The 497525-nt window shown below is 38.9% G+C and overlaps 1 protein-coding gene across 2 annotated transcripts; it reads right to left on the minus strand.

Annotated features, from left to right (window-relative positions):
* Nucleotides 1–22505: 22505 nt before the first annotated feature.
* LOC149228314 (RNA-directed DNA methylation 4-like) lies at nt 22506–271336 on the minus strand. Of its 2 annotated transcripts, none has more exons than XM_089378154.1 (10): nt 270763–271336; nt 270538–270678; nt 268647–268735; nt 172818–172889; nt 172366–172410; nt 63549–63718; nt 23569–23693; nt 23385–23457; nt 23186–23262; nt 22506–23072 (listed from the first exon to the last, which is right to left on the minus strand). In XM_089378154.1, exons 1-10 carry the CDS (start codon nt 270896–270898, stop codon nt 22897–22899), a joined length of 1104 nt encoding a protein of 367 aa, XP_089234280.1. In that variant the 5' UTR covers nt 270899–271336; the 3' UTR covers nt 22506–22896. The 2 variants fall into 2 exon arrangements, with proteins under 2 accessions (XP_089234280.1, XP_089234279.1); XM_089378153.1 differs by having other exon boundaries at nt 23385–23460; nt 270763–271333.
* Between the last annotated feature and the right edge of the window lie 226189 nt (nt 271337–497525).

Consider the following 497525-nt stretch of genomic DNA (forward strand, 5'->3'; position numbering starts at 1 on the left):
TTTGCGTTTACGAAGGAAAGCAGGAGGACCACTTCTCTCAAAAATATTCATGCAAGATGAGCCACATGGCAGCGGAGGATTGGAGGAAATGAACACACTATTGGGACAGTGGAGGCGAGAGGTGAAATGGAGGTGAGTGATAATGTGGAGGCACATGGTTGGAGGAAAAATATTAGGGGAGGAGGATGCGTGGCAAAATAGTAGTGGAGGAGGAGGAGCAGGGACGTGGTGGGTGAATGTTGGGGCAGGAGTAGGTGGTCAATAGGGACTACGTGGCAGTAGGGGAGTGGAGGTGGAGCGGGAGTATGGGTGACATAAGTGGGAATGCGGGTTGTGGCGGGAGCAAAGAAAACCACTTTTGGAGGGGGGTCAGAGCAATTTATGGTATTAGAGGGGGGGTCCGAAATCACAAGGGGAGGACACGTAGTGGCGGGGAAACCACTTTTCGAACCCCCCCCCCCCCCCCCCCCCCCGTTAAATAGAAACATAGTGGGGGGGTCCGAAAAGGCTTTAGATTCATTGGATGAAAACAGGATCGTGATTGGAGGGGTGAATTGTGCAGTGTTTACTATGGGTGGGACCAACATCTTATTAGATGCATTTTATGCCATTTTGCTTCTAGGAGTGGGTTTTGTTTTATTGCATCGGGGGTAGTTTAGGTTTAATGTTTAACCATGGGTGGACCCGGGAACTTATCGGTGGAGGAGTGATATCAATGGATTGGAAGGGTTGAGAGATATCGGCGAAGGAGTGGTGATGGGTTTATGCGAGATCGCAATCAACGGGAAAGACTTTCGATTCGTGATATCACAATCGTAAGTGGAGGAGGAACATGGACGGATATGGTTTCACAAGAGGGAAAGGGCTGATTATGATATAGACTGCAGATCCCAGCCTTTAAAAGGACTGTGATATGCTTATTAATGTTATGAAGTATTTCAAAGGGGAATGTGAAAATGTGGCTAGAGTTGGAAATGGATTAATGCAGCTAGAGTAGGAATGGGAAACACAGCTAGAGTAGGAATGAGTGAAATGGGATGAGAATATGGGAATATGGGAATTTCTCCAAAACAAATAGAATGGACATGTTCTTCCTCCTTAATCTCCAAATATAAATCAGTGGTGGAAAACCTTGACTAATAAAACTAAAATTTATTTTAGTGAGTTATCATGGATAACAGTTATGATTAAGGTTCTCTTATTAGCAATAAATAAGGATGGAGTCCTCTTTATGGGATGTGTGGATTTTATTGTATTTCAATATTGGTTCAGTGAGAGGTCACTCAACCTTAATAGGTAAGTGAACATGAGTGGGTTTCCTTTGGTAAAGGCTCAATCATAAGGTGTTTCCCTAACTTAAGGGTTTTTTATATGAATGAAATGTAGAGAATTGTTGATATCTCTTTTTCAATTCAATTTCTTGGGTGGAGAATCATAACATGATGCCCCATCAAGTAAGGACTCTACATATCAATTACATGAAGGATAACCAACATTTCCTTCTCATAGGTGGACTTTCCTAAGTTTCTATCACATAATCGCTTACTAGTGAAGGAAAGGAGGCATCCCTCTTACATTAACATAGCCGCAATCACTTCACCCAAGGAATCACATTGCAAAACAAAAGTCTTTTTGAAGTTAGGCTAGGGGAGGACTGGAGTGGTACACATAGTAGCTTTTGAAGCTTGAAAAGTTTGTTTATCCTCCTTATTCCAACTAAAGCAATTATTTGTAGAAGGGTGCTGAGAGGAGTGAAAATTTTACAATATTTTTGGGAAAAGAATTGTAGTATCCTTTCATCCCAAGAAAACTACACGAAATTTTTAATGGTCTTGGGATGAGGCAAATATTTCATCGCCTCAATTTATTGGGATCAAAATACACACCCTTTGCATTAACAATGCGGAATTCCAAAGAACCAAAAGAACATTTAAAATGCTTGAGGAACATTTGGTGATGATAGAGTTGTAGACTTGATCGACATGAAAGAAGGTTATAACAAAATGATGTAAGAGAGGCTTAAATATGTGGTTCATGAGGCTCAAAAAGGTGGAAGGGCCATTGAAAATACTAAAAGGCATTGCCTAAAACTTGTAATGGCCTTCATGCATGCAGAAAGTTGTTTTCAGAATATTGGTTTTCTTCATGCAAATTTGGTGATAACTAGAGAAGAGATCAAGTTGGTGGAGAACTCTACTCCATGTAGCTCATATAAGATATCATTAATGACTGGAATGGGAAATTTGTCTTTGAATATCAACATGTTAAGAGCTCAAAAATCAAGACTCATGCACAAAGTTCCTTCCATTTTAAGAACCATGAAAACTAGAGAAGAGAAGGGATTGATACTAGGATAGATGATACCAATAGCTAATGAACTCCTATCCAATCTTGTCAATTTCACTATTTTGGGTAAAAGGATGATAGTGTGTGCACACATTGGGTGGTAGGCTACCAATAATATGTGGGATGCTATGATCACACTCTCCATGTGAGGGTGGTTATCCTTGGGGATGTTCAAAGGCTTAGCAGCATTTGCCTAATACTAACTACAAATTAGGATGAACTAGATGAGAAGTATCCTTAAAGGCCTCAAGGCATGGAAATGTGCAATAATGCTATAATGACCATTTTCCAAAATCTTTTCCATATGGTGGGAGTTTATTATTTTTAATGACCATACTTTGAGACCTTTGAGCATGTAGGAATGGCCATCCTTTTAAAAACCCATGTATATTTCCAGGAAATTCATGGTGATGTGGCCTAATGTTTTTAGCCATTCAACACCCAAAATAATATCAAAATCATTCATTTCAATGGCAAGCATGTGAGATTTTAGGGAAAAATCAGCCATTCGAAGTTTCACCTTTTCACATTGTCCACCACATTTCATAGATCCCCTATTAACAATTATAATATGAAATTTTTTAACAACATTAATGACATAAGATATCATTAATGCCTAGAATGGGATTTTTATCTTTAAATCTCAACATGTTAAGAACTCAAATATTGAGATGCATGCGCCAAGATCCTTCTTTTATAAGAATCGTGACAATTAGAGAAGAGTACAGATGGTACTAGGTTGGATAAAACCAAAAGCTAATAGAAACTATATAATCTGTTCAACTTCACTCTTACGAGTAAAAGGATGATAGTATGGGCACACATCAGGTGATACAATATCGATAAGCAATGGGATGCTATGATCATGCTCTCTGTGTGGGGATGGTAATACTTTGAGAAGTTTAAAGCCTTATTGGAATTTACACAATACTAATTACAAATTAGAATCAATTCGATGAGAAGATTCCCTAAAGACCTCAATAGCATGGAAGTATGAAATAATTCTAGAATGGCCCTTTTCCAAAAGCTTTTCCATATGGTGGTAGTTGATTATTTTTAAAGATACTACTTTGAGAGCCTTGAGCAAGCAGGAATCGCCATCATTTTCAAAACCCATCTATACTTCCAAGAAATCCATGGTGATGTGGCCTCATTTTCTGATCCATTCAACACCCAAAATAATTTTCACACTTTCCACCACATTTCATAGATCCCATGATTAACAATCATATTCTAAAATTTATTCACAGAATTAATGACATCATATATCATTAATGACTAGAGCGAAAAAATTATCTTTAAATATCAATGTGTCAAGAGCTCAAAAATGGAGATACATGCACCAAGTTCCTTCTTTTTTAAGAATCATGACAACTTGAGAAGAGTAGGGACTAGTACTAGGATGGATCATACCAATAGCTTATAGCTCTTATACAATATTTTCAATTCCACTCTTTTGGGTGAAAGGATGATAGTGTGGGTGCACATTGGGTGGTAGGCTATCAATAGCTAGTGGGATACTGTGATTGTGCTCTCCATGTGAGGGCAGTAATCCTTGTGGATGCTCATAAGCTTATTGGCATTTGTCTAATACTAACTACAAATTAGGTTGAACTAAATGAGAAGTGTCCTTAAAGGCATCAATGGCATGGAAGTGCTTAATAATGCTAGATTGACCCTTTTTCAAAAGCTTTTACTTATGGTGGGAGTTGATCATTTTAAAAGATCCTAATTTAATACCTTTGAGTATGGAGGAATGGCCAACCTTTTGAAAACCCATATATAATTCCAAGGAATCCATGGTGACGGGGCCTAATGTTCTTATCCATTGAACAACAAAATAACATCACAATCATCCATTTCAATGGAAAACATGTGAGTTTGTAGGGAAACTCACCGCTTCGCAGTTTCACATTTTCACACTATCCACCACATTTCATAGAATCCCCATTATCAATCATAATTTGAAACCTATTAACAACATTAATGACATCATATATCATTATTTATGGAAATGGTAATATATCTTTGAATACCAACTTGTTAAGAGCTCAAAAATCGAGACACGTCATTTTAAGAACCATGGTAACTAGAGAAGAGTAGGGACTAGTACTAGGATGAATGATACCAAGAGCTAATAGCTCCTATACAATCTTTTCAATTTCACTTTTTGAGGTGAAAGTATGATAGTATGGATACACATTGGGTGGTAAAATATTGAGTAGTGGGATGCAATCATCATGTTGTCTGTGTGAGGGTGGTAATCCTTGGGGATGTTCAAAGGCTTAATGGAATTTGTTCGATACTAGCTACAAATTACGATGAATTGGATGAGAAGTGTCCCTAAAGGATTCAATAGCATGAGAGTGTGCAATAATGCTAGAATTACCCTTTTCAAAAAGCTTTTCCATATGGTGTTGGTTATTTTTAAAGATCCTCTTTGAGACCTTTGAGCATGTAGGAATGGCCATCCTTTCAAAAACCCATGTATACTTCCAAGAAAACCATAATAATGGAGCATAATGTTCTTATCCATTCAATAACCAAAATAACACTGCAATAATCCAATTTAATGTTAAACATGTTAGTTTTTATGGAAACTCACCCCTTCAAAGTTTCACATTTTCACATTATCAACCATATCTCATAGATTCCTTATTAACAATCATAATATAAAAGTTAGTAACACCATACATATAGGAATGTGTTTCTTGAGAAACATGAAAATGAATGAAATTATCGGTATTATCATTATCGATTGAGACAATTCAAACATTTCACTACATGATATAACCCACCAACTTAGAGAAGTAATGCTAGTCAAAGTGTGAAGTGAGATTTGAGGTTCTTCATTGGATTGGCCAGTAAGAGAAAATTCCTTAGTGATGGGAGGTACTTCCTCCTTATTTCAACCCTATATTTAGCATCAAAAACGTTCTTAGAAATGGACATAAATAATTATTCTCCTTACATTTGTGCCCTAAAGAATTTTTCATCACAGTTATAGTAGAGCTCCTTCAGTTGATGTTCCGTCATTCTACTTATGTTAACTTGTGGACCTTTAGAGGTTGGGAAGGTTGGTAAGGAGCCACCAATAAGGAAAGGTGGTACATTTGGACTAAGCATAGGATATAGCTTGGGTACAATGACTAATAAAGTATTCCCAAACCAAGTCGCATGGCAGTTCATCTATGCATTAGCTTTGATTTCATCCTTAAGACCACTAATAAAGCATTGCTTAAAAAATTCATCAATTGAATTTTTAATTCCAATAAATAACCTTTCAAAAATCAATATATTGTCTTCCATCATGCCTATTTGGCATAATTTGGTAAGATACCCCAAAATTTAGTATCTGTAATGAAGCAAGCAACAAGGTTTTAACAAACTGCCTCCATGTATTGATCCCTGAATATGCTTTCTTATGCAATCTCCACCACTACCAACATTCCCTATCAAAATGGAGGACACCTATGTGAATTTTTAATAGGTTATCTACTATGGAATGAAGGGAAAAGTAGTGCTCTATTTTCTCAACCCAACTAGTAGTGATCTAACTCATCAAACTCATTCCAATCTACTTTAGGAAAGGAGGGCACCATATGGTGAGAATGATAAAAAAAAATGATAATTTATGAGTGTGACCTTCTTCCTCCTCAATGTGCTTACCCTTAGGGGATCCTTCGTTGAATTCAACGTCACCCTCCTCAAGTTTACCCTTCAAGTTCATTTTTTATAAAAATAAAGATCAATTTGTGTAGTGAGGGAAGAAATATCAAGTTCCATTTTGTTAATCGACTAGGCAAGAGACTTAGTCATTTTCTATACCTTCTCCATTGCTAACATGTTGCAAGCATTTTTCATGGGACGATAGGGTCCACCAAATAGGTTAGCCAAGAGTCATCCCAACACAATCCATGTCTTAAGAGGAATTTGTTTAGAGGGTACATAATAAATGGTACTAGAAAATCCACAATAAAATATTTAGTTACTACAAAGTGGCACTGCAATGATCAAACATCACATAAGGATTCTACTGAGCTAGGCCTCTTGTAAAGGTGTTTTGTTTTGATAAATCAGTAAGAGTATTACCCCATGTTGACAATTATTACACTACTAAAATCCCCAAAGTCCTAATATTACAAAATGAGTGGGAATTTTGCTATCTATGATATAAAAGCTACGGTTTGTAGGGTCCTAAGGTCAAAGAAATGTAAGTTCTATATCTCTCTGATATAATAGATGGTTCCCATCAATAACATAGAAAAATATTTCACAATACCAAGGAAGGAGGATAATTTCTACCCTTAGCCATATTGTTATATTCCCTGGTATGTGAGAACAATCTCCCTAAGTGTTATTCTCAGTGTACTATAGCAACATTATAGCTGAAAAAATTATCTTAGGTTGTTTTCAAGTGCACATAGGAGTAGAAGGAAATTACATATACAAGTGATATCTAATGTTGTACTACTCAAGTAGGTACCAACATAGGTTACAAGGGTGTCCAATTAGGTGATGCCTCGTGTATGTTCTACATGTATTCTTCCCCAACCATGGGTTTTCCCATTGAAAAATAGATCTAGTTATTTTATAATGTTGAAAAATAAACCCCCAAGGAGGGTGCCCAGGATTGGGCATCCTTCTCCCCACCCTCGCCTTGATATGATGCCAACTCACACAAAAGGGGTTGTATCTCCCACTACACTTTGAGCATTGCATGCCCTCCCATCACTTCATCAATCATGGCATGAAGTCGACACAATGTTAAACATAATTTGAATATTGCAAGCCACATAGGGAGGTATAGAAGCACTGAGCATGAGAATTCTATTAGATTGGCAGAGCTGGAGGAAAAAATGATAGTATAGATTGCAAGTTGACCATTCTAGCTAGGAGATCAGCCAACATTTCCTTCTGCTTTGTTAGGGTCCCACCTTAACCCCCTTATTTATGTAGTGGGATCGAGTCATAATAAAGAGTCAATAAAGCCCATATTAATAATTGTAAGTGGTTAACCCGCAATTAATGACGGGACGACAGTTAGTTGCAAATGGGCCATGGTATTAGATAGATGGTATTAATAAAACCCATGGTATTGCATGTATGAGTCATATATAAAGGATAGAGACTCCCTGCGAGGAGCATCGTGTCTTATTTTGTATGGAGCTCTGCTCTATTGGAGGTTGCCCCCTCGAAGAGGCCAGGGAACATTGCTTTCTGAATAATAAAATATTTGTTGTTGTCTCTCACTATTCTATGTTCTGGGTATCTTTCTTCGCATATTCTGTATTTGGGTTTTTGCAGGTTAAGAGCATAACAAGTGGTATCAGAGCACTTTCCAGGGCCGGTGGAATCTCCATTTCTTAGCAAAAAAGTTTTTTGGCTAGAGACGTGTTCTGGTGTCTTTAAACCACGGGATCTGTCGTTGAGCGCATAAACCTGCGGATTTGGGGAGGCATGCACGTAGGAAATACAAGAGGTGGTCACGCTTGTTGGACTCCCTTGTAACCCCTGTGGGTACCCCTTCGAGTAGTAGCGCATTAGACAGAATTGAAGAATACCTACAATCCCTCCAAATTCAACTTGACCGACTAACTAGCATAATCCCGAGCATAATCCCGAAGGGCAAGGAGGAAGCCCATGAGGAGGCTTATATTGGCAATGGACACAGTGAGGGTGAGTCTAGCCACTCTCTTCACCTCGGGGGCCCCCACCAACAATCCCGTCCGCGACCTCCCAAGTTGGATATGCATAAATTTGATGGTTCTCACCTGGCAGCGTGGATAGCACAAATGGAGTAGTATTTCAATCTGAATAACATCTTAGATAATGAGACTCAGCTTATGGTGGGGAGCATGTACTTGGACAATGAAAGGTGGAAATGGTGGGAATGGCATCATCGTTGCAATGGACCTTTTATGACTTGGACCTCCTTCAAAAAAGCTCTTACAGAACGCTTTGACCAGGAATCTTCTTTTTTGGGTTGTCTTACTAAGCTCTGACAAACTGGCACAGTGGATGAATATATTACAGCCTTTGAAGCCTTAGCCTTTTGCACTAGGGGTCTCTCAGATGTGTTCTACACGGAATGTTTTATCAGCGGTCTTAAAGAAGCCATAAAAGCCCACGTCCTACTGCACCACCCTCCCACATGGACAGAGGCTTGTAAGGTAGCTCGTAACATGGAACGTGCGTTAGCAGCCCAGTACAGTCGCCCAAATTTCACCGCTAAGGGTCGTCCCCCACAGGCTCACAGCACGACTCAAACACTTAAGGTTACTAAGGAAGAAAGCAAGGATTATGTTACTAAGGAATTTAGACTTCTGTGATCCATAACATTGTCTAGAAATCTTTGGCAAAATCACATAATCAGTGTTTTGTCGGCGCGTTTCGAACCAACCAGTGTGGTTCATCGTCAGGACAAGTTGAAGAACTAATCTGGCTTAGCTTGATTAAATAGAGTGTGCAGAGACTCCAACGGCTATATTGCAACAACTAATTTTGACCTGAGGATCAAAGTCAAACCACTGATTTTATTATTAATAGAAGTTAATTGAATAATATAATAAATTTATTGTTTTAAATATAATGGTCATTATATCTTCATATTTATTAAATAACCTATATTTATTATTATCCCCAAATTATTTAAATACAAATAAATAGTATTAAATTACTATTATTCTTAGAATTTAGTTACAATAGGTAACTGTGTATTTATTTAATAATAATTGTTTAAATTAAAGGGTCCAATGGTAAACTAGATATAATGGTCATTAATAAATTATGGTAAACTAAATAAAATGGTCATTAATAAAATTATATCTTCATATAACCTATATTTATTATTATTCCCAAATAATTTAAATATAATAAATAGTATTAAATTACTATTATTCTTATAATATAGTTACAATAGGTAACTGTGTATTTATTTAATAATAATTATTAAAATTAAGGGTCTAATGGTAAACTAGATCTTCTCCAAAATAAATCATTTTTATTTTGGAGAAGATCTAGTTTACCATTAGACCCTTAATTTTAATAATTATTATTAAATAAATACACAGTTACCTATGGTAACTATATTATAAGAATAATAGTAATTTAATACTATTTATTTATTTAAATTATTTGGGAATAATAATAAATATAGGTTATATGAAGATATAATTTTATTAATGACCATTTTATTTAGTTTACCATAATTTATTAATGACCATTATATCTAGTTTACCATTGGACCCTTTAATTTAAACAATTATTAGTAAATAAATACACAGTTACCTATTGTAACTAAATTCTAAGAATAATAGTAATTTAATACTATTTATTTGTATGTAAATAATTTGGGGATAATAATAAATATAGGTTATTTAATAAATATGAAGATATAATGACCATTATATTTAAAACAATAAATTTATTATATTATTCAATTAACTTCTATTAATAATAAAATCAGTGGTTTGACTTTGATGCTCAGGTCAAAATTAGCTGTTGCAATATAGTCGTTGGAGTCTCTGCACACTCTATTTAATCAAGCTAAGCCAGATTAGTTCTTCAACTTGTCCTGACGATGAACCACACTGGTTGGTTCGAAACGCGTCGACAAAAGACTGATTATGTGATTTTGCCGAAGATTTCTAGATTATGTTACTATTGTGATGAAAAATACTCCCTAGGTCATAAATGCAAGGAGCCCAATTTTTTTCAAATTGATGCCACTAATTACAACTCATCGGAGGAAGATCCCCCACTGGAGGAACATGAGGCGATAGAAGAGGACAACCAAAAGGACAATGTCCCTGACGAACCAGTTATTTCGCTGCATGCTTTGGCAGGGATTTCTTCACCTCAAACTCTCAAAATCAGAGGTTTTATTAAACATCGCCCAGTAGTAGTCTTGATTGATAGTGGAAGTACACATAATTTCATCCATCAAAAAGTCACGGAAGCAGTGCATTGTTTTGTACGAGCAGTTTCTAATTTCCAAGTCCAAATTGCGGATGGGGGCACAATGAAATGTGAAGGCCGCTGTGAAAATGTCAAACTTCAAATGGGGGATTATCAGTTGAAGACCCACATGTTTGCCATACACATGGGAGGGTGCGACATTGTCCTCGGTGCTGAATGGCTTCACACTCTTGGGCCAATCACAATGGATTTCCAGGAGTTATATATGAGTTTTAAGCAGAACAACTCCACACATACTCTTCGTGGACTCCAGGCGGGAGCTCCCTCTACCATCAGCTCGCATAGGATGGAAAAATTGCTAAAAAAGGGCCATCATGGAGTTATAGCTCAATTTAATGCCATCCAGGCAGTAGAAACCAAGTCTCCGCCGATTCATCTTGAGATGCAACAGATTTTAAATAACCATCTTCCGGTCTTTGACAAGCCTCATGAGCTTCCACCCTCGAGAGGGGAACATGATCATAGCATCACCTTGGTTCCAGGGGCCCAACCCCCAAATGTGTGCCCATACAGATATCCATTCACTCAAAAGAATGAAATAGAAAAAATAATCAATGAACTTTTGGAAGCAGGTGCCATTCGTCCCAGCCTTAGTCCTTATTCATCACCGGTGGTCATGGTGCTCAAGAAAGATGGGGAGTGGCAGATGTGTCCAGAGTTCAAGGCCCTCAATAAGTTGACAGTCAAAGATAAATTTCCCATCCCGGTGGTTGACGATTTACTGGATGAACTCAATGGGGCTCAATTCTTCACTAAGCTGGATCTTCGCTCAGGCTACCACCAAATTCGCATGAAGGAATTCGACATTCCAAAGACTGCTTTCCGAACTCATGAAGGCCATTATGAGTTCCTGGTCATGCCATTCGGTCTTTGTAATGCCCCATCTACTTTTCAGAGCCTTATGAACCACCTTCTCAAACCATATCTCAGGAAATTTGTCCTTGTCTTCTTCGATGACATCCTCATCTATAGTTGCACTTGGGCCACACATCTTCAGCATGTAGATCTACTCTTGCAACTACTCCGCAAGCATAAATTATTTGTCAAGATGTCCAAGTGTTCGTTTGGCATGGAAGAAGTTGAGTATTTGGGCCACATTGTGGGGCGTGAAGGTGTCAAGGTGGACCCCAAAAAGATCCAGGCAATGCAGGATTGGCCTCAACCTAAGACCTTGAAGAGCTTGAGAGAATTTTTGGGTCTCACAGGCTATTATCGCAAATTTGTCGGCAATTATGGTTGCATAGCGAAGCCCCTCACTCAACTCTTGAAGAAAAAATAATTCAATTGGAATAAGGACGCACAACAGGCATTTACAGCTCTTAAAAATGCCATTTGTTCCACTCCAATCTTAGCACTACCTAACTTCACCAAATCTTTTGTCATTGAATGTGATGCTTCGGGTACGGGTATTGGGGCGGTCTTAACGCAAGAAGGGCGACCTTTGTCCTTCACAAGCCAACAACTAAGTGGGAAGAAGCTGGGCCAATCTACCTATGAGAAGGAAATGATGGTCATTTTACATGCAGCCGACACCTGACGACCTTACTTATTGGGGCGACGTTTCCAAATCCGCACAGACCATCACAGTCTTAAATATTTTTTGGAGCAACGCCTATCCTCCCCACAACAAAATAAATGGCTCGCCAAAATGTTGGGATATGATTATGAGATCATTTACAAGAAAGGGCAAGAAAATAGTGTAGCAGATGCATTATCTCGCCAATTTGAGGAGGGTAGTACCCTGCTAGCAATTTCCCTTCCCATTCCAGAATGGATTGAAGAAGCTCGCAGGGAATGGTTTTCACATCCCGGGCTCTCCCAACTCATTTCTCAATTGCAAGTGCATCCAAATTCCACCAAGGGCTACTCATGGCAGGATGAGATTCTTCGCTACAGGGACAGAGTCGTAATATCACCAACATCCACCCTCAAAAGTTGCATTTTGGCAGAATTGCACTCATCCCCCATTGCAGGACATTCAGGCTTTCAGAAGACGTATTCTCGCACCAGAAAATCATTTTTTTGGACAGGCATGAAAAAGGACATCCTCACTTTTGTAGCAAAATGTGATGTCTGTCAACGCCACAAAGGGGAGACTGTCAAAGCACAAGGCACATTACAACCGTTGCCCATCCCGGCAGCAATATGGACGGAGGTTTCTATGGATTTCATTATAGGTCTTCCAAAGTCAGGGAACAAGTCAGTCATCATGGTAGTTGTGGACATACTTTCGAAGTATGCTCATTTTTGTGCCCTACCCCACCCGTTTACACCGACTTTGGTCGCTCAATCTTTCATGGATCAGATCTTCAAATTGCATGGCATGCCCACTTCTATTGTGTCCGATCGCGACCCGATATTCACCAGTGATTTTTGGCAGAAACTCTTCAGGCTACAAGGCACCCAACTAAAACTCAGTACTTATTATCATCCACAAACGGATGGTCAAACGAAATCCGTCAACAAATGTCTGGAAACCTACCTTAGGTGTTTCACTTCAGAAAAGCAACATCTTTGGGTACAATGGTTACCTCTGGCTGAATGGTGGTATAACACCAACTATCATGCCACCACCAAAATGACTCCCTATGAAGCAGTATATGGTCAACTCCCTCCTTCCCCTACTTCTTATATCAAGGGGGGCTCAAAGGTACAAGCAGTGGATCAACTCCTACAAAACCGCGCAACCATGCTCGCCCATCTTAGAGAGAATCTTCATCAAGCTCAAAACCGCATGAAGCAACAGGTAGACTAGCATCGCTCAGAGCGCCAATTTCAAGAAGGGGATCAGGTCTTTTTGAGGCTGCAACCATATAAGCAAACATCACTCAAAGACAAGGGTTGTCAGAAACTATCTCCAAAATTCTACGGACCATATCAAGTACTTCAACGCATTGGAGAAGTAGCCTACAAGCTGGCTTTGCTGCCTACTGCAAAAATCCATCCAGTTTTCCATGTCTCATGCCTCAAGAAAGTGATTGGGAACAATTGCAGAATTCAAACCAGTCTACCTAAATTGGACGAGGAAGGGTCAATCTGGCTCCAACCTGAACAGGTCCTAGACACACGAGAAAGGCATCTGCATGGCCGCATGATTAGGGAAGTTCTCGTCAAGTGGAAAGACACCTCTCTGGAAGATGCAACTTGGGAACCAGCCACTATTCTTCAGCAGTTTCCGCAGCTTCAGCCTTGAGGACAAGGCTATTCTTAAGGGGGAGGGCATGTTAGGGTCCCACCCTAACCCCCTTATTTATGTAGTGGGATCGAGTCATAGTAAAGAGTCAATAAAGCCCATATTAATAATTGTAAGTGGTTAACCCGCAATTAATGACGGACCACAGTTAGTTGCAAACGGGCCATGGTATTAGATAGATGGTATTAATAAAACCCATGGTATTGATCCATGGTATTGCATGTATGAGTCATATATAAAGGATAGAGACTCCCTGCGAGGAGCATCGTGTCTTATTTTTGTATCGAGCTCTTCTCTATTGGAGGTTGCCCCCTCGAAGAGGCCAGTGAACATTGCTTTTTGAACAATAAAATATTTGTTGTTGTCTCTCACTATTCTATGTTCTGGGTATCTTTCTTCGCATATTTTGTATTTGGGTATCTTTTGCAAGTTAAGAGCATAACATGCTTTGATGGGGTAGCGACCATCCAGTGTGGATGCTTGGAGATTCTACCCAATAGTTGTTATGACCCACTGGATTTTTGCTTGCAACAGTTTTTTTCTTCTCATGTCAAGCTCTAGCATAGTCAACCTAGTTTTATAAGTTTCTATTTACGAGATGCTCTACTTACACGAGGTCTTAGCAACCTCAAGACTCTGAACTTATGGTACTAGTCTGGTTACCCTTCAAGCATACCGGTAACAAAAACAAAAAATTGTCAATGTAATCCTCATTTGACATAATGCAAAGTGCCTAACTTAAATAATAATAGAAAATAAAAATAAAAATAAAAACTTCTAAAATTGGAGCATGTGTTAGCATAGGAAAGTGCTTTGATACCACTTATGGTGTTCGTTATTGTCTAAAACAAAATATTTAAGGAAAAACACATAGAATGTAGCTATGGAAAGCAATTAAATAGAGAAATGTAGATGGAGTTGTAGCTAGGGAAAACAAATAACAAAACCATAATTGGAAAATAACAAAGTAAGCAAAATTTTATTGAAAGTTAAAACTAGAAGCAATGTTCACTTACCTCTTCGAGGGGGAAATATCCAACATTATCATAACCCTAAATATAGTATATTCACTTAACAACTCATTATATAGCTTCTATTATTATATATAGTTTCTAATTCACAAAAACACTAACCCTCCAATGAACCTCCATTAATGAGCCCTCAACCACTATCTAATGAACCTTCATTAATGATGTCACTTATATTTATTCATTTCATATTGTAATACCTCATGGAGACTCAGTAAATACAACCATCAATATTTTAAGTAACAACTTATTTAATAAATACAACTATAAATCTTTTAAGTAACAATGTATTCCACTAACTACAAAAGTTGGTGGGAGCCTAACGAATATTGTCTCACAACATTAATAATATGGAAGTAAATGGGATCTCCCGACACTACTACATTTTGTTGATACCAATTTCATTAAAATCTAATTTTGTATTAAGCTACAAAATTACCCCTCCATCGTTGTTGTGTCATGTTTTAAGTGACCACCATAATTTTGCTCTTTTTCATGACCAAAGGAGAGAGCACACCATATAAGAACTTAATATTTCACTAATGCATGTTATATGTGATATGTCATATATCATAAATATTCAATGTGATGTGAATGATGGCTTATTTTGACAGACTTATTATACTTTTGAACTTATATTTATGGACGTCATGTATACTTCTGAACTTATATTTATGGACGTCATGCAAGCCAATTGCATGAATGCAAATGAATTAAGCATAAAATTTCATCCAAAAAGGAGTCAAAAGAAAGAGTTATGTCCTACCCATACACTAAGTCTACAAAGGAGTGATGGTATATATGTTTTGGCAATGAATTGGAAATGGTTGTGTTATAGCAATGGTTCATGTTATGTGGGTCAACTGCTTTATATGATATACATTATGTGGTTTACGTTTTTTGAGCCAATTTTTTCATATTATATGGTTCGAAGTTCTATTGTGCACATAGTATGATAGCCCACTTTAATTCTTGGTTTTGTTATGGTTTTGTTCGCGTACTCAACATTGATATATGAGTGTTATTAGGGTTTTGGCTTCGATGTTATATTTTGTGATGTGTTACCACAGATATATGATTAGAGTTTCAATGAAATTTATATGCTTGTCCACATATTTGACCCACATGATGTATGCATGTGTGCTGAGACATTTGGATGATTGATGTGTTATGTTTTTACCTCGATTCTCCTGTTATTCACATGCCATTTTTGAACCCACTAAACATGAGGTGGTTTGGTGCCTTTCTTAGTCTTAAATGTTGGTCTTTTGAATGGGGAATCCAAGCCTAGGTATTGAATGTATATGTCTGTAATGTTAATCAAGGGGTGGAAATTGTTTTGGTTGTAGAATCGACAACCCTCCACAATAAGGGTTTATCGCTTGGCAATTGTGCATTTCTAGGGAATCCAAGCCTAGGTATTGAATGTATATGTCTGTAATGTTAATCAAGGGGTGGAAATCGTTTTGGTTGTAGAATCGACAACCCTATACAATAAGGGTTTATCGCTTGGCAATTGTGCATTTCTAAAATTGGGAACTGAGGTTCATTTGGGAATTTCATCTATTATCAATGACACTATTACGCCACCTGTCACTGTGGCAAGCTATAATTTTGAAGGGTAAGCATAAAGTGGATGAGACGATTTTTGTACATTCTTGCAAGTCGTGTTCGACTAGTTCGAGGGCATATTTGGTAAGTTGATATATTATGGTTAATTGCACAATGAATTGTATTTTTGGCACTGGTTAATAGCTCTCTATTCCTTTTTAATTTTTTCCCTTCCTCTATCTATACTACCTGTCATCATTATGTATTCACTCATTTCTTGTTATGGAAATAACATCCACTCTGCAAAATATTTCAGTTGCAATTAGAATTACTAGCAATATCACAATATTTGTTGTTGAGCCTTCTGTAGCTCAAAGCTCTCTTTTGACCTTGGGCTTTGCAAAAAATGTCTCTATTTATGACTTATGCCAAGGAATTTGACAAAATACTTTTAGTTAAATTATGAAGAGCCCATATATATATAGGCTCAATTCCTTCCAGAACCCCCTCGCAACTGTAAATCTTTTTGGTTACATAGTTTTTCCCATAGTTCCACTCATTGTTTTGATTCAGAACTAAAACCCTCATTTTATTATAAAAACCATAATCCTAAAGACACATGCATTATGCAATTCCTTATTGTTCTCAATTACTACAACTATGTTTTGGAAATTATTTGTAATCTTTGTCAATTTTGTCATATATGGCAAGATACAACAGGAGGTAGAGGTCGAAACTATGAAAAGGAAAAGAAAAAAAATTAGAATAAAACTAGAATTTAGAAAAGAAAAAAAGAACAAAAAAAAATAAAATCAATCTAAACTCTGAGTTGCCTACGATATAAGAAGGGGCATATTTTCATAAATTGACAAGGGTTTCTTTTTCGTTGTTCAATTTGACTCATTGTTCATCATACCCTTCCCCTCCTTTCACAAACCCCCATTTTCCCTCCGCATGAGAGCTCATTCGTTTGCCTTGAATGTGAGCTTATTGTAGTAATTCTAAAAGGAAATGTGTTGGTGTTTGTCTTATCAACTTATTCAAGCTTACTGTAGTAATTCTAAAAGGAAATGTGTTGGTGTTTGTCTCATCAACTTGCTTATGGGTTATGGACGAGGAAATAAACCCCTTGGTATTTGGGATATGTTATCACATGCAAGATTTCTTTGAAAACAGTTCTCATAAGTTTTACATTTCAGTCTGGGGTCCTGAAACAACACCATTCTGTCAATTTAGATAGCACTACCTTTTAATTTGGCAATGCCTTTAGTTCAGATATTTCAAACATTCACATGGAAATTGAAAAACCTAGGTTGTGTTCCTAGATGGCCCAGCGTGTTTTTGGAACCCTTAGAATTCACCCAACTTGACAACAAATCTTTAAGGCAAATCTGCCCAAATTAGCAAAAATTTTGTTTATGCCTTCAACCTAATAAACCTAGCCTTGTCAATAACATGTAGTCTCTTTTCCATAGACAAATTTTACTCATATAGTCTCTTTTCCATAGACAAATTTTATTTATAGATATTTATTTTTAATATAAAATAACTATGTTAAAATTTTGATTTTATATTTTAAATAAAATAAAAAATCTCCATTAATTCTCTCACGTACTTATCACTCCACCCTCCTTTATCTTACCTCACCTCACATTCCCACTCCACCTAATTTCCTACCCATAATCCTACCATGTCCCGCCCATTATCTCATTTCACTCATCCTTCCGCTCACCGTTCCACTCACCCATCCCGTTCATCTTTCCATTTACTCTCACCTACCACGTCATTTTACATGAAACCATTATTATTACAAAACTTCATTAATATTACCGTCCATATCTCATACCATTTCATGTTGAGTAGTGAGTCATAGCCCACACATTATCTCATTTCACTCATCCTTCCACCTCACCATTCCACTCACCCATCCCATTCATCTTTCCATTTACACTCACCTACCATGTCATTTTACATGAAACCATTATTATTACAAAACTTCATTAATATTTCCGTTCATATCTCATACCATTTCATGTTGAGTAGTGAGTCATAGACCACTCGCACATGGTGTAAAGGAACAGCGCCACGGGGACAGAGCAGTTATTTTGATTCCAATCATTCAAACTCATAGCAGTATAAAGGAACAGTAGGGGGAGTAGGGGGACCAAGCAGTGATTTTGATTCCAATCATTCAAATTCATACACCAATTGTAAATGGACTATTTTACCTCAATTTTACTTTTATTTTATCTATAGCACTTCAAATCTTACCCAGGTCTACCTAAATTTAGTTTGTTGGAATTGTAGAGGTTACCCTTGGAGGAGGGGACCTGGGTTAGGGCTTATTGCGGAAGGTAGAGACATAATTTGTCTCACGGAAACTCATGAGCATGATGGTTGCAAAACCCCTGTTTTTGACGGTTATTTAACGTTGGCAGTTTGGAACAAGGTCGCAGAAAATGACAAAGGGTATGGGAGAATACTAGTTTTAGTGAAAGAAAAAGAAAGTCGTCACATTCAGTTAATTAAAGAAGATGCAAATAAACAATATTTATGGTTGAAAATATCAGAGAATGAGAATCACATAAGAATTGTAGCGTGTTATTTTGCTTCTCAAGTCTCAAAAACTTACAAAAATAAGGGGCTTGATAGCAAGGATCCATATGCAGCTTTAAAACAAGATATTGCCGTGTACTCTCAGTAGGGAGAAGTTCTTTTAGTGGGAGATTTCAATGCTAAAACAACAAATAATCAAGCTAGCATCCTTTGTTGCAAAGAGGATAACAATCCTATTTGGTTCACTGAAGAGGAGAACCCCCAATGGGTGAGGTGTTCAGAAGATGACAAAGTTAGCAATCATTTTGGAGATGAGTTTCTTACACTGTGTGAGGCTTTCAACTTAATTATTTGCAATGATCTAAATAGATGGAAAAGGTTTGGGAACTTCACTTGCAACACATACAATGGAGCAAGTGTCGTTGACAATGTGATGTAGCTAGCATCCTTTGTTGCAAAGAGGATAACAATCCTATTTGGTTCACTGAAGAGGAGAACCCCCAATGGGTGAGGTGTTCAGAAGATGACAAAGTTAGCAATCATTTTGGAGATGAGTTTCTTACACTGTGTGAGGCTTTCAACTTAATTATTTGCAATGATCTAAATAGATGGAAAAGGTTTGGGAACTTCACTTGCAACACATACAATGGAGCAAGTGTCGTTGACAATGTGATGTGTTCACAAAGCTTAATAGAAAAGATAGATGAAGTTTGTTGAAGAGCATATTTGAGACTTAAAATCAGACCATAACTCAATTTTTATAAGGTTATCATGGTTAGAAGAAAGGCAACATAGGAAGAAAACCCAATGCTTTCGACAATCACTATCAAGGGGCAAAATTCTTCTAACACAAGAAAATGGTACTATCTTCAAAACAATGTTAGAGAGATTAATTCAGAAGGAGAAAATTGGTTTCAAACGCTTCAGCAGCCATGAGTTAACAAATATAATCCAAAGTGCACTTGAGAAATGCAAAAAAACAAAAAATAGGAAATCAGAGTCAAATTGCTTTCCTGTAAATGCTTGGTTTGATGAGGAATGCAAAATGGCAAAGAGAACATTGAAAAAAGTAGGAAAAGTGAAGATGAATGTAAAGTTATATAAGTAGATACTAAAAAGGAAAAAAGATGAGTTCATGCAAACAAGGAGAGAAGAGTTAATATATTTAAGCAAGAACAATCCAAAGCTTTTATGGCAGGAACTGCAACCAAGGAAAAAGCAAATTGAAAATAATATTACAGTGAATCAATGGTTTGAATATGCAAGGCAACTCTATGAGAAAGATCCCCCCTAGCATCAACACAAATTCAAAGCTCTTTACATTATAGGAGGTGGAGAATGGAATTAAGACGCTGAAAACAAGGAAGGCAAAGGACTTGGTTGAACTTCAAGTAGAGTATCTAAAATGGGGAATGAATGCTCTTGCACCGCACATCATGAAAATATTCAACAACATCATTCAACAAGGATTTCCAAGAGTTTGGACAACTAGCCTAGTAATACCCCTTCTTAAAAGTGGAGACATTAATAATCCATCCAACTATAGAAAAATTATGATCAATCCTTTGTTTGCAAAGCTTTTCGGCAGCATGGTAAAAGACAGAATTAGCAAGTGGGCAGAAGTAAAAGAAAAGAGGGCAAGAGGACAAGCGGGTTTTAGGCCAAAACATTCTACAGTGGATCATGGCATCACGTTGAGACACATCGTTGAAAAGGTTTGGGAGGACAAAGATGAAGTATTTTGTTGTTTTGTTGACTTCAAAAAAGCATTTGACACAGTCCCTAGGGATAAGTTGTGGTGTAGAATGGAAGAACTTGAAATTCCTGTGCATTATAGAGCCATTGTCCATAGACTTTATGAAGAAGTGAAAGTCAAAATTAGAACCTCGGCAGGTATTTCAGAAAGCTTTAGAAGTGACATTGGAGTCAAGCAAGGTTGCCCTCTATCCCCCACACTTTTTGGTCTATATATTGATAAATTGGAAGAGTGGCTAAATCTGCAAGGTGGAGATGGTGTTCGGTTGGGGGAGTTTGTGATAAAGCTTCTTTTATATGTTGATGATATTGTATTGATTTCTAAATCAGCCCATGGATTGCAAATGCACTTATATGCCCTTGAGCATTTTTGTAGCGCAGTGGGGATGCAAGTCAATACTAGCAAGACCAAAATACTGATTTTTTCTAATAAAAGGAAGCAGAGCCAGCGTACTTTCTTCTTTGAAGACAACATTATTGAAGAAGTAAATGAGTACAAGTACCTTGGGATTGATTTCAACAACAAACTCAATTGGAAGGACTGTAGAAGGAAGAGAATTTTAGGAGGGTGGAAAGCATTATATGCTCTTCAAAACAGATGTAGAGAGGCAGAGTTATGGGATTGGAAAATGATTAAAGTGCTTTTTGGACTCCTAGTTTGTCTAGTGATGCTATATGGGTGTGAATTGTGGGTTTGTAGCACTCCCGTCTCAAAATGGAAACAAATTGAGAAAACCAAAAACGTTTGATCATGAGCAAGTTCAAAATAAAAAGTTCGGTACCTTATAAGATAATGTTGAGTGAAACAAGAGCAACTTCCATTGAAGCAATTGCTATGGTGCGGCTCATAAGATACCTAAAAAGAATTGAACAAATGAGAATAGGTAGATGGCTTAACGTTATCTTCAATGAAGGCATCAGTGAAAGAAAGAAAACATGGATGAAACAAAACTACACATGGATGCAAAAATGGAATATCTACCTCAATGCCTGTCCCACAAATAGCAAGGAGTTAAAGGATTTTGTTATGGAGAAGTTTCATAAAAAGGTATGGGGAAAAGAGTTGGGTAGAAAGAAGAAATATTACGTTGAGAAATTCAACCCTACGTGTGATTTACAACAAAAAGAGTTCATTGGAGTTAACATTTTGTGGAGAGCAAAGGTTCTTATTGCTCAATTAAAGACCAACTCACATTAACTTCGGTGTGAAACAGGACAGTGGAAAAGGCCTAAAGAAGCTTAGGAAGAAAGGGTGTGTACATTTTGCACGTCTGGGGCTGTGGAATCGGAAAAACATTTCATTTTGGAATGTGATGCATTCAAAGACATCAGAGAAAGTTATGAGAACATGTTAGTATCAATTTCTTGGCATTGTCCTTTTAGCGAGGGGATTGTTGGAAGGTTGGGTCAGCTCATCATCAATTTGAATCAGAAAAGCACTGAATTGCAAAGAGTGAAAAACATGGAACTAATGGTCTCATAGACTATTTTAAGTCTCGTGGACCTTAAAATATCATTTTATTTCATTTCTTTTTGGTGCAATAAAATCATATTACCTAAACAGAAAAGCTGTATGAGTATAAATCATATTTACTGGGATCAGACTCCTTAAATAGATCGATGTATACATTGACAATATGCACAACGTGCATACAAAGTATAGCAGACTAAACTTCTAAACATTTATGTAAATTTGAATCTAAAAATGTTGGTTGACCCTATTCACTGTGCTATCAACGTAGGCACCATATAACTAACAAGCGAGTCCAACCTAGGCACTACATAACAAACAGAGAGTCCAACCTAGGCACCATATAACTAACAAGCGAGTCCAACATAGGCACTACATAACAAACAGAGAGTCCAACCTAGACACCATATAACTGACAAGAGAGTCCCATAGAGATTATATTTATATGGCCATGCATATATTTTGATTGGCCAATACATTGGAAACATGATGTTAGAAATTTTTGCCTCGTAAATTTCTGTAACATAATTTATCTGATACACAACCAACGTTTATGCAAAACACTGCAGCTATTCGTAGGTTTATATTCATTAATATGTCAACTAACTCTTACACAAACAGCATATATGCAAAAAAACCGTTCAGCTATTTATAGGTTTATATTCAGTGCCATCAACTGGGATTTTCCAGTTTAATATCCGTACAGATATACAAATATAAGTAGAAACAAAATCTGATCTCATCATAATAGCCAATTACAAGCATAGTGATGGTCGCCCATCCTTTCAACCTTGCCACATTAATAAAGATGCAAGCACTGAATTCAATGAGCTCATTCAAATGGAAGTCTACCTTAGCTTGTTTCGCTCACTTCATTAATCATGCAAACCCCGCCTACAATCTGACCACCAAATTCAAAACTTCTTCGTAAACCCTATCAGAACAATTAAAGAAGTATAAACTAGACAACTCTACAGTTGCAAGGCATGTTAAGAATCTTTTAGAGAACTTTATCATCATCTGCGGTATGTCCATTTTCTGGCTTCTTCGTTACTCTCAGAGGCATCGGAATCTTCATCATCTTCATCAAATGGATCTTCTTCCTCAAACTCATTGGAGAAATGGCTTTGGCATTTTTCATCAAGTTCGGATTCCTCTTCACTCGGATAGTCATTCATTGGGTTATTCTCATCTGAAACCAAAGACCCTCTCATTTAAAGCTGGCAAATTCTCTAGTGTAATTAACTACACAGGTTCAAATTTCCGAATAAGTTGAAAACTTGTTAAAAATGAAATTTCTTTTACCATTAGAATCATCAGTATCAACTTCTGATTCTACCATATCGCCATAGTAAAATCCATCTTCTTCCTCTACTTGCACCCTACAAAAAATAATAGTACAAAGTTATCCTTCTCTTCCAGGCTTTTAAAAGAGGAGATACCAACAGATAGGCAAATCTACAAACAAAATGATAGCCAATGTAATGTCTCGTCAGATCTTTACAGTGGATAGTCAGCTACAACATCTTCAGCCACATTCTCTTCTTTTCCCAACGTGTACACATCGTAGACATAATCTTCTGCACAGAATCTTAATAATTAGATTCACAATTCAACTTACTGCATATTTCTGCAGACATATGAATGAGAATGTGTGCAAAACCAGTTTCAGGTAGAAGAAGAGACACCTTGTTCAGTAGTGCCAGAGGAACATAACTGAGCTTCGACCTCTGCTGCAGCAGACGGTAGATATTCTCTCATCATAGGTAGGAAATTACACAAAATTTGTCTTTCATGATCTGACACAGTTTCACTGCAGACAAAACAAAATGAAAATTAGCATCTGTTCTGTATCAATTCCAAGGCATACATAGTCCAAGTGATCAAGAGATATTACTTTCATCAGAGTTTAAACAGTTTGAATATTGTAGGGGCATACTGTTGCAAAACATAATAGACCACAGCAATGGCAAGTATCCAACAGCCATAAAGGTCAAACTATGAACTTCCAAACTCCTAATCAACTGAATGAGAACAACAGAACTCCTTCAAATATATTGAAGCCTTTGTCATCAAAGAATCAACGTACAATGTTCACGGTGACTTATAAGCATTGGCATGCATGGCCCACAGCAACTGCGTACCATTTCAGAAGAAAAAATGAGAATGTAATGCCATGTCTCTATGACCATTGTTTTCATGATAACTCCGGTCATTCAATCCTGTTTGACTACATTTTCACTCTTTCATTCATAAAAATATTGTTTCTAATAAAATGCCAAATGGAAAAAGATTCTACTGTAAGAATTAATTTGTTTATTGAAGTTGAATAGATATTGGCTAGTTAAGGAATACAACTAATCATTATTCAAGGCATTGCAATATCGCCAGTGTAAAACTAATAGCTTTTGCCACTTAGCTATTCAACTTTTTACATTATAATAACAATTTATGCTTCCTACCCTGCATGGGATGGAGGTACATGAAGATCTGGCTAGCATTGAGGAGCAGCTCTGCAACAAACCAAATCCTGCACCTCCAGTCAATCCAGCTATTCCAGGGACTACTGATATTTCCATGTCCTCTTGATAATTTCAGTTAACTTATGGTTTTTCTACTTCACTTGGAATTTACCAGTACTGTGGCATAATGTATTGCATAATGAAGTCTTGGTCAGTAAATCTTTTTATATGTATCCAATTAGTATATGGACATTTGGGATACAAGACATTACCTTTTGCTGTAGGTCTAGTTTTCAATCTGGCAAATCCCAGCGAAAGGATTTTGATGTTATGTAATCCAGTATCAGTTTAATACAAAAAAGCTTATTTACCATTTAAAAAAATATATATTCTTCATATCAAATGACAGGGCAAGAGAACTTGTCTGGAACGCAGAGGGTACCACATGCTTTATCTTTGGATGATGATTAAGGAAAAACTCCAACAATTATGCAGAGCTTTGTGACGTTTACAAATATGTGCAATTATGTAAGATACCCAACCAGAATAACGAAGAGAAAACCACAGAGAGTCCTGAGTTTGTATGGTTTGGTTCACTGTAGCATTTTAACAAACAGTTGGTAAAATGCTGTAGGTGCATTCCTTGCTGTTGGCCCATGTAAATACATAATATGCCGGGACAAATACCTGTGGAAGCACTTCAGAATATTAATTTAATATCAACTTTAGACCCAGCAAGCATAAATAATACTAATAACAAGAGTAGCAACTGCGAACTTCTTCACTCTTCACTGAAATACATGTTCAGAATTTACACAATGATGTTGTAGATGCTAGCAGCCATTTAACTATTTTAATAGATAAAGGGAAGAGCTAGTACACAAACAAGATCTGATATATATATGCACTGTCTATGATGGCATTAACTCACAGTTCGCTTCAGCATTGGAGATACCAGATTTGAGTAAGTTACTGGCGGATTTTTGGCTACCTCTTCAACGTATGTTAACACCTCAGTATCAGCTACAGCAAGTTAATAAACACATCCCTTGACTCTGCTAAACTCAGCTCACAAGGGGTAAATCAACCAGCAGGCAGTAAACTTGTTCCTTCTCTCTTCTAGAACAGCATCCAAATCAGCACAACAAAACTCTCCAAATGTGGTACCTTGTGGAGTGTGTTTAACTAGCTGTGAACAGGGGGAAACTTGGCCCTTATTTAATAGAATTCAGACACAAGAATGATGCCAATTCTCAGCCCACAGAGAAGCTACACGTTCAGCATTTTAACTCAAGGGAAATTGTCCCTTTCACAAGGATTTCGCACTAGCTCTGTTTAACAGTGGAATTCGTCCTCACAGGCCCAGATTTGGATTTATGTGCTTAGACTATCATGAGATCTTTCTTCCATTCTCCATGAAAATCTCCAGCCTGTCAAAAGAAATGGGAAATACTGTATAAAGATATAAAAACAATTGATAAAGCTTGAGTACCTCAACATTTCTCAGAAATCTCGTTCTCCATTGAAGCTCAATGGTGAAATCTGAATGACTTCACTCTCATATCCAGACTAGGGGGTCTCGTTGCAACACCGAAGTCTGCTATGGAAGCTAGGGCTCCAAAGCCCTCAGCTTCCTCTTCCCACTCTCTCCAAGAGCTCTCTCTTCAAACTCACACAATGCATGAATGAATTAGAGTCTCCTCAATTCCCTTCTTTAATGAGTTTAGGATTGTCTTTTCATCTTCGCCTTCCCTTTTGTCTTTTCATCTTCACCTTCCCTTTTCTCTCTTTATTATATTTTTTTCTTTTTATTAAATTCACTTTTATAAAGTCACTTTATGATACTCCACTTTATAAAGTTAAAGTGACATCCAACTTGCCTAGGAAATATCATCCTTTCTCCTTCTTTAATAAAGTCTCCTTAGGCAAATTTAAGTCCCCTTATTAATTATTTCACTGCTTTAGCCTACGGGAACCACTTTAGGCTAGCGGACTCCGTCATAAGCTTCCTATGGGAACAGGGACATTACATTCCTCCCCGCCCAAGATTTCTTGTCCTCGAGCAATTTCAATTTGAGTTGTTGATAAGGAGCTGTTATTATTGTTTGCACACCCTCCTCAAGTCTATAACATGCTCAAAGCCTCTATCCAGTGGTCTACCTGGAGGAATATCAGCGAAAATTTTATGATGTTTACGAAGTAATACCTTTATGTCATTTGAGTGTGGTTGTGGCTGCTCTAACTATCTATTATCTGTAATAATGCACTCTATTGCCCACTCGAAATCACCACATTTCAATACAACCTCCATGTGGTTGGACGACACAAGCTTCAACGGGTATTTATGCATGGCTCTCAAGACTACCCTCTTGCCATCTATTGGATCATTCAACTCCATTTCCATGATCCGCTGAACTGTGGTGTACTTTCCTATGTAATAAATCCACTTACACCCCAACACCACATTAGCGTCCGGCACACTACAAAGAAGTCATTTGTCACTATATAGTTTCCCATGGTGAGTTGTTAAGTTATGGTATGTTCCATGCTTATAATAGTTTACTTCTTTTTCTTATTATATTCCACAGATTAGCAATCACATGTACATACAATAAAGTGCAAATAGAACATTAAACAATCGACAGAAAACAAGCCAAGACAAGAGCCACAAGATGTGGCGACTAGCCAGGGACAAACCCCACAATGTGTGGGGAAACCCTTTGATCAAATCTTCTTTTATCTTCAATAATTCAGCAGAGAGAAATAGTACAATAAATCTGATTCATATCAGCAGTAGCAAACCCTAGATCAGCGGCATCAGCATTAGCGGCTTCTTTATCAAACTAGGGCAGACGATATCTCACAAACCGATCGTCGGATTGACTTCATTCCACCACCAAAAGTTGCGGCTTCTAGAGGAGGTTCAAATGAACCTACAACGCAGTTCAGATGAGGAGATCTTCTAGGTCATGCAGGTCAATCTTTACTTCTGCAATCGCAGCTTCAGTTTCAGTAGTTTCCGGCTTCAAACTAGGGCAGTCGATATCTTGCAAATCGTTCATCAGATTGACTTCATTCCACCACCAAAAGTTGCAGCTTTCAGAGGAGGTTCAGATGAACCTACAGTGCAATTCAGATGAGGAGATTTTCTAGGACACGCAGATCAATCTTTACTTCTACAGTTTCAGCAGTTTCCGGCTTCAAACTAGGGCAGTCGATATCTTGCAAACCGTTCATCAGATTGACTTCATTCCACCACCAAAAGTTGCAGCTTTCAGAGGAGGTTCAGATGAACCTACAGCGCAATTCAGATGAGGAGATCTTCTAGGTCACGCAAGTCAATCTTTGGATCTGCAGTTGCAGCGTCGAGTTCAACAGCGTCCGGCTTCACATGTGTGAGAGAGAGACCCATTTCAGCACAGTAGAGAAGAGACTCATTTCTACGCAGTAGAGAGAGAGAGAGATGTGATGAGAAGAGTGAGTGCAAATGAGGAAAAGTCCTCTTATATTTATACACAATGTTGGTGTTTGAATAGATGCAACTATTGGGCTTCTAAGCCTACATGAGTTGTAGGTCGGCTTGATAATAATTCCATAATCAAAATAAATTCATATCTCCATGAATACTTATCGAAATCGGATGATCTTTATATCAATCCTACACCTCTCGACGAGAGGAATCTAATAAAAATATTATCAGCCATGAATAAGATGACCCACATGAAGTTTTGCCCTGGTTGCCAATTTTAACACTTCCTCTCAACCAGGGAGAACTTCATCTGCAATTTGTCTATCGGTAGTTACTATTCATCCATCAAATGCACTGCCCTGTACAGCCTGACCCTTGCCCTGCTCTGCTCTATTCTGCCTGTTATGCTTTGTCTTGTTCTGCCCTGTATTGATCGGTACTGTTTTGCTCTGTTCTGCTCTGCTCTTGCATTGTTCTGTTCTGCTCTGCTTTTGTCCGAATTATGAAGAAGAAGAAATGATCGAGGATGTATCATGCTGACTCAAAGTCAGTCTCAGAGTATGTCCCACTAGTCCCAGACCAATCTCAACCAACCCGATGTCAGCGTCATAGTGAGTACAACTCCACTGGTCCTAGACCAGTATCATCCTCCACTGACTCAAAGTTAGTCTCAGAGTGTGTACCACTGGTCCCAGACCAGTCTCAGCCGACCCGGAGTCAGTTTCATAGTAAGTACCACTTCTACCACTGGTCCCAGACCAATATCACAGTCTCAGAGAGTGTACCACTGGTCCCAGACCAGTCTCAACCGACCCGAAGTCAACGTCATAGTATGTACCACTCTCATTGGTCCCAAACAAGTACTGCACTGACACGAAATCAGTCTCGAAGTATGTACCACTGGTCCCAGACCAGTCTCAACCGACCCGAAGTCAGTGTCATAGTATGGTACAACTCCTACCACTGGTCCCAGACCAGTATCATTGATCCCAGATCAATGGAGGTCATCCTAGCGTAGGGAGTACGGTAGATACAACGATGTGTCCATCGGTACTACTATGGTCCCTAACTTCATTTCCCTGCTCATTGATCAGAGATGAGGTACTTCCCATGAGTCCTAGACTGCATGGGTAGGGAACCTCGACAGGAGAACTAATCAATCTTGTCCTCACAGGAGAACACATCAATGCTGCTACAATCGCCATGGAGAACACATCAATCCAGGCCGCCATGGGGAACACATCAATCTGGGCCTCACAGGAGAACACATCAATCCTGCTACACAGGAGAGCGAATCATCCTGTTCCACAAGAGAGAGAATCATCTTGTCCCACAAGAGAGCGAGTCATCTTGTTCCAGTGCACAACACCAGGGGAGGGTGAGTCACCCTGTGGTCGTATGTTGCTCCAGTAAGAACCGCAAGCCCTCAGAGCTCCCAAAGCTCGATGTATGCAACATGCAGGACCCTTGTACAAGGGTTTCTTGACGACTCCAAGTCGTTTGAGAAAAACACAGATTAGATCTTTTCTCCGGGCTTTGACAAGGTCTATCGACCTGTACATCATCTTAATGCGATGGAGCCTCCTTGCTCATCGACTTACCATATCCCAGATGATGTCTATCTGTTGGAGCAATCAACGAATACGGGATTCCTCAATAATCGAATCCCACCTCTGGTTGTTACAGAGAATCACAATGGTATGTGTTCAAACAGCTCACTAAAGATCTTCCCCAACCAGGCAGCTTCATACGAGATCATACTCGTAGATATGTATCCGGTCTCGATGGTGCTTATGGCGACTGACTTCTGCTTCCTGCTCATCCATTATATCGAAGCAGAATCCAAAGAGAAACAACACTAAAAAGTGCTCCAGTGATCCTCCACACTACTTGCCTAATCAGCATTCGAATAATCATGCAGTTTCATATTTCCGGTAGTGTATCTCAATCCATTAGTAATTGTGCCATGAAGATATCTTAGAAGATTCTTGGCATCAATGCAGTGAGGCTCAACCAAATATGAGCTCACAGTGCTAACTGCAAAACATATGTTCGGACGGAGGTTCACCAAGAACATCAACGCGAATGAGTTTTTGAAACTTAGAGGCATTTCCCAAATCTGGTTCGACATCACTACCATATAACTTCTAAAAGTTAAGATCCTCGAGGTAGTCGCAGGCTTCCAGTCCATCATACCAAATCTTTCCAATATCTTTACCGCATATTTTACTTGAGATAGGAAAATTTCCCTTGGCTTCTGCCATACTCCAAGTCCTTGGTCCTTCATTTCAAATTCAAAAGCCAACTCCCTCTTACATTTGTGAATGAGAGGGTCTGCACCTGTTAGAAAGAGGTCATCCACATACAACACCAGTATGAGAGGCTTGTCATCTTCAACCTTAAAGTAAAGGTTAGGATCAGCTTCACTCCTAGTGAATCCCAGCTTCATCAAGTAGCTGTCTATCCTCTCATACCATGCTCGGGGTGCTTGCTTTAGCCCATAAAGAGCCTTCTTCAACCTGCATACATGAGATTTTCAATCATAAATTTCAAATCCTTCGGGTTGCTCCATGTAGACCTCTTCTTTGATCGAGCCGTGTAAGAACGCAGTCTTGGCATCCATCTGATGTAGGTTCCATCCTTGTGAAGTGGCAAGGGCTATGACCGAGTGGATGGTCGTATATCTGGCAACAGGTGCAAATATCACATCATAGTTTATACCTTCCTTTTGGGAGAAACCACGAGCAACAAAACGAACCTTATACTTTTCCGTACTTCCATCAGCTACATGCTTTATCTTGTAAAGCCATTTGGAAGTAACAATTGTCTTGTCCTAAGGTCTGGGAACTACTTCCCAGACATCATTCTTCATGATAGAATCATATTCTTTGGTCATAGCATCCTTCCATACTTGATGCTTGATGGCGTCTGAGAATGATGAAGGCTTATTTTATATGATCGTGCTCATGATGGTCAGGTATCCCCGATACCTATTAGGTTTCTTACTTTCACGAAAGGTTCCTCGGGGTGCAGCATGTCCTTCAGCATCATCAAGTAGCCCCCTAAGCCATGAAGGCCTCTTCCTATAAGAGGAAGGCTCATGTGGAGGAGGATCAATCGAATCCATGAGTTCTTCTACATCAGGCATTGATTCATCATCTTTTTCTTTCGGTTCCCTAGTGTCGGCTTCTTGAGAGCTCCTCAAAGTCGGAAGATTGTTCACCTTGCTGAGAGCCATATCTTCGACAAAGGTGACATCATGACTAATTACGACTTCCCTTTGACCGGCTACATAGATTCTATAGCCTTTAGTATTTTCACCATAGCCCACGAAAATCCCCTTCTTTCCAGATGCACCCAATTTATTTATTTTCTCTTTCGGCACATGAAAATATATAGGGCTTCCAAAAATTCTAAAATGAGAAACATCAAGTTTCTTACTGGTGAACTTTTCTTCAGGAGTCTTGGAACCCAATGCTTGATGAGGGCATCGATTTTGTACATATACGGAAATGTTTGTAGTTTCAGCCCATAGAAACTTCGGAAGTCTTTGATCATGTAGCATGGCCCGGACAGCTTCCACAATCGTGCAGTTCTTCCTTCCCGCCACACCATTCTGCTCAGGAGTACGTGGTGTAGTAGTCTCCCTCTTAATGCCAGCCTCAGATATGCCTGAGTGAACCAACTGTAATATATCGGAGGTCTTGCTTTGGCTTGAGGGGAATGGTCCCCTTTTGAGCTTTCCTTCGGCACATCCCGAACATACACCTTTCTCTACATGGAATTCGGGCATCCCTGTTACCATCTATCTTACATCAGGTAGAGCTTTGTAAGGAAGGGGGGCAAACCTCCGATGCCAAAGTTCGGACTGAAGAGATGTGTCATAAGACATGACACCTAGCGGACTTGTTAAAATTGGCAACCAGGGCAAAACTTCATGTGGGTCATCTTACTCATGGCTAATAATATTTTTATTAGATTCCTCTCGTCGAGAGGTGTAGGATTGATATAAAGACCATCCAATTCAGATAAGTATTCATGGAGATATGAATTTATTTTGATTATGGAATTATTATCAAGCCGACCTACAACTCATGTAGGCTCAGAAGCCCAACAGTCGCATCTATTCACCCACCAACGTTGTGTATAAATATAAGAGGACTTTTCCTCATTTGGAATCACTCATCTCATCACATCTCTCTCTCTACTGCGCAGATATGAGTCTCTTCTCTACTGCGTTGAAATGGGTCTCTCTCTCTCACAAATGTGAAGCCGGAAGCTGTTGAATTTGAAACTGCAACTGCAGAAGTAAAGATTGACTTGCGTGGCCTAGAAGATCTCCTCTTTGGAACTACGCCATAGGTTCATCTAAACCTCCTCTGAAAGCCGCAACTTTTGGTGGTGGAATGAAGTCAATCCGATGAACGGTTTGCAAGATATCGACTGCCCTAGTTTGAAGCCGGAAACTGCTGAAACTGAAGCTGCAACTGCAGAAGTAAAGATTGACCTGCCTGGCCTAGAAGATCTCCTCTTTGGAACTGCGCCAGAGGTTCATCTGAACCTCCTCTGAAAGCCGCAACTTTTGGTGGTGGAATGAAGTCAATCCGACGAACGGTTTGCAAGATATCGACCGCCCTAGTTTGAAGCCGGAAACTGCTGAAACTGAAGCTGCAACTGCAGAAGTAAAGATTGACTTGCGTGGCCTAGAAGATCTCCTCTTTGGAACTGCGTTGTAGGTTCATCTGAACCTCCTCTGGAAGCTGAAACTTTTGGTGGTGGAATGAAGTCAATCCGACTGTCGGTTTGTGAGATATGGTCTGCCCTAGTTTGATAATGAAGCCGCTAATGCTGATGCTACTGATCTAGGGTTTGCTACTGCTGATGTGAATCAAAATTATTGTACTATTTCTCTCTGCTGAATTATTGAAGATAAAAGAAGATTTGATCAAAGGGTTTCCCCACACATTGTGGGGTTTGTCCCTGGCTAGCCGCCACATCTTGTGTCTCTTGTCTTGGCTTGTTTTCTGTCGATCGTTTAACGTTCTATCTGCACTTTACTTTATGTACATGTGATTGCTAATCGGTGGAATATAATAAGAAAAAGAAGTAAACTGTTATAAGCATAGAACATACCATAACTTAACATGGTATCAGAGCTGAGGTGAAGACAAAGCCCGAGCAACAGCAAGAGCAATCATTAAAGAGAAGATTGGCAAGGCTATCCTAAAAGAACTATGGGGTCCTCAACACTCTTTCCTGCCGAAGACAAGCTCCGTGAGAAAGCTGACTATCACGGATGGAAGATGTCTATCGATCTAACCCTTGAAGATCAAGGAGTGCTGGACCATGTAAGAGGCAATATTGTTGAGCCTTCATCAAATGCATCTGCTGCTGCCTGGAACAAATGGAAAAATGGAGAAGTCAAAACAAAGAATATCATCCAGGACTCTATCGACAAGCGCTTGGTGGCCTACATCTCTGATCTAGACACCTCCAAGGAAATCTACGACAGACTGGTGAGTTTATTTAAAGTTAATGATGCAAATCAAGTTTTGTTTCTTAGAAATAAGTTGAGGGAAATCAAGAAGGGTAAAGATGAAAGTATGCAAGCATACTTCTTAAGAATCACCGAGATCAAGAACGATCTCCTATCTATTGGGGAAACCATTACTGGCAGAGAAATGGCACTCACAACTCTCGGAGGATTACCATCTGAATGGTATGTGTTCAGGACTACTCTTCTGAACAATAATGTAATTCCTAGTTTCGAGGAATTAATGGCTAGATGCATTCAAGAACAAACAAGGGTAGAAGAGCGGGAAATGCCCTTGCCTAAAGGTCCTCCTGCTGCTTTTTCTTCTCATGCTAAGAAAAGAAATAATTCTGGGTCTAAATCGAAAAGAAAGGCTGGATTTAAGGGTGGAAGAAAAGGACGATGTTTCATTTGCAATAAAGCAGGTCACTATGCAAGGGAATGCCCTGATAGAAAGGACTCTCACTGTGACGATGATCAAAATCCCTCTCATGGTAATCGAAGGAATGGAAAATTCAACAACAAAGGTAAGAGGAGAGTTGGGGATCGAGGAAGAGGACAACCATTCAAGAAGGCTAGAAAGTCCAGGATGTATTAAAAGCACTTGACCTCAAAAAGAACCTAGTGTCCATCTCGGCAATGGAAGACAAAGGCTACAAGGTAACCTTCAGCAATGGCAAGGTATGTATATGGAAAAATAATGTTAAAGATGCCTTTACTCTTGGGTTTAGTGTTGATTCATCATATCAGGTCGACGGAAGTCCGCCAGGTGTCATGTCTTGTGACACAACTCTTTAGTCCAAACTTTGGCATCAGAGGTTTGCCCAATGGATGCCCGAATTCCAAGTAGAGAAAGAAGGTGTATGTCCGGGATGTGCCAAAGGAAAGCTCAAAAGGGGACCATTCCCCTCAAGCCAAAGCAAGACCTCTGATATATTACAATTGGTTTACTCAGGCTTACCTGAGGTTGGCATTAAGAGGGAGACTACTACACCACATACTCCTGAGCAAAATGGTGTGGTGGGAAGGAAGAACCACACGACGATGGAAGCTGTCCGGGCCATGCTACATGATCAAAGACTTCCAAAGTTTCTATGGGATGAAACTACAATCACCGCCGTATATGTACAAAATCGATGCCCTCATCAAGCATTGGGTTCCTAAACTCCTGAAGAAATGTTCACCACCGGTCAAAAGGAAGTCGTGATTAGTCATGATGTCACCTTTGACAAAGATATGGCTCTCAGCAAGGTGGACAATCTGCTGACTTTGAGTAGCTCTCAAGAAGCCGACACCAGGGAACCGAAAGAAAAGGATGATGAATCAATCCCTGATGTAGAAGAACCCATGGATCCGATTGATCCTCATCCACATGAGCCTTCCTCTTCTAGGAAGAGGCCTTCAAGGCTTAGGGGGATACTTGATGATGCTGAAGGACATGCTGCACCCTGAGGAACCTTCCATCAAAGTAAGAAACTTAATAGGTATCAGAGATACCTGACCATCATGAGCACGATCATACAAAATGAACCTTCATGATTCTCAGATGTCATCAAGCATTAACTATGGAAGGATGCTATGACCATAGAATATGAGTCTATTATGGAGAATGATGTCTGGGAAGTAGTTCCCAGACCCTGGACAAGACAATTGTTACTTCAAAATGGCTTTACAAGATAAAGCATGCAGCAGGAAAAGTATAAGGTTCATTTTGTTGCTCGTGGTTTATCCCAGAAGGGAGGTATAGACTATGATATTTGCACCTGTTGCCAGATATACGACCATCCGCTTGATCATAGCCCTTGTGGCTTCACAAGGATGGAACCTACATCAGACGGATGTTAAGACCGCGTTCTTGCATGGTTATATCAAAGAAGAGGTCTATGTGGAGCAACCTGAAGGATTTGAGATTTATGATTGAAAATCTCATGTATGCAGGTTGAAGAAGGCTCTCTATGGGCTGAAGCAAGCACCCCGAGCATGGTATGAGAGGATCGATAGCTACTTGATGAAGCTGGGATTCACTAGGAGTGAAGCTGATCCTAACCTTTACTTTAAGGTTGAAGATGACAAGCCTCTCATACTGGTGTTGTATGTGGATGACCTCTTTCTAACAGGTGCAAACCCTCTCATTCACAAATGTAAGAGGGAGATGGCTTCTGAATTCGAAATGAAGGACCAAGGACTTGAAGTGTGGCAGAAGCCAAGGGAAATTTTCCTATCTCAAGGAAAATATGTGGTAAATATATTGGAAAGATTCAATATGATGGACTGCAAGCCTGTGACTACCTCGAGGATCTTAACTTTTAGAAGTTATATGGTAGTGATGTCGGACCAGACTTGGGAAATGCCTCTGAGTTTCAAAAACTCATTCGCATTGATGTTCTTGGTGAACCTCCGTCCGAACATATGTTTTGCAGTTAGCATTGTGAGCTCATACTTGGTTGAGCCTCACTGGATTGATGCCAGGAATCTTCTGAGATGCCTTCAGGACACAATCTCTCATGGATTAAGATACACTGCCGGAGATGTGAGACTACTTGGATATACTGATGTTGATTGGGCAGGCAGTGTGGTGGACCGTAAGAGCACTTCCAGGTACTGTTTCACCTTGGGATCTGCTTCGATATCCTAGATGAGCAGGAAGCAGAAGTCGGTGGCTTTGAGCACCGCCGAAGCAGGATATATTGTTGCTAGCATAACCTCGTGTGAGGCAGTCTGGTTGCGAAAGCTCTTCAGTGAGCTGTTTGGATTTACATTGGATACCACTGTGATTCTCTGTAACAACCAGAGGTGGGATTTGATTATTGAGGAATCCCATATTCGTCAATTGCTCCAGCAGATAGACATCATCTGGGATATGGTAAGTCGATGAGCAAGGAAGCTCCATCACATTAAGATGATGTACAGGTTGATACCCTTGTCAAAGCCCCGAGGAAAGATCTAATCTGTGATTTTCCCAAACGACTTGGAGTCGGCAAGAAACCCTTGTACAAGGGTCCTGCATGTTGCATACATTGAGCTCTGGGAGCTCTGAGGGCTTGTGGTTCCTATTGGAGCAACATATGACCACAAGGTGACTCACCCTCCCCTGGTGGTGCACACTGGAACAAGATGATTCGCTCTCTTGTGGGACAAGATGATTCGCTCTCTTGTGGAACAGGATGATTCGCTCTCCTGTGTAGCAAGATGATTAGTTCTCCTGTGAGGCCTGGATTGATGTGTTCTCCATGCTAGCCTGGATTGATGTGTTCTCCATGGCAATTGTAACAGGATTGATGTGTTCTCCTGTGAGGCCTGGATTGATGTGTTCTCCATGGCAATTGTAGCAAGATTGATGTGTTCTCCTATGAGGCCTAAATTGATGTGTTCTCCATGGCAATTGTAGCAGGATTGATGTGTTCTCCTGTGAGGACAGGATTGATTAGTTCTCCTGTCGAGGCATCCTACCCATGCAGTCTGGGACTCATGGGAAGTACCTCTCATCTGATCAATGAGCAGGGAAATGAAGTTAGGGACCATAGTAGTACCGATGGACGCATCGTTGTAACTACCGTACTCCCTACGCTAGGATGACCTCCATTGATCTGGGATCAATGATACTGGTCTGGGACCAGTGGTAGGAGTTGTACCATACTATGACGCTGACTTCGGGTCGGTTGAGACTGGTCTGGGATCAGTGGTACATACTCTGAGACTAACTTTGAGTCAGTGGAGGATGATATTGGTCTGGGACCATTGGAGTTGTACTCATTATGAGGCTGACTTTGGGTTGGTTGAGACTAGTCTGGGACCAGTGGTACATACTCTGAGACTGACTTTGAGTCAGTATGATACATCTTCGATCATTTCTTCTTCTTCATAATTCGGACAAAAGCAGAGTAGAACAGAACAATGCAAGAGCAGAGCGGAACAGAACAAAACAGTACAGATTAGTGCAGGGCAGAACAAGACAAAGCAGAACAGGCAAAATAGAGCAGAGCAGGGCAAGGGTCAGGCTGTACAAGGCAGTGCATTTGATGGATGAATAGTAACGACCGATAGACAGATTGCAGATGAAGTTCTCCATGGTTGAGAGGGAGTGTTAAAATTGGCAACCAGGGCAAAACTTCATGTGGATCATCTTATTCATGGCTAGTAATATTTTTATTAGATTCCTCTCGTCGAGAGGTGTAGGATTGATATAAAGATCATCCAATTCCGATAAGTATTCATGGAGATATGAATTTATTTTGATTATGGAATTATTATCAAGCCGACCTACAACTCATGTAGGCTCAGAAGCCCAACAGTCGCATCTATTCACCCACCAACGTTGTGTATAAATATAAGAGGACTTTTCCTCATTTAGAATCACTCATCTCATCACATCTCTCTCTCTCTACTGCGCAAATATGAGTCTCTTCTCTACTGCGTTGAAATGGGTCTCTCTCTCTCACACATGTGAAGCCGGAAGCTGTTGAATTTGAAACTGCAACTGCAGAAGTAAAGATTGACTTGCGTGGCCTAGAAGATCTCCTCTTTGGAACTGCGCCATAGGTTCATCTGAACCTCCTCTGAAAGCTGCAACTTTTGGTGGTGGAATGAAGTTAATCCGATGAACGGTTTGCAAGATATCGACTGCCCTAGTTTGAAGCCAGAAACTGTTGAAACTGAAGCTACAACTGCAGAAGTAAAGATTGACCTACGTGGCCTAGAAGATCTCCTCTTTGGAACTGTGCCATAGGTTCATCTGAACCTCCTCTGAAAGCCGCAACTTTTGGTGGTGGAATGAAGTCAATCCGACGAACGATTTGCAAGATATCGACTGCCCTAGTTTGAAGCCGGAAACTGCTGAAACTGAAGCTGCAACTGCAGAAGTAAAGATTGACTTGCGTGGCCTAGAAGATCTCCTCTTTGGAACTGCGCTGTAGGTTCATCTGAACCTCCTCTGGAAGCCGAAACTTTTGGTGGTGGAATGAAGTCAATCCGACTGTCGGTTTGTGAGATATGGTCTGCCCTAGTTTGATAATGAAGTCGCTAATGCTGATGCTACTGATCTAGGGTTTGCTACTGCTGATGTGAATCAGATTTATTGTACTATTTCTCTCTGTTGAATTATTGAAGATAAAAGAAGATTTGATCAAAGGGTTTCCCCACACATTGTGGGGTTTGTCCCTGGCTAGCCGCCACATCTTGTGTCTCTTGTCTTGGCTTGTTTTCTGTCGATCGTTTAATGTTCTATCTGCACTTTACTTTATGTACATGTGATTGCTAATCGGTGGAATATAATAAGAAAAAGAAGTAAACTGTTATAAGCATAGAACATACCATAACTTAACAGGACTTCCATCGACCTGATATAATGAATCAACACTAAACCCAAGAGTAAAGGCATCTTTAACATTATTTTTCCATATACATACCTTGCCATTGTTGAAGGTTACCTTGTAACCTTTGTCTTCCATTGCCGAGATGGACACTAGGTTCTTTTTGAGGTCAAGTGCATTTAATACATCTTGGACTTTCTAGCCTTCTTGAATGGTTGTCTTCTTCCTCGATCCCCAGCTCTCCTCTTACCTTTGCTGTTGAATTTGTCATTCCTTTGATTTGCCATCAGAGGAATTTTGATCATCGTCCCGGTGTGAGTCTTTTCTATCAGGGCACTCCCTTGCATAGTGACCTACTTTATCGCAGATGTAACATCATCCTTTTCTTCCACCCTTAGGTCTAGCCTTTCCTTTTGATTTAGTCCCAGAATTATTTATTTTCTTAGCATAAGAAGAAAAGGCAGTAGGAGGACCTTTAGGCATGGGAATTTCTTGCTCTTCTTCCCTTGTTTCTTCTTGAATTGCATCTAGCCATTAATTTCTTGAAACTAGGAATTACATTATAGCTCAGAAGAGTAGTCCTAAACACGTACCATTCGGATGGTAATCCTCCAAGAGTCGTGAGTGCCATTTCCCAGTCTATCGTAGATTTCCTTGGAGGTGTTCAGTTCAGAGATGTAGGCCACCAAGTGCTTGTCGATAGAGTCTCGGATGATCTTCTATTTTGTCTTCTTCGGTTTTCCATTTGTTCCATGCAGCAGCGGATGCATTTGACGGAGGCTCAACAATATTGCCTCTTACATGGTTCAACACTCTTGGATCTTCTACGGTTAGATCGATAGACATCTTCCATGCGTGATAGTCATCTTTCTCACAGAGCTTGTCTTCGGCAGGAAAGATTGTTGAGGACCCCATCGTTCTCTTAGGATAGCCTTGCCAATCTTCTCTTCGGTGATTGCTCTTGCTCTTGCTCGGGCTTTGTCTTCACCTCAGCTCTGATACCATGTTAAGTTATGGTATGTTCTATGCTTATAACAGTTTACTTATTTTTCTTATTATATTCCACAGATTAGCAATCACATGTACATAAAGTAAAGTGCAGATAGAACATTAAACGATCGACAGAAAACAAGCCAAGACAAGAGACACAAGATGTGGCGGCTAGCCAGGGACAAACCCCACAATGTGTGGGGAAACCCTTTCATCAAATCTTCTTTTATCTTCAATAATTCAGCAGAGAGAAATAGTACAATAAATCTGATTCATCCAGCAATAGAAAACCCTAGATCAGCAACATCAGCATTAGCGGCTTCTTTATCAAACTAGGGTAGACGATATCTCATAAACTGATCGTCGGATTGACTTCATTCCACCACCAAAAGTTGCGGTTTCCAGAGGAGGTTTAGATAAACCTACAGCGCAGTTCAGATGAGGAGATCTTCTAGGTCACGCAAGTCAATCTTTACTTCTGCAATTGCAACTTCAATTTCAGCAGTTTCCGGCTTCAAACTAAGGCAGTTGATATCTTGCAAACCGTTCATCGGATTGACTTCATTCCACCACCAAAAGTTGCGGCTTTCAGAGGAGGTTCAGATGAACCTACAGCACAATTCAGATGAAGAGATCTTCTAGGCCACACAGGTCAATCTTTACTTTTGCAGTTGCAGCTTCAGTTTCAGCAGTTTCCGGCTTCAAACTAGGGCAGTCGATATCTTGCAAACCGTTCATCGGATTGACTTCATTCCACCACCAAAAATTGCGGCTTTCAGAGGAGGTTCAGATGAACCTACAGCGCAATTCAGATGAGGAGATCTTCTAGGCCATGCAGGTCAATCTTTGGATCTGCAGTTGCAGCTTCAGGTTCAACAGCTTCCGGCTTCACATGTGTGAGAGAGAGACCCATTTCAACGCAGTAGAGAAGAGACTCATTGTTGCGCAGTAGAGAGAGAGAGATGTGATGAGAAGAATGAGTGCAAATGAGGAAAAGTCCTCTTATATTTATACACAACGTTGGTGTTTAAATAGATGCGACTGTTGGGCTTATGAGCCTACATGAGTTGTAGGTCGGCTTGATAATAATTCCATAATCAAAATAAATTCATATCTCCATGAATACTTATCAGAATCGGATGATCTTTATATCAATCCTAAACCTCTCGACAAAAGGAATCTAATAAAAATATTATCAGCCATGAATAAGATGACCCACATGAAGTTTTGCCCTGGTTGCCAATTTTAACAGTTGTAGCTTGGGGATGTCCCTGTTGCAGTCCATCTGATGTTTCTCGGGTATGATCACTGTAAAACCATCGAATTCTGCTGTAAGAATTTCCCTTTGTTCCACCAACTCTGCATCTATTAAGTTGTGAGAAGCCCCACCATCAACCAATGTTGTCACCTTGTGCCCGACTATAACCTATCTAACTTTGAAGCTATGGTATTGAGGGAATCCCAACATAGAGGCAAGAATAGGAGCTTGGCCCAATGCATGCGAGGACTCACCTCCAATGGTTTGGTGCATCTGCCCCTGTATTTGTCCTTGTGTGTTATGAATATAATTTATGTAAAAGTAATAAATATAGATAATAAATAATAAACATAATAATATGTAAATAAATAATAGTTAGTTAAACAGAGAGGCATGTATAAGGAGACATGACCGTTCATAGAGGGACACTTGCTTGATATATACGTCGGCCCCTCACAATTGTATCATCATTCTTATTCATACATTTTAATATATATATTTGTGTATCCTCAATGGATCTACATATTCCAAGTCTTCTAGAGTATTTGACTTGAAGAACGAACTTTGTTCATTCCAATTGGTATCAAAGCTTCCTCTGGGTGCTCAATCACTGCACAAGAGCCTCGTTCTCCGATCCAGGTCTTTGGCCATCAAAATTTGTCAACATTGTTGCCATTGAAAGCATTTCACTACAAGTTTTGGAGCTTTTCTAGTTCGCGGTCAGGCCTTTGGCCATATAAACAAAAAAAATGTGCATCCATTTAACATAACCACAACACAGTGAAAAGTCGCGGTTCTGCGCATAGACTTGTGTCACCGCTCCTCGTGATCTCAACACACACACTCGTCAGCGTCCTTCATTGACCCCTCGTATTCTTGATATGCCATATGTGGTAGCGTTGACACCACTTGTTCGACCCTATGCTCGCTACCATCACCGTAACCACGCTCACTAGCGTCATCGATCTACAGCGACGCCTGCTACCCTAACCGCACCTACTACCTCGACCACATTCCTCTATTTGCTCCTTCCCATTTTAGCCACTTCGGCCCACCCTTGTTGCATTCATTCGTCTAGCCAACCACAACCTCATCCTCCGTTACTACATGCAAGCCTACCACTACCACTACATGTGCTTGTCGCCCGCTAACAAACTAGGAATCATTCGAGCTCACTCAGATGAGATAAGAAAAGAGGTTGGCTAAGCCTTACAACAAAATATTTTCTTACCCGTTGTTGTATGTACACATTTGGTCTTCATTTATTCCCTGTTCGTGCAATAGAAAGTGAAGGGTTGTTCAAATTGAACAGGGAGAGAAAAAGTCGTGACCTTGTCATATGAAAAGGATAGTAAGTTGGGTGTCATATGAAAAGGCGTGACTCTTATAGTAAGTTGGGTGAGATAGCAAAGGGTACGGTATCTTCCTGAGATTATAAAATTTCTTACCCAAAAAAAATAAAATATTAGAATATATATATATATAAGGGCGTGAAGTGAAACTATTATTATCATAAGATAATAAATTTATTTTGAAAATGGACCTTAATATAAAGAAACACATACATATATATAGAGAGCATAAATATAAGGGAGTATTTTTTTTATTAAATTACCAAATTAAAAAAATAAATAAAAATAAAAATAAGAGGGGGGAGTAATATTTTATTATAAAAATTAGAAAGGGGTACTTTATGAAAAAAACCTAAGTTCATTCAGGAAAAAGGAAAAATGGGGACCAGCAATGAAAGATTTCCTAAAACTTTTAGTAAATGTGTTGGTACACTATTTAAAATGAAAGGATCACTCACAAGAAGGGATATTATAATTTCTATCAATCCTACTGAAGAGAATAGCTATGTTAGTCCTAAATGTGCTAACTAATTAGTGATTCCTGAATCGAATATAATTGAAACAAATTTTGTTGAAACAAGCGACAAACAATACAACATAAACAATCTACAACTAAGTATTGGGGATTATACTTTTATCTCGCAATTCACCGTGCAAACCTTGTTTTTTGACAATAGTGATATTGTTTTGGGCCTACCTTGGATGGAAACTCTAGGATCTTTCATCCTAAATACAAAAACGAAGTCTTTGACATTTTCATACAAAAGAAAAAAATAACGCTACAAGATGTTACATTGAAGCCGAATGCAAATGCAGTAACACCTAAAGACATACAAGATATTTCAACAGTAATTTTTCAAGGTAAAAAAGTTCTACAAAATATGCAAAGAGAAGTTGAAAAGATCACTGCTGACAAAAATGAAGAAGTTCCTTAGCTTAAAGATCATAGTGAAAAATTATTGACACAAATTAAGAAACTTAAGAAGGATAAGAAGTCATTGGAAAACAAGGTACAACAGTTTATAGAGAAGGAAGCATCGAGCGTAGAAGTCCAAGTTGAAAACAAAGGAATTAATACTGAACCAGTGAATATCACAACTCAAGAAGAAGATAAGTCAGTTGAAGAAAAAAACACTTAAATGTCGTAGTTCAAACGATGAACATCTCAAGAGAAGGTTTTGTACCCAACTCAACAACCACAGTACCAGAAGAAAAGCAAAAAAATTCCACACACTTTAAAAAGGAAAGTCAAACCAAAATAATTCCTTATCGATATCTGAATCATGAGAGTAGACAGCTCAATCAAGCTATGTATATGTAGTATGTACCATTCAGAACAGAAAAAACAAACTGATGTTCCGAAGAATATTGAAGCAAGCTCAATCAAGTGCAGTGATAACAATTCATCACAAGTTTCTAGTAATTGAAAGATTCCACAGAAAATTAATTTAGGATGCTCAGATCCTTTCTCAGTTCGACAATTTTGTTTATCACTCCAAGGATCATATCAACTTGTATCAACGAAGATCACAGTTCTGAGACGAGAAGACATTCGAAACAGAAAAAGAGATCAAGCCTTTTCATCAGCAAGCATTGAGGACAAACTTTTTTGAAGAAGAAGGCAATGTTATGAATATAATTTATGTAAAAGTGTTAATTTTAGGTATGTTCTATGCTTAGAGCAATTTATTTCAATTTTCACAGTTAGCTCAATATCTTTTCCAGATTAGCAATCACATTAGCATAATAGTAAATTGCAGATAGAACATAAACATAAATCGCAAAAGACAAGCCAAAACAAGAGGACACAAGATGTGGCTCTATCCAGGGACAAACCCCAATGTGGGGAAACCCTTGATCAATTCTTCTTATATGTTCTTCAATAGTTCAGCGGAGAGAGAGAGAGAGTACATTTACAACAGAAATCAACATTTTGACTTATCTAGATAAGAGCATAGATCATCTCTAAGAAGGTGATACATGAGATCAGTTGAAGACAGGATGCTTCAACTAATTCTCCAAGGTGACTCCTTCACCTATCATCGTGTTGCATCTCGTCATCATCATGCACCTCACCGTGCTGCACCATGTTGCACCAATCATCACAACGCTGCATCTTATCATGCTTCATCAATCATGACAGTACCCATCATTGTACTACATCATGTACCATCATGTGCCATTGATGCACCTTGCTTTGCCACCATGTTCTTGTTGCACCTTGCTTACCATACTGTTGTCCCAATTGCTATTGCAGCACCATGTCTTGCTGTTGTCCCAACTGTTATTGCAGCACTATGTCTTGTTGTTGTCCCATGTGCCATGGTTGAACCATGTTGTACATGCTTGCTATCCCATTGTTTGTTTGATGTACCTTGCATGCTTGTTGTCCCTTACATGCTGCACCTTTATTACAATGTTGTCACACCTTATTATATCATGCTGCTGCACTTACATCAGTTCATTGTTAGGGGATTCTCTGATTGCCACATTGCTGGACTGGTAAGGGTATTCTAACAACTGTTTGGACAGCCTTCACAACTTCTATCCCAAGGTTATGATCACCCTTCCCTAGCATTCCTAAACCACACGTTGGGCTGTTATACCCTAGCAATCACAACTAGCCCTTACGCCCTCCTTATTAGCCTTAACGTAGACCTGTAGGTGCATAAGGGACTGCGGTTTGCTACAGCAAGCCTATCCCTTGTTGCGGTTAGGGCTTTCATTCTTCCATAGATTGCATTAAGGTTCTAGGGCATCCATCCAGGGTAGAGACCCTTTTCTAATCTGCATTGAGGGCTTACATTGTTGCCCTTCTTGACTACGTATACCTCTTCATAGGTTATGTTAGGGCTTCCCCAAAGGGCAACATTTAGATCTCTCCTCCATAACTGCGTTAAGAGCTAGATCATCCTCCTTAGGATTGCGTTAGGGCTACTTCCTCCTAGATTTCTCTCACACTAAAACCCAAAACAAGTGGAGAGAAATCAAGAGAGAAGTTGTGTGTAAAATGACTTTCAAGTCATCTCCTTTTATACTAAAACGTTGAGCACATGAGGGGTTTATTTGGTTGTTGGCCGACCTTGACGAATTGTCTTATAACACAAATAAATTCATAAATCCATGAATACTTCTCAAAATCAAATGATCTTTAGATCAATCCTACACCTCTCGATGAGAGGGATCCAAGAAAAATATCAGCTGCCATAAATAAGATGACCCACATGGAGTTTGGCGCTAGTTTCCAATTTTAACACTCCCTCTCAACTAGGGAGAACTCCATCCGCTGATCCATATGTCCGACTGTACTATCTCTGCCATCAATGCCCTGCACTGCTCTGCTCTGCTGAACCATAAAGAAGAATAATTGATCGAGAATGTCTCATACCATTCTCTACTGACTCGAAGTCGGTTTTATTGATCTCAGATCAATATCACAAGAGAGTGTCTCAAACCACTCATACTGATCCCAGACCAGTTTCATTGATCCTAGATCAATGGAGGTCATCCTAGCATAGGGAGTACGGTAGATACAATGATGCGTCCATCGATAGTACTACTATGGTCCCTAACCCCATTTCCCTGCTCATTGATCAGATGAGAGGTACTTCCCATGAGTCCCAGACTGCATGGGTAGGATGCCTCGATAGGAGAACCAATCATCATGTCCCTAAGTCGCTTCGGGGTATCACAGGGGAAGGCTAAGCCATTCACCCTGTACATAGTGCACCATTAGGGGAGGGCAAGTCACCCTATGGTCGCGTGTTGCTCCAGTAAGTACCCCAAGCCCCCGGAGCTCCCAAAGCTTCAATGCATGCAACATGCAAGACCCTCATAAGAGGGTCTCTCAATGACTCTAAGTCGTTCGGGAAAATCACAAATTTGACCTTTCCCCTGGGCTTTGACAAAATGTCTACGATCTGTACATCAGACTCAATGCGATGGAGCCTCCTCGCTCATCGACGTACCATATCCCTGATAAGGTAGTGTCTGATGTCTATTCGCTGGAGCAATCATAAAATACGGGATTCCTCAATAATCGAATCCCCCCTAGTTGACACAGAAAATCACGGTGGTATCCATCATGTGTACAAACAGCTCACTGAAGAGCTTCCACAACCAGGAAGCTTCATACGAGATCATAATCGTAGCTATGTATTCAGTCTCGGCAGTGCTTAAGGCAACCGACTTCTACTTCCTGCTCATCCATGATATCGAAGCAGAATCCAAAGAGAACTAGCACTCAGAAGTACTCTTGCGATCCTCCACACTGCCTGCCTAGTTAGCATTCGAATAATCATGCAGCTTCACATTTCTGGCAGTGTATCTCAATTCATGAGAGATTGTGCCCCGAAGATATCTTAGAAGATTCTTGGCACCAATCCAGTGAGGCTCAACCATATATGAGCTCATCATGCTAAATGCAAAACATATGTCCGGACAGAAGTTCACCAAGAACATCAATGCGAATGAGTTTATGAAACTCAGATGCATTTCCCAAATTTGGTCTGGCATCACTATCATATAACTTCTTGAAAGTTAAGATCCTCGAGGTAGTCACGGGTTGCAGTTTACCGTTCCACATCTGGAATCCAACTCCCTCTTACTTCTGCAAATGAGAGGGTTTGCACCTGCCAGAAATAGGTCGTCCTTAGAAGGTGCCGATATGAGAGGTCTATCATCCACAACCTTTGAGCAATGGTTTGAACCTGTTTCACTCGTAGTGAATCTCAGCTTCATCAGGCATCTATCAATCCTCTCATACTATGCCCGGGGCATTTTACTTCAAGCCATAGACGGCTTTCTTCCACCTATATACATGAGATTCCCGATCATGAATCTCAAACCCTTGGGTTGTTCCAAACCTGTGGACCTGCTACATAAGAGGAATGGTCCCCTTGTAAGATTTTCATTTGGTACATCTCGGACATGTACCTTCATGCTCTTCTTGAATTCAGGCATCCCTATCACCATTTGACTCACATCGGGTAGGGTCCCATAATAAGTAGACCTCCGGTGCTATAGATGAGATATGTCAATTGACATGATCCCCAATGGACCATCCTGCAACTTGATACAAATTGCCAACCCTGAACCCATGAGAAAAAGCATCTTTGAAAATTTCATTTTCAAACACATACCTTTCCATCGATGAATGCCACCCTGTAGCCTTTGACTTCCATTGTCGAAATGGACACCAGGTTCTTCTTGCGATCAAGTACATAAAAGAGATTTTGTAAATGTATCGGGTTACCCTCGTTCAATTGAGGGGTAACATTTCCTACACCCTTTCAGGGATAGGTGGCATCGGCCCCAAGTATAATCCCACGATTGTTTCCATCTCTACCAAATTAGAGAGAGCACACTTCTATCCGTTGAAGTGCTTTGGAGCACTACAAGCAATAAGCCATCTTCCCAAAGAATCTGTAGGAGAGGGCCAATACAAGATAATGCTTCTTCATCTTATCAAAAACAACATTGGATTCTTCATACCTGGGGTTCCTTGCTTTCTTTGAAGATTCGGCCGTTACCTGCATTCCCTATCATTCCTCTGATCATTGAAGATGTGCCTGGAATGATTGTTATCACCATCAAGTGATGTGCCCCTGCCACTTGGACACTCCTTCGCATAATGGTCGAACTTATTGCAACCAAGGCATCTGCCTTTCCTTTCACGCTTAGATCTGAACTTCCCATTAAAGTGATATTTAGGTAGACTATCAGAAGCTTCTGCTACACCATTCTGATAATGTTCTCTGCTTCGATTTCATCCTCAGTGAATTTGAAGAGGGATGAGGAATCCACTGATCCTTTTATTCTTTCCCAACTATCTTCGGTGATAGCTCTTTCGCTCTTGCTTGGGCTTTGTCTTCACCTCAGCTCTGATACCATGTTAATTTTAGGTATGTTCTATGCTTAGAGCAATTTATTTCAATTTTCACAGTTAGCTCAATATATTTTCCAAATTAGCAATCACATTAGCATATTAGTAAATCGCAGATAGAACATAAACATAAATCGCAGAAGACAAGCCAAGACAAGAGGACACAAGATGTGGTGCTATCCAGGGACAAACCCCAATGTAGGGAAACCCTTGATCAATTCTTCTTATATGTTCTTCAATAGTTCAGCGGAGAGAGAGAGAGAGAGAGATAGTACATTTACAACAGAAGTCAACACTTTGACTTATCTAGATAAGAGCATAGATCATCTCTAAGAAAATGATATATGAGATCAGTTGAAGACATGTTGCTTTAACTGATTCTCCAAGGTGACTCCTTCACCTATCACCATGTTGCATCTCGTCATCATGATGCACCTCACCGTGCTGCACCATGCTGCACCCATCATCACAATGCTGCATCTTATCATGCTTCATCAATCATGACAGTACCCATCACTGTATTGCATCATGTACCATCATGTGCCATTGTTGCACCTTGTTTTGCCACCATGTGCTTGCTGCACCTTTCTTACCATACTGTTGTCCCAATTGCTATTGCAGCACCATGTCTTGCTGCTGTCCCAATTGCTATTGCAGCACCATGTCTTACTGTTGTCCCAGGTGCCATGGTTGAACCACGTTGTCCATTCTTGTTGTCCCATTGTTTGCTTGTTGTACCTTGCATGCTTGTTGTCCCTTGCATGCTTGTTGTCCCTTACATGTTGCACCTTTATTACAATGTTGTCACACCTTATTATATCATGTTGTTGCACTTACATCAATTCACTGTTAGGGGATTCTCTGATTGCCACATTGTTGGACTGGTAAGGGTATTCTAACAGCTGTTTGGACAGCCTTCACAACTTTTGTCCCAAGGCTATGATCACCCTTCCCCAGCATTCCTAAACCACACGTTGGCTTGTTATACCCCAGCAGTCACAACTAGCCCTTACGCCCTCCTTATTAGCCTTAACGTAGACCTGTAGGTGTATAAGGGACTGCGGCTTGCTACAGCAAGCCTATCCCTTGCTGCGGTTAGAGCTTTCATTCTTCCATAGACTGCGTTAAGGTTCTAGGGCATCCATCTAGGGTAGAGACCCTTTTCTAATCTGCGTTGAGGGCTTACATTGCTGCCCTTCTTGATTGCATATACCTCTTCATAGGTTATGTTAGGGCTTCTCCAAAGGGCAGCATTTAGATCTCTCCTCCATAACTGCGTTGAGAGCTAGATCATCCTCCTTAGGACTGTGTTAGGGCATCCTCCTTAGGACTGCATTAGGGCTACTTCCTCCTAGATTTCTCTCACACTAAAACCCAAAAGAAGTGGAGAGAAATCAAGAGAGAAGTTGTATGTAAAATGACTCTCAAGTCATCTCCTTTTATGCTAAAACGTTGAGCACATGAGGGGTTTATTTGCTTATTGGCCGACCTTGACGAACTGTCTTATAACACAAATAAATTCATAACTCCATGAATATTTATCGAAATCGGATGATCTTTAAATCAATCCTACACCTCTCGATGAGAGAGATCCAAGAAAAATATCAACTACCATAAATAAGATGACTCACATGGAGTTTTGCCCTAGTTTCCAATTTTAACAAAAGTAATAAATATAGATAATAAATAATAAACATAATAATATGTAAATAAATAATAACTAGTTAAACAAAGAGGCATGTCTAAGGAGACATGACCGTTCATAGAGGGACACCTGCTTCATATATAAGAAGGCCCTTCACTCTCAATTGTATCATCATTCTTATTCATACATTTTAATATTATAGTCTTGTATCTTCAATGGAGATCTACATATTCCAAGTCTTCTTGAGTATTTGACTTGAAGAACAAACTTTGTTCGTTGCATTGTGTTGGTCCCTCTACCAGTCTGTGTGCCTGCTCCTCATCATTGTCACTCTCTAAGCACACCTCAATGTAGTGGCCCTTGCACGTTTTGTCTTTGCCCGCACACTTGTGCCCCAGTGCCCAAGGTTCTTGACATCCTAAGTCACCTGACACGGGGACACGGGACACGACGAACACAGGGATTCGAGTGTCGGATACGGACACGTTGACCTCCCAGAACATGACACGTTCAAAAACGCAATATACTATTTTACTATTATTATTATTATTATTATTATTATATATATATATATATATATATATATATATATAAAATATATATATATAATATATATATATATATATATATATTTAAAATATATATATATATATATATATATATATATTAAAAATTAGATATTTCTTACACAAATTCTCATTCATGATACAAATTCATTGATTCAAACATAGATCTTCATCTAGATGTAAGTTTTACAAAGTAACATTATGCATACAAATACAATTGTGACATAAATGATAAATCATAATACATATTCAATTCATCAATGATCCAATAGGAGAAAGACAAGATAGTAAGATATTGTAGTTTTCTCATTAAGTCATCAAAATCAAAATGTGTTACATAGGTAGTGCAATGCCAATGGCAAATAGAAATAGCAAATACAAAACAACTACGGGTATACAAGCCTTAAGCCAGTAGGTAGCTCATGAGCCATCAATCCTCATCATCAAAATCAACATCACTGTGCTCATCATCACGGTCACCACTGCTCTCCTCTGTTGCATCCTCCTCCCCTGTATCCAAAGTCATCTCTGCATCTGCTGGTGTGGAGGATGACCCCTCTACAATATCACCATCATCAAATGTGACAGGCTCTAGCACTGGATCATTGAGATCCAAGTTGGCCAATGCCAACTCAACACTGTTGTCCAGACCCATATCATTAGGAAACACATCCCACATCTTTGTCTTTCCCTTCAACCATTCATCCCTCTGCTTGTAAATAAGACGAAGGTTGGTGTGCACATACACCATTGTCTCTGCCCTGGACTGCTCAAGCCTGCTCTTCTTGACACTATACAAATTCCCATACGTGTTCCAATTCCTCTCGCAACAAGAGGATTAAGCCACCTAAGAGAGGAGCCTCATGGCTAACTACTGTAGAGGAGGGCTTGTTGCCCCATGATTTTCCCACCAAGAATAAGGCTATTTAGCCCCCTGTCTCTAAGCAGATCATATCCTGCAAATCAACCAGTGCCAGTGGAAAACTCTGCAAAGGCATCCTCCACCTCATTAAGGGATGCTCTATCCTGAAAAACCAGCCTGAATTTATATTTCCACGCTTGTGAGATTTCACCATCCATGTGAGGAGGGAATCTGCAGGAAGGTCCACCATTCAGCCACTCATGGTTGTACTTGTTTGGGTTCAATGAGTGAGCCAAACAATGTAAAGGTGTGCAATTCTTGTCCCATCTACTGACAAGAATATCTTGTATGGTGGTGAAGGTCTCTGATGATGTCTCATACTCAGGGCACTCACTCTGTAAAATAATGCCCCTCACAGAGTGAAACATAGAATCCCATCCCTCATAAACCTCTCCTAGGATGGGTTGATCTGTATCTGCAAATCGAAGAAAATAAATGATAGGGTCCATGATTTGAATAAGTAGATCTACCCTCTCCCACCAAGCATCATCTAACATTGTGTCCTTCACTCTTTCAGAAGCTGCTTGATTTGTCTTTCTCCCAAAAAACCAAAACTCTGAAATAACCATGGCCCCAAGAGCAGTCTTGACCTCCCTCAACCTCTTCAACATGATGAAGGAAGAGGCAAACCATGTATCCGTAATCTTAAACAATGATAGATTGGTGTACTCCTTGTAGATAGTGAGGGAATTTGTATGATTTTGTACAAAGTTGCGGACATATCGTGCATCCTCAATAATGCTTCCAATCCAAAGCACATCAGAAGCAATAGACTTAAGTGCTAAGTTCAATGAATGGACAATGCAAGGTGTCCAAAACACTTATGGATATTTAGCTTCCACAATCATGCCAGCAACCTTGCAAACAAGTGCATTATCTATAATGATTTGCACGCAAGAATCAACACCTACATTTTCAATAACTTTAATAAACAACTCACCCATATATTGTGCATCCTTGTATTGTCCAAGTGCATCCACTGAATTCAAGAACACTGGACCATTCAAGGAAGACACCATGAAGTTGATGAGTGGGTGTCCTATTGGATTTCTCCATCAAAAACAATGCTAACCCCAGATGTTGGCCATGTTGATTTAATAGGCTCAAAAAAAAATTCCACCTCTGTTTTTGTCTTCGTCAACAATGTGATTCTAAGCTTCTCTGACCCAAGAGGCACATACCCTGATGGAGCCCCTTGAGTTAGAGCTCAACACATCTCAATAAATAGAGGTGACCTGCAACATTAAAAAATATGAAGTTTTGATAGAAAAAAAAGGCAATGGTAAGATCAAGCTCTTCCCGTTTCTCTTTCTGAAAAATCTTGTCCATTGGACCAAGTGAAATTGCCTTTCTTTTTGTTGCTTGTCCCCCACCAGAACTCTCAAATGGGAATTTGTTGCTGCTTTTTCTCAAGAATGGAAGGGGGTCATCATTCTTGTTTTTTTTAGATTTTGCAACCACATTTGCCATACCAACATTGGACTCTCTTTCCATTTCTTTCCTCTTTGGTAAAGGCACCTTTGTACAAGTTGCAATTCCACAACTTGGTAAAGCCAACAAATGAGCTTTCACACTGGTAATATCTGCTCGTGAAATTAGTGTTGCAATAGTTGCATTTCCAATTCACATTGCCTCTGCCCTTTACCTTGTTGCTCGGTCCTTGCTCTCTTGTTACATATTTTGACAAGGGATATTTGTTGTCTTGAGGAGCATGTCTTACCTCAACATTTGAAGCTGTTGTTGCAGCCCCACTTGCAATAGAGGGAACACTTGCAGCAAACCCTGATGAAATTGAGAGAGGAGGGGCATCTCCAATGGGGACATTCTTCCCCTTCCTTTGCCCCTTCCCTGCTGCCCTTTATTGAGCCATGAATGTTGTAAAAAAATAAACAAAAAATGCACAAATTTGTAAAAAAAAATACACATGCAAACAACTGTAACAAAAATGCAAAAAAAATAGAGAGAAAATGCACTTACCTATTGTTTGAATCTCCTTGAAAATGCTCCCACACCCTTTTCTCTTTGCGCCCAAACACCCACAGCAAACAAAAGAAGTGAATGTGAAAAAAGAATGGGAAAAACAACCTTTTAACGTCGCGAGGAGGGCCCAAATTCGACATTCGTGTCCCAGAATTGAGACACAATCGTGTCTGATTGGGGCATGATCATGTCTCGATCGAACACGATAAGAAGGACATGAATCCAACCGAATCGTGTTTGATTTAGGACACGACGGACCAGGGGGGCGAATCCAGTTTCATAGTTGACAGCTGAGAAAAAAATTCTTCTTCCTCAACTCTTTTCGGGACTCCTCATCCAACTTTGGTTTCTCGGTCCACTCCATTTGAAAGGGCTTGACCTCATTACCCTTAGGAGTGAATTTAGTTTTGGAAGTTGCATCCTGTTGAAGAATCTAGGGCATTTAGGTTAGGATGAAATTCTTTGGACGATGATAACTATTTGTGAGATACTTTTTCCTTTTCCTTATTATCACAATCTTCTCTTATCATTAGTGTATGTTCTTTTACTTCATCAAATAGTTACCAAAACAAAAGAGACAAGAACACAAAATGTTGGCTCTCTGTCAGGGCCAAAAACTCTCACTCTTCGAGAGGAAAACACGCAAAAATTCTTTTTATAGAGATTCCAATTGACAAATACCAAGACCAAGACCCTTGACCCATAAGCCACTCCAAGACCAAGACACTAGTTCTCTGCTCTTTTCTTCTTCTTGATTCCTCTTCCTCTTCGACCTACTTAGCACTAAGATCATCTCCTCAATGAGCTGTAGATGCACTAAAGATGGCACCGAGACATGTCAATGTAGTGTCACCAAAATGTGACCTTTCAGCAACACAGAAACCCATTGATACAACATTGAACAATAGCTCCAAAATTTCGTTGTCCCTTCGTCACTCGTTGTTGACCCATCTGAACTGTTGTCCCTTCTCTATAGTTTGAATCTCAGAGGGATCCAAATTCCCTTGACTATGAGACAGCTTCGTTCTGTAGTTTCCACAGAGATCTTGCCACTGCCCATCCGAATAACACTAAGATGTATCCAAACCTCATTTTGCCTCTGCCCATCCAAATTCAGAGATGACTGTAGCCTCATTCGAACATCAGAGAGAGATATCTGAATCACTGTACTTGAAGCTAGCCCTTAGACCTTTTCGTTGTTCCATAATCATCTTTTCTCGTTGCTCCTTCCATCCAAATTAGTTTATGTTCTATGGATCTGAATTGTATTCTTGTTATTACCCATCCGAATTTAAAGGATGATCCGAATACCTGAATTGGGGAAATGTGAAGTACCTTGGTGCCTATATATAGTGGTTGCCCATCGTAAATAATCGACTTGATTGTATGAAGGGATGTGTCTCTATATAGTGAGCTGACATGAGATCCTTATTCATTTCAAGGCTGACATGAGGAGTGGAACTAGTGCTTGTCGTTGGAGGGCTTCTAGACACCTTTGTTGACTCATATACATGCTCAAGAAGAGCTCTTCATACATGACATTAATTCTATCGCTCTAATAATAAATCCTAAGATCACTTGCTCATGAAACCCATGAAGCAAGGCTTACAATAGTAATTTTATTTTCTTCATTATATCATTTACAAAAGTCACAATTACATGTCATTATGAAGACCAAACCTAGTTACATTTTACAACACTCCCTCTTAACTAGAGAGGTATTCATAATGGTACTAGGTCATTCTCAATTCGAAGAATTTCTCATAAGAAGAATCGGATTGGTAACCCATCTATATAGCATCATAGTAACCAACATTGTTTCCGCAGCAAGGCCTTGACTGACATCTCTATCTCTCATCAGATCAAAGCACAATGCTGGTGAGACCAATGACTATAGACACCTTCATCATTGTCTCAAGGTACATACCCACCCGGGTGTTCACTGAGTATGACCTTCTAGGACTATTCTTATCTTGGGTTCCCAGCGCTCAAAGAATATCGGTCCTCTTGCCTACTCTTTTCTTGGATGCCCTACACATCATCAAAGAGTATCAGATTCCAGATGATTACTCAATCCTCCATTCTTTCTTCCCAAGTGAAGACAAGAATGTTGTGTCTTCCCAAGTGAAGACAAGAATGTTGTGTCTATCTCTCCCTCTCAACTAGGGAAGATATGCCTATTCTTGTAAAGGAATGTACCCAAGCTCCCTCTTAATTGGGGACTCTCTTTTCATCATCAACTTCTTCTTTGTGGGTCCTTCAGCTGCTTGATCAATTTCTTTCCTTGATGTCATGGAATTCAGTCGAGCTTCTTCCTTGTAGGGCATTAGCCATCCATCACTTTCCTTCTTGGTTCATCATGTCATTCCTTTCTTCATGGAAAGTGGCCTTCTTGATACATATTTGGAACCATCATCATATGGCTACTTCTTCCTCATCATGTTTCTTTCAGGAAATCCCATCCACCACATGAATGTTAGTTGTACTTGCACTTAAAATTCTTGTTTCAATAGCCCTGCATGAACCCATCAAGATATTATTCAAGAAATCAAAGCATAACATTAAATCAAACAATACCTTACGAGATGGCTCTTCATCATGACATCTTCCTGTAGGTATCAACATCATGTATACACATTGACACATCTCCCAAAGATATCCATTGTCAAGGGTCTCCATATTTTTCAACCCTCCATCAGGGTCTTCATATATTTCCGAGAGATTTCCTACTCAAATCTTCTTGGTCTTTTGAATGTTGATCGCCTTTATCATGGTTGCATATTTCACGATCTCTTCCTTCCTTACACATTCCATTCCCAGGAACTTCCAATCAGAGTTCCTTAATTGTAGTCAACCACCTCATACTTCATATGAGGACATATTATGTTGATTTCATCTAGTGTGACTTATGCCTTCCTGCATCCTTTCAGAGGAAGGGATCCTTTTCCCTTGATCATGTTTCTCAGGATAGAATGTTACTTGCAACCATACGACATGACTTTATTATATTAAATACAAGCATACATACCTCATTTTACCTTTAGGTCATCTAGGCTTCTTTCAACAGCTTCCTTGATTGAAAAGATCTTCAACCCCTTGATATGCTTCATTTCTCATGTCATCATACCATCATCCCATGAACTCCACAAGTTGGAGTTTCTGATGAAACACTTGCTTCCTTTCTCGATCGGTGAATTCTTCAATGAGAATTCTATCTCGCATATTCTTATTCAGCAGATGTTTCCCTTTTAAACTGATGTATGATGAGATCTATCCTGGATGACTTCTTCCTTTGATCTTCCAATGAGGTCACCAAGAGCTATATCTTCCAAAGTTGACTACCATAGATTTTGTTCCAGCAATCCTTCATGTTTTCCTATGGTGGTGTCACGAGCTCTTACTTCTACTGCTTCTACTTCCTTCTTTCAGCTTCCTCCATTTCTTCGGTAAAATGGACTTCTTCTCTATTCTTCTTGTTATTGTCCTTCTTAAGCTAAGAACAATCTTTCTTGTAAAGTACATAATCTTTTACTTCCATAGCATTGAATTTCAGCTATGCTCTTTTTCCCTTTTCTGAGTACCAAAATTTTCCAAACTTCCTTTCCTTCAGTAAATGTTTGAGTCCTCAACACTTTTTCCCTCAACTTGTCTTCTTCTATCTTGCATAGAAATCACAAGTTGAATGAGGTAACTTACTTATCCCATGAATTTTGTTATCCTCGTGATGATGTCACGAGTTCTTGTTTTTAATGCTTCCATGATGTCACACCACATTTATTGTAGACAACCTATGCAGGATCTAGGAGCCATAAAGAGACCTATAGTGAGAGAGACTATCTTAATGATTTCTTACTCCCTCTTACCATGGAATTCATTTCCTCGGCTCCTCCTATCCTTTCCAGTGATATGAACTTTCTTTTCTTGTAATGTTCATAATTCTTCTTCCAGCTTCTTTGATGTCTCATGTTCATAATTCTTCTTCCAACTTCTTTTATGTCTCCGACACTGTTTATATGAGAGGACCTTAAGAGTTCCTTCCCATGAATTTGAAGGATACCTTTTTCATTGATATGTTCAATGACTTCACTTCTCTACGAGGACTATGACAATCCTCCTTATTCCATGCAAGGACCTTCGGTCACCCAACCAGCTTATCGATTTCCTTGCAAAACGAAGTCATTTAACCAAAATTGATTATAAGCATGAAAGATACTTACTTGGCACGTGAAGATGAAATCTTCACCTTGATCATGTTGAAGGTGGTTGAAGCAGATGCATTGATCCTTCCTCCGAATGACATCCTTGTTGCAATGATGGAAGCTTGCCTTCTTGCCCTCAAGATACTTTGACTTATACATCTGATCCTTATGATTAACAAATTGTTGACATACTTGAGATGGCACTGTATTGCTATCACACAAGTGGACTATGGAACCTTGTAGCATTCTATTGAAATTGCAACATCGTGTAGAACCATAGAGCATCGAGGTCACTTGCTATGATCATCACCTTATAGTACCAAGACCTATCACTGAGGACTATGTTGTAGATGATCCACTTCTACATGCTATCAAGTATGTATCAAGCTATGGGAATCCAAGTTGTCAAGACTGTATTTTTCATAGAGAGGATACAACCCGAGGTTGTGACTATCACCGGTATGTTGAGATCATGCCATTGTGAGATTATTGAGATCACCGTGTATGACATAGACTGAGACTGTGAGAGGCACGAAAATTGTTGCCATGTACCCAAGACTATTATTATGAAATTATCCGAGAACTTCAGATATGGATTCAAACCAGTCTCACTGTAGTACTTATCCTAAATTGTCTTGCTGTAATATCCAACCAAAATTACAGTCCTGTAGCCTTAATTTGAGTTGAGGTATTGTAGTCTAGGTTCGAGATTCTTCTTGTAAGCCTATTCAAGACAATTCTTCATTTGAGACTGTGTACCGAACTGTGATATATGCCAGGGGTATATATAGGTGATTTTATCTCCATTCATGACTATAAACCAATCCTTGAGTGTCACTGTAACCATAACTTAGAAGCCCTTCTTGAAACTTGGTCCTTAGCTCTGATACCATGTTGAAGAATCTAGGGCATTTAGGTTAGGGTGAGATTCTTTGGACGATGATAACTATTTGTGAGGTACTTTTTACTTTTTCCTTATTATCACAATCTTCTCTTATTATTAGTGTATGTTCTTTTACTTCATCAAATAGTTACCAAAACAAAAGAGACAAGAACACAAAATGTTGGCTCTCTGTCAAGTACAAAAACCTCTCACTCTTTGAGAGGAAAACCTGCACAAATTCTTCTTATAGAGATTCCAATTGACGAATACCAAGACCAAGACCCTTGACCTATAAGCCACTCCAAGACCAAGACACTAGTTCTCTGCTCTTTTCTTCTTCTTGATTCCTCTTCGACTTACTTAGCACTGAGATCATCTCCTCACTCAGTTGTAAATGCACTAAAGATGGCACCGAGACATGTCAATGTAGTGTCACCAAAATGTGACCTTTGCAGCAACACTGAAACACATTGATACAACATTGAACAATAGCTCCAAAATTTCGTTGTCCCTTCATCACTCCTTGCTGACCCATCTGAACTACTCTCCCTTCTCTGTAATCTGAATCTCAGAGGGATCCAAATTCCCTTGACTATGAGACAACATCGTTCTGTAGTTTCCATAGAGATCTTGCCACTGCCCATCCAAATAACATTGAGATGTATCCGAACCTCATTTTGCCTCTGCCCATCCAAATTCAGAGATGACTATAGCCTCATTCGAACATCAGAGAGAGATATCTGAATCACTGTACTTGTAGCTAGCCCTTAGACCTTTTCGTTGTTCCATTATCATCTTTTCTCACTGCTCCTTCCATCTGAATTAGTTTCTGTTCTAGGGATTCGAACTGTATTCTTGTTATTACCCATCTGAATTCAAAGGATGATCTGAATTCCTTAATTGAGGAAATGCGAAGTACCTTGGTGCCTATATATAGTGGTTGCCCATCATAATTAAGCCGACTTGAGTGTATGAAGGGATGTGTCTCTATATAGTGAGCCGACATGAGGAGTGGAACTAATGCTTCTCATTCGAGGGCTTCTAGATGCCTTTGTTGACTCATATACATGCTCAAGAAGAGCTCTTCATACATGACATTAATTATATGACTCTAATAATAAATCCTAAGGCTCTAAATGGGAGCCATCTAAATTAAAATCACTTGCTCATAAAACGCATGAAACAAGGCTTACAATATTAATTTTATTTTCTTCATTATATCATTTACAAAAGTCACAATTACATGTCATTATGAAGACCGAACCTAGTTACATTTTACAAAACATCCTGTAAGTCCCTAATTTTATTGATTGTTACACTAAGTGTGGTGGGTTCAAAACTCTTGACCCATCCACGTAGAGGTTCTGCCAACCCCTCCACAAATAGCATCACCAATCTGGCCTCTGAAATATATGTGACCATGACTGTCAGTCTCTAAAACTCTGCAATATAAGCCTTCGGACTACTCATCTACTTGAGTTGTGCCATCTCTCTAAAATGTATCTCCGGATCCTTCTTGTTAAAGCACTCAATAAGCCTCTGAGTGAACTATGTGTATGAGATGATGTTGTTATGTCCCAACATCACCAACCCATGGTACCACCACTCATGGGCCTCACCATCCAAGTGCAAGCTGGCCAATTTGATAACCTCCTCCTCTATCATATGATGCAGCTGAAAGTAAGTGTCCAATTTTTGCACCCATGATCTAGCTGAGCATTTGGACGACCCATCAAAACAGGGGATGGTCACCTTCCCCAGTTTTTTTTGCAGCTCATGATTTTGCCTTGGAAACCTCTAAGATGGTTTGGGCCTGCTCTTCAGCTGAAGGTGGCAGAAATCAGTGAAGCTCATAGCAGGGCGAAAATTCCGTCCTAGAGATTGATATCGTTCCATGTAATCTGCTTAAGGGATTCCAAAATTAGCCTGCTCTATTAAGTCTTATGCAGCCTGCTGTACAAATTGAGGCATATTGGGTCTGGCCATTTTGCTATCAGTGCGGGATGGGTTTTGCACACAAGTCTGGGCATGACTGCTTTCAGCACTGTTGGACCCTTCCCCATTCAATGGCTCTTTTCCAGTGGAAGCCCTTGTGTGTGTCATGCCCTTCATCACCTCCACCATCTCTTTTTGGCCCTTGGCCAAGTCATTTATGGCCCTGAGTAAGCTATTAAAAGCTTGTTCCTCCTTATCCCCCATATCTGGTCTTTCAGGTGTCTTCTCTAACCCCTTGCCCCCTTCTGGCGTCTCTTCACTCTCTGTATCAGGGATATCTTCCTCTGAAAGGGGAGTTGGTTCTCTGTAAGTATGCTTCCTCCTATATGTTATCCCTGTGTATGGATTTTCCTCTGTCATGAATTTTCCAACCAACTGTTTTCAAGCCAAACCCATAGGCTGAGCCAAAATTAAGGCTCTGATACCACTGTAAGAAACCCAACCGGAATAACTAAGAGAAAACCACAAAGAGTCCTGAGTTTGTATGGTTTGGTCCACTGTAGTATTTTAACAAACAGTTTGTGTACCAAATGCTGTACATGCATTCCTTGTTGTTGGCTCGTGTAAATACACAATATGCTGGGACAAATACTTGTGGAAGCACTTCAAAATATTAATTTAATATCAACTTTAGACTCAGCAAGCATAAATAATACTAATAACAAGTGTAGCAACCACAAACTTCTTCACTCTTCACTGAAATACATGTTCAGAATTTACACAATGATGTTGTAGATGCTAGCAGCCATTTAACTTTTTAATAGATAAAGGGAAGAGCTAGTACACAAACAAAATCCGATATGTATATGCACTGTCTATGATGGCATTAACTCACAGTTCGCTTCAGCATTGGAGATACCAGATTTGAGTAAGTTACCGGCAGATTTTTGGCTACCTCTTCAATGTATATCAGCACCTCAGTATAAGCTACAGCAAGTCAATAAACACATCCCTTGACTCTGCTAAACTCAGCTCACAAGGGGTAAATCAACCAGCAGGCAGTAAACTTGTTCCTTCTCTCTTCTAGAACAACATCCCAATCAGCACAACAAAACTCTCCAAATGTGGTACCTTGTGGAGTGTGTTTAACTAGCTGTGAACAGGGGGAAACTTGGCCCTTATTTAACAGAATTCAGCCACAAGAATGATGCCAATTCTCAGCCCACAGAGAAGCCACACGTTCAGCATTTTAACTCAAGGGAAATTGTCCCTTTCACAAGGACTTTGCACTAGCTCTGTTTAACAGTGGAATTCATTCTCACAGGCCCAGATTTGGATTTATGTGCTTTAAACTATCATGAGATCTTTCCTCCATTCTCCATAAAAATCTCCAGCCTGTCAAAAGAAATGGGAAATACTGTATAAACATATAAAAACAATTGATAAAGCTTGAGTACCTCAACATTTCTAAGAAATATCGTTGTCCATTGAAGCTCAATGGTGAAATCTGAATGACTTCGCTCTCATATCCAGACTAGGAGGTCTCGTTGCAATACCGAAGTCTGCTATGGCAGCTAGGGCTCCAAAACACTCAGCTTCCTCTTCCCACTCTCTCCAAGAGCTCTCTCTTCAAACTCACACAATGCACGAATGAATTAGATCTCCTCAATTCCCTTCTTTAACTAGTTTAGGATTGTCTTTTCATCTTCGCCTTCCCTTTTGTCTTTTCATCTTCACCTTCCCTTTTCTCCAATGTTGTTAAAATCGCGATCGGGATTTATTCGGCGCCGGGAAAAAAGCGGAAAAAATCGTAAAAATCGGGAAAAAATCGTTTGGCACAAAAATATTCATTTTTTTTCATTTTTTTTCAATTTTTTTAATATCTAAACCATCTACAACATAAAATAAATACATTGACACATAAATATGATAAAAAAACTAATATATAAGATGTTGAATATCATTTCTAGCGCTAAAATCACACATAACATTGAATCATGTCCTGAATAGTAAGTCCTGAGTCCCAACTCAGCCTCAAAATATCAACAAAAAATATGATAATGTATCTCATCATGTCATAATGTCATATACAATAAAATGAAAGTCTAAGACTCTAATCCTATTGATTTTCTCTGCCCCTCTTGCGAGAAAATGTCACTGCTTTCACTGATGTCCTCCGCGCGGACAACCAAATGAATAAAAAAAAAAATCGATTTTTGCATATAAAAGCCCGCTGCCCGCGCCAGTAGGGATTTTTTCACAAAAAATCCCGATTTTTTCGAAAAAATCCTGATTTTTTGAAAAAATCCCGATTTTTTCGAAAAAATCGGGTATAAAAAAAATTGGCGATTTTTATGAATAAAAATCGCGATTTGATCGGGTTATGGATAAAATCGCGATTTTATCGCGATTTTAACAACACTGCTTTTCTCTCTTTATTATTTTTTTTTCTTTTTATTAAATTCACTTTTATAAAGTCACTTTATGATACTCCACTTTATAAAGTTAAAGCAACATCCAACTTGCCTAGGAAATATCATCCTTTCTCCTTCTTTAATAAAGTCTCCTTAGGCAAATTTAAGTCCCCTTATTAAATATTTCACCACTTTAACCTGTGGGAACCACTTTAGGCTAGCGGACTCCATCATAAGCTTCCTATGGGGACAGGGACATTACAAATTAGCTGTAATAAAAGAATTTAAAAATAGTGTGTGGGTGTTTTTCCCTTACGCATATGCAGCATGGGAGGAAATTCAAAAGCTAAATCAACTAATTTAGAAAGGATGGGCAGTCTGATCCAGGATATAAATTCAAGGGTGAACAGGTTGGTCTCCACAACTCTCCACAGGTTGCATGCTAATCCCAGACAATTCTGTCTCCACAACTCTCCACATTTTTAGAATAATGTTTCTTTGGCTGTGTGCAGGGAAGCAAGGTGGCCATTCAGTACGGAGCAGCGGTGTGTTGTTCCAGTAGAGAGCATCAAGAAGGTGATCAGTGACCTGAAAATCAACAGTTTCCCAATAAAAGCAGCACAGAGCAGCGGAAAAGTAAAGTATTTAAGTGAAAAAGATCATAAAGAAGTGCAAAAACACAGCAGAGTTTGCAAGAACAAGCAATCCTTGGTGAAGTAATCATTTGGAAACATTGAAAATATCTGTGAAGTATGATATAATATAGAGTACATTCAAGATGGGAAAGAGACCCCAGACTTCAGCAGCCTCCAATAAACTGATTCATCTGCAGACAATCACTGAAGTCCCAGATATGATGCAACTGACCTTTTAGCTTTAGCTTTCCTTGCCGGCTTCGCCTCCATTTCTTCCTCCATATCAACCCGAACAACATCATAAAGATGGCATAACTCACGGATAGCATTTTCATTCGCTGCTTCAGCAATTCCTTTACGGCTCCTCCATACTTGCTCAAAACGTGCATGTTTGGCAGCATACTGATGAGACAAATTAAAGTAAACATCACATGGATATCAGTCATAAACAAGGTGGATGATCATAAATCGGAAGTTAAAACATACTTTGTTCTTTGATCATATATATTTTCAGTGTCTACAATAGTCCTTGATATGTTTTTTTGGAATAATGTAATGAAATATGCTATAAAAAAAATAATAGCTATGCGAGAATCCTATCACAATGTCTAAATGATATATTACATGTATTAAAGAACTGAAAGAATACATTGCAGCCTTATTTATTTGTTACAGTTAAGTGATCTGTAAATTTCCATGGATATTTCATTGGACAGTTCATCACAACAGATCTAATAAAAATACATTGAAATCTGAAATCTACACTATGAAAGAGTTTTCCTTAGTTTTTATGAATTTATTAAATTACTGTTTTTTGCTTATGCATGCAATATATAAAATGTGAAAAATAAAGAACAAATAACATAATCACTCACAAACCATAATAACACCAAGATATGACCTAGGAAACCCTTTCGGGAGAAAACGCAGCTGGAAGCTTAGGTTTCTCTGCTCTCTCTTTTTCTAAATGGAAATGGTGCAAATACAAAGGAGTGAGACCCATGGTCCATGGGCTGCTACAAAACACAAACCCTCTATGTTTTGCCCTCTCTTTATCCACTATCAGCTACTCTATTCTATTGTGGAACAAAATACACTAGTATAGAATCAAACCCCTTTTCCTCGTAGTGTCCTAGTTATAACACAACCCAATAGCCAACTAGAGGTTAAATTTGACCCAACAATCCTCAATATGAGTTACAACTTGACCCTTTGAGAGTCTTCTTCATAGTGCCCACATGGCTAGCCCCTTTTCCATGAGTAACAGGGCTGAAATGGCATCCTCTAGAATTATGGTGGTCAAACACAATAGGTCAAATTCCAAGAGGCATAACTTTTGTGTCTGAACTCTGATTGGTGTGATCCTTGAACCGTTGGAAGGGTCTTTGAATGTAGAATAGTGCCAGGGGGTGTGACACATTCACGGCAAAGTTTTACCCCCAAAAAAAATCGTTGAAGGCTTCAAACTGGCCCCAGAAAGTTTTTGTTCCCGATTCTCCAAACTAGGTCCTGCCACTAAAACTGTTCTTATATGTTGATTTCCCTGATTTTTCCACCCTGAATGTATCAAGATGGATGACAGCTAATACAATGATCCAATCCGGATCAGTAAGTGGTTCATCTCTAATATTTGTTGGAATGTGTTTAATAGATGAGGTTTCTTAAAGTGCACATTAGATGAGGCTCGGTAAATTAAGAATTGCAGCTTTCTGTCATCATCACTGAGAATGCTAGATCCTACCCTTTTTTCAAAAAAATATAAAGGTGAGATAGGTGGTGTTGAATTTTGTTTGTTGAAGTTCGACTTTGGAGATTCAGCTGCCTGAGTTAAGTTTATGAACTGCCTTCATTGTGTTGATTTGTGATAGCATCGGATGTGCACTAACCATGAAAATTGGTGGAGAGGCTAAAGCACATGAGATCTCCAAGACCTAGAAATGGTTTGGGGAAATTCCACCCGGTTAGAGAGATATTAAAATAATTAATATTTTTAATGGAATTCCTAAGTCTAAACTTAAGAAAACTAAAATAGTAATTTTTTAATATCAATATAAAACTGGGTGAGAATGTTCTAAATGACATGGATCAAGCTAAATCTAATCTTAGTCGTTGATTAGAGACTTAATCTCAGCGGTTGAAGACTCAACAAGAAAAGTATAAGAGGAGGTTTGAGGGTTAGTTGGAGATACACCAAGAATGATCAGTCAGTTTGATTTTCTGGAGCGCGGTTTGCTGAGAAAATTCAAACAAGTGATCTGAGTTGCAGTGAGGGGCAATGAGTACATAGCGAGAGGCAGAGATAGTGTCAGAGGGCCAGCATAGTGATTGAGGAGGTTGCACAAAGGCAGTGGGAGCCACGCAGAGGCAGCCAAAGACTGCGCAGAGGCTGACGGGCCTGTGTGGGTGATGCAGAATGCTAGAGAGTTGACGCAGAGAGGCAAAGGGCTGACGCAAGGGGTTCCAGAGCTATGCAGAGGCTAGCAGGGCAGACGTAGAGCCTTGGAGAAGTGCTGGAAGATTTTTCATGGGGCAGGCTAGTGCTCAGAAACTCAATATCTGCTTCCGAGAAGAGGTATTACTGCCCTGTAGAAATCTCTGTTGGGTGAGCTAGTTTGGCACCCTAGTTGTACTCAAGAAAGTTGCTTAATAATAAAACCCTCATAACTACTGCACCAGTTTTCCCGCATTGGGTTTTTCCAAGGACGATTGTCCAAAAATAACGGTGTCCCTTGTGTGTTTGTCTATTATTTCAATTGATGATTTGTATATGAGTTGAGATTGCATTTGTGTTTATTTTCAGTATTTATATGGTTAAATAACTTGTTAAAGAATAAACAAGTAGGTGAAATAAACCAAATAATGCAATAGGGATTTCTAATGGGTAACATTTAGAAATTTCAACATGGTATCAGAGCACTACAGATCACAGGGGAACTAAAGGCACCAGCATAATTAGAATTATTTGCGGCAGTAGCAGTTGTCCTGAGAGACAGAGTTGCTCCTAAGCAAAAAGCAGCAGAGAAGGAGTGACGCAGAGGGCCTGCATCATGATTTCGAGCCAGAGAGAGCACCAATGCAGAGGCAGAGGAGGCTCACGAAGAGCCATGTCATCCTACTCAGTCAGGTAGGCTTGACGCAATTGGCCAGATGAGTGATTCAGCCTTTTCTGGATTGCGTAGAGATGGAAGGCTCAGTTCTTCAGTTGTTGGGGCATAGGGAGTTGTGGGCAGATTGTGGATTGGGAAGTTGGTGGGGTGTTGTTGCTGTCAAAGCAGAACAATACCTAACGGAACAGAACCAAGGTAGAGGGAGTCGCTACCTTGATGGATTTCTAGCCAAGAAATCCAAATCCAAGTTGCAATTGCAAAGAGGATCGGAGAGGAGCGAATCGACAGTTGGTGGGAAGATTTCCAACAAGGAAATCGAGACTCAGAGGGAGTCTAGGAGAGAACTTCCATGAGGGAAGTCGAGACTCAGAGGGGGTCCAAAAGCAGGACCGGAGATGGCAATGAACGGATTGAGGGATCAAGACAGGTTGGACAAGGCCTCCAACTTTGTCATCTAGAAGGCCAAGATCCTGTCTGTTCTAGATAGACATCGCATCAAGGGCATCGCCTTGAGAACCATGTATATCCCACTCGACCCAGCAGATAATGAAAAGTATGAGGATGCAATGGCAAAGGCAAAGTGCATAATCATTGATGGGATCAAGGATCATGTAGTACTGCATATTGCTGAGAAGAACACTGCAAAGGAGATGTGGGATACCTTGATGACATTGTATCAGGGCACTTCTGTGCAGCGGAAGATGCTGTTGGAGAATCAGCTGCGGTCGTATCAAATGCAGGAGGGGGAGCAGATAGATCTATACCTCAGCAGGTTGCAGGAGATTCATGACCAACTTACTTCCATAGGGTCTACACCGGATCTAGAGTTCATGGTGAGGATCGCCCTGAATGCAGTCTCCGAGGAGTGGGAGACATTTGTCCAAGGCATTTTGGGCAGAGCTATTCTTCCAGGATGGGAAGAGATGTGGGCAGCTCTTCGCCAAGAAGAGATCAGACGGTTGACCAAGGCGGGGAGTAGTGGCAAAGGAGGTTGAATCAAGAAAGAGGAGGAGGATGCGACTCTAGCATCTGCGGGACAACAAAAGAAGAGGAAGAAGAAGAATATCTCCAAGGTGAAGTGCTTCCATTGTGGGGAGCTGGGACATTATGCATCCCAGTGTCCCAGGAAAAAGAACAAGGGAGAGGCTTCTGACTCCAAGGTAGCTCTGGCTAAGGCAGAGAAAGAAGTCGAGATTGATGACAACTGTGCCATGAGTGCTCGTGCACCTCTAGAGAAGAGGTGGGGAGACATCGAGTTGTGGTCGGGAGGACTACATACTAGGGGCCAGATCCTTGAGGTGCCCAAAATCTTGGATCATATCCGTCTACGGGAGCCCTTAACGATAGTAACCAGGATGACAGAGATAGGGTGGAGCAAAGTTTAGTGGAGCAACAAGGCAGTGCTTGGGTGCAGGAATCTAAAGCAGTGCAGAGGTGGTTGCAACAGTGCGAGAGGCACGGAGGTGCTTGCAACAGCGCAATGGCAGCAAAGGGTGCACAGAGGTAGCTTCAACATTAGGAGGCTTCCGGACTGACAAGGATGTCAGTGTTTGGGTCAATGTTGCACGAAGCGCCCCCCCCCCCCCCCCGGTTCCAAGCCTAGAAGCGCGTCCAGTGCAGAAGCGCCTAGGAAGCTTCGCCGAAAGCGCGCTTCCAATTTTTTTTGCCGCTCCCTGGACTTTTTGGAAGCGCGCTTCCAGACCTTCGAAGCACGCTTCGTACAGCACTTCGACAGTACGAAGCGTGGCGCTTCCGTACGCTTCCGGAAAAGCGTCGCGTTGTTTAGAAAATCGTTTTTTTTTCAATTTTTTTATTTAATTTTAGGTGAGTTTGCTTGTTGGGGGTGGGTCCACCTTGGGTTAGGGTGAGGAATGAAGGCAAAAAAAATATAAATATAGCAGATGCTCCATTATTTTTCATTTTCATCCTTTACTTAAATTTTTAACATTACCATGAAATGACTCGGGATGTTTGAGAGTGGTTCTAGCTTCATTGGACTTCATATGGAGAAAATAGAATTTCATATCCTATTCAAAATTCAGCAAACTTAACAGTTTTCAGGAATTCAGGATCAATGGGATTGTGGCATTTCATTAGATTATATCAAGAGGAGAAGAATCTAGATTCTAGATGGTTGATGCATCTAAATGGTTGATGCTCGAATAATTAATCATTAATGTACAATGGATGTTATATCTATCTTGATTTATGCAAAAATATGCATGTTTTCATGTCTTCTACAACTAATTTGGTATTTGGGATGTTTGTTTTGAGTATAAATGCAAAAAAATATAAATATATATATAGCAGACGCTTCGCTTCCTAGATTTTTGGAAAATGACGCTTCCGCGTCCCCGCTTCCAAAAAACATCCCCGCTTCGTCCCCGCTTCGTGCAACATTGGAACTTTGGGTAGATCAATTACTTACATTTCGGTAACTGAGTTGCAGTGCAGCAATTAGTAGCGGTAGTGCTATGGGCATCATGATGCAGCATTTGAGAGAGAGTTGCAGTGCAGACGCAGTGTTGGGAGGAAGGACCAACAACAACACGAATGTAGAGGGAGCTGCAGTACAAATGTAGCAATGGCAGTGGCAGAGCCATGGGCAGCATTACAGGAAGCAGCAGTGCAGTGGATGTTGGGCAGCAGGCCCAGCATTAGCACAGGTACCGGTGTTGGATGATCAGTGTGATGTTCAGTGGTGGAGCATTACTAGAGCACATTCCTCGCTAAGAGGGAGTGTTGATTTGTGGTAGCATCGAATGTGCTCTAGCCATGAAAATTGGTGGAGAGGCTAAAGCACATGAGATCTCCAAGACCCAGAAATGGTTTGGGGAAATTCCACTTGGTTAGAGAGATATTAAAATAATTAATATTTTTAATGGAGTTCCTAAGTCTAAACTTAGGAAAATTAAAATATTAATGGGTATTAATATAAAACTGGGTGAGAATGTTCTAAATGACATGGATCAAGCCAAATGTAATCCTAGTCTTTGATTAAAGACTTAATCTCGACCGTTGAAGACTCAACAGGAAAAGTATAAGAGGAGGTTTGAGGGTCAGTTGAAGATGCACCAAGATTGATCAGTCAGTTCGATTTTCTAGAGCGGGGTTTGCTGAGAGATTTCGAACAAGTGATCAGAGTTGCAGCGAGGGGCAGTGAGTACATAGCAGAGATAGTGCTAGAGGGCCAGTGCAGGGATTGAGAAGGCTACGCAGAGGCAACAAGAGCCATGCAGAGGCAGCCAGAGACTACGCTGACATTAAGGGGCCTGCATGGGTGACACAGAAGGCCAGAGAGCTAACACAAAGAGGCAAAGGGTTGACGCAGGGGGTTCCAGAGCTACGCAGAGGCTAGCAGGGCAGACGCAGAGCCTTGGAGAAGCGCCGGAAGATTTTTTGTGGGGAAGGCTAGTGCTGAGAAGCTGAATATCTACTTCCGAGAAGAGGTATTATTTCTGTGTAGAAATATTTGTTCGGTGAGCCAATTTGGCACCCTAATTGTACTCAAAAAAGTTGCTTAATAATAAAACCTTCAGAATTGCTGCACTGGTTTTCCCGCATTGGGTTTTTCTGGGGATGATTGTCCAAAAATAACAGTGTCTCTTATGTGTTTGTCTATTATTTCAGTTGATGATCTGTATATGAGTTGAGACTGCATTTGTGTTTATTTTCAGTATTTATATGGTTAAATAACTTGTTAAGGAATAAACAAGTAGGTGAAATAAACCAGTGTTGAAAATATCGATACCAACAAAATATCGGTGAGGGTCCAGAAAACATCTTATCGGCAATATCGGCGAAAATATCGACAAAATATCGGCAAATATCGACAAGCATAAAAAATAATTTTTCAAATTTTTAAACATAGCCGATATTTTGAAAAAGCCGATATTTTCAAAATATCATGATATTTTGCCGATATTTTCAAAATATCACGATATTTTGCCGATATTTGCCGATATTTTCAAAATATCACGATATTTTGGCGATATTTTGAAAATATCGCGATATTTTCTCGGCGATATATCGTTTTGCCGAAAATATCACGATATTTTCGAATATCGCCGATATTATCAACAGTGAAATAAACCAAATAATGCAGTAGGGATTTCTAATGGGTAACATTTAGAGATTTCAACACATTGTGATCTAGGTGGATATTGGTGGCCACTAGCCAAGTCCACTTGGACCCCCACCATTGTTTCTTTCAGCTTTTCAGTTTCCTTAATTGTAGCACAGTTTACTATTTTTAGCAGTTTTTCGGGTCCTGACTTCTGGAGCTGTTTTGAGGCCCTAAAAAACGTTTTTTGGGAAAACTGGGAGCAACATGGGTCCATGGACCGATGTTGCTCTTCCCAAAGTTGGAGTTCTTAGATAGATCTTTCTAATAAGATATTGTGCACGTCAAACGAAGATCGTATGCCAAAGTTACGACCCCGGGAGGTTGATGTACCAATTTACCCAAATAGGGTCCACAGTTTGGCGTTTCATCTTCTAGGGTTAGGTTTTTGGATGTTTAAGGTTTTCCATTGTTTCTCAACAATAAATAGGTCTTCGAGCCTCATTGTAACACAGTTCAGAGGCATGTAGCCACATCTCTTCTCAAAGATAAGCTACCATCGCCCTAGCTGGTTTATTTCCATTTATGTTTGTAAGCATATTTCAGTATTTTACATTAATGAAATGAAGTATTATTTCCGTTGCATCTCTGTGTTTATGGTTATCTCTATAATTTGTTGCGTTCTTGTGTAAATCTGAATCAGTGGTATCAGAGCGGTCTGCTTTTTCTCTGTTTTTCTTTGCATGTCCCCAACGAGGTTGGGATATAAGGAGTTAGGGCTTGAACTGGTCAAACCTTTGCAAGACCAACCTCGCAAATCCCAACGGCCTCCCATGGCGGATGAAAAGAAAGACGAGGGGGCAAGAGATCCTATCATAATCTTGCTCGAAGAAGCCCTCGAGTGACAGAGGAATGTGATGATGGACAGCTTTGCCCAGATCCTTCAGCGGCTACCCAGGGGCGAGGCATCGGATTCCAACAGCTACTCTGGAAACGCCACACCGTTTAAGGTACAAGTTAATTTTGAAATCCCCATATTCGAGGGTTAGATAGATGCAGATGCTGTCGATAAATAGTTAAATCTGCTAGAGCGTTATTTTTTTTGTTCATAATTTTTCCAGTCAGGAAAAGATTATTTTCACTCTTCTCGAAGCAGCCCCCCACGTCAAGGACTGGTGGGAAACCTACTGCGAGCAGAAGGATGAAAGTACAGGCTCACTATTTTCAACCGCACCCATTTGGAATTCATTCCAGGATGCCATCAAGGAACAGTACTACCCTATAGGAAGCTATGAGGATCAATACATAAAGTGGACCACGTTGCAGCAGGGAAGGGACCAAGACGTGCCAAAGTATACCAATATTTTCCATACCCTTCGCACAAAGTTGGGTTTCAAGGATTCGGAGCAACATTTGATACTTAAATAACGCGGCTTCCGACACAAGTACATCCAGGAAGAAATAGAATTCTTGAACATCTCCTCGCTTGGCACAGCATACCGATATGCCATCAAGGTCGAGCAAAAGTTTAAACAGAAGAAGCGAGACTTTGGATCTGCGAATCTGAAGCAAGGGAAAGGTGCCCCCAAATTGCAGAACAAAGGACAAAGCCAAGGCGGGGCGGCCCAAGATAACCCGCCAAAGCTGCAAGCAAAGAACAACGCTGCAAAGCCGAAAAAGGACACAGGAAAGTGGTGTGAGTTCCATAAGAGCTCCACTCACAACACAAGTGAGTGTCGGGCCAAGCAGTCACTGGTAGTCGAGCTAAAGGTTTCAAAATCAGATGCATGTTCCGACTCTGAGTCAGAACCCGACAAGGGGAATGACAAAGGGAAGCAGATTATCGATGCGGAGCCCAATGCCACCGTTGCCACCACGAAGATCCAAAAGGAGGAACCCGAAGATCCAGAGGAGGAGGAGCATCTCTTCCACTCCCAGATGTGGGTAAAGGGCTCCCCGCTACAGTTCATTGTCGACAGCGGGAGCCAAAAGAACCTCATTTCGGCAGAGGTCGTGAAGCGGCTGGGCTTACCGACCACAGCACATCCACAACCGTACACCATCAGGTGGCTTCACCAAGGACGAGATCTTCGCGTGAGCCAGCAGTGTCACCTTCCATACAACATCAAGCCCTTCACGGATGAGGTATTGTGTGACATTGCTCCCCTTGAAGTTTGTGATGTATTATTAGGACAACCATACTTGTGGAAACGACATGCTGTGTATGAATCAAGGCCCCGTGCTGTTATTGTTACTTTGGGAAATAAGTTGTACAGGATACTGGAGGTAGCACCCCCTACCGCCATCTCTTTGGTTACTGCGAAACAATGCAATAAGCTCATTTCCAAAACCAGGAAATTTGTTTTCCTGATGATATGCCCTCAAGGAAAGAAGAAGACAGTGGCCACGACCTCCAGACAGGGCCCCTCCGCACGACAACTACAGATGAACAAGGTCATGGAGGAGTACGAGGACATCTTCACCTCCCCTGCAAAGGTTCCTCTACACTTTTAGGTCAAGCACTCCATCGATTTGACCCCAGGTGCGCCGCTGCCCAATGGACCAATCTATTGACGCTCCATTGTAGAGAATGATGAAATCAAGAGGCAGATTCAGGAGCTACTACAGAAAGGTCACATCCGTTCGAGTTCATCGCCCTATGGGAGCCCGATCGTGTTGGTACAAAAGAACGATGGGACTTGGAGACTCTGTATTGACTATCAAGAACTGAACAAGATCACTGTCCGTAATAGGTACCCGATCCCACAGATTGACGACCTCCTGGATCAACTGAAGGGGGCAAAATATTTCAGCAAGATCGATTTGAAGTTAGGATATCAACAAGTACCAATCAAACCCTCCGATGTGTGGAAGATTGCCTTCAAAGCCAAGGAGGGCCTTTTCTAATGGTTGGTTATAACTTTCGGATGGACGAATGCTCCTGCAACCTTCATGAGGCTAATGGATGACATCTTGCGGCCATTCACTAACTCATTTGTAGTGGTATACTTGCATGACATCCTGATCTTCAGCCAGAGTTGGGAAGAGCACCTCCAACACATCCGACAGGTTCTCCAAACACTGCGGCAACACAAGTTATGTGCCAATTTGGAGAAATGCACTTTTGGCATGACCCAGGTTCAGTGTCTGGGATACATTATTGATGAACAGGGGGTGCATGTGGATCCAGCCAAGATCCAATTCATTTGGGATTGGCCATCTCCAACCACTTTGACAGAGCTTCGCAGCTTTCTAGGTCTTGCCAACTTCTACCGCAGGTTAGTGTTGGGATTTTCTCATATCACTTGGCCCTTGAGTCAAGTCACCAAGGGAGGAGCAAAAGCAAAATTCTTTGGTATGAATCTCAACAGAAGGCATTCACAGAATTGAAAGATCACCTCTGCTCGGCATCAGTGCTCGCATTACCAGACTTGCAACAACCATTTGAGGTTGAGACAGATGCCTCTGACTATGCTATTGGGGCAGTCCTTACTCAACATGGGCATCTAGTGGCATATCACAGTGAGACACTTTCAGACACAGTCCGGAAATATCCCACTTATGACAAAGAGATGTATTCCATTGTGCAGGCCTGCCGACAATGGAAGCATTACATTTTGGGGAAGGAAACGGTCATCCACACAGACCACTAACCCCTGTAGTTCATACAGACCCAAGGGAAATTGCAGAATGATCACCATCAGAAGTGGTCCACATACTTGCAACAGTTCCATTTGAATATCAATTATAAGAAGGGCAACACCAATAATGTTGCAAATTGCCTCAGTCGACCACCGATCATGGCGTTAACCATCGTGCTCAACTCTTGTCGGCACGAGACTTCTGATTGGCCACTTCTCTGCAAAAGCGACCCAGAATTCGGCCACACATACCAGACACTCTTGGAGGGTCAGCATGTTCTGAATTTTCACCTTCAGGATGCCCTGTTATGCCACCTGGGTCACCTTTGTGTTCCTTCAAGCGAGCGTGCCAAGATGATTTGGGAAGCACACTACAGTCGGGCTACTGGGCATTTCGAGGTCGAGAAAACGGTGGCAGTACTACAGAAGTATTTCTATTGGCCGAATCTTCGACAGGATGTCGGGAAGTACATCAGATCATGCACTGCCTGCGCCATTGCCAAACCGACCATCAAGAAGCAAGGCCTCTATACCCCGCTACCTACCCCTAGTCAACCTTGCGAAACCATCTCCATGGATTACATATCAGGTCTTCCATCCACTAAGCACGGAAGCGACTGTGTTTTTGTGATCATCGACAGGTTCTCGAATATGGCCATTATGGTGGCCTGCAAGAAGAATATCACAGCAGAAGCCACTGCTAAACTCTTCTTTGAACGAGTGCGAGTACACTTTGGGATCGCACAGTCTATCATCTCAGATCGGGACAGCAGGTTCCTCAATACATTTTGGTCTAGTTTCTGGTCGATGCTAGACACCAAACTCACTAAGTCCATAGCCTTCCATCCTCAAACTGATGGCCAGACAAAGGTTGTCAACAAGATGATCGTACACATTCTGCGCATACACAACTCAAAGCATCCACACACATGGGACAAGAGCCTCCCCTATGTTCAGCACAGCTACAACCGGGCTCTCCACAGCGCGACTGGACACAGCCCTTTTTAGGTGGGCTTGGGATTCCAGCCACTATGTCCCATTGATGTGGCCATGCCATTTGTAGCTAATCACGCAGATTCAGCTCATGTCTAGTCCAAAACAGATAAGGCAAGCAGCTTCATTGAGCACATCCAACATATTCGACAGCAAGTCCATGACATTCTGGAGAAACCAAATGCCAAGTACAAGCAGCGACATGATCAACATCGGGTGCCACACAAGTTTCAAGTGGGCGACAAAGTCTGGTTGCATTTGCAAAAAGAACGCCTTACCGGACCCTATCGGAAACTCAGACCACTCAGATATGGTCCTTACACTATTACCAAGGCTATGGGAGACAATGCATTTGAGCTCAACATTCCCCCATTCCTTGGCCTACACCCAGTGTTCAATGTGGACTGCCTTCGGCCATACTTTCCACCATTACTAGACACATCCGACATTGCAGAACAGCTCACACCCACAAAGTTAAATCCAGATTGCATGGAACAAGCTACAATTGATCGGATCATGGAAACACAGATCAAGGCTTCAAGCACACTCGCCAGCAGAACATCCAACTGTATCGACTCTCGAGTTGTCAAAGCAGGTCAACTCGAAGACCAGGGCAAGTGGCTTACCATGGACCAAGTTCAACAGAAGTTTCCTCATCTCATGGAAGAACTCAATGCAATGGGGAGCATTGCTTCCTAAGAGGGGAGGAATGATCCAAGTGGGTATTGGTGGCCACCCGCCAAGGCCACTTGGACCCCCACCATTGTTTCTTTTAGCTTTTCAGTTTCCTTAATTGTAGCACAATTTACTATTTTTAGCAGTTTTTTGAGTCCTGAACTTATGGAGCCATTTTGAGGCCCTAAACGACATTTTTTGGGAAAACTGGGAGCAACATGGGTCCATGGACTGATGTTGCTCTTCCCAAAGTTGGATTTCTCGGATAAATCTTTCTAATGAGATATTCTACGCGTCAAACGAAGATCATATGCCAAAGTTACAACGCCGGGAAGTTGATGTACCAATTTACCCAAATGGGGCCCACAGTTTGGTGTTTCATCTTCGAGGGTTAGGTTCTTGGATGTTTAGGGTTTTCCATTGTTTCTTAACAATAAATAGGCCTTCGAGCCTCATTGTAACACAGTTCAGAGGCATGTAGCCACCACATCTCTTCTCAGAGATAAGCTACCATCGCCCTAGCTGGTTTATTTCCATTTATGTTTGTAAGCATATTTCAGTATTTTACATTAATGAAATGAAGCATTATTTCCGCTGCATCTCTGTGTTTATGGTTATCTCTGTAACTTGTTGCGTTCCTGTTTAAATCCGGATCACATTGCCTGGTCTTTGCTTCTGTGGAGTGTTTGTATTCACTGCCATAATGTTGTGTTACCAAAAAAATAATCAATTGTTAAACCAAATATACAACCAAGTATGGTTTAATGTCACTAATCCTATATATATTGTACATACCATGTTTATATTATATAAATTGCATTATTATTCATCTTCTTACAAAACTATATAATATTCTGTTTTCAGAAGACACTTCAAGTGATATCACAGTTTTGATATCATACATTGTGTTTCACATCTATCCATGCTTCTACAATTCCATCAGAACCATCCTGTCCATTAACCCATCCAATTCTATACACACAACCACCCTTACCCATTGCACTCAAGTTACACCAACGAAAGCAAATCATTGGCACTACAGCCTACTATTCAATTGAAATAAAGTCATCAATTTTATGTTCAGTTGAACTTGCACAGCTGCATAGCCCCATATTTTGCATAGTCCCATAACACTGTATCTACTAACAAAATTGATGTCAAGATGGATGTGTCTGAATTCAACACAGCAGATCCAAACTTATTAGACCAGAACTGACCAAGAGCCAGAACAGTACAGAACCAGAACCAGTTTCTGAAAGTTTGAAATGGTCTAATTACAAAACATAAAATATGCAAATTTTAATAAATAATATATATATATATATATATATATATATATATATATATATATATATATATATCATGTACGTCAATGTAATTTCAAACCATTGGACACCAAATATGTAAAGTTTGCTCATTTTAAAGTTTTGGGAGCGAGGGGGGTTTCTTTTTTCCTTTACCTTTGAGAATGGAGAAAAAAATTGAGTGAAACATAGTATAATAAGCTTTCCCATTGACATTTCAAAAGAGTAAAAATCTACTGGACAATGGCATTTTCAACAGGAGGAATGACTGCTAATAAAGTGCAATGTCAATGAATAAACCAACCAAAGCATTTCATTGGCAACACAATGTTTAACTTTACATACTAGCTCAAATCTGCAGTCAAAGAATGAAACCTGCAGGTCTCAAAACTCAGAACTTAGTTTACGCCAAGGTTGCACGAAACGGGTACAAGTTTCCGAAATGGGAAGCGATACGAAACGCGACCTCCCCAAATTTTGGAAACGGGGAAACGCGAATATATATATATATATATTATGACATTTAAGAAATATGTGCAATCATAAAGCATATATGATACATTCTAATTTATTACATTATGATAAAACTGTCAATTGTCAATGCATAAACTATAAGTATCTAAATTTGCATCACATTTACTCATGAATAATCACATAATGAAAATAGAAATATCCAAAATCAGCCACGAGAAATTTCTAATTTCTTGTCTCGTGCTTGATTGGGAGTCTCTCTCTTCCTACATAGTCGAACGACCTTAATGCTCCTGATTAAATACAAGTTTCATACCCTAGTACCCTACATTCTCTTGATTATTGGGAGTCTCCCCTGCATAGAGGGCTTGGTTCTCTTGATTAAATACAAGTTCCATACCCTAGTACATGATAAAATCCAATGGAAACATTGCAATCCCCCCAATCCTAAAATCCTGAAAAACAAATAAGTCTGCTGGATTTTGAGTGAGATCTAAAATTCTACTTTCTCCATATGAAATCCAATGAAAGCGAAACCACTCTCAAACATCCTCAATCATTTCATGGTAATGTTAAAAATTTAAGTAAAAGTGATTCTCCTTTATTTTTCATTTTCATCCTTTTACTTTAAGAATTTAACATTACCATGAACTGCATATCAACACTAGGGCAAAACTTCACTTTTATAACTTTAGACAGGCATCTGGAAGCAACTAGAAGTCATTAGGCTAACGTAAGAATAGATTAGAAAACAAATAAAATAAAAAATAAAAACACAACTAAACGCTGAAACGTGGGTCGTACGGCCCTGAAACGCGTTTCAGGCCGTACTGGCCATGTTTCAGTTTCGTGAAACGTGGCAGTACGGCCTGAAACGCGTTTCAGGGCCGTACCAAACGCGTTTCAGGGCCGTACCAAATGCGTTTCAGCGTTTCGTACCCGTTTCCCTACGGAAACGCCCTTCTGCCCCACGTTTCCTGCAACATAGGTTTACGCCTATCAATGTTGGGATCTATATATACTAAAATTTCTGTAAATTAAGTTCAGCAGTGCAAGCACTGCATTCGATGTATTAAATCAAAACAGCAGATAGAAGGAAGATAAATAAATGTTTGCTGTCTAGAAATTAGAAACAGTAATGAAAACTCCAATAGAAATCACATCAGCGCACTATTATTCAAAAAAGAATAATTTTTAGTTAATATACAGGAGGCTTACACTTGTTCTCACTGTAACACAGACTAGAACTCACTTAGAATGCTTACTGATGTGTCCCTTACCTTTACAGACTAAGAGAGAGAGATACAAAATGGGCAATAAATGTTGCTTGTTGTGTGCCCCACTCAAGCTCATAAATATACTCCACTGTCCAGCAATAAAGCACAGCCACTGACCTGGAGGAATGCACCCCACTTGCCTTGGAGTGAATCCCTAGGCAAGTGTGCTCTCAAGGAAAGGTAACTCTCTGCATTAGATGTGCCAGTGGGAATGAATGCACCCCTCATGGAAGAGGGTAACTCCAGTGTTAACACATACCATCACCCAAAAATAGTAAGGGTGAGTTGAGTCACGCTTCACTGATGCTAGTGTTTACTTGCTATGCATGATGAGAGAATTATGTTGCATCTCACACAGACTAAAGGTAAACAGCTTCTGAACTTTGAATAACACTCCCTCTTTGCCAAGAAAGTGCTCTCCAACAACCCTAGCTTATCCCTCAATGTTTTGTTACCCACCAAAAAGTGTGCAACCCTCTAGGAGAAAACTATTCTCCTACTTTGGAGACCCAGCCAGCCAGCAGCCCTACATTGCTCAGTATATGACGAAATGCCACATTCCTCCGCCATTTGCACTGGTCAGACACCTCTCACCATCTGGTTTTCCCCTTGAAGGAAGGTGGGTCCCCATTCGACAACTACTTAAACATTTTTGCAATCGTGTACTTTTACATAATGTTTTGGGCAGTCTAACATGGATTAAGGGGTGATTTGGATGATTGACTGATCTTAATTGTAAACTTGTTCTTCTCATCTTACCAGGGAGCTATGTTGCAGGAAACACATAAACCCTGTGTTTCAGCACGGGGACGCTAAAACATGTGGAAATGCACCTGAAACGTGTTTCACGATTTTGTAATGCATTTTAGCGCTGCAGAAAAGCATTTCAGGCATCGTATAGTGCATTTCCACCAGCTGTACAGCGTGTAAACTCAAAAATGAAGGTCCAGGTTTGCCTCGGACCCACAAACCTTTTTTAACCATTTACTCAATAATTTGATATATTAAATTGTTTTTTCGAGATTTTTAGAAGCCTCTAGGAATCACAATTTTCTTATGAAACTGGTTGTCCCTTTCATTTCTCCTCACATTGTTTGAGACTTGAGCAAGGGAAACTCCATCACCAAACCATCTCAAAAGCAAGCTCAAGCATTATCGAAGTATATGAAAGGGGAAATAAGGGCTCAAATAATCCTCATAGAATCAATCAAGGATTCCCCCATCCATTATGTAGCAAAGTTAGAGACATCAAAGGATATCTATGAGAAGTTGGTAGAATTATTTTTTGTAAGCACTGCAGGAGAAGTCATATCATTGAGAACCGAATTATACAAAATGAAGGTATCAAAGGAAGAAGGGATAGCCTCATACCTTATGAGGGTGTCACAAATAAGAGATCAACTACAAGAACTAGGAAAAATAACATCTAATAAAGAAATGACCATTGTGTGCTCAATGCACTACCTGATGAATGGGGCAACTTTGTATCAAGCATCTATGGAAAGAAGGAAGCCACTCAATTAAGTGAACTTTGGTCATTATGTAAGATTGAAGAAACTATGTTGAAGGCAAAAAACAATGTTGGATCAAATGAACAAGTTCAAGCATATGCTGCCATGGCCAGGAGAAAAGGTAAGTTTGGAGAGTTTGATCCTCGGAAAAAAGAAGAAGACCAATATGCCAAAAATACAATGATGTGAGTGTAATGAATATGGGCACTTTAAAAGGAATTGTCCCAAACTCAAGAAGTACAACAAGAAAAGAAAGGAAAGAAATAAAGCCCATGTTACCGAAGAAATGGAAGAATCAGAAAAGAAGAAATCAAAGAAGGAGGAAGTGAAAGATCTCTACTATGACTGAGATAATCTCCTTGATTTAGTTCTTTCAAGTTATAGAATATGATACAAAGCATCACAAGTATGATAGGATGCATTATAGCAAGATACAGATGATATCATCATAGAAGCATGGAAGAATAGTTGAAGTAGAAGTCTACATGATTGTAGCAATCATCATGATAGAAAGGAAGTAGCTTCATAGCATCTCCATTGGAAGTGTTGCCGCTCAAACTAGCAGGGGACGTAAACGGGATCCCTAAAGGGAAAATGCTAGGCGAAGGGCAACAAATGGAGACTTAGCCCATTGTCACCTCAGTTAAGGCTCCCTTCTATTTACAGACTTTCCCCAATGGGAGGAGACCTGGTATATTATAGAGCCACCAATGAAGAATAAGTCAATGAAATGATGTGGACTGACCCTAATAATCCCTTTCCTGGAAGATTTATAAAGATAAGGCTTGGTTGCCTTCTAAGCAAGGTATAATGTCTTCTAGGGAAAGGAAGTGAGGATTCAAGGGTCAGGTTTATGGGATATGACTTATGAAGGAACATCCCAATCCCTAAAATCCTTATTATAATTGGTATCTCAGGTGGTGCTTGAAGAATTATCTATTCAAAGGAATGGGACCACATGGGACCAAGTGGACCCGGTCTAGGATAGGGAGAATGAGTATGCCAACCAATGATGTTCTTACCCTAAACAAGGTGGGGAAAAGGATCAAAGAAAGAATTTTCACTTGAAGGTGTTGATTTTATCCTATGAGGTACTAGCCTTTGGGATGCTAAGGAACGGTTTGATCCCAAAGCTAGGGCTTGGATTTTCTCCCAACTCCACTGTCGAAATGGCTTCAAAATTGGAGGAGACCTTGGGGAAACACCAACGCAGGAGACCCTAGGAGATCGAACCTTTTGGAGGGATAGCTTCTCGACAAATTGATGCCCTAGGTGCCCTAACTTGGCTAGACCTGGAAGGAGGTGAAAGAATGTGATTTTTGGTGACCACTTTTTGGTAGATCAGTGCCTTAATATTTGGGAGAATGGAGTCTATGATGAATATGAGTAGGATTTCTTGATTCCCAGTCAAGGAGGCCTCAATATCACTTTGCTAGCCTTCTAGGTAAAGGAGAAGCAATCTTGCAGCTTTTATACTTCGATGCACAAAGGGAATGGCTTATCAAGGTCAAATTCTTTGATAAAATTACCCTAGGAGATTTCGTTCATATTACATGGCAAATACATTGAGCGATGCTACGATAGAGACAAAATTCCACAATTTTAAGCAGTAGATGCATGCAACAATTAGTCCTAGAACAACGTAGATCCCAATCCAATGTATATGACAAAGTAAAACAACATTAAAAGCATGTACTTACATGTAATAGAATATATCCAACCATTCACAATTGAGAGGAGAGAAGCTCTAAGAGAAGATAGACCAATATCCACACATCCAAATTCATCCATAAAGCCCCAATTCATCCTTTAGAAAAGGTGTCAAAATCTCAAGAGAGAGAAAAGATCGAATCCAAAGTGTTGATGAGCAAATGAGCTCATCTCACTTGTATTTATACACAACTTCGGAGTTCGAATTAGCCCCCTTGGCCTACATAAACCCAAAAATAAAATATTGTTCTAAGAATTCAACTTTTGGTGACAAGTCAACCATTCTAGCTCATAAATGAAAAAGTAAGCCTCTCCAAGGTCAAATAATAATCTATGCATGTCGTAGGGCCCTCTAAGATGCCTAATGATGGGCATGGATGCCACATTAAAGAGTAGGACCCTCAAAAGCAGTGGACAAGTGGGTGGCCCCTTGTAATAACCTGTAGTGCTCCAAATGACATGTGGGGGCACACAAGTGTCGTCATGGGTCTCCAAACAAATCGAACATGCTTGTAGATCACCTACAAGGGCTAGGTTGATGGTGTAAGTGATGCCACACAATGTTGCACGAAGCGGGAGCGAAGCGGAAGCGCGGAGCGCGGAAGCGTCATTTTCCAAAAATCTAGGAAGCGAAGCGTCCGCGGAAGCGTCTGCTATATATATATATATTTTTTTATATTTTTTTGCATTTATACTCAAAACAAACATCCCAAATACCAAATTAATTGTAGAAGACATGAAAACATGCATATTTTTGCATAAATCAAGATAGATATGGCATCCATGATTCCATTGTAGTTACTTACTAGTACAACAATCATCTATATTCTAGCTATTACAAACATACATCAAATTTTTAAGCATATTATAAAACATAAAACATTTAAGCATATTATAAAACATAAAACATAGAGCATATTATGATTTATCTAGCAAGTGAGCAACTGTCAACATTTGTCATGTCCAAAATTCAAATAATAATGTTTACAAAATATGTCACTTGGTCACCGCCAAGCCAAAAAGGTTCAAATTCAAATTCACAAGTCTACAAGTCTAATGAGTAATCTATGACAAAAAGAAGTAGATTGTGAATATATCTACTAATCTCTCCTCCTTCCACCACGAATAGAACGTGATGGCGGGCCTCCACGTGGTGGCAATGAAGAAGATGGTCCCTGTGTAAGTCGTGGCACTGGAACTGATGAAGAAGAACCCCCTGCTGTTGGTGTTGAACCATGGAACCTAGGAACCAAGGGACCAGATGGGGGTGGGGGTGGTGGCATATCAACACGGTCATCATCATCCTAGAATCGCTCAAAAAATTCATGCAAAAAAAAAAAAACACTAGTTAACAAAAAAATTAAAAACATGAATTAGAGAAATGCTTTATAAGGGAAAATTGGAAAATTCATACCACAATGGACATACCTGGATAAGAGCATCCTCTAATTGCTCTAGTCGCAACACTCCATCCTCCAAATTGGGCTCCTCTAGATTCTTGTCCCAAGTCAACAAGTCTTTATTAGACTTTGCATCTTCACAGTAATGGGACAACAATCGCAAGTTGTAATGAACATAAACCAAGCTCTCTGCCCGGTCTAAATTCAACCTGTTCCTTTTAACACTGTGGATGAAAGAATAAGAGCTCCAACACCTCTCTGCAGAAGAAGTGTTTACCACCTATGATAGCACCCGCAATGCCAAACTCTGTAGAAGTGGAGTAGCCCCTCCATGCATGTTCCACCACTCAAGAGCAGAAAAATGCTCTCGATCTTGAATTGCATGCATGCTCCCAAATGGACCAGTGTTGAGCGTATAGTTGCTCACCTGTCTCCGTACCAATGCAGCCTCCTCATTATCAGGGATTAATCTACTCAATGCAGCCATATATTTTTCGTGAACCTCTCTATCTTGGTGTGGTTTTTTCCTGCTTCCCCCCCCAGGTGCTGGTGTTGAAAGCCATGATGGATGATAGTATTTAGGTGTCAAAACATATGCTAATGCATGCAATGGAATATTTAGCATTTCCCATCGGTTTTGCACCTCTACACGAATATAATTGTACAAGGTGGTATCTCTAGGCTCAACAATGTCTTTAATCTGCCCCAACATGCTATCCATTTGCTCATACACCTCCCCAATTACTGGTCGATCTGAATCTGCAAACTTGATCATGTAATAAATTGGTTTGGTGAATTGCAAAACATATTTAACCTGTGACCAAAAGTAACTGTCAAGAACAGTGTCCTTGACTACATTAGCACCATCTGTGTCAGTGTTAATTTCATCCCATGTTTCAGCACACACCAGATTAGTTAAAGCTTGTCTCACCCTCACTAGCCGCCTAAAGGTGAGGTAATAACTAGCAAATCTTGTCTTTGCAATTTTAAGCAATTGCAACTTGGAGTAAGTGCCATAGAAGTAGTTTACCCTTGTATGCCCTGTGATGAATTTAATGAGCTGCTTCCCTTTCCTGTAAACCTCAGCAATCCACCCACAATCTTTGTGTTTCACAATATCATGCATCAAAAGGTTCAATGTGTGAACCAGGCACCCAGACCAAAAGATGTGTGGATGAGTACGCTCAATAATTTTTCCTGCTGCCTTACAATTTGCTGCATTATCTGTGATCACTTGAACCACATTATTCGGACCAACATCTTTGATTGATTTCAATAGGAGATCTGCAATGTTTTGTGCAGTTGCACTGATGGAGGAGGAGTCATGACATGCAATAAATACTGCACCACTAGAAGAAACACCAAGAACATTTATCAAATGTTGGTTTCTAATATTTGTCCACCCATCTGATACAATGGATACCCCAGAATCCACCCACTAATGTGTAAAACGTGTCAAAGCTCTTTGAACCTTAGCTTTTTCTCTTTCTAATAACACTGTTCTAGCTTTCTCATAGTTGGGGGCCTTGTATCCTTTTGGGGCTTCATTGATGGCCTTTACCATGTCATGCCAATAGGGAGAGCGAAGCACATTGAATGGTACACCGCAAGCACAAAGAAAACGGACTATCTTTCCATCCACATCATCCCTCCCAGAAACATTAAGGAAATCCCCTATTGTTTTTCTACCTCCAGAGGTTGCAGAAGTACCATGAGGAGATGGGCAACTACCAAATTTAGAGGTTGCACTTGATTCAGAATGAGTTTTTTGTTTCTTGTTTTTTCGTTGTGCAGCCATCTCTATTTGGATGTATTTTCTTCTTTCTTCAGTTGAAATGTTTGGGCAAATTTGTACCCCCACAGAACCCTTTTTTTCATCACTGTCCAGCACCCCACAAAGATGCCTCCTCAGACGGGTATATGAACCCGTATATGGTTTTCCTCCATGACAACCATGAGGGCACACAAATTTGTAAGATCCACCACCCTTTCCCCCATCAAGTTTGGTCACATAGTTCCACAAGGGATTTGATGTACCTTTCCCATCTTGTGCTTCAGTGTCCCCTTCAAGTTCATCCCCTTCCTCTTCAAACCCTTCCTCCTCATCATACATTGGGTCACTACTATTAGGACCAAGTTCATCCCCTTCCTCTTCCCCTCTATTCCTCACCCTTGCCATCATTAAAACCAAGAGTGGAATGATACATAGAAGCCAAAAGAACACCATCTTGGAATATGGATATAGGTGGTGGACAACCTGTAAATAAAGGAGCAAGTAGAAACAATGGGAAAGAGTAGGAGAGGGAGGAGAAAAATACAATTTTTTTTTCAAAAAAACAAGGGAGTTTGGGGTTTGAACTTACCTCTTTAGCTCTTGTAGATGAAGTCCTCCAAGCTCTTGCTCCAAGCTCCTCCTCCTTCTCCTAGCTCCTCCTTCTTCACTCCTCCAAGCTCTCCTCTCTTCTCCTCTCCTTTCCTCTCTTCTCTTCTCCTCTCCTCTCTTCTCTTCTCCAACTCTCATAAACTCAAAGTGAGAAAATGAGAAGAGAATGGGGGCTTTATTCTTTTCTAAACTCACCCTAAACTCACACTAACCCACCCCCTCATGCTAAGTTAAGTTAACTTTTAAAAGAAATTAAAAAAAATTTAAGTTAATTTTTGCTGCCCGCGGGTTGCGTCCGGGTTGCGTCGGGTTGCGTCCGGGTTGCGTGCGGGTTGCGTGCGCTTCCGGGCGGGTTGCGTGGCGCAACCGGATGCCCGAATCGCCCTTCGAAGCGCAGATCCGGGGCAACGCCACCTAAAAACCAGGAATCGTTTTTAAAAAACGGAATCGCGCAACCTAAAATTTGGAATCGCGCTTCGCCTGAAGATTCCGGAACGATTCCGTACGGGTCGCGATTCCGGCTTAGGATCCGGGGGGGGGGGGGCGATTCCTGCAACTATGATGCCACATCATCATGTAAGTTCTAGATCATCTACCAAGTGAATGGTGTAAATCTGGGGCCAACTGGGCATGATGGATCAAGCGTATCTTCCTCGTCCAATAAGTGAACCACGAGCAATCTCTGAATGGCTGTGGGGATCCATGGAGTGTTGTGCCAATGTAGCCCTCTAGAGGATTAGGACCCCGTATAGGGATGCCAAACCCAAAATGGAGACAGTCTGCAATCCTGCATAAGATCTAATGTGTTCCTTAGCCTTCCAGCACAACAAGTCATTAGAGAAAATCGAGTAAATGAGCTTATCAATCACGGATCACAGGTGGGGACTTCATAATGGCTTGCCCTTCCATAATGGGCTTCAGATTGTGCCAATGTCTCCTAAACTCCAAATGGGGTTAACCAATAATCCTATTAGGTGGTTTCTACTTCTAAAATGGATAATATGGTCAACGTACATCCTTCAAAAGGTGGTGGCACGTGACAGATAGGTGAATGAAGTAGGGGATGAGAAGGGGCAGCCATGAGTAACATGCTGGGGTACAAGGGTAGCTAATAAGAGGGAAGCCCAGAGTTGCATTTATAATGTGTAGGAGGGAGCAATCGTGGTACATGAGGTGCCCCGGCCTTGATTTTTCCACCCTTCTTTATATGTCTTTTGCTTTTTTATGATTTTCTTTTATTAGCTGCTCGGGGCTCAAAGGGGTAAGAGCATGATGTATAAGATATAGCAGTGAATATTCCTCTTTTAAGGTGGGGTGGTTTATTGCCCACCAGGGGGTTGGGACAATCATGGGTTCCTATATGATGAAGGAGGCTCATAGAACCTATAGGAATGTAATATTCCTAATTAGCCATGGCTAATTGGAATATTCGATTTTGTCCAAATTTATCCTTCTATAGTTATTTGTAAATAAAAAAGTGAGGAAGGGGGGACATAACTCACTTTTAAAATAAAAAGTCACTTCCTAGTAGCACAACGTTGTGACTAAAAGGGAGCCAAGCAGGGCCAAAGGGGGACGCAGAAATGGAGCGCACACAGGCACATGGAGGGACTGCGCAGGAGGGAAGACACACGTGGCAAGAGGGGAATCACGCAGGAGGAGGTGAGCCTTGGGATTGAGAGAGGAAAAGGCTATAAATGAGAGAGGAGCCCCCTCATTTTGTTCATTCTGTTATGAGCATTTGTGTTAGTCATTTCGACTTGGAGCACGCTAGTTGTTTAGCTAGTCTGCAGCACTGTTTAGTGCATTGAGTGTTTCCGTTCGGAGATCTCACCCTTAGCCCCGGCCCCCGGGGGACTTTGAGTGCCTGCTCGGGCAAGCTATTCCCATTGGCATTTCAGCAGTAGTTTCAGCAGCCTTTTTGCAGCAGTAGTGGCAGCATTTTGGAGGACTGCGCAACACTAGGAGAGGGAAGCAGTTCTAAAGGACTGTGCAGTACTGTGAGGGACGCAGTTCTGGGTTGAGGGTTTGCAGGAGTATTAGTGCTGAGAGATAGAGCAGGGGATCAGCCCTTGCATATTGGGGAGTTTTGGCAGGGGTTTCAGGCAGGTTTCTGGAGTATCTCATTCAGTGGCAGCGCAGAGAAGTGAGGAACTGCGCAGAACCCCAAGGGGGTGATTTTCGTGGGTCGGCCATTCCACGAAAGCTTTCTGGGTTTTTCTGGGTTTCTTGAGTAGAGTCCGATTCTAAAGTTTCAGCCTTTACTGAGGAGGGGAGCAACCCCAAATCCTCATTTGATTTCTAGCAGCAGCAGCAACATAGCAGTTTCCCGGCCGCTTGGACGTAGATCAAAGAGAGGTCATTCCTTCGCTATTCTAAGTGTATTCCTTCACTTGCCTAGTGCAAGTAGAGGTGCCATCTTCCTAATCACCTCCTATACTCATTTTATTACTCAGTATAATAAAGTGGCTTAGCATTCTCTCTGCGTTTCTTGTGTATCTGCTTATGGTTTATTTGATATATATCGTATCATTGTTATTTGTATCTCTTTGAGCATTCTCAGCTATTATACCACTTGTGTGTCTCTATTATACTCTTAGACAGAGTCTGGAAAGGGCCAGGTAGCCTCCAGATCTCGTCCTCTTTTTAGAGGCGACATCTCTGGTAAATGCCCTCCCAGTCCATCTCTAGTTGGAGTTTGCTTGTGTTTGAGGAATAATCCTGATAAGGGATATTACAGTGGTATCAGAGCATAGATCTGGCTCAACTTGTGGAGCTAGCAATCTATGACACTAGGGGAAAAACCCTATATCTGTTACAGAGGTCAGAGATACAAAGACTCTAGGCGTAGGTTGGAAAACACTTATGGAGAGGGACACTGTGTTCCGGTAGTAGACGCAGAATAGGAAGAGCCTGTAGTGGACGCAAAGCAGAGGGTGCCTATGGTGGACGCAGAGCAGGAGGCTCCGACGGCAGATGATGACGGGAAGAGATTTGCGGATATGCTCCTCAAATCAATGCAGGATCTGTCGAGACAGATTAAGGTGATGGGGCAGAGATTTACGGCAGTAGAGGCCACACAGCGTGAGAGCCCACGGGTTTTTCAGGTTGGTGAGGGATCGAGCGCATCCCACCATTTGCCAGAGTAGCGTGATACTGCGCAGCAGGTGGCCTCACATGCCCCTACACGCTCTACCATGCCCACTTTCTTGGGAGCAGACAGGGGGGGCGTAGCCCAGCAGGAGGCAGAGCCTGGACATATGGACGATTATTTTGCAGAGTACCAGGCCTATGGGCAGGAGTTCGGGGACGCCCTCTCATTCAGAGATTTTGTTCAGCTCCAGCGGGATAGCAGACCCCGCGACCATCACAGAGGGCACCGGCATTACCATGATGGTGGCACCCACCGTGCAGCGAGTAGATTCCACTTGCCTACGTTTGATGGTTCATCAAACAGTTCGGCAAAGTCTTGGGTGGAAAAGCTGGACATTTACTTCCAGCTTAACCAAATGTTAGAGACAAAGGCCATCAAGGTGGCAACATTGCATTTGAATGGTGAGGCCCAGGATTGGATGTTTCATGGGATGGTTACACTCGGGCACTCCACAGTGACGACATATGCTCAGTTTACCAGGAGATTGATGGAGCGATTTGACTGGAGGGATCCAGAGCAGCATTTTGTTGAGCTGACAAGGCTCAAACAGACAAGGAGCCCAAAGACCTTCATTGCAAATTTCTTGAGGGTCTCCGTGATGGTGCCAGACCTATCCACGGCACGGAGGGTCTATATGTATGTTGAGGGGTTAGCGGAGCCACTTCGGGGTCTAGTCCGATCCACTAGACCAGCCACACTCCAGGACGCTATCAGTAGGACTCGCGACTTACAGGATGTCTTACCCCGGACCTGGGCACCTTACCCCCAGAGATAGACTTTCCATTCTAAGGGGAAGGACGTGAGGATTCCACCTCCAAAGGGGAATCCAGGACGAGTACATCTTGATGATTATGCCAGGAGGGAGCTAAAGAAGAAGTGGTTGTGCTTCACATGTCAAGAGCTGTGGGCATCGGGACATAGATGTGCTGCTGGTAAAGCACATTTTATTGAGGTCTTCTCTGAGAGTAGTGGAGAAGAGGATGACAAGGATGATAGGAGGCAGGAGATAGCCATGCCATACAAGGACGTTTACCACCTCCACCACCAGCATCAAGAGGTGCACCTTTTGCACCCACCAGAGGGGCCCTTGCAGCATTGCAAGGAGTTCCCAAGTATCTGATGCTACGCATACGAGGGACAATACGTGGCCAGCAGGTACCAGTTCTGGTTGATAGTGGGGCGACCCACAACTTCATCGATGCACAGATGGTTGAGAGGAGAGGTATACAGAAAGAGAGCTTCGATGGGTTTTCAGTCTTGCTCCCAGGAGATCAGACCATGATATGTGCTCGTTATGTTCCAGAGCTTTCAATGACGATGGGCACCTACACATTGACTGACCATTTTTTCGTGGTCGATATTCCGGACACCAACATGATATTGGGTGTTCAGTGGCTTATCACTCTAGGGAAGGTCACAACGGATTGGAAGACCCTAGAGATGGAGTGGGATGATGAGAAGACAGGGAGGCATGAGAAGATACGAGGATAGCACACATATCCACCTCAAACTGTTTTGGCTCATCAGATGGAGGCCGTCTTCTGAAAGGGAGACATAGAGTGGGCAGTGGAGCTGCGTGCATCAGAGGCAGGGACTACAGGGCAGTCGGTACATCCAGAGATACAGTCCATCCTTGATCGGTATGCCATAGTGTTTGGGGAGATTCCACCCGGACAGCCACCGGATCGGGGGTTTGAGCACACCATCGAGCTAGAGTGGGGCATACAGGCAGTGATCACCACCCCCTATAGGCATCTGAATGCCTATCGGGATGAGATTGAGAGGGCTATCTAGGAGTTGCTGGCTCTTGGGCACATTCGACCGAGCACGAGTCCTTTTGCTTCTTCTGTGGTGTTGGTGAAGTACGGTGAGGATGTGCATTGACTACAGGGCCCTGAACAAGACGACCCTGAAACACAGGTACCCCATACCCAGGATCGATGAGTTGATGGACGAATTGAGAGGGGCACGCTTCTTCTCAAAGATTGATTTGAGATCGGGGTATCATCAGATTCACGTGAGGGAGCAGGCATTCCCAAGACCGCCTTCAGGGGTCGCTATGGGCACTTTGAGTTCTTGGTTAGCCTTTTGGGCTAACCAATGCCCCAGCTACATTTCAAACCAATGCCCCAGCTACATTTCAGTCCTGCATGAATCACATCTTCCGTAGTCACTTGAGGAAGTTTGTGTTGGTATTCTTCGACGATATCCTCATTTACAGCAGGACTTGGGAGGAGCATCTTCAACACATTGAGACAGTATTGCGTATCTTATAGGAGCAGCAGTTCTATGCCAAACTCTCCAAGTGTGAGTTTGGGTTGACGGAGATGTTATATCTGGGACACATCATAGGGGTGGACGGAGTGAGAGTCCACGAGGAGAAGATCAGGGCCGTTAGAGAATGGCCGGAGCCGAGAAACGTGACGGAACTTCGAGGATTCATTAGCATTTGTACATACTACCGGAAGTTCATCAAAGGTTTCTCACAGCTTGCTGCACCCCTGACAGACTTGACAAGGAAGGGGGCATTCAGTTGGTCGGATACAGCGCAGCAAGCCTTTGATAGGCTCAAGGAGGTTATGAGCAGTTGCCCAGTGCTTGCATTGCCGGATTTTACGCAGCCATTTGTGTTGGAGTGTGATGCATCAAGAGAGGGGATCGGCACAGTATTGATGCAGGGAGGTCACCATATAGCCTTTGAGAACCGGAAGCTCCTTCCGCATGAGAGGTTGTATTCTATATACGACAAGGAGATGTTGGCCATCATGCATGCATTGGCTAAGTACCGGCAGTATTTGGTGGGCAACAGGTTCAGGGTGAGGACTGATCACAACAGCCTCAAGTTCTTTTTGGAGCAAAAGATTTATAGGAGAGGCAGCAAAAGTGGATCAGTAAGATCCAAGCATATGACTTTGACATTGAGTATGTCAAGGGTAAGAACAACGTGGTAGCAGACGCCCTTTCACGTAGACTAGCCACGTTGTCTCTTATGAGCTTGGATACAGATTGGAGGGCTCGACTCTTAGTAGAGTACTCCAAGGACAGGTTTGCATGTCAGATTTTAGAGGGGCAGGTGGTAGATGACAGGTACAGGGTGATCGATGAGATCATCTATTACAGGGATCGGATCTTCTTGACTCTGGGGTCTCAGCTCAAGAAGATACTCCAGGCATCACATGACTCACCATCGGCAGGCCATCAGGGGTTTACCAAAACCTACAAGGCCATTAGAGAGAGGTTCTCATGGAAGGGCCTCAAGGAGGACGTACTCCAGCATATCAGGGAGTGCAATGTTTGCTAGAGGAACAAGGGCGAGATGAGCCATCCCGCGGGACTATTGTAGCCTCTTCCCATTCCGGAGGGGAAATGAGAGAGTATTTCGATGGACTTCATCACAGGGTTGCCCATGGTATAGGGCAAGGATTGCATCTTTGTTGTCGTTGATCGGCTGACGAAGTACACACATTTCTTTACCATATCCGCACATTATACAGCAGCACAGGTGGCCGAGCTGTTCTTCAGGGAGATCTTCAGGCTACATGGTCTTTCTAAGACCATCGTCAGTGATAGGGACAGCCGTTTTTTGGGCGGATTTTGGCAGGAGCTTTTCCGATTGGTGGGGACGGAGTTGACACCGAGTATCAGTTATCACCCACAGACGGATGGGCAGACAGAGATAGTTAACAAGTCGCTGGAGGGCTACTTGCGTAACTCTGTCAACAGGCAGCAGCAAGCATGGCTAAGGTGGCTGCATATGGGGGAGTACTGCTACAATACTTCACATCACATGTCCATTGGTATGTCACCATTCTATGCCTTGTATGGGTATCATCCTTTATCTTCTTTTGACGTGATGTTTGGTGATAGCAGGGCTCCTAGAGCCAAGATTTGGATCCAAGGGAGTCAGAATATCCTCCGAGCTCTCAAGGATAACATGGCTACAGCGCAGAATCAGCAGAAGCTGTATGCCGACAAGGGTCGAGTGGAGAGACAGTTCGAGGTAGGGGACATGGTCTACCTATGATTACAGCCATACCGACAGTCATCACTGAAGCAGAAGGGGGCTGAGAAGCTCAAGCCCCGCTTTTATGGGCCATACAGGGTGATACGCAGGATTGGATAGCTTGCATATGAGTTGGAGCTGCCCCAAGGCAGCAAGATTCATAACATTTTTCATGTATCATGCCTGAAAAAGGCATTGGGGCAGCAGGTGACGGTGATAGATGCATGGATGATGAGGGGCATTTGCTATTGCAGCCGGAGGCTATCATTGATACCAGGGAGAGGCAGCTACGGAGCAGGACGGTTCGGGAATTCTTGGTGAGATGGAAGAATTTGTTGGATGAGGATGCCACTTGGGAAAGTGAGAAGATCTTACAGCATCCATCACTTCAGTTGCTTGAGGACAAGCAACATTTTGCCGGGGGAGACTGTAATATTCCTAATTAGCCATGGCTAATTGGAATATTCGATTTTGTCCAAATTTTGCCTTCTATAGTTATTTGTAAATAAAAAAGTGAGGAAGGGGGGACATAACTCACTTTTAAAATAAAAAGTCACTTCCTAGTAGCACAACATTGTGACTTAAAGGGAGCCAAGGGGGGCCAAAGGGGGACGTAGAAATGGAGCCCACGCAGGCACATGGAGGGACTGCGTAGGAGGGAAGACACATGTGGCAAGAGGGGAATCGCGCAGGAGGATGTGAGCCTTGGGATTGAGAGAGGCAAAGGCTATAAATGAGAGAGGAGCCCCCTCACTTTGTTCATTCTGTTATGAGCATTTGTGTTAGTCATTTCGACCTGGAGCACACTGGCTGTTTAGCTAGTCTATAGCACTGTTTAGTGCATTGAGTGTCTCCATTCGGAGATCTCACCCTTAGCCTCGGGGGACTTCAAGTGCCTGCTCGGGCAAGGTATTCCCATTGGCATTTCAGCAGTAGTTTCATCAGCCTTTTTGCAGCAGTAGTGGCAGCGTTTTGGAGGACTACGTAGCACTAGGAGAGGGACGCAGTTCTGAAGGACTGCGCAGCACTGTGAGAGGGACGTAGTTCTGGGTTGAGGGTTTGCAGGAGGATTGGTGCTGAGAGCTAGAGCAAGGGATCAGCCCTTGCATATTGGGGAGTTTTGGCAGGGGTTTCAAGCAGGTTTCTAGAGTATCTCATTCATTGGCAGTGCAAAGCAGTGAGAAACTGCGCAGAACCCCAAGGGGGTGATTTTCGGGGTTCAGCCATTCCACGAGAGCTTTCTAGGTTTTTCTGGGTTTCTTGAGTAGAGTCTGATTCCACAGTTTCAGCCTTTATTGAGGAGGGGAGCAGCCCCAAATCCTCATTTGATTTCTAGCAGCAGCAACAGCATAGCAGTTTCCCAGCAGCTTGGACGCAGATCAGAGAGGAGCCATTCCTTCGCTATTCTAAGTGTATTCCTTCACTTGCCTAGTGCAAGTAGAGGTGTCGTCTTTCTGATCACCTCCTGTACTCATTTTTTACTCAGTATAATAAAATGGCTTAGCATTCTCTCTGCATTTCTTGTGTATCTGCTTATGGTTTATTTGATATATATCGTATCATTGTTATTTGTATCTCTTTGAGCATTCTCAGCTATTATACCACTTGTGTGTCTCTATTATACTCTTAGACAGAGTCTGGAAAGGGCCAGGTAGCCGCCGGGTCTCGTCCTCTTTTTAGAGGCGACATATCTGGTAAATGCCCTCCCAGTCCATCTCTAGTTGGAGTTTGCTTGTGTTTGAGGAATAATCCTGATAAGGGATATTACAAGGAACCCAGGTGATGGCCATGATGATGGGGTAGAGCTCATGTATTAGGTTTTGCCCATGTGATAAACGTGTTTGTCCCGGCCATCTTTTGCAATTTATGGTACACTTTCCTGTTGAATGTGGCCATATATGCTTTTATCTTTCTTTTTCGTGGCATCAATCTCTGGGCTTCATTCCAAGCCATGACCCAAGGTGTCGGCAAGGGGAAGGGGCATGCTAACCCTATGTGGACCCAGTAGAGGAACGTGGACCCAGGATGGAGAAATTATGAATGGGGTAATAATGAATGGAAAGAGGCTAATATAAGTGGATAAGGGAGTGGGACCACGTAACCAAAATCGGGGTTTCCCATAAAATACCATCCTTAGAGCTAAATGGTCAATAAAAGAGATCCCACGATACTAGAAGCAAAGGTTAATACCTAAAAGGAGTCTAGGGGACATGAGCACAAACCTAGCCCATTCTTTCCACCGAATCCCCCCATTAATCCTTGCCCAAAAGTGTCCATGATAAGCAGACTACACTACTCAATTTCCAAATGACAAGGCATAACTTTAAGTTACGCAGGCCCAGCTTCAAACATACGATCATGGCAGATGAGGAAGAGACCACATGGTTGCCTCAAGTGGCGGAGAAATAGCACAATGAGCTAGCTAGTGGCTGAGGGCCATTTTGGAGAAAGAAAATCTCCTAGGGATATTACCCACAAAATGGCGGGTAACAAGAAGCATATAAGGACAACCAAGTAGAAGTATATATGGTTGGAAGAAAGTCATCTAGCAAGATAGAAGATAAAGAAAGGTCATCATACACCATCATTATTAGAAAGGAGCATTTGCAGAATGAGGATCATCGAGATCCTCCACTAGAATTTGTATAAGAAGGTTCACCTCTACTTGGAACAAGCACGTGTCTCGCTGAGTGTCTACATTCCACCTTGTGTGAATCCATTGTTTAGAAGGATGATGGTATGGCGACAACGGAATGCAACATGTTGAGTTGGTTGAAGTACTTTCATCTTCAAGCAAAGAAAGGAAGTTGCTAGAAGAAAATCTAGATGACCAAAAGTAGGAAATGGTATGTATATATTTGATAGATAAAGTCACGTCATCATATAGTTGAAGATAGCATGGTTAAATGCTCTATCTCATCAGCATGATCGAAGAAGAAGGATCTCTTCCATTAGAATGATGCATGAAGGCATGTAGACAATGTGCCTTGAACTCTTCTACATATTGATGAGATGAAATCAACATAATATGACCTCATATGGAAAAGATGAGATGGTTGACAATTATGGTTCCTATAATGAAGGAACTATGCATAGAGGTTCTTGGGGAAGCAATATGTGAAGAAGGAAGAAGAGTTCATGAAAGATGCAACTATAGTGATAAGATAAGTAATCAACATCCGATAACTAGAAGAATTAGCCATGACATCTCCATGGAGAAGGTATGAAGACCCTGATAAAGTTTGAAAAAGAAGGAGACCCTTGATATTGAATGTCTTGGAGATGGATTCATACATGTGCAGGATGTTGATGCTGGGATAAGTTGATGTCATGAAGAAAGGCCATCTTAACAAAGGTAACTTTGGTTTGATGTTTATTTTGATTTTTCAAATCATCTGGTTGGGTTGTTACAAGGCTACCAAAAGAAGGTTGTAGAAAGTCACCTACAACTAGTATTCATCAGAATGGATGAAAGATCCTGAAATAAACATGACTTGGAAGAGGTGGTTGTATGAAGAAAAGCAAGATGTGGACTAGAAGATCACTTTATAATGAAGAGAAGGATGACATTACTATTGGTTCAACACTATGGTTCGTTGAAGAGAAGTGATGAAGAAGATGGCCAATACCCTACGAAGAAGTTATGATGAAGAAGGCTCCATGATAAAATAAAAATAAATAAAAAATTAAAATTAAAATTAAAAAAAAAAAAAAAAAAAGATGAAATTCATGACATGATGCTGAAAGAGGAGCCCTACAAGCAGCAAATAGTACCATGATCTCCACCAAAGAACAGATAGTTGTTGTTGGAAACAAGTCCCTAGTTGAGAGGAAGCTTGGGCAAGTCCCTGGTTAAGAGGGAGCTTGAGTGTATTCCTTTTATAGGAATGAGCATATCCTCCCTAGTTGAGAGGGAGAGAGAGACACATCATTCTTGTCTTCATGTTATGAAGAAAGAATGGAGGATTGGGTAAGAATTTGAGATTGATTCTGATACTCTTTGAGGATGTGGTAGGGCATCCAAAAGGCAAGAGTAATCGAAGAGGAAATTCCTTGAGAATGTGTTACTCCAAGACAGGAATTGTCTTAAAAGGACATACTCTTTGAACACCCGGGTGCGGTATGTCCCTTGAGAGACAATGATGATGGTGTCTAACAGTGATTTGTCTTGCCAGCATTGTGCTCTGATCTTTTGGAGAGATAGAGTTGTTAGTCAAGGCCTTGCTATGTGACAATGTTGGTTGGTATGATGAGATGCAATGCGATAAGCTGAAATAATAGCTTATAAGATGGCTTACCAATCTGACTCCTATTATGAGATTTCTTCAGTATGAGAATGTCCAAGTACTATGTATGGATTATGAATACCTCCCTAGTTAAAAGAGAGTGTTGAAATGTGTAAATAGGTTCGGTCCTCATAATGTCTATTGTAATCATAATGTTATGTATTTGATGAAAAGAGAAAAAGAAATTTATTATTGTCATTGTTGATGCATGGGTTTCATGCTCAGGGTAAATTTATTTGTAAGTCAAGCACCCATTAAGTATTTCTAGGTTTTTCATAGAATTATGAATTCAAAAGAGTCATTGTCATACATGTAAGACCCATTTGGGCATGTTGTATCTTGTAAAGAAAACTTATGTGCCATATAGACCCTCCAAGGCCTTATCATCATCAAAAGAACAAGAAGGCCTTCATGAGTGGACAAGTCGGCTTACAAGCAGCAATTCGACCTAGAAGAGAAGCCTATATATAAGAGACCTCGACCTCACTTGAAGAACACTCACTCATCTCACATGATATTCGATCAAAGAAGAGAAAGAGACCAAAAAGGTGCGAAGAAGACGACTAGAAGAGTAAGAAGAGACTATCTTTAGGCTACTATCCTCCACATGTGTGAGAAAACTAAGGCATCTATTGCAGCAGCAAGACCAAATTGCAGAAGTCGAGTTAGGGAATCAATAGATATACTTTGCAAGCCGAATTCCTTAGAAGAAAGAACCAAGTCAAGCAAAGGAAAAGAAAAGAAGAAATCACCACCTTTGTCACACGTGCAAGAGCTAGGGTTTCTGCAGTAACTGAAATTGCAGAAGAAATTGTTGGGGTCGAAGTCGCAAAAGAAACTGACTGGGGTCGAAGTTGTTGAAGTAGCTAGGGTCGAAGTTACTAGAAAAGTTGTTGAAGAAATTACTAGAAGGAATGCTCATCAAGGTGGAACGATTGACTTGGTCTTGGAGGGGTCTTTGACAAGGGTCTTTGGTCTTGGAATTCATCATTTGAAGTTTTATAAGAAAAGAATTCTTGTGTGTTTTCCTCTCAAGAGGAGAGGTTTTGGCCCTGGCTAATAGCCTACATTTTTTGTCTCCTTATCTCATTGATCTTCATCGTTTGGTAGTTGTTTGATGATAGAGAACACTAATAATAATCAAGTGAAAGAAAAAGCTAATCAAGTTTAAGTAAAAAGTCATCACAAACAGTTATCAAAGAAAGAGAAATCACCTAATTTAGTTGCCCCTAGATTTCTCAACAAGTCAAAGGTCTTGGTTTGTCCCAATTTGATTTGAATCTACTAGTGGAAGAGTTTGACTGGGTTTTCCCCTTCATAGGGATTTTAGCCCTGGCTGAGTGCCTACTTCTAGTGTCATTGATCTTCATGTTTTTGATTTGATGATTGCTTGATGAGAAGAAGATTAAGAAGAACATTAAAAAAGCTAATAAGAATAAAAGAATATCACAAGTAATTGCCAATATAAGAAAATATTTATGCCTTTCTAATTTTCTAACAATAACTAGGGTTTTTCAGCACATTTGGGGGCAAAAATTAATTTCTAAGATTTTTACCCTCTCCTTTACTAGTGCCCTTCTTTGACGGATTTTTGTATTATCAGTAGATTTAAAAGGACCTTTGTAGATTTGTACCTTTTTTAGGGAAACACTCTCTTCTTTTCACCGATCTCAACCAAAATAATATTAAAGTTTTTCAGGGCAACATAAGTCTAAAACTAAGGTTTCATTAAATCCTATCTCGGGGCAACAATAATTTTTTACAATTTTTACCCTCCACTAACAACACCCTCCTCTTTTGGGGTGTTTTTTGCTTTTCTAGCAAATTTGAGAGATTCCGTTTGTAGATGAATGCTCTTCCAAGGCAACACACCATATCTCCCTCTATCTCAGAAAAAAAATCACTATTGTTTTCTAGAACAACATTGGTATTATGCAATTTTCTATTGTTTTTTAGGGTTTTTGTTATGAATATAATTCATAACAATTAAATAAATAAAATAAATATAAAGATTAAATAATAAAATATTAATTAGGTTAAATAGTCATTAAGTTAAGTGAAAAGGCATGTCTAAAAGACATGCCCATTCACGAAAGGTCACCTGTTGAAGTATAAAAACAGGGCCTCATTGTAAACATTAATCATCATATACATTTTATATATATTAATAAATTATTATTATTAAATACCTGTGTACTTTTACATTCAAGCCTTCAAGCTATCAGTTTTCTCGCTTGAGCCATAGTTTTTATGCTTCAGTTTTCCTGAGACCTTTACTAGTGGCACTATCATTGCAAAATCGGGAGATCATAATTGCTTCTTTAGGACTTCTCCAAGGGTCCACCCGTCATATTTGATCTAGAGGATTGCATTGCATCAAAATTTTATGGGTTATTCAGGTAATTTATGAGACTATTGACTAGTAGCATTTGCCTTAAAGTTCTATGGAACTTGGGCTTTGGATCAACTTGTATTGTAGGGTTTCAACCCCTTCTTAGTCCCTTCAATGGAATTTTGAGTTGGATATCCACACATCAACTCTCGCTTGTATTTCAATCGATACCACTCCTAGTTGAATTGAGTTGAGTATTCATAAACCCACCTTTTTTTGGCCACAATCACCCTTCTTGAGGAGCTAGGTATTTATAAACCCATTCTCAACTTGTATTTGAGCTTCCTTTTGAGTTGTGCTCTCTCAAGTGAATCTGTGTTAGGTATTTACACACCAACACCCTTATTATATTTGAGCTCTCCTAGTTGTGCCCAATCCCTCAAACAATATTAAAGCTTTCTTCTAGATCATGCACTCTCAAGTTTATCTATGTTGAGTATTCACACACCCACTCACCCATTGCTTTTTAGCATCTCCAATTGTGTTTAACATCTCTCAAATATATCAAATTGGATCTTCCTACTCTCATTTCAACTACGATTGATTGTATTAGAGTTGAATACTCCAATCTATTCTTTCTTATAGGATGTTCCTTCTTATACTTCTTTAGATGGATAGGAAAATCAAGGGCACTACTCTTCCACTAGATGGATAGTATGCTTGGGAATTATCTTCCAACCCCCCTCCATAGGATGAATAAGTCAGTGATAATGTTTTCTAACAAAATAGAAAACTAGCGGCAAGCAGCAACATTCTTTTAGAAGACAAGCAATGCAATGATAAATTTCCTTCAAGAGATGAGAAACTCAAATCTGATTGACATACATGATGTTTCTTCCAACATTATTTGTCAAATGGGCAATTCAATATCGTAGTCTCTCAAATGGTAAGAAATTTAATAACAAAATTCTTCATTTAGATTATTGGGTCTAGTTTTGTATTGAATTGAGACATCACAAACACATTCTTTCTTCTTGCAGCCACAAATAACCTTACATTGAGTTGAGTCTGAACACTTACTTTTGTACCTTATCTCTCTTGTATTTATGCCTCCTTACAACATTCTTTATCAAATGGATAGATTAGGACCTTATTTCCCCAAATGATGAGCAGTTAAGTGGTGGCATTTCTTCAAGAGTCCAGCAATTCTATGATGATGATGGTTGGATATTCATAAACCCTTCCATTTTTGTATTAATTTCGATCATTTCAAACACACTCACTCTTATTATAGCTCTGGTTGTCCCCTTATTGAATTGAGTATGCCCACTTCTCTTGGAATTTTTCATCTTTCTCCATTACCCATGCTTAGATTTGGGGGTGTTGAAGCTCTTAGTAGTTTCGAAAAGTCTTCTACATGAGCTTGGTGTCTTAGTTATTGGGGGTGTTGATTGCCTCTTTAGGTGCATGCTTGGTGGTGTAAGTGATATATGACTTCTTTCTTAAGTCTAACTTAGGAAAAGTACAATAATTAGAGTCAATTAATTATTGTGGACGAGTAAGCCAAAGTACTAAGGATAAATAATAAAATTATTTGACTTAGATATAATCTCAACCATTGATCTCAAGCGAGGCCATATCTAATCTCGACCATCAATCACTTGAGAGATTAGGGTTAGGGATTTGCCTTAATGAAGTTATAAAATAAGCCTAATGGAGAGGCAAAGACATACAAGTTTTCTCCAAAGTGAGAGACTTGGCTAGACTCTAGTAGTGCATTTTTTTGTGTATTTTTCTTTGTAGGTCTAAGCCTAGATTTTCCTAGGGATTTTAATGAAGGAATATTGTTATAGGTGTATACTTATTGTTGTGATGTAATTGATCTCTCTGATTTTAATTTTCTGCTGCAAATATTCTATTTCAAAAGTTAAATACCAAAGTTTTATTTTCACAGCAATTCAGAATTTTATTAATAATTTTCTAGGAAAAAAATTTGTTGAGGTATAAATGTCGAAGGAACCTAGCTCGAGTGGTATGGCACACATTTCATGTCCCCAACTACATGGGTTTGAGACTCTAGAGACATGTTGTAAGCTAGCTCTTGTAGCATTTATGAAATAATTGTTCTACCTGGTGAAATAGTGGCAGCCATATGTACAAAGTTACCAATTCCATTAAGTGTAATGTACTCATTCCTATTAAAAAAAAAAATTGTTGAGGTATAAATAAATATGTATTGTTATTGAAAATTAACATGCTATTAGAGCTATAGAAACTCTGAGAGAGAGATATGAGATTGTAAGGGTTTTACAATAGAAAATTTTTCCTTTTTACGGCAAATTATTATTTTTTTTGCAGATAGGGTTTTGTGGCCAACGTCGACTTGTGAAATGTCATCAATGAGCTTTAGATATGAAGACAAGTTCGATGGGGTCACTACTTTTAGTCCATGGATGGAGTGTATCACTATTGATCTAAAAATGACTAGTCTGTGGCATTTTGCAAACATAGAGATCTAGGTTGACCCTGCCTAAGCAGTCGAACACAATCTAAAGGATGTGGAAGTGATGGGTATTATCTTGGATGGTGTGAGGGATCACATAATTCCTAACATAACAGGGAATGACACAACACATCAGTTGTGAGTAGCATTAACCAGTCTTTATCAAAGTAAACATCAGAATAGGATAATGGTGTTGCAGGAGATCTTGAAGAGCATCTAAATGAATAGATTAGAAACCATAGCCTCATATCTCACTAGTATCCAATAGGCTTGTGATGAGCTTTCAACTGTGGGAGAAGCTGTGAGTGATTCAAAGCTAGTGAAAGTGGCTCTACAAGGATGTGCTAAGCAATGCGCCACCTTTGTGGAGGGGATCCTTGCTAAACAATAGCTTCCTGATCGGAGCTAGTTGTGGGATGACTTCATCCAAAAGAAATCTGGGAGAGTTCAATAACTGGTGGATAGCGTATCAGTGATGGTGGGGATGAGGAACTTGCTCTTGTTGTGCAAGCGAGGAAGGGAAAAGGAAAGACCAAGCAGAACGAAAGTGAAGGAGGATCTCCACAAGGTGAAAAGGAGAATGACATGAGCAAAACAAAATGCTTTACATGTCGTAAGTTCGGTCACTCTACCGAACAATTTCCAAACAAGAAGAAGTGAAAGGGAGAGACATCTACAGTAGCCACAACACAGATGGATAAGTTGGCTGAGAAGTTCAAGAAGAACTTCACCTTGGTGTCATGCCTTTTTGGCACTGTTAAAAGGAACATCTTGGGAAATTTACTTGATTGCAATAACTGGAAACTATTCTCCTAACTGATGCACTTTATTTGTCTTTAGTTAATTAAATTAACAGCAAATAACAAACATCTCACTACTGCAATCTTCACAATAAAATAAATACATTGCGGAAAATTAAACTAGAACTGAGAATTAACACAATTAACACAGTTATTTTGAACTAATTTCCCCGGGAAAACTAGTGCAGCGAGTGAGGGTTTATATTATTATTATGCAGCACTAAAATCTGATTACAATAATCTAAATGTCTCACTGGCAATCCTCTACGAAATAATCTGGACAAATAATTTGGAGAAAAATTCTCCCTTCTGCAAAGTAACTCAGCCTCTCTTTGGCATGCTCGCACTGCCTCTTGGTTGCTCACTTTGCTAGCCTACGCAAGTTTGGACAACCTCTAAAACTACCTCCAATTGGGTCGTCTAGCCTCCCTCTGCCTCTGAAAAGCATTCGCTTTGCCTTCCTTGCTCAAATCTGGCCTCCGCCAAGTGAAATGAACTTCTCCTAACACTTGCACTGGGTTTATGGCTCACTCGCACTGCCTAGACGGCTTCTCTGCAGAAAAACTCGGCCTCCATTTTCCTGCCTCTCCGGCACTGGAAAAGAACTGGGAAATTCCTCCATAATTTCTCTTCCTGCTCCCTCTCTCTCCTACTATCCTTCTAGCTTGAACTCTCTTCCTTGTTGAAGCTGCAACTGGATAGCTCGACCTACCAGGGAAACTCGCTCTCCAAAATTGTGTCTCTCCTCATCCCATCGATCTACTCTTATAATCTCTCGCTGGAGCTTCAACGATCATGAAGAAATCCTCATTGATGGCTAAGATCATCTTAGACTCGATCCATGTGAGTCTCTAGAGCATTCTCGATCATGCTTAATTAATCCCCTTTAATTAATCGATTTCACTAAGTTAGACTTACGCATTTTTAATTATCGATCAATTAATTTAATTGAGTGGTCTCTTGGTGTTTTCTCCCGAAACATTTTCTAGGTTTTGGAGATCTTATGTTCCTTAGTCTCTTAGACACAAATCGAGACTAGAACACCTGTCTGATGATACAAAAGCTAATACTCCCTCTTAGCGAGGAAGGTATTCTTTCTCTCCACTATTATATCCTCCTGCATCTGGACAGTCCTGTGTTACTGATGTTTGACTGATTTCCTCCACTTCTCCAAGCTGACCAATCCTGTCACTAGAAATCACTATGAAGAGAATGTTGCCCATCAAGTTGTTGCGCAAACTCTGATCTACTCATATTGTTGTTGCTACTGCTTTGTTGTTGCTTTCGCACTATTGTTGCAACCACTGCAATAATGAGTCTGATCTCCCTAGATCCTGAAGTACTAGCTTCCATAGGGTTGCTCCCTCTAAAATTAGACTCCCTCCGAGTCTCGATCTCCCTATGGGAAATCTCTCTACTACCTCCTGGAAACTTGCACTATCATCCTGTACTGGAAACTGGACAACGTAGCTCTGCTTTAGGAATCCTTTGGCTGGAACTACACCTACATACTGCAACTGGAAAATTCACACTACCTGTGTCATTGCAACTAGTTTTGCATGTCTCTCGATCATCTGATTGCAACTAGCTCTGATATTATCTATTTGACTGCATCATGTTGACACTATGTTACTACAACTGTCTATCGAGCATTTGACTGCAACTAGTTCTGCTACCATTAAATCCTGCTACGGAATATTGTGGGGCCCTGTAACAACGGTAATGATCCTACTACAACAATTGGAACTGATCAACTTGATCTCCTTGCAACATCTGAATCCTGCCCAGCTTGACACCCTCATGTATCATGCTCCTCCTCCACCTAGAGATATAACTGCTATCAGTGCAAACTCCTCCAATCTGGCGATTAGCTCATCAATATTTGCCGAAGTTGTTGTCGGCTCTTGCTTCTCCTTCTTGTCCTTCTTCCTTCGAGGACACTAGGTGGCATTAGTGGCCATACTCACTGTTGATCACTACGTGTCAACGACCCATCGCAGTACACCCCCCTTTTTTCGCAAAAGGGATAGTACCTGATCAATGTGTTCCTGCCATCCAGCTATCATCATCAGCCTCAGGATCATCTTATAATGCAAACCCAGTCTGCATGTGTATAATGTAAATAATCTAGTAGATCTGTGTCATGTATGTAATCACCTAGGTAAACCTACTTTTTTGGTGACGATCTACATTCCGGGAGGTTTTTTGTCTCACCGATCCATTCTCGGATGGTCGACAGAGTTTTCCTTCAACCTTACCCCAAAGCCGGAATGGATTTTGTCACTAGGATCTTAGGGGAGTCCTAGTGTTCTAGATCGAGTCTATGTAAAAGTGATTTGGGAATAATCCTAACTATTTGGTTAGGTTATTTTATTACAAATTGCTTGATCTGCTAGATTATATTTGTGTCGCAGAACTGGGTAGTCTGTGAGGGTCTTTTGCAAATGGGTGTTCCTCCTTGAGACGTAAAAAATGTAAAAATCATGATGTAAAATGCCTTGAGGGTTAGAAAAATAATTTATCCCCTCATAGGTTAATTAATTAAATTTTCTGGCCAAAAATTAATTAAAATCCTAAGCCAGAAATTTGATTAATTCTAGGTTCTAAATAAATTTAAATTCTCTGAAGGCAAAATTCGTTGGTCTTTAAAAAATTAAATTTTAAGAGGTCCAGGGACTAAGGTAAATTAATTATTTTGCTAAATTTTAAGCCTTTGATCCCTAGGGTTAAGTCAAAGTCAACATTTTGAGGAAATTAATTGAAAAAAAATCATTTTTGAATTAATTAAAATGCATTTAATTGAAAAATTCGAATTTCCTCAATAATTTAAAATTTCGATGGATGAGATTAAAAGAAATTTTAATCCTCATCAACGGTCGAGATTGCTTTGACGAGGATCACTCGAACTAGCCGTTGGAGGATTTATCTTTAAATAGGAGGTCATTTGTCAATCAGTTCATCCGATCTCTGGATCATGTACTAAGCCGAAAATCTCTCTTGTAATCTTTTTATGAGCAATAAAGGAAGACTTTGAGGTTAATTTCTACTGGTGTTACTCTTCGTGGAAATACTGTGAGATGTGTCATTTTCATGCATAGATTTCCTTTTAGCCATTGATGATAGCTTTTTGAAGAGTGATTTGAGCACATGTATCTTGCACAGTCGCTAGGGTTTAAATGGTAATTTAAGTTTTGAATATAATAATAGGTATCTCTATTAAATCAGAATTTTATTATCGTTTTCTCACTCTATGTTGATGGTTGAATTGAGTTGTGTAGGAAAGTCTTGATTTTTTAGATCATCGGGCGTTCGAGGAAGTTTTCAGTTGAACCGGCCAACTCCTGATCCTTGTTTTCTGAAGAGCCCAGCTTAAACTTGATCTCGGGCTTATCATAAGATATTTTTTATGGGTGATGCATGAAAGGTTCTGAGCTCAGTGCCTACTTTAAAATTCAAAAAAATTAATTTTTTTTTGCTAAATCGATAGATCTCGCTGTTGAGAGCCTTAGATCATCAGATATGGGAGCGCAGTCAGACTCACTCCCTAGATCTGATAGACATGCCATTAATATATATAGATCTGTAAAATTATTTTCAGTTTTCTGACTTGGGTTTTCTGGGTTTTAGTCTTTTTTAGGTCATTGTATATATCGTTTGGGTGTTTATTGTTGTCTTTCAGCTACAGATGTGCAGGAGAAAATTGTGTAGAGTCCAGATCTAAGCCCTAGAGGGTAAGATCTGGATCTTTGTTTCATCAACACCACTCTACAGGGAATATTATTCAGCCTTTGCAGACCAGGGGTTTAAATTTAAAAAATTTTAAATCTGGAAATAATTTCATAAGGGTTCCAATTTTTTTTTAGATCTGGATTTTTCTTGAGTTTCAGGGTTAAATCTGAGGCAAGAGTATTCAAAATTTTAAATTAAGATTTCTGGAAATTCTTTAAGAAGATCTGGCGGATTTAAAGAGGTTCTGGGCCACCATTTTTCTTTTTGTCTGCTACCTAGGGTTTTCATTTTTATTTGTTGCCCGAAATTTTTGAAATTTTTGGGCAAACTCCTTGAAACCCTCATCTCATCGCTCGCCTTTCCTCCCCTGGCTATTTTCTGCAAGCTCCCATGCATCTATCAATCTGCCTGCTATTCGACGCAACCCTTGACTGCTCCTTTGTTTCACTCACTTCTGCATTTCGCAGCCCTCCATACCCATCATGTTGTTGCCATCAAACCTGCGTTTCCTTCATTCAAACTCCCGCTGCTATATCTGCCTTCGAACTGTGCTATAAACCCAACCTTGCAGCTCTCAACCGCTGCTCCATTCATTGCTCAATCCGCATTTCTCACCTCAGCTCTACATCTCTGCAACTTGGATCCCTTTCACCTACAAAACTTTCGAGCCTGCTCCATCTCGCTGCCTGTGCGTGCCTCTTCTACTCTGTCCCTTCATTCCGTTGCCCATCGCTCAAACATCTAGCTCCCACAGTCTTCATTCTCGTGGCTCCATACGCTGCTCGCTCCAGCTCCCTTGGTCTCCCCTCTATCCGACCTGCAATCACCAAAAACACTTCAATATTTTCTTTTATGCGTAGGTATTTCTTTTATTTTTTTAGAGTTAGGGTTGGCGTATGTATATATGTTTTAGTTTTATTAAATTTTTGACTCAGGTTATGATTCAATTCTTTTAAATTCATTTTCTTTTAACTTTTTTTTGTTTTGTTGTCTTATTTTAATTTGAATTTTTTTATTTTTAATTTGATTTCATTTAATTTTTTTCATATTTTATTTTGGGGTTAAAATTAAAAATCATAAAAATCTAAAAACTTTTGAAATCCTAAACATTTAAAAATCTTTAAAAAATTAAAAAATTTCAAAATTAAAAATCATAAAATTCTAAAAAAAAAACTTTGTTGACTAAGGAGTTCAAAATTAAATTGAAGGGATTTGTGCTTAAACATTAAAAATTTTAATGTGGCCTATGGCCCATTAAAAATTCGATTTTTTTAACTCGTCGATTTGTTTTATTTCTTTAGTTATTACCTAAGGAATAATTAAGATTCAAATTTGAAGATCCTTAGTATTATTAAATGCATGATTCTTCTATGGTCAAGGTGCGATAAAAATTTATGGACTGAGAAAGTTATTGAATCTAGATTTGGGTCATTAAGTGAAAATCATTTTAAATATGGAATGTTTTGCATGTTACATTGTTGGGCGTTTCTATTGATCATTCAGGATTATCATTGTTCGTCACATATTGGGAAAATTGTTCTGGATAACTTGTTTTCTTACTCAATCTATGGTTAATTGAACATAAAGGCACTGGTCTATAATTGTTTCTATCTCGTGGTCGTGTCTTGGTTACATTAGCATTTAATCTATTCATCTAAGTTAATTGAGATTTGTTTACTTTCGTCAAAGTTGTCCATCATTAAAATCTCCTAGAGTTTGTTTTTCAAAGGTTATTTCATCCATTTACCTAGGGACTACCCCCCTTGACTTGTCTAGGAGAGAGTCTAAACGGAGTGAGAAGGATTGAAGAGTGACAACCCTTACTTTGAGCATTGTCGCAGTGCCTAGACACTTTGTGTGACAACATTTTTTGGTGCCGTTGTTGGGGACATTTTATTCTCAGCATTTCAATGACATTTCCTCATCATTCTTTTCATTTCTCATATTTTCATTTAAGCCGGCAACGGAAACATTTTTTGGCGCCGTTGTCGGGGACTGATTTATTGGGCCTTGGCTCTTCGACAATCATCTTTCATCTTTCTCATCTATCATTCGAGCCGGCAAAGTCAACACTCCTTGGCATTGCCATCAGGGACAGAGTTTTTTATGTCCTTGGTTTCTTCGACATCATTTTAATCATCTCATATTTATCGCCATTCATTAACCGGTCAAGCAACACAACATTTCGTGGCATCATTTGATCTTTCATCTCCCTATCTTTCATCATCTCATTAATCGTTTCATTTGCACCTTTAGCACCTGGACATTTCGGTTCGTTTCTTGTTTGGGTGGCGATTCCACTTCTTCCATTTATTGTTTCTCATACAAGAAGCCCTCCCTTATATCCGGTTGTTTGTGCCTTTTGGATCCTAGAGTTCGATTCATGTTCAAGTGGCGACTCCACTTCTTTCATTTCTTACAAGAATTTCTACTACAAGCTCGCTTCTTGTCAATCTCTTGATTTTCTTGAGCAAGGGTCTCTCTCTATCATCCATTTGGTCCCTCATTATTCCTTCAGGCAATTCATCATGGATGATTCGTTTACCCCGTGTCATTTCACTGATTTTCTCCATGATATTCCGGAAGTGGCCATTCATAAATTGTCTTTGTTCTCGGGTGGTGATTCAGTGGCTGTTAGAAAGCATCTATGCAGGTTTACTCATAGAATACTCAGATATTGTAGTTCTCCCTAGTATGATCATGAAGATGTCAAAATGTGTCTATTTGCCTTTTCTTTAGAGAGTGATGCTTTGAATTGGTTTAATAATTGTCCTGAAGATTCTTTCGCTTCTTTACAACACATCGTCAATGCTTTTACAAATAGATATGGTTATCAAGGTAGCTTGCCTTGTGCCCCTAAATTTATGCAACAGAATGAAAGTGATCTTGTGAAGGATCCAGCTGTCAATCAAAGATTTCAAGACAATTCTCCATATCAGAATGTGCCATCCACTTGTATCGTTGCAAGACAAATCCATGATAGTGGAGAAGCAGGAACAAGTTATCAAATCAGTGTCAACAATGAAAGGGAAAATGATAAGCAAAATATAGAAGAAATAAAGCAGTTGGTTAAAGACATGCAGTTCAGTGAAACACAGTTGGTAAAAAAATATGGAGCTTAATCAGGAGAAATTTGTAACTGATTATGTCAAAGATATGAGAACTTTATACACTCAACTGGAAAAACGTGATGAGGAGATGGAAATCATGAAAATTAAACACTCTGATCACATAACCATCGTAGTAGAAAAGTGTGCTCAGGATATGGAGGATATCATGACCGACATACCGAAGGAAATGGAAACCATGGATGAAGAAACGACCATCATGAGATTTGATTATAATAATCAGTTAGCTACCATGCAAGCAAATCATAAGAAAGAGATAAACCATATGCAAATTTGTTTCATGGGCATGAAAGCAAAGAATGAAAAAGTAATAAGAGGTGTGGAAGTTGGTCAGATATGTCTTCAGAACAAGCTATTGACCATGGAGAAAAACCATGCCAAGGAAGTCAGTGCTATGAAGGTTGAACGTTCTAACCAGATGGATGCCATAACAATACAGGTACAGAAATTTCAGCATCGATCAGAGGATGAAAGAAACAAGGAAACGTCAACAAATCAGAAGCCTCCTTATCTGCTGCAGCAAGCTCCATCTTATTATAAGGAGCTCATTTGTTCCATTGAAAAGTGGTTAATTGAAGCTAACCCGAATAAAATTGAAGTGGATAAGAATCAGGTTGACGCTCACATGGTTAATCCACCAGTCATAAAAGATCAAGTTATAACTCATGAAACCCGTGAAACCGATCCATCATTCTTGACAGAGCAGATGCAGAATCAAGAGAGACATGTCAGGCATATCTTACATATTTCATCGGAAAGTTTTGAAGCAGAATGTTCCACATCATCAGTGATACAACCTGCGACAACGAAAAAGTGCAAGAGAAAGAGAATGAGAAACCGATTTGATGCATTTGATGGCTGCCAGCAACTTGATTTTCGAATAGGAAAAAGTTCTACCGTATGCAGAATTGGACATGGCACATCCGAAAAACAGTCGATGGACTTGCCTAAAAGCAGGAAAATGCTCAGTATGCACTATATTGAACGCATTTGATGCCATGGGGCATCTTTGTATTGTATTTCTAACCTTATTGCCTGTTATTTCAGTATTTCATTTTGTAGTTAGATTTGTTTTTTCATGTTGTTAGAATAGTTAATAAATGAAGATCTTATCTTTCCTGTGCTTAACGTTATATCATGATTTTGGATGGACACTACTTATGTTTTGTTGTGTGTTGCGTGGATGCAAATTCTGGATTCTCACATTCCTCCAGTGCAACAATGTGTCCCCAAGTAGAGCCAGATGTTGACCACTACGTGTCAACGACCCATAGCAGTACACCCCCTTTTTTCACAAAAGGGATAGCGCCTGTTCAATGTGTTCCTACCATCCAGCTATCATCATCAACCTGAGGATCATCTTATAATGTAAACCTAGTCGGCATGTGTATAATGTAAACAATCTCAGCAGATCTGTGTCGTGTATGTAATCACCTACGTAAACCTACTTTTCTGGTAATGATCTACATTCCGGGAGGTTTTTTGTCTCACCGATCCATTCTTGGATGGTCAACAGAGTTTTCCTTCAGCCTTACCCCAAAGCCGAAATGGATTTTGTCACTGGAATATTAGCGAGTCCTAGTGTTCTAGATCAAGTCTATGTAAAAGTGATTTGGGAATAATCCTATCTATTTGATTAGGTTATTTTATTACAAATTGCTTGATCTGCTAAATTATATTTGTGTTGCAAAACTAGGTAGTTTGTGAGGGTCTTTTGCAAATGGGTGTTCCCCCTTTAGATATAAAAAATGTAAAAATCATGATGTGAAATGTCTTGAGGGTTAGAAAAATAATTTATCCCCTCATAGGTTAATTAATTAAATTTTCTGACCAAAATTAATTAAAATCCTAAGCCAGAAATTTGATTAATTCTAAGTCCTAAGTAAATTTAAATTCTTCGAAGGCAAAATTTGTTGGTCTTTAAAAAATTAAATTTTAAGAGGTCCAGGGACTAAGGTAAATTAATTATTATGCTAAATTTTAAGCCTTTGATCCCTGGGGTTAAGTCAAAGTCAAAATTTTGAGGAAATTAATTTAAAAATTTTAATTTTTGAAATAATTAAAATGCATTTAATTGAAAATTTTGAATTTCCTCAATAATTTGAAATTTCGACGGATGAGATTAAAAGAAATTTTAATCCTCCTCAACGGTCGAGATTGTTGTGACGAGGATCACTCGAACTAGCCGTTGGAGGATTTATCTTTAAATAGGAGGTCATTTGTCAATCAATTCATCCGATCTCTGGATCGTGTACTAAGCGAAAAGCTCTCTTGTAATCTTTTTATGAGCAATAAAGGAAGACTTTGGGGTTAATTTCTGTTGGTGTTACTCTTCGTGGAAATACTGTGAAATGTGTCATTTTCATGCATAGATTTCCTTTTAGCCATTGATAATAGCTTTTTGAAGAGTGATTTGAGCACATGTATCTTGCTCAGTCGCTGGGGTTTAAATGGTAATTTAGGTTTTGAATATAATAGCGGGTATCTCTATTAAATCTAAATTTTATTATCGTTTTCTCGCTATGTTGATGGTTGAATTGAGTTGTGCAGGAAAGTCTTGATTTTTTAGATCACCGGGCGTTCAAGGAAGTTTTCGGTTGAACCAACCAACTCCCGATCCGTGTTTTCTGAAGAGCCCAGCTTAAATTTGATCCCGGGCTTATCATAAGATATTTTATGGGTGATGCATGAAGGGTTCTGAGCTCAATAGCTCCTTTAAAATTCAAAAAATTTAATTTTTTTTTGCTAAATCGATAGATCTGGCTGTTGAGAGCCTCAAATCATCAGATCTAGGAGCGGAGTCGGACTCACACTCCCTAGATCTGATAGACTTGCCATTTACGTATATAGATCTGTAAAATTATTTTCAGTTTTCTGACTTGGATTCTTTGGGTTTTAGTTTTTTTAGGTCATTGTATATATCGTTTGGGTGTTTATTGTTGTCTTGCAATGACAAATCTCAAGGAGAAAATTGTGTAGAGCCCAGATCTAGGCCCTGGAGGGTAAGATCTAGATCTCTGTTTCATCAACACCACTCTGTAGGGAATATTATTCAACCTTTGCAGTCTAGGGTTTAAATTTAAAAAATTTTAAATCTGGAAATAATTTCATAAGGGTTCCAATTTTTTTTAGATCTGGAATTTTCTTGAGTTTCAGGGTTAAATCTGAGGCAAGAGGATTCAAAATTTTAAATTAAGATTTCTGGAAATTCTTTAAGAATAGTTGGTGGATTTAAAGAGGTTCTGGGCCACCATTTTTCTTTCTGTCTGTTGCCTGGGGTTTTCATTTTTTTTGTTGCAGGAAATTTTCGAAATTTTTGGGCAAACTGCTTGAAACCCTCATCTCATCGCTTGCCTTTCCTCCCCTGGCTATTTTCTGCAAGCTCCCACGCATCTATCAATCCTCCTGCTATTCGATCCAACCCTCGACTGCTCCTTTGTTTCACTCATTTCTGCATTTCGCAGCCCTCCATACCCATCACGTCGCTGCCATCAAACCTGTGTTTCCTTCATTCAAACTCCTGCTGCTATATCTGCCTTCGAACTGCGCTATAAACCCAACCTTGCGTCTCTCAACCACTGCTCCATTCCTTGCTCAATCCGCATTTCTCACCACAGCCCTACATCTCTGCAACTGGGATCCCTTTCACCTACAAAACTTTCGAGCCTGCTCCATCTCGCTGCCTCTGCATGCCTCTTCTACTCCATCCCTTCTTTCCGTTGCCCATCGCTCAAACATTTAGCTCCCTCGGCATTCATTCGCGTGGCTCCATACGCTGCTCGCTCCAGCTCCCTCGGTCTCCCCTCCATCCAACTTGCAGTCACCAAAAACACTTAGATATTTCTTTTATGCATAGGTATTTCTTTTAACTTGTTAGAGTTAGGGTTGGCATGTGTATATATGTTTTAGTTTTATTAAATTTGACTTAGGTTATGATTCGATTCTTTTTAATTCATTTTCTTTTAATTTTTTTTGTTTTGTTGTCTTATTTTGATTTGAACTTTTTATTTTTAATTTGATTTCATTTAACTTTTTTCATTTTCTATTTTGGGGTTAAAATTAAAAATCATAAAAATATAAAAATCTAAAAACTTTTAAAATCCTAAACATTTAAAAAAATCTTTTTAAAATTAAAAATTTCAAAATTAAAAATCATAAAATTCTAAAAAAAAAAAACTTTTAGAATTTAAAATTCTTAAAATCTTAAAAAAACTCAAAATTTAAAAAAAAAATTAAACTTTGGTGACTAAGGAGTTTAAAAATAAATTGAAGGGATTTGTGCTTAAACATTAAAATTTTTAATGTGGCCTATGGCCCATTAAAAATTCGATTTTTTTATCCCGTCGATTTGTTTTATTTCTTTGTTATTACCTAAGGAATAATTAAGATTCAAATTTGAAGATCCCTAGTGTTATTAAATGCAGGATTCTTCTAAGGTCAAGGTGCAATAAACATTTATTGCATGAGAAAGTTAATTGAATCTAGATTTGGGTCATTAAGTGAAAATCATTTTAAATCCGGAATCTTTTGCATGTTACATTGTTGGGCATTTCTATTGATCATTCATGATTATCATTGTTCGTCACATATTGGGAAAACTGTTCTGGATAACTTGTTTTCTTACTCAATCTACGGTTAATTGAACATAAAGGCACTAGTCTATAATTGTTTCCATCATTAAAATCTCCTAGAATCTGTTTTTCACAGGTTATTTCATCCATTTACCTAGGGACTATCCCCCCTTGACTTTTCTAGGAGAGAGTCTAAACGGAGTGAGTAAGGATTGAAGAGTGACAACCCTTACTCTGAGCGTTGTCGCGGTACCTAGACACTTTATGCGACAACACTCACCACACCCAAAGCACTTGATCTTCGAGAGATATTTCTTCTTCCTCTCACCTCTTCTTGAGCCTTGTCCTTGACTGGGACCTTTCTTCGCTTTTCCCTTACCTACAAGGGCCACATTTTCCTCATCTTCCTCCTCCTTCAGTCCCGTGCTACTGCTACTGGTACAACCATTCACAAGGTGGAGTCTCATCTCCTCCTGCGTGAAATCACTCCACAGACGATCCCATCCAGGTAGCGTATCTCGCCCATAAATAAATTGGACTTAGGTATGCCACTCCTTGGTGAAACCATTGAGAGTTGTTCTGACTATCTCGTTATCTGATGGTTTTTCTCCAACAACTACAAGTTCATCTCTGACATTCTAAATCCTAGTGAGGTAGGGTGTAACGCCTTCTCCCTTCTACATTCTAGTGGTCCTCAACTTCTCCTTGAGAATCATCTTCTGATTCTTTGATGGATTCTCATACAACTTGACTATGGCATCCCACATTTCCTTTGTTGTGTTCAATGTAGCAACATGCGGAACAATATGATCCCAAACCCCGTCTAGGATCATCCTCTTAGCCTTGGCCATTTCTTTCTTGTATGTTTCCTGTTGTTGAGCATCTGTAGGTATGGCAACATTGTTTTCTGCATACTCCTTCAGACCATACTCATCTAACAGGAACAACATTCTAGCCTTCCATACGCCAAAGTTAGAGGCTCCATCAAGTCTATCTTGATCCCTAAGTCTTGTTGTGGCCATCTCTGCGAAACTCAAGTAATCTGGAGATCAACAAACTGGAACTCCCTTTCTCTTTCTGGCAATTGAATCTGGCTTCCTTCGACTACTCACACCCCTCCTAGAATGCGCGGATTTGATCCTGCACTGGCAGATCAGTTCCTGCACTCGCTATAGAGATCTTGCACCAGCCTTCGGAACCCTTCTCGGAATCTGTACTGCCTGCAATCTCACTGGGAAACTCGCACTGTTGATCCTAAAACACGCACTAACAGAGTTGGCAAGTCTATACAACCTTTTGCTGCTGGAAAATTTGATTTCCTTTCCTAGACTGGACAACTGGAAATTCTTTGAGAAATTCTAGAAATTCTCCCTCCCATGTGCTTTTCTTTTCCACCCAGCATTGATCCGTTGATGCAAATCAATTGTGCCCAAATTTGCTCAAAAAATCAATGATCTACTCACTGGAATCCTCTATCTGGCAAAACCGCTACCTACAAACTCTACTTCTGAGACTAATCGAATTTTTCCCAAGACTAGATCTGAAAATCGAACCCGTTGCCTCTGTAATTCGCACAACTAGCTGCCCTACGCAGATCTGGAGAAAATGTGCTCAGATCTCCCTAACCTTCACAATTATCCTTCTCGCTATTGAGCCTCTGATCTGATCTTCAATGCTTTGATACCATGTTAAAATTCCTTGATTGCAATAACTGGAAATTCCCTAACTGATGCAGTTTATTTGTCTTCAGTTAATTAAATTAATGGAAAATAACGAACAACTCACTACTGCAATCTTCACAATAAAATAAATATGTTGCAGAAATTAAACTGGAATTGAGAAATTCATGCACACATTTAACACAGTTATTTTGGACTAATGTCCCCAGAAAAACCCTGAAGGGAAAACTAGTGCAGTAGGTGAGGGTTTATATTATTATTATGCAGCAATAAAATATGATTATAATAATATGGATTCCTCATTGGCAATCCTCTGGGAAATAATCTAGTCAAATAATTTGGAGAAAAATTCTCCCTTCTGCAAAGTAACTTAGACTCTCTCTGGTATGCTCGCACTGCCTCTTGCCTTCTCGCTTTGTTGGCCTGTGCAAGTCTGTACGGCCTCTGACACTGCCTCCAACTGCCTCTGAAAAATATTCACTCTACCTTCCCTGCTCAGATTTAGCCTCTGACACTTAAAAAATATTTCTCCTGACACTTGCACTAGGGTTTCTAGCTCACTCACATTGCCTGGACAGCTTCTTTACAAACAAAGTCGACCTCCCTTTTCCTGCCTCTCTGGCACTGGAAAAACACAAGGAAACTTCTCTTTTTTGCTTTGTCTCTCTCTTTCTCTCCTTCTGGCTCGAATTCTCTTCCTTGCTAAAGTTGCAACTCGATAACTCGACCTGCCAAGGAAACTCGCTCTCCACAATTGTGTCTCTCCTCATCCCATCAATCTGGTCTTATAATCTCTTGCTGGAGCTTCAACAGCCATGATTAAATCCTCATCAAAGATCATCTTAGACTCGATCCATGTGAGTCTCTAGAGCATTTTCAATCATACTCCATTTAATCCCTTTAATTAATTGATTTCCCTAAGTTAGACTTAGGCACTTTTTAATTTTCGATCAATTAATTTAATTGAGTGGGTCTAGGTGTTTTCTCTCAAAACCTTTTCTGGATTTTGGAGATCTCGTGTTCCTTAGTCTCTTAGACACAAATCGAAACTAGAACACCCATTTGATGCTACAAAAACTAACACATCATGTCATATGACAAGATCTTGAGATATTTTCACCAACATGGCCAAAGAGCCTAGAGACCTACATTGATCTATAAATTGTCGTGGATACTCCACTAGACTATTCGTCATAACAAATCTGATAAAACTATACTTAAAAATCTGAAATCTACACTATTAGGGTTTAATTCTCTTTAGAATTTTGGATCTATATATTATTGTTTATTGAGTATGCATGCAAATTAAAATTTATTCATAAAATAGATAATGACAAAATAAACTCACAAAACACATCTGATACAAGATATATCCTAGGAAACTCTTTCAAGAGAAAACCCAAAGAGAATGTGAGGTCGCTCTGCTCTCTTTCTTTGAATTTTTATTATTATTATTATTGTGACTTATTAAAGCACGGGTTTTATGCTTGGGTCACCATGTTTTAGGTCAAAGTCCCCATTATGGACTTCTAGGATTTATTCTGAGTCTATAGAGTTATTGTACATTTAAAGAGACCCTTCTTGGGCTTTCTTATCATGTAAAAAGGTTTAGTATTGACAAATATGAATTATGGAACCTCCACACCATGTCGGTCAAAGGGAAGATCAAGTCGGCCTAAGACCCTATTTGACCCTACAAGAAGCCTATAAAAAGAAGGACATCGAATTCATTTGGAGCATCACTTCTCATCAAGTTCGAATTCTATCTACTGGGCAGAAGTGCGAAGTGGGTAGTTGGGAATGTCTATTTTCGGGAGGCCGAAGTGAATGCAAGTTTGGGGGAGTCTAAGGAGTCAAGGAAAATCAAAAATTTGGTGGTGGTCTCTCTCTGTTTCGTGCTCTGGATTGGGAGATCTTAGTCTTCCAAGTTGGATTGTTGCAAGTTGCTGCATAGCCGAAGTTACTGGGAAGAGGTCAATCTTTTGGAGACTGACTTGGTGTGGAAGGAAGGTCTGGTATTAGTCTAGGGTGAAGAGTCTCAAAGAATATTATTGAAAAGAACAATTACTTTGACTGGGTTTTCCCCTCAAGGGGAGTTTTGCCCTTACATGTGCCTACATCTTGTGTCCATTATTTTATGTGTTGTTGCTTTTGGTAATTGCTTGATGAACTAAAGAAATAAGATATAAAGAATCGTAATAATAAGAAACATCACAAGTAATTATCAAGATCGAGAAAATCTTTATTGCCTTTCCGATTTTCCAACATGGTATCAGAACTTTGGTGAAGAAGAAAAAGGCAAATCCGTTCATAGGCACTATCTCAGGGAAGGAGTCTATCATATTCAAGGAAGATGTCTAACTCTATCAAGGGTGAGAACAAGCTTGAAGGAGCATCTAACTTCAAATCCTGGAAGAAGAGGATTGACCTAATCCTCAAGAAGAACAAGGTGCTAGATTTGGTAAAAGGAAATGTAAAGAAGCCTACAGAAGAAGCCAGTGATGCCGACAAAGTGAAATTCAGGGATTTAGAATTGGTGGCTATGATTCTAATGGTAGAAGGGATAAAAGACAATATTGTCCCATCCATAGCTAACATTGATCATGCTCATGAGATGTATGAAGCCTTGTTTAAGTTGTTCATTATCAAGAACATTGGTCAAGTAGCAAGTTTCAAGAATGGGCTGAGGAATACGAAAATAACTAAAGAAGATATTGTGGCAACCTTCTTTGTGAAGATAGCTAGACTCAGGGATGATCTTTTGGCCATCGATGAGATTGTTCCAGACAAAGAATTGGTGATCATTGCTATATTAGGATTGCCACCCTCTTGGGGTGCATTTGCTTTAGGTCTCAACAGTTGGAAGGTAGCTCCCACCTTTGAAGAATTATGGACCACATGTAGTCAAGAAGAATTAAGGATCTCAATGGTTGCCAATCCTGAAGGAGTATCAAATGCTTATGTTGCTCATCATAAAGGAAAGAGATCGAAGGGACCAAGGAAGAAAGTTGACATGTCTAAGATAGAGTGCTATCAATGTCATAAGAAAGGTCACTACAAGAGTGATTGTCCCGAGAATCCAAGGAATAAGAAGAGAGGAAGAGATCAAGCCAACTTTGCTGAAGAAGGAGACTCAAAGAAAGTCAAGCCAACTTTGCTGAAGAAGGAGACTCAGAGAAAGTCAAGCCTTAAGAATTTGACATTAGGGACTTACACTATTAAGTCAATTCCTTTACATCTATGTTGCAGGAAACGTGGGGCAGAAGGGCGTTTCCATAGGGAAACGGGTACGAAACACTGAAACGCATTTGGTACGGCCCTGAAACGCGTTTCAGGCCGTACTGCCACGTTTCACGAAACTGAAACGTGGCCAATACGGCTTGAAACGCGTTTCAGGGCCGTACGACCCACGTTTCAGCATTTACTTGTGTTGTTTTTTTTATTTTTTATTTTATTTGTTTTCTAATCTATTCTTACGTTAGCCTAATGACTTCTAGTTGCTTCCAAATGCCTGTCTAAAGTTATAAAAGTGAACTTTTTCCGTAGTGTTGATATGCAGTTCATGGTAATGTTAAATTCTTAAAGTAAAAGTGATATTCTCCTTTATTTTTCATTTTCATCCTTTTACTTAAATTTTTAACATTACCATGAAATGACTCAGGATGTTTGAGAGTGGTTTCGCCCTCATTGGATTTCATATGGAGAAAGTATAATTTTAGATCTCACTCAAAATCCAGCAGACTTATTTGTTTTTCAGGATTTCAGGATTGGGGGGATTGCAATGTTTCCATAGGATTTTATCATGTACTAGGGTATGGAACTTGTATTTAATCAAGAGAACCAAGCCCTCTATGCAGAGGAGACTCCCAATAATCAAGAGAATGTAGGGTACTAGGGTATGAAACTTGTATTTAATCAGGAGCATTAAGGTCGTTCGACTATGTAGGAAGAGAGAGACTCCCAATCAAGCACGAGAAAAGAAATTAGAAATTTCTCGTGGCTGATTTTGGATATTTCTATTTTCATTATGTGATTATTCATGAGTAAATGTGATGCAAATTTAGATACTTATAGTTTATGCATTGACAATTGACAGTTTTATCATAATGTAATAAATTAGAATGTATCATATATGCTTTATGATTGCACATATTTCTTAAATGTCCTAATATAGATATATATATATATATATATATATATATATATATATATATATTCGTGTTTCCTCGTTTCCAAAATTTGGGGAGGTCGCGTTTCGTATCGCTTCTCATTTCGGAAACTCGTACTCGTTTCCCCGTTTCGTGCAACCTTGCTTTACATAACTTGTTTTATATGTTTTAGAATTTATAGGTTTTTAACATATATTTGGAGAAGACATTTTTGTATTGTTTTAAGTTTGTAAGTTTACCTCAAGCCTTGGAGGGAGCCCTCAACAACTCCCAACGATAAGTATCTCATGTCTTTTCAGTTTTGGGTTCATGTTCTCATTTAGTTTTGATTATATTAAATACTAATCACCTTTTCTCCCTCTGTTGTCTTGACTATGGAAAACCTCTGAAAGGAGGAGGATCTCTCAAGACAAGGTTGGTCAAGAAACAAAGGTATACTTTGAATACATTGATTGAAAGGATTATTCATTTGATGATCTATTACTAACTCTACTATGACTAGTTGTATTGAATCTTAGTGATTCTTGTTTGGGTGATTCATCTCTTGATAAATCTACCCACCCCACTCATATTCTTGATTGACTATGTAGAACCCTAGATAGGTTCTGGAAAACCCTAACCGAAGGGTATGCTAATGTGAATGTCTGAAATCCTAAGCTGCTTAGGGTGATTGTGAAATGCTAGTTGAAGTTTTTATTGATGATGTCTTGTTTGGGATTTTGGTGTGATCTGGAAATCCTAACTTGTTAGGGTTGAATGATGAAGCATAAAATCCCAACGCTTTGAAGTTTTGGTAATGTTGGGTTTGCTATGTTTCTACATTAGAACCCTAGCTCATTAGGGTTTGGTGGAATGTGTGATTCTACATTGGAACCCTAACTCATTGGGGTTTGGTGGAATGTGTGAGCAAGACCCTTATATTGTCTTTAAAAATGTTTTCTTTGGTATGTGTGTGTTTGTCTGATCAAACCCTAGTGTAATCAAAATGATTGTGTGTCTAACTCTTATTTGATATTGTTGTGAAGTTGGGTTTGACTAACACATGATATGAAATATATTTGCATGATGATGAAATCTAGGCATATATAGATATGTCCTTTTGGTTGAAATCCTAGGTTGGTCTAGGTCAAGATGTATTAATGTTGTTGGACATATGATATGCTTATGTATGGTTATGAATTCCTAGATATGTGTTGACCTAGTCATTGATGGTCATGAGTTTTAGGATTTAATGGAAGTCCTTGTCTGAGATTCTAGGATGATGATATCTGAAAATCTAGGGTTTAGCAATTAAATCCTAGTAGTGATAGTGTCTAGTGTGAAATGTAACAATCTGAGATCTATGTATGTAATGATTGTTGAGATTGTGAAAAATGAAATTCTAAGGTTTTGGAATTAAACCTTATTCAAAATAAAATCTTTGAAATATGATGATTTGAGATCTGTGTACAATTGTTGAATTTGTGAAAATTAGAATTCTAGGGTTTTGGAGTTGAACCTTAGTTGAAGTAGAAATATCTAATATGATTTGAGATTTGTGAAGAAATTGTTGAAAGTTGAATTTTTGGTTGAGTATGATGATTGCCGGAAATCTAGGGTTTGCAAAATCCTAGTAATAGTTGGTCATGTTAGTGACTGATTGATGGTTGATTGAAAATCTAAGGGTTAGAACTAACCCTAGTGGAAGCTAATCAAGTTAATGACTAAGTTGTGATTGACTTTGATGGATTTGTTTGTATGAAATCTAGGATTTGTATGAATCCCTAGTGAGAAGTCTAACATATATGTTTTGAAAGGTTGTTAAATACTTTGAAGATCTATATTTGTGTGAATGGTTTCTAGGGTTTGTTATATGTTGTAGTAAGGTATGTCATACCTTTGGAAGACATATTGAAACCTTAGATGGACTGAATATTGTTATGAAGTAGTCCAAGGTGTATATCAAAGTCCCTAGCAAGATGTTGAAGAGTATATGTCTCTTGTTTGTAATTGAGTGTCGGTATTTGATATGTATAAAGATGAAATGCTTCCGTGATTTTGATATGGCTAACATCATGCTTCTATAGATTTGGTTGTACTTGCTATTTAAGTTGTGCAGGTACACAATCTCCAACTTGGTAGAGATGCTCGTTGATGTGATAAGCATGATGAGGATGATAATAACTCTGATGAAATGGTTGGAAGCCACGAAATATTCTCCGATGTCGAAAGAAGAAGCTGATCTCCGAAGGAAGCATGAATAGAAGAGATCTCCCTAAGATTAAGAGGGAGTCGGGATAAAGAGGTGCTTCCTAGTTGAGAGGGCATGACAGATATGGTTCTCTGCTTCATGTGTCATGCACTAGACCAAGACTAACAGCCATAAGTCTAAGTGAAGGCCATGAACAGGAAAAGGAAATTGGAGAATGCATTTTGAAGTGTTGTTGAAAGAAGGAAAGCAGGATCACTAAAGAATATGTTGTTGCATATGAAGTAGGAAGAAAAATGTATGATTGAGGAATCTTCTGTCAAAGATTCGGTTGATAGTCCTACTATGGAAAGTTGAGAAGCAACATTTGTTGCCTGGAAGACCTCGGAGGTTTGTATTTGATTATGTACATGTGAAAGTATGTTATTGATTGGGGTTGTGTTTGTACAGGTGAATCTCTCGAAGGATTTGATAGCATGCCGGTTACCAATCAGTGTGACTGGGAGAGATTGGTTATTCTTGATCTATTGGTTCAAGGGGGGTTGAAACTTTGCGAGTGAAGCATTGCTTGGGCAGACATCTCGCTGGCACTTAGTGCTGATGTCTAGGTTCCGAAGTTGGAAAGGTGGTGTTGACAAAGAGCTCTGTTTTGGATACACACCTAGATTTTTGGGTTGATGGTTAGCAAGTAAGTCCAATGTTTGAAAACTCCGACTTCGACTCCGACTTGGGCGAGGGTCGACTCCGACTCCGACTCCGACTCAGTATCGACTCGGCCGGCTCGATTTCAGTGACTCGGTCGTTGTAAAAAATACATTAAATATTTATTTTTTATAAAAACACATAATTTTAAAGATTTTCATTCATTTTTCCAAACACACAGCATTAGAATATAGATAGAAGACAACATATGATCAAAGTAGGCTCATGAATATATCCATTATATCAAAATGGCACCCAATGCATTGTCCAATACATACACGATGATGATATAGAGATCAAAACAAAAACACATAACCAAGGAGGCTATAAATGGCCTCTACAACAAAAGTCTGTGACCAGTACTACTGGCTACTGCTAGAGTTTCCAACATCATCTGGCTCAGTGTTACTTGGAAGTTGGGAGCAGGAGCGAAAGTGGGGAGCGAGAGCGAAAACGGGAGCAGGAGCGATATTTTCAGAAGCTCCTGGTTTGGGAGCTAATCCCAGAGGAGTTCGACAACCAATGTCACTAACATCAAGGTACATAGAGGGATTGGTGCTCTTGATTAAATACGAGTTCCATACCCTAATACATGACAAAATTCAACGGAAACATTGCAATCCTCCAATCCTGAAATCCTGAAAAACTGATAAGTCTGCTGGATTTTGAATGAAATCTAAAATTCTACTTTCTCCATATGAAATCCAATGAGGCCGAAACCACTCTCAAACATCCTGAGTCATTTCATGGTAATGTTAAAAATTTAAGTAAAAGGATGAAAATGAAGATTAAGGAGAATGTCACTTTTACTTTAAGAATTTAACATTACCATGAAATTTGAATAGCATATCAATAGTAGAGAGCATTTGAGTGTGTTAAATAGGGTTTGGGAGGGGGAATGGACCCCAAATAACATTTAACTAATTCATAAAACACATTGAAGTCCAAACCAATCAACAAACACTCAAAAATTTCATTAAAAAAATGTCAAATCGCTATTTTGATGGGGTTACAAGCCACTGGTTATGACTCGGCCGAGTCAATACGGAAACGGCCGAGTTGGCCGAGTCAGCCATGACTCGGCCTACTGAACCGTTTCCTTCACCGAGTCACATTTCTGGGCAATGAAACGGATCAACTCGGCCGTTTCCGTTTCGAATCGGCCGAATTTTAAAACTATGAGTAAGTCTGCTGGTACCTAGAGGGGCTGAGAGCTTGAGTCCATCTTAGTCCCACCTGGATATATTGCCCTAGTCAGGAATCTAGTCCATGGCATTGTGGTGCCTAAAGTTCTTCATGGTTCATAGATCTTCCATTGTATATGTACATCATGAATACCTACTTGGTTAAGAGGGAGTGTTCGAAAAAGTAACTATGTTCGGTCTTCAATAATGTACTTGAGTCATTATGTAATGTACTTGTCAAAAGAATAAAGAAAATAATTTTTATTATTATTATTGTGACTTATTAAAGCACGGGTTTCATGCTTGGGTCACCAAATTTTAGGTCAAAGTCCCCATTATGGACTTCTAGGATTTATTCTGAGTCTATAGAATTATTGTACATTTAAGGAAACACTTCTTGGGCTTTCGAATCATGTAAAAAGGTTTAGTATTGAGTCAGATATGAATTACGGAACCTCCACACCATGTCGACCTAAGGGAAGATCAAGTCGGCCTCAAACCATATTCGACCCCATAAGAAGCCTATAAAAGGAAGGACATCGAATTCATTTGGGCCATCGCTTCTCATCAAGTTCGAATTCTCTCTACTGGGAAAAAGTGCGAAAATTTGTTTGTTGGGCAGAAGTGCGAAGTGGGTAGCTGGGAAAGTTTGTTGCTAGGAGGCCGAAGTGAATGCGAGTTTGGGGGAGTCTAAGGAATCCACGAAAATCAAAATTTTGGTGGTAGTCTCTCTCTATTTCGTGCTCTGGATTGGGAGATCGAAGCCTTCCAAGTTGGATTGTTGTTGGAAGCTGCTGGCTGCTGCAAGTTGTTGCATAGCCGAAGTTACTGGGAAGAGGTCAATCTTCTAGAGGCTGACTTGGTGTCAAGGGAAGGTCTGGTCTTGGTCTAGGGTGAAGAGTCTCAAAGAATACTATTGAAAGGAAGAATTACTTTGACTGGGTTTTCCCCTCGAGGGGGGTTTTTCCCTAGCATGTGCTTACATCTTATGTCCATTATTTTATGTTCCGCTACTTTTGGTAATTTCTTGATGAAATAAAGAAAGAAGATATAAATAATCGTAGTAATAAGAAACATCACAAGTAATTATCAAGATCGAGAAAATCTTTATTACCTTTCTTATTTTCCAACATGTGGCCCATGGGCTACTAGAATGCACAAATCCTCTCTATGTGCTCTCTCCCTATCCCTCTCAGCTACTTTGCTTGTCTATGGAACAAGTGCACTCAAAAAGAATGGAACTCCTTTTCCTCTTAGTGGTCTGGTTACAACACAACCCGATAGCCTACCAGTGGTTAGGTTTGACTCCCTCTACTCATAACTAGAGATACAATATGGACTCTTCTTGAGTTGTCTTCATCATAATCGCGTGGCTAGCCCCTTTTCCATGAGAAATGGGGGTTGACATGTCATCCTATCGAATTATGGTGATGAAAACAGGAAGGTCAACTTCTAAGTGGCATGACTTTTGTATACGAACATAGATTGAGGCAATTCTTGCGTCATTGGAAAGGTCTTTGTGTGTAGAATATGAAAAAAAGGTGTGGCACTAAAACAACAAAGTTTAACCCCAGAAAACATCGCTTGATGTCTCAAATGCTCCTAGAAGGTTTCAGACCCAGTTTGCCAAACTGGGCCCGACCAATAAAACTGGTCCTGTAAGTTGATTCCTCCAATTTTTCCACTCTAAAAGCATCGAGATGGATGACAAATAATATAATGATCCAATCAGAATCATACATGTGGACCTTGGAGACAACACCAAGTATGTAGTAGAGGGCATTAGCAGCGTTGAGTTTTGGATGCACTCTCATGGAGGTGAACCAAGTGATGTTTGTAACGAGGTCAGAAAAGAATCTCCTTTCAGTTTTGGCCATAAGGGGCAGAGGAATAGAGGTCAGCTTCATGGAAGGTGAAGTAGCTGGTAAGCCAAAAGGAGTTGATCCCAGCAAGAGGCCAGTAATTGGGAGTAGGGAGAACAACCTATATTTGTTGAAGGCTCTTGTACATGAGAGTGATGGCCAAAATGAGCTTTAGCACAAGAGGATGGGACACCTAAACTACAGGGCTCTTCCTATGTTACGTAAGATGGTTACAGGTTTTCCAGAGACCGGGGTGGAGCAAGAGGGAGTGTACACTTGGAAAGCATGCCAAGGCAACATCTTCTCACAGTTAGACCAAGTCCATGGGGATATTGGACTTGGTGCATTCAGATATATGTGTTCCTATGTCAATGGAATAAATCACAAGGTCTAGCTACTTTGTAACATTCATATATGATTATTCTAGGAAGACTTGGTTCTACTTCATGAAGACCAAGGGTGAGGTTTTCTATCGGTTTCAAGAGTTCAAAGCTCTTGTGGAGAAACAGATCGGGAAGAAGATTAAGGTACTAAGACCTGATAATGGGGGAAACTATACCCCCAATGAGTTTAAGGTTTCTGTAGAGAGGCAGGGATCAAGAAGGAACTCACAGTGCCTTACAACCTTAGCATAATGGGGTTGCCAAAATGAAGAACAGGACCATAGTGGGAGCAGCAAAGGAAATGATCTATGATCAAGAATTGCTTGTGTTTTTGTGGGCTGAGGCCTGCAATACAGTTGTTTATTTGCAAAACAAGAGTCCTCACAGAGTATTGGAGGACAAGACTCCTGAGGAAATGTTTACAGGAGTGAGACTGAAGGTGATTCATCTGCGCATCTCCCTTCAATCAAGACTGAAGATTAACTCATTCTAATTGAACTTGTAATTACCACCTCGTAACGAAAATTCCCTTTTTAGTTGTGGGCTCCAGCTTCTTCCTGCTTTCTTTTGCCACATGACAGTAAACTTTGTGCTAAAGATGCGGAAGTAAGAATCATCAGGCTTCTTGCCTATGAAAGTCTCCTCTGGTGTAACTTGTCCAAGCACCCTATGTGGACTCCTATTCTGTAAAAATATTGTAGTGCACATACCTCTGCCCACAAGAACATAGGCAGTCATTGGTAATGCAACATGTCCTTGGCCACTCCAACTATGTTGCGATTCTTCCTCTCAGCCACCCCATTCTGCTTAGGGTTATGGGGAGTTGTAAGCTCTCTCCTAATGCCTCCTTGACACACACATCCCAAAAAGCATTGGATACATATTCTCTGCCATTGTCACTCCTCAATGCTTTGATCTTCTTCCCAGTCTGGTTTTCTACCAAGGCCTTAAACTCCACAAACTTGGAGAACACCTCGTCCTTCTTCTTCATAATAAGATCCATGTCTTTCGAGAATAACTGTCTATGAAAGTGGCATAATACCTGTGTCTCATGAGAGATGGAGAAGAGAAGGGCCCACATACATTTGAATGTACCAACTCAAAATCCCTTTGCCTCTGTTGTCTCAACCCTGAAAAGATGACTTTTCATTCTTGGCAAGTGTGCACCCCTTGCAGACATTATGTTGATCAAACACGCATTGTGGTAGTCTTGTGGCTATCTGCTGAAGGATATTCAGCGCCCCATGATGCAAGTGTCCCATGCACCTGTGCCAAAGTTCTCCCATATCTCTGCTTTGCACACTTCCTGCTTCAGGTAAGCCTTACCCCTATTGAAGATGATACAATAACCCTTATCCACTAGGGTAGCCACTAAAATAGGGTTCTTGTTCAAGTCTGTAACATAGAAGACATCCCTGAGTTGGAGAGAGCTACCAAACTCACACTCAAAACTGACAGTACCAACTTCCCTTGTCATGTACTTTCCATCATCTACTAGCTCAATGTGGAACAGCATGTCCATCTCCTTCAGCTGGCTGAAATACTCCTTGTTCCCGATCATGTGGAAGGATTCTTTAGAATCAATATACCATACGGTGTTGCATAGGATTCTCTAGAATCAATATACAATATGTTGTTGCATATTGAGTTTGCCATGCAAGCTATCAATGAGAAATATTTCTCGAACTGGGAAGAAAATCCATCTACCTCAGTTGATGCAGCCACATGATCTTTACTGGACCCTTTCTTCTGATTATGACACTTAGTGGAATAGTGCCCAAACTCATGGCAATAGAAGCACTTTATCTTGCTCAGATCTTTCTTCTTCTTCTCGCACTTCTGATTGGACTCAACCTTTCCTTGGCCCTTCTTGCCCTTGGCTTTGTTGCCTTTGCCTGCTAGGGAAAAGTTCTCCTCATCCTTTGTCTTTGTTGATCTTCCAACTCTCGTCCCTCTCCAGATTTCTTCTTGAACGCAGTCTAACCACAACCTTTCCATCCGAGAGGACTCTCTCTACCACTGACTACATCCTAGAAATTCTCTCAAGACTTATAAAGCCTTAGAAGCACAAGACTCACAACGTCATTGTTTGCTACAGTAGCGCCCACTCCAACTAGCTCATCTCGAACCTGAATGAACTTGAAAAGGTATGTAATGATGGGCACACCTTTGTTCATCCGGATATTTCTTAGCTTGTCCTTCAATGCAAGCTTCCTGGCATGATTGGAACCCTAATACAGATCCAAGATGACTTTCCACATCTTGAATGTTGTCTTCTTCCCATGGAGATGAGGGGCAGTATGGTCTTTGACCCCCTCAAGAATGATCCTCCTAGCGTTGGTGTCATTCTTGTTATGTTGGATCAACTATTGGGGATCTTGAGGTGGAGCTCTTTGACTTGCTACAAATTCTAGCACCCCATTATGCTCCAACACTGTTGAGATCCTCTCCTTCCATGAGGAGAAGTTAGAGGCTCCCTCTAAACAGTGATATGCCCTCAGTCCTTGGAATGCCATCCTACACAAGCCTTCAAAAATCTAACACAAGCCTTCAACCTAAACTGCACTCTTCATTAACTGATCAATTTGGTGTTGGTCTTTATGTTGATCTCTGCTCTGATACCATGTTAATTTTCCTTGAAACTCTACAACTACTTAGATGAATTATTGAAAACAAGGCAATTGAAAACTAAAACCAAATTTACTTTCACCAAGATACAAAGTTTCTTAACAATTTATAAGCAACAGAAAATAATTGAGAGATAAAAACACATGCACACAAATTGACACGCTTGTTTACCCAAGAAACCCAAAATGGAAAATTCGCTTTCTTTGTTGTGGTATTTTATTGATAGTTCTTGAGAAATTGGATTTATTAGAATTCACGCTGCCTTCTACAGCTAGCAATCTGTCTCTGAGAACACACTTGTTCTCCTGCTGAATATCCTTGACTTGCCCTTGCAATCCCTGATCCCTGCACCTATTTCCTTCCACACTAGAAGCCCCTATTTCCTTGTGCACTTCCTCTTATTTCCTAGCTCACAAGGAGCTCCTATTTCTTAGTGCAAATCCTCCTATTTTCTTGCACACTTGTGGCCTCCTAAATTCTAGCACACAAGCTCCTCAACTCTGCACACACACAACCAAAGAATGATCTCACAAGCTCGTGATAATCTTGAGCCTTCGTCCTCCTCTTTACAGAACCAATTCAAGCATGCAAGAAGGCCTAGCTCAATTTAGAAGCTCGAGTTGTAATGGTGAGTTCACTGAGAGTTCAACTGATTCTCTCTCCAATCACACTTGGAATTTCAACTCATTCTCCCTTCAATCAAGGTTGAAGACTAACTCATTCTAGCTGAACTTGTAATTTCCACCTCATTTTGTAGTCAAATTGAAGAAGACTCCATGTAACTGAAGCTCTAACTCCATGCATGCAATCCTAATGGCCATTCTAGTAAACTGGAAATCAACTCATCCAAACTGAAGTCTATCTCATAAGCTCGCACTCACGCTAGAGAAAGACAAATCGAGGCCAATGAAAGACAAATCGAGGCCGTCACTGGCTAAGGCACAAACCAGAAGACCACCACTCGCTACATTTTCAACATGGACTTGGATTGAGATATGTTGGAGTTGGAGTAGAAATGCAGGGGTACATAGATTCTGATTGGGTTGGGGGTGTTGTGGACAGAAAATCCACATAGAGATGTTTCAGCTTGCGATCAGCGATGATCTCATGGTGTAGCAGGAAGCAGCAGTCATTGGCACTTATCTCACCGGAGGCAGAGTACATCGCAGTGAGTCTGGGGAGTTGTGAGGCCATATAGCGTTCGCAAAATGCTCATAGAGTTATTTGGTCTTGAGTTGAACCCCATAGTGATTCACTGTGATAACCAGAGTTGCATTAAGCTCTCTGAAAATCCTATGTTTCATGATAGATCCAAACATATAGAGATTAGATATCACTTCATCAGAGATAAGGTCCAAGAGGTGCTATGAGATTGCAACACATTTCCACATAGGAGCAAGTGGCAAATATTCTCACCAACCTTCTAGTGAAAGGGAAGTTTGTGCTTTATAAGTGCAAGTTGGGGGTGGTGAAGAATCCCTTCCTTGCTAGGAGCGAATGTTGAAGTTCTTAGTAGCTTCGGAAGGTCGTCTACATGAGCTTGGTGTCTTAGCATGTAGGAGATGGTCGATTGCCTCTTCAGGTGTTTGCTTGGTGGAGTAAGTGATTTATGACTTCTTTCCTAAGACTAACTTAGGAAAAGTACAATAATTAGAGTCAATTCATTATTGTGGACTATTAAGCCAAAGTGCTAAAGATAAATAATAAAATTATTTAAGTGAGATATGATCTCAAGTGAGACGAGATCTAATCTCAACCTTCAATCACTTAGGAGATTAGGATTAAGGATTTGGCTTAATGAAGTTATAAAATAAGCCTCGGGGAGAGGTGAAGACACACAAGTGGAGGAAGTGATTTTCTCCAGAGCAAGAGGCTCAACTAGACTGAAGAGAAGGAAGGAAGAGTGCAGGGAAATTTTGAGTATTGTATTAGGTCGAGTTCAAGAAATCGAGAGGTCAAGTGGTTGAAGAGCAGAGGAGGTCGAGTTGTGGAGAGGTCGATTTATCTAGTAGGTTGATTTTCTTTAGTGCACAGGGGTTGTACAAGAAATTTTCTAGTGGGGGCAAGTTACAGCGTCCATCAATGCTTTTTTCTTCGTAGTTTTCTTTGTGGGTCTAGGGCACAGATTCTCCCGAGGATTTTAATGAAGGAAAATTGTTATGGGTGTATACTTATTGTTGTGATGTGATTGATCTCTCTAATTTTATTTTTGCACTACAAATATTTTATTTCAGAGTTAAATACCAGTGATTTTATTTTCACAGCAATTCAGAATTTTATTTAATAATTTTCTAGGAATACAAATTGTTGAGCTATAAATAAATCTAGACTAGTATTGAAAATTTAACAAAGGGAGCATTGAAACGAAGGTAATCTTCATTTGTGGTTACTTGACAATATGGCTAAGTGCCTTATTGTATTACTAGGATATTATTTAAAAGCCAACCTTGTCAAGACTCAACATTGTTTTAAATTATTCTAGGTGGATAAGGCCAAAGCACATCATTTGTGTGGGTCCATAATCCCCTCATGGGGGAAGGCACCCCAACCACTTTAAGCCGTGTCTAAATACACAACATATGAGTATTTTGTATTATTATCTTGCATTCATTAGTGGTTATTTTGTCTAAGAGCAGCATATCTCTTATTCTCTTGTTCATGGATTCACTTTCTCTTCATGTGATATTTACGTTCAAGGTTTATGCTCAATTAAGGTTTGTTGAACTATACAGCCAAGATCCACAATTTCATTATCATCAAAATAAAAACAGATCTGGAAACCCCACTTCCATGGTGACAAAAAAGTGATGTCACCCACAAAACGTCTCCAAACTTTTCAGTTTAAAAAAAATTAGAAACAGTTCCGTAGTCACAAAAAGGTATCTCTGCCAGGAAAAAGTCTCCAAAACAACTATTGAAAAATGCTGAAATAAATCAGCAACTAAACCCTCGTGTTGGGTGCAATAATATATGGACAATCTATATACATTGTGCAGAAGATGGGCATTGTTGACCAGTTCATGTCAACTACCCCATAACAGCATACATTTTTTTCAAAGCGGTCTGTCGTGTTCAGGCAATCAAAGATCATCATCATCTTTCAACATTGTAATCCAAATTTTGCAGCCCTGTGGGCCATCATTGTAAAAATGATTCTAGTATGACTATGAATCCATGTAACAACATCTAGGAAAGCCCTTGATCCTTAGCAAAGAGTTTCACTCTAGCAAGTTTTTTTACCCTCCGCCCATTATTTGCATTTCCGAACCCGAGTTTTCCTCCTACACATACGCCAAAGCTAGAGTGGGGCTTGATGGTAAGGTCTTAGGTCAGTCCTAGTATTATCGAGTCTATGAATTTTTATCATACTAGATCATATATCTTGTGTCGTAGAATTTGATTGAATCTAGAGGTCATTTTTTAATTGTAAAATTCCCCTTCTAATGGGCTAACTTTGTAAAAGTATCTTGATGTAAAAAGTGTTGTCTAGAAATATTTTTGGTGGATGATTATTAATAATTAAACATCATCGCCAAAATATTTTTTTGGCCCACTTTGAGGGTGAAAATGTGTTTAATCCCCTTTAGAGTCTTTTAATTTATTTTTTTGGCAAAAAATTAGCTGGGAAATGGTCAAAAAAAATTAAAATTGAGAGAAAAGAAAATTCTCTCTAAGTGGAAAAACGAATTTTTGGAGAAAGTGGACATTCCCAAGGTGAGATAAATTTGGAGGACTCATTTTCAAGGAGAAAAATCCCTCAAAAATTCGTGGGTCCAAAAGAAATTAATTTTTTGAGGTCCTCCATCAAGGGAAAAATCAAATTTTTAAGAAAAATTGAACTTATGGACCAAGGTGGTTAAGTCAAAATGGATTTTTTTGAGGAAAAAAGTTCAAAATAATATTTTTTGGACCAGGAAAAAAGGGCTTTATCATGGAATTCGAATTTTTCCTCCAGATCAAGGGACAAGATTTAATTTTGGCATGGATCAAGCAGCAACTAGCCATTATTCTCCAAGATCAAGTCAAAATTGTGCACTTCTTTGGACCTAGTCGTTTTCCACTTGGAGGGGGATCTAGATCTCTCTATTTTCTATAAATTGAGCCTGAGGCTCCTCATTGAATCATCTTTGGATGGTGTAACTGACTCTGAAGCTCTGTAATATTTTTTCTAAGGAATAAAATCAAAGTCTTTGGGGGTAAAAGCTATGTGTGTATCTCTTTAGTTTGTACTTTACTCTACCAAGATCATTATTTATAAAACTCATCTCATTCTTCAATTTTTTTGTGCTATAAGTTGATAGATCTACTTACAAGAGCTTTGATTATTTATAAATTATTGTAAATAATTTGTAAAATTATTTCTTGTAGATAAAACCCCTCTAAACCTTGTAAATATTTCCTCATCCTTTGTATATATATAGCTGTGTAGATTTCTTCCTTTGAATTCATTTTTTGCAGGTGTTATTGATCTACTTCAGAGGAGGAAACGATTTCTTGAGGGCTTTAGCCTTCACATGGCCTAGACGGCTAGGGTTTGGGCCTATTATTTCATTTTCTAAAGTCATCTAGCATATAAAGCAAGGTCGCAAGGGGTTTAAGTCCTGATTTGACCTTTTATGGGTCTGATCCATTGGATTCCACCTCAATCTCTCAAATGCATTTTTTTTGAGGCCGCAGACCTTAAAGGGTTGATCTTTCTGCAATTTCAGGGTTTGACACATAAATAATTTGCAAACGATTTTCACAAAATTTTCATTTAATTTCCTTGCCCAAATTTGACTTGAGTGTGTGTTGCAGGCGATTAATTGTTGTTTTATGGCTCATATTCAAATTTGAGGGCTCAAAGTAGTTGGTCGCAGGCCTGATTGGTTCTTCTAACCCTAGTTGTGAGGTTTTAAGGCCTAGATACTCCAACCGCAAGTCAAAATAAGGCTCCTCAGCTTAGTTGCATACTTTTGTGGCCTATTTCACCTGATTGCAGGCTTAAGGGCCTTCTTCACTCAGCTGCAGCCTAATTTTTCCTTGTCTCCTCAATCACAGGCCCCTAAGAGCCTCCCTATCTCTATCGCAATGTTCCACGGCCTTTTTCACCTAACCGCAGGCCTTTTGGAGGGTTTCACCATTGTTTTATTTAGATTGAAAGATTGATACTAATTTTTGCAGGCCTCTATCCATCATTGCAGGAGTTGTCAAATTTATTCCTGGATCACATCGTTTGGATATTCCTTCTAGGTCTGGCTGGAAGGCATAATAGCCTCTTTACCATATGCTCCTAATTCTATTTGCCACAAACTAACATCTTTTTGGTTGCAGGGTTTTCTTTATCTTTAGGACGGGTCTCAAACATTTTATGTGGATAAGGTTTGTCACTTTACATTTTATTTGTTGCATATCCTTTCTCAAGGACAAGTTGCAAGCTTGTGAAGTTTGATCCTCCATAGTTGTGGGCTTTAGAAAGGCCATAAGCCTCTCACATCTAAAGCACACCATAATCAAGGGTTTCATAACTTAAAAATTGAACACTGAGAGCTTGAAACTATTAAATACATCATACAAAATTCACACCTGTTGATTCAACCTTTACATACCTTGTTTCCTTACCTAGCCATAAATTTCACTGACTGATATGTTTAGGCCTTGAGGATATTCAGTGGTTTGGTGCATTTTATCTTTCACTGCTTATCTTTCGTAATCTAGAATTTGCATTTGGCAGCAGCTATTGATGATTGATTGCTTGTTCTCTTGGTAAATTTTGATACTAGCTTGATCTCCCTCTAATTTACAATCTCATATAACTGTCAAGTTGCTTCATAAATCATTGTTAGCAATCTTTGAATAATTGTGCTTGCATACTTTTAAAAAATTCATTGGTTCCTGATTTGCTAGCACTCTAAATAAGTAACATATGTGCTATTATTGGCATATCATTGGAAGAGTTTGTATTTTCAAGTGACATCTCATAAGTTGCAAACATTTGGCTAGCAGCGTGTTTAATTGAAGTAACCTAACCTCATTTCCTAACTTGCATTCTTGAAAATTTTCTACTTGGTCTTGTGTTATTAATTGGTGGATCTAAGTGGTCATTCTCTTGTATCTCATTTGCTATCCATAAGTGCTGATTTGTTAAAGAATCTTTGCTTATCTCAACTATCTAAGCAAGGAATATTATTAAAGCAGTATTGGCATTGTGGGATCTCGCCGTTGTTTCATTAAGGATATCTTTCTACACCATTGATAGTCATCATAAGCTAATAATCTTGTGATTAAGTATCTATTTTACATCTTGGTTATAAGCATATTGGCAATTAATTTCCTGAAGCATATCTCATTGTCTCTTGTGAAGCAATTGCATTTGCATCCTCATTCTAGACTAGTGATTGTATCCCTAAAATTTACCTCCAAGCATAAGCTTGGTTATATAGATAGATAGGATCAACTTCTCCACCTTTCGATTTGAGAGGTTAGGCCTCCATTCACGGTTAACACAAGTGACCTTTCAGTTCTCTTGTGGATAATCCCTTGTAGGAACGGAGGTACTTGGATGGTTAGAACTCCTAGGGAGGTATCGTTCATGAGGCCTTAGCCTCCTTCCCTAGCAGTTCTCTCTACAACCTTGTTTTTGACTAGCTTCAAAACAATCGAGGAGAAGGCTTCACCTAGACTAGGCATATAACTAAAAATAACTAAGATCTTGCATCCCACATTAGAATAGATCTTGAATGTCATCTTGCATTTGATCATTTGATAATTGGAGTTGTGAGCTCAATCTTATAATTACAAGTCTGTTGTACTTTTGAATATCATAATTTGAAAACATAAGTTTCTTTCCTGCAATTGTTTTTAAGCTGTTTAATGCTCATATTTCCTGTTACCTTGATCTCTTGTATTAACATCATTCTCGCAGCACTGCTTAACTAGTAACTTGAAGATTTACATATTGTGCAAGTGATATAATTTATGTTGAGCATTATTCATTAGGCCCTTGTCTATATCTGCTAATCTTTCTATTGCCTCATTGTTCTTAATTGCCTCATCTTGTTATAACATACTTTGCTCGTTTAATAAACACACTTGCTAATTAATCTCACTTCAAGTTGCTTAGAGAGGTAGTGATCTTTCCCTTAGTCTACTAGGACTACTTGTTCCAGCAAGTTTTCCCCTCATCATCATCATTAGGGACTACCCCTCTTGACTTAGCTAGGAAAGAGTCTAAACGGAGTAAGGATCAGAGTGACATCCCCAACTCTGAGCGTTGCACCTTAGGTGTACACTTTATGCAACAACAAGCACAAACAGCCCTAGTAAAAGCACCTTTCCAGTCAGTGCAACACAATGAAATAGACTCAATATTCCAACAATTAGGGTTTCTTCCACATGCCAATTCTGATGGCAGAAATATCATCATAAACAGCCAGGAAAAAAAAATAAACTAAAACAGCAACAAAAAGAGTAGGGAATGTTCACATCCACTCTAATACCGTGTAAAGATCACAAGCAGAAAGAGGGGACCAAATGGCATCAAAACACCCATCCAAAACCTGCAGTAAAAGGAGGAAAAACAGTGCTAAAAGTTGATCTAGGGCTGAACCAAAAGTGTGCTAAGAGATAGAAAGATGTCCACGTATGAGTGCACTATACATGAGATGCACAGAGGCACATAGAAGAGAAAATATGAAAGCTGCAAGAGAATGCCAAAGATGTGGTGCCAATAATCTTAAAACAGTTGTATTAGAAAGCCTTAGCTCAATGATAAAAAAAAAATGAGTTACAAATGGGATGAGTTGTGAATTTATACACAACTCAAGTAGGGCATCTTCCTAATAGGGGATAAAGGCCCACAAAAGTAGGGTGCACTCCCCAAGAAGGTTATTGAGACTACATATCAAAGTTGACTAGGTTGGCCTTGACCATAACCTAGTATTACATAAATGATGACCTTAACCATAATCAATGCCTATTTAAATGCATTAACGACACAATATGAGATGATCATGGCCACATGTGAAGATTATACGATTCTCAACAAAGAGGAAATCAATCAAAAGCCAACACTAAACAAGAAGATTCAATTAAGGGTAACTTTAGCACAAAGTAACAAACTCGTGCTTTTATTGTGGTAAATTCAGTTGATTTGACAAAGATTGCAAGAAAGAGAATTTTGATTGTTCCCAATCAAGGGAAAAAACAAGGCATTCTAATAATTATGTTGAAGGAGAACAAGATAGAAAAAGTAAAAAAGTAGGAGAGTATAAGCTCTTTGCTACTTCACAAAGGACTAGAAATGCATCTAAAAATGGAAGGTGTAGACACTCAGGGGCCACAAGACAGTCGTCACAAAGAGGCAATGGGTCACCACAATAGATGAAAAAAACAAGGAGAGAAAATGGAATTGGGAGATGACGATAGGGTACACATGGTCAAAGGTTGAGGAAAATTCCAATGAAATACAAAGTGGAAGAATCAAAGTGCATTATGCATTCTAAGTACCAAGATTAAAGAAGAATGTGCTTTTAGTAAGTCCTTCTGCCAAACAAGACTCAAGGTTCAATTTGATCAACATAGATGCCTTATAAAGGAAGAAAAGAACCACTATGAAGTGATTGCAACAAATACTGAAGCAGGCAATCAATTCATATTCACTAGTACATCAGTAAGGCAACAAGCATTAGCAATTCAACACAACTCCAAAAAGCTACTTTTGGTCAAAATGTTTGCCCATCTCAACTATGAAAGACTTGTCTCTAAAGAAAATGAACATGAATTATGGTTTGTCTGTTGTACAAAAGGAAAAAGGTGTTTGCAAAGCTTCCAATTTAGCCAAACAACAAACGGACAAAATAGTTAAAGAGGCTGTATGGAGAGCAAGCAGGCAATTAGAGTTTGGTGTATAGTAATCTTTGTGGTCCCATGAAAACTCCAGCATGTGCAGAGGTTGAAAATACTTCATGGCATTCATTGTTGATTTTTGGAGAAACGATTGGGTGAACTTTTTCTTCAAAGATTCAACAATTCAGAGGCACAATTTAAAGGCAAAGTGAGAATATGATCATAGTTCTCAACACAACTGGGGGAGAATCTAAATCCAAAGACTTGTTGCGTTGAGAGGCCAGTGTGAGGGCAATGTTTAAATATGTTTGTTCAATAAATTTTAAAAGAATAATAAAAATAAAATTAAAAAGTAATATCGGTTCTAAACAAAAATGAAAATAACGATATAGATAACAAAAACTACAATACAACTATCTCATGTGTTTAATAGTTCTTTTATCATATACGTTTAATTTGAATGGATCATAAATTTACCTTCAACAATTTTTTTTACCACATTAAAATTCCAAATTAGGTAAACTTTTAAACATCTTTACTCTTTACTAAAGCCAATACCATTTCTTAAATCAAATAAAAAAGGTTAATTCAACACAAAGAATCTAAAATCCTACTCCAAAATCTTTTAATATTTATTTTAATTAAATATTTGTAAAATGAATCTTTAAAAGGAAAAACCATATCCTATGGATATATTAAAAAAATTTAAGACAACTATTTCCATGTCAAAGTTGTAATATTTGAAAATATTAATTTGATGTAGTTTTATTATAAATTTTGTTATCATACCATGTAAAAAACATCATTAAATCTAATATTAATATTAAAATATTGATATTATTACTAAATCTAATATTAATATTCATATTCATATTATTATTATTAAATATAATATTAATATTCATAAATATAATATTCAAATTATTATTATTAAATATAGTATTAATATTAATATATTATAATATTAATATTATTAGATTTAATAACCTTGGATTATATAATATTAAATTTGTTATATTATAATATATATTAATATATCATATCATATATTAACTCTAGATATATATCGAAGAGAAGAACAAAGACAAAGTGATAGAGGTGCAGAGATAGAGGGGGTGATTGAAAAGGATAGGGAGGGAGGTAGGAGAGAAAGGGCGAGAGAAAAAGGACGAGAGAGAGGACTTGAGAGAGAGGAGGAGAAAGGGAGGGAGGGAGAGAGAGGGTGGCAAGAAGAAAGGCATAGAGAGATCAAAGTGGAGAGAGAGAGTGTATGTTTAGGGTGAGATAAAGAGACAAATGAGAGATGGAGAGAAGGAGAAAGGGAGGGAGATAGTGATAAAGTTGGAGGATGAAGAGAGAGAAAGAGAGAGTGTTAATTTTAGGAAACAATGGTATGTTCTATGCTTTAGAGCAATTTTACTTCAATTACTTTATTAGCCCAATATCAATATTTAGATTAACAATCACATCAATATGATAATAAAATGCAGATAGAACATAAACATAAACAATAGAAGACAAGCCAAGACAAGAGGACACAAGATGTGGCACCAGCCAGGGACAAACCCCAATGTGGGAAAACCCTTGATCAAATATTCTTTTAGTCTTCAATAGTTCAGCAGAGAGAGATAGTACAATTTACAAATCTGATAATTTATAACAGCAGCAAACGAGCCCTAACCAGAAAAGTCAACGCTGGTCAACAGGGCAGATTTGACTCTCAGCAAATCGGTCAACTTCAATCAACTTCAACCTCCAAACAACAAGATAAAATATCCCTCAAAATAGTAAAATTCAGCCCAGCCAAAGTCTGGTCAAACAGCACACCTGCGATCAGCCCTAGCTGCAGTCAACAGTCAACTTTAGCCTCGATTTTTGTGCCCATAAATGCGGCTTGCCTAAACAAAGATAGCCCTCACAAAACACAATCAAAGGAGGTCAACACATGCTGGTCAACGCTTGGTCAAACTGTCCAGAAATTCGATCTCCTGAAATCTCGGCCTCCTGAAATTTTGCTCTCCTAAAATTTCGACCTCCTGAAATTTCTCTCTCGTGGAGAGAGAGAGGCCCAAAAATTCGTACCCAATCAAAGAGGAGAGAGAGAGAAGTCTGAAGATGAGCGTGTCCAAATGAGGCTAAGGCATCATGTATTTATAGCAAATGTTGAGGATGAATAGATGTGACTGTTGGGCTTATGAGCCTACATAATTTTGTTGGCTGATCTTGACAATTTATCCATAATCAAAATAGATTCATAACTTCATTTGTACATGTCGAAATCAGATGATCTTTAGATCAATCCTACACCTCTCGCAGAGAGGAAGCCAAGAAAAATATCAGTTGTCATAAATAAGATGACCGATGTGGGGTTTGGCCCTAGTTGCCAATTTTAATACTCCCTCTCAACTAGGGAGAACCCCATCTGCTAATCCATCTGCCAATTTGTACTATCTCTGTCATCAATGCACTGCTCTGCTCTGTTGAACTATGAAGAAGAAGAAGTGATCGAGAATGTATCATACCATTCTCTATTGACCCGAAGTCAATCCCAATCAAAAGAGAGTGTCTCATACCATTCTTACTGACCCGAAGTCAGTTCCAATCAAAAGAGAGTGTCTCATACCACACTTACTGATCCGAAGTCAGTTCCCGTTGATCCCAGATCAATATTGGTCATCCTAGTATAGGCAGTACGATAGTACACGATGCGTCCATCGATAGTACTATCATCCATATCCTCATTTTCCTACTCATTGGCCAAATGAGAGGTACTTTGCATGAGTTCCAGACTGCATGGGTAGGATGTCTCAGCAGGAGAAGAATTAGCCACTCATCCTTCCTACATGTCGCTAAGGGGTATTGCAGGGGAAGGCTAAACCACTCACCCTATACACAGAAAACCACTAGGGGAAGGATAAACCACTCACCCTATGGTTGCTAATCGATCCAAGACGTACCCCAAGCCCCCCGGGGCTTCCAGAGCTCAGAACCCTCATAAGAGGGTCTCTCCACAACTCCAAGTCATTCTCGGAAGGCCAAGAACTTAACCTTCCCTAGGGGCTTTGTTAGAATATCGACGACCTTCTCATCAGTCCCAATGTGATGGAGCCTTATTGATCCCCGTTGTACCATATCCTAGATAAAGTGGTACCTGATATCTATATGCTTGGAGCGATCATGAAACATGGGATTCTCTAATAATCGGATCCCACTATGGTTGTCGCAGAGGATCACAGTGGTATCCAGGACATGTCCAAACAACTCACTGAAGAGCTTCCTCAACCATACAACTTCACAGGAGGCCATACTAGCAGCTATGTATTCGGCCTCAGCGGTGCTAAAGGCAACCGATTTCTACTTCTTGCTCATCCAGAATATCAAAGCAAAACCCAAAGAAGAACAACATCTAGAAGTGCACCTGCGATCCACCACATTACCAGCCCAATCGGCATCAGAATAACCATGCAGCCTCACATCTCCGGTAGTGTATCTCAGTCCATGAGTGATTGTGCTCCAAAGATATCTCAGAAGATTCTTGGCACCAATCCAATGTATATGATGAGGCTCAACCATATATTGGCTCAATGTGTTAACTACAAAACATATGTCCAAACGGGATTTCACCGAGAACATCAATGCTCCTATGAGTGAATGATACTCAGAAGCATTTCCCAATTTAGGTCCAGCAGCACTACAACATAACTTCATAAAGTTAAGTTCCATCAAAGTAGTCACAGGCTTGCAGTCCACCATCCCAAATCTTTCTGATATCTTCACAACATATTTTCCTTGAAAGAGGAAAATTTAACCTGCCTTTTGCCAGACCTCCAACCCTAAGAAATAGTGCATCGGTCCTAGATCCTTCATCTCAAATTCGGAAGCCAACTCCCTCTTACATTTGCGAATGAGAGGGTTTGCACCTGTCAGAAAGAGGTCGTCCAAATAAAGTACCAAAATGAGAGGTTTATCATTTTCAACCTTAAAGTAAAGGTTCGGATTGGCTTCACTTCTAGTGAATCCCAACTTCATCAAATAGCTATCAATCCTGTCATACCAAGCCCGAGGTGCTTGCTTCAATCCATAGAGAGATTTCTTCAACCTGCATACATGAGATTCTCAATCATGAACCTCAAACCCTCGGGTTGTTCCACATAGACTTCCTCTTTGATTGAACCATGCAAGAAAGCGGTCTTGACATCCATCTGATGTAGGTTCCATCCTTGCGAGGCAACAAGGGTTATGATCAAGCAGATGGTGGTGTATCAAGCAACAAGTGCAAATATCTCATCATAATCTACACCTTCCTTTTGAGAGAAACCTCGAGCAACAAAGTGAGCCTTGAAATTTTCTGCACTTCCATTAGCTCCATTCTTGATTTTGTAGAGCCACTTAGAGGTGACAGCCAATTTGTCGTAGGGTCTAGGGACCACATCCCAGACATCATTCTTCATAATTGACTCGTATTCTTCATTCATAGCATCTTTCCATACTTTATGTTTCACAGCTTCTTCGAACGATGAAGGCTCATTTTGAATGATAGTGCTCATGGCGGTCAAATATCCTTGATAACTATTCAACTTCTTGCTTTCATGGAAAGTCCCCCTTGGTGCAATGTGTCTCTCGGCATCTTCGAGAGTCTCCCTAAGCCATGAGGGTCTCCTTTTTGAGGAGGAGGGCTCATGAGGAGGAGGATCAATAGGATCCATAGGTTCATCAACATCAGGCATCGTTTCGTCTTCTTTTGATTTCCGGTGTCAGCTTCTTTGTCCTTCCTTAGAATAGAAAGGTTGTTGATCTTCCTGAGGGCCATCTCTTCGTCGAAGGTGACATCATGACTTATCTCAACTTCCTTTTGACCAGCTACATAAATTCTATATCCCTTAGAATTTTCACTATAGCCCACAAAGATTCCTTTCTTCCCAGATGCACCCAATTTGCTTCTTTTCTCTTTCGGCACATGAAAATATACGGTACTTCCAAAAATTCTAAAATAAGAGACATCAGGTTTCTTACCAACAAACATTTCTTCGAGCGTCTTGGAGTCCAATGCTTTATGAGGGCATCGGTTTTGAACATACACAACGGTATTTGCAGCTTCAGCCCATAGGAACTTCAGAAGGCCTTGATCATGAAGCATGGCACAAACTGCTTCTACAATAGAGTGATTCTTCCTTTCAGCCACACCATTCTACTCAGGGGTGTATGGTGTTCTAGTCTCCCTCGTAATGCCAACTTCTCTACAATAATATTGGAATTCATTGGATTCATACTCGATCCCATTATCAGTCCTCAATATCTTGATTTTCTTCTCGGATTGGTTTTCATCAAAGCTTTGAAGTGTCGGAACCAGGTGAACACTTCATCCTTCTTCTTCAAGAAGTAGATCCAGGTCTTGCAAGAATAATCATCTGTAAAGGTGAGACAATATAAGTATCCTCCCAAAGAGTTTATAGGCATCATACCAAATATGTTTGAGTGGATCAATTGCAATATATCTGTGGTCTTGCTATTAATTGAGGGGAATGGTCCCCTTGTAGGTTTTCCTTCAGCACATCCCAGACATACATCTTCGTGCTCTACTTTGAACTCGGGCATACTTGTCACCATCTATCTCACATCAGGTAGGGCCTTATAATGAAGATGGGCAAACCTTCGGTGCCATGGTTTAGATTGTAGAGATGTGTCGCAAGACATGGCTCCCAATGGACTTCCTCCAACTTGATACAAAGTGTCAACCCTGAAACCAAGAGTAAGAGCATCTTTAAAATTTCTTTTCCAAACACGTGCCTTTCCATCGATAAAAGCCACCTTGAATCCTTTGTCTTCTATTGTCGAAATGGACACCAGGTTCTTCTTGAGATCGGGTACATATAGTACTTCTTGCAAATGAATAGTGTTACCTTGATTCAATTGAAGGGTAACATTCCCTACTCCCTTCACGGGATAGGTGGCATCGTCTCCAAGGATGATTTCCAAGTTTGTCTCCTTTTCTATCCGATTAGAGAGGCTTCCTTGTATCCGATGAAGTGCCTTGAGGCACCACTATCAATCAGCCAATTTTCCAAAGTGTCCGAAGGAGAGGCAGTGGAGAGGGTCAATATAAGATAGTACTCTTTTTGCTTATTGTTAAGAACATTGGATTCTTCATACCTGGAGTTCCTTGATTTCTTAGAGATTCGACCATTTCCTTGATGTCCCGCATTCCTTTTTCCTTTGCCATTAGACCTACCATTCCTTTGATCGTTGTTGTTGAAGTTGCCCCTTGAATGATTGTGATCATCATGCGATGTGTCCCTTCTATTTGGACACTCCCTTGCATAGTGGCCAAACTTATTGCAAACAAAGCACATGCCCTTCCTTCCTCCCTTAGATCCAGGCTTTCCATGGAAATGACCTTTAGACCCTGTATTATTTCTCCTTTTGGCATTAGCAGAGAATGCAGTGGGGTTGCTTCTATTTCTTGCTCCACGGTTCTTGTTTCTTCTTTAGTGCATCTCGACATCAATTCTTCAAACCCTAAAATTCAATCATTGTTGAGAACGGTGGTTCTAAATACATACCACTCAGGTGGGAGTCCTCCAAGGGTGGTGAGAGTAAGTTTCCGGTCATGAATGACTTCTCCAATCGAGAGTAGATCATTCTTGATCTCAGTAATCCTCAAGAAATAGGATTGAATATCCTCGTCCTTGCCCTTCTTAATATCCTTCAACTTATTCATAAGAAATAGAATCTAATTAGCATTACTAACCTTGAACATGCTGACCAACCTGTCGTAGATCTCCTTGGAGGTCTTCAATTCGGAGATGTAGGCCACTAGATGCTTGTCAATGGAATCCCAGATAATCTTCTTTGCTTTGACTTCAGCCCTATTGTACTTGGTCTTCACAACAGCCGGTGCATTTGAAGGAGGTTCAGGGAATTTACCCTGCACATAGTCCATCACTTCTTTTTCTTCCAAGGTCAAATCAAGAGACATCTTCCATCCATGATAGTCAGACTTATAATGAAGCTTGTCTTCAGCCGGGGAGTAGGATGAGGAACCCATTGAACCTTTTGTCCTTGTCCAACTGCCTTTGGTGATTGCTCTTTCACTCTTGCTTGGGCTTTGCTTCACCTTAGCTCTGATACCATGTTAATTTTAGGCAACATTTGTATGTTCTATGCTTTAGAGCAATTTTACTTCAATTTCTTTATTAGCCCAGTATCAATATTCAGATTAACAATCACATCAACATGATAGTAAAATGCAGATAGAACATAAACATAAACAGTAGAAGACAAGCCAAGACAAGAGGACACAAGATGTGGCACCAGCCAGGGACAAACCCCAATGTGGCACCAGCCAGGGACGTAGCTTCTATACTGAGTTGACACTGTGACTTCTTCTACAATTCTAGGCTTTTTCTGTAGTTGTTGCTCTTCATCCTCTATCTTTGAGATTGAGAATGTTGTCTTTGAAAATCCCCTTTTAAGATCCTTCTCTTTTGGCTGAGAATTGTCCAAAACAATAGGTTGTGAAGTCTGACCAGCTTCCTAATTAATTTGAGTAATCTGAATTGGGTCTTGTTCCCAAACATCTCTATTTGTGAACTCTTTCTGGTTTAGACACAAGTTTGTAAAGTGCAAATCCTTGTCTAACTCTTCTTTTCTATATAATAATGTGAGGATCGTATTGCCACACTTCTCCTTAAGGGAATCTCATTTGTTTTAACATATCCTCAACTTCTTATAGTGTTGCTTTGGTATTGATCAAGAAAGGTCCCACTTCTTTCTTCAATTTGAACTGGTTGGACGTTTCTTTGATGCAAAATCGATCTGATCCGAGTTGAGGATGTCTGATGAACTCGAGCAAATATCCTCATTGGCAGAAAAAATGGAAGCCTATAAGGAGGCAATTCAAAACCATATATCTGAATTTCTACAAAATCTTTAAGCAAATACCAATCTCCCAATCTAGTATATGGGTTGAGCTACAAAATCTAAAATATGAAAAATGATTTCTTGAGTAAAAGGGAAGCTAGAAACCATAATATGGCGTCATCAATTGATTGGCCATCATCATATCCAAACATACAACAAACCATGGATATGACTTGTCTAGACATTCCAGGAAATATGTTTGAAGGGTAAGGAGGGGCATTTTCTAGTAACTGGATATTCAAGGGTAATAAAGACTCAAGAACAATTTTCTTTTCCTTACAAGTCAACTCATTATAACTTTGGCTCAGGAAATCCTCATTCAAGCGTTATGTTTGGCTAGGCATTACAATCTTCAGCATTTCTTGAATGGATGAGGGATGAATATGTTAAAATTGGCAGCTACAAGATGAATTTCCCCAAGGAGAAGCCCAGCTACCCCAAGGAGGAACCACTCTTCTTCAAAAGAAATTTCATAATTGGTCAAAGAAAATTATAGTTTGTATTTGACAAGTCGGCTCAGTGAAGATGACAAGTCGGCCCCACATGTGATAATTGATCCTCCTATCACACATATAAGCATTCGTTGACCTCACATGGAGACTCATCCATCACATCAAATGGTTCGATCTGATCTGAGAAACTGTAAGGAGTCTTCACATGTGCGACGAAGGAGAGAGAGTTATGTTTGACCATCGTTGACTTTCTGCTCTTGAGTTACTTTGACCAGCATTGACTTTCTGTTCTTGGGTTACTCTGACCAGCGTTGACTTGGGCACATTGACTCTGTTTTGACCGAATATAATGACTGTTTTGGAGGCTGAATATTTGACTAGTTTGACCGAATTATTGTGGCCACTTTGACTGGGTTTGACCACAACTGGAAACTAAGGTTTGACTGTAGTTTGACTATGGAAGTTGACCGAATTGCAGGAAGGAATTTGTCACTGTTTTGACTGAGTTTGACTGAGGTTTGGAGGCCGAATTTGTTGTTGGGTTGACCAAACTTTTCTAGGTAGGTTGACCATTGACTTTGACTAGTTAGCAAAGACTGTTGACTATTGTTGACTATTCCTCAACAAGCCAAAATATTGCAGACTAGTATCTTTGACTAGATTTGACTCTCATAGTTGACTTATTTTGGGTTGGTTGATTTGGAAAGTCAAAGATTTGACTTTGACTGATTGTTGGATGTACTATTTGGATGATGTATCTCATGTTGAACATTGATTGACTAATAGAAGAAGAAAAATAGATTATAGGATTTTCCCCCTTATGGGGCTTTTCCCTAGTCTTTGACCTAATCTCTGTGTCTCATTGTGGTTCTATCTATAATTTCTTATTTGTTTAAAATGATTATAACAGCATAGAACATTGTGGAAAATTAACATGGTATCAGAGCTGAGGTGAAGGTTAGCCTAAGGAGACCAGAGAGCACCCCTTGGAGACACTCTTTTTGTTGATTGGTGATCATTTTCTTGGGCAAGATGACTACATCCTATTTCAAGATTGAAGAGAAGTTGAATGATGCCTCCAACTTTGCAGCATGGAGGGCTAGATTGGATCTTACACTTGAAGAGAATGATGTGATGGAATATGTGCAGGGCCAAGTAGTTGAACCTCCTGAGAATGCCAATGCTAGTGCCAAGTCCAAGTACAAGAAGGGTGAGATCAAGGCCAAGAAAATCATCATTGACTCTCTTAGAGACCATCTCATCACCTATGTGTCCAAGATGAAGTCAAAGGAGATGTATGACAAATTGATTGGGATGTATGAGGTCAACAATCTAAGCCAAATCATCTCTTTGAAGAGTCAACTCTGTGACATCAGGATGAACAAGTCTGAATCTATTACTACCTACTTCATGAGGATCTCTCAAATAAGAGATCAACTTCTTTCCATTGGAGAACGTGAAAATTCCTTGAAATGTAGCAACTGGAATTTATTCTTCTAACTAATTAATTATGCAGTTTGTTTTGCTACGGCAAAATAACGAATAAATCACACTGCAATTTCTTCACCATAAAAATATTGCGGAAAATAAAAACAAGAATTGAGAAAACAGAGCGCACACACACAATAAAATTGACACCATTATTTTTGGACGAATGTCCCCAAAAAAACCCAATGTGGGAACATCAGTGCAGCAGATGAGGGTTTTATTATTATTATTATGCAGCAATGAATTTCCTGAGTACAATCTGGACGCCAAACTGGCAATCCTCAACAAATAATTTGGCTAATATTATTAAGGGAATTCTTTCGTTCTCCAAAACCAATCTGGCAACAATTTGGCCACTCGTACTGGCCATCCAAGACCCCTACGCAGGCAGATGCTACGCAGCCTGTAACTCACACTGCTTGTGATCAAGACGTCTTGCATGCTGCTGCCACTGGAAGTGATTCTCTAGCCCTCTGGAATATTATCCCGACCTTTGGCACCTAAATCGACCTCCTCCTAGGTAAAATCAAACTACCCTCTGAAGCTGCCTATGCAGCCCCGTGCAGCCTCCAATGGAATAACTCGACCTCTTGTTGTTGCCTCTCCAGAATTCACTTATGTTGCTCCCTCTCACCCTTGCATCCCTTCTGGCTAGAACTATTCATCCCTACTCGACCTCTGCAACTAGGTAGCTCGATCTTCCAAGGAACTCGCACAACTGGTGTATTTATCTCCAACCCCATTGTCCTGCTCTTATAATCTTTCGTCGATGAACCAACAACCATGATTAGATCATCATTGATGGATAACATCATCTCAAACTCAATCCATGTGAATTTCTAGAGCATTCTCACCTTTCCCAATTAATTGTTGTCAATTTATCATTTTTCCTAATTTAGACTTGAGAAATATTTTATTATTGATCAATTAACTTAATTGAGTTGGTGTTTTCTGACCAAAGTCGAGACTAGAACACCTATCTGATGCTACAAAAACTAATAGAGAAGTCATATCTGATAAAGAACTTGTGATCCTCCTCCATGTGATCCTCCCACGAGGAAGAGACCTCTCTGGCTTCGTGATACATTACAAGATGTAGAGAGACACTTAGCCTCAAGAGGCACCTTTAGAGAGAGCAAGCAGCCTCCCAGATATCAAGGATATGTTGTATTGATGAGTGGCATCATACAATATGAACCTTGCAGTTATGAAGAAGTCGTGAAAGAAGAAGTTTGTAGAGATGCCATGGCCAAGGAGTATGAGTCCATCATGAAGAACAATGTATGGGAGGTGGTTTTGAAACCTGAGGGGAAGTCTATTGTGACTTCCAAGTGGTTACACAAAATCAAACATGCAACTGATGGTGGCATTGAAAAGTTCAAGTCGAGGTTCATGGCTAATGGATTCTCCCAAAAAGGGGTGAATATTATGATGAGATATTGGCGCCTATGGCCCGATACACTATCATTCGATCCATCATTTCTCTTGCTGCTAACCAAGGTTTGAATCTTCATCAAATAGATGTGAAGACAACGTTTCTTCATGGCATACTTAAGGAAGAGGTGTACGTGGAACAACCGCATGGCTTTAAGGAATATGACAGGGAAACCCATGTTTGCAAATTGACGAAAGCCCTCTATGGATTGAAGCAAACCCTTAGGGCTTGGTATGCTCAGATCAATGGAAAATTGATGAAGTTGGATTCACTAGAAGCAGTGTCGGTCTGAACCTCTACTTCAAAGTTGTCCAAGGTATGCCTTCGATTTTGATTGTATATGTTGATGACTTATTCTTGACATGAGCAAAGCCTCTAGTCATCCAGTGTAAGAGGGAGCTTGCCTTTGAATTTGAGATGAAAGGTCTTGGGCTAATGCACTACTTCTTGGGCTTAAAGGTGTTGCAGAGACCTAGTGAGAGATTATCCCAAATCTGAGGGAAAATATATTGACAGCATGCAAGGATCCAATTTTGACTTCGAGGGAACGAATTGATAGTTCTAACAGTGATCTGATCCAAATGATACACCTGAAAATACAACATTTTTGTTACTTGACCAACCATCAGGAGAGGCAAGTGCAACAGGTTGGGTTAATGCACTACTTCCTGGGCTTAGAGGTGTGCCAAGGAATATATGTTGTCAAAAATATTGGAGAGATTTGAGATGGTGGATTACAAATTCGCGGCCACACCAATGGAGGCAAACTTCAAAAAGCTATGTGGTGAAGTTGTGGGACTAAATCTAGCAGATCCTTCTATGTATCGGCAACTTATTGGAGCTTTGATGTTTCTAGTCAACATAAGACCAGACATATGTTTTTCTATTAACACCTTGAGCCAGATCATTGTGGAACCTTTACATGCTCACTGGGTGGCTGCAAAACATGTGTTGAGATATCTACATGGGACGATCAACTATGGATTGAGATATACCTTCCACGATGAGTTGAGACTACATGGATACACAGATGCAGATTGGGCTAGGAGCATTACTGACAAGAAGAGCACATCTGGATGTTGTTTTAGCTTGGCATATATCATGATTTCCTGGATGAGCAGGAAGCAGAATCTGTTGCTCTCAAAACAGTCGAGGCAGAGTAAATTGCAGCTAGTATGGCTAGCTGCAAGGCAGTGTGGTTGAGGAAGCTCTTTGTAGAGCTATTTGAGCGGGTGCTTGATACGACTGTGATATACTGTGACAATCAAAGTGAGATCTGACTTTCAGAGAATCTGACATTCCATGACAGGTCGTGTTGAAGTTTCTAAGTTTACTTAGTTTAGAAACCCTTCATGCACTTTTTCTGACTTATTCCTACCTACTTGTTATTTTTCTTTAACAAGTTATTTACAAAGTAAATACTGAAAATAAACACCAATGCATGCTCAACATATTACAGATCAGCAACTAAAAGAAACAAGAACAAACACACCACATCACACCATTATTTTTGGACCAATGTCCCCGGAAAACCCAATGTGGGAAAACCGATGCAACTATCTGAAAGTTTTCTTATTAAGCAATATTAGAGTACAATCTGGGTGCCAAAACTGGCCTACCCAACAGAGAATTTCCTTAGCAGCTATACCTCACAGTTTGAGATAAATCTCCTGGCTGAAACCTCGGAAAATCCTTCTAGCAGCTCCTCAACACAAAACTGCTCTGTAACCCCAGCGTCTGCCCAAACTGCACTGTGTCAGCCCCTCTTTGTCTCACGTTGGCCCTGCGTCACCCTCCTTGGCTGCTGCGCTGCTCTCCCAGCACAATCTTTGCCTTCTCTATTTCTCTGTACTCAATGCCCTTCAACTGCTCTCTCGATCACTGATTCTATCTCTCTTAGCAAACCCCGCTCTAGAGAATAGAATGATTGATCATCTGGTGTACTCTCCAAGTGACCCTCAAGCCTTCTCTTATACTTTTCCTGTTGACATCTCAACGGCCAAGATTAAGTCCCTAATCAACGGCTAAGATTAGATCTGGATTGATCCATGTCTTTTGGACCATTCTAACATAGATTCATATTAATACACATTAATATTTTATTTTCCCTAAGCTTAGACTTAGGGACTCCATTAAAAATATTAATTATTTTAATATCACCTGATCTGTTTAGAATTTGCCCAAACCCTTTCTGGGTATTGGATACCTCATGTGCCCCAACCTCTCCACCAAATTCCGTGGCTAGAGCACATCCGATGCTACCCCAAATCAACACTCCCTCTTAGTAAGGACTGTGCTCTAGCAATACTCCTCACTGAGTATTACTCTGATCATCTGACATCGGTAACTGTGTTGATGCTAGGCCTTCCTTCCCAACATCCTCTGCACTGCTGCCTCCTGTACTAATGCCCATGGTTCTGCCACTACCACTGCTGCATCTGTACGACAGCTCCCTCTGCATCTCTGTGCTGGTGCTGGTTCTTTCTCCCAGCACTGCATCTGCACTACACCTCCTCTCATCAAGTTGCATGGTGCTGCCCACTGCTGCACTGCAACTTAGTTACTGAGATGTAAGTAACTGATCTCCCAACTGACCTCCCTGTTGGGCTAGAAACACCCTCTGATGCTGAATCTCCCTCTACCGCTGACAAGTGCTCCCTCTCTGACCTCTGCATTGTTGCAACAACTTCTTGCATCTCGCACTGTTGCACACCTCTCTGTGCCATCCTGCACTCGTGCAACACTCCTGTGCCTCTCGCATTGTTGCAGCCTACTAGCTCTGCACTATCTCGGGACTCCTGCACTGTAGCTCTCTCTGCCGCTCCATCCGCATTCGTCTCTACCCACTTAGTCAGTCCTACTACTCGTCGGGGCTCCCGTAGCAAAGTCTAATCCAAGAGGCTGGGTACCTCGAGGATCCTGCCCCTCATCGCCTGTAGTCCTCCTGACTACAGCTCAATGTCTCCCCACTTCCACTCAAGTGGTGCATGTGCACTCATGGCACAGTCATCGTCTATCAAAACTTCCTTCTCTACCCGTGCTGGCGTTGCCTTAGTCTCGAAAGACTGTCCCTTACTCTTCTTCCTTGGGCACTGGGTCGCATAATGACCCATCTCCTCACAATGGAAGCACTTGATCTTGGAGAAATCTTTCTTCTTCTGCTTCTCCTACTTTCCCTCAGATGCTAGGGCCACATCCTCCTCCTCCTCTTGACCTTGATCCCTTTGCTGCTGCTACCTGTCTTCGACTGCCGTCTGATCTCTTCCTAGCAAAGAGCTACCCACATCTCGTCCCAAGGTAGGAGAATCCCTCTACCCAAGATACTCTAGACAAATACTTCCCAATCTTTTGAGACAGCTTTCAGCTCCTGATCCAATATCGCTCCTATAGCAGTCAACTGGTCTCGGATGTCATTCGGTCCTCCGAGGAAGGTGTCAACCGATTGACCCTTCTTCATCTGATACGACCTCATTTGGTTCTCAAGCAGCATTCTTCTCTGCACATAAGTATGCTGGTACAGTTTCTTGAGAGTCTGCCACATCTCAACTGTCATTTCCTTCTCGGCTATATATGGTACCACATGATCCTTGACCCCGTCAAGTATAATGCACTTGGCCCTTGCCATCGCCTCTTCCTACTTGTCGTTATCTTTGGGGTCGACTAGGATAGCTATAACTTTCAAGGCGAAGTTCTTGACACGATTCCTGTCAAAAACTGATAAAATTCTGGCCTTCCAGACTGTGAAGTTCGATGCTCCATCCAGTCTATACTGGTCTCTTACCCCGTGTAGTGCCATGACGCTCCTCTACTTCCCTCCTGGAAGTTCTCTGTTCGACTCCTCTGAGTCTCTACTTCTCGTCTGGAAGTTCTCTTTTGGACTCCCTCTGAGTCCTGATTTCCCTCCTAGAAATCCTTTTGCCGCTTGTCGAGATGGCCCCCTACTCTAATCATCTTGTGCAACTGCACCGCTAATCCAGGTTCCTCGGCTAGAAACCCTCGATAACAACTCCTCTGGCCCTGCTCTGTCAAGTATTGTTCTGACTACAGTACCTCACCAACTCCACTCTACAATATTTCTGCAGCTTTCTAGACTCCAACAACTGCCTCTTTGTGAATTGCATCAACCTGTCTCTGCCTCACGCCGGCTCTGCGTCACCCCGAATGGGTCTGTGTCAGCCCTGGGATGCCCTACGTCAGCCCTCTGGCCCTCTACGTCAGCAACGCTGGCCTCTCTAAGGCTCTACACAGTTCCTAGCTTCTTTTGCGTGGCTCTGGCTGGCTCTACATCACGCTTCCTTGGCTTCTACGCTACTAGAAACAGCTTCTGTCACCTCGAGGCAGTTGTTTTCTACTGCTATTGCTTCGCTCGGCTAAGGTCTTTTAGTCCTCCTGTGATCTGCAATCATGCTCTGATACCATGTTGAAGTTTCTAAGTTTACTTAGTTTAGAAACCCTTCATGCACTTTTTCTGATTTATTCCTACCTACTTGTTATTTTTCTTTAACAAGTTATTTACAAAGTAAATACTGAAACTAAACACCAGTGCATGTTCAACATATTACAAATCAGCAACTAAAAGAAACAAGAACAAACACACCACATGACACCATTATTTTTTGACCAATGTCCCCGGAAAAACCCATTGCGGGAAAATCGGTGCAGCTATCTCAGGGTTTTCTTATAAAGCAATATCAGAGTAGAATCTAGGTGTTGAAACTGGCCTACCCACCAGAGAATTTCCTTAGCAGCTACACCTCACAATTTGAGAGAAATCTATTCGCTGAAACCTCAGAAAATCCTTTCGGCAGCTCCTCAGCACAAAACTGCTTTGCAACCCCAGCGTCTGCGCAAACTGGACTGCGTCAGCCCCTCTCTGTCTCACACTGGCCCTGCATCATCCTTTCTAGGCCTGCGTCAGCCCCAGGAGGCTCTGCATCAGCTCTGGAAGCCTCTACGTCAACTGCGTTGGCCCCTCTGGTGCTTTGTGCAGCACTTGGCTGCCTCTGCGTGGCGCTGCGTGAGCCCTTGCTAGCTCTGCGTCACCCTCCTTGGTTGTTGCGTTGCGCTTCCGACACAATCTCTGTCTTCTCTGTTTCTCTGTACTCAATGCCCCTCAACTGCTCTCTCGATCACTTATTCTATCTCTCTTAGCAAACCCCGCTCTACAGAATAGAATGACTGATCATCTGGTGTACTCTCCAAGTGACCCTCAAGCTTCCTCTTATACTTTTCCTGTTGACATCTCAACAGCGGAGATTAAGTCCCTAATCAACGGCTAAGATTAGATCTGGATTGATCCATGTCTTTTAGACCATTCTAACACAAATTCATATTAATACACATTAATATTTTATTTTCCCTAAGTTTAGACTTAGGAACTCCATTAAAAATATTAATTATTTTAATATCTCTTGATCTGTTTAGAATCTGCCCAAACCCTTTCTGGGTATTGGAGATCTCATGTGCCCCAACATCTCCACCAAATTTCTTGGCTAGAGCACATCCGATGCTTCCCCAAATCAACAGGTCGAAGCACATCGAGATCAAGTACCACTTTAATAGAGATATGGTAGCTAAGGAGTAGTGAGGCTCCAACACATCTCGACTAATGAAGAGGTTGCAGACATTTTCACCAAGTCGTTGTCGAAAGCAAAGTTCATATTTTTCAGAGAGCAACTTGGAGTGCAGGAGAATGTATCCCTCCCCGAGAGGGAACACTGTTGATTGAGAACACTGAGCATATGCCTTCCCCCGTCTTTATGACTAGCCATGGACTTGGTGAAGGGGGTTGTGTAGCCAGACTCCTAGGTGAGGTTATTCCTTAAATCCATGGACTTGGATGAGTACATACCCCAGTATGCATCCTACCCACAAGTCACCCTTATAAAGGGGTCGTGGACTTGGTTAAGCTTGTTGGGATTGCCTCCCATCTTGGCCACATGGGAGAGGAGACTTAAGGTTTGGATGATATTTACCAAGGCCATTTTATAACTACCATGGACTTGGTTGTGGTAAATTGATCTTCCCTAAGTATTGGATGCAGGGGTTCTACCACTTGAATACTGAGGATCAAGTTGGGTGAGGGTCAATCAGTGGGCATAGAGTTTGGATGATCGTTACCAAGGTCATTTATGACTACCATGGACTTGGTTGTGGCAAATCGATCCCCCGTATTTTCGTGTGGATCATTCTTCTTCTTCTATGGATCAAGTCATCAATTTTTCAGTTGAGATGAGTTGAGACAAGATGAGCTTCCCCTATGTTGAGACATGTACATCCAAGATGAGACTTATGGTGCAACAGGAAATTCCTCCCTAGCTGAAAGGGAGTGTTAAAATTGGCAGCTACAAGATGAATTTCCACAAGGAGAAGCCCAACTACCCCAAGGAGGAGCCACTCTTCTTCAAAAAAAAAACAAAATTGGTCAAATAAAATTATTATTTTGTGTTTGACAAGTCAACTTAGTGAAGATGACAAGTTGGACCCCACATGTGATAATTGGTCCTCCTACCACACATTTAAATAGGCATTCACTGGCCTCACTTGGGGACTCATCCATCACACCAAATGGTTCGATCTGATCTGAGAAACCAAGGAGTCTTCACACGCACGAAGGAGAGAGAGTTATGTTTGACCAACGTTGACTTGGGCACATTGACTTTGTTTTGACCAATTTTTAGAACCGTTTTGGAGGTCGAATATTTGACTAGTTTGACCGAATTATATTGGCCACTTTGACTAGGTTTGACCACAGGAAGGAATTTGTCACTGTTTTCACTGAGGTTGGGAGGTCAAGTTTATTGTTGGGTTGACCGAACTTTTCTAGGCAAGTTGACTGTTGAATTTGCCTAGTTAGGGCAAACTGTTGACTGTTCCTCCACAGGTTGAAATATTGCAGATTGGTGTCTTTGACCAGATTTGACTTTCTCTCATAGTTGACTTATTTTGGATTGGTTGATTTGGGAAGTCTAAGATTTGACTTTGACTAGTTGTTGGATGTATTATTTGGACGATGTATCTCATGTTGAACATTGATTGGCTAATAAAAGAAGAAGAATTTAAGGAGTTTTCTATCTATAATTGCTTATCTATTACTAGGGTGATTGAACTTGGAAGAAATTGTTTAAAGTGATTATAACAACATAGAACACTACGGAAAATTAACAAAATAATGAATAGGATGACCCCATTCTTGGATGCAGTGGCTTGTTTGCTAGGTAAATAATGCTCAGCACACCAAGAGATGAATTCAGGGTAAGGGTAGGTCTGAGGAATAATAAATTAGGCTAAATGGAACTCCCAAACCAAGGAGATGACCTGCCAGCCTTAGAAACTTTGAAAATCCCACTCCCTGAGCTCGTACAAGTCAAATTCGCAATGAGTTTCATGGGTATCTGCTTCCCAGTCTATTAAGGAAGGCCTTCAAAATTCACAAGTGGGGGGTCTGACTTTCGAGGTCTAGTAACTTTACTCTTCATGTTTTCTCGAAAGAAATGGAGGCAAGAATTCAGGCTTTACCCATTGGTCTACTATTGTTAGTCGTGTAATTGTCAAATGGCTCAAGAGACGAATTGCACAGTTTGCTCAAATAGAATGAGACAAAAGAAAGGTTATTTTTCCCTTTTACGGTTAATGCAATCATTTTAGACACGCGGCAATGTCTAATTGGACAAATACATTTTATATTCAAAATTAAAATTTAATTCTCGCTTACTGATCGTTGTTGATGACATTCTCACATGAATGACACGTGGACCAACAATGTTGCGCCACTTGGATGCCAACTGGGCCACACACTACTTTACTTGTCCACCACTTAATATCCATAGTTATCTAATGTGACGCTCCATTGTCTAGTAACGATCCCACTGATTACGCCATCGAATGGTATTGAGGGGGTAGGCTAGCTATTTCGGAAACCCGACAAGGACATAGCTCTTTGACTGACATTATCACTCGAGCATGATTTCAAGCCCCCCTCAACTCTCATTAACCTTAGTATGCTTAGGGGCCCCCAATACCACCTTTCAACCATTAATCCATAATGACCCCACGATGCGCTCTGAGACTTGTGCAATGGTTAACAACAGGTAGAAAGGGTGGAAACAACACCTATTTAATAAAATTTAATTTTGCAGCTTCGGAAAAATATTGTAAAGTTTTGTCTACTGCACTCAAAATTTTTGAAGTTACAGTAGCTCCAAAAGTGAAAGAGAAGGGCTAGATGCATCTCCAACCAACATCCATGAATTGAGGAAGATTCCTCAAATCAAGCCTCAAAACATCTCCATGTGTCTAAAAGTTAGCTTTGGGTGCCCTGTGTCATCTCCATGGGTGCCATCAAGACAACATGGTACAATCTATCTCTAGCATTGGGACTTCATGAGGTGGCACAAGCCCTTCCTAATCATCCTAGGGATAATCATCATCTTGTAGACTCCAGATCAAGGTATGCCCATCAAACAGTGCTAAGGCTTTCCTGGGGGCATGTTGGGTCCACTGGGTACATCATCAAGAATCTCCAATGCTAAGCAAAATGAACTCAACATTTCAACGTCTGGGGGTGCTCAAAGGTGATAACCAACTGTCAAGATCATCAAAGTTCCCAATGCTTTGTTGTGGAACGGCAGCGTTGCATCTCCAAGGTCAACACTGCTCTCCAGAAGTGTATTACAACCTGGAAATCATGTGGAGAATGCATGGAATGAGTGTGCCCTCAAGGCCTCTAATGCTCTACAAAGAACCACCTGGAAAAATCATCTCAAACTCAAGTGAAAGCAACCACTTATTAGAGATAATGACCATAACTGCATCACAATGGACTATGCTTAATTGTTAAGGGTATAGTAAGACTTCAAACCAAGGTCGCCTTCAAATCTATAACTAGACCAAGTCCTGTAAAAGTGTTTCCTACCTTGTTAGAGGTGACTAAGTAACCAACCCTATTAGGTGCTTCTAGCCCCCAAGGGGAGGTGACATGTCCAAGGTTAACCTTTTAATTCATAGGTGTTAAGAGACAATAAATGGCAACAAAGGGGAAAGACTTCATGGCTAAGTGCCATGGCCATGGGACAAACTAGTGGAGATCCACATCCTAAAGTGTATAGATGTATGGAGGGAGAAATTGTTGAGGCATAAGTTACCCCTTTCCTCTGCCTATTTTTTCCACCCCTCTGGTGCGCCTTTTACTTCTTTTTGATAGTACTTTGACATGGGCCATAGCTTAGGTGTCAAAGCTTGCTATTTATGAAATAGCATTTACTTACCCCTCAAGGATGAGTCAATTTATCGCTCATGGAAGGGTTCCTTATGATGAGATGGAGCATGATCGCTAATGAGGTGAGTAGAATCATACTAGGCTTTTTCCCACAGCTAATTATGTCCCAACTATCTTTTGCATTTTAACTTTTCTTTTTCTTCTGTTGTAGCCATCTTATGCTTTCTTGTAGCTGCATCAACCTCCATGACAAAGTTTTGTGACCCTAACTCAAGGATGTGGATGTAAGAATGCCAAATCATAACGAACCAAAGAAGGTTAACCCAAAGGATGAATGTGAGACTAAGAGGATGGTGAAAATTGGTAAATATGGACACACCACATCAATCCAAGTTTTCCAAGTAGTGCCATCCTATAACCCTAAGGCCTCAAAGGAGGTCCCACCAGACTGGGGCTCAAGACTAACACCTTAGTAAGGTGAGAGAACAAGTTTACAGTCAAGATCACTCAATTATCTAGATCACTGCTTTATCCATGCTAGAATGCCCAAAACATTAAGTAAAAGCACTAGATTGCAAAATGGCTAATGTATTTGTCAAGTGGGAGCCCACCTTCATTCAAGAGGAATGTCGGATGGTGAGAGGTGCATGACCGACGCACATAGTAGAGGAATGTGGCATATCATCATAACTTGTATTGTCCCCATCCACTTAGGAGTCATATGGAGGGGGATCTGCTAGCCTAATAAGGCTCTCGTAGGCTAAGACATGAAAAATTAATCAAGGTAACACAATTTGCCTAGGAGAAAACATTATAAAAGCTAAAGTGGTGAAAATGGGACATGGGTCCTAGGCTAAAGAAAAGTCACTTTCAAATAATAAAGTGAAAAAACCCACAAAAGTGACTTTATTAAAATAAAAAGGTAAAAAGGTGGCAAAAGTGGTAGATGAGTTATTAAAAAGAGAAAATGAGGAGTCTCTCCTCACTTTTGCATTTTCTTACTTGAGTAAAGAGGTTTGGAGAACTCTTGAGGAAGAGTCTAAGGTTTTTGGAAACCCTCATCTGGTTGCTAGCTTTGGTGTTGAGACCAATGTTGCGAACATCGGCATCGAGATATAATTGGCAAGGGTTCGCAAAACCAAAAAATCGTAAAAATCGGGAAAATATCAATAAAAAAATCGGCAAACATCGACAAAATTAAGATACCATAAAAATATGTTTAAAAATCGGCAAATATCAGCTAGGCCAAAAAATCGTGATTTCGACATAAAATTAGGATGTTATCGAGATGTTCGCGACACTGGTTGAGACCATACACCCTAGCTAGTCTTAGAGCGGAACAGCTCAAAGTTTGTCACTGAGATTCATTGTGGACTACGAAGAGAAAATCACAGAAATAGAGTAAGCTTTCATGGTGTTATCAGTTGATTTTATCTTCTAATATTGGGTATTCTATAATATCTTTGCAAATTGACTTATCTGTGGTGATAGAGGGCCAAATCTGAGCTAACTTGTTGGAGCCAAAGCCATTTCCCTTGTTGTACTTTGTCATTGCTTGGAGGGTCCCAATTTTGTACTAAGAAACCAAGTTTTTCATTGCTTAAGAGGCAGAGTTATCACAGAAGAGAGGATTGAGTTTATCAGTTCTATGGAGCCGAGTTTCGCTGGGTATTTGGATAGAGTTTTACTACAAAAAAAGGGGTCGAGTTATCTCTGCTATTGTAGGTGAAGTTACCTTCCACTGCGGGCGTGTTTGTTGTACCTTTGTGGGACGAGCTAAGTCATACCTCTATGGGTCGAGTACCTTGCCAGAAAGAGACTAAGGTAGTCAACTTCAAGTTGTTGACAAAGGCTAAGAACTACCATCTCAGAGGCTAAGTTATCCAAGTCTGAGAACTTTCCTAGACGCTAAGACAAAGATTTTGATTGGTGACACAGAGTTCAAAGTTGGGCACAGATTTTATGAGACTAAGTTTCTAGTCTTAAGGGGTTGAGCTATTCAGTTGGTTGACCTTACAATTTCCTCAATAAATCTTATCTGAAACTGAGATATAACAAGTGACTAACGCACCAATGATCTATAGCCATATATTTAATGGAGTATGTTGTCAGTTACCCATGTATTTCATCTTATTAATGTTGTTGCAAACGTCTATTAATGGGTATGTAAATTTTTTAGGCTAATATGAATTATATGTGATTGTTCTGAAGCAATTTGTTGTGTATATCTAGTATTGTGTGCATATTATTTAAATCAAACATCAGAAAGCTCACCTACAACCATGTCTCAATAAATTGTTTGAGGAAATACCACAAAGACAAAGTCAGACCAAACTTGGAAATTTAGTGAGGGAAAATTGAGATATTTTGGGAGGGTATCTTACAGTGGTATCAAAGCATGGTCTTGGATAGTTGTGCAGTCTGAAGCGCAAACTTTAGCAGATGTTTGATGAGTCATGAAGAACACCGTTACAGGAGTGTCACTTACAGAAGAAGTTATCAAGTTAGAGGACCCACTCCATTGTGGGAAGAAGAAGAAAAAACACTTGATAAGGGTTAAGAGGAAGAAGAAACCTCTGAAAAAGTGGAGACAATCATGGGGAATAAGGAAAATCAGAAGCTTAACAACTTGCTTAGCATCCTAAATTATTTGGCTACGGGCCAAAAGGATGGAGCTGATGAGAAACTTGGGTAGAAAGGGGGGTTCCACAAGGACTCCGATGGGGGAACAGCATACTAAGGATTCCATTAATGGCGAGGGATCTAATAATGGAGAAGCCAGTCACGCATGCACAATTGTGCACAGCCACCCCCACATATATAGCAAGTCATCCAGACCCACCATGCCACAATTCCTTAATGAGGCAATAGTTGGTCAAGTGGAGCAGAATGTTGAAGTTTCTAAGTCTACGTAGTTAGAAACCCTCCATGCAATTTATTTGATTTATTCCTACCTACTTGTTTCGTTACTTAACAAGTTATTTACAATGTAAATACTGAAAATAAACACTAGTGCATGCTCAACATATTACAAATCAACAACTAAAAGAAACAGAAACAATCACACCATATGACACCATTATTTTTGGACTAATGTTCCCGGAAAAACCCAATGTGGGAAAACTGGTGCAACTATCTGAGGGTTTTCTTATTAAGCAATATCAAAGTACAATCTGGGTGTCGAAACTGACCTACCCAACAAAGAATTTCCTCGGCAGTAATACCTCTCAGTTTGAGACAAATCTCCTGGCTGAAACCCCGGATAATCCTTCTGGTAGCTCCTCAGCGCCAATTTTCCCCAGAAACCCCAGCGTCAGCCTTTTCTGGATTGCGTCAGCCCCTCTCTGCCCAAAGCTGGCCCTGCGTCACCCGGGATTAGTCTGGGTCAGCCTTAGGAGGCCCTGTGTCAGCCCTCTGGCCCTCTGCGTCAGCAACGCTGGCCTCTCTGAGGCTCTGCGCAGTGCCTATCTGCCTCTGTGTGGCCCTGTGTGAGCCCTAGCTGGCTCTGCGTCACTCTACCAGCCTACTACGCTGCTCTCCCGGCACTATCTCTACCTCTCTGTCTCTCTGTACTCAGTGCCCCTCAGATGCAACTCCCAATCACTAATTCTATCTCTCTTAGAAAACCCCGCTCTAGAGAATAGAATGCCTGATCACTCTAGTGTATTCTCCAAGTGACCCTCAAGCCTCCTCTTATATTTTTCCTGTTTACATATCAACGGCCGAGATTAAGTCCCTAATCAACGGCTAAGAATAGATCTAGCTCGATCCATGTCTTTTGGACCATTCTAACACAGTTTCATATTAATTCACATTAACATTTTAATTTCCCTAAGTTTAGACTTAGGGACTCCATTGAAAATATTAATTATTTTAATATCTCTTAAACTGTTTAGAATCTACCACCTTTCTAGGTGTTGGAGATCTCATATGCCCCAACCTCTCCACCAAATTTCGTGGCTAGAGCACATCCGATGCTACCCCAAATCAACACTCCCTCTTAGCGAGGACTATGCTCTAGCAATACTCCTCACTAAGTATTACTCTGATCATCCGGCATCGGTCCCTGTGTTGATGCTAGGCCTGCTGCCCACCATCCTCTGCACTGTTGTATCCTGTACTGCTGCCCATGGTTCTGCCACTGCCACTGTTGCATCTGTACGATAGCTCCCTCTGCATCCGTGCTGCTGCTGGTCCTTTCTCCCAGCATTGCATCCGCACTGCACCTCCTCTCATCATGTTGCATCGTGCTGCCCATTGTTGCACTGCAACTCAGTTACTAAGAAGTAAGTAACTGATCTTCCAACTCTGACCTATCTGTTGGGCTAGAGACCCTCCTGATGCTGAAGCTCCCTCTGTCGCTCACAAGCGCTCCCTCTCTGACCTCTGCGCTACTGCAACAACTCCCTACATCTCGCACTGTTGCACACCTCTCTGTGCCATCCTGCAATGGTGCAACACTCCTGTGCCTCTCGCACTGCTGCAGCCTGCTAGCCTCGTGTTGTCTCGGGACTCCTACACTGTAGCTCTCTCTGTCGCTTCATCCGCACCCGTCTCTACCCGACTCAGCCAGTCCTGCTACTCCTCTTCAGGGCTCCCATAGCAAGGTCTAATCCAAGAGGTTGGGTACCTCGAGGATCCTGCCCCTCATCGCATGTAGTCCCCCTGACTACAGCTCGATGTCTCCCCACTTCCGCTCAAGTGGTGCGTGCACTCATGGCACAGTCATCGTCTGTCAAAACTTCCTTCTCTGCCCTTGTTGGTGTTACCTTAGTCTCGGAAGACTCTCCCTTACTCTTCTTCCTTGGACACAGGGTCGCATAATGACCCAGCTCACCACAGTGGAAGCACTTGATCTTGGAGAGATCCTTCTTCTTTTGCTTCTCCTGCTTTCCCTCGGAGATGTTAGGGCAACATCTTCCTCTTCCTGCTTGACTTTGATCCCCTTGCTGCTGCTACCCATCTTCGACTGCCGTCTGATCTCTTCCTGGCGAAGAGCCGCCCACATCTCATCCCAAGGTGGAAGTGTCCCTCAACCCAGTATACTCTGGACAAATACTTCCCAGTCTTCTGAGACTGCATTCACGATCATCCTCACCATCAACTCCTGATCCGGCGTGACTTCTATAGCAGTCAACCAATCTCGGATCTCGTTCAGTCCTCCGAGGAAGGTGTCGATCAGCTCTCCCTTCTTCATCTGATACGACCTCAACTGATTCTCAAGTAGTATTCTTCTCTGCACAGAAGTATGCTAGTACAATTTCTAGAGGGCCTCCCACATCTCATATGTCATTTCCTTCTCAGCAATATGTGGTACTACATGGTCCTTGACCCTGTCAAGGATGATGCTCTTGGCCCTCGCCATTGCCTCCTCGTACTTGTCGTTATCATTGGGGTCGACTAGGATAGCTATAACCTTCAAGGCGAAGTTCTTGACACGATTTCTGTCAAGTACGGATAAGATTTTGGCCTTCCAGACTGCGAAGTTCGATGCTCCATCTAGTCTATCCTGGTCTCTTACTCCGTGTAGTGCCATGATGCTCTTCTACTTCCCTCCTGGAAGTTCTCTGTTCAACTCCTCTGAGTCTCTACGTCCCGTCTGTAAGTTCTCTTTTGGACTCCCTCTGAGTCCCAATTTCCCTCTTGGAAATCCTCCTGCCGCTGTCGAGATGCCCCCTACTCTGATCGTCTTGTGCAACCGCACCACTGATCCGGGTTCCTCGGCTAGAAACCCTCGGTAGCAACTCCCTCCTCTTGGCCTTGCTCTGTCAGGTACTATTCTGACTACAGTACCTCACCAACTCCACTCTGCAATATTCCCACAGCCTTCTAAACCCCAGCAACCTAAAGGTGTGAGCTCCTAAGCTCTGTGCAATCCTGGCAGCAGCAACCCGGCCTCCTTAGCCAATTGCGCCAACCCTCCCAGCTTCTGCGTGGCTCTATGTGAGGCTCCCTTTGCCTTCTTTAGCCTCTGGGTTACTTCTTCCCAGCTCACCCTTGATGACGCACGCACTGCATCACCCTTCCCTTGTCGTTGCTCTGCTAGAAGCAGAGTCTGTCACCTCGGGACAGTTGTTTTCAGTTGTTATTTCTCCGCTCGGCTGATGTCCTCAGTCCTCTTGTGATCTACAATCACGCTCTGATACCATGTTGAAGTTTCTAAGTCTACTTAGTTAGAAACCCTCCATGCACTTTATCTGATTTATTCCTACCTACTTGTTTCATTACTTAACAAGTTATTTACAATGTAAATACTGAAAATAAACACTAGTGCACGCTCAACATATTACAGATCAACAACTGAAAGAAACAGAAACAATCACACCATATGACACCATTATTTTTGGACCAATGTCCCCGGAAAAACCCAATGCGGGAAAATCGGTGTAGCTATCTGAATGTTTTCTTATTAAGCAATATCAAAGTACAATCTGGGTGCCGAAACTGGCCTACCCAACAGAGAATTTCCTCGGCAGTAATACCTCTCAGTTTGAGACAAATCTCCTCGTTGAAACCCCGGATAGTACTTCAGGCAGCTCCTCAGCACCAATTTGCCCCAGAAACCCCAACATCAACCTTTTCTGGACTGCGTCAACCCCTCTCTGCCTAGTGCTGGCCCTGCGTCACCCCGGATGGATCTAGGTCAGCCTTAGGAGGCCCTGCGTCAGCCCTCTGGCCCTCTGCATCAGTAACGCTGGCCTCTCTGAGGCTCTGCGCAACTCCCGGCTACCTCTGTGTGGCCCTGCGTGAGCCCTGGCTGGCTCTGCGTCACTCTCCCCAGCTACTGCGCTGCTCTCCCAGCACTATCTCTACTTCTCTGTCTCTCTGTACTCAATGCCCCTCAGCGGCAACTCCTGATCACTAATTCTATCTCTCTTAGCAAACCCCGCTCTAGAGAATAGAATCATTGATCACTCTAGTGTATTCTCCAAGTGACCCTCAAGCCTCCTCTTATACTTTTCCTGTTGACATATCAATGACCGAGATTAAGTCCCTAATCAACGGCTAAGATTAGATTTGCTTGATCCATGTCTTTTGGACCATTCTAACACAGTTTCATATTAATTCACATTAATTTTTTAATTTCCCTAAGTCTAGACTTCGGGACTCCATTAAAAATATTAATTATTTTGATATCTCCTGAACTGTTTAGAATCTGCCCAAACCCTTTCTAGTTATTGGAGATCTCATGTGCCCCAACCTCTCCACCAAATTTCGTGGCTAGAGCACATCCGATGCTAACCCAAATCAACACAGAATGACCAGGACATACCTTTTGGGGAGTCTTTGGAGTATAGGAGGTTGGGATGAGACTTCCAAGTTGCCATGAGCTTCACATATTTCTGCAACCTCCAAATGAAAAATCAAACCAAGAGGTGCTTAGAAGGCTATAGGCAGAACAATGAGCTTCAAAGACATTAGGGAAAGTGCTTATTCCATGTTTTGACAGGTCATCAAAATGTTCAGCCAAATCATGGGTTCAAAAGCTGGACACATACTTCCAACTACATGAAATGACAGAGGTTGATGCCATTAAGATGGCTACATTACATCTAGATGGAGAGGCCCATGAGTGGTGATATCATGGGTTAGTGACCTTGGGTCATGCCAGCATAACCTCGTATTCCAAGTTTACTAAGAGGCTTGTAGAGTGCTTTAACAAGAAGGTTCCGGAGATTCACTTCAGAGTTGGCACAGCTCAACCAAACTGGCAATCCGGAGGCATATATCTCAGAGTTTCAGAGGTTGGAAGTTATGGTCACGACTGCTTATGTTATTTATGGAGGGGCTATTTGAGCCTCTAAGTGGTTGGGTTAAGGGCTATCAACCCGTCACTCTACCAGATGCAGTTAATAGAGGTAGAGATATGCAGGATGTTGTTCCTAAGAGTAGATTTCCTCCCAAACCATCCTTCCCTCAAAAAGGTAAAGGGGCTAAATCCTTCCAAAGGGAATACATCGGTAAATCAAAGTTGGATGAGGAGACTCAGAAGGAGGTAAGGAAGAAGAAGCTTTGTTTCAACTGTCAAGAACCTTGGGTGCCAAGACATAGATGTGCAGTAAAGGGCAAATCGGGCAAAGCACACTACATTGAGGTCTACTCAAACAGTGATAGTGATGATGAGGATGAGGAGTTAGGGCAGGGACATTTGGCAACAGCTAAGGAGTCATCATAGGCTACGGCTAAAGGCCCTATTATTGCATCCATGTCTAGACTTCGGGACTCCATTAAAAATATTAATTATTTTGATATCTCCTGAACTGTTTAGAATCTGCCCAAACCCTTTCTAGTTATTGGAGATCTCATGTGCCCCAACCTCTCCACCAAATTTCGTGGCTAGAGCACATCCGATGCTAACCCAAATCAACACAGAATGACCAGGATATACCTTTTGGGGAGTCTTTGGAGTATAGGAGGTTGGGATGAGACTTCCAAGTTGCCATGAGCTTCACATATTTCTGCAACCTCCAGATGAAAAACAAACCAAGAGGTGCTTAGAAGGCTATAGGCAGAACAATGAGCTTCACAGACATTAGGGAAAGTGCTTATTCCATGTTTTGACAGGTCATCAAAATGTTCAGCCAAATCATGGCTTCAAAAGCTGGACACATACTTCCAACTACATGAAATGACAAAGGTTGATGCCATTAAGATGGCTACATTACATCTAGATGGAGAGGCCCATGAGTGGTGGTATCATGGGTTAGTGACCTTGGTCATGCCAGCGTAACCTCGTATTCCAAGTTTACTAAGAGGCTTGTAGAGTGCTTTAACAAGAAGGTTCCGGAGATTCACTTCAGAGTTGGCACAGCTCAACCAAACTGGCAATCCGGAGGCATATATCATTTCAGAGGTTGGAAGTTATGGTCACGAATGCTTATGTTATTTATGGAGGGGCTATTTGAGCCTCTAAGTGGTTGGGTTAAGGGCTATCAACCCGTCACTCTACCAGATGCAGTTAATAGAGGTAGAGATATGCAAGATGTTGTTCCTAAGAGTAGATTTCCTCCCAAACCATCCTTCCCTCAAAAAGGTAAAGGGGCTAAATCCTTCCAAAGGGAATACATCGGTAAATCAAAGTTGGATGAGGAGACTCAGAAGGAGGTAAGGAATAAGAAGCTTTGTTTCAACTGTCAAGAACCTTGGGTGCCAAGACATAGATGTGCAGTAAAGGGAAAATCAGGCAAAGCACACTACATTGAGGTCTACTCAAACAGTGATAGTGATGATGAGGATGAGGAGTTAGGGCAGGGACATTTGGCAACAGCTGAGGAGTCATCATAGGCTATGGCTAAAGACCCTGTTATTGCATCCATGTCAGGGCTTCCCAAGTACCATGTGTTCAAATTCAGGGGGGTCATCTTGGGGCAGAAGGTGACAATGTTAATTGATGGTGGGGCATCCCACAACTTTATAGATGCAGCATTGGCGGATTGGAGTGAAATTCCGAAGGAGGATTTTGATGGATTCACGATTATCATATCGGGTGGTCATCAAATGGAGTGCACTAGATGGGTCCCCAAACTAAAAATAACCATGGGGAACTACACATTGACGGATGACTTATTTGTGGTGGATGTATCGAATACCAATGTGATACTCACTATTCAATGGCTTTACTCCATTTGGGCAATAAACTACTAATCAGAGGAGGATGGAAATGGAGTTCACAGATCATGACGAGCGGAAGCTAGTTCTACGGGCCATGCATCAGTATCCACCCAAGATAGTATCATGTCAGAGTATGGAAGCAGTGTTGCACCATGGGGGCATAGAATGGGCAATAGAATGCTACATTTCTAACAAAAGACGGTCGGAACAGCCTCAACAATATCCAGATGACATTCAGGTATTACTCCGCAAACATCAAAAAGTTATTGCTAACATTCCTCCATGTAGGGCTCCAAATAGAGGATTCGAACATGTTACAGAGCTAGAAGAGCAAGTACAAGTTGTTATAACCAATCCTTATCACCATCCAAAGGTCTACAAGGACGAAATTGAGAAGGCTAGCAAGAAGCTGTTGAGATTGGGCCACATTAATCCTAGTTCTAGCCCCTTTGCTTCCTCAGTGATGATGGCTAAGAAGGATGGCACCTTGAGGATGTGCATTGATTATCGGGCACTTAATAAAAGAACAATAAAAAATCAGTACCCCATTCCAAGGATTGATGAGTTGATGGATGAACTAAGGGGGCAAAGTATTTTTCAAAGATAGATCTTCCCTCGGGCTCCCATCAGATTCGAGTTCAGGAGCAGGATATCACGAAGACTATTTTCAGTTGCCACTTTAAGCACTATGAGTTTTTGTTATGCCATTTGGGCTAACCAATTCACCCACAACATTTCAGTCTTGCATGAACCATGTGTTTAACATACAGTTGCAGAGGTATTTGTTTGTTTTATTTGATGACATTCTCGTCTAAAGCAAAACTTGGGAGGATCACCTTAGGCATTTGGACGAAGTATTGGGAATTTTGGAGGAACCATAGTTTTATGCAAAAGAGTCCTAATGTGAGCTCAATATGATTGAGATGCTCTATTTGGGGCATGTTATTGGGGAGAATAGGGTTCAGGTGCACTAGAAGAAGATTCGGGCAATCATTGAGTGGCCTACCCCAAAAAAAGGTTACTGAACTAAAGAGCTTCTTGGGCCTTTGCACATATTACAGGAAGTTTGTTAAGGGGTTCTTGCAGGTGAAGTTTGTTAAGGGTTTCTCGCAGGTGATAGCACCGCTTATAGACATCACAAAGAAGGGAGCTTTTAGTTAGTCAAACAAGGCACATGCAACCTTCGAGAGAATGAAGCACATAACGAGTTCATGTTGTCTATGCTGGCACTACCAAACTTCAATCAGTCATTCATGGTTGAGTGTGACGCTTCAAAAATAGGGATAAGAGCAGTGTTAATGCAGAATCACCACCCCATTGTGTTTATGAGTCACAACTCAAGGATTATGAGCGGCATTATTCTATATATGATAAAGAGATGTTGCCATTATGCACGCTCTGGCCAAGTTTCGGCAGTACCTAGTGGGGAATAGGTTTAAAGTGAAGACCGATCATAATAGCCTACAGTTCCTCATGGAGAAGGAGTTGATCAAGAGGCAACAAAAGTGGATCAGCAAATTACAGGCATACGATTTTGAGATTGAGTATGTGAAGGGCAAGAACAATGCGTTAGAAAATGCCCTTTCCAGAATTCCATCCACTCTCTCTCTCATGGATATTATGGGAGACTGAAAATCCATCCAGTTGGTGGAGTATTCCAAGAACAAATTTTCTTGCGAGATTCTCGATGGGCTGATCCAAGATGACAGGTATCGTGTCATTGATGACATTATTTACTAGAAAGACCGGATTTACTTGGCATTGGAGTCTCAGCCCAAGGAAAAGATTATGCAGGCAACACACAGCTCGCCCCTAGCAGGGCACACTAGGTACTTGAAGACCTATAAACAGATTAGGGAGAGGTTCACATGGAAGGGCCTCAAGACAGATGTGATGAGATTTGTGAGAGAATGCAACGTCTACCCACAAAACAAAGCAGAGTATAATCACCCGGTAGGGTTGCTTCAGTTGCTTCCCATTCCGAAGCAAAAATGGGAAAGCGCTTCCATGGATTTCATCACGGGATTGCCCCAAGTGCAGGGGAAGGAATGTACTTATGTGGTGGTGCACAGGCTCACGAAGTTTGCACACTTCTTCTCCATATCGTCCAAATACTCAGCGACACAAGTAGTAGAGTTGTTCTTCAAAGAGGTATTTAGATTGCATGGGCCGCCGAAATCAATTGTGAGTGATAGGGATAGCAGGTTCAAGGGAGGATTATGGCAGGAGTTGTTCAGACTCATTGGGACGGTGTTGATGCCTAGTACTAGCTACCACCCACAGATTGATGGACAAACCAAGATAGTCAACAAATGGCTGGAGGGCTATCTCAAAAACTATGTATCTAGCCAACAAAAAGCATGGGTAAAGTGGTTACACCTAGGAGAGCACTATTATAACACCACTTACCACATGTCAATTGGAATGACACCCTTCAAGACCCTATATGGATATGAAGCTCCAACATTTGTGGATCGCATTTTTGGGGATAACCGAGCTCCTTTGGCTAAGGATTGGGTTCAAGAGATCCTAGGCATACTGCGGATCCTCAAAGACAATTTGCAAATGGCCCAGAATCAACAGAAAATCTATGCAGACAGGCATCGAGTAGAGCATAGCTTTAACGTTGGGGAGTTGGTGTATCTTCGTTTGCAGCCCTACATGTGATCACCGCTCAAAATGAAAAGGGTCGAGAAACTGAAACCCAGATACCATGGGTCCTACAGGATTGTGAGGCATGTAGGGGAGGTGATCTATGAGATGGAGCTTCCGGAGGGGTGTAAGATCCACAATGTTTTCCATGTCTCCAGCGTCAAAAAGGTCCCGGTACAGCATGTAGTCACCTCTACCAAGCTTCCACCACTGGACGAGGAAGCATAGCTGATTCTAGTTCCGGAAGAAATTTTGGATGTAAGGGAATGGAAGTTGAGGAGAAGGACAGTAAAGGAGTTACCTAGTGAAATGGAAAGATTTGTTTGTTGAAGATGCCACATGGGAAGGAGAACAAGTGCTCCAACATCAGAGGTTAAAGTTGCTTGAGGACAAGCAATCTTGGGTGGGGAGGACTGTAATGTCCCCATCTGCTTAGGAATCATATGGAGGGGGATCCGCTAGCCTAATAAGGTTCCCGTAGGCTAGGACGGGAAATATTAATCAAGGGAACACAATTCGCCTAGGAGATAACATTTATTTTTTTTTAACCACATGGTGAATCGGTAACCACAAAAACTAAAGTGGTGAAAAAAGGACATGGGTCCTAGGCAAATGAAAAATCATTTTTAAATTATAAAGTGAGAAAACCCACTAAAGTGACTTTATTAAAATAAAAGGGTAAAAAGGTGACAAAAGTGGCAGATGAGTTATAAAAAGGAAAAATGAGGAGTCTCTCCTCATTCTTGCATTTGCTCACTTGAGAAAAAAAAAATTGGAGAACTCTTGATGAAGAGTCTAAGGTTTTTGGAAACCCTCATCTGGTTGTTAGTTTCGGTGTTGAGACCATTGTTGTATTTAGCATGGAAAAATTTATGTAATAATATGATTGCATAGATCTTTTCTATGGTCAGCAACATCCTTGAACATTCTTAAAAGCCCAATGTCAATAGTGACCCTTAAGGAAACTACCATCAAGATTGCACATATAATAGTATAAAGGAATATACAAGATCAACTAGGAAAAGATTGGAGGGTAATCAATGTAATCATCTGATACAAAATTAAAAAGCTTCTATTATAAAGACTACAGTTGAAGGTAATACTTCATATATGTCAACTGGACAGATCAAAGAACAACACACAATACAGCCCTTAACCAACAAAATAATCACTATTAGCCTTTGTAAACAATTAATCACATAACTATTGACCAGTCCACAAACCAAAGGCCGCGATTAACCTGAACACAGCTATATTTGTAAATCAGGTTAAAAATGATTACGTCCTAAAACATTATGTAGAGGCCAAAAGAAGCAAGGTTGTCCTTTTGAAGCAGTGGAATTTTGCAAGAATCCAGGCCATGACAAAAGTTATAAACCTCAAGGCATCAAGAATCAGTGAAAAAAGCAAACTGGGCCATCAATAATTCTAGAGGAATTATTTTGCTGGACTTGCCTCATTGAATCTTGTAAGATTTTTGCTTATGAAACTAACAAACTGTTTCTGAACAATTCCCCACAGACCTCCCCCTTGGGTAATGACGTGGAAGATTTTAGGGAAAAAGAAATCAGACTAGCATATATTCTACTGTAATAAATAGAAGAGAAATACCTCATGCTTTTTCCTTGCCGATGCCCTCAACTGATCCTGCTTATCCTGAAAATTCAATAAAGATTCAGACAGGGATTAGATCTGAGATATATCAAACATGTCAATTTCATTCAATGTATCTTATCTTGATTATCAAATTTAAACGGAGAGATGATTGGTACAATAAAGCACACCAGAGAATACCCCAAAATAAGCTTAGGGTAAAAACTCAAACAAACAACAGATGACTAAACAAATGATCATGATGGTTTTGAATTTTACGAACACCCCATAAAATCTTCAAAGTTCAACATAGTCTACCATCACACCACCCAATAAAATATAAAAAACACCTTCATCGTTACGTATTCTAGTTTGCCACAGGCATTGACTGAGTCATTTTTTAAGAGGAAAATCTTGACAACAGAACATTTAGTGATAGAAGTCCAGAGTCCAGCTATAAGATCCTATACCTTAGATTTCTTTATGTCTTCCCTCTGTTCCATGTGCCTTTGTTCAGATTTCCCGTCCTCTCTTGCATTCAGCTGCAGATTAGAACCCATGAGTATATCTCTATGTATAATAGCTCTCTTTCAATCACTTTGGTAGTCCTTGTTAACGAAGGGAATCAAATAAACAGTAATTTTGCCAATATCTACTCAGTTCAGTTTCCAGTAAGCTATGTTCCCAAGATCTCACAAACAAAATTAAAATACAAGTTTGACAATCAAAGGTATGAACTTTCTTAGTCCATTAGAACATAGAAAAAGATGAAATTTCAAATTTAATAAAAACTAAAACCTACTTCTTCCTCACAGTATTTTATAAACTAATATTTATGGTAATGTCCATGGGCACCAGCTCTATTGTATACCAGAGCGAACACATGTCTTTCAGTCTTGGTTGCTGATCCCAATTAAAATCTCATCCCACAGGAATAGTTAATGTATAATGCCATATCTACATTCTCTTTCTAACAATTTTGAGCTACAAATGCCAGAAAGATTCTACGATGGGATTTAAAGAAATGCACTGAAAGAATTACAAATCCATGACATTATTGCAGATATGCCACAAGAAGTCCCAAATCAATGAATAAGGAGATAAAAGACCTTCCCTCTGTAGTTCTCTGAGGTGAAAGACAGAAATGGCAACGAAATTACCAATACATGCCATCCATTAAGGATAAAAACAAAATTTCAGAAAACAACTCCTCAATGCATCACAAGAAAGGTTGCCTGGGATCAAGATCTGATCATGACCAAAGTAAATTTTCCTTCAAAATCAGAGACACGTTTAGCTCAAGGTGTTCCTAGAGATATCAACGAACAACAGATCCTAGATACATAGCCTACATATCATCATCTATGTGGAATGAATCGCAATTATATTTGGCCAAATGGAAAAGGAGACCTACAAGATGTTTAGTAAAGGGCCCTTTTTTATGTACAAGAGACTGGATATTCCTAGTTAAGTATGGGTGCTGGGGTCCGTTAAAATGCAACAATGGAGTTGGACAAGTGTTTGAACTTTGAAGTAAACAAGCAAATATAAAGGAGGACCCATTATTTACCACTTTCATATAAAAAATTGGTAATGAAAATGCAATGAATGAAATTCCTTCTTTCCTAGATGACTTCCATACTAAAATAAAGATCAAAACTACAAAAACAATGAATAGAATTCTACTTACATGATATGGTGTGTACTATGGAGTATATGTATACAGAAAAGCCATTAAAACTATGCAACACAAACAAAGTACAGACAATGAACATGCAACTTTTTAATTCAAGGAGTATTTTTGGATGGTTCATGTTGACCATGTACATGTCAACAGTTCAGAGAAGCAGAGTACAGAAGTGTGGATTAAATTTTTTCAGTCATTATCATCATTGTAATCCCAAATTCTGCTTTTTGTAAAAATGATTCTAGTATGATTATTAAGCCATGTAACAACACCTAGGTAAGCCTATAATTATCCTCAAAGGGTTTCACTCTAGGGAGTTTTTTAACCTCCCCAATTACTTCCGTTTCTAAGCACGATTAATTGGCAAAGTTTTTCTCCTAGATATAACCCAAAGCTAGGGTGGAACTCATTGACAAGGTCTTAGTTGGCTCCTAGAGTTATCAAGTCAATGTATTTTTATCATGCTAGATCATGTGTTTTGTGTTGAATTTGGTTGAGTCTTAAGAGTTTGTATCTTTTGTAATTTCCCCTTCTAAGGGTTGAATATTGCAACTAGGGCCGCTGATATTTATGGCAGCTGATATTTTTTTTGGATCCCTCTCATCGAGAGGTGTAGGATTGATCTAAAGATCATCCGATTCAGATGTATTCATGGAGTTATGAATTTATTTGTGTTATAAGACCATTCGTCAAGGTCGGCCAGCAACCAAATAAACCCCACACGTGCTCAACGTTTTAGTATAAAAGGAGATGACTTGAGAGTCATTTCACACACACTTCTATTTTGATTTCTCTCCACTTGTCTTGGGTTTTAGTGGAAGAGAAATCTAGGAGTGGAAGCCCTAGACGTTGGAGGAAAAGAGGCAGCCCTAGCCGCAGCTAAGAAGGCAGCCCTAACGCTGTCAAAGAAGGAGCCCTAACCTATATGCTAGCCTCTACGCAGTCAAGAAATAGCCCTATACGCTGGTCCCTACAAAGACGCAGTCAAGGAGGATAATAGCATGTCCTAGCCGCAGCATTAGAAGGCTGCCCTAGACAGCATGGAAGGGCTGTATGGACAGAATATCTCTGAGGTAAGTTTAAGGGCTAAACGCAGTTGGTTTAAGGCCTATTTCACAGTGAAGGAGGGCCGAGTTCCCTTGCTGGAAGAGCAGCAATCATAGGAATGATTTGAGGGCAGTCTAGTGACACGTTGGAGCAGTCTTACCTTGCAAATCAGGTCGTAGACTATAGGTGAGTTTAATGATTGTTTTGCGCATGATTTTGGGGTGTTTTGTGCATGATTTTGGGGTGTATATCTCTGTTTATAGGGCCGCAGTGAGTGACTGCTACAGCGGCAGTTAGGAGATGAAGTTTAGATGGCAGAGAGGCCTAGAAAGGACATCCTAACCAGACCGCAGTCATCTCTAAGGACAGCGAGGCAAAACAGGGGTATGCTGAGTGTTGTAGGGAGCTTTGTGGAGGTGCCCAATTCCTACAACATCACCTTGGATACCTTGGAACCTTCAACTGAAGTAAGCAGCCTGTTTGGAGAAGATTAGGGCACTAGTGTAGGCACAAAACTCTAGGCAAGATAATGGATGAAGGTCCTAGGACATGTGTACAGCAAGGCTACAAATGGGACAGTAGCCAAGCATGGTGCTGCAAACTCATTGCACAGCAGCAAGGTACAATGTGCTTGTAAATGGGACAGCAAAGGAATGCTAAGACAAAGTGGGACAGCAGCTATGACATGACAGCAAAGTGGGACAGCAGCTGTGACATGGCAGCAAAGGCACGTGGGACAGCGGCAAGCATGGACAGCATGGTGCAGCATGGCAAGCATGGTGCAGCATGGACAGCATGCATAGCAGTGGCAAGCATAGTGCTGCAAGCACATGAGACATGTTGTATGACAACATGGTTCCACAATGACACATGGGACAGCAGTGCAGCATAAAGTACAGCAGTATGATGTGTACAGCATGGTCATGAGGTCCAGCATTATAATGATGGGTGCAGCGTGGTGCAACACGATGAGGTGCAGCATGATGACGAGATGCAGCGCAATGATAGGTGAAAGAGTCACCTTGGAGAATCAATGGAAGCAGCATGTCTTCAACTGATCTCATGTATCATCTTCTTAGAGATGATCTGTGCTCTTATCTAGATAAGTCAAAGTGTTGACTTTTGTTGTAAATGTACTATCTCTCTCTCTCTCCGCTGAACTATTGAAGAACATATAAGAAGAATTGATCAAGGGTTTCCCCACATTGGGGTTTGTCCTTGGCTAGCGCCACATCTTGTGTCCTCCTGTCTTGGCTTGTCTTCTGCGATTTATGTTTATGTTCTATCCGCAGTTTACTTTAATGCTAATGTGATTGCTAATCTGGAAAAGATATTGAGCTAACTGTGAAAATTGAAATAAATTGCTCTAAGCATAGAACATACCTAAAATTAACAGTATCTTTTGTAATTTTCCCTTTCTAAGGGTTGAATATTGTAATATCTTGATGTAAAATGTTTTTAGAAATATTTTTGGTGAATGATTCCTCATAATTAGAACACCATTACCAAAATATTTTTAGATAGGGTGGGAAAAATATTTGTAATCCTCTTGTGTCTATTAATTAAATTTCTGGCAAAAATAAAAATAAGTTAGCTAGAAATTGTTAAAAAAATAAAAAATAAACGGGAAAAATTAATCACCCTCAAAGTGGAAAAATTATTCAAAAAAATATATATTGAGGCTATTTTCAAAGGAAAAATTTGAAGTCAATAAAAAGCCTCATTTCCAAGGCAGGATGACCAGTGCAGAAATTCATTGGACTAGAGAAGACTATTTCCCAACAAATCGAAATTTTTGGACCAAGCAGTTACTTATTTTGCACAAGAAACATAATTCTATTTTTTGGAGGTCCTCCATGGTCCAAAAGTCAAAGTTTGACCCCTCCAGCACAGTGAACAAGGAAGATCGAATTATTTTGGAGATTTGTGCCAGCTAATCAAGGGTTCAAATTTTTTAGACAAGGATCAAGCCATGGATCGAGCTACTGGTCGTTATTTTCCACTTGGAGGGGTTGATCCTTCTCATTATCTATATAAGGAAGCATGTTGCTCCTCACTTCACATGACAAAAAAAATTGTACTGAGCTAAGCTCTGGTAGAATATTTTTTCTACATTAATAAAAAGTCTTAAGGGTTTCAATTCAAGGTGTCTCTCTCTTGATGATTCATGGTATGTGTTCAATAATTTTAATGCTCTAATTGTGTTTATTATTGAAGATTATTTTTTCATAGACAATGGTTGGATTATCTATTAGCAAAGTTATCTTGCTTTAGGTATTGAGCTAGAGTAAACACGTTGAACCTAACAGATCTAGCAGGTATGTCTAGATCTCTAGTTTTCTTTTGTGCATCAAACCCCCTTGGAACTAATAATCTATATTTTGAGTGTGTAGAGACCTTTAGTTGATTTAGCCCTTGGGCAACCGCCAAGTACATGGACTTCGAGGTGACCACACCTTGTTTGGAATCTGAGCTTATCTAACGATTTGTGGTGCAGATTTTTGCCTAGTACATTAAATAAAAACTATTTCACTCATCTATCTTGAATTTCTTTTTGGGCTAAAAGGATTTATTTACTAATTAGAGCTTGAATTTAATTGTGAATAGTGTACATAATTTGTGAATAATTTTGTAAATTATTTTTTAACCCTTGTAATTATTTGTTATTTTGTATATAATTATTTGAGTTTTTTAGGGGTTTTGTTTTGAATTTCTTCTATATTTTGGGCTTGGCTCTATTTATTTGATTTGAATTTTGCAGGTTCCAAAGGATCAAAGTTTCAAAGAAAAATTCGAAGTGTGAGGATCCTAGCCCTCACCTAGCCTAGACGGATAGGGTTTGGGCAGTATTCAGCCTTTGGAAGGGTCATCTAGCTTTTTGGAGAAGTGTGTTCAGCCAAGGAGGGTAGATCTAGGGCCTAGACACCTAGTTCTACAAGACCCAATTGCCAAAATCTCAACACCTAGCCTTTTTGAGGGAGCTGCTAGCCCTAGAGGGCCTATTTGTCGCAGTAACCGAAGTTTTTCACAAGCATTCATCATCTAAAGGTTTGGCAAGTGATCTTTGGTGGAAAAAATCAACTTTTGGTGGCTCAAAATTATTTATTTGCTTCATCAAGGGGAGTTGTAAGGGTTTGGAGGCCTTTGAGCCCTAGTCGCAGCCCTTAGTGGCCTTTTCAAGCCTAGCTGCAGTCTTATCTTGTCCTATTAGCCTAGCCACAAGCCTAGAATGGCTTAATAATTTCATGGCTTAATAATTTCATTGCAAGTGATTTGGGTGGCTAATAATTTGTTTTGCAGGCCTAAAATCATCTTTTGCAGGGGTTTGAAGTGGATTCTCACTGAATATTTGTCTTTTGATCCATAGGAGTTTGAGTTTTCTTGGCTAATTAGTAGTTTTGCAGGGCTACAATCCATCTTGAAGGAGTTTTGAGGGCTCAAATTAGGCTTTAGGCCTAGCCGCAGGTATAGAAGGCCATTTTCACCCTAGCCGCAAGGGTTTCAAGGGCTTTTAGCCCTAGCTGCAGCCCCTAAAGGGCCTATTAACCCTAGGCACTAGGCTTTGGAGGCTTAATTCATCATCTAAGTTGGTTTTAGGGCTAACATTTTGTGGTTGCAGGTGTTAAAAGGCCTACATTGCACTTTCAAAGTCACAACATCATTATTTGGGTGCCTCAACCAGCCAAGTTTGCCATCAAGGGAAGGCCGTTAAGCCTTAAAGGTTTGATCTCTCTAGCCTTTCCTCTTTTCTTGACTGTCACATTAATAACCAGATCTGAAGTTAATCATAACAGGGGTGAGATCTCTAATATCTAAGCCTACATGAACCATAAGATCATCACACATTAACTTCTAAGGCTAATCATTGTGTTAGTTCTTGATTTCTCTTATATTGGTGACATTCTTGATGTCTGATCTAAATTTTCGGAGGTCTGATACAAAAATTGCAGTGGCATAATCTCTTTAAGAAGATCCTAAAGATTAATCCTAATAAGCTTAAGAACCTAAAGGATTAACTATCATTAAGTAAAGGCTTAATCATCATTGTTATTTCTTTGTTTACAAGTGATTATTGGGACTATTTTCATAATAGCAATGGCCTGACCTGATCTACATTAAAATCTGGTGCATCTTCCTTGGGGTCATTGAATGATAAGAGCATTGGCATATTGGTCTCTCTTTTGGTATTGACGATAAGCTAACTCTTGCAACATTTTCTTTGCATCTTTGCATTCTTGCATCATTCCATTGTGTTTCTCTTTCTAGCATCCATAGTTAGATGCATTTGATAATCTCTTCATACATTGCATATCACTGTTAGCGATCTCATTACTCTATTGGTGCTTGTTGCTATTATGCTTAAGCTTCTCTTGTTCCTAATTGTCTCATAACTTAAGTGTAAGAGAGCTATTCTTGAATCATTGAGTAATTAGCATCTCTAATCTTGTTTCATTGAGATAAAGTGTTTTCTAAAATGCTTCATTCATTTGTTATTGTCATCTTGTAATCTTGTGTTAAAGGATAACATTTTGGGCATAGTGATTTCATGTGGTTTAATATTGTCATATTGGAGCCTTTTTATTGTAATCTCATTGAAGCAATCAATCATTTTCATTCTAAATTACAAGTGCATGTTTAAAAGTTACCTCCAAGCATAAGCTTGGTTGTAAGAGAGATAGGACCACCTTCTTCATCTAATTTGAGAAGTCTAGACCCTCATTCGCAGTTAACACAAGTGACCTTGTAGTTCTCTTGTGGGAAATCCCTTCTAAGAAGGGAAGCACTTGGGTAGTTAGAACTCCACGAGAGGTATCGTTAATGAGGCCTTAGCCTCCTTCCTTTGGACTTCTCTCTACAACTTGCATTCGTAACTAGCTTCAAAATAATTAAGAAGAAGGATTCACCTAGACTAAGCATTTAACTAAAATTTACCAAGATTTTGCATCTCACATTAGATTTAGGTCCTTCACTTCATTTAGGATAGATTTTGCATCTTGCAGCAATTGTTCATCCAATAATTTGGAATATTGATTTTTATTGTGAAAGTAATTAATTCTAAGGCACTGGTCTCTCATTCATAAGTTCAAAGAATCTAATCCAAGTGTGCTTAATAATCTTAGTTTTCACATAATTTACATTCAAGTTGCTAGGCCATTCAGTTGTATCTCCTCGACTTGTTGCTTCCAACAAGTCTCTCATTATCTCATCCACAAGGACTACCCCCTTTAGCCTGCATTTAGGAGATAGCTTAAACGAAGAGGGCACAAATCAGAGTGACAGTGCCTGCCTTGAGCGTTGTCGCATAAGGCGTACAATTTGGGTGACAACAATTCATATATGTATGCTCAACTTCTTTATGCCTTTAATTAGTTGGAGAATGCATGGGCATCAATAAGAATGTTTAATTTCCTTTAGATCTAGTTTTTCTAAACACCTAGAAATAAGAAGCTAGTTAATGTTGTGAGTGCATAGGACCAATGTTGCGAAAATCGCGATTTTTTTGCTTTGTCGATTTAATCGCCCGATTAAATCAGTGATTTTTCAATTTGAAAAAATTGTGATTATTACAAAAAAAATCGTGATGGGCGGAAACAACGACTTTTTAAAAGCAAAAATCAGTTTTTTTTTGTTTCATTTTGCAATAAGAGGGAAAGGGTTAGAGTTAAGGAGGAGAACTCCTCTACAAGGGCGAGAGAGGTGAAAACCGAAGGAATATAGGATCCTAAGCAAAAAAAAAAAAAGAATTTGGACCAACTTTCTTCAGCAGAGCATGGATTTCAGGTATCGACATCAAATTTGGCCCTATCTTTTTTGTTCTCCTTGTTTTTCCTTGGGTTTCAGTCACCCATGTATTTTCCATACTTTTGCTTGGGTTTGAGTTTGTTTTTTTGTCATTTTGTTTTCATTTAGTGGAGAGGGTTTTTTCTGTCAAAAATTGAAAATGTAAATTGTTAATTTTATTTGTTTAAATTCTTCCTGTGCCCTAGTTTTTTTCCATGATTTTTGTTTGGGTTTGAGTGTGTTTTTTTCCAATATTGTTGCATTGAGTGGAGGGTTTTTTTGGTCAAAATTTCAAAATGTTGATTGTTAATTTCATTTGTCTAACTTTAAATTCTGCTTGTGCCGTAGGTTCAAACTTCAATCTTACATTAAGACTCAAGAGTTCAACAAAATTACAAACATGCCAAGAAAATTGGACCATATGTGCGAATTTGGTGACCCTGATGGGGGGTTTGACAAATCAAATTTGACTGCAAGTTATGTGGGCAACATATGACAGGGGGAGTATACCAATTGAAATTCCATCTTGCACAAATTCTTGGACATGAAGTAGGGCTTTGAACAAACACAAATCCAGAAATCATCCGTAGAGCCCTCAAATCATTGGAAGGTATAGAGACAACCACACTAACCAAGGCAGCTCTGAAGAGTCAAATGGCAGGAAGTGAAGTGATGGGAGGTGACTGTGAGAGTGGTTCTTCTTCAGCATCAATTTCTACAGCCAACCCCACAGTTGTCTCATCATTTTTAGTTCCTAGAACCATACCTATTGCACAACCATCTATCAGGTCAGCGCTTAAAAGAAAGAGAAGGAAGAAGCCGACAAGCTGCTAGGCAGGTGTCTTCTTTGGAGTGATGTTCCCTTTAGCATTGTTGGGAACTATCCATTTTTCTAGCCCGTGATTGATGTTATTGCTATTGTTGGCCCAAGGTACAAAGCCCCTTCCTATGATGACTTTAGACGGGCGTATCTTCGTAATGAAAAGGCTTAATGCACTACAATATTGGAGGAGTTCAAGGCATCATGGGCACAGACAAAATGCACTGTGATGTCAAATGGTTGGACTGATCAATAGGCAAAAACCCTTATTAACTTCTTGGTTAATTTTCCCAAGGGGAAAATTTTTATGAAATTTGTTGATGCATCTACACATATCAAAGATGCACGGTTATTATGTGATTTGTTGGACGTGTTCATTCAGGAGGTGGGTCCACAAGATGTTGTCCAGGTCATAACGGACAATGCTGCAAATTATGTTGTCGCTGACAAGATGCCTACAGAGAGGCATCCTAACTTATTTTGCACACCTTGTGTTATATACTACATTGACTTGATGTTGGAGGACATAGGAAAAATTCCTTTTGTCAAGGATATTGTTGAATCATCAAAAAGCATTACAAAATTTTTATATAATCACGCAATTGTGCTTCATTTGATGAGAACATTAACCATCAACAAGGAGTTGGTGCTCCCTGCTATTACACTGTTTTCCACTAGCTTCATATCTCTTCAATCCTCTTGAATTCTACGTGGGATGTGAAAAGAATGTTTCTTTCAAAGAAGTGGCGTGCTCTATCATTTAGCCGTAAACCAGAGGGAGAGACCATATGCAAACTAGTTTCACACCAGGAAAGCTTCACGGCGATAGTGCAAGAGGTGTGTAACATTACTGAACCTTTGGTAAAGGTTCTTCAATTAGTTGATGGAGACAAGCCCGCAATTGGCTACTCGTATGAGGCCATGGATAGGGCCAAAAAATCCATTCATAGATATTATGATGATAAGGGGGATGAGGGCTTTGAGAAACAACACCTGATATGGGCATTGATTGACGAGCAATGGACAAATACACTCCATCATCCCATTCATGCTGCAAGGATCTACCTGAACCCCACATTTTCTTACTCTTGTGGTTTCTTATTTGATGTTGAGGTCATGGATGGATTCTTTACTTGTGTTCGGAAGATGGTGTCATCTCCAACATAACGTGCTGAAATTTATAAAGAAATGGAGATATACAAGATGGCAGGTGGCACATTTAGCTTTGACATGGCTATGCATGATAAGAAACCAAAAATCCAAGTAAGCTTTAGTTTGTTTCAATTTGCAAATTTCAATGTCTCTTCATACTTTGCTTTAACTTTCAACTTTCAATTTTGTTCTTATGTTTCTCTTATTTGTTATGAATGCATGGTGGTGAAGCTATGGTGGCAGAGTACCCAATCTCCAAAAGCTTTCCATTCGAGTGCTCAGCCAAACATGTAGCTCCTCCGGATGCGAGCATAACTGGAGTGCATTTGAAAAAATACACACCAAGAAGTGCAAACGCAACAGTTTGAAAATTTTCCAATTAATTTTTTGAATTCATTAAATAATAAAAATATAATTCATTTTTTTTATAATTATTAATTTATAATTTATGATCCTTGTACAGGTTGGAGTCCCAGCACCTTAACGACATGGTCTACTTCTAGTACAATCTTTGATTGTGGGTGAGACAACTAGAGAGGACACCTGACATGGAGGGTTGAGGCCGAGAGGCCTATCATGGAATCGGCCCCTGATTGGTTAGAGGAGGTAGTGTAGGGGGTAGCAGCTGCAAAGGACGAGGAGGAGGAGCAACAAGAGGAGGAGGTGACACCACCTACCATGGTCACCAATAGAGGACGTGGTCTACCTCCTATAGCTCCTAGTTCTTCAGCTTCTAGAGGACATCAAAGTCTAATGCCAACCCCAGGGCCTTCTTCATCTAGAGGAAAAGTTGTTACATATTCTCGCAAGAGGGGCAGAGGAAATCAGTAGTTACTTGGTTCATTTCATTGTATATGACTCATGATATGAGATACATTATTATATTTTTTGTTGATATTTTGAGGCTGAGTCAGGACTCAGGATTCAAGACATGATTCACTATTATGTGTGATGTATCACTAGACACATTACACATCTTATATATTAGTTATCTTTTCATATTTATGTGTCAATGCATTTATTTTATGTTGTGGATTCTTTAGATACTAAATAAATTGAAAAAAAAATGATGTTTTTTGTATTTTTTTTAATTTTGTCGATTTACACTAATTTTTACGATTTTTTCTGATTTCGGACCCTCGCCAATTTAATCCCGATCGTGATTATCACAACATTGCATAGGACCTAACAACTAACAACTTACAATATGGAAAGTAGTATGAACATATCTAATCCATGTATATTATGTATGGGTGATTCAGTTAGAGATTTGCCAAAACAACGTATCCTTCGGACATGAGCAAAGCACTTTTCCAAGGGGAATACACAAACAACTAGCATGTGAAGCATTTAAACATGGATCGCCAACTGTGATTCCAACTTGATATTAAGGAAATGCATATTACTTGTACACTAGAACTACTCTAGAGGACATATCTCTAGGACAAAGGAAATGAATAGAAAAGAAAGCAAGCATGATCAAATTAGCAAATGAAGTTTTATACAATATTCCAACCAAGATGATTCATTGTATTGGACTTTGAGTCAATGAGGGTTGATCAATTATTGGAGGGGAAAAAGCAAGTTTGTGTGACAATTTTACAAGTTTTGATTCATCAAGTTGTGAATTTATTGCCTCATATTAACATATTGGTAATGGGCCTCTAGTGTTTAACCACATACATTATCATCCTATCTCTAGTGTCCCTTGGCCAATTTTTCACACCCCAAGGACAACATCAAAGTTCATTTGCATTCTACTAATTAAGGTAGAGACAGCAATGCCATCCATTCCATGAGCAACTCTATCTCTAAGACTAACCAAAATGTAACGTCCTAGAGCCTAATGTGATCATTGATGCATGTGCATCATAGCATAGTGTATGTCATAGTTTACATCTCGTTAATTGGCCATTTTATTTAGCGCACACAGCCTAAGATATTTATCAACAAAGGCACGAGGTAGTTAAGAGATATATTGTGCAAGTTGCTTGGTTGTTTCCCCATGTTTGCCAACACTCAACACAATGATGAAGTCATGGCTCAAGGACCAAAGATGTTTTGGCTAGTCATTTTTTAGCTAAAGGATCAAAACAGTGACAAATACCAATTTTGACAAGATGGCATGATTAACATCAATGCTAGCAAGAGATGTCCACATTGACAAGGGTTATATCAAATTGTATCACTTCCATCAACATGGAAGGGATCGATGGCTGACAACAAATGGATTCAATGGAGCAATTGGTGTATGGTCGCTATGAGTTGGTTATTTAATTGCAACCACTAGCTAACATCCAAATGCATAACTACATTATGCATTCCATGTAGAATGAGATCTTGAAACTCTAAAGTTTGTTGCATTTTGGTCTAATTTGGGTCTTGTATTATTAACCAATGGTTTGATTTATAAACTACAATTAGTGATGTGCTTGATTGTAAGGTACATGTTTCATGAGTCATTGTTGTCTCTTGTAATAATGTTGTAATCCCTTATGCTAATAAAAAATATTTATAGTATAATATCTAGAAATATTTGTTCTTCATTTGATTGAATGTCATGTGTACGCTTAAGAGCATAAGCTAGGTAATCTTGTAGATGTGTATCTATTTGTGTCAAATCCAGTTGTGTTATTAGTCGAGATGGGTGGCATCAAAGAGAGTGTTAATCCTCTACCTATCCTGCCAATTAGGACTATTGCCACAAAATCTAGCAGGCCCAGTGCAAATTCTCAACAGGCGAGACACCAAACCTTATGGCAACAATGAGGAAGGGTTGCCACTGTCACCTCAGCAACCTTCCAACTGCTCTTTAGTGGTATATAAACAACAAGGGAGGCCCCCCTAAATCACCTATAGGATATTCTACTACTAGGGCTCAAGATGATAAGTTTTTAAAGGTCTAAAGATCGATAGAGACATTGGAAAGTCCAAAGATGACCTAGGTTTTCAATAATAACGTTTAAGCACTTTAAAGTTAGACCACTAAATGGGTCGCTGTAAGTTAGTGTTTGGATGATCTTCAATAATATGGCATTCAATGTCATATAGCAGCCTAAGAAAAAACCTCAAAATGATATTTAGCAAGAATGGAGCAAGGACTTCAAATGAGACTAGGGTTTAGGTAGGGTAAAATGTTTTAAGGTTGTTAGATATTCATAAACAGCAAGATAAAAGGGTGACATGAGCCCTTATAGGGTATATTAGGCTATATCCTATGCTATATTTTGCTTCTATTTGATTTATAGAGACTAACCCTAAATTATAGGCCACCCACATGCAATAAAACAATAAAATTTATGCATAAATCAGACCTAAAGCCTAGTGGTTGCCCTAGCCATCCAGGAGAGAGAAAATAAAAAGGGTTTTTATTAAGCTTTACAGTGATAAACACACTCTTGGACCAGCGCCTTATCCTAAAAGGGTTAATGGAGTCTTTATGGCACAAATTTCCAAGGACGAATTTTGGAGTAAGGGGGGATGCCCACTTCTAGAGCCCTAGCTATTTCTCTTGTGAGGAGAGAAATTAAGTATGAGATTTGCACATATAAAGTTTCCTTATAGGCCTTGAATAGTACAATTTCACATGCAATTATGTAGCAAAGTTTCAGCAATGATAGAACATTTAGTCATGGAACAAGTGAAACCCTACAACAAACATTAAAGCATGCAAAATATCAATAATAGGCAATAAACTTACAACAATCCTCCACAAAAGCACTTCTTTCAATCTCAGATCAATGGCTCCAAGCAAAAATCACATCCTTTAGCAAGTCACATCCATAAATCTCACATTTTTCCCAATGTAGTGAAAAAGAGTTAAGTCACACTCTCTTAAAGAGGATTCAAATTATACGTGTGATGATGAAAAAGAATGAGTGGAGGAGTCTCTAGTTATATGAGATTTAACTCCCTCATTATTAAAACCATCCTAGATCCATCTTAACGCTGGATCTACCAAACGCCCGGGAGGAATCAAATCTCTTTTTCTACCAAACGCCCGAAGGAATCAAATCTCTTTGTCTACCAAACGCCTGAAGGAACCAAATCTCTTTGTACTCTACAAGAGGTTTGTATACTCAAGACATTTGATCCCACTCGGCGCTTGGTAGATCCAGAGTTAAGATGGATCTAGGCTAGTTTAAATAAAAAAATAAAATAAAACCAAACTTAAGAAAATTATAAAGTAATTCAAATTAAATCATACCACTTAATTTTTTTAAATTGCAACTATGTAAACTTCAAAGTTCACACCACACCATGCATTAAATCTTCAAATCGTAGTAACACCTTCTAAAATAAGATAATAAAAAATTATAATAATTTTTCGTAAACTATGATCATAAAGTAAACTTCATAGCATATGAACAGAGAGTACAGTAGAGAACCTGCTCATACTCTCCATAGAACAGTGGACATCCATGTCATTGCTCAACTTTGTCATGGTGAGCTTCAAGAACATAGGCATCAACTGAACAAGGTAAACAGTTTATCGAAGTGAAGCATTTTAAATAATAATCATGTGTAACCAGTTAGATCCATATCTTGTCTTTTATCTTGCAATTACGTGTCAAATATTGTCTTGTCCGCCTAAACCAAATTCTTCTCTTATGCTTTTATATAGAGGCTACATTAAAGAAGAATATCATGGGAAAAACCATGGATTGTCAAAACCCAGAGTGGTAAAACAAATAATGTATAATATAACATCTCTTCCATACTAGACTTGCTCAATTATTAATTTAATGAGGGTTAAAAGGTTAAAAATGTTAATGGTATAGATAAAACCTCAATTAAAATACAAGTAATAATGTTAAACAAAATTGTGATGTTTAGTTATAATAGAGAGGACATTTAAAAAATGTTCATGTACAATCTTTCTTACATTACGTCTAACATCTACACATCTCCCCCATACTGGGCTATAGAGTGCCTCTCGGCACAATAATACAACTAAAGAAGCCCTATTGACAAGTTTTAAGTGTTCCACAAGAAAAAAGGTTACAAGCCAACCTCATAGCTCAAAAACATAACAAAAGTGCCATAACATCCCACACGTGTGGGAGAAAATGCTCCTAAAGCATGATGTCATCCTCCAAACATAGTATTCAAAACCGGTCGGTTCATTAGCTGAAGAGGATGAACCGGTTGAAAAAAAGGGTTAGGCTGATTCGCAGGCTAGGGTTTTCCATTCACTGGACATAAACCTGTTGGTTCATTCCCTGCTCGGTCGCGGACCCCACATGAGTTGGTTTATAGGCTTTTCTAAGTGGTTTTGAGGGAAACTACGAGTTATTTCCCTCCAAAAGAAACTCATCCAAGCCTTTAAAAAGATGCCTCCCCTCTCATTGCCCTCAACATATCAACGCTAGCAATGTTGTCAATCAATGTTAATATTAAATTCTTAAAGTATTTCATCATTTTACTTAAATTTTTAACATTACCATGAAATGACTCAAAATGTTTGAGTGGTTTCGACCTCATTGGATTTCATATGGAGAAACTAGATTTGTAGTTATCACTCAAAATCTAGCAAACCTTATGGTTTTCAAAATTTCAAGATTTAGCGAATTGCAATGTTTCCAATTGATTTTGTCATGCATGAGCGTATGAGATTGGCATTAGATCAAGAGCATGAAGCCCTTTAAGCACCTTGATGTTGGTGCCATTGATTGTTGAACTTTGTTGATGTTGATGGTATTGCTTGTTGAACTCCTCTGCCATGGCGTTAACAAAAACGTACCCTTCACTCAAAGGAAAATAATTGATTAGGCACACTAAGCTTTTTCTACCATATTGTAAGGTTGAGGAGATGAACCCTTCACTCAAACCAAAATCATTGGTTAAGCATGTTAAACTTTTTCAATTTCTACACATTATAACATTAAGCAATCCAAGTTTGAAGACTTAGAGCTAGATGATGTTCATGTAGCTCTTATTGATGATCCCATTTCTATTAGTGTTGAATCAATGATGAGTTTCATGAGTGATCATGTTGATCAGTGATTTGTAGTTTTGATGTCTAGTTTTGCTACTAGTACTACTACTACTGAGATTGCAGAGGAGTCTGAGGAGTCCTTAGACTCTAAGCTAGATGATGTTGACATAACTCATGTTGATGATCCCATGCCTAGTAGTGGTGATGAGTTTGATCATGATGAGGAGTGATCATGTTGATCATTGATATATAGACTTGTTGTAGGCCACTGGCCCCATAGCTTGTAGCATTGTTTTTGGACTCTAGAGGCCATTTAGAGCCTCATTAATTATGTATTTCGTTGTTGATATGTATTGCACTCCATGCCATTTTCAAATATTCACCTTTACATGGTATATAGATGAGAAAACTTGTATATTTTGTCTCTATTGGTTTGTAATCATGGTTTTAAATCTTAATAATAGTTTTTCATTAAAAAATAATTATTTCATGTATTTTTTAAAGATCAGTTCATTGAGATCTGACCAATCCGGTTTTTCCGGTTTTAGTTCGAAAATCAGTTTGATAGGTGGACCAATCTAGTCACCAATTCTGGTTTTGAATACTATGCTTGGAGCAAACTTGAAGCCCAATTTTACCTGTATAATGTGGATAAAATTATCCTAGAAAATATCAAGGAGATAATCCCAAAACCACCTTTCAAATTTGTTATCAATTCCCTCATCAATTGGTTGATAGAAGTGGAACCATTTATACCCTTTCAAAAATACAAGCATGTTAATGCTTACCAATGGTTGAGGAACACTCCACAAATCAATATCAAACTCAATAAGACCTAAAAGCTTAATTCTAAGCTCTCAACTTGGCACTACAAACTCAATACTATCTAGAATGGCCCCAATGAACCCAAAAGAACATGCTTTACATAGTTCCTGTTCTATAATAGTTTGGCCCTGTTGTCGCCCAAATTGTATAGGCTAGATGCGACAATGCTCAAGACGAGGTGTTGAGAAATATATAGGGTAATTTCTCTTATACTGGATAATTGCTTGTGATGTCTTTTTATTTTTCTTACTTATTAGCTTCTTCTTGTATTATTATGTTATTCTTATCATCAAACAACTATCAAAACAAGAAGATCAACAATACACAAGAACACAGGATATAGGTTGCAAGCCAGGGCCAAAACCTCTCCACTTGAGAGGAAAACGCACAAATCTCTTCTCTTCTTATAGATTCTTCAATTGACGAATTCCAAGACATCTAAACCAAGACCAATACCCTTCCAAGACCAAATTTGACCTTCTTGATGATTTGCTTCCTTTGTCCAAGTCAAACCTAGTCAAATATCTTCCAGTAGCACAACTTTGACCCCCAGCTACATAATTTCGGTCTCTACTACAAGTATGAAATTTTCAGCCCTTCCAACAACAGCTACTTCCACACGTGTGAGCTAATTTAGGGCTTCCAAGGCTTCTTGAGACCTTTGCTTGAGTTTCTCCTTCTTCTAGGGCTTGAGGATAACCTAATGAGCCTTCCTTGACCTTCTTTCTACGCTTTCTCCAAGTTTAATCTTGCAACAGCAAAACCCTAACCCAACAGCAGAAACCCTAGTCTTCTTCCTTTGCATGTGTGATGATAGAGAGAGAAATAACCCAATCACTTGATCTTCATCTTTCTTCTTCCTTCGCTAGCCTTTTTCTTCTTCCCCTTTACTTGCTTAATGAGAGAATAAAAAGTATCCATAGGAGGTCAAGTTCCCTCCTATATATAGGCTTCCAAGGTGGAAGAAGTACCCCAAATTAGGTCAACTTCTTAGTTGGCAGGTTGACTTGGTCTTGGAGGGTACTTTAACACTTTTAAATAAAAAAATAATTATTTTTACAAGTTACAATGTGCCCAATGGGGTCTTCATCAGATGACAATGATTCTTTTGACTTCTTGACCTAGGACAAACCCTAGAAGAACTCAATGGGTGCTTGACCTCTAAAATAAAATACTTTGAGCATGAAACATGTGCTTCAATACAACAATTATAATTTTTCTTTCATTTTACAATATACCAGAATCAAAAGTACATTTCATATTTATGAAGACCGAACCTAGTTACACATTTTTCAACATTCCCTCTTAACTAGGGAGGTATTCATAAATGGTACATGGACATTCTCAATCTCAAGAGATCTCATAAGAAGAGCTGGATGGATAAGCCATATATTTAGCATCATACCAACCAACATTGTCACATAGCAAGGCCATGACTAACAGCTCTATCTCTCCACAAGATCAGAGCACAACGCTGGTGAGACCAATGATTGATAAACACCATCATCATTGTCTCTCAAGGCACATACCCCACCTGGGTGTTCACGAGGTATGTGCTTCTAGGACTCTTCTTATCATGGATTCCCAATCCTCAAAGAATATCGGTCCTCTACAACTACTCTTATCTTGGATGCCCTACCTCATCCTCAAAGAGTATCGGATGTGAGATGCTTACCCAATCCTCCATTCTTTCTTCCTGAATTGAAGACAAGAACGATGGGTCAATCTCTCCCTTCAACTAGGGAGGATATATCAACCAGTCCAAGTTTCTCTCTCAAGTACACAAGCTTCTTGTTAGGGAAAGATTTTGTCAAAATGTCAGCTACCTGTTCATCAATGGAGATATATTGTAGTTGCAACACTCCATCCTGCACCAGCTTTCGAATGTAGTGATACTTGTTATTTATGTGCTTTGTCTTTCCATGAAACATGGGGTCTTCAGACAACCTTATACCGCTGGTGTTGTCACAATGTATCACTATAGGGTCTATTAGTCCTTCAAACAAGTCGAGCAGCAACTTCCTCAACCAGACAACTTCTCTGCTCACTTCACAGGCTGTAATATATTGAGCCAAAGCACTACTCAAAGCAACTGATTCTTGCTTTCTACTCATCCAGGAGACCATGGAGGATCCCAAACTAAAACATTCTCCAGTAGTGCTTCTTCCATCCTGCTTATTGCCTCCTCAGTCGGAATCTGTATATCCAATCAAGTGGACACCATTCCTCATATCATACTTCAGGCAGTAGTGGATTGTTCTTTGCAAATATCTCAGTAAATGCTTGGTTGTTATCCAATGATCATGCTTGGGCTCTACCTAGAACTGACTGAGAAAATTCACTGAAAAGCAAATGTTTGGTCAAGTATTTACCAAGTACATCAGTGAGCCAATCTATTGTCTATACCTGATCAGATCCACTGGGCTTGACTCGGAACTTCTTAGTCTCTTCAAGTTTGTGATCATGGGAGTTTTCATAGGTTACAATCCATCATGTCAAACCTCTTCAGCATCTTGATCACATACTTGACCTAGATTAATCTCATAAAGTCCTTGCCAAACTTCCAGTCCCAAGTACTAGTGCATCAGCCCTAGATCCTTCATGTCAAATTCTGCTGCCAGTTGCTTCTGGCACCCTTGAATACGGCCTTCCACGCCTGTCATGAGAAGATCATCCACATACAGAAGAATGATTATGGGCTCATGCTCCACGACCTTGATATAGAGATTTGGATCAGCAAAACTCTTCAAGAAGCCCAATCTTTGTAGGTATGCATCCATCCTTGCATACCATGCCCTTGGTGCTTGCATAAGGCATACAATGCCTTCTTTAACTTGAAAACATAAGTTTCTCTATCTTTGACTTCAAATCCCAAGGGTTGCTCTATATAAACTTCTTCATAAATAGTGTCATTCAGGAACGCAGTCTTTACATCCATTTGATGGTGACGCAGCAAAAGCCACATCGAACCACATTATGCAAATAAAATTGCATGTCACACTATGTTCCAGGAATTTTATAATTCCATACTTAGTGAAACCTTCACAAGTCAAGGTTTAATGCTCCTTCAACAAACTCTATGCGAAAACGCTTGATTTAACTATCCAATGTCTGGACCTTTATAAAACTTTGAGCGGAACCTTATAAATCCTTCATAATCTTTGGTTAATTCTTATTATCCACGCTTATCAACCATACCTTGGTCTTTAGACTTTGGTTAAAACTCAAACTTAAACCATAATACATTAATCCCGCTTATTTCAATTATAATTCCCATATAATAGAAATATTTCATAACCCACACATAAAACCTTACCTTTCCGCCATTCCACAAACCTTCGCACGTATATCGATGCTCTCTTTAGCGCATTAAATCTCCACCGTCGATCTCATTCCTCAATACGACGGTTATCACGCAATAACTCGCGCCAACTAGCTTAGCCAATCTCCACTGTTTATTTCTCCTACCTCAATCCAACGGTGATCGCGTCATAACATGCAATTACATGCACGACCTATATTAGATCGAAAGCGCGCGAAAAAAGTGGTTTTCTCATGCTACGTGTCAACCCCTCAGGTTAATCGCGTGAAATCGTAGAATACCATTTACAGATTTTAGGGCACGCGAGATACCGCTGACCACTTGCGAAGACCGCTCCATTCTTCTGCTAACATGTGGTTTTAATCTCCGCCATTCCTCTTCTGTCGATATTATCCGTCGATCTGGCCGATTCGACGGTTCTCGTTCTTTGTTGTTTAATTCTTTCTACGTCATTGATCTTCCGTGTGCGACTTGATTGTTCAATGACTTTGCTCCGGGCTCGACCAATCCATACATTGCATCAAAGACTTCAACCACAGAACCAGGTTGAAGCAAGGATTTCTTATTCCTTTCACTGATTTCGATCTTTGATTGTTCTTCCGCTTGACTCCTTCCTGAACTTTGTTCTGCGTATTATTTAAACGCTACCACTCCTAAGCTTTGATTTGGTTATTCAATCAGATTCCAACATTCTCTGATCATTGCAATACTCCTCTCTGCACTGTCCTCTCTCTCGGATTATTTTTGAATTCCCTGCACACTTATGTTATGCAAATACTCTGATACTATGCATATTTTATAATTCAATTATACAATACAGTCCACACAAACTCAGAAATTGCACTTTTGTATTAATAAACAAATATTCACACAGTGAATTCCTTCTCGGCCTGATCTTCTATATCAGTGGCCTTTTGACACTACTTCACTCTATCTACCCGTAGGCTACAATCAATCTTCCCTATTACCTATCTAATGATGATTCTCTCCTTTCATGCTTTTGAGGTTTATATTTTATACAAAAGGTTATGTTAACCAATTCTAGTTCAGATCCTTAATCTGCTCATTAAGTCCTAAAATATCTCAATGATCCCATGGGGATCTCAACAACTCAACTAAATCCTAAGGATTCTCTTTAATCCCCAAAATCATGAAACCAATTCCTAATCTAATATTTACAATAAATCAAAATCTCTCAATCCTCACTAATCACTCATCATCACTCATGTTCTCCTACATTCGAGAGCATTTACAAATATCCTCACAATATTTAATTAATTCCTATTCTAAATTAAAATCATTCAAAAACATTAAAATTACTTTAATTTAATTCTTTTGGAAACCAACTCCCGTAAAACACAAGACCCCCTATATCTACTAAAATACAATGATATTTCTGAGCTGGATGCTTCTGCATCAGATTCCCAAGGTTGAAAACATTCATGATCTCCAAATCATGTGTTCTCATATGTTGATAGAAAACCTCCAGGGTCCCAAACTTTAGTTTGTAGTTGTCTGAATGCTCTATTCCTTTGTTGTTGTTGTATGTTTGTTGTCTTCTATTTCATCTTCCTCTCCTTGTCAATCAGTTTCAAATTCTGATTGATCACTCTTCCTGTTGCTGTCAATCTCCTCCATCTGGACTGCTTCATCATTAATTGCCATAATTCTTCAATCTCTATCTCCAACACATCCTTGGGCTGGTACATACTCTGCCATTTGTTGTTGTACTCTGTCCACTCATCTTCAAACTACTGTTCATTATCTTCTCTTTGAAGTTGTCAGATTCTTACTACCGTCCTTTCATCCTTACCCTCTTGTGACTTTCCAAACAACCTCTGTTCAATATCTGTAAATTTACTTTCAAAAAATAAATGGTCCTCCAATTCCCCTTGTACTTGATTCCTCTCAAATACATCACTATGTTGTTCATCAATTCCAGCATATTTTCCTTCCTCTTCTTTGACAACCCTCAGTAATTGTCCTTCACTTCCTTGACTGATTCTGACAGTCAATTTAATTTCTTCAAGCACGGTATCTTCATGCTTTTCATTTTCCTCATCAGCATGTCCGACCTAGAAACTTCCAATCTTCTTCAGTTCTAAAATTGACTCTTCAACTTGAAACATGTCTGTCTCATTTTCATCAAATCCTATAATCATAAAACAATTATCAGAATTAAAAATATAAGGCCTCATTACCTTCTCCTTCTCTGGCAACATCTCAGTATGCTTCTCTGATTTTTCCTTCTCTATCAGCACATCAGTATGCTGATTCAACCTCTTTAAAGAATTCTCCAAAGGACTCTCGAAACTGTCAGCAAGTCTCTCTTCCACACCATCTGTTCCAATGATGTCTTTTTGCTCTTGTCCACTTTAGTGAACTCCTTCCTCCGCAATCACACTGTCATACTCTGAGTTTTCCAGCAATTTAATTTCTCTTTGACACTTCATAAGTATTTCATCATCACTTATAATTCATGCATTTATGCACAAATTATCAGTTTGAAAATTACAAGGTTCAACAGTGTCAACTGTTGCTTCACATATTAGCTCTTCAAACTGAATCTCATCTCCTTCTTTCACAAGAAATTGTTCCTGTGTTGTAACAGCTTCAAACATCAATGTATTACTAAATTCTTTCTGCTGCAATAATTCACTGCTTTTCTCATTCAAGAGACATTCTCCATCCTTCTTTACTTCAGAGCATTTATCTTTCGAAAGATAATTTTCCATACTTTTGACAGCTTCAAAAGACTGCTCATCTTCTGCAAAACCTGTAATCACATCAAAATTATTAGATTCAAAAATACAAGGTTTTACATCCTCCTGTTGATCCGAATTTGTCCAACAGTTCAAAAAATCATCAATAATTCCTTCTTTAGCAAAGTAAACTTCTTGTTGTCTTGAATTCGCACAATGGTTCATAAGATCTTTCACAGATCTCCAGTCTTCATCTTCACCCAGAACTTCACCTTGTTCTGCTTCACAAATGGAAACTTCCATTCTCAACTCAACTTCTCTGAGTTCTTCAGACTTCAATTTAACATTCATTACCTGTTCAAGCTTCATCAGCTCTTCTGCTAACTGCATATTCACCTGTTGATTTCTCTTCTCTTGTAGCCTCTGCCACTTTACTTTCTTCCTCATGACATAACCATGCTTCTAGTCTTCTTTATTTATCTGCAACATCTCCATCAATAACTCAAGATGAACTGCAATCTCAGCCTTCTCCCTCTCATATTCTTCTTCACTTAATTGTCTTTGTAGGCCATTTGCCTTGGCATCCTCTTTCTTCACCTTTCTTCTACTGTGGTCTTTCTCAGAACCTCTGTTATCTCTGTTATGACTATCAGTAGTCATCTCCTTCTCTATCTTCATGAGTTCCTCACTCACTTACTATGAACTATATTAAAGCCTCTGCAATAGCAAGTCCTCCCTGTTGTCACTTACCTCACCAAGCTTTCCTCTATACTTGGTCTTTTGGCAAGCACTTGGTTCTCTATTCTCTCGAACCTCTTTGAGCACTTCTCTCTGCTCCTTCTAGGCTTCAACTCATCTGCACCTTTTAAGAACACAACTATCCTCTTGTATTTCAATCACAAATGAAATACTAGGTTTCGGCCAACTCTTCTTTCACTCAAAAATTCTTACCAGCTTCCTTCATTACTGCTTCTTTTCTTTTGTTGAGATATCTTCTTTTGTATACAACCTGAATTCTGCAACCACAATCTTCAAACCAAATTAAAACAAAAACATATCATCTCACCTTCAAGATCTCTGCATGATCTTGTTCTACCATTCACCTGCACTTTGAATGGATTGTTCTCTGTTTCTTTGCATCTTGCAAATTCTGCTACACTTTATCTTTGTGTGCCTACTGTTTGTCAGATTTAAAATCTGATCTCCTCTTGCCTGTATACATACCTCCAAAACATAACTCTGTTCTAAGTTTTCTCAAATAATTTTTCACGCAGAATTTCCTTGTTCAGCTCTGATACCAAAAATGACACAGCAAAAGCCGCATCTACCCACATTATGCAAATAAAATTGCATGTCACACTATGTTCCAGGAATTTTATAATTCCATACTTAGTGAAACCTTCACAAGTCAAGGTTTAATGCTCCTTCAATAAACTCTATGCGGAAACGTTTGATTTAACTATCCAAAGTCTGGACCTTTATAAACCTTTGAGCGAAACCTTATAAATCCTTCATAATCTTTGGTTAATTCTTATTACCCGCACTTATCAACCATACCCTTGTCTTTAGACTTTGGTTAAAACTCAAACTTAAACCATAATACATTAATCCCGCTTATTTCTATTATAATTCCCATCTAATAGAAATATTTCATAACCCACACTTAAAACCTTACCTCTTCTCCATTCCACAAACCTTCGCACGGATATCGATGCTCTCTTTAGCGCATTAAATCTCTGTCGTTGATCTCATTCCTCAATCCGACGGTTATCACGCAATAACTCGCGCCAACTAGTTTGGCCAATCTCCACCATTTATTTCTCCTACCTCAATCCAACAGTGATCGCGCCATATCGCGTGATTACATGCACGACCGATATTTGATCGAGAGCGCGCGAAAAAAGTGGTTTTCTTATGCTACGTGTCAAACCCTCAGGTTAATCATGTGAAATCGTAGAATACCATTTACAGCTTTTAGGGCGCACGAGATATCGCTGACCACTTTCGAAGATCGCTCCATTCTTCTGTTAACACATGGTTTTAATCTCCGCCATTCCTCTTCCGTTGATATTCTCTGTCGATCTAGCCGATCCGACGATTCCCGTTCTTTATTGTTTAATTCTTTCTACGTTGTTGATCTTCTGTGTGCGACTTGACTATTCAATGACTTTGCTCCGGGCTCGACCAATCCATACATTGCATCGAAGACTTCAACCACAGAACTAGGTTGAAGCAAGGATTTCTTATTCCTTTCACTGATTTCGATCTTTGATTGTTCTTCCGCTTGACTCCTTCCTGAACTTTGTTCTGCGTATTATTTAAACGCTACCACTCATGAGCTTTGATTTGGTTATTCAATCAGATTCCAACATTGTCCGATCATCGCAATACTCCTCTCTAACCTGTCCTCTCTCTCGGATTATTTTTGAATTCCCTACACACTTATGTTATGCAAATACTCTGATACTATGCATATTTTATAATTCAATTATACAATACAGTCCACACAAACTCAGAAATTGCACTTTTGTATTAATAAAAAAATATTTACACAATGAATTCCTTCTCGGTCTGATCTTCTATATCAGTGGCCTTCTGACACTACTTCACTCTATCTGCCCGCAGGCTACAATCAATCTTCTTTATTACCTATCTAACGATGATTATCTCCTTTCATGCTTTTGAGGCTTATATCTTATACAAAAGGTTCTGTTAACCAATTCTAGTTCAGATCCTTAATATGCTCATCAAGTCCTAAAATCTCTCAATGATCTCGTGGGGATCTCAACAACTCAACTAAATCCTAAGGATTCTCTTTAATCCCCAAAATCATGAAACCATTTCCTAATCTAAGATTTACAATAAATCAAAATCTCTCAATCCTCACTAATCACTCATCATCACTCATGTTCTCCTACATTCAAGAGCATTTACAAATATCCTCACAATATTTAATTAATTCATATTCTAAATTAAAATCATTCAAAAACATTAAAATTACTTTAATTTAATTCTTTTGGAAACCAACTCCCTTAAAACACAAGACCCCCAAAGTCTACTAAAATACAATGATATTTCTGAGCCAGATGCTCCTGCATCAGATGGATGGTCCATCCCATCGATGCTGCGAAAGATACCAGTGAAAGTATAGTTGTATACCTTGCTATAGGTGCAAATGTTTCTTCATAATCGATGCCTTCCTGTTGAGAGAAGCCCTTGGCCACAAATCTTACCTTATATTTATCAATACTTCCATTTGTTACATGTTTAATCTTGTAGATCCACTTGGAAGTTACCACAAATTTGTCTTCAGGCTTAGGCACAATCTCTCAAACTCCATTTTTCATTATTGATTGATACTATTCATTCTTTTCATTCTTGATGTTCGACAACTTCTTCAAAGGTGGATGGTTCTGTTTCTATTAGCTTTGTAATATAAGATACATACCCAGAATATCTTTTGGGCTTCTTACTTTCCCTAAATGAGCCTTTCGCTGCTCCATGTCCCTTTGCATCTAAAAGAGTAGATTTCAACCAATTAGGTCTCTTTCTACTTTCAAGGATGACCACAAGTTGCACGAGTTCACTAGGACCTTCATTTTCATGATTTGAATCTTCTTCCTCCCTGGTACATTCCTCTTCAAATATAGGAAGTTCTTTGTCATAAGAGTCCATTGGGAGGTCTTTTGATTTCTTAAATGCAATACTTTCATCAAAAATCACATCTCGACTAACTTCTATTTAGTGTCCTTCCTTTATGTAGATCTTATATGCCTTTGAAGTATTACTATAGCCAACAAATGTTCCTTTCATGCTTGTAGGATCCAACTTCTTTCTTTTATACTTCGATATGTGAATATAGACCGGACAGCGAAATATTCGGAGATGTTCCACACTTGGTTTCTTCCCAGTGAATGCTTCTTCAGGAGTCATGTTGTCTAGTGATCTGTGAGGACTTCGATTTTGAATATATACAACAGCCTTTGTTGCTTCACCCCACAGAAATTTTGGCAAATCTTGATCATGTAACATGGCTCTTACATTTTCTTCAATAGATCAATTATTTTGTTCTGCAACTCCATTTTGTTCGAGAGTGTATGGGACCATCAGCTCCCTCTTAATCCCAGACTCCTTACAGAAATCTATGATTTCCTTTTAGGTATATTCTCCTCCATTATCGGACCTTAGAATCTTTATTCTTCTTTCTGTAAGGTTCTCCACTTCAGCTTTGAATTCTTGAAGTTTGATGAATACTTCATCCTTGGATTTTAGCAAATAAACCCAAGTTTTCCTTGAATGGTCATCAATGAATGTCACATAATATAGATGACCTCCAAGAGACTTTGTAGACATAGGACCACAGACATTTGAATAAATGAGATCTAGAATTTCTTTTGACCTTGAAGCATTGCTTCCAAATGGTCTCTTGACATTTTTGCCAAAAGCACATCCCTTGCAGACTCCTTCATGATCCTCCTTGAGTTCAGGGATGTCATTAACCATTGAATTTAGAGTTGGTAAGATTTTGTAGTGAAGGTGACCAAACCTTCTATGCCAAAGTTCACACGGGCTTACTTCAATGTGAACCAAAGCTTGAGAGAGAGGAGTTAGTAATTTGTAGAGTCTTCCTTCACGAATCCCAATCATCTTTGCATTTTCAATGCTAGAGTTTTTATCCCATACTACAACTTTTCCATCTATAAAAGCGACTCTATCTCCCTTATCTTCTAGACATGAAATAGAAAGTAGATTATTTTGCAAACCTGGAACAAATAGAATGTCATTGACATGAATACTTCCTCCATTTTCTAGTTCCAGCGAGGTTGATCCAATTCCCCTTATAGGATAGCTCTTCATGTCACCAAGCTCAACAGAGTAGAGGGTTTTCCTCTTGATAAGGTCTTTAATTGCTTGTGCTCACCTGTCATATGTCTTGATGCGCCATTGTCGATTACCCAAATATTCTCATCTTCAAATGTGCTAGTAAGTGCTGAGAACAAGCCTTCATCTTTCATAGAAGTCTTGGCCATACTCTTCTTGATGGATAATAGGAGAGTCCGCAATGCCTTGATACCTTTCTTGAGATGACTTGCTAGCAAAGAACATTTCTTCAAATATTTCTTCAAGGATGTAGTGATCTTCATCATGCCCTTAGCCAACCTTAGCTCTAATACCATGTTGAGAAATCTATAGGGCAAGTCGCAATAGTTAGGATGATTTCTCTTATACTAGATAACTGCTTGTGATGTCTTTTTACTTTTCTTACTTATTAGCTTCTTCTTGTATTATTATGTTATTATTATCATCAAACAGCTAACAAAACAAGAAGATCAACAGTACACAAGAACATAGGATATAGGCTGCAAGCCAGGGCCAAAACCTCTCCACTTGAGAGGAAAACCCACAAATCTCCTCTTCTTATAGATTCTTCAATTGATGAATTCCAAGACCTCTAGACCAAGACCAATACCCTTCCAAGACCAAATCCGACCTTCTTGATGATGTGCTTCCTTTGTCCATGTCAAACCCAGTCAACTCTCTTCTAGCAACACAATTTCGATCCCTAGCTACAGAATTTCAGCCTCTACTACAAGTTTGAAATTTTTGGCCCTTCCAACAACAGTGGCTTCCACACATGTGAGCTAATTTAGGGCTTCCAAAGCTTTTTGAGACCTTCTCTTGAGTTTCTTCTTCTAGGGCTTGAAGATGACCTAATGAGCCTTCTTTGACCTTTTTTCTACACTTTCTCCAAGTTCGAGCCTGCAGCAGCAAAACCCTAACCCAGCAGCAGAAACCTTAGTTTCTTTTCTTCGTCTTTCTTCTTCCTTCGCTAGCCTTGTTCTTCTTTTCCTTTGCTTGTTTGATGAGAGAATAAAAAGTATCCATAGAAGGTCAAGTTCCCTCTTATATATAGGCTTCCAAGGTGGACAAAGTACCCCAAATTAGGCTGACTTCTTAGCTGGCAGGCCGACTTGGTCTTGGAGGGTATTTTAACACTTTTAAATACAAAAATAATTATTTTTACAAGTTACAATGTATCTGATGGGGTCTTCATCATATGACAATGACTCTTTTGACTTCTTGACCTAGGACAAACCCTAGAAGCACTCAATGGGTGCTTGACCTCTAAAATAAAAGACCTTGAGCATGAAACCCATGCTTCAAAACAACAATAATAATTTCTTTCATTTTACAATATACAAGAATCAAAAGTACATTTCATATTTATGAAGACCGAACCTAGTTACACATTTTTCAACAGTTGTCACTTTGATCCCCGCCCTCTCCATTCTAGTTGTCTCCCTATAGCAGGCTATGGTGGGTAGTCCCTACAAAATGTGAAGATGAGAGACTCGTTGGCAACCAACAAATCCCAGAGACACAATTGAATGGCTTATCAACTTGGTCAATTTAGCAAGTTTAGAGATTAGATTAGGTTATCGTGAAAGACCAATGTCTTAATGGAGTCAAATATTTGTTTTATTTGGAATTATTTACCAAGTAACTGGATGACCAGTTGTTGCTTTAGGATGCTTCACTATCCTAAATGAGATGCAAATCCTAAGATCTAAGTGAGATGTAGAACGGTTTCTTTTAATTTAAATGCCTAATTAGGTGAATCCTTTCCCTCGGTTGTTTTGAAACTAGTCTCTAGAGTAGGTTGTGAAAAATAAATCAAGAGGAAGCAAGCTATGGTTTGATTAACGATCCCTTCCCTTGAGTTCTAACCACCCGATGCATCTGGCGCTGCAAAGATTGTGGCTCTAATGACTGCAAGGTCACCATGTTAACCACTAATGAGGGTCTAAACTTAGCAAGCTAGATGAGAAAGGTGGTCCTATATATACCAAGCTTATGCTTGGAAGTAAGTTAATTAATGCAAAACTAGACCTAAGATGCAAGTGCAAAATATGGGTGATTAGTCTTAAAGTGAGATTGTTAAGGTTTTTAAAGTACTCAATCATATCTCAATTTAGAACAGCGAAATACTTGACAATAAATAATGGCAAGCTTCACCACAAGAGAAAGTGCTCAAAATAAACGGTGCCAGAAAATGTTGCCAAGATTACCAATAGACAATTGCTTATGAAATAGACAACTAAATTGACAAGATCAATGCTTCCTTCAACAATTAGATAAGGATATTTAGGCACAATTAGCAAATCTTCAAAATTATAACAATCGAATGCCAATTTGATGCACAAGAAATATCTTAAATTCCTCACAATCTGATTTGCTTCAAGATTCCTCTTATCACAATTATGATTAGACTTGATTAAGTGTTTTAAGAGTGACTTAGATTGTAAATCCACAAGAGCTATTTATCTCAACAATATCAATGAAGAGCAATGTATCCACTTATCCAATAACCAATGATAGCAATGACAAACTAAAGCATTGATCCACAATGTTATTTGTTAAGCCAATTTCATCTAACAATTATCAATTCAATTAGAGCACTTGTGTTTGTTAATGCAAGTAGAAATATGCCTATGCAAAAGTGCAAATGGATGCCAATGATGCAAAAATGCAATGAAATGCAAGATGGAGCAGCCAAGAGACAAATGGTTGCAGCAATAAGAAAGGCACCCAAATCCACTAGGAAACACTTATTTAAGATGTACAAAATGCAAAGGAACAAATGCCAAATGAATTCAGATGACCTTCAACACCTTTTGCCACCACTGTAATTTTTTAATCAGACTTTTATGCAGCATATATCAGACCTCAAATTATTATGACAGCCTTCAAGAAATGATAAGAGATGCCAAATAATGCAAGCCCAATGAGTGCAAATAATAAAACAATGATTAAAAAACGACTGTTAGCTTGACTTTATGCCACTATTATGTTATTTTACCACTACTGTAGCTGATTTTATATGGCTATAGCAAACATATCAGATCTGGAAATTACCCAACAGTCCACAAAAAATTTACTTATATGCACTCAATTTGTCTTTGATTAACTCTTGATGCCTTTGGTGAATTATTTAGTAAATTTAGGCTTATCTTAGATGTGATTAGGCCCTAAATACAATGCTGTCATAAAATGCTTCAGAATTACAAATGAAGACAGTGATGACAAAGAGGGATTAGAGAGCAAACCAAAAGGCATAGTGGCCTTGTATATGACTAGAGAGGCTCCCAATGAACTTGACTACCTGCAACCACCAAGTTAGCTCTAGAATCGCTACAAAACCAAATGTTAGAGATGAAATACTAAATCAATGATTGAAGAATGACCAAATGAGGGCTAGGAAAATAGGCTAGGGCTAGGAAACGCCAACACTAGGGCTGGAAAGGGGAAATGAACGGCTAGAAAGGCAAGCACTGAATAAGGGGAAAGAAGGCCTTAGAAGGCCACGGCCAAGGAGGATAAGCCCGCAAGGGCTGACGTCAAGCCCAAAAGGGCTGACATAGGGCAAGGAAAGGCCCTTTTAGGGCTTGCGGCTAAGGGTTAAGCCCCTTGGGGGTTGCGGCCAAGGCAAAGGAAGGGACCCAAGGCCCCTTAGGGCCTGCTGCCTAAGGCTACTGCCCTAAAAAGGGTTACTGCTAAACCTAGAGGGCTAGTGGCCTAAGGGAAACCCCCTTAGGGGGCTGCGGCCAAGCAAAGGAGGGGGGTCGTGGGCCTAGAAAGGCCACTAAGGCTCACGGCTAGGGTAGAGGAGGAGGACAGCTAGGCCTTAGGGCCTAAAAAAATTGAAACCCCTGCAAATACAAAACAAATCGTCACAGAATGTCAATATTAAGCTCAAACTGCTAGACAGCTTCCCTTCTTCAGCTGGACGTTGAGTTGTTGGAAGTTGAGGAGGCTAGATCTTACCCTCAAGGGCCTAGATCAGCCTTCCTTGCTTGGATGAGTAGCCCAGAAAATTTTGTTGCTTCAAACTCTTGAGCTATCACCTACACAAATGAATAAAAGGATTCCAAACCCCAAATATATATATACAAAAATATAAAACCCCAAATACCTAAGTGCTGCAAAATAAAAAGGGATGGGCCTTAGGGCCTAAAAAAAAAAATGAAACCCCTGCAAATACAAAAAAAAAATCGCCACAAAATGTCAATGTTAAGCTCAAACTGCTAGACGGCTTCCCTTCTTCAGTTGGACGTTGAGTTGCTGGAAGTTGGGAAGACTAGATCTTACCCTCAAGGGCCTAGATTAGACTTCCTTGCTTGGATGAGTAGCCCAGATAATTTTGTTGCTTCAAACCCTTGAGCTATCACCTAATCAAATGAATAAAAGCATTCCAAACCCCAAATATATATATACAAAATATAAAACCCCAAATACCTAAGTGCTGCAAAATAACAAGGGTTAGAAAAATGATTACACATATTTACAATATTTACAAGATTAAATTACAAGCTCTCATTAGCATATAAATTCGTTTTAACTCAAGATCAAATAATAATTTTGAAAAAAAAATTCTTTTTAAATGAATGACAATGGATTTACAATTTTAAATGATAGATTGGTCAAAACCCTTCTGCAAAATTAATTACCACAACGAAATCTCAGAACCCAAACATAATTAGCTCTTCCCCACAGTCTATGAACTTGGAGCCCAAGGGTTAGCATACCTATAAATCTCTATAATTTTCTCAAGATAAAATTGTTAGATCATATAGTGAATCAGATCACCTAAGATAGCATGTACCAATAAAATGTTCTTATCACCAACAAATGAAATAACAATTTATAAAAATTTATTCAGCACAATATAGGATAACACATACCACAGATCAGTAGAAGAAGAACACCATGAACTGAACCCCAAAGTCTTTCTATTATGATAAAAAAATGTTCCCAACGGCACACCAGCTCAATACCAACGTTTACAAAATTTTCTCATCCAGAGATCATCCAAAGATATCAAATAGAAGCTCAATAGCTTCTTTATATAGAGAAACCCCTCCAAGTGGAAAATAACGGCTAGTTGGCTTGATCCTTGTCAAAATAATCTCGACCGTTGAAAATAACTTGATCATTTTTTAATCTCCACCGTTGAATTTTTTATTTTGAGGAAAAATTCGAATTTTTCTTAAAACCCACTTTTAATTAATCCAAAAATTAATATTTTGGATTAATTTCCTCAAAAATTTGACTTTGACTTAACCACCAAGGTCCAAGGGCTCAAATTTTCTTAAAATATCCATTTTTCCCTTGGTGGGGAGCCTCCAAAAATTGAATTCCCTTTTAACCCACAATTTTTTTATTATTTCCACTTTGAGAGAAATTAATTTCTCTATAATTATTTTTGACTCTAAATTAATTAATTTTCTGGCTTAGGATTTTTAATTAATTTAGCCAAAAGAAATAATTAATTGACTCTAGAGGGGATTAATAAAAAAAATTCATCATCAAATATTTTTTACATCAAATAATTACAAATTCAACCCTTAGAAGGTGAAATACACATTTAGACTAGACCCTCAATAACTTACCCAATTTTGTGACACAATATCATCTAGTACGAAACCAAGTGTGCTTGTAATAAAATAATTTAGCCATGGTTTCTAACAGCAAGGGAACATTCACTAGAATTATTCCCAAACACACTTTTACAATAGACTCTATATAACACTAGGAGTCACCTAAGTCCTTGTCAATGAATTCCACCCTAGCTTTAGGGTTTAAGCTGGAAGAAAAACTTATTATTCGTGTTTACAAACACACATAATTTAGGGAAGTTAAAAAACTTCCTAGGATTAAATCTTTTGCCAAAATCAGAGGCTTACCTAGGTATTACATAATTAAATGGTCATACTAGCATCATTTACAATAAAATTTGTAGAAATTGGGTTGACAATGACACACTCATGTCGGCTAATGACTTTGATATTTGAAAAAAAATCTTCATTTCTTTGTACCTTGCTTCCTTGGATTTTTAACAAAGTGTGGTCAACAGGCCTATGCTATTATATGTTCCATTTGGGTCTCCCCAACCTTGTTTTCACTCTTTATAGCAATGTTGAGAAAGTCGGCATGGGCAAAAAATCAACGAGGGTCCTAAAAACATCGTTTTAGAAAAATCAACAAAAAAATCGAAAAACCATGGCAAACATTAAAAAATGCAAAATATATTCATTTTTTCAGATTTTTAAACATATAAAGCAACAACAACATCAAATAAACACATTGGCACATAAATATGAAGAAAGCATTGATATATATGATGTAGTGGATGTCAAATAAAAATGATACATCAAAGGTGATACTAAATCCTGTTGATCCTTGATAATTGTCCAATCAAGGACTCAAATGTGGAGAACCAATACAAAATAGCATCACATATATAAATGTATCTCATTATCATGAGTTATATGTACAATGACAAAAGAAACAAAACTAGCAACTAGCTATCTAAGATCAATGCATGTCATACAATGACTAATGAGTATGGAACTGTGTTCTCCTATATCTATAGAAAGTGTTGTTGATGTTACCACATGCTCCTCCACCTCCTGCTCCTCCTCATTTGAGTCCTCCTCTCGCTGCCCTTGTTGTTGTACTACTACTAGTTCCTCCTCTAACCATGCAGGTGACTCCTCCATGATGGAAAGCTCAGACTCCACCCTCCACTTAGACAATACATCAATATTGTCCAATGTTGTTAAAAGCGCGAGTGGGATTAAATCGGCGTCGGGAATGAAGCGGAAAAAATCGGAAAAAGCGGGAAAAAAGCGGAAAAAAAAGCGTTTGGTACAAAAATATTCATTTTTTTTCAATTTTTTTAATATCTAAACCATCTACAACATAAAATAAATACATTGACACATAAATATGATAAGAAAACAAATATATAAGATGTTTAATATCATTTCTAGCGCTAAAATCACACATAACATTGAATCATGTCCTGAATAGTAAGTCCTGACTCCTGAGTCCCAGCTCAGCCTCAAAATATCAACAAAAAATATGATAATGTATCCCATCATGTCATAATGTCATAGACTCATATACAATAAAATGAAAGTCTAATCCTATTGATTTCCTCTGCCCCTCTTGCGAGAAAATGTCACAGCTTTCTCTTTCCCTCTAGATGTAGATGCTGGTGCCTGTGCTGGTGGAAATGGCAATGGAGTCTGATGTGCTCTAGAAGCTGAAGAACTAGAAGTATGAGCTACAGGAGGTAGACCACGTCCTCTACTGGTCCTAGTGGTAGCCCGGGTAGGCGGTGTCACCTCCTCCTCCTGCTCCTCCTCCTCCCCCTCATCCTGCACTAACCAATCATCAGTAGAATCCATGAGAGGCCTCTCGGCCTCAACCCTCCATGCAGCAGTGGTGTCAATCCCATCCAATGAGATGGCATCCACATCAAGTGTCCTCTCAAGTTGCCTCACCCACAATCGAAGATTGTAGTAGACGTAGACCATGTCATTAAGTCGTTGGGACTCCAACCTGTACAAAGATCATGAAATAATAATTAATAAATCCAAATTTTCATTATAAATCGTGCTGCCACGGACCCCCGAGCTTTTTTACGAAAAAAGCGCGCTTTTTTCGAAAAAAGAGGCAAAAAAAAATTTAGGCGCTTTTTTCCCATAAAAAGCGCGATTAAATCGGCTTAGGGAAAAAAGCGTGCTTTTTTGAAAAAAGCGCGATTTAATCGCGCTTTTAACAACACTGATATTGTCTAAGGAAATAGCAACCACATCTATTGTTTTCTCCATTTTCTTCATCCACAGTTTGAGATTGTAGTGGATACACACCAAGTCATTAAGGCATGAGAACTCCAACCTGCAAGAGTGTGTTGAAAATAATGCTGAGAGGGGGGGTGAATCAGTGTTATTAAGTCAAATTATTTTTCAATTTATACAAAGATTTGCATACGCTACTTCAGTTAATGAAACCAACGTGTATACGCAACTCTGACTAATGAAAATCGTGTATAACTTCCAGACTTGTGATTTAATTTATTCTTCAGATGTTGATCATTAATCTGTGTGTCAGAACCATATAACAGTAAGCAGGAACAGAAAAGTAGAGCAGACAGTCACACAAAAGAACACAAGATATAAGGTGGAAACCCAATGTGGGTGAAAACCACCTACTGCAATATGTCTCTATCTTCTTTCAATTAGAAACTTCTTTTTACAATGATTCTGTACTGGTGCAGTCTTATACCAGTACGCAGGCTTCAACCTGCAGAAGGCTACAACCTTCTCTCGTTCTCCAGCTTCTCCTGGAAGGGAGCTACAACCCCCTTTAGCTCTTGTACTAGCTGAGGTACTAGTACGTAGGCGCTGACCTACAACCTTCTCTCTTCTTCCAGGGACCACGTTTCATAAATTTTCAGACTGGATCCATGAATATCAATCAAACATCAAGTAGATCTGCAACAACCAATCTCCTTTGTACAAATACTGAATCAACCAATAACTTCTCAGAAAGTTGTAACTAGAAAACAGTACCAGTAACCAGACACCAATTCTGAACCCAGAACACTACAGCAATAAACAGAAGCAGCTAAAACATATTTCAAGAGACGTACGCTACTTCATCAATAGAAACCTGCGTACATACGCAGATATGCCAAAACCAACCAGCGTATACGCAGTCCTCACTTGCTTAACCTGCGTGTATACGCGCCTCCGCTGTGTCGAACCTGCGTACAGATCTATAAAAGATAATTTATCCTTTTACTTAATTAGACATCAGTTATACCCAGATTATCATATTTATAGATCTAATCATGCGCCAAATATAATAGATCAAAATCACACAAAGATACTACTATTCAAGCCTTGAGATCTTGACCCATCAACAGATCTTAACCATCGTGTAATGCTCAGGTTCCTCCTTGATTCAGATCCAGATCCAGCTGTATCTCCCAACCAAATCAGTATTCCAGATCTTGCTCCTCTTAAGATATTCAATGCATAAGTCGATACCCTTGCCAAATGATCTCCTTCCCTTTTTATAGTCTAGGCCTTACTCAAACCATGGTCCAAAACCATAGAGATCCAATACTAGGGACCCAATACCTGGGTTTAACACGTAGAATGCAATACCAAGGACCAAAACCATAGGTTCGAATATGTCGGACTAAATACCATGGACCAACCATAAGATTTCCCACATGTACGCGCTTTTCTTTGCATGAAAGTGCGTGCATACGTATACGTGCCTTCTAATCGGTACACCCGTGTGTATACGCGACTTTGTTACGAGGAACTTGCGTATACCTCATTTTCTTTCATTCTGAGAGCCTGAACTATGATCTGCACTTTGAGTGAGTTGCCATCAAGGACAACACTTATGTCATAGAGCCAAACCTGTTCCAAACCTGTGCCATAATGCCAACAATCTCCCCCTTTGGACTTGATGGCAACCCAAAGTCACTCAAAGTCATTCTCCCCCTTTGACATCAAGGGCAAAGGGTTGTGCTCCCCCTGAGTCCATGCTGAAATCTCTGCTCTGTTGTGCTGTCCAAGCTCCCCCTGACTGTAGGCAAGGTCTGCAGGAAGATGATCTACACAAGAAACATGACTTTATACATTATAAGAGACCTTCCTATCACCAAAGACTCATACATACATCCATCTCCCAACCAAGTGGGGATATACCAGAATTGAGCACCCAACCAAGTGGGGATACACCAGAAGTTTAAATAAGTACATTACATCATTCATCCCAGGCATAGTGGGGAAACCAAAATAGGTCGTTACATGACCTTGATAAAAGAAATAGAGACAAAATATCTACAACAAGACTCTAACAGTTATCAACAACAAACATCAACAGCATTTGTCAATCATTATTCAGACCAGCACCCATGTTCTCCTTCTGCAACTGTTCCACCTGTAATCATACCAACTGTGAATTTGAACCAAGATCTTCTAAGATAATGCCAACAATGCATTATTAGAAGAATATATGCTCCCCCTGAACCTGTGCCATATGATCTCTGTCAGACCCATATCAGACTCTTTTCATCCTGAGCCTGGCCCCACTGCTTTTCTTCAAACCAACATATACGCGACCATATCTTGATTAACCAACGTATGTACGCAGATCCTCCTCATTCAACTCGCGTACAACCACTTTTCTCTGAAACAGACAAGATTCAACAGCAAGATGATGCATCAACTAACCCCAGCTTCTATCTGAGGTATTCAAATGTCTCCCTGGGCAGTGGTTTGGTGAGGATATCAGCAACTTGTTCCTTAGAGGGAACATACTCCAATTTAACCTTTTGTTCAAGCACTTGTTCCCGGAGAAAATGATAATTGATCGATATGTGCTTAGTCTTTGAATGCAAGACAAGATTCTTTGAAGTACTGATTGCACTTGTATTATCACAAAAAATGGAGATAGGTGGAGTACAAGTGATTTGAAGATCTTGCAATGTCTGCATCATCCAAAGGAGTTGTGTGCAACAAGATGCAGCAGCCACATATTCTGCTTCAGCTGTAGATAAAGCAATAGAACTTTTTTTCTTGCTGAACCAAGATACTAATCTAGGACCCATGGAGAATGCACCACCACTAGTGTTTTTTTTATCATCCACGCTTCCTGCCCAATCCGCATCTGTATATGCATGAAGTGTGAGATCTGTACCTCTAGGATACCATAAGCCATAGTTTTGAGTTCCTCGAAGATACTTGAAAATTCTCTTAACTGCCTGAAGATGAGTTTCCTTTGGATTTGCCTGAAACCTTCCAACTATTCCCACCGCATGCATAATGTCTGGTCGGGTACCTGTTAGATAGAGCAGACTACCAATCATGGATCTATAGGTTGGTTGATGTACTGCTGTCGATTCATCATTTGCGCTGAGGCTGCATCCTGTTACCATAGGGATACATACTGGTTTTGAATCCTCCATCCCATATTTCTTCAAGATCTGCTTGAGATACTTGGTTTGTGATAGAAAAATGCCATCTTTGTTTTGTTGGACTTGTAAACCAAGAAAATATGTGAGCTCACCAAGCATGGACATTTCAAACTCTTTCTGCATCACCAAGGCAAAATTTTGACTCATGTCTTCTTTATTGCTACCAAAGATGATATCATCAACATACACAACAAGTATTAGCAACTTATCATTGTCAATTTTTATATATAGGTTGCTATCAGTTGATCCTTTTATAAAACCTTGTTGATGGAGGTACTTATCCAACCGATAATACCAAGCCCTTGGAGCCTGTTTAAGACCATAGAGAGCCTTTTTGAGTCTGCATACAAGTTTTGGATCATTTCCAAGAATGAACCCATCTGGTTGTTCAATATATACTTCTTCATCCAAGTCTCCATTCAAGAAGGCAGACTTTACATCCATTTGAAATACTTTGAACTTCTGAAAGCTAGAAAGAGCAAGGAACATTCTTATGGCCTCAAGTCTAGCAACTGGTGCAAAAGTTTCTTCAAAGTCTATCCCTTCTTGTTGAGCATACCCTTTACAAACAAGTCTGGCCTTGTTCCTAATCACATCTCCATTTTCATTTAGCTTATTTTTGAATATCCATTTTGTTCCTATGACATTCTTATCTTTTGGTCTAGGAACCAACTCCCAAGTGTTATTCTTTTCAATCTGCTCAAGTTCTTCCTCCATGGCCTTTACCCAGCATTCATCTTTGCATGCCTCTCTTACATTTTGTGGTTCAGTGGAGGAGAGCAGTGCTAGATAGCTTGAAGCTTCTGAAATGGTTCGTCTTGTCTGTACACCTACCTCTTTCTGCCCCAAAATTTGAGATTCTGGATGATTCTTCTGAACATACCTGGATGGAGTCTTTTCTTCTATCCTTATCTGTTCTTCGGGTGCCTCATGGATTTCTTCTTCATCATGAATCTGATTTGATGTTGATGGATAGTCCTCATCATTTTCAAAATCTTCAGATTTTACCTGCCTAGGAGTGTTTCCTTCTTCATCAACCACTACATCAATACTATCAACAATTTTTCCAAGTCTTTTATTGTAACACTTGTATGCTTTGCTGTGGGGAGAGTAACCAAGGAGAATGCCTTCATCTGCTCTAGGTTCAAACTTGCCAAGATTTTCATCAGTCTTCTTGATGTAGCATTTGCTTCCAAAAATTTTGAAGTATTTTACCATGGGAGTCTTACCATACCAAAGTTCATGAGGAGTTTGAGTGTTGTTTACCCGGATGTTTGTCTTGTTGAGAATAGTAACTGCAGCAAATGCGGCTTCACCCTAGAAAGTTGCGGGAGTTCCAGACTCATCAAGCATAGCACGAGCCATTTGTTGAACCGTTATGTTCATCCTTTCCACTACTCCATTTTGCTGAGGAGTCCTTGCAGTAGAGAATTCCCTTCTTATTCCATGTTCTTCACAAAAATCGAAAAATTCATTCGAGGTAAATTCTCCTCCTCGATCAGACCTGAGGCATTTGATTCTGTGATCTGATTCGTTCTCCACCAAGGCTTTGAATGATTTGAATTTTTCGAAAGCTTCATCTTTATGCTTCATAAGTCCTATCCAACACATCCTGGAAAAGTCGTCAATGAACAATATAAAGTATTCTTCTCCTCGAGGTGACCTTTTCCTAGATGGACCACATACATCAGTATGGACAAGTTCAAGTGGCCTACTAGCTGATCCTTCCTTCTCAGGGAAATTAGTTCTGGTTTGCTTACCAAATTGACATGATTTGCATATTGTATTGTCTGGAATTCTGATGTCAGGTAGATCACGAACCACCTGATATTTGCATGCCTTCCTAATCTGTGAGAAGCTTAGATGCCCCAGTCTTCTGTGCCATAGCCAGTGTTCATCATTCTTGCTTAGATAGCATTGTTGTTGTCCTCCCTTGAGTATATATAAGTTATTTGGAGTTCTTATGCCTTTGATTACTGTTTCTCCTAAATCAAGCTCACGAACAATGCATCCATTTGATCGAAATATTACTTCATTTCCTTGGTCACACATTTGACTGACACTTAATAAATTATGCTTTAAGCCATCAACATACATAACATTTCCAGCCTTGACTTTTTCCTTCAAGAGAACAGAACCTTTACCTTTTATGAGAGCAGGGGTGTCATTTCCAAATGAGACCTTCTTTTCTTTTTCTAAGCCACTATATGACTGAAGTTTATCTTTATCACCTGTCATATGTTTAGAGTATCCACTATCGATGTACCATTGATTTTCTTGTCCTTCTGCATATAAGGCTATCCCACATCTTTCTGGTTGCGATTCTTTCTTTTTCCATGTTTTGGGACTCAATGAAATTTGCTCCTTCTGAGTTGTTTGCCGAAACCTGCTCCTGCATTCAGAATCTTCATGACCGAAGTTGTTACAAATAGAACATTCTACTTCATTCTCCATAGCAGAAAAGTTATTGTAGGTCCTTTTCATGATCCCTGTCATACTCCTTTGTTTTTGAGCTTCTCTAGTCATGATTGTCTTGTAAGCAACACATTGAGCTGCTTTGTGACCAAAGTTATGATAAGAAAAACATTAGCCATTGAAGAAGCTCCTGTGATTATCAAATCTACCAACCAAATGATTGTAGGTTCTATTGACATCCATTCTTGAGACAATTTGAAAATGATTTACCTGTGGTTGGTTGTAGCTTCTGTTCATCCTTGAAGTAGATTGCCCCCAATTTACTTGGTATTCTTTGTTCATTCTCGAGGTAAATTGTCCATGATTTACGTGGTGATCTCCATTGGGCCTTTGTTGTCGATTGTCAACCTGCTCACTTCTCCTTGCAGCTTCAAGATAACTTTTGGAGGTAGATGGCTCCTGTGCTTGAGATGTTTCTTTGGTATACCCAAGACTTGTCTTGATTAGAGGAGAACGTTGTACTTTGATAATCTCATCTAAAGTTTCAGATCCTTTAGCAAATCCAAGATTAAGAGCTTTCATTTTCTCAATGTCCTTTCTAAGTCCCACTATTTCAAATTCTAACTTTTCATTGTGTTTCTCCATTTCAGCAAGTTGGGAAGTCAGTGTATCTATAATCATATTTTTCTCTTCTAAGCAAATTTTGAGTTTAGAAATTTCTTCATAAAGACTTTCTTCATCTATAGCATTCAATAAATCATCATCTTCAAAAGCCATCAAAAGTCTATAATCATTACCTTGCTCATCTTCATCACTATTTGAAAGTCCATCACTGTCTTCATGTGTGTAATAGCTCTTCTTACTTACATTCTGTTTCCTGTTCCATCTAACTGGTTCCTTACCTTTGTCCAGCTTATCTTTATGAGGACACTTGGCAACATAGCGACCAACTCTTCCACAAGCAAAACATTTGAAATGGAGCTTACCTCTGAATCTTCCAAAACCCCATTGAAGGTTCTTGACAAAATTTGATTCTTCCTCTTCTTCTGACATATGTCCTGAGTCATTGTAATCTCCTTTTCCTGAGGCTTTGAATGCAGCTTCTCTCCTATCTGATGGTCCAACTTTTCTCATTTCGTGAGCAGTTAAGATTTCGTGCAGTTGTGACATGGTAAGGCTCTGTAGATTCTGCTTCTCTTCTATGGCAGAAACTTTTGAATCAAACTTAGGGGATAAAGATCTTAGAACCTTTTCAACCAAAACAACTTCTTTTATTTCTTCACCCAAGTTTTTCATACAATTAACAATCTCATCTATACGAAGGAAATAGTCAGCCACGCTTTCATCATTGTACATTCTAAGATTTTCATACTGAATTCTGAGAGTTTGAAGTTTTGCTCATTTTACCTGATCATCTCCTTCATAGCTCAGGACGATCCTATCCCATATTTCTTTTGCAATTTTGAGCTACATAACCTTGACGAATTCTGATTGAGAGAGACTCCCTAATAGGTTATTGACAACCTTTGCATTTGTTTCATACTGCTTTTTACCAGCTGTATCTGTAGGAGTTGCTGAAGGAAATGTGTATCATGTTTCCACAATATCCCAAACTTCTGTACCAAGAGATTGAAGATAGGCAGTGATTCTTACCTTCCAATAGACGAAGTTGCTCCCATCAAAAATTGGTGGCCTGATTGATGCTTCCTTTTCATAGTTGCTCATGATGATAGATCTTCCTTCAAGCAATCAAGCTTCTTCTGAAGGACCTGCTCTGATACCAATTGTTGAAAATAATACTGAGAGGGGGGGTGAATCAGTATTATTAAGTCAAATTCTTTTTCAATTTATCCAAAGATTTGTATACGCTACTTCAGTTAATGAAACCAGTGTGTATACGCAACTCTGACTAATGAAAATCGCGTATAACTTCCAGACTTATGATTTAATTTATTCTTCAGATGTTGATCATTAATCTGTGTGTCAGAACCATATAACAGTAAGCAGGAACAGAAAAGTAGAGCAGACAGTCACACAAAAGAACACAAGATATAAGGTGGAAACCCAATGTGGGTGAAAACCACCTGCTGCAATATGTCTCTATGTTCTTTCAATTAGAAACTTCTTTTTACAACCTTCTCTCTTTCTCCAGCTTCTCCTGGAAGGGAGCTACAACCCCCTTTAGCTCTTGCACTAGCTGAGGTACTAGTACGTAGGCGCTGACCTACAACCTTCTCTCTTCTTCCAGGGACCAAGTTTCATAAATTTTCAAACTGGATCCATGAATATCAATCAAACATCAAGTAGATCTGCAACAACCAATCTCCTTTGTACAAATACTAAATCAACCAATAACTTCTCAGAAAGTTGTAACCAGAAAACAGTACCAGTAACCAGACACCAATTCTGAACCCAGAACACTGCAGCAATAAACATAAGCAGCTAAACATATTTCAAGAGACGTACGCTACTTCGTCAATAGAAACCTACGTACATGCGTAGATATGCCAAAACCAACCAGCGTATACGCAGTCCTCACTTGCTTAACCTGCGTGTATACGCGCCTCCGCTGTGTCGAACCTGTGTACAGATCTATAAAAGATAATTTATCATTTTACTTAATTAGACATCAGTTATACCCAGATTATCAGATTTATAGATCTAATCATGCACCAAAAGTAATAGATCAAAAACACACAAAGATGCTACTATTCAAGCCTTGAGATCTTGACCCATCAACAGATCTTAACCATCGTGTAATGCTCAAGTTCCTCCTTGATTGAGATCCAGATCCAGCTGTATCTTCCAACCAAATCAGTATTCCAAATCTTGCTCCTCTTAAGATATTCAATGCATAAGTCGATACCCTTGCCAATTGATCTCCTTGCCTTTTTATAGTCTAAGCCTTACTCAAACCATGGTCCAAAACCATAGAGATCCAATACTAGGGACCCAATACCTGGATTTAACACGTAGAATGCAATACCAAGGACCAAAACCATAGGTTCGAATATGTCGGACTAAATACCATGGACCAACCATAAGATTTCCCACATGTACGCACTTTTCTTTGCATGAAAGTGTGTGCATACGTATACGCGCCTTCTGATCAGTACACCCGCGTGTATACGCGACTTTGTTACGAGGAACCTGTGTATACCTCATTTTCTTTCATTCTGAGAGCCTGAACTATGATCTGCACTTTGAGTGAGTTGCCATCAAGGACAACACTTATGTCATAGAGCCAAACCTGTTCCAAACCTGTGCCATAATGCCAACAGAGTGTCATAAAAAAATTAATGAGTCTTAACTCTTGAGGGTCATAAATTACAATAAATGTAATTGCTCAGTTGAAGTTCAAAGTTATAACATGTTGCACTTCTTTGAGTGTATTTTCTCAAATACACTCCAACTACGCTCACACCCCGAAATGTTATAGGTCTAACTGAGGATTCTGATGGCAAATTTTTATAAATTTGGTGCCCTTGAACCATAGCTTCGCCACCAAACATCTACAACAAAATAAAGAAAAGTTAAAACATAATTAAACTTTCAAATAAAAAATAATTGAATTTAAAAAATCTAGAATTCTAAATTAGTAAATTCTAATGAGCCATGACTTGTCACTTACGTGGCATGAAGGTGGTCCTTTCACAAATAGCATCATCAAAGCCAAATAGTCAAACACCATCCCAAAACATCTGTATCTTGCAATTGATTTTTCTACGAAGCTCGAGATCAAGTACCATCCTATGAAGACAAGTATGGAGCCCTTCCATCACATCGCCATCAAAATCAAAGTTGTATTTGTAGGAAAATGTGAGGTTGAGGAAAAGTGTTGTTGCATGAATGGGTCGATGAAGCATCTCTATCCACCTACTATAAATCATATCCCATAACATCATGTGTTTATTAAACCCAGCGGAACCCTTGTCTACATAATAAGCACATATAGTCTCTTTGGCCCCAGCCATGGCCTCATACAAAGAAGCCATTGCAGGCTTATCGCTGTCTACCAATCTCATAACCTTTATTACAGGTTCACTAATTGAGTACGCTTATACTCCTTGCCAAAAGGAGTCAGTGCACACCAATTTAGTAATGGCTCTCCCATCCTCTCTCCTATTGTATCTACAATCACGCCACTCATCACAAAAAAACATTTGCTTCAACTCAAACTAACGTTGAAGCAAAGACTAAAGAGTAATGAAGTTGGTGGAAAAACATGTGGTTGCAGAATGCCGCAACTCCCTATTTTTGGTGCATCTCCTCATGAGGCTAAGAACAAAAGCATGGTTATATATGAAATTGGGGATGCTCATAACCATATCAGTCACCTCATTAATGAAGGAGAGTTTCCTCATATCCTCAAGCATCAAATCGATACAATGTGTAGCGCATGGGGTCCAGAGCAATAAGCAGTGTCTGTCCATAAGCATCCTACCAGCAACCACATAATTAGTTGCATTATTTGTTATGATTTGCACCACATTATGCAAACCAATCTCCTGGATGAACCCATCTAACAACTCACATATCAATGTTGCATCTTTTATATGTGTTGATGCATCCACTGATTTAATAAACATGGTACCTCTAGGACAATGTACCAAGAAATTTAGAAGGGTCCTACCCTTCCTATCTATCTAGCCATTAGACATCACTATGCATCCAGAGACCTCTAATGACTACTTCAACTCTACAAATCTAGAGTTGATGATGTCCTTTTCTGTTTAAACGATTAGCCCTTGTAATTCCTCATATGTAGCACGTTTTTGCTCTAGGCCTACAACATCAATAACATCACACATTGGCTACCAAAATGGATTGTTTTTGGTGATGCTAAGAGGCACGTCACTCCAGAAAAGACACCTCCCCATAACCCTGTTTGTTTCTTGCTTCTCCATTTTTTTCCTCACTAACTTTATTGAAGGTTTTGCTCCAACTCCAATTCGTAGAACAAAAAATGATGATCTCTCAGTAGATGAAGTTGTGGAGCCCCTCCCACTACCCTCAAGCTCAATCTCAGAGGTAGATAGCCCTAAATATCTACCTACACGTTTGGTCTTGTTTCCAGTTGCCTCTTCTCTCTTTTTGTCCTTTGCATAAATTGTTGTTGATTTTTTTTGTAGCAACAGAAGCTATTCCCGCATGCTAAGAAGCCTTTCAAATCAGCGAAAAGAAATTATAAATATTAAACAGAGAAAAAACAAAAATTATATTGGTTTATGTAGGGTCCAAGAATCCTATGTCAGCCCCACCATTAGAGGTGACCCTTGGTCAAAGGGCACCTATTTGACCACTATAAATAAGTCAATTCAACCTCCTCGCTTGGCATGATTCGAATCACACACACAAGAAGCAAGAACTCATCTATTCACACGTGCGAAGGAGCAGAAGAAGTCTCAAGTTGTCCACCGAAATCTGAAGTGAAGTTTGACTTGTTGACTTTAGCATTTTTTTGGCCTATCTGACTGAACCTTTGACTAATTATAGGAGCAAATATTCTAGGATATTTGACTAAACATTGACGGAATTTCGCTGGTTGAAATCTAGACGTTGATCGAATTTGTTTGACTAGAGTGTTGAAGAATGTAACTAGGTTCGGTCTTCATGAATGTATTTGAGTCATTATGTAATGTACTTGTCAAAAGAATAAAGAAAAGATTTTTATTATTGTATCAATGACTTATTAAAGCATGGGTTTCATGCTTGGGTCATCATTATATTAGCCATTGTGGACTCCTAGAATTAATGTTGAGTCAATAGAGTCATTGTACAATTAAAGAGACCCTTCTTGGGCTTTGGAATCATGTGAAAAGGTTTATTATTGGCTAAAATATGATTTATGTAACCTCCACACCAAGTCGGCCCAAAGGAGATCAAGTCGGCCTAAGGGACACCAATTCAACCTCACCTAAAGCCTATAAATAGAAGGAGATCGAATTCATTTGGAGCACCTCATTTCAAGCAAGTTCGATATCTCTAGTGAAGTTGGAAAAAAGTGTGAGTTGGGTCTGTTGAAGGAAATGTAACTAGGTTTGGTCTTCATAAATGTACTTTTGATATTTGTACTTATTCGTGAAAAGAAATATTATTTTTATAATATATGTCAAAGACTTTCTTGCTCATTGAAATGGGTCTAGCACATGTTAAGTGCTATAGGTGAGTCAAGGAGTCAAAAGAAAATGTTGAAGACATTAAGGGCATGTTACACCATGTATATAATTATATTAGAGTCAAAAGGAATACCTCCAAGCAAAGTCAAAGACATCTTGCAATGAAAGCCTTCAAGCAGCAAAATGGTGAAGAAATAGACAAGTCGGCCTCAAGTCTTCATGTCGGCCTCAAGTCGGCTCAAAAAGGAGACAAACTCCTATACAAGGAGCCATTAGACCTCCTCAACGAAGTAGATCATCATCTCTGAAATCAGCGAGATAGAGGATGAGTAAAGGGTACCAACAAGGAAAATCTAAGGGTCTCCAAGTGCAGCGAAGAAGAAGGGAGGAAGAGCGAAGCTTTGGACTATTTCTAGGGCTAGAAACAGTCACACGTGTGAAGAAAAAGGAGGACTATATGCGGGTATAACAGTAGTAACATAATAGTCAAGTATCCATCTTTGTTTGGGCTAGATTTTAGGCCTACAAGGCCTCTCACTCAAGCGAAGAAGTCCCTCTCTCAAGCGAAGATAAAAAGAGCCTAAACTACACGCTAACCTATCACAAGTGCGAGAATTTAGGACTATTGTACAGTCATATCAGTTTGCATATATATCTCAAGAAGTATTTCGTTGGAGCAAGAAAAGGGTGTCTCCATAAGCAAATGACATCACCAAGAATTGAAGGAACATCTCACCTAGAAGCTCACATAAGCAAGGTCTATCTCTAGACAAGGAACAAAGAAGAAGGTCAAAATTGTTGGGGAGCAAAGTGTTGGAAGAAGGAAGACCAAGTTCCGGAGAACAAAGTGCAGAAAGGAGGTAGGATTTGACTTGTGCTTGGAGGACATCCTAGTCAAGGGTCTAGGGTTTGGCATTGATCAATAAAGAAGCTTCAATAAGAGAAACTTACCAAAGGGTTTTCCTCTCTTAAGAGAGAGAGGTTTTGGCCCTGACAGAGAGCCAACATTTGTGTTCTTGTCTTTATGTTTTTGGTAGCAGTTTGATGAAACACACACTCTAATAATAAGAAGAAGATCCAGCTAAGATAATTGTAAAAGTGCTTCACAAATTGTTATCAAGTCAAGAAGAATCCTAATATACATACTAGCCCTTGATTCTTCAACAGGGTCAAGGTCAAAGAGAAAAGGAAAATCGAAGTTTTGGTGGTACTCTCTATCTCTCTTTCGTGCCCTAGTTTGGGAGATCGAAGTCTCTCAAGTGTTGTCGCTGCGAGTTGCTACCCGATGTCGTAAGTTGTTGCATAGTCGAAGTTGTTGGGGTGGAACTAAGTTGCACGATACGGGGAAACGAGTACGAATTTCTGAAACAGGAACGGGTACGAAAAGTTTTTGGAAACTGGACATTTAAGAAATATGTGCAATCATAAAGCATACATGATACATTCAAATTTATTACATTATGATTACATTGTTGGTTGAAGGGAAAATACCCCTAGGGTCCTTTGGGCTAAGACTCTACCAGACTGAAAATTGCTTATACAAAGAAACACACACACACAGCCATCTTTTTTACTTTTAAGCAAATTCTAATGTTTAGGGTACATACCTAAGGTCCTACGTCCGAAAGACCGTTAGGGTGCAAACCCTTCTTGGAGTTCCCTTCTTCTCTCTCTGACCTGCAAGACAAACAAATCAAAGAACACAACAGTACATGTATAGAAGTTTATGTATAAATCATCTTTATGCTATAAAGTTAGTTATAAATAATCTTTAAGTAACTACTTTCATAAGAATTCAACACAAGAATCTCATAAGCATAAAGAAAGATTATTCGGGAACAAAGACGTGTTTCATATATAAAGGCAAATAAAGCACATATATCAAAGATGAACACCTTCAGCAGGCTTCCTCCCGGATTCGTTCCAGCCTCCAGCCTTCAACAAGAGCTCCTTCCAAGTCTTACTCAATGATGATGTCAAGGATGAATGATCACCAATACACATGGAAACAAGGGTTTCCTATGCAAAATGCAGGATGCACCAAGGACTTCAGACCTGGTCTAAGTCTCAGCATAATAATCTTGCTCTCCTTTCTCTCTCTCCTTGGCCTTCCCTTTGATGTCTTTTTATACCCTCTCCAAAGTAGTTTTTTAGTTAGGAGTTGGTTGGGAACAGTTGGGCCACGGGCACTAACAGGTGATCCAGCAGGTAAACCCGCGATCACCGCCCGAAAAAGAGGAAATTATATTTTTTTAAGTGTTTTAATAGATACACGCGGGTTGGGTATAACAGACCCGCGTGTACACGCGTTTAACACAGGGCAAAGTCGCGTACAGGGAATAAAACACTGTTTTTTAAATTTTTGGACCAGGTCTGGAAGGAGGGGTTGCCCTAGGCCATAAGTGCAGCAGAGTGAGATTTCTAATTTCTTAAACTATAAGTCTCGAATGATCTAATGCATTGGGAGTCTCCTACATAATCGAACGACCTTAGTGCTCTTGATTAAATACAAGTTCCATACCCTAGTACCCTAGGTGCTCTTGATTATTGGGAGTCTCCCCTGCATAGAGGGCTTGGTTCTCTTGATTAAATACAAGTTCCATACCCTAGTACATGACAAAATCCAATGGATACATGACAAAATCCAATGGAAACTGCAATCCCCCCAATCCTGAGATCCTGAAAAATAGATAAGTCTGCTAGATTTTGAGTGAGATCTAAACTTCTACTTTCTCCATATGAAATCCAATGAGGGCGAAACCACTCTCAAACATCTCGAGTCATTTCATGGTAATGTTAAAAATTTAAGTAAAAGGATGAAAATGAAAGATAAAGGAGAATGTCACTTTTACTTTAAGAATTTAACATTACCATGAACTGCATATCAACTCTAGGACCATAGGGTTGTACATTAGGTTGCCCCACTCAAAAAAATCATCCTTTTTATAACTTGAGAGAGGCATCTAGAAGCATCCAGAAGATATTTTAGTCGCCCAATAAAAAATTAGAAGCGAAAAAATAAAAATAAAAGAAAACTTCAAGCGTTAACTAGAAACTCTGTTGTACGACCTGGAAACTCGTTTCTGGTCGTATTGGCCACATTTCCCCAGCGTGAAACGGGCCAGTACGACCGAAAACGAGTTTCCAGGCCATACAGTACGAGTTTCCTCGTTTCTGTTTCGTTTATGACCGGAAACAGACCCCTGGGCAACGTTTCTTGCAACTTAGGGTGGAAGTGTTACCGCAAAGGGATCAAAGATCTAGAAGGGCTGACTTGGTGTGGAGGGAAGGTTTGGTCTATGTCTAGGTTGAAGACTCTCAAAGAAAACTATTGAAAGAAGAGAATTTTTTACTGGGTTTTCCCCTCGAGAGGGGTTTTGCCCTGGCAAAGTGCCTACATCTTGTGTCTTGTGTTATTGTGATCTTCATACACACACATAATATGGTAATTTCTTGATGAAAGATAAGATAATAAAGAAGTAAAAGAAGCCAACATAACTCACAAGTAATTATCAAGAAAGAGGAATCAAACCCTAATCTACTTGCATTGATTTCTCAACATGGTATCAGAGCTAAGGTCAGGAAAGGTTGAAGATCACTTTGTTGGCTCAAAAGGAATGGACATGGATTCTCCCTCTTTGATAAACTATATGAGAATGGGTATCAACACTGCTGGAAGCTGGATCAAGAAGGTCATCCACTACTTATTCAACAAGGTCAAAAGTCAAGGGTTCTTGGCTGCTCTTACAGGTTCTCTTAGTGATGACAATGCATGGATCATTGATAGTGGAGCATCAAGGCACATGACAGGAGAAAGTAAACAACTTCATACACTATCAAAGGAGCCATCTTCTCATGCAGTGGAATTGGGTGACAACAAAAGCTATGATGTTAGAGGCCTGGGATCAACATCGTTGAAGCTAGAAAATGGATCGAAGTTGCACCTCAACAACATACTATATGTTCCAGGTTTGAAAAAGAATTTGCTTTGTATTTATCGTTTAGAAGATAAAGGGGATAGAGTTGCTTTTGTTGATGGAAAAGTATTGGTTTGGGGAAAGACTCTAGCATTGATAAAGTTAGGGTTATTGGAGTTCGTGAAGGAAGCCTTTATAGAGTTATTACACCACCTCCTCAAGCTTTGGTTCACATGGAGATCAATCCCATTGAGTTATGGCATAGGAGGTGTGGCCATCTACATTATAAGGTTATCCCTACTCTTAATCAATTGGTTCATGGCATCCCCAATATGAAGTTAGATCATGAAGGTGTGTGCAAGGGATGCTCTTTGGGAAAACATACAAGAAAGCCATTTCCTAATAGTGAAACTAGGTCTAAAGAGATATTAGACCTCATTCATTCTGATGTGTGTGGGCCCATGTCTGACAAATCACTTGGAGGTCATCTCTACTATGTAACATTCATTGATGACCATTCTAGAAAGACATGGCTCTACCTTCTCAAAACAAAAGACGAAGTATTTGAAAAATTCAAGGAGTTTAAATCCGAAGTGGAAACCCTAACCAAAAGAAAGATAAAAACTCTAAGGTCCGACAATGGTGGGGAATACACTTCTAAGGAATTGATTGCATATTGTAAGTAAGCAGGAATGAAGAGGGAGCTCAATGTTCCCTATAATCCCGAACAAAATGGAGTGGCTGAAAGGAAGAACAGGTCAATTGAAGAAGGCATTCGAACAATGCTCCTTAATCAAGACCTACCAAAATTCTTATGGGGAGAAGCAGAAATGACAGCCGTGTACATTCAAAATATAAGTCTTAATAATATAACACCCGAAGTAGTATTCACAAGAAAGAAACCAAGTGTGGATCACCTTCGAATCTTTGGAAGTCCAGCATACATCCATATTCCAAAGGACAAGCGAAAAAAGTTGGATTCCACAAGTATCAAGGGAATATTCGTTGGATATGGTCTCTCCTCAAAAGCATATAGAATCTACATTAATGAAGGAACAAGTATTGAAGTAAGCACGAATGTCATATTCGATGAAAATCAAGCCTACAAGAAATCAAAGGATATTCCTATTGATTATGATGATGAAGAAGTTCCAATATTTGAAGAAGAAGAAGATCATCATGAAAACCCTACTGCAAATCAAGAAGAAGAAGAAGGACCAAGTGAGCCTATTCAATCTGTGATCATCCCAACCACAAGGAAAAGGCCAAATTGGTTAAAAGCTACATTAGAAGATGTTGAAGGACATGAAGCTAAAGGAACCTTCAAGGAAAGTAAAAGACCAAAGAGATATTTTGGTTATGCTACATATATGACGAAGTTAATTGAAGCTTAACCATCTACATTCAAGGAAGTTGCTCATCAAGAGGTTTGGAAGAAAGCGATGCAAGAAGAATATCAATCCATTATGAAGAATGGGGTTTGGGAAATCGTTCCTAGACCTAGTGACAAATCGGTTGTCACCTCCAAATGGATCTATAAGATCAAACATGTTATTAATGGAAATATAAACAAGTACAAAGCTAGATTCATTGCAAGGGGTTTCTCTCAAAAGGAAGGAATTGATTAAGAAGAAACCTTTGCACCCACAACAAGCTACACTACCATTAGATCTTTCGTTTCATTGGTGTTGAAGAATCCAGGGCATATGAGTTAATGAGATTCTTCTTGACTTGATAACTATTTGTGTTTTAATTTCCTTATTACCACAATATTCTCTTTAACATTATTAGAGTGTGTGTTTCGTATTTCATCAAATAGCTACCAAAAGGAAAGAGACAAGAACACAAGATGTTGGCATTCTGCCAGGGCCAAAACCCCTCCCTCTTGGAGAGGAAAACACGCACATAATTTGTCAAAATTGGCAACTAGGGCCAAACTGCAAGTGGGTCATCTTATTTATGGCAGCTGATATTTTTTTTGGATTCCTCTCATCGATAGGTGTAGGATTGATCTAAAGATCATCCGATTCGGACAAGTATTCATGGAGATATCAATTTATTTGAGTTATGGGACAATTCGTCAAGGTCGGCCAGCAACCAAATTGCCCCCACTTGTGCTCAACGTTTTAGTATAAATAGAGGTACTTTGAAGGTCATTTGGACACACACTTCTTGTGATCTCTTCCTCTCCATTTGCCTTGGGTTTTGGTGGGAGGAGAGATCCTAAGAAGACAATGTTTCCCTAATGGAGATGATGCCCTAAAATGCAGTCATGGAGATGATGCCCTATAACGCAGCAATGGAGATGACGCCCTAAACACAGTCATGGAAATGAAGGCAGAATGCCCTAGCCGCAACTAGAAGAGGAATTGAAGACAGCGTGGTAAGGTCACTTCAGGATAGCATGGAGAGCCTAGATTAGAGGTCGAGTTGCTGTGGGAGTGCTGATTAGTTTGAGGGCTGTTTGAGGGTGCAAACAGGCCCGAGAACAGGGTTGTCTCAAGGATCAAAGAGTTGGAGGTTAGGCCGAGTTGAGGAGGCTCCTCGCAGGCCTATCTTGAAGGCATTTCAAGAGCACCGAGATGCTAGAGTAAAGGCAGCTAGGGCACTTCTGTTGAGCCGCAGAAGAGAGGCTACTTCTGCATGGGAAAAGAGGTTGCATGGAGCCTTTTAGGAGTTGTGTGTAGGGCTGTTGCTTCAGCTAGGAGGCCGAGTATCTTCAGGAGCCTAATCAAGGTTGTTTGGACAGCAATCGAGGTAAGGAGAACTGGTTTTGGGGTGAGTTGTAGATGACAGCTGAACTGTGATAGGCCGTAGGCCTAATCACCTCAGAACAAGGGCAGCGTGGATAGGTTTGGGGCAGATTTGTGCCCAAAACAGCAGCACGGTTGAAGAGAAGTCTCCCTTGCCTAGGCCACAGATTATAAGGGTTGTTTGATGAATCTTGTTGCAACAAACATAATGCCCTAATCAGTCACTGTAATCTAATACGTTGTTTGAAGACATTGGCATTGCTATGTGCTAGGCCTCAAGCCATAGCACCATAGCTAGCCACCTTGATGACTTATGATGAATGTTGTAAGTAGACAACATTGTATATGACAGCAGTATGCATAGTGCAGCACACTGCACAGAGCAGCATGATGTAAAGATAAGATACAGCATGATGGGCACAGTGAGGCACAGTATGAGGCAGCACTGGTGGGTGCAGCATGATGATAAGGTACAGCTTGATGATGCAGCACAAGGAGGTGCAGCATGATGATAAGGTGCAGCAGTATGATGTGTGCAGCATGGTAATGAGGTCCAACATGATGATTGGGTGCAGCACAGTGAGGTGCAACACAGTGAGGAGCAGCATGGTGATGGAGTCACCTTGGATTAGTGGAAGCAGTATGCCTTCTACTCAGCTCAGATCAGCTACCTCATATGCTACCTTCTTAGAGACTATCTCTGCTCTTATCTAGATAAGTCAATATGTTAACTTCTGATGTATATGTACTATCTCTCTCTCTCTGTTGAACTATCGAAGAACATATAAGAAGAATTGATCAAGGGTTTCCCCACATTGGGGTTTGTCCCTAGCTAGCTCCACATCTTGTGTCCTCTTGTCTTGGCTTGTCTTCTGCATTTTATGTTTATGTTCTATCTACAATTTATTATTATGGTGATGTGAATGCTAATCTGGAAAAGATATTGAGCTAAATAGGAAAATTGAAATAAATTGCTCCAAGCATAGAACATACCTAAAATTTACCTAATTCTTCTTATAAAGATTCCAATTGATGAACACCACGACCATGACCCTTGACTTAATATGCCACTCTAAGACCAAGACACCAATCCTCTTCTTTGTCATTGTTGAGATCATCATCATTGCTGCACCACTAAGGTCTTCATTACTGCTGCAACACTATTGTTGCACCTTCATTGAGGACTTCACCATAACAAAGAGATCATTGTTGTTGCACCATAGCTGCTCCTTCACTTAGATCTTTCATTGTTCTGAAATCATCATTAAAACTATGAGATCTTGATATTGAGTTATATATATATATATATGACAGTTGCATCGATATCTTTTCATGATCAACACTGAGAATGATATCATGTCTTCGTTCAGTTCATCACCAATGTGTGGAGATAGAGTATGTTGTGAATGTGTTATTGTAGGATCACAGTAGTACCGAGACAAAGATCATATATATCGAGACAGTAAGTGTGTTCCTTGCACCGGGATCTTCATTATATAACTACGCTGAGACTGTTGGTATGTCACAAGCATGCTGAGACAGAGGAACTGCTTCAATGAAGAATGTCGATATAGTGAGGAGGCTGAAACTGTAAGAAGGCCGGAACTATGATCACCGTGCCTGAGTTCTTTTCATTGCACCGAGATCATTATTACACTAAGATCAAGATTGTGTCCTCCTGTCATCATAGATGTGTTGCGTCTATATAATATGCCGAGAGTAAGTGTGCTCTCTTCCTGCTACGAAATCCTTATTAGATTACCCATCCAAAGAACTGAGATTGCAAGGTCTTACTCACTATAATTGTCTGAGATCCTGTAGCTATACCTTCGAAGAATCTGAGATATATTCTCTTACTTTTGCGCAGATCAGTGTTACTTGGGAGCAGGAGCGAAACGAGTGCGGGAGCGACATTTTCAAAAGCTCCCAAACCTCGGAGCGATTTTTATAATATATATATATATATATATATATATTTGATACATATATGTCAACAAAAACATGTAGAATGATGAATTAGATATAAAAAACATAGATTGATCATTGAACCATATAGCATCAATCATCTAGAAGTTATAATCTTCATCAACCACGTCCACAAGTTATTAACATACAACATATTGAGTCTCGTGAATCATGATTCATCAATCTTAAAGTTTCAACTTCAAGCTTTCAAAATTGAAAATACAATATATAACATTTATCATCATTGATCACCAAAGTTGTACTTGTAAGCTAAGTTTAAACTTTAACCATTACAAGAAATAATATCTAACATGAAATGAAATGTTATAAAATGAATTATGAAATAAAATGAAACAACTTTCACGAAGCATCATATTCATAATTCAGAATCATTACCAATGAGTTATAATTGCCAACTTCAAACTTCAAATTTAAATTGTCACAGTCATATATTGTTTACAAAAAATATCATTATGATATGAAAGAGTCAAGACTCAACAATTATGAAAACTAATAGAAACTATAAAAGACAAGTAAACTGTAAATCTATTATCTACTACTTCATGTGGCCATTGCCACGAGAAATGTCTGATGTATGAGCAGGCCGTGGTGGTCTTCTAGGAGTCTTCTCCCACACAGACTGACGACTAGAACCAGAAGGCACATGCCCTCCACATGAGGGTGTAGATGGAGGCAGCGACAGCAAAGGAACAAGACTCGGAACTCGAGCACTGCTACTGGATGGTGTAGGTGGCATGGTTGTTGCTTCATCTTCCTCTCTCATAAGTTCCGCTTCCAATTCTTCAAGATGTATAGTGACATCCTCCAAATTATCATCCTCTGGGTGGTTGTCCCAAATTTTATATGTTGGATCTTCATAAGCCCGATCACAGTAATGACTCAACAACCTCAAGTTGTAGTGCACATAAACCAAGCTTTCTGCCCGGTTTTCATTGAGTCTGTTTCTTTTCACATTATGTATGAAGCTGTAGGTGCTCCAACACCTCTCTGCAGAAGAAGTATTTACAACCTGTGAGAGAACTTTTTTTGCCAATTTTGGCAAAAGTCCATGGCCGCCATATGATTCCCACCATGTGAGAGCATCAAATATGTCTCTATCTTCCATTGCATGAAAGGTACCAAACAAACCAGTGCCACTGAAGTATCTGCCTAATTCAAGACGCACACTAGCACATTCCTCCCTGTCAGGTATCAACTTTTCTAATGCTTGCAAATACCCTGTAGATAACTCTTCATCTATATGGGGTTTGACCCTAACCCCACCCCCTGGTGCAGGTTGGCCCAACCAAGATGTATAGTATTTTGGCGTAAGGATACACACCAAGCAATGTAGTGGAACATTAAGTTTATCCCACCGTATACACACACAATCGTGAATCAGTTTATACAAGTTGCGATCATTGTTATGAACAATATCTTTTATTTGCCCCAACATGGTATCCATCTGCTCATACACCTCGCCAATAACTGGTTTATCTGTATCTGCAAACCGAATCATGTGATAAATGGGCTTAGTGAAATCCAATACTTGCCTCACACGTGCCCAAAACATACCATCAAGAGCGGCCTCCTCCACCTATTCAAAACCTTGCCTGTCAACTGCATTTGTAGCCATTTCCTTTAATACCTGCCAGTGTGGACTTGATACCATGCTAGCCAATGACTCTTTTACCTTCAAAAGGCGCCTGAAGGTGAGGTAATAGCTACCAAATCTAGTCCTCGCAATCTTCAACAACTCCAATCTTGAGTGACTGCGAAAAGGCCATGGGTATTGCTATGATTTGTAATAAATTTTATCATTTGTTTGCCTCTCTTGTACAAATCACCAATCCATTTGTATTGTTCGTTTTTGTTCTTAACAATATCATGCATCAAAAGGTTCATTATGCGAACCAAACACCCAGACCAAAATATGTTGGGGTATTTATCCTCAATAATTGCTCCCGTTGCCTTACAATTAGGAGCATTATCAGTGATGACTTGGATGACATTGTATGGCCCAATACACTCAATTGTTTCAAGTAATGGTTCTGCAATGTTGATGCCGGTCTTGAACTTATCTGAGTAATCATATGTTGAAAGAAAGATGGCACCACTAACAGACACAGCAAGAACATTTATCAATGGATTGCCTTTTACATTTGTCCATCCATCAGATACAATGGACACCCCATGGTCAGTCCAAGAACTTGTCATTCTATTCAAAGAATGTGATATTTTTGCTTTTTCATGATCAAGTCCAACGGTTCTTGCTTTGTCATACCCAGGGCTCTTGTATCCTTTAGGGGCATCATTTATGGCAAAAATCATTTCGTGCCAATAAGGTGAGCAAAGAACATTGAATGGTATCCCACATGCATAGAGAAACCTGTAAACTTTTGAATCCACATCATTCCTACACCCTTCATCAAGGAAATTTGATATGATTTTACGCCTTAAACCCGGTGACCCTATGCCTCCATATCCACTGCCTTGGGAGGATGCTGAAGAAGTTCTTTGTGCATGTGATTGTGAGCTTGGTTCAAAGAAACCCTTTGATTTTTTAAATTTGTATTGGGCTTCCTCCTCTTCCCTTATCTATTTGGCTATATCTGCTGCTGACACACCTGAACAAGTTTTGATTCTTATTTGTTTATCTCCATCCCATGGCCTTTTCCCACAGAAGTGCTTTTTGGCACGGGTGTATGAACCTGTGTAATTATTGTTGCAATGGGGGCAATGAAATTTAGTGGTTCCACCCCCTTTCCCTGCTTCAAGCCTATTAACATATTTCCACAATGGAGTTTGGTCTTGTTTAGTTTTTTGAGCTGACTCATGTTCACTCTCCTCCAGCTCCTCCTCACCGGGTTTTCATCAAATCCACTATGACCCCCTTCTTCATTTTCAACCCTCCTTTTTCTACTCTCCAACACCATAATAACCAAAAAAGGAACCAAGAAGAAGAAAATGCCAAGAAATATAACCATGATGTTTGAAATTTGAAGTTTTGAATCTGCAAAACTTTAAAAAATGGAATGGGAATGGGAATGGGAAATAGAGAAAAAAAATTATTTATTTATTTAGGAATAAACACTAAAAAAATTGCTAGACACTCTATTCAATATTGTAGAGCCTACCTCTTTGGTGTCCAATCTCCCCTTGCTCCTTGCTTTCTCTTGCTCTCTCACTCTCTTGCTCCTTGCTCCTTTCTCTCTCTTGCTCTCTCCTTGCTCCGCACTCTCTTGCTCTCACCCTCACCCTCTCTCTCTCTCTCACTCTCACTCTCATTACAATGATGAAATGAACGAGGATGAAATGAACGAGGGAGGGTCTATTTAACCCTCCCTCCCTCCCTCCACAAAATCTCTTTTTCTTTTTCTTTTTTTTTCTTCTTCTTTTTTTTTTTTTTTCGCCGAAAACTTTTCCTTTATCAAATTGAAAAAAACCAGGGAGCGTAAATTTTTTTAAGAGAGCGCGCTCCCGAGTCGCTCACGCCGGGAGCGCGAATTGGGAGCGGGATCGAGACGGGGGGGCGCTCCCCCGCAACACTGGCACAGATCCTATTGGGTATATATAGTGGTCTGTCCTGTAGGCAAGCCGACTTGAATTCATGAATAGATATGTCACTTCCACTGAGCTGACATGACTGTTCTTCCATACATTTTAACGCCGACTTAACAATCTTCTTCGTTGTTTTGCTAGCAGTCTTTGGAGGCTGGTGCTTGTCTTGGAGGGCTACTTGACACTAGGTTGACCCATATTCATGCTCAAGAACATGACTTTGATTCTTTGACCTTTCCTAGACCTATGGAATGAGCAAGAAACTCATTCGAATAATTTACAAAAATAATATTTCTTTTTCTTGATAAGTACAAAGATCAAAATTACATTTACAAATACCGAACCTAGTTACACTTTTCTTCAACACTCCCTCTTAACTAGGGAGGTATTTACAATGGTACTTGGTCATTCTCAATCTGAAGAATTTCTCATAAGAAGAATCGGATTGGTAATCCCATCTGTATAGCATCATATCAATCAGCATTGTCACAGTGCAAGGCCTTGACTAACAACTCCATCTCTCCACGAGACCATGAGCTACAATGCTGGCGAGACCAATGATTTATAGACACCTTCATCATTGTCTCTCAAGGTACATACCCACCCGGGTGTTCACTGAGTATGACCTTCTAGGACTATTCTTATCTTGGGTTCCCAGCCCTCAAAGAATATCGATCCTCTTTCCTACTCTTATCTTGGATTCCCTACACATCCTCAAAGAGTATCGGATGCCAGATGATTACCCAATCCTCCCATTCTTTCTTCCCAAGTGAAGACAAGAATGTTGTGTCTATCATGTGTCTACATTTCCATTCATGGCCTTCATCTAGACTTACGGTTGTTAGTCCTGGTCTAGTGCATGACACATGAAATGGAAAAACACAATTGTCACTCCTTTGTAATCAGGGGTGATCTAATTCAAACTCCCTCTTGATCAGGGACCTGTCAGAGCTCCCTCTTAGCTAGGGACTCTTTTATACATCAGCAACTTCTTCTTCGTGGGTTCTTCAGCTGCTTGATCAACTTCTCTCCTTGATGTCATGAAATTTAGTTGAGCTTCTTCCTTGTAGGGCAACAACCATCGATCACTTTCCTTCTTATTCCATCATGTCATTCCTTTCTTCATGGAAAGTGGCCTTCTTGGCATACATCTGGAACTTTCTTCATATGGCTACTTTTCTCTCCATGCTTCTTTCAGGAGTTTCCATCCATCGCATGAATGCATGGTTGTACTTGTACTTACAAGTCTTGTTCTAGTAGCCCTACATGAACTCATCCAGATATTATTCAAGAAATCAAAACATCATATTAAATTAAATCATACCTTACGAGATGGCTCTTCATCATGACATCTTCCTGTAGGTATCAACATCCTGCATACATGTTGACACATCTCCCAAAGATATCTATTGTCAAGGGTCTTCATCTTTTTTAGACTTTCATTAGAGTCTTCATATCTTTCTAGGAGATTTCCTAGTCAAATCTTCTTGGTCTTTTGGATGTTGATTGCCTTCATCATGGTTTCATATCTCACGATCTCTTCCTTCCTCACACATTCCATTTCCAGGAGCTTTCAATCAGAGTTTCTTAGTCAACTACCTCATACTTCATATGAGGACATTTTATGTTGATTTCATCTAGTGTGACTTATGCCTTCTCGCATTCTTTCAGAGGAGAAGATCTCTTGATCATGCTTCTCAAGATAGAAGTAATGATTCATGTTACCTGCAACCATATGACATGACATTATAATATACAAGCATACATACCTCATTTTACCTTTAGGTCATCTAGGCTTCTTCCAACAACTCCCTTGATTGAAAAGATCTTCAATCCCTTGATCTACTTCATGTCATCACACCATTATCCCATGAATTCCATAAGTTGGAGTTCTTGATGAAACACTTGCTCCCTCTCTAGATTAGTGAACCCTCCGATGAGGATTCCTTCAGAGAATCTTGAGGATCTTGCATATCCCTATCTGGCATATGTTTCCTTTTTGCCTTAATGTATGATGAGCCTTGTCCTAGATGACATCTTTCTTTCCTTCAATGTTCAATGAGATTCCCAAGAGCTATATCCTTCATGTTTGACTGCCATGGATTTTGTTCCTTTTGTCCTTCATGATATCCATGGTGATGTCACGAGCTCTTGCTTCTAATGCTTTCATGATGCCATGATGCATCTTATTATCATTGTCATATCTTATAACACAAGATATAGGAGCTTATGATAGGATCCTTTTGTGAGGGATACTATCTTACTCATAGGAGATATTTGATACTCCCTCTTTCCTTGGCCCTTTTCTTTAGCTTCCTCCATCTTTCAATGATATGAACTTCCAAAATCTTTCTATACCATTGAATCTTAACTATACTTATTTTTTACTTTACTTGAGGACCAAGCTTGCCTTTCCTTTCTGCACATGGTTGAATTATTTATCGTTTAATACTATAGACTATAACTTGTCTTTCTCTATCTAGCATAGAGACCACAAATCGCCAGTGAGGTAACCTTCTTTGTTCATTGATATTTGTTACTTTGCTTATCAATGATGATTGCATTCTTATCATCTTTCCCAGATCTCTCAATTGAGATCTCATGAAGATATTTCTTCATTCTTTGATACCTTTATTTTTGTGTAGGTCTAAGTGATGTGACCTTCTTTACTATAATTCAGAGAGTATATCTTCTATCATTTCATATATCTCTCTTTATGTCTCCTCTTTTGCTACATAGGCATGAGAGGACCTTTGAGTGATTTCCTATGAGTCTCTTGTTGCATTTCAAACAATGTTTGACTTTCAAAGACCTTTCCATAGACAACAATGACTTCTCTTTTCTATGAGGATTATAACAATCCTCCTTATTCTATGCAAGGACTTTTGATGACTTATTGACCTATAGATCTCCTTGCAATCATGAAGTCATTTTACCAAATTGATAAATGAAAAATACTTACTTGATTTGTGAAGACAAAATCTTCACCTTGATCATGTTGATGAAGATTGAAGAGGGCTTCTTCTTGAATGATCTTCTTCTAGGGTAAGGAAATGATCCTTGCTTTCTTGAAGATGATGACAATGTTCTCTTGCTTTTAATATGCTTTGCCTTGTAGATCAGAACTGCTTCTAGGGTTTCGACTTTCTCCAAGCTGATGTGATCTTCATTTTGAGGTCCTTTGAGCTACCTTGCTTTGTGGATAACTTGATGAGTGCCTTGATGGCCTTTTGATGATGACTATGGAGACAAGATCCCTTGTTGTTTTAGATTGTCCTTTGATTTAGGGTTTGATCAAGATTAGGGATTGATTCTGCAATGTAGATCTTGATGTCCTTCAGCTTGCTTTGATGCCTTGCTAGAAACTTGATTCTTGAATGTCTCTTTTCTGCCCTTCCTTCGACTGTAACCATAGCTCTGATACCATGTTGAAGAATCTAGGGCATATGAGTTAATGAGATTCTTCTTGACTTGATAACTATTTGTGAGGCTTTTTAATTTTCTTATTACCACAATATTCTCTTTAACATTATTAGAGTGTGTGTTTTGTATTTCATCAAATAGCTACCAAAAGGAGAGAGACAAGAACACAAAATGTTGGCATTATGCTAGGGCCAAAACCCCTCCCTCTTGGAGAGGAAAACCCGCACATAATTCTTATAGAGATTCCATTTGACGAACACCAAGACCATGACCCTTGACTTAATATGCCACTCCAAGACCAAGACACCAATCCTCTTCTTTGTCACTGTTGAGATCATCATCATTGTTGCACCACTAAGGTCTTTATTACTGTTGCAACACTATTGTTGTACCTTCATTGATGACTTCACCATAACAAAGAGATCCTTGTTGCTGCACCATAGTTGCTCCTTCACTTAGATCTTTCACTGTTCTGAAATCATCACTAAAACTATGAGATCTCGATATTGAGTTATCTGTATATATATCTATGACAGCTGCATCGATATCTTTTCAAGATCAATACTAAGAATGAGATCATGTCTTCGTTCAGTTCATCACTAATGTGTCAAGACAGAGTATGTTGTGAATGTGTTGTTGTAGGATCACAGTAGTACCGAGACAGAGATCATATATATTGAGACAGTAAGTGTGTTCCTTGCACCGGGATCTTCATTATATAGCTACGCTGAGACTGTTGTGTTGAAGAATCTAGGGCAAGCATAATTAAGATGATTCTTCGTTACATGATAACAATTTGTGAAGCATTTAAACAATTTATATTAGCTTAATGGTTACTTCATTATTAGCATGTGTTTGTTAACTTCATCAAACTGCTATCAAAGCAAAAGAGACAAGAACACAAATGTTTTGGCTTTCTGCCAGGGCCAAAACCTCTCCCTCTTGGAGAGGAAAACCCACGCGTAAATTCTTCTTATAGAGATTCCATTGACGAATACCAAGATCGTAACCCTTGACACACTCTGCCTCTCCAAGACCAAGCCATCAATCCTCTTTGTGTAACTGCTGAGATCACTATCTGCACCATTGTTGCATCACTGAGATTGTTGTTGTATCACGGAGATTGTATCTAGAGATCTCGGGTCCTTACAAAGATCATCCTTTTCTCTGCTACCATGCCAATGTCATCACATTGCTTGACTTGACTGCATCTTCATAAGATCATCACTTTACTAAGTGACTGTGATACTTAATATAATCCTGATTCAATCAAAATCAGAGTGTGATATTACACTCATCATAACTGAGATCTAGAAATGTGCCAAGACCGTGTGTATGCAAGAGATCACTAAGATACACTCATAGACAGATCTGATTACAGTGATCCCTACCGAGAATGAGTATGTCGAGATAGAGATCTAGGATCATAGTGATATCTAATAAGTTGAAACAGTAAGGGGTTCTGAGATCCTTCTCAACATATACTTATACCTTGACTGCACTGCAATAGGCCGAGACTGTGATCATGCCAAAATTGTCATGTTCCTTCGTCGTTATGGATCCGAGACTGATACAAGGATACCATCTAGATCCTCTTCATGACTGGTATGTCGAGACTGTAGTTACGCTTGGAGAGAATGCCGAGATAGTGACATGCCTAGACTACAAACATTCTTTGTTGCCTTTCTCCATGCGAGGATACCACCTTCAGATCTTAGGTATGTCAAGACTCCAAATTACTGCAGTGACATTATTCATTGCTCCATGCATTGAGGTTGTGACTGCACCTAAAACCCAAACCAGGTGCAATCAAACCCTGCGGCTCCTCTCTTCATGACTACGGCTCCTTTCTTCATGACTGCAGCTTCCCTCTTCAAGACTGCAGCTTACTCTGGCTTACTGCAACTCCTCTTCCTCCATTGACTACATCTTACTGCGGCTCCTCTTCCATGCGAGATCAGAGACATTTGAATTTTCTTGTGTCTTTTTCGCTGACCCTTCGTGGGTATTTATAGTAGTTATATCCATATCTGCAAGCCGACTTAAACTATATGAACTGACGTGATTGTTTTATTGAGCCAACGTTACTTTCATTTAATTTAATATATATTTTTTCTAGCCAACTTGAAGAACCCTTGTTTTGCTCGCAGACTTCGGAAGGCTTACTTTTGAGGCATTGATCTTGGTCTTGGAGGGTTGTTACACGACTTTGAAGACTTGTACACATATACATGAACTCATAAAGAGTTTCTACACACATGACATGACTCTTTGACTTTTAAATAAATCCTAAAGACATCAAGAAGAAGTCTTTTACCTAGAGACACTTCTTGCTCATGAAACCCATGTAGCAAGATTACAAAAATAAATTATTTCCTTTTATTACATCAAATACGAAGATCATGTCATTATGAAGACCGAACCTAGTTACACTTTCTTCAACATGTTGGTATGTCACAAGCATGCCGAGACAGAGGAACTGCTTCAATGAAGAATGTCGATATAGTGAGGAGGCCGAAACTGTAAGAAGGCAGGAACTCTGATCACCATGCCTAAGTTCTTTTCATTGCACCGAGATCAGTGTTACGCTGAGATCAAGATTGCGTCCTCCTGTCATCATAGATGTGTTGCGTCTATCTAATATGCCAAGAGTAAGTGTGCTCTCTACCTGCTACGAAATCCTTATTAGATTACCCATCCGAAGAAGTGAGATTGCAAGGTCTTACTCACTGTAATTGTCCGAGATCCTCTAGCTATACCTCTAAAGAATCTAAGATATCTTCTCTTACTTTTGCGTTGATCCTATTGGGTATATATAGTGGTCTGTCTTGTAGGCAAGCCGACTTGAATTCATGAATAGATATGTCACTTCAACTGAGCCGACATGATTGTTCTTCAATATACATTTTAAGGCCGACTTAACTGTTTTCTTCATTGTTTTGCTGGCAGTCTTTAGAGGATGGTGCTTGTCTTGGAGGGCTCAAGAACATGACTTTGATTCTTTGACCTTTCCTAGACCTATGGAATGAGCAAGAAACTCATTTGAATAATTTACAAAAATAATATTTCTTTTAATTGATAAGTACAAAGATTAAAATTTCATTTACAAATACCGAACCTAGTTACACGTTTCTTCAACAATTGGCTGCTACAATGGGTTGGAATATCCATCAAATGGATGTGAAGACCGCATTTTTGAATGGGACCATTGATGAGGAAGTGTGTATCGAACAAACCAAAGGCTTTGAAGTTAATAGCACGGACTCTTATGTTTGTAGACTCAAGAAGGCCCTATATGGTTTGAAGCAAGCACCTAGGGCATGGTATGCAAGAATGGATGCATATCTCCTTAGAATTGGGTTCGTAAAGAGTTATGTTGATCCAAATCTCTACATCAAGGTCGTGAATAATGAGCCCGTCATTATTCTACTATATGTGGATGATCTATTCATCACAGGTGTGGAGCAAAGAATTCAAGAATGCAAGAAGATGCTAGCAATTGAATTTGAGATGAAAGATCTAGGACTGATGCACTACTACTTGGGTCTAGAAGTATGGCAGAAACCTGGGGAGATATATTTGGGGCAAGGAAAGTACATCATCAAGTTGTTGCAGAAATTTGGGATGATGGATTCCAAGCCTATGACTACTCCTATGATCACCAATCTCAAGAAGTTGAGGGGCTCTGACTCAAGTCTCGTGGATCCTACCTCCTATCGTTAGTTGGTGGGCTCCCTAATGTATCTGGTAAATACTAGGCCAGATATATGTTTTGCAGTAAACATTCTTAGTCAGTTTCAGTTGGAGCCTCGTCATGATCACTAGATAGCTGCCAAACACATATTGAGGTATCTTCGTGGCACTATACATCACTGCCTAAAGTATGATAGTAAGGAAGTCAAGTTAATTGGCTTCACAGATTTTGATTGGGGTGGCAGTGAGACCGATGGAAGGAGCACTACCAAAGGATGTTTTAGTCCGGGAGCAACTATGATCTCATGGAGAAGTAGAAAGCAAGATCTCGTTGCCTTAAGTAGTGCTGAGGCAGAATATGTGGCTGCATGTGACGTAGGAAAGGAGGTTGTTTGGTTAAGGAAGCTTCTGGCAGATTTGTTCGAGAAGTCTTAGGGTCCTACTGTGATTAATTGTGACAATCAAAGTTGTATTAAAATGTCTAGAGATCTTGTGTTTCATGCTAGAATGAAGCATATCAACAATAAGTTCCACTTTATTAGGAACTTGGTGCAGGATGGGATCATGAAGTTAGAGTATGTCTCGACAGATGAATAGGTAGTAGACATACTAACAAAGTCTCTTCCTAATAAGAAGTTTGAATATCTAAGAAACATGCTTGGTTTAGTAGATATTGCTGATTGTATTGATGATAAGAGATTGGAAGAGATTTGTTGAGGCTTTGCAAGTGAAGCATTGCCTGGGAGGACATCTGGCTAGCACTTTGTGTTGATGTCTAGGTCCCAAAGTAGGGAGGGTGGCGTTGGTCGTAGAGCTTCGACCTCGGATACGCACCTAGGTCCCTGGGTTGGTGGTTAGCAAGTAAGCCTGATGGTACCTAGAGAGGCTGAAAGCTTGAGTCCACCTTAGTCCCACTTGGATAGATTGCCCTGGTCAAGAATCTAGTCCGTGGCATTGCGATGCCTAAACTGTTGAGAGACCAATGGATAGATTGCCCTGGTCAGAAATCCATGCCATTGCGGTGCCTAAACTCTTCATTGTTCATATAGTTTGAGATCTTCCATTGTATATTATGAATACCTCCCTATTTAAGAGGGAGTGTTGAAGAATGTAACTAGGTTCGGTCTTCATAAATGTATTTGAGTCATTATGTAATGTACTTGTCAAAAGAATAAAAAAAGATTTGTATTATTGTATCAATGACTTATTAAAGCATGGGTTTCATGCTTGGGTCATCATTATATTAGTCAAAGTCCCCATTGTGGACTCCTAGGATTAATATTGAGTCAATAGAGTCATTGTACAATTAAAGAGACCCTTCTTGGGCTTTGGAATCATGTAAAAAGGTTTATTATTGAGTAAAATATGATTTATGTAACCTCCACACCAAGTCAACCCAAAGGAGATCAAGTCGGCCTAAGGGACACCAATTCGACCTCACCTGAAGCCTATAAATAAAAGGAGATCGAATTCATTTGGAGCATCTCATCTCAAGCAAGTTCGATATCTCTAGTGAAGCTGGAAAAAGTGTGAAGTGGGTCAAGGAAGTCAAAAGAAGTGCGAGTTGGGTCAAGGTCAAAGAGAAAAGGAAAATCGAAGTTTTGGTGGTACTCTCTCTCTCTTTTGTGCCCTAGTTTGGGAGATTGAAGTCTTTCAAGTGTTGTTGCTGCCAGTTGTTGCACAGTCAAAGTTGTTGGGGGTGGAAGTGTTGTTGCAAAGGAGTCGAAGATCTAGAAGGGTTGACTTGGTGTGGAGGGAAGATTTGGACTATGTCTAGGTTGAAGGGTCTCGAAGAAACCTATTGAAGGAAGAGAAATTTTTATTGGGTTTTCCCCTCGAGAGGCGTTTTGCCCTAGCATTTGCCTATATCTTGTGTTTTGTGTTTTTGTGATCTTCTATGTTGCCAGGAAACGTGGGTGCGGGGACGGGGACGGGGACGGCATTTTTGGAAACAGGGTGTGTGGGTTCGTCGGGTAATATAATAATATTAAATTTTAATAATTATATTTTATAAATTATAAATTTATAATTAATAATATATATGAAATTTGAATTTGTATATTTTTTCAACTTTAAACAAGAAAACTTTAATAATAATCATTTAAACATGCACATCATTGAACATTCAACATTGACATTGAAATTTCAAAATTTATCACCAAAAAATTGTTCTTTTGAATCTTTTCCGTGTAACCATGACACTGTGACAGCTATGTGAGAGAGCTCAAGGCTACTACTAAAACTGAAAATTCAAAATACATACTAGGATAAATGCTAGACTCAGCTATGTTGGTGAAACTTGGGACAGATTTTGTCACACACAGGCTTTAAAATAACTATGCAACTTAGGTTTATTTGCAAGGATGCCTATCAATGAATCAGGCTGTGGTCGTACAGACCCTTCCTCCTACACAGCCAAGGAGTGTTAGCATTTCTGCCTCCTGCTCTAATTTCAAGACAGCTTCTCTCCTTATTGAAATTGCTCATTCTGGCTGGAGCTTGAGCTTGTAACTTTGCTTTGAATGTTTAGTCTCTCCCATATAAAAACACAATTTTTTCATAGGAGATTCTTCTCAACCTGATAGTGGTCTAGAATTTTCTTGATGTCTAATCATCCGCCTGCCCCATGCATGGTGTGCTCTGTGGTAAAGCAATCCCAAAAACAATGGCAGCCTTACCCTTCCACAAAGCACGCTTATCATTCTTTGTTTCCCAATAAAATGCACAGCAACCATCTGATGGCTTGAGGGATAGTTTGTCTTTGAGTGCGAAGCTCTGCCTAAATATTAATTATCTAAACATAAAACATCTTCGCAGTTTTTAGAGATTACTTGGTGTACAAGTCTGTAGAGACCATATATGATTTAGGCATATTTTCCTCGTTTTAATCTTAACATGATGTTATCAGAATGCTGTGAGAAATTGGCAGATTTTGATACTTAATTTAGCCATTGTCCAAAATAGCCCTTCGCCATTTAACAGCATCAGCTGATTACAGCTTATGGCTGGTCTCAATCCTACTTTCTATTTGACCGAAAATGTCTGAACCTGTATGTGTGCATTTACAGTTTATAATTTGATGGTTATTTGGCTCGAGAATGAATGTTTCATTCCAAATTGATTTACAAGAATTCTTAAAAAACAAGACTTGTAAAAAACTTAAAAAACCGGGTGCGGGTACCCGTGCAACACAGGTTTTGATGGTAAAGACCGTGGAAGAATGTTTCATTCCAAATTGATTTACAAGAATTGATTTAGGGTTTTTTCGGTTTTGTTATAAGTTTTACCTTTGTTATAAGTTATTTTTTAAATTTCAATAAAAAAAATTATTTGAAAATTAAATTTTTAATATAGTTTTTTTTATGAAGAACCCAAAGAACCCAACCCGAAGAACCCAAGCACCCAAAGAACCCAAGAACCCTTTAAAGAAAAAGAACCCAATTTTTTTTTTGAAGAACCCGGTTCTTCTGGGTTCGTCTGGGAAGAACCGGCACCCGAATCCGGTACTTGGGTGCGGGAACCCGGGACGGGTTTGAGAACCCCACCCCCAGGTGCGGGTACCCATGCAACACAGGTGATCTTCATACACACATAATATGGTAATTGCTTGATGAAAGATAAGATAACAAAGAAGTAAAACAAGCCAACATAACTCACAAGTAATTATCAAGAAAGAGGAATCAAACCCTAATCTACTTGCATTGATTTCTCATAGAGTTGACCACAGGTCAACTGTGAAAGTTTGACCGAATTCTCTGAGGAAGTTGCATGATCGAAATTCGTCCTCCTTTGACTACTGTTGACTAGAATCATAACAGACTAAAAATCATCTTGTTGACCAGATTTGACTAAGTTATCAAAAGTCATATATTCTCTTTCCTTTGACAAGGTTTGACTGGTATTTTGTGCTTGGAAATTGGCACAAATTTCTAAATAATTTATATTATAAACTTTGTTGAAGATTGAATTCTCCTTAGAAGAAAAGTTGGTTGGGTTTTTCCCAAGGTTGGGTTTTCCCAGGGTAATCTTTTGTCTCCTATTGTGTTTGGCTGTCTCTTTATGATCCTATGGTTATTATTGCATTATGGTTGAGATTTTCTATGTATAATTGCTTAATGATATAAGTGACATAAGAAAACTTGAGAATACAAATCATTGAAAGTAATTATCATATTAGAAAATCAGTTTCTATTATAAGAAAAATCAACATGGTATCAGAGCCTAGGTGAAAGAGCAGCCACTATAGTACTTTGAAGAAGCCAAGCCTTGGAATAATTTGAAGTCGGTCCTAGAAGACAAGAGTTCACAAATACTTGATTCCTTTATTGTTTGACAAATGGCTCCAAACCTTAGAATTGAAGACAGGTTGGAAGGTGTAATCAACTATCAATCTTGGAAACTAGAGTACTTCTCATCTTGGAGGAAAATGACCTTCTAGAACATGTGGAGAAAGATATTCTAGAACCAAAGGGAGTTGAGGAGAAGGCAAAGTTCAAAAAGAGTGAGGCCAAAGCAAAGAGAATTCTTGTAGACTCCATAAAAAACCACTTGATTCCTCATGTTAAAGGACTAAAGACTGCCAAAGCAATGTACAATGCCCTAATAAAGTTATATGCAAGCAGCAATAATAACAGGAAATTAGCCTTGAAGAATCGTCTTCGTAAATGACTGAATCAGATTTTGTCACCTCTTATCTTATGAAAATAACTCAGGTCAAGGATGAACTTATAGCCATTGAAGAGAAAATTGAAGACTCATAATTAGTTACAAATGCTCTAAGTGGATTTCCTTCATCATGGGAACCAGTGTTGTAGGAACCTCCCCCCCAAATATAGAGGTGGATTCACGTACCATATAGATTTGCCTCCAAGCCTCTGGCAAAACCACAAATCTAATTTTTCGGATCCACAGTTCCGCCATTTTTTGGTGATTCCTATAATTTAGGACCTATGGGGCCCCAATTCGCATTCCCATAGGCCGAATTTGCAAATCCAAAAAGGATCGGTCACAGATCCACCGAGGATCTGCCGCAAATCGCGAGTAGATCCAGGAGAAGGCAGACTTGGTTTTTTTTTTGGACTTGACTTAAGTTTTTAAATTGTTATTTAAGGAATTATGCTTCCCGAACACTCCCAAGGTTCCCCCTTGATGCTCCCTAATGGTAATGTTAAATCCTTAAAGTAAAAGTGACATCCTCCTTTATCTTTCATTTTCATCCTTTTACTTAAATTTTTAACATTACCATGAAATGACTCGGGATGTTTTAGAGTGGTTCCAACCTCATCAGACTTCATATGGAGAAAATAGAATTTCATATTCCATTCAAAATTCATCAGACTTAACAATTTTCAACTAAGAAACTGGATTCATCCTTCGCCCCCCCTCGTGTCCCAAATCCCACGTGTCAGACACGATTCTTGAGGGACACATGTTCAAACACGTGGGATTCGTTGGGCCAACGAACCAGAATCGCCCAGCCAACATGTCGTGATTTCGGGACATGTTTCGCTCTAGAAAAGTGTGCCACGGGTCTTTTTAGGCCTAATTTGGGCCGCTTTCTCCTCATTCTTGTGTCTCTCTCTTGTTGTGGGCGTGTCAAAGCAAGTAGCAAAGGGTTTAGGAGCATTTTAGAGGTGATTCAAGCAACCAGTAAGTGCATTTTGCTTCCATTTTTGCTACAGCAGTTTGCCTGTCCATTTTGTTTACATGCTAGTGCATTTTTTCTTTATTTTTTTACAACATTCATGGTTCAATCAAAGGAAACTGGGAACAGGAAAAAGATGGGGAAGAATGTCCCCATTGTAATGCCCCTCTTGTTCCAGTTTCATCAAGGTTTGCAAGTGTTCCCTCTGTTGGAAGTGGCGCTGCAACAGCAGCTTCAAATGTTGAGAGCAAAATAAATTTAGAAAGACAGCAGGCTCAAGAAAGTAAATATCCCTTGTGGAAGTATGTCACAAGAGATCAAGGGTCACGTAGCAAGTTAAAGGGAGGAGACAATGTTTCTTGGACATGTAGCTATTGCAACAATCAATTCAAGAGCACTTATTTCCGTGTGAAAGCTCATTTGTTGGGCATACTAGGTTGTGGAATTGAAGCATGTGCAAATGTGTTTGTAGCTAAGAGGAAAGAAATGGAAAAAGAGGCCAATGTTGGTGAGGCAAGGGTGGCTACATCATCTAAAAAAACAAGAATGAGGAACCCCTTTCATTCTTGAGGAAAAGCAGTAGCAAATTTCCATTTGAGAGTTTTGGTGGGGGTGTAGGTCAAGCAGCAAAAAGAAAGGCAATGGCACTTGGTCCAATGGACAAGATATTTCAAAAAGAGAGACGGGAAGAGCTTGATATCACCATTGCCTTCTTTTTCTATCTGAACTTCATATCATTTAACGTTACACAATCACCTTTATTTATTGAGATGTGTTGAGCTCTAACTCAGTGGACTCCATCAGAGTATGTGCCTCTTGAGTCAGAGAAGCTTAAAACCACATTGTTGACTAATTCAAAGAAAGCGGTGGACAAAATGCTTGAGCCTATTGAATCAACATGGCAAACGTCTGGGGTTAGTATTGTTTCTAATGGATGGATAGATCCAGCATGCCACCCACTCATCAACTTCATAGTGTCTTCCTTGAATGGACCAATTTTCTTGAAATCAGTGGATGCACTTGGAAAATACAACAATGCACAATATATGGGTGAGTTGTTCATTAAAGTTATTGAAGATGTAGGTGTCGATTCTTGTAGGCAAATCATTACAAACAATGCACCTGTTTGTAAGGTTATTGGCATGATTGTGGAAGCTAAATATCCACAAGTATTTTGGACACCTTGCATTGTCCATTCCTTGAATTTAGCACTTAAAACTATTTCTTTTGATGTGCCTTGGATTGGAAGTGTTATTGAGGATGCACAACATATCTGCAACTTTGTACAAAATCATACTAATGCCCTCACAATCTACAAGGAGTATGCCCATCTATCATTGTTGAAGATTGCAGATACACAATTTGCCTCTTCATTCATCATGCTGAAGAGGTTGAGAGAGGTAAAGACCGCTCTTGGGGGCATGGTTATTTCATAGTTTTGGTCTTTTTGGAGAAAGACAAATCAAGTAGCCTCAAAAAGTGTCAAGGACACAGTGTTAGATGATCGTTGGTGGGAGAGTGTAGATCTCACTATCAAGACCATGGAGCCTATCATTGCTTTGCTACAATTTGCAAATACAGACCAACCCATCCTAGGAAAGGTTTATGAAGGATGGGATTCCATGATTGAGTTTGTGAGGACCATTATTTTGTAAAATGAGTACCATGAGTATGAGACATCATAAGAGGCCTTCTTCACCACCATACAGGATATTATTTTCAGCAGGTGGGACAATAATTGCACACCTTTGCATTGTTTAGCTCACTCATTGAATCCAAAATACTACAGCGATGAGTGGTTGAATGGTGGACCTTCCCGCAGATTCCCTCCTCACATGGATGGTGAAATTTCACAAGGGAGGAAGGATGCATTGAGGCGGATATTTCAGGATAGAGCATCCCTTGATGAGGTGGAGGATGCCTTTGCAGAGTTTTCCACTAGCACTGGGTGATTTGCAAGCTATGATGTGATTAGAGACAGGGGGCTAAGAAGCCCTATTCTTGGTGGGCAACTCATGGGGCAACATGCCCTCATCTACAACAGTTAGCCATGAGGCTCCTCTCTCAGATTACTTCATCCTCTTGTTGCGAGAGGAATTGGGGCACATATGGGAATTTTTATAGTGTGAAGAAGAGCAGGTTTGAGCAGTCCAGGAAAGAGACAATGGTGTATGTGCACACCAACCTTTGTCTTATTTACAGGCAGAGGGATGAGTGGTTGAAGAGAAAGACGAAGATGTGGGATGTGTTTCATGATGATATAGGTTTGGATAGCAATGTTGAGTTGGCATTGGCCAACTTGGATCTTCATGAGCCAATGCTAGAGCCTGTCACTTTTGATGATGGTGATACTCTTGAGGGGTCGTCCTCCACACCAGCAGATGCAGAGATTACAATGGATACAGACGAGGAGGATGCAGAGGAGAGTAGTGATGACCATGATAGTGATGTTGATTTTGATGATGATGATTGAGGAGATACCTACTACCTTGTGGTTGTTTTGTATTTGCTAGTTCTATTTGCCATTGGCATTGCTAGTCAGGAGTCCTCGAGACTCAATAGCTATGTAACACATTTTGATTTTGATGACTTAATGAAAAAACTGCAATTTCTTGTCTTTCTCCTATTGGATCATTAATGAATCTATCAAGATTGTATTTGTAACATGTATGCATAATGTTACAATTTACAATGTAGAAGCTCGATCTATGTCTGAATTTGTATCATGAATGAGAATTTGTGTAATATGAAATCATTGAAATATCTATTTAGTATATATATATATATATATATATATATATATATATATATATATATATATATATATATATATATCCTATGTGTACTATTTCAGGGGGTCTACATCTATGTTTTAAAACTAGGCCGGTCTAACACGAAATCAGCCTAATTGACCGAGCCATACCCTTGCCCGAACCAACTAGGTCAATTATCCGGTTCAACAGTCGGTCCACTACCAAACTGGCCGGGTTGGTCACCAATTCGGCCGGTTTGTTAACAGACCGACCAAGCTTGACTTAAACCGGCCGGTCTTAGTGACGGGAAAAATTAGAGGGCTAGGCGGAATCACATTTTTTCTATTTAAACTATTTCCTAGCCCCTCTACCCCTCTCCCACGCCTATAAAGGTGACCCAACCCCCTCATATTTCCTCACAGTTATCTCATTGCATTTGTGTGAGAATTTGTGAGGAGTTTGTGAGCAGTTAGAGTTGGTTTTTGGAGCAACGTTGAGGAGTTGTTTTTCGGAGCATCATTTTCCATTAAGGAGTTGGTTTTTAGAGCAACATTGGTTATGTGTTTTTGTTATGATCTCTATATATTACATGTATTGGACAGTGTATTAGGTGCCATTTTGATATAATAGTTATATTCATGAGCATACTCTGATCATATGTTGTCTTCTCTCTATTATTCTAATGCTTTGAGTTTGGAAACATGAATTAAGATCTTTAAAACTATATTTTTTCATTAAAACTTAAATGTTTAAAGTACTTTTTACAAAGACCGAGTCATCGGTATCAACTAGTTTCAAAACATTGGTCTACGTGCCTTGTGTCAGACACTCGAATTTGCGTGTCATGTGTCCCCGTGTCAGGTGAGTTAGGTTTTCAAGATTATCAGATCAATGGTATTGTGGCATTTCAATAGATTATATCATGTATGACGATGACGGTAAGTGATTGGCATTTAATCAAGAGCACCAAGCCCTACGTGTACCCTAGTGTTGGTGGTGTTCACTGTTGAACTCCTTTGTCATGGCCTTAACATAAATGTACCCTTCACTCAAGTCAAAATCATTTATCAGGCATGTTAAGCTTTCTCTACCATATTATAAGGCTTGGAATAGGCCTTTTGATCAAAATTGGGCAATGTTGACTAATATCCCTAAAGAATCAAAGTAGAGCAAAGGCTAGACAAGAGGAGAGGAATCTAGATTCTAGATGGTTGACGCTTGAATTATTAATCATTGATGTACAATGGATGCCATATCTGTCTTGATTTATGTACAAATATGCATGTTTACATATTTTCTACAACTAATTTGGTATTTTGAATGTCTTATTTAATATAAATGCAAAAAAATATAAAATAAAATAAAAATATGTATATATAATAGATGCTTTTGAGGTGCTTTGCTTCCTAGATTTTTGGAAAATGACGCTTCTGACACTTTGCTTCCAAAAAACGTCCCCACTTCGTGCAACATTAATGGGAACCATTTATTCAAGGATTTTGTGCACGTGGAAAACTACCATCATTTGATGATCTATGGGATGATTGTATTTAAGAAGAAACCAGGTTGTAGGCTAAGAATGAACCTCAAAATGAAGAAACTCAAGCCCTTGCTGCTCACACAAAGAAAGGGAAAGAAGGAAGGAATTCAAGAAAATTTGATAAGAAGAACTTTAGAAAATATCATGAAAGAAATCCAAATAGATCAAATCAAAAGTCAAATGCTTCAATCTTGGTCAATACACATCAAAATGCCCTGAAAGAAAGAGGAAGGAAAAAGAGCATGCTTCTACTGCCAATGTCAATGAAGAAGAGAATGATGTAAAGCCACCTCTAAAGAAGTCAAAGGATTTCTTCATCTGAAGAAGTTAACAATTGAAAGATAAGTATTCACCCTCTTTTCTTTCTTATTTTTTATAGTCAAGACTTTATTTTGTAGCCTTGGTGTTTTCTTTCTATTCTTTATAATAAAGGGAGATTTTTCTTAAGATTGTTAGTACAAGGCAATGTAGTAGTGTTAAAATTGGCAACTAGTGCCAAACTCCATATGGGTCACCTTATTTATGGCATCTAATATTTTTCTTGGATTCCTCTCTCCGAGAGGTGTAGGATTGATCTAAAGATCATCCGATTCCGACATGTATAAATGGAGATATGAATTTATTTGTATTATTGACAATTGTCAAGGTCAGCCAACAAGCAAAACAAGCATTTTTACCCCCACTTCATCCTCAACGTGGCATATAAAAGGAAGAGACCTCAAGGCATTATTTCATCATATCATCCTCACATCTCTTTGTCCTCACTTGTTTGGGTACACAGATCTGGGCAAAATCTCTCACACGTGTGAAGGAAGGAGGACATTTCTGTTTAGGGCTGTGTTGACCAGTTTGACCGAATTTTTGAGTTGTTGTTTTGGACAAGCGTTGACCTCTCTTGGACTGCGGATTGGGTGAGGTTGCTTCTCCTTGGCAGGGCACAGATTTGGGCATGCAAACCGAGGTGATCTGACCTCTGGTTTGACCAGCATTGACTGCCCTAGTTGCTAGCTACAGGTTGACTTTTCTTGACCAGCGTTTGACTAGATTTTCGGACTGTTTTGGGCTGATTCATCTTGTTGTTGGAGGCCAAGTTGACTAAGCTTTGACCGAGCTGATTTGGAGGTCAAATCTAACCTGTTTGACCAGCGTTGACTTTGCTGGTTAGGGTTTTTTGTTGCTGTCATAAAATATCAGATTTGTATATTTGTACTATATCTCTCTCTGTTGAACTATTGAAGAATACAAGAAGAATTGATCAAGGGTTTCCCCACATTGGGGTTTGTCCCTGGTTGGTGCCACATTTTGTGTCCTCTTGTCTTGGCTTGTCTTCTATTGTTTATATTTATGTTCTATCTGCATTTTACTATCATGCTAATGTGATTGCTAAACTGGATATTGATATTGGGCTAACTAAGAAATTGAAGTAAATTGATCTTAAGTATAGAACATACCAAAAATTAACATGGTATCAGAGCTGAAGTGAAGACAAAGCCCAAGCAAGAGTGAAAGAGCAATCACCGAAGACAAATGGACAAGGTCAAAGGCGCAATGGGTTCCTCATCCCACTTGCCAGCTAAAGACAAGCTCCGTGAAAAGTCTAACTATCATGGATAGAAGATGTCTCTTGATCTGACATTGGAAGAACAAAGAAGTGTTGGATTATGTGAAGGGTAAAATCCCTGAGCCTCCACCAAATGCACCGACTGCTACAAAGAACAAGTACATCAAGGCTGAAGTCAAAGCGAAGAAAATTATCAGAGACTCCATTGACAAGCGTCTGGTGGCCTACATCTCCGATTTGAACACCTCCAAGGAAACCTACGACAGGTTGGTCAGCATGTTCAAGGTTAGTGACGCAAATCAAATTTTATTTCTCAAAAATAAGTTGAAGGATATTAAGAAGGGCAAAGACGAAGATATTCAATCCTACTTCTTAAGGATCACTAAGATCAAGAATGATCTTCTATCGATTGGAGAAGTCATCCTGACCAGGAACTTACTATCACTACCCTTGGAGGACTCCCACCCAAGTGGTATATATTTAGAACCACTATTTTCAATAATGATCGAATTCCAAGGTTTGAAGAATTGATGTCGAGATGCATTCAAGAAGAGACAAGAATGGTGGAGCAAGAAATGCCTTCTAATAGAGGCAACCCCACTGCTTTCTCCGCTCATTCCAAAAGGAGAAATAATGCAGGGTCTAAAGGTCATTTCAATGGAAAGCTTGGATCAAAGGGTGGAAGAAAGGGCAAGTGCTTTGTTCGCAATAAGTTTGGCCAGTATGCAAGAGAGTGCCCAAATAGAAGGGACACATCACATGATGATGATCACAATCACTCCAGGGGCAACTTCAACAACAACAATCAAAGGAATGGCAGGTTCAATGGCAAAGGAAAAAGGAATGTGGGACATCAAGGAAATGGTCAACCCTCCAAGAAAGCAAGGAACTCCAGGTATGAAGAATCAAATGTTGTGAACAATAAGCAAAAGGAATACTATCTTATATTGGCCCTCTCCACTACCTCTCCTCCGAACTCTTTGGGGAATTGGCTAATTGATAGTGGTGCCTCAAGGCACTTCACCGAGTACAAGGAAGCTCTCTCTAATCTGATAGAGAAGGAGACAAACTTGGAGATTATTCTTGGAGACGATGCCACCTATCCCATGAAGGGAATAGAGAATGTTACCCTTCAATTGAATCAGGGTAACACGATTCATTTACAAGAAGTTCTATATGTACCTGATCTTAAGAAGAACCTAGTGTCCATTTCGGCAATGGAAGACAAAGGATACAAGGTGGCATTCATCGATGGAAAGGTACGTGTTTGGAAAAGGAATTTTAAAGATGCTTTTACTCTTGGGGTTCCGGATTGACATTTTGTATCAAGTTAGAGGAAGTCCATTGGGAGCCATGTCTTGTGACACATCTCTACAATCCGAATATGGCACCGAAGGTCTGCACATCTTCATTATAAGGCTCTTCCCGATGTGAGACAGATGGTGAAAGGTGTGCCCGAGTTCAAAGTAGAGTATGAAGGTATATGTCTGGGATGTGCCGAAGGAAAACTTACAAGGGGACCATTCCCCTCAAGTAATAGCAAGACCACCGATATATTGTAGTTGATCCACTCCGACATATCTGGTATGATGCCCGTAAACTCTTTGGGAGGATACTTATATTATCTCACTTTTACAGATGACTATTCTCACAAGACTTGGATCTACTTCTTGAAAAAGAAGGATGAAGTGTTCACCTGGTTTCGTCACTTCAAAGCCATGATCGAAAACCAATCTGAGAAGAGAATCAAGATATTGAGGACTGATAATGGGACCGAGTATGAATCAAATGAATTCCATGACTATTGCAGAGAAGCTGGCATTAAGAGGGAGACCACAACACCATACACTCCCGAGCAGAATGGTGTGGCTAAAAGAAAGAATCGTACTATTGTGGAAGTTGTTCGTGCCATGCTTCATGATCAAGGGCTTCCGAAGTTTCTATGGGCCGAAGCTGCGAATACCGCCGTGTATGTTCAAAATCGATGCCCTCATCAAGCATTGGACTCCAAGACTCCCAAAGAAATGTTCACTAGTAAGAAACCCGATGTCTCTCATTTTAGAATTTTTGGAAGTCCCGTATATTTTCATGTGCCGAAAGAGAAAAGAAGCAAATTGGGCACATCAAGGAAGAAGGGAATCTTTGTGGGCTATAGCGAAAATTCTAAGGGCTATAGAATTTATGTGGTTGGTCAAAGGGAAGTTGAGATAAGTCATGATGTCACCTTTGACTCTTATCAAGATCAACAACCTTCCTATCCCAAGGAAGGACAAAGAAGTTGACACCGGGAACAGGGTGCAAAAGAGGACGAGATGATGCCAGATGTTGATGAACCTATGGATCCTATTAATCCTCCTCACCAAGAGCCCTCCTCCTCCAAGAGGAGACCTTCATGGCTTAGGGAGACTCTCGAAGATGCCGAGAGACATATTGCACCAAGGGGGACTTTTCGTGAGAGCAAGAAGCCGAACAGGTATCAAGGATACTTGACCGCCATGAGCACTATCATTCAAAATGAACCTTCATCGTTTGAAGGAGCTGTGAAGCAACAAGTTTGGAAGGATGCTATGAATGAAGAGTACGAGTCTATTATGAAGAATGATGTCTGGGATGTGGTCCCTAGACCCCAGGACAAATCGGTTGTCACCTCTAAATGGCTCTTCAAAATCAAGCATGGAGCTAATGGAAGTGCAGAAAATTTCAAGGCTAGCTTTGTTGCCTGAGGCTTCTCTCAAAAGGTAGGCATAGATTATGATGAGATATTTGCACCTATGCCCGATACACCACCATCCGCTCAATCATAGCCCTTGATGCCTTGCAAAGACAGAACCTACATCAGATGGATGTCAAGACCGCTTTCTTGCATGGTTCGATCAAAGAGGAAGTCTATGTGGAACAACCCGAGGGGTTTGAGGTTCATGACCGGGAATCTCATGTATGCAAGTTGAAGAAGGCTCTCTATGGCTTGAAGCAAGCACCCCGAGCTTGGTATGAGAGGATTGATAGCTATCTGATGAAGCTGAGATTCACTAGGAGTGAAGTCGATCCAAACCTTTACTTTAAGGTTGAAGATGATAAACCTCTCATACTAGTACTTTATGTGGATGACCTCTTTCTGACAGGTGCAGACCCTCTCATTCACAAATGTAAGAGGGAGTTGGCTTCCGAATTTGAGATTGAGGACCTAGGACTGATGCACTACTTCCTAGGGTTGGAGGTCTAGCAAAAGCTAGGAGAAATCTTCCTATCTCAAGGAAAATATGTTGTGAAGATATTGGAAAGATTTGGGATGGTGGACTACAAGCATGTGACTACCCCGATGGAACTTAACTTCAAGAAGTTATGTGGTAGTGCTGTCGGACCCGTATTGGGAAATGCTTCTGAGTATCGTCAACTCATAGTACCACTGATGTTCTTGGTGAACTCTCGTCCGGATATATGTTTTGCAGTTAATACGTTGAGCCAATATATGGTTGAGCCTCATCACACACATTGGATTGGTGCCAAGAATCTTCTAAGATATCTTCGGGGCACAATCACTCATGGACTGAGATACACTGCCAGGGATGGGAGGCTGCATGGTTATTCTGATGTTGAATGGGTCGACAGTGTGGTGAATCGCAAGAGCACTTCTTGGTGTTGCTTCTCTTTGGGTTCTACTTTGATATCCAGGATAAGCAGGAAGCAGAATTCGGTTGCTTTGAGCACCGCTGAGGCTGAATACATAGCTGCGAGTATGGCCTCCTGTGAAGTTGTCTGGTTGAGAAAGCTCTTCAGTGAGTTGTTTCGACATGTGCTAGATACCATCGTGATCCTCTGCAACAACCAGAGTGGGATCCGATTATCAGAGAGTCTCGTATTTCATGACCGCTCCAAGCACATCAATATCAAGTACCACTTTATCCGGGATATGGTACAACGAGGAGCAGTAAGGCTCCATCACATTGGGACTAATGAGTAGGTCGCCGACATTCTGACAAAGCCCTTGGGAAAGGTCAAATTCTTGACTTTCCGAGAACGACTACGAGTCGTGGAGAGACCCTCTTATGAGGGTCCTGTATGATATGGACATTGAGCTCTGGGAGCTCCAGGGGGCTTGGGGTACTTCTTGGAGTGATGAGCAACCATAGGGTGAGTGGTTCAGCCTTCCCCTAGTGGTTTGTTGTGTACAAGGTGAGTGATTCATCCTTCCCCTATGATACCCCGTGGCGACATGTAAGCAGGACGAGTGGTTCATCCTTCTCCTGCTGAGACATCCTACCCATGCACTCTAGGACTCATGGGAAGTACCTCTCATCTAGCCAATGAGTAGGGAAATGAGGATAGGGACCATAGTACTATCGATGGGCGCATCGTGTACTACTGTACTCCCTACACTAGGATGATATTGATTTGGGATCAATTGAAACTAACTTTGGGTCAGTAAGAGTGGTATGACACACTCTCTTCATTGGAACTAACTTCGAGTCAGTAAAAGTGGTATGAGACACTCTCTTTTATCTGGAACTGACTTCGGGTCAGTAGAGAATGGTATGATACATTCTCGATCACTTCTTCTTCTTCATGGTTCAGCAATGCATTGATGGCAGAGATAGTACCGATTGGCAAATGGAGTTCTCCCTAGTTGAGAGGGAGTGTTAAAATTGGCAACTAGGGCCAAACTCCATATGGGTCGCCTTATTTATGGCAGCTGATATGTTTCTTCGAATCCTCTCCCCGAGAGGTGTAGAATTGATATAAAGATCATCCGATTCCAACATGTATAAATGGAGATATGAATTTATTTGTATTATTGATAATTGTCAAGGTCGGCCAGCAAGCAAAACAGGGATTTTTACTCCTACTTCATCCTCAACGTGGCATATAAAAGGAAGAGGCCTCAAGGCATTATTTCATCATCTCATCCTCACATCTCTCTCTCTCCTCACTTGTTTGGGTACGCAAATCTAGGTAGAATCTCTCACATACAAAGAAAGGAGGACATTTCTGTTTAGGGCTGCGTTGACCAGTTTGACCAAATTTCTGAGCTTTTGTTTTGGACAAGCGTTGACCTCTCTTGGACTGCGAATTTGGTGAGGCTACTTCTCCTTGGCAGGCCGCAAATTTGGGCACGCAAACCGAGGTGATCTGACCTCTTGTTTCACCAGCGTTCACTACCCTAGTTGTTGGCTATAGATTGACTTTTGTTGACCAGCGCTTGACTGGATTTTCAAACTGTTTTGGGCTAATTCATCATGTTGTTGGAGGTCGAGTTGACTGAGCTTTGACCGAACTGATTTGGAGATCAAATCTGACCTATTTGACCAGTGTTGAATTTGCTAGTTAAGGCTTGTTGCTGTCATAAAACATCAAATTTGTATATTTGTACTATCTCTCTCTCCGCTGAACTATTGAAGAATATAAGAAGAATTGATCAAGGGTTTCCCCACATTGGGGTTTGTCCCTAGTTGGTGCCACATCTCGTGTCCTCTTGTCTTAGCTTGTCTTCTATTGTTTATATTTATGTTCTATCTACATTTTACTATCATGTTGATGTGATTGCTAAACTGGATATTGATATTGGGCTAATTAAGAAATTGAAGTAAATTGCTCTTAAGCATAGAACATACGAAAAATTAACAAGTAGGAAGAAGGAATTTCCTACAAAGGATAAATAAAATAATCTACAAATACCCAAGATTATGGGATGATCAAAAGGAACTGATCTCTATAATAAAGGCAAAGGATAGCCTATTGAAATCAACTAGAAAGTAAATTCTAGAATTAAATTTGGAATTTTGTATATAAGGATTGCAGAAAAATTTGAAGGATATTTGCAAGGAGGCAAGGAGAAAACAACTCCATAAAACTCTCAAAAGATAAGTAATCTTTATCCTTTTATCTTGATTTTACTTCCTTCTCTTACATTTCATGTTTTTCTTTATCTTCTACTCAATAATAATTGTTTCTTTTATGATATCCTGATAAGGTTTACAGGAACATTGATGATATGATCTCTCAAGTAAGAGGGAGTTGTAATGGTACAAAAGACATGCCTACATGACAGAGGGAGTAACGGTAGCAAAGTAACTTGCTTATGGAAGAAAGATGAAGGAAGGATCGTTATCAAAAGAAGCAACCAAGATCACCACATGGAAGAACTACTTCAAAAGGAAGTTAACCACATAAGTTAAGATGAAGGATGGTAAATTTGTACCTGTTGACCACACGTGTCAACAGTACAAGAAGCAAGATACAAAGGAGTGGACAATTTTTCACATATCATTGTCATCATTCAACTTGCAATTTCATCATTATAAACCCAATTTCTGCTTTTATATTGTAAATGATTTTAGTATGACTAATAAGCCATCTAATAACACCTAGGTAAGCCTGTGATTCTTCTGAAAGGGTTTCATCCTAGGGAGTTTTTTAACCTCCTCGAATTACGTGTGTTTGTAAACACGGATAATCGACAGAGTTTTTCGCCTAGATATACCCCAAAGCTAGGGTGGAACTCATCGACGAGGTCTTAGGTGAGTCCTAGTGTTTATCGAGTCTATGTATTTTTCATACTAGATCATGTGTCTTGTCACAGAATCGGGTAATGTCTTGAGGGTCTATGTCATATGTGTATTTCCCCTTCTAAGGGTTGAATTTGTTGAAATTTGGTACCGGAGGACAGGTGGTTCCCTAAGGCTTTGATCTTTGGCCTAGGGAAAAGTGGCCAAAAGAATTTAATTTTTCTCCTAAAGTGACTATAATTTTTATAAAGTCAAATCTAATTTAAAAGTGACTTTAAGTCATAAAGTTACTAAAGTCTAATTTTAAAGTGACTTTAATAAAGTCAATGTAAAATTAGAAAGGAAAAGTGACTTTGGAAATAAATGACTAAGTGGGTCTTTATTAAAGTGGGGTGGATTAAAAAATAGAAAGTAAGATTTAAATGAGCATTTAATCTCAGCCCTAGATCTCAATCTATTTCAGCGATTGGATTTAGGGATTCCCCAAAAGTCACTTAGGGTTAGATTAAAGGAGGAAAATGAGGAAAAGGTCATTCATTCTTTCATGAACAGATTGAGAGAAGGAGAGCAAGAGAGCAAGGGAGATTTCTAGACAGGGAGGAGGAGGCAGCAGCTTGGCACACATTCCAAGGCAACATTTTAGCAAATCCGTACAGCTGAGTTAGCACACAGTGAGAGGCAGATATTAGGCACGATTTTCTAGAAATCCGTACAGCAAATGCACAGAAATCGAGGAGCAAAAATCCGTACAGCAAGTGGTTGTACCTTGGCACGCAAATCGAGGCAAATCCGTACAGCTATACTGCTGGTTTTTTTCCTGCACGCAAATCGAGAAAATCCGTACAGCGTATTTATGTCAGCTTGCACGCTTTTCTAGGCAGACCGTACAGCAGCATTTAAGGCTGAAGTTTGCCACAAAAATCGAGGAGGTCGTACAGCATTTATTGTTGTTCTGTTTTGTTGTTTGCAAGTTTTTCAGTTGGCTGTGAGGCATGGAAAACGAGATAAGTTGTAAAAGTTTGCTTGCTGATTTTTTGCTGAATATTTCTCACTGTAAAAAGCATTTTCCAGAAATAAGAAGGAGCTTTCGAACTGGTTTTCCCCAAGAGTTGTAGGGGGTTTTTCCAGGGTCACCTTGACCAAAAATCACTGTGTTTAAATGTGTTGAATGGCTGTTTGTATGTGTTGATTTTTATATTTCTGCATTTTCCAGCGTTCTGTAAAATTTCCAGAATTTGTGTTTTCAGCAAAATTTATTTTCCAGTTGTTGAATGTATGGATATGGGAATGGGCATTTAACTATTTTGGAGAAATAAAGTGAAACTAAAAACCGGGGTGGGAAATGAGAAATTTTTACATAGTATCGGAGCTTGAGTGCTGAAGTGCAATTTGGGACAACAAGGAGGAAAATTACAGCCTGCTGATTTTTTCACTCAGAAAATTCCAGCAAGCTGATTTTTCACAAACAGCAGTTTTATCCTTACTACAGCAATGCTATTTTTCAGTTTTATGACAGCAAGATGTCATTGGGATTGAGGGTGGAGGATAGGTTGGACGGGCATTCCAATTACAGTGTTTGGAAGGAGAGAATGCAGAGCATCTTTGAGGAGGCAGAAGTCTGGGACATCATGGTGCATACCACACAGAACCCTGTTGTTGTGCCTACTGATGCTACTCAGTTGGCTAATTATAATAAAAAGAAAAACAAAGGTAAGAGACTGATTCTAGACAGAGTCAAAGACCATTGCATTCCTCGTGTGAGAGGAATGAGAAATGCCCATGAGATGTGGACAGCATTGTCCAATCTCTACCAAAGTACCAATAAAAACCGGAAAATGGTCCTAAAGGAGAAGTTGAAGACCATTAAGATGGGCAATGATAGTGCAGCTGGATATCTCACAAAGATTACTAACGTGAGAGATGAGTTGGCAGCAGTTGGAGAGGTCATTCCACCCACTGAGTTGGTGCGGATTACAGTGAATGGCCTCCCCCGTTCATGGATGAACTTTGCTGATGGGGTTTGTGCACGTGAGACCCTTCCCACATGGGAGAGGTTTTGGGATGATTGCATTCAGACAGAGATCAGGAAAGGTCAGCTTGGGGCAGCCAAGCCAGTTGAACAGGATGAAGATGTAGCACTGTTGGCAGGAGGCAAGAAAGGCAAAGGGAAGAAGCAGGCTTCCACAAGCAATGGTGGGGGTAAAGGCAAAGGTAAAGGTAAACAGGATAACACACAGAAGGACTATTCCAAGGTGAAGTGTTGGAATTGTCAAAAGATGGGACACTATGCAGTTGTGTGTCCGGAGAAGAAGAAGAAGAAGGGGAAGAACCAAAGCATGGCAGCTTCAGCAGAGGTTGAGGACTTTGCAGATCGTTTTGACCGGGAGTTTGCATTCACTGCGTGTAAGTCCTCTAGTGCAGGATCACCTGCCACACAGGTTCAGAGGGAGCATGCTTTTCCCTCGATTAGCAGAGCATCTTCGAGTATCTAGTATGTGGACAGTGGGGCTTCACGTCACATGACAAGAGCCCGTGAGTACTTCTCAGAGCTTTCAGAGAGTGGCACTGATATAGAGGTAGTACTCGGTGATTGCAGAGTTGTTAGAGCAGTCGGGGTGGGGACACTGACATTTCAGAGGGAGTCCAAACCTCCCTTGAAGGTGTCAGATGTTCTTTATGTGCCAGGGATGAGGAAGAACCTCATATCCGTCTACACTTTGGAGGACAGAGGATATGAGGTATTGTTCAGGGGAGGACAAGTGTTGATGTATCCTAGGGGCACTCCAGCTGATTCAACTAGAGTGATAGGTGTACGCCATGCAAAGGTGTACAAGTTTGCATTCCAGCCCCTTTTGGCATTGAGCAGTAGTACTGACAGCAGAGCTAGCAGTTCTGAGCTGTGTGAGATTTGGCACCGCAGGATGGGGCATATGTATCATGGAGCCTTGAGGACCTTGCGGGAGATCACTACAAGTGTGCCAGATTTCAGTACTGATCACTTTGATACTTGCAGAAGATGTGTGAGGGGCAAGTTTGCCAAATCCCATTTTCCCAGCAGTGACAGCAGAGCCACTGGGATTCTTGATTTGATTCATTCCGATGTGAGCGGTCGGATGTCTCATGTTTCCCGAGTGGATATGAGTACTATGTTTTATTCATTGATGATCACTCCAGGAGTACCTGGATTTATTTCTTGAAGACCAAGAGTGAGGTCTTCAAGCAGTTTCAAGAGTTTAGAGCTCTTGTGGAGACACAGACAGGTCGGAAGATCAAGTCCCTGAGGTCGGACAATGGGGGAGAGTACAACCTTGGAGAGTTTGTATTGTGCAGAGGCAGGCATTAGGAGGGAGTTCATTGTTCCTTACAACCCCCAGCAGAACGGGTTTGTGGAGAGGAAGAACAGATCCATCGGAGGGGTTGCCAAAGCCATGCTACATGATCAGGGGTTGCCATTGTTCTTGTGGGCAGAGGCCTGCAACACAGCTGTTTATTTGCAGAACAGGAGTCTGCATCATGTCTTGGGGCACATGACTCCGGAGGAGGCTTTTTCTGGGAAGAAGCCTGATATTGGTCATCTTCGTATATTTGGGTGCATTACATACTCCTACATACCCAAGGAGAAGAGGACCAAACTAGAGCCCACCACAGAGAAGGGTATCTTTGTGGGCTACTGTGAGACCTCAAAGGCCTTTCGAATTTACATTCCTGCACAGAGGAAAGTTGTTGTCAGGCGGGATGTGAAGTTCAAGGAGGACAGGGCCTTTAGGAGGTCACGGGAGTTAGAGTATCTGAATCAGCCAGACCCTCAGTAGCAGTTGAGTCAGTCGCAGGGATCCAGTGGGCAAGGATCAGGTGGATCTAGAGGTACATCTATGAGGATGTCAGGTCCGTCAGTGAGCAGTGGCTCGCTGAGCCAGAGGGGTGGTGCTCCAGGCAGCATGCAGAGCAGTTCACAGAGCAGTTCACGAGGGAGTCCACTGATGGACAGTTCACACGGTACCTCAGCTTCTACAGGTTCAGGTGCAGGCAGGAGGACAGCAGACAAACAGTCAGGAGTTCAGGCTCCTGATGATGATGAGTAGGAGGAGTTTCATTCTCCAATGGGAGAAGTACGCTCAGGGAAGAGGAAGCCCAAGTGGCTTCAGGACACCTTGAGAGATGCAACATCTGTTGCTGAGCCTAAGAGGCCGGTCAAAGAGAGTAGACCCCCTGAGAGGTTTTGTAGCTATATGGCAATGGTTACCAGCATCCTTGACTCTGAGCCTTCTAGCTATGAGGAGGCAGCTAGCCAGCAGGTCTGGAGAGAGGCCATGCAGGAGGAGTATTCTTCTATCATGAAGAATGATGTTTGGGAGGTGGTGCTGAGGCCTGAGAGCAAATCTGTGGTTACTTCCAGATGGCTTTACAAGGTAAAGCATGCTGCAGATGGCAGCGTTGAGAAATTCAAAGCAAGGTTTGTGGCTAGAGGATTCTCCCACGTAGAGGGAGTTGATTATGAGGAGACCTTCGCTCCCGTGGCTCGATATACTTCGATCCGCTCCATTATATCGATAGCAGCAGAGATTGGTTGGAAGATCCACCAGATGGATGTGAAGACTGCATTTCTCAATGGCTTCATACAGGAGGAGGTGTACATTGAGCAACCACAGGGCTTTGAGGTGCATGGGAAGGAGTCCCATGTGTGCAGACTGAAGAAGGCCCTTTATGGCCTGAAGCAAGCTCCCAGAGCTTGGTACTCCAGGATAGATACATACTTGCAAGGGATGGGTTTCACAAAGAGTGAGGCAGATCTGAACCTTTACTATATTGTGATAGGTGAGGAGCCTCTCATTCTGGTGTTGTATGTGGATGATTTGGTCATTACAGGTGCAGAGAGACTCATAGAGCACTGCAAGAGAGATCTTGCGGCGGATTTTGAGATGAAGGACATCGACTTTATTCATTACTTTTTGGGTTTGGAGGTGTGGCACGAGGAGGGGCATTTCTTCCTGGGGCAGGGGAAGTATATTGTGGACATCCTTGGCAGATTCCACATGGAGGATTGTAAACCCATGTCGACACCGATGATCACCAACTGGAAGAAGCTTCATGCTTCGGATTCCGAGTTGGTGGATCCCACAATGTACAGGCAACTGATTGGTTCCTTGATGTATTTGGTCAACACTAGACCAGATATTTGTTTTGCAGTCAACACGATGAGTCAGTTTATGTGTGAGCCTAGGAAGGTTCACTGGGTGGCTGCAAAACACATTTTGCGGTACTTGCAGGGGACAGTGGATTATGGTATGGACTACAGGCAGGGGGACGGAGTGAGATTGGCAGGTTATACTAATTCTGATTGGGCAGGTTGTGCTTCTGATAGGAAGAGCACTTCAGGGTGCTGTTTTGGGTTGGGTTCGGCAGTAGTGTCATGGTTCAGCTGGAAGCCGCAGTCAGTAGCATTGAGTTCAGCGGAAGCAGAGTATATGGCAGCCAGTCTAGCTAGTTGTGAGGCCATCTAGCTTCGCAGGATGTTGTTTGGCTTATTTGGTCAGCCGTTGAGACCTTCAGTTATTTACTGTGATAATCAGAGTTGCATTAAACTCACGGAGAATCCAGTATTTCATGACAGGTCAAAGCATATCGAGATCAAATATCATTTCATCAGAGACTATGTTCAGAATGGAGCTGTGAAGCTTGAGTATATTCCCACTGATGAGCAGGTTGCAGATATTCTTACCAAAGCCTTACCACGGGGCAAGCATGACTACTTCAGAGACAAGATGGGTGTGGTGAGGAACACCTTCCTCGGTAAGAGGGAGTGTTGAAATTTGGTACCAGAGGACAGGTGGTTCCCTAAGGCTTTGATCTTTGGCCTAGGGAAAAGTGTACAAAAGAATTTAATTTTTCTCCTAAAGTGACTTTATAATTTTTATAAAGTCAAATCTAATTTAAAAGTGACTTTAAGTGATAAATTTACTAAAGTCTAATTTTAAAGTGACTTTAATAAAGTCAATATAAAATTAGAAACGAAAAGTGACTTTGGAAATAAATGACTAAGTGGGTCTTTATTAAAGTGGGGTGAACTAAAAAATAGAAAGTGAGATTTAAATGAGCATTTAATCTCAGCCTTATATCTCAATCTATTTCAGCCATTGGATTTAGGGATTCCCCAAAAGTCACTTAGGGTTAGATTAAAGGAGGAAAAGGTCATTCATTCTTTCATGAGCAGATTGAGAGAATGAGAGCAAGACAGCAAGGGGGATTTCTGGACAGGGAGGAGAAGGAGGCAGCAGCTTGGCACACATTCCAAGGCAGCATTTTAGCAAATCCGTACCGCTGAGTTAGCACATAGTGAAAGGCAGATATTGGGCACGATTTTCTAGAAATCCGTACACCAAGTGCACAGTAATCGGGGAGCAGAAATCAGTACAGCAAGTGGCTGTACCTTGGCACGCAAATCGAGGCAAATCCGTACAACTGTACTGTTGGTTTTTTCCTACACGCAAATCGAAGAAATCTGTACAGTGTATTTATGGCAGCTTGCACGCTTTTCTAGGCAGGTCGTACAGCAGCATTTAAGGCTGAAGTTTGGCACAAAAATCGAGGAGGTCGTACAGCATTTATTGCTGTTATGTTTTGCTGTTTGCAAGTTTTTCAGTTGGCTATGAGGCACGGAAAACGAGATAAGTTGTAAAAGTTTGCTTGCTGATTTTTTTGCTGAATATTTCTCGCTGTAAAAAACATTTTCCAGAAATAAGGAGCTTTCGAATTGGTTTTCCCCAAGAGTGGTAGGGGTTTTTCCAGGGTCACCTTAACCAAAATCACTGTGTTTAAATGTGTTGAATGGCTGTTTGTAGGTGCTGATTTTTATATTTCTGCATTTTCCAGCATTCTGTAAAATTTCCAAAATTTGTGTTTTCAGCAAAATTTATTTTCCAGTTGTTGAATGTATGGATATGGGAATGGGCATTTAACTATTTTGGAGAAATAAGGTGAAACTGAAAACCGGGGTGAGAAATGAAAAATTTTTACATAATTAAATTGTAATATCTTGTAAAAATATTTTAGTGCATGGTTACTCATAATTAGACACCATGGCTAAAGTATTTGAAGGTGGAAAAAATAATTAATCCCCTCTTAAGTCTTTTAATTAATTTTTCTGGCAAAAATAAAAAGAAAATAATTAGCCAAAAAATTAATTAAATTTGAGTCAAAAAAATAATTTGAGAGAAATTAAATTCTCTCCAAGTGGAAAATTATCAAAAAATTCGTGGGTCAAAAAATAATTAAATTTTGGAGGTCCTCCACCAAGGGAAAAATGGATTTTTTAAGAGAAATTGACCCCTTGGACCTTGGTGGTTAAGTCAAAGTGAATTTTTTGAGGATATTAATCCAAAATATTCCTTTTTGGATTATAAAAAAGGGGTTTTAAGAAAAATTTGATTTTTTCCTCGAAATTAAAAATTATAAATCCAATCAACGATGGAGATCAAGTAATTTCAATTGAAGATCGATGGATGGGATTATTTTGACGAGAATCCAACCAACTAGTCGTTATTTTCCACTTGGAGGGGTTTTCTTCTCTCATTTTCTATATAAGGAAGCTAATTCCCGGGAGAAAGGCGTTGTGCCTCCTAGGGAATTAATGGCATGCAAAAGTTTGCTCCTTTTCACTCTAGACAAAGGATGCGCACAACTGCAAGTGTTTGGAGACTCTTTGGTGGTTATAAACTGGCTCAAATAGATTCAAGCTTGCAGGAACATTAGATTGATCCCTTTGGTGAACGATTTGTTGAGTCTCAAAATGATGTTTGCATCCTTCTCTGGTTCACACATCTTCAGGGAAAGGAATCGTATAGCGGATCAGCGCTCTATCGGAATCGGGTTTATGGCAAGTTGAGGAGCAGCGTCAGGGTGTCAGGACGGTGGTATATATCCAGCCTTACAGAGGCCCATTCCAGTGAACCCTTTTTGTTTTTTTGTTTTGATCAGTTTTAGTTACTGTAGGTTTCTTATGGCGTTTTTAGTTTTTTTGTGGCACAGGGGAAGTTTGCCCTAGTCTTGCATTGTCGTATGTTCTGGATCATTGGAGACGATGTATATCTTTGGATCGACTGTTTATGGCAAGGGATCGTTCCCCTTCTTTTTCCTGTATGCACTGTCGTGTGTATTTGCAGCGTGTATGTAGCATTCATCGCTTATGAATAAAAGTTACTTTTTTCTCCGGGAAAAAAAACGGTTGTTTGGCCCTCAATCCCTCCTTGAAAATAACCACAAGCTCTTCTCCTTCCTTCTCCAAAAGCAAAAACACAAAAAAAAAAACCAAAATTTGCTTTCAACCCTGCAGTCGCACCTTCCTAGTGACTTTCTTAGTTGTGGCAAAAAAAAAATTGAAAAAAAAAGCCGTGGTTTTTTCAAAAGCGAAAAAAACACAATTCTTACTCATCAATTTTTTTGGGAGGTGGGGGGGTAAAAAATTGGTGATTTCGCCAAAAACAAAAAACAAAAAAAAAAAAAAAAATTGCGATTTTTTGCTGATTTTATCAACACTGCTTTATAGTGCAACCAATCAGATTATTTGGCACCCCAGCCCTTCTATAGTATGATAGAAATATACTCCCTTAGTGTATGACTACCCTTGGACTACTAATTTAACAATTATGATCATATAATTCAGGTTGAAATACACTTGTGACTTTGAACATGTTGGCATGACATCATTTTTGGTAGCTAGACAGCTAGTTTAAATTCTTCTCAAAGTAATGTGATTGTGATCAATTTGTCCTTAATACTTATAGATACAATGTCAAACGAAAAAGATCGAAATAGAATTATATCACCTAAGACAACTTCCAACTTGCTGGAATATTACGACATGCTCACATAGTTGAGTCCCACCAAAAGCTTCATCAAAACAACAACATGGCTCCTCACAATGCAACAGACATGTGAGTTGCAAAGAACACTAGCAAAAGGTGTCACAACTAGCGAAATCAAAGGCATGACGATGGGCACTCTACTACATACAATGACAAATTCCCAACCACCCTAAACACCATTTCTAGAACAAACACTCATATTCAAAGAAAGAGTTGGGCTAGACTATAATGAGATGTTGCACAATGGATGACGACTCATCCCTGAACATGATGATAATTAGCATCCTCCCACTTTTTGGTAATCCCAGTCATATAGGGAAATATTGATTTATCTTAATGAGAATGATAATATAGCAGTTTTGGCACCTCCCATTAATGGGGATCAAAACATTTGAGATATTTTTGACTTTTTGGCACTCTACAAATTCTGTAATTTTTTTCACCATGGACCTTAATTCTTGAACTTGAGGTGGTTCCAATGTTCAAATGGTCGTTGGTTCTAGGTGGTTTTCCACCCTTTTTTTGTAATGCGTTGTACCATAATGTCTATTTAACAGAAAATTGAACCTTTTTCAAAAAAATACAAAAACTATTGAAAACCATATAAAAAAACCAAGAGATAAATGAAGAGAACATGTTGCACACACAAAGCTTTCATTCAATGCCAGGATATATAATTGATTGTCTAGTAAATGGTCCTCCACAAGAAAATCAAAGAACTTAAGAACATTGTTTGCTACCTCTATCATAGGTCCTAACTATAGAGGAACTGATTAGGGTTAGCAGTCAATAACAAGTTAGGTATTTGTATACTGTATCTTATTTTGGTGCTCTGCACTTCTTAATGGCACTTTTATCTCAACTAATACATGATTTAACCTTGAATTTTTTAGCAACACAACCTCAACTCTTTGTACCGATGGTAGCTAGACTAACATTGGAGCATAAGGGCCTGAGCAACTTACCAACATTGGCAAAGAACTATACAATACAAAGAACCCTAAACAAGGAAAAAGAAAAAATGATGGCAGCTAACACCACCAAGTACTCTGTGACATGTAGCATCAGAAGGCAACACTTGTTGCCAACTTGCAAATCTCCATGTGATTTCGCTGAAGTTGGTGACATGAGATTATCTGATATCAGATTAACAAGACTAACATATAGATCAAGCATAATCACAAGCTTAGAATCAGACCATACAAATGAAAATGACAACTGATCTTAGAAAAAAAGAAGTGCAAGGTAGAAGTAATCAGAACATGGTCATTAGGAAAAATATCATTAACACAAGCAAATCAGGTTCCTGCTTAGCAGATTGAACCTCCACAATAGGGTTTGAAGCTTAATGCAGTGTCAATCACTGCTACAGTATAGGCTCGGCATAGAACACCAAGGAGAAACAAATCTGATGACAACAAGAAAAGATCAATCTTGGAGAAATGACATTGGCAAAAACAGCCGGGGAACAGCAACTTTATTGCAAGTTGGAAATATTGTCAACAATGAACAGAAACTTGACGATCAGTATTTGCAATGTAATGGAACAAATTTGGATCCTCGTTATTACCACTAAACCAAATTCAATTCCAAAAGAAAGACTTGAAAACCATTCAAAACAATAGAAGGCATTCGCACTAAAGGCCTGCCCAATTGCACTTCATATAAAAGTACTTGAGCAAGAGAGGTTCAAATCCTACCCTGTAATTCACATCAAAATCAGCACTGGAACAACAGCCATATCTTATTGACCAATCAACTTGAAGAGAATCACTAGTTACACTTCATACAAATTCCTATGAACAACATAAGAAATTCTTATCACAAGTAGAAAATAAAGCAAGTATGTCAAAAACAAACTTATAAAAGCAAGCATAAACGAACATCTGTTTTTCACAAAAACCCTCTATACTTGGACAACAACATTCCCGAGTTACCTAGTTCCCAAGTGACAGTTTTCATCATATCTATAAAAACCTTGTCAGCTAAAGACCTCCTCAAGGTTAGATATTCCAACTCAAACTTCTCCAGCAAATCAACCTAAAGGCAGGCATTACAATAGGCTCACTTATAACGACAATTCCTTCTTGATGTTTGAACTACAGACATATTAAAACAGAAGAGGCTCTTAGATCTTGTATCCGAACTAGTACACAAGAGTACAGCTTAGAAAAATTACCATAAATCTGAGTACAGTTTAAATGAATTACAGTAAATCTAAGTACATAGCTAATTTTTGCTATTTGATGGTCAAGGAAAAAAAAGAACTTGATAAAAGTCACTTAATACTATGTCAAATAACAAAGCAGTTTTCCCAGAAGACAGCAAGAGTGAAAATCATTAAACTGATAAAACAAAACACCCCTGTTGAAGAGGTGTCCAATATTAGTGTCCAAAAGTAGTAGTAAATATGCAAAATTAAGTGTATTTATAAATAAGCTCAAATGCAGGAAAAAGGCAATCTACTCACCAAAATTGACTCTAGGAAACCTTTTTCTTCATCTGAGGGGCTCACTGTCTCCACATGGTGAAACAATAATTTCCTCCTTTTTGCCATTCCTATAATCCCAAAAGAATGACTAACAGATTAATAGCTCCCCGTTATTCATCACACCGAAATAATATTGCTGCTAAACAAAAAAGAAAATTACTAAAGGATACTGCAAATGAAGCCTTGTTAAGTTCTTATAGATCCATCTCAGTCAAAGAGAGCTTCATACATGGAGATTGTTTGTTTCTAACATTCATTGAAAACTTTTCTTATCGGACCAAAAAGAGAAAATGGAAAGCTAGTGATCTATTAAATCTTAGTTCTAAGGTCAAGAACTCGTATTAAAATTTTCCCAGTATTCTGAGGTTTCACATGTTAGAGGCTAACGGCATGGGGTACATCTAAGTATTTAGGGTAACTCCGCATCTTTTCATGAGCTGAGTACCTGGAATTGTATATTGTCCATCTCCAAGAAAATTTTGGTTGCATCGTCTACAGTCATCTACCAGTTTCACAAATAAGGTTCTTCCTAATTCTGGTAGTGATGGTATCTAGACATTACTGCATTTGTAAGTTTCGTTAATGTCATTTTTTATAGTAAGACATGCCTCAAAATACTACAATGTGTCCACAGCCTCCGGCGTGTCAACGCAATAACTGGTTTTCTGTCCTGTTTCATTTTTCTTTGACATCATCATATAACATAAAAATATAGAATAAGATTTGACATTGACTGGAATTACAACTGATAATGCCTACCTCTACAATCAAAACAGGGTACAGAGTTCTTCTTTTTCCTCACCCTCTTTTCAATAGCCATTGTACCAAAGTATCTCAATCCTTCCAAACCTAATCAAGTTCATGGCATAAAGCCAGGAAGGACTGGCAGGAGTTTACACGTTTCTTTCAATCTAACTGTTCTTCTTTGGTCTTCGTTTTAACTAGTACTTACTGATTATGCAAAAATTGCGATGCAATGCGCAATTATTGCAATATTTTCATTGCTTTCAATCTCCCCAAATGCTGAATTAATGGCGCTGTGAAACTTCTCTTAAATGAACGTAAAAGGAATTTTATATTGTTCCGCTGGCTTGTCTGACTTTTCATATATCAAAATTCTTCCTAACATCTAATAGGTTTCCGTTTAACTTTTCTATCGAGTTGTCACTATCATTATCGCATGTTTAGCAGCTAGGTCAATTCTTCTGAACCGCATCTGTAAAAGCTTTCAATGACATGTGTATGCGGATCACCTTTTCTATGGTTTTGGAGATACTGAAATTTTCAGAGGTGTCCTTGAATCAAGGAACTGCTCAAAAAATACATAATTCCACATGTTGGAGAAGATACTACTCTGACTAAATGTTTTAAGAATCTTTGAAAACAATGGACATCCAAAGTTCCTCTGTTGAATCGGCCTTTTGGAAAATCATACACTTTGATACATGAATAAACCCTGAATCTCTTTTCACAAAATCCTGCTCAGAAATATTGTGAACGATGTCCCGGGGAAAGATATAGCAATTAGCATACTTTGTCTGGACTAACAAAGTGGCAATGGTAACAAATTTCTTTGTCATTGCATCTACAAATATAACATATCCCAAGGCATTTGTATTGAATTCCATGTTTTAAATTTTTTCAGTATTATTATTTACATGCTACCTAAGTAAGCAAGCACGCATTGCCTCTGCTTCTTACTTGCCAGGCCGAAACAGCAGGATGCTGAGAAAAAAGAAAATGGCAATACATAAATACAAAATCATGACACAGGGTGTTATCTTTTTCTTTCTGTGTTTTCTAAAAGATGGGGAATTTTATTTGGTGGTAGAATAGAAGCGTCAGACACAACGTCATTACAAGGGCTTACCTACGCCTTCACCTTTCCCTTCTTCTTCCCTTTGACCTTGATCCTGGCCATCCGCCAGTGATAATTGAGCCAGCGTGAGACCCATCTCTTCATATCTCTCTTGGTGCTTGCCCTTGTGTGGTCTCTCATTAATCTCCAGCCCTGAACATGGCGTCCACTTCATATGATTTCCATTCCATGGCAATCATTTTTGTAAGTGGAATAAGAACAAAAGAAGTTACTTACAGAGGGCATCAATTGGCGCCTGCTGACGTTTTCTTCTCACTCTCACGACCACTTGTTTCCCATCATTACCATCATCATCGCGGCAGTGGACAGGAAGGGTAGAGGAGGAGCTTGCAATTGCACTTGCGGTTTCCATGGTAATCAAAATCAAAATGAAAATCAGAGATGGATGGAGCCAAATTCAAGTTCAAGTCGACTGCATATAAAACCCTGGAATCATAGGAATAGTTGGACAAGAAGAATTGCTCTGTTTTCCCAGCTGCCACTTCATATATTTTTATATCTTCGTCGCTCCGTTTTCTTTGCTTTATAAAGCAGCTACAGAACAGCTGCTCGGAGTCAATTCGGAATTCAAATTCACTCTCTCTGCAGTCTCCACGTCCTATCCGCTCCTCGGGATTCGAAGGTTCAGGCTCGCCTCGACTTGGCGCCGCATGTGTGATTTCTCAGTCACCCGACGTATTGTAATGTTGAACATATTCATTGCACGATAGAAATGCACTAATGGGCGAAATTTGTAAACCAGGTTTCTAACCGATATTGGGTCCGTAAACTCTGTTACTCTATTAATCTACTCAGAGTCACTTGTTAACTGTTGCATCAAACTTAAGAGTAAATGACATGAATATTTCTTTTTTTCTTTTTTCTTTTTTTCTTTCTTCCTTTTCTTTTCTTTTCTTTTTTTTTTTTTTGCGAAAACTAGGTATTTATAAGGTATTTGGGATAAGGAGTCCAGCGAAAGGAAAAAGTATTATATTGAAGTATTTAATTTCACTTAGAACAAAAAGTGTAAAAAAATTAATATTTTTTGGAGAGTTAAAATTTTTATTGTTTAGTTAAGGATTAATTCTCATCAACTCTGTTGTAAGAGGCTTGAAAAGGCCAAAAGAAGTGTGAGAAGAAAGAATATGTACTTTTTGTTTTTTCCGAAAAATGGAAACATAAAACATTTCATTTTAAAATGTGAGGCCTTCAAAGACAATAGGCAAAGTTATGCATATATTCTGACCGCTAGCTCTTGGGATAATCTATTTAGCCATGGGTTTATCTAGACGCTGGGAGCATATTATGAGGCTTCACAAGGAAAAGCGCTGAATACATCCATTGAGATGAAGAAGCAATCTGTGTCATAGACTATCTTTAACTTTATAGACCTTAAAATAATTTTCTTTCTTTCTTTTTATGTGAAAATGTAAAATTATATATATTATATCTTAAATTTATTTATTTCTTTCTTTTTTCTATATAATTTAATAAATAAATAAAAATGGTTAAAATATACATATTCTATCTCAAATTTATTCATATATATTAAGTACTCTATCTTAAATTTATTCACACATACGTTAAAGCCAAGAAAACAAATCCTTAAAATATTATTATATATTTTTATGATCATTCTATTTAGTGAGAAAGTGAGAAAATCCATAATAATTATTAGACAAATTATAGGATGAAAGGTTAAAAATATTAATATATTTTTATGATTATTATATTTAGTGAGAAAATAGATAATGATTAGATAATAATATAGAGAATATATAGTGAGAAAGTGTATGATGAAACAACAATAATATAGAGAATATTTAGTGAGAAAACATATAATAAAATAGCAATAAGATTAATAGCTTCAATGCACCATAGTCCTTGCCTTTACCACTATCGCTAATTAATTGATTAAGCCCTGCATTTTCATCTCTATACATCCTTCCTCCGCATAGCCACTTGTACAAAGTTTTCTACACAGTGAAAGTTCTCTACACAAGCATTTGTTCTCCACACACGCTTCCTCTGCACAACCACCTCCACACATCCTCCGCACACGCCTTCTCCGCACAAATACCTCCACACTCAATAATGTCTTTCGGTTAGTCATCGACATTCGAAGTTGTTATTAATTGATGTGGGTCACAGATGTCGTGGGGAGGAAGCATTCCTTGTGAAATACGTTCCTAAATAATAATTAAATAAAAATTGTATATTTATTATTTTAATAAAAAAACATGATATATATAACAAGCATTACAGTTAACATTATTAAATAATCATTGTATGCTTTTAAATATGTGTGGAAAGATGGTGTGCGTAAGGATGGTATGTGGAGCAAAGAACATAAACCATTACACTTCGACGAGGCATGATCGCTCGTACAATTGCTAAACTTCACTTGCGTAGTTTATAGCCTAAGTGCCCTAGCCGGCATGATAACTCGGAAAAACAAAATAAGCTCTCGCAACCCTTGGATCACTTTATAAATCCTCTGTATTTTAGCAAATGAAGCCTTCGTTGTTTGACCCGTGATCCAGATAAAGGCACCAGGCGTATAATAATAACAACCCTGTCCAGGCCTACAAACACGAGTTATGGAGATGATGGGCTTTTCAAGCTTCGAATGATATGAAGATGGATATGTAAAAACATAAATTCTTAACTTCATTTAACTTATTCTAAAAGAAATTTATATGTATTTGTTGATTAGGATTATTTAATGAAAGTTGTTCTTATCTTCACTTAAGTTATTGTTTGGAGGACGCACAAATGACATAAAACATCTTTTATCTAGTTATTGAATGATACTCCGCACTCAAACGAGCTCCACACAAATTTACAATAATAAATTTTAGTAGATATAAAAGTGGTCGATGACAAACTTTTCATGAAGGACCTTCGTACAATTGGTTCATTGTGTGGGATACAATAGTTTGAGAATGATAGGTGTGACTCTCCCCCGAGCAACACCGCCATGCACATTGCGGTGTCGTGCTAACTACCAAGCTTCTAGTTTATTGTAAGAGCATTAACATCAATTAACCCTCACAATTGAAACCCTAATCAACATGACAGTGATATCAACTGTATAAAAGAGGACAATAATCGATATCATTATATAGATGAAACTCTTGAACATATTGTAGACACCTTTGCAATTGGAGGAGTTACAGATTATTAAAGTTGGCCTCTCGAATATCCCAAAGTCTATAAGACAGTTGAAGCACCTAGAACGGATTGTGATCACCACGAGGTGGATGAAGTCGAAGAATAACTTGGAAAAATTACCAGATGATTTTTGTCATCTGACTTCGTTGAAACACTTGCAACTAAGGGGATTTTTGCAATCTCTATCAGATTATCTGACAAACCTGGAACACATCGATCTTTCCTGCTCCAAGAACTTAGAGAGGCTTCCAAGTTCCTTCAGAAATTTAATAAGGCTTAAATATCTTGATTTAAATGGCTGCTTTAATTTAAGCATGTAGAGCGGAAGTTTTGGAAACATCGATGTGCTTGAGTACATAGATCTCACCGGTTGTGACAAAATTGAAGTATTGCCTTCTCAAATTGCACATCAACCATCCCTGGAAAAGTTATAATTGGAACTTAGAAACTTAAAAGAATGGCCAAGTGCCATTGGATAGCTTAGCGGTTTGAAAGAGCTCGTATTGAAAACCCCTTTCATAGAGACGTTCTTGACTTTGCTTAGACATGACCTAAGGAACTTAAAGTACTTAACGTTGACGAACAACAAGAAATTGAAATGTTTGTGGAGTTTACTAGATTGTTGAATCAGTTGAGTCAGTTGACAATGAAAGATTGTTCCTTACTAAAATGGCCTTTTAAAACGAGTGAAGGCAAAAGTGAAAAGTTGACAAAGTCTAGAGAGCAAAGAACTTTGACCAATTTACAGCTGAGGGGCACGAGATGTTGTGAGTGATAATTCAATTTGTAATGCTACTACAAAGTATACTTTTAAAGTTCTATGGTGGGGCGTGTGCCATGCACCATATATCATACATGTTGGCATGCTTTTATTCAAAACATATTTGCAATAATTATTACCTAGGTAGAAATTATTATAAGACAGTTTCCATTAGTAGCATAGTGGTTTTATTATGGTCATATCATTTTCTATATACTAGGTTGAACTTTTTTATTGCTTTTGGTTATTGTTGTTGTAGAAATTTTGAATAATATGACACTTATTCACAGAGATTATCCCGATTATACACTATTGCGAAATACATGCATAATACATAACCTCCTCTACGTTGATCATCAATTTTGCGGAATTAAAAACAATGAAACATCAATCGCATGCACACATTAACATAGTATGTAACCCGGGGAAAGCATACAGCTGAAAACCCCACACTATCTGTATATTATAATGATTGAGAACATGTAACAATACATAGTACAATACTCCTCACAAGTACTCAGTACTATCTCCACCCGTTACACACAAAACTAGCTCAGATATGAACCAATCACAGGTTCAAATCTCCTCCGCTGCTTGCCTGCCTCCACTGCGCAATCCTGCATGAGAATAATGATGAATGGCTGATCCAAACTCGTATTTCCTTGGCTGAACCACGCAATCCTCATTGGCAATACTCAATCCATTGATTGTGCAAATATCATGCACAACTATAGTCACAATTGATAGCAATCTCAACCTTTAACACCTGTCTCCACTGAACTGTCCATGCACTGAGTTAACTGATGTATTCTTTAGTTGCTTTATGAGTTAATAATTAGTGAATTAATTAACAATTAATTCACATCACTCATCACTAGTGTATTCTGCAGTTAGACTAAATACAACTAGTTTAACCAAGTCAAACTAAACACAACTCCATCAACTCCTCAATCAACACCACCAAACTCAACCACATGAGTTCTAACTGAAGTCCACCATGCAATAGCTCAACTGACCCACAAGAAAAGCGTATTTCCTTTTTACAGCTGCATGTGCCACATCTGTAGCTCAAACTGAAGTGCTCCAAGAGGATAAGATAATGTTTATAGTCCAAATATTATTATGAGCTAATAATATTTGACTGTTCTATTTTTAGCCTGGCAGTCTAAAAATAGAATCTGCCCATATGTCTGAAAATAGAAGTCCATCTATTTTTACCAACATGACCAATCATCCACAAATAGCTTCCTGCAACTCATAGACCATGATCCATATGTCTAAAAATAGACTCTGCACCAAAAATAGCCTGCGGGCCCACTTAGTGAAGGCGACTTCTTTCCACTAAGCTCCATCATCTTGTTGCATTCTCAACACTCCCTCTCAACAAGATATGGATTATCAGCAACCCCTATCCTACCTTGGTGGTATTCGAATTTGCTCCTGGTGAGCGCCTTCGTCAAGATATCAGCATCCTGATCCTCCGTTGGAATGTATGAAAGTAACATGATTCTCCGTTGCACACAATCTTCGATATGATGGTACTTGATGTCAATGTGCTTAGATCTATCATGAAATACTGGATTAGCCGAGAGTTTAATGCAACTCTGGTTATCATAATAAATCATTGTAGGCTCCAAGTATGAACCGAACAACCCGACCAGGATCTTCCTCATCCATATAGCCTCGCATGCAGCCAAACTTACTGTCATATACTCGGCCTCTGTTGAACTGAGTGCCACGGACCTTTGCTTCCTGTTGTACCAAGAAACTGCTGTCGACCCGATACTGAAGACCCCTCCAGATGTGCTCTTTCTGTCTGTTGGGCTCCCTGTGCAATCTGCATCCGTGAAGCCACATAACTTCACCTCATCCTCCTATCTGTACCACAATCCATATCTCGATGTGCCTCTGAGATAACGCAATGCATGCTTGCCCGCCTTCCAGCGGAGCTTGGTTGGCTTAACCATAGCTTGTGAAAGCTGGTTAACAACATAGCATATATCGGGTCATGTATTGACCAGATACATAAGCGACCACACCAACTGTCGATAAACAATGGCATCCACTACTTCTGTTGAAGTAGCATCCTCCTTCCTCCAACCTCTAGGAAGAGGAGTATCAACAGGCTTGCAGCCATGCATGTTGAACTTCTCCAATATCTCCCGAGCATACTTACCCTGAGAAACAAATAGTCCATCACTGCGCTGCCAAATTTCCAATCCCAGGAAATAATGAAGGAGGCCCAAGTCCTTCATCTCAAACTCCTTAGCAAGATCATCCTTACATGAAAGTATCAACAGCTCATCACCTGTTAGAATCAAATCATCTACATAAAGTACAATGATAAGCAACTTACCCTCCACCACAATCTAGTATAGGTTAGGATCCGCCTCACTCTTGGAGAATCCAAGTCCAGTGAAATAACTGTCTATCCATGTGTACCAAGCACGTGGTGCTTGTTTCAACCCATACAGTGCTCTCTTGAGCCTGCACACATGCGACTCGCTGCTGAAGATCTCGAAACCTTCGAGCTGCTCTATGTACACCTCCTCCTCAATGACTCCGTTGAGGGATGCAATCTTCACATCCATCTGATGAATGTGCCACCCCATCTGCGTTGAGAGAGCAAGAATCGTCCGTATGGAAGAACACCTTGCGACAGGTGCAAAGGTCTCCTCATAATCGATCCCCTCTATCTGTGAAAAGCCTCGGGCAACAAATCTTGCCTTTTACTTCTCCACACTCCCGTCAGCTGCCTGCTTCACTTTGTAGATCCATCTCGAACCCACCACTGATTTCCCTTCCGGTCTTGGGACAATCTCCCATGCACTATTTCTAACAATCGAATCACACTCTTCCACCATGGCATCTACCCATGTGGGATCCTCCATAGCTTCCTTGAAAGAGGATGGCTCAGTCACAACACATTTGCTCACAAGAGCCATGTATCCAGTGTACCGATCAGGTGACTGTCTCTGTCTACGTTGAGTTGTAGGTGGTCCTACAACCTTCTCTGCATCTTGAGCCAGTCGCTCAGCTTCTGTCATGCGCTTTCGCCCTCTGATGGTTGGCGCTGCATGAGTGGTCTCTTCCACTCCATGAACTTCATCCTGTGGCTGATCCATGTCTTGAAGCTCATTCTTAGGAACTAATAGCTCCTCATCTGCATGCAAGTGTGGCTCCCTCTCAAGCGAACACTTCATGGCTTTCTCCTCCTGAAATTTTATATCTCGTCGCACAACAGTCTTGCGACTGTCTGGAAAATACACACGATAATTGTGGGGTGTATCACAGTATCCCACAAATATCCCAACCTTTGCGGTCAGCTCCAGCTTCTTCCTGGCATCCTTCGTCACATGCATTTAAACGTTAGAACCAAAAATCCTCAAATGAGAAATATCAGGCCTCTTACCAGAATAAGCCTCCTCAGGTGTACTCATGCCAAGTATCCTGTGAGGACAACGGTTCTGCACATATACTGCAGTATTGCATGCTTCCTCCCACAAGTGAAGGGGTAGGCTCTGATCATGCAACATCACTCGTGCAGCACCCACGATCGTTCTGTTCTTCTGCTCAGCAACCTCGTTCTGCTGTGGGTTATGGGGAGCTATGAGCTCTCTTCGAACCCCTTCTGCGCTGCAGAAGTCCTTGAACTCGCCAAAGATGAATTCACCACCATTGTCGCTCCTAAGAGCCTTCACCTTCTTCCCCAACTCCTTCTCGACCAGTGCTTTGAACTCACAGAACTTTGAGTATGTCTTGCTCTTCTTCTGCATGAAGAAGATCCAGCACTTTCGAGAGAAATCATCAACAAAGATCACATAGTACCTATGCTTTGTTGTCGAAGCTACTAAGAAAGGTCCACACACGTCTGTGTGAATTCTCTCAAGGATTGTCGTGGCGCAACTATCCTTCTCGTGAAAGGTGGCTTTCACAAGTTTTCCCAAAGTACACCCCTTGCATTGATCTGACTACGCAAGAGTGCCTTTAGGAAGCCCAGTAGTGATCTGCTGCAGTATCTTCAAGGCTCCATGGTGAAGGTGACCCAATCTCCTGTGCCACAACTCGCCATCATCCGGCTCACCAATCCTTCTGCCTTGCATGCCATTGTTGCTCAGCCACCTACATGCAACTGATAAAGGTTCCTGACTCGAACCCCTATCTTTCGGGTTCCTCCAGTTGTCTTGCTGCGCATGAAAGTCTTTCCCTCGCTGAAAACAACATCATATCCCTTGTCTTCTAACATCGCCACAGAGATAAGATTCTTCTTCAATCCTGGAACATGCATCACTTCCTTCAATACGAATGGTTTACCAAACTCCCTCTCAAAGGAAATGGTACCGATACCGGTCGCACTGTATCTACCATCATCGCCCATCTCGATGTGCACTCCAAGATCTTTCTCCTCTAGATCAAAAAACAAATCTCGATCTCCTGTCATGTGAAAAGACGCATCATTGTCCAAGAACCATACCGATCCCATCACACTTGATACCAAGCATGTGATCAACGAAAAATCAAGCTCAAACTGCGAGGCTAAGGCCTCTCCTGCTGCAGATCCAGCATCTTGCTTATTTTTCTTCTTCTACAGACAATTTATGGCATAATGTTCGTGCTGGTGACAGTGAAAGCAGTTCACCTTGGACATGTCCTGCTTCTTGCCTTTCGCACCAGAATGAGAAGCTTTCTTGTTCTTCCCCTTCTTTGCTTTGGCAGCCAAAGCGCAATTCTCTTCATCAGGTGCCTTTGATGAAGATCCGTCCCTGGTATTCCGCCTGATCTCCTCCTGCACAAGATCTGACCAAAGTCTCTCCCATCCTGGCAATTTCTCCCGACCATTGACAGAGTCCTGATAGGAATGCCAACTCTTCGGAAGACCAAGGAGAGCCAAGCTCACCAAGTCCTCATCATCGACAGTCACCCCCACACTTCCCAGCTCATGTCTGCACTGAGTGAACTTCGTGAGATACTTGGGCATACTGTCTCCTTTCTCACACTTAATGTTTCTGAGTTTATCCTTGAGCGCCAACTTCCTCTGATCACTCTTGCTTTGGAATAGATCTGTCAATGCTTTCCACATCAAGTATGGAGAAGCCTTTCCCTGCAGGCTAGACACAATGTGATCCTTCACGCCCTCCAACAGAATCCTTTGACACTTTGTTGTCTTCTTTTGCCAAGCATCAACTTGAGGAGTATCAGTAGGCTTTGGGACCTCAGCCTCTATGAACTCCTTTAGCCTATTATCATCTAACACCGCCTCCATCCTATCTTTCCATGCAATATAATTCGAGCTGCCCTCAAGAGCATACTCCAATCGCAATCCATTGAAAGACATTTCAACTTTGACACCAAGAAAACACTGCTGCAAATTCGAATTCCACCAACTCAAAACTCAACTGCTTCTGATCTAAAATTCGTGAGAACAAAGTATTTCTCATATAGAGATTGACTGTATGGGCTTTTACCGGATATCTCACCTTCCAAAGGAAGGATGAATCCAGAGGCTACCTGGCCTGATTACAAACTCTGCCTGAAGAAATAAAATGTAAACACTTTCTGAATAATAGATCTGATGATCAACAGCTCTGATACCATGTAGAAATTTTGAATAATATGACACTTATTCACAGAGATTATCCCGATTATACACTATTGCGAAATACATGCATAATACATAACCTCCTCTACGTTGATCATCAATTTTGTGGAATTAAAAACAATGAAACATCAATCGCATGCACACATTAACACAGTATGTAACCCGGGTAAAGCATACAGCTGAAAACCCCACACTATCTGTATATTATAATGATTGAGAACATGTAACAATACATAGTACAATACTCCTCACAAATACTCAGTACTATCTCCACCTGTTACACACAAAACTAGCTCAGATCTGAATCAATCACAGGTTCAAATCTCCTCCGCTGCTTGTCTGCCTCCACTGCGCAATCCCGCATGAGAATAATGATGAATGGCTGATCCAAACTCGTATTTCCTTGGTTGAACCACACAATCCTCATTGGCAATACTCAATCCATTGATTGTGTAAATCTCATGCACAACTATAGTCACAACTGATAGCAATCTCAACCTCTAACACCTGTCTCCACTGAACTGTCCATGCACTGAGTTAACTGATGTATTCTTTAGTTGCTTTATGAGTTAATAATTAGTGAATTAATTAACAATTAATTCACATCACTCATCACTAGTGTATTCTGCAATTAGACTAAATACAACTAGTTTAACCAAGTCAAACTGAACACAACTCCATCAACTCCTTAATCAACTCCACCAAACTCAACCACATGAGTTCTAACTGAAGTCCACCATGCAATAATTCAACTGACCCACAAGAAAAGTGTATTTCCTTCTGACAGTTGCATGTGCCACATCTATAGCTCAAACTGAAGTGCTCCAAGAGGATAAGATAATGTTTATAGTCCAAATATTATTATGAGCTAATAATATTCGACTGTTCTATTTTTAGCCTGGCAGTCTAAAAATAGAATCCGCCCATATGTCTAAAAATATAAGTCCATCTATTTTTACCAACATGACCAATCATCCACAAATAGCATCCTGCAACTCACAGACCATGATCCATATGTCTAAAAATAGACTCTGCGCCAAAAATAGCCTGCGCGCCCACTTAGTGAAGGCAACTTCTTTCCACTAAGCTCCATCATCTTGTTGCATTCTCAACAGTTGTAGTTGATCGAACTCGGGACCTGACAAACATTCTTATCACTTTTGGCTATTGTTGTAGTTGATCGAGCTCGTGACCTAACTTGCATATTTTAAATTTTAATCATTGTATTAGTTGACGTCGAATTTTATAAGAATGACCATGTAGGTTTCACCTATAAATTTGATTACTGTATAGTTCAGTTGCTCTACGTTGGAATACTATTAGGGTCTTAGATATCTACATATATAGAAGTGTATTCGTTCCCACCTATAGGTTTTAAACTGGTGATGAAGAACAACCCTTGCAAATTCTTGAGTAGGTTATTGCAGTTATTTTTTGCATTCCATACATTATGCTAAATATACCTAGTTGCAACTAAAAATCCAAGTGGTATCATTTTCTCCCAATTGTTGACATTCATGTCGTAACTATGTTATTCAACTATGACTGTGGGAATCTCTAAAATGTTGCAAGAGCGCTACATATATACTCTCATCATGTGGTATTGCTTAACTCCAAAAGCTCAATGGTAGAGTCAACTGAAAGAGTTTGTTTCTAGCAAAGCAAGCTAAGCAACACGTTCAAGGGATGAAAGACAGTTGGTGGAAACCATTAATTGTGTAGATCACTATAAGTCAAAATCCATAGAAAACACAAATGTCATCGTTGTGGGATACAACGAACATTATGTCAGATAGAGAATATCCTCAAAATATTTTGAATTTAAGACACTTTTAGATGAATTCCTAGTCTTTGCAATTAAAAATGGTTTGCCACGTGATTTCACAATCCGGAAATGGATGAACCCACATGATCTTGGAATTGGAGATATGCATGCACATGCCTTGCGCAACTCGGTGCTCCATCTCAGCAATTATCGCATGATGGAATTTAAAGTTAATGGGATGGAAAGTAGAACACAATGAAGGTGATGTTCTCATACGTGAGTTGTAGAAATTACGATGTAGATTTGCAAGTGCTCATGAAGTTTTAATCAAAATCACAAGACACAAACCTACTCTACTGCTCTACGGAAAGTAATTCATAATTTAGAACAAAAAATTGAGACATGCAAATAGTATTTTTCTCAGGTAAAACAAACTGCTAAAAACTCCAATGTCTTCTTGCATTGATCTGATGAATAGAGATGTATTACAATTGCTTTGCTCAACTGAGCACAACCTGCAAGTGAATAACCTATCTCTCTGCTCACTGAGAAGCTCTGACCCAGACATATTTAATTTTTGCCTCTGCTTGAGCCCCTATTTTCTTGCGCAATTCAGGAGGAAATAAGTCCCTATTAATTTGGAATTTCCTCCAAAATGCTTGCACAATTCCTCAAAGGTTGATCACCTAACCTCATGCAACACTTGTACACTTAACTAGTTTACGACTATTGGTTGATTGCCTTAGAAACTCCACCACAATTGGGCAACTCATATTACTTGCATGCATGAGTTAATTATTAGTTGATTGATCAATTAACTATAAGTTAGATTGATGTCCCACTACTTAACTGACCACCAACTAGTTTTATTAACAGTTAGAACTAGTTTAACTTATTACAACTAAAATTAACTCAACCTAGGCTCATAAAATTTAGGAATCACTACATCCAACTAAACTTCATGTCCCTAACTTGAATTAACTAATCTATACTCCTATAAAATAGGAATCATCACATGCAAATTGAACTTCATATCATTAACTCGAATTGAATATTCTTAACTGAGTGACAAGAGTGATGTCACCTCAGTTAACTCCTCCAAGTTGTCTATTGATGTGAAATTTCGAATTTTCTCAATTTAATTAAGGCAAAATCAAAGTAAGAATTTCTTGTTGCATTTTTCAACACTCCCTCTCAGTAAGAACATGGTGTTTTCATGGGCTCACCTCTTTCCCCTGTTGTAGCTAATTTGTTCATGGAGGACTTTGAATCCAAATCTTTGTCCTCAGCTCAATACAAACCAAAGCTTTGGAAGAGATTTGTGGATGACACCTGCATCATCTGGCCTCATGGTCGGGATAAGTTGGATCTCTTTCTCCATCATCTTAATAATCAGTCTAGCTCCATAAAGTTTACTATGGAATGTGAAATCAATGGGAGCCTTCCTTTTCTTGACGTCCTTATTTCAAAGAAGGACGATGGATCATTCTCACACCAGGTCTTTCGGAAGAAAACTCACACGGAGCAGTGTATTCACGCTAAGTCCCATCATTTCCCTGCTCAAAAGTTGGGTGTTCTCAACACTTTAGCCACTTGTGCATTTAGATTTTCTGATGAAAGCCATCTTGAAGATGAGAAAACCCATCTCCTCAAGGTTTTCAAAAATAATGGTTATAATAAGCTCCAATGTCTTATGGCTTTCCTTGAGGCTGGCAAGGGTTCCAAGATTAAAAATAACCCAATGATCAGTTTTATGGGGTACACCTTCCCTTTATACAAGGGACCACTAACAAGATTGCAAGGATCCTAAGAAAGCACAAGGTTCCCTCAACCTTTAGGCCCCTTAACACTATTCAAAGTTCCTTAAGATTTGTAAAAGACCTGGTGGACCCTAAGAATATGAAAGGTGTTTATGTAATCCCTTGTTCATGTGGAACACCCTATGTTGGTGAAATTGGTCGCTCAATAAATCAAAGGATTCAGGAACATGCGACAGACATCAAACATGGGAGGACCCACTCCTTAGCATTAGCAGAACATGCGGAAAAGACAAAACACCACATCTGCATTGAAGACACCTGAGTCATTGCTAAGATAGATCATTTCCATCACCGTAAGTTTAGGGAAGCTATAGAGATTGAAAGGAGGCCAAGCAATCTGAATAGAGACGATGGCTAGAAAATTAGCAATTGTTGGATCCCTGCCATTATATATATATATATATATATTTCTAATTTCTTAATTTTTATTATTTATTTGTATTTTTATCTTGACTACTAATAAACGATTAATTATTTTTTTCATTATATATTTATTTATTTAGTTAATTAATTTTAATTTTTTTTGACCATTTATTAATTTATTATTTTAGAATTAATTGTTTTGATTATTTAAGTTTGACCCAAACATTATTTTTATTTTATTAATTGTTTTATTTGTTTTGATTATTTAGGTTTGACCTAAATATTATTTTTATTTTTATTTTTATTTTTAGATATTCATTTCCTTAAAACATTCATTTTGATTAATTATTTTCTTTAATTCAATATTAAAAATTATTTATTTATATTAAAATATTATTTATTTAGTCAAATCTAACCATTTTCTTTATATGAAAATCTTTTTCATTAATAATATTAATTATTTAGTGAAATCTAACCGTTATATTATAACGACTTAAAAGATTTCTCTTCATCTATTTAACTTGATGTCAAGATCTTGTTCTTCATCATGTCGTGACGATGAACCACACTAGATGGTTCGAAGCACGTTGACAAAACTTTGATGATGTGATTTTTACTGAAAGTTTTCTTACTTTTCAAGAAAGGGATTATCAACCACCTGTATCATGCACCTGTGGAATGTACTGCATGTGACACTTCTCATTGTTGTTGTTTCTACTGCAACATCTACAACTGAGAAGCATAAAAAAAAAACATAGAATCAATTATGTCTACAACTGTTTACTAGGACAATTGTGTTGTTGATGACTTTGCTACCGAGCCTCCTGATCATAGATATATTTGAATATGATGCTTCATAACGATGCGTGGTTGATTTTGAAGGTGATTTATCTAGTGTTTGCATGTGATAATGATCGAGGAAATCTCCGATGATAATAAGCTTGCTCTTCCCTGATAGCTAAGCGGGGAAAAATCATGATACAACATGACCGATAGATGCTAAAATAATCATACTTTTGATCTATGCCATATAGGTTACCCGCTTTTCAGATGGTCTCTAGCTTACTGAAGACCTTAGCTTATCGACCGCACTAAGTCCACTCACTTCGTTACTAGCTCTGTTGTCAACACTCCTCTACACTCGTCAGTATCTAATTGACATTGATCCTCCTGCTACTGAATAATGTGGGCCCCCATAGCAAGGTAATGATCCATGAGGAGAATGCCTCAATGGACCTTGCCCAAATTTCTGCAACTCTTGGACTAAGGATCTACATCACTCCACCTCACACCTAGAGGTATGGTTGCATGTGCTCCCTCTACCCACATAGCTCGAACTCTTTTCTTGCTGGAGGTCTTTGACTGGTCATCTTCATCATCATCCTCCTAGTCAGCCCAACTACCAATTGGTTGAGGCTCCATCTTGAGAGCTAAATCATGCTCCCTCTCAACCACAACATCTCTAATCCTTGCCTTGCTCCTCAAGGTTGTGCATGCATCTTCCTCTAATGTGTAGAGGCTCTCGATCCTGACACCAAATTGCTTGATTTGACATGAAGCAAGATGCTTGAGGTAGGCCTTCCCATCTTTGAAGACTACCTCATACCCTTTATCTTCAATCCTCAATTTGTTCATGAAATCAAGTTTCCTGACTTCATTGTTATTTCTGAATAGCTCATTGAGGGTCTTCCACATAGAAGAGGGAGTCCCTTTGCCATGTAATTTCGAGGCTATGTGGTCTCTCACACCCTCTAGAATGATCCTCATGGCTCCAACTACATCTTTCCTCCATTGAGCTAGGTTCTAGGCATCAGTTGATCCTGGTTTTGGAATGTTTGTCTTGACATATTCCAACAATCCATTGTCATCCAACACTGCCTCCATGTGATCCTTCCATGCAACAAAATTAGAGGTGCCTTCCAAGCATACTCTAGCCTTAGTCCATTGAAGTCCATCTTCTCATCACTGAAAAGATCTTGCCACACTGAACTCCAAATTCGAACCTCCTGAGAAACAACTTCGAAATTCCTGCTCTAAAGTGAATCCTTCTCCAATACCATGTAGAAATTACGATGTATATTTGCATATGCTCATGACGTTTAATCAAAATCACAAGACACAAACCTACTCTACTGCTCTGTGGAAAGTAATTCACAATTTAGAACAAAAATTTCATACACACAATAAGAAATCGCACACATACAAATAATATTTTTCCTAGGGAAAGAAAATTGCTAAAAACCCTAATCCTTGCTTGCATTAATACGATGAATAAAGATGTATTAAAATTTCTTTGCTCAATTGAGCACAACCTACACGTGAATAACCTATCTCCTTGCTCACTGAGAAGCTCCCAGAGTTAGTCAATTTATGCCTCTACTTGAGCCCCTATTTGCTTATGCAATTCTTGAGGAAAATAGGCCCTTATTAATTTGGAATTTCCTTCAAAATTCTTGCCTAATTCGTCAGGGTTTATCACCTGAACTCATGCAACACCTATACACTCAATTAGTTTACAACGGTTGGTTAATTGCCTTATAAACTCCAACACAACTAGGCAAATCATATTATTTGCATGCATGAGTTAATTATTAGTTGATTGATCAGTTAACTAGATGATCTCTAAGTTAGACTAATGTCCCACTACTTAAATAACCACCAACTAGTTCTATTAATAGTTAGAACTAGTTTAATTGATTACAACTGAAATTAACTCAACTTAGGCTTCTACAATTTAGGAATCACTACATACAACTGAACTTCATGCCCCTAATTCGAATTAACTAAGCTAAATTCCTATAAAGTAGGAATCAACGCATGCAAACTGAACTTCAACTCATTAACTCAAATTGAGTGTTCTTAACTGAGTGAGTGTCACCTCAGTTAACTTCTCCAAGTTGTCTACTGATGTGGAATTTTTAGTTTTCTCAATTTAATAAGGAAAAATTAAATTGAGAATTCCTTGATGCATTTTTCAATATGAGCAACCGAAAATTGATCACTAATTTAGGGCTTTGTACATCGAAATCAATGCCTAATTTAGAAATTAGTTATTACTTTAAATTAGCTTGCCACATGATCGGGTCTTTGTAAATATTCCATACCTTTGACATTTACTTTTGTATATACAATATCGCATCACACTAAAGAATAATTACCTTGCCTTTACTTTCTTACCATCATTGTATTTTTCTAGTTTTAATCTTGTGTTAAGAATTGTTTGTCATGAATTATTTCCTCAACGTATGCTTTGAAAAAGAAATGGTATTAAATTACTCTACACATTGAGATTTTGTAAAGGACATTAACTTTTCTTATGATGTTACTGAGTTTTGACTTTTTGTTTGAACGCGAAGGCAATTGAAGAGAGTTGATTGCCTTTCCGACATGAACCATTGAAAATACATTACTCAAAACAATTATTCGTGTTGAACTCAACTAGTGGATAAAAAGGAATATGCTTGTTAGACATCGTTCACTTTTTTCTGTAACAACCCACCGCCATTGCCATAACTCTTGGTCCTCCACACAAGGAAGTTGTGTGGAATGAGTTTGTGTGGAGAATGGTAATGTGTCAAGTGCGGAACGAGTTCGTGCGGGAGTGCAGAGCTCCCCACTATGTGATAGAATTCTAATCCGTGATTAATTCAGATTAAGTGTGCTAGAATTTGGCTAATCAATTCTTATGCAAAATGAAAGGTAAGCTAGTAGGAGAGGTAGAGGTAGTTGCTTACATTAAACCAATTAATCTCTTTACGATCATCATTGGAATTGAGTTGCTATGTCGCCGACTTTGAATTTTAATCCTAAATGTAAACGCAATCCTTACATTTTGCAGACCTCTGGATTTGACAATGTCAGTGGATTGATTTTATATTAATGAACTTTCTATGCTGATACGCGAAAAGAAAAATAGTAAAGTTAATAATTGTGTGAAATGCAAAATTTCTCAATGTGATGACTTGTCAGAGACCTCATGCAGAGTCCTAATAAGCGAGGAGGAGGAAAATAAGTAAAATCTCTGATGAAAAACTTTTCATGAAGGACATTTGCACAATTGCAATTGGTTCATTGTGTGGGATACAACAGTTTGAGAATGATAGGTGCGACCCTCCCCTTGGCCACACCATCATGCACATTGTGATGTCGCCCAAACTACCAAGCTTCTAGTTTATTGTAAGAGCATCGACACTGATTAACCCTCACAGCCAAAACCCTAATCAACATCACATGGATATCAATAGTCTAGAACACACTGAGAATATTGATAGTCTAGGCATCAATACTTTAATAATAAAAACACCGATATATATATATATATATATCCATTCTTCTCCCTATGTTACTTGATTTCGTCATAACAAGGGAGGTCTGAGAACAAGTCTGTTAAAGGTGTGGTTTGATTCCATTGGCTTGGTCTTTGTAGCAATGTCCAATCCATTTCGTCTTGACAGGAGAGGTTTGAGAATAAATCTGTTAAAGGTGTGGTTTGATTCCATTGGCTTGGTCTCTGCAACAACGTTTACACATTGTTCTTCTTGTGCCCGCCTAATAATTGGGTGTCGGACCCGTTCGAAGTCGTTTGGTACAAAATGGTGCTTTCTAATGATATTGACTTGCTTCATCCCCTTGCTGAGCTGAAAAAGTGAGAACACAAGCTGAAACAACTTGTGCAATCTTCAAAATCATTTTTCATGGACGTAAAGTGCCAAGGTTGCATCAACATCACTACTACGATCACCTTCTAACTAGTGAACAAGATAGATTTTTTTCTCACACAATGAAAGATATGCACAAGGAAGCTTGGAACCCCCCCCCCTCGCCCATGTAAAGGACCTGCAACCATGTGAAAGCTATGCACAAGCATTTGTTCCCCCCCCCCCCAATCCTCGCGTACATAAAGGACCTGCAACTGCATCAATTCTGGCATCATCGGGCAGAGCAGTAGCATGACAATGTCAATCTCATAACACTCATCGATGGAATGACCACTCACAAAATTATTATTATTATTATTTTTAAATGAATTGTTGACACTGGTAAATCCAAAAAATAAAACACTCTCCACCAGGGGAATTATGTCCCATGAGGCCTCCCTTAGCCAATCAAAAATTAGAAATATATTTTTTATAAAATTAGAAAAATATTTTTGGATTTAGACGAAAATAGAAATATTAAGCATTTTCTCGAAACTTTGGTTAAAAAAAAAACACAACAAAAACATGCAAAGTCAATGCACTTTGATCAAGAAGTGATTGCTATATTCTGTGGCGAGGCAAGGACTACTAATAAGGAGAAGTAAATGGTGTGATAATATTTTCCAATTATATAGAAAAGCTGAAAGATGTTACATGTGTATATTTGTTAAATCTAGATATTATATAAAGCTATTTGCTAGCCAAATATCAAATCATAATTTGTTATGAAAATGAATGTGGCACATCTTACATCTTAAAACCAATTTCACAAAGAACTTTGATATAGATGCTCAAAAATATAGGGCATTTGGTATAAAAAGAGTAGCGTGTATTTCAGTCCAACCTGGATTGAAGAAAGGGTTCACTTAAATCACAAGTCAAACAACATTTACATGAAGTGGAAGGAATTGGTGTGCATGACAAGATCTCTGCGTATATTATCAAATCCTAACCCCCTAGCAAAATAAGTATAGTGTACTTCTTGAGGGGTGGAATTGGTAAAATTACGCGTCCAAAGATTTAATTCAAATCCTCCATGTGTTGTTGACATTGAGTTAGAAAGTTGAATTGGGAAGTAATTTGGCAACCAACTAGTAAATGTAGATAGGTTCCACTAAGCATAGTATAAGGGGCATTGTATCCATTTGGAAGTTTTTGTTGTGGTATCTTTGAATAGGCTACTTTGTAAGTGGCCAGTGGTAGGAGTTGTTGGTAGAATTAGTAGGCGATTACTTATGGTTTAAAGAACTGGCTTATTAAAAGGGTTATAATAAAAAATTGCAAGGCTACTTTTGGTGACCTAGTTTATTATATGTAGCCTCTATAATCATCACTCTTTGCTTTAGAGCGTAATGTTTTGCAATATTTACAATAATCTCTAAACTTTTCTTTCTCAAGTATTACTTTTGTAACCAACCCCTCCCAAATTTACCCAATTTCACCGACCTACCAGGATAAACATGAGACAAAGAGTTACTATGACATGTTGGGTTGTGTTATATTCTTTCCACAACTAGCCCACATAGTTAATCGGGGGGTTAGAGGGGGGGCGAAGCCCCTCCTTCGTTGCACCGATTGCGTAGTGGGGGGGTCACAGGGGGTTTTAGGGGTGCAGGTAACCCCACTCTATGGGGTCCGGGTGGACCTACCTATGGTTTTGTGCATGACTTTCGCACATGGTTTTGGACGCGATGGTTTTCAGTCTACGGTTTTGGACGCGATGGTTTTCAGTCCATGGTATTGGATGCTTCGACATGTATAAATATGTATTGTAACATTGAAAGGAACATAATGAAAAATCAAGCTGGTAGTCCCGGCTTTGGGATCCAGGGGAAATCTTTGTGTATATGTGTTTTATGTGTTATGCTCTCGCATTGTTTATTTTCTGTGTTTTAGAATTCGTATGCAAGTAAATTCTGTATAGGGTTAGAACCTACACCACTAAGCATAGTATAAGGGGCATTGTATCCATTTGGAGGTTTTTGTTGTGGTATCTTTGAATAGGCTACTTTGTAAGTGGCCAGTGGGAGGAGTTGTTGGTAGAATTAGTAGGCGATTACTTATGGTTTAAAGAATTGGCTTATTAAAAGGGTTATAATAAAAATTGCAAGGCTACTTTTGGTGACCTAGTTTATTATATGTAGCCTCTATAATCATCACTCTTTTCTTTAGAGCGTAATGGCTTGCAATATTTGCAATAATCTCTAAACTTTTCTTTCTCAAGTATTATTTTTGTAACCACCCCCTCCCAAATTTACCCAATTTCATCGACCTACCAGGATTAACATGAGACAGAGAGTTACTATGACATGAATCGACCTCCAAGCTCTAGTTAAGGAAGTGGGGCCTACACACTGACAAATCAGAACATCCCTCAGGGCTACAGGACACTCAGGGGCTAGAGGACCACCCTAGGTAACCAAACCTTGAGTTGGGGCTCTCTTAACCAATTTAACAACCCAACTGCGTTGAAATATGTAACTAGGTTCGGTCTTCATAATGGCATATGTAATCATGATTTTATGTATTTAATGAAAAGAGAAAAAATAAATTTATTGTTATTCTTGAGGCATGGGTTTCATTCTCAAGGGAGATTTATTTTTAGGTCAAGCACCCATTGAGTGCTTATAGGGTTTGTCATTGAGTCTACAAGTCAATTGATTCATTGCTATGTATGAAAGACCCTTTTGGGCATGTTACATATTGTAAATAAAATTTATTTGAGTCAAAATATATTCCAAGACCTCGTCATGGTGCAAAGATCAAGTCGACCTACATGAAGGGACAAGTTGACCTAAAGATTACCCCTCAAAAGCCTATAAATAAGAAGGAACTCAACCTAATTTGTACACACACTCAAGCAAGTTCGACCTCCTCAAGATAAAAGCTTGAATAGGATGAATAGGAAGAAGAAGAACAAGAAAAAAGTTTTGGGACTTTCTCTCTATCTCTCTTTTGTTAGAGTTTATACAATTAATGGGAAAGGCGAAATTCTAAAGCTGCATCGAAGGTGTGAAGTTGCAGGGAAGTCTTGAAGCTGCATCAAAACTTTGAAGCTGCATCGAAGCTGTGAAGCTGCATCAAATTTGTGAAGTTGCATTGAAGTTGTGAAGCTGCATCAAAGTTGTGAAGTTGCATCAAAGTTGTGAAGCTGCAACTAGGTCAAAGTTGTGAATCTGTTGGAGAGGTTGAAGTTGTAGTAGAATCTGTTGGTCAAAGTTGCAAAAGAATTTGTTGGGAGTTGAAATTGCAGTATTTGTTAAGGAATTTCTAGAAGGAAAGCTCGTTAAGGGTCTTGGTCTTGGAGGGTCTTGGTAAAAGGTTATAGGTCTTGGAATTCGTCAATTGAAGTTCTATAAGAAGAGAAGAATTCTTGTGGGTTTTCCTTTCATTCAGAGAGGTTTTAGCCCTGACTGATCACTTATATCTGGTGTCCTTTGTCTTATTGTTTGGTAGTTGTTTGATGAAGAGAATACTAATGATAATCAAGTGGAGGAAGAAATCTAATCAAGTTAAGTAAAAATACATCACAAACAGATATCAAAGCAAGAGAATCATCTACTCTAGTTGCCCCTAGATTTATCAACATGGTATCAGAGCTAAGGTGACGAGACAAGGAAAGGAAGCTAAAAGAAGGGCACTCAAAGGCTGAAGCACTAGAAGGACTATCAAAAGGAGTATAAATAAAGATAAAAAATTACATCGTACCATCAAGAATAAATTCACATGGACCAAGTACAAGCAAAGAAGACCTCAAAACCCTAGCTTATCGAAAGAAGGGTTTTTCACTTGAAGCATTGTTAGGAAGCTCACACATCATTGTCAAAGAAGATCGCAAGGACCTAGAAGGACTACACATTGAAGCAACTTGAAGTCTCTACATTCAAGGGAAGGAAGAAGAGGTGTCATCATCATATCAAGGAATCAAGGTGATCTCCCTCTCTTTGAAGAATCAATTTTGAAGGAAGATATCTTCATCAAGAAGACATCTTCTATTATCAACATCATCATCAAAATCAAGAAAGCATCAAGTTGAAGATATTGTCATCAAGGAGCATCTTCACTTGACAAGTAAGTACGTTTATATTTATGATTGAATCTGCTATCAAAATGACTTCATTTTGAAAGGAAATCAACAAATTGGTTGGGTCATCAAACTTTCTTGCATGGAAGAAGAGTACAGATTTGATCCTCATAGAAAATGAACTCTTTGAACATGTTAAAAAATCAATTACTAATCCTCCAAAGGAAGAAGGTCAAGCTCTAGTAAAGCATATGAAAGGGGAAGTAAGGGCTCAAAGGATTCTCATTGAATCCATCAAGGATCCCCTCATACCTTATCAATCAAAGTTGGAGACATCAAAAGAAATATATGATAAGTTAATAGGATTGTTATCCGTAAGTACTGCAGGAGAAGTGATATATTTGAGGAACAAGTTGTAAAAAATGAAGATCTCAAAGGAAGATGGAATAGCCCCATATTTTATGAAGGTATAAAAAATGAGAGACCAACTACAAATTTGGGAGAAATAATGTTTGATAAAGAAATGACCACCATAGTGCTCAATGCACTTGCAGAGGAATGGGGAAACTTCACATCTAGCATCTTTAGAAAGAAGGAAGCCACCCGATTGAATGAACTTTGGTCATTGTGTAAAATTGAAGAAAATGGGTTGAAATCAAAGAGCGATGTGGTACCAAATGAACAATTTGAAGCATTTGTTGCCATGGCTAAGAGAAAAGGAAAGTTTGGGAAATTTGGTTCTCATAAAAATAAGATGAATATGTCAAAAGTCCAATGCTATGGCCGTCAGGAATACGGGCACTACAAGAGAGATTGTCCGAAGTTCAAGAAGGACAACAAGAGGAAATAAAGAAATGAAGCTCATATCACCGAAGAAGTGGAAGAACTTGAGAAGAAATTCAAAGGGATAGATCTTCACTATTAAGGTTTATCTAATGCATAGCAAGGAGTGTTAGAAAATTATATATTAGGGAGCAATGGAACACATAAAATATTGCAGAAATATAAACACAGAGAATGCATAAAACAAGAGAGACACAGATATACGTGGTTCACCCAGTTTGAGCTACGTCCACCCCGAACAGCCAGTCCTTCCTTTTTATTATCCAGCAAAATGAAGAGAGACAACCTACAACAAATCCACTGTAATATCCTCTGTTTCTCTCACAGTCTCACCTCTCAGTTTCTCGCTCACATAATACACCTCTATATCTCAGCCTCCAATACAATGCCCTCATACAAAGAGAGGGGTTGCCTTCTAGGGCAAAAAACCCTAAACTAAACATAAGTTCTACCGTCAGATCATCTGCCTAATGAATGGCCCAGATTGACTAGAAATTACTATACTTTTACAAGGCAATTTTACATTTGTTTTTAGCTTCGGGGGCGCTGCCCCCGAGCGCCCGCACCCCCCCGCGTGGAGGGGTGTACAAACTTCCTGGGGTATACATCCGGCTGAAACAAAGACCTCTGAACAATCATGCTCCACACACAACAATCTCCCACTTGGAGAATGATTGTAGAAACTACACCGTTGCTTCATTTGCTGGATAATGACTCCTCTTTGGACCTGGCTGTTTCTCATCTTCATCGTCATCCTTGAAGACCAATTGAAACTGAGCATATTCTCAGTTTCTCCCTGGTTACAACTTTTGTTAGCATATCTGCAGGATTCTGGCTAGTGTGTATCTTTTCGAGCTTCAACTCTCCATCTTCCAACACTGATCGTATGAAATGGTACTTGAGCTATATGTGTTTAGTCCTAGAATGAAATGCTGAGTTCTTTGCAAGATGAATGGCACTTTGGCTATCATTTTATAACATGCCCATATCATGCTCCTAACCCAATTCATCCATAAACCTTTGTAACTAAATCATTTCTTTACTAGCCTCTGTAGCAGCAACATACTCTACTTCTATTGTTGAAAGTGCAACAACACTTTGGATTTTTGAAATCCAACTGACAACTGTTCCACCAACAGTAAATACATATCCTGTAGTGCTCCTCCTGTTATCCCTGTCACCTGCCATATCTGCATCAACATATCCCTATAGAGAAATGTTTGCACCACCAAAGCATAATGCTTGATTTGTGGTACCTTTCAAATATCTGAGAATCCATTTCACTGCCATCCAATGTTCCTTTCCTGGATTGTTCATGTACCTGCTTACAACTCCCACTGCATGTGCAATATCAGGCCTTGTGCAGACCATGCATACATTAAGCTTCCAACTGCTGATGCATATAGAACTTTAGACATATAATCCATGTCTTCTTGGGTCTTTGGGCACATTTCCTTACTAAGTTTGAAATGGCTAGCAAAAGGTGTACTAACTGGTTTTGCATTGTGCATATTAAATCTTTTCAACACCTTTTGTATGTACTCATTCTGAGACAATGTTAATTTGCAATTTTTCCTGTCTCTAGTGATTCTCATACCAAGGATTTGTTTTGCAGCTCCCAAATCCTTCATTGCAAATGAATTTGCCAATTTTCTTTTGAGTACATTTATTTCCTGCATGTTAGATCCTGCAACAAGCATGTCATCCACATACAATAACAATATAATATAACTACCATCATTTTGCTTTTTCAGATAAACACAATGATCAAAGTGACATCTAGTATAACCTTGTTCAGACATAAACTTGTCAAATTTTAGATACCACTACCTTGGAGCCTGTTTTAAGCCATACAAGCTCTTCTTCAACCTGCACACTAGTTTCTCCTTCCCTTTCACCTCATATCCTTGTGGCTGCTGCATATATATCTCTTCCTCCAAATCCCCATGGAGAAAGGTTGTCTTTACATCTAACTCCTCAAGATGCAAATCTTCAGCTACTACGAGACCTAAAATAGTTCTGATTGAAGTCATTTTAGCAACAGGAGAAAATATTTCATCAAAATCAATACCTTTCTTCTATGCAAACCCCTTCACCACAAGTCTAGCTTTGTACCTCTGTTTTCCTCCATCTTCTTCCTTCAGCCTGTAAACCCATTTATTCTTCAGTGTAGTTTTTCCTGCAGGCAACCTGACTAAATCCCAAGTCTGGTTATGCATTAAGGAGTCCATATCTTCTTCCATGGCTACCTCCCACTTCTTCCTGGTTTCAACCTGCATTGCTTCTTCATAACATTTGGGTTCACCAGAATCAGCCAACAATAAATAATATAATGAAGGAGAGTATCGTTCAGGGGGTCTACTTATCCTGATAGATCTTCTAACACCACTTTCAGTTGTTTGGGGTGCCTGTTGATGTTGTGGTGGTTGTTGTTGTTGATTATTATTATTTTCAAGCACCTTTACCTTTTCAATGATTCATCAAGAACTGCGAATTCCTTGTTTTCTTTTTCCTGTTTCTTTTCCTGCAACTGATTCTTATACAAGACCTTTTCATTGAATATTACATCTCTGCTCCTAATGATTTTGTGATTTTCGTAATCATATAAGCGATAACCAAAATCATTAACACCATATCCAATAAAGGTACATTTCTTTGACTTTGCCTCAAGCTTTGTTCTATTTTCTTTATCAATATGGACAAAGGCCTCACAACCAAAAGGCTTTAAAAATGAGTAGTTTACCTTTTTACCTGTCCATGCTTCCTCCAGAACACCACCATCCAAGGAACTTGAAGGCCCTCTGTTTATTAGATAAACAACAGTATCTACAGCATCTGCCCAAAACTGTAAAGGCAATCCTGCATGCAATCTCATCCACCTTGCACGCTCCATGATTGTTCTGTTCATCCTTTCTGATACACCATTTTCTTGTGGTGTTCTTGGAACTGTCTTCTCTCTGCGAATTCCATGTTCTGAACAGTACCTATCAAACTCTTTGCTGAAATATTCACCTCCATTGTCTGATCTAAGACACTTCAATTTCTTTCATGTCTCAATCTCAACGAAAGCTTTCCATTTCTTGAAAGTATCAAATACATCAGATTTATTCTTAATACAATAAATCCAAGTTTTTCTAGTTGCATCATCAATAAAAGTAACATAATAACGAGAGCCACCGAGAGATGATACCTGAGCAGGTCCCCATACATCTGTATGCACAAGCTCTAATTTTTCGCTCTTCTTTTCTTTCCCAACTCTGAGAAATCTGACTCTCTTCTGTTTTCCATAAATGCAATTCTCACAAAAATCCAAATCAACATTCTTCAAACCCGACAACAAATTCCTTGAGTGAAGAATCTTCATCCCCTTTTCACTCATGTGTCTGAGCCTATGATGCCATAATGCTACATCTGCTCCTTTGGAAGTTAAAGCATTAACAGAGTTAGAAATACCATTGCATAAATACAATGTACCAACCTTTTCGCCTTTTGCTATTACCAGGGCTCCTTTGGTGACCTTCCAAGCTTTATCTGTGAAAGTTTTCACACAACCTTCACCACCTATCTGCCCTGTTGAAATCATATTTTTCTTTAGATCTGGAACATGCCTTACCTCCTTTAGTAGCCATTGGTTTCCATTCTGTTGTTTTACAAGAACCTTACCCATTCCAATAATTTTACAGGGTTTATCATCACCCAAACAAACTTGTCCAAAATCTCCTTGAACATAGTCATGAAAGTATTTCTTATCAGGTGTGGCATGGAATGAGGCCCCTGAATCTACCACCCAGGAATCAGTAATATTTTCGAAAGAAAGAATCAAAGCATCTTGTAACATCTCACCCGTCACATTTGCTTCGTGATTGTTTTCTTGTTGTGCATCTCCTTCTTTTCCCTTCCGAGATCTACAGTCTTTCTTTAGGTGTCCTTTCTTTCCACATTTCCAGCACACTATCCCCGATCTGGAATTGGATCTTCCTTTCCTTGATTTACTGTTATATCCTGAGCTCTTTCCTCTTTCCATTTTTCTTCCCCTAGACTCTGCACTCAAAGCATTACCCGATGTCTCATCGGATTTTCCGTCGCATTTCCTCGCTAAGGATAGCACCGACAACATCATCAAACTTTAAAGTACTAGATCCAGACACAGAGTTACTAATGGCCATTACTAAACCCTTCCAACTTTCTAGTAATGAGTGATGAGCCCCAAAAATGGACAATTATTTGGGCTCATTCAACCTCCTAATTTGACTTAATCCACCATTCTCATTAGTTTATTGCATGTTTTTGATTATATTTATGTTAATAGATTGAATTTGGTTAGTCATTATGCCAACAAGTCTAATGGGTGCTTTGTGTAGCCTTTTTGGTCAATTTGGAGACAAAATTGAAGGTCTTAATGAGCACTTGGCAGCCAAATTCGTGGGAAGACAAGGGAGAGGATTTGTAGGAAGGTGTCCCCTTCATTTATGGGCCCTTACCTCGAATTCTCCACCATCAGCTCAGAGTTCAAGGGCCACCGAATCAATCAGCACAAGGGCAGCCAAGCAAGTCAAGTAGGACTGCTGTTAACTCCAAGTTTTGGGTAGCCGAGTCCCTAAAGTTTAGGAGGACTGTTGGGTCCTTAATTTGTATAAATAAGAAGGCTTAGGGCCTCATTTTGGTTAGCCAGTGGATGTTAGCTAGTTAGCCAGTAGATAGTTAGCTAGTGGTTAGTCATTTTGTAGCCAATAGTTAGCTAGTTTATAGTTCGATTTGGATGCAATAGATTAGCTTTGCTTTCAGCTCATTTGCAAGTTCTTCTTGTGGACAGTTTTGATGTAACTTTTCATTTCTTGATCAATAAAGATGAATCCAGCTTTGCACCAGCTCAAAATCTCTCTTGGGAGACTGTAGCTCTTGGGGTTGGGCCCATCTCAAGCGCCCAGTACCTCCTTCATTTATCTTTATGTGTTTGCTGCGTTCTTAAAATAAAATCTGCTATTTAGATTTAGATCTTGCTTCGTTATTTAGATTTCTTTTGATGGTTAAAGTAGCTGTTTATGTTTAGGATATATTGGTAGGATAATAACAGGAAAAAGCTCCAAAAAAGGGTCAGCAAACGCTTTTGGTTTCACCTCTTCCTTATTGGATCAGGGGATGGAGTTGAAGTAACCATGTTGTCCCAAACAAAAACACTTTCTTTGCTTCACCATGCAATCATTAGTGTTTGAATCTCGTTCGTAGAACTTGATATCAGTTTAGATGCATGCTTAGGTGATCACTTAGTTTCATAATTGTTTCACATGGTTTCACTGCAAATAAACTTCTGTTCATTTCCTTTTGCTGTTAGGTCAGATTAGAGTGAAGTAACTAGGTCATAGGTTTTATAACTAGATCTTTGTTTTCTTGCATGTCTTTGTTTGGTCGGTTTGAAAAACCACTTGCAGAGTACCTATTATCCTTCCTTACCTGCCCATACTCCATCCAACCTACTTGCTTCGCCCTTCACTTATAACCCTTACCTTAGATTTGCCTCATCCGCTTACTTTGCCATGATTCTCATCTTCTTGTGCAACATCGCTTCATCCATCCTTGAACAAATCCAATCGCTCCTTAGCCTCATCCACCAAGCCCTAGACCTCTTCACACCCCTATTTCACCTCCATACTCATTCCTCCATCTTTTTCCCTCCATCCATTCTCCAAAATCCTCTTTTTAGAACATCCTGTAGAAATCTCTGAACATCCTGTAGAACCCCTGCAGACTTCCTGTAGAAGCTCACAAATGAGGTTTCTTGATAGCCAAACTTTGTGAAACTCTCTGGAAGGGTGTTAGGGACTCCTTAGACCCTCTCTGAACCTTCCCGACCTCTTCCAAGCATTTCTCCTCCTTGATCCACCTCTGCACAGTGAAAAGCTAGTTAAAAGCACATGCATGATAATTCTAATAACTTAATCAAAAATACAAAAATATGTTTTCTTCAGATAGTGATAACTTAGACACATGCATTTTACCTTCCTAGAAGTAATGGCATCTCTTTCAGTAGTTTGCATGCTCTCCTTTGCGTCAGTAGGACTAGCTAGTAGAATTAGGGTTTGCTAGGGTTTGCATTTTTTTTGGCTTTCAGTTTCTTTTCGCAATTAGATTAGCTTCTTTCGAGTTAGCTTTCATCCATCAATTAAAAAGATTCTTCTAAGAGCTCATAGAAGTTGGCTTAAGCTCCTAGCGGACTTGTGCCAGCGGACCAAGTGACAGCTGCGGCAAGAGCTAGTACTTGTGCATACAACACCGTCGCTTCCAAGTTTGTTACGAACTACCAGGTTGATAAAATTAGAGAAGGAAGCTCCAGGAGTTGTAGCATTATTGCTACAATACTAGAGCCCACCAATGAGCACAAGAATAACAAAGCTCTAACTTCATCATCAAAGTTTACCCCTACAGAACATAACTGACTTGTAACATTATTAAAATCATTTAAATGGTCTGCAACAGATCCACCTCCCGAAATCTTCATATTAAATAATCGTTTCATGAGAAATACCTTGTTTGAGGCCGAGGGTTTTTCATATAGTTTCGACAACGCCTCAATCAAACCCTCTGTCGTTGTTTCCTTCGAAATGTTGAAGGCGACTGATGCAGCGAGGCACAACCGTATTGTTCCGAGTGCCTTTCTATCGAGAAGGTTCCATTCTTCATCTGTCATACCCGTCGGCATCTTTGTTTTTCCGCCCAATGGTAGGTACAGATCTTTTTGATACAGATAATCTTCCATCTGCATCTTCCACAGCGAGAAGTTTTGGCCGTTAAATTTCTCGACCCTAAACTTACCATCTTCCGCCATTGCTCCCACTCGAACCAAGAACCCTTCTTTCTTGCGAGTTTATCAACCAAATAGACCTTTGGCTCTGATACCAGTTGTTAGAAAATTATATATTACGGAGCAATGGAACACATAAAATATTGCAGAAATATGAACACAGAGAACGCATAAAACAAGAGAGACACAGATATACGTGGTTCACCCAGTTTGGGCTACATTCACCCCGAACAGCCAGTCCTTCCTTTTTATTATCGAGAAAAATGAAGAGAGACAACCTACAACAAATCCACTGTAATGTCCTCTGTTTTCTCTCACAACCTCACCTCTCAGTTTCTCACTCATAGAATACACCTCTATATCTCAGCCTCCAATACAATTCCCTCATACAAAGAGAGGGGTTGCCTTCTAGGGCAAAAAACCCTAAACTAAACATAAGTTCTACCGTCAGATCATCTGCCTAATGAACAGCCCAGATTGACTAGAAATTACTATACTTTTACAAGGCAATTTTACATTTGTTTTTAGCTTCGGGGGCGCTGGCCCCCGCACCCCCGCACCCCCCCGCGTGGAGGAGTTTACAAACTTCCTGGGGTATACATCCGGCTGAAACAAAGACCTATGAACAATCATGCTCCACACACAACAAGGAGAAGTAGGAGGTGAAAAGATCTCCACCATGGAAGTCAAGATGAGAAGTATTATGACAAGATGCATCTTAGTAGAAGATAGCATCATACTAGAAGCGTACCTTTAAAGAAAGAGCTCATCCATCATTAGAGAAGCTTGAAAGAATAGATGAAGTAGAAGTCTACAGAGATGTAGCAGTTATCATATAAAGGAAGTAGCTCTTGGCAACCTCATTAAAATCATATATAGCACATATGATTGAAAGAAACTCATATATAATGATAGAAGGAATTCATTATAGATAATCATCATGAGAAAGGAGCATTTTCCGAATGAGGATAATCAAGATCCTCTGTTAGAATCTTCATTAGAAGATTCACCTCTCTTGGAAAAAGCAAGTGTCTAGCTAAGCATTCCATCTTGTATGGGATTCATGAAGGATGATGGTATGGCTACAAAAGAATGCAGCATGGTTGAAAAACTTTCAAAGCAAGGAAAGGAAGTTGTTGAAGGAAGCGTAGATGACCAAAAGAAGAAAAGACGTGCGTATGCATGTATTTAATTAAGTCATACTGTCATATGGTTGCATGGGTAAATGCTCTACATCATGAACATGATTAAAGAAAAGGTATATATTCGTTTGGAAAGATTCATGAAGACATGGTTCACATATTGACTAGATGAAATCAACATAACATGTCCTCATATGGAATATGAGGTAGTTGACAAAGATGAAGGAAATATGTATGGAAAGTTCCTGGGAAGCAATGCATGAAGAAAGAAAAAATAGTTCATGAAAGATGCAACTATGGTCACAAGAAGTCAACATCCGACGACTAGAAGAATTGATCATAACATATCCATAGAGAAGAAGATTGTGATAAGATTTGTAAAGGAAGAAGACCCTTGACATAGAATTCTTGGAGATGTGTTTATGAATGTGCAGTATTTTGTAGGCAAGCAAGATGTCATGATGAAAGGCCATCACAAAAGGTAACTTTGATTTGATGTTCATTTTTAATTTTTTTAACAACATCTGGATGGGTTGATAGAGGGCTACCGTAAGAGATTTGTCGATGTCATCTATAACTAGCATTCATGTGGTTGGATGGAAGATCCTAAAGGAAGCATGCCTTAGAAGATGTAACAGTATGAAGAAAATCGAGATGTGGACTAAAATATTACTCTTCGATGAAGAGAAGAATGACATGACTGATGTAGCTCATGAAGGAAAGTGATGGATTCCCGGTGCCCTATGACTAATGAAGGCTCCATTATGAAAAGGATGAACTTCAAGACATTGAAAGAAGGAGCCCCACAAGTAGTTGATAGTCCCATGATCTCCAACTAGAGTAGAAAGTTGTTGGAAGCAAGTCCTTGGTTAAGAGGTAGCTTGGACAAATCATTGGATAAGAGGGAGCTTGGGTACATTCCTTTATAGGAATGGGTATATCCTCCATAGTTGAGAGGGATGTAGGTTTTAACCTTGTACAAAAATTACCTTCCTACGAATTCTAAAAACAGAAAACAAACAATAGCGAGAACATAAAACATAAAACAAATATACACGAAGATTTTCCCCTGGATCCCAAAACTGGGACTACTAGATTGATTTTTCATTATTTTCCTTTCAATGCAACAATACATATATTTACATGCCAAAGCATTAATAAACCCCAATCCATTAACCCTAGATTATAACATAACTGTAGTTCCCTTGACCGGATCTACAAAATACCATGGGTAGAAAACCATCATGCCCAAAACCAAGTGCAAAACCCATGCACAAAACCATAGGTAGGTCCGTCCACCTAATATAAGTAGGTCTACCCACCTAATATTCGCGGAAAGAATATAACACACACCCAACAAGGGAGAGATAGACACGGCATTATGGTCTTCAATTTGGGAAGAAAGAATGGAGGATTGGGTAAGCATCTGGCATCCAACACTCTTTGAGGATGAGGTAGGGAATCAAAGATAAGAGTAGTCGTAGGGGACCGATATTCTTTGAGGACTGGGAATCCAAGATAAGAATAGTCACAAAAGGACATACTCTATGAACACCTGGGGGGGTATGTACATTGAGAGATAGTGATGATGGTGTCTATAAGTCATTGGTCTTGCCAGCATTGTGCTCTAATCTTGTGGAGAGATAGAGTTGTTAGTCAAGGCCTTGCTATGTGACAATGTTGGATGATATGATGCTAAAAAAATGGGTTACCACTCTGACTCTTCTTATGAGAATTATTCAGATTGAGAAATGTCAAAGTACCATGTATGGATTATGAATACCTCCCTAGTTAAGAGGGAGTGTTGAAATATGTAATTGTTACATAGTATTTTGTCACATCTCCTGTTCACTTCTTGTTCCATATCCCGAAGTGCCAAAATATTGACAACTATGCAGCATATACATCATGATATATAGACCAAAACCTCCCTAAAGAACCAAAGGAAAACTGCCCTGAGTCAATTCTGAAGAAGGTTAGCTAAAGCCCTATTTTTTACGACCAACACATTTTGCTCCACTGCCTACCCGTGCTGATAGCAGGTTGATCTGATTTACCCTAGCGCTGCCAATGTGGGTTTCGATATGAAAACCCACGCTGAACCTCTTCTGGAAAGTTTTCCCAAACTGGAAGAGAAGCTTCGCGCAGTAGAAACTTTGAGAACATTGAGCTGGATATTGGTTGTTGTTGATATGGTCGAGCTCTCCCATTTGTACCTCTTAATCTTATCATTATGGGCTTTCCCCTTGATATGTGTATCTTCCTCCCTATTTTTTGGATCCATAACTCCCTCTCCCTTGCTATAAATCAACTCCATTCCATCCCCAAATGGTTGGTAATTGATTGTTGCATTCCTATACTGAGATTATGCTTACATGCCGCCTATTCTAACTTGGAGAAAGAGTGCTTGAAGAGTCTTTCCTTGGACTTGGACATCCACCAAAAGGAGGTCTCCAACATCAAGGCATATGTTTTATGCTTTCCTTTTTAGCTTATTAATATATACATATGATGTTCACTTTCGATAATTGTGTAAATGTTTATGCTTTTAAATTAATACTCTTTTATTTCTTAAGTAGTTTATGTTTGATGTATGCCATACACGCTCTTTGATCTTTCTTTCAGGTACTCAGACGTGAAGAATAAGTAAGAAGCGAGCCTGGAAGCAAAGGATTCAAAGTCATCTCCAAAGGATTGAGTAATTAACATCAGAGCGAGGTAGGCCACTCTCTCTCTCTGCATTTGTTAAACATAAGCTAGGAAAATGTATGTTAGTTTTTTTAGTGATTGATCAAAATGTTAGAAAATTATATATTACGGAGCAATGGAACACATAAAATATTGCAGAAATATAAACACAGAAACGCACAAAACAAGAGAGACACAGATATACGTGGTTCACCCAGTTTGGGCTACGTCCACCCCGGACAGCCAGTCCTTCCTTTCTATTATCCAGCAAAATGAAGAGACACAACCTACAGCAAATCCGCTGTAATATCCTCTGTTTTCTCTCACAATCTCACCTCTATGTTTCTCGCTCCCAGAATACACATCTATTTCACAGCCTCAAATAAAATACCCTCATACAAAGAGAGGGGTTGCCTTCTAGGGCAAAAAACCCTAAACTAAACATAAGTTCTACCGTCAGATCATCCGCCTAATGAACGGCCCAGATTGACTAGAAATTACTATACTTTTACAAGGCAATTTTACATTTGTTTTTAGCTTCGGGGGCATTGCCCCCGAGCCCCCGCCGGGGGAGATTGGCCCCCTTGGACCCCCGCGGGGGGGGACAAGTCCCCCTCGCACCCCCCTGCGTGGAGGGGTGTACAAGGCTTCCTGGGGTATACATCCGGCTGAAACAAAGACCTTTGAACAATCATGCTCCACACACAACAATCTCCCACTTGGAGAATGATTGTAGCAACTCCACTGCTGCTTCATTTGCTGGACAATGACTCCTCTTTGGACCTGATTGTTTTTCATCTTCATCGTCATCCTTGAAGACCAATTGAAACTGAGCACGTTCTCAGTTTCTCCCTAGTTACAGCTTTTGTTAGCATATCTGCAGGATTCTTGCTAGTGTGTATCTTTTCCAGCTTCAACTCTCCATCTTCCAACACTGATCGTATGAAATGGTACTTGAGCTGTATGTGTTTAGTCCTGGAATGAAACGCTGAGTTCTTTGCAAGATGAATGGCACTTTGACTATCACTGTATAACGTGCCCATATCATGCTCCTAACCCAATTCACCCATAAACCTTTGTAACCAAATCATTTATTTACTAGCCTCTGTAGTAGCAACCTACTCTGCTTCTGTTGTTGAAAGTTCAACAACACTTTGGATTTTTGAAACCCAACTGACAGTTGTTCCTCCAACAGTAACTACATATCCTGTAGTGCTCCTCCTGTTATCTCTGTCACCTGCCATATCTGCATCAACATATCCTTGTAGGGAGATGTTTGAACCACCAAAGCATAATGCTTGATTTGTGGTACCTTTCAAATATCTGAGAATCCATTTCACTGCCATCCAATGTTCCTTTCCTGGATTGTTCATGTACCTGCTTACAACTCCCACTGCATGTGCAATATCAGGCCTTGTGTAGACCATTGCATACATTAAGCTTCCAACTGCTGATGCATATGGAACTTTAGACATATAATCCATGTCTTCTTGGGTCTTTGGGCACATTTCCTTACTAAGTTTGAAATGGCTAGAAAATTGTGTACTAACTGGTTTTGCATTGTGCATATTAAATCTTTTCAACACCTTTTGTATGTACTCATTCTGAGACAATGTTAATTTGCGATTTTTCTTGTCTCTAGTGATTCTCATACCAAGGATTTGTTTTGCAGCTCCCAAATCCTTCATTGCAAATGAATTTGACAATTTTCTTTTGAGTACATTTATTTCCTGCATGTTAGATCCTGCAACAAGCATGTCATCCACATACAATAACAATATAATATAGCTGCCATCATTTTGCTTTTTCAGATAAACACAATGATCAGAGTGACATCTAGTATAACCTTGTTCAGACATAAACTTGTCAAATTTTAGATACCACTGCCTTGGAGCCTGTTTTAAGCCATACAAGCTCTTCTTCAACCTGCACACTAGTTTCTCCTTCCCTTTCACCTCATATCCTTGTGGCTGCTGCATATATATCTCTTCCTCCAAATCCCCATGAAGAAAGGTTGTCTTTACATCTAACTGCTCAAGATGCAAATCTTCAGCTGCTACAAGACTTAAAATAGTTCTGATTGAAGTCATTTTAACAACAGGAGAAAATATTTCATCAAAATCAATACCTTTCTTCTGTGCAAACCCCTTCACCACAAGTCTAGCTTTGTACCTCTCTTTTCCTCCATCTTCTTCCTTCAGCCTGTAAACCCATTTATTCTTCAATGAAGTTTTTCCTGCAGGCAACCTGACTAAATCCCAAGTCTGGTTATGCATTGAGGAGTCCATCTCTTCTTTCATGGCTACCTCCCACTTCTTCCTGCTTTCAACCTGCATTGCTTCTTCATAACATTCGGGTTCACCAGAATCGGTCAACAATAAATAATATAATGAAGGAGAGTATCGTTCAGGGGGTCTACTTATTCTGATAGATCTTCTAACACCACTTTCAGGTGTTTGGGGTGCCTGTTGCTGTTGTGGTGATTGCTGTTGTTGATTATTATTATTTTCAGGCACCTTTCCCTTTTCAGTGATTTCATCAAGAACTGCGTATTCCTTGTTTTCCTTTTCCTGTTTCTTTTCCTGCAATTGATTCTTATACAAGACCTTTTCATTGAATATTACATCTATGCTCCTAATGATTTTGTGATTTTCGTAATCATATAAGCGATAACCAAAATCATTAACACCATATCCAATAAAGGTACATTTCTTTGACTTTGCCTCAAGCTTTGTTCTATTTTCTTTATCAATATGGACAAAGGCCTCACAACCAAAAGGCTTTAAAAAAGAGTAGTTTACCTTTTTACCTGTCCATGCTTCCTTCGGAACACCACCATCCAAGGAACTTGAAGGCCCTCTGTTTATTAGATAAACAACAGTATCTACAGCATCTGCCCAAAACTGTAAAGGCAATCCTACATGCAATATCATGCACCTTGCACGCTCCATGATTGTTCTGTTCATCCTTTCTGACACACCATTTTCTTGTGGTGTTCTTGGAACTGTCTTCTCTCTGTGAATTCCATGCTCTGAACAGTACCTATCAAACTCTTTGCTGCAATATTCACCTCCATTGTCTGATCTAAGACACTTCAATTTCTTTCCTGTCTCAATCTCAACCAAAGCTTTCCATTTCTTGAAAGTATCAAATACATCAGATTTATTCTTAATACAATAGATCCAAGTTTTTCTAGTTGCATCATCAATAAAAGTAACATAATAACGAGAGCCACCGAGAGATGATACCTGAGCAGGTCCCCATACATCTGTATGCACAAGCTCTAATTTTTCATTCTTCTTTTCTTTCCCAACTCTGAGAACTCTGACTCTCTTCTGTTTTCCATAAATGCAATTCTCACAGAAGTCCAAATCAACATTCTTCAAACTCGGCAAAAAATTCCTTGAGTGAAGAATCTTCATCCCCTTTTCACTCATGTGTTCGAGCCTATGATGCCATAATGCTGCATCTGCTCCTTTGGAAGTTAAAGCATTAACAAAGTTAGAAATACCATTGCATAAATACAATGTACCAACCTTTTCGCCTTTTGCTATTACCAAGGCTCCTTTGGTGACCTTCCAAGCTTTATCTGTGAAAGTTGTCACACAACCTTCACCGCCTAACTGCCCTGTTGAAATCAGATTTTTCTTTATATCTGGAACATGCCTTACCTCCTTTAATAGCCATTGGTTTCCATTCTACTGTTTTACAAGAACCTTACCCATTCCAACGACTTTACAGGGTTTATCATCACCCAGACGAACTTGTCCAAAATCTCCTTGAACATATTCATGAAAGTATTTCTTATCAGATGTGGCATGGAATGAAACCCCTGAATCTATCACCCAGGAATCAGTAATATTTTCGAAAGAAAGAATCAAAGCATGTTGTAACACCTCACCTGTCACATTTGCTTCATGATTGTTTTCTTGCTATGCATCTCCTTCTTTTCCCTTCCGAGATCTACAGTCTTTCTTTAGGTGTCCTTTCTTTCCACATTTCCAGCACACTATCCCCGATCTGGACTTGGATCTGCCTTTCCTTGATTTACTGCGATATCCTGAGCTCTTTCCTCTTTCCATTTTTCTTCCTCTAGAATCTGCACTCAAAGCATTTCCCGATGTCTCACCGGAGCTTTTCCGTCGCATTTCCTCGCTAAGGATAGCACCGACAACATCATCAAACTTTAAAGTACTAGATCCAGAAATGGAGTTGCTAATGGCCATTACCAAACCATTCCAACTTTCTGGTAATGAGCACAAGAATAACAGAGCTCTAACTTCATCATCAAAGTTTACCCCTACAGAACTTAACTGACTTGTAACTGTATTAAAATCATTTAAATGGTTTGCAACAGATCCACCTTCCGACATATTCATATTAAATAACCGTTTCATAAGAAATACCTGGTTTGAGGCTGAGGGTTTTTCATATAGTTTCGACAACGTCTGCATCAAACCCTCTGTCGTGGTTTCCTTCGAAATGTTGAAGGCGACTGACGCAGCAAGGCACAACCGTATTGTTCCGAGTGCCTTTCTATCGAGAAGGTTCCATTCTTCGTCTTTCATACCCGTTGGCATCTTTGTTTTTCCGCCCAATGATAGGTATAGATCTTTCTGATACCGATAATCTTCCATCTGCATCTTCCACAGCGAGAAGTTTTGGCCGTTAAATTTCTCGACCCTAAACTTACCATCTTCCGCCATTGCTCCCACTCGAACCAGGAACCCTTCTTTCCTGCGAGTTTATCAGCCAAATAGACCTTTGGCTCTGATAGCAGTTGTTAGAAAATTATATATTACGGAGCAATGGAACACATAAAATATTGCAGAAATATAAACACAGAAAACGCACAAAACAAGAGAGACACAGATATACGTGGTTCACCCAGTTTGGGCTACGTTCACCCCGAACAGCCAGTCCTTCCTTTTTATTATCGAGAAAAATGAAGAGAGACAACCTACAACAAATCCACTGTAATGTCCTCTGTTTTCTCTCACAACCTCACCTCTCAGTTTCTCACTCATAGAATACACCTCTATATCTCAGCCTCCAATACAATTCCCTCATACAAAGAGAGGGGTTGCCTTCTAGGGCAAAAAACCCTAAACTAAACATAAGTTCTACCGTCAGATCATCCACCTAATGAACGGCTCAGATTGACTAGAAATTACTATACTTTTACAAGGCAATTTTACATTTGTTTTTAGCTTCGGGGGCGCTGCCCCGAGCCTCCGCCGGGGGGGATCAGTCCCCCTTCGCACCCCTCGCGTGGAGGGGTGTACAAGACTTCCTGGGGTATACATCCAGCTGAAATAAAGACCTTTGAACAATCATGCTCCACACACAACACAAAAGCCATCTTTGGTCAACCCCGCTCTCTCTGAAAGTGAGTCTCGTGAGTCCATTCTCAACCAGCCATTGGTTAAGAAAATGGTAGACTTGGCTCCACCTTCAGTTAATCGTACCTTTCTAGTAGAGAGTGAACCTCATACCGCTCAGGTTCTTCTGGTTTCTTCAGTTTTGAATGAACTGGAGGGAAATCCTCCCATTTCTGAGGTGCATAAGAGCAATTCTCCTATTCCCATAGAGAAAGGGGGCAACTCTTTCGTTCCTACGACACCCCCTCCGAGTAGTTTAGTCACTTATTTTGATTGGAGTCGACAGGTAGGATATCGTCTTCCATCTTATGTGCCTTTCTAGATTACAATACATGATTATAATATGGCCATACCGAGCACAATAATAGACAAGGGCAAATCTGTTAGTATTATGTCCTAAACTGCTTGGAAAGCTTTAGGTTCTCCACAACTTGTCCCTGTCACTCAGAATATGTTAGCTTTTAACAGAGAAACAACCATTAGGGATCCTTCCTAAGTTACCTATTTCTTTGGGAGGAAAGATTGTCTATATAGACGTGATGGTTTTCCAAGGCCCACTGAATTTTAATCTACTCCTTGGTCGTGACTATGTTTATGTCATGGGAGCTCTTGTTTCTTCCCTCTTTTGAGTGATGTGTTTCCCGCATGAAGGAAGCATTGCGATTATTAATTAGCTTACATTCATTGGTCATGAATCAAATTCTAATCAACCTGGTTCTTATGTTCGAGCAGTATCACCCCCGCCACAGGTTAATTACGTCGTCACGTGTTCCATGACCACATCTAATGATGATCTAGTAGGTGATATAGTACGCCATGTATTGGAAGCATTGGAGCCCAATTTTTCCATTGGATCCCTGGACCTTTATCCCTTCCATAGTGTTGTTCTCCCATCTGATGAGAACCTCTTGGAAGCCATGGCGTCTTTTGGACTGTGAACAAGGGCCATGATGATAGTTATTTTATCATGTCAACCTCGTTAAAAAATGAAATACGACCCATGAGCATAGTTCTTTTACTTGTGTCAAGCTTGTTAAAAAATGAAACAAGGTGTCATGAGCATGGTTTTTTCTTGTGTCAATCTTGTTAAAAAATGAAACAAATCCCCTTCCAATTCGATTCTTTAATTACATGTAAAATACCAGTCAAGTATTTTACTTGATCTCATAAGTGAACCTTCATTCCATCCACCTGTTAGTAATGAGTAGTCTACTTAGGTGAATTAAATGAAGCTTGGGGGGCATGTACCTCAAATTGAGTCATTATGCTGGGGGCATCCAAACTTATCTCAAGCATAGTTTTTCCTTGTTTCAAGATTGTGTAAAAATGAAACCACTCTCAAGCATAGTTTGTTTATGTTTCAAGCTTGTGTAAAAATGAAACCAAATCCAAGCATAGTTTTTTCTCATGTTTCAAGCTTGTGAAAAAAATGAAACCATTTTCAAGTATCCTCAAGCATAGTTTCCCATATTTCAAGCTTGTGTAAAAATAAAACCATTCTCACCATTCCTCTCGTGATTGCCATCTTTATCAGCCTGTTTTGTTGGATGAGCTTTGGTTTTTTCATTCCATTGTCACCATCTCTTTGGCAGATCATATGCTTTCACTTGGTTGTTTTACCCTTGCCTGGGGAACCTCTACAATGAGTGGCCTTATCAGCCAACCTCTTGAGCCTTACATGTTTTGAGCAGTTCCATCATCACTAGAACCAGTTGCTATCCTTTTATACTACTCGTTCCTCTAGGAGGAGTCATCTTTCAGCTCTTTTCTGACTCTTGAAATATGAAATGATTGTCGAGTACTTGTCTATTCGAACTCGTTAAAGTAAACGAAATGACATCTACTCAGTATAAGTTTAACACTTTTTCGGACTTAAATAGACTATTGTACGAAAAAGGAATACCTTAGTCGAACATGGCTAAGAGGTTCTCTTAGATATTGTTTTCTACCTTTTCAGGTTCAAGAGACGATTTACGAAAAGGGACCTTTGGAGTTTTATTTTCCACTTATTTTTAAAACTCTCTAAACATGAAAAAGATATGAGTTTCCCCTTCATTAGACTCGTAAAACATAAACGACGCATGACTTGTCACCATGATGAGACCTATTTTCTCCTTCCTAGGACTCGTAAAACTTACTAGGATGGATTCATCCGAAGGATGATATTATATGGCAAGCATGTCATATCCCCTTCAAGCTTGCGATAAAAAATAATGGGTTACTTGCTAGAAATGTGGGGGGGAAGTGAAAGCGATCATCTCTTGTATTTTGTAAAAGCAACATGTTTCTCTTGAGCATAACACTCATCTGTTGCTTGTGTTGGGTTTGGGACATCCTCACTTAGTCACTTGCCTTCCTAGGTTTTGGAAATCCATTTTTCTTGTCGTTTGATTATACCGCTTCATCATCATGGCCTTTGATCTTATGTTGAGTTAAATGTCATTAAACTCCAGAGTCATGTCGCCGATATGTTCAAGATAAGTCCTATCTACAGTTATTTACCACTTATACACTGTTTGACTTTCTGCCATAGTCCTGGATCACACTTATCTACTCTACTACGTCCTTTTTTTTGTTTCAATAATGTGGGATTCATTATGGCCCTCCTTCGACGAATCACTTCTTTTCGACTTCAGCTGATTATATGGGAAGATGATCTAGAAACTCCTTTCTAGTACCTTGTAGCTTACATGCCTCAATGGCAAGTTTTTTCTCATTCGGCGACATGTTTACATCATTGACCTTCGATCGGATGATTCCACGGGTGTTTGACTTCAGCTTCATTATTCACATTTGTGGATTGTGCTAATTGTACCTGGAGAACCATTTTCATTATTGGTGGTTTCTCTCGTGCCTATTAACGGTTTATATCATTGACTGGTAATAGGGTGGTTTTCTATCATGTTCGTCTTTGACACATCTATTCACATGTTAGAATTTGTACATTGAGCGGGTCAAGATGGAGCACAAGACCCTGGTTTCTATATGATAGAATCCAGGTTGCGTGGAGTTATGAGTTATTCATGATTGTACACATGTTTTCCTCTATATGGATGGTTGCGACCATACCGTGGGCCCATATATATGATCCTCTTTATTAGGATGGTTGTGACCAACCATGGATCTATACATATTATCCCTTCTATCCGGACGGCTGCGTCCATACCGCGAATTCATGTATCATTAGATGCCTATTCATGTATCACTAGGCATTTTTATCAGAGATGTCAGATATGTATATGTATATGTATATGCTTGATTTGCAGGTCTCCTGGTGGTGTTGTTCTAGTCCTTGCCTTGACTTGTAAAACATCTTAGCCATCACTCCTTGTTTTTCCTTCATGCTTTAGGGGGCATATGTTACATAATATTTTTTCACACCTATTGTTCACTTCCTGTTCCATATCCTGAAGTGCCAAAACATTGACAACTGTGCTGCATATCCATCATGATATACAAACCAAAATCTCCTTGAAGAATGAAAGGAAAATTGCCCTGAGTCAATTCTGAAGAAGGTTAGCTAAAACCCTATTTTTTAGGGCCAATGCGTTTTGCTCCACTACCTGCCCGTGCTGATGGAAGGTTGCTCTGCTTTACCCTAGTGCTTCCAGTGCGGGTTTTGATATGAAAACCCATGTTGAACCTCTTCTGGTAGGTTTTCCCAAAGTGGAAGAGAAGCTTTGTGCACTAGAAAATTCGAGAATAACGAGTTGGATATTGGTTATTGTTCATATGGTCGAGCTCTCTCATTTGGACCTCTTGATCTTATCATTATGGGCTTTCCCTTTGAGATGTGGGCCTTCCTCCCTATTTTGTGGATCCCTAACTCCCTCTCCCTTCCTATAAATCAACTCCCTTCCGTCCCCAAATGGTTGGTCATTGATTGTTGTATTCCTATACTGAGATTATGCTTACATGCTACCCATACTAGCTTGGAGAAGGAGTGCTTGAAGATTCTTTGCTTGGAATTGGACATCCACCAAAAGGAGGTCTCCAACATCAAGGCATAGGTTGTATGCTTCCCTTTTTAGCTTATTAATATATACATATGATGTTCAATTTTCATAATTGTGTAAATGTTTATGCTTTTAGCTTAATACTCCTTGATCTATTAAGTAATTTATGTTTGATGTATGCCATATATGTGTTGGAATTATGATACAAGTGTTGTCCTTGATGGCAACTCACTCAGAGGCAGGTACAGGTGATGGCAACTTAATCAGAGGACAGATCTTAGTACAGCAGGACAAGAAAGCGATATACGCAGGTTCAGTAAGGAAAATCAGCGTATACATGCAGGTTGGCTTCAGTAAAAGCGCGTACATGTGGAAAACTTATCTTTGGTCCGTGGCGGTTAGTCCTTGGAAGTTGTGCCTATGGTTTTGGACCATGGTGTCTCGACAGACGTGTTGATCCCTAGTTTTGAAGTTGATGGTATTGTGTTACTATGGTTTTGGACCGTGGTATTCTGAAGGGCCTAAGCCTATATAAGGAGAAGATCATTAGGCCAGATAGGGTGAGAGTGTGTGTGAGTGATGAAGATCTGAGGAAGTGTGAGATCCAAATGCTGGTTATGGGTTGGTGATCTGAACCAAGGTTTCACTCATGTGGAGGATGATGAACGATGGAACGAGATCTCAAGGCTTGGAATGATTATCTTCATATGGTATGACTGTGGATAGACTAGATCTATTGACGCATGCTTATTGTTATGATCTGGGTATGTTCTGATGTCTGAAATAGCCGCGGAGTTATAAGTTAGAATTTGCAGATCTGTACGCGGGTTGGTTTTGGTAAAAGAGCGTATACACGCAGGTTGGGTTTGTCGAAGTAGCGTATACAATGTGAAGTATGATATTTGAAGATGGAGTTGGATCTGGTTGTTGTTATGTTGTCTGGTTGTTGTTGACAGGGTTTCAGTGATTTAGTATTGGGTGATTCAGAGATTAATGATGCAGGTTGTTCTACAATGGTGATTGTTCCATGGATCCAGTATGAAAATGTATGAAACGTGGTCCTGGAAAGATCGTAGGCCGGCACCTACGTACTGGTAAACATATCAGCCAGTACAAGAGCCAGGGGGTTTTAGCTCCCTTCCAGTAGCAGCTGGAAAACGAGTAAAGGTTGGAGCATTATGTAGGTAGGCACCTACGTACTAGTAAATGGATCGGATAGTACAAGAGCTATGAGGGTTGTAGCCCTCTGCAGGTTGTAGCCTGCGTGCTGGTAAAGGACTGCACCAGTACATTGTAAAAGAAGTTTCTTATTAAAGGAAGATAGAAACAAATTGCAGCAGGTGGTTTTCACCCACATTGGGTTTCCACCTTATATCATGGTGTTCAGGTGTGTGGCTTTTGTATGACGATCTGTTCTGTTATACTGCACCTGTTTACTGTTAATATGGTTAATAATGTTCTGATGCATTTACTGAAGATAAGCTAACTGAATCATAAGATTTCTGGATATACGCTAGTTGCTTTAGACACAGTAGCGTGTACACGCGGGTTCACTTAACTGAAGTAGCGTATATGTTTCTGAGTATGAAATTGGAAAAGTTTTATTGATCTGATAATACTGATTCACCCCCCCCCCTCTCAGTATTATTTCCAACAATTGGTATCAGAGCAGGTCCTTCAGAGAAGCTTGATCGCTTGAAGGAGATTCGTAGAACAATGGGGAAGAAAGCGCGTCAGAAGAAGAAAACAGCTCAAAGGAACAATGACAACCTGCCGTTGAGTGGAAGCAAGAATTCAGATCCTGAATCACCTCAGATTGAAGATGGACAAGCAAATGAAGCATCAGATCAAATCATAGATCAGCAAGATCTACCTAGCAAAAGGGAGAATGCCCTCAAAGAAGAAATCATCAGATTAAAAGATCAGGTGGAATATGCCTCCATAATTCGACAAATGCTGCTAGTGCTGAATAAAGAGCAAGAAAACGAGATCCTCAAACTAAGGCATCAGTTGGATGAAGGAAGGAAAGCTGAAGAGACCTTGAAGAAGCAATGTTTGGAAAAAGAAGAACAACATCAAGTTGAGGTAAATATCTTGAAAAGTAAATTAGAAGAAAATGATAAGCTTTTACGATTTCAAGATAGCTCTAAAGTCTTGGATGATATTCTTAGTAGTCAAAGGTCCCCTGCTATCAAAACTGGTCTTGGTTTTCATGAGTCTATTGAAGGTGAATCTGGTTCACAAAGTAAGACAAGAAACTCTAATGCAAAATCTGAAAGGCTCAACAAGGAGATGAAAGGACAACCCCATCAACCATCAAGGAAAGAGACTCCTCAAAGAAAATCTTTTACTCCTCCCATGAATAATGTTGAATGCCATGTATGTCATTATCTTGGACATGTTGCAGCCATATGTAGAAGAAGAAGGTTTCAAGACCATCATGCAGAAATATCATCACATTCAAGGTACTTTAATGGATATTGCTTTTCTTGCAATATATTTGGCCACAAAGCTGCTGATTGCTATAAGAGGAATATGAAACATGTAAGATGCTATGCATGTAACAAGTTTGGACATAAAGCAAGAGATTGCAGGAACAAAGCTCATCATAAGAAGAAATCATCAACATGCTTGAAGATATGGAAGAAGAAGGAAGTTCAGTCAGAAAGATGTGGCACAGCACAGGGTACTCAGCACAGCACAGACATAACAGACTCAGGGGGAGCTGAAGGTGTAAAACTTCAGTGTTCTAATTCTCATACGCAAGTTTAATGAAGGGAAGCCGCGTATATACGCGAGTTTCACACTGCAAAGTCGCGTATATGTCAGTTTGTGGAAAAGCAGTGGGGACAGACTCAGAAAAGGGGTCTGATATGATCCAGTCCAGTATATGCTCTATTGGTTAACAGTTACAGTCTGCTGAGGATGTCTGGAAATATCTTGATACTTGTAAGATGTTAGAAGTGTTTTAATCCTAACTTGATGATGATGATATCTTGATGCTTATTACCGATGTATGCATGATCAGATCTAACTGAAAACAGATGGCACAGGCTCAGGGGGAGCATATACTTCAAATAATGCATTGTTGGCATTATGGTTAGAAGTTGTTGATAAAGTCTATAAAGACTAAATGATACATCTTACTGTTTGATCAAAGGAATGGTATTGCAGGCTGATGCTTATGGTACAGATCATGATGCTGCTGGTGGCTTTCATAAGTCTTGGTCTAGATATTTCATCACTATGTCATGTATCTCTTTTGTGATATCTCTTTTATGATGTCAAGGTCATGTAACGGCCTATGTTGGTTTCACCACTATGCCTAGGATGAATGATGTAATGTTCATGTCTTATCATGAGTAAACTCTTAATGTATCTCCACATGGTTAGGTGGATGAGTCAATATTGGTATATCCCCACTAGGTTGGGTGATGAATGTATGTATTGAGTCTTTTGGTGATAGGAAGGTCTTATATGATGTATAAGTCTTTGTTCTTCTTGAAGAACATCTTTTGCAGATCTTGCCTACAGTCAAGGGGAGCATGAACAGCACAATGCAGCAAGAGCAGGATGGATAGATTGGTACACTTTGGCATACACATTTGGAGATTTCAGCAGGTACTCAAGGGGAGTATGGACAGCAGAAGGTATACCAAAGAAGAGAATATCTTGGCCCGCCCTTTGCCCTTGATGTCAAAGGGGGAGAGTGACTTGGTGTGGTGGTTGCCATCAAGTCCAAAGGGGGAGATTGTTGGCATTATGATATAAGTGTTGTCCTTGATGGCAACTCTCTTAGAGGCAGGTACAGGTGATGGCAACTTAATTAGAGGACATATCTTAGTACAACAGGACAAGAAAGCGATATACGCAGGTTCAGTAAGGAAAATCAGCGTATACACGCAGGTTGGCTTCAGTAAAAGCGCGTACATATGGAAAACTTATCTTTGGTCCGTGGTGGTTAGTCCTTGGAAGTTGTGCCTATGGTTTTGGACCATGGTGTCTCGACAGACGTGTTGATCCCTAGTTTTGAAGTTGATGGTATTGTGTTACTATGGTTTTGGACCGTGGTATTCTGAAGGGCCTAAGCCTATATAAGGAGAAGATCATTAGGCCAGATAGGGTGAGAGTGTGTGTGAGTGATGAAGATCTGAGGAAGTGTGAGATCCAAATGCTGGTTATGGGTTGGTGATCTGAACCAAGGTTTCACTCATGTGGAGGATGATGAACGATGGAACGAGATCTCAAGGCTTGGAATGATTATCTTCGTATGGTATGACTGTGGATAGACTAGATCTATTGACGCATGCTTATTGTTATGATCTAGGTATGTTCTGATGTCTGAAATAGCCGCGGAGTTATAAGTTAGAATTTGCAGATCTGTACGCGGGTTGGTTTTGGTAAAAGAGCGTATACACGCAGGTTGGGTTCGTCGAAGTAGCGTATACAATGTGAAGTATGATATTTGAAGATGGAGTTGGATCTGGTTGTTGTTATGTTGTCTGGTTGTTGTTGACAGGGTTTCAGTGATTTAGTATTGGGTGATTCAGAGATTAATGATGCAGGTTGTTTTACAATGGTGATTGTTCCATGGATCCAGTATGAAAATGTATGAAATGTGGTCCCGGAAAGATCGTAGGCCGGCACCTACGTACTAGTAAACATATCAGCCAGTACAAGAGCCAGGGGGTTGTATCTCCCTTCCAGTAGCAGCTGGAAAACGAGTAAAGGTTGGAGCATTCTGTAGGCAGGCACCTACGTACTAGTAAATGGATCGGCTAGTACAAGAGCTATGAGGGTTGTAGCCCTCTGCAGGTTGTAGCCTGCGTGCTGGTAAAGGACTGCACCAGTACATTGTAAAAGAAGTTTCTTATTAAAGGAAGATAGAAACAAATTGCAGCAGGTGGTTTTCACCCACATTGGGTTTCCACCTTATATCATGGTGTTCATGTGTGTGGCTTTTGTATGATGATCTGTTCTGTTATACTGCACCTGTTTACTGTTAATATGGTTAATAATGTTCTGATGCATTTACTGAAGATAAGCTAACTGAATCATAAGATTTATGGATATACGCTAGTTGCTTTAGACACAGTAGCGTGTACACGCGGGTTCACTTAACTGAAGTAGCGTATATGTTTCTGAGTATGAAATTGGAAAAGTTTTATTGATATGATAATACTGATTCACCCCCCCCCTCTCAGTATTATTTCCAACAATATGCTCTTGTATCTTTCATAGCTCTTTGATCTTTCTTGTAGGTAATTAGATGTGAAGAACAAGTAAGAAGTGAGCCTGGAAGCAAAGGATTCAAAGTCATCTCCAAAGGATTAAGCGATTAGCATCAGAGCGAGGTAGGCCACTCTCTCTCTGCATTTGTTAAACATAAGCTAGGAAAGTGTATGTTAGTTTGCTTAGTTTGTTGCTAGATCCACTCATTGATCTAAAGGGACCACCTCTATTTGTAGAGGGGATTTACCTTCACAACAGTAACGAGGTTCGGTCTTCATAATGACATATGTAATCATGGTTCATGTATTTAATGAAAAGATAATTTTTCTTTTGTTATTCTTGAGGCATGGTTTTCATGCTCAAGGGAGATTTATTTTTAGTTCAAGCATCCATTGAGTGCTTCTAGGGCTTGTCATTGAGTCTACAAGTCAACTGAGTCATTTTCATGTACGAAATACCCTTTTAGGCATGTTACATATTGTAAAGAAAATTGATTTGAGTCAAAATAAAGTCAAAAGACCCTCCAAGATTATGTCGGCCTACATGAAGGGACAAGTTGGCCTAAATATAGAAAATTGTACCTGTCAAAAGCCTATAAATAAGAAGGAAATTAACCTCATTAATACACACTCAAGCAAGTTTGATCTCCTCAAGATAGAATTTGGAAAAGGACGAAGAGGAAGAAGAAGAGCAAGATCGAAGTTTTGGGCCTCTCTCTCTTGTTAGGGTTTCTATAGTTACTAGGCAAGAAGAAATTATGAAGCTGCATTGAAGCTGTAAAGTTGCATCGAAGCTGTGAATTTGCATCAAATTCCCGAATTTGCATCGAAGTTGTGAAGCTGCATCTAAGTTGTGAAGTTTCATCGAAGTTATGAAGTTGAATTGAAGTTGTGAAGTTGCATCAAAATTGTGAAGCTGCATCAAAGTTGTGAAGCTGCAACTAGGTCGAAGCTATGAAAGGCCAAAACTGTGAATATGTTGGAAAGGTAAAAGTTGCAGTAGAATCTACTGGTCAAAGTTGCAGAATAATTTGTTGGGGGTTGAAATTGCAGTAGTTGCTAAGGAACTTCTAGAAGGAAAGCTCGTCAAGGGACTTGGTCTTGGAGGGTCTTGTCAAGGGTCATAGGTCTCGGAATTCATCAATTGAAGTTCTATAGGAAGAGAAGAATTCTTGTGGGTTTTCCTCTCAGTTGGAGAGGTTTTGGCCTTGGCTGATCACCTATATCTAATGTCCTTTGTCTTATTGTTCTTTATGGTTTGGTAGTTGTTTGATGAAGATAATAATAATAAGAATCAAGTGAAAGAAGAAAGCTAGTCAAGTTAAGTAAAAATGAATCACAAGCAGTTATCAAAGTAAGAGAAATCATCTACTCTAGTTGCCCCTAGATTTCTCAACAAACAACAGGCACAAGCCTACATGGGTGCGATTATAGGGCTCCAACCGCACACATGATACTACTTCCATGCACTTACAACCCAAAATTTCCAATTCAGAGGGAGCGGCTCCAAAATCCGAGCCACCATTCCAGGCCAACCTATGTACCACTGACCAAAACTATCTGAGACTCTCCATAATCATTTTTGAAATGAGGACAAAGCTAAACATTCAAACTCGAGTCAAGAACTTGACCTAGACTGCCTAGAACACACTAGACATTTAGTCAAACACATGGCAAACATGTAAGCTATAGGTCATGAATGCATATCTAATCATAAAAGTTTGATATACATCTGAGGATCACTGAGAAGGCCCTATGCCCTTTTCACATAGCTGCATAAACACTTATTAGTTCATACATGCATCAATCAATCAATAATTAAACGATTCATGACAAGAGTCATAGATGATGCACATCATATAACCGACATATAGCCAAAAAATAACCAACATAGAAACCATGGTAACTCATCCATAATATCACCAACATAATCAATACAATGCTCATAGATCACAATAAGGAAATGTCTCATATTAACATAGGAAAGTAGCAAACAAGTCAGGGACTTCCATGTACAACTTGACCATAGATTGGGCTGAACCAAATCACTCTTTCAACCAGTCACCCTTGCACCATATTCCAAGCATGAATGTGTGATCTCATGAAATAAACCAAGGAAAACCAAACCAGGGCTTCTGGAGGCCAATCACCTCAACCCTCAACTAGTGATTCCACCTCACGGTCGGACATCACTAACACCAACCAGATCGGTCTCTACCTAGGAGGTCAAAGGCTCTAGGAACTAGTAACTCAATCCACTACCTTTCAGGGCTCCAAAGCGTTTCTCCAACCTGGCTCTAGGGATTAGTAACTCAACCCACCAAGGGCTCCAAAGAATTTGTCCCAACCTAGGCTCCAGGACTAGTAACTCAACCCAAGTTGTTCCAGGGCATCCAGAGTGTTTGCTCCAACCCTCAACCATAAGGAATTCTAACAAGTGGAAAAAGCCCACAACACCCTGGCTATCTAGGAAATGGCAAGGCAAGGCTAAAATCATTGTCAATCCAGACAATCCTCCATGTTAATGAAAACACATAACCATATAACCAAATGCATATACCATGCATCCATAAATTAGCAAGGAATCACACATGCAACTTGTTAGCTGCAAAGCAATCCATTTGTAGTTGTTGATCCACCTATTCCCTTGTCATTTCCTGCTTTCCTTTGCCTTCTTTCTCTAAATCTAATGTATGCCAAAATGCTCCAAGAATGCTCCAAGAATACTCTAAGTGTGCAAGAGTATGAGAGAATGAAAGAATATGGAAGGGCTCCAAAACTAATTTGACAAAGAGCTAACCAACAAAAGATGTGAATTCGTCCTGAAAGGCCTTTTTTCATTGAGACCTCTATTTTCTTCATTTTCCTACATTTTACCTTCAATTTCGCTCTCATGCAAATATGTGTCTCTTCACCTTCCTTTTCTACTACTTTCATTTATTTCATAAATAAAATATCAATTATTACCACTTTTCCTTTGCCAATTTTTATAGCCATAAATTAATCACGAGTGATACCCATCACTATGTTTTTCCCAACATTCAACTTGGAATACATGTCCCATGACCTTGGTCTTATTTTATTTACATAGAAAATCAACTGGGGGCTATCAAAAACCCATCCCTCTTGGGGGAACACTGTCGTCAATGACACCTATAAACTAGCAAAACACATGCTGCCCATGGAGCTATATAACACAACTCGATGCAACATTTACATCATATGATACTGATGATACCATAACCATCATGAAATGAACACCATACCGCTTATTAGAGCTTTATAATACAACTCGATGTTGTATTTACAACATATATATGCATATACATATAACCAACACAACATCAAACACATATACCAGAATATATCTACTCAATCAATGAATATAGAAGGATATGTAGCCGACATCTAATCAACCATCTCCCATGTAGCTTCATTAGGCCCAAAGTGCTTCCATTTCACTTTAACCTACTCGATTGCTCTATTCTGGAGCATGAGTTGTTTCCATTGCAATATGCATTGAGGTTCTGACTAGAATTCTCCCTCTAGTTCCACCTGCAATATCGACCATTCAATCACATGTTCAACATCCTGCACATACTTCTTAAGCAATAAAACATGGAAAACATCATGGAATTTCACTATCGGAGGCAATGCAATTTTGTAGGCCATTGATCCAATTCTCTCAAGGATTTCGAAAGGCCTGCAATATCAAGGTGCCAACTTGGCACATGACCCAATCCTCAAGGAGCTCCTCTTGGGCTTGATGTGCAAGTACACATGTTTCCCAAACTAGAACTCCTTATATACCCTATGTTGATCGTCATAACTATTCTACCTGTCTTATTCTGCCTTCAAATTCCTCTTGATAACCTGCATTTCTTGTTCCATCTCTCGTAACATATATGGTCCAATCAATATCATGTTCACTAGATCACTCTAGCTGATAGGAGTGTTACAACTCCACCCATAAAGTGGCTCAAATAGACTCATCTTCAAGGATTCTTGATACCCATTATTATATGCAAACTCTACCAGAGGAAGATACTCTTCCCACTTCTCTTGTTGATGAATGACATACATCCTCAACATGTCCTCAAGAATCCTATTAACCCTCTTTATTTGTCCATCTATCTGTAGATGATAAGCTATACTAAAGGCTAAGTATATCCCCAATCCTGCAAACAACTCTTTCCAAAACCTAGAAGTGAACTTGACATCTCTATCAGATACAATTTTCTTAGGAACACCATGCAATCTTCCTATCTCCCTAATGAAGACCTAATCTACCTAACTAGTTGAATTAGTGGACTTAACCGCAATGAAGTGTGCTACCTTACTTAACCTGTCAACCACAATCATGATGGAGTCATACTGCTTCGATTTGCTCGGTAAACCTGTAATGAAGTCCATGGAAATGACCTCCCATTTCCACTCTAGGATCATAATCAACTGTAATAAACCACCTGGATGCTACACTCTGCTTTTACCTACTGACAATCCAAAAACATAGCCAAAAGCTTAGCCACTTCCTTTTTCAAGTTCAGCTAGTAGTAAAACATTTTCACAATTGTTAGATTCTTCTAATATTGTAGGTGACTTGAATACAACTTAATATGAAATTCCCTCAATATAAGCTTCTTGAGTTCACTGTTGTCTGACACATAGATCTTGTCCCTAAATCTCACCAAACCATCTACCATGAGATGATAATCCACATCCTATTCACCTGTACCCTGTTGTTGTAACATGTGCTTAAGTTGTTGGTACCTGTCATCCTGCTACCCTACCTGCAAGATCCACTCTTACAAATCTATCCCATAAGAACTCATAGCTGCAATGTGATTCACTTGTATTCTTCTACTAAGAGCATCTGCAACCCTGTTCTCTTTACCCTTAATGTACTTGATCTCGAAGTCAAACTCACTGAGCGTAGCCAACCATCTAGCTTGCCTGGAATTCAAGTTAGGTTGATCAAACAAATACCTCAACCCATTGTGATCACTCATCAGAATAAATCTTCTGCCAAGAAGGTAGTGTCTCCACATCTTTAATGCATGGATATCTACCAACTAAAGATCGTGAGTCACATAAGATCCACTCTTACAAATCTATCCCATAAGAACTCATAGCTACAATGTGATTCACTTGTATTCTTCTACTAAGAGCATATGCAACCCTGTTCTCTTTACCCTTAATTGATCAGATATTGGTCCAGGACTTCAATGATAGCTCAAATTTCAAAGTGTTCGAAAGAGTGTCGAACCTGAACGACCGGATAGATCTCGTCTTCTTGATTCCGGCGCTATGAATGATTCGAAAAACGGACACCGTAAGGAGGAGTTATCGCATTTTAAAAATGTCCAGTAAGCTGCAATTTTCAAGAATAATTTGATTGTTGGAAATATTAAAAAAGAATATTCTAAGGAATAATCCTTGGAATATTCCCTAGAATATTCTCTAGAATATTCGCTAGAATATTCCTTCTAGACGGACCAATCAAGAGCCGACACGTGGCAAGCCTAGAGGCCGACATGTGGCCCTGAATTGGTATGGCAAAATATATTTTGGGTCAAGCAGGATCGAACCTGTGACCTCCTACGGGCAAACAAGTGCTCTAACCGTCTTCGCTACAAGTTGTTTCTTAACAGTCTATGGTAGCGTGTTATATTTGTTATGTTACGGTTTATGGTTTGGGAATAGACCGTCAGCAGTCTTACTCGCCAGTGGTCCCAAAACTGTGTTCATATGCGCCGGTTCCAAAATCCAACAGCAATTAACGTTAACAAACGTTATCCCTAACCGCCGCTGGTAATAGCGGTCACATGCGTGCTCAGCCCGACGGTTACGGTTAGTTAACCCGCCAGCTTAACCATATCCCCTCGGATAAACCGCCCATGTGCGCGCCTTCCAGCAGTTATGCCGATGGTTATGGTCAGCCAGCAGTCAGGCCTGGTAGACCTCCAAAATTGGCGGGAATTGCCAAATTTAACTCTAGATAACTGCAGTTAGCTGCAGTTTTGCCAGTTTTGATGGAGTAATTCTAGGAGAGACTGATTAATGAACTCAAGAGGCAATTTTTGACCTAAGAGGGTGAAAGAAGAGTCTACCTAGACTAATTTGGGCCTTCTAAAGCCATTGGAATAGTGTAGAGAAGCTGAAGAAGCCATCTTCAAGGAGATTTTCATCCAGGGAGATTTTGGAGCTCAGGGCCACCAGGGGTTGGAGGCTATTGCAGGAGCTACTAGTATCCATTCTCAGCAAACAAACAGTCGTTCCTAACTATAATGAACCTTCTGAATCCAATGAAGGTGTTTTTAGAAGCATTTGGAGACTTATAAAGGCCGATATGCTGAAGGGAAGTTTCAGGCAACCCAAAGCCAACCGTGGAGGAAGGCCTAGATCGGGGATGCAGTACTTGTTTTGAGCAAATGAACAGTCATTTGTTGATGTTAGAAATGTGTGGGAGATAGTAGCAGAGGTTCTAGAGACATTTGAAGCATTCCGAAGGAGTTTATGCGATTAAGAAGCTTAGGGAAGCTCAGTGCACCTGCTGAAGGAATCAAGTCCAAGGGAGCCTAGATCTTCTTGCACAATAAGGACAACCATGATAGGGATGTAGATGGTTTTCTAAGCCCATTGGTTCAGTTCTGTAACCTCTGGAGTTGAGTGTGGAACTTGTAAAATAATTCAAGCCATAATCCCAAAGAGCCAAGTTAAGTTGACAAGAGCTCACAGAGACGTAGCCCACGAGATCGGGGTGAACTCATTAAATTTGTTGTTATGTGTGATGTTTATTCGCTGCATTATATGTCTGATATATACATTTAATATCAGAAGAAACAAATCATCTTAAAGCACTTAAACAATTGAAAACAAACAAACACATACACCTGTTTCAAGCACATAATTATGCAATTGTCAACATAAGCTAGACCGTGTTTGTTTAAGCTTTGGAGTGGGAGGTTCTTGTAAGCATGACAAGATGTTCAAACCCTCATTTCAGATCAAATGGTATCGGAGAAGGATGCTTGATTGACAAAGAAATCTATTTGCTTGTTTGACTTGAAAGGTGTTTAAATAGTACAAAGGATTTCATTGTTTGATTATTTGTAAACTGACTATTGTTTGAGTTTGCAAAGGTGAAGGGAAAGCTATTGTTAGCTAAGTCCAGGAGAGGACAAGAAGGAAGAAGGGCAGAAGGCAATCTCCTTACCCCAAGGACCTCAAGGAAATCCTTGAAGCAGAAGAGGTTTGATGCAAAATAGGTTGTTTGAAAAAGGGATTGACTGTGCAATCATATGGTTCAGAAATTTGTTAATAGATTCTGAATTTTGTTGAAGTTCTTTTGTTCATTTTGATAATGACAACTTCCACAAGTGAGTTTTCAAAATCATCCTCCTTCACAAGATTCTTTGATGAAGGCTTGAAGCAAGAATTGTTCATCATGATGAATATGGTGAGAGAAATGTATGAGGATGAAAGAAAGAGCAATAGACTTCGAGAGCAGTTGAATTCCATGAGGGAAGAGAAATAATTGCTTTCTGACCAATTGCAGGAAATGGAAATCCAACTTCATATTGCAAACATGAATCTGGAAAGGATGCATGAGTTGGAGACACAACTCCTTGTTACCAAAGAAGCCTTAGCCAAGTATCAGCTTGAAGAAGAGGTAAAAAATTCTAGTTTGTCTTCAAATTCTTCTAAGAATGTTTATGTTGGTTCTTTTGAGAAGCATACCAGAGGCATAGGGTCCAAGTTGATGTCGAAAATGGGATATGAAGGAAGAGGATTCGGCAAACATGCAAAGGGTATTGATGAGCCAATAATGGTTGAGGAAAGGCCTAAGTATTTTGGTCTTGGCTATGGGAAATATTATGGAGAAAGTTCCAGAGCAGCCATGAAGGCAATTGAAACAGTTCCTAGAAGAAGTTTCATTTTAGGTTCTCTACCTCAAGGTTGTAAAGATTGTATTATTGAGGAATGCAATAGTTTGAAACATACTTTGCAGGAAGAAGGTGTGCATAAGCATGCACTTGAACAAGAAAGTGGTGAAAGCTCTAAAACCATTGAAGTTATTGATGGTGTTCCAAAGGGAGCTTCTTCTTCATTCGATTCACCTCCTCATGAAGGTAATGAAGGTGAAAGAAAAAGGTATAAATATGATTTACATCACACTTCTTTTGATCATGTAAAGCATGGAAAGTTTCCACACAAGCATTGGAAAAGAATTGCATGTTCTTTTTGTAGTTTGGTTAACCATAGTGTTTCTAGATGTTGGAAAAGAATGGACACATACAGGAAACTTTTGAAGGAAAGAAGGCAAGAAGCCAAAGGTCCATTGAACAATGCAAATCATGCCGTCAAGAAGTTGCACATGTGTTGTACTTATTGTCATAATCAAGGACATACCGCTGAAAGGTGTTGGACATTGAATCCAACAATGCTTCCACGAAACTTGAAGAAAGTGGAGAAAGAGTATGGCAAGAGTGGAAAGGAAGTTTCCATCATTGATGTGTGTCAGGATGATCCACATATTGATGGCGATGTGTAGTTAAAGGAAGCGCCTTTGAAATGGATTGGTGAGAAATGGTTAGAATACTTATCCAATTAAAGTTGCATGTCTTTTGATTATATGCATTTCTTTGCTAATGGAATGCAAGTTGCAGGATGGAAAAGTTGAGTATGAGACTCGCTTTATTGTAGCGAAAGTTATATTCATTTCAGCTTTTAAAGTACAAGTGCATGTGATCGAGGATCTTGTACTTATGATTGTACTTAAGAGAAATTTGAAGGATGAAATGCATGCATGAGAATGATATGCATGAGCACCGGGATGATGATTTCCTAGTATTTGAACATGTATGTGTGATTAACTTGAAGGGTTGATTACTTTGTTTTTAAACATGCATGTAATGTAATATTGACTTGAAAAAGTTGATTTGATCTCCAAGATTGTAAAAGGGAGATAATGATGAAGTGTTTCATCTTTGTAAGGCATTGTTTAAATTCCTTTTGTACGTGCTTGACTTGAAGGGTCAAATGTTTAAAAGGTGTGATTTTTGTCGACTTGTGATTTAGTCGATCATTTGTAAACAAGATGATAATTTACAGGATGTGAAAGTTGTTTCTTTTGTTGAAACAAGAATTTATTTCATCAAGTTATTATCTTCTTTCGACATCGTCTACAGAAGAAGATTTGCAGCAGAAAAAATTGCCATGGTTACATTTGTGACTTTTTCATGGAAGTGGTTTGGAAGCGATGTTCAGCTAGCTTCTGTAAATTCTAAATGAGTTCAAGGATGAAAGTTCTTAACAGGAGGACAAGCACATCCAGGAAGGGAAGTGTTGACTAACTTCGTGTTTTTGTTTAAAGGCACTAGCCATGCAAGGCAAGTGTATGGAGGCTGAAAGAAGAGGGTGCTGTACTCTCATCTACTGTTCAGATCAGTATATCAGTCTTTTGGGGTCCAAAAGATTCCCAATGGGGAGGAGTGATCAGATATTGATCCAGGACTTTAATGATAGCTCAAATTTCAAAGTGTTCGAAAGAGTGTCGAACCTGAATGACCTTATAGATCTCGTCTTCCCAATTTTGGTGCTGTGAACGCTTCGAAAAACAGACACTGTAAGGAGGAGTTGTCACATTTTAAAAATGTCCAGTAAACTGCAATTTTCAAGAATAATTTGATTTTTGGAAATATTGAAAAAAGAATATTTCGAGGAATATTCTCCAAAATATTCGCTGGAATATTCCTTCTGGATGGACCAATCAGGAGCCGACACGTGGCAAGCCCAGAGGCTGCCACGTGGCCCTGAATTGGTATAGCAAAATATATTTTGGGTCAAGCGGGATCGAACCTGTGACCTCCCGTAGGCAAATAAGCGCTCTAACCGTCTCTGCTACAATTTGTTTCTTAACAGTCTATGGTTGCGTGTTATATTTGTTATGTTACGGTTTGTGGTTTGGGAATAGACCGCCATCAGTCTTACTCACTAGCAGTCCCAAAATTGTGTTCATATGCACCAGTTCCAAAATCCGCTAGCAGTTAATGTTAACAAACGTTATCTCTAACCGTCGCCTGTAATAGCGGTCATATGCGCGCTCAGCTTGACGGTTACGGTTAGTTAACCTGCCAGCTTAACCATATCCGCCTAGATAAACCACCCATGTGTGCACCTTCCAGTAGTTACGCTGACGGTTACGGTAAGCCGGCGGTCAGGCCTGGAGGACCTCAAAAATTGGCGGGAATTGCCAAATTTTACTCCAGATAACTGTAGTTAGCTGCAGTTTTTCCAGTTTTGGTGGAGTAATTCTAGGAGAGACTGATTAATGAACTCAAGAGGCAATTTTCGACCTAATAGGGTGAAAGAAGAGTCTACCTAGACAAATTTGGGCCTGCTAAATCCATTGGAACAGTCCAGAGAAGCTGAAGAAGCCATCTTCAAGGAGATTTTCATCCAGGGAGATTTTGGAGCTCAGGTCCTCCAGGGGTTGGAGGCTATTGCAGGAGCTACCAGTGTCCATTCTCAGCAAACAAACAGTCGTTCCTGACTATAATGAACCTTCTAAATCCAATGAAGGTGTTTTTAGAAACATTTGGAGACTTCTAAAGGCCGAGATGCTGAGGGAAATTTTCAGGCAGCCTAGAGCCAACCGTGGAGGAAGGCCTAGATTGGGGATGCAGTGCTCGTTTTGAGCAAATGAATAGTCATTTTATGTGTGGGAGAAAGTAGCAGAGGTTGTAGAGAAAGTTGAAGCATTCTAAAGGAGTTTGTGCCATTAAGAAGCTCAGGGAAGCTCAGTGCACCTGCTGAAGGAATCAAGTCCAAGGGAGCCTAGATCTGCTTGCACAATGAGGACAGCCATGACAGGGATGTAGATGGTTTTCTAAGCCCATTGGTTCAGTTCAGTAACCTCTGGAGTTGAGTGTGGAACTTGTAAAAGAATTCAAGCCATAATCCCAAAGAGCCAAGTCAAGTTGACAAGAGCTCATGGAGACGTAGCCCACGAGATCGGGGTGAACTCCTTATTAAATTTGTTGTTATGTGTGATGTTTATTTGCTGCATTATATGTCTGATATATGTGTTTAATATCAGAAGAAAAAAATCATCTTAAAGCACTTAAACAGTTGAAAAAAAACAAACACATTCACCTGTTTCAAGTACATAGTTCCGCAATTGTCAACATAAGCTAGATCATGTTTGTTTAAGCTTTGGAGTGGGAGGTTCTTGTAAGCATGACAAGATGTTAAAACCCTCATTTCAGATCATTAATGTACTTGATCTCGAAGTCAAACTCACTGAGTGTAGCCAACCATCTAGCTTTCCTGGCATTCAAGTTAGGTTGATCAAACAAATACCTCAACCCATTGTGATCACTCATAAAAATAAATCTTCTGCCAATAAGGTAGTGTCTCCACATCTTCAATGCATGAATGATATCTACCAACTCAAGATCGTGAGTCACATATTTCTGCTTGTGCTCATTCAGTTTCCTTAACTCATAGCACACTACCTGTCCCTCTTGCATAAAGAATCTACCATGGCCTCTCTTGTAATTATCTGTAAACACCACAAAATCTTTATCTAGATCTGTAATCTTAAGAACTGGATCATTTGTAAGCAACTGCTTCTACTGCTCAAAGTTGGTTGAACATTCCTATGTCCATTCAAACTTCTTTCCTTTTCTTTACAATGATGTAATAGGATAGGCAATCCGTGAGAAGTTCCTGATGAACCTCTTGTAGTAACCTGCTAATCCCATAAATGATATCATTAGGGATTTTTGAGGTCTAAAATGGGCCTCCTAAGAAAATTATAACATAATAGTGGAAATAATAAAATAAGATTAGATGACACCATCAATTTTTAGAGGGAAAAAAGAAAAAAACTATTTTTTCAACTCGTATTTTCAATTTACCTCCCTATGGGTTTACTCAAATTTTGAGCAGAAACACTTTTTGGATGCATAATTTGATTCCTCATCCAAGGAGTACCCATGTTGCATACTTTCGATGGACCCTACTACATGAAAATTGAGAAATACATGAAAAACGTGACTACAATCACGTTTTTTCATGTATTTCTTATTTTTCGTGTAGCAAGGTCCATTGAAAGTATGCAACATGGGTACTATTTGGATGATGAATTAAACTATGCATCCAACGAGTACTCTAGCTCAAACTTTGAGTAAAACCTTAGGGAGATAAGTTGAAAATATGAGTTGAAAAAATAGTTTTTTTTTTTTTTTTTTTAATCTTTTTACTTTTTTTACTCCAAAAATGGTGAATCATCCCCCATGGTTGACATCATCATGTTGAATCCTATTGGTTCTTATAAAGTTTATTTTGGTTGTACATTTTTCTTAGGAGGCCCATTTTAGCCTCAAAAGTCCCCTAATGGACCTCATCCACATTCCTAGGTGTTTCCCACTCTATAATAGCTCTAATCTTTTATGGGTCTACTGTTATACCTTCCTTGGAAACAACATGTCCCAAGTAATGAACTTCTGTTTGAAATAAACTGTACTTACTAAACTTGGCATAAAACTAATGCTCTCTCAACAATATTAACATTGTTTCTAGGTGTTTAGCATGCTCTTCCTCATTCTTAGAATATATCAATATATCATTAATTAATACTATCACAAACTTGTCGAGATAAGGATGTAACACATTATTCATCAAACACATGAAAGTAGTTGTAGCATTAGTCAAACCAAAAGGAACTACTACAAACTCATAATGCCCATACATGGTACGAAATGCAATTTTCTAGATGTCCTCTTCTTTGATGCGTATCTAATGATACCTTGATCTCAAATCAATCTTCAAGAACACTATTGCTCCCTTCAGTTGATCAAACAATTCATTAATCCGTGACAAATGATACTTCAATTCCATCAACTCTGGAGCGCTCATCCTATAAGGTGCCTTCGATGCTGGTGCTGCTCTCGACATCAACTCAATAGAAAAGTCCACTTCTATATGAGGAGGTAACTTTGAAATCTTTGTTGGAACTACATCTTAGAACTATTGCAAAATCAGATACCTCTTCAAGACTTCCACATCCTCAACATCCTTACCATTGTCACTAAAGATATGAACCGTAAACAATACACACCCTTTCCGCTATTATGCTTTGCCTGCAAAGTTGTAACCATTCTCATTGATGTAGGCTTCTTCTTTCCCTACACGATTCTCTTCTCTCCATCATCATCCAAGCACTCAATAGCCTTATCATAATAATCTACCTTAGTCCTATGAATGTATAATCAATCCATACCCAACAACATACTGTATGATCCCAATGGAAGCACATTTATATGCGATGATGTATACATATCGTTTAACTCAAATGCACAATATCTTACCCAATGATGAACTCTTTTCTTAGTACCTATAGCCAACTACACCAACCAAGACTCTGCATGCACTTCTTTATTCAAGCAACACTTATCCACCAGGTCAAGACAGATATAACTATAGTTAGATCGAGGGCCAATCAAAATAGAAACAACTTGATCACAAATCTTACCTTCCATCTCGATAATAGATGTTTGATGATTAGTCTGCCTATTATCGAATGTTGCAATAATACGAGGAATACTCTGTCCAACATCCCCAACTATTTGTGCCTCCTGAGCACTGTAAATTTGTGGTCTTCCACCCTAATGTTATGGACAATCTCTCCTGCGATGATCCTTACCACAAGTCCAACACTGCAAAGGCTTCATGCCATCACCCTTGTTTTGCTCCTTAGACTAAAATCCTTGTCCTCTGTGAAGTGCACTGAATTTCTTGTATGGCACTGCATTCTCTTTGTTACCTGCATCCTGAGGTCTTCCTCGCTTCTTATCCCACTTTCCCTTAGACTTGTCATTACCTTTCCAACCCTGCTTAGGTTTTGAATTATGCTTATAATGCACCTAACAATGTTTCAACTTCCCAAATACTTCCTCTAATGTATGAGGCTCATCATATTCAACCCAATCCTTGAATGCTAATAATAATCCACTAACAAATCTTTGAACCTTCGTTTTCTCATCCTTAAGATATGGTATATACCTCAACAACTCCAAAAGCTTAGTCATATACCCTCGTCTGTCATAGATCCCATCTTCAACTCATATAACTCCTTAGCCTTACCGTCATAATATCTCTTTGGTAAGTACTTCTTTCTGAAAAGTATTTTGAATTCATGCCAACTCAACTCCTCTATCTTGATACCTCTAATATGCTTCACATCTTCCCACCAGATGTTTACTTTTCCCTTTAGAATGAAAATAATTATCTTTACCTTCATATTCTCTGTATAATCATGCAATTCGAAGAACTTCTTATTCCCAAGTAACCATGCTTCTACATCTTTAGGTTTCTTCAGTCATCCGTCAAAGGTAGGGGGATTAGTTTTCTTGAATTCATTTGACAAGTACCCCTTCTCACTCTTCCTGTAAGGATGATGACCATGATGTCTCTCTGATCTAGAACTAGAATAGAATCCATAACCACTACCTCTCCTATAAGGTGTATCCATATATTTACCACCTCTGACTATGTCATCTTTGTCTAACCTATGCCCTCCATTAGACCTGCTACCATATGTCCCATTTGTCTTTTCGTCCTGTCCATAATTTATCCATGGCTATCCTTGTCTTTGTAAATCTGATAAACTCTAAAGGATCACTACATTGACCTCTGCGTGCTTTTCATGTGCCCTAGCAAGTCTTTCCTATGACTGAAGAATTCCGTTATTGTTTGATTTTAAACTCCTAATCTTTGCCTTTAAACTTCTCAAAGCATCTGCTATGTCAGGAGAGTACTTATCTTTGTGCTACTCATATGATCTATAGGGAGAGTCAAGTGAACTGTAATCCACCATTTTGCTTGTCATCTATGATCTTCTTCCTGCAAACATACCATGTCAGATAAACCAAATATAAACATAATCAACATACCTTAGTGAAGTCCAGGGGAGGCTATCTCATCTGCACAGTCAATTCAGATTAGCACAATAGATATACATGTAACCAAATCAACATATCAATCATCTCAACATACCAACATCATCGACCTCTACATGAAGACACAAAACCACAATGTTATCACTGGTCACTCACTGGTCTGGGACAGGTTGGGTTGTATCAACATTCAACCAAGTGTAACTATTTCAAACCAACTTTAGACTGGATGTTAGTCCTTCCAATTGGAGAGGGCTCTCTCAAAATATTTATAAAATGACTTGTGATAAACTCAAAATTCAGATGACTAACTCCAATTTCTTTTTGTGATTTTGTAGGTGAGGAAAAATGTGATGACTACCACCATTGGGCATGGAGTCAAATTAAAATAGATTATGATCAACAACAATGTTTAATGGAATCTAAGGCATCTATGGCTTTAAAACTGATACAAGTGGACACCCACAGTCATACACAGTAAATGAAGAAAATTAGAGTTGTTTGACAGATTTCCAAATAATCAAGATACTATATAAAACTTGAAACAACATAATAAAAACTCATAAAAGCCATAACACGAATCCCAGGTACAAAAACAAAGTTGCTGCTAATTTTCTATTAAAAGATCAAAATATTACAGAAGGTCAGATTTTCACATTCTCCATCAACCCTTCTTTGAGTCGAAAATCTACCTATTTATAGAGAAATGATCCCTTTACATATCTTGTCACTTTGGCCAAATTCGTTTTATTGTTCTAGATAGTTGTTCCTCCTTTTTCTTCTAACTAATAGAGTTTTCATAGGAATTTTCTGTTTTAACAAAGTTTGAATACAAATAGGAGTCACATCTAAACAGAATTCATCCAACTGTTACAATAATTCAGGAAAAAATTGCAACTGTTTGTAATTTTGGCACTGCATTTGTGGAAATTCAGAGCATCTGGCCTTTTGAATTCTGTTGTTCTGTTTCTGGGCCTTTAAATAAGCAATATGGTTTATCGCGCTGGTAGGCATGCTGTTTTTTGTTTGAACCGTGTTTGAAAGTGCTTTCATTGTCCTCTGTGTCTCGTTGTCATATTTTGTCTGCGTTTTGTTTGATGACAATGTCGCTGGATAAGTGCCGAAAAACACCCTCGCTGTCCTCTTTTCTCGTTTTCTTTGATGACCATGCTGCTAAAAAACATCCTTGCTATCCCTCTAAGCAGAAGTGAAAAGGGAAATTTAACATTCATTGATTAGGGCCGTTTTTCCAGGCTGATTCAATATGGGCCTGTTGTTGTTGCAATATCAATACGTCACTAGAAAGCGAAAAGGAGCTTTGACATTGATTTTATGGTGATTTCCCATTATGCTGGATCTGAAATTTCTCAAAACTATAATACATAACCTTTCAGATCCATCACAATCTCAAATCGGAAGGGAGTTCGGCCGAGGAGGGTGCTATGTCCGTGCAATCCCCAATTGCGACATCATAATCGGCGGGCAGACGAAACTTTATGCGATCGGCAGGGAGGAGGAAATATTGCGATTAGCGGGAAGGTCTTTATCGCAATCGGCGGGTGGGGTGGTAATGTGATTTGGATATAACAATTGGAGTAAAACTGTGATATGCAATATCGACAACGGAAGAAATTTATGTGATATCACAACTGGTGGAAGACATGCGATATCGCAATCGGCGAGGAGAAAGTGCGATATTAGCGGAAGAAAGACTTCGCGTTTTGTGATATTGCAATCACAAGCGGATGAGGGATACGACAAATATGGTTTTGCATAAGCGAAAAGGCCGATTGCAATATCAACTGCGGGTCCCAGTGTTTAAAAATTCTTACGACATGTTTTATTAATGTTATAAAGAAGTTTCATAGGGGAATGGGGAAAGACGGTTAAAGTTGGAAATACAAAGGGATTTCGGCTAGAGTTAAAAAAATGGGTCACTGCGGCTAGAGTTTTTAAGAAAACAAAGGGGAAAAATGAGGTTTGTGAAGGAAAATGGGTTTTTAGAGAATATGGGAATTTCTCCAAAATAATTCAAACTGGACTTGTTCTTTCCTTCTTCGATCTCCAATTTGCAAAGTACAACAACCTCTTTCAAAAAAGCAGCACACAGATGCAAATGATTAATCAAACTAAAAATTATTTCTAGATGTTATCATGGATAACAATGGCTCCAATGGGGATGTTGCACCCTTGTGGTGCAACAAAGAACCAATAGACCAGTTGCCTTATTGAAAACTAAAAATGACGACATAATCTCCAAGTTTTTATGGCCTTCACTTCAGGCTCAAACTTGTCAAATATATCATCCACACCTGCAAATGAGAAAAACAGAAAAATGGAATATATACAATGGTATTTCTTTCAACTGGATCAAGAGATATAATGTTTGAGAAACCTTCCATTAACAGGTCCTCCCGCATATAGTTGACCATCCATCTCTTGCAATATAAATGTATTATTCCCATGATAAGCTGAAATATTATACGGCCCCTTCCGGAGATTCTCAAACTTTTCGTGCTTTCCTTTATCTTCAATCTTAACTTCCGACTTCAAGACGACATCTTGAGGACTGAAATTTTCTGCTTTGATCTTTTTGTCAAAAGTCTTTTTGATTCTGTTATGAGATTGTTGATGATTGCTGTAAACTTCCTCTCTTTTTTCCCGAAGATCAATTAGTTGGTTGATCCTCCTTTGGATAACATTTGGTTCTTCCTTTAGTCCCTACAACAGTTTCATGACCGGAACTCCAAGAAAACTAGGAAAAATAGCTTTAGTTCCATAGACTAACTCATAAGGAGAAACTCCTATAGATATTTTAGTACAACTTATGTCAACGCATAGAGCAAATTTAATCTTTAAATGTCGTGACCTTTTGTTTTCCTGCAAAACCTTTTTGATGATTCTAACTATCCTTTTGTTCAAAGATTCAGCTAAGCCATTACCTTGGGGGTAGTAAGTTGTAGAATGAACAAGAGTGATATTATGCTGGTTATAGAAACTTACCAACCTTTTTGATTTGAAATCCTGAGCATTGTTAGTGATGATCTTCATGGGGCAGCCAAACCTTGCATCTATAGCTTGTCTTGTGGGAATTGCTTCAATCCACTTTGTGAAGTAATCAGTGGCTGTTAAGATCCACCCATGTTGGAATGAAGAAGTAGGATGTATTTCGACAATAAAATCTAACCCCCACTATTGGAAAGTGGCTTCCATAAAAACATGTTTTAAAGGTAATGAGAGTAACTTCCTTTTCCCTTCAAATATTTGACATTCATGACAAGCAACAACATTTTTGTATACATCTTTGAAATTTGAAGGCCAATAAAATCCTTCTTTGAGTATATTATTCACTGTTGCTCTCCAGTAATGATGTCCTCCACAATCACCTTTATGAAACTCTTCGATCACCTTTTCAGCTTCATCTTCCAATAGACAATTAAGAAGTATTCCACCCGAATCTTTCCAATACAAACAATTATTCAAAATACAATATCTCACTTATTTAAACTTGACAAATCTGGATTTTGATTTTGTTAGTTCAAGAGGAGCTCTATGATTTTTCAGTACAAATATAACATCTTTATACCAATCTGACATTGTAAACTTTTCTTCAACAGGGATCAGCTCTTCATCTTCAATTGTATCTGAATTTTCTGCTACAAAATTAATATCTAGACAGTCAAAATTTGATTGAGTCATCAACTTTGCCAATCCTTGTCCCTTTACCAATTTTGTAGGCCTGATTTCCAAATCATACTCTAGCAGAGTAGCAATCCATTTACTCCTTTTACCATCTAGATCAACTTGAGTTAATATGTCTTTTACTACAGCATTAGGTACATAGGAAATAATGTGTGAATGAATGACATACACCCTGAAATGTTTAAGAGATTTCACTAAAGCATAAGGTTGCTTCTCCATGATGTTATATTTCAATTTAGAATTTCCAAGTGTTCTACTAAAAAATGAAATAGGTTGTTCATAATCTTGTTGTCCTTTCTGCAACAATACTCCAACAATTGTGTGTTCTGAAGCAAAAGTAAAAACCAAAAATTTCTTTGAAAAAATAGGATTTATAAGGACTGGAGCCTGAGTAAGAGCCTCTTTGATTTATTCAAACAAATGTTTAGCCTCTGATGTCCATTTAATATCACAATATTTTTTAAGCATCTTTGTGACGTGTTTCACAATTTCTGCAAAGTTAGGAACAAATCTCCTCACAAAATCCATTTTGCCTAAAAAAGATTGGATTTCTTTTCTATTTCTGGGCAGGCCAATTTTCTGGATAGCAGAAGCCCTACTTGGATCAATCTTAATTCCTTCCTTTGATATAATATGACCCAACAACTTTCCCTTTGTCAAAGCAAAAATACTCTTAGTAGGATTTAAAGAAATACTGAATTTTCTGCATTTTTGAAAGACTTTCTCCAAGTGTTTGAGATGTTCTTCTTCTTTTTTAGAAAACACAGTAATATCATCCAAATATACTACTACAGACTTGTTTATCTCATATGCAAATGCAATGTCCATACCTCTCTGAAAAGTTGCCCCTACATTCATAAGTCCAAAAGGCATCTTTGCATACATAAATGTTCCCCAGGGTGTGGTAAAAGTTGTCTTCTCTTGATCATCATGATGTACCAATATCTGATTATAGCCTAAGAAACCATCTAGTATTGACATCCTTTATGATCCTACAATGCTTTGTAAAATATGATCCATTTTGGGAAGTGGATAATTATCTTTTAATGAAGCTTTATTCAAGTTCCTGAAATCAATGCATATCCTAATTTCCCCATTCTTCTTTCTCACGGGCACCAGGTTAGCCAACCACTTGGATTTAAAGAAATACCAATTTTTCTGCATTTTTGAAAGACTCTATCCAAGTGTTTGAGATGTTATTCTTATTTTATAGAAAACACAGTATTATAATCAAAATATACTACTACAAACCTGCTTATCTCATCTGCAAATGCAATGTCCATACCTCTCTGAAAAGTTGCCCCTGCATTCATAAGTCCAAAAGGTATCTTTGCATACATAAATGTTCCCCAGGGTGTGGTAAAAGTTGTCTTCTCTTGATCATCATGATGTACCAATATCTGATTATAGCCTGAGAAACCATCTAGCATCGACATCCTTTGTGATCCTACAATGCTTTGCAAAATATGATCCATTTTGGGAAGTGGATAATTATCTTTTAATGAAGCTTTATTCAAGTTATTTAAATCAATGCATATCCTAATTTCCCCATTCTTCTTTCTCACGGGCACTAGGTTAGCTAGCCACTTGGAAAACCTCAATGGTACTATGATCTTTGCTTCAAACAACTTTTTTATCTCCTTTTCAATCAATGGCAAAAGCAATGGATTTATCCTTCTCAATTTTTGCTTGAAAGGTTTTTCATTTTCTTTTATTGGTATTGTATGTTAAATAACATTTGGATCATAGATTTTTAAATCAAAATAACTCCATGCAAAATATCTACGTATTTCTTCATCAAATCTAGATAATTTTGTTTTTCCTCAAGAGAGAAATTTGGATAACTTGACAATCTTTGGATTTTCTGCAATACCAAGATTATAAGTCTCAACCTCCTCATCATCAGATTTCGTCTTCGGGTTTTGAGCCACATCATTATGGTCAAATAACTTCTCAAGAGGAATTAATCCCTTTGGAATACAATTGTTTTTGAGCTGAATAACTTCGGTATTGGTTTTCGTTCTAGCAAAGATGTTTTGTTGGTCAACTTGAATAGATTCAAATTCTTCTTTCAATTCCAAGAAATTTCTGACTTGCTGATCATTATCAAACACTTGCTAGTTTATTATGTTATCAGGTATAGCAGGTCTATGCCTAATTTCAACTTCATATTTGTTGCTGGAATGAATTGGAATTGTAAATAAACTTGCTAAAACAACCAAAGAATTTGCAACTTGTTCTGTTCTCTAGGCTCTATGGTGAAATTATACTCTTCAAACTTTTCCAATAATTCAAGAATCAGATTTCTGTATGCTCTCATTCTAACATCCTTGGTTTGATAGGTGTTTTTAACTTGTTTGATGATCAATTTAAAATCACCAAAAACAAAGTTTTTCTTAGCACCTAAATTCTTCAAGACTTCAAGACCCAAAACCAATGCTTCATACTCTGCCATACTATTTATGCAATTGAAATTTAGTTTATAAGAGAAAAACTTACTTTCATCTCCTGGGCTACTTATCCATATGCCTACACCAACTCCATCTCTTCCCACAACACCATCAAAGCTCATGTGCCACCACCCTTTCCTATCAATTTCTTCAACTTGTTGTTCCTTTTCTACATGTTGACTTTCTGTGTTGTTAGTGATTTCATTGAAGAGTATAGATGAGCCCAATTCAGTCTCCATTTCATATACTGGAAAGTTTTTAGGTTTGTCTTTGCTGCTAACCATAGATGCCATCCTAGACCCTCTGTATAATCTCCTTTGCTCACCAAAAACCGGGATGATAACATAGGACATATCCATCTGAATGGTTCCTTTGACTTTGGCTGCCCATGATCTTGATAGCAACATGCCAAACTTTGGTGGAATATCAACCACAATAATATCCATCAATATATTCTTAGCAATAATTTGACTTAAAGCAAAAACCACATCTTTGATTAGACCTATACATTTCACGTTTTTTGAATAAAATGAAAATGAGTCTTTGTAAGGCTTGGTTATGTCTAAACAATCTTTCCATGATGACCTTAGGGATTAAATTGTGTGATACCCCTGAATCTAACATATCATTATGTATTGTCAGGTCATGGATGTTTAAACTCACATAGAAAGGTGGTAACTCTTCATTCTGCTCATCTTCTGCTCTTGGCCCTAGGAACACAGTAGGATGATCTTCACGCAGATTCAAAATATTAGATGATCCAACTTCAACATTAGGCATTCTAAAAATTTTCTTTTTGTATTCTGTAATTCTTATTATTTCTCCAAAGGGGACATCAATATTTATCTTTGAGATTTCATTCTCCAAGTTGAAAATTGGTTGTGTCTTCTCAACTTCCTTTGCAGGGGTTTCTTTCTTTTGTTTTGTAACCTTTGGAGCATCTTTCTTAGGCTGATTTTTATTTGCAACTACAAGAACATTTCTGTTTCTCAAATTATATTGATTTTGCATCTCTAGAATAGCATGCTGATAGCCTTCTAAGTATTTTTATTGTGGCTCAGTTTCATCACCATCCAAGTCATTATAAGACTCATCATGTTCTTCTTTTGTTAAAAACATTCCTTTTTCATCTTCATCTAAACAATGAATGGTATCTTCTTGGATCTCTAGTTGCATTTCCTCATCATCTACCATGTTTTGATGGAAAGGAGGCCTAACTTGTTGGTCAGGCTGATTTCTCTGTTCTCTTTGCCTCTGTTGAATTTGACCCCTTCTGAAATTTGGATTTCTAACTTGTGTCTCGGGTTGTGCAGTAGGAGGATTGTTCCCAAGGGCTAGTCTATCCATGAGTCTTTCCATTGTTTTCATTATGGTATCAAATTTAACATCAGAAGATGTAGAAGATTGTTTTTCCTCTCTTACTTTTCCTTTACCAATTTTAGACCTCTTAGCTACAGCCACATTAACTTCCACTTTCACAGCATCATTCTGCATGTCAACTAAGGTAGTAGACTCTCTCTCTCTCTTAATAGGATGGCAAACTCATAATCAAAGGCTTCAACATAATGTAACTAAGAAGCTCCTGGGGGAGGCTTAATGTGAGCAGGGATGGAATTATATACTTTATTGAATATTTTTGAAAAATCTTGTACTGATTCATGGATTTCTTTCTTCAAATTGTTATATTCAATCGAAGCTTGTACATGATTAACTTTACTTCCCCATTTCCTTAGGAAAGTGTCTTCTAATTAATTCCAATCATGTAAACTTCCACAGGGTAAAGCTTTGAACCATTTTTTCACCTCACCAATGAAAAAATGTACAAATAATCCAATTTTAACATCTTCATAATCTACCTCTTCTAGGTCTATAAAGTAATTGAACTGGTCAACATGTTGTTCTGCAGTTATCCCCTCCTCACTTCCAAAAGTTTTTATTCTAGTGGAGTACCCTTGAGGTAAGTCATGAAGTACGACTGGTAAAACAAGAGGAGCATATCTAGTAGGGCCTGCCATAGCAAAAGTACTAGCAGAAATTCCAACAGGAGGGGTAAAAATGAAACTAGTAGGGGTAGTGATGAAAGTAGATGTACTCAAAGGGGCTTGAGTGACAGAGACTTTTGTTTTCGAAGTAAAGGTACTTCTTTTAGGTAAAGGGAAACTAATTTCTTTTCTTGACAAAAGTTCAAAAGGATCAAATTATTTTAGTTTTTCTAAAGACACTTGTTCAAGTGACAATTCTGATGCAACAATCTCCCAAAACCTATCTTTAACTTCTTTAGGAACCTCAAAAATAGAATCTAACTCTAGTTTTGGTAAATCATTCTCTGATTTTTATCTAAGTAATATAGGCTTATACTCTTCATCAAATCTAATACCTTCAGTATGTTGAATATATCTAGAGGGTAATGAGGTAGATCTTAAGAGAAATGAAGTACCTAATTTTGATTAGCTAGCATCTTTTTTGAGAATTTTTTTCTTGATCATCAACTATTTCTGGTGGATTAGAGTTTGGATTACTCCTCGTATGAATCTTCTTAGAAGCCACCTTTAAGTTGAGAGTACCAATGGAGTCGCCAAGGTAGAAATGCAACCTCAAACACTCTGATCTCTTGCTACCTTCAAGACGTCAACTTTTGAAATGAAACATCCAGAATGATATATCTTTCGGACTCCCGACAGACACACCAAAATGTTATCACTGGGATGGGACAGGTTGGGCTGTATCAACCTTCAACCAAGTGTAACTATTTCAAACCAACTTTAGGCTAGAAGTCAGTCCTTCCAATCGAAGAGGGCTCTCTCAAAATATTTGTAAAATGACTTGTGATAAACTCAAAATTAGATGGCTAACTCTAATTTCTTTTTGTGATTTTGTAGGTGAGGAAAATTGTGATGACTGCCACCATTGGGCATGGAGTCAAATTAAAACAGATTATGATCAACAACAATGTTTAATGGAAGTTGAGGCATCTACGGTTTTAAAATTAATACAAATGGACACCCACAGTCATACACAGTAAATGAAGGAAATTGGAGTTGTTTGACAGATTTCCAAGTAATCAAGGTACTACGTAAAACTTGAAATAACATAATAAAAAATCATAAAATCCATAACATGAATCCCGGGTACAAAAACAAAGTTGATGTTGATTTTATATTAAAAGATCAAAATATTACAGAAGGTTAGTTTTTCACATTCTCCATCAACCCTTCTCAGAGTCGAAAATCTGCCTATTTATATAGAAAGGATCCATTTACATATCTTGCCACTTGGGCCAAATTCAATTTATTGTTCTAGAAACCTGTTCCTCCCTTTTCTTCTGACTAACAGAGTTTTCGTAGGAATTTTATGTTTTAATAGAGTTTGAATACAAATAGGAGTCACATCTAAATAGAATTCATCCAACTGTTACAAAAATTCATGAAATAATTGCAACTGTTTGTAATGTTGGCACTGTATTTGTGGACATTCAAAGCATCTGGCCTTTTGAATTTTGTTGTGCTGTTTCTGGGTCTTTAAATAAGCAATATGGTTTATCGTGCTAGTAGGCATGTTTTTTGTTGTTTGAACAGTGTTTGAAAGTGCTTTTGCTATCCTTTGTGTCTCGTTGTCCTCTTTTATTTGCGTTTTGTTTGATGACCACACTGTTGGATAAATGTCGAAAAACACCCTTGTTGTCCTCTTTTCTCGTTTTTTCTTTGATGACCATGCTGCTGAAAAACATCCTCGCTTTCCCACTAAGCGGAAGTGAAAAGGGCAATTTAACATTCATTGATTTGGGTCGTTGTTCCAGGCTAATTCAATCTGGGCCGTTGATCCGGGTCTATTGTTGTCACAATCGCAATACGACACCGAAAAGCAAAAAGGAGCTTTGACATTGATTTTATGGTGATTTCCCATTATGCCGGACCTGAAATTTCTCAAAACTACAACACATAACCTTTCGGATCCATCACAATCACAAATTAGAAGGCAGTTCGATCAAAGAGGGAGTTATGTCTGTGCGATCCCTGATTGCGACATTAGAATCAGTGGGGGGACGAAACTTTATGCGATCGGCGGGGAGGAGGAAATATTGCGATTAGCGGGAAGGTATTTATTGCAATTGGTGGGCGGGTTGGTAACGGGACTTAGATATAACAATCGATGGAAAACTGCGATATGCGATATCGGTGATAAAAGAAATTTATGTGATATCACACTCAGCAGGGGGAGGGTTATGCGATATCGCAATCAGCGAGGAGAAAGTGCGATATCGACGGAAGAAAGACTTTGCGTTTTGCGATATCGCAATTGCAAGCAGATGAGGGATATGACGGATATGGTTTTGCATAAGGGAAAAGGCCGATTGCGATATAAATTGTGGGTCCCAACCTTTAAAAAGGCTTACGACATGTTTTATTAATGTTTTAAAGAAATTTCAAAGGGGAATGGGGAAACACGGCTAGAGTTGGAAATACAAAGGGATTTCGGCTAGAGTTAAAAAATGGGTCACTGCGGCTAGAGTTTTCAGAAAACAAAAGGGAAAAATGGGGTTTGTGAAAGAAAATGGGTTTTTAGAGAATATGGGAATTTCTCCAAAATAATTCAAACTAGACCTGTTCTTTCCTTCTTTAATCTCCAATTTGCAAAGTACAATAACCTCTTTTGAAAAAGCAGCAGACAGATGCAAATGATTAATCAAACTAAAAATTATTTCTAGATGTTATCATGGATAACACACAACAATGACCATCACAAGGAATAACCAACATGCATGCATGACAAACACATAAATAACTAAAATGCATGCATAACAATAAAATCTACTTAGAGGTCCAGTGATGCAACCTCATTATGATACCACCCCCTCCCACATTTACCTAATTTCATCGGCCTGCCAAACTAAACATGAGATGAAGAGTTACTATGACATGACCTAACCTCCAAGCTCCAGTTAAGGAAGTGGGGCCTACAAACTGACTACAAAGGGACGACTCACATCATCCCTTAGGGTAGTAGGACACTCAGGGCCTAGGGGACCACCCCAAGTGAAAAAACCTTGAGCTAGGGCTCTTTTTACCGACTAACGAGCCAACCGCATGCACAAGTATGCAAGGGTATGATTATAGGGCTCCAACTGCATGCACAACATTGCTTCCATGCGGTTATAACCCATAATTCTTAGTTCAGAGGGTGCGGTCCCAAAATTTGAGCCATAATTCTAGGCTAGCCTCCAGACCACTACCCAGAACTGTCTGAGACTTTATAGAATCAATATTGACATGAGGAAAATCTAAACATTCAAATGCGAGTCAAGAACTTGAACTAGACTGCATAGAACACACTAGACATATTGTCAAACACATGGCAAACATGTAAGCTACAGGTCATGAATGCATATATGATCATAAAAGTATGAGATACATCTGAGGATCATCGAGAAATCCCTATGCCCTCTTCACATAGATGCAACAACACTTATTAGCGCATACATTCATCAATCAATCAATAACTAAACGATTCATGACAAGAGCCATAGATGATACACATAATATAAAACAGAATATAACCATAAAATAACCAATATAGAAACCATGGAAACTCAACCATAATATCGCTAGCATAATCACTACAACTATCATAGATCAACCAACCAAGTTAGGGACTTCCAAGTACCACCCAACGATAGATTGGGCTAAACCAAATCTATCTTTTAGCTAATCATCCTTGCGCCATATTCCAAGCATGAATGTGGGATCTCATGGAATTAATCAAGACAAAACCAATCTAGGGCTTCCAAAGGCCAATCACCTCAACCCTTAACCAATGACTCCACCTCATAGTCAGAAATCACTAACACCAACCAGTTCGGTCTCTACCAAGGTTGTCCAGGGCTCCAGAACTAGTAAATCACCCCACATCCTTCCAAGACTCCAGAGCTTTTTTCCAACTCGATTCCAGGGACTAGTAACTCAACCCACTAAGGGCTCCAGAGTGATTTTCCCAGTCTAGGATCTAGGACTAGTAACTCAACCCACCAAGGGCTTCAGAGCATTTGTCCCAACCTAGGCTCCAGGACTAGTAACTCAACCCAAGTTATTCCAAGGCTTCTACAACATTTGTTCCAAAACACAACCATAAATAATTATGAGCACCAATCAGAAAACAATGAAGTGGAAAAACCCACAACAACATGGATATAAAATGGCAAGCAAGGCTAAAACCATTGTCAATCCAAGCAATCCTCCATGCCAATGAAAACACATAACTAGATAATCACATGCATATACCATGCATCCATAAATCCGTAAGGAAATCATACATGTAACCTGCTACCTGCAAAACAATCTAGCTGTAGCTGTTGATCCACCTATTCCCTTGCGCTTTTCTGCTTTCCTTTGCCTTCTTTCTCCAAATCCATTCTATGCCAAAGTTCTCCAATCATCCTCCAAGAATACTTTAAGTGTGCAAGAGTATGAGAGAATATAAAAGAGCTCCAAAACTAAACTGACAAAAATCTAACTAGCAAAAGTAGTGAACTGATCCTCATAAGCCTTTTTATCATTAAGGCCTCTATATTCTTCAATTTCCTTCAATTTCCCTCTGATGCAAATTTTTGTCTCTTCACTTTCCTTTTCTCCTATTTTCCTTTATCTCATAAATAAAATATACCAATTATTTCCAATTTCCATAGCCATAAATTAATCTTCAGTGATACCCATCACTATGTTTTTCCCAACATTAAGCTTGGAATATGTGTCCCATGAGCTTGGTATTATTTTATTTACATATAAAATCAACTTGAGGTTGTTACAACTTTGCTCTATATAACTTTAGGGAAGTTGCAAGTCTTTTGGATCATACCTTCTCTTTGTGAAGGTGGTCAAATAATTATACAACAAAGAAGCAAGAATGTGACATACCCATTGAATCATCTTAAGACTAATTAGCTCTTCTCAATGTTACAACCATCAGTTGACATGTAATGAATCCTAGCATGCATTGTCTCTCATATCCCTTGTGAATGAACCTGGTGTAACAACCCTATTTTTAACCCTAATATTATTGTAATTAATTATGTCATTATCGCTTCTAGCAACATTTAAATGTCGTCATGGCGATGGACCAAGATAAATGATTTTAAAATGACTCAATAGTAAATATTTATTTGACAATAAAAAATGTTGGGTAGTTGACTAGGAACGTGAGTACCAATATGGACTAGGATACCATGAGTGGGAACATTTGAGGAGGTTGTGGGAACTTAACCACACTTTTTCTTGCCAAGAAACCCCACTCAAATATCTGTGCCAAAATTTGACTTTAAAATTTTACTACCTCGTTTTCTCAGTAGCCCACAATTCATTGGATGAAGCATTGGGTAATTGAAACAACCACATGCCATATTTATGGGGGTTAAGTGGTGGCTATAGAGTTCTCTCATAATTCATTGGGTAGCATGGGAAATTAATCACTTTGAAACTTGAAGGTTGACCCACGAATGGTGTAGGAAAATGGGGGAAAACATGTGGATCAAACATCCACAAGTTCATTTAGAACACACCCAGAGAGATAAGAGGCACATGGGAGTTCAGAGCAGTGATTTTGTGAGAGAAGCTTTGCCATTTTTTGAGTGGGAAGTTTGTTGGATTGTTCCGAGCATTTATAAAAAGTTTAGTTGCCAAAATATACCCATAAAAGTGCCAATCGTAGATTGGAATATGTTGTTGTGTTCTAGGCTCTCTAAAAATAAATAAATCTACATGTCCATTACTTACCAAAGATATTTGGAACTTAACTAAGCAATTAGGGTTGTGAATTAATGCATGTTGAGCCAATATGATAAGCAATGGGCAAAGAAAATCACTGAAGGAATGTAGAGCACCCAAGGTATTTCCATATTGTTGTGTTATCTAGTTGAGAAGCATCCTAGATGTTTTGAGACACCAAGTTCAATATGCAAAAGCGTTCTCTAATGAAGAAGAGTTTCCTTCACCCACCTCAAATTTATGAGTGTCAATAGTTTCCCCTTGTGGCATCATAGCCTAGCTAGGGGGTGGCTACATGTAGAGATCATTGGTGCAACTAAGCCTACCGTTGGTTGGAAAAAGGCCTAGTATTGAAGACGTTGCCAACTTGAAATTTCAAAACGTGCTGCCTTTGATTCACATGATTATTGTTCATTTGCTTTTCAATTTTGTGTGTAAAAATTAGAGATTGAAAACATACACCTTTTCTTGTAATGAATTTGGAAGGTGGCACATATGTAAAATTGTCATATATCTCTGGTTACGAGGTTTGTTATCAATGGTCAAGAGGATTCTCCTATTGGAGATTATTGCCCATATGCATGATGAGGCTCATTTGTGTATGTTTGCTAAAAGGATTTTCTTGTGAATATAAGGTTTCATAATTATTGTATTAGATAAGTGTCATGTATTATCAAGATCACTACAATGGTAACTTCAGTGGTTATATGCAATTCTCTTAAGTGGGAGCTAAGCTTAAGACTCCTTTTCTGTGAACCATAATTCTTGGGTTGATTTAATCCTTGAACTTACAAGAAAGATGAATTGTTTTGAGTCTTCATAAATCATCAAAATCCAAGAGATTATAATCTTCATTAATGAATGGTTGTTCAAATCCAACCTGTGCAGGTCAACTTTGGACCCTTAGCTAATCTGACTAATAAACAATATCTTTTAGACCTTCCCAATTTTAAATGTAGAGTTGTTGCACACTAGTATAATCAAGTCAATTGGTCTCAAAATATTGTTGTAGTTTGAAGGCTCTGCAAGTCTATCTCCTAAAAGAGATTTGGGCCAAGACTTGGCCTTTGAGCTTTAATTGGTATGGACTTTCATGAAGCCTTAAGTTATCTATTTGAACCGGAGTAATGAATTTTACTTATAATGTGATACCTAAGAATAAAACTTACCCCATACCTTAATTAAATCTAGTGATAACAAATCTAGCATAGTGATATGAAGGTGTATAAGTCTATCACCTAATGCTTCATTTGTTTCCATAGTTATGAGGATAAGGTCTCAATCTGTTATAGTTTGAAACATTGAGCGTGTATGAGGAGTAAGATTCACTTCTAATAAAATCTCAATAAAACCCATACAAATGTAAGTATATAGCTAGATTAAAGATATATTAATACATAACCCAAATATCAACTTATATATACTTATATATCAAGGTTTAATATACTTAATGGAGGCATGGTAAATCTAGAAAAAAATTGGTTATTACGAGGGGAGAGTGAAAGTTTATAGTGTTTAATTTTTTTATTATAAAGATTTGTTTATATGATTATGACATACATATATATTCATGGAAATATCTAAAGTTATGGTAAGCAAGAATTTAACAGGCTTTATGGGAGTAATTTCATGACTAAAGTGGAGAAATTAATTATGTAATCCTCATACCTAAATTTGTGCGAAGAATCACATAAATTTTGATTTGTGGTAAATCCACATATTTATATTTCTATTCTTATATAAATTTGTGCATTGAATTGCACAATTTATGGTGGGCAATAACTATTAGTAAATATGTTATGTACATGAGTATAAAGAATGTCCAAAATTGCCTCATCTTCCGAAATTAAACTTAAAACTTCAAATATATAAATTCATATGTATATTAAACAAAGTTTACATAAAAATTGAATATTTCTAATAATAATCCATTCCATAAATGCTTTGGAATTCACATACCACCCACTTTAGAAATTTAGAGATGTTGACCATCATAATCAATGATTGACTCAAGGTTTCTTGGGTAACTTCATGAAATTCAAGAACCATGTGCAAATCATAATCAATGATTGACTCAAGGTTTCTTGGGTAACTTCACGAAATTCAAGAACCATGCACAAACAGAAGGGACACGAGTTCCAAATGTCAATCCATTCTTATTTTCATCTAACACTTTTGAATTGTGCATAGGATTAAATTTTTAATTTAATACTGATGTGTTAATAAAGTGCATTTATATCATTATAATATTAATATAATTGTATAAACTTAAATACATTAAGTTATTAATTAAACATTAACTTAATTAAATATATGGTAATTTAACCTTGGGTCAATAGATGATATGGCAAGGCCAAGTGACTCTCATGTTGACAAGGCACAATTTCTAGGATGATGCATGGATTTGGGGTGCCACACCATCTACCACATGGCAATTGCATAGTAACACTGATGTGCCACCAAGGGTGAAAACATTTAAATGAACATATCTTGACAATATGGTTTTAGATTTTAATAAAGTTTATATTGCCATAAATCTCTTGATGCGCAAAATATGATGGTGATCATAAACGAATTTTTAGTTGAATTAGAAAAGTGAAAATTTGGCACCATGTATCCTTTCTACCTTATTGAGGGTATGGGATGTCAAATTTTCATCTTCATTAGCTTGAAGATTAGTTTTGATACGACTTTGTATCCTTAATCAAGCAATAAGGGACTCGGTGGTGTTATAAAGTGGTATAAAATCTAATCGTCAAGCTAGTGAAGATAGAAATTTACACCCCTAACCTCAATGAGGTTTAGAGGGAGTTGGGTATGTTACAGAGTAGTATCAGAGCCATTAGTTACAATACTCAGGCTATATGGGCTCCATAAACAAAAAATGACATTATTCAGTAACTAACAAAAATACCATAATTGTATTTATTATATAATAAGGGATTAAACCTTAAGTTGTCAAATGTGGTAAAGAATTGCTAAAAGTAGATTTATACCCCATGACTACCATGAGTATGTTGAGATGATTGTATTGAAAATCATGCAAACAATTTTAATGAGCATAATGGTGAACTTGTATGGAGTGAACCAGAGTCTTGATAATTAACTAAGGCTTTCATAATAGAAGATTCTATGTATATGTTAGTCTAACAAAGAACTCTAAGTGTGAAATATAGCTATAATAGAGTCCTAAATGCGGGCTAAAGTAGGCCCAAAGGAAGCATTATGAAGGCTAAATGTTTTCATGATTTTGGATTAAGCAATTGGATAACGATGGTTTATTATCTCCCACATGGAGGAGAATTCACATATCGAAGATGAGGAGTAAATGAGAAGAGGGTTATAGAAAGCCCTCTAGATTTGGTAGAGACAATGAGGAGTCTGAAGGTTGAACTTCAAAATTGCAGAGTTGAAAATGAGAGGCTTATTAATAAAAAAGAGAAGCAGATTGAACTGAATGCAATGTTATTGCAAAATTTGTTGGAAATACAAAAGAAATTGTAAGAAGGACCAACTGAAGTAATGGACAGAGGCATTAGTCTAGTAGAAAGATACAAATGCCATAAAAATACAAAATAATGGGCAAAAATCAATAACACAGTGAAAAGTTTCTCAAGTAAAAGGCATTGGAGTGCCAAGAGGAACACATCTGGTGAATATTCTTCTATAAATTCCTCTAGTGAGAGAACAACCACCTTTTATAGACCATCCAATAGTGAGATCATATCTAATTCCCATAAGAGGAAAATACATTCCAAGAGTTCCTTCCCTGAGGAGTTAAGAAGGCCAAACCACCTACCCTTGATGGTGAGATAAAGAAGGGTGAGGAAGTGGAAGCTTGGTTGCAAGGATTGAATAAGTATTTAGAAGTACACAACTACATTGAAAACATGAAATCCAAAGTGTCTATCTTCAATTTAAATGGAAGGGCTTCAATTTCATGATAAGAACTCAAGAATATCAAAGCAATCAACGAGATAAGATTGACTGGAAAGCAATTTTGATGATAGTTTAGGAAGAAGTACTTGTCAAAAATATGTTATGATGGAAATATTAGAGAGTTCTTTGAACTCAAGTTGGGATAGTTAACCATGGATGATTATGCCAGTAGATTCATATAACTATTAAGGTATGTGCCATACATCAAGGTTGGGAAAGTGAAAACAATTTTTTTTCTCAGTGGACTGCCATAGTCCTTTTAGGACTAGATTGAGTTTAATGAACCCAAGATGTTGGACAGACACCATCTAAAAGGGTAAGTACTACTATGAGAAATCTAAGCATAAATCAGAGGACCAAAATATTTGGAAGAAGAAAGATAAGGCTAGATTAATTGAAAATAAAGAATCAAATAATTATGATACAAGAATCTAGGAAAGAGTGCCAAGTATAGCTATCTAACTAAATATGTGCACCATCAAAATATCCCACCCAAAGTGGAGCTAAGTCAGAGAAACCAACAAAGGAGAAGGCAAAAAAACTAGAAGAAAAGGACCACTAAAATGTTGGGGTGATGGAGAAGCAACATGTTATGATATTTCCCTCACAAGTAGAATGATTATAGGAATATTTACAGCGTTCAAGAGGCTATAACTATCAACAACATAGCCATAAATGTACCTCAAATTTATGTAATTGTCGAGAACCACTAAGAAGTCCACTAGGCATTAGTGGTGGAAATGGAAGGTATAATTTCCTACCAACTTGTTTCAATTTTAATTGACCCCGACTCTAATCTCAGTGATATTGCACCACAAGTTGCTGAGGCACGTTTTTTACAAAAAATAGCCACTTGAAGTCATGGCTGGTTCAACTAGCTACGTGGACCAAGAGGAAAGTGTCTGAAGTGATTGAAGCATGCAAGTTTTATATGATTGGGATACTAATGAAATCAACATTAAATGTGATACCCCTAGGGCCATATGATTTGTTGGTTGGTATCTATTGGTTGGAAAGATATAAAATTAAATTACATTATCTTAGCAAAACCATGGAGTGTGAAGATAATCAAGGAAAAAAAAGCATACATGTTATACAACAACCTATGTGGGTAAGGTAGATTTAGCAATACAACTAAAGAAACACTATAGAAAGGGATGCGCACCATATGCCATATAAGTGTTGCATTCACCAAAAAATCAAAATCTAAAATTTGAAGACTATCCAGTGTTACATGAATACAATGACGTGTTTCTAGAGGAAATGCCAGGATTACCTTTGAAACAAGATATCAATTTCTCAATATAGCTCATGTCAGGAGTGTTTCCTATGTCCAAGGTACGCTACAAGATGAGCACCCCTAATTTGATGGAGTTAAAGATACAATTGAAGGAAATGATGGAAAAATGGTATATCAGCCCCAATGTGTCTCCATGAGGAGCAACAAAATTGTTTATCAAGAAGAAGGGTCGCACCCTTAGCTTATGTGTTAATTATAAATAATTAAACAAGATGGCCTATAATAACCCAAGTTACATTAACTGCTTATTATAAACATTTTAACCTTAAAAAATTAAATGGGTTGAGTTAGGGACACAAATTGTAGGGTTGAGGAGGATTATTGTTGGGGATATATCTTGGTTCTTTTACAATCACAGAGCCTGAAAGGTGGCAAGTAAGAGATGATAAGGCAGACATAAAACAAGAATGACTAGGCTAACAAAAAAAAATTTGGAAACGGGGAATTGGGTGGACCAATATGATTGGCTTATAATATTTGGGCCATACTGGAAACAATAATGGGGAGGAAGGTGAGTTGCGTAATATAGGAGAGGCTTGGGTGAGGAGGGGAGTTTTAGGAAAGCAAAGGGAAGCAATTTGGGGGTATTTTGATTATACTTTATCAAGATCTCTTGTGCGTGATTTCCTGTGGCGCATGGTAGAACAATATTAAAAATATACTCAAGACAAATGTTTTTTTGTTGGGTATATCATATTTTGGTTCAGTATAATCAATGAATACAGATGGGGGAGATTTAAATAGTTCAGTGTGGAAACAAAGAGATTGGACCTGGAGAAATACTCCAGGGGGTGCAAAACAAAATCCTGAGTGGTGTTATGTAGGATTCCCCATAACCAACCCTATGTATAGGAAATATTGTCATTGAAAACTATCATGTGTCATGTGCAATGTAAAGTTTGACCAAAAAATTCTCTAAACAAAGTTGCCTCATGTAATGCCAGGATTAACTTTAAACTTTATGCAGAGTTCAAGCGAGTGAGGTTTATTTTATACTTATATGAGATAATGTTGTGAGTGTTTCTTGGAAGAAACAAAACACTGCCTCGTAGAAGGACATTAGGGGAATTTTGAGGTCTAAAATGGGCCTCCTAAGAAAATTATAAAATAATAGTGGAAATTATAAAATAAGATTATATTACATCATCAAATTTTAGAGGGAAAAAAGAAAAAACTATTTTTTCAACTCGTATTTTCAACTTATCTCCCTATGGGTTTACTCAAATTTCAAGCAACAACACTCGTTGGATGCATAATTTGATTCATCATCCAAAGAATACCCATGTTGCATACTTTCAATGAACTCGACTACATGAAAATTGAGAAATACATGAAAAACATGATTGCAATCATGTTTTTTCATGTATTTCTCATTTTTCGTATAGCAAGGTCCATCAAAAGTATGCAACATGGGTACTCCTTGGATGAGGAATTAAATTTTGCATCCAATAAGTACTCTTGCTCGAAATTTGAATAAAAACATAGGGAGATAAGTTGAAAATACGAGTTGAAAAAGTAGTTATATTATTTTATTATCTTTTAAACTTTTTACTTTTTTACTCCAAAAATGGTGAATCATCCCCCATGGTTGACATCATCATCTTGAACCCTATTAGTTCTTAAAAAGTTTATTTTGGTTGTACATTTTTCTTAGGAGGCCCATTTTAGACCTCAAAATTCCCCTAATGATTTTCTCATTTGTATCATGTTCCTGGTATTGTATAGTGTGTATCACGTTCCTAGTATTGTATAATGTGTATCACGTTCCTGTTATTGTATAATGGCACTGCAGTAAGAGCTATATTGATAGATGACTAATTTTCATAATTCCTCAATGAGATTTTCAACAAGTTTTGTAGGAAGGAATGCAATGTCCATATAGGCATGGAACAAGGTCGAATTAAGTGAGATATTTTGGTATCAACATGATGAAGAGACATAAATAGACTTCACAGTTCTTAGGCTGGATTCATTCATTCTCTTGCGAGATATTTCTCTTATTTTTCTTCAACCATGTACTGAGTCTCACAATATACTGCTTTAATTTTCTAAGGCAAACCTTCTACAAGACTATGAGCCATGTTGGGATTACAGTTCAATAAGCAAGGGGGGGGGGGGGGGCGCATTTACAATCCTCCTTCTTAGTGTCAAATTGTCTTTTGTTTGTTTGTTGCATTGACACTTGGTTTCCACGAAGTAACTACAACCAAAATATCTTATATTTTGGAAGGAGGATCTTTCTTCCAAAAAAATTAAACTTGAAGCAAGAAAATGATATGTTGACGGTGTTGGAAATCCATCAATCATGGGGCCTCCCTAATGTGAAGTCCCAATTAGACCTCACACCATTTGGAATAGGAGCCCCATCCGGAGTATTAGCCCGATTGCCATGTATTCTTATAGATTTCCCTTGGCTCTGACTATCAACACGAGAGAGGAGTGCAATTGTGCTTTTGAAAAGCAAGAAGATGTGCCTGGTGAGTGTTCGGTGGTAGGTCTGTCAAAGTTCTTCAACTGCGGAGGGGAATATTAAAAGTGAGGCTCTAAGAGAGAGGTAACAGTACCACCCTAGTAGAGACACACATAAACAAGAAGGATCTGTACAACACCAAGAAGAATAGTCCATAAATATCTGACGACGATTGCAAACCATGTAACGAGGAAGATCTGTCTAATATCCAACAGAATAGTCCATGAGGATGCGACAACGATAATGGAAATTACCACATATTCTCATTATGATAAGTACCAAAATAACCGAAATAGTTCAACTACTTTAGCAGAGAAGAAAGCAAACATGAATTGAAAACATTCACATAATAGTCTTACAAATATCCTTAATCCATGAATGAAGAACGTGTTGGCCCATAGGGCTTCTGTTATTAAGTAAAAGTTCCAAGACACATGTATATAATGAATATCAGTAGCTCCAATAGTGGAGCGTTGGAGCCACTCCTTTCTCCTCAAAAGAACTAATTTGTCTCTCTAATGCCTTGCGAGAGGAGCTAAGGTGAAAAGTCCTTCTCTCATACAATGAGGGCGTATATATAACCAAAAGGCGATGCTTCACCTTCCTTGTGACTATTTGACTACCCTCATGACTGTTTGAATTCCTCTAACTTTTCGACTTTACACAACTCTTCATATTCTGAACGTGTCCCTTGGATTTCCACTTTATAATACATTTTAAATAGGTAATTACATAATCCACAATAATGATGTGGCATATGATGACTTGTGATAGGACATGACATGACACTGATGACATGGACTACATGATGATGTGACAGTGCCAAGTTGTCCTTCTTGCTGCTTCTTTCTTTGTGTCTTCTTGAAAATATGGCACATGTTCTTCTTCTTCCTCCTCCTTATGACTTGAAGATGAGGAGTCTTCCATGTGATATTCATCTTTATCTTCTGTTAGAGTTCGGTGTTCCTTAGTCTTCTCGCCTGATGAACATTTTATTTCTTCAGCTCCATATGTGTCTTCTAGCATGTCCTCCTTATCTATCTCCTTCTTCATCATCTTGCCATAACATGATACAGTACCTGTGTTTTCAATCCACTCATGACAAAATGATATCAATGCCTAATCTAAGATGGTGCATATTAATCTAGTGACTGAGCTAGAACCAAATGACAAGATGGGAAAGAGGCTCAGTAACTACACAATTTCACATCTCGGACAGTCAGGGGTGAGCATGAGCCTTGAGACTACACAATGCACTGTTCAAGCTGGGTTGAGGGAGCAAACTGCGCAGTCTGGGAGCTCAAGGTGATAAGATGATGGAATGGGCACTGGATCAACCTATTGCATAGTTCAAGAGGACAGATGAGCCCAAGTGATTGTGCAATTGCGCATCTCAGGGAGTCAGTGGTGAGCTTCAGCCCTAAGACTGCATAGAGTGCAGGTAAGGCAGGAATGGGGAGACAAACTACGCAGTTTCTGGACTCACTGAGGTGAGTTGTGGGGTTTTGCATTGCTTGGGAGAACTACACAGTTTTGGGAGGAAGAGGTTGGGCCATTGCATAGTTGTTACACATCATTTTGTCGCATTAGGAAAATGATCATCAAAATTGGATCTCTCGCCATCCATACAAGTGTCATGAAGCACTCCCTTGCAAGTCAACAACTTACATACCTTGAATAAAGTGGAATATCTAGATCTCATGGTACAAAACCTTGTTTTTTAGCATCTGCGCAGATTTTCTGAAAAACTATGCACATGTGCAGTTTCTTCCACTATAAACTGTGCGAATATGTGCTCTTCCTTCCACTGTAAACTGTGTAGGTAAATCAATAAAAATAAAAAATAAACAATGAGATCTAGAAGCATTGTTGGGAAAATTATTCCCAACAGAAATCCTTGAACTCATGTTTATTCAAGCCTAGCCTATTTTTTATGGAACTAATTCCAATTCTTCAAGGATCCCTCATCCCTCTTTTAGTGGATCTCATCCTTGGACTAAGGATCTCAAACTACTTCCTTTTGGCCTATTAATCAAGCCATAGGTGGGGAAATTGGGGTAGGTTGTTGAGAGTAAGTTTATGCTGGGGGAAACAGGTTGGAGAGCTTATCATTCTTGGAGAGGATTGAGATCAATGGGAGGATCTTCACAACGTCAAGGCACAGGTTTTGTAGCTCCTTTATGTTTATGAAATTAATACAAACAAGCATTTCTTCTCACTTCATTGTTTAATGGATTAATTGATGAATTTCATGGATGGTTTATGTTATTAATATTTGTCTATTCGAATAATGCTATTTATATTTGTCCATTGGAATGATGTTTGTTACTAGTCTCCTTGATCACTAGTTTGAATTATTGAATTATTTATGTTGCATATGCCTTTGATCCTTTGTTGTTTCCATGTGTGCAGGTCTAGATTGAAGCATGGAGGAACTGCACTGAAGCACAAAGGGGGATCTTCATCGAGCATGTTGTAACAAGTTATGGATTTCCATTTCTCACCTTGTTAGCTTATGATTCAAGAAGAGATAGATTCATGGAAGGAATTAGCTTGATTGTCTGTTTGTTTCTAGTTTCCTTCTAGGATCCAGGGAGATTGCTCTTGCCAGCAAGAGGGATTTATCCGCCTAACAAATAGGCGGCCATACTGGGGAATGTCCTGTTCTCTTCCATCTCCTTGTTTTTGATTCTCGAACCTTTTTTAATAGCTTTATCCGAGTATTGATCTTTCAAATTTTATAATTTGTTTGGATACTTTTATTTATTTATTTTTTCTTTAAGTTTCTTGACCTACGCGGTTTCTGTTTAGAAACATAGCGCAGATCTATGTAGATTACCTTTAGCAACAATGCGCATGTGCAATATAATATAATGTCTGCATGTGTATACTCTGAGATTTTTTTGAAAAAAAAACTTTTCCTCTCATTAAAGTATGAATTTTTGATTTTTATGGTTTCATTACATTTATTTATTACTCCAGTCAGTCTCTGTGTGTTTGATCGAGTGTTGTGAAGAAGTTTTCATGAGATTTGTCCGTTTTCAAGGATTGAAAGGTAGGGTTTCTCAAGAATTAGTGTTTTGATGAGATGCGCTTCTTGTGCTGCATTGAAAACATGAGTCATTTTTATTCTAGTACTGAAGTTTAATCAAAATTACACCTTAAACGTTGATTTCATAACATTCATTCAAGCATTTTCCTTTTAAGGATTTCTTTGAGTGTCATTATTTTTTTTATCTTTGGAATTTACACCCGATTTCCTTTATTTACACTTGATTGGTTCTTTAATTGTATTAGTGAAGGGAAATATTCTTGTTTTTCTTTCGCTACTTTGGAATCTTGAGTTTGTTTTGAAGAATTCTCTTGCATAGATTACATTTGCATGGTTAAAATTCTCATTTCATGAACATAAATTGTGCATAGATTACATTTGCATAGTGTTCACGGAAATTGTGCATAGATTACATTTGCATGGTTTTCAAGAAAATTTTGCAAAGATTACATTGTGTGGTTTGCAACTTATAGCTTTGAATTGCATTGAAAAATTAGAAGTGGTACATTTTGGAGTTAATATTTTAAAGAAGAACCTCTTTGCTTACTCTATCTAGAATTCATCGAAATGAAAAGATTACAAATTTCATATTTGATGCATAAGACTTTTGGGTCAAGTCATAATACCATCAGTTTCACGTCCATTTACCCTTTGAGTAAATAACAACTTAATAACACAACATTAAATAAAATCAATTAGTATTTAACATTTTTTAGGGCTCTTGCCACCTACAACAGCTTAAGTGTAGGGCTTTGGAATAGGGAGGGAAGTAAACTTTCCAAAGCTACAAACAAATAATAGAATCTTGAGTTAGGGAGAGAAATCCAATTATTTCAATTTTACTTTGGGAAGCTCTTCTTATACATGAGTTAAGCACGAGATCATGTTGGATCTGGTGAAGTGATCGTACCCACTTCGTTCGCTATGATAGAGTGATTTTCACATATTACAATGATGTCGAAAGGTACTTCGGGTCACTTGAATTAAACCTCCAATTAACCACATTGAGGAGATTTCAAGGGGATTGAGATTTGTTACTCTGCCCTTGCGTGTACTTCCAATCTACGACTGTCCCCCCAGGTAAAAGTGTTGTAGTTGGTAAAATTAGTGACCATAATCCTAGGAATCTACCTAAGGTGACGACTTAGGGAAGGTCCTGTTGTACCTGGAACAGATGTTGACTAGATTCACTTGGATTTTTTGGAGGGTAATCTTTGCTCGAGATGGCATAAGCAAAGTTACTTGCACCAGACTGTTTCATTAAGTAGGTTGTCAGTGTAACTGGTTCCACTCGCTCATATCTACCTTGATTTCTGCAACGTTGGATTTCATTACCAACTAGTGATTTCATGGTGAAAAGCTTGTTTGCATGGTTTGAATCCTTAGATTTTTTAGCGTGTGTTTAGTTGGTTGATTTTACTTTTTACAGACATTAGGTGTGGATTGTGATTTTTTAATTGTTAATATTAAAAAGTAAACTTATTTGGATTGTATCTAATGGAAACAATGCCAAAAATTACCGATAAAAACCTCCCTTTTAATAAGAACCCTAATCCTCTCCCTAATTTTCCAAATGTTGGTCCTCCTTCTATGGCTACATTGTCACTTCCCGGATTCACGATAGGTTTACCTGTATGGTTGTTGTCAACTTATTTAATTCCAAATACTCCAATTGTACCAACTCAACTGAGTTTTTCACCTCAACCGAGTTTACCATCTCAACATCACCAACCTATTATTGACCCTTTACCTTCTTCATCCAACATTTCCTCCTCCTTTTCTTCTTCTTCGCTTGGTAAAATCCTTGATGCTAGTAACCAGGTGACTAAGAAGAAGAAGAAAAGGAAGAAGAAGAAGAAGCAAGATAAGAAAGAAGTCAACCAACCAACCATGGTCGTAAGTATTGGTAATGCTGAGGGAACTTCTACAATGCATCGTAAGCCAAAATACCTTTGCAAGCTTTGTAAGGGTGACCATTTCCTTATTAATTGTCTTGGTATTCCTAAGGTTTTGGAAGTATGGTCAAATAATTCTTATCAAATTACTGTTGATCCATCAACCAATGATTATCATATTCTAGGGAAAAATCTTAAAGTTAGGTTTCCTTGTAGTTTATGCAAAGGGACTAATCATAGTCACCTTTTCCATCGCATGGATGAAGCCTCAAAATTGTTGGAAAAACTTGTTGTTTCACAACAACAACTTCCAACTAATTACCACAAACTTTCTCTCCCTGAGGTGATTGATCTAAATCCAAGTAAAGTCAATCCCACTCTTCCATTAGAGGGTGAAACACATATCACCTAGGTTGATGGAATATTTGTTGATCAGGTGGTCGAGTCAATTCCATCTTCGGTCGATCCCACTCTCCCTTTAGAGAGTGAACTTCATATCGCTCAGGTTCTTCATGTTACCTCAGATTCTTCTACACATGGGGGAATTTCATCTGTTGCTTTTGAACCCCATCCAAGTAATGAGGCTATTTATTTTGATTGGAGTAGACTGACAGAACCTCGTCTTTCTTATTACACCCCTTTCCAAATCATTGTGAAGGCTTATGGTAAGAATGTGCGTTGCAAAAATGTAGATGAAGGTGCTTCTGTCAGTATTTTATCCTCGACTACTTGGAAAGATTTGGGTTCCCCTCAGCTTGTGCCTGTTACACAGAATCTGTTAGATTTTAACAAAACCGTTAGTGAACCTTTAGGGATCCTTCCTAAGTTACCTATTACCTTGGAAGGTAAAACTGTCTGTATTGATCTTATGGTAGTCCAAGGTCCCTTAGATTTCAATTTGCTCCTTTGACGAGACTATGTCTATGCCATGAAAGTTGTCATATTGACACTCTTTTGCGTGATGTTCTTCCCTCACAATGGAAACATTGTGAAAATTGATCAACTTTCATACATTGATCTTGCTTCGATTACCAGTCATACGACACCCTTGAATGTTCCCTATATGGAAGTGGAACCTACCATGCCACGAGTTAATTTGTTACATGTCAATTTGTCGCCATGACACTTGATCAGTTTATGGGTATTTTTACCATCCGCGAATATGTTTGAATCAACTCCCTCTGAAGTCAAACAACCCAAAATATTTTGAATTAGAAGAGAAATTTGAGAAAAATAGTTGTCACACCTTGTTAAGTTCCACCTGCACCGATTTCTCTAGAGTTTCCCATGCATGCACTAAAATTAACTCTGAGAACAACGCAAATCTGTGCTCTATCTTCCACTATAAACTTGCGTAGGTGAATTCTAGAAAGTAAAAAATAAAAAGTACATTCTGGAAACATAGTTGGTCGAATATTTCCCAATTGAAAGATTCCAAGTGATGACTATTCGAACTATAACCCTAAAATAATGAATCTCCATCCCTTTTCTCATGGTAACCTAATCCATCAATGAAGGAGTCTCATCCTCCTCTTTTGGACCTGAAAATTCCTCCTCTTGGCTTATAAAATAACTATAGGGTAGAGGGATTGAGGAGGTTGGAACTCAGAGAAGACAAACTTATGATGTTGGTTTGAGATTGGAAAGCTTGTCATCTAAGGAGGAGATTGAAGGCATTTGGGAGGGACCTCACGACATCAAGGCGAAGTTTGTAAGGCTCCTCTTAATCTTTGATTAATACAAATGAACACTTTCTCCCATTTATTTGTCTTATTGGAATGATGAATGGTTAACAATGATTTATAATGTTTAATAAGGCAAATTCAATTCCTAATTTCCTTGATCATTAGGTTAAGTAGTTTGGATTATTATATCGCATGTGATTGTGATCCTTTTATGGTCGATGTTTGCAGGTCTTATCAAGCATTGAAGATCTACATCGAATCACAACAAGGGATATTCATCGAGCATTTCGTGAAAGAGGTAAGAGGCTCATCCATTAGCTTTAATTCTTATAATTCAAACAAGTTTGAGTTAGGGAAAGAGTGAGTTCAATTGTCTTTCTTGTTTCTAGTTCCCATCAAGGATCTAGGGATATCGCTCTTGTCCACAAGAGGGATTTTCCAGTGTAACATAATTATGTAGCAACCTATCCCATGTTTTCAGTTACCGATGGAAGTGAGCCTCTCACCATTTGCTCGACTTCTTTTGAATTAGTTTTAGTAGCTGACATGGTAAAAACATCAATGGGGGAATTTGAATACAATTTTCTTATCCCTATTGATCCCCTTGACATGTGTTCCTTCCAGAAAACTGTTCTTCCATCTGATGAAGACCTTTTGGAAGCCATGATCAAGGGATGTCCCTTGACGTGTGTTTCTTCCATATGGAAGCCATAAATAGGGTCTTACGAGGATAATTATTTTACTGTGTCAACCTCGTTAAAAAATGAAACAACTCTTTTTGAGGATAGTTCTTTTACTGTGTCAACCTCGTTAAAAAATGAAACAACTATTTACGAGGATATTTATTTTACTGTGTCAACCTCGTTAAAAAATGAAACAACTCTTTATGAGGATAGTTATTTTGTTGTGTCAACCTCATTTAAAAAATGAAACGTGTCATTATGAGCATGGTTCCTTTTCTTGTGTCAAGCTTGTTAAAAAATGAAACAAGGTCCCCATGAGGATGATACTTTTCCTATTCAATCTCGTTAAAAAATGAAATAGGTCTTATGAGCACAATTTTCTTTGTTTCAAGCTTGTGTAAAAATGAAACAAACCTCAAGCACAATTTTCTTTATTTCAAGCTTGTGTAAAAATGAAACCACCCTCAAGCACAAGTTTCTTTGTTTCAAGCTTGTGTAAAAATGAAACCACCCTCAAGCAAAGTTTTCTCTGTTTCAATCTTGTGCAAAAATTAAACCACCCTCGAGCACAATTTTGCTTTGTTTCAGGCTTGTGTAAAAATGAAACTTATCTCGAGTCCATTTTGGTTATTATTTTCAAGACTCGTTAAACTCATGAAAATACCTAGCTTCTTTTGCTACCTTTTCATGCTTGTAAAACATACATGAAGATGTCGAGTTCTTTCCACGTTTTCCTGCTCATTAATTAAATTGAAAGTCGGTAACATGAGTATATTTTTAACACTTTTTCGAACTCATTAAAGCTTACGAAAAAGCGAAACCATGGAGTCCTCTTTTAAGCCCTTTTCAGACTCTTAAAACGTAAAAATATTGTCGAGGACTAGATTGTTCGAACTTGTAAAAGTAAATGAACAACCATCCACTCAGTATAAGTTTAACCCTTTTATGGACTGAGCTAGACTATTTACGAAAAAAGTATACGTTGAATAATTATGATCAATAGAGTTCTCTCTTGTATTATTTTATCCTTTTTTTTGACTTGAGAGACTATACATACAAAAAAGAACATGATGGAGTTTACTTATGTTTTTCCTCTAACTCCCTAAAAGTGAAAAACGTCAAGCTTTACTTTCTCTGGGCTCGTTAAAATTTTACGGTAAAAGAACTAAACGAGTTTCCTTTTTGTGTATTTTTCAAACTCTTAAAAGAAAATGACATCGAGTTATTCCTTTACTGGACTCGTAAAAATAAACAGTGTAGGACTCGTTAAGCATAACGAGACCAAACGATTCCTTATTAGGGTTCGTTAAAAATACTTTGATGGACTCATCGGAAGGATGAGCTTACAGGACAAGTATATGCTATCCTCCTCAAGCTTGTAAAAAATAAAGAGGTACTTTCGAGTAATGTTAGGGGAAAATTGAGAAAAAAAGTTTGTTTCTTGTATTTCAGGCAATGTGTCGCTCTTGAACATGACACTCCATCACATATCTATTCGGGTTGGGAAATCCATTTGTATCACAATTAATCGAACCTCATTAAAAGTATTTAGTTGGTTTTGGGTATTATTGTTGAGTCAAATGCTACCAAGTCGTTTTGTCATGTCGCCAATATGTTCAAGAAAAGTCTAAACCTCAATTCAAATTACCTTGCAATTTGTAGCCTTCAATCGCGTTGGCCATCCCTAAGTCAGTCCTTGCAAACTATTTTTTCAAAACTTGACATTGTGTTTCGTGTCGTAGGCTTTCCTGCGATGGGTCGCTTCCTATCGACTTCAACTCATTATCTAGGAAGTTGATCTAGAAACCTTCAGTACCTTGAGGCCTGCATGCCTTAATGACAGGTTTCTCACCTTCGACGACAGGTTCTCATCATTGGACTTTGATCAAATGATTCTATGAGTGTTCGAATTCAGATCACCTATTCACACTTCATAGATTGTACTGGGAGTACCTTGAGAGCCATTGTCATTATTGGTGGTTTCTCTCACACTTGTTAACAGTTCACATCATTGACCAATAATCAAGTGGTTTCTACCATGTTCAACTTCGAGACATTTACTCACATGGATAGATTCGTACTATGGATCGAGAGATGGAGATTAAGACCACAGATCTAGTTTCATCCATCCGGGTTGCGAGGAGTTTTTTATTCATGATTATATAGAGAGTTTTATGTTTGATGGTTGCATCCATCCTATATCTACTTTGACATGATGTATTTCCATACTATGCTTTAAGACTTTTATGTTTTGAGTATGGGAATTCCTACCTCAGTGATGATTATTATATTTCATTGTAATCCTTGATTGATTGTTGCATGTTTCCAACCATGATCTCCGATCCAATCCTTGATATGATAAAGTACTTCAGTCCTCAAACTTTTATGACTTTGCACTTTAGGGGGAAATCTGTTACACATCATTTTGTCGCATTAGGCAAATGATCATCAAAATTGGATCTCTCGCCATCCATCCAAGTGTCATGAAGCACTCCCTTGCAAGTCAACAACTTATATACCTTGAATAAAGTGGAATACTTGGATCTCATGGTACAAAGCCTGGTTTTTGAGCATCTGTGTAGTTTTTCTAAACAGAATCCGCACATGTGCAGTTTCTTCCACTATAAACTTTGCATATCTGCACTCTGTCTACCACTCTAAATTGCGTAGGTAAATCAACAAAAAGTAAAAATAAAAATTGAGATCTAGAAGCATTGTTGGCTGAATCATTCCCAACAGAAAGCCTTGAACTCATGTTTGTTAGAGCCTAACCTCATTTTTGATGGAACTAATTCCCATTCTTCAAGGAACCTTCATCCCTCTTTTAGTGGATCTCATCCTTGGACTAAGGATCTCAAACTACTTCCTTTTGGCCTATTAATCAAGCCATAGGTGGGGGAATTGGGGGAGGCTGTTGAGAGTAAGTTTAGGTTGGAGGAAACAAGTTGGAGAGCTTATCATTCTTCGAAAGGATTGAGATGAATGGGAGGAGTTTCACAACATCAAGGCATAGGTTTTGTAGCTCCTTTATGTTTCTGAAATTAATACAAACAAACATTTATTCTCACTTCATTGTTTAATGGATTAATTGATGAATTTCATGGATGGTTTATGTTATTAATATTTTTCCATTGGAATGATGTTATTTATATTTGTCCATTGGAATGATGTTTGTTACTAGTCTCCTTGATCACTAGTTTGAATTATTGAATCATTTATGTTGCATATGCCTTTGATCCTTTGTTGTTTCCATGTGTGCAGGTCTAGATTCAAGCATGGAGGAGCTGCACTGAAGCACAAAGGGGGATCTTCATCAAGCATGTTGTAATAAGGTATGAATTTTCATTTCTCACCTTGTTAGCTTATGATTCAAGAAAAGATAGATTCAGGGAAGGAATTAGCTTGATTGTCTATTTGTTTCTAATTTCCTTCTAGGATCTAGGGAGATCGCTCTTGTCAGCAAGAGGGATTTATCCACCTAACAACAGTTGCATAGTTCAGGAGTCGAAGGATGATCTTGAGGCTAAAGACTGTGTAATCTGCAGTTAAGGCCAGGCTGGGAGGAGGAATTGCACAATTTTGGGACCCAAGGTTTAGGTTTGAGCACTGAAGTTGTGAAATGCATAGATATGGGAGGAAAATATTATGAATTGTGCAGTGCCAAGACAAGGTAATTGTTTGAGGGATGAGACTGTACAATGTGTAGTTCAGGAGGGCTAGATGAGGCTAGGTTGCTGGGAATTTTCCAAAATTTGGCTAAGTGTGGGACCGAAGAGAGTGATGCGAACAATGATATAACTTGACTGTGATCACACACTTGAAACACTTTAACGAAACAACAACATATATCATCTAGAACATGTTAACAACATATTTCTCTCATTGTGACAACTTTGCGATGACTTTACAACAAGTGCGACACTAAAGGTACACTTTGTGATGGTTGTGATGAAACTTGTGCAACACTGATTAAACCTTTGGGAATGAGTACGACTGAAGTTTAAATGGTTAGAACAACTCATTCACATAAAGATAACCCATTGAAACCACTGGAACAAGCATACATACATTGTGCGAGAACTAACATGCGAAAATATGCCAATTGCTAAAGTGCGAACGAATCTTGCGATATGTGGACAACAATGAAAGTAACACATGCCAGAGAAAATATAACATGAAAACAAAAGTAATTAGGGTGAAGGCAAGCGAAAGCAAACTTCTCCAGATGGTAATCTTAATGTGGCCGATCGACTTTAATGCCTGTTCGAAGATGGATAATTTTGTATCCAACTCTGTAAAGGCGGGAGCAGGGAAGAACATAATTTCTAGATGCCCAACAACCAACCCACCCCTCTCTTTCATTTCATTCTCGATTTTCTTGGATCTGATAAGAGGGATTTTTCAATATATTTGAAGAATGTATATAGGATTTAGTGATCGGGACAAGCGAACGAACTTTGGATAGTCATGAGAATCTTTGACATATCTCTCTTTCGTGGAATATTTGAAAGAAATCTTGAAAACATGAAAATTACACTCGCAAAAACAAAGGTGTGTGAAGGCGACAATTTGCGAAACTCACCGAAATGGAAGTACAAACGCCGCTAGAATGTGAGAAACTGTCGTTGTCAGTGCACACTGGCTATCAACGTGGATTGGACATCACATAAGAAAAGTCTTGATGGAACATGCCATGCTTGTCCAAGCTTGCATAAAAGAATGTGCTCATGGACTTGTTGCAAATTGAGCATGTGTGAGCAAGTGAATTCGAAATTGCTAATCCAAGAAGGGATCTCAAAGCATCAAATGACCAAGAAGTGACTATGGAATGACCAATCACGAGATCCACAGTAGGCTCTAAAATTTGAGTGTACACAAAATTTTGGAGGGTGTTTGTAGCAGAAAAAACACTTGGCGACACACTGGCAAAACTCCAGCTTCTATACCTTGGTAAATTCTTTCGTGCAGGGTCTAGTTCTCCAGGAAGTATTGATTCATCATTCAGATTACCATGGATTCCCCACTTACCCCGTGCATAAATATAGTCCCCTTCATTCCTTTACTTGGTTAAACACAAACATAAGACCAACGATCACACAATGTTTTGAATTGGGACAGGGTAATGAAGTTCGCGAGCTTTAGATTTCAGAGTATAATTTTTTCATGTCTGGTGTTGCTCCACTGCTAGCAGGTTTCGACAGTACCCCGACAGAGTCTGTTATGAAACCAGCTCAAGAAAAGATAGAAAAGATAGATCAACGCCTTAGAATTCAGCCTCTTCGAGGGGGCAACCTCCTTTACATTACATAAATTAACAATTCTTGGATGATTCAAATGACAAAACCTCCTTTCTATATATAGGAGTCTAAGGAGTCACAATATAATCCAGCCGACCTAACAATAATAATATAAAGCCACAAAAATAACAATAGAGGGATTCTATGGGCACATTAATAACAATATGGGGGCAATGGGGTCACAACAATATAAATAAGGGGTATAACTACAATAGTAATGGGGTAATCACTAGTATTATAGGGACCCAACATGCCCCTCTCCTTCAAAAAAGTGTCGTCCTCAACGCTTGAGTAGTTCTGGATATTTCTGCATAAAATTCTCATCCTCCCATGTGGAATCTTCAGCGGATAAGTTCTTCCACTTGATAAGGTACTTTGAAATTGATCGATTTCGTAGCTGTCGAGTTCTTGTTTCTATAACTGCTTCCGGTTCCAATATAATTTTTCCTTCCTCGTCAAGTTCTGGCAATATTGTTTGAACTCGGAGCTTGTCGCCTATAACCTTCTTTAAGCATGAAACATGGAAAACTGGGTGCAATCGAGAAGCTGCAGGAAGCTCCAATTTGTATGCCATAGTACCAATCTTTTGCAACACATTGTACGGACCATAATACTTTGGTGATAATTTATTATCCTTCTTAGCTTGCTTGAGGGACATTTTCTTATATGGTTGTAGCCATAGGAATACCCAATCACCTACATCAAAACTTCTTTCACTGCGATGTTGATCTGCCTGTTGTTTCATTCTATTCTGTGCCAACACGAGGTTATCCTTTAAGAGTTGGAGGACTTGTTGTTGATGTTCGATGTGATGTTCCACTGCCTAAACCTTAGAATTTTCTCTTAAATATGATGTGATGGATGGTGGTTGATACCCATAAAGTGCCATAAATGGGGTCATTTTTTTTGCTGTATGAAAGGAAGTGTTATACCACCATTCAGCCAGAGGCAACCATTTGACCCATTGTGTCTGTTTATCAGATACAAAGCAACGAAGATATCCTTCCAAACATTTGTTTACTATCTCAGTTTGCCCATCAGATTGAGGATGATAAGATGAGCTATGAGCTAACTGAGTACCAAGACGAGAAAATAATTCTGTCCAAAAATTTCCAGTGAAAATGGGATCTCTGTCACTTACAATAATCTTTGGGTTTCCATGTAGCTTTTGAATTGTTTCCATAAATGCAGTAGGAACTGTACTGGCTCTAAATGGATGTGATAATGCACAAAAGTGTGCATACTTGGTAAGTCTGTCAACTACCACCATGATGACACTCTTTCCCTCAGAATTGGGTAAACCTGTGATAAAATCCGTTGATACCTCCTCCCAACGTTGGCTTGGAATGTGTTAGCGCTTGGAATTCACCTAGGCTGAGATAGACAAACTCTCAAGGCTACATCAAACCATTTCACCTCGTAGCTAGCCCTACGAGGTATGAGAAGGCTCTCTCGGGTCAGATTTGATAGATCTTTCAATATGATTAGGCTGACCAATTATGAATAAGGATTTTAGGCTAGTAAATTGATAGGGGGGTTGATTTAATGATTTTTGGGGTTTTTGGTGGCAATTGGTGGAAGTGCATTTCAAGGTGCGGGAAATGAGCATAGTTTTTGCAGGGGGATCTTAGGGGCAAGGTAGGAGTGAGTGCTGATGCCTTAATCTGAGGTGGATGATCAGGAATGATAGAGGAGGAGCTAAAGAGGGCAAACAACCAATTTGAATCCTCTCTAGACAGTAGAAAACATAAATATTGAACAAACTAAAAAGCTGAGCATGTCAAAGCATGAATTCAAACTTTATCACTTCATCTGTCCAATTAGAAGCAAAAGAGAGATTTGGAATACATAAACAAACTTACAAGAACATGTAGAGAACACACCATCAACACAACAATCCACAAGAATCCACAATGATGTCTGCAAAACCCTGGCCTTCCTTTTCCTTAAATTGCAGAGATAGATGTACAATATACAATGAAAGCTTTCTTCCACAAGAGTCCAACCATGAAAATGAGAAAGAGAGAGCATAATATAGACCATCTAACTCCTTTCCCCACCTCTAGGGGTCGAGCTCAGCTTCCTAGGGGCAGTTTGAACTAATTCTAAATTAAGCACTAGATAATAGGCAGTCCAACAACTTGCCTCTATTACTTAGCTAACTGATCCATGCATTAATTATTCACTTTTTACATCAAGGAAGCTTCTAGAAGGGTAAAGAGAGATAAAATCTATCAATGTGCCATGAAAATTATACATTCATCCATCATCTACAAGTAAAAATCATCAACCAAGGTGAAAACAGTGTTTTCTGGGCTGAAAAGTCAAAACTGCCAAAATTCAGCTCGAGTGGTCGCGCCCCCTGCTCGAGTGGTCGCGCCCCTTTGCAGCAACTTTTGAGTGGGTTCCACTGGTCCAAATCAGGTGCAAGATGGCTCATTGGAAAGCTTGGTCTGTCTACTTTCCATCCCAAGTGGAATTTCTGGATTTGGAGTTGATTTGACCCCTCAAAAGTCAATTCTCCCAAGGTCACTTTCTGCAACTGAAAAAGTGGGCAGAAAGTCATTTTTTTGATGTATTTTGAGCTTTTGGAGGCTCAAATCTCAAAATCAGGCTTCTCCCAAGTATAGGTAATTTTAGTCTTTGCATGCCCTTTCCAAAAATGTCAACTTTTCCTCATTCTGAGCTGTCCCCACGAGTGGTCGCGCGGGGTGCGCGACCACTCCACAGGCAAAAACCTGTAAATTTCCAAAAAATTGCCAAAATGCTCCAAAATTCTCAAATTTTTTTGATTTTGCTGCTGGATGAAGGCTAATGAGTACCATGGTGAGTGAGGGATGCCTCAGCCAAGATACGGAGTGGGTTTGTCCTCTTCTTCTTCTGGGCCTCTGACAGCTTCCTTTGGAGAATTTTCATTTTAGCCTTGCAAACATGCAATCTTGCCCAATAGTGTGTTTTCATGTTGCGTAGCAGCTCTTTGTCACGATTTGCCTTCTCCAACAATCTCTCCAAGTGTGCATTCACACGGATAAGCATGGACTCCCGATCAGCAGGCAATGGGTCACCGGGCCTCCTACGATTCAAAGTTCGATCATTGCGGATCCTCCATAGCTCATCAAGTTCTTTTTCTTCTTCTAATTGTTTGGTGCGCTGTTCTAGATAAGTGATGGTCCATTGAGCCATTTGGAGCTTTTTCTGCAACACAAGGTTCTCCTCCTCTCTCTGCCTGATAATCTCATAAAAATCTGAAGAAGGAGAGCGGGCATCACGACCAATGAAATCATCATGTGTATCACCAGCTCTCTCATCCTCAATCATGGGCTGCTTGCCCTCCCGTACTGGCTCTGCTGATGAAGAATGCGAGGCCCCTTCCACCTGGTGTGGAGATAACACTCGCTGATCTGAAGAAGATGCCGAGACCCCTTCCACCTGCTGTGGAGAAAATACTCGTCGAGCTGCTGCAAATAAGGTCCTAGGACCTCTCTGATAGGTGACCCGATGTGAAGAAACCACATGTCTCGGAACAATAATCTCGGGCTGGTGTGATGGATCTCCCACCTCATGAATGACCTCTGGCTCTGGCTGTGGCTGTGTGAAGAACTCACGGGAGATAAAATCTGCCCAAGAAATGCCCTGCTGACTCAGCTGATGGGAAACAACCAGCTGGATGAGACCATGATGACACAAGCTCCTGAGCTGCTGAGCTGGGGACTGCCTCTGAAACATAGAGACTATCCTCTGAATGTCATGAAAGAGATAAGCCGGGATATTCATCATCCTCACCCTGGTGAAGTGCATCAGCATGCGGATGTGACAAGCAAATACCCGTGAGAATCTCCCCTCGCATGTGAAATTGTGCATAATAAGCCTCATGATAGCTGCATATTCCGCTCGGAGGAATCTGATAGGAAAGTTCCCTGTCAAGTTGTGCATGTATGTTGGCCTGACATAAGGCTCGAAATATACCAAATCCAGCCACTTGCGCTTTGGCCACACCTCACCCACATTGGGTATCCCGGTAGCCTGTGAGATGGCCTCTGGAGAAAACACAAAATTCACTCCTGCAAGAGTGACCTGCCCGTCATGAAGGTGTAAAACAAATAGCCGGGCCAGCTCCCTATGATGCTGAATCTGTGCAAGCCTCTCGCAAAAATGATAGCATGACATGTACTGAAAGCAAGTCACTGCTAATGGGCAAGCCTGCAACTCTGCCAAGGATGTGGGCTCTTCTCTCTTGTGATGACCACTCTTGCCACCCTTACGAGGCCTCCGCTGTGTCTCAACCTCCGTGGATGAAGATCGGTCATCACCTTGCTCATTAGTCTCAATGGTTGACATGATGTTATTGAGCAAGGTGGAACAAATAAGCCAAGATGACTGCTGCCTTGCCTGCAAAAATGCTGAGAAGTATGCTGTTTTCAAGGGGAAAAATCATGAGGGAAATGTTAGGGGAGGGAATTTACATAAGGAAAGGGAAAATATATATAAACAACAGGGAATTTTGAAGGAAATATTCACACAATGTCAAACATGTCATTCCATCTCTCATCATTTGCAAATCAATACTTTATTAGGGAAAATGTGTTATGATCACCAAGGGAAAGGACAATATAAATTTTCATGATGGAGGGAATGAGGGCATGAGCATAGGGGAATAGGGTAGCATCAACCATGAACAATTTACAGGCTGTTCCTTTTTATTTTGTCTTTGAATGTCTTTTTATGAACATACTCTGTTTTTTTCAACATTTTAAAATGGCCATTGATGCTAATGGGAAACAGGGATCTTGTTTATTTGATCGTAGGGGATGGGAAGGGTCCTTATGACAGTTTGAAAAGGAAATGGGATAGCATGTATCAAGGGTATTTAGGGAAATGAGAAGATAAAAGAAATTAGGGTTTTGGGACAATGAAACCTTTTAACAATGCTTGCCAACCATATTTTATAACAGTAGTTCCTTTGACAGTGCTGGCAGCTTCATAAATGCTTTTGTCATAGGTGAAATAGGGTTTCATTTACATGCTTTGACAGAAGGGAAGGGATATCAATTGCATAGGGATTTTTAGGAAGGGATTAATGAGCAATTGAATTAGGGTTTTCATGAGAGGAATAGGTAGGAAAACAGAGTCTAGGGAAAGGGAGATGATACCATGTTAATGCACAAACCCTAGCACAGCAAAACTGCTCCTTTTTGATAGCTAGCAGCTGGTACATTTATAAACCTTGTCATGGACACTTCTCACAGCTATCTAACCTCTGATTTTTATACAGCAACATGTCTTTTTTGCTCATGTCTTTTACTAGGCTATGCATAATTACATTACTCTGTTTTTTATGGTATTCATGTGCATGCCTTTGCTATCATTTTTCTTTCTTCTTTTCACAATGTTTCTTTTCATTTTGCTGTGTTTTTTACATATATTTTGCTGTGTGTAATAGTGTAGGGTTTGGGTAGGACACATGGTAGAATTTAGGGTTTGTATAGGGTTTTAGGGTTTCATGGAATTGGGCTGGGGTTTTAGCATTAATTTTGCAAATGAGATTGATAAAAACAACATTCTAACATTTGTGAATTTATAATGGGAAAAAGATGGAGGGAAACAAAGGAATAATTAACCTTGAAAAGCAAACAATACTCTAACATAAGCTTGCAAAACAACAAGTCACTTAACCTATCTTTTGATAATTTTTGCATGATAAAATGAACACAAACCAATCATTGAATCCATGGCACCGTCATAAAAGTTGTTTGGGAGGCCTACCTTGAAGAAACCGCAAGCAATTTGGAAGAAATTTGAAGTTTTGATGAATTTCTGGGTTTGCTGGACGAGTGGTCGCGCACCTCCTTCGAGTGGTCGCGCACCCTCCAAAAGCTCGAAATTTGCTGCAAATTGCCCAAATCGCTCTCTTGCTTCTCTCCTTGTAATTTCTTGCTCCCAAATGCACAATGAGGGTCTTCAAAGAGGGAATTTACCTTTATATGCTTACATTTGAAAAAATTTAACTCTAAAACCCACTTTATAATGTTTCCACTTTGACATTCTTTTTTAACACTGTTTTGGAGTCATTTTGTCCTGAAATTAGCTCTTTGAGGCGTTTGACTTCGTTCTTTTTGCAGGTTGACCATCTGATGGGCTGTGGCGAAGGAACCAGGGTTGTTGCCGGCACTTTTGAAAACTTTTGAAAATTTCTTTATTTTTACAAATTTCTCATGACCTTGGACTTAAAAACAGGGTTTTTAAATCCAAGGCATTAAATGACCTGTAGCTGATGAAAATAACATTGAAACAGATGTACATACTTCCTTCTGGCTTGCTGGGCACTCACTGGGTTTGGACTCATGACCTTGGAGTGATTTTTGACTTAAAACCCTAGACCTAAGACCATGGGACCTCAAAACAAAAACAAAAACAAGTATGACTCAATTTCATTGTGGTATGATTTAATCCAGCTAAGCCAAGAAGGGAACAAAGACCAGCTCCTCCATTCAGTGTTATGGCATGCCTAGTGGGATGCAAAATTGACACTGATGAGACATCTAACTATGCATATGCAAAGAGCTATTGATCACTGATGGAGGGCTCAAGACCGACACTAACATTGGCTCCAATGGGGATGACAGCTCCTTGGAGGTGCCAAGAACCTCAGACCTCTTGGGAGAGCAGACCAGTGCCTTATTCATTGGGCAATGGAGTCAACTAGTACACAAAAATAACCATACTCGAAAAGACTTTATTTGACTTTGACTATAAACTGAAAACTCTCAAAGGACTATGACTCAAACAAACTGACCTTTTGCAGAAAGTAAACAAACTGAAAATCCCACACCAACTAATCTTCATCCTTGGAATTATAACCTTCACTTCGGGCCCCAAACCAAGAATGAAAGATCAGTTCACACTTGTTGTAGTAAAGTAAAATGATATATACAATGAAGATGACTTAGAGCAGCATTGCTCAAGCATGATATCTCTTGAGAAGCCGGCCATTCACCGACCCACCGGGACATTCATCGCCATTCAACTCCTTGAGAATGAAAGCATTAGGACCACGATATGCAGCAATCTTATAAGGACCTTTCCACAAATTGTCAAATTTACCGTGCTTACCTTTGTCCTCGTTTCGAGCATCCCATCTCAAAACAACATCTTCTAGCTGAAAATTTTCCGACTTTGCCTTCTTATCATAGATCTTCTTGATACGTTCTTGCAGCTTCAAAGAGTTTTGGAGAACTTCTTCCCTTGTCTGCTGTAAGTGGACCATCTGACTGATTCTCCGTTGCATTGGATCCATATCTTCTCCCGTTTCTTGAATTAATTTTGCGACCGGTACACTAAGTGATGTTGGAAAGACTGCATCAACTCCGTAAACAATCTCAAATGGCGACATTCCTATGGATTTCTTTTGGCTCACCCGATCAGCCCATAATGCATTGACCAACTTCTTGTGCCAGCTTTTCTTGTTAATTTCCAGCATCTTTTTGATAATGTTCACTAGTGACTTATTTGACGATTCGGCCAGCCCATTACCTTGCGGATGATAAGCTGTGGAGTGACCTAAGCTGATGTTGTACTTATAGCAAAAATCCACCATCTTATTGGACTTAAAGGCAGCTGCATTGTCTGTGATTAATTTGAATGGACAGCCGAAACGTGACAAGATATTAGTTTCAAGAAAAGAGATAATTACCGAATCTGTGGCCTGCCGAGTAGGAATTGCCTCTATCCACTTTGTGAAGTAGTCAGTGGCAGTCAAGATCCATCTATGCTGCCCGGACGAAGCTGGGTGGATTTCACCAATGAAATCAAGGCCCCACTGCTGAAATGGCGCACTAATCTCCACCGGTTTGAGTGGCAATGGCTGCAACTTTTGTTTTCCTTGAAATATTTGGCACTCATGGCAGCTCTTTACTGCTTTGTACACATCAGAAAAAAGAGAAGGCCAATAAAAACCAGCTCGCAAAATCTTGTTGGCTGTAGTTTTCCAAAATAAATGACCTCCACAGTCACCTTTATGGAAGTCTTCTACCGTCGCTTTTGCTTCCTCTTCAACCAAACAATTTAGCAAGATGCCCCCGGGATCTTTCCAATACAATGCTGATTTCATAATGCAAAATTTAGCAGCCTTTAATTTCAAAGTCCTCGCTTTGTTTTTTGACATTCCAGGAGGCGCGGACACATTCTGAAGTACAAACACTATATCAGCATACCAAGGAGAATTAATAAAAATATTTGATACCTGAACCGCTGAATTTTCTCCTTCACCATCGGATAAGGCAGCGATCAAGTTGATATCAAGGGCATGAAGGTTTGTTTCAGCCATTAGTTTAGCAAGTCCTTGTCCTTTAATCAGCTTGGTGGGCTTGATTTCAACATCATATTCCAAGAGAGCAGCAATCCATTTACCTCTCCTACCTTCCAGCTCTGTTTGTACCAAGACATCCTTTACCGCTGCACTAGGAACATAAGCTAATACATGAGAGTGAAGAATATAAACCCGGAAATCTTTCAATGCCTTAATCAGGGCCAGCGCTTGTTTCTCAATGATATTATAGTTTAATGCCCCATCTCTAATGATCCGGCTGAAAAATGCAATTGGCCTTTCAACGCCCTCTCTTTTTTGCATTAATACGGCTGCTAATGTATGCTCGGAAGCAAAAGAAAACACAATGAAATCCTGAGTATAATCAGGGCTGATTAAGGTCGGGGCTGAAGACAAGATTACCTTGATTAAATTGAAGGATTTGACTGCCTCCTTGGTCCATTTGATCTCGCTGTCCTTCCGAAGCATGTTGGTCATTTCTCTAAGGTGCTCTGCAAGATTAGGAATGAAGAGGCGCAGAAAATTTAATTTACCATTAAAAGATTGTATCTCCTTCTTATTTCGGGGCTGCTCTAGCTGCTGAATTGCCTCCACCCGTGCGGGATCAATTCGTATACCGTCTTTGGAAATGATATGTCCCAGCAATTTGCCTTCACTCATGGCGAAAAGACTCTTTTTCGGGTTCAAGGAAATGCCATATTTTCTGCACTTTTGGAACACTTTAGTTAAGTGAAATAGATGCTCTTCATCTGATTTGGAAAACACGGTTAGATCGTCAAGATACACAACTAAAAATACATCCTTTTCATTAGCGAAAGCCATATCCATAGCTCGCTGAAATGTGGCACCCGCATTTTTCAACCCAAATGGCATTTTGGCGTAGTGAAATGTTCCCCATGGTGTAGTGAAGGCTGTCTTATCACGGTCATCCTCGTGCACTAAAATCTGATTGTAGCCGGAGTATCCATCAAGCAATGACATTCTTGAAGCGCCCACTACCCGCTGCAATATGTGGTCCATTTTAGGCAGCGGATAGTTGTCCTTTAGCGACACTTTGTTTAAATTTCTGAAGTCTATGCACAAGCGAATCTCACCGGTCTTCTTTCTCACAGGCACTAGGTTGGAGATCCAATCTGAAAAGCGAATGGGAACTATGATTCCGGACTTGTAGAGCCTATTGACCTCTTTCTCAATCAAAGGCAGCAACTTGGGATTGATCCTCCGCAACTTTTGCCGAAAAGGCTTTTGATTTGGCTTTATAGGAATAGTGTGCTGGATGATGCTTGTATCATATGTCTTTAAATCTGAATAATCCCAAGCGAATACATTAGAAAATGATGACAGCAATCTAATGTATTGATTCTTTACCTTGAGTGGCAGAGCCTTTGATAATTTCACCATCTTTGGATGTTCCGCTGTCCCAAGGTTCACATCTTCCACACCTTCTTCTGTTGGCATCAAAGTTGGCTTGCGAGCCACATCATCTTGATCAAAAAGTTCTTCTAAAGGAATAAGCCCTTTAGGAATATGATTATCTTTCAGCTGCAAAACATCCATTTGATTAACTCCTTCAGGCTCCATGTCTATTGAAATTTCTTCAAATTTACCTTCTCCATGCAAGAAGTCTTTGATTTCCTCATCATCCTGAAAGACTTGCCAACTCCTTTGGTTGTCCGGGATTGTAGGGCGATGCTTTACATAGATTTCAAACTTGTTGCTCGAATTCATTGGTATTTTCAAATTGCTTGCTGCCCTGGCCAATGCATCCGCAACTCCATTTTGTATACGGGGTATGCATGTTAAAGTATGCTCTGAAAACCGCTTCAAAATATCTAGAACAGCATTGCGATAAGCCCGCATACGAGGATGTTTAGCTTGAAATTCCCCCTTTACTTGTTTGATCACTAACTCGGAGTCGCCATAAACTGCTATCTTCTTTGCTTTTAATTTCCGGAGGATTTTCAAACCAGCTATAAGGGCCTCATATTCTGCTTCATTATTCGAACAATCAAAAGCCAATTTATAAGAGCACACTTGTACCTTGCTTGGGACTTGGTTAGGGACTGAAAACGGGCTACGAATCCATACACCTATGCCAGCTCCATCGCTGCCCACTGCACCATCAAAATCCATGGTCCAAAGACCATCTTCATCATCGTCCAAGGGCTGCACTTGTGATGTTGTTGCAGTCATGACTTGCTGCTCATTTGTTTCGGCAATTGACTTTATGACAGCAGTCCTTTCTTCACTGTCCGTTCTCAATACTTCCCTGAAATTTTCTGCCATGCCTGGGATGTCTTCTATCTGAACTAATTGACTATCTACCTCATTAAAATTATCAACAAATAAAACAAAGGATTCTAAATCTGTTTGTACATAATTTACAGGATGATTTACTGGCTTTTCCTTGCTAGTAATCATATACTTCATCTTTTGCTCTCGGTACACCTTTCTCATTTGGCCAAACACCGGAATAGTGGCATATGAAAAGTCCAGCTGTAAAGTACCTTTAAGTTTTGATCCCCATGACCTTGAAAGGAGCATACCAAACATTGGAGGAATGTCCGCCACTACCACATCCATCAAGAGATTCTTTGCGGGAATCTGATCCAAGCTAACAACCAAATCTTTAATCAAACCGATGCATCTAACTCGGCTGGAATCAAATGAATATAGATCATGGTAGTTACGAGTTATATCAAGTCCCAACTTCTCCATTATTGCCTTGGGCATTAAATTGTGTGATGCTCCCGAATCGAACATAGCATTATGAAGCACATAATCATGAATTCTTAAGCTGATATAAAATGGCGGGACATCGCTTTCCGGAGACTCACCGTTTAGAGCTGGCCCAAAGATTAATTCCGGCTGATCATCCTCCACATTTACCGCATCTAACATTGGATCAGTATTGAACATCTTAGAAATTTGTGCTTTGTAGGTAGTGTTCTTCATGACTTCTGTTAGTGGAATGGACAATTTCAATTTCGAAACTTCGTTCTCAATGCTGAATGCTTGACTTTTCTCACTTTCTTTTGCCGGATTATCTCGTTTTTCTGCTCTATCTTTGGGTACATTTGATAGCTGATCCATCTTGTTTGCTGGAACTGTTTGAGTTGATGGGGGATCCATGACTTCTTTACCCTTTTTCTGTGGAACAGCAGCACCATTCTTTGCCAAATTTTCTGCCCTCTTTTGAATTGGATGTATGGGAACTGTCCGGTTTCTCAACTGTCTCTGCTGGCCTTGTTGAGCTGATAAAGCATGTAAGTAACCTCTTTGATACTCTTCTGACTCTTCTTGAAGTACAACATCATTAGATAGAATGTAATGCTCATCTTGAGGTGTATAAGCATTACTTACCAGCTCTTCTTCTTCCGTGATGTATGTGGGCAGATCATCAGGAGTGAAGAAATGATTTTCTTCACCAGGACCTTCACCCTCATCTTCAGATTCTTGAGTGACATAATTTTGCTGAAATGGGGGTTGGATTGGCTGCTGCACGGCCGCTTCTTGTGCTCGTGTTTCCCGCTGTTTGATTCTATATTGGGGCTGCTGTTGTTGACCTCTGAAGTTTGGGTTTCGGACTTGTGGTTCCGGTTTGCCAAGACTAAGATTTTGGAATGCCTTTTTCATCTCTTCCACTGTACGAAGAACCTGAGAAGTGGATGCTGCCTCTTCTTTGATTGTGACCTTTTTCTCCGCCTTCATTCTTGCTCTTTTATCATTCAAATTAGCCTCCACACTGACTGCAATTTTCTGCATTTCCTCCAAGGTAGGAGGATCTTGGTCCCGCAGTGAGTAGGCCATCTCCGGATCGAAACCATCCGGGAACTTAAGCAATGCGGACTTTCTTGATGGTTTCAAATCATCGGGTATAGCGTTATACACTGAATTAAATCTGATGATATAATCTTGAACCGACTCACCCGGATTTCGCTTGAGGTTGTTGTACTCGGCATTGATTTGCAGCGGGTCTTTTCTGATTTCCCATCGGTCCAAGAATTGATCTTCAAGTGCTTGCAAGGTGGTGATGCTGTTAGCTGCCAACCCTCTGAACCATTTTCTTACTTCTCCGGCAAATGTCTGCACGAACAACCGCATGGTAACATCTTCTTCATCTAACTCATATAGATCAAAGAAAGTGGACATTTTATCGACATGTTGCTGTGCTGTAACACTTTGTGGAGCGCCATCGAACATGGGAATTTTGCTTTGGTAATCAGCAGGCATATCATGAAGATTAGCAGGCAATACAAGTGGGGCAAAACGGGCTGCCATTTTTCTAGGTAATGTGGGTCTTGGAGTAGCAGGCGGAGTAGGTGTGGCAGTATGAGGAGTAAGAGGAGGAGAAGTAGTATGTGAAACCGAGGGCGAAACAACTGTAGATGGGGGATGAGTAACTATGGGAGTGATGGCAATATAAGGGGGATTTGCTTGTTCATGCGCCGTGATAGAAGATCCGATATGACCAGAGATATTTTCAAGGAAATCAGCAAGAGTTGTAGCTTGTATACGTGTCTGGAGATTCCTCAAAATGAAATTTTCAACTAATTTATTATGCCTCTCAAATTCAATAGCAGCTGCAAAATCAGGATTAGGAACTAGAGTAGCAAGTGCTCAGATTTAGCTTTAAACAACGACAACTCAAAACTTTCATCGAAATCAAGATCTTCAAGATACTCAAAAATAGCTGGGCATGAATTAGATCTAACAATTGGTCTTGGATCAGTAGCCAGCTTGTTTTCGCAAATAGACTAGGAAAGGAAAAACCGCTCAGCCGTATGGAAACTCTTAGCCTATCATCCGAAGCTTAGAGTCCATAATGATACTGGGATAAAGATGTCACTGAAGTGAGTGTTTCAGAAGCTCACGGAGATTGACTGAAGCAGCGTTTATCTACTAACGCTGATGTAAAACAAGAGCGTGTTCAAAGGCTACCTGGCGTAACTTCAGGCTCCGTCTAAGACTTGCGAAACACACACATCAACACACAAACAAGTTTGTTCTCCCCAGTATGGTCGCCAATATGTTAGCGCTTGGAATTCACCTAGGCTGAGATAGACAAACTCTCAAGGCTACATCAAACCATTTCACCTCGTAGCTAGCCCTACGAGGTATGAGAAGGCTCTCTCGGGTCAGATTTGATAGATCTTTCAATATGATTAGGCTGACCAATTATGAATAAGGATTTTAGGCTAGTAAATTGATAGGGGGGTTGATTTAATGATTTTGGGGGTTTTTGGTGGCAATTGGTGGAAGTGCATTTCAGGGTGCGGGAAATGAGCACAGTTTTTGCAGGGGGATCTTAGGGGCAAGGTAGGAGTGAGTGCTGATGCCTTAATCTGAGGTGGATGATCAGGAATGATAGAGGAGGAGCTAAAGAGGGCAAACAACCAATTTGAATCCTCTCTAGACAGTAGAAAACATAAATATTGAACAAACTAAAAAGCTGAGCATGTCAAAGCATGAATTCAAACTTTATCAATTCATCTGTCCAATTAGAAGCAAAAGAGAGATGTGGAATACATAAACAAACTTACAAGAACATGTAGAGAACACACCATCAACACAACAATCCACAAGAATCCACAATGATGTCTGCAAAACCTTGGCCTTCCTTTTCCTTAAATTGCAGAGATAGATGTACAATATACAATGAAAGCTTTCTTCCACAAGAGTCCAACCATGAAAATGAGAAAGAGAGAGCATAATATAGACCATATAACTCCTTTCCCCACCTCTAGGGGTCGAGCTCAGCTTCCTAGGGGCAGTTTGAACTAATTCTAAATTAAGCACTAGATAATAGGCAGTCCAACAACTTGCCTCTATTACTTAGCTAACTGATCCATGCATTAATTATTCACTTTTTACATCAAGGAAGCTTCTAGAAGGGTAAAGAGAGATAAAATCTATCAATGTGCCATGAAAATTATACATTCATCCATCATCTACAAGTAAAAATCATCAACCAAGGTGAAAACAGTGTTTTCTGGGCTGAAAAGTCAAAACTGCCAAAATTCAGCTCGAGTGGTCGCGCCCCTTTGCAGCAACTTTTGAGTGGGTTCCACTGGTCCAAATCAGGTGCAAGATGGCTCATTGGAAAGCTTGGTCTGTCTACTTTCCATCCCAAGTGGAATTTCTGGATTTGGAGTTGATTTGACCCCTCAAAAGTCAATTCTCCCAAGGTCACTTTCTGCAACTGAAAAAGTGGGCAGAAAGTCATTTTTTTGATGTATTTTGAGCTTTTGGAGGCTCAAATCTCAAAATCAGGCTTCTCCCAAGTATAGGTAATTTTAGTCTTTGCATGCCCTTTCCAAAAATGTCAACTTTTCCTCATTCTGAGCTGTCCCCACGAGTGGTCGCGCGGGGTGCGCGACCACTCCACAGGCAAAAACCTGTAAATTTCCAAAAAATTGCCAAAATGCTCCAAAATTCTCAAAATTTTTTGATTTTGCTGCTGGATGAAGGCTAATGAGTACCATGGTGAGTGAGGGATGCCTCAGCCAAGATACAGAGTGGGTTTGTCCTCTTCTTCTTCTGGGCCTCTGACAGCTTCCTTTGGAGAATTTTCATTTTAGCCTTGCAAACATGCAATCTTGCCCAATAGTGTGTTTTCATGTTGCGTAGCAGCTCTTTGTCACGATTTGCCTTCTCCAACAATCTCTCCAAGTGTGCATTCACACGGATAAGCATGGACTCCCGGTCAGCAGGCAATGGGTCACCGGGCCTCCTACGATTCAAAGTTCGATCATTGCGGATCCTCCATAGCTCATCAAGTTCTTTTTCTTCTTCTAATTGTTTGGTGCGCTGTTCTAGATAAGTGATGGTCCATTGAGCCATTTGGAGCTTTTGCTGCAACACAAGGTTCTCCTCCTCTCTCTGCCTGATAATCTCATAAAAATCTGAAGAAGGAGAGCGGGCATCACGACCAATGAAATCATCATGTGTATCACCAGCTCTCTCATCCTCAATCATGGGCTGCTTGCCCTCCCGTACTGGCTCTGCTGATGAAGAATGCGAGGCCCCTTCCACCTGTTGTGGAGATAACACTCACTGATCTGAAGAAGATGCCGAGACCCCTTCCACCTGCTGTGGAGAAAATACTCGTCGAGCTGCTGCAAATAAGGTCCTAGGACCTCTCTGATAGGTGACCCGATGTGAAGAAACCACATGTCTCGGAACAATAATCTCGGGCTGGTGTGATGGATCTCCCACCTCATGAATGACCTCTGGCTCTGGCTGTGGCTGTGTGAAGAACTCACGGGAGATAAAATCTGCCCAAGAAATGCCCTGCTGACTCAGCTGATGGGAAACAACCAGCTGGATGAGACCATGATGACACAAGCTCCTGAGATGCTGAGCTGGGGACTGCCTCTGAAACATAGAGACTATCCTCTGAATGTCATGAAAGAGATAAGCCGGGATGTTCATCATCCTCACGCTGGTGAAGTGCATCAGCATGCGGATGTGACAAGCAAATACCCGTGAGAATCTCCCCTCGCATGTGAAATAGTGCATAATAAGCCTCATGATAGCTGCATATTCCGCTCGGAGGAATCTGATAGGAAAGTTCCCTGTCAAGTTGTGCATGTATGTTGGCCTGACATAAGGCTCGAAATATACCAAATCCAGCCACTTGCGCTTTGGCCACACCTCACCCACATTGGGTATCCCGGTAGCCTGTGAGATGGCCTCTGGAGAAAACACAAAATTCACTCCTGCAAGAGTGACCTGCCCGTCATGAAGGTGTAAAACAAATAGCCGGGCCAGCTCCCTATGATGCTGAATCTGTGCAAGCCTCTCGCAAAACTGATAGCATGACATGTACTGAAAGCAAGTCACTGCTAATGGGCAAGCCTGCAACTCTGCCAAGGATGTGGGCTCTTCTCTCTTGTGATGACCACTCTTGCCACCCTTACGAGGCCTCCACTGTGTCTCAACCTCCGTGGATGAAGATCGGTCATCACCTTGCTCATTAGTCTCAGTGGTTGACATGATGTTATTGAGCAAGGTGGAACAAATAAGCCAAGATGACTGCTGCCTTGCCTGCAAAAATGCTGAGAAGTATGCTGTTTTCAAGGGGAAAAATCATGAGGGAAATGTTAGGGGAGGGAATTTACATAAGGAAAGGGAAAATATATATAAACAACAGGGAATTTTGAAGGAAATATTCACACAATGTCAAACATGTCATTCCATCTCTCATCATTTGCAAATCAATACTTTATTAGGGAAAATGTGTTATGATCACCAAGGGAAAGGACAATATAAATTTTCATGATGGAGGGAATGAGGGCATGAGCATAGGGGAATAGGGTAGCATCAACCATGAACAATTTACAGGCTGTTCCTTTTTATTTTGTCTTTGAATGTCTTTTTATGAACATACTCTGTTTTTTTCAACATTTTAAAATGGCCATTGATGCTAATGGGAAACAGGGATCTTGTTTATTTGATCGTAGGGGATGGGAAGGGTCCTTATGACAGTTTGAAAAGGAAATGGGATAGCATGTATCAAGGGTATTTAGGGAAATGAGAAGATAAAAGAAATTAGGGTTTTGGGACAATGAAACCTTTTAACAATGCTTGCCAACCATATTTTATAACAGTAGTTCCTTTGACAGTGCTGGCAGCTTCATAAATGCTTTTGTCATAGGTGAAATAGGGTTTCATTTACATGCTTTGACAGAAGGGAAGGGATATCAATTGCATAGGGATTTTTAGGAAGGGATTAATGAGCAATTGAATTAGGGTTTTCATGAGAGGAATAGGTAGGAAAACAGAGTCTAGGGAAAGGGAGATGAAACCATGTTAATGCACAAACCCTAGCACAGCAAAACTGCTCCTTTTTGATAGCTAGCAGCTGGTACATTTATAAACCTTTTCATGGACACTTCTCACAGCTATCTAACCTCTGATTTTTATACAGCAACATGTCTTTTTTGCTCATGTCTTTTACTAGGCTATGCATAATTACATTACTCTGTTTTTTATGGTATTCATGTGCATGCCTTTGCTATCATTTTTCTTTCTTCTTTTCACAATGTTTCTTTTCATTTTGCTGTGTTTTTTACATATATTTTGCTGTGTGTAATAGTGTAGGGTTTGGGTAGGACACATGGTAGAATTTAGGGTTTGTATAGGGTTTTAGGGTTTCATGGAATTGGGCTGGGGTTTTAGCATTAATTTTGCAAATGAGATTGATAAAAACAACATTCTAACATTTGTGAATTTATAATGGGAAAAAGATGGAGGGAAACAAAGGAATAATTAACCTTGAAAAGCAAACAATACTCTAACATAAGCTTGCAAAACAACAAGTCACTTAACCTATCTTTTGATAATTTTTGCATGATAAAATGAACACAAACCAATCATTGAATCCATGGCACCGTCATAAAAGTTGTTTGGGAGGCCTACCTTGAAGAAACCGCAAGCAATTTGGAAGGAATTCGAAGTTTTGATGAATTTCTGGGTTTGCTGGACGAGTGGTCGCGCACCCTCCAAAAGCTCGAAATTTGCTGCAAATTGCCCAAATCGCTCTCTTGCTTCTCTCCTTGTAATTTCTTGCTCCCAAATGCACAATGAGGGTCTTCAAAGAGGGAATTTACCTTTATATGCTTACATTTGAAAAAATTTAACTCAAAAACCCACTTTATAATGTTTCCACTTTGACATTCTTTTTTAACACTGTTTTGGAGTCATTTTGTCCTGAAATTAGCTCTTTGAGGCGTTTGACTTCGTTCTTTTTGCAGGTTGACCATCTGATGGGTTGTGGCGAAGGAACCAGGGTTGTTGCCGGCACTTTTGAAAACTTTTGAAAATTTCTTTATTTTTACAAATTTCTCATGACCTTGGACTTAAAAACAGGGTTTTTAAATCCAAGGCATTAAATGACCTGTAGCTGATGAAAATAACATTGAAACAGATGTACATACTTCCTTCTGGCTTGCTGGGCACTCACTGGGTTTGGACTCATGACCTTGGAGTGATTTTTGACTTAAAACCCTAGACCTAAGACCATGGGACCTCAAAACAAAAACAAAAACAAGTATGACTCAATTTCATTGTGGTATGATTTAATCCAGCTAAGCCAAGAAGGGAACAAAGACCAGCTCCTCCATTCAGTGTTATGGCATGCCTAGTGGGATGCAAAATTGACACTGATGAGACATCTAACTATGCATATGCAAAGAGCTATTGATCACTGATGGAGGGCTCAAGACCGACACTAACAGAATGGATAAAGGTTGTAATAGACCCGGTGTCTTAATTGTTTCAACTTTATTTTGTTGGAAAACCAAACATTCTGCCACAAACTTTTGAATATCTGATTTAAGGCCATCCCAAAAAAATTCCTTCTTAACCCTGTGGTAAGTTTTTAAAAATCTCGAGTACCCTCCCAAGGGAGAAGTGTGCAATTCCATAAGAATCTTTTGTTTTAGCTGGGAATTCTTACAGAGGTATAAGCGATCTTTGTACCATAACGAATCATTTTTCCAGCTAAATGTATCAGACGTACTGGAATCTTGTTGTAGCTTTCGAATAAGTGCCCACACTTCTTCGTCATTCTTCCATTCCTCCCTTGCTTCATTTATCCAATCTGGTTGGATGATAGAAATAGCACACAACAATGCTTCCACATCCTCATCCTTTCTTGAGAGTTCATCTGCCACCACATTTTGCTTCCCTTTTTTGTAGATGATTTCAAAGTCATAACCCAACATCTTTGTGACCCACTTTTGTTGCTCTTCAGAGGATAATCTTTTTTCTAAAAAGTATTTAAGGCTATCATGATCTGTTTTTACCTTGAAGTGTCTTCCCATTAGGTAGGGTCGCCATTTCTTAAGTGCATGGAGTATTGCCAACATTTCCTTCTCATAAATAGCTTTTCTTAGAAACTTTCCCTTGATTGGACGACTTTCAAAAGCAATGGGTCTTTCATCTTGCATTAGAACAGCACCAATTCCATTTCCTGAAGCATCACATTCCACAATAATGGTTTTTGTGAAGTCCGGTGTAGCTAAGACCGGTGCTTGGCACATTGCCTCTTTAAGATGTTCAAAGGCCTTTGTTGCTTCCAGAGTCCATGAAAATGCATCTTTCTTCAATAATGTCGTTAGAGGTGCTGCTATTCTCCCATAATTCTTAACAAACTTGCGATAATACCCTGTCAACCCAAGAAATCCGCGCAAATGCTTTATGGATGTGGGGTTTTCCATTCCTTAATGGCTTTAATTTTGCTAGGGTCTACCTTAACTCCTTCATGAGATACAATATGACCCAAATATTCCACCTCCTGGACTCCAAAAAAACATTTGGATCTTTTGGCATATAATTGTTTCTCCTCCAATAGTTGTAGCACCCTGTCAACATGTTCAACATGATCCTTCCAAGACTTGCTGTAGATAAGTATATCATCAAAAAATACTAACACAAATTTTCTAAGGAATGGTTTGAAAATTGAATTCATCAAACCTTGAAATGTTGAAGGTGCATTGGTAAGGCCAAAAGGCATGACCAAAAATTCATAATGACCCTCATGAGTTCTAAATGCCGTTTTTGGAATGTCTTCAATATTCATTCTGATTTGATGATATCCTGAACGAAGATCCAACTTGGTGAAGTAAATTGATCCATGCAATTCATCCAGTAATTCATCAATGACAGGAATGGGGAACTTATCTTTAATAGTGAGCTTGTTGAGCTCCCTATAATCCGAACACATGCGCCATGATCCATCCTTCTTGTGCACCAATACTACTGGAGTAAAGAAAGAACTTTGACTCGATTGAATTATACCAGCCTCTAGCATTTCTGCAACCATACGTTCAATTTCACTTTTTTGGACATAGGGATATCTATACGGCCTGATGTTTGGAGGAACACTTCCTGGAATCAGATGAATAGCATGATCATGATCACGCATATGTGGGAGACCTTTGGGAGTCTCAAATACCTTGGAATGATTGTCCAGGACTTTTTGGAGATCTGGAGAAATAGATGATTCTAATGTGGAAACATCTAGCGAACATAATTGTGCAATTACACCCCTTTGCTCCTTTTTTAGAAGCTTTGTCATACCATTAGAGCTGATTATCTTTCCTGGTTTCCCTGCAATACCCCTTAATTCAACTTCATTTCCTTCCGTAGAAAATTTGATGAAAAATTCTTGAAAATTAAAAGCTATTGTACCCAAGGATTGTAGCCATTGGACTCCTAGTACAACATCAGCACCTCCCATTGGAATGGAAAGCATTGGTCTAGTCAATACATATTCTCCCATGGATAGCTTGATATTATGGCACTTTCCAGAGCAATTTATTGTTCCTCCATTTGCAATCATCACTTGACACTCTGGTGCTGGATATAGGAAGCAATTCAATTCTTTTGCTACCCTACAATGAATAAAATTGTGGGTGCTTCCTGAATCAATCAACACTATTACCTTTTTCTTCTTGATTTGTCTTTCTATCTTGATGGTTTGAGGAGTGGTAATTCCCGCCGATGCATTACAAGATATGGTCGGATTTATTTGTTCTTCATCTAGGCTTTGATCCTGGAGCATATCTTGTTCTTTTGACCTTTCTTGCTCCTTTTCTTCTTCCTCTTCACAATCTATGTAGAATAGTTTCTTCTCAGCACACTTATGACCTTTAGTGTATTTGCTATCACAACTATAACAAAGCCATTTTTCTCTTTTTTCTTCCAATTGTTGTGGTGTCAACCTTATAGGTTGTGGAAGACTAGGGGCAACTGCACTTCCGTCTTTATAGTTGTGAGTGGTATGCTTCCTGGTTGCCATAATTTTGCTTTCCATTTTTCTTACTAACCTGAATGCCTTCTCTAATGAATCAGGTTCCCAAAGTCGAACATCATGTTGGATATTATCCTTTAAAGACCCTATGAACACATCAATCCTATGCTCCTCTGGAATATCTTTTACCCTTATGTTCAATTTTTGGAACTCCTCAATGTGCTCCATTATTGAACCCTTTTGTTTGAGACTTATCAATTGGCTAAAAAAAGTGTTGCTTTTTGTATCCTCATAATGTGCTATCAATTCTTCCGTAAAAATTGCCCAAGTGATAAATTGTTTACGAGAGCAAAGCCCATACAAACTGATTTGGTTCCAAATATAAAGTTGCCATACGTACCTTTTGTGTGTTTTGCGCATTATTGAGATCGAAGAACTGCTCCATCTGTAATATCCATGTGGCGGGATCCTTGCCATCAAACTTCCTCATATCGATTTTTGGAATATGGTGGGTCTTCGATCCAACATTAGAGTCTATGGAATCATGATTAACATTTCTTTTGTTCACATCATGAGTTTCCTTTACAACCTTTTCACCATTAGTAAGTATTTCTTGTAGAAAATTTGTCAAATATGTCTTCAAATCTGCCATGTCTGTCTTCAAATTTGTCCTCAAATCTGCCTTCAGATCATCCATCTTAGCTTCCATGCCCTTTATCTTAGATTCCACGCCATTTATCTTAGCATCTGTTAGCTTTTGTGAGCGTGGCATTTGTTGCACTTGTTCTTGTAATTTTGATATATCATGTAGCATTTCTTCCTCTTCTTTATGAGTCATGCTAGAGCTTTCAGGTTCCTTACTAGGTGTTTGCATTTTCTTTCCTCGGGGCATCAGTTACCGATAATAATGCTTTACTATGCCCTTTGAATTCCTTCAAACCAAGCTTATGCAAAAATTAAAAAAAAAAAAACTACACACCTTTTTTTTCTTTGTAGAAGCCTGATATTGAATATGATGTATCTCTGTAATTTCGAATCATCCAGTTCTGAAATTGTGACCTGTAGTAGCCTTCTATGTCCTCTTTCCAATGCCACTAGTCTGATCCAAATTGGATTCTCCAAGAAAGAGTTATGCACAATCTCCCGCAGTGACCTGATTATAGACTAATTCAGTAGAGCGAACTTGTATGAAGTGCCACGTGTCACTGTTTCAACCTTTGACTCTGAAAAATATATAAAAGAAAACTACAGTCCGTCCTCTTTCTGTACCTTCTTACGAAATTTCAATCCGATGCTCAGAAAGAAAGTTATGATGATTTTCCCCAGGTCACCCGTTTTCAGTGTAATTCAGGAGTCTGCAAAAAGACCAACTTCCTCAGAACATATCTCCGAAAATATCGCGCGAAAAGCTCTGAAATTCGGACCCAAGGTTCAGCGCGATTTCTTCTCAAATGGGTTTTTTTTGAAACTTCTGAAACGTTATAGAAAAAAGTTATAGCGAAAATTCCACGATGACCTGTTTGGAGCAGCGAAACCCTAGAATCCAAAGTTCTGATACCAAATGTTATGAAACCGGCTCAAGAAAAGATAGAAAAGATAGATCAACGCCTTAGAATTCAGCCTCTTCGAGGAGGAAACCTCCTTTACATTACATAAATGAACAATTCTTGGATGATTCAAATGACAAAACCTCCTTTCTATATATAGGAGTCTAAGGAGTCACAATATAATCCAGCCGACCTAACAATAATAATATAAAGCCGCAAAAATAACAATAGAGGGGTTCTATGGGCACATTAATAACAATATGGGGGCAATGGAGGCACAACAATATAAATAAGGGGTATAACTACAATAATAATGGGGTAATCACTAGTATTATAGGGACCCAACAGAGTCACTTCAGGAACACAAACATTGCTCCGCTGCTAACGAGCCTGGATAGTACCTCGACGAAGTTTCTTGCTTCACCTCTTTGCGTAGGAAGCCTTTCTCTTATTTCGCCTTTAATTATCTATTTATATAGGACTGTGCATCAACACTTATTTATTTCATGGGAAGAAGAGGGATCCAAAATTATTGAGAGCATGAGAGGTTGTTCCTTCAAAGAAACATATAGAGACCTTTGATTTAGGTTTTCTTGTTTAGATTCCCCCCTTGTCCTTCTCTACTTGATTGGATCAACTTGAAAACACTGAAACATAAAACCTGAGAGAAGGGATGTGGTTTCTAGAATGGACATGGACATCATGGTTCAACATAAGGCTTTCTTAACATAAGAATCATATTTTCTGTCGGAACATCATCAACCAAAAGATGTAACCAAGACAAGGAATAAGGAAAAAAAGATAGCCAAATGTTGTAGTGTCACAAAGTCGTTTTTGTTGGAAATAATACTGAGAGGGGGGGGGGTGAATCGGTATTATTAGATCAATAATTTAATTTTCAAAATTGAATTGTATACGCCACTTCAGCTTAGTGAACTAGCATGTATACACAATTGTACTTAATGCAACCAGCGTATATGCAGAGATCTTTTGATTTACTCAAATTATCATGTATTGAACTTTAATCAGTATATCAGGAATTCATTAGACAGTGTTGTAAAAACAGAATAAAGCATCACACATAAACAACACACACGAACACCAAGATATAGGTGGAAACCCAATGTGGGTGAAAACCACCTGCTGCTGTCGTCTCTGTCTTCTTTTAATAATAAGAAAATTATGTTTACAATTTTTGTACTAGTGCAGTCTTATACCAATACGCAAGCTTGTACTTGCAGAAGGCTACAACCTTCTCTCGTTCTCTAGCTTCTACTGGAAGGGAGCTACAACCCCCTAGCTCTTGTACTAGCCATTATGTTTTCTTAGTACGTAGGCGCCGACCTACAGAAGGCTACGACCTTCTCTTTCTCTTCTAGGGACTACGTTTCATAAATTTTCAGACTGGATCCATCAACAACATCATAAGTGTAATTCAATCAAAGTATATCTGCATCAACCAATCACCTTTTGAACCAACCAAAACCGAATCAATCAAGCACTTTGACAACCCATCAATCTGATCATTTAGAATACTGTCACCAGAATACAGTAACCAGAAACCAGACCAGAACCCAGAACTCTGCAAAAACAAACAACAACAACTAAAACATAGATTATAAGGTATACACTACTTTCATGTGCCGAACTTGCGTGTATACGCACATTCCTCAAAGCCAACTAGTGTATACATCTGCAAATATTAATTCATACTTCTGTAGCTATACCAGACTTCAGTTATACCCAGATCATATCATTTACAGAATAATATATGCGTCAGTATTCAGATATAGAATATTCATGAGCAAAAACACATAATGATAGTTCATTTTACGCCTTAAGATCCTGATCCATCATTAGATCTTATCCTCCATCAACCGCTAAGGTTCCTCCTTGGTTTAGATCCAGCAATGCACCATAACCCAATAACCTGCATACTAGATCTCACACTTCATCAGATATTCAATGCTTGTGTGTCTTGGCCTAATGATATTCTCCTCCTTTTATAGTTTTAGGCCTTTCCCAACACCATGGACCAAAACCACTTAGGACCAATACCTTGGATCAAATACTTAGGGTCAATACCTCAGACCAAATACCATGGACCAAATACTTCAGACCAAAACTTAGTTTTCCAAGGTATATGCGCTTTTCTTTCTATGAAAGTGCGTGTGTACATTATACGCTCCTTTTGTTATGTTAACCTGCATGTATACACAGCTTGGTCAATGGTGAACCTGTGTATACCTCTCTTTCTTCATTTTGTGAAGACTGATCTATAATTCTTTGTTGTTTGCCTGCTATACTCTAATTCCTTGAATCTGTTCTACATTACATTTTGTAGATTCATCTAGTTACCATATACAAGTGAGTTGTTTTGCTACAAGTGGGTTTCCATCAAGTACAACACATACATCATAATGCCAACAATCTCCCCCTTTGGACTTGATGGCAACAACAACCACACCAAGTTACTCTCCCCCTTTGACATCAAGGGCAAAGGGTCATGCTCCCTCTGAGTGCATGCTGAATTCTTTGATATGCTAAAGTGTGCTGATTGAGCTCCCATGATCGAGTCCATGCTCCCCCTAAGCATAAGCAAGGTCTGCAAAAAGGTGTTCTAAAAGAAGAACATGACTCTAGACATACATCACAAATGAAATTCCTATCACCAAAGACTCATACATACATCCATCTCCCAACCAAGTGGGGATATACCAAAATTGACTCATCCACCCAACCAAGTGGGGATATATAAAGAAAAATTACATCATCCATCCCATGCATAGTGGGGTTACAAATTAGGTCTTTTGATGACCTTTACAAACAGAGACCAAAATTTTTAAACAAGACTATGATAGTCATCAACAACTATCATATGATCTGCACCATCAACAACATTTGTCAATCAACATCTAGACTAGTATATGTCCATCATTAGTTCCCAAACTGTCATCAACCATGTTATCCCCCTGAACCTATTCCACTTGTTCAGATATGATCATTGCATATTTCAGTAAGAGATATCAAAGCATCATCATCAATCAGATATTCATCAAGTTATCAACAACCTTATGAGGACCAATATATTTCCACATGTTATCAACAAAGTGAAACCATCAACAAATAGAGCAGATAATTGGCAGAACCATAGCAGATCCCTGTTTTCTAAGTCTGGCCCACTACTTTCCTTCAAACCAACAAATACGCGACTGTGCCCACAAAAACCCGCGTATATATGCGACTATGCTTTATGAAACTTGCGTATAACCACCTTTCTTTGAAGAAAATAGGATTTAACAGTAGGATGATGCAACAACTACTCCCAGCTTTTGTTTGAGATATTCAAATGTCTCTCTGGGCAGTGGTTTAGTGAATATATCAGCAACCTATTCTTTGGAGGGAACATACTCCAGTTTGACATTTTTTTCAAGCACTTGTTCACATAGAAAATGATATTTGATGGGTATGTGCTTGGTCTTGGAGTGCATCACTGAATTCTTTGAAAGACTGATGGCACTTGTATTATCACATAGAATGGAGATAGGTGGAGTACATGTGATTTGAATGTCTTGCAAGGTTTGCATCATCCAAAGTAGTTGTGTGCAGCAAGATGCAGTAGCCACGTATTCTTCTTCAGCTGTAGATAATGCAATTGAAATTTGTTTCTTGCTGAACCAAAACACTAACCTGGAACCCATATAAAATGCACCACCACTAGTGCTTTTTCTGTCATCAAAACTCCTGCCCAATATGCATTTGTATATGCATGAAGTGTAAGATCGATATCTCTAGGATACCATAAACCAAAGTTCTGTGTTCCTTGAAGATATTTGAAAATCATTTTGACTGCTTGAAGGTGTGTTTCCTTAGGATTTGCTTGGAATCTTCCAACTATTCCCACTGCATGCATGATGTCCGATCGGGTACTTGTTAGACAAAGCAGACTTCCAATCATGGATCAGTAAGTTGGTCGATGTACTGTTGCTGATTCATCATTTGAGCTAAGACTGCATCCTGTTACCATTGGGGTACATACTGGTTTAGAATATTCCATGCCATAATTTTTCAGGATCTGTTTGAGATATTTGGTTTATGAGAGAAAAATACCATCTTTATTTTGTTGAACTTGTAGACCAAGAAAATAGGTAAGCTCACCAAGCAAGGACATTTCAAATTCTTGCTGCATCACTGAGGCAAAATTTTGACTCATGGATTCTTCATTGCTACCAAAAATGATATCATCAACATACACAACAATTATTAGCAATTTATCAGTGTCCATCTTTGTATATAGATTGCTATATGTTGACCCCTTTGAAAAACCTTGTTGGTGGAGATATTTTTCAAGACAGTAATACCAGGCCCTTGGAGCCTGTTTTAGACCATAGAGAGCCTTTCTGAGTTTGCATACAAGTTTTGCATCATTTCCAAGAATGAATCATTCTGGTTGTTCAATATAGACTTCTTCTTCTAAGTCTCCATTAAGAAAGGCATATTTTACATCCATTTGGTATACTTTGAATTTCTGAAAACTAGAAAGAGCAAGAAACATTCTTATGGCTTCAAGTCTAGCAACAGGTGCAAAAGTTTCTTCAAAATCTATACCTTCTTGTTGAGCATATCCTTTGCAAACAAGTCTGGCCTTGTTTCTAATAACTTCTCCATTTTCTTTTAGCTTTTTTTTGAATATCCATTTGGTTCCTATGATATTCTTATCATAAGGTCTAGAAATTGATTCCCAAGTATTATTCTTTTCAATTTGCTCAAGTTCTTCATTCATGGCCTTGACCCAACATTCATCTCTGCATGCTTCATTTACATTTTGAGGTTCAGTGGAAGATAGTAATGCTAGATAGCTTGAGGCTTCGGCAATAGTTCTTCTTGTCTGCACACCTGCCCCTTTTTCCCCTAAAATTTGAGTTTCTGCATGATTTTTTTGAACATACCTGGATGGAGTATTTTCTTCTATTGTTATCTCTTGTTCTGGTGCTTCATTGATTTCTTCTTCAGAATCAGTGTGATTTGATGTGGGAAAATGATCCTCATCTTATTCATTGTCATAATCTTCAGTTTTTATCTATTTTGGATTTTTGCATGCTTCATCAACTACAACATCAATACTTTCAATAATTTTCCCAAGTCTTTTATTATAACATTTATATCCTTTACTTCGGGAAGAGTAGCCAAGAAGAATACCTTCATCTGCTTTGGGTTCAAACTTACCAAGTTTTTCATCAATCCTTTTGATGTAACATTTGCTTCCAAAAAATTTGAAGTATTTTACAGTAGGAGTCTTACCATACCAAAGTTCATGTGGAGTTTGAGTGCTGTTTACCCGAACATTTGCTTGGTTGAGAATAGTGACGGCGGCGAATGCAGCTTCACCCCAGAAGGTTGCAGGAGTTCCAGATTCATCTAGCATAGCACGAGCCATTTGTTGAACAGTTTTGTTCATCCTTTCTACCACTCCATTTTGCTGAGGAGTCCTTGCAATGGAGAATTGCCTTTTTATTCCATGTTGTTCACAAAAGTCAAAGAATTCATCCGAGGTAAATTCCCCTCCTCGATCAGATCTGAGGCATTTTATTTTGTGATCTGATTCATTTTCAACCAAAGCTTTGAAGGCTTTGAAATTTTCAAATGCTTCATCTTTATGCTTTAGAAGACCTATCCAACACATTCTAGAAAAATAATCAATGAACAATATAAAGTATTCTTCTCCATGAGGTGACTTTTTCCTTGATGGTCCACATAAATCAGTATGAACAAGTTCAAGAGGCTTACTAGCTGACCCTTCCTTTTTGATGAATTGAGATTTGGTTTGCTTACCGAATTGACATGATTTTCATATAGTATTTTCAGGAATGTTGATATCTGGAAGATCACGAACAACCTGGAATCTCAATGATTTTCTTATTTGAGAAAAGCTTAGATGTCCCAATCTTTTGTGCCATAGCCAGTTTTCATCATTTTTTCTTAGATAACACTGTTGTTGTCCTCCCTTCAGTATATATAGTTTGTTTGGAGTTCTTGTACCTTTAATCACGGTTTCTCCTGTATCAAGCTCATGAACAACACATCCATTTGATTGAAACACTACTTCATTTCCTTGATCACGCATTTGACTCATATTCAACAGGTTATGCTTTAAGCCATCAACATACACAACATTCCCAGCTTTAACTTTTTCTTTCAAGAAAACAGAGCCTTTACCTTTTATGACAGCAGGAGTGTCGTTTCCAAATGAGACACTCTTTTCCTTTTCTAAGGCATTATATGAGTGTAGTTTTTCTTTGTCACCTGTCATGCGTTTTGAGCATCCACTGTCAATGTACCACTGGTTTTCTTGTCCTTCTGCATACAAGGCTATATCACATCTTTCTGTTTGCAGTTCTTTCTTTCTCCATATTTTGGGATTTAATGGAGTTTGCTCCTTTTGAGATATTTTCTGAAATTTACTCCTGCATTCAGATTCTTCATGGCCAAAGTTATTACAGATTGAGCATTCTATTTCATTTTCAAGAAGAGAAAAGTTATTATAGGAACTTTTCTTGATCCCTGTCACATTCCTTTGATTTCGTGCTTCTCTAGTCATGATGGTTTTGTAAGCAACACATTGAGCAGCTTTGTGTCCAAAATTATGAAATGAGAAACATTGGCCATTAAAGAAGTTTCTACAATTATCGCATCTACTAACCTGGTGATTGTAGTTTCTATTGATATTCATCTTTGAAGCAAATTGAGTACGATTTACCTGAGGTTGGTTATGGATTTTGTTCATCCTTGAAGTAAATTGAGCCTGATTTACCTGGTGATTTGCTTTATGCCTTTGTTGACGACTGTCAAACTGTTCACTGCTCTTTGCTGCATCAAGATAGCTTTTAGTGGAGGATGACGCCTTCTGTGTTTGAGATGATTCTTCAGTATATCCAAGACCTATCTTTATCAGAGGAGAACACTGCACTTTGATAATTTCATTTAAGGTTTTTGATCGTTTAGCAAATCTAAGATTGAGAGCTTTTGTTTTCTCAAGATCCTTTCTTAGACCCACAATTTCACATTCTAGTTTTTCATTGTGTTTTTATCTTTCAGCAAGCTGGTATGTCAAGGTATCTATAATCATATTCTTTTCTTCTAAACGGATTTTGAGTTTAGAGATTTCTTCATAAAGGTCATCTTCATCTAAAGCATCCAAAAAATCATCATCTTCATAAGCCATCAAAAGTCTATAATCATTACTATTTTCATCTTCATCACTATTTGATAAACCATCACTATCTTCATGAGTATAGTAGCTCTTTTTACTTACACTTTGTTTTCTATTCCATTTTGCAGATTCCTTCCCTTTATCATATTTATATTTATGAGGACATTTGGCAGCATAATGACCGACTCTACCTCAGGCAAAACATTTGAAAGGTAGTTTACCTCTAAATCTTCCGGAACCCCATTGAAGCTTCTTGACAAAGTTTACTTCCTCTTCTTCTTTTGAAAGATGTCCTGATTCATTGAGTTCTTCTTTTCCTTTTTCTGAAGCCTTAGATGTGGTTTCTCTCATATCTGATGGACCTCCTTTTCTCATCTCAAAGGCAGTTAAGATTCCGTGAAGCTGTGTCATAGTAATAGTCTGTAGATCCTGCTTTTCTCCTATGACAGATACTTTTGATTCAAACTTAGCAGACAAGGATGTTAAAACTTTTTCAACTAAGGTAACTTCCTTTATCTCTTCACCCAGATTCTTCATGCAATTAACAACCTCATCTATACTTAAGAAGTAACTAGCTATACTTTCATCATTGTGCATCTTGAGAGTTTCATATTGAATTCTGAGAGCTTGCAGTTTAGCATGTTTTACTTGAGAGTATCCTTCGTAGCTTAGAACGATTTTGTCCCATATTTCTTTAGCGGATTTGAGCTGCATAACTTTGACAAACTCTGATTGTGACAATCTTCCCAATAATGTATTGACAACCTTGGCATTGGTTTCATATTGCTTTTTACCTGCCGTATCTGTAGGAATAGCTGATGGAAATGTATATCCTTCTTCCACAATTTCCCAGACATCTGTTCCAAGTGATTGAAGATAGGCTGTGGTTCTTACCTTCCAATAAACAAAGTTGCTCCCATCAAAGATTGGCGGTCTGATGGATCCCCCGCTTTCTTGATTACTCATGATGATGGATCTTCCCTCAAGCGATCAAGTTTCTTCTGAAGGACCTGCTCTGATTCTAATTGTTGGAAATAATACTGAGAGGGAGGGTGAATCAGTATTATTAGATCAATAATTTAATTTTGAAAACTGAATTTTATACGCTACTTCAGCTTAGTGAACTAGTGTGTATACGCAACTGTACTTAATGCAACCAGCGTATATGCAGAGATATTTTGATTTACTCAAATTATCATGTATTGAAATTTAATCAGTATATCAAGAATTCATTAGAGAGTGCAGTAAAGACAGAATAAATCATCACACATAAACAACACACATGAACACCAAGATATAATGTGGAAACCCAAAGTGGGTGAAAACCACCTGCTGCTGTCGTCTCTATCTTCTTTTAATAATAAGAAAATTTTGTTTACAATTTTTGTACTAGTGCAGTCTTATACTAGTACGCAGGCTTCTACCTGCAGAAGGCTACAACCTTCTCTCGTTCTCCAGCTTCTACTGGAAGGGAGCTACAACCCCCTAGCTCTTGTACTAGCCATTATGTTTTCTTAGTACGTAAGCGCCGACCTACAGGAGGCTACGACCTTCTCTTTTTCTTCTAGGGACCACGTTTCATAAATTTTCAGACTGGATCCATCAACAACATCATAAGTGTAATTTAATCAAAATATATATGCATCAACCAATCACCTTTTGAACCAACCACAACCGAATCAATCAATCACTTTGACAACCCATCAATCTGATCATTCAGAATACTGTCACCAGAAACTAGACCAGAACCCAGAACTCTGCAACAGCAAACAGCAGCAACTAAAACATAGATTATAAGGTATACGCTACTTTCATGTGCCGAACTTGTGTGTATACGTGCTTTCCTCAAATCCAACCAACGTATACATCTACAAATATTAATTCATACTTCTGCAGCTATACCAGACTTCAATTCTACCCAGATCATATCATTTACAGAATAATATATGCACCAGTATTTAGATCTAGAATATTCATGAGCAAAAACACATAATGATAGTTCATTTTACACCTTAAGATCTTGATCCATCATTCGATCTTATCCTCCATCAACTGTTAAGGTTTCTCCTTGGTTTAGATCTAGCAATGCACCATAAGCCAATAACCTGCATACTAGATCTCACACTTCATCAGATATTCAATGCTTGTGTGTCTTGGCCTAATGATCTTCTCCTCCTTTTATAGTTTTAGGCCTTTCTCAATACCATGGACCAAAACCACTTAGGACCAATACCTTGGATCAAATACTTAGGGTCAATACCTCAGACCAAATACCATGGACCAATACCATGGATCAAAATACCATGGACCAAATACTTCGGACCAAAACTTAGTTTTCCAAGGTATACATGCTTTTCTTTCTGTGAAAGTGCGTGTGTACGTTATACGCTCCTTTTGTTCTGTTAACCTGCATGTATATGTGGCTTGGTCAATGGTGAACCTGCGTATACCTCTGTTTCTTCATTTTGTGAAGGCTGATCTGTAATTCTTTGCTGTTTTCCTACTATACTCTGATTCCTTGAAGCGACCCTACATTTCATTCTGTAGATTCATCTAGTTACCATATACAAGTGAGTTGTTCTGCTATAAGTTGGTTGCCATCAAGTACAATACATACATCATAATGCCAACACTTTTCTATTTTTCCACATTTCGTTTTGAGAGAACAAAGCATCTTCATGGAAGGTATTTACAAAACAAAGGAAAGACAACACACAACAACGAAGCAAAACTAGAAGACAAAATAGAATGAGGCTAACCGAAAAGAAGATGTGAAACCAAAAATGAGAGAACACAAGACAATCTACTAGAAAATGAATGCAAGATGGGTGTGCAAGTAAACTAACATGCAACTAAATCTACTCCTAATCTAATCATGTAGAAGGACGAGGTTACATATAATGAAATTTCCAATGAAGCCATCATAGCTACTTCTGAATTTCATTCACAAAGATACAAGTAATTAAAATTGATATAAAGCGATGTGAAACAAAACATATGAGAACTTGAATAACTTGCACACAAATTTGAAGGTCTTGCCTATTAGCAATTTGATAAGCCATAGTGACTATTTCTAACCAGTTCACATTCTTACCTCTTTGATGAAAACCATCATTCAACAAACCTCGAAAGCTTCTTGCGAATGTGTCTCCAACTACACCGAACTCCTTAGCAAGCGTAAGGAAAGATTGGAACTTGTTATTTGCGATAGAGCTTTCTAGGTAAGACTGTTCCAACCATTCAAATTGGTCGTAAAATTCATGATAAGCCTCTTGAAAACCCAAAAATATTTGAAAAGATGAATTTTGAATTAGAGGCACGATATTATGATAGGAATATTGTGAGGGAAAATATATATGATCAAATTCTATATTCATGTCGAGACAATGAGGACCTGACATAACAATCAGCGAAGGCTGAAGCGCCTCAACTGCTCGACAAAAATCCGAATAGTGAGGTGTTGAATGATGAAAATCGAAGGATGTGAAACAACTATCATTGGATATGTTGGTGGGAAAATGATAAAATGAATGATAGTCATCAAAAATAGAATAATGATCAGATGGGTTGATTAAAGCATCAAATTCCCAGTTTGTAATAAATAAAGATAAATCAATTTGAAAAGTTTCACAAATGATCTGAACAACAAAATCATCTTCCTCTTGTGATGAATGTGAAAAGCTATTTCTTTGTAACTGGTAATACACTATACTAGCATCGTAATCATCAAAAGAAGTGAAAAGGAATTCCAGTACATCAATCACATGAAACTAGTCAATATGCAGTGAACGAAGAAGAATTTGATTCACATAATAACTCATGCATCCATTCATACTTAAGAGGATTTTAGGTGCGATGAGGAACAAGATTCACGATATGATATTCACAAGGAAAGCCAGGAGCTTCTCATCATGAAATAAATCTGATAGGTATGATTCCTTTAGCCAGTCTTTGGAATGATCAACTTCACAGTTCCACGAATCTATGAGAGATACACATTCCAAACTTGAGTTTGATGCGAGAGATTTGCATGAAGATGAATGAATTGGAAAATATTATTGAATCTAGTCAAAAGTAAAATATCGAAATTTTGAAATATTACATCTGAAATACCAAATATCTTTCAGAAAGAGATTTACATAAAGTGAAACCATGCAAAGAGAAGGATTTTGTGAGAGAAACCAGATCTAACTTAGTTCAGGGGGCTTACCAGAGTCACGAGATCCTAACATAACCATCGATGAAAGTTGAAGTGCCTTGAGTCCCTGGCAGGTCACAAAACTTTCCATATCATGTATGGTTTTAGAATAAATGCTACCGTTGGTTTTAATAACACCACTACTCATCGGATGGAAACCATATCTCTCACTGATTTTACCAGATTTTTCAACTTCAACAACTAGATTACTCAAGTCGAAATATTCCTTTCATTGGAAATTCGAAGATCAATGAATCAAGGAAATTTCATGATCAAGCTAATTTGAAGAGTTGTCTTCATGCAAGAGAAGAGATGATGAGGGATGGGAAGGGTACTCAATGATTTGATTGTTTTCATTTACATCATGGATAATCTCACCACCTTGTGCCAATTGAGAGGTTAACTAATCAGATGAAGGACTTGAAGAGCATGGAGTATCTCCATCGCATGTAGATGCATCACAAACAATAGAGCAAAAGGGATGGTGAGATGAAGAGGAAGTTTTGATAAGGACATCTTCTTTGACCAAGTTAGATTCTAGATCTAGAGTAATGTTTTCATGAGAAACTGAAATATCAGATGATGCACCTAGGCATTCATGATTGCATACATCAACAAAGTCATCATCATCACAATGATTATTGCCCAAGGGTATAGATTGATTGAAAGAGTAAATTGCATTTGATTCACTACCGAGACTAGTAGGAGGATTTTGAAAAGGAGAAGAAAGATTGAAAGCATGTTCACCTTGGGTAATGTGATTGCCTTGTATCTGATCACAATTTGAACCAACAACTCAAAATTTTAGAGAGTGTGAAAAACTAGCTAGTGGAGTGGGTTGATTAGGTGGATCACCGTACAAAGAGTCATGGCATGTAGATGATAGAGGATAACATAAATCCAAATCAGATTCGAGACTAGAGTTATGAATAGTAACATTATCTTCCTGAATGAAGGAGTTAGTCTTCATTAGCCATTCTACAATTTCCTCCATTGATTCTGAGTTATGACAAGTGGAAGAAGAATGAGAAGATGGACTAGGAATTTGATTTTCAGATTTCCCAACTTTATTATCATCACATGGAGGCACCCTCATCGGAACTAGAAAAGGAGGAGGACAAAGAAGAAAAGGAGTGGTAAATTCCTCCTCTGAAATTAGAGGTGTCTCATGATTCACAAGAGTTGGGGAAGTAGAAACATCATGGGGTTCGGGTTCACCGTGCAAAGAGACATGAACAAAACACTGAAACTTTTGTTTAAAGAAATCCCAATCCATATCTTCTTTAGGAAATTCATAACAAAGGTGAAGGAATCGATTAGAGAAATCCTCAACTAATTCATTAGGCTTCATTCTTAACTGATTGATTCTTTGATACACATATCGATAATCATCCCTATCCAAGGCTTGATAAAGATCCTTGAGGAAATGCTGGAAAGAATGGATGGAGGTGTGTGGTAAAGTATGGAACAGTTTATTAACACAACCTTCAAGGGTGAGGAAGAAAATCACACAAGCAAACTCTTCATCATCAATTTTGTAAGATTCACAAAATTTAACAAAATTAGAAATGTGTGTGGTTATGGAAGTTCCATCCTCACCATCAAAATTTAATCGAGACAAGTGATAGAGAGGGTCATCGAGGATTGAAAATTAGTAAATAGATAAATTAGAGAAACACCCGGGGAGTAATATTTGAGGGTGTGCCATTTTAGATAAGAGGTTCAAAATAGATTCAATGGGCTCAACTTTTCATTTGGCCCTCCTTCTAGCGCTAGTTGTTGACGGTGCTGAAAATCCATCAACCAAGGGGTCTCCCCAATGTGAAGTCCCAATTAGACCTCACACCATTTGGAATAGGAGCCCCATCTAGAGTATTAACCTAGTTGCCATGTATTCTTATAGATTTTCCTTGGCTCTGATTGTCAACACGAGAGATGAGTACAATGGTGCTTTCGAAAAGAAAGAAAGTGTGCCTAGTGAGTGTTTGGTTGTAGGTGTGTAAAAGTTCTTCTATTGCAGAGGGAAAGAGTAAAGTACGCCTCTAAGAGAGAGGTAATAATACCACCCTAGTAGAGACACACATAAACAAGAAGGATTCATACAACACCAAGCGGAATAGTCCACAAAGATGCGACGATCATTGCAACCAATGTAATGAGGAAGATTTCTCTAATATCTAGTGGAATAGTCCATGAGGATGCGACAACGATAATAGCAATTACAACACATTCTCATTATGATGAGTACCAAAATAACCAAAATAGTTTAACTACTTTAGCATAAATGAAAGCAAACTTGAATTACAAACATTCACAGAATAGTCTTACAAATATCCATAATCCATGCATGAAGAACACACTGGCCCATAGGGCTTCTGTTATAAAATAAAAGTTCCAAGACACATGTATACAATGAACATCACTAGCTCCAATAGTGGAGTGTTGGAGCCACTCCTTTCTCCTCTCTTGGAGGCATAGGAGGCTGGGCGATTGCGCAGTTCAGGATCTTAAGGATGAGATTGAGGCTAGAGACTACGCAATGTGCAGTTAAGTCCAAGCTGGGAGGAGGAATTGAGTAATTCTTGGAGCCAATGTTGGGGTTGAGCATTGAAGTTGTGAAATGCACAGTTCTAGGAGGCAGAGACTATGTATTGTGCAATGACAAGAGATAAGGTCACTACTTGAGAGTTGGATGAGGATAGGTTGTTGGGAATTTTTCGAAATTTGGCTAACTAGGGGACTGAAGAGACTGATGTGAACAATGATATGACTTTATCGTGATCACACACTTGAAACACTTTAACAACAAAAAAAAATAGATCATACAGAACATGTTATCAACATATTTCCATTAATGTGACAACTTTGCGATGACTTTACGACAAGTGTGACACTAAAGGTACACTTTGCGACAACTGTGACGACACTTGTGCGACAATGATTAAAACTTTGGGAATGAGTGCGATTAATGTTTACATGGTTAGACCAACTCATTCACACAAAGATAACCCCTTGAAACCACCAGAACATGCATACATACATTGTGCAATAACTAACATGCGAAAATATGCCAATTGCTAAAGTGCGAACAACTCTTGCGATATCTGGACGACAGTGAAAGTAACACATGCTAGAGCAAATATAACATGAAAATGACACTAATTAGAGTGAAGGAAAGTGAAAGTGACAATCGAAAAAATGAAAATGACACTCGTGAAAACAAAGGTGCATGAAGGCGACAATTTGCAAAACTCACCAAAATGGAAGTACGAACGCAGCTAGAATGTGAGAAACTGTCGTTGTCAGTGCGCATTGACCGTCGACATGGATTGGATACCACACAAGCATAGTCTTGATGGAATGTGCCATGCTTGTCCAAGCTTGCGTAAAAGTATGTGCTCATGGACTTGTTGTGGACTGAGCTTGTGTGAGAAAGTTAATTCAACGCTTCCGATCCAATAAGGGAGTTCAAAGCATCAACTGACCCAAAAGTGACTATGGAATGACTGATCACGAGATCCACAGTAGGCTCCAAAATTTGAGTGTACGCAAATTTTTTGAGGGTTTTTTTCACAACGAAAACATGATCCTTTATATGCCACTAATCAAACTATTGTAAAGAAACCTTTACATTTGAGGCGCACAATGCTCCTTTCAATAGTTTTCATGCATCTAACATTTTTGAGGTTGAACCCAACCATCTACTAGTTTCATATTTTGAAGGAACGCATGAGGGTTCTCTGGATGTGAAGATATGGTTGTAGAGTCACAAGAATGGTACTTGGAATTATCCAGAGCTGGGAGAGGAAGATCTTGATGTCCTAATATGGAATCCAATTTTATTCAAACATCCCAATCTAGTACAACATAAAATCAATATACAAGTATCATACTATGAGTATAACTAGCATGAGGAAGAATTCCTATCTTGCCTATTCTTTTGTTGTGACAATGGGTTCTGGATTATTTTGAGGGTGGAACCATTGTGGTAAATTCATCAGGTGGAGGTAGAAAAGACCTATGGAATTCCTGGTCCACTGGAAGATTGATTTTATCCCTTGAGCAACTTCCTCAAGCCCCAGAATCCAGATCGGGGGTGATTGCCTTGCAAGAAAGACCACCGTACAACCCAATCTATGGTTGGGTGGAGAGCTGCAGTCCCCGGCTCAGTTTCCCAATTTGTATTGAGATAAGTATCTAACACTATTACTGTGAGTATTGAATCTCATGTCTACCTTTTTGACTTGTTGAATGCCATTTAAATGTGTATGATAGGATATCATCTGAATTGATGGTTTCCACAAAAAATAGTTAGAATTCTTGAACATGACTATTAAAATAGAATTTGATTCATTTCTCAAGGACTTTTCAGGGTTATATATGTACTGTCATGCTTCACATCACTATGGAATATGGACATGATATTGATCATGAAAGTGATGCTTATGCCCTTTCTATGAAGGCTAGACAATACAAGCAGATCAAGCAGACTGAATGTGTATCAAGCACTGATACGTTGGTAATGGGGATCATCTTACTTATCATATTGGAAAACTTTGTAGTGCTTTATTATTCATGTTAAAAAACATTTTCTTTTGGTATAAAGTATTTATAATCTTGATTCCTTGCCATAAAATAATAAAATTAAATAAAGAAACATATATAGTTATCCATGACCCTGGATGTTGCTATGTGTGACTATATCTTCTCAAATAAAGGAAATATTTAGTGATATTTTCATGAATGTTGAAAGATAAACCATTCCAGATTTGGGGCAGTTACAACTATCAATTCTTGTGAAATAATGGGGAAACTAGCCATTGCATGTAAGAAAGTTTCTCTAGCATAAATGTCTAAAATTTTAGCAACTACATGCCAAGACAAACCATGTGAGGGAATGATCTCCATGGGAAAAATAAGTATATCAATAAGGTTTTCTAGGGATCTATCCATTAAGAAAATTCTTGCAAAGTCATTTATGTGAAGGACGCTTTCATGAGCACCTAAATTTACATCCCAAACATATAAGGGAGTAGATATAAACTTATAATTGAGTATATATATGTTGGAGATGGTCTTGATCATATTTCTTTCAACAACTGAACTTTAGCTTTGAACATTATCAATCTTGAAACATATTCTTGAAGCATATTACCATTAGGATTCTCACATAAGCTTGTGCAAGGTTTTATTTTAGTTATGAAATATACCATAGCTATTCACACCTTGCCAATAACCGGTTAATTTTCTTGGCCCAAAGATACAAGGCTTAGTAACATGTGTGTCTTTTAGCTTCCCATTTAACTTGGGGTCTAGAGTATATGCCAAATCTACCACCAAGGATATTATGCTACCACGCTAAACTTATCATGGAAAACAAGGTTGTAAGTCTGCATGCAATATGCAAATTTTAGGGTGATTGGAGTGAATAGAACACAATGGTTGATGTGGAGCTTTCTTGTATATCAAACCTTCGAAGAATGAGGTATTGTTCTATTTGTTGTATGGTTACATTGACGCATTTCAATTGTTGGAAATTGTCATAGAAACTTTTTGTTATCATTCTAATGTGAAGGTCTTGTAATGAAAGCACCATTCATTTAGAAATAAAGTAGGGTGAGAAAATTTTACCTCCTAATTCATTTGCTATTATATTTATGCTCGTCATCCTTCATCTATCTGGAAATATATGGAATCAAAGTGAGAGAGCACAAAGTCACTTAATAATAGGCTTCCTTAGAATACAACTAGGCACTCTATGTGAGACACTTCTAGCTCGAGCAAGTATATATTCAATATAAATTGAGGAACTAAGGAAGCCAATACCATACAAAAAAAAGAGTGGAAATCATGGACAACAAAAAGCTATTCAATGAGCCCTGCCAGGAACACTTGAAAGGAACAAGAAGCGCTTGGAACATGGAGTGCAAGAGGTGGCCTAACAACTAGGATATAAATGAAGGAATTTCCCACTCAACAGGAATAAATTGAAAATCCACCTACAAGGATTTTACATGAGTTCTAAATGGAACAAAAATATTCAGGAAATATTCTTACTGTAAAATAAATGGAATGAAATAGAGGTAAGGGACTGGGACATGATATTCTCTCTGTTCTACATGATATGCTCTCTATTCTAGAAAATCATAACATAGACACTCCTAATTTTTGGTAGCTATGGGAACCAAGTATCTCTATAAATAGATGGAATATGATTGAGCGAGAGAGTTACTTAACAATAGGTTTCCTTAGAATAAAGATATGCACTCTATATGATATATTAGAGCAAAATCAAGTCTATACCCAACAAAACTTTAGGGGATAAGGAAGCTAATACTGCATAGATAGAGTGGCATCCATGGATAGTAAAAATCCAATGCGATTTGCTAGGAAGACTTAAATAGAATGGTAAACATATTGAAATTGCAACGTAAGAAGTGGCTTAAAAACTATAGGAAAGTTGAAGAAAGTTTCCCATTATTAGGAAAGAGTTGATAATCTATAATTGGTAGACTGGATATGAAAACCCAAGAGGATTAAGTCAATTCACGTCGAAGTCTCTTCCTCATGCTCACATCCCAATTTAGCCTCTTGTTGAACTCCAACCATAAGTATTTGTAATTCAATGTTATCTGTAGATGTTCCTTTATGAAGCTAATTTTGCTTTAGTTTTGCAAGTAAAAATATATCTAACATAGTCTTGCTTGTGTTGACATCCATTCCCACCTCCACATGAAAGTTTTCTAATGCAAATAAATTTTCTTGAGTGCTGCAAAATGTTTTGGCTTTCAAGATCATAACATCTATGCAAAATCAAATTTAATTTACAGAACCTATGGTGTTTACCCCCTTGACCTTAAGCTATCAACAAAACTAGTGGTAGAAGTGATGAATATATTACACAAGTGTTGATTCATAACAAGAAGGTCATATGATATATACGTGTATCACGAGAGAACAATAATAGCATTATATTATGACAGTGATGAAAATACAGGGGAAGTAGTAGTGGAATAAGTAGTAATACTTTAAAGTCCTCAAATTCATGAAGACTAGATGATAAGAGTTATTTCTACTTTAAAAGGAGGACCTAGACTGGATACCCGAACATAGTTGGAAACCTAAATCCACATGAGCTAATGAATTGGATAGGTGAGGTGGAGAAATTCCTCTCATTTGAAGGAATAACAAATTCCCAAAAGAGTGAGATTTTCTTGCACATATCTGATAGGAAATGCTTTTTTATGGTGGCCCAGCTAAAAAGTATGTTTTTGCCCGTTGATTTGGAATTGAATCTGTTATGTAGGTTGAAAAACAATTTTGTTCAACATAAGCACACTAATGTAGCATACAACTCAATGAATGGTTAAAAATGGAAACTCACTTGCCATAACAAAACTTTGCATATTCTTGACTTTTGTACACTAATATGTTATGTGATAGATGAAAGGGAGGAATGAAATATGTTATATTCCCTCAAGTGTGAATTATATATGCATCTATCTTTGAGTGCAGTTGGGGTTGTGTTGATGGAGGTGGTTAATGTAGAGTTGGATAGATAATTATTAGTCACTATTGGATTCATGATGTTCATATCATTGTTGTACAAACTCATTATGTTAATTAAATGTTGAGTTGATTAAAAACAAAACTAAATCATTCTCTTGACCACACAATGAGTCTTGGGTTAGCATAGAAACCACCCTTGGTTATGTAAGGGGGTGTGTTACATGACCATTGAGAAAAAATATCCATTTCCCCATATCAATAACTTCTTTGATCAACTAAGAAGAGCCACATTATTCTTGAAGTTGTATTTGAGGTCTGAATGTCAGAGTTAGGATCTAGGATGAGGAAATTCACAAGACCACATTTAGAACTAGGTATGGGAACTATGGGTTTGTAGTGGTGCCATTTGGGCTTACCAATGCACTAGCTACATTTATGTGCCTAATTAATAGTATCCTTAGTAAGTATTTCAACAAGTTTGTTTTGGTTTCCATTGACGATGTCCTAATTTATTCAAAGACCAAGGAAGAGCATGAGGAGCACCTCAAGTTAGTATTACAAGTATTAAGATAACAACAATTGTATGCTAAGTATAATAAGTGTGATTTATTTCAGAGGGATATCCATTACTTGGAGCATGCCATCTTAGAACAAGGAGTTGTAGTTGGCCCCAATAAATCAAGGCAATCATGGATTAACCTACACCTTGTGTTAGAAGTAAGGTCATTCGTGGGATTAGCAAGATACCAAGAAATGGTTATATAAGAATTTTCGAAGACTGGCCATCCAATCACTTTGCTATAGAAAAAGGGAGTGAGATTTGTATGGTTAGTAGAATGTGAAGCAAGCTTTCAGTAGTTGAATCTTATTTTCACTAATGCACCCATCTTGAAATTGGGGATCCGAATGGAGATTTCTTAGTTTGTATAAATGCTTGCAAAGAAGGAATCGATGGAGTTCTCATGCAAGATGGGAATATGGTTAATTATGAATATAGGAAGTTCAATGAGCAGGAAAGGAAGTATATTACCCATGAATTGGAGTTATCGGGCATCATTTATGCTTTAAATATGTGGTGACACTACTTGCTTGGAAGAAGGTTTGTGTTGATGACAGACCATAACAGGTTGAAATACTTGTTTGATCAACTCCACTTGAATGTCATAGAGGCTATATGGATGACTTTTGTTAGTGAATTATATTTTGAAATCTTACACATCAAAGGGAAATAAAACTAAGTAGTAGATGCTCTTTGTTGGTGTATTCAAATGATACACCTAACAACAACTAGTATGTGTAAATCAAACATAAAATAAGATCAAATATGCCCTACCAAATGATGAAAATTTCAAGAACATAAAGGAATGATTGGAGTAAGATATTAAAGGGAAAAAACATGAATGTTACCAGCTAATGAAGGATAATTTTTTGATGTACAAGGACCATTGTAAATACCAAATTCTATGTAACTAAAAAGGTTTGTAATGGATGAGTTCCATAAGAGAAGTTTCTCAGGTCATCCAAGTTCTCAAAAAATGATAACAATGATAACAAGGCTATATTATTAGTCGGGGATGAGGAGATAAGCTGCAAAATACATTGCCAAATTCCTAGAGTGTTAACAAGTTAAGGTCAAGCATAGACTCCCAACAGGGTGGTTGTAAGCAATACAAATTCTAGAATGGAAGTTGGGAGTCATATCTATGGATTTCATGACTTGACTATTGAAGATAATAAAGAAATGTGATACAATCATGGTGGTAGTAGATAAGTTGTGTAAGGAAACTCACTTCATTCATATGAAATCCACCTACAAAGAAATTGACATTTCTAACATTTTAATGAAAGAAATTTTCAAATTACATGGATGCCAAAGACCACCATATCAAATAGACATGCCACAATTACCTCAAGTTTTTGGAAGGCCTTATTTGTAGGCTTAGGGACCTAACTGGCTTTCAACATTTCTTACCATCCTCAAATAGATAGATGAACATAGAGAGTAAATAGAGAGTTAGAAGATATGTTAAGGATGTGTGTTATGCATGTGCTTAAGAAGTGGGAAGAGTACTTGCCCTTGGTAGAGTTTTCCTATAATAATGGATACTAGGAGTAATTGAAAATGAGTCCCTTTTAGGCCTTATATTGTAGAAGATGTAATATCTTGATTGGTTGGGAAAGTCTAGTGGATTGGGTTACACTTGAACCAGACATGCTGAAGGAAATGGAATAAAAAGTGGCTAAGATTAAGTAGAACTTGAAAGCAACATAAGGTAAAAAAAACACTATACTGATAGGAATATAACTAACATGGAGTTCAAAGTAGGGGATCATGTGTATTTTAAGATTAAACCTAGAAGAAGTTCCTTAAAAATGGGAAGTTGTGCCATGTTGGCGCCTCGCTACTATGGAACTTTTACGATCTTAGATAGAGTGGGACGTGTGGCATATATTCTTTCTTTACTTCTGAATATGAAATATTATAATGCATTTCATGTATATTTGCTTAAGAAGTATGTGCACGACTCTAATCATATAATTTATTTTGTTTTGATCCAAGTGGAACTTGACGGAAAATTCCAAATAAAGCCTTAATGCATACTAGATAGGTAGGAGATGTTACTCTGGAAACAAGCCATCATGCAGGTCAAGGTGCAATGGAACCACTTTAGAGCACATGAGGTCACATGGGAACTAGAGAATGCCATGAGAGTGGCATAACTATTTTTGTTTACCACATACAATATTATTAAATACATCATAACATCGAGGATGGTGTTCCTTTAACAAGGTGGAGATTGTAACAACCCCATTTTGAACCCCAAGATTATGTAACTATGTCATTATCATTTGTAATGATTTTTAAATGTTGTTGTGGTGTTACACCAAGTTAAACAAATTAAAAATGATGCATATGTAAATATTCTTTGATAGTTAAAAATGTTAAGCAACTAACTGGGAATGTGAGTACTGATACAAACTATGATACCGTAAGTTGGAGATAGTGAAGAGGTTACAATAAATTGACCATTCCTGCTATTTCCATAAAACTCAAAGATTTATGTCAAAATATGAATTCGAAATTTTATTACCTTTTTCCCCCTCCAACCAATAAATCATTGAATGAAGTAATAGGTAGCCAAAGCAACCACCTACCACATTTATGGGCGCTAAATGGTGGTTGTAGAGTACACTCAAAATTCAATGGGTAGCATGGGAAAGTACCCATCTTGGAATTTGAAGATTGACCTATGAATTGTGTGGGAAAATGGAGAAAAACATGTGGATCATACATCCACGAGTTCATTTAGACCTTACCCAAAGAGATCAGAGGCAAGGGCATTTTCAAGTGGGAAGTTTGTTGAATTATTGTAAGAGTTTATACATAGTTTTGGGTGCCCAAATATGCCCAGAAAAGTTCCAGTCACGGACTATAACATTATTGTTGTGTTTTTTATTGGTTTTTTTTATGGCTATTGGAATCAATAACTAGGGTAGTCTCATACTCATGTGACATTGGGTTGATTTCATCCACTACTGTTATAACCACTAGGTGCACCATGCTTACCCCTAACATGGACACAAGTTAATTGGGGGATAGAACTAAGGACCATATAATATTTTACATAATGCATTTACATTCTTATCTAAGTGAGCTACCCGATGGGGTTAACATTTTTGCTATGTTTTAGGCTCTTTAGAAATGAATTTTACATGCCCATTACTCACTAGAGAGATATGGAACTTAGTTGAGCAGTGGGGGTCATGAATTGATACATGTTGGGCTAGTATGATAAGTAATGGGCAAGGAAATTATCAAAACACTGTAGAGCAGTGAAGGAATTTCTATATTGTTATGCTAGCTAGATAAGAGGCACCTAAAATTTGTTGATACCATAGGCTAAGCAAGCAAAGGAGTTCTTTGATTTTTTTCATCTTTGTGAAGGAGAGTTTCCTTCACCCACCTCATATTTCCAAGCATTAATAGTTTCCCCCCGTGGTATTGTATCCTGGCTAGGGGTTCGCTACTTGTAGAGAACATTGGTGCAACTGAGCCTATGGTTGGTGGAAAAAGGCTCCTTCCCAAATTGGTTGCTAGCTTGAAATTTCATATAAGTGTTGCCTATGATTATTGTTCATTTTCTCTTTCACTTTTGTTGGTAGAAAGGAGAGATGAAAATTTATTCCTTTTCTTATATGAGTTTTTGATGATGGTACATATCTTAAACTATCTTATATCTCTGGTTATGAAATTTTTTGTCAATGCTCAAGAGGATTCTCCTATTAAATATTGTTGTACATATATATTGACGTCCATTTGTGTCTTGTGGATATAAAGTTGCATAATTATTGTTTTAGCTAATTGTCATGTAATATCAAGGTCACTGTAACTATAAACCTCTTAGATAAAACAATTGCATATTGGTATAATCAAGTCATTTGGTCTCAAAATATTTCTATTTTTTGAAGGGTGCCCTACAAGTCTATCCCTTGGAAAAGATTTGGGTCAAGACTTCACCTTTGAGGTTTGATTTGTATTTGGCTTTTGAGAAGCCTTAAGTTATCCTATTTGAACTAGAGTAATGAATTTCACTCATAATGTGTTAACTAAGAATAAAATTGACCCTATACCTTAACTAACTTCGATCACTGGTATAGTCTAAATCATTGAGCTTGTTTGCGGAGTAAGTTTAAATTCCCATAAATTTCAATAAAATCCATATAGGTGTAAGTACATATATAGACTAAAGATATATTAATGCATGACTGAAATACCTAATTATATGGAGGATGGATGGAGCTCTAGAAACCCTTGTGGAAGCTAGTTTTTTTCCCTAGCCAACCATTCTATGCTTAGTTTGTGTGGATGTTTTGCATATCCCTTCTGCAGTTCGTTCAATGGGAAATTCTAGTGATTTTGCGAAAAAGACAATTTCTTTTGTAGGTGGGTGAATGCATGAATATGGGTTACACTCTTGGGCCAAATGTGGTGATGAAATTTCAAAATCTCACTATTTTATCGAGTTGAAGACCCTCAAAATTCATATAAGCATTGTGAATTTTGATTCAGAGTAAAAAGGCAATTTGTGGAGAATTATGTTGTCGTCCTAATGATATTTTTTGCAAAATTTTTTAGTGTCATATGATCTATCAATTTTCCATTACATAAAATGCTTGTCCTTGCAAATTTCCACGCATATTAAGATGTTTGTGTGTGTTTGCGTAGCATAACTTAATCTAAAATATGTAATTTAAAAATAAATAAATAAATATAAATAATATATATAGATATAAACATGATCTACACAGAGAGAACTAAGTTTTTCATATTAAAAATTCATTTTTTATGCAAAATTATATTTTTTATTATTTTTTGAAGTGGGTGAAGTAATATTTCAATTGCATTTTACACACACGTGTTAGTGTAAGATTTTTTTCAATTGTTTAAATAAATTGAAAAAACAAGAGTAACATTTTGAATAGGACTCATAAAAGAAGATAGTGGTATTTTTTGAAATTTTTTTCATTGTGTATAGTTTATGTTATTGATTTTTTATTCAAAACCTTTGAAACTATGCAGAAAAATTTCAAGCATTATGTTTAAAAGAAATTAGATAAAAAATATCATTTGAATTCGAAAGTGTCAAACTCATATGACATTGGGTAGTGTATTCTTTCACGAATCCAACATGATCAACTCCACGACTTAAGGACAAATTCTGCTCTAAATCTGCTAGGGTTCAAAATGGTGTTGCAGAGAAATCTGCAGAAGGGGAGCTAAAAATCTATTTTTTAGGCCCCTAGTGGCTTGATTGAGCGCTCAAAATGCTCGATCGAGTGCTTGAGATAAAATTTAAAATAGTTTGATTGAGGGTTTAAGAAACCCTCGATCGATCCCTTAACATGGTTAAATAGAGGCTCGATCTAGCCTATAGCTCATTCTAGATTTAAGACTCGATTGAGCCACTTTTTAATTCCACGCCTAGGTTGTATTGGTAGGAAATTTAAAAAACATGGCTCGATCAAGCCCATTGCTCGATCGAGCCATTAGCTCAATCAAGCTCCTAAATAACCTCTGGTTACACAGGAGCTCGATCTAGGGTTTGTTTTAACGCTCTATCGAGCTATCTTTAAGCCCACAAACAACTCAATCGAGGGCTCAAAGATTTCTCGCTCAAGCGCTTAAAATGGCTCGATTGAGCTGTTGTTTTTCGCCCAAAATGTGCCCTCACTTGCCAAAAAGTTTAAGCCAACTTCATGCATAGACCCAGGTATAACTACTAGTCAAGCAAGCTCTTCTTCAATTTCGTATAGTTCCATGCTGAAATTTGGTTCTGGTCTTTTGATGGTTCAGAAATTCCTTCCCTCAATGTTCCTATGGATGAGGAAGATTTTAGTTGTGAATTTTTCGTTTCATAGGACGATTTGGTTTGCAGGTTTAATGGGTACTAGTTGTACTTAACTGATTTGCATAAATGGATCTGTGAGTCATTGAAGCCCCTTTTGGTAGATGAACTAAATTTTTACCCTATGGCACGAGGTTTTTGGGGTAGTGTCAGTCTCTTCATGTAGCCATGGATTCCCAGTTTTGATCCGGTAATGACATCAATCTCTATGGCTCTAGTTTGGGGAAGGCTTTCAAAACTTCCCTTGCATTTTTGGAATCTCCATCACTATCCTCTACTGGGAATGCATTGCGAAAGTTTTGTTTCTATTGTCCTAAAATTGCAAAATTTTTCAAAACTACTTATGCCTGAATATGTGTGGAGATGGAATTCAATAAGGGTTTTTCCATAGAGATTAATCTTATGACTTCAAACTATGTTTGGGTCCAAAAGCTTGACTATGAGAATATTTGATTCCAGTGTAGAGCATGCTATGGAACATGACACATAATAAAAAATTGCCCCAAGCATTTACAAAATAACAAAGACAAAAAAAACCCAAAGACCCAAATGGTGGGAAGGAGATTAGGGTGATCACTATACGATATTCAAAGAGGAAGAGATTTAGGATAAGAAAGAACCAAAAGACAAGAAGGAAGCATATACGACCAAAGAAATTGCATCAACGACAACAGAAACCAAGCAGGAAAAAACACGTCAATGATGATCCTCCATACTCAGCGAAAGTGGAAAAGGAAGAAACCCTCATGGAAAATGGATGCCCTCCTAAATCCACAAGGATTCTTACTATAAAAGCATCTCCTTAGGCAGATCAGGAAAATGACAAAGAATCCAAATTTCACTTGTCGAAGAACGATTCACCATAAATAGAAGAAAACATGACCTAGAATCAAGTTGGGAAGAAAGGAAAAGGCATTTCCCCAAGGAAAACAAGAAGTCAGACTAATTCAAAACAAAAGCAGTGAATGATAGAATGTAAATGTATCTAGATATTGAGAGTTTTTTGAAGAATTTTTAGTTGGAAAGGATTTAAATTTTTTGTTTTATGGGGAACTTGTTTGAGGGTTTAGATTGAGCCTCCGTGCTTATTTTCAAACCTCCAAGGAATTTTGGAATATATAAATGTTCTGGCCAAGTAACCATATTTTTTTAATACAAATTCCTACCCATTTCTTTGAAAAAAAAGAAAGAAATATCTACTTATATACCAAGGATTAGTATAATTAAGGAAAACATAGTAAATTTGGTTATTATGAGCGGGTAATGAAATTTAGTTGTATTTAGTCTTCCGATAATGAACATTTGTTTATATGATTATGGATATATACATATTTATGCAAAGAAGAGCTTAATATATCTCAACAAGAATAAATTAATATGAGTTTGCAAGAAGCATATAGTTTTAATGTTTTTATATTTGTATGTAGCGAGCAACACAATATCTGGTTTTATGGTTTTTATATTTGTATGCAGGCAACTACACCATTTCTTGCACCTAAAACTCCCTCATTGCTATTCACTTTATGTATCTTGGCTAGGCTGTATTAATTTGGGTACAAGGTACCATTATGTGTCTTGGGCATGAGGTGCCATTATTTTCTAATTTGGTCCCAAGGTACCATTATATATGTTGAGTATGATGTGCTTCCATTTTGGAAAGAATGGATTGTTGGACAATTTTGAATACATATAATATAAGTGTCTTTGGACATGCATAATGACTTTGTTTATGGTTTATTTTTTGAATAATATTGTATTATATTCAAGATTTTGTTTATTTGATGTTGATGAATTTCCATTATACACCAAAAGTAAATATCTAAGAGGTTGATGCATTGGACATGTTGGAGGAATTTTTTCTTTACCACTTTAATTTTGACACTATTTGAGAACCTAAGATATGAGTTCTAAACCCAAATCCACCCTTTCAATCTAGGAATTAGCATGTCAATTTGTTCATGGAAAACAAATTTTCTAATGGATTATATGCACCACAACAAATTTAATGAAATTTGCAAAGGAAAACACAAAAAATCAACACATGCATATGAATCAAAACACAATATTTATACTTTACCTATAAGTGGTGAACCTTAATTGTTGCATTATGCATTATATATTGATGATTTGGTCATCGCTAGAAATTACATTGATTTAATTTTGGATATGAAAAGATAATTAGCAAATACTTTGAGATTACTAACCTTGGTCACTTGCATTTCTTTTAGGCATCTAAATCTTACATATAGATGATGGTATCTTTTTTTATCAACCTAAATATGTATTGAATCTATTATGGAGGTTCAAAATGGAACACTAAAATTGTGCCACACCTTAGCAGTTGGGGGTGAAGCTAACTAAAGAGTGTAATTCTTTAAAAGTTGATGCTATTATCTACAAGTAGTTTTTCGGTAACCTTACTTATCTAACTTAGAGTTTCTCTAATATTTCCTTCATTATTATTGTGATATTTTACTTCATGCAAAATCCAACTGTTAGAATAATTTAAAAGTCATGTAGAGAATTGTTTAATATATCAAGGGTCCCTATCAACTTGGCATAAAATACTATAGTGATGAAGTGAATGAATTGGTTGTCAATATTGACACACTCTAGGCTAGAGATGGCAATAATAGGAACTCTACATCTAACTATATGTTCCATCTTGGCTCTAAATCCATGGTCCAATCTTGTAAAAAGTAGAATGTGGTTTAACTTTCAACCACAGAGTCAAAGTATCATGCTACATTTAATGTTGGCACAAATGCAATGTGGATTGATAACCTCTTGAGCGAGCTTAGATTTCTTGTAGGGAAACAAATAAAATAAAACTGAACTATAAATATATATTATTTTCTCATTCTAAAATTTTCCTTTAAATTAGTGTGAGGTTCTCAAACACCCATTATCTCAAGTGAGTTGGAGAAAAAACACCATTATGAACATGTGAAGTTAAAAAATAACAAAATATATAACACTATAAGAAATATATAAGAATATAAGACTATAATAATAAATCAAAATAACAATATATTATTATTGAAAATGAGAATATACAAAATATTCTATTTAATACACAAACGCATAAATAAATAATGAAGGGATAAAAAAATAACACATGAACAAAACTTAATTACACATAGATAAAGAAACATAGATAAAGAAACAGAGACAAAAAATTCAAGTTGTTTCCTTAAATTCAAATATAAGATTTATACATAACAATATAAGAAATATACAACAATATAACAAGAAATCAAGATAACAATATATTATTATTTAAAATGAGAATATAAGAAATATTTTATTTAACACATGTACAAATACACATATAAACACAAATAAATAATGAAGTCCAGTAAAGAAATAACATGAACAAAGCTGAACTACACATATATAATGAAATAGATACAAAAACAAATGAAAGTGTTTCCTTAAATTTAAATATAAGAAATATAAAACAATATAACAAGAAATCAAGATAACAATATATTTTATTTAAAATGAGAATATAAGAAATATTTTATTTGACACATACACACAAATAAATAATGAAAGGGTGAAGAAATAATGAACAAAGCTTAATTATACATATAAAATGAAATAGATTCAAAAGCAAGTTTTTGTTTCCTTAAATTCAAGACAATATAATACATAGGCTATACATTTATAGTCCAATAGGGTAACTATCTAGGAAAAAAGAACTAGATTTAATATAATTTACACATGTACATCTATATATAAGGAACTGTTCATTGAACAAAGTGTTCCATTCACATAAAATGTGTTAGTGGCAAATTTACAACTCGATTGCTTTGCATGTAACAAATTGCACGTGTGATTTCCTTGTTGGTTTTTGGATGCACGGTATATGCATGTGATTATCTGGTTATGTGTTGCCATTGCTATGGATATTTTCCTGGATTGATAGTGGTTTTAGCCTTGCCTTGCAATTTATTGGATAACCATGGTGTTGTGGGTTTCCCACTTATTTTTTTATGATTGGTGCTGAGGTTCCCTATGGATGTGGGTTGGAACAAATGATATGGAGCCCTGGAATAACTTGGGTTGAGTTACTAGTTCCTGGGGCCTGCAGGTTGGGACAAATGCTCTCGAGCCTTGTGCGTGGAGTTACTAGTCCCTGGAGTTGCAGGTTGGAACAAACACTTTAAAGCCCTAAATTAGCTGTGGGTTGAGATACTAGTTCCTAGAGCCCTAGAAAACTTGGGCAGAGACCGATCTGGTTGATGTTAGTGATTTCTGGACCGTACAGGTGAGGTCACTGTGGTTGAGGGTTGAGGTGTCTTGGCCTCTAGAATCCCTTGTTGGTTTTGTTTTGGTTCAACCCATATGATCCCACATTCATGCTTGGAATATGGTGCAGAGGTGATTGGATGAAAGAAGTATTTGGTTCAACCCAATCTATGGTCTGATGGTACGTGGAAGTCCCTGACTTGGTTGGCATTTTCATATGTTAATATGAGATATTTTCCTATCGTGATCTATGAGAATTTGTAGTGATTATGTCGCTGATTTTATGGCTTACTTGCCATGGTTTCCATTATGTTTATATGTTGTAATATATATATATATATATATATATATATATATATATATATATGGATCTTGACATGTTTTGATAAGTTATTGGATGGGTGATGAATGCATGGACTAACAAGTGTTGTTGAAACTAGTTAGAGAGGGCTTGGAGCCTTCTTGGTGATTCTCATATGAAATTCATAAGTTTATGATCAGATATGCATTCATGACCTGTAGCTTTCACGTTTACCATATGTTTGACGAAATGCCTATCATGGATTAGGCATGTCTAGGTCAACTTCTTGCTTGAGTTTTGATTGGTTTGCCTTGTCATCATCTTTTTTATGTTTATGGAGAGTTAAAGGTAGTTTTGGGAAGTGGTCTGAAGGATATCGTGAAAAAGTGACTCAGATCTCAAAACCGTTGGCACAGAACTAGAGTTTTTAGATCATAACTGCATGGAAGCAGGCCTATGCGTGCAGTTGGGACATCATAACTGCACTGATGTTGTGTTGTGTGTGTGTTTGGGGAGTTTCCCTTGTGAAAATAACTCCAGCCTAGGGATTAATCACTTGGGGTGGTTTGCAGGCCCTTGAGTGGTCTATAGTCCTTGAGGGATGTATGTAAGTTGTCAGTGTGTTAGACCCTCTCCCATAACTAGAAATTGGAGGTTGGGTCATATCATAATGACACTCGTCTCATATTTACCCTGGAGAGCTTGTGAATTTGGGTAAATGTGGGAGGGGTGGTTACAAATTGGTATCAGAGCTTCTAAGTTTAAACACTTGGACTAGATGGGATAAAATGCATATGGTTATGCATGCATTTTAGTTGTTTATGTGTTCATCATGCATGCATGTTACTTGTCAATGTGTTTGTTGTGCATGCATTGTGATTGTTATGGTTATCATGCATAATAGGTCAGGTATGCATCATGGTGGTCATTATTGTATTTTGTGTCATCATGATGATGTTGGTGTCATTATGTGTATATTGTGATAATCTAGATTGATTGTGTAGACAAGATATCATCCCCTGAACTTCATAGAGGTATGATTTTAATTATGTCTATATTTGATTTATCTAACATGACATGTTTGCGGGAGATAGAAGATAAGAGGTGAAAAGCAACATGGTATAGTTCACGTGACTCTCCCTATAGATCAGTTGAGCAGAAAGGAGATGAGTATTCTCTTGATATAAAAGATGCATTGAGAAGTTTGAAGGCAGAGATCAAAAGTTGCAAGGAAAACAATAACAGGTTGATTAAGTCATAGGAAATACTTTCCAAAGCTTCAGAAAATCTCCTTCAGAGTCTTTCATATTTGTAGACGTAGGGACAACTAAGGATCAGTCATGAAAAAGAGGAAATGACTAATGGGGCATATGGTAGTAGGTCCTGATCAGGATACAGGTTGGACATGGATGATATCGTCAGAGGTAGCAGCTGGTTGGATACACCTGACAGGAGAGGTAGTGCTCATGGATTCTATTCTAGTTCTGGTTTTGAGAGACATCATCGCCATTACCGCCAACATCCTTATAAGAGGGGTGAGAAATAATACTTTCCAGAGGAGTTCAAGAAATCCAAGCCTCCTAGTTTTGATGGGGATATGAAGAAACCAAAAGATTCAGAATGATTATTCAGAGAATATGAAAGCCAGGATAGAGATATTGAGTCTCAAGGGAAGAGCATATATCTGTTGGGAAGATGTGAAACATCTTAGAGGCATAAAGGTAGAAGAGTTGAGCTGGTATGAGTTTAAAATACTCTTTAGGAATAAATACATGTACGAGAGATATTATGATGGAAAGGCCAAGGAATTATGTGAGTTGAAAATGGGTTCCATGAAAGATGAAGAGTACACGACTAAGTTTATGGAGTTGTTGAGGTATGTGCCATATATTAAGGACGATAAGACAAAGGTCCAAATGTTCATCAACGGATTTCCTTTAGCATTTAAAGACCATATTGCATATGATGAGCCTCGGTCATTGGAGGAAGTTATTGGGAAGTTGAAGCATTGTTATGAGTAGTTTAAATGCTAGTCTAAGCCTAATCAGGATTGGAAAGGTAATGATAAGACCAAAGGAAAGTGGGTTAAGAAGCAAGGAATACCTTAGGAAGCAGGTGATAAGGAGAATGTGTAACCTTATAAGAAGTTCAATGTAGTTGACATAGGACATGGATTTAAGCCTAATGAGCAGAATAAGGGTGATGGAAGGAAGCCTTTGTAGTGTTGGACTTGTGGTGGAGAGCATTGAAAAAGAGATTTTCCATCACATCAGGCGACAAGCCTTAGATTTACAGTGCCCAGGAGGCACAAAAGTTGAGATGTTGGGTGGAGTATTCCTGGGGTTTATGCATCAGTGGATAATAGGCAGGCTTATCATCAGGAATCCATTATTGATATGGAAGGTAAGCTTTGTGATCAAGTTTCTTCTATTTTGATTGATCCTGGATCTAACTATAGTTATATCAGTGTTAACCTAGTGGACAAGTGTTGCATGAATAAAGAAGTGCATGAAAAATCTTGGTTGGTGCAGTTGGCTACAGGGGCCAGGACAAGAGTTCATCATTTGGTGAGATCTTGTGCATTCGAGCTGAGTGGTATGCCTCCATCAACATATCTAAATGTTTTCCTTTGGGATCATATAGTATGCTTTTGGGCATGGATTGGTTGTTCATTCATAGGACCAAGGTAGACTGCTATGACAAGTTTATTGAGTGCCTAGATGATGACGGGGAAGGAGAATCTTGTAGTGAAAGAAGAAGCATACATCAGTGAGAATGGTTAGAGCTATGCAAGCAAAGCACAATTTTCGGAAAGGATATGTATTGTTTGTAGTTCATATTTCTAGTGACAAAGGAAAGGATGTTGAGGATGAGGAAGTCTTGAAGAAGTATATTGTTTTGTAGCGGTTCCAGGATGTGTTTCCTGCAGAGATTTCAGAGTTTCCTCCCCATAGAGAGGTGGAATTTTATATTGAATTGATGCTAAGGGAAACACCAACATCTAAGGCACCATACACGATGAGTACTCCAGAGTTGGTGGAATTGAAGTTGTAGCTTAAGGAAATACTTGATAAAGGATATATAAGGCCAAGTGTATTGCTTTGGGGTGAACCGGTATTGTTTGTAAAGAAGAAGAATGGTACTCTCAGATTGTGCATTGATTATAAGCAGTTGAACAAAGTGACTATCAAGAACAAGTACCCTTTGGTGAAGATTGATGACTTGTTTGATTAGCTAAAGGGAGTAAGAATATTTTCAAAGATTGATTTTAGATTAGGAAATCATTAGGTGCGCATCAAAGAAGAAAATATTTACAAGACTGCATTCCATACCAGGTATGGGCATTATGACTTTGTGGTGGTTCCTTTTGGTATTACTAATGCTCCATCCACTTTCATGTGTTTGATGAATAGTTTGTCACGTCCTTATCTGGACAAGTTTGTGATAATGTTTATTGATGATATATTGATATATTCTAAGAAAGAGGAAGAGCATGTAGAGCACGTAGAAGTAGTGTTGAGATTGTTGAGAGAACATCAGTTGTATGCCAAGCTCAACAAGTGTAGCTTCTTTCTGTATCATATTCATTACTTGGGACATGTTATTTCCAAGGAAGGGATAACAATGGACCCAAAAAAGATTAAATCTATCATGGAGTGGCCAACTCCTAGGAATGTGGATGAGGTCAGACCAGTTATTAGATTAATATGTTATTATAGGCAGTTCATCAAGAACTTCTCACGCATTGGTTATCCTATTACATCTTTTCAGAGAAAGGGAAATAATATTGAATGGACTAAGGAGTGTGCAACTAGCTTTGAGTAATTGAAGCATTTACTTACAAATTCTCCGATATTGAAGATTGTGGATCCTGATAAATAGTTCGTGGTATGTACAGATGCTTGCAAGGAAGGACTCGGTGGAGTCCTGATGCAGGAATGGCAAGTGGTATGCTATGAGTCTAGGAAGTTGAATGAGCATGAATGGAACTATGTGACTCATGAGCTTGAGTTGGTAGCTATGATTGGTGCATTGACGACGTGGAGACATTATCTTCTTGGCAGTAGGTTCATCTTGATGAGTGATCACAGTGGGTTGAGGTACTTGTTTGACCAACCCAATTTGAATGCCAAACAAGCTAGATGGTTGGCTACCCTCAGTGAGTTTGAATTTGAGATCAGATACATCAAGGGTAAGGAGAACAGGGTTGCAGATGCTCTCATTAGGAGAGTGCAAGTGAATCATAATTTAGCTATGATATCTTATGGGACATATTTGCAGTAGAAAATATTACAAGAATGGCAACATGATGACAGTACCAGCAGCTGAAGCAGAGGTTGCAACAATAGGGTGAAGGTGATAGGGATGAGGAGTATCACCTCACGGAAAATGGCTTGGTCAGATTAAGGAAAATAATTTATGTTTCATATAACAGTGCGATGAAGAAGCTTATCTTGAGGGAGTTACTTTTCAAATCATATTCAAGTCACCCAGGATATTAGAAGACTTTGACATTTGTTAAGAGTTTCTATCATTGGCCAAACTTAAAAGCTGAGAATAAGCATATGAAAGCTTAGTGTAAGCATCCAACGAGTTTGTTGTAGCCTATTTCGATTCTAGAATGGAAATGGGAGGTCATTTCCATGGACTTCATTATAGGTTTTCCAAGGACATCGAAGCAACATGATTCCATCACGGTTGTGGCTGACAGGTTGAGTAAGGTAGCACACTTCATTGCAGTGAAGTCTACAAATTCAGCTAATGAGTTAGCTCAAATCTTCATTAGGGAGATAGTGAGATTGCATGGTGTTCCCAAGAAGATTGTATCAGATAGAGATGGCAAGTTCACTTCCAAGTTTTGGAAGGAGTTGTTTGTAGGCTTGGGGATAGAGTTAGCTTTCAGTACAACTTATCATATGTAGACAAATGGGCATACAAAGAGGGTTAACAGGATTCTTGAGGGTATGTTGAGGATGTATGTCATGCATCAGCAGAGAAAGTAGGAGGGGTATATTCCACTGGTATAGTTTTCTTATAATAATGGGCATTAAGAATCCTTGAATATGAGTCCATTTGAGGCACTTTACAGGTGGATTTGTAATACTCCTATCAACTAGAGTGATTGTTGGCCCTCGTTTTTTATCCAACTTTGCTTAATTAAATACACTTAATTTCCATGTTATTCATCCATTTACCATACATATACACCCTATTTTGACCAATTTATGCATATCCAGGTATATAAATTAAGTTTTTCAATTTTTAGATGTTTTTATAAAAATTGGATTTTAAGTGCATTTTTGGACAGGACTAAAAATTCTCGTAATGGCTTCATTGATGTCATACTTGTAGGACACCTGGGCACGAAATGAGCACATTTCTAGAAAGCTTGGGAACTAAGAATGGACGTGTACCTATTGGTTCGGTCAAACTGAGCTTAAACATGCCCGGTCAAAGCTGGTCAAACAGGACTAGTCATTCAGGAAATCCCTAGGAAATAGGCCAAATTTAGGATTTTATGGGATTTTCCAGATTTTGAGTGATTGGATGGATGAGCTTGACCTGGATAGATAGGATAAGGATAGACATAGCTGTTAGAGACATTTTAGTTAAGTTTGTTTCATATTTCTCTATTTAAGCCAAGAACATTGAAGGCATGAACATGGAGAATTTGTATAATTTCATATTGAGACTTCTGAATATTGTGAGTTAATTTGAGGAACTAGTTCTATCTTATTTTTGTTGTTCAATGCTATGGATGATTGACTGAGTTTGCAGTAGCTGATAATTTCTTCAAGTGTGCAAGGCAAGGGTGGAGGGCCCCCACACCAAGCTAAGTACACTTCATGGTTAATTTAGCTTAATTTTCATAAACTAGTTTTGCTTCAGATTTGTTCAGTTAATTAGATGAATGAGGATTTATTATGTTTGCTGATGAATCTTGGTTTACTTCTAATCTGCATATGAAGGGACAAACTAGTGTTTAAGTTAAACTCTCCTTCTATCTGATATAAGAACAAAAACTAAAATTCATTTCCTTTTTATTTTCTGAATTCCTAGTCTTAAATACAATGGTAACAATGATGAATGAAATTGTGAAGAAGGACAACATGGACCTCCTCAGTTAGGAGCCTCTTCTATTACTCTTTATGCATCATAAATTGTTGTTAATCAGGTGTTTAGTTTCTCTTCATGAAGTAGTACTATAGGGAAGGACAAACAGGATCTCCTAAGTTAGGAGCCTCTTCCCATAGATGTTACATATTGAATCAGAAACTACTTAGTTAGATTTTTATATTTGTAATTTTTCTATTTCATCTTCTAACCTTGACTACATATAAAATCCATATATTTTGGACATGCTTCCAAGTTTACAAACTCGGATTGATAATTAAATACTTGTGTTAGTTTACATAGTAAATTGACCCAAAAATGATCTAGTGAATAGGGTGTTGATTGGACCATACATGTTGGCTGAGATGGAGCATGAGATGCATGTTATTAAAAGGAACTTAAAGGAAGCACATGGCGGGTAGAAGAGTTATGCAAATCAACATAGAGTATTCAAGTAGTTCCAGGTTGGGGAGCATGTGTATTTGTGCATCAAGCCCAAGAGGAGATGCTTGAGGATTGTATCATGTACCAAGCTGACACCTTGATATTGTGGGCCTTTTGAGATCCTTAAGAGGATTGGACCAGTGGCTTACAAACTTGCACTGCCGCCAATGGTGAAAGTACATGATCCATGTCTCATTGCTTAAGAGATATGTCTAGGATGATGATCATGTGATTGATTGGCTTGTATTGCAGGTGGAACCAGAGGGAGAGTTACAACTAGAACCTTAGTGCATTTTGCAGTGGAAACGACTCATGCTCTGGAATTGAGAAAGTTAAAGTGTAGTGGAAGCACTTTGGGCCCTGTGAAGCTACGTGGGAGATGGATGATCAGATGAAGGCTTTGTATCCTTCTTTATTTATTGGTTGAGCAGATGTGTTTGGTTTATGTCATTTGGTTTATACTTATATATTCATATGTGTATTGTAAATATTGCAATGAGCTGTGTTATAAAGCTCCAATAAGCAGTATGTTGTAAATACTGCATTGATTTGTGTTATAAATCTCCTATAAGTAGTATGGTGTTCATGGTTTTAGCAGTTTGGTATGATGTAAATGTTGCACCAAGATATTTTATAAAACTCCATGGGTATCATGTTTTTCTAGTTATAAGCATCATTGAACACCAAGGATGGTGTTCCCCCAAGGGGGAGGGGTTTGTAATAGCCCCTAGTTGATTTTCCATGTAAATAAAATAAGACCAAGGTCACGGGACATGTATTCCAAGCTTAATGTTGGGTAAGCACTTTAGTGGGCATCACTTTTGGTTAATAATGGCTATGGAAATTGGCAAAGGCATTGGAAACGGAAATAATTGGTATTTAATTTTGAAAATAAAGGAAAACAAGAGAAAATGAAGGTGAAGAGACACAAATTTGCATGCAAGGGAATTTAGAGGAAAAATGAAGGAAAATGAAGAAAAATGAGACATCAATAATAAAAGGGCATTAGATAATTGGTTCACAACTTTTTGCACAACTTTTGTTCAGTTTAGCTTTTTGTAAAATTTTGAGTTGAGTTATCCTTTCATTCTCTCTCTCATACACGCTTTCACACTTAGATAATTCTTGGAGCACTCCAATGCTCACTTGGATTGGAGAAAGAAAGTAAAGGAAAGTAAGGGAGCACAAGGAGACAGTTGGATCAACAACCAGAGATGGATTTATTTACATGTAACAATTTGCATGCGTGATTTCTTTGCTGGTTTTTGGATGCATGGTATATGCATGTGATTCTTTGGTTATGTGATGTCATTGGCATGGAGATTTGCCTGAACTGACAGTGTTTTCAGCCTTTCCTTTCCATTTCCTATATAACCATAGGGTTGTGAGTTTCCCACTTGTTTTTTTGATTGGTGCTTAGGTTCCCTATGGTTGTGGGTTGGAAAAAACACTCTGGAGCCCTGGAACAACTTGGGTTGAGTTACTAGTTCCTGGAGCCTGTAGGTTGGGACAAACACTCTGGATCCTTATGGGTTGAGTTACTAGCCCCTTGAGCCTTATGGGTTGAATTACTAGTCCCTGGAGCTGTAGGTTGGAACAAATGCTCTGGAGCCCTGACTTAGTCGTGGGTTGAGCTACTAGTTCACGGAGCCCTGGATAAATTGTGTAGATACCAATTTGGTTGATGTTAGTGATTTCTGGACCATATAGGGGAGATCATTGTGGTCGAATATTGAGGTTGTTTAGCCTCTGTAAGCCCTGGTTGGTTTTGTTTTGGTTCAACCCATATGATTCCACATTCATGCTTGGAATATGGCATGAGGGTGATTGGCTAAAAGAAAGATTTGGTTCAACCTAATCTATGGTCGAGTGGTATATGGAAGTCCTTGAATTGGTTGACATTTTTATATGTTAATATGAGATGTTTTCCTATCATGGTCTATGAGCATTTGTAGTGATTATGTTGGTGATTTTATGGCTGATTTTCCATGGTTTCCATTCTATTTATATGTTGGTTATATGATGTAATTTATCTATGACTCTTGACATGTTTTGATAACTTATTGGACGGGTGATGAATGCATGGACTAATAAGTGTTGTTGCGGCTAGTTAGAGAGGGCTTGGAGCCTTCTTAGTGATTCTCAAATGAAATTTAGAGTTTTATGATCATATATGCATTCATGACTTGTAGATTTCACATTTACCATATGTTTGATGAAATTTCTATCATGTATTAGGCATGTCTAGGTCAAGTTCTTGCTTGAGTTTTCATTGGTTGGCCTTGTCATCATCTTGTTTATGTTTTCAAAAAGTTACAAGAAGTTCTAGGTAGTGGTATGGAGGCTAGCCTAAAAAAGTGGCTCATATCTCAGAACCGCTGACACATAACTAGAGTTTTTAGGTCATAACCACATGGAATCAATCCTATGCGTGTGGTTGGGACCTCATAATTGCATTGACGCTGTGTTGTGCATACGGTTGGGGAGTTTCCCTTGTGAAAAGAACTCCAGCTCAGGGATTGATCACCTAGGGTGGTTTGCAAGCCCCTGAGTGGTCTGTAGTCCTTGAGGGACGTTTTTAAGTTGTTAGTGTATCAACCCCACTTCCATAACTAGAACTTCGAGGTCGGATCATATCATAGTGACACTCGTCTCATATTTATCCGGGAGAGCTTGTGAATTTGGGTAAATGTGGGATGGGTAGTTACAAGTCTTTACATTTCTTTACTTCTTCAAATAAATGTCCATTAACACCAGTTAACCAACTGGATATGTATAATTTGAAGCATCATTAAACTCTTGTATCAATGTGCTTTATGACCTAGTGCATCAAATCAAATAATAATGCACTTTTTCTGGATTATTTTCTAGTGCAATGTCAACAAATACATCACCTTTTGTAACCATAAGAGAAAGACTATCATGATCCTTGTCAATCACAACCATTTCGTTGTTCATCTCCTCATAAGTCAACCTTAGAAATGGTGGCAATTGTATCAGTCCTTTGTGTCTCCATGGTTTGACATGTTTGTCACTATGGTTTACACACTCATTGGTGGACTCTATATCATCAATACATGTAGGACAAAAGCAAGAGTACTTTCTTTTCTGAATTGAGAATATATTTTTCATATTCTCACTTCTAATGGAATTCAAACCTCTTGTTCTATGGATTTGTTGACAATTATATGGCAACAATATATCAACATCACCCATCAGAATATTCTAAAAGTACCAACTTGACAAAAAAACTCATGTAAATCAATTTTCGTAAAATAAATATATCTTTTTACAGAAAAACACACCCACACACATGTACACACACGTGCACATGTACACATATTTCTATATATACATACATCTATACACTTACCTATGCAAATGAGCCATCCTTATATTTGATACATGGCTTAATTTTTTTGTTGCAACAATTAAAACCATTTGAATCTACAAGTTAGGAAGCCTCTTGATTAAATTGATGCCTCCTATGTTCACATTTTACACATGCCCCATTACCATCGTGCTCTCATTTTCTATTCCCCATCTTAAATAAATTCCATGTATGACGAATGCTAGTTCTATTATGAAGGCGAGACAACCATAAGAATGATCATGATTATTTAAATTGACCAACACAACCATCTGACCATACCCAATGTTCTTTAAAAGTGATTTTTCGTCTCAATAATTCCTTATAAATAATATCAAAACAATGTTGAACAAAACATGTATCATGTGTATGATCATCACTGATGTAGAAATGGTACTCTTTAATTAGTTCACGATTATTTTTATTACTATCAAAACCATTGACACCAAGGCTTACATGCCTATCCAAAATATGCATGAGTATAGAGACTTGACCTGAATGATAATATTCACTCTGTATTTCCTTTTGTGGAGAAAACATGTAATTCTCAGCAAAATCAATCATCGATAATATTGTTCCCTTTGGGAACACCTCACGTGATTGTTTGAATTGTAAGTCTTGCCATTTTTCTATATGAGAGTGCTTATTTCTGCCTGAATTTCTCCATAAACGATGTCATGGAAATTTCATCTTCATGTAAATTAATCTTTCTTGATGTTGTCATTGAATCTATAGCGACAATGTACATAACATATTGATATCTTTTCGACTTCACAGTGAGATTTGACAATTGTGAATCATCGGGATCCATGGGATACTTAGCATCAAAGAGTGCCAATTGAGAACATTCTTTGAATTTTCTTCCATCAACACATTCTTTATTGTAAAATAATTGGTCATTTTCTCATATAAATAATGCATTAGATAAAAATTCACAAACACTTGAAGGAGGGGGATTACTGGACCAATATTATATGCCAAAATTTCGAAATGTCTCATAATATAATTAGAACTCTACATGGTATCGAGAATGACATGTGTCATCAACAATGATAGACCTAATATACCATGGCTTAGGCTTCATAAATGTACTAAGGGAAATCTTCACATCAACGTTACTCTCCATAAAATTTTGGACTAACTCCACTTGACTGACCTATGTTATATGTTTGGCATGGGTTTCATACACCCCTCTAGACATACGATGTTGCACAATGTCCTTTTGATTTAGTGACACACGGGAATTCAAATTTCAAAACTCTTTCACCCAGACTCTCACATTAACTAGAAGTCTATCTTGATATGTTTGCCTACATATATTAGCCCAAGATGCAAGCTCATCATTCTCATCTACTTGAATCCTAATTTTTTTATGTCTTCATAAACCTTTTCTTGATGTTTTGTACATTCTTGTTGTCATTGACATCAACCGATTTGATGAAGTTCCTTTCTAACAATACCTGTTAACAATGCTTTACGAGCACTTATGCCATATCGAGATCAATTTTTTGCAATTGTGCTAATGGTCAAAGTCATATTTTTTGATACCAACTCATTTACCTGCACCTGTTTGGAATCTCTAATGCCCAATAATTGAATTGCATTTATTAGAGCTTTGTGTTTTAAAAGTTTATTGTGCCGAGAGGTACTCTCCAACCTATTAAGGTAGAGATGTTGTAATGTAATGATTAACATTTTTTACTAAGTCAAATTACATAAAAAAAATTCAAATAACAATATTAAAGTAATGTAAACATTTTAACTTGGTCAAAATAAATAAAAAAGGTAAAAATAAAAATAACCCTATAAAAAAAAATGGCCCATGGTATTGACCCATGGTATTCATGTGGAATATAGCCTATATAAAGGGGGGAATTAAACCAACCTAGATCGATCTTAACTCCTGATCTACCAAGCGTCGAGAGTAATCAAATCTCTTTTGGATATTAAGAGATTTGATCCCTCTCGGTGCTTGCTAGATTGAGAGTTAAGATGGATCTAGTGTAACATTTGAGCTTGTGCTATGACAAATTTACCTTCAAAAAACTTTTTGATCACCACATTTACTTTGTTTCAAGCTTTCCATTAATTCATTGATGGCCTCATTTCTTCCATTTTAGTTGGATCCATATCATTTAGAAAATTATCATAAAAAACAATGTTCTTGTAACTTCTAATCAATTTCCGTGTTTTCTAGATGTCGTTGGATCTTGCTGCGGGTTAGATGTTTTTTTCCCATAATTGAGGGTTAGATGTTGTCCCTGCATAAAAAAAGTATAAATTTGTAATTTGTACTTGACATGGAAATTAAACATTATTAATATCTTATAATGGTGAATTTGAAATAATTTAGTCTAAAGATTACAAAATGCAAAATTTAAAACATTAATTGACTCATTAGTACTATCAATATTCTCATTGACAAGTTCCTCGACATCTCTCATTTCCTCATCATTTCCATGTAAATCCACATCTCTTTCAAGCTCTCTATTTTGTACCTCCACATCTCCTTCAGGCTCTCTATTTTGTACCCCCACATCTTCTTCAAACTCTTTATTTGGTACCTCCACATCTCCTTCAAGCTCTCTATTTGGTACCTCCACATTTCTTTCAACCTCTCTATTTTCCCTTAGTGCTCTCCTCTTTGCTTGTAGTTTCTCATTTTTTTTTTTCCTTTAAATCAGTTCTAATGTGATCGTACTTTCGTTTACAATTCCTTTGGTTTCCCATGTTCAAAAATTAGAAATCTAAAATATAATTCAAAAACAATACAAGTGAGTTCAAACTTTTAATACTATAAATGATTCAATACAAATTCAAATATCTCAAAGCAAAATCATAATATATGATACAATCAAATTCTACAAATTGCAAAATCTATTTTTCTCATATCCCTCATAAACGAATGGTGATTATAATTTAATTTAAAAGAAATTTCAATATATCTTTTTTCTTTCAAAAATAACATTCAAAATATCTTTTTTCCATAGCAAAAAATAAAAATATTCATTTTTCATAGAAAAACAATAAAATAAGGCCCCTTCTCCTTATTGAAATTGTAACTAGTGTCAATCTTCATAATGTAATGCAATTTTATCATTGATGTATTTATTATATTATTTTGGTCAAAGTATGTTCTTCATGCTCAAAAAGTCAAAAATAATTTGAGTCATGTTCCATTTGGACATTTGTAAGAGAATGTAATTTAAATTTTTATTTGAGACATAATTCCACCAAATGAACAAGTCGACCATCCTTGGAACAAGTCATCTGAGTCCTCGAAGAGCCACCTATTCCACCTCTTGGACAACTATATATAGAAGATAATTTGATTTATCTAGCACATACACCCAATCACACAATAAGAAGCATATATGAATATAGAAAAGGATAAGAGAAGGATGAGTCAAAGAAGAGAGAAAGGGAAGTTGAAGACAAGAAGAATATCCTTTTTGTTGACATAATTTTTGATGTTGATAACTTGCACCTGTGAGGACAAAAGTCTGTAAACAAGCCGAAATTTTCTGTGCTACTATAGGCCCAAAATTTCAGGACCTAAATTTCAGGAAGTTGACCATTGGACTAGGTTTGACTTACGTTGACTTTAACTCTTTGAGGTGACTTGGAGGAGGGTTGGACTTGGAATATTTGTGGCAGATTCATCTTTGTCTTGGTCTTATATATCTCATTTTGATTTGATTATATAAGAGAAGGATTGTTGGGTTTCCCCTTGTGGGTTTTTCCCTAGCTAACAACCTAATTTTTGGTGGCTCTTGTCTCTTTATTTTCCTGGAAGATTGAACATTTGTATAGTTGCTTGATGAAGAAAACATAACAAGTAATAGGAAGAAATTTAACATTCACAAGTAATTATCAAGAAAGACGAATCAAGCCTAATCTACACTACACTTGGTTTCTCAACATGGTATCAGAGTTATGGTAAAGGCAAGAAGTTGTAATCACGACCAAGTCTGGTGTGCAAAGAATACCTAAGAAACTAAGATCAATGCATCCATTACATGAAGGTTGTTAAAGATCAAATCCTAAGTATCTCCTCATCTCTGAGGACTGAAGAAATTTAAATAACCCAAGTAAATGACACTGATTTATTAATCTCTAAAAGAATGAAGGCTGATGTAACCACCCCTCGCAACATTTACCTGCTTTTACAAGATCCTATGATAAATGTGAGGCTGAGTGCTACTATGACATGACTCAAACTCCAAGTTCTAGTTAAGGAAGTGGTGCCTACAAAATGAACACTTAATAACATCCTATAGGGACTAAAAATCACTCAAGAGCTGAACAACCACCCCAGGTGATCAATCGTTGAGTTGGAACCCATTTTCATTGGCCTAACACCCCAACCACACACACAACAAGGAAGGAGTGTGGTTATGAGGCCCAACCACATGCATAATCCCGCTTCCATGTGATTATAACCTAAATCCTTCAGTTTTGTGCCAACGGTTTTGAGATCTGAGCCATTTTTTCATGCTATCCTTCATATGACTACCAACAACTGCCTATAACTTTCCAGAATCATAATTAAAATGACGACAATGTCAAAGATTCAAACTTGAAGCCAAAACTTGACCTAGATCGCCTAAAACATGATAGACATTTCGTCAAACATATGGTAGACATATACGTTACAGGTAATTAATGCATATCTGATCTTAAATCTCTGAACTTCATTTGAGAATCACCAAGAAGGCCTAATGCTCTCTCAAGTAGCTGTAACAACACTTGTTATTCAAATACTCATCAAAACATGAACAAGAGCCATAACTAGAGCACATCATAGAACCATGCTTATAACCAACATATAACCAAAATATTAACCATGACAAATGAACCATCAAATCAACACAATAACAAGTACAAGTGCTCATAGATCATAATAAAAAAATATCTCTTATTGACATATGCAAAAGCCAACCAAGTCATGGGATTCCACATACCACTCAACCATAGATTGGGCTAAACCAAATATTTCTTTCAGCCAATCACCCTCGTGCCATATTCCAAGCATGAATGTGGGATCTCATGGGATAAACCAAGATATAACAACCAGGGAATATAGAGGTTAAACCACCTCCACCCTCAAGCTACTGTGATCTCACCTAAACTAGCCCCAAGATCACAAAACCAAACCAAGCTTGGATTCCCTATAATTTATTCACCACACCTTGAGGAATTTTACTGTCTCCACCCACTCATTGAGGGCTTCTCGGATAAAACCATCTCCACCCCCAACCCTTGGGAATTTTCTTGAGACCACCTCACTTCGTTCCAAAACCTTCATACCATCCAAAAATCAACTGAGAATGAATCCCATCACACCATGGCTATCCAGTAAATGTCTAACACCCTCTTCCCACATTTACCCATGCAACTGGCCAGCAAAGGTAAACATGCGACGAGAGGCCACTACGATATGATTCAACCTCCTAATTCACATTAAGGGAGTGGAACCAATGGAAACACGCCATACAAACATCCAACACCATCAACATAACCCTCAAAAGACAATTCAACCACTCAGACAGCCTGTCCCTGGGTCCCACTGTTGTTTTAGGTCTCTTGGGCCATAATCACTCTCATGCTATGGGAAAGGGAGTGACCAACAACCTAAAGTCGCTCTCACAGGCCTACCTGCCAGCAACTGTGGACCAAAATTGTCAGTGTTGTGCCAGCGACCCCAGGATTTAAGCCACTTTCTCAGGCTCAGAGCCCAGGACACTGCCCAGAACTGATCCATCTCTTCAAATTAGTAAAGTAACATGGAAATGAAAGTACTAAAGCAAATACTTGTTCAAGACCTTGACTGGATCCCTACTAGCCATGACAGATGTTTCGTCAAACACACCATCGACATGTAATCTTCAGGTGTAAATAACAGAGTTAAGTGTAGGGATCTCATACTTATCTGAGAATCTCTATGAACCATTTTTCCCTCATGCCATTTGCTGCATTATCATCTATTAGGTCATAGACACATTATCCATTCACATACAAGTAAAAACATGCTGAGATCCATACATAACTGTTGTCATAAAATGTGCATATAACCAACATAATAGGAACATAAATACAATAAACATATCAACCATCAAATCCATAAATACATCAGTACCTTTACACATGAAAATCAAGGGAATGGATTTCTCATTAATGAATGCAATGAACCAACTGGAGATGGGACTACCACGTTCCACCCGACCGTAGAATGGCTAAGCCAAATCTCTCTTCAACCATTCACCCCCGTGCCATATTCCAAGCATGAATGTGGGATCTCATAGAACACATCAATCAAAACTCATCCAGGGCTTCCAGAGGCCATCCACCTCAACCCATCAAACAGTGATTCCAACTCATAGTCGGACATCACCAAACCATATTCAGATTGGTCTCCATACAAACCTTCCAGGGCTTCCAGAGCGTTTGTTCCAACCAAGGCATCCAGGACTAGTAACTCAACCCACAGCTGTCATTGAGCTTCCAGAGCGTTTTTCCAACCAAGGCTTCTAGGACTAGTAACTCAACCCACCAAGGGATTTCAGAGCATTTGTCTAAACCAGGATTCCAGGACTATTAACTCAACCCAAGCTGTTATAGGGCTTCCAAATCGTTTTTCCAACCAGGGCTTCCAAGAACTAATAAGTAAACCTAAGCTAAGGAATCATGAGAACCAACCAAAAACAAATCATGAAAGTAAACCCACAATCAGCATGACTATCTAGGAAATGGCAAGGCTAGGAAACCCACTGTCGATTCAGGAAACCTCTTTGCCAATGACAAATCACAACCAAGAAACCACATGCATATTCCATGCATGCCAAAACTAGTGAAGAAATCATACATGTGACTCGGTACCTGCAAGAAAATCTGACGTAGTTGTTGATGCCGATGCCTTCTTTCACTTTCTTTCTCTTCCTTTGCCTTCTTGCACCAAAAATCCAAGTATGCCACACCCTCCAAGAGTGCTCCAAGAAAACTCTAAGTGTCCAAGAGTATGAGAGAGAGAATAATGAGAGAGAGCTCTAACACTGAACTGACAAAAGGTTACCAACTGATCCTCAGAAGCCTTTTTATGGATGAGGCCCCTATTTTCTTTGTTTTCCATTATTTTCCTTCATTTTCCTCCTCACATGCAACCTATGACCTTTCACCTACATTTTATCCTAATTCCATTATTTTCATAAATAAATGTGCCAAAAATGCCATTTTTCCTTTCCAGAGCCTTAATCATTGCCTTTGCCAATTTCGTTAGCCATAAACAACCAAATGAAAACCCCCTAGGATGTATTTCCCAACATTCAGCTTGGAATAAGTGTCCCATCGACCGTGGTTATTATTTTTTCCTTTTATTACATGGAATTTTCACCAGGGCTGTTACAGAACCCTCCCCCTTGGGGGACACCGTCCTCGGTGTTCAATCACACATATACCTCAACAACCTGCTGAAAGAAGACATACTGCTTATGGAGTTTTATAACATAACTTGATGTAGTATTTATAATGAAATATTTTCTCAAGACATAACATCATGACAACATGACGACATACCGCATAATGGAGCTTTATAACACAACTCATTACGTTATTTACAAAGTTCATCCTGTTGAGTGCCAACTCATATGACATCGTAACATCATGATAACATAACCACATGATAGCATAATAACATAACACCCATACCACATGGTGGAGATTTATAACACAACTCGTTACGGTATTTACATCCATACATGGGTGTACATATAAAAAATCATCAAAATATATATACCAAAACATATGCCAAATCATATATCAAATATATACTAACATCATATCTAATCATATATATCAAAGTATCATATATCATATATCAACCATCATAAAGCATATATCGATCACCATAAAGCAGATACTAACCAACATAAAACAAATACTAAACCACCATGAAGCATAAACCAAGCCATCATAAGCAAATACTAAACCACCATAAAGCAACTACCAACCACCATAAGCAATCACCAAACCACCATATCAAAGCTGCTTTGCCTCAACCGACAAACAAGGAAGGATACATGGCCAGCATTTGATCTGTCATCTCCCATGTAGCTTCATCGGGCCCAAAGTTTTCCATTGCACTTTAACTTACTCTATTGTTAGATTCCAGAGCATGAGCACCTTTTTCTACAATATACACTGAGGCTCCGGCCAAAATGCTCCATCTGGTTCCACCTGCAATATAGACCAGTCAATCACATGATCAACATCCTTAACATACTTCTTAAGCAATGAGACATGGAAAACATCATGGAATTTCAATGTCAGGGGCAGTGCAAGTCGATAGGCTACTGGCCCAATCCTCTCAATGATACTGAAGGGCCCACAAAACCATGGTGCCATCTTGACACATGAGCCAATATACAAGGAGCTCTCCTTCAATTTGATGCACAAGTACATATGTTCCCCAACCCAGAAATCCTTGAATAACCTGTTACTTTTTGCATAACTCTTATTCCTATCATGTGCTACCTTGATATTCTTCTTGATCACCTGCATCTCTTGTTCCATGTCTGCCAACATATCTGGTCCAATCAATACTTTGTTAATTGGATCACTCCAACTAATGGGAGTGTTACAACTCCGCCCATACAATGCCTCAAAATGACTCATCCTCAGTGACTCCTGATAATTGTTGTTGTATGCAAACTCGACCAAAGGGAGATACTCTTCCCATTTCCTTTGTATATGCACTACATATATCCTCAACATGTCCTCTAATATCCTGTTGACTCTCTCTATCTGTCCATTCGCCTGCAGATGATAAGTTGTGCTGAAGGCCAACTCTGTGCCCAAACCTGCAAATAACTCCTTCTAAAACTTAGAAGTGAACTTCACATCCTCGTCTTACACAATCTTATTTGGAACACCATGTAGTGTGACCACGTATAAGATGAATACATGTGCCACATTACTAACTGAGAATGTAGACTTCACCAGAACAAAGTGTGAAACCTTTGTTGACCTGTCCATAATGACCATGATGGAATCACATTGTTTCACTGTCTTTGGCAACCCTTTTATGAAATCCATGGAAATGACCTCCCATTTCCATTTCGGAATCATAATCGGTTGTAGAATTCCACATGGATGTTTACACTCTTCCTTCACTCACTGACAATCAAAGCATCTCACCACAAACTCTGTTACATCCCTCTTCAAGTTTGACCAATAGTAATATCTCTTCACCGCGGTCAGTGTCTTCTGGTAACCAAGGTGACCTGAATATGGGTTCGCATGAAACTCCCTCAAGATCACCTTCTTGAGCTCACTGTTATCCGGTACATATATCCTGTCTTGGAAATTGACCAGTCCATTTGCTGTGAGACAATAGTCCAAGTCCTGTGCACCTACACATGCACTTGTACCTATACCTGTATCTATATTGTCACATGTACCTGTACCTGTACCACTACATGTACCTGTACGTGCACCTATACCTGTACCTATACCATGACCTGCACTTGTCCCTGTACTATCACCCTGTGACCTGCAACATGTGCATAATCTCCATTTACCTGACATCCTGCTGTCCTGTCAGCAAGATCCTGTCCTGTAAATATGTCCCATAAGAGCTCATAACTGCTAAGTGAGTTACCTGTACTTGCTTACTAAGAGCATTTTCCACTCTATTCTCCTTGCCTTTGATGTACCTAATTTTGAAACCAAACTCGCTGATTGTGGTCAATCATCTAGCCTGTTTGGCATTCAAATTTGGTTGGTCAAACAAATACCTCAATCTAATGTGATCACTCATAAGAACAAACCGTCTACCAAGAAGATAATGTCTCCACATCTTTAATGCATGTATAATCGCTGCCAACTCAAGATCATGCCTGGGATAGTTTTCGTCGTGCTCGTTTTGTTTCCGGGAATCATAACATACCACCTATCCATCCTGCATAAGGACTCCACCAAGCCCTCTCTTGCAAGAATTTGTACATACCAAAAAAAATTTGTTCAGATCTACAATCTGTAGTACTGGTGCATATGTCAACAACTGCTTAAGCTGTTAAAAGCTAGTCTTACACTCTTCAGTCCATTCGAGCTTCTTACCTTTTCTTTACAATGATGTAATGGGATAAGCAATCTGTGAGAAGTTCCTGATGAACCTCCTATAATAGCCTGACATAACCATGAAAGATCTCACCTCATCCACACTCTTAGGAGCTACCCACTCCATGATGGCCCTTATCTTCTTTGGATCTACTCCAATACCTTCCTTGAAGACAACATGTCCCAAGTAGTGTACCTCAGTCTAAATGAAGTTGCATTTTCTGAGATTAGCATACAAATGATGCTCTCTCAACAACCTCAACAGTGCTACTAAGTGCTCAACATGCTCTTCCTCATTTTTAGAATATACCAGTATATCATCAATGAACACAATAACAAAATTATCCAAATATGGACACTACACACTATTCATCAAACACATGAATGTAGATGGAGCATTTGTCAAGCCAAATGGAACAACAACAAACTCATAATGCTCATACCTGGTCCTGAACGTAGTCTTGTATATGTCCTCCTCTTTGATGTGTACCTGATGGTATCCGGATCTCAAGTCAATCTTTGAGAACACTACTACTCCCTTCAACTGATTGAACAAGTCATCAATCCTTGGCAAAGGGTATCTGTTCTTGATAGTCACTTTATTCAATTGCCTGTAATCAATGCATAATCTGAGGGTACCATATTTCTTCCTCACAAAAAACATTGGTGTGCCCCAAGGTTATACACTTGGCCTAATGTATCCCTTGTCCAACATTTCCTTCAACTGCAACTTTAACTCAACCAACTCGGGTGTGCTCATCCTGTAAGGTGCTTTCTATGCTGGAGCTGGCCCAGACACTAACTCAATAGAAAAATCTACCTCCCTATGCGGTGGCAACTCTATGATGTCCTCGGGAAGTACATCCCTAAACTACTGTAAAACTGGGTCAACACATATAGATCCTCAACCTCCTTACCCTTATCACTAGAAATATGTACTACAAATAGCTTGCACCTTACCTGCGGCTACGCTTTGCTTGCATAGCTGTGACCATCCTAACTGATGTGGCTTCCTTCTTACCTTGCAAGGCTCTTGGTTCCCCATTGTCATCAACACATTCAATGGCCTTGTCATAACATTCAACCTTGGTTCTATGTATATACAACCAATCCATGCCCAATAACATATTGTATGAACCCAACATAAAACATTCAAATGTGCTACGGTAGCCATACCATTTAAGTCAAATGCACAAGTTATTACCCAATGATGAACTCACTTCTTTGTACATGTAGCCAACTGAACTAACCAATATTCTACATGAAACTCCTTATTCAACCCACACTTATCCACCAAGTTAGGACTAACATAGATATAATTAGATCTAGGGTCAATAAAAATAGAAATAACTTGATCACAAAGCTTATCATCCATATCAATGATAGATGCCTGGTGTTCTGCTTGCCCGTTGTCCATGGCTGCATAGATACGAGGAATGCTCTGGCCTACATCTCAAAAAGTTTGTGCCTCTTGTGTACTATATATCTGGGGTCTACCACCCTGATTCTATAGACAATCTCTCCTACGATGATCTTTTCGACAAGTCCAAAACTCTATAGGCTTCTAGCCTCCATCCTTGTTGTTTTCTTCAGCTCTATGTCCCTGTCCTCTATCTAATGCATTGAACCTCTTAGGTGGTGCAAAATTCTCCTTGTTATCTCTACCCTGCGGCCTTACTCACTTTTTATCCCATTTTCCTTTGGTCTTCACATTACCTCTCTAGTATGGCTTAGTCTCAGTTCTGCACTTCGATTGCTCATAGCAATGCTTTAGCTTTCGAATGGCCTCCTCCAATGATCTAGGCTCATCGAATTCAATCCTATATTTGAATGAAACTAGTAACCCACTAATGAATCTTTGAATCCTAGCCTTCTCCTCTGTGAGGTAAGTTACATACCTCAGTAACTCCAAGAACCTACTAGTGTACTCATCATCTATCATAGAACCCATCTTTAGTTCATAAAATTCTTTTGCTCTGTCATCAAATTACCTTTCTGACAAGTATTTCTTCTTAAATAGCCACTCAAACTCACTCCAAGACAAATATTCCTCATGAATACACCTGAAATTCTTCACATCTTCCCACTAGATGTCTGCTTTACCTTTGAGACTGAAGGTAGTTACTCTGGCTATCATGTTCTATGAATAATCATGCAACCTGAAGAACTTCCTCATGCCCAACAACCATGCCTCTGCATCCTATGGTTTCTTCATTTCCCTATCAAAAGTAGGTGGCTTTGATTTCTTAAATTCATCTGACAAATACCCCCTATCACTCCTCCTGTAAGGATGATACTGATGATGATCATAGTGCCTATCTCAATCAAAACTAGAATCATACTGATGTCTATCCCTTCTCCTCTCTGGAGTGTCTAAAAATCTACCATCTCGGATGGTGTCAGATCTATCCAACTTGTGTCTACTATGAGACTTGCTACCATATGCCCCATTAGTTTTGTCCTCCTACTCATGACTGATTCAGAGCGATCCTTGTCGCTGCAAATCCGATAAGCTCTGAAGTATGACTGCATTTACCTCTGCTAACTTTTCCTGTGATCGCATGATTCTATAATCATCTGCCTTAAAACTCTTGATCTCTTCCTTTAAACTTCTCAGTGTCACTATCAAGTTGGAAGAGTTCCCAACACCATACTCCTCTTCAGATTTGTAGGGAGAGTCTCTGTAGTCAACCATCTTTCTATCCAATTGATATTTCTTCCTGTAAGGCATAGTATGTCAAATAAACCAATCACAATAAATCACGTACCTTAGCATAAATTGGGGAGGATACCTTGTCTGCAAGATTACCAAATCAGTGTGGTACATGTATAACATAATCATAACAACATATAGACATAAACAAATAAATGTATCAAAACATAAACATCACTCTAACTAGGATCCAACCATCAATGCAAGGCCATATGAACAATGCATGCTATGACCTCATGAATGACAACAACCATTAATACATTGTACACATTGCTACATGAAACCAACAACATGCATAAGCAATGCTAAACCAACTGCAAATACGCATAACTGCATGAAGTCGAACATACTCGATCAGTTCTTGTAATCAACCTACAAGACTGATGCATGTAATCAAAATATTCAAAATGTAATCTAACATACAAGGATGTAAGTAAGTACCATGAAATCAACCTGTAAGAAACATATAATCCATACATAGTCAGTCACATACTCATTTCAAATACATTTCATGAAATCAATAACAAATACTCCATGATAACCATAATACAACCCTAATCCGACATCAAGCAATTGAAATAAGTATATAAGTGTAAGAGACACACATGAAATTGACATGCATGCATGGCCAACACATAAGCCATTCAGTCCGACGGGTGAACCATGCTCTGATACCACTCTCTAACACCCTACTCACACATCTACCCAAACAACTGGCTAGTTGGGGTAAACATGTGACGAGAGGCCACTATGATATGATTCGACCTCCTAAGTCACATTAAGGAAGTGGAACCGACAGAAACACACCATACATACATCCAACATCATCAAAAGAACCCTCAGAAGACAAGCCATCTAATCAGGTAACCTGTCCCTGGGTCCCACTGATGTTTTAGGTCTCTTGGGTCATAGTGGCTCTCATGCTATGGGTAAGGGAGCGACCAACAAACTAAAGACGCTCTCACAGGCCTGCCTGCCAGCGACTATGGACCAAAATTGCCAATGATTTGCTAGCGACCCCGGGATTTAAGCCACTTTCTTAGGCTTAAAGCCTAGAACACTGCCCATAACTGATCCATCTCTTCAAATCAGTAAAGTAACATTGAATGAAAGTACTTAAGAAAATACTTGTTCAAGTCCTTGATTGGATCTCTACTAGCCATGACAGATGTTTCGTCAAACAAATCATCGAAATGTAATCCACAGGTGTAAATAACAGAGTTAAGTGTAGGGATCTCATACTTATTTGAGAATTGCTATGAACCATTTTTCCCTCATGCCATTTGCTGCATTATCATCTATTAGGTCATAGACACATTATCCATTCTTATACAAGTAAAAACATACTGAGATCCATACATAACTTTTGTCATAAAATGTGCATATAACCAACATAATAGGAACATAAATACAAAAAACATGTCAACCATAAAATCCATAAATACATCAGTACCTTTACACATGAAAATCAAGGGAATGGATTTCTCATTAATGAATGCAACTAACCAAACGGAGATGGGACTACCACGTTCCACCCTACCGTAGAATGGCTAAGCCAAATCTCTCTTCAACCATTCACCCCCGTGCCATATTCCAAGCATGAATGAGGGATCTCATAGAACACATCAATCAAAACTCATCCAGGGCTTCCAGAGGCCATCCACCTCAACCCATCAAACAGTGATTCCAACTCACAGTCGGACAACCAAAACCATCTTCAAATTGTTCTCCATCCAAGCCTTCCAGGGCTTCCAGAGCATTTGTTCCAACCAAGTCATCCAGGACTAGTAACTCAATGCACAACTGTTTCTGGGCTTCCAGAGCGTTTGTCCAACCAAGGCTTCCAGGACTAGTAACTCAACCCACCAAGGGCTTCCAGAGCGATTATCCAACCAAGGCTTCAAGGGCTAGTAACTCAACCCAAGCTGTTACACGGCTTTCAGGAACTAATAACTCAACCCAAGCTAAGGAATCATGAGAACCAACTAAAAACAAATCATGAAAGTAAACCCACAATCACCATGGCTATCTAGGAAATCGAAAGGCTAGGCAACCCACTGTCGATCCAGTCAACCTCCATGCCAATGACAAATCACAACCAAGAAAATGCATGCATATGCCATGCATGCCAGAACTAGTGAAGAAATCATACATGTAACTTGGTACATGTAAGCAAACATGATGTAGTTGTTGATGTCGATGTCTTCTTGCACTTTCCTGCTCTTCCTTGCCTTCTTGCTCCAAAAATCCAAGTATTCCAAACCCTCCAAGAGTGCTCCATGGAAACTCTAATTGTCCAAGAGTATGGGAGAGAGAATAATGTGAGAGAGTTCTAACACTGAACTAAAAAAAGGTTACCAACTGATCATCAAAAGCATTTTTATGGATGAGGCCTCTATTTTCTTCATTTTCCATTATTTTCCTTCTTTTTCCTCCTCACATGCAACCTGTGACCTTTCAGCTCCCTTTTCTCCTTATTTCCATTATTTTCATAAGTAAATGTGCCAAAAATGCTATTTTTCCTTTCCAAAGCCTTAGCCATTGCCTTTTCCAATTTCCTTAGCCATAAACAACCAAATGAACACCCCCTAGGATGTCTTTCCCAACATTCAGCTTGGAATAAGTGTCTCATCAAATGTGGTTATTATTTTTGCCTTTTATTACATGGAAGTTTCACCAGGGTTGTTACAAAATGTCAAGGAAAGGCTAAAACCACTGCCAAACCAGGAAAAAACCATGCCAATGAAAACAAATAAACCAAATATACAAATGCATGTACCATGCATTCACACCTCAGCTAGGAAGGCACACATGTAACTTGTTACCTACAAAATACTCCTGCTGAAGTTATTGATCCAACATTCTCCTTGATTTCCTTAGATTTCCTTTGCTTGTTTGTCGCTTTCCTTTCTCCAAATCCAAGTAAATGCCAAAATTCTCCAAGAATACTTGAAGGGATCAAGCGTATATGAGAGAGAGAATTGAAGAAGAGAGCCAAACTGAACTTACAAAAGATGTGAACTGATTCTTTGATGCCTTTTTATTATTGATGTCTCATTTTTCTTCATTTTCCTCAAATTTGCTTAACATGCGAATTTGTGTCCCTTCACCTTCCTTTTCTCCTATTTTCCTTTAATTTCAAAAATAAATGCCAATTATTGCCTCTTTTCCTTTGCCAATTTCCATAGCCATTATTAAAACAAAAGTGGTTCCCACTATAGTGCTTTCCCAACATTCATCTTGGAATATGTGTCCCATGACCTTGGTCTTATTTTGCATTTATTATCCTTTATTACATGAAACTTTAACCCGAGGTTGCTACAACCAAAGTGTAGAGAGATAAGAAGAAGATTTGTACCCTTGCTCAAGTTAGAAAAAGACCAAAGGACAGTCTGAATCTATGTGACATGTGAGTTATTTAATCCCTGGGGCATATGAATTTTAGTAACAACTTCTCTCTGTAACATACGAATGACTATGCTTATGTACTCATACTTCTGAAAATCCGAATTTTCTGTGGCATTATACCTCTGTGGAATCCCAATTCTATGACAATTGTCTAAGGTTCATAACACAATTTACACATATAAAGCACTCCATTATATCCAAGACGAAGAACAATAACAAAGAAGAAGGAATATTGAAGGACGAAAAACATAAGTTATAACTAATCTCTACTAGTACTTGCTCAAGCAGATAAGAAGACAAAAGTTTACACTTGATATTCTTTGAAGTTTATATGAATATCCTGTGGAAATATATGTGAATTCTCCAAGGTACTGTGGATTGTACTATATCATATCTCCTTGAAAGAAGAACTATAATTCAAAGATCATAGGTAAGCATCCAAACTTCTTAACAATCCAAAATACCGAAGAAAGAAAATTTTATTCCTTTATAACCTTGTAAAGAAGCATCCATTCACTTGTGAGAATACTATAATTGAAACTCACAAACAAACATATAGTTGAGGCTAATCGATCAAGAGATTTGAGAGGCTAATGAAAAGTAAAGGTCTAAGACTAAAAGGAATGAAGTATGAAGGTGAAGAGAGACAACGAAATTTAAAGCAACATCTCTATGGCATGAAACAATGAAAAATATATCTCCAAGGCATATATATCAAAGACATTATATTATTCTAAAACGAGCTATCTGTGACATATCTATTGGAAAGATCGTATTTCAGTGGAATCTAGAAGGGACCAAAAATCTGTGAATCTTTTCTAAAAATAAAGTTTGAGATTCTGTGGTAAAAGATTGAGTTACTGAAGTCTACCTCTAATCATGATAATTGTATCTTTTGGTGTTATAGCTCCTTGTAGAAAGGACTGTGAAAAGAAGGTATATAAGACTCATCTCTATGGCATAAGTATGTGAATAAATTGTGCTATGTCAGGCATTTTTAAAGGTACTTGATTTGAAGTCCAAAATCTACAAAAATAAAGTATAGTTGAAGGTTGTGTTGTAGCGGCTACAACCACCCTCCAAAATATTAACTCGCATGAAAATTTCTGAGCCTACCTTGGATCCTGCGATCGATCATTCTTGGTTGCTTGTTGGTAAGCTCATGATTTCAAGCTCCCCTCTTTGATCTTAAGAGTTGTCTGTGTTCTCATCTTTATGCAACATGTGTCACCTTTGGGCATAAGGGTTGTTGTTTGGCATGAAAATGGAATGTTGTTTTGCTTCAAGGGAATCATGTGCGTATGTGATATGAATGGGAAAGTTAGTGTTTGTTGTGCTAAATTCCTCTTCAAAATATGTAAAAGTGGTTAAGGATTCATGAGGTTAATTGCAAGTTTTAACATGAGTTTTTGAATGTTTTTAATGTAAATTTCATGAGAAAATTAACATAAGTAAAACAGTGAACAACAACATAATAGTAATACACTCAGCACTTGATAAAGGATTTCACCCCTCCTGGGCTACATCTCCTTGGTCCAACATCCAATGGCTTTACCCAATCTCATTATGCTCAAAATACTTCAGTGATAAAGAGTACATAACATGTGCTAACCAAAAGAGTGGCTAGTTTCCCCTTCAAGGAAACAAACTTTTGCAAAGAACTCTCACTCTAAAAACATGACAACCTATATTTAGTCATGAAACAATCAACAAGAAAAGGGTTCTCAAATCAAAACCCCATACTCCATTTGACAATGAGCATAAAAAAGTACAACAATTCACTTGAAGTACTAAAAGAGAGCTTTCCTCAAAGACAAAATGAGAAAAGAAAAACATGAGCTACATCATAGATGTCTCCGCTGTTGCAAAAAACATATGAAGGTTGGGAAACCCCTACAAGGTACTATCCATTCTCAAAAGCCTTCAAAAACTGATTCAAGCTCCTAGTTGATCCTAGCACCCATAGACTTAAACCTGCAAAAAGTCTCTTCAGAAGTGCTCCAATGGCTCTGAAACCTATTCCATTAACTTCAGAATGCCCAAAAATTCCTAAGAAAACTCTTTCTGCTCCTCAATTGCATCAAAACTGCCTAAGTTATGGCTTCCCTGGGTTTTGGCACTAATCACACCACAAACTTCACCAAACCTAGCACCGAACCTACAAATCCGCCCCGAATTGTGCTAACTGGGTGCCAAATTCAGGAGATTCTAGGCGAAATTGTAGGCACACTAATTTTCCCACCAAGCCTTTAATTTTGAAACTGTGGTCATGTGGGCCTTCCATAAGACCTGGGTCAAGTCTTATCACTGTTTACATCTATTTCATTGATCTCACACTTAGGCCATTTTCCCGAGCAACCTAGCCTCATCCAACTTCCCGAATTTGTGCACTTTGCTTCTCCAACCCTTAAGCTTCCTCCCTTGCCTACTGAAACTCCGCAGTGTGCAAAGACCCCAACATCCCTTGGCATCCAAAACTGCGTAGTGGTTTCCTCTAGTGTGCTTCCTTTATCTAAAAACCAGTGTCTTCAGAAACTGCGCAGTGTTGTCCCTTAGCTGCCTAGTCAACACTCCTCTCCATAAATGTGCAGAGAATTTCGGTTGCCCTGCATTTAGAAAATTCGTAGAGGTTTCCTCCCAGGACCCCCATCCTACATCAGTGTCTTGTGCCTCAAAATTGCACAGTGTTGTCCGAGCTACCTTGTTTGTCTTGCATGCAGAAACTCCGCATATGGTCCTCCCAGGTGTTGGGTTGTGTTATATTCTTTCCACGACTAGCCCATGTAGTTAACCGGGGGGTTAGAGGGGGGGCGGAGCACCCCCTTCGTTGCACTGATTGTGTAGCGGGGGGGGTCATAGGGGGTTTGAGGTGTACCTATAACCCCACTTTACGCTGCCCCATAAAATTTTGGTTTTGGACCCTATGTTAGGTTGGGCAGACCCACCTATGGTTTTGTGCATGATTTTCGCACATGTTTTTGGACGCGATGGTTTTCGATCCATGGTATTAGATGCTTCGACATGTATAAATATGTATTATAACATTGAAAGGAACATAATGAAAAATCAAGATGGTAGTCCCGGTTTTGGGATCCAGGGGGAAAATATCTGTGTATATGTGTTATGCTCTCACATTGTTTATTTTCTGTGTTTTAGAATTCGTATGCAAGTAATTTCTGTACTGGGTTAAAACCTACATTTGGTATCAGAGCAGATTTGGCTTCAAGGGGTCGCCTTTGTTGCTGAGGGGTTTCGCTCGGGCCTGTGGTAGACCCTGTTCAGTGGGAGATCTGCGAGATTGATTCTGGTGGTGAAAGAAGATAGCGAGCAGTGGAAAGATAGAGATCGAGAAATTCAATGGTAAGAGTTTTGAGTTGTGGAAACTCAAGATGGAGGATCTGTTGGTGGATAAAGATCAGTGGATCACGGTAGATACAGGTACTAAACCAACGGGAGTGTCCGATGAAGAATGGAAGAAGTTGGATCGGAAGGGAAAGAGAACAATACGATTATGTGTCTCAGATTCAGTATTGCTGAAAGTATCAGGGGAAGCTACGACGAAGGCTTTGTGGGACAAGTTAGGGACTTTGTACCAATCTAAGTCTTTAGTGAATAAACTGTTCCTGTGGAAAAAGCTGTATAACCTGAGGATGAAAGATGGAGACTCGGTGACAGAGAATCTGAACGCTTTTAATACTATGTTAAGTCAGTTAGCATCTATTGATATTAAAATTTCAGAAGAAGATAAGTGCATCAGTTTGTTGTGTTCTCTACTAGATTCGTGGGATAGTCTGGTTATTGCAATAGGTAGCAATGCAACTGCCTTGCAGTTTGATGAAATAGTCTCAGCCTTGCTAACGGAGGAGATGAGACAGAAAAATATGGAGAGCCAGAATGGTGATGCCTTGTCTGTACGAGGACGGTCCCGGAACAGAAACAAAAATAAGTCATCGAGTGGGAGATCTAAATCTAGAGGGAGATCTAAATCTCCAGGAAAACCTATAAAGGTAGTGTACTGGAAATGTAGAAAGGAAGGCCACTTTAAAGGGGATTGTAAATCTAAAGCTCCTAACAAAGGAAAGGGATCTAATGAGGCTCCTTCTGCAAAGGCGAAAACCACCTCAAATGAAGGTGGGGATGTGTACTTGGCTTCTTCAAGTACACATGTAGATCATGAGGCATGGTTGATTGATTCAGGTGCATCCTTTCACTTCACTCCCCATAGAGAGTGGTTCTGCGAGTATGAGAAATATGATGGTGGTGATGTCTTCTTGGGGGATGACAGGAAGGCTAGAATCATTGGTCATGGAAAAGTAAAGTTGAAGTTTCAAGGTGGAAGGGTTAGAACGCTTCCAGGTGTTCTACATATTCCTCCATTAGCCAGAAATCTGATTTCTGTATGCAAGATGGATGCTGCAGGTGTAAAAACAGTGTTCGAGAAGGATACCTGCAAAATGGTTCGGGGAGCACTAGTATTGATGCGGGGAGTTCGGATTAGAACTCTGTACAAGCTACAAGGTAGCACTGTTATTGATGGGTGCAATAGTTCTATGGTTCCTGAAAGTGGAGCAGAAAATCTAGTGGTCTCTAGAGAGAAGACCATGCTTTAGCATCAAAGGCTTGGTCATATTAGAGAGAAGGGCATTCGAATACTTCATGGTAAAGGTATGAGTAATAGCTCTCTGGATTTTGATTTCTGTGAAAATTGTGTATATGGGAAGCAGAATCGGGTGAGTTTCCCCTCTGGTGGTAAGAGGGCGAAACAGATATTAGAGCTTGTGCACAGTGATGTGTTTTGACCTGTGAAGTTTCCATCACTGGGTAAGTTTGTGTACTATGTATCATTTATAGATGACTTCTAAAGGAATACATGGATATATTTCCTTAAGAAGAAATCTGAAGTCTTTGATAGGTTTAAAGAATTTAAGGCTCTGGTGGACAACCAAACAGAAAAGCAGATAAAGGTGCTGAGGACAGATAATGGTGGAGAGTTTTGCAGCAAGGAATTTGAAGAATTCTGTAAGAAGTGTGGTATATCATGGCAGAAGACTACTCCATATACACCTCAGCAAAATGGAGTTGCAGAAAGAACTGGTATGCAAGTTAAAGAAGTCTCTGTATGGGTTAAAACAGTCACCAAGGATGTGGTATCAAAAATTTGATACATTTATACGGGGACTTGGCTTCACCAGAAGTAAAGCAGATCACTATGTGTATTTTAAATTAATTGGTGACCGTGTTATTTATCTGGTCTTGTATGTGGATGATATGTTGCTGGTTGGAAATGACAAAGAAATTATCCAGGATTTGAAGACCCAATTGTCCTCCAAATTCGACATGAAAGATCTTGGTGCTGCAAACCATATTTTGGGCATGGAAATTAAAAGAGATCGTACAAAGAGGAAGCTCTAGTTAAACTAGAGGAAGTATGTCAAGACAATACTGCAGAGGTTTAATATGCAGGATATTAAACCGACGAAGGTTCCTATTCATGTAGGTGTGAGGTTATCCACTGAACAGTGTCCCAAGACACAAGAAGAGGAAGAGGACATGTCCTGTGTTCCATATGCAAGTGCAGTCGGTAGCCTGATGTATGCAATGGTCTGTACTAGACCAGACATTGCACATGCAGTGGGAGTATTGAGCAAGTTTATGTCAAAACCAAGGAAGGAGCATTGGACAACAGTGAAGCGGGTTTTCAAGTATTTGCGTGGCACTAGTGATTATGGTTTTTGCTACCAAGGAAGACCAGGATTGGACAAAGTGTTGGATATTCATGGTTTTGTTGATGCAGACTGGGTTGGAGATTTGGATTAGAGAAAATCTACAAGTGGGTATGTGTTTAACCTATTTGGAGGTGCAGTCAGTTGGATGAGTAAGAAATAATCTGTAGTGGCACTATCAACTATAGAGGCAGAATACATGGCAACTACTCATGCACGAAAGGAAGCAGTTTGGTTGCAGAGGTTGTGTTCAAGTATGGGGTTAGTACAGGAAGCTATAAGGATACACTGTGGCAGCCAAAGTGCAATTTTCTTGGCAAAGAACCCTGCATATCATTCAAAGACAAAGCACAATGATGTTCAGTATCACTTTGTGAGGGATACGATAGAAGACAAAAAGGTGTTGCTGGTAAAGGTGGACACTTCAAAGAATACTGCAGATGCATTGACAAAATCTATGAGCTCTGAGAAGTTCTCTTGGTGTAGAGAAAAAATGGGCATTTCAGGGCTGGAAAAATGACTAAGCTCTCTTGTGGCCCCCTGTGGAAAGAAAACAACAAGTGGGAGAATGTTGGGTTGTGATATATTCTTTCCACAACTAGCCCATGTAGTTAATCTGGGGGTTAGAGGGGGGTCGAAACACCCCCTTCGTTGCACTGATTGTGTAGCGAGGGGGGGTTACAGGGGGTTTGAGGTGAACCAGTGACCCCACTTTATGGGTTCCGGGGCAGTGCCTCGAAAAATTTTGGTTTTGGACCCTATGTTAGGTTGGGCAGACCCACCTATGGTTTTGTGCATGATTTTTGCACATGTTTTTGGATGCGATGGTTTTCGATCCATGGTATTAGATGCTTCGACATGTATAAATATGTATTATAACATTGAAAGGAAAATAACGAAAAATCAAGCTGGTAGTCCCGGTTTTGGGATCCAGGGGGAAATATCTGTGTATATGTGTTTTATGTGTTATGCTCTCGCATTGTTTATTTTCTGTGTTTTAGAATTCATATGCAGGTAATTTCTGTACAGGGTTAAAACCTACACCAGGGCCTCATTTCGGTAGCAGTCACTCCCCGCTGAAACAATGTTGATCTATCTCTCAGTGGCAACAGGAAAAGGTGACATGATGAGATCACTCCCAAGGATTTGAGGAGAATGACCAAGAGACTAAGTGATGGTAAAGGTCAGAACCACATGCATGATCATCTCAAGGGTAAGTATGGTAAGTAAATAACATCTTTTGAAGTACACCTCTTAGTTGAGTTTGTAGGACTGCTTGTCAGTGCCATATCATCATGCCTTTAGTAACATGCATGTGCGCAAACACAAAATTCATTTCATGTGTCTCCTCTACATGTCTTACTTCCTTTTCGCTTGTTTGACCAACTGTCGTCTTCAACACGTTGATTGCTATGTCATGCTTGCGACCTTGTTATGGTGACATTGAAGGTTTGTGTATGAGTTGTGTTCTCTATGTAAACATCTATCGCACTCACATACAAGGTTGCAAGAACTGTTGTGCAAGTGTCGTCATGGTCATCCAAAGGTCTATCCGAAGTGTCACACTTGTCGCTCTCACCATTAGACAATCCCGCAGTCAGTCGCACTGAGACATGTTGTTTTGTTGGTTTGAGGTGTCTTGTCGTCGAGTCATGTTGAGTGTGTGGAGTTCACTCGCTCACACACTTAACCAGTTTGTCGAAGATCTGTCGACTAGACCACCCTCCATCAACTAGATCTCCACTGAGTTGCACTGCGTAGTCTCAACCCTTAGTGACCAAGCATTGTTGCCCATAATTGCATAGATCTTGAGGTTTCCTCTAGGCAGTCTACACTACGTGATCCTGGAATCAACCTGGCTGACTGTCACTCATAACAAAGCATAAGTTGCCTAAGAAGCAATCTTAATCTGTGCTTCCCGTAAGCCTATCCATCAAGCCTCCCATTAGTCAACCAGAGAATTTGACTGGGAAGTAACCTCGGGCTTCACTCCTCCCAAAAATTGCACAGAAGTTGTCAACATGCCTACCTCCACTAACTGAAGAAATTGCGCGGACATGAGGGACAAGCACCCACTGCCTGTCACTGCACTGTAACTAGAAATTCTACAATTTTGTCAGTCAGTCCCCCTGTTGGCCTGCTTGCAACTCCTCCTGAAACTTGCATAGTTTTCTTGGACAGTCCATCTGCTTCCCAGAACCCCGCTTAGCCTAGAAAATGTAGAGACATGTCTTGCATGAATGCCTCCCAGATCTGCGCAGTTCTAGCCAGCAAGCTCCTGTAGCCGAATCCCGACCTCCTCTGGACACCTGCGTAGTTTTCATTTCCAGTGCTTCCTATTGCCCACACTACCTTCCCCTGAAAAATTGTGCAATTCTGCTTCCCAGCTGAGCTAGATCCTGCTGATGTCACTATTGTCCTAGACTACTCAACCCAACCTCCCAGTGACCTCTGCGTAGTTTTTCTCGAGAGTGCCCTGGAGCTTCGCATTTCGGCCTGACATGTGCTTTGTGTTGTTTCAGAGCATTTCCCTCTCTCTTGGTCACCTGCACCCATAAACGAAAGGTAATGCATCATGGTAGACTAGGGGATTTCTGGATTTGATGTCGTTTCTTCATGAGTGATTACAGGAATAGGTACATGGATAATACTATTGAAAAGTGTGCAACAATAAATGCTTGTTGAGAATGCAACAAGATGATGGAGCTTAGTGGAAAGGAGTCGCCTTCACTAAGTGATCCCGCAGGCAAGTTTTGGCGCAAAGTCTATTTTTAGACATATGGATCATGGTTTATGAGTTGCAGGATGCTGTTTATGGATGATTGGTAATGTTGGGAAAAATAGATGGACTTCTATTTTTGGATCACAACAGGAGTGATTAGAGTCTATTTTTAGACTGCTAGTCAAAAATAGAAAAGTCAAATATTATTGTCTCATAATAATATTTAGACTATAAACTTTACCTTATCCTCTTGTTGCACTTCAGTTTGAGCTACAGATGTGGCACATGCAACTGTCAGAAGGAAATATGCTTTCTTTGTGGGTCAGTTGAGCTATTGCATGCAGGACATTAGTTAGAACTCATGTGGTTGAGTTCTATGGAGTTGGATGAGCAGTTAATGGAGTTGTGTTCAGTTTGAATTAGTTGAACTAGTTGTATTTAGTCTAACTGGCCAATAGACTAAGTGATGAGTTGTGTGAGTTAGTTATTAATTAATTCACTAATTATTAACTCATAATGCAACTGAAGAATACATCAGTTAACTCAGTTTATGTACAGTTCAATGGAGACAGGTGTTAGAGGTTGAGATTGCTATCATTTGTGACTATAGTTGTGCATGAGACTTTTCACAATCAAAGGATTGAGTATGCCCATGAGAATTGCATATGCCCAGTGATATAGCCTATTCTCACGTGATTTCCAGTGTGAGTGATTCTCCAAGGTAAATGGAACTTGGAACGAGTTTGGATTCATTCATTCTCTTGCAGGATTGTGCAGTGGACGCAAGCAAGCAGCGGAGGAGATTTGGAGATCAGATCTGAGCTGTATTGTGTGTAACAGGTGGAGATAGTGTTGGATACTTGTGAGGAGTATTGTACTATGTAATGTTACATGTTCTCAATCATTAATATACAGATAGTGTGGGGTTTTCAGTTGTAAGCTTTCCCCGGGTTATATACTGTGTTAATGTGTGCATGCGATTGATGTTTCATTGTTTTTTGATGCTGCTAAATTGATGATAAACGTAGAGGAGGTTATGTATTATGCATGTATTCCGCAATAGTGTATAATCAGGATAATCTCTGTGAATAAGTGTCATATTATTCAAAATTTCTACAAATACATGGAACGATGATGAACTGGATGAACAAGGAGTGCATGCTAGAAGGATTGCTCGTGGTTGGATGAACACACGAAGCATACCAAGTAGCAAGCAAAGGAGACACATGCACATGCATGAACCATCAAGCAAACACCAAGACCATTGAAGACTCTACGCACCCTGCCATGTGTAGGTGAAGCTATGGTACACCACGAGCACACTCATCACTTAGCATCACAACAACTTGACACAAATAACACAACCAGCATGTGCATACCAACAATGTCATGTCGAGGTGTGTCACGAGTCGCCTCGGCCACATCACTACTTTGGGTCATAACTGTGTAATCACTGTAATGTAACGTGGAAGTCTAAGAGACCCATAGATGAAGTCAAAGAGTCATGTAAGTCAAAGAGTTATGTAAGTCAAACATTCATGAGGGAATTCGAACAGTCGCAAGGGTCAGTTTCACCCTTGACTATAGATACCCCTCATTTGTACATACAAAGGAATTTTCACCTTGGCTCCTCCCACATAGCCTTAAGAGTCTGTAATCTTTTCTTTGAGGAGCGAGCAGTAGCTCCAATGCCTCGCTATCAGGGTTAGTGATGTATGGTGTACGTATGTGTCTTGGAACTTTCTCTTAATTCAGAATCATGTTAGCAGGCCAACACATATTCACACATGTATTGTACTCGTTTCTAAGACTATTCTTTGGACACTTGTAATGCATGTTGCTTTAACTTGTACCAAGATAATTGAACTGTTTCGGTTGTTTTAGTGCATATGTTGTTGGAAATGTGTTGTATCAATTGTTATCATTGTCTCGCCTGTGTGGACTAATCTGCTGGACACTCGACATACTCATTCTCGTAAACTTGTTATAACGATCGTCGCACTCGTGTGGACTATTCCACTGGGTGTTGTACATGCTATATGTTCACCTTATGTTTGTGACTGCTGCATTCGTTTTGACTACTCCACTAGAAGTTGTGCATGTCCTACTATGTTGTGTGTCTCTAACAGAGTTGGGACTATTCCCTTTCGACTTGAGACTTACTCTCACCCTCTTCCTCTACAGTGAAAGAACTTAGACACAAGTTACACTAAGCACTCACCAGGCACACGAACCTCATTATTTTAAGACTAAGTATACCACTCTCATGTGCTCACAAGCAAGACCTGAGGCATATATTTAAGATAATGGCAACCAGGCCATCATACCAGATGGGACTCCTACACCAAACGGTGTGAGGTTTAGTTGGGACTTCATACCAGGGAGATCCCATGAATGTTGGTGGGTCCAGCACTGTCAACATTTTTGGTGCTAGAAGGAGGGCCAAATGGAAAGCTTAGTCCTCTCAATCTATTTTGAATCTTCACACATCTATCATGGAGCTTTTTATAGTCCACCCTCCAAAATGTTTGTCCAACGGACATACTTTGACATCGAGAGGGAGTTTTGGGATGACTTGTTAGAAATCACATATGATGGTGAAGGCGAAGTGGCTTGGCCTGAGCACTTAGATGACTTCCATGTGCTCATGGAGAAAGCAAATTTTTTTAATGAAACAGAGGTTTGTACACTGCTCGCATACACACTTCACGACTAACCATTGTTATGGAGTAGCATACTGCCTCATAACTCCGTGCACTCATTCAAGTAGTTCAATGATCTAATAGAATCTATTTTTGACCATTTTGATCCTAAAGCACTTGATAAGAAAATTTTAAAACAACAGAAGGCCCTGCATGAATCTCTAGAGAAATTTTGGGGGTGCTTCCATCGTCTCTCTTTTGAAGCTCTAAAAAGTCAGATGAAATTCTAATATCTTATTGAAAGATATGAGTATGTCTGTTACAAATCACTCTGTCCAAAAATGAAGAAAAATCTCAAACCTCGCTCAGCATACTTCGGTGATGGAGCTACGCAATCACAAGTAGACACAGTCGTTGTCACAAGTGACTGTCTGCCTTCCCCTCATCAAACAACTCCACTCTCGTAGAGTGATGTGGGAGAGCATGCACATAAGTCTATTCAATTATCACATCCTCCCACCCTCACTACTCTCAATTTCTGCGCATATTTGGTTGGGAATCCCATGGGTTGTCATATGCACTTGTTACCTCAACCTCCGTCCCTGCGTTTTGTTGATCCTCCAGATTGTACTATCTTGTGTTCTTCCGTTCTGGACACCACACTTGTGGTGAATGAGGACCAAGTGATCGATGAAGTTGATGTTGCACAACCAACCTACGTTGTCATTTATGAAGAGTATGACTGGGAATCTGAGCATGAATTCGCGGTAACGATGACCTCCTTCCATCCATTCCTCCTCCGCTTTTTCCTGACATATTTAATGATTCTGTTATCTTTGTGTAGAAATTCTGCAAATTCTCTAAAAATCTTGCTGTGAGACCTATGTAGCAAATCTGACTGTAGATTAACTCGATAATGCAATATAACCAAAGCAAAATACTATAACCTACTTCTACTATCAATTTGCGGAAGCTTAAAGATTGAGCAAGATTGAGCTGAAAACATATAACCAAAAGAAGAATCAATGCACAATACACATGCAAATACTTTGGGGAAAGTCTCAGCTAAAAACTCCACTATCTGTATTATCATACGTGGTGGAAATACATAGAAATTATACAAAGCCTTAGCTCACACAACAATCCAACTCTCATTACAATCCTCATAGATGCTCACAGGCAATCCTGGCTTCTCACAAGCCTTCCTCTCTACCCTCCAAGCTCCTATTTCCTTGCGTTGTTCCTAGTGGATGATTCTCACCTCACCAAGTGGAACACTGCTCTAACACATTGCCAGAACTGTGCAATCCTCAAGGAACCTTTCCTTGACTGCATGCATTAGTTTCCTTTATAGGAAAACACATGCAACTGATAGTACATTGTCCTTTACTTTAATCTCAGTTGGGTCTTTCTCAGAATAGACATGCATGAGTTTCTGATGAGGGAATCTTCAGTTATCTGGAGTACACTGGTTGAGTGCATGCATGCATCAACTGACTGATAACTCAGAATTATTTCCTCAAATAGTTTGGAACTAATTTAACTGGACTTAACTCAGTCAACTGAGCTAACTAATTACAACTCAAATATAACTCAATCTTATCTCCTTAATTAAGGGATATTCTCCTTAATTTAAGGGATAACTGTTGCATGAATTCATAAAGACTTCTAACTTGAATTTCTCCAACTAATTAATCCATAATGAATTAATTAATTATTTCCAAGCAGCTGGTGAGACTGAATTTGATTTTAGTTCACAATTTTAATTTGAGGACAAATTAAAATTGGAATTTCTGGATTCTATTTTTATCATTTCTTGTTGTTATTTTCAACACTCCCTCTCAACAAGAAAGGAATTCAACTCGATCCCGACCGTGAACCTTTGGAATGTTATGCATGCAACACTTCTCTCTAGTGTTGTTGCTCCAGCAACTCCAAAAAAAAAAACATCCAACCTGAATCAGTATGATGCATTTGTCATCAAAGTCTCTGACTGTTATTGCCTCTTTCAACTGAAAACTTTGTGCTTCTGCTGACTCTACCTTTCTGCACTGTTGTCAATCCTTCTTTGTGCTCTTCAGTATCTGACTTCTCTAGCCTCCGTCACTTTGATCTCTAACTGCATCAATCCCACTGATTCCTCCCGCTGCTATGTACTTTGGGCTCTCGTAGCAAGGTACGATCCATGAGATAAAACCTTTCAATGGACCCTACCCAATTTCAGCCTTCATGGGACTATCACTTCACATCGCCCCACCTCACACCTAAAGGTATGGCTGCATGTGATCCCGCTGCCCACTTGGATCGAAATTCCCCCTAATGGAGGTATCTGCATGAGTGAATCTCTTCACTCGGGCTCCTCTCTGCTTCTCCAATTGTGGCTCCTCCACAGTTGTCTGAGACTTCTTCTGGGGCTGCATGTTGAGAGGTAATTTACTCTCCCTCTCAACCACTGAGTCTCTAACATTTGCCTTGCTCCTCAAGGCTTTGCATGCATCTTGAACCTCAAGAGCATACAGGTTCTTAACTTGTGAACCAATCTGTTTCACTTGTCTCGTGGTGATGTGTCTAAGGAATGCCTTTCCTTTACTAAAGACAACATTGTAGCCTTTGTCCTCCAACATTGCGACCGATATCAAGTTCTTCATCAGTCCACGCACATACTTCACATCTGTCAAGGTGATAGGAGCTCCATGTTCCCTCTCAAAAGCAATTGTGTCCACTCCTGAAACACTATACCTTCAGTCGTCACCCATCTCTATGCGCATCTTGAGGTCTTTCTCCTCCAAGGTACTGAATAAACTTTTATCGCCGGTCATGTGGAATGAGGCTCCACTATCAATATACCAGACACAACCCATCATTGATGACACCATGCATGTGATGAGGGTAAAGTCCATTTCGAACTGAGAGGTTAATGCCTCACCTTCTGATCTTTCTGAGGATCCCTTCTTGGACTTCTTCGATGGGCAATTAATCACATAATGACCCATCTCGTGACAATTAAAGCATCTCACTTTAGACTTGTCATCCTTCATCCCTCCATGAGAAGAATTCAATTTTGAATGGGAAACCTTCCCCTTCCATTTCCTTGCCTTACTTTCTAAGGCCAGATTTTCTTCATCATCATCCTTGGATGAAGAACCATCTCGTGTGCTCCTCCTGATCTCCTCCTGCATCAGATCCGACCACAGTCGTTTCCAATACCGCAGCTTCTCCCTTCCATTCATAGAGTCTTAGTAGCTATTCCAACTCTTTGGAAGGCCGATGAGAGCAAGGCTCACCATATCATCATCGACAATAGTTATTCCCACACTACCAAGCTCATCTCTACAGGTGGTGAGCTTGTTCAGATATGTGGAAATAGTATCGCCCTTCTCCATCTTGATTCTTCGAAGATTATCCTTGAGTTCCAATTTCCTCTGGTCGCTACTGTTCTGGTAGAGGTCCTTCAATGTCTTCCATAATTGAAAATGGAGTATCCTTCCCATGGAGACTTGAGACAATATGGTCTTGAACTCCCTCAAGGATGATCTGTCTCGCCTTCGCCACACACTTCTTCCACTCAGCCAACTTTTGTGCATTAGTTGAAGTTGGCTCTTGGATTTCTTGATCAATGAATTCCTTCAAGCAATTATCTTCTAATACAGCCTCCATGCGATCTTTCCATGATATGTAATTCGAGCTACCTTCCAAGGCATACTCGAGTCGCAAGCCATAGAACGCCATTGGTCAACCTTGAAGTATGATAAGAATTCGATTTGTACCTGCAACCTCAAACTTCAAACTTCGAATTCTCTTCTTCATATGCTGTTCACAACTTCGATAAACTAGGCTCTAATACCATGTAGAAGTTCTGCAAATTCTCTACAAATCTCGCTCTGAAACTTATGTAGAAAATTTGACTGTAGATTAACCCGATAATGCAATATAACCAAAGAAAAATACTATAACCTACTTCTACTATCAATTTGCGGAAGCTTAAATATTGAGCAAAATCGAGCTGAACACATATAACCAGAAGAAGAAGAATCAATGCACAATACACATGAAAATACTTTGGGGAAAGCCTCAGCTAAAAACCCTACTATATGTATTATCATACAAGGTGGAAATACATAGAGATTATACAAGGCCTTAGCTCTCAATATAATCCTCACAGATGCTCACAGGTAATCCTGGCTTCTCACAAGCCTTCCTATCTACCCTCTAAACTCCTATTTCCTTGCATTGTTCCTAGTGGATGATTCTCACCTCACCAAGTGGAACACTGCTCTAACACATTGTTAGAACTGTGCAATCCTCAAGGAACCTTTCCTTAACTGCATGCATTAGTTTCCTTTATAGGAAAACACATGCAATTGATAATACACTGTCCTTGAATTTAATATCAACTGGGTCTTTCTCAGAATAGACATGCATGAGTTTCTGATGAGGGAATCTTTAGTTATCTGGAGTACACTGGTTGAGTGTATGCATGCATCAACTGACGATAACTCACAATTAGTTCCTCAAACAGTTTGGAACTAATTTAACTGGACTTAACTCAGTAAACTGAGCTAACTAATTACAACTCAAATATAACTCAATATTATATCCTTAATTAAGGGATAATCTCCTTAATTTAAGGGATAACTGTTGCATGACTTCAGAAAGATTTCCAACTTGAATTTCTCCAACTAATTAATCCATAATGAATTAATTAATTATTTCCAAGCAGCTGGTGAGACTAAATTCGATTTTAATTCACAATTTAATTCAAGGACAATTAAAATTGGAATTTCTGGATTCTATTTTTATCATTTCTTGTTGCTATTTTCAACACTTTGATTCTCCTTATGTAAATTCATCCACGGATGCATCTACTTTCGATCATTCACAGAACACACCCGATGTCAGTCCATCATTTGATAGCAGAGAGGACAAATATTTCATTGAGAATCTACTTTAGTTTTCATCTACTTTTTCAAAAAACACAGAGGGTGAACATTCTTTCCACTCATCTACCCCTCTGTATGATTCATCAAATCACGAGGATGCCGACAAACATCCTGAATTTTCTGATCATGGTTGTCATGATATATGTACTTCTTCATTTTATCACAATGTTGATTCACTCACTGTTAATCTTTCTAAGCCACTGGTCTCCGATGATCTATCTATTGACGAAGTGGAAACCCCGCAGGCTGCCAAGGCACTTCAGCTTGAGCTGATGGTCATGTCAGGTCCTCACTGTCTTGAGGTTAGTTCCACTTTCGATCAAAAAATATATGAAACACCCAAGGTTCCTCATCTCTCATCTATATGCACCGAAGACCAATCCAACACATAGATTTCGCTTCCTCCACCAAAATCACATGATCCCATCACTTATGCAATGGAGGAATCATACACAACAAGCACACTTGCAAAGAATAATTTGTCTCTCTTTCTCATTTTTCTTATTTGTCACATTCAAAAGAGTACGCATGCTTATCATCTGCACACAGTGTGTCACAACGCCATGTTAAGTTTGCAGAATGCTTATCTTGCACTTTCACTCTTTTCTTTTCTGTGAACGCGTTTAAACTCGAAGTGTGTTTGTCTCCATTGTTAAATTTGTCTTGTTCACTGGTTTACATGCATATCTTTCTTGTTTACCATGCCTTCGCCAAGATGGGCTAGCCAATGCACCGGTGGCGGCATTGGAAATATCACTTAACGTGAGTAGGCCCATGCACTGTTTAGCGTAGGAGTAGGAGTAGTGTTTTCTTTCTTGCTTTGCTTTACTTCCTGTCTTGCATGTTTTCATTGATTTCTTACTTGGTTTTTTTTACTTGCTTGCTTGCTTTGCTTACTTATTTTTCTTTCACTTTACTTCTGCCTTTTGCTTTTTTCTTTCTTTGCTTGCTCGTGTTTGTAGGTTAACCTTACATGAAACTGTATTTGGTTCTCGAGACAAGTCAGGCAAATTTAAGAGGACTTGTAGAGCTATCAACATTTGGTTATCTGTTGTCCTCTCTCTTTATGAAGAGCTTGTTGTCTTCAGCTGATGATTCCCTAATGGAAAATACGTTATGTTCAGAGAGATTCTTGGTGAAAACACAATGCCTGCACTGTTAACTAGTTTCGCCTACTCTTTTCGGTCCTTTGAGTTAACTCTTGTCAGCTTGGTCAAGTAGAGTAAGGTGAGGGGAAAACCTTAACAAGTATGTCAGAGGTATACATACATACTTCTCTGAAGGAACAACCTCTTCTACTGTCAATAATTCGGGATCCCTCTTCCACCTCTTAAATAAATAAGTGCCTATGCACAGTTCTTTGAGAAAAAGAAAAAAATGAAAAATGAATAAGGTGAAAGAAGAGAAAGACTTCGTGTATAGAGAGGTGACACAAGTAACTCCGCCGACGTACTGACCAGGCTTGCTGGCAGTGGAGCGATGCTTGTATTCATGTGTGACTCCGCTGAGGTACTGTCCAGGCCTATTGGAAGCAAAGCAACACCAAAGATGAAACTTAAACTCTAACAATTATATTGGTTGTGCATCCATATACCCCTCATCCCCAATTGAAACAACTAAGTTGAATTGGATTGAAATGTGCACTGACCAATCAAGAGAATGGCAGGGACTACATCTTTCACACAAGCTAGTGCAAAATCCATCATGATCAAAGAATCGAACAATACTTTTGGAAGGGTTAGACTCGCTTTTCATGAAACAAGGTCCATACAGAGAGCTGGAGTTCTACCAATGTGTCACCAATGTTGTAGTGGATACAACCACCCTCCAAAATTTTTTCTCGCATGTAAATTTTAGAGCCTACCTTGGATCCTGTGATCAATCATCCTTGGTCACTTATTGGTAAGTTGATGATTTCAAGCTCCCCTCTTTGATATTAAGAGTTGTCTGTGTTCTTATCTTTATGCAGTGTGTGTCACCTTTGGGCATAGGGGTTGTTGTTTAGCATGCAAAGGGAATGTTATTTTGCTTCAAGGGAATCGTGTGTGTATGAGTTGTTATCATCACGTAGACATGTTTCACACTCACTTCACACACTCTTGTCACGAAGGTTTTTTCATCAAGCAAAGTATGTCTTATGCATTCTAGATGGTCTACGTTGTGTCACTAAGTGTTCGTGTGTGATCATAGTTGAGTCCTATCACTGTTTACATTTGTTTCATTGATCTCACACTTAACCATTTTCCTGAGCAACCTAGCCTCATCCAGCTTCCCGAAACTGTACACTTTTCTTCTACAACCCTCAAGATTCCTCCCTTGCCTGTTGAAACTCCACAATGTGCAGAGACCCCAACATCCCTTGGTATCCAAAACTGCGTAATGGTTTCCTCTAGTGTTCTTCCTCCAGCTGAAACCCACTGTCTTCAAAAACTACACAGTTTTGTCCCTTAACTTCCCAGCAAGCACTGCTCTCCAGAAATGCGCAGAGCAGTTCGGTTGCCCTACATTCGGAAATTTCCCAGAGCTATCCTCCCACGACCCCCATCCCGTAGCAGTGTCCTGTGCCTCAAAACTACACAGTGTTGTCCAAGCTACCCTGTCTATCTTGCATGCATAAACTGCGCAAATGAGCCTCCCACGACCTCATTATGATAGGAGTCACTGCCTGCTGAAACAACGTTGATCTATCTCTCAGTGAAAACAGGAAAAGGTGACATGCTAAGATCACTCACAAGGATTTGAGGAGAAGGACCAAGAGACTAAGTGATGGTAAAGGTCAGGATCGCATGCAAACTCTGTCAGATGCATGATCATCTTAAGGGTAAGTATGGTAAGTAAATAACACCTTTCGAAGTACACCTCTTAGTTGAGTTTGTAGGACTTCTTGTCAGTGCCATATCGTCATGCCTTCAGTAACATGCATTTGCACAAATAAAAAAGTCATTTCATGTGTTTCCTCTACATGTCTTTCTTCCTTTTCTCTTGTTTGACCAACTGTCGTCTTCAGCATGTTAATTTCTATGTCATGCTTGCGACCTTGTTCTGGTGATGTTGAAGGCTTGTGTATGAGTTGTGTTCACTATGTAAAAAGCTATCGCACTCACACACGATGTTGTAAGTATTGTCATGCAAATGTCGTCACAGTCATCTGAAGGTCTATCGGAAGTGGCGCACTTGTCACTTTCACCATTAGGCAGTCCCCTAGTCAGTCGCATTGAGACAAGTTGTCTTGTTGGTTTGACGTGTCTTGTCATCGAGTCATGTTGAGTGTTTGTTTGCAAGGTCATGTATACATGAGTTCACTTGCTCACACACTTAACCATTTTTCCGAAGATCTGTCGACCGTACCACCCTCCATCAGCCAAACCTCCACTGAGCTGCACTGCGCAGTCTTAGCCCTCAGTGACCAAGCATAGTTGCCCATAACTGTGCAGAGCTTGAGGCTGCCTCCAAGTAGTCTGCACTACGCGATCTTGGAATCAACCTGTCTGACTGTTGCCTAGAACAATGCAAAAGTTTCCCAAGAAGTTATATCAATCTGCGCTTCCCTCAATCCTATCCACCAAACCTCCCATTGGTCAACCAGAGAATTTGACTGGGAAGTAACCTCGAGATTCACTCCTCCCAAAAATTGCACAAAAGTTGTCAGCATGCCTACCTCTGCTAGTTGAATAAATTGCACATACATGAGGGACATGCATCCATTGCCTTTCATTGCACTGTCTCTGGAAATTGCACAATTTTGTCAGTCAGTCCCCCTGTCGGCCCTCTTGCCACTCCTCCTGAAAATTGTGCAGTTTTCTTGGAAAATCCATCTGCTACCTGACACCCCACTCAACCCAGAAACTGTGCAGACATGTCTTGCATGATTGCCTCCCAAATCTTCACAGTTCTGGCCAGCAAGCTCCCGCAGCTTGATCCCGACCTCCTCTAGAAATCTACGCAGTTTTCACTGCTAGTGCCTCCTGCTGCCCGCACTGCCTTCCCCGGAAAAATTGCGCAGTTCTGCCTCCCAACTAAGCTAGATCTCGTAGATGTCACTATTTTCCTAGACTTCTCAACCCAGCCTCTTAGTGACCTCCACGTAGTTTTTTCGATAATGCCCTAGAGCCTTGCATCCTAGCCTTACATGTGCTCTACGCTGTTTCAGAGCCTTATCCTCTCTCCCAGTCACCTACACTCAAAAACGAAAGGCAATGCATCATGGTATACTAGGGGATTTATGGATTTGATGTCGTCTCATCATAAGTGATTGCAGGAACAGGTACATGGATAAGACATGGCACGACGACGAACGAGATGAACAAGGAGCGCATGCTAGAAGGCTTGCTCACGGTTGGATGAACACATGAAGCATACCAAGTAGCAAATGAAGGAGACACATGCACATGCATGAACCATCAAGTGAACACCAAGATCATTGAAGACTCCGCACACCCTACTATGTAGACGTGAAGCTATGGTACACCACAAGCACACTCATCACTCAGCAACACATTAGTTCGACATGAACAACACAACTAGCATGTGCATACCAGCAGTGTCATGTCGAGTTGTGTCATGAGTCGCCTCAGCCACATCACTACTTTGGGTCATAATTGTGTAATCGATGTAATGTAACACGGAAGTCCAAGAGACCCATGGATGAATTCAAATATTCATGTAAGTCGAAGAGTCATTTAAGTCGAACAATCACAAGCATCAGTTTAACCCTTGACTATATACCCCTCATTTGTACATGCAAAGGACTTTTCACCTTGGCTCCTCCCACATAGCCTTAAGAGTTTGTAATATTTTCTTTGAGGAGCGAGTAGTGGCTCCAATGCCCCGCTATTGGGGTTAGTGATATATGGTGTACGGATGTGCCTTAGAACTTTTGCTTCATTCAGAAGCTTGTTAACAGGCCAACACATTTACACACATGTATTGTATTCATTTGTAAGACTATTATTTGGATGCTTGTAATGCATGTTGATTTAACTTGTACTAAGATAGTTGAACTATTTTGCTTTTTAGTGCATATGTTGTTGGAAATGCGTTGTATCAGTTGTTATCGTTGTCTCGCCCGTGTGGACTACTCTGCCGGACACTCGACATACTCATTCTTGTAAAATTGTTATAACGACCGTCGCACTCGTGTGGACTATTCCTCTGGGTGTTCTACGTGCTATATGTTCACCTTGTGTTTGTGACTGCCACATCCATGTGGACTACTCCATCAGAAGCTGTGCATGTCCTACTATGTTGTGTGTCTCTAACAGAGTTGGGACTATTCCCTTTCGATTTGAGACTCACTCTCACCACACTCTCACCCTCTCCCTCTATAGTGAAATAAATTAGATACAAGTTACACTAAGCACTCACCAGGCACACGAACCTCACTGTTTGAAGACTAAGTATACCACTCTCATGTGCTGACAAGCAAGAGTTAAGGCATATCTTTAAGATAATGACAACCAGACTATCATACTGGATGGGACTCCTACACCAAATGGTGTGACGTCTAGTTGGGACTTCATATTGGGGAGATCCCCTTAATGTTGGCGAGTCCATCGCCGTCAACAGGTTGATGTGCGAATCTCTAGAAGATCATACAAAGACATAGTCATAAGACCTCTTATGGAAAAATTAAAAGGAAATCTTTGTGGCTTACATTTTGGTTCAATAACTAAAGATCTAAGGTACCTATGTTGAAGAAAGACATGTATATCAATTGAAGAAAAATTCAAACAATCTCAGCTGCATAAGGGCTAGATCCCTATAAGGATGGAAAATTAAGGTTGAAAGAGGTATATATAAGTTCTTTAACTTGTAATTTATTTTCAAGGTTCTCTTAACTACTAAATTTATCAAAAGGGAAGATCTTAGAGATTTGTAATCTTAGAATTCTATGTCAATTATATTGCTTGAAATGATAGATCTTCTAGACTATGAAAAATAAGCTAACTATCTTATGCAAGGACTCATATTCTATTATTGTCTTGAAGAGAGGGAATAAGCTAACTATCTTCAAGAAAATAACATAATAGCTATGATAGTACTCAGATCCTATTCTTGGATATTAAACACTAGATTTTTGTGATGAAGGTTAGAAAACTAGTGATCAAATCATCAATGAACTCCATCTCTTCAAGGACTGTTAAAAGTGTTTCTAGGGTTTATGGCTGACATATTGGTTTACATTTAGATCTTGCAATTTATAAGATGGCTAGTCTTGAAAACCTTGGTTATTGAAGCATCTAGGGTTTTTAAACCCTAGCGAAGGTCTAAATTAGAAAACCATAGGAATAAGAACCCTAACTAATTGTTTCTGTTGTAAGAAGAAAATCAATCTCTTGAAGATGACAAAAATGACATCATGCTGATGTGAGAACAAGGTTGATGAAAAGGTCCAATATTAAGAGGGAGCGAACCCTCCTTAAAAGATAAGAACTCTACATCTCCTTAATTAATTTTATTTCTATTTTCTTTGTACTTTGCGTAACTATATTTGTTCTTTCATATCCTCCTAATAGAGCTTGCAAGTCAATAATAAGAACTACCTAAGCTTGAAAACAGATGAAAGATTGTAGAAAAGTACGAAGACTTTCCTAAAAGATCTAAATGAAGAAGAAGAAAGCAGTTTAGAGGATGCATTAAAGAAGTCAAAAATTAGCACTAGATGGCAGCATGAAATCAAGACTTGAGAAGGTTCTCCCAATAAATGGGAAGAAATTCACTTACCTCAGCACGAAAGAAGGAGATACAAAATATTGGATGGATACGTTACTATTTGTGCTGATTGGATCTTTGATATATCTGATTCAAGTTCACATCAACTAAGTTGGAATTGTTATTAACAAATACAAATGGTTGGAACTACTTGAAAGATGAGATGACTTCTTGAAAGAGCATGATAAGGAAGCCATGAAGCAGTTTGGCTCCATAAAATGTTTTGATGGACTATTTGATGACACGATGGAATCAATATGAATATTGTCAAAAACCAAGAAGGTTGAAACTCATTATGATGTGATGCAGATAGGAGCTGAAAAGCTACAATGAATATCCACAGGATGAACAAGTAGTCGATGTATTGATGAAGTTCCTTCCTAAGGGATAGGATAATTATTTTTGAGACAAGCTTGGGCTTGTGGATATCTCTTCCTTGTTTGAGAGGGAGTGAGGATGGACATCATTATTCTCCACGTGTCACATATTATGGCCAAGACTAATAGTTGTAAGCTTATTGCATGAACATGGGAACAAAGAATGGTGGATTGGATAAGAATCTTGGATGAACATTCTTGAGTCATGTATTGTGGTTGATTAACATTAACATCCTAAGTTGAATACACGAACTTGGTAAAGAATGGCCCAAAGGACAAAATTTTCCTTGGGATTAGGAAATGGTCTATGAGGACATACCTTGGGAACACCTAGGTGGGGTATGTTCCTTGAGAGGTGGTGGTGTCCAAATTAGTGCCTCCCAGCATTATGCTCTGACCTAGTGGAGAGATAGAGCTTACTTGTCAAGGCCTTGGTATTTTGACAATTCTGGTTATGATGATGCTATCGTCATTGATGCTTATCAATTTGGATCCTTTCTTATATGAATATTTCAACTTGAGATTATCTTGTTGAGTCATTATGAATACCTCCCTAGTTAAGAGGGAGTGTTGAAATTGTAAATAATGTCTATCTTCATAATGTAATGTAATTTTATCATTGATGTATTTATTATATCATTTTGGTCAAAGCATGTTCCTCATGCTCAAAGAGTCAAAAAGAATTTATTATGAGTTAAAAGGAAATTATTTGAGTCATGTCCCATTTGGACACTTGTAAGAAAATGTAATTTAAATTTTTCTTTGAGTCATAAGTCCACCAAATGAACAAGTCGGCCCAGTCCTCCAAGAGCCACCTATTTGACCTCCTGAACAACTATATAGAAGATAATTCAATCTATTTAGAACATACATCCAATCACACAACAAGAAGCATATATAAGCCTAGAAAAGGAGTAAAGAAAGACGAGTCAAAGAAGAGAGAAATTCAAGCTAAAGACAAGAAGAATATCCATTTTGTTGACTAAATTTCTAATGCTGATAGCTCGCATGTGTGAGGAAAAAAGTCTGTAAATAGGTAGAAATTTTTGTGCCACTGTAGACTCGAAATTTCAAGAAGCTGACCATTAGACCAGGTTTGACCTGCATTGACTTTAACTCTTGGAGGTGACTTGGAGGAGGGCTGGACTTGGCATTTTGGTGGCATTTTGTCTTGGTATTGGTCTTGGATATCTCATTTTGATATGATTCTATAAGAGAAGGATTGTTGGGTTTTCCCCTTGTGGATTTTTCCATGGCTAGTAGCCTAATTTTTGGAGTCTCTTGTCTCTTTATTTTCCTAGAAGATTGAAAATGTGTATAATTGCTTGATGAAGAAAACATAAGCAACAATAAGAAGAAATTTAAGATTCACAAGTAATTAACAAGAAATAGTAATCAAGCTCAATCTACACTACACTTGGTTTCTAAACAATCCACCCCAGAAAAACATCCTTTTTCCGTAGTATATATATATAGATATATATGATCTTTTTTTCCCTTATAAAAAGAATCAAACTATTTGCAAAAACATTGTTTGTACCTTAAACATATTTTCTTTTTTACTTTGCTTTCCGCACTCCACACTTTGGACTTCGCAATTTTTTGTCCTTAATCTAATCTTTCAGCCAATAATATATACAATTCTTGGCCAAAATTTTTGTACATTGAATAGTGGCATCGGTAAAATTTCGGCTAAGAGTTTGAAAATATCTTGATCGAGCATTTGGTTGGTGCAAACTCTTGGTCGAGATATTTTCAAACTCTCAGTGCGAGATTTTGGCCAAATTAGAGATTCTCTGCTCAAACTCTTGTCCGAGAGTTTGTAAATGTTTTGGTCGAGAGTTTTTTGAGCACTAAACTCTTGGCCAAATGTTTGGAATTTTCTTGGACAAGAGTTATTTCAGGGAAAACTTGTCATGGTTAAGACAAACCAGAGTTACAAAAATTTCTTGTTAGGGAATTTTTAATTTATTGGTTGAGAGTTTTTTTAACTCTTGTCTGAAAATTTTCTTTCAACGAAAAATAGAAAAATTTCTGCAATTTTCCGAAAACAACAACTTCAGAGAAGCCTAATACATGCAAAATTTAAGAGTTCGATGACACATTTAGTACCAATGGATTCAGATCTGAATCTAGTTTGTAACGATATAAAATTTATTCATTTTCATGAATAATTTATATTTATTACTAATGTTATACTAAATTATGTCACTGCAAATTTTGAGACTTCTGAAAACTACCTGAAATGAAAATTCAATAACTTTAAATTCGAACACCAAATCATTTGAAAAATCACATGTAGCTTCCTCTCCTTGTCCTCTTCAAAACGATATTTTCAACTCACTTAGTAATGACCACATTAAACGGAAAATTGATGGATAGCCAAATGTGTTGAAAAAACACCATTTTTTTTTGTCTTACCCTATTTCATTAAATGATAAAACATAGTGATTGAATCTGAAAATTCTCCAAAAATCATTCATGTTCTAGTGCAATCTATGTAGATTGTGATGATATATTTTTTTTCCTCAAAAATCATTCATGTTCTAGTGCAATCTATGTAGATTGTGATGATATATTTTTTTTCCCCAAAATGAATCACCATCTCTACAAACCATGGTGAGTGGTTATGTCGCTCATTATACTTGTCTGGAATTTTCAAGTATATGTAATCAATAAACACCAAATTTCTCCAGCGATATGTTCATAAAAAAATAAAAATAAAAATAGAAATATGAGTACACAAGAAAGACAATTCTCTACAAAATCTTGTTTTTACTGCAAAGCAAAATTCTCAAATAAAATATGTTTCCAAAAATTGAAATTAAAAAATAAAAATAAAAAATTCACAATTTTCTTGCTCAAAAACAAGCTAGCTAAAAGTGTTTCCCATTTTAGCATTTTCACCGTGGTATATGTGGGTTGTGGAATGTATGAATAACTTGCATCAACTTACCTCCACCAAGTCTAATCCTGGTTTAAATGCATATCGATAAGGTTGATCTTTTTCTTGTATAGCCTATCTCCCTGACGACGAGATCTGGGCATACATTGATTTACCCACCCGAGAATGCTATCACAATATTTGACGTGGAAATAAACCTTGAACTTGCTTTGCTGGCATGTTAGCGTTTTGGCACTTAATTGAAGAGGTTAAATGACGTGGAGCCTCCAATGTGGCCAACTACATAGACTCTTGCACGTCATGCAAAACCAATCAACCTGACCGATAGTTAGTATTATGCATTTTATTTAGGAGTTGTCTATAATGCGATTTTTTTGAGATTCCGGTGATGGAATCCGGCGGAAGAAATTGAGATTAAATCATGATTTGTTGCGGTTAAAATGGTTTTTTAACTACATATTTGGATTCAGCACCCTGAAAAACCCTTGGGACGCTTTGATTGTGCAGAAAGTAGCTATCAAACTTGCGATTCCAATAAATTGCTACCAGATTTTCACCGAAAAAACCTGCCAAAAAAGCTTTCAAAAAATCGCGTTATAGACAACTCCTTTTATTTATATGTTGGCAATTACTCAATGAAATGACTTCTGGGCCATCACTCCACGAATTTTCGGGAAACTATTTTACATTCGGAAAAGCTTTGATTGGGATGTAGATTGAGAACTACTTGTTGGGTTTTGAAACTGCTTAGTATTGTATAGTTCGGTTCATCCAGTTCCAGATATCCCCATAATGGCATTAAAATTATATCGTATGTTCAATAACGACCGCACGTAGACCTGTGTCAATTGTTACAATCCCCCTAGAGAATAAATACATATGGAATATCAATAATATGTGATTACATACCCGAGGTGACTCATGTAAAAATCTGTTAGTGTAAACCAAATTAAAAATCATAGCCCCACCATGGAATACAAATACATTTGAACACGCTTTGGAAAGTGGGTATTGTCTTCCCCAAAATATTTCATATAATAATCACTTTGCTATGTGGATCTTATGGGCATAACCTCGGAGCGATGATCCCCTTTTTAATTTCTTAGAACCAAACATTTTTAACTACTCTTTATTAGTCACAATCTTTAAACTTATAATTACCATAAACCTTTTCACATGCATCAAGTGTATAAACATATTTTCATCAGAAAACATGGACCGTAGTATCCTGGATGAAATTTTCATTAAACACATGTGGAATTTATGGTATTTAGAGTAAATTTGAAGTTTGGAATAACCTGACAATCAGATAAGTATGTTTATAAGACCGTTTTATATATGTTTATCCTCCTTATGTCACCCAAGGAGGTAGGGCACCACCTACCAAAAGTTTTAAAATTTTCATTTAGTTCAATATTGATTATTCTTTTGTTCATTTATGAAGAGACATATTTAAGATTAGCAATGTCTTGTGATTTTTTTTGAAAAAGTATGTTAACAGTTACGATCCCTGGAAGTTGATGTTCCAACTTACCCCATCAGGCCCACAAGCTTTTGGTGCTTCATCTCCTAGGGTTAGGTTTTTGGATGTTTAGGGTTTTCACTGTTTATTTATGATTAAAAGGCCTTTGAGCCTCATTGTAAGACAGTTCGGTGAAGGTGTGTAACAATCACATCTCTTCTTAGAGATAAGCTGCCACCATCGAGCTAGTTCATTTTCATTATGCATGTATATGATTTCAACATTTTCCATTTCTTAATAGTATTCAAATTTCACTATATTTATGTGACTTAGTTATAAATTTGTATATCATTTTGTTCCATTCATAAATTTGGATTAGTGGTATTAGAGTGGTTTTCTCTTTATTTGTTTCTTTGTGCATGTCCCCAACGAGGTCAGGGTATAAGTAGTTAGGCCTCAAATTGCTTAAGCCCTTGCAATATCGTCCTCGCCATCCCTGATGGCCTCCTATGATGAAAGAAAAGAAACATGAGGGAGCAGGAGGTCCTATTAAATTGTTGCTCGAAACCCTCGAGCGACAAAGGAACAAGATGATGGATAATTGTTCTCGGATCCTTTGATGGATGCCAATAGGTGATGCGTCTTCATCATGTGGCCACTTTGGATGCACAGTCCCCTTTAAGGTACACGTTAATTTTGATATCCATAAATTTGAAGTCCAGTTAGATGCAAATGCACTAGATAAATGGTTAAGTTTGCTAGAAGGGTATATTTTGGTCCACAATTTTTCCAATAGATAAAAGATTACCTTTGCACTCCTTAAGGCTGCCCACCATGTCAAGGATTGGTGGGAAACTTATCATGAGCAAAGGGTCACAAAGGAATCCATGTTGTTTTCAATCGCACCCTCTTGGGACTCTTTTAGGGATGATGTTAAGGAATAATATTATCACGTTGGAAGCAACAAAGACCAGTACATGAGATGGACCACACTACAATAGGAAAGGGGTCAAGCAGTGCCAGAGTTCACAAATATCTTTCATACCTTGCGCACCAAGTTGGGTACCAAAGTCTTTGAGTGACATCTAATGCTCAAGTACCATGGTTTTCTACACAGATACATCTAAACATAAATGGAGTTTTTGTACATCTCCTCACTTGGTGCAACAAACATATATGTTATCAAAATCGAGCAAAAGTTAAACAAAATAAGTGATACTTGGGATTTGTGAATCCTTCACACTAGAAGCAGGGCAAGGGCATCCCCAAATCGCAAAACAAAGGACAAAGCTAGGGTGTACCACGCCATGACAACCCATATAAGCTGCAAACAAAGAATGGTAATGGAAAGATGAAGAAAGACATGAGAAAGTGGTTTGAGTTTCATAAGAGGCCCTCTCATAACAATAATGAATGTAGCACAAGGAAATTTGGTGGTAAAGCTAAAATCCTATGAGTCAAACATAGGTTCTAACTCTAAACCAAACCTAGACATGGGGAAACAAATTATTGATGGAAAACCCAGTGCCCCCCTTACCATAACCAAGGTTTAATAAAGTAAGCCTAAATATCCGGAAGAAGGTGAGTGCCTCTTTCACTCACAAATGTGGGTGAAGGGTGCTCCATTACATTTCATTCTTGATATTGGGAGTCAAAATAATCCCATATCAGTAGAGGTCATTAATTGGTTGGGCCTTCTAACAACACCATGCTTGTAGCCACACACCATTGGGTGGCTCCACCAAGGGTGATATATTCATGTCATCCAATAGTGATGTCTACCCTACAACATAAAGCCTTTCAAGGACAAGGTATTGTGTGATGTTGCTCCCCTTGAAGTTTGTGATGTTCTATTAGGCCAATCATACTTGTGGAATCGTCATGTTGTATATGAGTCTAGACATTGTAGTGTTACTATCACTTTGGGTAGAAAATTGTATAGGATACCAGATGTAGTCCCGCATACTACCATTTCTTCGATCTCTACTAAGAAAGGCAATAAGGTCATCTACCAGACTAGGAAAATTGTCTTCTTCCTTATTCACTCTCAAAGTAAGGAAAATATTGTGGCCACATCCATGGCCTCCACAAAGTGATCCTCCACACAATAGAGGCTAGTGGATAAGGTCATGGAAGAATACAAAGACATCTTCTCCTCACCCATTGGGGTACCTCTATACTATCAGGTCAAGCATTCAATCGATCTAACCCTTGGCGTACCTCTGCCCAATGGGCCAATCTACCACCATTCTCTTCTCTAAAATGAGGAAATCAAGCAATAGATCTAAAATTTGCTCCAAAAAGGACACATTTAACCGAGTTCCTCGCCTTGTGGAAGCCCAATTGTACTCATGTAGAAGAAAGATGGGACCTAACGACTCTACATTGATTATCAATCCCTGAACAAATTCACAATCATGAACTGGTACCTGATTCCTTAGATTGATGACCTTGAATAGCTCAAGGGGGCTAAGTACTTTAGTAAGTCCAACTACCACCGTGTCCTAATAGAACCAATTGATGTGTGGAAGACTACTTTCAAGTATAAGGAGGGTCTTTTTGAATGGTTGGTCATTCCCTTTCACTTAATGAATGCCTCAACAACTTTCATGAGGTTGATGAATGATAACTTATGTCCTTTCACCAACTCTTTCATGGTCATATATCTAGATGATATATAATGCTTTCATCTTCGGCAAGCTCTCAGAATAACACTTACAACATATTCAACAGGTCCTTCACACTTTGCGGCAGCACACACTATGTGCTAACTTGGAAAAATGGTCCTTCAACATGGAAAAGGTCCAATATCTAGGCTACATTATTGATAAGCAAGGTGTGCCTATAGATCTAGCCAAGATCTAAGCCATTTGGGATTGGCCAGCCCTGACGACTCTAACTGAGCTTTACAACTTCATAGGCCTTGTTATTTCTACCGTAGATTCGTGTTGGGGTTCTCTAATATCACTTGGCCCTTAAGTCAAGTGACCAAAGGTGGAGTAAAAACAATTTTTTTTGTTTGAGTTACAACAAAAGGCATTCAATGAATCAAAACACCACCTTTTCTCTGCAGTAGTCCTCAACTTGCAAAACCTGCAACAACCATTTGATATTGAGACAAATGGCTCTTACTATGATATTGGTGTAGTCCTAATTTTACAAGGACATCCAGTGGCCTTTCATAGTGAAACACTTTCTAATATTGTCCAAAGATACCCCACTTATGATAAGGAGATGTATTCCATCGTGCATGCCTGCCAACAATGGACACATTATATTCTGGGTAAGGAGACGATCATCCACATTAGGGGAATTTTGACGTAAAAAATGGGCCTCAAAATGAAAAATATATTAACAAAATAAACTTTAAGAGAATCAATAGGATTTGAGATGATGATGTCATCCCCAGGGGAGAATATTTTTGCAGGGAAAAGAAGAAAACTATTTTTTAAGTCATATTTTGGACTTATATCCTTGTAGGTTTACTCAAATTTCAATTGTGTACACTCATTGGATGAAGAATTATATTGTGCATCCAACAAGTACCCACTCTTCATACTTTTGAGTAGATACACACCAAGAAGAATTCAAAATACATGAAATGTGTGTTTTGCGTATCTACTCAAAAGTATGCATGGTGGGTAATCATTGGATTCACAATCTAATTCTTCATCCAACAAGTGTACACACTTGGAATTTCAGTAAACCTACAATGAGTTAAAGTAAAAAATACAATAAAAAAATGTAGTTTTCTTTATTTTCTTTTAAAAATCCATAGCTCTTATTTTATTAATTTTACTATTATTTTATTATTTTCCTTAAGAGGATTATTTCAAACTTCAAAATTCCCCTAATGCACATATCACATGCCTCTATAATTTATGCAAACATAAGGGAAGTTACAAAACAACCGCCATTAGAAATGGTCCACATACCTACAACAATTCCATTTGAACATCAAATACAGGAAGGGTAGCACCAATCATGTTTTGGAATGCCTCGGTCACCCCTTGATTGTGGCATTCAATGCAATTCTCAACTCTTGTGGGCTTGATAACTTTGGATGACCATAACTATACAACAATGACTAGGAAATCACTTCAACATACCATATGTTGATGGCAGGAAAATAAGTTCCAAAATTCCACCTCCTTGATGCACTATTGTGCGTCTTGAGACACCTTTGTGTTCCTTCAAGTGAGTGTGCCAAGATGATATTGGAGTAACATTATAGTTGGGTCGTAGGTCACTTTGGTGTAAAAAAAAATAGTGGCAGTCTTGTAGAAGTATTTTTATTTGTCAAAACTTTGACATGATGTTGACAAGTATATCAGATCTTACATCACCTATGCCATTACCAAAATAACCATTAAGAAGTAAGTCATGTACACCCCTCTACCTACTCCTAATTGGCCTTGGGAATCCATCTTGATGGACTATATGTCTAGCCTTCCTTCTACCAAGCATGGTAATTACTGTGTGCTTGTGGTCATTGATAGATTTTGTAAGACGGTCATTCTAGTTTCCTAAAAGAAGAGTATCACAACAGAACCCACTGCCAAGCTCTTCTTCGAACATGTGTGGGTACATTTTGGAATCCCACATACGATCATATCAGATCAAGGTATCAGGTTCCTAAGCACATTCTTGTCAATGATCTCATCATTGTTGGACAACAAGCTCACCACCCCCAGACTAATGGCCAAACAAAGGTCTCTAATAGGATGATCGTGCACATTTTTCGCATGTACAAATCCAAGCATCCATGAACATGGGATGAGAGTCCCCCTTATGTTCAACACAACTAAAATAAATGTCTCCAATAGCCTAACTTGCCACGTCCCCTTTCACGTGTGCCTGGGATTTCAACCATAAGGTCCCATTGATGCCGCATTGCCCCTTGCAATTACACAGGAAAATTTGCACATGTTCAATCTAAAGCCAAAAAATCTACCAATTTTATTGAAAGAATTCAACACATCCACCAACATGTTCATGATATCTTGCAAAATTTCAATACTAAGTACAAACATCGCCATGATCAACATCGGGTGCCACACAAGTTTCAAGTGGTAGACCAAGTTTGATTGCATTTTTAGAAGGAACGCCTTGCAGGGGCCCCTCGAAAGCTTCGACCACTTTCCTATGAAACTTACACCATCACCAAGGCTATGGGTGACAACGTGTTTGACCTAAGTATCCTCCATTCCTTGGCCTACACCCGATGTTCAATGTGGACCCCCTTTGGCCATACTTTCCACCATTGTTGGACACATCCAAAATTGTAGAGTAGCTAACACCAAAATAGATCAACCCAATTGTATTGAACAAGCCACAATTTATCAGACCATGGACACACAGATTAAGAGCACTCACCAAAAAAGGATCCAACTATATCTGGTTTTCAAAGCAAACCAACTCTTGCACCAAGGCAAGTGGCTCACCAAGGGCCAACTTCAGCAAAATTTTCCCCATCTCATGGAGCCACTCAACGCAATGGAGACCATTTTCTCCTAAGGGGGAAGGACTGATCTAAGTGGATATCAATGGCTACCCACCTATTCCACTAGATCATAACACAATTTTCCGTTTTGGCAGTATTTTCTATATTTTCTAGGTCCTGAACATCTGAAATCGTTTTGAGGCCCTAAATGATGTTTTTGGGTCAATGGGTCGATGTCAGAAAATGTATTTCTTGGATATACCTTTCCAATGGGTTATTGTACATGCCGAATAGAGATCGTATTCTAAAGTTACAACCCCAGGAATTTGACATTCAAACTTACCCCATCGAGGCCCACAAGCCTTTAGCACTTCATCTCCTAGGGTTATGTTTTTGGATTTTTAGGGTTTTTCATTGCTTCTTTATGATTAAAATACCTCCAAGCCTTATTATAAGATAGTTCGGTGAAGGAATGTAACCATCACATCTCTTCGAGATAAGCTACCACCATTCAAGCTAGTTTGTTTTCATTCTACATGTATACAGTTTCAACATTTTCCATTTATTAATAGAAGTCAAGTTTCATTGTATCTCTATGTTTTGGTTATAAATATGTATATCATTGCGTTCCCTTCATAAATTCTAATAAGAAGGTAACATCGTAGTAGGGTAACAACTAGCATTTTAAATCTCCTTATCATTCCCAAGTCAAAGCATTATATGGTTAGCCATAAGGGAGAACCTAATGATATATCAAGTGCTATAAAATAGTATAAAAAGGATGAAGGATCTCTTTTACTAACCAACCATAACATTTCATTTGGCTCTAAGATGTGAAGGGTTTCAACACTATAAAAAGAAAGCATGTGAGTTACTTCATTTTTTTCTAGATCTTAAGAAAATGTTGCAACCTACGTCATGAATATTTATGATAGCAACATCCATGGTGTTTCTCTAACATATCTATAAAAATAACATTTTGAAATCCTAAGTAGCAATAAAATAATTATAATCCTAACACTATGAAAGTATGCTTGAGGGAAAATTTGGCATGGATGTACTTCTTCATTAGCAACATATTCCCATATCCTATGAAGAATATCGATATCTATTTTTTTGTATCTACATACTCAATAAGATCTAATAAATGGTTGCATAGACTATGACAAGATAACAATAGGAATATTCTAGATATCTTAGCAAACATCATGAAGTTACTAGGATGCAATATGAATGTTTGATTACTGACAAAATCCAAGGGTTGAGAAAAATATGTTTAAGGGAAGACAAAATTTATGTATCACATTCTGATTGGTAAAATGGTAGAATTTGGATAGCCAAAAGATAATTTCCAGGTCATTTAAAACTAACTACTCAACTTTGTTCTAATTTATACATTCCATACATGCACAAAAGAGCCAACACATTAAAGTCTTTATGAAACAAATATTAAACACCTTAGTAGTTCAACCTACAAAAAAAACTTAGGTACCTATAGCATTGATTTTGTCTTCCTATAGCAACCAAGATAGTAAGTGAGTGCCCAAGCACTTATGACATCAAACAATGAGAATGATCACTTTATATTTAAGCATTCCCTCATATAAAACTCTTTGGCATAAAGCTAAAAAACAACCAATGGTTTTGGCCATTAGTATTAGATATAAGGTGTCTTGAAGACAAAGTTTCTATATGGTTTTCTCTTGTTCCACTACTCTTACATGTGGACACACTTTTAGGAGGGTGTATATATGAAAAAGGATCCATATTATTATTTTAAGTATTTTACATTATCAAACCTTCATGCTTAGGGAAGCATAATTATCTCTTGGCCCTATAATGGAAGGAAGTTACAATTAATTTATTGTTTATCATTTTTTGAATGGGTTGTTGGGGTTAATTAGAGGGAATAATAGTGTTTTTGGTTTCCTAGATCATTTTATTGGAGAAAGTTGAGATTCCAACTGATTTCTTACTACTTTCAATAAGTAGTTGAAGGTCTTATTTTATTATATTTCTTGGAAAGAAAGTGGATCTGGGAAAATAAACAACTTTTTATTGTATGGAGAGTTAAAATTCAAACCTATATAAGGATTTTCTCACTCCATTTGCAACTTTGATTGGAATAATGGAGGAATATAAGTAGTTGTGAGCAAGCTAGCTCCAAATTTTGGACAATGTTTTACCGAAGTGTAATTTTATTTGTGGATTTGTTATAGGGAACATATTTGGAGGTTAGAAATTTTCGTGAGTTGAATATCAGAGGAAAATAAGGCCATAGAGGAGCATTTGTAAAAGGATTTGCTCACCCCCTTTGCAACTTGGATTGGAATAGTGAGGAAATAAAATTACTTGTGAGCTAAGTTAGCTCAAAGTTTTGGAGAGATTTGTCTTTATTATATATAAGTAATGTTTTACTTAATTGTAATTTTATTTGTGGATTTGTTGTAGGGCATATAATTGGAGGTTAACAACTTTGTATGATTTTGAATGTTAGAGGATAATATGGCCACAGAGGGACATTTTTCAATGTTGAGAGTTCTTATAGAAATATAGTTAAGTTTTATCCTGTTGTTTCTAGTCATCAACCTTCTATCACAAAGTTTCACATGATATATTTAAGTGTGTATTATATAGTCTTATAGTAAGGGGACACATTACAGTTGATTTAAGTAGTGGATCTTAAATGATCCTTTCCATCATTTATCTTGTAAATTTTTAATTTCCAAAACCTATTGTCAAACCAAGTTTAGATGTTTATAACATGTCACACCGATGCTTATAAGCCTTGAACTTGTCCTCTTGAAATTACCTAAGTGACACCAAGTGGGTGAGGTATTGGTCTCCATTTTATTGAGAAATACAAATAGAGGCAGTTAAATGATTTCTCTTATTATGGCATTATCTTGTGATGGTTTATTATTATTATTATTCTTTCATTCAATTTATCTTTTCATTATCATGAAGACTAATGCCAATCAAAAAATATAAGAGGACACAAGATCTAGGCACACTGTCAAGGAAAAACCCCACTCTAGGGGAAATCCCAGTCAAAGTTATTCCTTCAATAGATTCAAGATGAAATGACGAAGACCCTTACAACTAAGAATACCTCCATCAAGTCATCCTTGTTTGATCTTCCTTTCACTTGTCATTGTATTAGCATTGAATTCTTGTCACTGTGTTTGCACTGAAAAAATCATTATTGTAATTCCATCAATACCTTGTCATTGTAATGCCACTAAGAGATTATCATTGTAATAGTACTTAGGCCTTCTTGTTGTAAGAGCACCGAGACCTCCTCACTGTAGTATCAATGAAACCTTCTCATTGATTTGCATCGAAATTATGAGACAATGATTTTGCACCAAGACTATGATATGTTTAGCACCGAATTGTTGTAGTATTGTGGCATCAATCCGCATTTACCAATCCTGTGACATCCGAAATTATCTCTGAGATGATCCAAGCCTATTCACCTCTATTCCACCAAACCTTTCTTCTAATATTTCATCGAGAGAACTTTTGTAATAACCAAACTTGATTTCAAAGAGATCTGAGCTTGTGTGTTAGTGTAATGCGAAGATCGTAGGCTTGCATATATAGTGGTATGTCCATCCTAAATCAGACGACATGAATCATGAAGAGATGTGTCTTTGTATTTATGCCAACATGATATTAATTAAGGTAAGCTAACTTGATGAGGATTCTTTCAACAACAAGGAGACTTTGACTTGATGGAGGAGTCTTCAAAAATTGACTTTGACAATAACCTAAAGCCTACAATGGAGGATTGACCTATATATTTGACCCAAGCATGAAACCCATGCTTTAACAAGTCAATTAAAATAATAATAAAATTATTTTTACTTTCTTTTGACAAATATATTACATTTTGACTTCAAGTACAATTATCAAGACTGAACCTAGTTACATTCTTCAATGCTCACTCTTAACTATGGAGGTATTCATATTTACATATAATAAAAGAGGTACATGGAAGATATCAAAACACATCATCTACGAAGAATTTTAGGCACCGCAATGCCATGGACTAGATTCCTGTCTAGGGAAATCTATCCATTGGTCTCTCAACAATTTAGGCACCACAATGTTGTGAACTATATTCCTGACCAGGGAAATCTATTTGGGTGGGACTAAGATGGACTCAAGATTTCATCCTATCTAAGTACCAACAGGCTTACTTGTTAACCATCAACCCAGAGATCCAGGTGAGTATCAGAGCTCAATGACCAACACCACCTTTTCAACATTGGGACCTAGAAATCAACACAAAGTGTCGTCCATATGTCCTCCCAGGAAATGATTCACTCAAAAAGCCTCAACACTCCTTGATCCAGCAGATCAAAGACAACAAATTTGTCTTGATCAAATTGATCGGTAATCAGCATGCTACAAAACCTTCAATAGAATTTCTTGTAAACACAACCCCAATCAATAATATACTTTCACATGTACATAATCAAATACAAACCTTCGAGGTCTTCTCGACAACTTGATGTTGCTTCTCAACTTTCTATAGTAAGACTATCAATCGAATCTTTGGCAGAAGATTCCTCAATCATACACTTTCCTTTCCTACTTCATATGCAACAACATATTATTCAATCAGATCCTGCTTTCCTTCTTTCAACAACACCTCAAGATGCATTCTCCAATTTCCTTCTCTCACTCATGCCCTTACGACTATTAGTCCTGGTCTAGTGCATGACACAGGAAGTAGAGAACCATATATGTCACTCCCTTTTAATCAAAGAGGATCTAATCATTCCTGTAAAAGGAATATTCTCAACCATCCTCTTATCCTAGGGAGATTCCTTTCATTCAAGCTACCTCTTAGCCTAGGGAGATTTCATTCAGGCTCCCTCTTAACTTAGGGAGTTCTACTTCTTCTTTACAATATCGGAGAATCTTTCATGGCTTCCATCCTTCTTATCAGAGTCATTCATATATCATGCTTATCACATCAAATTTACTTATGATCATCTTCACCATCTTGAAGATGATGTACCTGCACAACTTAGACAACAAGTACAACCAAAATTATAGAAGCATGAAGCTAGACATATCAAAAACTTATAATAGAGGAAACATTAGAATTTACAAACATAATCAAAAAGAGACTATATTTCAACTTCTTGCCCAGTTTTAGTTAACCTTAAATCACATCAACAACTCAAAATATTAGACTCATCTAGGGTTTCAATGTTCTTTCAATGATATGAAAATTTATTTCATATAGAAAACCCTAGAAATAATTCAAACAAGTAATGTGTCTAAAAAATATTAGAATTCATATGTTAGACTCCTCACTAGGATTTCATACATATCCTAGATTTCATACATGATATTCAACAATAAAAAACGATCACAACTTAATTGAGATCATGACTAGCGTCTACTAGGGTTTGATGTATACCCTAGATTTCATATTTACACAATCTCAACAATCACTATATAGATAGATTCTAGATTTTCCAAACAACATCATCCTAGACCATCAAACTTTGACTAGGGCTTGTTTCGAAACCTTATGACTCATGAACATTAATACTTAGGTCAACATATATAATAGGAGGTTCATACTTCAACCTGAAAAATTACTTCACCGTGATCTACTAAAATAATTTTCTGAGATTATACCAAACCCTTTTCTCTAAAATTTCTGTGAACTATCTGTCTAAAATTTTAATATGAACTAGTTCGTTGTGGTATACTGAAAACCTTCTTCTTCTTTAAGATGTCTTGATATGGTGAATATGATCTTCAAGACAAATGAAAACATAACCTTTCAGTGTTGACCATGACCATAGCTCAAACTGCCTTTGACCAAGACCAAAGTCTTCAAATTTCCTTTGACCACGACCATAACTCTGATACCATGTTGAGAACTCCAAATAGAGGCAGCTAAATGATTTCTCTTATTATGACATTATCCTATGATGGTTTATTATTATTATTATTTCATTCAATTTATCTTTTCATTATCATCAAGACTAATGTCAATCAACAAATAGAAGAGGACACAAGATTTAGGCACGCTACCCGGGCATAACCCCACTCTAGGGGAAAACCCAATCAAAATTCTTCCTTTAGTAGATTCAAGATGAGACGACCAAGACCCCTACAATTAATACTACCTCCATCAAGCCATCCTTGTTTGATATTTATTTCACTTCTCACTTTATTAGCACCAAATTCTTGTCACTGTATTTGCACCGAAACGTCATTACTATAATTCCATCAAGAGCTTGTCACTGTAATGCCACCGAGATATTATCATTGTAATATCACTTAGGCTTTCTTGTTGTAAGAGCACTGAGACCTCTTCACTGTAGTGACAGCAAACCCTTCTCACTGATTTGCACCGAAATTATGAGACAATTATTTTGCACCGAGACTTTGATATGTTAGCACCGAATTGTGGTGGTATTGCAGCATCAATCTGCATTTACCAATCCTGTGATATCTGAAATTATCTTTGAGATGATCCGAGCCTGTTCACCTCTATTCCACCAAACCTTTCTTCTGATATTTCACCGAGAGAACTTTTGTGATAACCGAACTTGATTTCAGAGAGATCTGAGCTTATGTGTTAGTGTAATGTAGAGATCATAGGCTTGTATATATAGTGGTATGTCCATCCTAAATGAGCTGACATGAATCATGAAGAGATGTGTCTTTGTATTTAGGCTGACATGATATTATTTGAGGTAAGCCGATTTGATGAGCATTATTTCAACAACAAGGAGACTTTGACTTGATGGAGGAGTCTTCACAAATTGACTTTGACAATAACCTAAAGCCTACAATGGAGGATTGACCTATATATTTGACCCAAGCATGAAACCCATCATTTAACAAGTCAATTAAAATGATAATAAAATTATTTTTTCTTTCTTTTGACAAAAATATTACATTTTGACTTCAAGTACAATAATGAAGACCGAACCTAGTTACATTCTTCAACACCTTTCACTCATTACCTTAATTCCATCTCATTTTATTCATCATTTCCATTTTACAATGTTGTTATGTTCTTGTTACACCTACTCGTACTACATGAAGTGAGCCTAGTCAACCGTTAGGGTTACCCCACTTAACTTAGGTATTTTCTTTTTCTAAAGTGAGAGGAGATTTGGTAAGGTGACAATGGCCAACCTTTTGATTTCCACAAGGCTAGAACCCATTTTTGGAAATTTGAACTAAAGGTTTTGGTTTGAGTGGTAATACATTGCATTACTTAACATATCATATTGTATGGTTTCTTCCATGTTTTGAGGATGAAACATGTGAAGGGGGATGTAATGTAATGTGCCTAAGAAGTATAATATGGGTGACCTAGGGAGGTACCCAAGGGATAATAAATGTAATGTAACCATAATCATGGAATAAGTCCACTTAGTAATCGATGGATAATAAATATACCCACTAGGTATTTCGAGGAATTAATATGCTAATAAGGATGAACGGGAAGGCCTTCAATAACCATCACGAGAAAGTATAAATACACATGAGTATCATGTACTAGAGATTTGTTGGATATGTTGTTTTGTGGAAAACATGACTTATAGAGTGATTCCTTACATAAGGAATATTAGATCACATTGCCCTACATCAAGAGTTCTTCTCTATATTCTTGTTTTATTTATGATGTGAAGTTTTGGTATTTTAGGAGTTGTAATGCTCTATATTATTTAATATATTAATAATAATTAATAAATATTACATAAAGAAAATAAAATATATTGTTAGAAATAAATCAAACAAAAATTATTAATTACTTGATAATTGAAATAAAATATAATAATAACATGAGGATAATAATTAATAGTCTTAATAAGTAACTAATTTTTTAATACAATAAAACGTAAAATAAGAGAAATTGTTAAAGATTATTTAAAGAAAAGATATTAATTACTTGATGACTATTGGACTTTATGTATAAAACTTTTACATGGATCGACAATAAGAATTCTATTTAATGGAGGTGAGAAAGGACTATGATATATTTTGTTTGGAAATTTGATGGAAAGGCTTAGAAGTTTGGATAAGCAGTTGATTGAGGAATCTAGGGTTCGTATTGATCGAGAGGTCTGTTATGTGCAAAGTCATCTTCCACGGTTGGTTGCAATTAGCTAGATCAAAGGTTAGAGTGTGTCAGTTTATGTTCACCTACATTGTAAGCGAGGTGCTTTCTAAAAGTTTCATATAAAATTCTCCCCATTCATTTTTCAAGTGGATTATGCAATTATTAACAAAATATTTTTTTTATTTTTATCAATCAATGGTTATGATCTTCTATATAATTTATGTATGATTATTTTTTAATCTTAAACCATTACACATGGTGTCAAATCATTGTTCAAGTCTATGTGACCTATAGTCAAGTGCTTGATGAAAATATTCACTGGAATCTATGCTTAATTTTACATCAATATTATATGTTGATATGTCATTTGTTTAATCAATTGTTTCTTGACATGGATTTGAAAAATAGATACAATTATTTAAGTTATCTAGTACTTGCTCATATGTCGCTATGGATTAAATATAAATAATTAAGAACACTTTTGAATAATGTTTTTTAAGCTAGAAATTTGAATGCTACTCATCTACACTCATCTATGATAGATGCCAATCTTCGAGCCTATATTGAAGTAGAAAATGTGGCTGATACTACCCAAAAAGAGGTCTTATACCTCATCCCACAACTATAGTCTCGTTTCATTAAATCCTAGGCAATTGGAATTATAATTGAGACTGTAAAATTTTACAAGTCTTAAAATATCCGACTCAATTTACATATAAATTTTTCATTATTAATAGAATTGGTAGTTACATTATCTTCTTCTAGTTATTTGAGGCCAAGCGAGAGAGGGGGGGAACACCAATTTTCTATTTTTACATACATGACCTCCACCTACAATATTATTATGGTATAAAATTGTTATTCTATGATCTATGAGTTTTTCGTTGAGAAATGGCAACAAGAAATTCTAGTTTAATTTATCCTTGAATTAAATTCGAATTCTATTCTCATAGCAACTTAAAATAGTTAAATTAAGTTTATTAAACTTACTTAACTTCGGAAATTCGAGTTGGAAGTCTTTTGGAAGTCATGTATATGTTCTCCCTTGTTAAACACACACATGGCAGCAACAGAATAGGAAAGATAAACAGGAAAGTACATTTATTATTAACAAATGATATACATTTATAGTACATGGTGTGACCTTTGGATTCATATCCCAAGTGGTCTCTTGGACTCCTTTTGGATGTTCAGCTTCCGCACCAACCCTTAGAGGATTAGGTGTCCAACATTCCCCCTTAATCCAAAGGGTTATGTATGAGCCCAAGAAGAGAGATGTAATGCAAAATGTGCAAAAATGCATGGCAACACTAGGCTGAATGTGCTCTCTGAAATGTTGGTATAAAGGGTGGTGGTTTAAGGATGACCACCAACACTGGAATGCTTAGTGCAGTTCCCGGAACTCTTCCAAGTCTGGCATGAAGCTTAGGTCTTTTGCTAGAGGAAGTGCTCCTAATGTTTTGAAGAGGTCTCACCCCGCATAAAAGGGAGAACTTCAACCTGAAAAGGGAAGTATCAACCTGTGATGGTTTAAGGATGACCAACAACTTTGGAATGCTTAATGCAACTCCCGGAACTCTTCCAAAACTGGCAAGAAGCTAAAGTCTTCTGCTAGAGGAAGTGTCCCCAATTCTCTGAAGAGGTATCACCAACTGAAGGCATACTCAGTGGCATATTTTTCTCTGGCTACAACTCTGAATCTGGTGTGGCAGGTTGTGGCCCAGGCTCGTTTGATGTGGCTTTGAAGCTTGTAGATGACCATCATTTCCCCCCCTGTCACATACAAGGTGAGATGATGGAGAAAACTCAACTGCAAGATTGTTCAATACTCTAGAACAAGTTCTGACATGTGACTGGAATATCTTCTTGGTTGTTGATGCCCATTGCCAAGAAGCGATCCATCCAAGATGAATCTTTGTTCTTGTAGGAGGTTTGTTTCTGAAGCATCTGTTTGAAGAATGACTGGTTTTATGACAATGCTTACATGGATGAAGATCAAAACAATGATCTTTCAGATGGCCAAGTCGGTCACAGTGTTGGCATTTCACAATATGCTATGGCTATTGTGGAAGAGAACCAGAATCTGAAACAACTGAAGGTGAACTATCATGAGGAGCAGGTGAAGATGAACCGTCCTAAAGAAATCCAACACTTTGAAATTGGATTGGTTTGGAGTAGTCTAGAATATGAAAGGACAAGTTCTTCCCAAGGTCTGATGATGGGCTTGGGAAGTGCAAACTGAACTTTTGCATCTGCATGTAACCTTGCTGCTTCATTGGGTACTAAATCTGAATGAACTGTAACATTATTGACTTGCTATTTATGGGAGTCTGTTTCAATCTTCTGAACAGAAATAGGTTCAGAATGATGACTCCACTGTTGTAATTCTGCTTCATGCTATAGCTGAGATTCAAGCTGCAAAAACTCAATATTCTCTTGTGCATTTTGCAGACACATTTTAATATTGGAAAGAGAGGTTTTGTTGATCTTAACCATCTCATCAACAGTGGAATGTATCAGATTATTCAGTATTTTTAATACATCATCCATTCGGTCCATTTCAAAACAATAAAATCAGAGGAATCGTGTTGTCTTCAACTACAAATGCACCTATAAAATGATAAATAGTTGCGACTATTATATGAGTAGAAAATCGTGTCAAAAGTTAATTGTTCCACACCACTTCAAACCCAATTTTATTTTAGCTCACGATACAAAATTATATTTTGTTCATAATCGAGACACCATGCTCCAAAACTTGCTTGGTAAGCTCAATTGTCCTTTACAGAATCATGTGATTGTGAGACAGATAACACTAGCAAGAAACTAAAACCGATAGCTAACAATAGATTCCCCAGAGGTGGTACCGGTTTTATCCTGGGTGTCTTCTTATAGGTGTTTATGGTAGCCTGGGCTCCCATATGCATGTCATGAGGTGAAAGATTGAAAAAAAAATTGCTTACCTGAAACAAGAGATCCTAAAGTGAAGTGAAGTGAGACCAAATTTCCGTCACCAAAGGAGGGATTTTCAGACATTATAATGTTCAAGTACCAGTTGGAGGAATATGCGAAGAAAAAATCACTGCCCAAGCCTGTTTACGAGACTACACAAGAAGGGCCTGCCCATGAGCCCAAATTCAGTTCATCTGTTATTGTCGATGGGATCAGGTACGTTTCTTCTCGGTCAGATTTCAGGAAGCGCAAGGCTACTGAGCATGTTGCAGCCCAAGTTGTTGTAGAGATGTTGGGTTTGGTACCCAATCCACTATATGAGATGGGACAATATAAGAATCTGTTTCAACAGTATACACAAAAGCGTAGTTTACCACTTCCTGACTATCGCTGCCAACATTCCGGACCATCGCATTCGCCAACTTATACATGTACTATTCATAATAGTTTCTTGCTCCTAAACATTCAGCTCCAGTATGTGTTTGCTGGACTAAATATTAATATGTTCCCAATATTTTGTTTCCTTATATCCAAGACTCAAACCGAAGCCTCTATTTCTTTGCGTCCAGTTTCTGCCTAGTCAGATTCCTGCGAATGGAAGCGATTTCTTCGATGACGTTGAGTTTTCTCTCCCTAAGCAATGACTTTACAGGTCTCGATGAGGATTTTGAGTTAGCCCAGCAACAACATGTGAGGAAACGCCCTCCGGATGCAGATCGGATTGAAGGCCAACCAAGATCAAACTCCCAACCTCTAGATCGTCTCAGCACGTCCATGGTAATTGGCTTCTAGCCTTCTCAATATCCATGGATAGCAACAAACCATTTTTGATCTCAGAAAAACACAAAATAAATTTCAAGTGTCAATTGGTAAGGCATTGTCATTCATGTTGTAGTCGGCATTCCTTTTCTAGATGGCTATGGAGTTTCTCACTGAATAAACACACAGTCAAAAAACGCCTTCAAGAATCCACCAATGCTGAGCATATTCCATAAGCTCTTGAGAATCCAAGTGTATTTTTTGGAAGCTTGGAAATTGTTGTAGCGACACTATATTCAGTCTGGTCTCACTAGGGTGTATCATTTCATATTGAAAAATAATATATCCAACTCCCACATGGGCTCCAGTTCACCACTATCCACTACGCGGCTCCGATACGGATCGAATATGCCACTTCTCCCATCTACTATGCAGAAGCCTGGAATAATTTGATTGCGATTCGCAGAAGAAGAGGGATGATAAAGAAAGTGCAATTCATTAGATATTTCTTCGCCATAGACACATATCTGCCTGGGTCAAGTGTTAGGTTGATGTTGCTCCTCAAAATCGTGCTATCAATGTAATGTTCATGTTGTGTCAGTGCTGAAAAGTTGAACAGAATGGCGTTTCCTTTTTATTTTTTTGAGAAGATTACTACAGAGAAATGACTGAGTAGACTCAGAATGGCAGGACAGAAATGATAGAGAGTGATTTTGAATTGGTTTTCAGAACTGTATGCAGCACCAACCAACACTATTCAAGGCAATATGAATCAACTCTTCAAATCCTTGGCAAGAAGCAATCGTATTTTAGGTCAGCATTAGAGAATATTAATGGTTAGATGTAGTGTGGCAGAGTAATGCCTTGGCAGAAATATGATAGTTATAGTTCTAAAAAGTGTAGAGAGATAGACTTGATTTGCCCAAAAAAATTAAGAGAAACATGTTCAATGATTTGTGGGCAGAGATTGCAACTATAATTTAACTGAGAAAATATTCATGAAATGCAGAACTGATGGCAGAAATGACCTACACAGAAAGGCCATAAAACAAGTGGCTCAAATATGAGCAGGGCAAGATATCGCTCGCTCTGATACCATGCTAAACACACACATGGTAGCAACAGAATAGGAAAGATAAATAGGAGAGTACATTTATTATTAACAAATGATATACATTTATAGTACATGGTGTGACCCTTGGATTCATATCCCAAGTGGTCTCTTGGACTCTTTTAGGTTGTTCAGCTTCCACACCAACCCTTAGAGGATTAGGTGTCCAACATCCCTACTTTGTAGGAGTCCAGTGTGAGTTAATTGTGAGTTGTAAAATAGAAGACTCAGTTTCATGAGTGAGTTCAGTTAAATTAGTTCTCAAATTGATTGAAAGAACTAATAGTGAGTTAACAATTAGTGGTGTCACTAATGAACTCCACCAGTGCTACTCTAGTTAATTGAATATTTACTCATTAGAAACTCATGCATGTCGATTCTGAGAAAGACTCAGTTGAGACTAGAGTGCAACGACAATGTACTATTTGTGTTAGATTTTATTGAGTTGAATTAATAGTGCATCCAATCAGGAATTGATCCTTGAGGGATTGTGCTATTTTTAGAGTCTTTATTTCCCTTTAAATACAAGTTATCCTTCATAGGAATTACACATTGGAATAGAGACTTTGAGAGCTTTTGAAGAGGCTAAGCTTTGGCCTTGAGCTTTCTTATGAGTTGGATATTGAATTTTCTGAGTGTTGGGATTGTTCTAGAGAGAACAAGCATTGTAATTTCATCTTGATTTTCCAAATTAATACAAAACAGATAGTGGGGTTTTGAGCCGTGGCTTTCCCCGGATATTTATTATGTTATGTGCCTTTCATTCTCTTCCTCTATTGATTATTGTTTGCTCGATGTTTATGGGCTTCCACTATAAAGAGCGGAAGTATATTCTTGTCTCTTGCTTTAGAAAATTTCATTAGCTTGTGAATCTACAGGATTTTCTACATGGTATTGGAGCAAGATTGTTTTTTGGGCTGAGAGTTTGCAGAGCAGATATGAGATTTTCTGTGCAAAATTTTCAGAAACAAATTGCAGATATGGATTCCTTGGGTAAAGATACCCAAAAAAAAAAATCAACCAAATCGGAGTTTGGATGAGGGAGATATCGCTAATTTAAAATCAACTCTCTAGAGGAGATTTCGAAGTTTTGAGTTTTTGGGTTACATGTGAAAGTGGAATTTGCATACATACTTTAGGCTCGACAGATGGCATTCCATGGATTGAGGCTTGAGCATACCTTGGAAGGAAACTCGAATATATAGCCTGGAGGGACATGATGGAGGCTGTGCTAGAGGACAATGGCTTGAAGGAATTTGTTGAACAAGCAATTCCTAAGCCAACAAATACTGATGCACAGAAATTGGTCGAGTGGAAGAAGTGTGTGGGGAAGGAAAGGTGGATAATCCTTGAGGGAGTTTGAAATCATATTGTATCGAGTCTCCATGGAAAGGAAACCCCGCATGTTATGTGGAAAAAATTAGCGGACTTGTATCAGAATAGCAGTGATCAAAGGAAGTTGGCACTGAAGGACAAACTTCGTAAAATCAAGATGGAGAAAGGCGAGACGATTCCAAAGTACTTGACCAAGTTCACTCAATGTCGGGATGAACTTGGAAGTGTTGGAATCATGATTTTCGAGGAGGATATGGTGAGCCTTACTCTTCTTAGACTCCCAAAGAGTTGGCATAGTTATCAGGACTCTGTCAATGGTCAGGAGAAGCTGCCAGATAGGGAACGACTATCGTCGGATTTGATGCAGTATGAGATCAGGAGGAATACTAGGGATGGCTCTTCATCAAAGACTGATGATGAAGAGAATTTTTCCTTAGCGATTAAGGCGAGGAAGGGGAAAGGTAAAATTTCCCATTCCAAATCAAATTCTTATCATGGAGGTAAGAAGAAGGACATGACGAAAGTTAAATGCTTTCATTGTCACAAGATGGGTCACTTTGCTACAAATTTTCCATTGAAGAAGTCCAAGGAGAAGTCCTCAGGAGGAGCGGTGAGTGAGGCTTTGGCCTCCCAATTCGAATTTGACTTTTCCCTCATTGCATGCATGGTGTCTTCAATGATGGGAAGTGTCTGGTACTTAGACAATGGAGTTTATTTCCACATGAATGACGACAAAGAGTTATAAAGTGAACTAGAGGAGAAAGATATCAAGATGCATATCAAGATGGATGATGAAGGTAAGTATAGTGTTAATGGTGTGGGCACTATTACCTTTCAGCGGGAGCATGCGGCTCCACTCACCTTAAATAATTTCATGCATGTACCTGGACTGACGAAGAACTTGGTAGCTATTTCCATGCTTGAGGATAGAGGCTATGATATGATCTTTTCGAAAGGAAAGGCATTCCTTCAACACATAGCCACGAGTCAAGTAAAGAATATAGGGATTCGAGTTTAGAATCTTTATAAGATATAGGTAGAGGATTGTGCTGCTTTGAGTTCAAAAGCAGAAAATATGTTGAGCCGAGACATCGGCGAGTTGTGGCACAAACGACTGGGCCACTTGCATCATGGGGCTTTGAAGATATTGCAACAAATCTCTACTAATCTTCCTAAAGGTACACTTGAGAAATTTGATACATGCAAGGGTTGTACTTTGGGAAAATACACCAATTCTTCCTTTAGATATAGAGACAGTCGAGCAGAGTCTATTGTAGAGTGATTCCATTTAGATGTGTGTGGACCATTCTCAATAGAATCCACGGCCAAACACAGGTATTATGTTATATTTCTTGATGACTATTCTCGTAAATGTTGGGTATTTTTTATGCAAAAAAAGGATCAAACTTTCACAAAGTTTTGTGAGTTTAAAGCATTGGTAGAGAAAGAGTCTAGTAAGAAGGTTAAATCTCTACGGAGTGATAACAGTGGTGAGTATGTCTCCAATAAGGTTAAGAACTTATGTGCAGTGGAAGGGATTAAATGAGAGTTGACGGCACCCCATAAACCTCAACAGAAAGGGGTTTCCGAGAGGAAGAACAGGAGCATAGTAAGGGTAGCAAGGGCGATGTTGCATTATCAGGGCCTACCACTAGACTTGTGGGCTGAGGCATGCAACACGACGGTTTATGTTCAGAATCGTAGCCCACATGATACTTGAGATGAAGACACCAGAGGAGGTTTATTCCAGTAAGAGGCTAGTTGTTGGTCACTTCATGATTTTTGGGTCATCGGTTTATTTCCATGTGACCAAAGATGCATAGAAGGAGATTGAGCCAACAATAGAGTTGGGGATCTTTGTGGGGTACACTGATACACCCTACAATTATCAGGTGTACATGTCGACTAGTAGGATGACAGTGGTTCGCAGGGATATCAAGTTCGATGAGGAGAAGGCCTTGCGAGTATCCCTTGAGAGGGAGCTTGAGCTACATGCGTATGATGAGATTTTAGCTCCTAAGTTTGAGGGGACTCAGATTGATGTGGATCATCCACATGCAAAGGTTCAAAGAGTGGAGACATCCACTTAGGCAGAGTCTTCCAGAGACAGAAGAAAGTGCACTAGAGATGTTGACAAATTTTTGTATGATGCACGGGAGAATGTGGGAGCACCCTCTTCTCAGTGCAGACAGAGGAGGTCACAAGAGAGGTACACTGGACACATCGCAATTATGAGTGCATGTGTCATGACAGAGCCATCTTCCTTTCAGGAATCAGTGCAACAGCTGGTTTGGTTGATGCGATGGTGGAGGAGTATGACTCCATAGTTTGAAACAGTGTTTGGGATGTGGTCTCGAGGCCGGAGGACAAGTCAGTTGTGAGCTCCCATTGGCTTTACAAGGTAAAACAAGTTGCAGATGGTAGTGTGGAGAAGCATAAGGCCATATTTGTGGCCCATGGCTTTTCACGAGTATAGGGGATTTATTATGATGAGACCTTTGCTCCTGTTGCAAGGTACTCGTCAATTAGATCTATTTTGGCACTATCAGCATAGATGGGTTGGAAGATCTGTCAGATGGATGTGAAGATTGTCTTCCTCAGTGGCATGATTGAGGAAGAGGTGTACATAGAGCAGCCCGAAGGTTTTGAAACCTTGGACTGTGAGTCGCATGTGTGCCGACTCAAGAGAGTGTTGTATGGGCTGAAGCAAGCACCCCGTGCTTGGTACACCAGGATACGTAGCTACTTCACTGGGTTGGGCTTCACGAAGAGTGACGCGGATGTGAACCTGTATCACATAGTTGTGGAAGGTAAACTTTTGATCATTGTACTTTATGTAGATGATAATATACTAACAGGTGATGAGAAGCTCATCAAATCATTCAAGGAGGACCTTGCAAGAGAGTTTGAGATGAAGGGAATGGGGCTCATGCATTAATTTCTTGGCATGGAGGTATGGCAGGGAGATGAGGATTTGTTTGTATCTCAGGTCAAGTATGCCAACGAGATACTCAGGAAACTCCGCATGGAGAGAAGTAAACCCATGGAGACTCCTCTAGTTGGTAACTAAAGGAGGGAGGATGCTACTTCAGGGGAAGTAGTGGAAGCTATTGTTTATAGGCAACTTGTGGGTTCACTCATGTACTTGTTGAACACATGATTGGATATGTGCTATGCAGTTAACCAGCTTAGTCAAGCGATGGTTATGCCTACCAAGTTGTATTGGAAGACAGAGAAGCATGTATTGAGATACCTCAGAGGCACTACTCAGTTTGGGTTATGGTACAGACAAACATAGGGAGTGAAGCTTCAAGGCTTCACCAATGCATATTGGGCAGGGAGTCCATTCGACAAGAAGAGCACATCAAGAGGGATCTTTAGTATTGGGTCAGAGAAAGTTTCTTGATACAGCAGAAAACAAAGATCGGTTGCACTTAATTCGGCAAAGGCAGAGTACATGGCTGCAAGGTAGGCAACATGTGAGGCTATCTGGATGAGGAAGATCCTGGTTGGTTTGTTTTCTCATCATATGGATCTGTCAGTGATTTATTGTGATAATCAGAGTTGTATCAAACTCTCTGAAAATCTAGTTTTTCATGATCGATCCAAGCATATTGATATCCGGTATCATTATCTCAGAGATTGAGTATTGAGACGGATCATGTTATTAGATTACATTCCCATGGAGGAGCAAGATGTTGA

This window comes from Pinus tabuliformis, chromosome J, assembly GCF_031772625.1.
Source record: "Pinus tabuliformis cultivar Carrire ecotype Pingquan chromosome J, CPIR1, whole genome shotgun sequence".
NCBI classification, from domain to species: Eukaryota; Viridiplantae; Streptophyta; class Pinopsida; order Pinales; family Pinaceae; genus Pinus; species Pinus tabuliformis.

Bases quoted from the DNA above. Each gene is read 5' to 3' on its own strand.
- LOC149228314 (XM_089378153.1), bottom strand. From the start codon at position 270,898: ATGGAAACCGCAAGTGCAATTGCAAGCTCCTCCTCTACCCTTCCTGTC. The intron at 172,890-268,646 runs GTGAGTAGATTG...TCTAATCTGCAG, and splicing joins GTTTCCTAGAGTCAATTTTG to CTGAATGCAAGAGAGGACGG. The intron at 23,694-63,548 runs GTCAGTTGCATC...TTTTGTCTGCAG, and splicing joins AGGAAAGCTAAAGCTAAAAG to TGAAACTGTGTCAGATCATG.